The following is a 576716-nucleotide window of genomic DNA, read 5'->3' on the forward strand; positions in this document are numbered from 1 at the left end:
GTCTCCAAACTGGAAAGAACAATGTCTAAATCTATTATATAACTGAGTACATTTACCGAAGAAACTAAATTGAAATTTCAAGATCATGAAGTTCATTTTTATGTTCAGCTGAGAATGCAGTCACTATGTTGAAAACTCAAATAGCCACAGAGCAGACTTTATGAGCTTTCCATGTGAAAGATAGCCTAATCATCCACAAGCGACTAGAAAATACTGAAAATTTTCAACGAGGAAAGAATTTACATTTTTTAAATTTTCCTGTGACTAGATTGATCTCAGCTAATGAAATGCTAAAAAGTATTTGTGTGAAATCCTTGGTTTTTCTGCTGAAAGGCTTCCAGTATTATAAAAAATTTGTTATATTCCTAAAAATAAGAGGAATACCAATCTTGAGGAAGGGCAGATGGATGTGTTTATTTATTTATTTATTTATAGATTCTTTTATACCGTGGTACGTATAGACATACATCACCTCGGTTTACAGTGAAACAATAAATTAGCAACAGCCTTTACATGTAACAGTTTAAAAAACAGTAAAACATTTAACAGCAACAGGCTTTACAGCCTCCTAATAGTCCTAATTTGTCTGAATTCCTAGAGTTTCCTTAGATAACATTCCACTTAAAGCAACTCTCCTGGTATCCTTTTGTGCAGACCGTGATAAGGATGAAGTTTTTCAGAGATATTTTCGTCCAGAAGGTACAAATATTTCCTGATGTTTCCAATGTAACTGAATGTCATAGAAGGCAATTTCTGTTGTTGAGACAGAAGATATTGTCCTTGGGGGCACCTTCTTTCTCAAATTTCCTTGTAAGTATCTAGTATCTCACCAAAAAAGTAAGTCTGATTTTACTGATCCTAGACACTTGGAAACTTTCTTGAAGGATAAAATAGGGAATACATCTCTTTATTAGTATGTTACCATTTGGAGAGAGGCTGCAGTTGGCAGATATCAATATATAAGTGATCTCTCTCTTCTCTTGATTTTGTATTTATTCATTAGTGGATATTTCTAGATTTGCCCCCTACACTTTGGGGTAAATTTTCAAACATACGCGCGGGTGTACATGTGCGCGTGCTAGGGATGTGAATCGTGTCCTCGATCGTCTTAACGATCAATTTCGGCTGGGAGGGGGAGGGAATCGTATTGTTGCCGTTTGGGGGGGTAAAATATCGTGAAAAATCGTGAAAAATCGTGAAAAATCGTGAAAAATCTAAAAATCTAAAAATCGCAAAACCGGCACATTAAAACCCCCTAAAACCCACCCCCGACCCTTTAAATTAAATCCCCCACCCTCCCGAACCCCCCCCCAAATGAGTTAAATAACCTGCGGGTCCAGCGGCGGTCCGGAACGGCAGCGGTCTGGAACGGGCTCCTGCTCCTGAATCTTGTTGTCTTCAGCCGGCGCCATTTTCCAAAATGGCGCCGAAAAATGGCGGCGGCCATAGACGAACACGATTGGACGGCAGGAGGTCCTTCCGGACCCCCGCTGGACTTTTGGCAAGTCTCGTGGGGGTCAGGAGGCCCCCCACAAGCTGGCCAAAAGTTCCTGGAGGTCCAGCGGGGGTCAGGGAGCGATTTCCCGCCGCGAATCATTTTCGTACGGAAAATGGTGCCGGCCATACGCGTATGGCCGGCGCCATTTTCCGTACGGAAAATGGAGCCGGCAGGAGATCGACTGCAGGAGGTCGTTCAGCGAGGGTTCCGGCGCCTCGCTGAACAACCTCCTGCAGTTGATCTCCTGCCGGCGCCATTTTCCGTACGAAAACGATTCGCGGCGGGAAATCGCTCCCTGACCCCCGCTGGACCTCCAGGAACTTTTGGCCAGCTTGTGGGGGGCCTCCTGACCCCCACGAGACTTGCCAAAAGTCCAGCGGGGGTCCGGAAGGACCTCCTGCCGTCCAATCGTGTTCGTCTATGGCCGCCGCCATTTTTCGGCGCCATTTTGGAAAATGGCGCCGGCTGAAGACAACAAGATTCAGGAGCAGGAGCCCGTTCCGGACCGCTGCCGTTCCGGACCGCCGCTGGACCCGCAGGTTATTTAACTCATTTGGGGGGGGTTCGGGAGGGTGGGGGATTTAATTTAAAGGGTCGGGGTGGGTTTTAGGGGGTTTTAGTGTGCCGGCTCACGATTCTAACGATTTATAAAGATAAATCGTTAGAATCTCTATTGTATTGTGTTCCATAACGGTTTAAGACGATATTAAAATTATCGGACGATAATTTTAATCGTCCTAAAACGATTCACATCCCTACGTGCTACCCGGCGTGCGCGCATGTTATAAAATTGGGGGTCAGTGCACACTAGTGCCCCTTGCATACGCCGACACCCGCAGCCTTCCCCCGTTCCCACCCAGCCTGCTCCGAAATCGGAGCAGCCTGGGAGGGAACTTCCCTTCCCCCTATTCTAACCTTCCCACCCCTTCTCCTAACCCCCCCCCCCGACCTCTGTCTTACATTTTGTGCCTGCCTCTGGGCAGGCACAAGTTGCACGCACCGGAAGCCTGCTAGCATGCGATCCTCTGACACAGCGGCAAATGGCTGCGGTGCCGGAGGCCTCTGGCCCCGCCCCTGGACAGCCCCGCCCCCAGACTGCCCCTTTTGTAAAACCCCGGGACTTAGACGCATTTTTAATTTTTGTATGATGCTGTGCAGTGTCGTGGTTTTCTTTAACTTTATTATTAAATGTAAATGACCTAAATTTAATAACAATGAAAATTATAACAAAAAAAAAACCCAAACATAAGAACTTGACATATTAGTTCAGACCCAGGGTCCATGAAGCCCAGGATCTTGTTTCCAGTAGCCAATCTAGATCACAAGTACCTGACAAGATCTCATATAGTAAATAGATCCCATGCTGCTATTGCACAATGATAAGCAGTGGTTATTTCTTAAGTCTACTTGGTTAATAACAGTTTATTGACTTCTCCAGGAATTTGTGCTGCAGCAGTCAATTGTGCTGCGGCAGTCAAAAAAGCAAAATGAATGTTAGGAATTATTAGGAAAGAAATGGTGAATAAAATGGAAAATGTCATAATGCCTCTGTATCGCTCCATGGTGAGACTGCACCTTGAATACTGTGTACAATTCTGGTCGCCGCATCTCAAAAAAGATATAGTTGCAATGGAGAAGGTACAGAGAAGGACAACCAAAATGATAAGGGGAATGGAACAGCTCCCCTATGAGGAAAGACTAAAGAGGTTAGGGATGTTCAGCTTGGAGAAGAGATGGCTGAGGGGGGATATGATAGAGGTGTTTAAAATCATGAGAGGTCTAGAACAGATAAATGTGAATCAGTTATTTACTCTTTCTGATAATAGGACTAGGGGGCAACTCCATGAAATTAGCATGTAGTACATTTAAAACTAATCGGAGATTAAATTTAATGTGGAAAATGCAGTGATGCACATAAGAAAAAAACAATCCTATGTAGGCACAATGCTGAGTTCCATATTAGGAGTTACAGTCCAGGAAACAACCTTCAGATCATTAAGGACAGCACATTGAAATCTTCAGTTCAGTGTGTGACAGCAAGGAAGCAATTATTTGGAAAGGAATGGAAAACAAAACTGGGAATAGAATAAAGTTTCTATATTGATCCGTAGTGCAGCCATACCTTGAGTATTGTGTTCAGTTATAGTCACGTATTTCAAAAAAGATATAGCAGGAAAAATACAGAGAAAGGCAACAAAAATGATTATGAGGATTGCTAATCTCTTAAGAAAGTCTAAACAGGATAGGGCTCTTCAGCTTGGAGAAAAGATGATTTAAAGAGAAGATGATGGTTTGTAAGTTTGGCAACTGAATTTACAAGTGTGCCAAGAACTGCAATTGAATTATAAGGACTCTAGAAGAAGGGTGGAAAGGTTTGCTGGGAAGCAGAGTCAGGTGTTAACAAGTGGCTGAACTGGTGGGGATGATACACCATACACATACAACTGTCCTCCACCATCTTCACACCTCATACACATACATCCAATACATATCCTCACCTCTACCCCCTCCACATACAATCTACACACGTACCTCATCCATATAGCTTCACACACTCCTTCTAAAAATCTCTGTTGGAAAGTGTTCCTGAGGCCATGCCTCTGCATGCTTTCTTTGCTCCTATATTCCCCCACCCAAAGTTTCCTCTTGTTCCTTTCGGCTTCCAGCTCAATTGAAAAAAGTATTTCTTGAGTTACGGTGTCATGAATATACTTGGGAACCTTTGAGTTGTGGTCACACTGAGACTTTTCTTAATTAGTCATGGATGTATGTGTATGTGGGGAATGCATGCCAGTTTACCAGCTTTCTCTCTTCAAACCCCTCTTCCCACTTATCCACACACACTTTCTCTCTTCCCACCCCCACCACTTCCCTCCCCCTTCCAGAGATGACCCCGCCACTCTCTCCTCACATGATTTATGAGCACAAAGCACAATTTGTGTGCTTAAGAAAGTTTGTGCACAAGGCATATTGTCTGTGGTTTATGGGCAGAAAACTTGATTTGGGCACAAATTGTTTTATGTGCATAAAATCTGTGTCCAGGATGCCTGAACCATAAACTCTGGATTCAGCCCCATGGACTAACATTAGCCCAATAACTTTACTTCAGTTCTGACTAAGAGTTAAAGTTTCAGCACTAAGAAACCATGAGTTAAGCCTACCTGCCTCTCTGCATTGGGGAGCGATAGCCAATACTGTCATTAATATGGGATTTAAATGGAAGAGCACAACTCTTGATTATTTGAATTTTGTTCTATTTTAAGTTATTTTGGCTGTTTTTACTGTTGCGTCCGTCAGTTGCAGACGGCTGCGCCCTCTGCCTCACCTTGCTTTTCTCCTTCTCCTCTCCATTGGGCAAGATGGCTGCCTTCGCCTCTCCTCGCTGATCTCTCCGGTGTCCCTGGTCCGGCATGGGCAATTGTGTTCACCATTTTCCCTCTGAGATCACCTAGGGTGCATGCGTCAGCCCTCCTTTTGAATACGTCATGGCGGGAACCTCGGGGATGTCCCCACAGCATGACGTCACTACCTCCAGGTATTTAGCCTCCGCTCTCCATTCCAGCTACGAGTTAGCAAGGAATCTCCCTGCTGATCTCTGCCTGCTACCAGACGCCTTCACTCTGTGTACCTTCGCTCCGGAATGACTTAGGTACCCGCTCCTCGGGGGCCTTGTCTTGCTCCTTCCTACCCTCATCAAGGATGCCTAAGGTACCCGCTCCTCGGGGGACCTTGCTCCGTCCTGGACCTCCGCCCTCGGGGGGTTCCTCTCTACAGCAGCTTCCAGCCTCAGAGTGAGTACCTCTGCTCTTGATCTATCTCTGCTTTGTTTCACCTCTTATATTGTAGATTCTCAGCCTACTCTGCATTGTGGACCACTACCGGATCTACCCTCTCTGGCATATCATCTGTACCTGGGTTCTCTGCCTACCCCGCTCTGCGGACCACTACCGGACTATCATCCTCTCAAGACCTGGTGACACTCTTTATCTGCGCTGCAGAGTACAGACTGGACTACGCCATCAGAGACTCTTCTCCTCTGGCTGGGTTCACAGCCCATTCCCTGGGCCACCAACTACATTGCTGTATAATAAAGTCTATCGCCCTGCTGTGTGTATTACTGCTAAGAACCAGCCTATCACTACAAGTCCCCACAGGGCAGAGCCCTGTGGGAGGAGTCATCTCTTGTAGTGACTAGAGGTCCACAACTCCATGTCGAAGACACATTTACTATGAATGTTCCAGTATAATCCGTTTAGAACAGTGAATATAGCAGCATATAAATACTAAAATAAATACTTAAAATAATTTGTTCACATATTCAGGCGGATTTTAAATGCCCTGCTCGCGTAAATCCGCCTGGATTTACGCGAGCAGGGCCCTTGCGCGCCGGCACGCCTATTTTGCATAGGCCGCCGGCACGTGCAGAGCCCCGGGACGCGCGTAAGTCCCGGGTTTTTTTTAAGGGGGCGTGCAGGGGCGGAGCTGAATGACGCGGCATTTCGGGGGCGGGACCGGGGGCGTGGTGCCGGCCCGGGGGCGTGGTCGAGGCCTCCGGACCAGCCCCCGGGTCGGATGACAGCGCGCCAGCAGTCCGCTGGCGCCCGTAGATTTACATCTGCTTCTAGCAGGCATAAATCGAGGGACAAAGGTAAGGAGGGGTTTAGATAGGGCCGGGGGGGGGGGGGGGGTTAGGTAGGGGAAGGGAGGGGAAGGTGAGGGGAGGGCGAAAGAAAGTTCCCTCCGAGGCCGCTCCGATTTCGGAGCGGCCTTGGAGGGAACGGAGGCAGGCTGCATGGCTCGGCGCGCACAGGCTGCCCAAAATCGGCAGCCTTGCGCGCGCCGATCCAGGATTTTATAAGATACGCGCGGCTATGCGCGTATCTTATAAAATCCAGCGTACTTTTGTTTGCGCCTGCTGCGCGAACAAAAGTACGCGATCGCGCTCTTTTTAAAAATCTACCCCATTTTTTGCATGCAAAACTCCTTACAGTATTGGGAGTAAAAGTCTGTGCATAAAAAATGTGTGTGTCTTCAAAGGTAAAACTGTGCGTACAGCCCAGTGCACCTTCTTACTTCTGGGCCATCATAAGCAACAGGGTCCTATATAACTTGTCCTAATTTGCTGGATTGAATTTAGGAGACGGTAAAAGGAGCAATGTTCCAGGGTGTGACAGAATTGATTAAATTACAAAACATTCCCCATTAATTCACTTTATTGTATTTTCTCTCTCCCCCATGCTCTTATCACTGACCTCAAGCACCTCAGCAATTGTCAGTATATTGGAATTACAGTACCGAAGACCACGTGATTACTTTCCAGCCTTAATTTGGTTCTGAATGCCAACAAAACGGAGATGCTACTTATTTCACACGACTCGCGTATCAACCCATCCAGCTCCTCACAATCCACTACCTTAAACATTGATTTCGCCCCGGATGTCAGGGATCTAGGAACATGGCTGGACAACCAACTAAACTTAAAAAAATTTATAAATACCACCACTAAGGACTGCTTTTACAAATTACAAGTCCTCAAAAAGTTAAAACCGCTCCTTCACTTCAACGACTTTCGCCTAGTTTTATAATCTATCATCTTATCAAAACTCGACTACTGCAACTCTATCCTACTCGGACTCCCCATCAATAGTATCAAACCCCTACAGATGGTTCAGAATGCCGCCACCAAAATCCTCACAAACACCAATAAAAGAGACCATATCACTCCCAATCTCCGCAAGCTACACTGGCTACCCAAACACAGGATTTTATTCAAAGCTCTCACTATCAGTCATAAAGCGATACACAACATCGCACCCATCACGTTAAGGACACAACTTCGACCCCATACATCTTCTAGACCCATCAGAAGCGATTACAAAGACACATTGTATGCCCCCCCTGCAAAAACATTATTAAGGAAGAGAGCACTTTCAACCACAGGACCTCACCAATGGAATGCTCTCCCCCCAGACCTACGCCTCGAACCTAGCCTACCAGAGTTTAAAAAAAAAGCTAAAAACCTGGCTCTTTAGTCAAGCGTTCCCAATTACATAATGTAACTAGGTTGTCATGATCTGATTCCTTAATCTTAAGCTTCCTAATGCCATCTCGCTTGACGCGATCCTTCCCCCTTGCCATCCTTCCTCGCCCCCCTTCTTTCTCCCCCCTCGAGACCCCGATCTAGCAGTCTTCCCATTTAATGCTCTCATCTTTATCCTCCTCTGCCCCCCTCCCTCCACCCTGTTCATCTGCTTCATGTTAATCCTTATGGCAAGCCACTGTTATTTGTAATTATTAACTGTTATTAATTTGTATTTATTATCAATTTGTTACATTCAGACTCACTATTTAACTCGTTATTTATATAGTTTACGGAGAATCACTGTTTACTGTTCTATGTAAAAAGCCTTGGTCGGGTATGTAAAACCCGGGCAATTAGCCGTTCTATGTAAACCGGATTGATTTGTATCTCATACAGCAATTTCGGTATATAAAAATTAAAAATAAATATAAAATAAGTTCTTTTATCTAAAAACTCCCATGTTCTGTTGTTCAGAAAAAGTCTTTATCTTCTAAAAGTGGTTGGCTTCATATGTTCCCTTATCTATGAAAACTCTCATTATTCATCATTCTTTTATCAGAAAACTCACATTATCCAGAAAAATGTATTATCTGGAACAAGCCTAGTTCCAACCATTCTAGATATAAGGGGCTCTGCCTAATTTATTTACATTTTTTGGTTTTGAAATCCTCAAATATCATGTATATTGATCTTTGGATCCTAAGAACATAAGAAAATGCCATACTGGGTCAGACCAAGGGTTCATCAAGCCCAGCATCCTGTTTCCAACAGTGGCCAATCCAGGCCATAAGAACCTGGCAAGTACCCAAAAACTAAGTCTATTCCATGTTACCATTGTTAATGGCAGTGGCTATTCTCTAAGTGAACTTAATAGCAGGTAATGGACTTCTCCTCCAATAACTTATCCAATCCTTTTTTAAACACAGCTATACTAACTGCACTAACCACATCCTCTGGCAACAAATTCCAGAGTTTAATTGTGTGTTGAGTGAAAAAGAACTTTCTCCGATTAGTTTTAAATGTGCCCCATGCTAACTTCATGGAGTGCCCCCTAGTCTTTCTACTATCAGGGAGAGTAAATCCTAGATCCTAGTCTTTTAGATCAGCAATGCACTGTGCATAAATCTCCATCATGAAACTGTCCTGGGGCTTGTGAAGCTTTCATTGGGCATGGTGCAGAGACGGGCCCACATTTGACTCTTCTTAAGAGGAAGATTTGATGATTGACTCTCCCGCTGAAATTTATTGCAATATCAGTATCATAGCTAGAGAATTTAGCACCTTGTACTAGAACAACAGAAAACATCCACTGTTGTCCCCTCTTTTTTGTCCAGGGGGTGGTGACAACAGTTTTGCTAGTGTATACCATCTCTGAATGCCCAATGTGCCAACCCTCTCAGAGATGTTCCCTGGGTCATTGCTGCTCCTTATCCATGGTCCTGGATGTAACAGAGAGAAAACAATATCTTTTTTTTGGTCCAAATTAGATGATGGTGTCCAGAAGTGAAATTTGTGTCTGATTTAGTCTCATGTGGACTGTATTAGCAAGCCACAGATAAAATGAGTTTAATAAAAGTAGAGACGGAAACTTTCAAATCGATACATGCGGGCACATGGATGCACCGATTTTATAACATGCACGCGTTTATGAGGCTAACCGCGTGCACATGCACGCACGATTTTATAATCAATGCACACGTGTGCACACGAATCCCATCTCGAGAGTGGAAGGGGAGTGGAAGTTTAGTGGGCGTGCGTGGCAATGCAATAGGCCTGTTTCCCAGTTCAACCCTGTAAAGGAGTGGACCGCCTAAACCCCCCTACCCAACTTGCCTCCCTTTTACCCTACTAGCCCTGACCCCTAGAACTCCACTGACCACCCTTTTTTTTAAATGTAACTCTTCTACGCTGTCCATAGCAGAAGTAAGCTGCGCGTTTGTGGGGTCCCGGCGCACGCTAGCGCGTGTAACTGACTTCATGGATGCAGTCCCAGACCGCGCCCACGTCCCACCGCTTTTTCACCAAACCTTTTTTATCCACATGCCGGGAGACATGTGCGTGGCCGCTGGCCCTTTAAAATCCACACGGCCGAGTCACGCGCGTATCTCTTGATTTTGCCGCGGGCAAGCCTTTTCAAATGGTGGGGGTGAAAGGGAAATAGAACCAAAGGTTACTAGGACCCAAGAGAAACAGATAAGTATGAGAAAGAAAGAGGTGTGAGGCTTGCTGGGCAGACTGGATGGGCCGATTGGTCTTCTTCTGCCGTCATTTCTATGTTTCTATGTTACCTAACACTTTTTTTTTTTAACCTCCTTGATAGTTTTGTGTGCAAGCCTCTTTTTTGCATGTCTTAGAGCCAAAAGCTTCAAATATGGTTATGCAAAAAAAAAACCCAACAAATCTGACTCTCAGTCACAATTTTATGAATCAGGAGTAGGAGTCACCGATGCAACAATTTGGTAACAAGGTGTATCTAACTAGCCAACCAAACCAGAAATTGCTATTTGCACAGGGTGTTGAATAAATGACTCTGAACCCAACCCACATTCTAATTGAAAGAAAAAAAACAAACCCTTTTTAACGGCTTCCAAGCTTTAGTGAACAAAATCCAATCTACCTGTCAAAAAGAAGAACTGCATGGATGTCTCTGCAGACTGTTTAGAGAGGAATGGAGTGCCTTTTATTCAATTTGTAAAGAGAAAAAATGTAAAAAGTTGGAACAATCTAGTGAAGAGGCACAGTGGTCCTTGCACAGTTAGAGCCCTAATTACTGTTAAGTCCCGGTTCCTTTTTTGTGTTCTGAGAGGGAGACTTCAATGCGACGCTGCCAATTGGGCCTTTCATGAGGTTAGACTAAGGCCTGAATAGTAGAAAACCTTTTTCCCTCTTCTCTTTCCCCGCAATGCTTGTTCCCTCCTCCCCCTTCCTCTTTTTTTTGCTTTTCTGATGGCATTTTCTCTTCATGTTGCGCAAGGTTCTAAATGCATCTTGACTGCCCCCATGGCCGAATGGAGAAGTACAAAGGCACCCCATCCACTGGCTACAGTAACGTCATTGTGAGGCCTAACAATACGCTAATTGGCGGTGACAATCGTGCTGTTGGGGAGGGCAAGTTCTCTTTTATGATGAGTAAGTCCCTAAATATATTAAAAAAAAAAGGGAGTGAAAGTCACATACAGATGTACAACATTTAGTAACAGAATAAAAATTAATTACAGGAAAGAGCCCAGAATGTAGGAAGTGCCTTGTCTGGTCCAGCCAGTCTGCTCCAAGATCTCAGCGCCTGTACAGCACACGAGTGTGGCTCGGACACCACTTTAGTGCTCATGGGAAAGGAACGCAAACAAAACACAAGAGGTAGCTGGTGCCACTGTTCCCTGTTGTGTTAAAGACTTGACTAAAGATTTAAAAAAGTATTTTCAACACAGACCAATGAACAGAAGTTATGGCTGGTATTAAAGCTGCACTTAAAATCTGGATGTAAAATTTAGATGAGGCATGAGGACTATGGCATCTATGCAAGAGACCGAAGAGAAAGGAAGAAAGGAAACGATCAGACAGGAAACTTTCACAGGGTCCTATTTATTAATGATGTTTGTAATAAGGCACAAATTAAAAATAAATCTGGATATGGTACTTTCTTATACCTGTACTGTAAAATTTGTTAGCTCCTTCCTCGCACATAAAAACAGAATTTTTTTCCAATGCAGACAAATTTGTTCTAACTTGAGCTTCCAGTATTTTATCTTTAGGAACATCACTGGTTTTTCTTTTTCTTTTTTAATGCCTTGCCAGCATCGTCTGCCTTTATGGATATTACATACATGACACCTGCAAATAGCTGTGAAAACTGCAGTCTAGGGGATATCTTAGTTGCTCACTTTTCAAACACTTCCTGCTCACTTCGTCATATCCTGTTCACTGACTGAAAAATTATGGCCGAATGTTAAATCGGCCATGTGCGCAAATATTGTAACTTACACGCGTGGCTGGGCACTGCATGTGCTGCGTGCATCTTCAAAAGGGCCCAGCCGTGCATGTAAATGACAATGCATGCATAATTGCCGGGCCCTGCAAAGGAGGCGGGCTGGGGGGAGGGCATGTTCTGGGTGGGACGGAGGCCGGCCGGGACAGCGGCCATTAGCCGCCGTCCCGGGGAAGTGCGCGCCAGCTGCGTAAATTACTTCTGCTCCAAAGGAGCAGGAAGTAACAAAAAAAGAAAAAGGTAAGGTAGGATAGGTTTAGGGGGTGGGGAGGAGAAGAGAAGGGGAAGGAAGGTTAAGCAAGGGTTTAGTGAAGTTCCTCCCCAGCCCACTCCTAAATTGGAGCGGACTGGGAGGGAACTGGGGAAGTGCCGAGTGCGTTGCTGTGTGGACTTCGCAAAGGAACACCCCTCCTTGTGCATGCGGATTGTAAAATCCGGTGCGCATGTGTGCGCGGCCACCCAATTTTATAACATGCACGTGCACCTTTTAAAATCTACCCCCTAATTTCTACTGCATTCAGCACCATACAAATGACAGTGGTAGCAGCTTCAGAAAAATTCTAATCCCTAAGACTGTGGGCCAGATTTTCAAAGGGATAAGCGCGTACCCCCTGAAAATCTGGCCCAAACACCCCCTGTGCGCGCCAAGCCTATGTTGCATAGGCTTCCGGTGCGCGCAAAGCCCCGGGACGCGCGCAAGTCCCGGGGCTTTCCTGGAGGGGGGGGCGTTTTGGGGGGCATGTCGCGATCCACGCATCATCGGCGGGCGTGTCGAGGGGGCTTGACGCGTTCAGTGCGTCATCCGGGGGCGGCGCCGTGGGCATGGTTTCGGCCCAGGGGCGTTCCAGGGGTGTGGCCGTGGCCTCCGGACCGGAACATGGAGCTTGGCAGCCGGCTCGGCGCGCGCAAAGTTACGTCTGCTTCGAGCAGGCGTAACTTTCGTGATAGAGGTGGGGAGGGGTTTAGATAGGGCCGGGGGGGGGGGGGGGTGGGTTAGGTAGGGGAAGGGAGGGGAAGGTGGAGGGAGGGCGAAGGAAAGTTCCCTATGAGGCCGCTCCGATTTCGGAGCGGCCTCGGAGGGAACGGAGGCAGGCTGTGCGGCTCGGCGCGCGCAGGCTGCTGATTTTGGGCAGCCTTGCGCGCGCCGACCCTGGATTTTAATGGCTACGCGCGTATCTATTGAAATCCCGTGTACTCTTGTTCGCGCCTGGTGCGCGAACAAAAACGCATGTTCGCAGATTTAAAAAATCTGCCCCTGTGTCTGTATAGATGATCTGATAGCACAAAGTAGTACTCAAGACAAATTCTACTAGATCTCAAGAAGAACAACAAAAAATGAGTGAAATCCTATTGATATTGGTATTCACTGATTTGGAAACATTTGTTGTTCAGCACTTCATGGCACCTGTATCCACAAACTATTCCCTTTTACCGGCCCGTAAAATGTGGGGTTACCACTAGCTAGGAAGTGACTTTGAATAATGACTCTTAACTTTCATCTTGCTTGACTAGTTAGCAATTTATTTATAAAACGTCATATGCTGCACAATCCAAAATTGTTCACTAGGCAGATAATAAATCCCCTACTAACCCACCAATCCTTCCCAAAAATGAACCCAACCCAATCAATATTGTATTGATAAAGAGCCCAGTATCTGAATATAGAAAGCACACTATGCAAACATCCAGTTTCTAGTGAAACAAAATGATTTTATGCCAACCATCTCTAATCAGTATATAGTTGGGCTATGTCAAGTAAAGGTATTAACTTACACCTCTTGTAACATTATGACAGCATGATCATAAAAACAGTCAACACCCATTTCTCTTCAAAACTGTTAAATGCTGCTGTGGTAATAATTGTGCTGGTACCATCAAGATGCCACATCCTAATCTGGTGAGAGCTATAACAGTTACAAAATCAATCTTCTTGTTTTTATATTTATAAACAATAATGCTTTTAATTGTTCATACTATTGCATTAAAGCTAGAAATGGATGAAAAAGCATCACAATTAGCAGTTGCAAACTCTTCCCATTATCCCAGGCATTTGCACCAGATGAGAATCATAATATTGCAGTGTTATCAGGGCCTGCCACTTTATACCCTAATGTCTTGTATTTCAATTATCAGAATCAGCCAATATAGACCACCTATAGGCAAATAGTCAGATGATGGACAGAGTTTGGAAGTTTGGAATCACAAACAATGGTTTTTTGCCCTAACTAAAACCTTTGAAGAAATCTGCACCAGTCCCTGGAAAGATGGTCATATTTTGGAATATGTGTGCAAATGCATTATGTACCAAAATCATTATCCAGAAGCCACCATGGTAGAAGGAAGCACTGATGTGGTTATAGTCACTGATTCATGGTTCAGTGATAGGACTGGGAGGCGCATACAGTATACCTGGATATAATCTTTTCAGAAGGACGGGGCAGCTAAAATGGGGAAGGAGTAGCTATATATATTGGGGATAAAATACAAGCTCTTGAGATACCAAGTGAACAAGAAGCAGATGAGTTGCTGAGGGGTATGTTGAAGAAACCTAAGGGGTCTAATATCTATATGGTAGGTATAATCTCTAAATTGGCATCACTATGGCAAGTTACATAAGACTTGCCATACAGCGTCACACCAAAGGTCCATCAAGCCCAGTATCCTTTTTTCCAACCACGGCCAAGCCAGGACACAAGTACCTGGCAAGATCCCAAGACATAGATAGATTCCAAGCTGCTTATCCCAAGAATAAGCAGTGGATTTCTCAACTCTACTTAATAATGGTTTCTGGATTTTTCCTCCAGGAACTTGTCCAAACCTTTTTTAAACACAAGTGCACTAATCGCTTTCACCACGTCCTCTGGCAATGAATTCTAGAGCTTAATTATGTGTTGAATAAAAAACATATTATCTCTTAGTTTTAAATGTATTACCCTATAACTTCATTGTGTGTCCCCTAGTCTTTGTACTTTTTGAAAGAGTAAACAACTGATTAATATTTATTCATTTTATTCCACTCATTATTTTATAGACCTCTATTATATCTCCCTTCAGCCACCTCTTCTCCAAGCTGAAGAGTCCTAACCTCTTTAGCCTTTCTTCATAGGGAATTGTTCCATCCTCTTTATCATTTTGGTCGCCCTTCTCTTTACTTTTTCTAATTCTGCTATATCTTTTTTGAGAAGTGGTGACCAGAACTGCACACAATACTCAAGATGAGGTCAACCATGGAGCAATCCAGAGGCATTATGATATTCTCTGTTTTATTCTCCATTCCTTTCCTAGTAATCCATAGCATTCTATTTGCTTTTTTTGGTTGCTGCTGCACACTGAGCAGAAGATTTCAATGTATTTTCAAAGATAACACCTAGATCCTTTTCCTGAGTATTGACTCCTAATGTGGAACTTTGCATTGTGTAGCTATAATTTGGGTTTCTCTTCCCTAAGTGCATCACTTTGCACATGTCCACATTAAATTTAATTTGCCATTTGCATGCCCAGTCTCCCAGTTTTGCAATATCCTCTTGCAATTTCTCACAATCCTCTTAAAATTTAAAAATTTTGAATAATTTTGTGTCATCGGCAAATTTGATCACATCACTTGTTTTTCCCATTTCCAGGTCATTTATAAATATATTAGAAAGCAGTGGACCCAGAACAGATCCCTGAGACACTCCACTATTCACCATGTTCCATTGGGAAAATTTACCATTTAGCCTTACTCTCTGTTTTCTATCTTTTAATCAGTTGGCAAGCCACAACAGGACACTGACCCCATCACAAGACTTTTTAATTTCCTAAGAAGTCTCTCATGAGGGACTTTGTCAAATGCTTTCTGGAAATCCAGATATACTATATAAACTGGCTCACCTTTATCCACACGTTTATTTATGCCCTCAAAAAAATATAGTAAGTTTGTGAGGCAAGAGCTCCCTTAAAACTATGCTTATCTATATGTTCAGCGATTTTGTACTTTATGATAGTTTCTACCATTTTGCCTGGCACAGACGTCAGACTCACTGGTCTTTGTTTCCTGGATTACCCTTTGATCCCTTTTTAAAAAATGGCATTACATTGGCAACCCTCCAGTCTTCAGGCATCATACATGAAAATACTGATAGTTTACAAATTTCCAATAGCAGGTACGCAATTTCATTTCTCAGTTCTTTCAGCTCTCTGGGATGTATACCATCTGCTCTAGGTGATTTGCTACTCTTTAGTTTGTCAATTTGTCCTAGTACATCTTCCAGGTTCACTGAGATTTGTTTCAGTTCTTTGGAAACATCACCTTTGAATATCATTTCTGGCATGGGTATCTCTCTTATATCTTCCTCAGTAATGACCAAAGCAAAGAATTAATTTAGTATCTCTGCTATGGCTTTGTCATCACTAAGTGTTCCCTTTACTCCTTGATCATCTAATGGTCCAACTGATTCCCTCGCAGGCTTTTTACTTCTAATGTACTTGAAAAAGTTTTATTATGAGTTTTTGCTTTCACGGCAAGCTTCTTTGCCTTCCCTTTGCATCTGACTTGCCAGTGCTTATGCTGTTTCTTGTTTTCTTCATTCAGATCCCTTTTCCATTTCTTGAAAGATGTTCTTTTAGATATTTTAGCCTCTCTCACCTCATCTTTCAACCCTGCTGGTAGTCGTTTAGCCTTCTTTCCACCTTTCCTAATGCATGGAATACATCTGTTCTGGGCTTCCAAAAGCTAAACTCTTAAACTTTGCACCACTCTTTTCAGTTTTTTCCTAACCATTTCCCTCATTTTAGCATAGCCACCTTTTTGAAAGTAAAATGCTACTGTAATAGACTTCTTTTTTATGCTCCCAGTTAAGTCAAATTTGATAATGTTGTGTATCACTATTGCCAAATGGTTCCCACACTGTTACCTCTCGCACCAAATCCTGTGTTCCACTAAGGATTAGGTATAAATTAGTTTCCCCTCTTGTTGGTTCTTGTTCCATGAAGCAGTCATTTATTTCATCTAGGAACTTTACTTCTCTAGAATGTTCTAATGTAACATTCACCCAGTTAAGACTGGGGTAATTGAAATCACCCATTATTACTGTACTGCTGATTTTGTTAGCTTCCCTAATTTCTTTTAGCATTTCATTGTCTGTTAGTTCATTCTGGCCAGATGAACGGTAATACATCCCCATTACTATATTATTCCTTTTGTCACCTGAAATTTCTATCCATAAAGATTCAACATTGCATTTTGTTTCCTGCAGAACTTGCATGCTCTCTTTAACATATAGTGCCACCCCTCCACCAATTTGATCCATCCTATCATTTTGATATAATTTGTACTCAGGTATCAGTGTCTCATTGGTTATCCTCCTTCCACCAGGTCTCTGAGATGCCAATTATATCTACCTCTTCATCCAGTGCTATACACTCTAATTCTCCCATCTTAGTTTTTAGACTTCTAGCATTTGTATGTAGACATTTCAAAGTTTGTTTCTTGTTTGTATTAACAACCTGCTCATCAGTTGACAGGGGTAACTTGGAATCTTTCTGCACTTTACTTAAAGGCACCCGATCCTCTTTGGCATTTATTGCAACTTCTCTATGGGATGCCCTATTTTCCCTGTTCTCTTAGTATCCTTCAAAGATACATCATTCCAAACTATATGCTTCTGAGCAACTATCAGCTTCCCCCCATTATCTAGTTTAAAAGCTGTGCTATCTCCTTTTCAAAGGTTAGTACCAGCAGCCTGGTTCCACTCTGAAGGTGGAGCCCATCTGTTTGGAAAAGGCCCTCCCTTCCCCAAAATTTATTTATTTATTATTTATTTGTTTCTCTATACCGACATTCGATTAGATATATCACATCGGTTTACATAAAACAAGATGTCTAAGGCTAGCCTTGGTGACATGATACAATATAACAGCTCAATTGAGTAACTAGCTAAATACAAGTAACAGTTTTAACAGATGAAGCCCAGTTCCTAATAAATCTAAAACCCTCTTCCTTGTACCATCATCTCATCCACACATTGAGACTTTGAAGCTCTGCCTGCCTCTGGGGTCCTGCACATGGAACGGGGAGCATTTCTGAGAATGCTACCCTGGATGTTCTGAATTTCAGCTTTCTGTCTAAAACCCTAAATTTGGCTTCCAGAACCTCCCTCCTGCACGTTCCTATGTCACATGTACCAAGACAGCTGGCTCCTCCCCAGCACTATCTAAAATGTTATCTATGCAATACATGAGGTCTGCCACCTTTGCAGCAAGTAGGCAATTTACCAAGTGATCCTCACATTCACTCAACTATCAACCTTCCTAATAATAGAATCATCAACTGTAACGGCCGTCCTTGTGCCCCTTGAGATCTATCCTCAGTGCAAGAGGATACTACATTACCTTGAGGGCAGGTCCTAGCTACAGGATTGCTTCCTGCATCTTCACGCTGATGTTCTCCTTCCAGGTGACCTTTCTCCTCCAAGGCAGCACATGGGCTACCAGATTGTAGGTAGAACTTCTCTACTATGTCCCTGAAGGTTTCCTCTATATATCTGTCTCCCTTAGCTCCTCCAGGTATGCGATTCTAGCCTCCGTGGGTCAGACTCATTCTCTGAGGGCTTGAAACTCTTTGCACTTAATGCACACTTACAACCTCTTGCCAGCTGGGAGATCATACATGTAGCACTCACTGAAAAAGACTGGAAAGCCTCCCTCTCACTGCTGGACTACTTCCTACATAATTTTGTTGATTTGTTATTGAGTTAAAATTTCTAAGAGAGCAGGGATGTAAAGCTAATCTAAAGTATTTTTAGTCTATAGATTTATTTTATATTTGTCTGGCAATGACCCGCAAACATTACAATTAATCTACCTATATCTTCCTAGTTACCCATCTTATTGACTCTTGTTTTGAATTAAATTCCTTCTGTATAAAATCCGTGCAAATTACTCCTACCAAACATAATTATATAAAATCAAAACATATAAAACTAGCTAAAAACAAATAAGGTCTATCAAACAGATAAGTCATAGCAAGGAAGTTTGCGGTACCTGTAGCATTAGGTGTGCGCTTCCGGTCCTTTTCTGCTTCAAGGGGTGTGGGACCTCTGGAGTTTGAAGCCTGGATTGCTTGCTGTGGCCTCTGGAGTCCTTTCCTGGGGGCTGCTGGGAATGGTATGCTCCTGAGCATATGGATATAGTAGAAGCTATTCAAAGGAAAGCATGCAAAGGAGACGTGTTGCTTTGGGAGACTTAAATCTACCAGATGTAGATAGACAGTTTCAGAATCAATTAAAACTAGGGGGACACTAGAATTCTCGCAAGATGTATCTCTCAGGCAACTTGTTGAAGATTGCACTCTTGGCAGATAACCTACATTCAGTGGTCACCATACTGTATGGTTCAAAGAAAACATGCTCAGTTAGAACCAACTATACTAGAACATGCATACTAGATTTCAGAATGACTAATTTTAAGAAAATGAATGATTGCATTAAAGAAGATTTGTCAAGAAAAATAGATTTGAGATATAGAGGAATTATGGACAGCAATAATGAGGAGTAGTGAAATGATAACAAATCTTTGTATCAGGCATGTTAGAAAAGGGAAGAGATCACTATGGGTCACCAAAGCAGTAGGAGAAAAAGAAAAAAACCCAATAGCATTCAGAAAATACATGACACAAGAGGATAGCCAAAGTTACATGAAAAGACGATTAAAAAGTGACTAATAAGAAGGGGAGAAGAGGAGGATCAGAAAAAAAACATTTTTTTAATTTTTTGCTCGGTATTCATACTAGCACAGGGGATGGACCAAAGGCTATTTTACTTACTGGGCTCCTAAATATGATTCTATGGTACTTGACAAATTGCCTTAATTGTTCTCAGATATGTTTAGATTTTATTATATATTGTAACTTGGGAGGATTTTAATTTGCATATTGATGGGAAGGTATCTAGAATAACCTCTGATTTATTAGCCTGTTTAATTGGACTTGGATTTTCTTAGCTGGTGAATATGGCCATATGCAAAAGGCTGAAGGCTTGATTTAGTCTTCCTATGTAATCTGGGAAGCTTGGAATTCACTACTGAAAGACTGACAATTCAATTCATTATGTGGTCTGACCATTTCTTGATTTCTTTTCTCCTTATTGGGAATGATTTGTCAACCTGCCTTCCACAATATCAACTGGAGATCAAGATTAAGGGAGGATCAACCAGCACTTCATTTAACATGGGTTTTAGAAATGAGGCTTTAAAGGATCTGAATGATACTATAGATGAACAAATAGAGATCCGATTATGCAGAAGGCATTACCTAAAATTGCCTCCACCCCCCAAAAAAACCAAACTATTTATAACACTACATAAAGGACCCCTAGATTTTCTGAGAAGTTTAAAAAGGGAAGGGTAGAGACTAGAGAGACTGTGGCATAAATCTGATAATGATTCTGATAAGAAGCTGTATAGAAAACATTGTAAGATTTATAATGGAAAAAGAGAATCATACATAAAGGTTTTTTTTCAGAGAAATTGGCAGAACTTGATAATAGACCTTATGAGCTCTTTCAAATAGTGAATAATTTACAAAATATGCAAAGGTATGGCATCTTGGAAAAGCATAATACAAATCATTTCTTTTCTAATGACTTTGCAAAATTAATTGTGAAAAAGCCTGCTAATATTAAACAATCATTGGAGACCTCTTCTTGTAGTGGTGTCTCAGTAGCAGTAACAGAGGAGAAAATAGAGAATGAAAAATCTGTCTTTAACCCCGATATTGATCAAACTGAGATCTCTATGGTGGAGGTGTCAAATGAGAAAGAAAGGTTAGATAATTCTCTTTTTTGTATAGCAGTGGCTGATGGTTTTACAAGATCCTTTTGTTATAATGGTATTTCAGAAGAGGAATTAGATTCTATCTTAATGAAAGCTGAAACAAGTGGTTCCCCTTTGCACTTTTTTGTGTCCCCTCATGTCTCTAACAAATTTAAACAAACCTTAATCTGAGAAATAATCTTAAAGTTAATGTGTGAAGTAACTATAGACCTATATTTCATCTTCCTTTCTTAACAAACTCATAGAAAGCAACACAATGAAGTTTTCATCTTGAGATGAATAATCTTCTGGCCTCTGGACTATCAGGTTTCCATAGAAGCTACAGTGCTAAGATTGCTCTTGTAGAGGAAAATTGGTACTTACCTGCTAATTTTTGTTTCTGTAATACCACAGATCAGTCCAGACAAGTGGGTTTTATTCATCCCTACCAGCAGATGGATGTAGAGAACAAAACTTTGGGCACTGCCACATATTCAAGAGTGCCACCTGCAGTCCCTCAGTATTACTTGATACCCAAGCCAAGACAAGTAAACTATTTAAAAGGGCAACTACCAAAATGGATACCCCTGACCAACTGAAAACCAATGCAACACAGAGCACTGGAACTCATTAGTGACCTTCAAGTAGCGCAATATTACTCGTCTTACATCTAAGAGATGGAGATCCTGACCTATCGAGGGATCCCGAGACCAATCCGGAAATCCCGGCAACTGCACAGTTTGGTTCACATGAAAACTGGATACCACTTTGGGAAGGAACGAAGGCACTGTTCGTAAACACACCTTGTCCAATGAAATCTGCAGAAATGGATCCCGACAAGAAAGCTCCTGCAACTCGGATATCCTCCTAGCCAAACAGATAGCGACCAAAAAGACCGTCTTCAGAGTGAGGCTTTTCACCGACGTGCGACTCAAAGGCTCGAAGGGCTCCTTGCAAAGGACATTCAACAAGAGATTGAGATTCCACTCCGGACAAATATTACGCAGAGGGGGACGGAGATGCTTAACTCCACGTAAAAAATGCACCACATCCGGATGGGCAGCCAACAGTTTTCCCTGTACTCTCCCTCTGAGACAATCTAAGGCTGAGACCTGGACTCAAAGCGAACTATGGGCCAACCCCTTGGTTAAGCCCTTCTGCAAAAAAGACAAAATATGAGAGACGGAAACCCTAAGAGGGTCCAACCCCTGTTGTCCACACCAGGTCTCAAAAACCTTCCATACTCTGGAATAAGCCAATGAGGTAGAAAGACGACACACTTGCAGAAGCGTAGCTATTACCAGATTAGAGTAACCTCTCACACGCAACCGCCTCCTCTCAAAAGCCAGGTCGCAAGACAAAAGAGATCCTCCCGATCCAAAAATATGGGACCCTGACGTAACAGATTCGGCAAGTGGGATAGTCGAACCGGTCTGTCCACTGCTAACCGAAGCAGGTCCGCGAACCAAGGATGATGAGGCCATTCCGGAGTCACCACTGCGACCGACCCCCGATAACTTTCTATCCGTCTGAGTACCCTTGCTATAAGAGGCCACGGAGGAAAAACATACTGGAGAATTCCTGTCAGCCACAGGCATACCAGGGCATCGATCCCTACTGCCCCGGATTCCCTTTGATGGCTGAAGATCCTCTGAGTCTTGGCATTGAGACTTGTTGCCATCAGATCAAACTGAGGAGTCCCCCATCGATTGCAGAGAAGATTCAAGGCTTCCGGAGATAGTTCCCACTCCCCTGGATCCAACTGCTGCTTGGACGTTGGGAGGCGGCGATCCTCTCGATATGGATCTCCGCCCACTCAAACAACAGTTAAGCCTTCTGCGCCACTGCTGGACTCTTGGTTCCCCCCTGGCGGTTGATGTAAGCCACTGTGGTTGAGTTGTCCAAAAAAACTCGTATCATCCGACCGCGAACCCAGGGTAAAAACTCCACCAGAGCCCTGCGCACCACTCTCATCTCCAGTCGATTGATGGACCATGCCTGTTCCGTCATTGACCAAAGTCCCTGCGCCGACTTGCCCAGGCACACTGCTCCCCATCCGCAAAGACTGGCATCCTTGGTGACCACCACCAATCCAGGACTTCGAGAGGCATTCCCTTCTCCAGATTTCTCCGCATCATCCACCGGCCAGACTGGATCTGGCCGAATCTGTCAGAGACAGGGACAGAAAGTATTGCTGCAATTGAGGATTTCAGCGCGACAACAACGCCCTCTGAAGGGGCCTCAAATGAGCAAACGCCCATGGCACCAGTTCCAACGTGGACGCCATCGAGCCCAGGACCTGCAAATAATCTCAGACCTTTGGCTGCGGTAGACGAAGAAGCCGAGCTATCTGCCCCTGGATCTTGTTCAACCTGTCATCTGTAAGGAACACCCTGCCCTGCAAGGTGTCAAAACGGGCTCCCAAGTACTCGAGGATACGAGATGGCAGCAGATGACTCTTCTGCACGTTGATGATCCAGCCCAGAGATTCCAGGAGAGACCTCATGCGGTCCACGGACTGCACACATTCTTCCAGTGACTTCCCCCGAATCAGCCAGTCGTCCAGGTACAGGTGCACCAACAGTCCCTCCTCTCGCAGGGCTGCAGCCACCACCACCATCACCTTCGTGAAGGTACGCGGAGCAGTGGCCAGACTGAAGGGAAGCGCTTAAAACTGATAGTGTTACCCCAACACCATGAACCTGAGAAATTTCTGATGTTCTTGCTGGATGGGGATATGAAGATAAGCTTCAGTGAGATCCAGAGACGCCAAAAACTCTCCGCTCCTTACCACTGCAATTACGGTACATAACGTCTCCATCTGAAAACGTGGTACCTTCAAAGCCTGGTTGACCTTTTTGAGATCCAGAATAGGCCGGAAAGTGCCCTCCATTTTTGGCACCACGAAATAGATGGACTATCTGCCTTGCCCCCGTTCGGCCATGGGCGCCGGCAGCACAGCCTGTAGACTTAATAACTGCTGAAGTGTTTCCTGGACTGCTGCTCGCTTGTTTCAGGAAAGACAGAGCAACTCTAGAAAGGCCAGCCTGAGAGGGCGAGCAAATTTTAAGGCATAACCTTCTCTCACAACACTTAATACCCACCAGTCGGATGTTATTTTGGTTCACTCCCTGTAAAATCGGGCTAGCCTGCCCCCAATTACCAGAGCTGGAAAGTGGACCTGCCGGATCTCATTTAGCGGACTTACTGCCACCTGCCGCCTGGGTGGCTCCGCCTCTAGATGACCTGCCAGTCTCTCAAAAGGACTGCTGCCTAAGCGAAGCCTGTCTTGGAGCCGAGGTCCCTGAGGATCTTGTCGGACGAAAACGCCTTGAGTCTCGAAAATGAGGCCGCAAGGAGAAAGACTTCCTGATCGACTTCCAAACCTCTGGCAGTCTATTTCCTTTTGTCTCCACTAGCGACTTCATCAGATGATCCAGATCCTCACCAAACAAAAGCTTTCCCTGAAAAGGCAAATTACAACATTGTGATTTCGACGATAGATCAGCCGACCAATTTCGCAACCACAAGTGACACCGGGGCGCCACCAATGAGACCATATCGCGAGCCGTGGCCCACACCAGGTCATATAAGGCATCAATGCCATACGCAACCCCCGCCTCCAGTCGAGCCGCCTGGGCCGGGGACAGGATCCCAGAGGCAGTCTGTTCCTGCAGCTTCTGGATCCAACACAAATAGGCCCATTGCATGAGGCTGGCACAGACCGCAGCTCACAGGCCTAACCCCAGAACCTCAAAGGCCCGCTTGAGGTGCACCTCCAGCTTCCGATCCTGAACATCTTTCAAAGCAGAAGCTCCAGCCACCGGGATGGTCGTCTTCTTGGTGACCGCTGAAACCGTTGCATCCACCTTCTGTTGCGACCGTTGGTCTGCAACGGCTTCGCCCCACCTACCTTACTCTTCTTGCGGCTCCTCCCGCTCACCTCGGACTACTAGCTGCCGCGGCGTCTGTCTGCCAACCTCTCCGGCATTCCCGGACCGGCTTTGGTGCTGCTTCCCGCCATGCTCCTCCAAGGTACCATAGGGTGCGTGCGTGCGTGCGCGCGCCGCCCTCATCTTTATTTCCTCATTGGCGTGAACCTCAGGGGCGGCCCCCTGAGATGACATCACGCTGCCCAGATATTTAAGCCTACCTCTTTTGCTAGCTAATCGAGTTAGCAACAACTCAGATTCTACGGATGGGATTCGATCTCCGTACCGAAGCTACTCTGCTACTCCAGCGATATCTGGAACTCTTACCACTAATGGGGTACCCGCTCCTCGGGGGCCTCTTCTGCTTCTTTCAGGTGCTAACAGGAAACCGGTACTCGCTCCTCGAGGGCCCATGTTCCCTGAGACGCTGCCTGCATCTACAATCCTTTCTACTTGGAAGACTTCACTAACAGTATACATCTGTGAGTACAATTACCATCTATTCCACAGTACTGCTTCCCTAGAACCAGGTACTCGCTCCTTGACGGCCTGCCCTCTGTTCCAGTGCCAGACCTCTCATCTAGTGGAACCGCTGTGTGAGTACAATATCACTGAGTCTCCCTGCTCTAAGGGATCAGGTACTCGCTCGAGGGCCTGCTCTCCCTGTCTCGGAGCTTCTTCTATTCTACCTGAGACTCTGTATGTTTCTCACTGTGTACTCATAACTCTCAGTCTCTTTCCACTACAGCACAGCCAAGCAGAGGATCCGCTATTCCAGCGTCCTGTGGGATACTCGCCCAGCCGGACTCAACATCTACTACTCACTACTGCCACCTCTGGTGGTTTCCAAAACTGTTTAAATAAAGATTCAATCTGTGTTTGTGTGTCCAGAGTCTAGCCTGACACCGTGGTCCCTCACGGTACTGCCCCCCGTGGGTGTGGTCAGCTGCCACAGTATCCAAGGATCAACCCAAACACCAATAACCATAACACCTTCAGAACCTTAAGAACATCCAAATGTTCCTGCATCAGCGGATAAAGCTTAGTCATGGCCCTGCCGACTCGCAATCCCAAGTCGGGGGAATCCCACTCCCGGTCAATCAACTTCTGAATTTTGTTAGGAATTGGAAAGGCACTGGGGGGTTTCCTGATGTCATCTAGCACCGGATTAACCCCTTCTGCATCCAAATCCTCTAGCATCAGCTTGACCCCCAACTCCTCTAACACCTGGGGGATAAGCGAGTGCAGCTCCTCCCTTCTAAAAAGATGGATCACTCGCGGATCATCGCATTCAGCCTATGGAGGCTCCACTCCCGGCTATGTTTTCGCATCTAGTGGATCCAGAGGTTGGTCCCTTATCTGGTCCTCATCAGGGTCTGCCTCCGAATAGATGTCTACTTACTCCTGAGACTTGTCCGACTCCTCCGAAGCAGACCCCTTGGCTGAAGCTTTCTTCCACTGTGCTGAGTCCGTCAGACTAATCTGTAAACCGCACTTTCCCTCCTGCTTAGCCAGAAAAGCTTCATGCATGAGGAGCACAAATTCGGGTGAAACCCCCCCCCCCAGGGGTCCTGTAGGGCACTTGGGACTGCTAGGACCTGCACCATTCCGATCCTCCGGCCTCTGCCGGGATTTTGAAACAGGAAGAGACGGCAGGGACCCCAGAACCCTCGGGGCGGTACCTCCCTGATCTGGCTCCGCTTCCACAGCCATAGCCACACCTTCCTGCGAGCCTAGCGCCGCCACCGCTGGTCTTGCCCCACTCTGGGGTTTTACAATTTTAGCTGATGCCCCTTCACCCCTTCCGCACATGCTGCGCAGAGAAGGAGCTCATTAAGAGGAGCCACCCGACTCCCACAAACTTGGCAAACCTCCCCGAAATGTTTCTCTGCCATCCCCCAATCCCTTCGGCTGCTCTTTTTTACTTTTTTTTTTTTTTTTTTAAACATAATTACCAGCAATGCCGCGGCAAAAAAATGCAGCAACGCGGCCGGGATTGCGAGGGGGAGGGGCACACCACGTGGCCGCGGGTGGCACAAGAAACAGCAGAGGGCGCTTATCTCAAAGAAAAAGTTTCCTGCTGGCGCGCTCAGGAGGCCTCAGCAAAAACGGCTGAAAATCGCGCACTGGAAACGGCAGGGCAAAGAACCCCAAAACGGAGGTACTGGTTCTCAACCGGGCCCTGACCCTGTCGACGGTGATCCCACTCCGGCCGACGACAAGCAGACCCATCCCCAACTACAGCCGAGTCGACTGCCTCTGCCGCAACACAGCTTCTTTACTTTTTTTTTTTTTTACTCAGAGCCTTAAAGGATCCTGTTACAATAAAAAGGAGCTAATAAAAAATTAGGGTACTTCCCTTTTATAGCTGGCGGAGGGGCTTCGGGAGACTCCGAGGGAACCATACCACTGGTTAATCGGGTCCCTGGGTTGCAGGCTGAACTGGCCAGGGATATCCAACCCCCCGTTAGCCCGGCTCCACCCGAGGGATGGTCCTTGCACAGGAACCTGCCACCTCAGGGAGAAAATTTTCTTCCTCAACAAACCCAGTCAGTCAGGACTGCAGGAATAGCACCTCTACCATCTGCTGGAGGTAGAGAAATACCGAGGGACTGCAGGTGGCACTCTCGAATATGTGGCAGTGCCCAAAGTTTTGCTCTCTACCTCCATCTGCTGGTAGGGATGAATAAAACCCACTTGTCTGGACTGATCTGGGTATGTTCAGGAACACTGTTTGAAGTTGCTTGTAGGGATTATACCATTTTACTGTCTCGTTTACAAACCATTGGCATTGATGTAAAGGTCATGACTTGGTTTTCAAGCTTTCTGTATCATAGATCTTGAGAATATTAGTTGGGAATCAATTATTACCATTGGTCTTTCCAGTGTGGAGTACTTCAAAGCTCCATATTATCATCAATTCTACTTAATATCTATATAAGTCACTTAACAGGTGATTACTAAAGCTGGGTACCTGCTGACAATATAAAGACATATTGCATTTAGGGGATGATCAGCTAGAGAAATTGGGAAAGCTTAATAAGGCTTTATGGCTGTATATTCCTGGTTGTCTGGAAATAAGCTCTGCCTGAATCACATATGAAAAAATTAGAATGGGCAAAGGATTGACAAATGTGCTTTAATCCACCCAAAAATCATTCATTTTCTGTGCAAAAATCTAAGAACCAATTGCAATTTTGGAAGAGAAGAACTAGCCATTGCGAAACAGTAGAGATATATTAGTGTAACAGAGCTGTTGGGAAATCCATTGGGTGTATGACATTATCAACCTACATTACCCACTTCCTCCCCACATAAAAGTAAACAAATTCATCACCTAGGAGTTCTGCAATGAAGTACCATCTGTTTCACAGCAAATTTATTGACAAGGAAGAGATACTACAATGGACAGAGAAATGTGGTGGGGAATTAGGGGAAGAGAACAATATAAGAGGCCATATTGAGAAGGCCTTGTCCTGACTACCTGTATGGAAAAAAAATCTTTACTGCACAAGGCCCAATATGTTAGTAACATTATTTCATGACATTTATTCCAGCCAATCATAACATACTTATAAGGCAAAGAACTGAAATATTTTAATTACAAGTATGAAGGCTTTATTGAAAAGCACACTTAGAAATTAGATACAACCTGTTCCCTCACACATACACATGGTGAGTGTATAGATACTATTGGCAAGATTTTCTAGGATTTAACTTTCCAATACTATTATGCTATTTTCTTCAAATTAACATTTCCTTTTCATCCAGTCAGACCAGTCCATCACCAATGGGTTATGCACATCAACCAGTAGATGGAGATCAAAAGCTTGCTGATGTCACCCTTCATATACTACTGTGCTGACATCAGCCTGCCTGTAATCTCTGACTCCAGCAGATGGCAGGCATGCTAACCTGAGCTGTGGACTTAGGTTTCGCTGACTGGATTGGTATGGGCTCCTGACAGCTAAGCTCCCTCCCTCAGTTGAGCAAGACCTTACTGATGAAGTGGGGCTGAATCCTGGGGGGAGTAGGGGCAGGGGCTCGAGGTCATGGCTCAGTTCCCTTCCCTCTGTTTAGCAAACTGCATTCGGGGGAGATTCCAGGAGGGTAAGCTTCTGTTTATTGACCTTCTTTCTGCTCTCTCTCCCCCCCTTGCTCTCCCTCGGACATGAGCTGTGATCCTCAAGTCTAGTAGAACTGTGGCTTTATTTTTGTGTCTTGGAGGAGCAAGCAATAATAATAATAATAATAATAAAAAAAGCATGTGTAGGCTCATTGGAAGAGCAGCAGTTGGTTAGTGGTTGGTGTGGGGATGCTGTTAGTGGGAAGCCAGTAAATGTAGGACCCCGTGGTGAAGGCAAGACGGCACCGAAGCACAGTGTGAGAAGAAGTCTGTGTTGTGCTGTGTCTATGGCCTCTGAATAATTGTGCCTGAGGGACTGTTGAGTTTTCCAGGAATGCTCTGCAGCCAAGGGGAGTGTGTGTGTGGCTACCCACAACTTTGTGGTGGCAGGTATTCCGGAGCAGCGGCTAAAGAAATGTTTGGCAATGTTGTCTCTACTTTGGAGGAAGGCCATTTTAGAGCATGGTCCAGAGAAAGGGGATGGGCCCCTCCTCTGATGCCGCAAGGCAGGCAGGATCTAGGGGTTGCTTTCCCTCGCCAAGTCATCCCTTCACTGCTGGTCTCGAGAACAGAAGTGGTTTCTCTGTCCTGGATAGAGATTTTTCAGGGCCTACTAGCGTTTTTGCAGGGGACGGGGTCCCTCTGACCATGGAGATCTTCCTTTGCTTCTGCGAGCATCGCAAATCCCTGGGGAGAAAGAAATCACAAGGGGAATTGGATCCTGACAGATCAGGGGATGAGCCCTTGCATTCCGATGATTCTTTGAGGGAATTTCAGAGATTTTTCTCCAGGGATCTTCCTGAGGATTTTGAGGAAGGGGAACTAGCCCTTAAGGTGAAGCCCACAGGACCATTCTATGCTTTAATAGGGATGAGTTGTCCTCCCTGATTGCAGTCTCTCCGCACACTGCAACTGGATGAGGAAGTTGTTGCGGGGTCTGTGGTTGAGAAGGGGGATCCTATCCTATCCTATTAGTAAAAATTTGTAACTTATCATTAAAATCATCCATTGTACCTGAAGACTGGAGGATAGCAAATGTAACCCCAATATTTAAAAAGGGCTCCAGGGGCAATCCGGGAAACTACAGACCAGTTAGCCTGACTTCAGTGCCAGGAAAAATAGTGGAAAGTGTTCTAAACATCAAAATCACAGAACATATAGAAAGACATGGTTTAATGGAACAAAGTCAGCATGGCTTTACCCAGGGCAAGTCTTGCCTCACAAATCTGCTTCACTTTTTTGAAGGAGTTAATAAACATGTGGATAAAGGTGAACCGGTAGATATAGTATACTTGGATTTTCAGAAGGCGTTTGAAAAGTTCCTCATGAGAGGCTTCTAGGAAAAGTAAAAAGTCATGGGATAGGTGGCGATGTCCTTTCGTGGATTGCAAACTGGCTAAAAGACAGGAAACAGAGAGTAGGATTAAATGGGCAATTTTCTCAGTGGAAGGGAGTGGACAGTGGAGTGCCTCAGGGATCTGTATTGGGACCCTTACTTTTCAATATATTTATAAATGGTCTAGAAAGAAATACGACGAGTGAGATAATCAAATTTGCAGATGACACAAAATTGTTCAGAGTAGTTAAATCACAAGCAGATTGTGATAAATTGCAGGAAGACCTTGTGAGACTGGAAAATTGGGCATCCAAATGGCAGATGAAATTTAATGTGGATAAGTGCAAGGTGATGCATATAGGGAAAAATAACCCAGGCTATAATTACACAATGTTGGGTTCCATATTAGGTGCTACAACCCAAGAAGGAGATCTAGGTGTCATAGTGGATAACACATTGAAATCGTCGGTACAGTGTGTTGCGGCAGTCAAAAAAGCAAACAGAATGTTGGGAATTATTAGAAATGGAATGGTTAATAAAACGGAAAATGTCATAATGCCTCTGTATCGCTCCATGGTGAGACCGCACCTTGAATACTGTGTACAATTCTGGTCGCCGCATCTCAAAAAAGATATAATTGCGATGGAGAAGGTACAGAGAAGGGCTACCAAAATGATAAGGGGAATGGAACAACTCCCCTATGAGGAAAGACTAAAGAGGTTAGGACTTTTCAGCTTGGAGAAGAGACGACTGAGGGGGGATATGATAGAGGTGTTTAAAATCATGAGAGGTCTAGAACGGGTAGATGTGAATCGGTTATTTACTCTTTCGGATAGTAGAAAGACTAGGGGGCACTCCATGAAGTTAGCATGGGGCACATTTAAAACTAATCGGAGAAAGTTCTTTTTTATTCAACGCACAATTAAACTCTGGAATTTGTTGCCAGAGGATGTGGTTAGTGCAGTTAGTATAGCTGTGTTTAAAAAAGGATTGGATAAGTTCTTGGAGGAGAAGTCCATTACCTGCTATTAAGTTAGAGAATAGCCACTGCCACTGCCATTAGCAATGGTAACATGAAATAGACTTAGTTTTTGGGTACTTGCCAGGTTCTTATGGCCTGGATTGGCCACTGTTGGAAACAGGATGCTGGGCTTGATGGACCCTTGGTCTGACCCAGTATGGCATTTTCTTATGTTCTTATGATGAGTTTGCAAAAGGAATCCTATTTTCCCCCTTCATGAATCAGTCCAAGAATTGACTTCTCTGGCTAAATTCTAGCTGGATAACTCTTTATCCGGCTAGAATTTATCTGGATATGTTGGGGAAATTCCTGGGGTGGGCAGCATTAGCAGGTTAGGTTAAGATAGTCGGAGTTAGCTGGTGAACCTAACTGGTGAACTCTGGCCACGCTCAGACAGGTCTAAAGTTAGCCAGATGTAATTTGTGTTCTACGGCAATCCACCGCAGTGGGTACCATCATAGCGGCCATCAAGCGTCACTGGCACATTCTCTCTCTACATAATGTCTTCAAAGAATTACCCATGTTTGCTATGGCTCGAGGTAGAAACATCAGAGAAAGCCCGTACACGCACAGATTGACGCAACACCAACAGTGGAGACAGTAGTAGGTCACCAATCGTGCGGTCATTGCAGCTGGTGTGCCCAAACCTCATGGGCATAATATGGGAGGATCCTGTCACTAAATACAAAGTTTGGAGGAGACATAATACAGATTGTAATTCAAACAATGTAGTTTATGTCATTATTTGTCCGTGTCCGAAGATCTATATAGGCCGGACTACACGATCCATCAGAGTTAGGTTGGGTGAACATAAGTCTAGGTTCACCACAGCCAAGATGACTGCCCCAATGGTACAACATCTTAAAGATCAGGGCCATACCATAGCTGAATTAAAATGGACGATCTTAGAGCAAATCAAGCCCCCTTCACGGGGTGGTGACATGGGAGCACTACTTAATTACCGTGAAGCATTTTGGATTTTCACATTAACATCTTCTGCCCCGAGGGGCATGAATGATGAATTAAACTTAAACATCTTATTGTAATCCATTTATTCGGGTCATCATTGGGCACTTACAGATGCCTAGGAGCACGTGCAGTGTGCATTATGCTTTGTTCATTATAGTTTATTTTAAGATCGCGGTTTTGTGAATTTTTTAATGTATCCAGCTATCACAGTGGTGTAACACAGTTCAGGAGGATGTTTAGACTCCCGACAGGTTCTATCAGCTCCGCAGCTCTAATAGAGCAAGCCGGAGAACAGTTCTCAGTCAGGTCGGCTCCTGACGTCATCAGGGACCGGCCTTTCATTTGTGAAATAAACCAAATATTGGGCAGTTTAAAAGGGCCTTCCTCCAATGGTTAAAACTGCTGATAGGTTCTTTATAATTTCGTGTCCTTGGATTGGCTCTACAGGCATTTTCATTCGCATATTTAACAGGGCCCAGTGAGTTTCAGGGCATTCATCCGGTGGCTTGGAGCGGAGCACAGCCAGCACGATGCGGCGAACAGAAAGTTTCAGTTTTCAGCAGACATGAAGAACAGCCCTTGGCGAGGTCAGAATCCTATGAGGTTGGTTACATTTGACATCATATTCCCCTGAAGAAAGATCATTGTCTGAAACACGAACTGTTTGTGTCGGGATTGGATTTTAACGCTTGAAAACAACCAACAAAACAGGGAAGTCAGCCATGTACCCGCTTTAAATCAAAGGGTAGTTTTGAAGACCATATCAGTTTCTTCTGCGAGGAAGGCAAATACCAGCATTGCCACGGATGCCATTGAATTATTTGGAACTATACTTTCAACACAAAAATTTTTTTTTTTTAAATTTTGCTTTTTTGGAGGTGGTGGCAGGTTGATGATTATAACCAATTACACATTGGTGCGGAGTCACCTACACTATATATGAAACCTTCCACTCTCTCCATAAATATATTTTCAGTTCTTTTGAAAAGTCTTTTTGAAAATTAAACAGGTCCACAGAGTGTAGGCTGATTAACTTTTGAATTCATACAAAATAAGATATTAAACAACTTACTGTAAAACACATTTTGGCAGTGATAGAGCAGCTTTCAGTTGCCCTTGATTTATTTTTTATTCTATTGGATTGCTGTATACAGTGGTGGGTTTTTTGAGATTTATTTGGATTTAACTTTCAAGATAGTCAGGTATATCCAGCGGCGCCAATTTAAACTGACAATCAATTAAGCTTTGAATGTCTATCATTGATTGTTTATCAGTTTCAGCAATCAAAATCATCAACTCATGTGTGCACTTATTCAGGCCGGCATTCCTCCTGGTCTGTAAAAAACGATGCCTCCTTAATGGTTCTTAGGCCTCTAGGGATCCGTTTGACACGACAGTATTCTGATAACGTGGCAGTGTGAAGCTCCATTTGGATACATTTTTCTTTAAATTTATATATATCCTTCCCATTCACAAATTTTGGCACAATCCTCATGTGGGACCAAATAAAGTCAAGCCAAAGCTAATATTAGAAGCAGCTTGTTCAGTGAAAAAGTCTTCTCCTTACACAAGGAAGCCGCTAGGTAAATTAACCAATTAAGTTCTGGAATTTATTGCCAGAAGATGTGGTTAGTGCATTTAGTGTAGCTGGGTTCAAAAAAGGTTTGGATAAGTTCTTGGAGGGGAAGTCCATCAACTGCTATTAATCAAATTTACTTAGGGAATAGCCACTGCTATTACTGGCATCAGTGGAATGGGATATACCTAGTGCCAGATCTTAAAAGATACATGCGGGCGTAGATTTGTTCGCGCAACCCAGCGCGAACAAATCTACACCCGATTTTATAACATGCGTGCGCTGCCGCGTGCATGTTATAAAATCCGGGGTCGGCGCGTGCAAGGGGGTGCACACTTGTGCACCTTGCACGCGCCGAGCCCCAAGGGAGCCCCGATGGCTTTCTCAGTTCCCTCCGAGGCCGCTCCGAAATCGGAGCGGCCTCGGAGGGAACTTTCCTTCCGCCACCCCCCACCTTCCCCTCCCTAACCCACCCCCCAGCCCTACCTAAACCCCCATCCTGACCTTTGTTGCAGAAGTTACGTGCACGCCGGCCAGCTGCCGGCACGCCATTCCCTGGCAGGGCCACAACGAAGGAGGCCTCAGTCCCGCCCCCAGACCTGCCCCCTTCCCAACCCTTTTTCAAAGCCCCGGGACATACGCGTGCCCTGGGGCTTAGGCTCGGCGTGTGCAGGGGCAGCTTTTCGGGGGTTACGTGCGTTTGTAACGCATGCAACCCTTTGAAAATCTGCCCCTTAGTGTTTGGGTACTTGCCAGGTACTTGTAGCCTGGTTTGGCCTCTGTTGGAAACAGGATGCTGGGCTTGATGGACCCTTGGTCTGATGCATCATGGCATGTTCTTATGACTGATTTGGAGTGCAGCTCTCTGGAGGCTAACTTTAAAGGGGGTCATTCCCTGGTGCGCATGTATCCCCTGGATCCTCAGGTGAAGGGCCAGTTCCATTTTCCAAGGGTGGATGCACTAGCGCGCTCGGTGACCAAGTCAACCACCATCCCCATGGGTGGGAGTGGCCTTGAAAAATGTGCAGGATAGGAAGACAGAGGCTAAGGGAGCACTTGATGCAGTGCACATTAATCTTCAGATCTTGGACTGTTGCTGTATAGTTGCACGTTCGGGCTTATTGTTGATGCAGGAAGCGGAGGAGGATTCCCCATCTCTGGAACCAAGGGTGACTTTTTTGATGGACATGGAATATGATTTAGCTCTCTCCGCCAGCCTGTAATAAATCCTTTCATTACAAGAAGAATCCTAAGGATGATTCCAAATAAATCTCCTCCATCAGTGCTTCACAATAAGAGCTTGGGGGTCCACCTGCAGGTGCCGGAGATCAGCGGTCATTTGTCCCGTTTTATCACAAGTGGGTCCAGATTTATGGTGACCATATAGCTCCATGTCAAGGGGGACAAGCCAATCCAGTCCTGGTTTTACCTCATTGCATTCTTAAGAACATGCCATACTGGGTCAGACCAAGGGTCCAACAGTGGCCACTCTCTATTAATTTCCATAAGAAAAGCAGAACTATATCTCATTGAATACCTTGGGCTAAACCAGGAGCTGGTTCAGAATTTTTTTTCCCTTGACAAGGAACTACTTGGTTACGCTCGATGCAAAGGTAAATTTTAAAACAACCTTGAAAGGCTGCAATTGGTGATGCGATACTGTTGAGGGCAAGGACGTTTTGAATTTCCCTAGCTTATGTGCAGGCGTCAGTGGGAGCTGGAGTGCACCTCTGAGCCAATGATTTTGTAATTTCTAGAGGAAGATGCACTGTTAACCTGCCATTGGACGCGCACTGTTAACCTGCCATTGGATGCGCGTTTTCCCTTACCCCTTATTCAGTAAGGGGCGGAAAACGTGCGTCCAACCCGCCGAACCTAATAGGGCCCTCAACATGCAAATGCATGTTGAGGGCCCTATTAGGTATTCGCGTGCAATTCAGAAAGTAAAATGAACAGCCAAGCCGCACATTTTACTTTCAGAAATTAGCGCCTACCCAAAGGTAGGCGCTAATTTCTTCCGGCACCGGGAAAGTGCAGAGAAAAGCAATAAAAACTGCTTTTCTGTGCACCCTCCGACTTAATATCATGGCGATATTAAGTTGGAGGTCCTGAAGAGTAAAAAAAAGTTTAAAAAATGAAAAAAAAAAAAATTGGAAGTCGGCCGGCAGCTGTCGGGTCGAAAACCGGACAAATTTTGCCGGCATCCGGTTTCTGAGCCCGTGGCTGTCAGCGGGCTCAAGAACCGACGCCGGCAAAATTGAGCGTCGGCTGTCAAACCTGCTGACAGCCGCCGCTCCTGTCAAAAAGGAGGTGCTAGGGACGCGCTAGTGTCTAATGCCTCCTTTTGCCCGTTTCTACCGCCGGGCCTCATTTAAATACTGTATCGCGAGCGCCGGGAGAGCAGGCATTCGCCCGCTCTCCCACGGACTTTACTGAATAGGCCTGTAAGGGATTGGCCCTTAATACCTTAAAAGGTACATATGACAGCTCTTGGTTGTTACAGGGGCCAAATTTAAGGTCAGCTCCTGTCTTCCATTGCAGATATGGGTTGGTTTTTGAAAGGAATCAAACACAGCCAATCATCTGTTTGGATTCTGGTTCCTCTTTGGGATCTTAATCTGGTTTTCTCCTTTTTGGAGAAAAATGCACGGTTAAAGTGCATTTACAAGCGTAAAACCCAGTTTTATGCATGTAAATGCTTTTGAAAATCAGGCCCTTAGCTTTTACAGAATTACTGGCAGGCTATAATGTGAGCTCAGTGGTATATGAAGTGTGATATCAGTGAGCTTCTGATCTTTGTCTCTAGCTGCTTGTTGGCATGTTGGTAATGGACTTGCCTGACTGTTCTAGAGGAAAGGAAATTATCAGGTAAATAATAATTTCACTTACTTTATTCTTAGCTTTTTCCTCTGCTGTTGGCCTCTCCCAACTCTATATAATTAGGACTTATTTTCATATGAATATTTTTCATGAAATTGCACCACTAAACCCTAATATTCGGTAAAGAACTATACTACTGCTTGTCTGATGGTACAACATTCAGGAAGAGAAAACAGGATGTATGCATTTTGCTTCATTTCTCATCTTGCTTAACAATAATAGAACAATGCTCATTATACAAATACTTGTTTCTTTCATGAGATGGTGGTTTGGTGGAACAGTTTAATAATTTCAAAATAAAAGTTTTGAAAATGTATGAAAATGATAAAAATACAATATTTTTCAAAGAAAATCAACAGGAAGCAGATGATTTAGTATCTTTATTATATGCATTTTTTTGTAAGATATAAAGGTATGGGGGAGAGGGTTAAGCTATCGACAGAATTAATGTGCATCTCTCTGATTTTGTATTTAAATCTTATCATTCAGAATCTGTTATGATAATTTTGTTTTTCTATACACACAGATGTCCAAATAACATCATATTGGATCTTAATTCTTACTTAAAGTTGTATATACAAATCCCACAAACGAATGTGGTGGGTGCAATACTGTAGAAACCTCCACAATTTGTTTTCCCAATTTAAGACATCATAAATGACAGCAACTGATTTTTTTTCTTGCCTTTCAAAAACATCCCCAAATCTTGTTACAAGGAACACTTATAGTTCTTGCCTGTCCCAAACACATAGCAAGTTCTTTCTTTTGCTGCCTAGTGCTTTATTTTTGTAAGTTATTTGATCTTGGTGCTGTTTGCTGAGGAACACTTCATTTGTACTAAAGGAACTGAATCTCTGTCATTTCCAGCTCCTGAAGCAACTGCATTGGGTTGGGACCTTTGCCATAAAATGAAATAGCATCGGCCTTCTAATTTAAAGGGTCAGTGTCACACATTTATAAGGCATGTGACCAGGAAGTTAAACGATTACATTACAATCTTGGCAGGTTAAAATTTAGGCTAATTGTGCATATAATTTTTAGGAGAGGGGTGTTTTTTTTTTAACTACTGCTCTGTGTTTTATTCCTTAATCAATTGAACATTATAGTAGCTTTTAAAATAAATTAAACAATGATGCATAAAAGCTAGGGGGTATGACTGATGGAGCAAGCGGAGAGAGAGCACGTTTGAAATCATCCCCACTGTCCAGCTGTGGAAATCCAGGTATGCTGACAGGAAGAATAAAACGCAGAACAACATTCAGAGGAAAACTAGAGGATCCCATGTGTCTAATACCTGAAAGTGAAACAGTTAATAACTAACCTGTTTTAGGTTCCACTGCTGTGGTGTAAATGTATTTAGACACTTATCAACGAAGAAGTATCCTGTGTTTGTGCGTATCAATAACTCCCCATAAGAAACTACTGTAAGTTATACTTTGGGAGCCCCATGCATACACATATGCCTTTATGAACACTAAATGGTTATCCTGTTGAAGGAATAAAATGAGCACTACTAAATCTGCTGCGTTACGTGGCAACTGTGTCCATGCACCACGCTCATACTCCTCAGTCTCTGTAAGCGACTCCTCAGTGGAGCCCTACCGCAGAGTCCAGCCCAACAATAAATAAGGCGGCAATAAATTAATCCAAAATGAAGCACCTGTTGACGGCAAATTAAAATAAATAAACAAAAGAAAGCGGATGCTGTACTGAGCCCCTCCCACCGTGTTTTCAGGCTGAAGTCACCATGGCAAGTACAGGCAGTTTTCTGTATTCCAAATGGGAACTAAAACTTGGAGCCTTGGCCAGGAGCTGAAGCGGCACAAGTGAGCCAAAATTCGCCCTGATACCAGCCGATGAACTCCACTTCAAACGGCGCGCCTTGGCTACTACTGAGGCAATTCTCCCTCTGCTTCCTAGCCTCTTTCAATGGCACACTACTGTGGCTAGCTGAAGCTAGGTTATACATTTGCATGTTTTCTAGTACAAGGTTTCTGCTTGGTTTTCTAAGCGACAGTGGGTTATGAGCCGGGGACTGCAGGTCAGGCAGCCTCAGAGAAGCCAGCCGTGGCAAGACGGCTCACGTGTTCTGGTATGACAGCTCAAACATGCTGCATGACTCGTCGAGGCTGTCGTCCACATTCAGCTTCCTCCAGAAGGACTTCTGTTTCTTCTGCAGCTCCTTGCGCACACATCTGGGACAGGGTACGGTCTTCACCTTGCATTCCACATGGAAAACTGCACCACAGCACTCACATCTACAAAAGACACAAGTGAATGAATTACAATTAACCTTCATCGAAGGTACAGTGAGATTTCAATATAGACAAAATACTAGGTTGTAAATTCTTTGTGGGGTTCTGGTAACATCACAAACATTTCTTGAGGGAGTTGCTGTTGAAGCAAGAGCTGGTGAGAACAGGATTTTGCAATGGATAAAAACAGGGAGCCCGAGATTCAAATGCTACTTAGTTGGATAAGTTGTGGGCAGGCAATGGGTGGATCAGGGCAGTGATACTTATCTAACATATAGCTAAATTTACTAAGCCACAATAAGGCGATATTGCAGTACTTTCGTGTAATATAACAAAAGATTTCCTCCGCTTATGGAAGTAAGCTGCTTTGCATGCATAAAACTCCCTAATGTATACAAAGCAACTTATGCATTCACAAACCTATGTAAATAAAATAACATGACTGATAGAGAAAAAAAGCAGCATAGCTGTGCTGCTGAATATTTCATGTAAGTTAGCCAGATAAGATTGAATATTGAGGTCTGGCTATTCTGGATTCGAAAGACCAGAAAGTGTCCAACCACAATGTCTGCTCACCACCTCATTATGATTTTGGCTTCTTTTTCAAGTAGAAAACAACTGGCTCTTACTTAAATAGTAACAAAATAACTTAAATAGTTACAAAATAAAAGAAACAAGAAAGTATAAATTCTCTATCACAAAGCACATATACAACTTTAGTGTCTGGTGACTGTACTAACTGGAGGATTTCTAAGGGGCTGATGTAATAAGGGGCTCTAACGTTAATGCAGGTTTTCACTCCTGTTTTAGCGTGCATTTTTCAGGAGTAAGTTAAAATCCCTGTTACACACCAGAGTTAATTTACTCATAAAAAAATGCACGCTAAAACAGGTGTAAAAACTCACACTATGATTAACATGAAGCCACTATCTATTCCCAAGCAATGCAAGCAGACACTTTAAAGTCCAGACTCCTTAAAGCACATTTTTTAACGCTGGATATTTAACTCCTGGGTCACAGCAGTAGAACTTAACTCGCGTTTTGGTTGCCATATTATACTATTGCTGTGCCCAGTGGGGTAGTGTCTAGCTGCTTCTACCACACTGGGCACAGCAATAGAATAACTTTGGCCACCAGAAATGTGAGTTTACTCCACCTCGTACCCAGGAGTTTAATTTCCGGTGCTCTCGGGAAGGGCACCTATAGTTGAACAGGACACCAGCACTGTGCATCCATCTTTGTCATACTGTTTAACTGTAGTAGCCCACCATACGGAGCTTACATGCTGTCCATCTAGCTGCAAGTTCACCCTCCAAAGAGCCAATTCTTGCATCCAAGGCCTTTTTGACAGAGAATGGCAAGTAAAGTCAAAGCATAAGCTCTCTGGGGTGGGCACCTACAGCTGAACAGGATGCCAAAGTCTGATGCACAGCGCCAGACTGCATACTGATCAGCTAAAGATGCTTTCTCCAGAGAGCTTATGCTATGATTTTACTTGCCATGCCAAAATGGCATTGCATGTGAGACTGGTGCTGTGCGTCCAAACTTGTGGGCACATTCTTTTATTCAAGGTGATTTTAATAAGGAATGGCAAGTAAAATAAAAGAATAAGCTCTCTGGAGATAGCACGATGAAGAAAGCATAGTGTTACACCTGTCAGTCGCAGACGGCTGCGACCACGAGTGCTCACCTCCTACCTACACTGCTCTCCTGCCCTCCCCCAGGGCTGCTCGCTGTGCGGGCTTGTCTGCAACACCGCGCTCCGCAGGACTCTCTTCGGCGGCATGGACGCCGCCGTTCTCTGCTCTGACGCTGGGCCCTCCTAGGCGCGGACCTGTGGGGCTCCTCCCCACAGGCTGTAACAAATCACGCCAAGGGTCCACCAACCCACAGAGCATAACAGTTTGCCAAGTCCATGGACCCGGCAGAGGTATCAGCTCTCCAGGCCATCCCTGGCCTGGCACAACGGATCAGTAAACAATAGAAATTCTTGGAGTTCCTGGCTACCGCCATAGACAACTTGAGCTCTCGTTTAGATGCCACTGTGAACGCCACAACCACGTCTATCAAGCTCAATGCCTCTACCTCTTCATTGGCTCCTCGGCTGACTGTGCCATTGCCGGCATCTCCACACTTCTCAGGAAACACTCTTCTGTGTCGGGGCTTCCTGAATCTCTGCAACATGCATTCTGCTTGCAGTACGCATACTTCCCAGATGTGATCACCAAGACCACGTACATTCTGGCCCTCCTGGATGGCAAGGCCCTGGCATGGGCTTCACCTCTCTGGGAGCGAGCAGATCCTATTCTTCGGGACCTTCCAGGGTTCCTCGCCCTGTTTCGGTCAGACTTTGAAGACCCCGGGCAGCGTGCCGTCTCTGGGTCAACGCTGCTCCACCTTTAACAGGGTTCTTGCCCTTTAATAGACTATGTCATAGAGTTTCAAACTCTCGCATCAGAGTTGCATTGGGAATCCAACTGTCTGCGCTCCATCTTCTTGGAAGGGTTGAGTCCTCGCATAAAGGACGAATTGGCTGCTCGTGAACTGCCCACCTCCTTGGACTCCCTCATTGACCTTACCAGGCGCATCGACTGTCGATTACGAGAACGCTCTTCTTGAGTCCAAAGCATAAGAATATAAGAAATTGCCATGCTGGGTCAGACCAAGGGTCCAACAAGCCCAGCATCCTGTTTCCAACAGAGGCCAAACCAGGCCACAAGAACCTGGCAATTACCCAAACACTAAAGATCCCATACTACTGATGCAATTAATAGCAGTGGCTATTCCCTAAGTAAACTTGATTAATAGCAGTTAATAAACTTCTCCTCCAAGAACTTATCCAAACCTTTTTTGAACCCAGCTACACTAACTGCACTAGCCACATCCTCTGGCAACAAATTCCAGAGTTTAATTGTGCGTTGAGTGAAAAAGTATTTTCTCAGATTAGTCTTAAATGTGCTACTTGCTAACTTCATGGAATGCCCCCTAGTCTTTCTATTATTTGAAAGTGTAAATAACCGTTTCACATCTACTCGTTCAAGACCTCTCATGATCTTAAAGACCTCTTTCATATCCCCCCTCAGCTGTCTCTTCTCCAAGCTGAACAGCCCTAACCTCTTCAGTCTTTCCTCAAAGAAAGCTGCAGATACTTTACCACCACATCGCTCCAATACTGAGCTGCCACGGGGTAGGACCTACCCTCTCTCTCAGACAGAGACCCGAGCCATGTCAGAATACATTCAGAAAAATCTGGCTAAAGGCTTCATCCAGCCTTCCAAGTCTCCGGCTGGGGAAGGAATCTTCTTCGTAGGAAAGAAAGACGGCTCACTGCGCCCCTGTATAGACTACCGAGGACTAAATGCGATTACTGTCAAGGATCGCTACCCTCTAGCACTCATCTTGGAGCTTTTTGACAGTCTCCATGGGGCCAAGATCTTTTCTAAATTGGACCTCCATGGTGCGTATAATTTGGTCCGGATCTGGGAGGGCAACGAGTGGAAACTGCCTTTAACATACGTGACGGCCACTTTGAATATTTAGTAATGCCGTTTGGCTTGTGCAACTCACCTGCAGTGTTTCAAAACCTGATGAACGAAGTGTTCAGAGATATGTTGTACCAGTGTGTAGTCATATATCTTGATTACATCTTAGTCTTCTCTCAAGACATTCACAGTCATCGCCAAGATGTCTCCCAAGTTCTACAATGCCTATGAGACCATCAACTCTTCGCTAAGCTCGAGAAGTGCTCCTTCGAGCAAGAGTCTGTTCCTTTTTTGGGATACGTGGTGTCCAATCATGGATTTAGGATGGATCCCCAGAAACTAAAGTGCATCCATGATTGGCCACAGCCCACGGGCCTCAAAGCCCTCCAGAGATTCCTTGGTTTCGCCAATTATTACTACTCATTTGTTTGCCATTATTCCACCCTGAATGCCCCACTCACAGCCATGACTCGCAAGGGCGCCAACCCCTCGCAGTGGTCACCGGAAGCCATGACCGCCTTCTAGGATCTTAAGTCGGCCTTCTTAAAAGAACTGTTGTGACCTTACCGCTGAACCGGGTGGGTGGTAATTGTTTGGCTCATCATCGCATCGTCCGGGAAGTTTACCGGCGCTGTGTGTTATGATGACCCGTGGCTTTTGACGTCCTTGACGTCGGGAGGTGTGCACGCACGCGCGAACGTGCGCATGCGGGGTGTGCGCGCGCGCATGTCATCTCAGGGACACTTGTCGCTGTCTGTTCTGATTGCTGTTCCAGTGCATGCATTTATCTTTTGGGAGACTGTTGGAATGGGAAGCGCGTGCTACTGAACCTTCTGGTATGTTGCTGTTATGTACTGTTAGAATTCTCAAGAGGCTTGTGCTCTTTAGAATTCTCATCTAACGTTTGTTCCTTATATGCTCTGCAGGGAAGCATTTTGGTTGTCTTGGCAACTGACTACAACTGTGAACACTTCACTGCAGCCAGAGCTCTGCCTTTATTTTTGCCTTGATTTTGTCTTATGAGAATATTACTTGTTATTTCCTGAATTCACCTATTGAAAGACTATTACTCTGTTCCTGAACTTTGTATTTTGATTAAATACCTTTTTGAGATTCACTACGTGGTCAAGTCATATCATCTTTGAGATTAGTTTCAAAACTACTGTTTAAAATCCATCTTCTGACTTATTTAACTTAAGTCAGACCAAGAGTCCACTTTCTATAGGTCAACAAGAACCATGTCTCCGACATCCGGACCCCACATGTCCGTTCATAGTAGAAGTCGACGCCTCTGACGTCAGAGTTGGTGCGGTGCTGAGTCAGTTCTCCACTACCCATAAGCTCCACCCCTGCTCATTCTTTTCTCGATGCTTTACACCTGCTGAACGAAACTATGGCATCGGGGATAAAGAACTGTCGGCCATCAAATTGGCGTTCGAAGAATGGCGGCCCTGGCTTGAGGGGGGCACAACACCAGATTAAGGTATACACAGACAATAAGAATCTCCAATACTTACACCAGGCCCAGCGTCTGAACAGCTGCCAGGCTCGCTGGTCTCTTTTTTGTGAAGTTCAACTTTGTTCTAAGATACCGCCCTGGTGATATGAATGGTGGCGCTGATGCCTTCTCTCGATTGTTTGTAACTGAGGATCTGCTGGATATCCCGCAACACATTATTGACCCCACAAGGGTCATTCTGCCTGCCACTTTTCCTATGCCTCCAGTTAAGACCATGGTACCTCGCCCGCTACGGCCGAAGATTCTACGAAGGGCCCATGACTCACTGACCTTGGGGCATCCAGGTCAGTCCAGGACTCTCTCCAACTTGCAGCGCTACTACTGGTGGCCCACCCAAGCATATGTGGAATCCTGTCCTACATGCACCCAGCACAAACCTCCGCCAGGGAAACCATGGGGACTTCTACAGCCACTCCCAGTGAACTTTGGACCCATATAGCCACCAATTTTATTGTGGAACTGTTCATCTCCAATGGAAACAATACCATTTGGGTCACTGTCGACTGCTTCTTTAAGATGGCACATTTCGTGGCTCTACCTGGCCTTCCTACAGCACCTCAATTGGCGAAACTGTTTTTTAAACACGTGTTTCGGCTCCACGGCCTACCCCGACATATTCTCTCGGACCGTTGGGTTTAATTTACCGCTTGCTTCTGGAAATCACTGTGTAAGAAGTTTGACATTTCATTGGATTTTACCTCAACTTACCAAATGGCCAAACCGAGAGGACTAACCAGAACCCTGAAGCAGTTCTTGCGAGCCTACGTGAGTCTGCGGCAGGACGATTGGGCTAATCTGTTGCCCTGGGCGGAGTTCGTGCTGAATTCTCATGTGTCCTCCTCCACGGGGTCGTCACCCTTCTAACTAGTCTAAGGACGCCAATCTTTGTCACCACTTCCACTCCTGCTGTCCGTCGCTTCTCCGGCAGCGCAGACAACTGCCCAGGAACTACACTAACTTTGGCAAAGTACTCAACGGTTGCTCGAAAAGGCAGCCCAAAGATCAAAGAAGGCTTTCAACGCCCATCACCGTGCTGCACCCCAGTTTCAACCTGGAGATAAGGTATGGCTCAGCACTAAGTTCATTCGCCTCAAACTGCCCTCAGCTCGGTTTGCCCCCAGATACATTGGACCATTTCCAGTGTTATGTCGCCTGGGTCCTGTTACATATCGGTTTCATCTGCCTCCATCACTTAAAATCCACAGCGCATTCCACGTTCCTCTACTTAAGCCGTTAATTCTCTCAGGGATCTCCAAGAAGCGACCCAACCCAGTTCCACTATCTTCGGAAGCTGACATCACCTACCAAGTCTGGGAGGTCGTGGATATCTGGAAGCATGGGAGAAAATGGGAGTACCTCTTGTCGTGGGAAGGGTTTGGTCCTGAGGAGAACAGTTGGGAACCCATGGCTAACATCTTGGACAAGGACCTTCTGCAACAGTTCCATATTGACCATCCTCATAAGCCCAAACCCCAAGGGAGGGGCCTTAAGAGGGGGGGTACTGTTATGCCTGTCGGTCACCGATGAATGCGACCACAAGTGTTCACCTCCTACACTGCTCTCCTGCCCTCCCCGGGGCTGCTCGCTGCGCGGGCTTGTCTGCAATGTGGCGCTCCACAGGACTCTCTTCGGCGGCATGGACGCCGCTGCCACTCTCTGCTCCGACGCTGGGCCCTCCTAGGCGACCGCGTGCGCGTCACAGGCCCCGTCTATGAAGCCTCTTCGGCGGGAACCTCGGGGGCATCCCACTGTGATGATGTCATCGGTCTTCCATTTATAAGCACCGCCGTCACCCCCAAGAAACTGACTTGGCAACAAGTTCCTTCCCTGGACTCAACTCCTGCGATCCTCAGGACATCGTCTACTGCTTGCCTTGAACCCTGTCTGGCACCCGCCCCTCTGGGGTCAGTGTGCGCTACCTGGGGACTTGTCCCCTGGCCTACCCCGCTCCTCGGGATGGCCCTGCGCCCCTTGGGTTCCATTCTGCCTGGCTCCAGCTACTTGAGTCTCCACCGGATTCGCAGCTCCCGTGAGTCCCTCATCTGGCTCCCTCGCTCCTCAGGGCTGTGCCTACATCCACGTCTAAAGACTGGCAGCGCTTGCTCGCTCCTCAGGCCATGCTTACTCTACCATTCAACCTAGTCCTGCCCCGCTCCTTGGGGCTGGATCCCAGCTTGTACCAGTTCGTCACCTGTCCCGATCCTCGGGTCAGTTCCAGCTTCCTCTCTAGCTACACCTCCCCTCTCCGAGGTTCTACCATCCTCAGCTGCTTGGGTTAGGACTGGACCACCTTACCCTGTGGGTGGTCTACGTTCCTAGTTACATCTTCCACGCAGCAGCTGTGCCCCCCTTGGGGCCGACCTTCCAGAGATCCTCCTACAGCCTACCACCCTGCTGAGGTTAGCTACGGGTCCTTGGGGCCTCTCCACCACTGTACCAAGAGCTTCCCGCTGTGCCGGTATCCGCCTCCCGACGGCGCGGACCTGTGGGGCTCCTCCCCACAGGCTGTAACAACTCGCGCTTCAGGCCAAGGGTCCACCAACCCACAGAGCATAACACATAGGTTCTCGCGGAGAGCATCAACAGCTGAACTGTAGACACTTTAGTACTACATGTGCATGTACTGTCCAGCTGATCAGGGAGACAAAGAAAACCGGTGACTGGTGCCTGCCTCAGAGAACTTACAATGGAAATTCAACTCCTGGGTCTGAAGTGGAGTGAACTCACATTTCTGATGGCAAATGCTGTCTATTGTTGTGCGCAGTGTAAAGTGAATTTTAAAAGCTCGGCATGCACCAAAACCGGGAGATAAGCGCCAAGTTAGGCTGGCGCACACTGAGTGGATTTTAAAAGCTGCCCGAGTACATGAGTACTTGCCATTTCACGCACAAATGAAAAGTTCCAAAAAAGGGACAGGATGTGGGGGTGGACTGGGCATGAAGATTCCTGGATTTCACATTGAAATCTGTAAGTAAATACTTACGCGCACAGGCGTGTGCTGGGGTCCCCTGCTGCGTAACTTTACTTCTGCTATGGAGCACGAGTAAGGAATAAAATAAAGATACTTAGAAGATTGGCGGGGTTTTAAGGATTGGAGCTGACAGGGGAGAAGGGAGGCTATTAAACTAGGGGTGTTCAGAAGTCCCATTCCTTACCTGGGTGAACTGGGAATGAACTGGTAACCTTGCCGTTTGGACACTGAGCTAGGCGCTTAGTTGCTCGCAAATCTGCACAATCGGGTGCCCAGAAAGGCGCCTAGCTAATCTTGCCATTTGGGTGCTGAGCTAGGTTTTTATCAGGACGCTTGTCCTCTGTTCGTGGCAGAAAAATCTATATGATCAGGTGCCCAGAAAGGCACCTAGCTAATCTTGCTGCTCAGGCGCTCTTCTGGCAGTGTATCTGGCCGCTCGGGCATTGAGCTAGGCACTCAGCTGGTCACAAATCTGGCCGCTAAGATGTCGAGAAAAGCCCTTAGGGAAGCACCTACCTAAGCTGGCCGTTCCAACGCCCAGAAAAGCACCTAGCTAAGCTGGCCACTCAGACACCAAGATAGGTGCTCAGCAAGGTGGTTTTCAGGATGCCGACACAGGCCCCCCGAGTCGGCGCTAACACTTAACTCATGCCCTGACCATGGTGGTAAAAAACCTGTATTAAAACACCCGCACTAGCATTGGCACGGCTCCCTGCATTGCCTATGATTAGCTAATCGCCTCCTTTGCATGCTGTTAACATGCATTTACGCAGGAAAAAACACGGATAAGCACATTTGTACGTGCTTTTTCCCCCACGCACAAAATCCTTATTACATCCCCGTATAGGGCTTTGTGCGGAAAAATGTGCATACAAACCCGCGTACATCCGCGCACAAACCCGCGGCAGCTTCAGTGCACCTTATTACATCGGCCCCACAGAATGCTGAAATGATAAACCAAATGGTTTCATAACATTGGACTCTGTGACTTGTTATACTATTTTGCTTCCTGAAGGAATGTGTTTGAGCATTAAAGTACATATGTGACAGTTATTAAAACATGCTATTTGGCTGCATTTATATGCTAAAAATGGGGAGGCCAATATGCAGTAGATAAAGGTAGGCGGCAGAGGGAGGTAGAAAAGAAAGGGTTGAGGTAGGCTTTGGGAGAGGAGAATGGAGCTCGCGAAATGTAATTTTTCAATTCTAAGGGAAAGTAGGAGCAGGGGGTGGTGGAAGGAGGAACCCTGGCCCCAATACATTTTTTTTTTAAAACAATAAATGGGCTGTTTTAGAGGGGTGGCAAGTTCAGCCCCATAGAGTCTTTGCAACTCGGCTGGGAGGGAGGTGGAGGACAGGCCACGATTTCAGAGTTTTTTTTTAAAATGTTACCTAACTTAACCAGATATATTCTCTTTTGAATATATCCGGTTAAGTCTAAAGTTATTTGGCCACACAAGGCCAGATAACTTTAGACCTGCTTCCAAGCAGGTTTAAGGTTAGGCGGCTAACTTAGCCAGATATACCCGATATTTAGCTAAGTTAGCCGGATATACCCGATATTTAGCTAAGTTAGCCGGATATACCCGATATTTAGCTAAGTTAACTGGATATACCCGATATTTAGCTAAGTTAACTGGATATACCCGATATTTAGCTAAGTTAGCTGGATATACCCGATATTTAGCTAAGTTAGCCGGATATACCTGATATTTAGCTAAGTTAGCCGGATATACCTGATATTTAGCTAAGTTAGCCAGATAACAGGACCTCTCACCAAATACTCCTTTTATATCCGGCTATAGACAGATAGCATATCCTATAATTTAGCCAGGTAAGAGGCTCACAATATGCCGTATAACCCATTTAGACGGATAACTTGTGAATTATCTGTCTAAATGGCTTTTAAATATCTACCTCGGTATTTACACGTGTAAATACATTATGTCCATGTAGGTGGGCTTTTGAAAATTGCTATAATATATGCCATTGAATTGTCCACAGGATTTACTCATATATGTGTACTTTATGCACAGAAATGGCTTTTGAAAATTGTTATGATAGTATGTTACATTTATGTATCTCCTTTGAAAATTCACTTGTTTGTGCAGTAACACAAAACCCTGCAAAAAAGGCTCCTAGAACCTTGCCATACCATATTACAACAGTACTAACTCTCAGGACTCAAACAACAGCGAACTTATCTATGAAACGACAGCAATGCAAATATTACAGACAAGCCCTATAACCTACTGGGGTACTGGACTAACAGAATAAGCCAAATTGCTTCAGATCCCTACCGAGAAACTACATGCTACCAGAAATACTGCAAAACTGCATCTCATGGAGAACACAGATCAACCCTTACCTAATACAGAAATAAGGGGCTACAAAAGTCGAAATAGAGACATGCAACAAAACTGAAATGAAAAGCCTGAGAAACCAGACTCTAAAGAAAGAGCAAAATACCAAAATATAAGACATGCACATTCCCAAAGACGGTATATATTCCAATTGCTAAAAATTCAAAATCATTTTTTTTTGCCTTTATTTGATCTTTATATTTTTCTAATCAGTTGGCCTCAGTATCGTTTTATCCACTTTCCCCTTATTGATCTTTCCTAATTTATTTTCCAAGGTCTCTTTTCTCTCCTATCTTCTTCCCTTCCTCCCTCAAACACATACACAAGCTCTCACTCTCTCATGTTCTCTCTCTCTCTCACTGGCTCCCTCACACACAAACACACAAAGGCTCAACAAGCTCCCTCATGCACACAGAGGCTCTGACTCTCATATGCTCTCTCTCTCACACACAAGCTCTCACTTTCACATGCTTTCTCACACACACAGTTCTTAGTCTCACATGCTCTCTTTTCTCTCACATACACACACATACAAGGTTTCACTCTTACAAGCTCTCCCACAGTCTACTTCACATTCATACACACAGGCTCCCCCCACCCCACAAATAAAGGCTCTTGCTCTCCTACACACATGCAGGCTCTCCTCACATAAACAGAGACTCTCACTCTTACAGGTTACTACACACATACACAGACTCTCACTCTTCAGGCTCCTTCACACACATACACACAGGCTTTCACTTTCACAGGCTCACACACACACACATTCTCACAGGCTCCTATACACACACAGAGGCTCTCACTCTCACAGGTTCCCCCCCCCAAACAAACACAGGCTCTCATTCTTAAAGGTTCCCACACACACAGGCTCTCACTCTCAGTCTCCCAATCATGATCTCATGTTCACAGATTCCCCCCCCCCCCCCCCCCCCCACACACACAATGAGGCTCCCAGGGCCTCTTCTTCAGCCACCACTATATCTTCTGCCCCTGTGAGATGGGATCAGCAGTGGCCATGCTGTAGACTTCTTTGGCTGCAGAAGTATGAGGTTTGTGGTGGCCCTCTCCTTCTTTAGCTGCTGCAGGATGAAGTTCAAGGCAGCCCTCTTCTTCTTCAGGCATTCTGCAGGACTATTTTGCAAGGCCTCTTCTGTCACTGTCGAGCAGCCCTGATTGGATGGGCCTGAGCCTAAAGTGGGTGGGCCATGGCCCACTTATGACTACGCCTTTGTTCTGAGTACAGGGATGTAAAGTGACTAATGCTACTAGGCATATGCAGTACTATACAAATGAGGGACAATCCTTGCTTCATGGAGCTTACAGTCTACTTGAGATACACAGACAAGACAATTTTCTAGTAAATATTTTACTGTTATAGTAAAACATGTTTATCATGAAAGGGCCAAGATGAAGAAGATGTAGGGTTTCTGGATTTAAAAGCAATCTCAAAGAGTCTTTAAGTGGGACCTGAATATGGTTAGAGATAGAGCAAGAAGCATGTAGGACAAAAGTCTCTAGAGGATGGAGCAAATGCTTGGATCCAGATTTGACTTGCTTTTCCCCAACCAGGAAGGGCAGGCTGTGTTCTCCAGGAAGATATCAGTTTACTCCCAGTTTTGCAATAAGGCAATTCTTTTTATGGTCCCCTGGGGATAGTTCCACGCCTCAATGGTTGTCCCAAAGAGGTCTAGGGTCACATAAACCAAGCCTTCTGGTTAGCCACAGGCAGAACCTTCAACTCCTGGTTTCCTGACATCTTGAATCACCCCTTAGGATAGGAAAGCAGGCTCTGGCTGGCTGCTGTCTTTCAGTCTCTCACAGGCTTGGTACCATACCCTCAAAGGTTCACCTTGGTTAGCATGAAAACACAAGAGAAGGAAAATAAATTGTCCCATCCTGTTTCTCCTTCACAGGTTCATGTACATAAGCTGAAGTCTTGGCTACATCACTGAGAGTTCAGCACCTTTCAGTTCAGTAGGGCAAACAAAAAAAGGTTTCTTGCCAACCTCAGGCAGTCCCTCTCACTTAACAACATTCTCCTGCTCTTCATGGCTAGGCTGTCCTCTAAAGGCTTCACTAGGCTCCTTCCTTCTTTCCTGCTTCAGGTTTCCTGTTCTTCAGCTCATAGCTGGGGCATGAGGGGAGTCCTGTCCCTGTCCTCATCCTTCAATAAGCTTCTCTATTTCTCCTTGATTCCTGACTCAGCTCCTGCCTGCACTTTTGGGGGATAAGAATAAGATCCTCTTTTGCAGCCTCTTTAGCCTTTTACCTTCTCCAGGGGTTTCAAACTGGAAGGGGATATAAATTCCTTTACATACCTCCCCATCTCTTCTAGATGCCAATACAAATTTATTTCCCAATGGGTCTGCTATCTCCCTCAAAAGGTAATCAGCATTTTGGTTGTATTTACCAGCATGGTGGACTACTGAAAAGTCAAACGTTTGGAGAAAGAGTAAGCCTTGTGCTGGTATCCTTCATTACATTTAGACATCTGAGAGGGTTATGATCTGTAACAAAAGTAGACTGTCTCCTAGTTATGTAATACTTTAGGGATTCTAAAGCTCAACATACTGCTAAGCATTCTTTCTCCATAACGGTGTAATTCCTTTCCCTTGGGAATAGCTTACAGTTTAGTCCAAGACTGGATGCTACTCCCCTGCTACTTCCTGGGACAACCCAGCTTCCAATCCTACCTCGGAGGCATCTGTTTGGAGTATAAATTCCTTATTAAAATCCACACTAAGTAAGATGAGCTTTCAGTACAGTGCTTGTTTTACCACCCAGAAAGCTTCCTCAGTTTGCCTCCCAGTCTTTCCGGGTTCTGGCTGTTTTCTTTGTCAATTTGGTCAGAGGATGGGCTACCCGATTAAGCCCAAACAGGATCTCTGGCTAGGGACTCTGTTCAATAGACTGCACTTTTGTTATTGCCTGACATACTTGCCTCCTCCCTATTATATACCCTAGAAATTGGGTCTCCTTTTCCCCTATTGAAGGGGGATTCGCTGTCAGCACCAATTCTCCAGTTGAAGACAATAAAACAGATACTTTTCCTGCATGGGACCACCAGTCCTGAATGAAGATCATCACATCTAAATAAGCTGCAGCATAGGCCTGATGAGGACTCAATACTAGGTCCATGAATCTTTGGAAGGATCAGTGGTTCTATCAACCCCAAAAAAGGATCACCCTAAATTGGTATAAGCCCATAGGGGTAAAAAAGGTAATCTTCCCTCCGGATATCTTACTCAAGGGTGTTTGCGAGTATCCCTTGGTTAGGTCTAGAATTATGTATTGGGTCTGACAATTCAATGATGCAGGGCATGGTTTTATGTGCCCACTTTAGAAACTGCACTGACTCCTCTGAATGCTTTAGGTACTAACACAATGGGGCTACACTATGCACTTCAGGACTTTATCACCTCTATTTTTAAATTTCTTAGCACTCTACTTCCTTTCTTTTTTGTTTCAGGGAGTCTATAGAGGTATTCCAGCACCACCTGGCCTGGGTTGGTAACTCTTTCATACAACAACAAGTGTGTGTGCCCTAAGCACTTGTCGAAGACTCTCTGCCTGTTGTTTTTGTTTTCCTTCCATCTTCACCCTGATCTCTTCCTTTCTCAGGTCTATTTGAGGCCCAAAATCTTCCTCTTCCTGGGGCTCCCCATTTGTGATCGTTAGTGCCTCCCAGAGAATCCAGAACTTTAAGAAGTTAATGTGGTAAACCTGTAACATCCCTGTTTCCCCTTGCATGACTTCATAATCCATGAGTCCTAATCTTCTATGGTTCTTAAACAGGGGTCTCCACTTGGCAAACAATTTGTTCTGTGAGGTAGGCAGTAATACAAAGGCTAGGTCTTCTGTATTATACTCCTACTTTGGACTCCTTTCTTGTAGCTGGTAGCCCAAACATCCTGGATTTTCAATAGATTAGTTTGGGTGTAACTAGCTGTACGGCTTAGACATTTTTGTAACTGAAGTACATAGTCCAGTACTCCTTACTTTTCTGATTCCACCCCTTCCCATACCTCTTTCATTACAACTAGGAGAACTTGAGGTTGTCTGCCATACATAATTCAAAGGAGGAGACCCCTGTGGATGCTTGGATTATTTCCCTGTTCACAAACAGCAGGGGAATCATCTAGTCCCATTTCCTATTTTCCACACTTACAAATTTCTTTATCATTGTCTTCAGTGTGTGGTTCAAGCTCTCAACTAAGCAACCCATCCGGTGATGGTAAGCTGCAGTACTTAAGCTTTTAATACCAAATTCCCCATATACTTGGTCCAGGAGATGGAATGTAAAGTTTGTACCTCTGCTGGTTAAAATCTCCCAGGGTATTTCCACCTGTCAGAATATTTTGATCAATTTCCATACTATAGATGATGTAGATATTGTCATGAAGGGAAATGCCCATAGGTACCAGGTGGCATAATCCATTGCCATTGATATACTGGTGCCTGCTGGAACTCTTATCCAATGGCCTCACTATATCCATATCCATGGCCAACCTCGTGAATGAAATCTCACTAAGGGGCATAAGGATCAGCAGAGCCCATGAGCTTGTCCAGAAGTATACTAACTGGCAGGATGCACAGAAGTTCTCTACTTTCTTATGGTTGCCAAGCCAAAAATACCTGAGCAACAAATGAGCCAAAGTATTGGCTGTTGCCAGATGGCCTGCCATAGGATTGGCATGTGCCATTTCTAGTACATCCTGCTAAAATATTTGAGGGATTAGCAATCTTCTCCTCTTTTCCCCCCTCTGTTCATCTTTGGACATTCAGTAAAATAAATCATTGCGTAATTCAAAGTAAGAAAATTGGAATGGTTAATCTTTATTAATGCAGTCTTCATCCTGCACAGACACCCTTTTAAACAGCGCCTTAAGTGTGGGGTCTCTTTCTTTGTTTCCCCCCTTAATAAAGGAAATTTATCTACCATCTCGTCTTGAGACTCTACCCTCCCTGATAGGTTTCACGATTTCCAGCTTGGATGCCACTTTTTATCTCTACTCTTCTCCAACTCTGGGGCTTCCTAGATTTTTCTGGTTCCCCATATATTTTGGGACCTGAAAAAGGGAATATTTTGCCTACAGCGGGTCCCCTCTCATCTGGATGCTCCTTGGTTTGGGCCAGAGTAGTGACCAATGTCTCTGGGATCCTGATATACTCTGGAAAACCTTCTCAATTGCATTCTAAAACTACATAGTAAGGGAGTCCATTCACAACTGCCTCATCAGCTTGTAGGTTGGCCTCACTATCCACGTGCTTGACAAGGCACTAGGGTACTCCCTTGCTTACCCATGGACACACCGGATTCTTATGGGGTCCCTATCATCCCATAAGTGTGGTTTCACCAATGTAGCCCTTCCAGGGTCTAAGGGCTCCCTGAGCCGATCACTGTTCTTACTTTCTCTTTCCCCAATCTCGACTTCCACATCCACTGGTTGGGTCATATTCCAGCTTAGGGGACACTGCTAGGCAAAATTCCCCTAAGTTGCAATCCATATAATAGCACTTTCTTCTACAATACCTTACGTCCCCCACAGGAAAAACAAGTCAATTGGGGTGCTGCTATCTCGGTACCCCTATCCCTCTTGTTTTCATGGCTTCCCGGTGAGGGGTCGGTGGTTCAGAGACAAGGGGACTCACCAACTCACCAATCAACATGGTGGGCCAAGGCCCTAATCCCTGGGTCCCTCCTTCCCCTCTCTATTCCTCTTGATAGGGAATTCTTCCCTGGTGAAGTCAGCTCGGGTCCTGCACCTACTCCAATCAAGTATTGCTTGGTCAGAGAGACTTTGTCCATTAGCGATGTACCTGTCTATCTCTGCACCCATTCTTGCACTCTAGAGGGGAGGACTGATACAAACTGTTCTAATACAACTGCCTCTGCCACGTCAGGCCTCGATTTACCATCTTGTTTTAGCCACTGCCAGCATCTGCCCTTTAATTTTTGGGCTAGGGCCCATGGCTGCTCCTCTGGGGTAAAGGGCTGGTTTCTAAACTTCTTCTGGTAACACTCCTTTGATAGCCCCAGTCTGTCAGGTGTGGCAGCGTTGACCCCCTTATGGTCCGGGGCCTGCTGGTTATTGAGGGCTTGGTAAGGTGCCTGGGCTTTCCTAGTTAAAAATGGAGCCAGCCTCAAGGTCCACTTAGACCCGAGGTAATCAATAAGGCCTCAGGGTTATCATTTGGTCCCATCTTAGTAGAATCTCAAGTTTCTATGGAGGCAAACCTCCCTCGTCCCAGTCACTTTTCCCCGCTAGCCTGTTGTTGTAATATTTGGCAGATGATCTGTGCTTGTGTTCCCAGCTACTGCTAACTGCTGCTGCAATTACTATTGTTGTGACATTTGGTGTTAACATTGTTGGTGGAGAAAGTGCTGTTGCTACTGCTGTTCGGCCATCCACACAGAAGTTTCTCTGTGTCCATCTTGAGCAACTGTTCTGCAAAGAGAAAGGAAACAAGCCCCCCTCAAGTGTGGCTCCTTAAACATGTTAGCGAGGGGGATAGGGAGGAATACCCTCTTCCCACTCCTTCTTGAGATTTTCTGTCAGTGAACCCTATATACCCCTACCTGACGCTGTGTCAGAACACATCTTTTTGGGGAGGGCTCCTCTGCTTCAGCCATGGGTTGTGGGGTCCTGCATACAGCTCTTCAGGCCTCTCTGCAAGTGTCACATCCCACTTTTGACACCATATGTAGGACAAAGCCTCTTGGGGTTGGGGCAAACATCTGGATCTTGTACAATTAACTTGCTTTTTTCCTACCCAGGAAGCCCAGGCAGTGTTCCCCAGGAAGATACCATTTAACTCCTGGTTTTACAGTAAAGTAATTATTTTTATGGTTGTCTCAGGGAAGGCTGGGGTCACATAAGCCAGGCTTTCTGGTTAGCTACAGGCAGGATCCATGGTACAGCTTGTGGGAAGGAAATTATTGCTCCTTGAATCAACCCTTAGGACAGGTTGGTTGTCATCTTGCAGTCTCTAACAGGCTTGGGGGCCTCAAAAGCTCGGCTCGGACAACAGGGAAACACAAGAGAAGAAAAAATACCACACTTGTCCCAACCTGCTTCTCCTTCACAGGTTCATGTACATAATAAGTCCTAGCTACATCATTGAGAGTTTAGCCACTTTCAGTTCAGTAGGGTAAACAAACAAACAAATCTCTTGCTTATCTCAGGCAGACCCTCTCACTTGCCATTATTCAGTTTCTCTGGAGCTAGGTTGTCCTCTGAAAGCTCCACTGGGCTCCCTCCTCCCTTCCTGCTTCAGGTTTCCTGTTATTCATCTCATATTTGGGACTTGGGAGAAGTCCTGCCCCTGTCTTCCAATGAGCTTATCTCTTTCTCTCTGCTCCCCCACTGAGCTCCTGCCAGCACTTTTCGGGGATGGGAGCAAGATCCTCTTTGCAGTCTCTCCGGATTTTTTAATTTTTCAGGGGTTTCAAACTGAAAGGGGAACAACCGCACCAGAAAACTCAAAGGCCGCAGAGGGCCACTTAAGTTCTTCAGAAGGGATACTGTTCCTAACATATAGCGCAACTGATTTATAATCACCCCAGGTTTTGTTTTATGAGGTTTTAAGTGGCATTAGGGTTGGTCCATACAGTTTAAAAAATATTGCGTATTTCTGCTCTTCAGGTACATGTACTGTATATATTTCTAACACAGGAACATGCATACTTTCGCTACTCATTTTATTAAAATATGTGCAGATATTTTATGCCTATAGTAACTATAAAAATGCGTGCATAATAATCCAGAATTAAACACAGAGGCAATATTCACTTGCGTGCATACTTAGTGTCAACAGTTTGCGGCTACATCCACCAGTTTGCCTAGACCATCCAGCACTTCACGCTGAATTCCCACCAGTTCATCCAGACCTCTCACCCAAAATCTGCAGACTACAGGCAGGTCTGATTTCAATTCCGTGAGTCTATTAGCAGGTGTAAAAGCATTCAGACAAATTTGGTAATGTATGTGCATATACCACTTACAAAATAGCAACTTGCATACGTTCTTCTGAACCCTGCCCTAGAACACCCCAGACCGCCCCTTTTTTTCTCCGTTAACATTTCCGCATGATGCTACAAGTATATGCGTACTCTCAAGGTTTATAAAATAGCACATATGTGCCTATTTGCTAATTTTGTGCAGGTAACCCTCATACATCACTTTGAAAATTACCTCCCATATGAATTGAGAACTGTGGCATGGCAGCTTCTTTCTCTGTTAATTTTATTCTTTTCCCTTATTGTTTGCACTGCATGTGTGTTTGTATGTGTGTGTATGTGTCTAAACATGCCTATATACTTTAAATCATTTTGTGCTGACACTAATGCTACTTTTATCACACTGTTCTCCCCTGTTAGTCAATGCTTTACACTTCCTTTACCGTTCCTGTTGTCAGATGATTGATAATGTGTCCAGTTCTATGTTCCTTCAGGTACACACCCTTCTCTCTACTGATAACTACACACAGAGTCCCTTAACAGACTGGCAAAACTGTTATCAGTTACTGCTGCTACAATCACCACCCACAAAATTTTCCAAGAACCAACGGCAGTTGGTATTGCTAGCCAAAGGTCATTAGGTGTGGATAACAAGGAAAGATAAAGTCAGCAATCAGAAAATAAAAACAAAAAATGAATCACTAGTGTTGACAATTATCAATCCAGTATCAGCCAGGAACACACTGCCTTAACTAAAATCATAAAATGGAAAATCTGTTATCAACGTTTTGGTATCAGATTAAGAATAAAAAAGAAAAAGAGAAGAAGAAAATGTTCTGTATGAAAATGCAATATAAATGATTTAAATGGAAAAATGGAAGCTATGACATGACAGATTATTTTTTTTGAGGGAAACTTTTGGTATTTCTAGAATTTTCTACTTATATGGGAAAATAGATTCTTACCTGCTAATTTTCTTTCTTTGAGTCCCATAGATCAGTCCAGACAACTACGTTTTTCTACTTTACCAGCAGATGGAGACAGAGAAGAAAAGCTTTACTATACTGCTTATGCATAAGACAGTGTGCCACCTGCAGTTGCTCAGTATAAACTGTTACCAAGCTATTCTCTGTCTCCAGCAAATGGTAGAGGTACAAAAATCCTGCAGTTGGAGTTTGAATCTAAATTGCTCCCACGGAAGTTAGGTCCTGGTTTGGGGCCATCCCCTTGTTGGGGGGGGGGGGGGGGAGTAGGGGGTCAGTGGCCCTTTTGCTGGTGCCCTGTTCTGCAGAGGGATTTGATAGCCAGTGGACTGGCTCCTTCTTTCCCTATATCCATCTTCCTCTGAATCAATGGGTGATATTATATAGATATTTTCATATATATACTGTAGAAACATAGAAAGAGATGTATGTTGACCTAGTTTATGAAAAGAGATTTCTTCATACCTGAATTTTTTATATTTTTCCTGATGCATTATGGGACATCTAATACTGATTTCAAATGAAGCAGGACTTTTTTAGATCACCTACCTTTGTGCTTCTTGGGACCTTTGCTTATACATAAGACAGTATGCCACCTGCAGTCATACAACAGTTACCAAGCTAAAATCTGAACCCCCCCCCAAAAAAAAACCCCCACCCCAAAAAACCCTTTATCTTTGAGGAGGGGAAAGAAAACTATCTTATCTCAACTCCAACTGGAAAACCCTCTTCAATTAGAGGAACTGAAACACCAAGCAAACACCTTCATCTTTTATTTTAGCTTAATGTGGGGGGTTTTTTTTATTAGTTTTTTTTTTTTTTATTAGTTTTTCAGTGAGATATTTTATTTGTTTTTTATTACGTATTTAATTATAATTTTTATAGTTTATAAGTCAATTTTATTTTAAATTATGTTGTTTGTATGCTGTACTACATGTTCTTTTACTTTATACAAATGTAAACCATTGTGAGGGTCCAAAAAACCGAACACCGGTATATAAAACTGACTAAATAAATAAATCTGATATATACAGTTTCCTCCAGGAACTTGTCCAAACCTTTTTTTAAACACAGCTATACTAACAGCTTTAATCACATCCTCTGGCATCGAATTAAAGAGCTTATATGTTGTGTTAAAAAATATTTTCTCTTGTTAGTTTTAAATGTACAACTTAGTAAGTTCATTGCGTGTCCCTTAGTTTTTGTACTTTTTGAAAGAGTAAACTACCAATTCACGTTTACTCATTCCACTCCATTCATTTTATAGACCTCCTTTATAACTCCCCTCAGCCATACTTTCTCCAAGCTGAAAAATCCTAACCTCTTTACCCTTTCTTCATAGGGGACTCATTCCATCCCTTTATTATTTTGGTTGCCCTTCTCTTTACTTTTTTTTAAATTCTGCTATATCTTTTTTGAGATGTGGTAACCAGAACTGCACATAGTAATCAAGATGAGGTTGCACCATAGACTATTACATAGGCATTATCACATTCTCTGTTTTATTCTCCATTCTTTCCCTAATATTTCCTAGCATTCTATTTGCTTTCTTGGCTGCTGCTGCACACTGAGCAGAAGATTTCAATGTATTTTCAACGATAATGCCTAGATCCTTTTCCTGAATGGTGACTCCTAATGTGGAATCTTACATTGTGTAGCTATAATTTGGGTTAATCTTCCCTAAGTGCATCACTTTGCACATGTCCACATTAAATTAAATTTGTCATTTGCATGCCCAGTCTCCCAGTTTTGCAAGGTCCTCTTACAATTTCTCACAATCCTCTTGTGATTTAACAACTTTGAATAATTTTGTGTCATTGACAAATCTGATCACCTCACTCGTTGTTCCCATTTCCACGTTGTTTATATATTTGTTAAAAAGCAGTGGTCCCGGAACAGATTCTTGGGGTACTCCATTAATCACCTTTCTACACTGAGAAAATTTACCATTTAGTCCTACTATATTTTCTAGGTACACTGAGATTTGTTTCAGCTCCTCTGAATCACCACCTTTGAATAATCATTTCTAGGATGGGTATCTCTCTTACATCTTCCTCAGTGAAGTCTAAACCAAAGAATTTGTTTAGTCTTTCTGTTATGGTCTTGTCATCCCTAAGTGCCATTTTTACCCCTTGATCATCTAATGGTCCACTGACTCCCTCACAGGCTTTTTACTTCTAATGTACCTGAAAAGTTTATTATGAGTGTTATGTCTGTCGGTCGCAGACGGCTGCAACCGCGAGTACTCACTGCTTGCTCTATACTTCTGCCCTCCTTGGGTCTGCTCGCCGCCCTGGCCTGCCTGCATCGCCGCATTCCTCAGGCCTCCGCGCGAAGGCATGGACGCCATCACTTCCTGCTCCAATGTTAGGCCCTCCTAGGTGCGCGCCACAAGTCCCACCTTTGAAGCTGCTTCAGCGGGAACCTCGGGGGCTTCTCCAGTTGGTGATGTCATCGGACTCCTGTATTTAAGCTACATCGGTGCCCTCAGCTAGTTGACTTGGCAACAAGTTCTGTATGAGTCCTATACCTGCTTTTGGTTCCTGAGACGCTGCTCTTGCCTGCATCTTGGACCCTGTCTGGCATTCGCCTCTCGGGGGTCGGTGTGCGCTCTGTCGGGGACTCGCTCCCCTGGCTGGCTCTGCGCCTCTTGGGTTCTACCTGGCTACCGGTTCTACCACCTGGGTCTCCCTTGGAACTACTGCAGCGACTAGTGAATCCTCCGCTCCTTGGGATTGTGCCTGTGTCATTCAAGACCGTCTGCGCTTTCCCACTCCATGGGCTGAGCTTACTATTTCAGAGACTACCTTGGGCCTCCCCGCTCCTTGGGGTCTGCTCCAGGAAATACTATCACTGCCAACTGTCCCACTCTGCGGGTCTGCTTCTCTACTACTCAGCTGGCTCTTCCTTGATCTTCGGGTACCTGCCTACTGGAGCTGCTGGAACCGGGCTTGGACTTCCCATGTGGGTTGGCCTGCACACTCCTGTCTACGCCCACCACACCGCAGCTCCGCCCTGCGGGGCTATCCTACCAGAGAATCTACTGTACGTCTATCTCTGGGCCCACTGTACTGTGGGCTGCCTGGCGCCATCTCTCTCCTGACTCTCCAGGTGCCGCCCTCAGTCTGCTACCCTACGGGGTCACCTCCTGGTTCCTGGGGGTCCTTCCCCCGCTGTGCTCAGAGCTTCCTGCTACTCCATCACCTTGCCTCCTGATGGTGCATACCTCAGGCCAAGGGTCCACATACACACCAACCATAACAATGAGTTTTTGCTTCCATAGCAAGCTTCTTTAAGAAATCTCTTTGCCTTCCTTATCAATGCTTTATATCTAATTTGCCAGTGCTTCATTTAGATCTATTTTCCACTTCTTAAAAGATTTTTATTTTTTTAGCTATTACAGCTTCTCTCACCTCACTTTTAAACTATGCTGGCAGTGGTTTAGCCTTCCTTTCACTTTTTTTTAATAGGTGTTGCCATCGAGAGACTCTGACCCAAGGCCACTGGTAGAGTAGCGATATCCGACACGCTGCTAGCAGCGTCCATTCCGCTTGCAGCAGAACATGGAGGCAGCCCAGTGTGCTGCAAGTGGAGCCCATCCCACTTGTGGAAGAAGATGAAGGAGGCCCAGCGTGTTGCGAGCACGGCCCATCCTGCTCACGGCAGAAGACGAAGGAGGACCAGTACGCAGCAAGCAGAGCCCATCCGGCTCTCAGCAGAAGATGGAGGCAGCCCAGTGCGTCATGAGCAGAGCCCATCCCGCTTGTAGTGGAAGACAGGGAAGAGAGAGGCCAGATAGCTGCAGGCGGAGTCCATCTCGCCTGCAGCTGAAGAAGGAGAGGCCCAGAATGACCGCATGTGAGCCTATGTGATTGAGAGAGGAAGGTGTGTTTGTGTGTGTTTGTTTGTGTGTATGTAGAGTATGTATGTATGTGAATATGAGTAAGAGATTAGGAGCCTGCCTGTGTATGTATGTAAGAAGCTGTTAGCAATCGTGTTTGTATGGGAGTGAGGGTGCATGTTTTTGTGAAAGAGAAGAAGCCTGTGTGAAGGGGTGTGTGAGAGTGTGTGCAAATGAGAGAGGGAACCTGTGTGAGGGTGTGTATGTGTGTGCGCAAGAGAAAAAGGCTGCCTGTGTGAGGGAGAAGGGAACCGGAGATCATTATGGGGGGGAGGGGGGAGGTATGAACCTTGGTGGGGGTGGTGCCAAAAGAAGTATCCACCCCAGGTGCCAAATACTTTAGTTATGCCACTGATGATTGTAACTACCGTTCACAAGTTTCAAACTTATGTTAATTCAACCCTTTTTTGTGCTATTACCCGGAGCTTAATTTTTGATAGCATGACTGAGAAAGGTTGTTCTGCTATTTATTTCCATGGAACCAAAAAAGAAGAGCAGAACTAGTGGTGTAAATCAGTTGTGGCTTCCCTGCAGAAATGGAGTGTGAAAAATGTTCACATATATGCGTGTAAGAGAGAGACTGGGGGAGAAAGCGAGTTCACTCCCAGCCTTGACCCCACTATCTCGCACAGTTCACACCCATCCCTGGTCTTGCTCCCTCCATCCCCCCAACCCACCCCATCCACAGTTCCACTTCCTTTTTGTCCACAAATTAAACCCTGGATACACATATTTTATAATCTGCACAGATGTTACTGTGCTGATTAGAAAATAGTATAGTAGGGGGACCATATATGCACGTTTATGGAGCTGTGCAGAGATATTTCAAAGTTATCTTCCCTGAGGGTGATACTCAGGGCTGCTTAGCATTTATCTGGCTAAGTAGTAATGGTTGAATATCCAGCCCTGCTGAACAGCCGCCACTTAGCTGAATAGCTAATTATTCAGCTACATAGTTAGTTGGTTATGTGGTGGGCAGGGCGTGGGCATTTCAGGGAGGAGCTAACTTAGCCGGATAAAGGCTAACTCAGATATTCAGACTTAGCCGGCTAACTTATCCAGCTAAGTCTGATTGGCCCTTAGGGCTGTCCTAATGTTAGTTCCATAAATTTATACAGCTAACTTTAAGATAGTTGGATATTTTCAGAGGCATGGCCATGTCACTGAATATATGGGCTAAGTAGCTGAACTGCGCAGTGGCTGAATATGGACCTCCCTGTGTTTAGAAGTGGCTTATAAACTTAGGGGCTCATATTCAAAATATTTGTCTGGCTAACTGTAGGAGTTAGCTGGACAAATTTTGGGGTTTTAAATTATCCCATGCTATGTGTAAATTCTGTGTGGGTAAATCACTGCGTGCAGACAATTTATGAACATAAAAAAAGGTGGGACTGGAATCGTTCCCAGAGCCTAGTTAAATTTTAGCCAGTGTGTGTAGAAATTCAGCATACACTGGCTAAAGTTCTGTGGACTAAGTTTGCTTGGAAAAATACCTGGTCCTAAAGTTATGCGCCTTCTTTTGTCTGGGTATATTCAGCAGCAGATTTATCTGGAAAAGCTCTGCTGAATATCTGGGTAAAACTACATGCATAATTTTACCCAAATGACCTACCGGTTTTCTGAATAGGAAACTCTCAGATTTCTAAAAAAATGTATATTGTTCTTTATAGGCAATTCCTTCAATTTATTAGCATTCTTAAAGAGTTTCCTTTTTCCTTAAGTAGTCATTTTAGTTATATGCTATTATTTGTAATGTTAATTGATGGTTGAACCCTGCTTTAGGCATACATTTTTTGGAAACAGAGGTGATAAGTTCCATAAATAAAATATTGAAATTTGAAGAGGCCCTTGCCTCTAGATTCCATTGCCATCTTAAAGATTTATTTTTTAATGGGTCAGCTACTGGTGGTGGCATGGCATACAAATGAGTGTATTTGGGTCAGAATTAGTTTGAATTGTACCACCATGCTTGGGAAATTCTGGTGGTAGAGAAATTAATGTACATTCTGAAGGAGACAAAGCGTAACTGTACACATTTAGCCTTTCTTTGGGGGCTAAATGTTGTTGAAAATATGGCTCACAAAAGATTTTATATGAATGGAAAGATACTTGTGTGGAAGGGTCGAGTTGTGGCCTAGTAGTTGGAAAAGTGGGCTGTGAAGCAGGGTTCAAATCTTGTTTCTCTCACTGTTACTCATTCTGACTTTGGGCAAATCACTTTATCTCCCACTGACTCAGATGCCCGTTTAGATTGTAAATTCTTTGGGACAGGCACTTATACCCGGGTACTTATTACTATTGTACAGTGTTGTATATGTCAAGAAGCACTATAAGAATTATAAACATCATCATTATTGTGTAGTCAGGAACACATCACAGAAAACATAGGTTACTGTTTAGTGACGTGATACATGAGCAAGGTAATACATGATCTGGCTGCTATCTAATTACAGAATCATCATTACACACAATACAAGAAAAACTACAAAGTAAAGAATGTCAAAATCTGACCCAGATATGTGGTAGTGCAAAGCCTGACAAGATCAACCCATTAGATTGATGTTATCATAGCCCAAATAATCACAATGCTTGAAGACCCACATAGACACAGAACAGTGTGTAGCATGGCTCCTCCAATACCTTATACTGGCAACATCTTTTCAAGAAAAAAAACCCATTATACTACAGAGAAGGAACATTTTCCTCTGCAATGACATGATTATTTCACAGAAAAATGTGTGCACATATATTGGACACATGGTAACAGACTCAAAAAGAAGTTGAAGTAGCACGCGTTTGAAACCTGTGAGCAGAAGTGCCAATTATCAAGGGTTCTGCCTATTCGTTCAACTTTTGCATTTATTCAGAATTCAATCATCTTTTTAAAAAAAAATCTATTTTTTTGTGTGAATGGACAATAGTCAGGGTTGAAGCTTCGAAAATTGTCATTACTGTTCACAAGTTCAAATTTGTGCTAATTCAACCGTTTTTATGATTTTTTTCAGAATCTGTACATTTATGTCTCCCTCATTACAGTAATTTGGACATAATAATGCTGCAGTGGCAACGAATGCTGTCAGCTGCAATCCCCACATTAGAGATGGGACTCTTCTGTTTGAATTTTGTAGTTTTTTCAGAAGAAAAGGGTAACCTATGTTAACTGAGTTACCTGCACAGAACAGCACCTACTACCCTAAAAGAATAACAAAAAAACTTGCTGGGTAGACTAGATGGACCATTTGAGTCTTTTTCAGCCATCATTTCTATGTTACTATATTAAATTATCCAGGATGGGCAGAACAGCATTTTTTCTTCACTGGACTATTTCTCCTGTTCCCTAAAATGTATTTATTTTTTAAATTAATACATGTATTATAATCATGAGGGATAGAGAACACACTGATCTGACCCAACCTTAATGTGGGCAGATGCTGTATAATCTTTCCCCACACAGCTATGCCAAAGCACTCAAGGCTCGTCCTGCATTCCAATCTCGGGCTTCCCCCTTTTCACAAAGACTGTAAATCCTTCCAAACTAAACCAAGGAATGCCCTGTGAGAAGTCGACAAATGTTCACTAAAGACTAGGTAGAACAGTCACTAATTGCATGAGCATACAGTTTTTAGATGGAAAAATCCAAATGAACACTCATTAGGTTTTACCACCTTTTGGCAAACTACAATTATTTAATACATTCACGTGTCTTGTAATATTTCTTATGGTCATGAAATATTCAATTTCTTCTTTAAACTATTCCCATCAACTGAACAGTTCTTTCTCTAACATCAAATTAAATGTGTCTTTTCATAGCTTTACATGAAGTTCTCATGTCAAGCTCATTTCACTTAGGGCCGAAAGAAGGGCAACAAAAACTTATAAAAGGTATGAAACAGCTCCCTTATGAGGAAATACTAAGCAGGTTAGTGATGAGAAGAAAGGAATGAGAGGGGATAGGATAGATATTTATGAAATTATGAGTGGTGTGGAGCAAGTTGTTAGGGAATGGTTATTTATCTTTTAATAGTACTAGGACTAAGGGATATTCCATGGAACTAAATAGTAGCAGATTTAAAACAATTTAAGAAACTATATTTTAAATCAATGAATAATTAAGCTGTGGAATTTATAGCAGGACTTAAAAAAAAAAAAAAAAAAAAAGCTTGGATAAGGGTTTGGCGAATAGGTCCCATTAGCACCTACCTCCTAGAGAGATGCGGGGATCTCCACTTCTGGAAATAAGCAACAAGGAATGCATCTGCCAAGTACTTTCAGGTGGCCACTGTTAAAGAGACAGGATGCTCGATTCTATGGACCATTGTTCTGAGCCAGCATAGCAATTTTTGTTCTTATGTTCTAACCAATGGTGGAAAGACTTTTTCCTTCTAAGTCAGGGATGGCAAACTTTTAGGTCTGAGGGCCACTCTGGAGGCAAAGTCCAGATGATGCGAAGAGCAGAGAGAAGGGGGTTCTTCTCTATGGAGTTCAAAGTTCTGACCTGAGGGATGTGTGCATGTGTGTGTCAGAGTGACCCCCGACGTCACAACACACTGGCATCACCAGCTTTGGACCTGCAGACATTTACAGGCAGAAATAAAATGCTCTCGTTACTGCGAGCCAGACTGAGGCCTTCCATTGGCCAGATTTCAACCACAGGCTGTAGTTTATTCACTACGCTCTAAAAGGTGAATTTTAAAAGCCTGACACAAGCATCAGTTGGGGAAATGTACGATTAAGTCGGGGTCATGTGTGCCAACTGTATTTAAAAAAAACAAAACAGATATGCACATAAATGCTGTGGCACACACATCTAAGAAATTTCCAAAAAGGAGTAGGGCATGGGTGTGTCAGGGCCTGGCCAAGAGATGCGAATGTAAACAGTTATGCGCCCTGGTGCGTGCCGAGGTCCCCTTCCGCATAACTTTACTTCTGCTATGGATGACGTGTAACACAAAACAAAAGGATTAAGACATTTCTGAGAGGTTTAAAGGGTCTGGGGTAACTGGGGGCAGTGTAGGCTATCAAACCAGGGGGCACTGGAGGTGGGGTAAACTGGGCACCCCTTTTAAAATCCCCCGATTGACGTAGTAGACGTGGGATTTGCGAGCCCACTTAAAATTTGGCCTACATGCATGCAGCCAGGCTATTTTATAACTTGCGCACATATACATGCACATGTTATAAAATAGCCGTGTTCCTGGGTGTGGCCCGATGTATGCGCGTCAATGTGGCACCGGTTTGAAAAATACTGTCTAAAAGGTAGACTTTAAAAGGGTTGCGCATGCGCCCATAAACACGCGTATCTTACCACTCAAAAAATATACACGCCTGCAGCTGTACACACATACATAAGCATGCCACTTTGCTACTGCTCCTTGTTAGGTGCAGGAAAACAACACAAGGGGTGGAGAGAGAGAGAGAGAGACTCTTTATAGGGCTCAGTCTGATACTCTATATATGGACCATTGTAAGGGGGCACTTTGATTTGGGGTGAGTTTTCGGGAGGTGGGTTGGGGTTAGGGGTGTGTGGTATCAGACTCATTCAGAGGTATCCATTGTAAAATTGACCTTATTAAAGAATTTTTGACCTTATAAGTAATGATAGCCTATACTGCCCCCAGTTACCCCAGACCCTTTTTGTACCATGCAGCTAGCAGAGACTGCATTGTATAAATCTCTCTCTCTCTCCTGAACCTAACAAGGAGCAGTAGCAAAGTGGCGCATGCATGTTACGCCCGCTGGCTGAGGCTATGGGCGTCAGCGCTGGCTCTGCCTCTGGAACGCCTCTGCCCCTTTTCCGCCCACTTTTTCTGGGCGCACATACATCGATGTACGCACGCCCTTCCTGGATATTTAAAATTCACATAGCTCCTGCTTAGGCCACTTGCACATGTAAATGGCAGTTTTGCTCATGCAAGGCTTTTAAAATCTACCTTTAAGTGCTTATAGGTTATGACTGCCGTTAGGTGAAAGGGCAATTTTCTTGCACATCTGTAAAAGACATGTTAATAGGCTACTGGTATGTATATTATTTTGTATTCATATGTTTTCCATAAGGACACAAGAAATACCATGCTGGGTCAGTCCAAGGTCTATCGAGCCCAGCATCCTGTCTCCAACAGTGGCTAGTCTGGGACATATTTACCCAAATCCCAAAAAATAGATTTATTTTTTGTTATTCCCAGGGATAGTAATGGTTCTCCCTAGTCTACCTGGCTAATAATTTTGTTTAAGGATTTTTCCTCCAGGAACTGGTCTGAGTTCCTTTTAAATCCTGATATGCTAGTTGCCTTGACCAGGTCCTCTGGTGACAGATTCCCGAGCTTGATTGTAAGTGTTACGACTGTCGCTGCCCGTCTCCACTCCGCCCTCCTTACCTCTCTGGCGACTCCTCCCGTGGTTGACGGACATTTGGCTGCCGCGGCTTCTGCCTGCCGTCCTCTCCGGTGTCCCCGGTCCGGCTTGGGCGCTGCCTCCCGCCATGCTGTCCAGCTGCCTTAGGGCGTGCGTGCCGCGCGGCCCTGCTTCAAATACTTTCTTTGGCGTGAACCTCAGGGGCGTCCCCCTGTGATGACGTCACACATCCCGGATACAAAAGGCCTACGCTACTGCTAGCTAATCAAGTTAGCAACAGGTATTCGTACTGGTGAAATCCTTACGGATGGGATTCGCTCTCCGTACCTAGCTACTCTGCCTCTCCATTATTGGACTTACTCTATTTGGGGTACCCGCTCCTCGGGAGCCTCTCTCTTCTCTTTCAGGTCGCTGTCTGGAACCGGTACTCGCTCCTCGAGGGCCCATGTTCCCGGACTCGCTGCCTGGACTTCACTTCTGCCTGGAAGAGACCGCTGCCTACACCATCAGTGAGTTACCATCTACTTCTCTCAGAGCTGTTCCCTGGAACCAGGTACTCGCTCCTCGAGGGCCTGCCTTTACTTCAGCTCCTGTGTTCCCTACCGAGAGAAACCGCTGTATGAGTATTCAACCAACGAGGCTCTATTCCAGAACCCTGCTATATTTCATTGTACTCACTATCTCAGTTTCTCTTCACTACAGCACAGCTATTGTGGGATCGTTGTTCCAGAGCCCTGAGGGACTACAAGCCCAGCCGGGCTTCATCTCTGCTCACTACTGCCACCTCTGGTGGCTCCCCAATACTGTTAATAAAAAATCTATCTGTGTTATGTGTCCTAAGCTGAGCCTGACCTGTGGCCCTCACGGGACTTCCCCCCATGAGCGTGGTCAGCAGCCACAGTGTCCAAGGGTCCACCCAAAACCTTACAAACAATAACAGTAAGTTAAGTGAAAAAATACTTTCTACGATTTGTTCTAAATCTGCTGGTTGTTAGTTGCACGGGATGACCCCTTGTTTTAGTATTATTTGAAAGGGTAAATAACCACCCTTCATTTACCCATCCCACGCCACTCATCAATTTAAAAACATCTATCACGCTCTATCTCAACCGACTCCTTTCGAAGGTGAAGAGTTTTAGCTTCTCACCATAGAAGACCCACTCCATCCCCTTTATCATTTTTGTTGCCTTTGTCTACAGCTGTTCTAGTTCTGCTGTCTTTTTTGAGATAGGGCAACCAAAACTGGACACAACAATCAATGTGCAGTCGCACTATGAAATGATACAGAGGCAATTCCTTTTCAGATCATTCCTAACATTTTATTTCCATTTTTGACCACCACTGCACAGAGTCAGAATTTCAATCTACTGTCCACAAGGAGTCCAAGGTCCTTTTCCTACGTGGTGACTCCTAATACAGAACTCAGCATTGTATCCCTGTAGTTGGGATTATTTTTTCCAATTTGCATCACGTTTTCATTTTTCCACATCAAATTTTATATGTCATTCAGCGGCCCATTTTCTTAGTCTTGCAAGCGCCTTTTGCAGGTCCTCCCAATCCTCTGCTGTTTTATCAATTTTTAATAATTTTGTGTCATTTGCAAATCTGATCACCTCACTTTTCAGTCCCTCTTCCAGGCCATTTATAAATATATTAAACAGCACAGGTTCCAGAACTGATCTCTATGGACTACACTAATGACCTTTCTCCATTTGGGTAGTAACAGCCGCATCAGCAAGTTACCCCCAGGCTTGTTTTCCCCGCAAGCTTATTTGTTTTCCCAGACTGTAAAATCTAATGTCCTTGTTGGTTGCTGTCTGAATCTAACTCCCCTTTTCCGCTTGCTGTTAAAGCAGAGAGCAATAATGGAAATGCATCAACAGTATGAAGGCTCATTGGTTAAGGGTAGTAACCGCCACACCAGCACGTAACCCCCATGTACTCTTTTCTTCATTTCCGTCCTCTAGCCTTTAGGCGCTAGAGGATGGAAATAAAGTGTTTATCACAGTGTTTATCCCATGCCCCTTTGAAGTCCTTCACAGTTTTGGACTTCACCACCTCCTCCGGAAGGGCATTCCAGGCATCCACCACCCTCTCCGTGAAGAAATACTTCCTGACATTGGTTCTGAGTCTTCCTCCCTGGAGTTTTAAATCGTGACCCCTGGTTCTGCTGATTTTTTTTGCAAAGGAAAAGGTTTGTCAATTGTGCATCATTAAAACCTTTCAGGTATCTGAAGGTCTGTATCATATTTCTGCTGCACCTCCTCTCCTTCAGGGTATACATATTTAGGTCCTTCAACCTCTCCTCATAAGTCATTTGATGGAGACCCCACACCAGTTTTTTTGCCTTTCTCTGGACCACCTCCATCGCGTCTCTGTTCCTTTTGACATACAGTCACCAGAAGCTAACACAATACTCCAGGTGAGGTCTCACCAAGGACCTGTACAAGGGGACTATGACATTCTTTTTTAAGTTTATTTATTTATATTCCGCTTTTCACACTTTTTCAACGCTTCAAAGTGGATTACATTCAGGTACTGTAGGTATCACTTCCTTTTTCTTACTGGTTATTCCTCTCTCTATGCAGCCCAGCATTCTTCCTCATTAAGCCATGTCTATCTATATTTTATTTATTTATTTATTTAGAATTTTTTATATACCGACATCCGTTTGCACATCGTATCGGTTTACAAATAACTTGGAACTTTTTAGGCATAGCCTTTACATGGAACAAAAACTATATGATAAAAGGAACAATAACTATCTGACATAGTATAAGAGAGAAATTAACTAGGTACAGGGTTTTAAAATTGTAGGTACAGGAATTTAAAATGTAAAGAGATACACTATGTAAAATTATTAGAGTTTAAAATTAAGTTAGAATATACAATGTTTTTAAGGATGAAAATTGCACGGGGAGTTAAGAGTGATTAAGGAAGGGGCTTGATTATAAGGTAAAAAGAGGCTGAGGGTAGGGGAAATCAGGATACTGAATAAGAGGGAGATATTTACACAAAGTTCAAAGGCATATAGTAAATACACAAATTAAGGAATAACAGATCATGTGGGAGAATTTCAGCATATTATTCACAGTTATTCGGTAATTATACTACCCAAATTTCAGAAATTAGTCACAAAGGTGGGTAGTATCTGACGGATAGGCCTGTAGGAACAGCCAGGTTTTTTGTTTTTTTTTTTAATTTAGGTGTGGATGTTTCAGTGCATAAGTCTGGAGGCATGGAGTTCCAAAGGGTGGGGCCAGCCAGAGAAAATGCTCTGTTCATTGTGGAAATGAGTTTAGTAAATTTGATGGCCAGTAATTTATTTTTTTTTTATAATAGCTTCTACCACTTTGCCTGGCACCAATACCAGGCTTACCAGTCTATAGTTTCTCAGATCACTCCTAGAGCCCTATTTAAAAATCTGTGTGACATTGGTCACCCTACATTCTTCAGGTATTGTGGCTGTTTTAAATGACAGATTACAAATTAGTATAACAGGTTTGCAATTTTAAATTTGAGGTCTTTTGAGACTTTGGAGAGGATACCATATGATCCTGATTTGTTACTCTGTAATTTGATGTACTACACATCAGTGTTCCCAATCTAGGGTCCACCAGACTGTAACAGGGGGTCTGTGGGCTGTGCTAAAAGGAAACAGTAGCCGGTGGCACCAGGGAAAGAAAAGACCTGACAGGCCACTGCAGACCCTATCCCGTAATGGCTGAACAAGAGGCCTGGGAAGGCCGCCAAGGACCCCATCCCAAAGAGGAGGCCTGGAAGGCTGCTGAGAACCTCATCCCAGGATGGCCTAAGAATTGGTTAGAAAAGAGGAGGAGACCCAGACTGATGCTGTGTGACTATGGGTGTATGAGTGAAAGAGAGCAGGTGGATGTGAGTGTGTATGTGTGTGCAAGTAGCTTGTGAGAGTATGTGTATGTGTGTGCCTGTGGGAGAGAATATGTGGGTATGTATATATATATACATACATAAATTTAGTCTTAATATTGGAATTTTATGTAACCGGAACCCTATTGGCACTTTTATAAAGTATTACCCATTTTCAATTTTTTAACATTACTATAGCTGCCTTATTGTAAAGCATTGTGATGGTATATTAACGACGGTATAGAAAAGATTTTAAATAAATAATATACTGGGGGGGGGGGGGGGCAGGTGGCAGTGTGTGTGAGAGTGAGCCTGTGGGATTGAGAGCATATACAGTATGTGAGGGAGCTTGTGGGAGTGTATATGTGTGTGTGAGGGAGCTTCTTTGTGTGTGACAGCATGTGTGTGTATGCGAGGGTGCCTCTGAGAAAGAGAGCCTGTCTGTGAGTGAAGTAGCATGTGGAAGTGAGAGCCTGGGTGTGTGTGACAGAGAGCGTATGTGCGTGAAAGAGCCTATGAGAGTGAGAACCTGTATGAGTGAGAGAGGCAGAGGATGTGTGAGAGCATTGAAGTAATACCGTGATAAATCTTCAGCGCTATATCGCTGTAACACTTTCCTGACACTAGTACTGAATTTCGAAATAGATATTTCTGCATCCACCTTTTTTACTGTGTGGAATACATTTGGACTGTGCTTCTAGGATGGTATTTCTCATTTTATCAAAGTTTCCCTTTTGAAAGTTTAGCACGAGAGCCGTGGATTTGCTTACTGTCCCCCTTCCAGTCATTAATTCAAATTTGATCATATTATGATCACTATTGCCAAGCGACCCCACCACCGTTACCTCTCTCACCAAATCCTGTCCTCCACTGAGAATTAGATCTAAAATTGCTCCCTCTCTTGACGGTTCCTGAACCAATTGTTCCATAAAAATGTCATTTATTCCATCCAGGAACTTTATATCTCTAGCAAGTACCGATGATACATTTACCCAGTCAATATTGGGGTAATTGAAGTCCCTCACAGACTTGTTACACAGTCCGCTGCGCTTTACTTTCAGGCGTGGCAGGAACTTACGTGACACGTTAGTTCACACTGACACAGCTATCCACCAACCCGAGAGTCTAGGCACGCATGGACCCTGTGGTCACTGCACTATGTGCAGTCACACCACAACCATATCTGAGTTTTTGCACCCCAATTCTGGACGGGTATTTAAACTCCGTTCTCCCTCGGACTGTCTTACTAAAGGGGTTGTATACATAGTGAAATGCCCATGCCCTCTTCTTTATGTAGGTAAGACCACCCGTATGTTGAAAACTCGGATTATAGAACATTGTTCTAATATCCGTTTACATAGACTTGATGAACCTCTAGTGTCCCACTGGCTGGCGTGTGAGCATTCCATCGCTGACCTCTCCTTCCTGGTGATCGAGGTGGTGCGCCGCCCCTCCCGGGGCGGTAACTACCCCGAGATCCTGGGTCGGAGGGAGCAGCGGTGGATCTTTACTTTGGACACTGTAGCTCCCTCTGGACTTAACAAAGAAATTGAGTGGAATCTATTCTATTAACTGTACGGATCCACCGAGACCAGCTGTTAGCTCTGACAGCTCTCGCGAGAGCTGCCAGGGTTCGCGCCTCTTTTTGTTTAAATGGTTCACACCTGTGCGGGCTTGCGCGCTCCGGGTATCTCTGTAAAGGTATGTACATCAGTAAAGGTTAGTACTATGTAGCCCTCTTCACCTTTTTTATACTGACTGATATCTGTGTTTTTATATCTTAGATTTAAATATACCCTTGGTCCCCCCCGACGCAGCCTGGCGAAACACGGGACCGTGTCGGGGGATCAATTTAAACGCTGTCATTTTGAACGGTTTGGAGTCGCCATCATTAACATTGAGATCCTTTATCCATTGGAACTGATTATGACTATTATTGAAATTGTGGTGATTAAAGATTCATTATCCTGCACCAGTGTATTGTGGTAATTGAAGTCTCCCATTATTACCGCACTACCAATTTGGTTAGCTTCCCTAATTTCTCTTAGCATTTCACTATCAGTCTCACTATCTTGACCAGGTGGACGGTAGTATACTCCTATCACTATAGTCTTCCCCGACACACAAGGGATTTCTACCCATAAAGATTCAATTGTGCATTTAGTCTCATGCAGGATGTTTATCCTGTTGGATTCTATGCCATCCCGGACATAAAGTGCCACATCGCCTCCCGGGTGCTCCTCTGTCATTGCGATATAATTTGTACCCCGGTATAGTACTGTCCCATTGGTTGTCCTCCTTCCACCATATCTCTGAGATGCCAATTAAGTCTATGACATCATTCACTGCTATACATTCTAATTTTCCCATCTTACTTCTTAGACTTCTGGCATTAGCATACAAACATTTCAAAGTTTGTTTTTTGTTTGTATTTTCATTCTGCTTTTTAATTGATAGGAATAAGTTAGAAATTTTTAGCTCAGCTGAGTTTTTAGTTACAGGCACTTGGACTTCTTTTCTTATAACTGGAACCTCACTGTCAGGATGCCCTAATTCTAATGCATCATTAGTATCCTTTGAAGATACCTCTCTCCGAACCATGCGCTGCTGAGCGACTGTCGGCTTTCCTCTTTGTTCTAGTTTAAAAGCTGCTTTATCTCCTTTTTAAAGGTTAGCGCCAGCAGTCTGGTTCCACCCTGATTAAGGTGAAGCCCATTCCTTCAGAAGAGACTCCCCCTTCCCCAAAAGGTTCCCCAGTTCCTAACAAAACTGAATCCCTCTTCCTTGCACCATCGTCTCATCCATGCATTGAGACTCCGGAGCTCTGCCTGCCTCTGGTGACCTGCGTGTGGAACAGGGAGCATTTCAGAGAATGCTATCCTGGAGGTTCTGGATTTAAGCTTTCTACCTAAGAGCCTAAATTTGGCTTCCAGAACCTCCCTCCCACATTTTCCTATGTCGTCGGTGCCCACATGTACCATGACAGCCGGCTCCTCCCCAGCTCTGTCTAAAATCCTATCTAGGTGATGCGTGAGGTCCGCCACCTTCGCCCCCGGTAGGCATGTTACCAGGCGATCCTCACGCCCACCAGCCACCCAGCTGTCTACATTCCTAATAATTGAATCACCAACTATGACAGCTGACCTAACCCTTCCCTCCTGGGCAGTAGGCCTTGAGGAGATATCCTCGGTGCGAAAGGACAATGCACCACCTGGAGAGCAGGTCCTTGCTACAGGATCCTTTCCTGCTGCATCAGGTTGATGCTCTCCCATCATGAGACCGTCTTCCTCCAAGGCAGCACCAGGGCTGCCAGTCTGAAGTTGGGAGTTGGCTAACATGTTTAGTTTAGTTAATTATTCATTCAAAAAGAGACCTGTTATATGGATGTCAATAATCTGAGTGTACCTTCATACGATGCTGTAAAAAAATACGGCTATCGTGACTGTGAAGCCTATGTGTAGGCTTTAAAAATCATTAGGTACCCCAGTGTTGGAATGCAAACTTTTGTAGTGCTCACTGTCCACTGTGCAATTGTTGCTGAAATGATCACGTGGATACTGTTGCAATATTCACTTATCTCAAAATTGTAGTCGGTCTTGCCTCAGCCGACATCCTGATGTTTCGGAGGCTGGCTCCTTCTTCAAGGGCTGGATATGCGCAAGAGAGACCGGTATTCCAGTGAAACATTAGATGTTGTGACAGTGAATTTGATTACTGTGCCAGCAATGTTCAACTTGTTAGGTTTGTTTAGCGGTCTGTGAAGCTCCGTGAAAAACAAGCGGCTGCTCCCACGACTCTGTGCTGGCGCCAATCAGAGTCGTGGGAGCAGCCGCTTGTTTTTCACGGAGCTTGAGATAAGTGAATATTGCAACAGTATCCACGTGATCATTTCAGCAACAATTGCACAGTGGACAGTGAGCACTACAAAAGTTTGCATTCCAACACTGGGGTACCTAATGATTTTTAAAGCCTACACATAGGCTTCACAGTCACGATAGCCGTATTTTTTTACAGCATCGTATGAAGGTACACTCAGATTATTGACATCCATATAACAGGTCTCTTTTTGAATTTGTAATTTTTTCATGTTATATAGTTTAGTTAATTAGCATTTCTATACCGTTACAGCAGACATGCCTTCACAACAGTTTACAAGTTAAAAACACAAGAAATACATTGTTTTGTTAAGATAGTAACAGCTAAAAACTACGTAAAAGAGGAAAATTAAATAAATTAGCTGATAGAGTAAAAGATAAAATCAAATAAAAATGAATCTAAAACAAAATATCAAATTGCATAAATATGAATAGCAGTGTCCCTGAAGGTCTCATCTATATACCTCTCTGTTTGCCTCAGTCCTCCAGGTCTGCCACTCTAGCCTCCAGAGATCGGACTCATTCTCTGAGAGCCAGGGGCTCTTTGCATCACATGCACAATTTCTCACTGGCAGGTAAAAAATCATACATGTGACACTCGATGCAAAAGACTGGGTAGCCCCCCTCTTGCTGCTGGACTGCTGCCTTCATCTCAAATTTGTTCAGTTCTTACTTAAGTTTTAGGTTGCTATGGGAGTAGGAATGTGACTAATTAATGTCCTTTAAATGTATTAGTGAATTCACTATATGTGGCCTACATGGGAATGATCAAACTCTCAATAAGGTGTTGTGTTTTTTTTTTAAGCGGCACCTGCCTATAAATTAAAGGATGAGCTAGGGGTGGGTGAGCTAGGGGTGGGAGAATTGGGAAATACAGTCTAACTTCAGTTAGTCAGCCAGAGTGACTCACTGCTCTCTTGATTAACAAATATTGGTACCTAATCAAACCAAATTACACTACCTCAACACCTTTCCAAGGTGAGTAACTGAACTGAACTTTTCAACCTTTTTACTTAAGTATACACTGCTCCTAGCTTATTTCTAGCTTCTGGCTACTTTTTTTTTTTTTTTAATATACAAACACTCTAACTTCTGCTTAGTAGCTGCCTTACAGACTGACTATTTAAAAATACAAAGTCTAACTTCTGTTTATTTGCTGCCTTACTGACTATTAAAAGCACAAACACACAAACAATATTACCAAATGTTGAGATTACTTACCTGATAATCTCCTTTTCCTTAGTGTAGACAGATGGACTCAGAACGAATGGGTATAGTATGCTCGTGCTAGCAGTTGGAGACGGATCTGACGTCAGCACGGGTATATATACCCCCACAGGAAGCATAGCAACTCAGTAATCTTCCTTGCAAAAGCTGTTATGGATGTGTGTGTACTGACGCTCAGTGAAATAGTGAAACAGGATTCCCCTGACCGATTGGTAGGAGCTGGAGACTGCCAGCATTCCCAACCGGAAGGCGTCGACACCTGGCAAAGGGACGCTCTTATGGAAACAAATGACATGGCTTACCTTGAAGCGGGGAAACCCATGTACACTGGCAGCTGGGCGGGATGCTGAGTCCATCTGTCTACACTAAGGAAAAGGAGATTATCAGGTAAGTAATCTCAACATTTCCTAGCGTGTAGCCAGATGGACTCAGAACGAATGGGATGTACAAAAGCTTTACTCCCAGCCTGGGCGGGAGGCTGCCTGAGGTCCTTGCAGGACTGCCCTCGCAAATGCTGTGTCCTCCCTGGCCTGGACATCCAGACGGTAGAACCTAGAGAAGGTTTGGAGGGAGGACCATGTCGCCGCTTTACATATTTCTGCAGGCAACAGCATCCTGAATTCTGCCCAAGATGCTGCTTGTGCTCTGGTAGAATGAGCCTTGACCTGTAGAGGCGGAGACTTCCCGGCCTCTACGTAAGCTGCTCGGATAACTTCTTTAATCCAGCGGGTGATGGTGGGCCGAGAGGTCCCTTCACCTTGTTTCTTTCCGCTGTGCAGGATGAACAGATGGTCCGTCTTTCGTATTTCTTGTGTCATTTCCAGATATCTGGGCAGCAATCTGCCTATGTCGAGATGGCGTAGTAAACGCCCTTCTTCAGATTTCTTCAAACCCGCCGTGGTAGGCAAGGATATGGTTTGGTTAAGGTGAAATTGTGAGACCACTTTAGGTAGAAAGGAGGGAACCGTGCGAAGATGGATAGCCTCCGGAGTGATTCTGAGAAAGGGATCACGGCAGGACAGCGCTTGTAGCTCTGAGATGCGGCGTGCTGAACACACCACCAGCAAGAACACCATCTTCAAAGTTAGAGAACGGAGAGACAAGCCCCGAAGGGGTCTGAAGGTGGATCCTGCGAGGAAATCCAAAACAAGGTTGAGGTTCCATAGGGGCACTGGCCACTTCAGTGGCAGACGAATATGCTTGACTCCTTTCAGGAAGCGAGAAACATCTGGGTGATTGGCAATGGTCTTGCCGTCCCTCCTGGGACCGTAGCAAGACAGCGCAGCCACCTGAACCTTGATGGAGCTGAGGGAGAGACCCTTCTGAAGCCCATCCTGCAGGAAATCTAAAACAATCGGAATTGTGGTCGCATGTGGGTTGGTGCCATGAGTGTCGCACCATGCTTCAAATACTCTCCAGATCCTTATGTAGGTGAGGGATGAGGAAAACTTGCGAGCTCGGAGGAGTGTATCTATCACGGGCTCCGAGTAACCTCTTCTCTTCAATCTAGCCCTCTCAATGGCCAGACCGTAAGAGAGAATTGAGCCAGATCCTCGTGGAGGATGGGACCTTGACGTAGAAGGTCCCGGAGAGGAGGCAGGGGAAGGGGCTCCCCTGCCAATAGTCTTCTCATGTCCGCGTACCAGGGTCTTCTTGGCCAGTCTGGTGCCACTAGAAGAACTAGGCCCCCGGTGTTTCTGAATCTTGTGGATGATGGCGCCCAGCGTAGGAGGAAAAGCGTATAGCAGAGTCCCTGGAGGACATGGCTGAACCAGGGCATCGATTCCGTGTGAGAACAGATCTCGCTTGCGGCTGAAGTATCTGGGTACTTGAGCATTGGACTTGTCCGCTAGTAAGTCCATGTCCGGAATCCCCCAGTGATCCACAATCATCTGGAAGGCTGTGGGTGACAGCTGCCACTCTCCCGGATTTAGGCTTTTTCTGCTGAGGAAGTCTGCCGTGGTGTTGTCCTTCCCGGCAATGTGGACGGCGGAGATGTCCTGAAGATTCGCCTCTGCCCAAGCCATCAGCGGGGCTATCTCTAGAGATACCTGTCGGCTTCTGGTTCCACCCTGACGGTTGATGTATGCCACTGTGGTGGCGTTGTCGGACATCTCTCTGACTGCTCTGTTCCTCAGTCTGTGAGCAAATCGTAGGCAGGCTAACCGGACTGCCCGTGCCTCGAGGCGATTGATGTTCCACCCCGCTTCTTCTCTGTTCCACCGCCCTTGTGCGGTGAGTTCTTCGCAGTGTGCTCCCCAGCCACTCAGGCTGGCATCTGTGGTGAGCAGAATCCACTTGGGGGAGGACATCTTCGACCCCCTGCTCGTGTGGTTGGGCTGCAACCACCACCGTAACTGGGTCCGCACTCTGGCTGGTAGAGGTAGATGCACGGAGTAGTTCCGGAAGCGGGGACTCCAGCGAGAGAGCAGGGAGCGCTGTAGAGGTCTCATATGGGCCCTTGCCCAAGGTACCACTTCCAGGGTGGAGGCCATAAGGCCTAGAACCTGCAGATAATCCCAAGCTATGGGCCGACTGGCTCCCATCAAGTACCGGAGACGCGTCTGAAGTTTTAACCTTCGCTTGGTAGTGAGACAGACTCTGTCTGCCTGGGTGTCGAACTGTACTCCCAGGTATTCCAGTGATTGGGAAGGCTGTAGGCAACTCTTGTTGAGGTTGACTACCCATCCCAGGCTTTCCAGAAGAGTGATCACTCTGTCGGTTGCCCGATGGCTCTCCTCTCGAGATTTCGCCCTGATCAGCCAATCGTCTAGGTAGGGATGGACAAGGATTCCTTCCCGTCTGAGTGCCGCTGCTACCACTACGACCACCTTGGTGAAGGTCCGCGGTGCCGTGGCTAACCCGAAGGGTAGAGCCAGGAATTGGAAGTGGCGTCCCAGAACCTTGAAGCGTAAGTAGTGCTGATGATCCGGATGGATCGGGATATGCAGGCAGGCTTCTGACAAGTCTAAGGCCGTGAGGAACTCTCCTGGCTGTACTGCGGTCTTGACTGAGTGCAGAGTTTCCATGCGAAACCTCGGGACCCTTAAGTATCGATTGACTGATTTGAGGTCCAATACGGGCTGGAAAGTGCCCTCTTTCTTGGGTACCATGAAATAAATGGAATAGTGTCCAGAATTCATTTCCCAGGCAGGTACTGGGATGATGGCTTTCAAGGACAGGAGCCTCGCCAGGGTAGCTTCCAATGCTGTCCTCTTGTGTATGGGACATGAAGATTCCACAAACTTGTCCGGAGGGAGATGATGAAAGTCCAGATAATACCCCTCTCGGATGATGGCGAGGACCCACTGGTCAGACGTAATCTCGACCCATCTGGGGTAGAAGATGGTTAACCTGCCCCCTATGGCTCCGTCCCCCGGATGGATCGGCTGATTCTCATTGTGAGGCGCGGCCGGGCCCTGAACCCGAGCCGGCTCCCCTCTTGCGCTGCTTGGTCCGAAAGGACTGGTTCCTGGCCTGAGGACGAGGCGCCTGGTAGCGACTCCTATAGGGAGTGAAGCGCTGGGAGCTTCTACCTCTGGAGGGCCTTGGAAAGGTGCACTGGTTCCTTCTGAACCGATCTTCCGGCAGTCGAGGTACTGGAGAGGTGCCCCATGTGCTGGCCAGTTTATCAAGGTCGCTGCCAAACAGGAAAGAACCCCTAAAGGGCATTCTGGTGAGGCGTGTCTTCGAAGGAGCATCGGCTGACCAATTCCGGATCCAGAGTTGCCTCCTGGCGGCCACGGAGGATGAGACCCCCTTGGCTGTTGTACGGACTAGATCTGAAGCAGCATCCGTGAGGAACAAGAGAGCCGACTCCATGTCTGTTGCTGGAGCATTGTTCCTGACCTGTGACAAACAGGAGCGCGTCACCACTGTGCAGCAGGTTGCGATCCGCAAAGATAGAGCTGCCACCTCAAAGGTCTGTTTCAGAATGGCGTCCAGTCGCCGGTCATGAGGCTCCTTGAGGGCCGCCCCCCCCTCAACTGGATTGGTAGTGCGCTTGACCACAGCCCTAATCAGGGCGTCCACCTGAGGGCACGCCAGCAGCTCCTGGATAGCCGGTGCCAGGGGGTACATGCCCGTCAGGGCCCGACCCCCTTTGAATGAGGCCGCTGGTGCAGCCCATTCTAAATCGATCAGTTGCTGTGCTGCTTGCAAGAAAGGAAAATGGCGGGCTGTAGGACGAAGGCCTTCCAGCAGAGGATTCTGCGTAGAGGGTACCGTAGCACTGGGACCTGTAATAGCCAACTCCGCCAGGCACTGAAATACCAGGTCGGAGAGATCCTCTTTAGGGAAGAACCGCCTCATGGTTCGGTATGGCTCAATCCCTGAGGGAAGTTCCCCCTCGTCCAGGGGTTCGGACTCGTCCGGTGAAACATCAGGATCCGTCTGAACCGGACTGTCTGGAGGCGGGAGGTCCTGCCCACGATAAGGGCGCGAAGGTCCAGGGACAGGATCCACAGGAGCCGCAACAGCAGCAGCAGCCACAGCAGCAGCAGCAGGGCCTGGATGGGAAGCTGATTGCATCTGTACAAAGGCATGAATTCCCTTAAAGAGATCCACCCAGGAAATGGAAGCGGTATCTAATCGCCGGGGTACCAGGTCCCCCGGGATTCCAGGTTGGTCGAGACTGCCCGCTAGATTCGGGGTAGCCCCTGGGGAACTGTCAGCAAACCTCGGTTGAGACTGGTCCTGGCCCGAGGCTCCCACGGCCTCCTCACATTGGGCACTAAGGGAGTCTGGCTCTTCACTGTGCGTGGCTCTAAGCTGGCATGCTGAGCAGAGGCCGAGGGCTTTAATGCCGGAATCAGGAGGCGCCACCGCTGAAGACGCTGAGGCGTTCTGTTCCATCTCGGCTTGAAAAATGCAATATGCGCACAACAATGTACGGCAGCAATCTGCGCTTAATAGAACAGGCGCTCAATAGTATGCGGCAGCAAAATGGCGCTTAATAGAACAGGTGCTCAATCGTATGCGGCAGCAATATGCGCATAATAGAACGGGCGCTCAATAGTATGCGACAGCAATATGCGCTTAATACGACAGGCGCTTAACAATATGCGGCAGCAATATGCGCTTAATACAACAGGCGCTTAACAATATGCGGCAGCAATATATGCTTAATACAACAGGCGCTCAATAATATGCGGCAGCCATATATGCTAAATACAACAGGCGCTCAATAATATGCGGCAGCAATATGCGCTTAATACAACAGGCGCTCAATAATATGCGGCAGCAATATGCGCTTAATACAACAGGCGCTCAATAATATGCGGCAGCAATATACGCTGAATACAACAGGCACTCAATAATATGCGGCAACAATATGCGCTTAATACAACAGGCACTCAATAATATGCGGCAGCAATATACGCTCAATGATATCCAATATGTGCTCATTAATATGCGGTCAGCAACATACGCTCAATGATATCCAATATGCGCACATTAATATGCGGTCAGCTTAGTCAGAGACAGGCGCCTATCATGGGCGCTCAATACCTGAACAAGGCCAACAAAATGGCGCCCTCCACGGCGTGCCATCTACAGGCCACGCCGCCAATCCTCGTCCCTCGGAGACCAAAAAGTAAGAGATGTACACCTTACCTGATCCTCGGCGCTTCCCGGTTGTAACCCGGGCGGTCTCCGGCTGCGGGGGGAGAGGGTAAGTACCATCACCGCCGCGCTTGAGGATTTTCACCTGCTGCCTCTGAGCCGCCGAACTCGTCTCGCTCGGGGCTACGTCCACGCCGGGACTGGGTAAGGCCTCTCAGCCCGATCCGAGCCTTTCACACTCGGGGGCTAGATCCCTGCCGCGAATCGGCCACCGGACCGAGGCCTAGACCTCCGAGGGATCACGGAAATCACCCCGGGAAACTCAACTGGGGGAGGGACCTTAGGGTATCACTGCAGGAGTGCGGGGGCTCGATGTTGCAGTAGAAATTTAGTAAGAAAAAAGTAGAAAGTAGAACGTAGATTGGAAACACGCTCAGCGAGCGTGCAGGCTCTCCAAACTGCTTTGGAGACGGAAATTACTGAGTTGCTATGCTTCCTGTGGGAGTATATATACCCGTGCTGACATCAGATCCGTCTCCAACTGCTAGCACGAGCATACTATACCCATTCGTTCTGAGTCCATCTGGCTACACGCTAGGAAATAGTTAACTTTGCCCCAATACTTTTAAAAAAGACAATGTCCCAAGCAAAAACTTTCTGATTCCTTTCAGCCACCAGCAAGGTGATCCTCTCCTCTCAGTGCTCCCACTGGATTGTTCACTAAAGAAGACTCTGGAGAAGGACCGTCACTAGTTAACAAGGCTGTGAATAGGGGTGGATTAGACAAAAAGCAATTTTATGTAAGAGAATATATGGGAAGAACTAGGAAAACTTAAAGTGGACAAAGCCATAGGGCCTGATGTGATTCATCCTAGGATACTGAGGGAGCTCAGAGATGTGCTGGTATGTCTGCTGAGTGAAATGTTCAATAGATCTCTGGAAATAGGAGTGGTGCCGAGAGATTGGAGAAGAGCGGTGGTGATCCCACTTCACAAGAGTGGGAGCAGAGAGGAAGCTGGAAATTATAGGCCGGTTAGCCTCACCTCGGTGGTGGGAAAGTTAATGGAGACTCTGCAGAAAGAAAGGATAGTGAACTACCTACAATCTGGTGGGTTGCTCGATCCGAGACAGCATGGATTCACCAGAGAAAGGTCCTGTCAGATGAATCTGATTGATTTCTTTGATTGAGTGATTAGAGAATGGGATCAGGGAGGAGCGCTTGATGTGATTTACTTGGATTTTAGTAAAGCCTTTGATACGGCCCCACATAGAAGACTCATGAACAAAATGAGAAGCTTGGGAGTGGGCGCCAAGGTTTTGGCGTGGATTAATAACTGGTTGACGGATGGAAGACAGCGTGTGATGGTAAATGGAAGAAAGAACGGTGTTAAATGGAGTGCTACAGGGATCGGTGTTGGGACCGGTTCTGTTCAACATCTTTATGAGCGACACTGCGGACGGGTTAGAAAGTAAATTTTGTCTATTTGCGGATGATACTAAGATCTGCAACAGACTGGACATGCCAGAAGGATTGGAAAGAATGAGATGAAATTTAAGGAAGCTTGAACAGTTGTCGAAGATATGGCAACTGGGATTTAACGCCAAGAAGTGCAGAGTCATGCATCTGAGGTGCGGTAATCTGAAAGAAATGTATGCGATTGGGGGTGAAGGGCTGCAGTGCATGGAGCAGGAGAGAGACTTTGGGGTGATAGTGTCTGGCAATCTGAAGATGGTGAAGTGATGTGACAAGGCGATAGCTAAAACCAGAGAGAGGAATATCTAGTAAGAAAAAGGAAGTGATAATCCCATTGTACAGGTCCTTGGTGAGGCCTCACCTGGAGTACTGTGTTCAGTTCTGGAGACTGTATCTCAAAAGTGACAGAGGCAGGATGGAGGTGGTCCAGAGAAGGGCGGCCAAAATGATGGGAGGTCTCCTACAAATGACTTATGAGGAGAGGTTGAAGGACCTAATTATGTATACAGGTATAAAAAAACAAAACTATATATATAGTATTCCTATATTTAACACAACATTTGCAAGGAAATATAAAAAAGAACAGAGTCCCCATTTGTAACACCTTAGGTCTCAGCAAAAGTACTTGCTTTCTTTCCTTTTGAGTTGAGCTTTCTATATCTGGAAACGCCATGATCCTACATTGTACAAAAGTAGCACCTCAATGCCTAAAATTCATTCTAAGGAGCCAGTGTCTATCAGAATCCAAAACAAGGAAAACCAGCAATGTAGAAGATTTTCTAGATATAGAGTCAGAAATTTCCAATAAAGCTGCAACATCCAAAGAAAGATCCAAAATTGGAAAGAGTTTCTGACATATTCTACTCTCAGCTTCTTTCTTAGAAGGGGGCAAATAATATATTCTAGCAATAGGTGGAACTGTATTTTCTGGAATTTTGAGAATCACCATCATATATCTTTTAAACCTGTCCCTAGAAGAAACTATAGGGACACAAGAAAAATTCACAAAATACAAATTCTTAGACCTTAGGGAATTATCCAAGTTTTTTACTTTGTTGGAAAGCTGTATATTATTCTTTAATCAAACTCTCTTGCAATGGCTTAATTTGAAATACATTTGTTTTAACTTCTGATAGTTGAGAGACCATCTCTTACTTAGAAATTTCCAGGAGAACAGTACGGTATTCCAAAGATGTATTAGTGTAATGCAAAATCCCAACTTGAGCAGAAATTTTCACAAGACCCTCAATGGCTTCCCAGATAGATTCAAGAGAGAAGACTATGGGTCACATCATATTGAAGGACTCCTGAAGAGAAATATTACTAGCCAATGGAGGAAAAGAAACATTATCTCTTTCAACCTTCTTCTGCCATGCCACTGGGTCTCCTTGGAGATTAGAATAAGCTGACATTTTATTTATTTATTTATTTAACAACTTTTAATATACCGACATTCGTATGGCACATCACGCCGGTTTATGGTGGAACTTGCACATATTCTGCTGCTTTCAGCATTCCTGGCTTCCAAGACAGTCATACCAACATCATCTGATAGCGATTCACTTGGTCACATGGAGAGAAGCCTAACCACCACTGGTTCAGCTGGAGGCACTCTCATCATTAGGCTTAAAGATGTCAATGAGTCAGGGGAGGATGGAAGCAAATCTTCCCTTCCAGAGCTCCACAAAGGCTCTATCGTTGACAGCGCTGCACCCCAAAGCACATGAATGTCCATTGAGTTATGTGGGGTTGAAGCAAGTGGGGCTGCAGGGAGAGCCACGGACTTGCCCTTCCACCTGCAACCCATACCAAAGCAAGAAAATGCTATCATTATGCCTTAAGGAAACAGAGCTCAGCCTCTAAGTTGCTTGCCACTGCCATCTTGGAATCCCATCTCGGCCAATGAGAGATAGTCACGACTCAATCTGCTACCCAGCCTCTCTGTCACAGAGGTCATCAGGGAGCTTCGCTCACAGCCACTCCAACCACCTCCTCGCTGATCACATGATTTGGCAGTTCCAGAGCTATTTAGCCCAGACTCTCCAAGCACTCCCTGCCTCTTCATCGAGTCACCTTGGCTCCTTGCCCTGGCCACCCTTGTTTTTTATCTTGCCTTGCTTTGTGGCCTTCCTGACCTCACTGCCTTGCTCTGTGGCCTTCCAGGACTCCTGCTTGGCTCTATGGCCTCCTCAGCCTTCCTGCCTTGCTCAGAGGCCTTCCTGTCCTACCTTGTGGCATTCGGATCTTCTAGGCTCACCTAGCCCAGTCTTGTGACCTGTAGGGGGGCCTTCTTGTTTATTGTTTGCTTGTTCTTGTCGACCTTCTCCAGTCTGTCTAGTTTTGTCCTTTCCAGTCCAGTCTTTGTCCTGTCCTGTTCAGTTCCTGTCTCCAGCCCTGCCTATATCCAGCTCTCAGCTTGTGCCTTGTTCCAGGTCCAACCCTGCTTCTATGTTGTGTCAGTCGGTGCCCGACTTCCTCTCTCCGCCCTCCTTACCTCTCTGGCGCCTCCCTCTCTGTCTGCAGGAAGATTGGCTGCACGGAGTTCTCCTGCCACTTGTCCTCGGGCGTTCCCGGACTGGCTCGAAGCTGCAATCGCCATGTTTCCTGGAGGCCTAGGGGCGTGCGCGTGCGGCGTGGCCCCAATTGAAGTACCGGAATTGGTGCGAACCTCGGGGGCGTCCCCCGAAGATGACATCACCCGCGACAGATATTTAAGGTCTCAGTATTTGCTAACACATCATGTTAGCAAGGGTTGAGTTTCGCTACCTAAGCTACTCTGCCTCCTCAGACTTACCAGAGGTACCCGCTCCTCGGGGGCCTCGCTCTCTCTTTGTTTTTTCAGGTGACAGTCTGGAACCGGTACTCGCTCCTCGGGGGCCCTGATCCTACACTTGCTTCGTATGCTCTTCTGCCTGGAAGTCTTCACTACCAACTATATCACCTACATCAGTGAGTTACCATCATTCTCTCTGAGCTTTCCCTGGAACCAGGTACTCGCTCCTCGAGGGCCTATACTTTCCAGCTCCTGGGCTTCATTGGGACATTGTGTGAGTGTTATCTGCATACCCTGCCTATTCACTATATCTCAGTCTCTCTTCAGCTCAGCCTCCAGGGATCGTTGTTCCAGTATCTGAGGGTCTGTAGCCCAGCCGGGCATTCCAGCTCACTACTGCCACCTCTGGTGGTTCAGTGTTTTGTCTAATAAAAGAACTAGTGTGTGTTTGTCTCCTAACTTGAGCCTGACCGGTGGTCCCTCTCGGGATCATCCCCCGGGGGAATGGTCATCTGCCACTGGTCCAAGGATCCACCCTCTACTCTCATATATAACTACAGATCCCAAACAGATTGCTATCTACTATCTGATTGCTCCTCCCATCAGGCATCAGATTAATAACAGATTGCTAACTCCACGGATCCGGCACAACTCAGTGCTTTGCAGGCCATACCGGGCCTGGCCCAACGCATTGTGGAGCAGCAAGATGCTTTAGAGAAGCTTACTTCAGCGTTTCATCAACTACACACATAGAAGGTTCAAGGCACCACCTCCAACCAAAAAGGTCAGTCATCGGAGGTAACTTTGAAGACTGCTGTACCACCTGCGGCTCCAATCCGCTTTTCCGGAGAAATTGAGAAGACCCGGGGTTTTTTGAACCAGTGCTGCATGCACTTTGCCTTACAGTCTCTATTTCCTACAGCTCTCTCCAAGACTACCTACATCCTTTCATACCTGGATGGTAGGGGCTTGTCTTGGCCATCTACCTTGTGGGAATGCAAGGACTCCATTTTGCAGGACATAGAGGGATTTATGGACTTATTTAAATCCGTTTTCGATGATCCTGCTCGAATGTCTGTAGCCAGTTCTGCTTTAGTGGATTTGAAGCAAGGCAGCAGATTATTGGCTGAATTTGCCATAGAGTTCAAAACTCTTGCGGCAGAACTTTGCAGAGACCCCAAATGTCTCAAGACTCTCTTCTGCAGAGGCCTGGATAACCGTTTGAAGGACGAGCTGGCCGCTCGCCAAACACCTGACTCGCTGGACGAATTAATAGCCTTAGCTACTCGGATTGATCTACGACTCCGGGACAAGGTGAAGGAACTCCGGCCTAGGGTGGTACCCAGGTTGAAACAGGCCAGTGCTGTCTCTACATCTCGGATGGTTACAGTAACCCCTGCTGCTGATACTGATGAACCTATGCAACTGGGTCACGGTCGTTTGACCTCCAAAGAGAGAAGATTTCGGAAGAAGCGCGGCATTTGCATGTACTGTGGTTAGTCCGGCCACAATGTCTCCACATGCTCCATTCGTCCAAAAAACGGACGGGCCTAAGTGCTGCAGGAGGACTGTTCTTAGGTCATACCGCGACATCTCCTCCGCTCTCTCTCCCAGTCTCTTTGACTTATGGACCAATCACGGTTCAGACTCCTGCCCTAGTGGACTCAGGGGCAGGAGGCAATTCATTCTCAAACATCTAGTGGAAGACATGAGGAGTCCTCTCAACAAGCTGAAAGATCAACTACAGTGTCATCTTTTGAAGTGGGCTTTGGACATTCCCCAACTTCACCACTTCCACTGAAGATCTCAGTGACGTCCCCAGCAGCTCACCTATTGCTGCTGATAACAATTCATACTTAGTGAATTTTCTTCCAAGACTCAAGATCCACCTGTCATCAATGCAGAAGACGACTTGGAATACAAAGTCGAAGAAGTCCTGGATGTTCGTAAGAGAGGCAAAACTTTTGAATACCTTCTAAAATGGGAAGGTTTCGGCCACGAAGAAAACTCTTGGGAGCCTCAGACCAATATCCTGGACAAAGAGATGCTTCATCAGTTCCATCTCGCGCATCCTTCAAAACCTAAGCCTGGTACCCGAAGAGGAAGTCGCCCTTTGAAGGGGGCTATTGCTGTGTCTGTCGGTGCCCGACACCCTCTCTCCGCCCTCCTTACCTCTCTGGTGCCTCCCTCTCCGTCCGCAGGAAGATTGGCTGCCGCGGCGTTCTCCTGCCACTTGTCCTCGGGCGTTCCCGGACTGGCTCGAAGCTGCAATCGCCATGTTTCCTGGCAGCCTAGGGGCGCGCGTGTGGCGCGGCCCCAATTGAAGTACCGGCATTGGCGCGAACCATGGGGGCGTCCCCCGAAGATGACATCACCCGCGACGGATATTTAAGCTCTCAGTATTTGCTAACACATCGTGTTAGCAAGGGTTGGGTTTCGCTACCTAAGCTACTCTGCCTCCTCAGACTTACCAGAAGTACCCGCACCTCGGGGGCCTCACTCTCTCTTTGTTTTTTCAGGTGACAGTCTGGAACCGGTACTCGCTCCTCGAGGGCCCTGATCCCAGGCTTGCTTCGTATGCTCTTCTGCCTGGAAGTCTTCACTACCAATTACATCACCTACATCAGTGAGTTACCATCGTTCTCTCTGAGCTTTCCCTGGAACCAGGTACACGTTCCTCGAGGGCCTATACTTTCCAGCTCCTGGGCTTCATTGGGACATTGTGTGAGTGTTACCATCTGCATACCCTGCCTACTCACTATATCTCAGTCTCTCTTCAGCTCAGCCTCCAGGGATCGCTGTTCCAGTATCTGAGGGACTGCAGCGCAGCCGGGCATTCCAGCTCACTACTGCCACCTCTGGTGGTTCAGTATACTGTCTAATAAAAGAACTAGTGTGTGCTTGTCTCCTAACTTGAGCCTGACCGGTGGTCCCTCTCAGGATCATTCCCCAGGGCGTGGTCATCTGCCACTGGTCCAAGGATCCACCCTGTACTCTCATATATAACTACAGATCCCGAACAGATTGCTAACTACTATCTGATTGCTCCTCCCATCAGGCATCAGATTAATAACATTCTAGACCTAGCTTGTCCGAATCCAGCTAAGTCCTGCTGGCCACCAGTACCCAAAGGCTCAACCTGAGGGGTAGGTGGCTGATACAGCAGAAGATCCTGTCTGACCTTGCCCCTGAAAGGATAATCCCTGATCCCAGCCTGTCTGACTATGATAGCATGAAGAAGCTATAAAGATCCCTCTGGAGTGGGACCAGCACTTGCTGCCTTCTCGGTATTTATTTTATTTATAATTTTTTATATACCGAATTTTTCATGCGAACGTATCAAACCGGTTTACAGTAGGTAACAAATATTCATTTAACAATATTTGCATTTCTAAAAAGAAAAAGGAAGTAAATACATAGTTTCATAATAAATAAAAATAGAATAAAATATTAAACTAAGTTGTATAGTAAACTAATTGTTAATAAATTTTAAATTATTAGAGAGGCAGGATAGTGAGTGCAGAGATAATAAATTTAAAAGTATACATTACCTTGATATATATCCAGTATTCTTAAAACACTAAGTTAATAGCTCTTGGAAGGCTTGTTTGAAAAGCCAGGTTTTGATGCCCTTTTTAAATAATTTAATGTCGGCTTCCAATCGTAGTTCCTTTGGTATAGAATTCCATAGTTGGGGCCCAGCAATAGAAATCGCTCTCTCTCTGACATCATTTAGATGAGCAATTTTAGGGGAAGGAATGGGTAACATTCCTGTACCTGTTGATCTAGTAGTTCTTGAGGGAATATGGAAATGAAGAGAGGATGTTAGCCATTCAATTTTATCATTGTAGAGCGTTTTATGAATTAGGGAAAGCCAATTCCTGTGACTCAGACATCAGCCCAGCAAGCCTCTGAAGGATTAGAGACTGACAATTCACAAGTTAAGGTAACTTCTGTGTTTAAAAATTCTGGTAGTTCTGTTCCCAAGCTACAAACACCAGTTTCTGCCAGCATGAAATCTGCTGCTCAAAAAGTTCCCATTCCAGCTTCCCTGAAAACCACAGCACTTCCAGTCACAGTTACAACCAGCCAAAACAATTTAAAGTCAATACTTACAAAAGTAAATTCTGCTTCTGAATCCAGAATTCCCTCTGTTCTTCTGCCCCATATCAGACTGCAGGAATTTCAAAACCAAAGACTGCTGGTACTTCAGCTTCCCTGACCTTACTTCAACCAGGTGCTTCCAGCACAACTTTAACAAGATCTGCCTTAGCTCCCTGTAATTCTGGTAAGCCTAGCAGGGAATTTTATAATTTTGAAGCATTTTCTGCTTCATGTATGTACTGGGACTGTAGCAAATGCCTAGGTGGCAACCCACCAATAGTTGTGAATTGCTTTAATTGTGGTTCTTTTCATTCTGACTGGTGGGAGTGTGAAAAATGCAGCTCTGGGAATATCTTTCCAGAATAAACCTGTTGGCACTGATTGGCTCCTAAACTGCTTACTGCACAGCAGACCACTGAAATAATAGATGCAATACACAATCCAGAATGCAGCCTGTTTTCGTTACATCTAGAAAAAATTTACAAGCCATGCCAGTTTGCCTAGACCCTACTTCAATTCCTACAGAATCTTCCTTAATACAGTCTCAAGTTGATCTAGAGAATATTTCCACAACAGCCAAGGTAAACCACAAGAATTTAAAATCACTACCTGTACAAGTGAATTCTGCTGAAGAATCAAGGTCTGCAGTGGCTTCAGAGTTCATCTTCCAGTTTGCAGAGAACAGAACGGCTTTTGAGATCATTAAGCCATCTGCTACTTCTAGCCCAGTTCCTCGGCTTCCAGATAGTTTCAGCTTAACACTGACCTCTCACAAATCAGCTAACCCAGCCTTGAGAAAACTGTTGTGGCCACAAAAAGGGTAGCCTGTGCCTTTTTAGGTAAAACAGTTCTGATTAAACCATCTGTTTTTATCCCTGGTCCTGCTGTGAATGCCTCAGCCAAGCTGAAATTAGTGCCAGTTTCTAGGACAACTTTTGAATCTCTCCCTTTCACACAGATTTTACCTGAGGACACATTGGTAGGTAAACTCCAAAACATGCCTCTGCTTGCCAAAAAGAAAGGTAACCGTGCTCCTGAGTGTATGCCAAATACAGAGCTATTTCCACTGAATCCACTTCAGGCTGTTGATCCACCTCATCCATAAATTCAGACCAAATGTCTTCCATATGATCTGCCCCAGGAGGAGCCTGGTCCACCTGATCAACTTCAGGAGAAGTCTGCTTCCCACAGCTCTGAGCAAGAGAGATTCTGACCCAGCAATCCAGCGCCAGAGAACCTCTGGTCTAGCAATCCTGTGCCAGAGAGGCTCTGATCCAACAGTTCAACACAAAAGAAACTCTGGCCCAGCAATCCAGGGCCAGAAGGACTCTGACCTAACAATTCTGAAATTCTGAAAGACTCTGCTCCAGTACCTCAGCACCAGAGAGGCTCTTGTCCAGCCCTTCAGCACCAAAGAGACTCTGCTCCAGTACACCTCAGCTCCAGAGAGAGTCTGATCCAGCACTTTATCGCCAGAGAGACTGCTTCATTACCTCAGTTTCAAAGAGATTCTAGGCTAGCACTTAGGCTCCAAGTGACCTTTTCTCCCCCCAGGACCTGGACTACACAACCTGTGCCACCTGAAAACACAGAATTTGTTGACCAGACACCTAAGGGTTTTGCTTCTGCTTCAAACAACCAACCTACTGGCCACAGCTCCCTTGGTAAATGGGACCCAGGAGGAGGGGGTCTTCAAAGTGGGGGTATACTGTCATGATTCTGCCTGCTATGCAGCCTCCTCACCAACAGAGGTTATCAGGGAGTTTCACTCACAGATGCTCTAGTTGCCCCCTCATTGATCACATGAGGCGGTAGTTCCAGACCTATTTAGCCCAGAATCTCCATGCACTCCCTGCCTCTTCATCATGTCACCTTGGCTCCATAACCCGCCTTGCCTTGTGGCCTGCTTCAACCTCCTGTCTTGCCTTGTGGTCTTTCCTTGGCCTCCTGCCTTATCTTGTGGCCTTCCTGGCCTCCCTGCTATGCTCTGTAGCCTTCCAGGCCCACCTGCCTTGCTCTGTGATCTTCCAGGCCTCCCTGCCTTGCTCTGTGGCCTTCCTGTCATGCCTTGTGGCCTTCTAGGTTCACCGAGCCCAGCCTAGTGGCCTGTTGGGGCCTTGTTGTTTATTGTTTGCTTATTCTGATCCAGTCCTTGTCTAGTCCTGTCGAGTCCAGTCCTCATCTCCAGCCCTGCCTTGTTCTAGCTCCCAGCCTGTGCCATGCTCCAGTTCCAGCCCTGCTTCTAGACCCAGCTTGTCTGTTTCCAGCTAAGTCCTGCCAGCCAACAGAACCCAAGGGCTTAACCTGTGAGGGAGATGGCTGGTACAGGCAGAAGATCCAGTCCAGTCTTGCCCCAGAGTCTGGCCCTGCTTCTGTAAGGGTAATCCCTGATCCCAACCTGCCTGACCATGACAGAGATTTATCATGAAATCTGACGAGTCAGGCATTCCTGAAAGTCAGATGAAGCAATCACATAACTGGACAGCATAGCCACAACATGCCAAAGCTGCATAACAACAACAAAGGTAGAGACTAAGCTCATTCATGATGACTACTTCTAAGACCAAAAGCACTGAGGCTCAAACCAGGAAGATTGCAACAGACAACAGGAAATGCTGACAACTGCTGCAAAGGGTCCTGGCAGCATGGAGGCATGCCCTGATAAGACTTTCATTTGGCTTGACTTCTGAAGCAATTAAACCGCAGTAACTTTGGCACTTCAGCTACTTAAGTACCAGTATCACTCAGCCCATGTTACGACTGTCGCTGCCCGATGTCTTCACGCTGCCCTCCTTAGCTCTCTGGCGACTCCTCCCGCGGTTGTCGGACGTTTGGCTGCTGCGGCGTCTGCCTGCTGTCCTCTCCGGCATCCCCGATCCGGCTTGGGTGCTGCCTCCCGCCATGCTGTCCAGCTGCCTTAGGGCGCGCGCGCCGCATGGCCCTGCTTCAAATACTTTCTTTGGCGCGAACCTAAGGGGCGTCCCCATGTGATGACGTCTCGCATCCCAGTTACAAAAAGCCTACATTACTGCTAGCTATTCGAGTTAGCAACAGGTATTCATACTGGTGAACTCCTTACGGATGGGATTCGCTCTCCGTACCTAGCTACTTTGCCTCTCCATTATTGGACTTACTCCATTTGGGGTACCTGCTCCTCGGGGGCCTCTCTCTTCTCTTTCAGGTCACTGTCTGGAACCGGTACTCGCTCCTCGAGGGCCCATGTTCCTGGACTTGCTGCCTGGACTTCACTTCTGCCTGGAAGTTACCGCTGCCTACACCATCAGTGAGTTTCCATCTACTTCTCTCAGAGCTGTTCCCTGGAATCAGGTACTTGCTCCTCGAGGGCCTGCCTTTACTTCAGCTCCTGTGTTCCCTACTGAGAGAAACTGCTGTGTGAGTACTCAACCAACGAGTCTCTATTCCAGAACCCTGCATATCCTTCATTGTACTCACTACCTCAGTTTCTCTTCACTACAGCACAGCCATTGTGGGATCGCTGTTCCAGAGCCCTGAGGGACTACAAGCCCATCCGGGCTTCATTTCTGCTCACTACTGCCACCTCTGGTGGCTCCTCAATACTGTTAATAAAAGATCTATCTGTGTTGTGTCCTAAAGCTGAGCCTGACATGTGGCCCCTCACGGGACTTCCCCCCCAGGGGCGTGGTCAGCAGCCACAGTGTCCAAGGGTCCACCCAAAACCTTACAAACAATAACAGCCCAGTGCCAGTGTCACCCTCTCAATGTGGCAGGAAATGCTGTGGGGCTCCGCTGGCCCTGATCTTCAGTGTGGCGTCGATGCCAGCATGCCACCATCATCCTGTTCCTTCCTACGGATCCTTAGGTGCATGTCCTTCAGCTTGATTTAAAGGGACAACAGCGAGAAAAGTCTCAAGTTGTGCAGTGATGATGTCTATGTGATTGCCCTATTTAAGCTCAGACTGCACTCGCCTTCACTGCCTCAGCAATGGGTCTCCTGCCTAGCAGTGTTCCTATTCCTGCCTTCCTTGTTTTCCAGTCTTGTTCTCCAGCCTTGTGTCATCCAGCTTTGTTCTCCATCCTTACGTCATCCAGCCTTGTCTTCCAGTTCAGCCTTGTCTCTCCTTCTTGTCCAGCCCAGTCTCTTCAATGTGTCTTCGTCCACCCTTGGCCTGATTCTCCGGAGCTGACCTCTTACTTGGACCTCACCACACTTGCCTACTGGCTGGACCTGACCTCTTGCTTGGACCTGATCATGATTGCCTGAGCCTAGACTTGACCATTCTTTTAGCTGACAGCACCAACCTTGACCAGTCTCTAACACAATTTTCAAAAGGGAAACTTTGATAGAATGAGGAAAATAGAAAAAATTGAAAGGTGCAAATGCAAAAGTTAAAAGTGTACAACAGGCGTGGACACTTTCTTAGAAGCGCAGTCCAGATGTATTCCATGCATTAAGAAAGATGGAAAGAAGGCAAAACGAATACTGGCATGGTTAAAAGGTGGGGTGAATGAGGCTATTTTAGCCCAAAAAAATCCTTCAAAAATTGGAAGAAGGATCCATCTGAAGAAAATAGGTTAAAGCATAAGCATTTTCAAGTTAAGTGTAAAACACTGATAAGGCAGGCTAAGAGAGAGTTTGAAATGAAGTTGGCCTTAGAGGCAAACACTCATAATAAAAATGTTTTAAAATATAGCCGAAGCAAGAAAACTGTAAGGGAATTGGTTGGGCCGTTAGATGACCAAGGGGTTAAAGGGGCTTTTAGGGAAGATAAGGCCATTGCAGAAAGACTAAATTAATTCTTTGCTTCTGTGTTTACTATTGAGGATGTTGGGAAGATACCGGTCCGAAGATGGTTTTCAAGGGTGATGAGTCAGATGAACTGAACCAAATCACTGTGAACCTAGAAGATGTAGTAGGCCAGATTGACAAACTAAAGAGTAGTGAATCACCTAGACCAGATGGTATGCACCCCAGGGTTCTGAAGGAACTATAAAATGAAATTTCAGATCTATTTGTTAAAATTTGTAACCTATCATTAAAATCATTCATTGTACCTGAAGACTGGAGGGTGGAAAATGTAACCCCAATATTTAAAAAGGGCTCCAGGGGCTATCCAGGAAACTATAGACCAGTGAGCCTGACTTCATTGCTGGGAAAAATAGTGGAAACTATTCTAAAGATGAAAATCACAGAGCATATACAAAACATGGTTTAATTTGCCTCAAAAATCTGCTTCATTTTTTTGAAGAGGTTAATAAACATGTGGATAAAGGTGAGCACCAGATGTAGTATATTTGGATTTTCAGAAGGCATCTGAGAAAGTCCCTCATGAGAAAATTCTAAGAAAATTAAAAAATCATGGGATAGGACGCATTGTCCTTTCGTGGATTGAAAAATGGTTAAAAAACAGGAAACAGAATAGGATTAAATGATCAGTTTTCTCAGTGGAAAAGGGTAAATAGTGGAGTGCCTCAAGGATCTGTACTTGGACTGGTGCTTTTCAATATATTTATAAATGATCTGGAAAGAAATACGACGAGTGAGGTAATCAAATTTGCAGACGATACAAAATTATTCAGAGTAGTTAAATCACAAGCGGATTGCGATAAATTGCAGGAGGAACTTGCAAGACTGGAAGACTGGGTATCCAAATGGCAGATAAAATTTAATATGGAAAAGTGCAAGGGGATGCATATAGGGAAAAATAACCCATGCTGTAGTTTCATGATGTTAGGTTCCATATTAGGAGCTACCACCCAGGAAAAAGATCTAGGCTTCATAGTGGATAATACATTGAAATCGTAAGCTCAGTATGCTGTGGCAGTCAAAAAAAGTAAACAATGTTAGGAATTATTAAGAAGGGAATGGTGAAAAAAACGGAAAATGTCACAATGCCTTTGTATCACTCCACGGTGAGACCGCACCTTGAGTACTGTGTACAATTCTGGCCGCTGCATCTCAAAAAAGATATACTTGCGATGAAGAAGATACAGAGAAGGGTGACCAAAATGATAAAGGGGATTGAACAGCTCCCCTATGAGGAATGGCTAAAGAGGTTAGGGCTGTTCAGTTTGGAGAAGAGACAGCTGAGGGGGGATAGGTCTTTAAAATCATGAGAGATCTAGAACGGGTAAATGTGAATCTGTTGTTTACTCTTTTGGATAATAGAAGAACTAGGGGGCACTCTGTGAAGTTAGCAAGTAGCACATTTAAAACTAATCAGTGAAAATTCTTTTTCATTCAATACACAATTAAGCTCTGGAATTTGTTGCCAGAGGATGTGGTTATTGTAGCTGGGTTTAAAAAAGGTTTGGATAAGTTCTTGGAGGAGAAATCCATTAACTGCTATTAATCAAGTAGCCTAAAGCCTAAATTTTCAAAAGGCCATGCGCACAAAAACCAAGAGATAAGAGCATGGCCTGACCATGCACGTGCAGAACGCATTTTAGAAATGGCCCGGCCACATATGTATCTCCCAGTATGAGCAGATGTGCCGGGCCATCGAAAAGCGGAAGGCTGGAAGGTAAGGTCTTGGCAGGCCGGCTGGGACAGCGCCATTTTGCACTGTCTCAGGAAAGCACGTGCTGGCAGCCAGTCAGCATGCACAACTTACGTCTGCTCCTTAGAGCACGTAAGTAATAAAACAAAAAAATCTAAGGTAGATAGGGTGGGTTTAGGGGTCAGGGAGGAGAGGAGAAAAGGGAGGAAAGCTAGGAAGGGGGATCAGAAAGTTCCCTCCCAGTCCGCTCCTTAATTGGAGCGGACTGGGAGGGAACTGGGAAAGGGCTTCTCACGTTGCCGTGTGTTGTTTCTTAAAATCTCTCCCCTTGCACGTGAGAGAGGCCACCTACCGCACATGTGCAGATATTAAAATCTGGTGCACATGTGAATCGTATTTCATAACATGCGCACGGCGACACGTGCACGTTATAAAATCACTGCGTCCATGTGACCGCGCCTGGAACTGCACACACATGGACGCACGCAAGTGTCTTTAAAATCTAGCTTTTAGGAAATAGCTACCGCTATCGGTAGCATGGGATCTACTTAGTGTTTTGGTACTTGCAGCCTGGACTGGCCACTGTTGGAAACAAGATGCTGAGCTTGATGGACCCTTGGTCTAATCGAGTATGGCAATTTCTTATGTTTTTATGTTTCTGACTCAGTTAACTTATTTGCCCTGTTTCTAGTGTGTTTCTGGATTCTAGTTACCACCACCACCCTAGAGACCCACCTAAGTCATGCTGGCCGCCAAAATCCAATGCTGAACCTGTGGAGGAAGCGGCTGTAAAGGTGAAGCTCCCGAGTGTCCTGCTATAGGGTGCATTCACCAGCTGTAGGCATAGGCCTCAGGAGCTTGCCTTCGAGGCTACATAAACTATGCTGCAGCTCTAAGAGTTCATACACCCAATACCCTTTACACAAAGTTATCGGGACTATATTCATATTTCCTTGGACATTAAATCTGCTTTGTAAAGGGTCAATTGCTTCATTTTCACTTTTTCTCTTCAAGGAAACAGTTATAGGCAATATGTTTTGAGAATTGCTGAATACTGGAAAAAAGTAATTTTTGAGGAAACTGCCACTAAAAGAGGTTCTGAATTGGCTTTATGATTTTTTCGTTTAGAGGCTTCCTTTCAGAAGTCCTGGAAACCTTTTACTGATTACCTGTTAAGTCAGTGATGCTGCTCATATCACACTGTATGCTTTTACCCATATTCGGCCTAGGCCATTCCTACTAAATATGTACTTTTAAAGATTTTATTTTTGGTTGTCTCATGTACCTGTATTTCATGCAAGTGCCAGAATCCTGTACTTATCTTAGGCTTACGCAGAATTACACAGCTCCTTTGATTGGGGTTGGGGGGGAGGGAGGGAAAAACGGTTTGCACTATGTTATGTACAGATAAGAGTACTGTACTTATTCCAGCATGTCTTGATTTATCTGTACTGCGGAATGATGCTACAATGTTGTTAGTAATTGTTCAAACTTTAATAAATGACAAATTGTAAAAAAAAAAAAAAAGCTTCTGTTTGCCATGGTGGCAGTCATGCAGCTGTGTATGAACTGACTTTTTATTCCAATTTTTATTGAGATGTAATATATAACAAAAAATAGAAAATGAACAATAAAATATACTACATGACAAATATATATAAAACAAATTTAAAACTTGTTTTGTCAACTCTTAACTGCTTGTCCGCAATGTTGCCTGAGTTGTAGACAAAACTTAGTTTTAAATTTGTTTTATATATGTCATGTAGTATATTTTATTGTTCATTTTCTATTTTTTGTTATATATTACTTCTCAGTTACAAATTTTCCATGCAACTGATTTACTGTAAATACCTCTTAAATTAATTTTGCAAGTTCAGTACAATGTGTGCCCTACACTGGCAAGTTATGCAGGGTGGCGGGGGAAAGGGTTTGAGGAGGAAGTTGCACTGAAAAGGACTAAGCAATAGCTATTGGACTCTATAAAACACCTGAAGTGGCTAAGTGACTACACTGGAAGGCTGTGGTGAGATATCATAATCAAATAAACCATAAATACCAAAAGACTTTATCACTGTGTCCTGCCCTTGCTCCTTGTTCACATTTATCTGTATTGAACTGTTGCAGTTGAAGTTTTAACACAGCAGAGCAGATTATGTGTCTTACAATCACTGTCCAAGCAACTGTGGCATTAGTCAGTGTTCAAACAGTCAGGTAAATGAGTTTACCATTGGTGGTAACAGTACTGACAATTATGTAGCTCCATCAAGAGGAATCAGGGATTAGTCAGTCCTTTCAGGCTTGTATAACATGACAAAACAATTTCTTTATTTCAAAGCTCTTATCTCCTAACAGTAGCATTCTACCTGAGAGCAGCTGGAAAATACTTTAACAACGTATGTGTGTCTTAACACTAAAATATTTTTGCCCATTCTCTTGATGGGCGGATGCGGTAAGAATTATGGTTACCTGCAGAAAACGTATTGTAACAGGAACTTGTAGTAGATGACACAAGTTGCAAGGATGAACAGTTTTAAGGGGCACACACCAGAAGTAGTATTTAAGTACAGGCTGTGAGTAGCCACATGTGCAGTTTTAATAAAGAAACAGTTCTAATTGCTAGAAAGTAGTCTGCCTCTTATTATTCATCTTATTAAGGTCTGATGAATATGTTGTTCACTGTACCAATCAAGCTTCACATACATGTACAGTTAATAAGAATGAATAAATAAATAAATGAATATTATACAATGCACTACACATGAAACTTGGTGGCAACAGTTAGCCAGCATAGATTCACAGCTTAAAGATAAGGTTTTATTGTAATGTTTTGCAGCAGAGCAATAAGCAGACAGCATGGACAGCTTCAACTCTGCTGCAAAGCTTGATTTCCCCTCCAGAAACCTGGAAAAATTATCTATTTATTTATTTATTTAGATATCTTGTTTGCTGCAAGCTTCCATACAAAATGTGTTTGGTGTGGGTTCACATAAAAGTATGGTCGCTATGGAAGCAAGAACTGTGTTTACACACAGAATTGATTACGGCAGGTAAAGAAGAAAAATGATTATAAAAAAGCTTTCTATTTCATTAAAGAAAAGGGCAGATAAGTATGTACCACACTCTTGCTACAATAGCCTGAAACATTAGATCAACTAAGTATTGCAAGCTCAGAAAGAATGAGTTAGTAGAGAAATATGATTTGTTCACTAGCATCCACATATAACTTGAGACAATCAAAATAATAACTTTTTACTTATATTCTGCCTTTCATGACACTTCAAAGTAGATTACATTCAGACTCTTATCAGAGACAGAATTGTCTGTGGAACAACAGATCCTAAACTGAGAAAGAAATTATTGAGAGAAGAGTCTCCAAACAGTAAAAATAGCTAACTAAGGAAAGAATCAAAACAATAGCTGCCTCTGAGGTGGAACAACTACACAGAACTTATTTAAATGATCCTAGTATGAAGAACAGAGAGATCCTATCAAAATATCTGTGGGTTTCACTGTCTGTCTTGTAGAAAGCAACATGAAAAATGAAAAGAAAATGTTCTGCTTACAGACGGGCCGATACAGTAAACCGCGCCACTCTCCTGGGCGCGCAATTCAGGAAGCAAAGGTATGCAAATTAGGCCTGTGGTAGAAAGGAGGTGCTAGGGACAATTAGGTTCCAGGGCCAACTAGTGCGTCCCTAGCGCCTCTTTACTGACAGAAGCAGCGGCTGTCAGCGGGTTTGACAGCCAACGCTTAATTTTACCGGCGTCTGTTGTCGAACCCGCTGACAGCCACCGGTTCGGAAAACGGACGCCAGCAAAATTGAGTGTCCGTTTTCCAACCCGCGGGCAGATTTTTAATTTATTTTTTATTTTTGGGGCCTCCGACTTAATATCACTATGATATTAAGTCGGAGGGTGTACAGAAAAGCAGTTTTCTCTGCTTTTCTGTACACTTCCCCTGTGCCGGCCGAAATTAACTTCTGCCTTTGGGCAGGCGTTAATTTCTGAAATTAAAATGTGCGGCTTTGTTGCACATTTTACTTTCTGTATCGCATGGGAATAACTAATAGGCCCATAAACATGCATTTGCATGTTGCGGCCGTTATTAGTTTCGGGGGGGTTGGCCACGCGTTTTCCACATGATATTATCCCTTACTGTATAAGGGGTAAAAATAGCGTGTGGAAAATGCGAGGCCAAACGGGGGCTAAAGGTGCGCTCGGCTGAGCGCACCATACTGAATCGGCCCGAGACAAAGATGTCAGGGATGTGTGAAACATAACCATTTTGTGTCCCAGTGTCACAACTAACCAAGAAGAAAATGGACAACTGTGCATGCAATGAAAGGAGGAAGAAGTCTTCTCCATGATTTCAGCCCATTCAACAAGCTACCATTATTTGCAACAGGTTAATAAATCAACAGCCAGTTAGGTTCCAGTGCCAACTACCATATAGTTTCTGTTAAACTGCTAAGCAAGGATAGCACACTAGAAAAATGTGAGCAAGCTCTAGTGGTGTATAATAAAAACTCTGCAGCTAGTGGGTAGTTGCAAACTTTGTACTATATTTTTTATGCCATGTTTCTGCTGTTCCCTGCTCTGAATTAAGGAGAGTACAGGTTATAAATCTTTTAAAATAAATAAATAAATATCAACAGGAATTTGCAGTAGTCAGCATAAGAAAGAATCACCCAAAACAAGCAATAAACTCGATTTCAGTACTGCACCAGAATATTCTCCCCTACGATCAGAAGAAAGGTTGACATGGATCTGTCTGATACTGTCACACAGTATAAACACTTCTTTCAAGGAGATGGATGTCTGGAAGCCAGACTGAAGCCTAGAGGTATACAACAGTTTTTATTTTATATTGTTTAGGAATTTCAATGTTAGAGCAAATGAGAAAACAGTGGAAAAATTACTTTTCCATTGAGTTTTCTCCTGTCTGATTATCAAAATAATTTTTCTACTGACTTTTTTGTTGTAACACAAATTGCCAGGCAAAATAAAATAAAAATTGAAAATTCTAGTCCCTACATATGCCACAGCCAGTAAGATTGCTCAAATGCACGGTCACATCAGCCCTAGAAAGCTTGACAAAAAGAGGCATTATTGCACTAGAGCAGTGATTCTCAACAGGTGTGTTGGGACACACTGGTGTGTCCCAAGGTCCTGGGAGGTGTGTCACAGGGCCAGCAGATGGCTGCCTCCTTAGTCTGGGTGAGAGTTGGTTGACTTCTCTTACATTGGGCCTGATTTAGAACATGCTATACTGGGTCAGACCAAGGGTCCATCAAGCCCAGCATCCTGTTTCCAACAGTGGCCAATCCAGGCCATAAGAACCTGGCAAGTAACCAAAAACTAAGTCTATTCCATTTTACCACTGCTAATAATAGTAGTGGCTATTTTCTAAGTCAACTCAATTAATAACAGGTAATGGACTTCTCTTCCAAGAACTTATCCAATCCTTTTTTAAATACAGCTATACTAACTGCACTAACCACATCCTCTGGCAACAAATTCCAGAGTTTAAATGTGCGTTGAATGAAAAAGAACTTTCTCCGATTAGTTTTAAATGTGCCACACGCTAACTTCATGGAGTGCCCCCTAGTCTTTCTATTATCCGAAAGAGTAAATAACTGATTCACATCTACCCATTCCAGACCTCTCATGATTTTAAACACCTCTATCATAATCCCCCCTCAGCCGTCTCTTCTCCAACTGAAAAGTCCTAACCTCTTTAGTCTTTCCTCATAAGGGGAGCTGTTCCATTCCCCTTATCATTTTGGTAGCCCTTCTCTGTACTTTCTCCATTGCAATTATATCTTTTTTGAGATGTGGCGACCAGAATTGTACACAGTATTCAAGGTGCGGTCTCACCATGGAGTGATACAGAGGCATTATGACATTTTCCGTTTTATTCACCATTCCCTTTCTAATAATCCCCAAAATTCTGTTTGCATTTTTGACTGCCGCAGCACACTGAACCGACGATTTCAATGTGTTATCCACTATGATACCTAGATCTCTTTCTTGGGTTGTAGCACCTAATACGGAACCTAACATTGTGTAATTATAGCATGGGTTATTTTTCCCTATATGCATCACCTTGCACTTATCCACATTAAATTTCATCTGCCATTTTGATGCCCAGTTTTCCAGTCTCACAAGGTCTTCCTGCAATTTATCACAATCTGCTGAACAATTTTGTATCATCTGCAAATTTGATTATCTCACTCGTCATATTTCTTTCTAGATCATTTATAAATATATTGAAAAGTAAGGGTCCCAATACAGATCCCTGAGGCACTCCACTGCCCACTCCCTTCCACTGAGAAAATTGTCCATTTAATCCTACTCTCTGTTTCCTGTCTTTTAGCCAGTTTGCAATACACGAAAGGACATCGCCACCTATCCCATGACTTTTTACTTTTCCTAGAAGCCTCTCATGAGGAACTTTGTCAAATGCCTTCTGAAAATCCAAGTATACTACATCTACCGGTTCACCTTTATCCACATGTTTATTAACTCCTTCAAAAAAGTGAAGCAGATTTATGAGGCAAGACTTGCCTTGGGTAAAGCCATGCTGACTTTGTTCCATTAAACCATGTCTTTCTATATGTTCTGTGATTTTGATGTTTAGAACACTTTCCACTATTTTTCCTGGCACTGAAGTCAGGCTAACCGGTCTGTAGTTTCCCGGATCATCCCTGAAGCCCTTTTTAAATATTGGGGTTAAATTAGCTATCCTCTAGTCTTCAGGTACAATGGATGATTTTAATGATAGGTTACAAATTTTTACTAATAGGTCTGAAATTTCATTTTTTAGTTCCTTCAGAACTCTGGGGTGTATACCATCCGGTCCAGGTGATTTACTACTCTTCAGTTTGTCAATCAGGTCTACCACATCTTCTAGGTTCACCGTGATTTGGTTCAGTCCATCTGAATCATTACCCATAAAAACAGTCTCCAGTACTGGTACCTCCCCAACATCCTCTTCAGTAAACACCGAAGCAAATAAATCATTTAATCTTTCCGCGATGGCCTTATCTTCTCTAAGTGCCCCTTTAACTTCTCGATCATCTAATGGTCCAACTGACTCCCTCACAGGCTTTCTGCTTTGGATATATTTTAAAAAGTTTTTACTGTGAGTTTTTGCCTCTACAGCCAACTTCTTTTCAAATTCTCTCTTAGCCTGTCTTATCAATGTCTTACATTTAACTTGCCAACGTTTATGCATTATCCTATTTTCTTCTGTTTGATCCTTCTTCCAATTTTTTAATGAGGATCTTTTGGCTAGAAAAGCTTCTTTCACCTCCCCTTTTAACCATGCCGGTAATCCTTTTGCCTTCTTTCCACCTTTCTTAATGTGTGGACTGTGCTTCTAGGATGGTATTTTTTTTAACAATGACCACGCCTCTTGCACACTTTTTACTTTTGTAGCTGCTCCTTTCAGTTTTTTTCTAACAATTTTTCTCATTTTATCAAAGTTTCCCTTTTGAAAGTTTAGCACGAAAGCCATGGATTTGCTTACTGTCCCCCTTCCAGTCATTAATTCAAATTTGATCATATTATGATCACTATTGCCAAGTGGCCCCACCACCGTTACCTCTCTCACCAAATCCTGTGGCTCCACTGAGAATTAGATCTAAAATTGCTCCCTCTCTCGTCGGTTCCTGAATCAATTGCTCCATAAAGCTATCATTTATTCCATCTAGGAACTTTCTCTCTCTCTAGCGTGTCCCGATGATACATTTACCCAGTCAATATTGGGGTAATTGAAGTCTCTCACTTCCTTCTTGTTGCGATCCCCCCTGCTGCTGCGCTACAGGAGGTCTCTTACCTTCCTCCAGAGGCCGCTCTGAAGCCAGGGACTCGCCTACGTTCCATCTGGGACTTGCTCCAGGGCCTGAGAGGCCTAGCTGTGCCTGTGGCTTGCATGCCTCTGCGTTTGGACTTCCTGGTTTCCAGCCACGCCCGTTTCCCTAGGGGCTGGCCCGCAGCTCTCTACCCCAGTTATAGGACCAGCGGTGGGCGGTCCTGGTAAGCTCCTCCCAGGGAGTTGCCTTCTACCTCCAGTATTTAAGGACTTTCTGTTCACTTGCAACTGGCCTTGGATCTGAGCATTACAGTCGCCTGTAACCTAGCTGATCCAGGTCCTCCATGTCTTGATGGCGCCTTGTCCTGTCTCTGCCTGATGTTCCTGATGTCTTCGTGTCTCTGCCTTGACCTTTGTCCTCATCTGGTTCCTGAGCCTTCTGTCCTGTTGGGCCCTGGAGTGGCCAACAGGAGGGATTCGTCCCACGGGCTCTTGAGCTTCTGCCAGCCGAAGGGGCTTCGGATGTGAGTATCCCAGCATCGGAGTTCCTGCTCGCCTGGACCTTTCCTTCTTGCTTCAGCCCTTGCCCTGATGTCTTCAGTGTCTTGCTTCAGCCTGTCTTGGATGTCTGCTTCAGCCCCCGTCTGACGTCTTCTGTACAAGGACTCTGTCTGCCCTCGCCTCTGTCCGGCCTGCTGCCCATTGCCGTTCCCTGCGGCAGGTCCGAAAGGGCCGGGAACAGTCTGAGGACCGTTCATTAGTCAACTTCCCCGTGTTGGCTACCATGGGCGTGCAGGTCTGGCTGAGGGTCGGACTCCCTGCCTTTGTACCCGCCTGGCTCACCATGCCTGCTCAGCTCACCTCCCACGGCGTGGCTTTGGGCTCCTCCTGGGGTCCTGCCGTGGCCCAAGGGCTCACCACCCGCTTACGACGACCGCGCCCGCGCGCGCTCATAACACTTCTCTTCTTTCTGGCCCAGTAGGAGGCTGTTTCCTCCTTCTCCCAGATCAGAGTGAGACATTGCCAGCTCCTGCTGTTTTGGGCCTGATGGGATGAAACTTTATCTTCTCCTACTGAGTCTGGGAGTGATGCTGCTGATGAGCTCTTCACCCTGTGGAGGGTGGGGGAAAGAAGGTTGGGGATGCTGGGAAGATGAAGGTGGAATGGAGAGGGAGTGTGGGGGCTTCTGAGCAGGAAGAGATGGGGGGGTCAGGGTAACTGGGCAGGCAGGGAGATGGAATGAAGGGGGTAGGGAGAGTCAAGCAGGGGAGAGAGGGAGCACAGGGAAGAGGATGTGGGACATCAGGAATGCTGGGTAAAGATATGAGTGTGAGCGGATGATTGAAAGTGAGCAACTGGGAAATGTGAAGGATGATTGGGGCATGGAAAGGGAGTGATGGGGTGCAAGAGCCATAATATGTCAGTTTTGGGAATGTTCATTTCTTCTATTTTTGTACTTTGCTTACTGTAGGAGGATATGTAATTCTGTTTCTAGCTCTCCAGTTTTGCATTGCATGCAGAGTGGTTTTTTGAGGTTTCCATTTCAGTTTTTTCCCCACATTTGGAATTTATGTCTTTTATTCTGTATTTGGTAAAGGTTGGATCTGTATGTGTGACTGAGGTTAGGTATTTTAGTAGTAGGTAGGGATTTGTATCAATCTGCTTTTTTGCGTTTTTTTATTCAACAGGACATGCATTGGTGATGCAGTGCTGCCTTTTCATAGGAAGGGCTATTGCTGTTTGAATTTTTGGAATTAGTGTTGCAATGGTATGGAAGGTCTGCTACACGTGTTGAGTATTTTCTTTTCAGGTTTTGTATTTTACAATGCGCTTGGTAGTAAGGGAGTTTGTGTTTCTGTAACTGAGATAGCACCAGAATCAGAATATCTTTTTTATATAGCGAGTTGTATTTGAAATATCCTAGTTCTGCTCTGCATCCATTGTTTGGGCATGAGGGAGAGAGGTGGGACAGGTTCCTATGGATGCAGAGTATATGTTTACATTTAGCCCCGTGATAGTCAAGTGTTCAGTGTGTCACGTCTGTAAGCATTATCTGCCAGGTGTGTCCCTCTACAGAATGTTAGCACTGACTGGAAAGCATCAGGCAAGCTGAAGATCTGAATAGACCCAAAGCCACTTAAAAGGCAATTGAAGAGAAGTCTTTATGTATATTGGTCCACTACAGAAGACATATTCACCAATTTGTTTACTCTTCATGATATTAAAAATGGCTTCTGGCACATTGAGAGAGATGAACCTTCAAGTCATGTGACCACATTTTCAACATCCTTTCGCCACAACTATTAGGTTCAACGCCCATGGAAAATAGCCCAGCTCTGGAGATTTTCCAGCAGAAATTGAATCAGGCACTAGACAGACTTCCAGAGATCAAGACCATAATGAATGATATTCTGGCTAGAGGAGAAAAAGGGAACACAAAAATGGTTATCCAGGATCAATGTACAACAGCTTCTAGACAGGATCAAGGAGAAAACGGCAGCAAGCTGACCCAGAATAAAAGGACAAACAGTGGAATATTAACAAAGATTAGGAAACTAACTATTTAGGCAACACAATAATAATGGGAGATTTCAATTACCCCATTACTGATTGGGTAAATGTCTCATCGGGATATGCTAGAGAGGTAAAATTTCTAAATTCTATGAATGATTGCTTTATGGAACAGCTGGTCCTGGAAATGATGAGGGGGAAACTATTTTAGATCTAATCCTCATTGAGAAGCAGGATCTGGTGTGAGAGATAATAGTGGTGGGGCCGCTTAGCAATGATGATCATAACAATCAAATTTAAAATAATCACTGAAGGGAGGACATTGAGGAAAACTACTGCCACAGCATTTAGCATTAGGAAGGAACAATGATAAAATGAGGAAATTAATTAGAAAAAAACTAATGAGCAGTCACAGAGGTTAAAAGCTTGTGCATGCAGCATGGATGCTGTTTAAAAACACTGTATCTAGGAATCCCAAACTAGATGTATTCCATGCATTAAAAAAGATAGAAAGACCATCAAACGATTGCTAGCATGGTTAAATGGTGAGATGAAACAGGCTATTCTCTGTCAATAGGCAGGGCTGAATTAGCCATGTCATGTGGTGGGTGACATCATCCAGCTGCACTGGACCTTTCTCCTAGCTTATACTCTATGCTCTATGGAGCATGTGTGGGAATTCCAGAGCAGGCATGCCCCGTGAGCCCCCTCAATCTTTTTAGGTCTGAGAACTAGCATGGATGTGTAACTCTTTCTCTCTATTGATAATTTTTTTTTATTAAAAGTGACTTGCTGCCTCAGCAGCACTCAAACATCCCTTTTCAGTGCTACTTAAAAAAAAGGAAGATTTTTTTCTTCAGGAAGAAAGCTACAATAAATGGCTTCAAAGTGTTATGCCCGTCAGTCACAGATGGCTGCGACCGCTGTTGCTCACCTCCTTTTTTGCAGCTTTGATTCCGTGGGGAAGACTTGCGGCCTCCGCCAGCTACCACTGGCCTGCCCATCGATCCCGGGCCTCCCTGGATGCCGCGGACACTACCGACCGCCATCTTGCCTTCTGAATTCCCTAGGCGTCACTGTTCCGGCCTCCAGTGCCCTTGCCGGCAACCCCTCATTTTACAGGTGATTCCTTGTTGTGTAGGGACTTCTTGAACCAGTGCAGCATGCACTTTTCTCTACAACCTGCATATTTCCCCGACGTAGTGTCCAAAACTAGGTATATCTTGTCCCTCCTGGACGGAAAAGCCTTGGCCTGGGCGTCACCTCTCTGGGAGCGAACAGATCCGATCCTCAACGACTTGCCGGGCTTCCTTGCCCTATTTCGTTCTGTATTTGACGACCCCGGTCGCAAGACCATTGCTGGATCTACACTCCTGCATCTGCATCAAGGTGCCAGGTCACTGACCAATTATGTCATCGAGTTTAGGACTCTCTCCTCAGAATTACACGGGGATCTGGGCTGCTTGCGTGCCATATTCCTAGAAGATCTAAGTTCACACATCAAGGACGGATTAGCAGCACAAGACTCCCTGAGGCATTGGATTCTCTCATTGACTTCGCCGGTCGCATTGATCACCGTCTGCGTGAGCGATCACACGAGGCTAGGGGATCCAAGAGGTTGTCTTCAGGTATTCCTTGCATTAGTCCAACACCATCCACCCAGACCGCTCCTACACCAAGCACCAAGGAAGAGGAACCAATGCAGATGGGTCACAGCCATCTATCCGCAAAGGAGAAACACCGTTGGCAAAGATCAGGTCTTTGCCTGTATTGTGGGCAACTGGGTCATGCGGTACCCTCCTGCCCACTCTCCGGGAAACTCCTAGGCCTAGGACCTGCCGGAGGACTCCTCTTAGGCCTGACCGCACCCTCTCCTCCGCTGACACTGCCAGTCTCAATCAACTCAGGTACTCTGGAATTTCACACCCTGGCACTGGTGGACTCCGGGGCCGGAGGAAATTTTAGACAACTTGTGGAACACCTTCAGATCCCCACCGTCCAGACTCCTGCGCCATTGCTACTTTCTTCTATTCATGGCGAACCATTATCAGGTGAAGTCACCTTCTCCACGGTCCCCATCCAACTTCGCACCGGGTCACTGCACACGGAGACCATTTCTTTCTTGATCCTGGATAAGGCTATACACCCTGTGGTTCTCGGACTGCCATGGTTACAACTGCACACACCACAATTCGATTGGGGCACTCTACAATTGTCCCACTGGGGCAAATCCTGCCATGGAAAGTGCTTGGAAGTCGTGTCCCCAATGCCTTGCCTAGCTACAACAATATCCATTCCGGGTCTTCCGCTGCAGTACTCCTCCTTTAAAGACGTGTTCTCCAAGAAAGTCGCGGACATTTTACCGCCTCACCGCTCATTTGATTGCACTATAAACTTATTACCCAACACAGAGCCTCCCCGAGGAAGGGTATACCCACTTTCTCTGACTGAGACAAAGGCCATGTCTGAATATATAAGAGAATTTGGCGAAAGGCTTCATTCGGCCTTCTAAGTCTCTCGCTGGAGCCGGGGTTTCTTTTGCAGGAAAAAAGGATGGCTCTCTCCGGCTGTGCATAGATTACTGCGGTTTAAATGAGATTACCCAGAAGGACCGCTACCCCCTGCCATTAATCTCTGAACTTTTTGACAGGCTCCAAGGAGCCAAGATTTTTACCAAATTGGACCTCAGAGTAGCCTATAATTTGGTTAGGATATGCCAGGGCGACGAATGGAAAACTGCATTTAACACCTGTGACGGCCATTTTGAATATTTGGTAATGCCGTTCGGCCTCTGCAACGCTCTGGCGGTATTTCAGAATATGATGAACGAAATCTTCAGAGACATGCTCTACAGTTGTGTCATGGTTTATCTGGACGACATCCTGGTATTTTTGCAAGACTTCACAGCTACCACTCGGACGTCGCCAACGTTCTACAATGCTTAAGGGATAACCAGCTATATGCCAAGCTGGAGAAATGCTCCTTTCACCAGGAATCCCGTCTCTTTTCTGGGCTATGTGGTCTCAAACCAGGGGTTCCAGATGGATCTGCAAAAGACCAAGCGTATTCGAGATTGTTCAGAGTAGTTAAATCACAAGCAGATTGTGATAAATTGCAGGAAGACCTTGTGAGACTGGAAAATTGGGAACCCAACATTGCGTAATTATAGCATGGGTTATTTTTCCCTATATGCATCACCTTGCACTTATCCACATTAAATTTCATCTGCCATTTGGATGCCCAATTTTCCAGTCTCACAAGGTCTTCCTGCAATTTATCACAATCTGCTTGTGATTTAACTACTCTTTCAGTTTTTTTCTAACAATTTTTCTCATTTTATCAAAGTTTCCCTTTTGAAAGTTTAGCACGAGAGCCTTGGATTTGCACACTGTTCCTCTTCCAGTCATTAAATTAAATTTGATGATATTATGATCAGTATTGCCAAGCGGCCCCACCACTGTTACCTCTCTCATCAAGTCCTGTGCTCCACTGAAAATTAGATCTAAAATTGCTCCCTCTCTCGTCGGTTCCTGAACCAATTGCTCCATAAAGCTATCATTTATTCCATCCAGGAACGTTATCTCTCTAGCGTGATAAATTGGGATCAGAAGCTTTATAGATTCCATAAATAATCTATTACGGAGGATTCGATTTGCGGTTCTTCAATTGATGTTTAACAATTCCTCCAAAGTAATTTGGTGCTCATCTTGAGGTATGGTATCTTACGTTATTTTAGCACCAGTCAGTTTATTGATTGCTCATGGAATCGTGGAAACACGTATTTAGCTTCACGGAAGCTCAGATAGCCGACGTTAAAACCTTGCCGTCATTGCTCTCCAATACAGATGAACAAATCATTAGTACATCGTGGGACGAATACATCCGTTTGAGTAAAAAAAGCATTTGTGCTGAATTACACGGCACTACACTTATTGAATATATAAAACATCAATTGATCCCTCGCGGACTGCGGGTTCAAAAGGAACCTTTATTGTTTACTGATGATAAATCATTTATGCAAACTTGGACTGCCATCCTCAACAAATGTGCCCTTGATCTGATGCTATTAATAGTTGGTCAAGTAAAAAAATTTACTGAAGAGCTGGCTGGCCCTGTCCAACAGCAGATTGATCATTTGAAACAGGAATCTGTTCCTGAGCAGTTTGAGGAGAAATTGCAAGAACATCAGGCCACATTAGAGAAATTTAGAGATAATATCAAGGAGACCAAAATCAGTAAATTTTGTATAGACCAAACAGATTATAGATTAGATCGAGTGTACAATTGGTTGGGGAATAAAACTGAACATAGACGTGTCAAGTTCAACTTCTCGTTGGACGAGAATTCTAGTGGTTCAGAGGAGGCAGAGAACTCCGCTCTGGTACAAAAGTCACAAGCACAGTCTGATTCTTCATCAACTCGTGGTAAGGCGCCTACGCGACCTAAAGGACGTCCACGTTATGACAACACTTCAGAAGCTCCTTTTCAATCCGGAGTCAACACCAGAACCAGACACAAATGACTTCAGCGGTTGTTAATTTATCGACCTGTCTGCTATCTGCCGAACAAACAGCTGTACTTGATCACGGTCTATCATTCGTCCCCACTGCTAAACACTCTCCTTTTGATGCTCGCATTGCTTTTCATCGCTTCATATGTAAGTTGAATTTAAAATTGTTTTTCTCACAAACTGATAATTTTGGTGTTCAAGACATGTCTATCGTTCATCTTCGTTCTACATGGAACCCACCAGGAGTTATCGATCCCCATGTGAAGACCTTCGAACAATTGGTTTTACAAGACATAACCAGATATGAACAACAGCAACATCGTTGGCAACATAATCTTTCAGCTTCTTTGAGATCTGCATTAAAATCTCTTGAACAAAATTCTGAGTTAATCATCAAGCCAGCGGACAAAGGGGGAGGAGTAGTCTTGCAGGATAAAATTGCATATGATTATGCGATGTATCAACATTTAAACAACGCTATGTATTACAAAAAGTTGTTGATTGATCCTATGCAAGCGTTATCCCAGTTATTACAGGACATTGTAGATCACTCTTCGGGTCTCACTGATAAAGAAAAAAAATTTCTTATCACAGAACATCCTAGGTTACCTGTAATATACTCTCTTCCTAAAATTCATAAAGATCTCAAGAACCCTCCTATACGTCTGATAGTATCGCTTAATGATTCAGTGTTGGAAGCCCCAGCGATTTTGTTGGACAAACTTTTACAACCTTATGCAACATCATCATCTTCAAACATTAAAGACACTATTCACCTGTTACAAAAATTGCAAAACACTTCTTTAGATGACCACACACCGTACATATTTGTAACCATGGATATTAGTGCATTATACACTAATATCCCTCAATTGCAAGCTTTTCAAGTTATCCAACAATGTTTATCACATAGGTTATCCCACCAAAGAATACCAAATTCTGTTATTTTACAGCTTCTGGAGGTTGTAATGTACAACAATTATTTCATGTTCAATGGCCAATTGTTTTCCCAAATCCACGGTATTCCAATGGGCTCTCCCTTAGCCCCTACAACTGCCAATATATATGTGTCTCACTTTGAAAACACTGTCATCTATGGGTCAGAATGGTGGCAAGAGATTGCCATATGGGTGCGATACGTTGACGACATACTGTTTGTATGGAAGAGTACTGAAGATAGATTGACAACTTGTTTTGATTGGATCAACATACAGGATCCAAATCTTCAGTTTACCAAACAACAGTCAGTTCACCAAATTTCGTTTTTGGATGTACTAGTGAGTTTGAATAAGGGGCAATTCAGTACCACTGTGTATCGCAAACCCACTGATAAAAATAACCTTTTGAAATTTCATAGCCATCATCCACCATCTTTTAAGCGTGGCTTACCTGTTAGCCAATTTTTTAGAATCAAACGAATTTGTTCTGATTCTAGTGAATTTGAAATACAAGCTCAGATTTTGCGTGAAAGGTTTTTAGAGCGGGGGTATCCCAAGTCCATTGTGAAATGGGCATACAAATGGGCTAAGTACTCTGATAGGTCATCATTGCTCACTTACAAACCAACGAAACAAGATCCTGCACTAGTTTGTGTATTGAATCAATCTGTTGCCACCTCTGTTATCGCATCTTCAATTCGCCAACATTGGCCTGTGTTAGCACTACACGAAGTTTTTAAAGAACCTCCTTTAATTGTTACTACACGGGGCTCTAACATTCGCGATAAGCTTATTCATGCTGTTACAGATCATCGATCGGATAAGCCGAATGGCAGTTACAATCAATGCGGGCATTGCCCGCATTGTCAAAACAGCATAGATGGTGAAATATGGATTGAACCCCTAACCGGGTATAAAGTTGTTCGAAAATCCCATACTACATGTGATTCAGAGTTCATTGTATATGCTATCATGTGTACCTGTCCAAAGATATATATTGGAAGAACTACCAGGAAAATTAGGATACGCTTAAATGAGCACAAATCTAAACTGAACACAGAGACTTTGACAGCTCCCATCATTCCACATTGTGTTCAACAGCGCCACGCTTTCACAGATTTAAAATGGACGATCCTCGATCAAGTGTTGACGTCCCCCCGCGGGGGTGATCGGATTAGATTTTTAAACAAGCGGGAGGCCTTTTGGATTTTTACACTAAAATCACAAGCCCCACAAGGCTTGAATGAATTATTGGATTGGAATTCCATATTGTAATCCAAGTGTTGGGTTTTAAAAAAATACAGCGAGCATTGAGAGCATAGTGTTTTCTTTAAATTGGGTGCTTAGATCTGTACGTTGTGACATCACAGCATTGTACGGATTGGTTACGCGGCTATCTCATCACCAGTTTAAAAAGATACATCCGGTGAATCTCAGCGTTGTCAAACCCGGATAGGGTCAACCGGACTCATGTGTGAGACCTATGCAGGCAATAATTCAACACCCACCGACTAAGCGTTGAAGGAGGACGAAACTCCTGATGAAAGGTCCTTGGACGGACCTGAAACGCGGCTGCGTCGGTCACCCACCAACAACATCAGATAAGTCGGGATGTTGAAGGAGCTTATTTCTTAAGCCCTTACTTACATTTTTCTATGCCTACGGGGTTGATTATCAGCATTTAACATCAGCTATTAATACCTTTTTGGGATTATTATAACTTTGCCGGGACATTCACAATTGTTTGTTTCACAGTTGTTGGAGGAAACGTTTTTTCACCATCATTAACAAGAAAACATTTTTAAAACACATTATAAAGGTTTTCACTTGGTGTTATTACACTTATCTCAAGAAAATATATTGGACGGAGGGGGGTCTGTTTATGATTATAATTATAGTCATATTACCCCTGGTGGGGATCTATGATAATGATATATGAAACGTTTCTCTCTTCGTCTTAAAAATTTTTTTCTTGAAATATCCATTTAAATATTGTTTAAATTGCTTTATCCGGTTTTGGGATCAGAAGCTTTATAGATTTCAATAAATAATCTATTACGGAGGATTCGATTTGCGGTTCTTCAATTGATGTTTAACAATTCCTCCAAAGTAATTTGGTGCTCATCTTGAGGTTTGGTATCATTCACTGCTATACATTCTAATTCTCCCATCTTACTTCTTAGACTTCTGGCATTAGCATACAAACATTTCAAAGTTTGTATTTTGTTTGTATTTTCATTCTGCTTTTTAATTGATAGGAATAAGTTAGAATTTTTTAGCTCAGGTGAGTTTTTAGTTACAGGCACTTGGACTACTTTTCTAATTATTGGAACCTCACTGTCGGGATGCCCTAATTCTAATGCATCATTAGTATCCTTTAAAGATACCTCTCTCTGAACCATGCGCTGCTGAGCGACTGTCGGCTTTCCCCTTTGTTCTAGTTTAAAAGCTGCTCTATCTCCTTTTTAAAGGTTAGCGCCAGCAGTCTGGTTCCACCCTGGTTAAGGTGGAGCCCATCCCTTCAGAAGAGACTCCCCCTTCCTCAAAAGGTTCCCCAGTTCCTAACAAAACTGAATCCCTCTTCCTTGCACCATTGTCTCATCTACGCATTGAGACTCCGGAGCTCTGCCTGCCTCTGGTGACCTGCGCGTGGAACAGGGAGCATTTCAGAGAATGCTACCCTGGAAGTTCTGGATTTAAGCTTTCTACCTAAGAGCCTAAATTTGGCTTCCAGAACCTCCCTCCCACATTTTCCTATGTCGTTGATGCCCACATGTACCACGACAGCCGGCTCCTCCCCAGCACTGTCTAAAATCCTATCTAGGTGACGCGTGAGGTCCGCCACCTTCGCACCAGGTAGGCATGTTACCAGGCGATCCTCACGCCCACCAGCCACCCAGCTATCTACATTCCTAATAATCGAATCACCAACTATGACGGCCGACCTAACCCTTCCCTCCTGGGCAGTAGGCCTTGGGGAGATATCCTCAGTGCGAAAGGACAATGCATCACCTGGCGAGCAGGTCCTTGCTACAGGATCCTTTCCTGCTGCACCTGGTTGCTGCTCTCCCATCATGAGACCTTCTTTCTCCAAGGCAGCACCAGGGCTGCCAGTCTGAAGTTGGGACTTGACTACTATGTCCCTGAAGGTCTCATCTATATACCTCTCTGTCTGCCTCAGCTCCTCCAGGTCTGCTACTCTAGCCTCCAGAGATCGGACTCGTTCTCTGAGAGCCAGGAGCTCTTTGCATCGCATGCACATGTACAACTTCTCACCGGTGGGTAAAAAATCATACATGTGACACTTGATGCAAAAGACTGGGAAGCTCCCCTCTTGCTGCTGGACTGCTGCCTTCATCTCAATTTTGATCAGTTCCTAGTTAAGTTTTAGGTTGCTATGGGAGTAGGAATGTGTCTAACGTCCTTTAAATGTATTAATGAATTCACTATGTGTCTGGTAGTGGCCTACCGTGGTCTGATCGAATTCTCAATAAAGTTTTGTTGATTTTTTTTTTCTCACCCAAGAAAACCAAAACCCCCTGGGAGGGGCCCTAAGAAGGGGGTACTGTTACACCCATCAGTCACAGACGGCTGTGACTTCTGTTGCTCACCTCCTTTTTTGCAGCTTTGATTCCGAGGGGAAGACTTGCGGCCTCCGCCAGCTACCACCGGCCTGCCCACCGTTCCCAGACCTCCTTGGATGCCGTGGGCGCTGCCGAACGCCATCTTGCCTTCGGAATTCCCTAGGCGCACGCACGCACAGGCCAGTTATAAGCACGTCATGGCAGGAATTTCAAGGGCATCCCCTCCAGATGACGTCAGTCTTCCAGGATATTTAAACCGACTGGCCCTGCCTACCGATGACTTGGCAACAAGTTCCCTCATGCCGAATCCGCTTCGCGTGCTACTGACCTCCCACTCCAGTTCCTGTTCCTTGGCGTGAGACGCTCTGGTTACCTGCTCCTCGGGGGCCCTTCCTCGTCTCTGGCTATCCACTCCTCAGAGGGCCTATTGCCTTGGACTATCTTTTACTTCATTTCCCAGGACTTCCCCTGGAACCTCTTGTACTGTGAGTACCTCTGCTCTACGGACCACTACCGTACCATTCTTGTGTGGAACCCTCATCGGTGTACCCCGCGCTGCGGACCACTACTGTGACATCTCTACAGAGGAACCCTCAGTGGTGTACTCTGCGCTGCGGACCATTACCGTGACATCTCTACAGAGGAACCCTCACTGGTGTACTCTGCGCTGTGGACCACTACCGTGACATCTCTACAGAGGAGCCTCATCAGTGTACCCCGCGCTGCGGACCACTACTGTGACATCTCTTGTAAGGAACCCTCATCAGTGTACCCCGCGCAGCGGACCACTACTGTGACATCTCTAATGAGGAGCCTCATCGGTATACCCCACTCTGCGGACCATTTCCGTATCTTCTACAGAGGTATTCCCCTTGGGCATACCCCATTGCACAGACTCTGTGACTTTCTCCTACACTTCCCGCTTCATGGGCAGTGCCTCTCTATTCTCTAATAAAGACTCTATTCCACAGCTGTTTCTGATGTCTGCCGAGACCTCGCCTCCCGACGGTGAGGCTCACAGGGCTCCTCCCTGTGGGCGGTACCATCCCTCACCTCGGCCCAGGGCCCACAAACCTACTAATCCTAACACAAAGACTGTATTTGTGGAATGTCCATTATCAGTGGATATGACCGGTGCTACTACTGCCTGGGGCTGAATGACCAGGCCAACTTTTATGATTGTGGTCCCTATGTACCCAAAGATAGAGGGCCTGGAAACCACAGTCTGTCCTCTTCCTAATACACAGACTTATCTGCTTCCCTGGGAATGAAATAGGGAAGAAGATCTTCAAAAATATCTCCCCCTTTGGCAGATCAGGATGAATCCTCAGGATCGAATAAGTAAAAGCAGCACACATTAAAAGAAAACAGGCTGTTGTATGGGCCCCATCAAAGCACAAGTCCTCAACGTATTCAATGCATTGAGCCTCAGAACACGAAATTAATCAATCCTCAACATCAGAACAAATTGTTCCATGTATTGTGCTCCACAATTTCTTATGCTGGCTACTGAAAATGTTAATGGGGCAGAAGGGGATATGATAACCCTGCCCCCATCAATTACCAAAGCACTTACAAAAGGCTACATCTGGAGACACCAGATCCCATTTGCTCTCTGCTACCTCTCACATCTAAATGGCTTCTAACAGTAATTGTACTGGTGGCTAGACCCCTTCATTCTTCAGGAAGGTGGAGAATCATTATGTCTACTCCCTAAGTAATGTGGGGAAAGAATGCTTCCCAAAGGGTTGGAGAGCATACATAAGCCACTTTAAAACTCAAGGAACTTGGTATTCCCTATAGGAGCAATTTCAGATCAACCTCCTAGAAATGAGAGTGATTAGGTAAGCTCTAATAACTTTCACTTGCCACCTCTAAGGGTTGCATATTCTCAACAAACAAGGGGGCATAAGGTCATGGATGGGCATGCAAACATCAGGCTGTCTCCTGCAAGCGACTTATCTTCCAGAGATCTCTAACACATTAGCAGATCACCTAACCAGAGTATTTCAACCACATAAATGGTCTTTGCAGTAAACAACACCTGACAGACTATTCAGCCTATGGGGTCTTCCAGCAATCAACCTATTTGAGTTACAGCAAAACAGAAAATTTAAAAAGTTTTACTCTAGTCTACCCAACAAACTTAGATACTCCCAGGATGCTTTTCTAATTGACTGGAATACAGATCTCATGTATGCTTTTCCACCAATTCCACTGACAGACCGAAGAGTACAAAAAGTGCCCAAAGACTAGGCCCAGGCTTCTTAGCACCATTGTGGTCCAGACAAGTTCTGGTAAGCTGTCCAGCAATCCTCCAATCTCGCTTAGATCAGATCCATCCTTATCAACTCAAGAAGAAGGCTGTCTGTTTCATCACAACCTTCCCACCTGAACTTGAAGGTCTGGATATTGAGTGATCTGTAACCACCAGATTGTCCTTACCCAAGGAAGTAGAAGATATAATAATATCTGCCAGAAAACCATCAACTAGGCGAGCCTAGTATTTTAAATGGAAATGGGTTTTCACATGGTGTTAATACAGTTTTTTGCATCAGTTTGCATAAAGAATTACTGAACTATATATATGCTCTCTTTTTCTAATTCAGGTCTCATGCATGACCTCATCAGTGAGAGTACATCTCAGTGCCATAGCCACTTACCATACTCAAATCATGAATATGCCTATCTCCAATCATCCATTAGTATCCAAATTCATGAAAGATATATGGTATACTAAACTTATAGTTGTAAAACCTCCTGTTCTGTGCGATCTAAATGTGGTTCTGACACAACTGATGAAATCACCATTTAAACCATTGGAGTTGGCTTCTCTCAAGTTTGTAACATGGAAAGTAATATTTCTTGTAGCAGAAATATCAGCCAGAAGAGTCAGTAAGCTTTAGGCTTTAGTTCATTATCCTTTTTATTTGCAATTATTCTACAATACAGTGGTACTCCTCACTCACTGTAAGTTTCTACCAAAAGTTGTATCAACTTTCCATATTAAGCCACTGTGTTACTCAGCTCTGTCTTGACGTTGAGTCACTTATCAACCAGCAGGCTATACAGTCTGTCCCTCCCAAAGACCATGGTGAGGGATTCTACTCCTGCTACTTCTTTATCCCCAAGAAGACAGGGGGATTGAGGCCCATACTGGATTTATGAAGTCTGAACAAGAGTCTGTTATGGGAGAAGTTCAAAATGAATTCCCTCCAAACTTTCCTGTCTTTCATTCAGGCAAGAGACTGGATGTGCATGCTGGATCTAAAAGATGCATATGCTAACATACTGACCCATCAGTCTCAATGGAAATACCTCAGGTTTGTGGTGGATTCCTCTTATTATCAATACAAAGTTCTTCCCTTTGGGCTCTCGGCAGCCCCGAGAGTCTTTATGAAATGCCTAGCCATAGCAGTGGCACACCTTCATAGTCAAGGGATTTGTGTCTTTCCTTACTTGGCAGAATGTCTGGTGATGGGACCTTTCCAGACAGGGTACTGGACTCTCAGCATTAGTCAATCCAGCTCTTTCAGTTGCTAGGGTTCTTAATCAACTTTGCCAAGATGAACTTCATTCCTACCCAGAGAATAAAAGTTCATTGGAGCATGAATAGACTCATTGGAGAAGAAAGCATTCCTTCTATCAGATTTGGGTGTCCTGCCTTCAACCACTGTCCGAACAATCCTGGTTGTCCTTGGGTTCATGGTGGCAGCAATGTATGGTGTCTTCTTGATATGCCTCAACATGAGAGTTCTCTAATGGGCCTCCAAGTCCTTTTCACACACCGTTAAAGTTACTGAAAACATCTCTTCTGTAGTGGCTAGATCCTCAGGTCCTAGAGATAGATACTCCTCTTTGAATTGTATCTCATCAGGTAACGCTGTTCATGCATGCATCCAAGAGTGAGTGGGGCACCATATGGGTCCCTTCTGAACTCAGGGGTTTTGGCTAGCAATAAAATGCTTTTTTCAGATCAACCTATTGGAGCTATGAGCCATTCGTCATGCATTGAGAATACTCTTACATCTCCTTCAAGGAAAGAGAATTCTGAAACAAACTGACAACCAAGTGGCAATGTATTATGTAAACAAATAAAGGGGTACAGGGTCCTGGACCTTCTGTTAGATATTTCTGAAAATTTGGGAGTGGGCTCACAATAACAGAACTTTTCTACAAGCAATTTATCTTCCTAGAATCTCCAACATGCTGGGAGATCTTTTCAGTTGGGTTTTTGTCTCTACCAGTGATCCCTGAATCAGAGTGTGGCAGAAAGACTATTCAACCCCTGGGATTTCTCATCAATTGACCTGTTCGCGTCAGAAGACAACAGGAAAGTCAATATGTTTTTCTCTGTTTTTCAAAGCAAGTTCAGATTTGCTCTGGATGCTTTTCTGCTCACAATTGGGATACAGATCTGTTGTATGCCTTTCCTCCATTTCTGTTGGGAGTGAGAACAGTGCAGCTTGACTCAGACAACTATGATTCTTTTACTTTGTCAGATTGTCGGTCTGTCCATCACTTGATAGTCTCATCATTGTCACTATCTAAAGAGGCTGAGGACATCATGATTTTGTCCATAAAGCCATCTACCAAATAGAAGCATGTTTCCTTTTAGTGTCATACAGGCTCCTTGAACGTGTTTGCGTGTGCTCAGAAAGATCAGTACTTCTTCTGCCTCTCCTCTTTGGGCCTCAGTATGTCATCAGTAAAAGTGCATCTCAATGCCATTGCTGCTTACCACACTTAGGAGGATGGAAAAATAATCTCCATCCATCCTCTGGAATCAAAGTTTATGAAGGGTTTGTGGCATACGAGACCTCCGGTTGCAAAGCCACCAGTGTCATGGGATTTCAGTATCATCTTGGCACAAATGATGAAGCTTTTCTACAAGCTGTTGGAATTATTTTAAAGTTTCTTACCTGGAAGGTGGTATTTCTAGTCACCATCACTTCAGCTGCAAGCATTGGTTCATTACTCTCCATATCTACACTTTTTCCACAACTCACCCTAAGTTTCAACCAAAAATGTTTTTGTCATTTCATTTGAATCAAGCCATTGTTTTGCCCATGTTCTTTCCAAAACTTCATGCACATAAAAGGGAGAAGGCCCTCCACAATGAACTGTAAAAAGGCCTTGCCCTATTATCTGAAGAGAATTCAGCCATATTGTTTGGCTTCTTAACTTTTCACTTCTTACATCCCCAAAAGATTGGAAATAGCTGTTGCCAAGGGCAAGTTTGTCAAACTGGCTAGCAGACTATATTGCATATTACTATGTTCTAGCTGGCCACCAGCTAAACTCTGTCAAGGCTCATCAGGTAAGAGACATGGCTACTTCAGTTGTCCACCTAAAAGCCATTCCCATGAAAAACATCTGCAAAGCTTGGTTATCAATTCACACCTTCATGTCACATTAGTGTGTAGACAATCTATCAGGAAGTGTTAGTAATTTTGGGCTAGCAGTTTTGCGCAGCCTGTTCTCTCAGTAGTCCATTGAGGGGGAGGAAGCACAAGTTGGTTTTTCTGTAAGTGCTTTGTTACAACCCTTAGCTTGGGACTCTCCGCATGTCATGGCTAATGCAGCCCTGTACGTTGATGGGGAAAGCAAGTTTGCCTATGGAGTTTTCTGTAGACAGCAGGATGAATTAACTATGCTTAATATCCACCCGCCCGACTTCCGGTGACGACGTAACCGGGTGAGCAGTCCGGGGAAGGAGCTCCGTGGCCCCTTTCTACTCAATTGCCCGCCGAAGTGCACTGCTGCCGTGAATTGGCACCAAACCTGGTCAGTTGTGCTTGGGACCACACCTGGGGTCAGGCAGTACCTCAACTGGAGCCGCGGGGCCGGGGATGAGGCAGCGGGCTGCCCAGTCCGTGAGGGATTGCCGAGGCAGCATGGTCAAAATGGTGGCTGCGCCGGAGCCCTAGAAAATGCTGGCAGCAATCTCCACTGAAGTGCTGCAGCAAATATCTAGCAGTGTCTCTGTGGCATTGGACAAATGTTTAATCAAAATACAGGCCTCTATGGAAGATATAAAGGCCACACTGGAGCGGCAGTCTAAGCGGTTAGACTCAGCGGAGCAGCATCTCTCAGATCATGGGGACAGGCTTGTCAGTGCTGAGCACTCAGTAAGTGAACTGCAGGCATCCCAGAAAACAGGACACAGTGGAATATGGGGGAAACCACATTCTTATATTCAATGATTTTTCAGCGGGCACTGCTGTACAGCGGAAGGAAATGTCTCCGGTGTGCTCAGAGCTTCATAAACGTGGGATCCAGTTTGCGCTGCTGTACCCGGCTAAACTGAGGGTGCATTACAACAACAAAGTGTTCTTTTTCACAAAAAAAAAGAAGAGGCGGCGGCTTTTCTGGCCACTCTGCCCTCAGATAGTATGTACTGAGTGCCCACGTTAATAGTTTTGATTGCCTCTTACCCTGATCTCAGGAAAAGGCTGGCGAGATGGCTCTTTTAATATAAATAGAGCGTGAAGGCTGGGCAACTGTCTAGGCCACTTTGCTTTGTTAACAGGTTTGGTATGGTTGTGACATTTACTGTTTAAGATTTCTGAAATCTTGCATTTTTTCCCTCTCTCTGTATTATACTGACGTTCTGTAGAATCTTGACCTTGTAAGTTGAATTGCCAAGTTTCTGCACCAGGCTTACCCTACCAAAGGAGGTGTTGGGGGGGGGGGGAGGGGGCAGACTGAGTGGAGAGGGACCTTGGGGAGGGTATCCCCCCCACATGCTTGTTGTTTTGAGTCCGGGTGTAGGGAGACCCTGTGCCCCTTGGAGTTGGACGATGGTATCTGTGATGAGAGCTGTGTGTGTTGGATAAATGAGTGTGCGTCGGGTTGTGAATGTGATTTGTTGGGGGGGTGGGGGTCACGATGGGTTATGGGCAAGAGACCGTGGGGATTATCATGTGGACAGAGTTTGCTATGACTGGATTGGCACAATAGAGGTTTTGGGGCTTAGGCTGGGAGGCCCCGAACCGCTCCTTTTAGACTGCTTTTGGAGCCCAATTTGGGCCCCAGTCCCTTTTGCATCCACTGTTAGGGATGGTGGGGGTTTAAAGTCATGTCGTTAAACGTGGATGGCATTCACTCTCCCATTAAACGGAGAAAGTTGTTAAACATGTTCCGCTGGTTGCAATCTCAAGTGGTATTCTTAAAGGAAACACATTTGTCGAACTCTGAACATGTGAAGCTTAAAAGGGAATGGGTGGGCCAATGCCTCTATTCCTCTTTTTCATCCTGGAAGTGGGGGAGTGGCAATTCTGTTTCATAAACAATTACCTTTTCAATTAGAACGATCCTGGCAAGATCCGGAAGGACGCTATATCATTGCTGCGGGGACGCTCTACCAACAGAAATTTGCATTCTGTAATGTTTATGCCCCTAATGTATATTCCTATTGTTTTTTTTTACACATGTAGTCGGGTTATTGGCGGACCTACATGGGTATCAATTGGTGGTAGGGGGTGACTTCAATACAGTTATGGATAAGGAGTGTGACTGTAAACCTGCCAAATTGATAGTCCCAAAAGACCAATACATGGGGGTAAATTTTGTTGCTCAGGAGCTAAATTTGATAGACACCTGGAGGGGGTTGCATGCTGGGGAACAGGATTTTACTTTTTACTCACACTCGCATCATTCGTACTCCAGGCTGGACTATATGCTGCTTTCATGCACCCTTTTCGCGCGGGTGACGTCCGCTACTATTGGAGTAACGTCTATCTCTGATCATGCCCCGGTCTCTGTTAGCTTGGTAGTAGGTAGCTCCCCACACGCCCCTTTTTATTGGCGCATGCAGCCACATCTTCTAGGTTCACCGTGATTTGATTCAGTCCATCTGAATCATTACCCATGAAAACCTTCTTCATTACGGGTACCTCCCCAACATCCTCTTCAGTAAACACCGAAGCAAAGAAATCATTTAATCTTTCCGCGATGGCCTTATCTTCTCTAAGTGCCCCTTTAACCCCTCGATCATCTAACGGTCCAACTGACTCCCTCACAGGCTTTCTGCTTCGGATATAATTAAAAAGTTTTTACTGTGAGTTTTTGCCTCTACAGCCAACTTCTTTTCAAATTCTCTCTTAGCCTGTCTTATCAATGTCTTACATTTAACTTGCCAATGTTTATGCTTTATCCTATTTTCTTCTGTTGGATCCTTCTTCCAATTTTTGAATGAAGATCTTTTGGCTAAAATAGCTTCTTTCACCTCCCCTTTTAACCATGCTGGTAATCGTTTTGCCTTCTTTCCACCTTTCTTAATGTGTGGAATACATCTGGACTGTGCTTCTAGAATGGTATTTTTTAACAATGACCACGCCACTTGGACATTTTTTACTTTTGTAGCTGCTCCTTTCAGTTTTTTTCTAAAATTTTTCTCATTTTATCAAAGTTTCCTGTTATGAATTGTCCTGCCCGCGGGTCCCCCCGCGAGCAGACACGGACTCACCCCACGCTGAAATCTTCGCCGATGCGGCAGGACGCCGCCATCGGCCCGCCCACGCGACCAGGAGGCCGCCCTGCTTGTTTCTCCACCTCCACGGCCGGAGCCACGGCTGTCTTCGGGGCTGGGATGCCCCCAACGCGATCTTCATCTTCGCGGCTGGAGGCCGCAAAAGCCCCGGGCTCGATTAGCGGCAGGAGCCGCCCCCGGGGCCTCCTGCAGCGGCTGGAGCCGCTGCCGACGCTGGAGCCTGCGTCCAGGCTCTCCCCTGCCTTCTCTGCAGCGCCTGACGTTGCCGGCGTGTAGACGCTGTGCAGGCCGCTGTCCAGGGTCCTGCACAGCCCTGCTCCTGCTCCTTAGACGCGCGGCCGCGTCTCTCTTCTATATTTAAAGGGCCAGACACAGGAAGTGTCTGGGCCCCACCTAAAGACTGTTTCCTGCCTGAGCCCTATATAGGGCTGCTTCGTTCATTCTGCCTTGGCGTGCATCATCGTTGGTCTTCACCCTGGAGGCTCCTGCCTGCCAGGGTCGTTGTAAGGTCTTCTTCTCGGAGCTCCGCACCTTGATGTCTTGTTCCATGTCCATGTCTTCGCCTGAGGTCCATGTCCAGGTTTCTTCGTCTTCGTCCTGGTGTTCCTGCCTTCCTGATGTTCCTGTCTTCACTCCGCCTTGTCCTCGCTCTGGAGCCTTCTGGTACCGGTAGGCCGGGGGTTCCCCAGATGTAGTTCCTGGGTGGACTAGGCTACCGGTGGATGGTTGTCCTGTGCTCCTGAGCCGTGAAGCCTGATGTGTCTTCCTGCGCTGTCCCGCTCCCGTCGTGGTCCGCGACCAGCCTTGGGGCTGTGTAGGGCGCGTATCGGACAGGGTGGTCCGCGACTCAGTCCCGCGGGTGGCCTGAGTAGGGCGCCCTGAAAGACAGTGCCAATGTCCTTGCCTTGAGTCTTGCCTTGATGCCATGTGTCTTCGTCTGCCTTTTCCAGCCATGTGTCTTGCTTCGGATGCCGTCCGCATCATCCCAGCCATGAATCCTCGTCTTGGATGCTGTCTGCATCAACCTCGTCAAGTGTCTCGTCTGCGATGCCGTCCGCATCGATCCTGGGGTCTTCTATCCACAGCCCTGATGTCACGTCTTCTGCCAAGTGTCTTCGTGTCATGTGAGGCCGTTGCATCAACTTCAGTGTTTCCATGTCAAGGCCCGTCTGCCCTCAACTTCAGGCCAGGCCTGCTGCTCCATGCTGCTCGCAGCAGGTCCGAAAGGGCCCGGAATGGTCGGAGGACCATTCACCTTCCAACATCCTCGGATGTTTGGCCATGGGAGCTTGCCGGCCTGGCAGAGGGTAGAGTGTCCACCATGCGGGGCCACCGTCAACCCTTGGTTCGGCCCTGGACGGCCGGGGTCGGGCTGAGGCTCATGGGCACACTAAAACCACCGTTACATAACAGAATGCAAGGCCTTTCGAGGCCTTTACACAACAGTTTCCCTTTTGAAAGTTTAGCACGAGACCTGTGGATTTGCACACTGTTCCTCTTCCAGTCATTAAATCAAATTTGATCATATTATGATCACTATTGCCAAGCAGCCCCACCACCGTTACCTCTCTCACCAAGTCCTGTGCTCCACTGAGAATTAGATCTAAAATTGCTCCCTCTCTCGTCGGTTCCTGAACCAATTGCTCCATAAAGCAAACCAGATATAACTGCGATGGAGAAGGTACAGAGAAGGGCTACCAAAATTATAAGGGGAATGGAACAGCTCCCCTATTAGGAAAGACTAAAGAGGTTAGGACTTTTCAGCTTGGCGAAGACACGGCTGAGGGGGGATATGATAGAGGTGTTTAAAATCATGAGAGGTCTAGAACGGGTAGATGTGAATCGGTTATTTACTCTTTCTGATAATAGAAAGACTAGGGGGCACTCCATGAAGTTAGCATGTGGCACATTTAAAACTAATCGGAGAAAGTTCTTTTTACTCAACGCACAATTAAACTCTGGAATTTGTTGCCAGAGGATGTGGTTAGTGCAGTTAGTATAGCTGTGTTTAAAAAAGGATTGGATAATTTCTTGGAGGAGAAGTCCATTACCTGCTATTAATTAAGTTGACTTAGAATATAGCACTGCTATTACTAGCAACAGTAACATGGAATAGACTTAGTTTTTGGGTACTTGCCAGGTTCTTATGGCCTGGATTGGCCACTGTTGGAAACAGGATGCTGGGCTTGATGGACCCTTGGTCTGACCCAGTATGGCATGTTCTTATGTTAACCTTTAAGTTGCCAGATTTGAGGAATTATTTTTATATCCATCAGATTGGTTCCACTTATGCTCAGATATAGTGGAGTACAAGTTCAAGATATATTTGACAGCTTTTTAAGTAGGGGATATCACCAACTAGCAATAAAGGCAGCTTAAAGATGAGCTTTATTTGCAAATCATGAAGTAATCTTGCAGTATAAACCAGTGCTTAATTTGTGGGGGAATGGCCTGGAATGTAGTTTCACCACTTCTCTTAAGAAATAAGAGGCAGAGCAATAGGGATGTTCTCCTCTAAGCCTGAAGGGAAGAGAAAGAGGGGGTTGGCCTGGAGCAGAGAGAACAGAAAACAGCCGCTCTGTTCCCTAAACCAGCCCTCTTCCCTCCTGTTCTATGGAGGACAGGCGAAGGAGGGGGTGATACTGAAGCAGGGACTGCAGAGCAAAGAACAAGTACAAAAGAGAATGAATTAGCACAAGTTTGAAACTTATGAGAGCACTGCCAGTTGTCAAAGCTTCTACCCTGTCCTTAATGATTAGCACTAGAGATGTGAATTGGAACTGGAATCGGTTCGGATTCCGGTTCCGATTCACATGTGGGGTTTTTTCAATCGGGCCCGATTGCGGTTTTGTTTATCGGCTGTGCCCCAGCCGATAAACAAAAAACCCACCCTGACCCTTTAAAAGTAACCCCTTAGCTTCCCCCACCCTCCCGACCCCCCCAAAAACTTTTTACAGGTACCTGGTGGTCCAGTGGGGGTCCCGGGAGCGATCTCCCGCGATCTCCCACTCCGGGCCGTCCTCCCGCTCCCGGGCCGTCGGCTGCCACTAATCAAAATGGCGCCGATGGCCCTTTGCCCTTACCATGTGACAGGGTATCCGTGCCATTGGCCGGATCCTGTCACATGGGAGGAGCACTGGATGGCCGGTGCCATCTTGTGCTCCTACCATGTGACAGGGGCTGACCAATGACACCTGTAGCCCCTGTTTCATAGTAAGGGCAAAGGCTATCGGCGCCATTTTGATTACTGGCAGCCGATGGCCCGAGTGCAGGAGATCACTCCCGGGACCCCCACTGGACCACCAGGTACCTGTAAAAAGTTTTTTGGGGGGTCGGGAGGGTGGGGGAAGCTAAGGGGTTACTTTTAAAGGGTCGGGGTGGGTTTAGGGGTTATTTTTGTGTGCCGTTTTTCCCGCCCTGCCCCAAAACGATAAGGGAACCCCCACGATCAATATTGTGGGGTTTTCCTATCGTTTTGGGGGAGCCCCCGATTTCTGACGATTTTGAAAATATCGACGATATTTTCAATCGTCCGAAGCCCAATTCACATCCCTAATTAGCACTACAATTTACAAGTTTCAAACTTGAGATGATTCAACTTCTTTTTGTGTCTGTTACTCAAGGCTTATTTTCTGGCAGAAAAACCTAGAATAGCCTTCTGCTACCTTTTATCTGGTACTCAAGAAGGCAGGGTTAAGCTGGTTGCCCTGCAGAAAAGGAACAGCGCTAGTATTTTATTTATTTTATTTATTTTTAACTTTTCTATACCGACGTTCCTGTAAAAGATACATTGTAAACCAATGTGATTTGTAACTCCAAAATTCACATAGGGGCAATACAAATAACATGGGTGACAATTAACAGTGGAACGGGTGGTGTATATCAGTTCCAGCTCCATGCAGAAATGGAGGGAAGCAGAAGCAAAGCAGACTGTGTTGAAGCTGGTTACGCTGAGCAGAAGCAACCACATGGCCTTGATTTTTATACAGTTTCTGACACAACTGAGAAGGCCGTGAGGGAGAATGGCCAAGGTTGGAGATAAATGCCTGTCAGCCCCATTGTTGAAGTGCTGAAAGGCAGAATATAAATCACATAAATAAATAAATGTGCTTGAGTGTGTTTAGGAGATGTCAACACCCAGCCATGGTCCCTCCCCCTCACACAGGTCACACCCGACCCTAGCCCTTCTCCCTCACACAATTCACTCCTGGTCCTGGCCCCGCTCTTCCCACTCCGCCTCTCCTTCCTGTCCTCACCCCCTCCCCAATCAACAGTTCCTTCTTGTCTACAAATTAATCTTTGGTATAAATAGACAATGACAGAAAGATTGGTGTGTGTTTTGAGTTACACCAATAGGACAGCTGCAATGATGACTTCTATACGAAAGTACTGGAATATCATACAATTGGAAAAATATTTTAAGGACACCTTCTCCCCCTCCCCGATTTTCATATTTTCCCTGAGGACGTAACATCAGGAATATTGTAGTCAGGTTAGTATTCCTATCCCCCACTGAAACACATGATTCAGATGAAAGAGAGCAGTTCCCATGTGGAAAGTGCTTGTTTTGTGCCTAGTTGTTAGAAAGGACATGTGGATACATCCCAATATAGGGATGATAATTCATCTGTGGACCAGGATGTCTTGTCTTTCTTCAAGTATTAAATGTGATCACATGCCCTTGCCAGAATTTATGTGAGTCAGATTCAGGTACATTTAACTGTACATTACAGTTTCCTGACCAAGGGGGAAGTTCGACCCCCCCTTGTTACCTCATTGTATGACAGCTGGACACGTTTTTGATGATTTGCATTGGGTGATTATTGAACAAATGTTGCCACATTGCAGAGATAGAGATGTGTTGAAGAAACTTAACTATAGAATTATTTTGGATTTTTAAATTATCAACCTTGCAGTCTGAAGGGCTAAATAATGATATGGAGTGGCTCAGCATTGTTTAACAAGGAGCCATCTGATTAGCTACGTATGTATAGCGGTAATGACATAGCCAGGGTATAGATGTGCTTCTTGTGTTTTGGAGCATTCTTAGTTTGCCTGCGAATCAGTGAAGGAATGGCGGCATCATTGATGTGAGTAATCTTGATTTCTCCAGCTTCCCTCTCTGTTTCTATCGTATTTCATTTTTCAGATAGCAAGCCTATGTTTTTTCAGCACGTGAGTTTTTTTTTTATGTGCGTCTTTTGTGCCTTTCAGATGAATCACAATACGGAGTTTGTATGTTGTCATGCCCCTGAAGCAGAAGTGCTATCTTCAAAACAGCCCTTGTTGGGGCAGTTACATGTAGGACTTTGGAATTGATATAAGATAAATTTGTGAACCGTTTGTATGGACTACAGCAGTCACAAGTGGGACTTTGAAACTTATACAAGATAGGTTTGTGAACTGTCTTTATGAATTTTTGGACATATTATGGTATTATATTGAATATTTTTTGGTGAACATTTTTTTTTGATCACAGAGTTTGTTTTTGGAGCATAGTGATTTTTTTGAAACCATATATGTGACCGGCGATTATAAATGAAAACAGCAGCACAGTTTACAGTTGATGTTAAGTGCCAGGTTGTATTCAGGTTGATCTCAGGTTTGAGGTTATTTGCTTTCTAAATTCAGTATTAATTTCTTGGGCGACTGACTTGTAAAATGAGTGACTCTCTAAAATGTGGCCATTAAACCCAAGTCCCTAAATCCTTGCCTGGCTGCTGGCAGCACTTTTGGTTTGAATGCATGAAATAGACTCTGAAATCATATTGTGATGTAATCAGCCATGCCACCATTTGTCACAATCCATCTTTAGTATTTGAGTGACAGTGACTGCATGCCACAGACAGGTCATTGTGATTGCAGTTGACAAACTAGTGCACACAACTAGGCATACTGGGTGTGAAGTTTTGGGTTAACAGAAACAATTAGTATATGCATTGCAATACCAGCCTCAGAACAGCAAGGACACAATCTCATCACATAACTTCATACATTAAACCCCTCTACAAAACATGCCTCATACACAACTACAGAAGGGAATTATCCTTTGGAAACATCATTGTCTGGGATTGCAAGCTTTTGCAGCTAACTGCTGTTGGGCAAGATGGAACAGGACAGGCTACAACAGCCCACAAAACCTGCTAATTAGCCGTGCTGATTTTATTTGTCTTGGACCCATTTACCAACAAAGGAATGTGTCATGCTGATTAGCCAGTGCAGGGTATGTAATGTATGTGTTTTCAAACTCAGGTGAGTGCATAATCCAGGTATTCACTCTGTTTGCTTAAGGACTGACAAAACTAAATGCTGTGCAAACATCTTGGCCTACAGAAAAGACCAGCCCTTACAGGAGAGCCACCTAGTGCCTCCCCTTAGAAAACAAAATTACCTACCTAAACCCGAGTCATCCTTCATAAATCAAAGAAATACATTCAATGATTCAGTGTGAAGCTTTTGCAGAATTTCTTTAGAAATAAAGTTTTAAACATCTGTAACGACTTTGAAGGTTTGTGTACAAGAGAAAGAGACTGACTTGTTGGAGGTCTAGGGGAGCAGACTGAAGGGGTTACTGTGAGTCTGCAATGGGGAGAAGACTGTGGGAGGGAGTAACTGAATGAGGGGTTATCATATGGGGGGAGTGGGTGAGGGAAGAGTTGGGATAAATCTATTGTAATGAGAAACAAGAAAGGTATTAGGGATGGTGAAGCCCGCTGATTGCCTCTTCAATCCCTGCCAGTCTTCTTTGGTAAAAGTTGCAAGGGAGGGACTGGCTGAAAATCTGATTAACAAAGATTACATCTGTTAGATTAATTGTTAGATTAATGGTGATTACATCCTTAGGTGTATTCATTGTTAATCTTTAAAAACAAAACAGCAATGTTTAATTGCTGCTTCAGAAAGCATTAGTAGATCCTAGGAGTTAAAGAAAACTATCCATGATCTCTAACTTGCTGTTTTTGGAGAAAACATCATTGTATTTGTTTGGGAAAGCATTCTCTACTTAATAAATCCCAGTCTGATTTTCATGAAATCTTCAGTACAGAGACTGCTGGTATTTTTATTTATTTTATTTAACACTTTTCTATACCGACCTTCATGGTGGAGACCATATCAGGTCGGTTCACATCGAATAGGGGAACTGAACCAAGAACAGTAACCAAAAACAAAAGGTTGAACATGAAAAAGCAAAGTTACATTTAACAGGGAAATTAAACTTGGAGGCATAGACTGCTGGAAGGAAGGAAAGGCTAGAGATAGCGGAGAAATTATTAGAATAAACAGAGCAGTCAGGAGGCTCTTATTCTGGGCTTAGGGGTAAAATTGTTACTGTATATCGGGAGACTGATATCTCGGGAGACTGTATACTGTATATCGGGAGACTGATACTGTATGGGAGACTGATAGAGGATTAAATATGCTTGTGGTTTTTCTTGACCCAATTTCCACTTTTGATGCAGTCAATCAAATTGTTGAAAGACCATTTAATAGTGGTGACATGGGTGGAGAGTTTTTCCAATGGTTTGCTTCCTTTTTAGAGTTTTACTTATTTCTTTAAAAAAAATCCATCCAAAAGTACTAGATGACATCCAAAACACAAACATTGTTCTCCTTACAAAATAACATCACTACACTGCAAACTGACAGAGTGATACCACAATAGAATACTTATTACAAAGTTGATTCGCTGAAGAGAGAAGACTTAAGGTGATAGGTGGTATTAGGACAGAGTTATTCTAGGCCATGTGAGTTGATATGTGGGGTACTAAAGGGCTCAGTTCTTTCATCCTTCCTATTTAATCTTTATATGTCTCTATTTTGTAAGATTATTGAGGCTGCTGGCCTGAAAATACCATTTCTTTGCAAATATTGTGCACATTTTTCCTCCTATAAGCAAAGGAGGGCAGGAAAAGTTAAAGAAATTTAGCTCAGAGTTAGGAGTGATGGCAGTTATGACTGAAAGATAAGAAGCTGAAATTGAAAGTCCTTACTCCTTAAATCAGAGCATTGTGGGTGAGGATGGAAAAACCTGACTTGGACTTTAAAATCAGGATTAATGGAGATCAGATCCCTCAGCATCTGTTGGTAAAGAATCTCAGAATCTGGTTAGATATAACATTTTCATTTGATACTCTGATTACTGGGTTAATAAAAACTACATTCTACAATCTGTGACAGATTAGGTAGTTTAGAACCTATCTGACTCTAGGAAAATTAAAAACAGTAGTCCAAGTGCTTTATATTTTCACAGTAATAGGGGTTATGTTACCTTTTGAAGCCAAAATGTTTTTTTATAGCTTTCATAGTACTGCTTTTGCAAACTTTTATAGATTGTGGTCCATAAAGTGCTTTTGATGACTAACAAAATATATATTACAATATTGGCTTGCAGAGGATCCTCCAACAATCACATTATGGAAGAATCAGCTTCACCAGATGTGCATTTTTGAGAAATATGTGGAGAAAACCGATACATTTCTAAAAAAGAAAATCTTTTTGCAAATCTGATGTCCAGCCATACAATCTCTATCACCAAAAGCACGGAGTCTGATTTTAAATGACTTTTGGATATTTAACAAAAATCCATGATGTATTTTTCTCTGCCAAACCTATGTTCTCGCTGCTGAGCATTGAGAGATGTTAAATAGGGGTGGGGGGAAGGGATAAGGTGGAACTTACTGTTCATTATTCATTTATTATCAATAGATTGTGCTGCACACTGAGCAGAATACACCAGTGACCCAGCATTGTGCTGTATTTTGTTGAAAATAATTTTTAAAAAGTTTGACCATAAACTACTGTAATGTGGTGCACCTAGGACTACCCCAAACCACACTGTGTTGATTACAGCTATTACAAAACACCATAGCTAAGATTATTGGAGGTCTTCAAGGTAGAGTTCATGTGTCTCCCTTAATGAAAAAGCTCCACTGGTTGCAGTTTCGAGGGAAGTTCAATATATTAATACTTTTTTTTTTAATGTTAACTAGGCTCTGAATATTTGTGTGGATGAGCAATATTCTATGTCCCAGATTGTAATCTTTAGCCTTTCGAGGTAGACTTCTGTATTCCACTGTATAAGGATGCTCAATTATGAAAAAAAAACCCCAAGTGGGAGAGCATTCTCAATCACTGTACCATTACTATGAAATAGTCTGCTGCTGAAGACTCAGCTCCAACGGGATTATCAGTTATTAAAAATAGGCTTGGCTTGGCTTTTTTGTCATGCATCTCAGAATGAATTAACTTAGGGAATATCAAGACTCCCTCAATTTTCTCAGTGGAAGGGAGTGGACAGTGGAGTGCCTCAGGGATCTGTATTGGGACCCTTACTTTTCAATATATTTATAAATGATCTGGAAAGAAATACGACGAGTGAAATAATCAAATTTGCAGATGACACAAAATTGTTCAGAGTAGTTAAATCACAAGCAGATTGTGATAAATTGCAGGAAGACCTTGTGAGACTGGAAAATTGGGCATCCACATGGCAGATGAAATTTAATGTGGATAAGTTCAAGGTGATGCATATAGGGAAAAATAACCCATGCTATAATTACACAATGTTGGGTTCCATATTAGGTGCTACAACCCAAGAAAGAGATCTAGGTGTCATAGTGGATAACACATTGAAATCGTCGGTACAGTGTGCTGCGGCAGTCAAAAAAGCAAACAGAATGTTGGGAATTATTAGAAAGGGAATGGTGAATAAAACGGAAAATGTCATAATGCCTCTGTATCGCTCCATGGTGAGACCGCACCTTGAATACTGTGTACAATTCTGGTCACCGCATCTCAAAAAAGATATAATTGCGATGGAGAAGGTACAGAGAAGGGCTACCAAAATGATAAGGGGAATGGAACAACTCCCCTATGAGGAAAGACTAAAGAGGTTAGGACTTTTCAGCTTGGAGAAGAGACGACTGAGGGGGGATATGATAGAGGTGTTTAAAATCATGAGAGGTCTAGAACGGGTAGATGTGAATCGGTTATTTACTCTTTCGGATAGTAGAAAGACTAGGGGGCACTCCATGAAGTTAGCATGGGGCACATTTAAAACTAATCGGAGAAAGTTCTTTTTCACTCAACACACAATTAAACTCTGGAATTTGTTGCCAGAGGATGTGGTTAGTGCAGTTAATATAGCTGTGTTTAAAAAAGGATTGGATAAGTTCTTGAAGGAGAAGTTCATTACCTGCTATTAAGTTCATTTAGAGAATAGCCACTGCCATTAGCAATGGTTACATGGAATAGACTTGGTTTTTGGGTACTTGCCAGGTTCTTGTGGCCTGGATTGGCCACTGTTGGAAGCAGGATGCTGGGCTTGATGGACCCTTGGTCTGACCCAGTATGGCATTTTCTTATGTTCTAATATATCTGGATATAGACTTTTAGATATTTAATAAAAATGAGTCTGCAGAATTCTACAGTTGTGATAAGCAGGGAGATAGAAACATATTGACACAGAATATGATGGCAGATAAAGACCATAGGGTCCCATCCAGTCTGCCCTTCCACATCTCCTGTTCGGCTTTATAGTCTCATCTTTTCCCTCAGAAATCATCTGTGCTTATCCCATGCTCTCCTGAATGCCAATACTGTCCTTGTCTCCACTACTTTCACAGGAAGTCTGTTTCATGTGTGCATTCACCACCCTTTCTGTAAAGAAACATTTCTCTAGAATCTAGATTACTTACGACTCTACATTCTGAGGGTCTTTGAGCAGTTCTTACCTCCTACCAAAAGGGGCCCTCAGTGGTTCTTTAATACTTCCTGCCTAGTTCTCCAGGCTCTATGGCTTGGAAATCCTGCTGGTGGCCATGTTTGGTGTTGCCTCACACACTACTCAGTGTCATGGCTTGGTCTCAGATCCTGTTCTTGGTTCAGCCCTGCTTTTGGCCTCATGCTTTGGTTTGCCTTGGATTCTTATCCTTGGTTTGATTAGTCTTGTTTTGCATTCTTGTTACTTGTTTGTCTTTACTGTGTCTGCCAGTTTGGATCCTAGTCTTGGTCTTGTTTTGCCTTTGTCTTGCTCCCTTCCCTCCCAAACTCTGGTTCTGCGTTTGTGTACTGGCCCTGCTCTGAGGTCTTATGTTGGTCCCACTTTTGAGTCACAAATTCTGCCCTGTCTTGCATTGTCTTGTGTCCTTCTCTGTCTAGTTAAAGTGGGCATCCTGCTGTCCCATTCCTGCTGCAGGTCTGTCCTGCTCCTGTGGGAACCTTTCAGTACCTGGTATGTCTCTGATCTGGTCTTCGTTCTGCTGGCCACCAGCACCTGAAGGTTGAACCTGAGGGGAGGATGGCTAGAACAGGCAAAAAAAACAAACCTGATTCCTGTCCTGCTGCCAGTCCTATCAGCATCCAGCCCCCTTCCTGTCCCTGGGGTCAGAATACTGGCAATTTACTGTGATATATCTCCTTTTATTCTCATCCCATGACCCTCAATTCCAGAGCCTTCTTTCTGTTGAAAGATGACCGCCTTCTGTGTATTTATTTCTTGGAGGTATCTACATTTCTCTATCATATCTCCCCTTTCCCTCATTTCTTCTAGGATATACAGGTTTAAATCTTTAAGATCATCCCCATTTGATTTATTATGAAGATCCTTGACCATTTAGTAGCTACCCTCTGGATAGACTATTTATAATTCTTTTGAAGAAGCAGATTCCAGAATTGTACATAATATTTCAAATGAGGTCTTACAGGAGACCTATACAGAGGCAATATCACCTCCTTCTTGATGTTTATTCCTTTCCCTATGAACCCAAGAATCCTTCTGGCTTTTGCTATTGTCTTATCTACCTGTTTGGTTACCTTAAAATCACCAAATATAATCATCCAGAGAGCCCATTCTGCTGTTGTACACAGAACTACTTCACTTGCTATACTAAACTATTCTCTTGGGGCCAGATCTTAAAAAATCCGCGCGGGCGTAGATTTGTTCACGCAACCCGGTGTGAACAAATCTACGCCCGATTTTATAACATGCGCTCTCTCTCTCCGGATGGCTAGGCTGGTGCTCTGGGAGCGTCAAATCTACTAAAACAGGTCTTTCGGGAGCAATCGCACAATGCGATAAAACCTTACCGCCTTATATAACGCAAGCTATCGCACGGCTTAACGCTAATAAAAAAGATGTAGTTAAAATAGACGTTAAGTCTGTACGATAGCACTTCGCAGACCGGCAAACCCAGCCCACTCCCCGCCCCTAACTCCTCCTGTTTTTCTAATTTGCATCGCACCATACGATATGGTGCTATCGCATGCGTTAAAGACGTTTTTGCATGCGATAAGGGCCTATTGCATGCGATAAGCCCTTAACGCATGCGAAAACGCCTTAGCGCATTTTGATAAATGAGGGGGTCAGTTTGTAAATGTGAGGAACTGTTGCTGAATGCTCCTCAGAGGCCTTTATAGGCCTGTATTTATACTGAGGTAGTTTCAGCAGTCAGTTGCCAGAGCTTGGTCCTACCTTCTAGTCCTTGTACTCTGGCTTTGCTTCCAGAAGACTTCAACTTTGTCAGCTTCTACATTCAGCTTCTACATCCAGTGCTCCTGTTGTGCTCTTTTCTTGCCAGTTCCTGCTCCTTGTCTTGTGTCCAGCCTCTCACTTCTTGTCCATATAGGGGCTACCCATGTTTCTCATGCTTCGCTGGTCACCAGCACCGGAGAGCTCAACATGGCTGGCCTAGGTAGAATTCCATTTACTGACAGTGGCTGGGAATGGGCCCATGGTCACTTCTGGGGCAAACCACAAACTACAAATGTTGCTATATATAAATTGCCTATGTGACCTTGCTGAAATCCAAATACACTATATCTAGCGCTCACCCAGGAATATCTGTGGTGACCCAGTCAAAGAAATTGATTAGATTCATCTGACAAAATCTACCTCTGCTAAAACCATGCTGCCTCTTATCCTGTAATCTATTGGATTCCAGAAACTGCGCTATCTTCTGTTTTAGCAGAAGATACTTTACTCACCACCAGACTAACCGGCCTGCAGTTCCACTTTTCCGAAGAAGAACCACGCATGCCTGTCTTCAGTCCTTTGGATCTACTCTAATTCTAAAGAAGTCAGACAATAGAGCTGCCAGAATTTCTTTAAGTCCCTTAATACCCTCAAATGTATGCACTTTGGCCCCATCACTTTTTCTACTTTTGGTTTTGCTAGCTCCTCATGATCACAGTTTTCTGAGAACTGTTTGAGGTCTATCTCACTTCCATTCCTATTTGTGGCAGTTTTTTGTGGTCCTACTCCAGATTCTTTCTTTGTGTACACTAAATAGAAATATTTAAGTAATTCTGCTTTCTGCTAATCAGCCTTAACCTTTGAGTCTTACAATCCTATTTTTTACTTCCTCTTGTCCTGTAGCAGGACCCAGTCTGTGGAACAAAATGCCTGAAGCCTTGAAATTTATGGCTGAAAAAAAGAACTAATTTTAAAAAGGGCTTAAAACATGGTTATTCCAGCTGGCGTTTAATGAACAGTAATACAGTTTTAAGAGTCTGTTGGCTTTTGTCACCATTCTATTGATCTGTACGGCAAATAAATACTAAGGTAGTTAAATGTCTTAATGAGGTGATTAACGATGTACTTGATGTTATTTTATTGATGATGAACTTGTGTGGTCTGTTCATTTTAATCACATGATTGTATTATTGTGATCTGCTTTGGTTTAAAGCAATATAGAAGAAATGTTTAAATAAAAAAACCCAGATAAAATAACATATATAAAAAAAAGGTTGTTTCCCTGTTTTATTGTATTAGCTACTTTTTCTTCCATTTGCACCTCTGCTCTCCTGACTATTTTCCCAGCTTCTCTTAGCTTTTCCAGATAATGTTGCCTGTCTTCCTTTTTTTGCAATCTCCTGTAGTTTATGAATACTAACCTTGTTTTTCTTACCTTTTCAGTCATTTCTTTAGAAAATTACAGTGGCCTCTTTCTCTTCCTACCTTTATTTACTTTTCTAACAAAAAGGTTAGTTGCTCCTAGAATATCTCCTTTTAGTTTTGTCTTTTGCTTCTCTGCTTCCCCTAGTTAATGCCTCCTTGAGGTACTCCATCTTAAATTTAATTTTTCTGAAATCAAGGATCCTTGCAAAATCCAGGACCCTTGCTGGAATGAACTACCACTGTTTGTGCTCTAATAGAGAAGAGAGAGATGTGGGGGAGTTTTAAATGTTAGAAGTTTTAATTTGATTGATATATGTTCGCAATTATAATACTGATGATTTTAGTGTGTGAGTTTTGTACAATTATGATGTTTTATTATTGATGGCATCAATGGGGAGATGTGCCCAGCAGCATCTGAATGACGAGCATGTGATAACATCAGCTGGAACTGGTTCAGGTACAGCAGACTTGGTTCTGTGGCTTGGAAACAGCTTTCCCCATCAGCTAGGCACTGGTACTCAGTGCAGAGCACTGTATACATATTTATAACAAGCAAAACAAGTTTTTGTTTATAATTAAGGTCATCTCAAGAAGCATAGGCCCTTAGTACAAGAGGCTTCAGGAGGCTAAACCTTCTCAAAGCCAGGATATCTGGGTCGTAAAAATCATGCGTCTTCCCGACCTGGCTGCCTCTTTCTTTGGTATAGACTGAGAATAGAGGAGGCACTAGGATGGAGGCCAAAGCAAGAGAAGGAAGGAAGCTCTCCACTCACTACTGCTAATTTCATATTTCCTGCCTCTGATTGGATGATTCTGATGGCCAGAACCAATCAATAGCAAGAAACGGGGAAAGCACTTTCTCTCACTCCTGCATATACCAAGAGGTTACAGCAAGAGTGCGAGAGTGAATGTGTATTGGGGGAAAGGGACCACAGAGAGAAGAAAGTGTGTATATGTGAGGGAGTAAGGATGGGGGCACAGAGGAGGGAGCAACAGATTGTGTGCATTTGTGTGTGACGGGAGATAAGGAATAGACGGAAGCAAAGGTTGAGTATGTGGGGGCAGAGAGGAAAGAGCACAAGTGTACATGTTGGGGGTGGGGCAATGAGAGGAGAAAGCAAGTGTGGTGGCAGTGAGTGAAAAGAGAAAAAGGTTATGTGCTTGATGGGAGAAATTCAAGCATGGGAGCAAAGAATGGAATGAGCAAGAGAGAGACAGAGGGGAGATCAAAAGCAAGTGGGAGGAGAGAGTGAGAATGTGGGAGAAAGAGAAGGGAGTGTAAGGATGGGAAGAGAAGGGCAAACAAGGGGAGAGAGGGAGAGAGAGGGAAGCAAGAGATTGTAAGGGAGTTAAGGAATTGGGAGGCAGAGAGAGAAGACAGTGTGAGTGAGTGGGGGCAGAGAGAGGACAGCAGAATTGTATGTTTATGTGGGGGAGGGTGCAAGAATGTGTTGGAAAGGAAACTACAGTAACGAGTAAGGATGGGAAAAAAGGGGATAACATAACAACATAGTAATGACTGCAGAAAAGGACCAGATGGCCCATCCAGTCTGCCCAGCATGCTTCTTATGGTAGTATCTGCCGATCAGTGCAAGATACCCCCATGTTTCTCTTAAGGGTAGTAACTGCCGCTCCATATAGTTACCCCCAAGCCTTATGTTAAGGGTAGTAATATTTACAAATCAATGAAAACCAAGCAACTGTCCAACCCATAAATTACTGCTAGCAACATATTTACTGGGTGAGGAACCTTCTTGATAATTCAGACAATGCTGCTTGATGTTCTTTGCTTTAGGACTTGGCCATAGAAGCCACCCTGTGCTTTTCCCCTTGTCTTCTTGCTAATTCTGACAATTCTGCTTGACGTTCTTTGCTTTGGGACTAGGCCGTAGAAGCCATCCAGTGCTTTTCCCCTTCTGTCTGCGTGTCAGTACCCCAACTATAAACGTCAGGGTCCATGTTGCTTGCTGTCTGTATCCAGTTGCCCTCCTCTCCCCCATCGTCAAAGTGGAGGAAGGGAGCATCAAGCAAAAGCATCAAGGCAAGAAAGGGGAGGAGCAAGAGTGGGGAAAGAGAGGAGTCAATGAGGTAAGAGATCAAGATTTGAGGGACAAAGTGGAGAGGGCGGGGGATTTGTAGGAAGGGGGATGATCAAGAGAAAGAGAGGAGTGTAAAAATTGGAAAATACATCCTTAGCAATCCAAACTTAACTAAGAACAAAATTAAGGTGAAGGCAGCAATTCAGCAGCAAGAGTGTCTCATGTATGATTTTTTACCCACTGGTGAGAGGTTATATGTGTGTACCCAATACATAAAGATCCTGGCTCTCAGAGAACAAGTATGATCTCTGGAGGCTAGTGTGGCAGACCTGGAGTTGCTGAGGTAGACATAGAAGTTATTCTATGATTTCCCCTCAGTTGTGGAGTAGGACTGCAGTGTTCAGTTAATTAGAAAGTTTCTTCTCTTTGTTACCTGTAGTTTTTATGTATTTCAAATTATAAAAATAAAATATAAAAAAATATGTAATTTATATATTATTTATTTTACACAGTAGTTTTCTTCTGATCCATTGGGTTTCCAGCTCAATTGGAACCAAGGTTGAGAAGTGGCAACATAAGTCTTCATTTGTATTTATCTAGAGATAGCGGAGTTGCCTACCTGTAATAGGTGTTCTCTGAGGACAGCAGGATTAGTCCTCACACGTGTGACATCACTGGATAGAGCCCGGTCCGGAACTTTGATCTCAAAGATTCTAGAACTTTCAAACATGCCCTACTGAGCATGTGAAGCTGTAGTTATCACCTGTCCCCTAGGCAGAGTCCCTCAGTCCATGATATAGCTCATACATGGAGAAACCAACTCCCAAGGAAGGTGGGTGGGTTTTGGAGGACTAACATCCTGCTGTCCTTGGGGAACACCTGTTACAGGTAAGCAGCTCTGCTTTCTCCAAGGACAAGCAGGATGGTAGTCCTCACACATGAGTGATTACCAAGCCATAGGCTGTTCAAGCAGATAAAGTGAGAACCACACAGTGCTGAAAGCACCACCTCTCTTCCTTTTGCCTGTGAGGCAGCTGACCCACAAAGGGGTCTAGGTGGGAAAAGAGTTGGGTTCTACAAAGAGAAAACCACAGAAAAGAGTGAGACACAAAACCCCAATGCATCGTAGAGGCCCTAATGGAGGGGAGTGATGCGAATGCCAGCAAGAAAGAATCTGCAACACGGAAAACATTACAAGCAGGAATTTGGATCAGTAAACTCTGACGACAGAACCTCTTGGATACAGGAAAATGTCTAGAGATGTAAACAAGAGAAGAACTCATTGACGAAGACTGCATAGTTTCCTTCGGTGTTACAAGACAACTGAAAAACCAACTGGGACTCAAGAGCTTTCCAGAAAGAGACTGCGGTCCACTGGCATCTGAAGGACAGAACGCGTGTAGCCGCGCGTATCTTATAAAATCCGGGGTCGGCGCATGCAAGGGGGTGCACATTTGTGCACCTTGCACGCGCCGAGCGCAGCAGCATGACCCGCCACCATGCCCCACCCCAGGACCGCCCATGCCCCGCCCCTTTTTGCAAGCCCCGGGACATACGCGCGTCCCGGGGCTTGCGTGCGCTGCCGAGCCTATGCAAGATAGGCTCGGCGCGCGCAGGGGGAGGCAGGGGTAGGTTTTCGGGGGTTGTGCGCGTATCTCATGCGCGCAACCCTTTGAAAATCTACCCCTTTATGATATAAATAAATCCATCCCACTCATCAGATAGCACATAAGAATCCTTGAATTCCAGTTGAGATTCCTATGTAACTAAAAAATCATTGTTGCCCATTTTTGCAGGACTAGCCACTACAACAAATGATTAAACAAGGTAACACAAATTTTCCTATTTTATATTTTACTTTTCAATTTTTTTAACTTTGTATTTTATTTTTAGTAAATACATCCCATAACCACATATGGTGCCCGGACATATACTCTGTATTTATCTAAAATCAAGGTAATTTTTGTAAATATAAGGTCTTCTCTCTGTTCTTGATCTAAACATGTATCTTGCTGTCCTCTTTGCTCATTAATTTTAACTGTAATTTATTTTACTTTATTTTATTGTTTAAATTATTTCATATTTTATCTTTTTTTAATTTTTATTGGGTTTTGTTTAAAATTTATTATTACTACTTATTATTAATATTACAATTTTGTATTCCCAGAGCCCCTGATGCAGCCATAAAAGGCAAAACTTTGGCTAGAATCGGGCTGGTTATAATCAATCAATAAATTCTCTTTCCAAGTCTCCGGTCTTGCTTTGTTTTTTCACAAGTGGCCTTTAAGGCATTGAGGGTGGTCATGCCCCTTGACGGCATCAAGGGTGACCATGGAGCTTGATGGTAGACCTGGTCCATGATGCGGTCCTGACATCGATGTGTTAGATAATCAGTGCATTGGTCACAGATGTACACTGGCAACCGACACTGGGCATGGCACCGAAGATGCAGCAGCAAGCAGCTTGTCCAGGCTCCTGCTCACCCACTCTTACAAGGAAACTGCCATCACAGGCAAGCAGGACGGGAGGCTATGCCTCCCAGGGCTCCTGTCTGTGGAGACTAGTTCCTTTGAATGTGGGGAGGATAAGCTTTCCCCCTACAGGAACAGTGTGGTCCCCGATCTCTTCGCTGTCCAAACCTCCATCTATGCCAACTGATTGGTGAAACAACATGAAACAACTACTGAAAGATAATGGAATCACCCACTTCCTCTACGCTGATGACATTCAACTTCTAATTCCCATCCAAAATTCAATCGAAGACACGTACAAAGAAACATCCGATCTACTTGTCTCAATTAAACATCTCCTAACTTCACTGAAACTCATAATCAACATCGACAAAACTGAAATTATCCTCATGGATAAAAAACCCAATCCAACTCCACCACCCCTTCCTTTACTTGACAATCAAATGAACTTTACTCTCCCTGTCACCCACACCAGAAACCTTGGAATTATTATTGACAAAACTTTCATTCAAAAACCATATATCAAACAAAATCAAAGAGGGATATCACAAACTACTAACCCTAAGACGTTTAAAACCGTTTCTTAACCCTTATGACTTCAGAACTGTATTACAGCTACTCATATTCTCTACCATCGACTACTGCAACTCCCTACTGATTGGAATACCTTCTTCCATCCTCAAACCTCTCCAGATTTTGCAGAATTCTGCAGCCAGAATTCTGACAGGAACAAAGAGAAATGATCACATAATGCCCATATTGATTTCACTACACTGGCTTCCAATTAAAGCACGAATTGAACACAAATCCATGACCATCATACATAAAATACTAAACAATGAGCATCAGGGACTAACTGGCTTAAACATTACCCCCCCGAATCCTCAAAGAAACCTACGCTCAAACAACTCAGGACGCTTAAATGTCCCCCCCATAAGAGATGCTCACTTGACAACAACCAGAGAAAAAGCTTTTTCCATTGCCTGCTCTAAAATTTGGAACTCCCTCCCAAAAGATCTGAGAACCCAACTAACCTCAAAACTTTCAAAAAAGACCTAAAAACATGGCTGTTCCACAAAGTCTACATTGACAGTCAAACTTCTCATCATCTTAACACCCAAAGGAACTTCCAACCAAATCCACAGAATAACTTGACTCCAACCAGCTCCAAATAAACCCTTCTCACTCATAAATGATTCTCTTCTGGACTATAATTGATTAATCTTTTGTTTAATATGCATTCTGTTATTCCTTTTTTTCAAAATTGTTAAAAGAATTACTATTTGAATCTTGTAAACCATTATGATGGCTTCACCGCATGACGGTATATAAAACTCAACAAATAAATAAATAAATGAAACTCCTGCCAGGGCAGGACTATCAGCACAGAACGAGCAAGGACAGGACACAGATACTAAACTGCAGGTGCAGTATTTATTTAATAAGGGATAGTATTATACTCTGCCAGACTGCACAGCGACTAAGGCCTGCCATGCGGCTGGCAGACAGTTGGAAAGAAGAGAAAAAAAGGAAAAGAAAAAGAAAATAAAACTACCATAATGTACAGGAAAGAAAAACAGCTACAGCTCTAGAAAATATGAATTTCAAAAACTGTGAGGAGCGAGCAAAGCTGAATATTGTGACACACACTGCTCCCACGACCACACAGCTCTGTGGAAAAAAAGAGACTGAGGGAGCAGGTGATAACTAGCTGCATATGCTCAGTAGGGCATGCCTGAAAGTTCTAGAATCTTTGAGATCAAAGTTCCGGACCGGGCTCCATCCAATGATGTCACTCATGTATGAGGACTACCATCTTGCTTGTTCTTGGAGAATTTATCCCCTTACTTTATATCCAGGCATGACAGCGACAGGCCTGGGCTAGAGTCTATGCAGCCTTGGTCCTTCTGGACCCTTGCAATCGTGGTCAATAATATAGTCATTAGGTACCACCATTGCATGATGACTAGGACAAATTCCCCTCACAGGGGCTGTGAATGATGTCTTCATTGCATCCTTAGCCATGTGGAGTAGAAGACCTGATTCAGGAACTGAACCCAGGTCCCTCAGCATTTCAGCAATCTCACCGAGTCAAGTCTTCCAGTGGTGACTATTTTATACTAATATTTATTCTATCCACTTATGTATAAGTGGATGCATCAGGACAAGATTATGCACATGTTCTGGAATATCAGGAAATGTTCTATACTGCACCTGCTTGTAGAAACAGCCTCAAAGGGGTAGAGAATCTCTCCGTTATTGCAGAGTTCACAGATAAAACCCTTTTGGCTGCAAAGGCTGCAGTTGTAAACATGAGTGGTTGCGAACTTAATCACCTTGCCCAGGAAAGGAGCCAACTTGCCTTCAATTACCTGAAAGAGGAGGAGGAAAGGAAAAGTAGAGTAACAACTGCTTCAATTACAATAAGGACATTAACAAACTGTAATCAAATTATGCTGATCATCTCATTATAATTTTCCAGCCATGTTTTCCTCTCAAAATTCACATATAGTAATAAACCAATAGTATATCTCCAGCTCAGTCTTCACATTAAAGTGGAACTTCTGTATTTCATGGTTTGTATAGAGCTATCTTGGGACCCTGAGGCAGCACACCTTCATTATCTTGATATATTTTGGAACCACTCAATGTGTAAAACTGTTTTTCCAAAGAGAAAACATCACTTCCCTAGGGTAATACAGTACTATATATGTAGAAATAGATGTTTAAAACTGAACATTTAAGTAAGTTAGCCAGATAAGACTTATCTGACTAGTTTACACAGAATATTCGGCAGCACAGCTATCCCCAAAGAAATCGCTAGATAGCTACTAAGTCTTATCTGGCTTATCTGCTACTGAGCTGGTCTAACTTATCCAGTTAACTTAAGTTGATAAGTATGAATATTGGCACTTATCTGGCTAAGTAACTCCTCCCTGACATACCCATTGCCCAGATAAGTACTTATTTAACTAAGTGCTGACCGCTGAATAGAGCCAAATATTCAGCCACTGCCACTTATCCAACTAAGTTGTGCTGAATATCAGCCTCTTAGGGAGGTGACTAGATGCTATTTTCCATCACATCTGTTGCTCTTAATTAGACACTCATCCCATACCATCTGCTGTATACAATAATGAAAGATCCACAAGGCACTCAGTTTAAGAGTGTTTTCCCATGAATTCTTTTGATGTGGGAATTGCAAAACTGCTATGCAGGACTCACTGGACACTGCTCATTGTAAGTTGCAGAGGAATATTTAAGGATTAAGAACAAACAACATGTCAAAAAAGCAGGAATCTGTAGCCTTTTTTCCTAAAATTTTAACAGGAAGTTTAATCCTCCCAGTTTGGCCAGTATCCAATCAATTTTGTGCCTCCAGTAGGTCAGGTGGCAAGGTGTTAACCTTCCCTAACTCATATTGTACAAGTTCTCAATTTCAGGCAAAAGGCCAAGAATGGACTGTCCTAAGCTTAGGACCTAGACTTCACATTTCATCATTACCTTTTAGTGGACAAACTAAAACAATGTTTCTTAGTGGACAAACTAAAACAATATTGCAGTACATGAGCTTTTGAAATAAAACAGGTCCCTTCTTCAGATATCAGGGAAAGAGGGCCCTATATAGTCTCAGAAGCTGAAGTATTGGAACATCTTTTTTTATTGGTTCAATATAAGATATCACAGCATACATAAATACCAATTTTTTCCTAGGACTAATATGGCATCAGAACTTTGCACTCAGAAATGCAGAAGATTTTGTAATTTCTATCCTGATGATCACTTGATTTGTCTACCATGTCTATCATGGTTCTAGGAGTAAAATCAACAACACATCAGATAGGGCTGTGTAACACTGGGCCGGTTGCGGAATGGTCCTGTGACTAACCTCACTCACCCTGGGACCCTACAAGTTGAGTGGAGGACCAGGACACTGCCACTTTCTCCCCCTGACAGCGGCACTGCTGGTCGTTCCCCTAGGTGTGCACGGCCACCACTGACAGCACTAAGAAGGCCCTGCAGTGGAAACAGAAGCAGCAGTACTCCCTGATGACATCAGCATGGCTGGGAATTCAAACTCCAGCTGCGCTCCCAGCTGGTGCCTCAGCAACAGGTCTTCCTGCCGTGCCTTAGTCAGCAGTTCATGCTGCCTGCTCGCCTTGCTTCCAGCCTAGCCCGACTTACCTCTGCTTCTGTCCACCTTACCTCTGGTCCCAGTCCTACCTCATCTTTGCTCCAGTCCTTCTCTTTGTCTCACTCTCATCTCCTTCTGCCTGCTTCTTGGATCTGACTTTGGCTGGATACCAACACTACATGATCTCTGCCTGTCCTGATCTCTTGCATGGATACCGACACTACTTGCCTTCCGCCTGCCCTGACGTCTTGCCTGGATATCGATGTTGCTTGCACTCCGTCTGCCCCAAACTCTTGCCTGGATACTGATGCTGCTTGCCCTCCCCGCCTGCCCACAGACTTCCCCTGCCCTCGCTTCTCGGGATCCTCTACTAAGTCCAGCCCGCCTCAGAACCCAGGGGCTCAACCTGTGGAGGAGGAGGAAGGTATAGGTGAAGCTCAGTTCTGGTCCTCCGGAGTCAGCCTCCTGTCGGTGAGGATCCCAGCTGGGTCACCGGTCTGGCAGTATTTTCTGCTTTTTTGTACTTTTTGGACTCTTCAAGACTTAACGCCAGCTCCAGAGCTGGGTCCTCACCAACAAGAGGCTGTCTCTGGGGGACCAGAATTGAGCTTCACCTATACCTTCCTCTTCCTCCGCAGGCTGAGGCCATCTGGACTTAGTAGAGGATCCTGAGAAGCATGGGCAGGCGATGTCTGTAACCAGGCCAGGGTCAGGGCAGGTGGAGGGCAAACAGCATCAGCATCCAGGCAAGAGTTTGGGGCAGGCAGGATACAAGCAACATTGATATCCAGGCAAGAGGTCAGGGCAGGCGGAAGACAAGTAGTGTCGGTAATCAGGCAAGAGGTCAGGGCAAGCAGAGATCATGTAGTGTTGGTACACATTTTTTTTTTGCATGGAAGGAGAAATCAATAATAGCCTCAATGACATACATTTGCATGTGATGAGCACTATTACCTATGCGCTTAATAGGACGCGCATTTAGGATGCGCTAATCTCCGTTTTGCATCGTGCATCCATTCGTGGATTAACCGGGCACTGCAGCCAGCGTATGATATAGCATCAGCCCAAATGTTAATAAAGAGACTTGGGTAGTTTCTGACACTACATTTACTGGAGTTGCCTTTGTGCTGAATTTCCAGGAAATCACAGGTCAGGAATACCACATAAAACAGAATATACTGGTGGGTTTGTGTGGCTATCTATTCTCTATACACTCCCTGGCTTTTAGCTCATCAGAAATACTGGAGACCCACTTACCACAGAAAATATTAAACCTAGTTTTATTTATGTACTGTATGTATATTAGCTCTTTCTTGCACAGACGAACAAACTTTTCCTGCAAAATCCCTGTCCTCAATCTCCACAAGTGATAAAAGCTTAAAAAAACAACAAACCAAACAAGGTTATTACTATTAAATATGCATTTTCTCTTTGGGAGTGGCTTTAAAATCCAGGAAGAACTTGATAATGGATAATGGACCATGGATTTCAATCCAGTGCCTTTTTAAGCAGTGTACCTGCAAATAAATAAAATCCAGTCACTGTGTTGTTGTCAGTATCTAGTAACAGTAACCAACTGCTTTAGCCATGCAAGTATTACAGAACCAGTGGTAGCATAGCAACCTCCTCTCCAGACGGTACAGAGACCACTTTAGGCGTTCCTTTGAAAGATAGTGCATACAGCCACGTAGGAAGAGAAAAATGTTGCAGGAAACTGGCACTTTAACGAGATTCTGCTGACTTTAGCACAGGCAGGGCCTCCTTAGGCTCTGCAGCCAGCTTTGGTAATGTGAGATGCAGGGTAGTCTGTGAGGCTTGGGTAGAGTTCAGATCACTTCCTTTTTATTTTTTGTCTGGTCAGGGAAAGAATTAGTGCTGGAATTCTGGTCCTGGTTGCTACATGACTAAGACAATAAACCACATTTCAGTTTCCTCCATTGCAGAGCAATCAAAATTACAACCAAGAAGAGTTTATAAAAAGTAACCTTGAAGGCTGATTCCAACAACCGCTAGTTAAAAGCAGCTGCTCACTGCTCATCATGTGTGGCACGAGTGGGTTTTTCTTTAGGGGATGAGGTTGGAGGGAGTGGAGGGCGAAAGAAAGAGGAGAAACAGGGATTGCAATCTCATATTTAAGCTCTGCATCCAACAAAGATCTGTGGATTTGGAACAGTCCTAAACCATCTATTTAAAGGAATACTGCAGTGACCAAAATCACATTGTGAAAATATTGTTGGGTCGAGTATCAGTGCACATGCTGTTTTCCAGGTCATATTTGCTCAGTTCTTACACACACACCCATACATAAGATATATTCATTTTCTGCATGAGAAAAATATCTTCTGAAGTTCTGGATGCGTGAGTTGATACCACTATGTAATGGTGTCCCACTAATGAAGGAAATCATCTTCGGCTCTCAAAGGCCTTTCTCTTTGCACAGTAAAACATAAAATAGACACATGCGATTTATATATGCCTGGATTTTGTAACCTAAGCATCATCTAGAACAGCGGTTCTCAACCAGTATGTTGCCAAGCACCGGCAGGTGTGTTGCGCACATCCTGGTCTCCTGCTGCTCTTCTCTCCCTCTCCTCACCCCAGTGAGATGCCACAATTCTTCAATGAACATTGCTGCCGTTCCTGCCCGTGCTATCAGCACATTCAAGCCCAAAGTGGAACGGCAGCAATGTTTGTGGAAGCCGGCAACATGGCCTGTTCTTCTTCCTGCCCCTGAGGCCCAGAAGAGGAAGTGATGTTTACCAGGCATGCGGGAAGAAGAAAGGGCCATGCATGCTGCTGCTGCCACTGCAACGGACATTTAGCTTCCATTCGAAGCCTCTGACCGGACCCTGCATGCGATGCCTGAGAGCCTGGCCCTCCCCTCTGAAAATGGGCAATAGCCACCCTAGCAGTAAAAGCTGCTTAGCACAGATGATTTTTCAGTAAGGAGCAATGGGTGCTAAGACTGGGGGGAAATGCAGGTTCTGGCATGGGCTGCAGTTTATGATCTCCTCTGCAACGCTGGGCAATGTCACCACCCAGACTTTAAGCTTGGAAGCCCTACAAACTGTACAAATGTCCCCAGGTCTTACGAATCTCTTTCCGGCAGACTGCTCTAACAGGTTACTGCTCAAAGTTTGATTGTAAAAAAAGTTGTTTGCCTGAAATCAAAATATGAAGAACAGAAAACCAGAAATCGGTTAAATAAATGAATGTTCTTATGATTCAATGTGTGTGAGAAAAAGAGAGTGTGAGCAGTAAATATCGCATACAGGGAACTTGAGGGTAATCGCTGTATTCATGGATATTTTCCCACAGAAGCAATGGAAGAGAAGAGAGGCCAAAGAAACAGACATTTCTCTACTTAAAAAGCAAAAGTACAAACAAGCAAAGTTAAAAGTTTGGGCCAAAGCCACTTTGTGGGAGAGAGGATCCTGAGGGCTTCCTTTCCCATGGCAGTGCTGGACGAAGTCTGTGCTTGCAAGAGATCATTCCGAAGCTCACTGGGAGCTTGTGTCTAATAGCCCCCTACTAGAAACTCATACTCTATCCAAATAGTGTTTGCTTTCATATGTGAGGATGTTTCAAAGTTTTAGAAACATTCTTTGATTTTAAGAGAGAATATTTTTGTGATTGCAAGTGACTAGTTAATCATCTCCCTGGCCAATCTCTCTCTCTCACACATACACACCAGTCAACTTCCTGACCACTCTCTCTCTCTCTCATACACATCAATCACCTCCCTGACCAGTCTCTTGCTCTCACATGTTTTCTCTCTTTTATTTACACACAGTCTCAATCACATACATTCTCTCACACACTTACATACAAACTGGCTCTCTCTCTCTGTCTTACTCTCTCACCCCCACCCCCGGCACACATGGCAGCTACAGCACAAGGCAGCCAGTATGCTGCGATTAAAGCAGTTAACAGGCTGAGAACTGCAGCACGAGTGACTATCCCCAGCCCTACAGTGGTAAGAAGGCAGCACTCAGTCGTTTGTCTGTGCTGAAATCTTCGCGGCACAGAGCAGTCAGCTGAGAATGTAGCCATGGGGATTTCCTGCCACACACCTGTTTGCGTGTGTGTGTGAGAGAGAAAGGGAGGTGACTGGTGTGTGAGTGAGAGAGAAAGATAGACTGGTCAGGGAGGTGACGTGTGTGTGAGAGAAAGAGATAGATAAGGGAGGTGACTGGTGTGTGTGTGGGAGAGAAAGACAGAGGTTTGGGAAGTGACTGGTATATGTGTGTGTGAGAGAGAAAGATGGCTGGTGTGTGAGATACAGAATGTGTGTGTGTGTGTGTGTGTGTGTGTGTGAGAGACAGACTAGTCATGAACCCTGAGGAGCATGAGGACAGAGCTTCAGCAGCCATTGCTGCTTCTGGTGTGTGCTATTAGCCTACAAGGGAAAGGAGTAGGAGAATTGCTGGAGAAGGTAAATAAAGGTGGCTTTTTACGTAACAATTTTTATTGCTTTTCCAAATATGACATCAGAATACAAATCAGCAAGTTGAATACCTTGTTCCTTAAGCATTCAACCACACCAAGCAATAACGAGTAACAAAGTTGATATAACCATACCCAACAAACTCCCCCCCCCATTCCCCCCCAAAAACAATGTAATTTATCATGCACTATGATACTAGTGCCAGGCCACAGCAGTAAAAGGTCCCAGGCCCAACTATAGTGAAAAAGGCTAGTCATTTATGATCCAACTGCGCGCTCTGTGCGGTAAAGTCTGTAAATAAGGGTCCCAAATTTGAAGAAAGGTGCGCCGCGTCTTTGGTGAAGTCCGAGCTGACAACTGCTCCATCTGCATCAAGCGGTGGAAGTGATTTCTCCATGCCCAAAAGGAGGGATCTGCCAATTCCTTCCACTGCAGAAGTATCAATTTTTTACCTACATAACATGCTTTCATAAACAGGCGACGATGACCCACTTCTCAGATGCGTAACATAGGAATACAGTCAAAAAGGATCAAGAGGGGAGAAACAGACAAAGATATCCCCAATATACTAGCTAGGTAAGATACAACCCGTCTCCAAAATTTCTGAATAATCGAACAGCCCCAGAACATATGAGAAAGGGTACCGATTGCCTGATCGCACTTCCCACAAGTCGCCGTCGGAAGCAAGGTGGAATGAAATGCCACCAGGGGAGAGATATACGCCCTCCAAAGAAATTTATATTGCATTTATATTGCAAAAAGGTAGAAGGTCTTCATCGAATGACTTATGAAGAGAGATTGAAGAATCTAAATATGTACACCCTGGAGGAAAGGAGGAGCAGAGGTGATATGATACAGACTTTCAGATACTTGAAAGGTTTTAAGGATCCAAAGACAACGACAAACCTTTTCCATCGGAAAAAAATCAGCAGAACCAGAGGTCACGATTTGAAGCTACAGGGAGGAAGACTCAGAACCAATGTCAGGAAGTATTTCTTCACAGAGAGGATGGTGGATGCTTGAATGCCCTTCCAGAGGAAGTGGTGAAGACCAGAAATGTGAAGGACTTCAAAGGGGCATGGGATAAACACTGTGGATCCATAAAGTCTAGAGGACGTGAATGAATGTGGAAAAAAGGATTTGCATTCACAAAAAAGCAGGGAGTAGCTTGCTTGTTACGGCGGTTACTACCCCAAACCAAATAAGCCTGATACTTCACTTTCAATGCATATCCAGCATAGCTCTCTGCTTCAACGGCAAGGGAGAAAGACTGATACTTTACGCATATCCAGCATAGCTCTCTGCTTTAACGGCAGGGGAGAAAGTCTGATGCTTCACTTTCAATGCATGTCCAGCATAACTCTCTGCTTCAACGGCAGGGGGAATGAAGAAAAGAGGATCTATATACAGACAACAACCAAAAAGGGGAAATGAAGAAAAGAGGATCTATATACAGACAACAACCAAAAAGGACTGAATAACATAGTCTGGGAAAACAAATAAGCATGGGTGTAGCTTGCTTATTGCGGCGGTTACTACCCCTAACTAATTAAGCTAAATATTTCACATAGATGCAGTTCCAACACTGCTCTCTGCATTAATAGTGGGGGTGGAAGGGAAATAGAACCAAAAGGTTACTAAGAGCCAAGAGTAACAGATAAGTATGAGAAAAAATGTGCATAGCTTGCTGGGCAGACTGGATGGGCCGTTTGGTCTTCTTCTGCCGTCATTTCTATGTTTCTATTTCTCTATAATAGGAGTTCGAGGAAGCCTGGGCTATATGCCGGAGGCTGGCCTGTAGCTGAACATCCGTTACTTGGAATGTGCCTTCTCCAGTCCAACGTTCTGCTAGGGCCGCACAGGGATTTTGGTACGTGGCTGCTTGCAAATTTTGATAATACTGCGAGAGCGACGGTATTTTTGGTTGCTCCAACCGAAAAAATTCAGCAACAACTTGGAATCCACTAGGTAATAGACTGTCTTTTGGCAAGGATTTCACAAAATGGGATAACTGCAGATAAGCAAATACAGAAAGATTGCGCAGGCCATATAGCTGGGACATCTGGTCAGGAGTAAGAAGATGTCCTGTAGCATCAAAAACATGACCTACTTGGGTGACTCCCTGTTTTGCCATTCCCTAAACACCACAGAAGAGGAACCCGGGGAAAAATCTAAGTTGCCTTGCAGGGGTAAAAGGTAAGCACAACCTTGAGGTAACCGCGACAACTTCAGGAACTGGGACCAGGCATAGCGCACCGAGGACACCAAGCCCGCTAAAAGGTTAGGGAGCTGTAGTTTTGCCCACGATGTCTGTAGGACAAAGCGCAGATCACTGGATCCAAAAATTGTGCGTTCAGCCTCCAAGTTAAAGTAATACTCTTCCCCCAGTAACCATTCACGTACCATTCGGAGATTACTGGCTAAGTTGTATTGGCGCAAATCGGGAACACTCAGACCCCCCTTTCCCCATTTACTTTGCAGCCGGGAAAGTACGATCCTGGACTTCTTCCCCCTCCAGAATAAAAAACGCATCCCTCTCTCTAGCTTTCTGTGTTCATTAACCTTAAGGCGAAGGTTTAAATTCTGAAAGACATACAGCCATTGAGGCAAGATAACCATCTTAAACAATTTAATGCGACCCCCTAGAGATAGTGGGAGGGATTGCCACTTACGCATTCTATCTAGAGGAGGCCACTAAAGGAGGGATATTGGAGTCATATAACTGGGAAAGCTCGTTAGTCAGGTACACTCCCAAGTAACGCAGGCGACCAGGGGCCCAGAGCAAAGGAAAGGTACCCTCCCAGCTGTCACGCAGTGATCAGGATATGCTAGCGCCTCGGACTTATCATGATTCAGGCGAAAGCCCGCAAATAAACCAAACTCATTAAAAAGAGATAACAAGGTCTGCAATGAGGACTTAGGATTAGTTAAGAAAACCAGGACATCATCAGCAAAGGCCGAATATTTGAACGTTTGTGTGTGAAAACGAACCCCTTTGACCTGCCGATTCTCCTGGATTGCCAACAAAAGGGCTCCAACTGTAGTAAAAAAAAAGCAGTGGAGATAAAGGGCAACCCTGCTGGGTGCCTCAGTGAATGGGAAAACTTTCGGATTGGGACTGGTTGACCGTTATTCACACCTGAGGGCTCTGGTAGAGAAGATGTATTGCTTCTCTAAACCGACCAGTAAAATACATTGCCGCCAAAACATGAAACAGATAACCCCACTCCACCATATCAAAGGCCTTTTCTGCGTCAAAACTTATGGCTAAATAAGGCTCTTTAACTTGCTGACAAAGCGCCATGGCAACCAGAACCCGCCGGATATTAGTTCTAATTAAGGAGGGCAAAACCTGAGCCAACCTGTCTGCCAGAATTTTTGCCAAAAACATTTGGTCCACATTTAACAAGGAGATGGGTCGATAGGCCGCCGGAGACTGGGGATCTTTCCCTGGTTTTGGGATCAATGTTATGTTGGCTTCATTGCTCTGCCCCGGGTAACAACCCTGCTCAATCAGGGCATTAAAATTATTGGTGAGTGGGCCTAAAGGTGGCTTTTTAAATTTATCTCTCTTGACTGCCTGCCATTTTAATTATTGGGTATTATGTGATATGTCTGCTGTTTGAAATATTTTATTGGTGTTTAGATCATTTTTAATAATTTTGTAAGTTTTTAATGATTGGATGTTATTCTATTTATCAGTTGTTTTGAAACATTATATTTATTATTCTAGTTTTAGAATTATTATTTTATTTTACTTGAGAAATGAATAAACAGAAATGTAGAAACAAAAAATTGAACTGGAAACAGCAAGAAGCCAAACTGAGTGTTTGCAGTGCAACAATGGAAAAACAAAAACATTAACCTGATGTTCACTTTATTCTGTATTTGGTGAGGGTCTGTCTGTGCTCCACGTGTGTGACCCAGGTAAGGGCATTCTGCAAGGTTATAGAGTTTCTGTGTAAGGATCTATAGCAGCTTGGCTTATTCTGTTTTCTTAATAGGAGGGATATTGGTGTTTAGAGCCTGGTTAAATATGTATAGGGTTGCCTTTTCATATGTAGGGTTTGAATGAGTTCCATAATACAGGTGTAACTTTTTGCACATTAATTTGTGTACATTATTGCAGATCCTGAGAGTCTGTTAGTTGCTTTATTTCTGTTTCCACTTTTTCAGTTTTGCACTGAATACAGAATGGCTTTTTTGGGTTTCTATTCCAATTTCTATCTCCATATTTGTAATTTACAGTCTTTCTGTATTTGGTGAAGGTCAATTATATGTGTTTGACTGAGGTGAGGTATTTTACTAGCAAGTAGGCATTTGTGGCCCGGTTTTGGCCTTTGTTGGAAACAGGATGCTGGGCTTGATGGACCCTTGATCTGACCCACCATGGCAATTTCTTATGTTCTTATCTGTTGCGTTTTCTCAATAGGACATGTATTGGTGGTAAATTACTGTTTTTTCATTGGGAGAACTATTGCGCCTGGTAGGAGAGCGTTTATGTTGCTGTTACTGAGATGACACCAGAAATATCTTTTTTGTATGGTAAATTGAATGGAGAATGTCCTAGTTCTGATCTGTACCCATTGTTGCGGGGGTCAGTGTGGTTGCTATAGATACAGAGAATATGTTTACATTTAGCTCCACGACAATCATGTGTTCAGTGTGTCACGCATGTGAGAACCATCTGTCAGGTGTGTCTCAACAGAAAAAAGGTTGAGAAACACTGATCTAGAATATAAGGTCTCACAGCATTACATACATCTGGTGATGTCATCCCATAGAAATTCCTGTCCCTATTGCTTCTCATTAGGAGTGTGGGTTTCTTTTTGTGTTGTTTTTATTGTCTGAATTCATTTTTAAAATGGTTCTGGGGTGTTTATTTTGGGTTTCCCTAATTTCAGAGTTTCCCTAATTTTGGAGTTAGTGCACACTAACTGAAAATGTTATCAGTAAGTTAAGTGTCAATTAGGGGAGCAGTTCTTTAGCTAGAGGTATGGTTCTGCATTCCCACTGGCTGTCTCCTTAGTTACTTGTTTGTGTTGCCAAGGTTGCAAAGTGGTGTTTGTGAGGGGTTGGCCAGTGCCTGGTAACAAGTGTGTGACTAAAACTTGATGCTATTATTACATCACTTGTTTCTTTAAACTTGTTACCAGGCACTGGCTATTCCCCCACAAACTATAGTTAGTGCGCACTAACATGAAACACCAAATTTTACAAAATTTTGGCATTTATAATTTCATTTTGTGGTATTCCCAAAATTAGACAAAATAGACCCATAGACACAAGCTCTCACTGAGGCACCCATTCACACCCACAGATACAAGCTCTCACCCAGGCACTCATTCACACCCACACACACAAACTCTCACCAAAAAACTCTTCTTCCTTCACTGCAGGGATGGGCTCCAATTCTGCTGTGGCTTTACTCTGGTGGGCCTTCTTTTTTCGCCACCACGGGGATGGGCTCCCGTAGTGGCCTCGGTCGGGTTTCTTCTTCGCTGCCATGGGGATGAGCTCCCATGGCGGCTTTGCTTCATTGAAGTTCAACACTACTATTCCTCCCACCCCACCCCCAGGCTATGCCATGCCTGCCTCACTGGCCAATCAAAGGCTTCCTCCCTTCTTCCTACTCCTACTGGCAGGTAGAAGGGAGGAGGCTTCCGATTGGCTTGTGCGGGGGCAGGCAGAATGAAGGCGGCTTCCCATTGGGCAGTGGGGGTAGGAAGAAAGGAGGCTTCCAATTGGCCCGTGGGGCTGGAAAAAGGGAGAAGGAAAGTACAACGCGGCAGTGGGACACCGGGAGACGCGACACACCTGCTGGTGCTTGGCGACACACTGGTTGAGAATTGCTGCTCTACACCACTATTCCCTCTAAGCTGTGCGTGTGTGCATGTGCACACAGCAAAACATAGTGGGCATAAGAAATCTCAATATTATTTGCATTATTCTAGCTTGTAGTGAACAAATTTGAACTGGACTTATAAAAAGTTGCACACTAACCAACACGGCTTTAGAAAAGGACACAGTGCTGAATCCTTACTCATATCATCTTTTGACACCATAATCCGAGGATTTGATTCCAATACAAACTACTTACTGGTACTAATTGATATTTCCGCTGCATTTGATACAATAAATCATGACATCCTTATTACCAATCTAACTCAAATAGGCATTTCCGGTCTTCCCTTGCAATGGTTTACATCATTTATATCTCAATATTATTTGCATTATTCTAGCTTGTAGTGAACAAATTTGAACTGGACTTATAAAAAGTTGCACACTAACCAACACGGCTTTAGAAAAGGACGAAAAACGCAAGAAAACGCAAGAAAAAGGATGCAAGAAAAGGACGCAAGAAAAGGACGCAAGAAAAGGACGAAAAACGCAAGAAAAACTCCAAAACATTAAAAAAAAGGGAAACGCGATAAGGCCCGCCCTCAACTGAGACCGGCAACCAACCGGAGAGAGCCCGGCAGGGATTTAATACCTCACTGCTAGGCGCCGCGCGCCATAGGAGCGTGACAAAGGGGCCTGCCCCTTTGTTTCGCCCCTTCGTTTCGATCCTCGCTTCCCCGAGCAGCTTCACAACATTACCGCACCAGAGCTCTTCCAGCGTCCATCTTGCTCATGTTCTTCCAGCTCTCACCTAGCAAGTACCAGCCTGCGCCCAGCCAGCGCCATCTCAGCAAGTTGTCAGCATACGAAAGTGACTACAGCTGGAAGACCCATACCCACGAAAGTGACTACAGCCTATGACTACAGCCTAAACAATACAATAGTAACAGACAGTAAAAGTGCTGAAGCTCTACGAAGTTTACTGCCTGCATTAAAGCCAATATAAAACCCGTTATATCCACCGTAGTATCCAGTAGGGATGTGAATCGTGTCCTCGATCGTCTTAACGATCGATTTCGGCTGGGAGGGGGAGGGAATTGTATTGTTGCCGTTTGGGGGGGTAAAATATCGTGAAAAATCGTTAAAAATCGTTAAAAATCGAAAAATCGAAAAACCGGCACATTAAAACCCCCTAAAACCCACCCCCGACCCTTTAAATTAAATCCCCCACCCTCCCGAACCCCCCCCCAAATAACTTAAATAACCTGCGGGTCCAGCGGCGGTCCGGAACGGCAGCGGTCCGGAACGGGCTCCTGCTCTGAATCTTGTCGTCTTCAGCCGGCGCCATTTTCCAAAATGGCGCCGAAAAATGGCGGCGGCCATAGACGAAAAAGATTGGACGGCAGGAGGTCCTTCCGGACCCCCGCTGGACTTTTGGCAAGTCTCGTGGGGGTCAGGAGGCCCCCCACAAGCTGGCCAAAAGTTCCTGGAGGTCCAGCGGGGGTCAGGGAGCGATTTCCCACCGCGAATCGTTTTCGTACGGAAAATGGCGTCGGCCATACGCGTATGGCCGGCGCCATTTTCCGTATGGAAAATGGCGCCGGCAGGAGATCGACTGCAGGAGGTCGTTCAGCGAGGCGCCGGAACCCTCGCTGAACGACCTCCTGCAGTCGATCTCCTGCCGGCGCCATTTTCCGTACGAAAACGATTCGCGGCGGGAAATCGCTCCCTGACCCCCGCTGGACCTCCAGGAACTTTTGGCCAGCTTGTGGGGGGCCTCCTGACCCCCACGAGACTTGCCAAAAGTCCAGCGGGGGTCCGGAAGGACCTCCTGCCGTCCAATCTTTTTCGTCTATGGCCGCCGCCATTTTTCGGCGCCATTTTGGAAAATGGCGCCGGCTGAAGACGACAAGATTCAGAGCAGGAGCCCGTTCCGGACCGCTGCCGTTCCGGACCGCCGCTGGACCCGCAGGTTATTTAAGTTATTTGGGGGGGGGTTCGGGAGGGTGGGGGATTTAATTTAAAGGGTCGGGGGTGGGTTTTAGGGGGTTTTAGTGTGCCGGCTCACGATTCTAACGATTTATAACGATAAATCGTTAGAATCTGTATTGTATTGTGTTCCATAACGGTTTAAGACGATATTAAAATTATCGGACGATAATTTTAATCGTCCTAAAACGATTCACATCCCTAGTATCCAGTCCAGCCACTCCAGCTTCCAGCATCCAGTCCAGCCACTCCAGCATCCAGTCCAGCCACTCCAGCATCCAGTCCAGCCACTCCAGCTTCCAGCATCCACTCCAGCTTCCAGCATCCAGTCCAGCCACTCCAGCATCCAGCATCCAGTCCAGCCACTCCAGCTTCCAGCATCCACTCCAGCTTCCAGCATCCAGTCCAGCCACTCCAGCATCCAGTCCAGCCACTCCAGCATCCAGCATCCACTCCAGCTTCCAGCATCCAGTCCAGCCACTCCAGCATCCAGTCCAGCCACTCCAGCATCCAGCATCCACTCCAGCTTCCAGCATCCACTCCAGCTTCCAGCATCCAGTCCAGCCACTCCAGCTTCCAGCATCCAGTCCAGCCACTCCAGCATCCAGCATCCAGTCCAGCCACTCCAGCATCCAGCATCCAGTCCAGCCACTCCAGCATCCAGCATCCAGTCCAGCCACTCCAGCTTCCAGCATCCACTCCAGCCACTCCAGCATCCAGCATCCAAGTCCAGCTTCCAGCATCCACTCCAGCTTCCAGCATCCACTCCAGCTTCCAGCATCCAGTCCAGCCACTCCAGCATCCAGCATCCAGTCCAGCCACTCCAGCATCCAGTCCAGCCACTCCAGCATCCAGTCCAGCCACTCCAGCTTCCACTCCAGCAAACTAAGAAGAATGTCCCCATCCTTTCCAATCCCAATCCTCCCACACTGTCCTCCTTCCAAAGGACATTCAACTCGACACGCCCATTACCATAACCTTAAATCCCTCTCTCCAATCGTGATCACTCCCATTACCCAACTGCTAGGCCTCACACTATTTACGTTAACACTATTCAATGCACAATCCCTAACTAAGAAATCAGTAATACTAAACGACTATCTCATCGATGTGAAACCGGACATATGCGCAATTACTGAGACATGGCTCAAACCTTCAGACACTGCAATAATTAACCAATTACCCACGGAGACATACAACTTCTTCTCCATCCCACGTCATGGAAAAAAAAAAGGAGGAGGAATCCTCCTAGCTACAAAAAAGGACCACAGATTCACTCAACACTCCTCCAATACCGACTCGAAACTCGAATTTGGCTTCTCGTCAGACAAACTCCAAATTTTACTTCTCTATGCTCCTCCAGGTTTACTGGAAACAGACGCATCTCCCCTGGTTGAACTAACTACTTCCCTTATCAATCTAGATGCCCCAGCGATAATATTAGGTGACTTCAACCTGCACGTCGACAACTCCACATTATCACCCAACTGCGAAGCCTTACTCACAGCATACTCCGCTTTAGGTTTCACTCAACTAGTTAACAAACCTACACACAAAGCCGGACACACGTTAGACCTTATCTTCGTCAATACAGCAATCAAACCGGTCCAGCACCCCACCTGCACGAAGGTACCATGGTCAGATCACTCCCTCATAACTTCCTCATTCTCAATAAAAGATACCAGTCCATCTCGCATACCCTCACATTGCTTCACTTACAGGAAAACATGCACCACAGAAGATCTTAGCAATCACTTATTATCACATCTCACCCAAGTAGACTTCACCAATCCGAACTCAGCGCTTCGATCTTGGAACAACATCACTGAATCGATAGCCAACAAGCTATGCCCCCTAACAACAAAAAAACCTCACCCCAACTCGTCCAAAAGACAACCATGGTTTACCCTAGAGCTAAGAAAGCTTAAACTATTGCTAAGACAAAATGAGGCTAAATGGCGTAAAAACCCATGTACCATCACTCTATCTACCTATAAATCTACTCTTCACCAATACAAATCGAATACATTAAGATCCAAGAGGAACTACTACGCATCCAAGATCCACCACCTAATCTACGACGCTAAAGCCCTCTTTAGCTACGTCTCTAACCTCACTCAAATAAACCCATCAGAAATCGCCCTCAACCAAGCCAAATCTAAAGCGGAAGAACTAGCGCTATTTTTCAATAACAAAATCAGCAAACTTCTAACTCAGCTGCCCCCCAACACCGCATCTACTTCAACACCTCCTCAGACCACCTTCAAAAATACCCGCTTAGAAGAACTGGAACTCACTTCTTCCATTGAGATCCAAGGTATTCTACGGAAAATGAAACCATCTTCTCACCCTTCGGACCACATCCCCTCGAAATTACTTCTATCAATTCCTGACTCCATCTCCAAATCCCTGTCAGACATCATAAATTGCTCTATAACACAAGGATCTTACCCAGATGACCTAAAATTGGCCTCTCTCAAACCATTACTCAAGAAACCTAATCTAGATCCTAATGACCCAAACAACTACCGACCGATCGCCAACCTCCCCTTCATAGCTAAGATTATGGAGAAATTGGTGAACACCCGACTCTCAAACTACATTGAAGAAAACAACCTCCTATTCCCATCACAATATGGTTTCCGCAAAACACTAAGCACGGAGTCCCTCCTCATTTCCTTAACAGATCACCTCATCCTGGGCCTCGATAAAGGTCAAGCCTTCTTACTGATCCTACTGGACCTTTCTTCAGCCTTTGACACCGTCAATCATTCCTTACTCATTAACCAGTTAGCCTCCATAGGTATCTCAGGCACAGCACTATCTTGGTTCATATCATTTCTCAGCAATAGAGGATACAAGGTCAAGATACAGAACAAAGAATCCTCTCAACATCCATCGTCAGTAGGAGTCCCACAGGGGTCCTCCCTGTCTCCTACTTTATTTAACATTTACCTTATACCGTTATGCCAACTTCTCACCGACCTCAACCTCAAACACTTCCTTTACGCGGACGATATACAGGTCCTGATACCCATTAAGGATTCCTTCGCAAAAACTCTGGCTTACTGGGACACATGCCTTCAAAAAATTAAACTCCTCCTCACCAGCCTAAACCTGGTATTAAATTCCGGCAAAACTGAACTCCTGCTCATCGCCTCAGAAAATAGCACCATCACCTCTGCACAACAAGCCACGCCAACAATCACACAAGTGAGAGACCTAGGAGTCCTAATTGATAATCGCCTGAATTTCAAAGCCACCATTAACAAAACCACCAAAGACTGTTTCTACCAACTACAAGTGCTGAAAAGAATTAGACCTCTTTTCCATGCCCAAGATTTCAGAACTATTCTACAAGCAATCATTTTTTCAAAATTAGACTATTGTAACACCATCCTACTCGGCCTTCCCGCTTCATACACCAAACCGCTTCAGATGGTGCAAAATGCAGCTGCACGAATTCTGACAAATACCAGGAGAAGGGACCACATAACCCCCATTCTAAAGAGCCTCCATTGGCTACCTATACACTTTAGAATAATATACAAGGCCATTCTTACCACATACAAAATCATCCACCAACTGGCTCCCATTTACATACAGATCCCTCTCAGACTACACAATTCGTCAAGACCGACAAGAGATGCATACAAAGGATCGCTACAGGTACCACCGTCCAAATCTACCAGACACTGCACACTAAGAGACCGGGCTTTCTCTACAGCCATTCCACTGTTATGGAACTCCATCCCCTCAAATCTCAGAACAGAACCATGCATCTCAACCTTCAAAAAAAGACTAAAGACCTGGATATTCATACAAGCTTTCCCGGACACCAACATGGTCAACTAATCTCCAACTACACCTTGATTAACCATATCTTCTATCGTTTACCTGTGTGAATTAATCCTGTCCTTTCTCTTCCTTCTCAGCCAAGTTCTTATCACCCTGTTATATGTAACTGCCTTTTCAGCACCATTGTTATAGTTATGTTTACTATGCACCCCTGTTTTATGTGAACCAGCATGATGTGACTGTTGTCTCGAATGCCGGTATATAAAAATTTGAAATAAATAAAAAAATAAAATATCCAATCGTCAACAAAAAATCATGACAAATAATCATTCATCACACTGGTACTCCACCCCTACAGGAGTACCCCAAGGTTCAGCTTTATCAGCTCTTCTATTTAACCTATACCTGATACCTTTGTGTAAACTTCTGGACGGCTTCTGGACGGCTTAAATTTAAATTTCAAAATTTACGCTGATGATATTCAGTTTATCATACCCTTCACTGATTCATGATCTAAAACCTTCTCACTACTGCACTTATATTTGTCTACAATTAAAACTTGGCTCTCTCATAACAGGCTAAAACTAAACACAAACAAAACAGAATTAATCTATCTATCCACTATTCCAGACTCAATTTACAAACCACCAGCAATATTTACCTTTGAAAACCAAACCATCTCCATAAAAACATATGCAAAAAACTTAGGGGTTATCCTTGACTCCAAACTATCATTGACAAACAATATATCCGAAACTGTAAAAAAGTATTTTTACAAAATTCACATGCTCAAGCAATTAAAACCATTACTCCTGCCAAATGATTTTCGTCTGATCACACAAACACTCATCTTGTCTTCATTAGACTATTGCAATGCATTATACCTTGGTCTACCTCAATCAACAATTCATCCACTTCAACTAATTCAAAATGCGACTGCCCGTATGTTATACAATATCCGTCGAAGCGAACATATTTCTCCGATTTTACAACAATTACATTGGCTTCCAGTATCATATCGCATAACATATAAAATCTTATCCACTATACACAATCTGATCTATAACAATGATTCAATCTGGTTATGTTCATTGCTACGAATTTATAAGCCTTCCAGACAATTACGTTCCTTTGATAAATGTTTATTAGAAATTCCCAATGTAAAATCTGTAAGCTTACCTCTGATCCGTAAACGTGCCTTTTCAGTTGCAGGTCCAAAATTATGGAACGCTTTACCAGACTATATCCGATTAACTTCTAACCGTAGAGATTTTAAAAAATCTCTGAAAACTCATTTATTTATCCAAGCTTTTCACCTGCAATAATTTGTATGATTCCATGTACTTTATTTAACTTTTTAACATCTGTTTGTTTCTTTTAAATTATGTATGTTTCTGACCACGTGTAAACCGCCTAGACGGATATATATTTATCCATTGTGCGGTATATAAAAACTTTTAAATAAATAAATAAATAAATAAATAAATAAAAGAAAATTTTTGCAAACATAGTCTTTAAAAAATTAGAGGGAACATTGCTCTTCACTAACATTTAATACAATGGCAGCATTAAGGACACATAATAGTAACTGTGTCCCTAAATACTACTGCAGATGTGCATGAGAAGTAGGGATATGCAATTGTCTTGACCCGGTTATCAGGGAAGAGCGCTGACTGAAGGATGAAATGCATTTGACATTGGTTTAAAAATCCCTGACACCACTTCAGGTCCCCTGAATAGCGAGGAGCCAGGTAGGGCCAGTGGAAGAACCGCAGGGAAAGGCGGCGGTGCGTTAACCCGTGTCATGGATTCTTGATGGGCAGCGAGGTGATTCACATCGGCTACCACTAGTTCCAGGGTCTACTGTAGATTCTGGAGCTTCAAAACGATGCCAGGAACACACTTTGAGACCGCCAAATCCACAGGTTGAGAGGCACACCGAGCATTAAGGCACTCTATAGAGGTGGCCAGTGCCTCCAGGAAACGTTGCTTTTCTTGGATTTTTTGAGCCAGGCCCAGAATGGCCTGGAGAGCGGACAAGTCCTCCGTGCCCATGGCTTTAGCAATCTGTTATGATTGGGTTAAAGTCCGTGGAATTAATGAACCCTTGGGCTGAATAGAGGTGTGGTTACCTGAGGGGTTGAGCCCTGCAGAATCCCATCGCCAGCAGGCGGAGCTGGGAGCAGGGAAGAGCTCAGGTGGGCAATGGTCGGAGGCTGGAGAAGATCGAGACGTAGTCGGGATTAGCTGTGGTCGAGGCTGGAGAAGGTCGAGACATAGGCATGGCTGTGGTTAAGGCTGGAGCCGGAGAAGCAACTAACCCGAAGGAAGGAAGGACAAGTTGCTAAGGCAAGCCCTGACAGTCAGGACCTGCCTAATATAGTTCTCTGAGGATGACATCATCAGGAGGGGCCGGCAGTCCTGGCGCGCCGCGGGCCCTTTAAGAAGGTGGGAGGGGCGCGCGTGCGCCTAGAGGCCTGACCAAAGGAGGTTGTCGGCGGCGGCATCTCCACCGCGAAGAGAGGCCCCCTGTGGACCAGCAGGACCGGAGAAGCAGGGATGGGAACCAGAGCGTTCCTCCCTCCCTGCCCTGGAGCTGAGCAAGCCCCGCAATGGGAAAGAACGAAAGGTGAGAAAGGCCTGTCGTGAGTCCTACAGCCAGCCGATGTAACAGAGGCAAGACTTGCCTTTGGTAAACCATGCTGACTTTGTTCCATTAAACCATGTCTTTCTATGATTTTGATCTTTAGAACACTTTCCACTATTTTTCCTGGCACTGAAATCAGGCTAACTGGTCTGTAGTTTCCTGGATCGCCCCTGTAGCCCTTTTTAAATATTGGAGTTACATTAGCAACCTTCCAGTCTTTAGGTACAATGGATGATTTTAATGATAGTTTACAAATTTTAGCTAATAGATCTGAAATTTCATTTTTTAATTCCTTCAGAACCCTGGGGTGTATACCATCTAGTCCAGGCGATTTACTACTCTTTAGTTTGTCAATCAGGCCTACCACATCTTCTAGGTTAACCGTGATTTGATTCAGTCCATCTGAATCATTACCCATGAAAATCTTCTTTGGAATGGGTATCTCCCCAACATCCTCTTCAGTAAACATTGAAGCAAAGAAATTGTTTAATCTTTCCGCAAAGGCCTTATCTTCTCTAAGTGCCCCTTTAACCCCTCAATCATCTAATGGTCCAACTGACTCCCTTGCAAGCTTTCTGCTTCAGATATATTTTAAAAGGTTTTTACTGTGAGTTTTTGCCTCTACGGCCAACTTCTTTTCAAATTCTCTCTTAGCCTGTCTTATCAATGTCTTACATTTAACTTGCCAAAGCTTATGCTTTATCCTATTTTCTTCTGTTGGATCTTTCTTCCAATTTTTGATTGAAGATTGTTTGGCTAAAATAGCCTTTCACCTCACCTTTTAACCATGTCAGTAATTATTTTGCCTTCCTTCCGCCTTTCTTAATGTGTGGAATACATCTGGACTGTGTTTCCCCTTTGCTTAAGAACTTTCTTGTTTTCTGCTATTTAACTGAGTAACTTAGAGCCCAGGGACCCAGTTCTTTTGTTTATTATAGGAGTGGTGTCTTTCACCATGATAGGCCCAATGGACCATCCGTAGTTCTGTGGAGAAACAAATTATTCATTCCTTGGGGAAAGCAGGAGAAAGTGATTAGAGTATATTTGTTTATTTGACAATTTATATGCTATCCATCACAGTTCTAGGCAACTTACAAAAAGTTTACATTCATAGGAAAAGATCTGTGGAACCCATATCCACATCACCAAGATGTTGTAGAGAGAAGTGAGGATGTACCACCCAGGCACAGAAAAGGGAAGTAGTAGTATAGTGAACAATGGGACTAAAAGTATGAAAAAACAAGATTTTACATTAATATATCTACATTGTGACATCTTCCTATTCACCAGCTATTGGGACGAAGCTCAGAAACTATCTCAGTGATTCGACAGTAATAGTATTAAAGGAGATAATTCACCAACATCAGAATACATTTATTGGAAGTATAAGGTCACAAAGTTATTGAAGATCTAAAGTGTAAACGTCTTTGTAAGTAACAAGAGATGTAAGGAATCTTTTCATCAATTACTGTCAGCAACCAGTAAAAGTTAAGTTGGAAAGCAATAACTGCTTCCAGAGGGATTATTAGTACTCTATACATGAGACTTTAATGTTGAATTGATTGGGATGGTCAATTAACTACTGAACAATAATCGGGGCTTACAAGATAATCTACAGACCCCCTTCCTCCACCAGGGAATCTCAGCCTTTTAGACTGGTTTACCATCAGGAGAGGACTTTATCATCTTAAGCCCTATTTAAGTGTGGTCACTGGGACACTAGCCCAAGGGTTACATTAGTATTCTCACTTTATGTGAAGCTCTGGCAGCAAAGCAGAATATGGTAAGAAAACAGGAGAGAAGACTCAATAACAAACACATAAGTATTAGGAACAACTTTTGAAATAACATGAGCTTCCCCTACCTAACCCACCCGCCCGGCCCTGTCTAAACCCCCCCCTTACCTTTGTTGGGGGATTTACGCCTCCCGGAGGGAGACGTAAATCCCCGCGCGCCAGCGGGCCGCTAGCGCGCCGGGACGCGATCTGGGGGCGGGTCCGGAGGGTGCGGCCATGCCCCCGGGCCGCCCCGGGCCGTAGCCACGCCCCCGGGCCCGCCCCCGGAACGCTCCCGACACGCCCCGAAAACGCCGCGCGGTTTGGGCCTGCCCCCGGCCCGCCCCCCGACATGCCCCCTCCGAAACCCCCGGGACTTACGCGAGTCCCGGGGCTCTGTGCGCGCCGGTAGGCCTATGTAAAATAGGCTTACCGGTGCGCAGGGCCCTGCTCACCTAAATCCGCCCGGATTTGGGCGGATTTAGGCGAGCAGGGCTCTTAAAATCCGCCCCTATATAATCAAACTTGTTCAATGCAGATTACAATATGAACATACATAATAGATTACATAAAATATAACAAACATATTCTGAGTTTGAGCCTTGCACTGTCTTAAAAATAACAAAGTGTTTTAAATTGAAATACCTTCACACTGGGAGTCAGTGTAGATTATACAGAACAGATGAAAAAAGGTTCATACTGTCTTAACCCTTATATGAGGCAGGCAGCATTATTCTGAATATGTTGAAGTTTGTTAAAATTTTCCCATGGAGACCTAGACATAAAGCACTGTGACAGTCTAGTTTTGAAGTTGCATTGATGCGATGGCATAGTCAGCTGAAGGTGTGACCTCCAAGACCAAGAGTGGCTGACAAGGTGAGTCAGATGGGTTTCAGCTGAAACAGCATAACATAGTAAATGTCAGCAGAAAAAGACCCAAGGGGGTCCATCCAAGTCTGCACAGCAAGTTTTTATTTTTTAGGGTAGAAACTGCCACTCTGTGCAGGTTATCCCCATGGCTTCTGTTAAGAGTAGTAAATGCCACGCCATGCAAGTTAACCCTTTTTTCATTTCCAGCCTTTAGCCACTATGAATCCACTGTGTTTATCCCACACCCTTTTGAATTCCATTACCATTCTTATTTTCACTACTTCTTCCAGGAGGACATTTCATGCATCCACCAAACCCTTTCCATGGAAAAATATTTCTTGATGTTGTTCCTGAGTCTATCCCCTTGGAGTTTCATTTTATTACCCATAGTTAAGAACATAAGAACATAAGAACATAAGAAAATGCCATACTGGGTCAGACCAAGGGTCCATCAAGCCCAGCATCCTGTTTCCAACAGTGGCCAATCCAGGCCATAAGAACCTGGCAAGTACCCAAAAACTAAGTCTATTCCATGTTACTGTTGCTAGTAATAGTGGTGGTTATTATCTAAGTCAACTTAATTAATAGCAGGTAATGGACTTCTCCTCCAAGAACTTATCCAATCCTTTTTTAAACACAGCTACACTAACTGCACTAACCACATCCTCTGGCAACAAATTCCAGAGTTTAATTGTGCTTTGAGTAAAAAAGAACTTTCTCCGATTAGTTTTAAATGTGCCCCATGCTAACTTCATGGAGTTCATGTAGCAGTGAAGAAAAAGAGAATCGGATGATGGAAAAAGCCCTTTATTGGAATATGCCCGACTCTGGCCGAGTTTCGCTCTTTTATATAGAGCTGCCTCAGGGGCAATCAAATTAAGCAGGACTAAGGATATGCCTGCAGGGCCGATGTCACAGTGCCGTACATAGGCTAATGCTTGTATCATGAACCTCTAAGTTTGATCGTGTTGTTATGCCACGAAGCAACATTAGTGGAGAAGACTTCAGTCAGTCCGTATCATCAACATAATTTGAAATTATATAGCTGCGGAGTCTGTCAACAACAATTCAACCGCAGACTCCGCAGCTATATAATTTCAAATTATGTTGATGATATGGACTGACTGAAGGTATATCCTTAGTCCTGCTTAATTTGATTGCCCCTGAGGCAGCTCTATATAAAAGAGCAAAACTCGGCCAGAGTCGGGCATATTCCAATAAAGGGCTTTTTCCATCATCTGATTCTCTTTTTCTTCACTGCTACACAGCCAACTGGATCGGCTTCCACTTTGCTTCTTGGTCCATTACCCATAGTTCTACAGCTTTCTTTCCATTGGGAAAGTTTTGATTCTTGTGTATCATTAATAGCTTTCAGGGCTGTAAAAGTCTATATACAGTTGGCTGGATTTTAAATGCCCTGCGCGCGTAAATCCATCTGGATTTACGCGCGCAGAGCCCCGGGAAGCGCGTAAGTCCCGGGGCTTCGTAAAAGGGGCGTGTCGGGGGCGTTCCGAAAATGACGTGGCATTTTGGGGGCGTGACGCGGCGTTTCGGGGGCGGGCCCGGGGGCGTGGCGCTGGCCCGGGGGTGTGGTCGAGGCCTCCGGATCAGCCCCTGGGTCGGGTGATGGCGCGCCAGCAGCCCGCTGGCGCGCACAGATTTACGTCTGCTTTCAGCAGGCGTAAATCTGCCAACAAAGGTAAGGGGGGGGTTTATTTTATTTTATTTTATTTATTTAAAAATGTTTATATACCGCTTTTACAATTCGAAAGAATTAATCAAAACGGTTTACAACCAAACATGCATAATAATAAAAACATAACAGTTAAAACAAATTAAAACTAACAATTAAAATATTAACACAATAAACATTCAAGACCTGCGGTTTTTTAAACAATAAAAATAACAAACGGAGTGAATGAAAAAGAAATTTCGTATGGGTATTATGTGAATTGTAAAAGATGGAACTATTGTAATGAATGAATGAATGTTTTTATTATGAATTAGAAGATAAGGAATATGCTTTCTGAAATAGATAAGTCTTAAGTGATTTTTTAAACTGTTGAGTAGAAGAGGTGAGACGAAGATGATCTGGGAGTGAATTCCATAAAACAGGACCTGCAACTGAAAATGCTCTTTTTCTGGTTATTTCGAGTTTTGCCAATTTGACGGTTGGGATATCTAATAAATTTTTTGAAAAGGATCTGAGATGTCTAGAGGGTTTATATATACGGAGATTTGTACATAGCCAAGTAGAAGAGGTGTTATAGATAAGAGAATGGATGATTGATAATACTTTGAATTGAATTCGATACTTGATCGGTAACCAATGAAGAGAAAGTAAGACCGGAGTATTGTGAGTTCTACGTGAGGTACCTACAAGCAACCGAGCGGCAGAATTCTGGATCAATTGTAAAGGGTATAAAGCAGAGTCAGATAATCCTAAGAATAAGGCAGGGACCGGGGGATGGGTTAGGTAGGGGAAGGGAGGGGAAGGTGGGGGGAGGGCGAGGGAACAGGCAGCACGCGCTGGGCTCGGCGCACGCAAGTTGCACAAATGTGCACCCCCTTGCGCGCGCCGACCCCGGATTTTATAAGATACGCGCGGCTATGCGTGTATCTTATAAAATCCAGCGTACTTTTGTTCGCGCCTGGTGCGCGAACAAAAGTACGCGCTCGCGCAAAATTATAAAATCTACCCCAGTGTGTATATATATATTCATTTATTCAGGTCCTTCAGTTTCTCATCTCATATGGATTTTGATGTAAACCCCACACCATTTTTGTCACCTTTCTCTGGACCACTTCCATCCTGCCTCTATCCTTTCTGAGATACAGTCCGTAGAACTGAACAGAGTATTCCAGGTAAGGCCATACCAAAGCCCTGTACATGGGCATCATCACATCTTTTTTCCTGCTGGTTATGTTTTTCTATCTGCAGCCCAGCATCCATCTTGCTTTAGCCACTGCCTTGTTACATTGCTTCGCTGTCTTCAGATCATCAAACACCATCACCTGGAAGTCTCTTTCTCGGTCCATGATCATCAATCTTTCGTCCCCCCATCACATATAGCTTCTTTCAGTGAGGTAGCCATGGGTGGGCCTGGGTGGGCTGTGGCCCAACCATTTTGGGCTCAGGCCCACCCAAGCAGAGATGCCTGACACCGCAGTAGCATGATGATGATGTGCCTATGGGGATTCCCCCCCCCCCACAGGCACATAAACATTGCATTGACATAGTGATGAAAATCCAGCCCTAAGGCAGCGTGTGCTGATGAAAATCCTCTCCCCCCCCCCCAGCACATAAGTGCAACCGCGGCGGTGGTGCAGTGAAGACCTGCCCACGGGAGTTCAATCCCCCGTGGGCGGAAGAGGATCACGATGGCCTAGTGAAGATCGGCCTGACAGGTTACCACCTCCCGCAGGCTGAAGATCACGGTGATGTGACAGACTTCAGAAGGTGCAGGAGGCAGGCTTTTTCTGAGAATGGAGGGGAGAAAAAGAGAGCCGAGTTGAATAAGAGAAAGGAAAGGGAGAGGGCTGTGAGTGAGGGGAGGTGTGAGTGCAAAGAAAGGGAATGGAGGAGGAGTGAGAGGAAAAGGGTATGTGAAGGTAAGAGGAGGAGTGAGTGAAGGAAAGAGGGTAGTGAGAGAAGAAAGGGGGGGTGAGTGAGAGGGAAGGAAGCAAAGGAAGAGCAGGAACAACGTTGGCAGTGAGAATCATTAAGACTGCTGGGGATGGGGAGGCAGTGGAGGTTGATTGTGAAACTGCTGGGGTGCATTGAGGGGTAAGTGTGAGACTCATCTCTCATGTGTGTGTTTACATGAAAGCATGGGGGACCTGTGTGTGTGTGTGTGTGGGACCATGAGAGCGACAGCCTGTGTGTATATGAGAGGGAACTTGTGAGGGAAAACATCTGAGATTGAGAGTGTGTGTGTGTGTGTTGTGAAAGACTGAGAACCTGTGCGTAAGAGAAGAGAGATAGATATATTGGTCTCGGGTAGTTTTTGTTGCTGGAGTTATGGGAAGGCACTCTATGTGCTCTTTCAATCTCAAATTCCTTTATAAACTGATTTCCAAGGAGTATCTCCATAAATTTTACTGGATTATCTCCTTACATTCCCTCTGGAAGCCCCCAGATTCTCAACTTGTTTCTCATACTCCTAAAATTTTCATTTTACTTTAGGCCTTATGTAACAAAGGTTTTTTTTTTCCCCATTATAAAGGGGAATAATGTAATAATACATAAGATCTATAATATCCTCCACGTCCCATTAAGAATACCTTCCTTACCAGTCTAGCACTTATTTGTTTATTCTTTAACCTATCCTATTTTATTTTTCTGTTATTTTCTTAAGATTGATAAAAATTGTTAAGACAAAAAACAATTTATTTTTATTGATTTTACTTTGTTTGTAATGAAAAATTCTATGTATATATGCCATCTTGTAAATTGCTTAGATCTATAACCCAACTGTTTAGGCGGTATAAAAAATTTCAAAATAAATAAATAAATATATATATAAAAAAATGTTAAAACAATCGTGCGGGCTTCATGTGCGCATGATTCCCAGCGTGCATACATGGACACGCTGATTTTACATATGCGTGTATGTTATAAAATACGCTACCCATGCGTGCCGACTCACGCATGGGGGGGGGGGGGGGGGGGGGGATTTTGTAAAACTTGCGCGGCAACACGATAGGGTCTTTCCCCAGTTCCCTCTCAGTCCACTTCCTAACCCCCTACCTTCCCCCTGCCTGCCTTTTCCCCTATCCTCCCCGATCCCTAAAACCCCTCAATTTTTTTTTGGTTTCACAACTTATGTGCTCTCCTGAGCAGTAGTAAGTTGTGCGGGCCGGCCAGCTGCTGGTGCGCACTTCAGAGAGGCAGCGCCCAATAAGGCTGTCCCAACCCTCCCACACCAGCCCCTTTTTACTTTGCTGTCTCTTCCACTCGTATCGGGAGATGCACACGCAGTCCGGCCACATGCATATCTCCTGGCATTGGCACCCACCAGCGTTTTAAAATTTACCTCTGTGTCTATGGGAAAAATGTTTAGTACCTAGGGTCTTTTTTGCTTTAGCGGAATCAGAGTATCTTCCAACAAAGAAGTCTTTTCCTCCAGTTGACCCACTCTGTTTTGAGAAAAAAAAAAAAGAACTACAATAAACCTGCATCTGTTTGTATACTGTTTCTAAATTCTCATATGTTTCAATAAAATTTAAATTAAAAAAAAAAAAAAAAAAAAAGAACTACAAAGTAAGGAAAGCCACCTCTGTTTTAATTTGTTTTTTTTAGGGATTTCAGCTCATTCATGATTATGATAAAGAGATTTCAGTTTTAGTTTCCTTCTCAGTAACCATTTTCTGGAGTTACAGAGGATCCTGTTTGGAGCTTTGGAATCTGTGTGGTGCTCCTATGTTGCTCAATTTACTACTGTCCATGGAAGTTACGTAGAAACATACGGGCTGATTCAGTAAAATGCACGGGAGAGCCGGCGCTTCGAGGCGAGCGGCCTGCTCTCCCGACACGCGCCCAGGCCACTCTCCTGGGCGCGCGATTCTGTATGCAAATGAGGACATGTGGTAAAAAGGAGGCGCTAGGGACATTAGCGCATCCCTAGCGCCTCCTTATTGGCAGAAGCAGCAGCTGTCATCAGGTTTGACAGCTGACGCTTAATTTTACCGGCGTCGGTTGTCAAACCCAATGACAGCCACGGGTTCGGAAAACGGACGCGGGGTCAAATTTGAGTGTCCATTTTCCAACTTGCGGGCATATTTTTTGTTTTGTTTTTTTTTTAAAGATTTTTTTATTTTTTTTTATTTTTGGGGCCTCCGACTTAATATCGCTATAATATTGAGTCAGAGGGTGTACAGAAAATCATTTTTTTCTGTACACTTTCCCGGTGCCGGCCAGAATTGACTCCTGCCATTGGGCAGGTGTTAATTTCTGAGAATAAAATGTGTGGCTTTCTGTATTGCGCGGGACTAACTAATCGGCTCATCAACATGCATTTGCTTGTTGAGGGCGCTATTAGTTTCGGGGCGGGGGGGGGGTTGGACGCGCATTTTCCACGCGCTATTACGTCTTACTGTAAAAGGGGTAATAATAGCACGTGGAAAACACGCGATTAAAAGGGAGCTAACGGTGCGCTCAGCCTGAGTGCACCGTACTGAATCGGTGTGATAGGAAGTGACGGCAGAAAAGGACCTTATGGCCCATCCAGCCTGTCCAACAAGCTCCCATAGCTATCAGTTTCCTATATCTATCAGTTACTCAGACTGCCAAAGTCAGGGCTCTTGTTGGTTACTGTTTGAGACCAAGTTCCCCCCCCCCCCGCCCCCCCCACCGTTGAATCAGAGAGCAATGTTGGAGTTGCATCAGAAGTGTAGTATCAGGCTTTTGGTTAAGGGTAGTAACCGCCGCATCAAACAAGTTACCCCCGTGCTCATGTGTTTTCCCAGACTGTACAGTTTAATGTCTTTGTTGGTTGTTGTCTGAATCCAAGTCCTCCTTTCTCCCTGCCATTGAAGCAGCAAGCAATGATGGAGTTGCATCACATTTTGAAGTCTATTTGCCAAGGATAGTATCTGCTACACCAGTAAATTACCCCATGTGACAGCTTATTTGTTAAGGGTAGTATCCACCACACCAGCAAGATACCCTCAGGCATTACGTCATTCCCCTACCCCTTGCCTTTAGGGATCCACAGTGTTTATCCCATGCCCTTTTGAAATCATGCACTGTTTTTGTCTTCACCACCTCCTCCAGCAGGGCATTCCAGGCGTCCACCACCCTCTCTATGTAGAGGAGGACCGGAAGGCTCATCTGCATACTGCTCCCAGCATCCCCCGGGAGAGGAGTCCAGAAGTCACCGCAAGTGATCCAGGGATTGGCGTCCATAGCCCAGCTTCCAGAGGCCCAGCATTCCTTTGCAGTAGAGGAGGACCGGAAGGCTCATCTGCATACTGCTCCCAGCATCCCCCGGGAGAGGAGTCCAGAAGTCACCGCAAGTGATCCAGGGATTGGCGTCCATAGCCCAGCTTCCAGAGGCCCAGCATTCCTTTGCAGTAGAGGAGGACCGGAAGAGGATTGGTAAGTATAGCTTTCAGAAATTTTTGGGCTTATAAAAGTTGGTGAAAGGTGAAATTAAGGGATATATTCTTTAGAGTTTGTGTGTGTCTGAGGTAATAAGCAAGCCAGAGATAGTTAATTCCAGTATCTGTCTTTCCCACCCACTCAACCCTTGATTTTTAGGCACGAGACAGTTTTTCATCAAAAATCAATCAGGGTCTTATCTAAATCATACTATTGTATCAGCCCTTACTGAAAGTTTAATCATCCCCTTGTAGGAAACTAGCTGATTAATTAGTAAATTCACCTGTAAATTTAAACTACTCTCATTCCAACTCCCTTAGTATCTTAAACTTAACTAGGAACTCAATAAAACTAAGATGAAGGCAGCAGTCCAGCAACAAGAGGGAGGCTTTCCAGTCTTTTGCATTGAGTGTCACATGTATGATTTTTTACCTGCCGGTGAGAGATTGTATGTGTGCACCCGGTGCAAAGAGCTCCTGGCTCTCAGGGAACGAGTCCGATCTCTGGAGGCTAGAGTAGCAGACTTGGAGGAGCTGAGGGAGACAGAGAGGTACATTGACGAGACCTTCAGGGACATAGTAGTCAAGTCCCAAATCCAGTCTGGCAGCCCTAGTGCTGCCTTGGATCAGAAAGGTCTCCCAGTAGGAGAACATCACCCTGGTGTAGCAGGAAGTGATCCTGTAGCAAGGACCTGCTCTCCAGGTGATGTATTGTCCTCTCGCACCGAGGACAAGTCTCCCAGGGCTACTGCCCAGGAGGGAAGGGTTAGGCCTGCCATCATAGTTGGCGATTCAATTATTAGAAATGTAGATAGCAGGGTGGCTGGTGGACGTGAGGACCGCCTGGTAACTTGCCTGCCTGGTGCGAAGGTGGCAGACCTCACGCGCCACCTAGATAGGATTATAGACAGTGCTGGGGAGGAGCCGGCTGTCGTGGTACATGTGGGCACCAACGACATAGGAAAGTGTGGGAGAGAGGTTCTGGAAGCCAAATTTAGGATATTAGGTCGGAAGCTAAAATCCAGAACCTCCAGGGTGGCATTCTCTGAAATGCTTCCTGTTCCACGTGCAGGACCCCAGAGGCAGGCAGAGCTCCAGAGTTTCAATGCGTGGATGAGACGATGGTGTAGGGAAGAGGGATTCAGCTTTGTAAGGAACTGGGGAAACTTTTGGGGAAAGGGGAGACTTTTCCGAAAGGATGGGCTCCACCTTAACCAGAGTGGAACCAAGCTGCTGGCACTAACTTTCAAAAAGGAGATAGAGCAGCTTTTAAACTAGAACAAAGGGGAAAGCCGACAGTCACTCAGCAGTGCATGGTTCGGAGAAATGTATCCTTGAAGGATACTAATGAAACAGGAGAGTTAGGGCATCCCAACAGAGAGGTTCCATTAAAAGCAAATATAGTCCATATGCCTATATGTAAAAAATCACCAAAACTAATGATTTCCGAATTATCCCAAACAACTGAAAAGCAGGTTGTTAAAACAAACAAAAAACACACTTTGAAATGTCTATATGCCAATGCCAGAAGTCTAAGAAGTAAGATGGGAGAGTTAGAGTGTATAGCAGCAAATGATGAGATTGACATAATTGGCATCACAGAAACTTGGTGGAAGGAGGATAACCAATGGGACAGTGCTATATCAGGGTACAAATTATATCGCAATGATAGGGAGGATCAACTTGGTGGGGGTGTGGCACTTTATGTCCGGGAGGGTATAGAGTCCAACAGGCTAAAGATCATACAAGAGACTAAATGCTCAGTAGAATCTATATGGGTAGAAATCCCATGTGTGTTGGGTAAGAGTATAGTGATAGGAGTATACTACCGTCCACCTGGACAAAATGGTCAGACAGATGATGAAATGCTAAGAGAAATCAGGGAAGCAAACCAATTTGGCAGTGCAATAATAATGGGAGATTTCAATTACCCCAATATTGACTGGGTAAATGTAACATCAGGACTTGCTAGAGATATAAAGTTCCTGGATGTAATAAATGATTGTTTCATGGAGCAATTGGTTCAGGAACCAACAAGAGAGGGAGCTATTTTAGATTTAATTCTTAGTGGAACACAGGATTTGGTGAGAGAGGTAACGGTGGTGGGGCCACTTGGCAACAGTGATCATAACATGATCAAATTTAAACTAATAACTGGTAGGGGGACAATAAGTAAATCTGCAGCTCTAACACTAAACTTTCAAAAGGGAAACTTTGATAAAATGAGGAAAATAGTCAGAAAAAAACTGAAAGGTGCAGCTGCAAAGGTTAAAAGTGTTCAACAGGCTTGGACATTGTTTAAAAATACAATCCTAGAGGCGCAGTCCATATGTATTCCACGCATTAAGAAAGGTGGAAGGAAGGCAAAACGATTACCGTCATGGTTAAAAGGTGAGGTGAAAGAGGCTATTTTAGCCAAAAAATCATCCTTCAAAAATTGGAAGAAAGATCCATCTGAAGAAAATAGGATAAAACATAAGCATTGTCAAGTTAAGTGTAAAACATTGATAAAACAAGCGAAGAGAGAATTTGAAATGAAGTTGGCCATAGAGGCAAAAACTCATAATAAAAACTTTTTTAAATATATCCAAAGCAAGAAACCTGTGAGGGAGTCGGTTGGACCATTAGATGACCGAGGGGTTAAAGGGGCTCTTAGGGAAGATAAGGCCATTGCAGAAAGACTAAATGAATTCTTTGCTTCCGTGTTTACTAGTGAGGATGTTGGGGAGATACCAGTTCCGGAGTTGGTTTTCAGGGGTGATGAGTCAGACGAACTGAACGAAATCACTGTCAACCTGGAAGATATAGTAGGCCAGATTGACAAACTAAAGAGTAGCAAGTCACCTGGACCGGATGGTATGCATCCCAGGGTACTAAAGGAACTCAAAAATGAAATTTCTGACCTATTAGTTAAAATTTGTAACCTATCATTAAAATCATCCATTGTACCTGAAGACTGGAGGGTGGCCAATGTAACCCCAATATTTAAAAAAGGCTCCAGGGGTGATCCGGGTAACTATAGACCAGTGAGCCTAACTTCAGTGCCGGGAAAAATAGTGGAAACTATCCTCAAGATCAAAATTGTATAGCATATAGAAAGACATGATTTAATGGGACACAGTCAACATGGATTTACCCAAGGGAAGTCTTGCCTAACAAACCTGCTTCATTTTTTTGAAGGGGTTAATAAACATGTGGATAAAGGTGAACCGGTAGATGTAGTGTATTTGGATTTTCAGAAAGCGTTTGACAAAGTCCCTCATGAGAGGCTTCTACGAAAACTAAAAAGTCATGGGATAGGAGGCGATGTCCTTTCGTGGATTACAAACTGGTTAAAAGACAGGAAACAGAGAGTAGGACTAAATGGTCAATTTTCTCAGTGGAAAAGGGTAAACAGTGGAGTGCCTCAGGGATCTGTACTTGGACCGGTGCTTTTCAATATATATATCAATGATCTGGAAAGGAATACAATGAGTGACGTTATCAAATTTGCAGATGATACAAAATTATTCAGAGTAGTTAAATCACAAGCAGACTGTGATACATTACAGGAGGACCTTGCAAGACTGGAAGATTGGGCATCCAAATGGCAGATGAAATTTAATGTGGACAAGTGCAAGGTGTTGCATATAGGGAAAATAACCCTAGCTGTAGTTACACGATGTTAGGTTCCATATTAGGAGCTACCACCCAAGAAAGAGATCTAGGCGTCATAGTAGATAATACATTGAAATCGTCAGCTCAGTGTGCTGCAGCAGTCAAAAAAGCAAATAAAATGTTAGGAATTATTAGGAAGGGAATGGTTAATAAAACGGAAAATGTCATAATGCCTCTATATCGCTCCATGGTGAGACCACACCTTGAATACTGTGTACAATTCTGGTCGCCGTATCTCAAAAAAGATATAGTTGCAATGGAGAAGGTACAGAGAAGGGCAACCAAAATGATAAAGGGGATGGAACAGCTCCCCTATGAGGAAAGGCTGAAGAGGTTAGGGCTGTTCAGCTTGGAGAAGAGACGGCTGAGGGGGGATATCATAGAGGTCTTTAAGATCATGAGAGGTCTTGAACGAGTAGATGTGACTCGGTTATTTACACTTTCGAATAATAGAAGGACTAGGGGGCATTCCATGAAGTTAGCAAGTAGCACATTTAAGACTAATCGGAGAAAATTCTTTTTCACTCAACGCACAATAAATCTCTGGAATTTGTTGCCAGAGGATGTGGTTAGTGCAGTTAGTGTAGCTGGGTTCAAAAAAGGTTTGGATAAGTTCTTGGAAGAGAAGTCCATTAACTGCTATTAATCAAGTTTACTTAGGGAATAGTCACTGCTATTAATTGCATCAGTAGCATGGGATCTTCTAGGTGTTTGGGTAATTGCCAGGTTCTTGTGGCCTGGTTTGGCCTCTGTTGGAAACAGGATGCTGGGCTTGATGGACCCTTGGTCTGTCCCAGCATGGCAATTTCTTATGTTCTTATGTTCTTATGACGTTGCTTCTGAGATGTCCTCCCCAGAGTTTTATTTCGTAACTCCTAGTTCTACTGGATTCATTCCATCGGGAAAGGTTTGTTGTTGATTGCGCATCATTAAAACCTTTCAGGTATCTGAAGGTCTGTATCATATTTCCTCTGCTCCTCCTTTCCTCCAGGGTGTACATATTTAGGTCTTTCAACCTCTCCTCGTAAGTCATTTGATGAAGACTTCTCACCATTTTGGTCACCCTTCTCTGGACCACTTCCAACCTGTCTCTGTCCCTTTTGAGATACAGAACTGAACTCCAGAACTGAACACAGTACTCCAGGTGAGGCTTCATGAGGATTATCATTTCCTTTTTTTTTTTTTTTTACTAGATATTCCTCTCTATGCAGCCCAGCATTCTTCTAGCTTTAACTATTGCCTTGTCACATTGCTTCGCCATCTTTAGATCGCTAGACACTATCACCCCAAGGTCTCTCTCCTGTTCCATGCACAACAGTGCTTCACCCCTTATCGCATACATTTCCTTCGGATTACCATGTCCCAGATGCATGACTCTGCACTCCTTGGCATTAAATTCCAGATGCCATATTTTCAACCATTCTTCAAGCTTCCTTAAATCACGCCTCATTCTCTCCACTCCTTCTGGTGTGTTGACTCTGTTGCAGATCTTAGTATCACCCGCAAATAGACAAACTTTACCTTCTATCCCTTCCGCAATGTTATTAACAAAGACATTGAACAGAATCGGTCCGAACATCAATCCCTGTGGCATTCCACTTAATACCATTCTCTCTTCAGAGTAGGTTCCATTTACCATCACAATCTGTCTTCTAAATTAGATAAAGGTGAGGTACACTTGTACATCATTTCTACCTATATAAAAATGTTTGCAGATGGGGGACTGTGCTGACAGGCAAGTCAAGACTGAGCCATGTACATGTGAAAATGCTATTCGTTTGTATACATGTTCCTTCTGTGTAACAAAATATTGTAAAGCAGGCCACCATGTTAGACAATAACTCCACTTCAGTAAACCATTTAAACTGGTGAGGCAGTGGGACAAACTAAAATCAATAATGAATATGATCTGCTTCTCTGAAAATTTCCAAGCATAAGTTTATGGTAAACCATGAAGCTGTGGTCTCTACAAGTGTAGAAATGCCCAAGAAATGTGGAGAAAATATCAACCATGCTCGAGGTTGCATCTGAAAGGAGCCAATAAGCCTCAAAGTAAACAACGTGGCTTCCATCTGCTAGGGTCTGATCTGCTCATGCATCAAGTGAATACCCTACTGCAGCCTTGTCTCTCTTACAAGGGTTTGTGGCTGCTTCTGGCTCACTCACATATAATTTTCTGTCCGAGCTCTCAGCATTTCCCCAGTCTTCTATGAATTATAGGTTCATCTTAAGAAGCAGGTATTTAAAGATACATTCTCAAAGGGATGTGCTTAACAAAAGCGCCAGGAATCTTCATGTTTCTGACTGTAGAACAATGTTCTGTCCAATCTTAATTGAATTACACTGAAACAAAGCCAAAAGCAGCCAGTTAAAATAAAAACTTAACAAAATGCAAAACCAGTCACCAACCATCTCATTTTAATTTTCATAAACAATGAAGAACATTAAAGGACCAATATTCAGCCATGGGGCATTCAGCTAACTTATACAAGATTTATACGTGGAGTAGACATGCCACTGAATATACCTAGCTATTGAGAGTGCCGCAAATGGGGCCAGGCCTTCTGTATGCGTATTCTCCGATCCCTCTAGTGATGAAGACTCTCTTGAAGCTTCGCCAGGACTGGGGAACTATGATCCTGGTGGCCCCACATTGGCCCAGGCAATTCTGGTTTCTGCTCCTGCAAGATCTCTCCATCAGAGAATTGGTCCACCTGTGAACCTCCCCAGATCTCATCAGTCAGGATCAGGCTAGGCTGTGGCATCCCAACCTCCGGGCCTGTCCCTCACGGCCTGGATGTTAAGAGGTTGATCCTGCGGCCACCTGACCTCTCAGATGATGTATCTTGGGTCCTGTGGCTTCAAAAAAGCCTTCCACTAGGACAGTGATGGCAAATTCCAGTCCTCGAGTGCCACAAACAGGCCAGGTTTTCAGGATATCCACAATGAATATGCATGAGAAAGATCTGCATGCACTGCCTCCATTGTATGCAAATCTATCTCATGCATATTCATTGTGGATATCCTGAAAACCTGCCCTGTTTGTGGCACTCGAGGACTGGAGTTCGCCATCACTGCACTAGGAAATCTTATGGCCTGAAGTGGAAGAGGTTTTCGGTTTGGTGTGAGCAGCATGGCTTGGATTCTTTTTCCTGCTCCACTCGCAAACTACTCGATTACCTCTTCTACTCCTCGGAAGCTGGTTTGAAAACCAACTCTGTCCGGGTGCATTTGAGCGCATTTGGTGGGGCGCTTCATGTGCGGTCTGCTTCAGTTGAAACCTCTCCTGAAGCCTCCTGCAGTGTCATGGGACCTCAATGTGATGTTGGCTCAGCTGATGAAGGCTCCCTTTGAGCCACTGAGCATCTGTGACCTGAGATTGCTGACCCGGAAGGTCATCTTTTTGGTGGCAGTCACTTCAGCGTGCAAAGTCAGTGAGCTTCAGGCGTTGGTGACTTACCCTTCATCACAAAGTTCTTTCATGACCGGGTGGTTCTCCAGAAACATCCTAATTTTCTGCCCAGGGTGGTGACAGAGTTCCATCTTACCAATCTGTTGTCCTGCCTACCTTCTTTTCCAAGCCTCACTCACACAAAGGTGAGCGGGCCTTGCACGGTCTGGATTGTAAGAGGACTTTAGCCTTCTGTCTGCAGGGACAGAAGGTCATAGACAATCCACGTAACTCTTTGTCTCTTTTGACAAGAATAGATTGGGAGTTGCTGTTGGGAAGCAATCCCTGTCCAACTGGATAGCAGACTGCATCTCCTTCTGCTATACACAGACAGGACTACAGCTTGGTGTTCAAGTCAAGGCTCATTCCGTCAGAGCCATGGCGACTTCAGTAGCCCACTTGAGAGCAGTCCCTATAGAGGAGATTTGCAAGGCTGTGACATGGAGTTCCCTCCACACATTTGCCTCTCACTATTGTCTGGATAGGGATGGCCAACATATCAGTCAATTCGGCCAGTCCATCCTCAGGAATCTCTTTCAGCTTTAAACCCAACTCTTCCTGCTTACGCCTTTTTTTGGGTTCAGGCTATTCCCCTCTGTTCCCATCAGCACAACTGTTGTTGTGCCCGTTTGCACGTGGTTAGGTGTCTGTTGGGCTTTTGTGTCAGGGACAGTCTGTAGCTAGGGATTCACCCATGTGTGAGGACTACCATTCTGCTTGTCCTAGGAGAAAGCAGAGTTGCGCTTACCTGTAACAGGTATTCTCCTAGGACAGCAGGATGTTAGTTCTCCCGAAACCCGCCCGCCACCCTGTGGAGTTGGGCTTCTCCTATGTTTATTTTATTTTTTTGCATAATTCTATGTTACGAGACTGAAGAAGAACCCCATATGCATGCGTGGTATAGGGCATGCTAGGCATGCTTAGTGTGCCAATCAGTTCTAGAAACTTTGACAAAGGTTTTCCATGCCAGGCTCCATCTGATGATATCACCCATGTGTGAAGACTAACATCCTTCTGCCCTAGGAGAACACCTGTTACAGGTAAGCAACTCTGCTTTATCCAGCATCCATGGGAAATAGGGGTGCTGGTTAATCAAATATGCAGGTTGTCTGAGAGCCTTCTGTTTTCTGCAGAGGACAAGAGAGTAGAGAGGGACAGAGTGAGGGTGGCATGAACAGAGCAGGAAGAGAAGAGCTACCCTGCTCCTTAATCTAGCCCATTTCTTCCTGTCATTTCTCCTTCTATCCCCCATCTCCCTCCTTAGCCCTTGCAGGGAACAATAGAGGTGATCCTAAAGTGGACAGAGCAGAGAAAATGACTCTGCTCCATAATGCAACCCCTTCCCTCCTGTCATTTCTCTCCCTCCCCATTCCACCAAAGGTGCTGCCTGGGCAAGATACTAGTTAAGTGAGCATTTGGGAAAGTGCTCAAAGTGCTGACAACAAATACATTTATGCTGGAAATTCTTCTGAATGTGGAGGATGAGCTGCAGCTTTCAAAAAGGTTCTGTTTAGATAGTGATAGCAGTCTGATCAGGGTACCATTATTGTCAAAAATTATAAAATAGTAAAGTATTATATTTTCACAGTAAATGTTGAACAGATGCCTGCTCTTGTTTTATCTTTATCTCTGTGTGTTTGTGTAGATAATCACTCTTGTTGAGCTTCTCTGCAGGTTAATAAGAAAGTTCCCTTGTTCATATGTGTACTGAAAGTAACGCCTACACATGTGGGTTCTCTTACCAATCTTACCAATGAGTCCTAACTCTTCTTGCCTATCCCAGAAAGTGTGGTTGGAAAATTTACTTTAGTTGTCATATTGACAATGTAGAGGCAAAGCAGAAAACCCCAATACAGCAGCAGATATTTTTAGAAGCATATGTGTACAGTTTTCACAAAATTGCTGATATCTCAGCCCATATTTAGTGGTAACTGTTTTCCTACAACCCCCACTCTTTAGCCCTATAGAAGGAAGGCAGCTATGTGTCAGGGTGGCAGCCAACATTGGAGCAGAATCAGACTTCAGAAGAAGGCAATTTCTGACCACAGTGTTGTTTTTGGATGGCAAGAATAGGCTAAAATAGTTGTGGTAGGAGCTGGCCAGGCAAGTAAGTAGGTCTGAGTTTAATTTAATCTCTAGATAACAACCATGTTTATCAGCTGTTCTCTCCTTGAACATTTATCATAAGTTTCTGAGCAAATTCACTGCTTTCAGGAGTATTTTGTAGCTTTAAAATTTCCCCCACAGTACTAGTGTTTTTAATCCCTTTGTAGTAGATCTCGTCATCTTCATGTAATTTAAGTGTACGGGGGGGGGTAGGAGAGTTTGTGAATTTAGAAGTAGATGTTCACAAGGATTTTGATCAGCTAAGTTGGGTCTTAGCCAGAGAAACCTGGAGTTTTAAATATCCCACTCTACCAAATTGTTAAGTTTTAGCCGGGTAAGTCATTACGCAGCTAAAGCTTAGCTGAATAAAAAAGCAGAGTGGGGGCATTCCAGAGGCATGGATAAAATGTATTCAGCACTATTAGATAAATTTAGCTGGCTAACACAGGCCTACAGTTAGCCCGGTAAGTTTAAAAAAAATAAACAAACAAACAAAAAAAAAAACCATCCAGGCCTACAGCAGCCTTATCCCATCCCCCTCACATCTCATAATGTAAACATTGTAGCAGGGCTGGAGCTGTGGTGCCCACTTCCCCAAGCTTAAAAAATTACACAAATAGTAGTGGGTCCAGAGCGGTCAGATTTCCCCCCATCTCCCAAAAGAAGTAAAGTAGAAAATGCCTACCCCCTACCTTTCATCTCCTCCCTCCAAAGTTGGCCTGGAAGTCCAGCAAAAGGAAGACAGGCTCCTTCCTTCTCCCACTGACCTTCAGTCTAACTATTGGCACAGTAGTCATTCATCCCACTAATTATTATTAGGGTTTCTAAATTTTGGTTAAAACCAAATATCCCCCAGAAAAACACCCCTGATGGGGAAATTGGGGGGGGGGGTGTTGGGTTCTAACCAAAAAACCCCCAAAACTGGCTTGTGTTCTGGAGCTCAAAAGATGTAATCCACTGCCCTTGAGTAAGTCAAGAAGAAGCACAAATGCAGTGGCCTGATGACATCATTGGAGCGGACCAGCAGGGAATTCAAACCCGCTGGTGGAAGAAGAGACTCCGCAAGCAGACCGATGGAGAGTGCAGGCCTCAGGGACCTGAATAAGTGTTGCAGGAGGGGCAGTCTGACAGGGAACCCAAACATCATGGGCCAAAGAAGAGGCACCATAGGAGGAAGCGGGTCAGTGGGGAGCCTAAGCCATGCCAGATATGAGATAGCCAAGAGGGTTGGGGGGGGGGGGGGGAGTGAAAAAGGGAGTAGAGAGGATCATGAAGATGGGGGAAGGGAATGCAATGGGAAAGGAATAGAAAAGGGATGTATGGGGGAGTAGAGAGAGAGTGCAATGGAGAAGGAGTCACTTACCAGCCACCCTGCCAGCCATATATATGCCCCCCATCACTACTCCCATAGCCACACACTCACACCTACCAATTTTCTAGCCACATAGTTTCATTCTCACCCCACTGTTAATGCCTCCCAGCTACACATACCCTGCTACTCCCCCAACCCCTCAGCTACATACATCTACCCTGCAACACAGCATCGTGAATTTGCATTTTGCAGTTTTCACCTAACAAAATCGCATGTAAAAATGTGAAGATAATATTTTTGGCACATTTTTAGGTAAATCAATTTAATTCACACTTTGAAATCACCAATAAACACCTACTTTTATTACCTGCAGACTTTAGAAAATCACCTGGACCAGATGGTATGCATCCTAGGGTACTGAAGGAACTCAAAAATGAAATTTCTGATCTATTAGTTAAAATTTGTAACCTATCATTAAAATTATCCATTGTACCTGAAGACTGGAGGGTGGCCAATGTAACCCCAATATATAAAAAGGTCTCCAGGGGCGATCCGGGAAACTATAGACCAGTGAGCCTGACTTCAGTGCTGGGAAAAATAATGGAAACTATTCTAAAGATCAAAATCGTAAAGCATATAGAAAGACATGGTTTAATGGAACACAGTCAACATGGATTTATCCAAGGGAAGTCTTGCCTCACAAATCTGCTTCATTTTTTTGAAGGGGTTAATAAACATATGGATAAAGGTGAACTGGTAGATGTAGTGTATTGGGATTTTCAAAAGGCGTTTGACAAAGTCCCTCATGAGAGGCTTCTAAGAAAACTAAAAAGTCATGGGATAGGAGGCGATGTCCTTTCCTGGATTACAAACTGGTTAAAAGACAGGAAACAGAGAATAGGATTAAATGGTCAATTTTCTCAGTGGAAAAGGGTAAACAGTGGATTGCCTTGGGGATCTGTACTTGGACTGGTGCTTTTCAATATATTTCTTTTGCATTTTATTTTTTTTTTAATCTAAAGTTTATTGAACATATAGTAATAATGTAACACTATTCAAACAAGTGCAATATTATAGCATTGCAATAAAAAACAGCAGATTAATGTAACTATGATACTAAATAGTCAAATAAATCATGGTGCTAGACACAGTGCGCTTAAAGCATCTGGGTGTCATTATTTCCCCTTGTCAGGGTTAGCTGTTGCCTCAAGCTCAAACTTGCTGTCAGCATTAAGCTGCCTCTCCATTGTAGATAGGGGTTCCACACCTGAGTAAAACGAGGCATGTTGCTATGTTGCTGAGCCGTCAGCTTTACATGATAAACATATTGCCAATTTGTGAAGGAAAACATCTGTCCCCAGACAGATTTGAGTAAATAATACCGTATAACTTCTAGAACCCTCAATCGATACATTCAATAATGCCCTTTCCGGAGACAATGAAATGGGGCGGCCCAGAATCTTTTGTAAAATATCCGACACATCCTTTCAGAGTCTTCCCACTTTAGGGCATTCCCACCACATATGCATAAGAGTTCCCGATTGACCACAACCTTTCCAACATCAGTCACTGGGGCTTATGCGAGCACAATGCAGTCTATGAGGTGTAAAGTGCCATCGATATAGGACTTTAAATCAATTTTCCATAAGGGAGGCCGAAATGAAACATCTTTTTGTATTTAAAAATATCTGATCCCAAACCTCTTTGGAGAAGGTCTTACCCAAGTCCTTTTCCCAAGCATAAACGTAGTTTGCCTACAGGGGGTAGCGTTCTGAATAAGACCATATATCTTTGAGAGCCCTCCCCGGACCCAATCCACCAACCCACACCAACCTTCAAGTTGTTGCTTACCCTGCTCTAATTTCCCTGCTATAGCTTCCTTCCGAATAAGTGACAAATTTGATGGTAGGGGTATATATTGGACAGTTGTAGCTGAAAAAGGTCCCGAAGATGCTCAAAAGACATCATCTCTCCCGTCCCCATAGCTGTCCCAAAGTGATAATGCCCTTAAGTTTCCATTTCCGAAACAATGAAGTGTCCCACCCCGGAGAAAACTTCTAAATGATCAGGAAAGGAATACAACGAGTGAGGTTATAAAATTTGCGGATGATACAAAATTATTCAGAGTAGTTAAATCACAAGCGGATTGTGATACATTACAGGACGACCTTGCGAGACTGGAGGATTGGGCATCCAAATGGCAGATGAAATTTAATGTGGACAAGTGCAAGGTGTTGCATATAGGGAAAAATATCCCTTGCTGTAGTTACACGATGTTAGGTTCCATATTAGGAGCTACCACCCAGGAAAAAATCTAGGCATCATAGTCGATAATACATTGAAATCGTCGGCTCAGTGTGCTGCAGCAGACAAAAAAGCAAACAGAATGTTAGGAATTATTAGGAGGGAATGCTTAATAAAATGGAAAATGTCATAATGCCTTGTATTACTCCATGGTGAGACTGCACCTTGAATACTGTGTACAATTCTGGTCGCCACATCTCAAAAAAGATATAGTTGTGATGGAGATGGTACAGAAAAGAGCAACCAAAATGATAAAGAGGATGGAACAGCTCCCCGATGAGGAAAGGCTGAAGAGGTTAGGGCTGTTCAGCTTGGAGAAGAAACAGCTGAGGGGGGGGGGTATGATAGAGGTCTTTAAAATCATGAGAGGTATTGAACAAGTAGATGTAAACCGGTTATTTATACTTTCGGATATTAGAAAGACTAGGGGGCACTCCATGAAGTTAGCAAGTAGCACATTTAAGACTAATCGGAGAAAATTCTTTTTCACTCAACGCACAATTAAGTTCTGGAATTTGTTGCCAGAGGATGTGGTTAGTGCAGTTAGTGAAGCTGGGTTAAAAAAACTTTTGGATAAGTTCCTGGAGGAGAATTACATTAACTGCTATTAATCCAGTTGACTTAAGGAATGACCTCTGCAATTTCTGGCATCAGTAGCATAGGATCTTCTTGGTGTTTGGGTACTTGCCAGGTTCTTGAGGCCTGGTTTGGCCTCTGTTGGAAACAGGATGCTGGGCTTGATGGACCCTTGGTCTGACCCAGCATGGCAATTTCTTATGTTCTTCATAGCAGAAGTAAACTTAAGCTGCAGTGGACTTGGGTGAGTAAGTATTTACGTGCACATCTCTTGGCTATGCTCCAGAATGCCCATGCCCCACCCCTTTTTGAAATAGAGTAAGATGTACGCGCAGCAGGAGATACGTGTGCATTTTTGCAGCTTTTAAAATTTGGTCAGCAAGCACAAGCCTGACTTGTGCACACATCTCCCAATTTTGGCATATGCTGGGCTTTTAAAAGTCACCTTGTAGTGTGTCCTCTGTGTGGCTCCTCCTCTACTGCCATCCCATGATCAACTGGCGTGCCTCAGAGCTCTGACCTCATCTCTTCTCTCTGCATACTAATTCCCTTGGTGCTCTGACTCCTCTCATGGCTTTCAATAACATCTTTATGCTGGTGAGTCCCAAATTTACTTCTACACCAGAAATGTAATCAGGAATCCAGTCCCAAATCTCAGCTTGTTTGTCTAATATTGCCAGCTAGATTTCTCACTGCCACCTTAAATTCAACATGGCCAAGACAGTGCTCCTTATTTTTTCCTCCAAGTTCACTTCCACATTTCCCCTCTTCCTCCTTTCTCTATTGTTGTGGACATCACTGGTAATCTTCCCAGTCATTTCATCCCGTAACATTGGCGGTCCATCTTTGATTCCTTTCTCTCCTTCTCCACCCATATCCAAAACATTGCTAAAATGTGTCGTTTCTCTCTCTATAACATCACCAATATCCACCTCTTCCCTTCTGAATGCTGCCAGAACCCTTATCCTCTCTCTCATCACCTCCCACTTAGACTACTATAACCAGCTCTTCACAGGTCTCCCAATGAACTCTCTCTCTCCACAATAATCTATCCAAAATACAGCTGTGCAACTTATCTTTCGCCAAAGTCACTCCACCCATATAACCCCTCTTTTCAAGTCACTGGCTCCCTAACCGTTCCGTATTTAGTTCATGCTCTTCTTACTCACCTACAAGAGCCTTACTCTGCAGCACCTCACTACTTCTTATCTCTTATTTCTTCCTACAGCCCTCCTCGTGAACTCTGCTCATCAGGCAAGTTACTCCTATCTATGCACTTCTCCTTTACTGTCATCGCCTGACTCATGCTTTTTACCTGGCTGCACCATTTACTTGGAATAAGACTTCCTGAACTGGTGTGTCATGCTTCCTCTCTTGCCTTATATAAATCTCATCTAAAAACCCACCTTCTTGAGGGTGCTTTTAAATCTTAACTCTTGATTGTCCTGTTTACAGCCTCATTAAGTTTTAACCATTTTCTTAATAAATGAAATTCCCAAAGTCTCTTTTGCCTTGTATGTTTGGCTTGATTAGCTTGTAAGCTCTACTGAGCAGGGCCTGATTCATATTTATAATCCGCACCCCTCACAAAAAGATCAGGGCAGAGTACATAAAAAATACGCATAACAACAATAATGACAAACAAACATATGTTTTTGTATAGTGCTGCATATGTCGAGTGGCGCTATAGGAGTGATAAGTAGTAGTAGTAGTAGTACTTACAGTGGCTCAGTAAAAGGAAGTACAACTAAGAATTCAGCTTTCTCCAGGATCAGTATGACTGCTAGAAACTGGGTACAATGAGGAATCTGTAATGTAAAACTCTACTCAAGTACATTATCAGCCTTTCTGCTAAGATCAAATGTAAGGTCTGAATCATGAGGAGAGGATGGCCCTTTCTTTGCATTTTGGCTGAGATGGTATAATATTGGGGGGGGGGGGGGGGAGGTAATGCTCCATCAACCGCCCACCACTGAGAACATGAAACTGTTTATTTATTTTATTTATTTAGAACTTTTCTATACCGATGTTCATATAGAATATCACATCGGTTTACATGGAACTCGAGTAACAAAGAGGCAAAGTTACAATGAACAGGGGAAATAACTTGGAGGTAGGGTCAGAATTACAATGAGATTAAAGTAGTTAGAAGGCCAGGGGAGACCAGCTAGAAGAAAAATTATGTACAAAATTATATACAATGGTTTTTCTACAATGGGTTATATACAATGGTTAATTTGCAGTTAAGACCTTGGCCAAACTGGGAGGCTTAAACATCCTACTAAAAAAGCCATATACTATACTTCAGTTTTTATTTAGCTCCAAACACATCAAAAATAAGAGAGAAGTATTAATTTCAATTCTATAATTTTTTTTCTTTTCTATAATGGAGGGCATTTTAGACTCAAGTACACTTCTAGATTTTTCTGACTCAAAAACTAATTTAACTGGCTATACATATTTAAGAGAAGAAATGTGTTCAATATTTTTTTCTCATAAGAAAAAGTCTGTAAAATAAAAACAAACAAACAAAAAAACTCCCTGACATGCATTTCTTCCTTTTGGTAGTTAATTATCATAATTTGTTTTTCTTCTCTGGACCTACAGTTTTCAAGGAACACATTTTAAATCAGGAGTCCTCGAGTTCCACAAACAGATCTGGTTTTCAGGATATCCATAATGAAAATGCTTAAGATATACTTGTATGCATTGCTGCCAATGTATGCAAATATCTCTCATGCATATTCTGTTGCGATCCTGCCCACGAGGAGCGCGGGCAGGCTCTTACCTTCACGCGGCCAGTTGGGCCGCTGACGCTGTCTTCTTCACGGCGGGTGTGCCGCCGTCACTGGATTCCTCCCTGGCTGCCTCCGGCCCTGCGTGGCAGGGTCGGGCCACTGGGAGCTCCCCCATGCGGCTGGGACCGCTGCTCCCGCTCCTGCTTCCCCGACTCAGCTGGAGACGTCCCCGCGGCTGTTCCACAAGGCCGGGGTCTTCAGCCGGCAGGGAGGCCATCCCTGCCGGTGCCTGCAGCCACCTTCTGCTTCTTGCTTCTGTCTTTGCGGCATGGAGCCACTCCAGCAGCCTACCTTCCTCCAGGGCTGCTCCTGCTGCCTGCCTGGCTTCCTCAGGCCTTCCACGTGGCTGAGGACGCCACCTGCGGATCCTGCTTCTCTTCCTCTCCAGCTTCCTAAGGCGCGGGCCTCTCTCCTCCTTTTCAAGGGCCAGCCAGGTGTGGCCCTCTGCTGACCCCTCCCTGGGGGTTGTCCTCTTCAGCCCTACAAAAGGGGCTCAGCGTCCATTCCAGCTTTGCCTTCGCAAGGAGTTGGTCACTCCTGGGATCCTGCTGTCCTTCGCTCCAGGAGTCGTCCTTGTTCCAGCACTTCTTCAAGGTCCTGTGTTTCCTGTTCTTCGTTGGAGCTCCTCGTCCTGTCTTGATGTGCACGTTCCAGTCCAGATGTCTACCTGATGTTCTTGATCCAGCCCTGAGGTCTGTCTTTTGATCCTAATCCGTGTTCCAGTCCAGATGTTTGTTCCTGATGTCCGTGACCCAGCTCTAATGTTGTTTCTCCTGATCCTGAAAGTCCGTGATCCTGTCTTGCTCTCCTGAACCCCTGGTTCCTCGTTCCTGAGTCTTCTGAAAGCCTTGTACACCAGGGTGTGCCATGTCATGGTCCGCCACCAGCCCCACGGGCGGGCTGAATAGGGCACTTCATGATGCAAGCCTTGTACCTTGTTCCTGAGTCTTCTGAAAGCCAAGTACCTTGTTCCTGAGTCTTCTGTAAGTTTGGTACCCCGCGGCAAGCCATGTTGTGGTCCGCGACCAGCCCCATGGGTGGGCTGAGTAGGGCGCTTCATGATGCAAGCCTTGTACCTTGTTCCTGAGTCTTCTGAAAGCCAAGTACCTTGTTCCTGAGTCTTCTGAAAGCCTTGTCCTCGCTCCTGTGTCTTCTGAAAGCCAAGTACCTCGTTCCTTCCTGCGCTGGTCCTGCTCCCGCAGATGTGGGACAGGGTGGTCCGTGACCAGACCAGTAGTACTGGCTGAGTAGGGCGCCCTGAGGGATTGCGCCACTGTCTGTATACCCGAGTCTTGTCTGTGCACCCAAGTACCTCATTCCTGAGTCAAGTCTGAATCTCCATCTTTGCTGCCCTGGCCTCTAACCGGCCTGCTGCTTCTTGCCGTACCCTGCGGCAGGTCCGAAAGGGCTTGGAACGGTCGGAGGACTGTTTATAAGACCACCATTGCGTTGTTGGTCTTCCAAAGCGTGCAGGTCCAGAGGAGGGTCAGAATCTCCAGTCTTCAGTCCAGCCTCGCTCCTGTTCAACCCATGCTCGGGCATGCCTCGCCTACCGCGGCACCTCTTCGGAGTTCCTCTGGGGTCGAGCCGTGGCCCAAGAACACATCTCCTGTTAAGCGGACTGCTCTCCTAGCGCTCCACAATATATTCATTGTCGATATCCTGAAAATCAGATCAGTCTGTGGCATTCAAGGACTAGAGTTGCCTGCCTTAGGTTTAAATCAATGTTATGGTGCTGGGTTGGCTCAGAAAACGTTAACATGTTGATCTGAGCTGTGCTCATTCCTCTGAAAAATGTTAGGCAATAGTGTCACTGCATTTTTGTTGGATCAGGGCATTATGTACAAAAATAGTCTGTGTATTTTTTTTTCTATCCATTCAACAGTGTTTGGGCTAGAGCCAGGATGAGGAGGAAGAGCTTAAGGGCGAATGGGGCATTATCACAATTACCAATGGCTGCTGTGTAAGTGGCAAGAAGAGAAAATCAATGCAGAGCCAGTAAGCTGGTATGCACTTACAAGCCCCATTCCTTCCTCCTATAAAGCTCGCTGTTATTAAGAAACCCTTGCAAAGGAAGGGGTTGATGAAGAACCTATGACCACATGCTGGCTCATAGGCCAATAATATTTTCTTGATGTCCCTACCTCTAAAACCTGAAAATCTTCAGCATTGCTGGGCCCTGGATCAGCTAAACAAGATAAAGATAATAAAGATGGTACAGGATAAAAGGGAAGGAGAGATGGATGCTGCTGGGCAGATGAAGCATGGCAGAGGAGAAGGGAATAGAAAGGTGGCTTCTTGGCAGGGGGAAAAATGAAAGGGGGATGCAAAGTAGACGACAGGGAATGAAGAGAGAGAGAGAGGGGCCTGATGGGAAGGGGAAGAGAGGAGGATGCTGAGCAGGGCATGGGGGAGGAAGATGAGGATGTTCCTGGGCTGGGAGCTGAAAGAGGGGCATATTGCTGGGAGTGTTGGAGGAGACAGGGATGCTGCTGAGCAAGGTGATGGACTGAAAGGGGATACTATTAAGCAAGAAGATGATAGAGGAGGATGCAGGCCAGGAAGATGAGGAAAGAGAGGGTGCTGCTGGGTATGGGATAGAGAGAGGGGGGATGCTGGTATATGGGTTGAGAGAGAAGGGGGATGCTGACATAGGAGATGGAGGCAGAGAGAGTGGGATGCTGGGCAAGGGGAGGGAGAGATAAATATGCTGATGAGCAGGGGATGGGGAAAAAAAGAATGCTGATGAGCAGAAGGTGGGGGATAGAGGGGGATGCTGCTTGGCAAGGTTTTGTGAGGGAGGATGTTGTGTTGGAACCACTGAAGAAAGCAGAGCTGTACTGGAGACACCGCCATTGGCAAATAAGAGAATGCTGTGTTAGAACTGCCGCTGGTAAGTTGAGGGGGGGGGGGGGGTCATAACTCTGAAAATATGCTTTGGGTGCAGAAAAACATGGTCCCAGCACTGGTTTACACTGACAGTTTAATGGTAAAAATACAGAAGTATGAATCAAGGCACCTGAAATTAATTTGCACAGCTATCACTTGGTTTCCTTGAGCAAATTGCTTAACTTCTCTGAGCTGCAATTTAAGGTTGGAAGCTGTCCAGAGAAGGAACACTGTAACCATGCAAATTATCTTGTATAGCGCCGTGCATGCTGGTAAGTCAGTTTACATTAATTTTGAGTCCCTTCTGAATCAGAAGGCTTGAACTAAAATTGAAATGTTGGAACTACAGCAGACTCCGCTTGGCTGGGGATGAACTCAATCCTGTATGACTTGATTTGTCAAAATCAGTGTCAGCTAGTTTTTCCATTTTTGACTCAGCTTGTCAAACTGGGACAAGGAAGCCCTGGAGTAACTGTGGTAATGTTGCTGCTAACAGTCACAACTTAGTACATTAGGGAGTGAATCACAACAGAATCTCTCTATGGCCTTATTAGTAGAGTGTGGAGGAATTGTTAATGCAGATACTGTAGAGACATCAACCCTGTCAGAAGTGGGTTTTTTTAAACTTTAACTGCAAAACATTTTGCTTTACAGTACCTTTGCATACAAAACCACAAATAAATCCATATTCAAATGTGTGACTAAGTTCAGTACTTAGTCAGACAAACCACAGGATTTGAAATTCTTGCCATGTTCACAGCTCCCAAAATTTTATTGGGGGAATTCCAGGGCAGGGTTTACTTATCCAGATAATGTAGCTGGATAATATTGATGTTCATATTACTTGGCTAAATTATCCAGTTAAGTCTGGTTGACCCACAAAGCAGTCCTAAAGTTATCTGGATAACTTTGATTTATCAGGGCATATTTACCGGTGCAAATGAGCTACTGACTATTCTAAGTTATTAAATAAGTTTATCCAGATAACTCACATGGACTGCCCACCACTGAATATCTAAATCTAAATGATGAACTCTAGTTCCACTCCCACTCTTACTGCTAAAACGGGGCCGACTCGCCTCGTGCGGGGAGGGCCCCCCCCTTAACATGCCGTCTGCCGAGGGGGGGCCCCCCCACCACCCTACCTTGCGTCCCGGGGCGATATCCGCGGCGGCGGGCGATGCCCCACAGGCGGGGAGCAGCGGGAGTCATCGCGTCGATGTCGCTCCGGCGCGGCCGCGCGCGTCATCGACGCGATGATGTCAGCACGGGGTCGCTCGGGGGTCCCGGGGGGGGCCTCTTAAGGAGCGGCGAGCGCGGGCCTCGGCCTTTTCCATTGCCCGCGCTCGCCGGTTATCTTCGCCCGGAGCTTTAGGGGCAAGCCAGGAGGCCGCACACGAGGTCGGTGGGGCAGCGAGGCGGTCGAACGGTCGGAGGACCGCGTCGGTTCATCTTCGCCCGGAGCTTTAGGGGCAAGCCAGGAGGCCGCACACGAGGTCGGTGGGGCGGTCGAACGGTCGGAGGACCGCGAGCAGGCACCGAACGGGCTCCCAAGCCGATCGTGGACCCCCGGAAGGATTTAAAAAAAAAAAAAAAAAAAAACCCCTGATACGTGGGGCGGCACCCTCGGCACCAGGAGAAGCCGCAACCCCAGGATCGGAACGGCGGTCACACGGGAAACCCGAGCAGCACTAGAACCGCGGTGGGAGGCATCTGCAGCGCGGAGAAAGAACTTTTAAAGGAGAGCAGGCAAGATCACGGGCAGCTGAGCCGCGGGAAGCGCATGGCAGCATAAGGACATCAGCCCTGCAAGCACCACGTGGAGACCATCCCGGTGCCAGGATAAACACGAAGCAGCACTGTGGTTGCTCCGGGGAAATTAGCACTGATCTGTGCGGCTGGGAGCGGCAGGCTTGACCCGGAGGAGGGTTGCAGCAGCGCTGTGAAGAATTTAAAGACACAGCCGACAGAAATACAAGAGGCAGACAGGACTCCCAGCACAGCTGAGCACGGGAAACACGTGGACAACTGGAACGCACGTTAACGGAGCTGAACGCAGGAGCGGACGAGGAAGCCCCAGCGCCCCCCCCCCATCATTCGGAAGCGGCAAACCGTGAGTAGACAATCATAAACTGTTGAATAAAGAAAGAGAACAGTCCTGTGTGTGTTGATTGTGAGCATGCCGGGGAGAGGACCAGCGAGAGCACGGGGGGGAGCAAGGAAGAAGAGGGGTGAAGAACCACGGGACGGACCGGAGGATCCTGCCCCAGGAAATGGAGAGGGTGGACGAGAGACCGGCAGGAGGCGAGGACCACTGACGAGGAGCCACAAGGGGGCATGGCCGGCGGACAAGGCCAAGAAGGTGCAGGCAAAGAAGAGCGGAAGGGGACGGCAGCAGGCGAAGCCTGTCCCGGGCGAACAAGACAGCCACCATGGACCTACGGGCTCAAGGCTTGAGTCGGGGCAAGGAGGCCCACTGCAGTGGGGGTGGCCCACGTGGCATACAACAGGAGTGGGAGCCGTGCCACCCGCGGGAGCATCCGGCCCAGTACCGGAGACTCCGTCACAAAGTGGGCGGGGAGGAACACAGCAAAGTGCCCAAGCATGGTTGGCCACAATGGCTAACCCTTATCAACAGCACATGTACCCACCATGGTGGCAGGTGCCTCCGCCATGGTACAACCAGGTGGCCGGGGGCACGACGGTCACGCAGGACAGGATCGTCGGAGCCCAAACGGCTTTGGAGTCTACGCAAGTGCGAGAGGGACAGAGCGAATCGGGACCGCAGCGCAAGAAACGAACTGCGGAGAGCGTGGCCCGCAGAGCCAAAGTCACCCTGGGGACCGAGAGTCGAGAAAGCGAGACGAGCTCCGGGGAGGACAACGGGTCACAGGTGCAGGGAGGCGCAGCGGACGTGGTGGTCGGAGCGGAAGCACCCAGCGGGCGAAGCAGCGGAGAGCGAGTCAAGGAGGGAGCAGCGAATAAGAAGGGTAATAAGAGAAGGAGGAAGGTCAGCGAATCCTCCACTGACTCGTCGGAGGACGACTCCGAAGGGAGCGAAGGGGAAACAGTGCACCCAGCGGCGGGCAGGGGCACAGGAGCAGGCGCGACAGCTACCTCGGCACTGCCGCCCTTAGCGGAATTGTGGGAAAGTGTTCCTAGGGCACTGCGCAGCAAAATAAGAAAAAGAGAGTACATAGATATATTCTCAGTATTGGAGGGTAGGAAGGGTGCAGTAGAGAGAAGGAAGAAGGGAAAAAAGGACGAGAAAAAGGTGGGCGAAGCAAAAGTGGCAAAAAACATAGTGAATTGGGCCAGAGCATTTTTGAGGATGATTAGTATAACAGGAAGGGCAGACCCGGCACAGTATGCGCCCATGCTTAGCTATGCAGATGCAATACTGGAAGGTTATAAGGAGTATCAGGGATGGTGCTGGTTGAATTATGACGAGCACTTTAGGGATAAAATGGAGGACAATAAGGGCATGTCATGGGGAACGCAGGACGTCGGCCTATGGCTACGTCAAATGACCAGCAAGGTCCTTGACACAAGTGGGGCACATGGGAGCGGAAAGGCGGCTAACGGGACACCAACGCCGGGGAGTAATTCCTGGGGGGAAAGCGGGAATAGCAAGGACAAAGTGTGTTGGAGATACAACAAGGCGGGTTGTACATTCCACGAATGCAAATTTAGGCATATATGCTCCGTGTGCTCCGCGCCGCAGCCGGCCAGCAAGTGCAATAAGAAAGGGCAGGGGCCGGCTAGTACTCCCGGTGGGGGAGGAAGGCAATAGCGTCCTCAGTAAAGCACCGTCGCCGATACACCTGGCGAACATGTTGGAATGGCTGGCAGACTACCCTAAAAGAGAAGAGGCTGCCAGGCTTAGGGAGGGTTTCAGATACGGTTTTAGGATACCATTTCAAGGAATAATTAGGAGCGCGAGATTAGGTAATGCCGTCTCTGTAGTGAGACACGCGGACATAGTACAACAGAAGGTCCTTAGAGAAATCGAATTGGGAAGGATGGCGGGTCCATTCGCGGACCCACCTTTCCGGGACATGATGGTTTCACCGTTGGCAGTAGTCCCTAAAAAAGAGCAGGGGGAGTTCAGGCTTATTCAGAACCTGTCATATCCCCCGGGTGAGTCGGTCAATGATCATTTACCGGAAGAGGCTTGCAGGGTCCAATACGCATCTTTCGATGCAGCGATCTCATTGGTAAGGCAATGCGGTCAAGGGGCTCTAATGGCCAAGGCGGACATAAAGTCAGCTTTCAGATTGCTGCCCGTCCATCCCGACAGCTTCCCGCTCCTAGGTTTTCAATTCAAAGGCAGATACTACTTCGACAAGTGTATGCCCATGGGGTGTTCTATATCTTGTGCTTGTTTCGAGATGTTTAGCACATTCCTACATTGGGCACTGCATAAAAGGACAGGGAACAGTAACGTGGTCCATTATTTGGACGATTTCTTGTTTGTGGGACCGGCCAATAGGGCCACCTGTGCACAGACGTTAGCCGGATTTCAGGAAATGGCCCGAGAATTTGGTGTCCCTTTGGCACAAGAAAAGACTGAAGGTCCAGCTACCATGTTATCTTTCTTAGGTATAGAGATAGATACGTTGACAATGACGTCGCGACTGCCGTTAGAGAAAGTAGGTAAGCTGCGGGACTTGCTTAGAAAGACAATGACGGCTAGGAAGGTCACCCTAACAGCGATGCAATCCCTGATAGGAAGCCTCAATTTCGCGACTCGGGTAATACCCATGGGGAGGGCTTTCTTACGACGATTGGCAATAGCGACGAAAGGGGTGAAGCGACCGTACCATCACATTAGAATATCGAGACCAGTAAGGGCTGAAATTGTAACGTGGCTACAATTTTTGGATAAGTTCAATGGCGTGGCAATGTGGCAGGAGGAGACCATGTCCAACAGGGACTTAGACATTTTCACGGACGCCTCGGGAGGATGGGGATTCGGGGCGTATTGCCAGGGTTCATGGTGTGCGGCACCGTGGCCGCAGGCATGGAGGGATGACGGCTTGGTGAAGAACATTACCTTCCTCGAGCTTTTTCCGATTTTGGTAACAATCACTGTTTGGGCCCATAGGTTGCATAACAAGAGGATAGTTTTTTGGTGCGACAATATGGCCGTTGTAACAGTCCTGAACAAACAGGCGGCCCACTGTCCGCGGGTGGCGGGGCTGTTGAGGGAAGTGGTTCTGCAGAGCCTGCGGTTGAACATGACCATAAGGGCAAAACATGTGCCGGGCACACGGAATCAGGTGGCAGATGCATTATCACGGGCTAAGTGGGCTCTCTTTCGCCAACAGGTGCCAGAGGCAGAGGCGGAGGGAGTCCCAATGCCGGAACATCTATGGCAAATTGGAACAAGGTCGAACAGGGATTGCTGAGGGCGTCGGTTGCCCCGGCAACGTGGAAAGCCTATTGCCGTGGTTATGCTAAGGTGCAGGAGTTTATGGAGGGTCAGGGTAGTGCCACAAGGGTGGTGGAGGCCAACCAGATAGTCCGGTTCATATCATGGTCAAAAGAGACAGGAATGTCCAGAGGAGCAACGATCAATCACCTGGCCGGTTTCTCCTTCTTTGCCAAGGCGCAAGGTCTGGGCGACCCTTTCAGCTTCTTCATAGTCAAGAAGATGCTAGCGGGGTGGGCAAGGGAGGTAGCTTGGGAAGGCGATAAAAGACGGCCCATCACGCACGAGTTATTGGTCAGATTGTGCGACGCGGTACAGCAGGTCTGCACTGACCCATTTGAGGTGGGATTGTTCAGAGCAGCCTTTTGCATAGCGTTTTTTGCGGCATTAAGGGTAAGCGAATTGGTGGCCCCATCCAAAAACGATAAGGGCCGCAACGGGTTATTGTACGGCAACGTACAGGTGCAGGACCGGCTCATGAGAATTCGGGTACATAAATCAAAGACGGACCAAAAGGCTAAAGGGGTGGAAATCATATTGGCGGCAGGGGGGTCGCAGGTGACATGCCCGGTGCGGAACCTAGAGAGATATCTGCGAGTACGACCTACAGGCGGGGTGCACTTGCTGGTGTATAGAGATGGTGTTCCGTTGACGCGGTACCAGTTTGCAGCGGTGTTGCGCTCGGTTTTAGGAAAGGTAGGGTTGGACCCGAAAGAGTACGGAACACATTCCTTCCGGATCGGGGTAGCGACTAGCGCGGCGCAAGCGGGTATGCCAATGGACGTCATACGTAAGATTGGTCGTTGGCGATCAGCAGTGGCTAAGCGCTACGTGAGGCCGGGGTTCGTGCAAATGGGTAACTAATGCATTTGATTTCACCCGCAGATACACGGAACCTGAGGAGAGTAGCGTGGTTAATAGGACATTCATTCGTGAGATGGGCGGCTAAAAGGGCGCAGGAGAGACCTTACGGTGTACATTTGGGGCTGGCTCCGGAAGGAGTCACCCTGAAATGGATGGGAAGGTCAGGAATGAAATGGGAACACCTGCTGCCGGATCTGCGGCACAAACTATCCACGTCTCGACAACCAGAGGCCATAGTCATACATCTCGGGGGCAACGACCTGGGGTCCCATTCGGCTAAACAACTGATAGAGATGATTAAAAGGGACCTAGATGCAATTACGGGGTTGGCACCAGGAACTGACATTATCTGGTCAGATATTATACCCAGGATCAAATGGCAGAGTAGCAAGCTGTGGGGCAGGGGCAGGAAGAAGATTAATAGGCAGGTCGGGGTATGGGCACAACAGAGGGGCATTCACCAAATCAGGCATGCATGGGCAGACGAGCCTTGCGCCGGCCTGTATAGGCCGGACCAGGTTCATTTGTCCGACATTGGTTACGATCTATTCAACAACGCCATACAGGAAACTCTTGAGCGGGTACTCTGCGAGGTTCGGCCGCAGCATTAAAGGGGGGAGCCTGGGACAAGTGGAGCACTGTCCCAGTCTGGTGGCGGGGGTACCCGAGTCGGTAGGTAAAGGGGGACCTCGAGGACACGGTCAGGAGGGACCGGAAGTCCTCGGGAAAGCAAAGTGCGTGTATTCAGGCGTGGGCGGCCTGGAGGAATGGTCCCCTGGCTTGGTCACGGCGGGGGGCCGGTAAGATAGTGGCGGACTGGCTTAAACGGCGGACGCTGGTTTTCGACGCCCGGAACGCACTAGGGTTGAGAGCACCGACGGCTCGGGTACCGGTAATGTAATTATGTTGATTCATGTTAATTAATGTTAATAAATGCTGCGGCCTTGTTTCACCAAAGACGGAGTGCGGTGTGATATGTGGGGCGTTGGGGGGAGGAGACTTTGGGGGGGGGTGCGGGGGACGGCCACGGAAGTGCAGACTGCCAATGTTAAACGGGGCCGACTCGCCTCGTGCGGGGAGGGACCCCCCTTAACATGGTGTCTGCCGAGGGGGGGCCCCCCCACCACCCTACCTTGCATCCCGGGGCTATATCCGCGGCGGCGCGCGATGCCCCACAGGCGGGGAGCAGCGGGCGTCATCGCGTCGATGTTGCTCCGGCGCGGCCGCGCGCGTCATCGACGCGATGACGTCAGCACGGGGTCGCTCGGGGGTCCCGGGGGGGGCCTCTTAAGGAGCGGCGAGCGCGGGCCTCGGCCTTTTCCATTGCCCGCGCTCGCCGGTTACCCACCCACCCACCCAGAGGAGTAAAAAGAGGCTGCAAGGCGGCGGAGTCAGTTGGAGACAAGGGGAGAAGAGGACAAAGGAACATCTCGACAAGAAAGGGAGGACTCGTCGCAGCAAGGCGGGGGTACCCGAGTCGGTAGGTAAAGGGGGACCTCGAGGACACGGTCAGGAGGGACCGGAAGTCCTCGGGAAAGCAAAGTGCGTGTATTCAGGCGTGGGCGGCCTGGAGGAATGGTCCCCTGGCTTGGTCACGGCGGGGGGCCGGTAAGATAGTGGCGGACTGGCTTAAACGGCGGACGCTGGTTTTCGACGCCTGGAACGCACTAGGGTTGAGAGCACCGACGGCTCGGGTACCGGTAATGTAATTATGTTGATTCATGTTAATTAATGTTAATAAATGCTGCGGCCTTGTTTCACCAAAGACGGAGTGCGGTGTGATATGTGGGGCGTTGGGGGGAGGAGACTTTGGGGGGGGGGGTGCGGGGGACGGCCACGGAAGTGCAGACTGCCAATGTTAATCTTTTCCCCTTTAAAATCTTCCCTGTTTTTTTTTCTAAGTTTCTCGCTCCTGCTTTTACATGCTTGGCTCTGTCTCACTCAACATCTATTCATGTAAACCCATTGGCTTCAGCCAACTCTTGTTTTATTTGAGTTCTGTCTTGGTCAGAGTTGGATCATCCCCAGGAAAATCCTTGTAAAGAATGCAGTTAAAAAGTATTTGTTTGTGTGTGTTTATTCTGGGTAAATATTTGCCCAATAATAACTTAATGTCCCTCTTATCTATCACATTAGTCGTTGAGAACAACCATGGATAAAGTAGCTAACAGAGATTTAGTGGCATTTTAATAGCAGCCTCACTTCTGACTTACACCCGATTACCCTTGGTGGCTTATGGAGGCAGTGACGGCTGGTGTGGGACACAATTGTCCCCTAACAGGGCAGAATACAGGAGCTGTCAAGTTTTGTTTTTCTGCTTGTTAAATCTGAATGCTCCTAATTAGTTATCTTGCCTGTTAACGGCTGTGTGAACAATTGTGAGGAGAACAGTGGTGGGGGGAAGGAGCTATGAATGCATAGTGCACAAGCTCCAACAGCTCAGCTAGTCCTATACATTGAGGCACAGACCTTGGGTGTGTGTGTTCCCTGAGATCCTGATTTACAAGTAGGGCAGAGCTTCTCCCTTTCCTCGTCGCCTGCTGTGAGCTGCCAATCAGAAAAAACAATCACGCCACTAGGAGCAAAGGGCATCACCTGTTGCTAAACAGCTTCCTTGGTCTAAAGGGCAATTGTGCTATAGAGTACCCACTTCTGCACTGCAATTGTCTTGAGGAATCTATGAGTCGTTGCAGAAGCAGCACAGCATTGTGTTATGACAATGTGTGCATGGGGGTCAGGCGATGGGAAAGAGAGAAGGAAGTAGTCTTATGAATTATACTAACGAATTACAACTTTCTTGAATAAGCAAATCTTGCCTTTTCCACCAAAGTTCCATTATTACATTCCCTAATAGCTTACTACCACCCTGAATCCAGTGTTTTAACTAATGGAAAACAGTGTTTCCCTTTTCTGCCAAATCTATAATTAATAGATCATCCAAAACTGCCTAAGCACCATTACATAGTAACTAAGGGCAGATAAAGATCAATTGGACCATCCAGTTTGTCCAATTATCTTCCTCTCTAATTTTCCACTACTTTGAGTAAACAAACATATAGATCTCCAAATTAAAACTCAACAGCCCAAATAAGCCTAATTTCATATTATGGCTCTCTATAAATTATGCTAAAAAAGTCAGATATAATTCCCACCCCACTCCAGTTTTCTCTGCCTGCAAGCCCCTATTTTTATATCATTAATCCTCCAGGATTTACAATAATCCTGAGATTCAGGAAACCTTCTCAGGAATTAACTACATAAATAAAACAAATAAAAGAAAAATCTTAGTGATTTTAATTGCCAGCTGAATTCCACATGTATTTATTTATTTCTCCTCCATACTCCCACACGGAATCTTCGCTCCTCAAACTCTGGCCTCCTACAAACACCGCCCCCTAAAGCCCTCATTGGATATCAACAAGGGAACGAACATTTTTCTATGCCGGCCCCATCCTATGGAACAAACTCCCCACAGAACTAAGAACAAATCCATCCACCCAATCTTTCAAGAAAAATCTTAAAACATGGTTATTCCGCAAAGCCTTTCCAACACATGAACCAACCCGAAACCAAACCCTAACCATGCACTCAGAGCAACCTCCCCTCCCCCACACCAATAATTTCACCCCTACTACACCAATGCTAATTGCTCTCACTATATTACTATTTATGCTGTCTATTTATGCTATTTAACTATGCTACCCATCCCTATTACCCTCTCTGTTACAAAATATACCTAATGATAATTATTGTTACCTTGTTACTCTAATATTTACTACTATTTATACAATATATTCCTTTTTCTATACCATTATTATTTATGCTATCTTCTGGCACTGTAATACTACTATTATTTATGCTATCTTTTTTGGCACTGTTTTTTTACCCATGTTGCTACTATAACTTCCTATGACATTTCTCTAATCATTTACTGTACCTATCATAAATTATTTGTAAACCGATGTGATATGTAATTCGAACACCAATATATAAAAACAAATAAATAAAATAAATTTCTGTTTAAAAACTTTTTTTATACCGGTATTTGGTTATAACCGTCATATCGGTTTAAAGTACTTAACACTTATCTAACTAGTAGAATACATCATATAAAAGATATAGTAGACAACAACTTCATTCTCACATTATTAAAACTAATTACAATTTAGCCTCAAACTGATTTATACACACTGATTCTAACCACTACTAGTTTATAAGGCTTGGTATTTACCTATTAGTAGCAGAGGAAATAAGTAACATACCTTTACTGATGTTTTGTATACTGGTTCCTCAGGGACTGGACATACTGTATTCATCTAAATCTAATACCTAACTAATAAGGACTGATAGCTAAGCTGGCAATGAGCTTAATTTGAGCAGCTGGGGCAAATAAGGACCAAAAAAGGTCACCTTGTATAGCTGCTTTAATTTGCCACTACTGCATTTTATCTATCACAAGACAATGCTCCCTGCATGGGCTATCTAATAAGAAAGAAGATGGAAAGAAAGGAGCTGCATATATAATCTTATTCTCAAACCTAACTGTCTGCACAGGGACAAAATGGAATATTTTTGACCCTGCAAGTCTACTGAAACAACAAAACCCACGTTCTTAAAGGTTGTAAGTAAAAGGATATGGTTGTACTATTCTGTCTCTGACCAAATGTTCTGATCTTCATCATGACTCTGACAAATCACATTCCAAGAACCCAAATCTGGAAGTATGCTCATTTTTTTAAAAAAAAGTCAGAAATAATAAAGCCACATTTTTTTGGTGTTAATCTCTGGTAGTCAGTTGTCTGAACATATTTACTTTTCGCAGTTTTTACATCCTTTCTGGTTGTAAAGAATCTCAATGTTGAGGCTAACTAAAACCCTACTCTGTTCCTGTCTGTCATTGTGACATTTGTTTTCCTGACGGGGCAGAATTACAGTAGGGCAATCCCTACTGCAAAGCCCCAAAGCGTTTTAAACTTTCACATTGTCAGCAGCCTACTCACCCTTCTGTGAAGTAAAACATTACCATTTAAAGCTGCTATTTCTGAAATTCTATCTTTCCCCTGTTATTTTCCTGTTTTCTTAACAGGTCATGAGGGAAATACACTCACAAATGACATCACACAAACACAATGGTATCTGATTGGTCCTTGATGTGCCTATGAAGACAGTTGTGGCACTGGAGCCAATATTAATATGGACAGTGGATCCAATGAATATATCATTTGTAGTACCTTTGCAAACATGACAGCTCCTAGAATATAGGGGCATGGTTTGAAAATCTTAAATAGCTTAAAATGGAAAACTAACAACATTATCCAGGATGAAGTACTTGCTGCATATTTATGTGAAATATTACTCAGTGACAGTGAAGTGTACCTTTTTTTAATTTTAAGAGGTACTTGTGAGAAATTCTCGTCTGTCTAAAGAAGATTCTGTTATGACTCAAAGCTAAATCCAATTCAATGCACTCAAAGTATGTACAGAAACTGATACAAAGTTTCCACGACAACAGACCTGGGATATTGTACAAACCTGGCACTGAGAAACTGAATGATGCCTTACACAAATGGATACAAAGTGAACATGGCTCACCCTCCTTATCTTCCCACCTGCTTTCCCACTAGGAGGCTAATAAGCTGTTGAATGCCACTAGAACTTTGCTGCAACTGTTAGAACTGCTTAAGCAATTCATACATCACTGGAGGCCAATGGACTGGCTTGTGAGAGACTGCAGCTTCAAGGTTTAAGCTGGACTTCACCATTAAGAATGTCATGGATGCATGCACTCAAATACTACAAACAAGTCTTTGGTGCATTCTTTAAAAAATGTAGAAATTTCACATCTAAGAGAAACCCAGAATACCCATCCCTCTCCAATTAACACAACCTGAGCAGTCTCATCTAACTACATTTACAGAAATTTAACTTCCTGTAGTACTCAAATTCAGTCTGAATTAAGAGTCCTACCAGTGTTTTATTCAGAGAGGGGAAGCAAGCAAAGCACAATCTTTATTATACAACACTAGGCAAAGAAAAAAAAAGTTTCTGTGTACCTTCTCTAGTGCAACTAATCTTTTTTTGAGATGCGGTGTCCAGAATTGTACACAGTACTCAAGGTGCAGTTTCACCATGGAGCGATACAGAGGCGTTATGACATTTTCCGTTTTATTCACCATTCCCTTCCTAATAATTCTAAACATTGCTTTTTTGACTGCTGTAGCACACTGAGCAGATGATTTCAATGTATTATCTACTATGGCGCTTAGATCTTTTCCTGGGTGGTAGCTCCTAATATGGAACCTAACATCGTGTAACTACAGCATGGACTATTTTTCCCTATATACATCACCTTCCACTTGTCCACATTAAATTTCATCTGCTTTTTGGATACCCAATATTCGGGTCTCACAAGGTCCTCCTGCAATTTATCACAATCCGTTTGTGATTTAACTACTCTGAATAATCTTATATCATCTGCAAATCTGATCACCTCACTTGTCGTATTCCTTTCCAGATCATTTATAAATATATTGAAAAGCACCAGTCCAAATACAGATCTCTGAGGCATGTTACGCGTGCCGGCCGTAGCAGACCCATGGCCCGGCCCCTTCACCTCTCACAAGTGAATCCAGCGCCTGGTCCCTTGTCCCTGGCGGCAGTAGGTTGCTGGTTTAGTCATTGGGCTGCCCCTGGTGCCTCCGGCTCAGCTACGTATCCTGGGAGCTCCAGTTCAGCTATAGATCCTGGTGCTCCGCATCGAGCCTCTCAGTGTGGCCCGTGGAGAGACGCCACTGCTCAGCGCCACGCCCCTCCCTAGGAGCGTGCTGCATCACTGTGTCTTAAGTAGGGCCCGCAGCGGGAACCTAGCTGCAGCCCCGGATGATGACATCAGTGGAGCTCTGGTACTTAAGCCCGGCTCCGCTTCCAAGGTTTGCTTTGCAACAGGTCTCCTTGCTGATCAAGTACTCGTTGCCTCCTAGAGATCCTCCTCGTTCCTGGTTCCTGATCCTCGCTGATTCCTGTTCCTGGTTTCCTCATTCTTGTGTTCTTGATCCTCAACCTATCCTCGGATTGCCTTCTCAGACCTTGACCTCTTCTTTGCCTGACCACTCCGTTGCCTCTCTCCAGACCTAGACCTCTGTATTGTTTGACTACTTTTGTGACTCTCTCCTCGTCCAGACCTCAGCCTTGCTTGCCACTGCTTCCAGATTGCCGCCAGCCCTGACTACTGCTTGCCCTACGACGCCTCTTCATACTACGTCTTGGACTTGGCCTATTCAGGCTTCAGCCTGTTCATGCTCGGGCGCCCCCTGTCTGACTTTGGTTCTATTGGCGCCTGGGCCTTCGCCTCATCCAGTACAGACTTCTTCTCTCCTCCTTTGCTGCCTCTGGGGTGACCTTGACCCTTCCATCGACGACGACATACTGAGGCCCATCTAAGTCCAGCCTGCCCCGGCACCCAAGGGCTCAACCCGCGGGGAATGAGGGCTGGTATTGGTGAAGCACCAGCCGACATCCGTCCATCAGCCCACTCCACCTGCCGACGGTGGGGACCCGTTGGATCCTCTTATGGGTTGCGTCAACCCCACCATGGCCCAAGGGTCCACCTCCGCTGCAACAGGGCACTCCACTGTTTACCCTTTTCCACTGAGAAAATTGATCATTTAGTCCTACTCTGTTTCCTGTCCTTTAACCCAGGGGTCCCCAACCACCGGTCCGCGGACCGGGACCGGGCCGTGGGAGTTTTTTGCCGGTCCGCGGCGCCGCCAAGCACCGGCAGGTGTGTCGCGCGCTCCCAGTCTCTCCCGCTGCCGTTGCCGCCAGGGCTGTCAGCACGTTCAAGCCCAGCGGGAACGGCAGCGGTGCAAGAAGAAGCTGTGGCACATTTGGCTGGCCTTTTCTTCTTCCCGCGCCTGCCCTCCCGTGATCCGGAACAGGAAGTGATACGCGGTGCGCGGGAAGGAGACAGAGCCGTGCTGCGTGATAAAGTAGCAGTGGCGGCTGCAGCGTCGGTCCCTGAGCAATAGAAGCAGCTGGTAATCGAGAAAGGAGACAGCAGCATAAGCCTCCCGCGGCCGATGGGATTCTTCTTTCTTGGCCTGCGGGAGCTGCTGCAGCTCCCATTTGTGCTCGGGGGGGGGGGGGGGGGGGGGGAGGGGGAGAGAAGAGGAAGTGAGTGAGAGAAAGAGAGAGAAGCAGCCAGCCAGCCTGTGTGTGATTGACTGGTCAGAGAGCTGATGTGTGTATGTGAGAGACAATGAAAGTGATTGCTCAGAGAGATGACTGATGTGTATGTGAGAGTGTGAGAAATTAGTCAGGGAGGTGACTGGTGTGTGTGTGTGTGTGTGAGAGAGAGAGAAAAAGCATGGAAGTGAGAAGTCTGGGTATGTGGGAAAGCATGGGCGAAAGAAGCCTGGTGTTGTGGGGGTGAAAGAAAGCATAGGAGTGAGAAACCTGGGTGAGTGTGCATGCATGAGAGAGAGAGACTGCTTGATAAGGTGACGGCGTGTGTGAGAGAAAAAGACTGGTGTGTGTGAATGTGAGAGAATGTGATTCAGGGAATGAGAAGCCTGTGCACGTGGAGAGTGAGCATGGAAATGAGAGAGACTGGTGTGTGTGTAACAGAGAGAAAGTGATTATGGGAATGAGAAGCCTGTGCATGTGAAGAGAGTGAGCATGAGAGTGAGAAACCTGGGTGTGTGTGAGACACAGCATGGGAGGGAGAAGCCTGTATATCTGAAAGAGAACATGGGAGTGGGAAGCCTGTGTGTGTGTGTGTGTGTGTGTGAGTGAGAGAGAGAGAGAGAAATAAAGTGATTATGGGAATGAGAAGCCTGTGCATGTGAAGAGAGTGAGCATGGGAGTGAGAAACCTGGGTGTGTGTGAGACACATCATGGGAGGGAGAAGCCTGTATATCTGAAAGAGAACATGGGAGTGAGAGACTGGTGAGTGTGTGTGTGTGTGTGTGTGAGAGAGAGAGAAAGAAAATGATTATGGGAATGAGAAGCCTGTGCATGTGGAGAGAACAAGCATGGGAGTGAGAGACTGGTGAGTGAGTGTGTGTGGGTGTGTGTGTGTGTGTGTGTGAGAGAGAGAGACAGAAAGTGATTATGAGAGTGAGAAGCCCATATATGTAAGTAGAACACGGGAGTGGGAAGCCTGTGTGTGTGTGTGTATGGCATGAGAGAAACTGTTCAGGAAGGTGACTGGTGTGTGTGTGCCAAAGACTGTTTGGGAGATGATTGGTGTGTGAGAGACAGAAACTGGTCATGGGGGCATGACTGGTATGGTGTGTGTGTGAGAGACATGGGCACTAAGGAAGAGGATCATAAGTATAGAGCTTAGCTTCTACTGCTGCTTCTGGTGAGTGCCACGGCCTGCAGGGAAGGGGAGTAGGAGAGCTGCTGGAGGGGGTAAGTAAAGGTGGCTTTTTAAGTTTATTTTTCTTGACTGCCATTTTAATTGTGTGATGTCTGCTTTTTTGAAATATTTTATTGGTGTTTGGAGAATGTTTAATAGTTTTTATGAGTTTTTAATTGTTGGATGTTATTCTGTTCATAGCTGTTTTGAAACATTTATTCTGCTTATTAGTATAGTTCTACAATTATTTCTGTGTGGGGATCTATAGCTGCTTGCTAGTTCTGTTTTCCTAATAGGTGTATTGGTTTTTAGGACCTGATTTAATATTTGTAGTGTTGCCTTTTCATAGATAGGGTTGCTCCTGTTTGAGTGTATTCCATAATACAGGTGTAACTATGTGCGGATTAGTTTATGTGCATTACTACAGATCCTGGGAGTATGTTAGGTCGGTTCTGTGTCTGTTACTGAGATGAGATATTTTGCTAGCATGTAAGCGTTTGTATCGGTCTTACTTGTTGTGTTTTCTCAGAGGACATGCATTGGTGGTAAACTGCTGTCTTTTCATAAGTAGGGCTATTGAGCCTGGAAGTAGAAGGAGTTTGAGTTGCTGTTACTGAGATGTCACCAGAACCAGAATATCTTTTTTGTAGGGTGAGTTGTATGGGGAATGTCATAATTCTGCTTTACATCCATTATTGTGAGTCAGGGGGGTTCCCGTGGATACAAACTGTACTTTTACATCTAGCCCCATGGCGATCATGGGTCAGTGTGCCATGCATGTGAGAACCTATGGTGAGTTGAGTCACATTCACATTATAAATGTCATAATTAAATAAGTGTGCACTAAAATCCAACCCCCTCCATAACCCCGCCCCCATATGACCAAAGCCTCGCCCCTACCCCACCCCCACCCCGCCCTGCCGGGCCATGGAAAAATGGTCTTGCTTGAAGCCGATCCCTGGTGCAAAAAAGGTTGGGGACCACTGCTTTAACCAATTTGTAATCCACGAAAGGGCATCACTTCCTATCCCATGATATTTTAGTTTTCATAGAAGCCTCTCATGAGGGACTTTGTCAAACGCCTTCTGAAAATCCAAATACACAACATCTATTGGTTCACGTTTATCCAGGTTTATTAACCCCTTCTAACAAATGAAGCAGATTTGTGAGGCAAGACTTCCCTTGGGTAAATCCATGACGACTGTATTCCATTAAACCATGTCTTTCTATAAGCTCTGTGATATTGATCTTTAGAATAGTTATTCCATTATTTTTCCTGGTACTGAAGTCAGGCTCAGTGGTCTATAGTTTCCTGGATCACCCCAAAGCTCTTTTTAAATATTGGGGTTACATTGGCCATCCTCCAGTCCTTAGGTACAACGGATTATTTTAATGATAGGTTACAAATTTTAACTAATAAATCTGAAATTTCATTTTTTAGTTCCTTCAGAACCCTGGGGTACATACCATCTAGACCAGGTGATTTGCTACTCTTAAGTTTGCCAATATGGCCTACTACATCTTCCAGGTTCACAGTGATTTGGTTCAGTTCATCTGACTCATCACCCTTGAATACCATCTCCAGAACCAGTATCTCCCCAACATCCTCATTAGTAAACACAGAAGCAAAGAATTAATTTAGTCTTTCTGCAATGGCCTTTAACCCCTCGATCATCTAACAGTCCAACCAACTCTCTCAGAGGTTTCTTGCTTCAGAAATATTTTAAAAGGTTTTTATTATGAGTTTTTACCTTTATGGCCAACTTTATTTCAAATTCTCTCTTAGCCTACCTTATCAGTGTTTTATACTTAACTGGACAATGATTAGGCATTTTCCTATTTTCTTCAGATGAATCCTTCTACCAGTTTTTGAAATATGATTTTTGGCTAAAATAGCCTCTTTCACCTCACACTTTAACCATGCCGGTAATCATTTTGCCTTCTTTCCACCTTTCTTAATGCATAGAAACGCAATACAGATGAATTTCCAAGATTGTATTTTTAAACAATGTCCACGCCTGTTGTACACTTTTAATCTCTGCAGCTGCATCTTTCAGTTTTTTTCTATTTTCCGCATTTTATCAAAGTTTCCCTTTTGAAAATATAGTGTTAGAGCTCTAGATTTATATATTATCCCCCTTCCAGTCATTAGTTCAAATCTGATCATGTTATGATCATTATTGCCAAGTGTCTCCACCACCATTACCCCTCTCACCAAATCCTGCATTCCACTAAGAATTAAATCTAAAATAGCTCCCTCTCTTGTTGGTTCCTGAACCAACTGCTTCATGAAACAGTCATTTATTCCATTCAGGAACTTTATGTCTCTAGCATGTCCTGATGTTTCATTTACCCAGTCAATATTAGGGTAATTGAAATCTCCCATTATTACTGCACTGCCAAATTTTATTTATTTATTTGTTATTTTTATTATACCGAGTTTCATGATAGGAATCACATCAACCCGGTTTACAATTAACAATGTGAGTAAAGGCAGAGAGTAACAAAGTAAAGAACATTTCCCAATACAAGAACAAATATAGTATGAAACTTAACAAATATTATAACAATATTTTGGATGTGAGAAAGTTACAAAAAACATGGAAAAATAACTTGGATATGAAAGGGGAAGAATTGTAGAACGACTATAAGCATTTTAACCAGCTTAATTTAACTTAATTTAATTTAATTTAAGTTAACTTCCATGATTTCTCTTAGCATTTCATCATCTGTCTAATCATTTTGGCCAGGTGGATGGTAGCATACTCCTATCACTATACTCTTACCCAACAAACATGGGATTTCTAACCATATAGATTCTACTGAGCATTTAGTCTCTTGTATGATCTTTATCCTGTTTGACTGTATACCCTCCAGAACATAAAGTGCCAGCCCCCCTCCCAAGTTGATCCTCCCTATCATTGTAACATAATTTGTTCCCTGATATAGCACTGGTACAAGTACGGCAATATGTACTTGAAATGGTACATGCCTTGTATTTCAAAAAGGCGTGAAAATATCCATAGTAATACATATTTCCTAGGAAAAATGAAAAAACTGAGAAATAGAAGCAAATATGGCTTTAACCAATCCATCTGCCACACCCTCCCAGTAGGACTGTGGACCTGCTCACCTCTGCCATCACTCTCTGTGCGCTGGGATCAGGGGCGTACGATGACAAGTACGGCAATATGTACTTGAAATGGTACATGCCTTGTATTTCAAAAAGGCGTGAAAATATCCATAGTAATACATATTTCCTAGGAAAAATGAAAAAACTGAGAAATAGAAGCAAATATGGCTTTAACCAATCCATCTGCCACACCCTCCCAGTAGGACTGTGGACCTGCTCACCTCTGCCATCACTCTCTGTGCGCTGGGATCAGGGGCGTACGATGACACTGTAGGCCTCTTTCTGCGACCCTTACTGTCACTTCTAATGTTGGCTCTAGAGAGTCTTTGTTAAAAGATCTTAATATTCTTTGTACTGTCTTTGTTTTCTTTTTGGGAAGTTATTATGGTGGGTGTGAATTTTAATCAGTCTATCTGGAGTCAGGGGTTTAATAGAGATTTAGAGGGTCATCTTAAACGTGTTTGCAATAGATGTGAACCGGTGTGATATGTCCGATGAATATCAGTATAGAAAAACAAACAAATAAATAAAGACATGTAGTTTATCCTGTGCTTAATGGTTCGCATATAGTTCCTTTTTGTTTGTTTGTGTCACTTTTATTAGTGAATGCTCAATCAATTACCAAGAAAGTTCCACTTCTTAATGAACTCCTTGATGATTATAATCCTTCAATTTTTTGTATTACTGAGACCTGGGTGAAGATTAATGACAATGTTTTAGTAAATCAGATCTCTCATAACAACTATGATGTCTTTCATTTTTCATGAATAAGGTGCAAAGTTGAGGATTGCTTATCATTAGTAAAAAGGAACTTAAGTTGGTTCCTATGAAAGTGGATATTATCCCTCCCTTTGAAGTAGCTATTCTTAAATCTTCTCAAATGATTTTAGGACTTATGTATTATTCACTAAAAGGTAGATTTAATAAAATCAACGTGCTGACTTTATAACATGCGCGCATCGACACGCGCATGTTATAAAATTAGCCACCTGCATGTACACGTGTGCCTGATTTTATATCAGTGCGCACAAGGGTGGCGGGTGGATTTTATAACATCTGCAATCAGACATTTTCCCAGTTCCCTCCCTGGGACTGGGAGGGAACTTCCTAACCCCCAAGTTCACCTGCCTCCCTTTTCCCCTATCCTCCCTGGGCCCTAAAATCTACTTAACTACCCTTCTTTTTTTCTTTTTCAACTTACCTGCTTTATGGAGCAGTACTAAGTTGTGCATGCTAGCAGCTTCCAGTGCGCGCTTCAGCGGGACAGCTCTTAATGGTGTTGTCCTGGCCGCTAACTGCTGTCGCCCGAGACCAGGCTGGCGGGGCTAAAGACTGAAGCATTGGCCGTCGCCAGCAACTAGGCCAGCAGGGCTGAAGTCTCTAAGATTGGAACTGCTGGTCGTTTCTGGAGACCAGGCTGGTGGGGCCAAAGATCAGAGCCACTGGCTGCTGCCACCCAAGACCAGGCTGGTGGGGGGTCAAACATTGTAACTGCTGGCTGCTGCCGCCCGAAACCAGGCCAGTGGGGCTGAAAACGAGATGTTCAGCTAGGGGCTGGTGTGTGTGTGTGTGTGTGTGTGTGTGTGTGTATGAATTTGAGATTGGAAGGATGTTTTTGTGTGTATGCGGTGTGTATGTGAGACAGGGAGGGTGCTTGTGTGTGTGTGTGAGACAGGGAGGATGCTTCTGTGTGTGCGTGGTGTGTATATGAGACAGGGAGGGTGCTTATGTGTGTGGTGTGATTGTAAGACAGGGAGGGTGTTTCTGGGTGTGTGTGTGTGAGACAGGGAGGGTGCTTGTTTGTGTATGTATGTGTGGAGTGTATATGTGAGAAGGGAAGGTGTTTGTGTGTGTGTGGAATCTGTGTGAGATGTAGAGGGTGCTTGTGTGTGTGGTTTATGTGAGATGTGGAAGGTGCTTGTGTGTGTATGGTGTATGTGTATGAGGGAGAAGGGAGGGTGTGTTCTGTGGGAGGAGGAAGGGTGCTTGTGTGTGTGATGTGTATCTGGTAGGGGGAGGGTGCTTATGTGTGTGATGTGATTGTGAGAGAGGGAGGGTGCTTCTGTGTGTCAATGTGAACAAGGGAGGGGGCTTGTGTGTGTGTGTGAGAGAGTTGGAGCATGTTTCTGGCAGGCTGTGGCCTTGAGAGAGAGAGGGGGCATGTGTGTGTGATTGAGAGCTTGTGTGTAAGTGAAATAGAGGGCGAGCATGTGTGTGACCGAAAGCCTGTGTACAAATATCATGCTGGGCATGTGTTTTTTGATATTTGAACAAGAATAAATAGTATATTATGTTTTTTCGGGTTATATACATATTTTCTATGTTTAGGAGAAAAGGATATATGAGGCTGGAGAAGTCCGTTTTACGGAGGAAATTGGAGATTCTGTGGTGTCTTCCGTTGAAGATAATCGTGAAATCATATAATCTTTTGCTATTAAAAATTATATACCATATTTTTCGCTCCATAAGACGCACCTGACCATAAGACGCACCTAGGATTCAGAGGGGGAAAATTAAAAAAAAAAAAAAATTGTGCTAAACCGGCTCTGCGTCTGGGCGTCTTATGGAGCAAATTAGGGGAGTGCATAGTTTTTTTTTTTCTCCCCATTTTGTTTTCGGGTCTGGGGAGGGCCATTTCGGTCCACTCCCCAGATCAGAAAACTTTTCTTTCTGTGGGAACCCCCAAAACCCCCCCCCCCCCCATCCCAACCCTTTAAATTAACAACCTCCACCCCCCTGACCCCCCCAAGACCTGCCGAATTAATTTCCTGCAAACCCCCACCCTCCTGACCCCCCCAAGACCTGCCGAATTAATTTCCTGCAACCCCCCCACCCTCCTGACCCCCCCAAGACCTGCCAAACGTCCCTGGTGGTCCAGCGGGGGTCCAGGAGCGGTCCGGGAACGATCTCCTGGGCGTGAGCCGTCGGCTGCCAGTAAACAAAATGGCGCCGACGGCCCTATGCCCTCACTATGTCACTGAGACCGACCGCTGCTATTGGTCGGTCTCAGTGACATAGTGAGGGCATAGGGCCGTCGGCGCCATTTTGTTTACTGGCAGCCGACGGCCCTATGCCCTCACTATGTCACTGAGACCGACCAATAGCAGCGATCGGTCTCAGTGACATAGTGAGGGCATAGGGCCGTCGGCTGCCAGTAAACAAAATGGCGCCGACGGCCCTATGCCCTCACTATGTCACTGAGACCGACCAATAGCAGCGGTCGGTCTCAGTGACATAGTGAGGGCATAGGGCCGTCGGCGCCATTTTGTTTACTGGCAGCCGACGGCCCACGCCCAGGAGATCATTCCCGGACCCCCGCTGGACCACCAGGGACGTTTGGCAGGTCTTGGGGGGGTCAGGAGGGTGGGGGGTTGCAGGAAATTAATTTGTCAGGTCTTGGGGGGGGGTTGTAGGAAATTAAGTCGGCAGGTCTTGGGGGAGTCGGGGGGGGGGGGGGGTGTTTGTTAGATTTTTGTTTGGTTTTTTTTTTATATTCACTCCATAAGACGCACATACATTTTCCCCCCACCTTTGGGGGAAAAAAAGTGCGTCTTATGGAGCGAAAAATATGGTACACGTGTGAGTATGTGGTTTGGGATATCATTAAGATAATCTTGTTGAACAGTTTTAATTTAGATTGATATGGTTACTGTTAAAGAATTATGATTAATACATGAGATGGGTAGAGTTAAAATAAACTTTTGTGTTTAGGAATTTGGGAGATTTAACAATTAGTTGTGTTTGTGATAAATGTAATTGGTGTTTACACTAAATGTATTTTGTATTATAGGTAGTGTGGGTACCGATGAGCTAGTGGAAGGTTCAGGACAATGGAGAATTGAACTCCCACGTGAGAGGGAGTAAGTAAGAGAAAATTGTGTCAAAATACAACCCCTGAGAAAGCTTAATCGCGAAACAAGGACCTTGTCGGGGACTGACAATATAGCACATATTGAATACGTGGGGAGTGTTAACAGTTGTTGAAGAATTAAAGATCTGTATTAAAAGGAAATATTGATATTGGATATGTGTAGAAATATTATATGAGGGTTCATTGACCTGCAATTCGTGTACTGTAATCTTCCTGTATGTAAAATATGTGTTTGGGAAATGTGCAATATGGTGGGTATTTTAAGTAAAAGTATGGTTGGTGTGAGTGAATGGTTAGCATATTTTATGGGATAGTATGTTATGTATATTTATGAAAAAATTTTCAGGAATTTTGGGTATCCACATAATGTTAAAAAATAGAAGAAAAAATTAAAAATAAGAAAATATATTTAACATGTTGATACAATAGTTATATGGTACATGGTGATCTGTGATAAGATGTATTTGTAATAAATCATATAAATTTTAAAGAACTTCTGTGAATGACTAAATAACCATAATTAATGAACAGATTATGCTTTATATAATAGAAATTTATGTCCTTATGTGATGTTGGTTCCTTGAATTATAAACATTAAGGAGAACTCTCCATGAAGAGAATACTTGGCAAATGTAAAAAGAAAAAAACAGTATGGTAATAGTTATTACCTGTTGCAGGTCTGCAAGAGAGTATAAGTGGAGTTGCTGGAATAGGTACTCCCTTGGGAAAACCCTGAAAAAAAGAGAAAAGAAATACGGTATGTATGGACATGGAAATCACAGAGTCATGCGACGTTTATACCCAAAACAATTTAAGCAAGAAAAGGTCCAGAACTAGGGAGGCAGGGGTGCGGCTCAGGGTAACTTTCTTGGTACATTAGACATGTCTATGTATCTAACCTGGGAACACATTCATTTTTGTTTTCTTTCTGTTGGGAAAATGAAAGAATAGAGAAATCCATGCATATAAAAAGTTCATTTTCATCTGGGTCATTATAACAGTAGCACTAACCTACTCTCTGTGTGGTGTAGATCAGGAAAAGGTTATACGATGCATATAGTATGAAAATACAGGTGACACAGAAGAGCCTTCATTTAACTTTCCCATCAAATGAGTTTGAAATACATTCTGTCCAAGGTTCCAGTGTACTAGAGCAGTGGTTCCTTAGGAGACATTTACACAGTCAGGTTTTCAGGATATCCACAATGAATATGCATGAATTAGATCTGCATATAATCAGTACCAGAGTAAGGGTGTTAGGTGCCCTAGGTGTACCTTACAGCCTTGCATCCCATACCCCCCTCCTTGGTTGTATCATCCCCCCCCCCCCACACACACACACACAATTAAAACATTATTCATTTATAACAACAGATCTTACAAGAAAAAGGACAAAATACAATTTTCTGAGGTAAAATATTACTTACAGTAACATGTATATTGTATTTATATGCACTGTTTTGGTGCTAACCAGAAAAACCTGCAAAGATGACACATAGTACCAATATGGTATTAGGCGTATTTTGAATGCATGTTGGATGTGGGCCTGGCCCAAAGAAAGCCATGAGTAAATTTAATTAATTACAATACAGTAAACTCCCATACCAAAACAGCACGAACTGCCAGAAGTCAAAAAGTAACAATCCTACCTATGAAAAGTCAACACTGCAGACATCAAAACAGCTCCTATTAGGAAAACAGAACAAGCCAGGCTGCTACTTATCCCTACACAGAAACTACCTTACCTCAGTCAAACATGCTGAATACAGACAGATCCTCACCAAATAGAGAAGAGACCATTAAACAGAAATGAGCAGACAAAAACCAAACTGGAAATCACATCAAGCCAGACCCTATGTGCAGCAGTGTGACAAAGAGCTGAGTGGATTGCCTGTAATTCGCTGTGCGTTCCAAATAGAAAGCTAGAGTCCTGTTGCAAAGATGGAATTCTTCTATATATCATGAATTGGACTGCTATTATATCTTTAGGGGGCTCCACGAATTGGAGAATATCCTGCATCTTTGTTCTAAATCCTTCCTCCTTCTGCAACAAAAATAGAATGGCATACATTAGTCTCTGGATAAAGCCAACGAAGCAGAGATCCACAGAAGGAGACTTTCTTCTGTCCTGTGGAGGAGAGACCTAATGACCCCATCTAATCGGAGGTCCTCAGATACATAACCATATCCCCCAGAATTCTCGGAGTGTGAGACAGACTGGTAGGTCAGGGGCATGGACATGGATCTTATCCAGTTAGCAGACAAGACTTCAGAGAGGGAAGCTTTTGTATGTTGGGCCCTAAACCCCGACAAGCTCCTACATCTGGAAATCACCACTGGCACAATAGTAACTGATGTCAATTCACCTTCAGGACTCAGGTTTGGTGCTGATCTGCTGGGCATCAGCATGGATTCCAATATCGGCTGGATGTCCATCTGCAGATACACCAATGCTGGAGCACCAATGCTCTGCATATTCTGGTCCAAGGACTCCTGGATTTTCTTATTCAGCTCCTCTTTAAAGACTGCTGAAGCCAACATGGCTGGGAAGCAGGAAGGGAGGCCACGTTTCCTGGAACATCAGAGGTAGATTGGTGGCAGACATCTAGACCCTTGCATTGAAGAAACATTTTCCCTCTCATTAGTGACAGAGCACCAGAAGTAGAAAAGAACTAGGATCACGACCCTGAAAGAATTGTAGAGAATGAGGAAGTTGTGATCACTTGGAACATTCCTATTCCTACCCAATAAAAAGCATGATGTAAGAAAACTGGACATTGTGGTAAAGGAGAAAAGCACAAGAACGGCATTGCTACTAGAAGACTCAGCACCAAAATACTATTCGGTGAAACGTATGGAGACAGAGATGATTCTCAAGTACCAAAAGATGAAATTGGAGACCAAGAAAAAGTGGCTGAAAGATACATAAATTGTCCCAATTGTACTGAACTTCCAAGTACATCTTGATATTTTTCCTATTACCATCTTATGAACCCCAGGAGGCAGCTCTCTTTCGTAAAATGCAAGTATTAAGAAGGGCATTAGCAGTAAATTGGATATATTGAGAACATATCCAACAGACTCTGAATTATGAGTGAGGTTCATTCTTGTCATGGAATACACAAAAACTAACCCATTTGGAGACATTACCCCTTATAAGAGACCTGCTCCAAGTAAGGAAGCAATCACCGTTCTCAGCAAATACTTTTTAGTTATTATTCCTCCCTTTTGAAAGATGTGTGAGAGTGTTCTCTAACCCAGAGAAATCCAACAGCTGAAATCAATTCCATCTATGCAAAAAAAACAAACCAAAAACCATCTTGTTTTAAATTAAAAACTACAGTGCCATGTTTTAACAAAAGGGATTAATGTTTCCTGCCTTCAAGTGTACCAATGACAGATCTACTACTCAGCATATCCAAAATGATTATGTATCTAGGAATATGTTGCATGAATGGCATTTATTTGTATGTGAACCTAAAATTTGTCATTCATTCTAGGATCAGGATTGTCCATCGCTAGCATGCAAATTCATTTTTACTTTTGAATTATCCCTCCCTTGTTATTCCTAAATCATGTTCTTCTCTTTGCAATCCTAAGATCCAGTTATATATGACCAGAGGCAGCAGTGCCAACCAAACCAGCTTCACTTCACTTTTATGCAGCTCCAGCACTGCTCTCTACATAAATGGCAGGGGTGGAAGGAAATTAGAACCAAAAAGTTACCAATAAGGGCCCTGACCTCAGCGGTCAGAGTAACAGATAAGTATGAGAAAAATAACTGTGAAAGCTTGCTGGGCAGACTGGATGGGCCGTTTGGTCTTCTTCTGCCCTCATTTCTATGTTTCTATGTATGCATATGTTTCTAACATCATCTAATCAGAGAGAAATTTGCATTGTGTTAGGTATAGTAAAGAATTTGCCTCTGTTCTCCAGTTTAGACACATACAGTATGCTACAATTTCAATACTGTGTGCAAATGAAGAGGTGCTCAGGGACAGAAGCACTACTTCTGTCAACAGAGAAACAACCAGAGAAGCAATGAATCAGATTCCCTACTTAATTTACTCAGAAAAGCAAGGCCAAGTTTCAGAACCAACAAGAAAATCAGTTTTTTAGTCAAATCATGTAGCAGGCAAAATTCCCTAGTAACAAACAGAAAACTGAAGGCAAACAAAAAAAAAAGTAATAGAAATAGAACATAGGCATGGCTACAGGAAACAAGCCAGACCAGGGACAGTAATTGGGGAAAGTAGGGTGTACAGCTGGGACATAGGCAACTATGATACTGGACATTCAGGCACAGATGCAGAAAGCTCAGTTGAAGGCAGGAACACTGAGGGTATTGGAAACATGAAAACAATGGGGTTAACAGAGATAGGAACGAAGGAGTTAATGGACAGGAATGCTGGTGTGAATGAAAACAGAACATAGTCCAGCAGCAAAACTGCAATGCATGGTTGCATAGGCCAGCCCTCTAAATGCTGGGAACAACTTCCTTACGTGCATTGTCTCCCATTTGTGACTATCAGGGTCATGGTTCACAGGATCCTAGATTTAGGGCTGCCTAGTGGCTCAGGAAATAGTCTCTCCACACATATCCCAGCTCACACGCCACTGATGCCACATTCTATTCTGTATCTGTGAAGATGTCATTTAAAATTATAAGCATATTCAACTTTGTAATCATGAAGAAGCTAGACGGTTGACAATAATATACTTTAACTCTCTCTCCTGGATTAGTATTACACCAGTAAACTATGAATTCAAGAACTTGGCTTAATAGACACCGGCAGGAACATTTGGTTTCACAAACTTTCTATGGTAAGAATTACACTACATTGTGTGACTACTGTTACTTCCACCCTGTTTCAGATTTAGCAGATAGATGTCTGGAGGCCACCCCTTGGAGTTCCTTAGGAGACCTAATCATCCTTCTCCTCTTTGGAGGGAGAGAGGGTTTGGTAAGGTGACTCCGAGAAGAATGTCTGGAGGTGGAAGATTTTTTCCTTGAGTGACATGCCCGGTCATCATATGGGCCAGAGGCAGAGGAAGAAGAGTGCAGAGAGTGATGTTGGGTATCCTCTTCTGAATCAGTTGAATAGTCCGACAGTAGTATTGGTAGTGGTGAAGAAGGTACCCGCTTCAGACTTTGGGGGGCTCGGTGTTTCTTATGAACAGATGCCCCGTGTTCAGGTGGCGGGTCTTCTTCTTTGCCTTGCCCTGTTGTCCAATGGGGTGCATTGTTGGATCATCCGATGCACCGCGTGGCGCTGGGTGCGTCAGTGGATGCGTTGGTATCAGAGGTGTCGGGGTCTCTACATCATGCGTTGAGCGAGTCGGGTGATGTTGTGCGTCAGTCGAAGTTCGATGCACTGGATCTTTGTCCTGGCCCGGCATGTCTCCTTGCACTGACAGCGGTCGTCCCAACGCAGATGACACATCACGGCTCCAGGAAGAGCTAGACATCAGGGCTATTTGGGCCTTCTTGGAAGGGGTTTGCCTGATTCTACCTTAACCTTCCCTTTCCCTTTGAGTGGAGGAGGGTTGAAGGGAGGAGGCTCTTTTTGTGTCCCTCGGCCTGTTTGCTTCCCTGGCCGAGGAAGATTGAGTAGAACGTTGTGGGGCATAGGACCCCGATGTGTCCCAGACACTCTCCCTAAGATGTGCTATTTTCGTGGCTCGTTGTCTTTGGGGCCTGGGAGACATCTTTCCACAATTTTGGCAGGTTGACATATCGTGGTCGGGCCCGAGGCAGATGTAATAAAGTTTATGGCCGCCGGTGGCAGACATGATTTTGCCACAATAGCAAAACATAAATCCGGGGGCCTTTGGGGCCATGAGCAGCACTGAAAAGTGTAGTTTGGGGCTCTCGGGTGAGAGGAACAGAAGAAAAGGCAGGAGAGAAGAAGTCGCGTTCAAATCGTGCGCGGGGAAAGAAAAAACTGGCAGGAGACCATTAGCCGCACGGGAAGGGTACCGCGCAGGAGTACAGCATCAAAAATTAGCTGCTAGAAGAAGACTCTACCAAGAGCCACTGGGGGCACTCCCAAAAAGCATGGCTAATTCAGCCCTGCTTATCTGCGGAAAATAGAAAGTAACAGTGACACACACTGTCATACAGAGGGACCTGGGTTTGATTCCCAGATAAGGTCCTCTGCTCCCTGAATTTGCAAATACTAGGGGTGACAGAGGTAGCATGTATAGCCCCTGCAGGGGAGGGAATATAGCAATTGTGCAACAGCAACACCAAGTGGCCGGATTTAGGGCCCTGGTGCATGTCCATCGGCTGAGGACAGTCATTGCAATAACTGGTCTAAAGAAAGTTGGGAGATGATGTAAAATATAGGGGGGAAATGCCCCTGATAGTTGTAAATGAAGGCTCAAGGTGCCAGATCCCAGCACTGGTTTCCAGTTTGTATTGGAAGCCCAAAGAAAAAACTGACAGGTCATAAAAAATAGCAAGATTTCAAGTTCCAATACCACACTAAAATTCCATTTAATGGTCAATGTACAACATTATTTGCACACCTACTAAAATGCACCATACTGCATGCTTCCAGCAGCCCCAGTCCTCCCTCCCCTCCTCCCGAGGCGCCCACCACGGCTCCCCTGCCTCCCGGGGGCAGCCAGTGGCGAAAGCGCCTTCCAGCAGCCCCGCCGGCAAAGGTGCATGAACTCACGTCCAATTTGGGCGCTCAAGCAGCGAAGGTGCATGAGCGCACGCCGTGACCTCAGACGTCCATCCGGGCGCTCAGGTCACGGCTTGCGCTCATGCGCCTTCGCTGCCTTAAGCTCCCAAATTGGACGTGCGTTCATGCACCTTCGCCGGCGGGGCTGTTGGAAGCTGCTTTCGCCGCCGGCTGCCCCCGGGAGGCAGGGGAGCCGCGGTGCGCGCCTCGGGAGGAGGGGAGAGAGGACTGGGGCTGCTGGAAGCATGCAGTAAGTTTACTTTTGTTACAATTTCTATTTGCTTTAATAACATGTCGAGTCGATTTTCGCCCTGCGCCTTGCTTCGGGAGGGGGGGAGAGAGGACTGGCAATCCCCGATGCCGGAGCGTAGGAGAATCAGGCCCGAGCGCAGGAGAACCAGGCCACACCATGTTACTCGCTTGCTCCAACCCACCCACTTATTTGACTGGAGCCTGCCTTTTGCTGTCACATCCCTCTAACGCCAGGGTCAGGGTAGGCGGTAAATTAGCGGGTTAAAGACGCGGCAAAACAGTTGGTTAAAAAGGCGATAATCGGGCCACACGTTACTGTATGGGAGGGAATAGCTAATCCGATCGTTTACATCATATACATGCTGCGGGCGGAAACGCGTCGATTTAAAGAAGCGGTAAGGATTGGTAAAAACGGATAGTGAATCGCGGGTTAGACTTACGCGGCCAAATTGTGGGTACAAAGCGGGTTAGAAACAGGGTAACCGCGGCCACGTTTTACTGTATAGGCCTTAATGTAAGAAGTTTTGGCGCATAACAAATGTGCGCTAAAGGAGAAGTAAAGGAGTGAATACATTTCAGTGCACTTTGGGGTCGTTTTTTAAAGCAGAGTGCGCGGTTCCTGGCGTGTGCACATGGACGCGCTGATTTTATAAAATGCCCAAGGCCCAGCCACATGCGTAAACCCCGGTTTTTACGGCCTTTGAAAATTTGGCCTTTTGTTTGCTGATGACATGCATGGAAATACTTCCAATGCAGGAAAGTGCCCTAAAAATTAGCACACTTTTTTACTTCCAGTTTAGTACTGAAGCTTTACTTCACCTTTGATGTTGAAGTAAATATGCAGCATTAAGTCTAAATTTTAACTTTCCATTGACTTCAATAGAAAGTCAATAAGAAGTTAAAATCAGCTACTTGTGATCCTCAAGTTGGGGACCCCTGGAAATAGGTTTCCCAATTTAGGGATCTGGAGACCCTCCCAACCTGAATTAAAAAAAAAAAAGAAGCAAGGCAGAGCGGAAAATGATCTTCCTCCCTACCATTCCTCATTTGCACATACTTTTACACAATCAATCCTGCCTCTGCCCCTCCCCCCCAAAAAATCCTTCTGAAAATTCAGCCCTTAAATTAAAATGGGTTCAATGCCCTCTCTGTTTACCCACAAGCTTGAAATACGCTCACACTCTGACTTTACACCAGCACTGAAATGCAGGAAGAATATAGAATCAATAGTCTAAATCAAACTATGGGAAGCAGCAAGATAAACCTTTAGCTTGCTAATTTGATCACAAATTGAGCAGATTTACAAGAATTAAGCTCAGTTTCAAATTACAGTGGTCTTAAGGACAGATTCTATTTTTTGTACTGTCAAACGGGTACTATTATCTAGGAATTTGTGCTCTCTATTTACCTAGATTATAGAAAACACACAATATATTACAATATACAGACTATCAGTTGCCAGCTACCACATGATGGTGAAAATTACATAGGAAACTCCAATCATTAATCTGGACAGGAATCAACTTCCTTGGGAAGCTACCCTGCAAAACAGACCCAGTATTTATTTAAATTAGATTACCTGCCTCTCACTGTAGCAACAAGGTATATGGGAACAATAAGAGTAAATACAGCTTACAATATGTATAAATGCAACAGTATACAATAAAGCAATAAATATAAAATTGTAGTTAATACATATCTGCATAATTAAAAAGCCTAACATCATAGCGCCAAATTAGTAAACACAAGTGTTATTTATTAGTAACACACTCTCAAAATACCATTTAATTAATCCAATATACCACCCTTACTGCTATGATCCTTACATATTACTTCAACTAGCCAGACCAATCTAATGCTTAATTATGTGGCAAACATTTTTTTGGACAGCCAATTCAGGCTTTAACCTTTATCCTGAAAATCAGCTAGTTTTGCTCCTCAGCTCCAAAAGAACTCCAAATCTTTGGAGCAAAACAGTTGAAGGTCAACTATCTTCAGCAACCACAAAATGGAGAGGTGGTGGAGAGTAAAGAAAATTTAGATCTGACAGAATTTATCGAGAAATCCTTTGAATCAAAAATTAATGTAAGATCTACTTTATTAGTACAATTTCTATCTCCAGTAGAAAGAGATACTGTACTGAGATTACATTTTAAATACCAAAAAATAGATTTCTATGGATCCCCTATTAGGACCTTCCTGGATGTGGTACGCACAACTCAATTACGTAGAAGAAAATTTATTGAAATGCAAAGTGAGGCTATTGAGAAAGGTGCTCAATTTGTATTAAAGTACCCCTGTAAATGCCATATTAGATTTGGGAAAGACAATTATGTCTTTAATGATCCAAACCAGCTTAGGGTGTATTTGGATACACATTCATAATGATGTAATAAGATTGAAGGGGGGGAAAGTTTGAAATATGTGGACAGCAATAAGTATTTCCTTAAATTTCTTTATTGATTCGCTCCAATTTATTCTTAGCAGTAAATTGAATCTCTAGTTTACTTATTTTATTTCCTGGGAGAATAGAATGAAGTTATAAAAAGTAAGTTGTCAACTTTTCATTGGAATAATAATTGCTGTGTAACTTATTCTGTGTGTTTACCTGAGTGTATAAACAATTGAAATGCAATAAAAATAAAATTAAAAAAAAAACAAACAAACAGTTGAAGGTCAGCTGTCTTGTAGAAGCCAGTTTTGTTGAGGACAAGGGTGGAGATGCTACTAACATCTGTTTTTTAACAGACTAAAATAAGCAATTCAAGCAGTTAAGAAAGACCATATAAATAGTATTTAATTTAAATCTGAAATCAACTTTGAGTCAAAAATGTCACTACATACCTATAATGAGTTTTTCAAATATAGCATTTATTTATTTATTTAGATTTAGCTCACAACTTTTCATTGGAAGGACAAGGTGAGATATATTCTAGTACTGTAGGTAGGTAAGAACGTTTGTCTTCTCCTTAGCAAACTTAACGCTAAGCATTGGGAGAATAATTTTCAAAATGAAAATGAAGTATGGATATTACAAATTAAATGTGTGTATATATGTATATATACACACATATATATAATTTGTAATATCCAACTTGAGACGCTGAGATGCCATTGTTTGGACCGGAGGTATTAGAGACAAGTAGTACTTCTTCGGTATAGAGAATATCGGGCCGATGTTTTTTTGACTACAGTAAAAGGATATTTTCCCTGAAGAAGGCTTGAATAGCCAAAACATGGTCCATGTCGGAATTGAACAATGAGGTATTGAACAACTAAATCGGCTAAGTATCTCTCTTTTTATAGAGTGAATTTCTAAAGAGCTGCATGAGAGCTATATATGGAGTATAAGTGAAAAAAAAGGGTGCCACAAAAGAATAAAGAGGATATTTTTACAAGTTTTTTGGATATACAATAAATATTTTTGTAAAAATTCTTATAAGGAGACAATAAATGATTGAAAAACAGTGCTTAAAGGCTGATACTGCCTATGGCCCTTTGTGGGCGAGAGACAGCAGATTATATCGCAAGCACAGTCATTATGATATTGTCTTCCTTATATTAAATAAATAGTAGGATATTCTTGGAATATTTTTGTATGAATTGGGTTTAATAAGATTTGTCCCTCTCATATGATAGTGTTTTGCTATATAGCAAAATTGCTTACCTTGTAATAGGTGTTATCCCAGGACAGCAGGTTGTAGTCCTCACATATGGGTGACGACAGCAATGGAGCCCTAGTGCGGGAAAACCTTCTGTCAAAGTTTCTAGAAACTTTTGACTGGCCCAGTGAGGCCACTGAGCATGCCCAGCATGCCATGATATTCTCTGCCACAGGTGTCTCTCTTCAGTCTCTTATGTAGCAATGAGCTTTAGCAAAAATAAAATAATAGTAATAAAAGGTATTAGACCCAACTCCGCGGGGTGGCGGGTGGGTTCTTTGAGGACTACATCCTGCTGTCCTGGGATAACACCTATTACAAGGTAAGCAATTTTGCTTTATCCCAGGACAAGCAGGATGCTAGTCCTCACATATGGATGATTAGCAAGCTATAGGCTGAGTCATTTCGTAGTGAAGCAACACTGAAGTATTGTTGTTGAAAATGAGGCAGCCGAAGATCACAGCAGGTTGGTTGTAGAAGGAGTTGGAATTAAATTGGATACAAGTTCTTTAAGACAGATTGTCCATAGGTTGAATCTTGTCGTCCTTGTTTATCCAAACAGTAATGAGCTGCAAAGGTGTGAAGAGAACTCCATGTTGCTGCTTTACAAATGTCAAGAATCGGTACTGAGCGATAGTGTGCTACTGAGGTTAACATTGCTCTTATTGAATGTGCCTTTACTCGCCCTTGGAGAGGAAGGCCTGCCTTTTCATAACAAAATTGTATGCAATCTGCTAGCCAGTTGGATAGAGTATGTTTTCCCACTGCTTTACCCAGTTTGTTTGGGTCATAGGAAACAAAGAGTTGATTGGATTTCCTGTGGACTGCAGTGCGGTTTAAGTAAAAAGTGCACGCTTACAATCCAAGGTATGTAAGGCCCTTTTCTCCTTGATGAGAATGAGGCCTTGGAAAGAATGTGGGTAAAACTATGGATTGGTTCAAGTGGAATTCCGTATCTACCTTGGGAAGGAATTTTGGATGAGTTAGGAGGACCACTCTGTCATGTAGAAAATTTGTATAGGGTGAGTATGTGACAAGTGCTTGTAACTCACTTACCCGTCTAGCTGATGTAATGGCTATGAGGAAGATAGTCTTCCATGTGAGAAATTTAAGATCACAGGAATCTATGGGTTCGAAAGGAGAATGCATGAGCCTTGACAATACCAAATTTAGATCCCATTGTGTGACTGGAGGTCTAATTGGTGGTTTGAGTTGAGTTAACCCTCTCATAAACCTGTTGACGAGAGGTTGTGTAGAGATTGGTGCACCTGCTATCTTGTTATGGTAAGCAGAAATTGCACTTAAATGTACCCGTACAGATGATGTCTGGAGACCAGATTCTGAAAGATGGTACAAGTAGTCTAGTAAAGAAGTTGTAGGGCAAGTGAAAGGATCGATGTTGTTTTGCTTGCACCACAAAGTAAATCTCTTCCATTTGGAAGCGTAGTTCTTTCGTGTGGAAGGTTTACGTGAAGCTATAAGCACTTGAGATATATGGGTTGAAAGATTGAGTGGTTGTAATATCAAGCTTTCAACATCCATGCTGTCAGAGATAGGGATTGAAGGTTGGGATGGTGTAACCGACCCTGATCCTGAGTTATGAGAGTGGGAGCTACTCCCAGACAAATGGGATCCCTGACTGAGAGGTCTAGAAGTGTGGGAAACCATACTTGTCGAGGCCAATATGGGGCTATGAATATCATGGACCCCTTGTCGTGTTGTAATTTCATTAGAGTTTTTGTTATGAGCGGTATCGGAGGATACGCGTATAGTAGGCCTGAGTTCCAAAGGCGAGCAAAGGCGTCCTTGGCTGGTTGGTTCTTTTGTCTTTGTAAAGAACAGAATTTGTCCACTTTGTGATTCAGATGTGATGCAAAGAGGTCTATTGTCGGTTGACCCCAACATTGAAAGATCCTGGTCGCTACCGAGGGATCCAGAGACCATTCGTGAGGTTGGAATTGACGACTGAGTCGATCTGCTAGTACATTTTGAATGCCAGCCAGATAAGTGGCCCGGAGAAATATTGAGTGTGTTAGGGCCCAGGCCCAAAGCTGTGTGGCTTCTTGACAAAGGAGATACGAGCCCGTGCCTCCCTGTTTGTTGATGTACCACATAGCAACTGTGTTGTCTGTTTGTATCAAAACTGTCTTGTGGGAAAGGCAGTCCTTGAACGCATGCAGTGCATAACGTATAGCTCGAAGTTCCAGGAAGTTTATTTGAAACGTTGCTTCAAGTTTTGTCCAAGTGCCTTGGGTTTGAAGATTGTCTATGTGAGCTCCCCAACCCAACGTGGATGCATCTGTGGTTAAAGTTATCTGTGGGACTGGTTGTTGGAAGGGTAGGCCCTTGCGCAAATTGTCCCTGTTCGCCCACCAAAGTAGAGAAGAACGTAGTTGGTGGGGTACTTGAATTGGAGAATGCAGTGGTTGAACGGCTTGAATCCATTGTGACCTTAAAGTCCATTGAGTTACTCTCATGGCTAATCGTGCCATAGGAGTGACGTGAACTGTGGAGGCCATGTGGCCTAATAAAGTTAGAAACTGATGAGCTGTCGCTTGTTTCTTTGAGTAAATGGACTTTGCTAGAAGGAAAAGTGTCTCTGCTCGATTGTCGGGTAGAAAAGCCCTTGATAGTGTTGTGTTCAAGTCTGCTCCTATGAATTGAAGTAGGTGAGATGGAGTAAGGTGGGATTTTTGATAGTTGATGAGAAAACCCATGGAGTGAAGGAGAGCAATCGTCCGATTTAGAGATGTAAGAGCTGCCTGTTGAGAGTGACTTCTGATGAGCCAGTCGTCCAGATATGGGAACACATGACACTTTCCTTGTGTAAGTGTGCTGCTAATACTGCTAGACATTTTGTAAATACTCTGGGAGCAGAGGCTAGTCCGAATGATAGAACTCTGTATTGGAAATGTTGATGGCCTACCATGAAGCGCAGGTACTTGCGATGAGGAGGGAATATTGGAATGTGAGCGTAAGCATCTTGAAGATCCAGAGAACAAAGCCAATTTCCTGTTTACAGAAGTGGGAGCATGGTGCCTAGAGAAACCATCCTGAATTTCTCCTTTTTCAGAAATTTGTTGAGATTTCTGAGGTCTAGAATGGGACGTAGGCCTCCGGTTTTCTTTGGAATGAGGAAATATCTGGAGTAGAATCCTCTGCCGTGCTGTGTCCGGGGCACTGGTTGTATGGCCCTGGCTCTCAGAAGGGTGGATAATTCTATTTGTAATTGAATTAATTGAGAATTTTGTTGTGGGCAGGAAGTTGGTGGAAATTCTGGGGGAATTGAGAGGAAATTTAGTTTGTAGTCTCGAGACACTATGGAGAGTACCCATTGGTCTGTTGTTATATTTGTCCAATTTTTGTGGAAATAGAATAGTCTGCCCCCTACTGGCAGGTCTGGTCGGGGATTCAGGAGGTGGGTCTGTTCTCTGGTCTGATCTTCAAAAACCCGCTGCTGGACCAGTCTGTAGAGGAGGTTGAGTGCGGATTGTTCTAGGCTGTCTAGATTGTGAACGTTGCTGAGGCCTAGAAGGCCTAGTTCTAGCAGGTTGGGTGTAGTACCTACTTGGTCTGTAATAAGAATGCCTAGGGTCCCTGCGAGGAAGGTGCTGAGAGGGCTGTGTTGATGTCTCATGTGGTAGTTGGGACAATTGTCAAAGGGTCTCTGTATGGTCCTTAAGCTGTTGAACAGCATCCTGGACCTTTGCTTCGAACAAATTGTCTCCGAGACATGGTAAGTCTACCAGCTTTTCCTGTACCTCAGGCCTGAGGTCTGAGGCTTTTAACCACGCCCACCTGCGTGCAGTGATTCCTGCTGCTGCTGTTCTTGAGAGGCAGTGTCAAAATTGTCATAAGCCACTCTTACCTCATGCTTCCCTGCTTCTAGGCCTTTGGTGACTATGGCGTGTGCTGCTTCCTGAAATTGTGCAGATAGAGAATTTGGGAATTCTTCCATTTGTTTCCAGAGATCTCTCTGATACTGTGTCATGTACAGCTGATAGGCAGAGTTTCTGGAAGTTAGGATTGCACCTTGGTAAATTTTCCTGCCATGGGAGTCGAGGAAGTGATGATCTTTCCCAGGAGGAGTTGAAGAGTGTGGACGGACATGCTTTGATTTTTTCTGGGCAGATTCTACTACCACAGACTGGTGTGGTAGTTGTGTTTTCTGAAATCCTGGTGCTGATTGTACTAGGTAGGTTGTGTCCACACGTTTGTTCACTGCAGATACAGTACATGGGTGCTCCCAAATATGGTGCTGCAGATCTAAGAGCACATCATGGATGTGAATCGCCAATACTTGTTTCGGCGGGTCCACAAACTGCAGAACTTCTAGTGTGTGTTGCCTAGAATCCTGTTCTGATGAAAGTTTGAAAGGTATTGTGTTCGCCATGTCTTGGATAAAACTGGAAAAAGATAAGTCCTCTGGTGGGGACCTTTTTCTTGATTCTGGAGGCGAAGGGTCTGACATAAAGTCCTCAGAAGAGGTGTCTGTCCCTTGATCATCCCAAGAATCTTCATCATCATCTTTGTAGGGAGTCTTTGGGGTTGACCTGGGTGGCTGGTGAATACCTAATGGTCCAGGTAATGGGTCATCGATATATATATTGATGGAGGAACTTGTTCTGTGGGTTTTTGTGGTATTGTATCGATGAATTTATGATATTTTTGTAGGAGACGTTGGAGGAGAGCTAGATCTTGAGGCTCAGTCTCCTGTGTTGATGGTTCCATCGATGAAATAATAGGTGGCATCGACGCTAGTGTGGAGAATGGTCTTCTCGGCATCAACACTGTCGATGGCGGTAACATGGTCATCGGCACCGATGAAGTGGATGGTATCTGTGCATAGATCGAAGTCGATGCCATAATAATTCTGGGCATCAACATCGATTCTCCTCCTGTCGTCAGTGTCAAGATCGACCCTGGCATCGGTGGTACCACCGGCATCGGCAGATTTGCTGGCAATCGATGCTGTAAGCATCGGCATCGACATACACGTCAGTACTGAAAGCTGGTCCCCTCAAAGCCTGTGAAACCGCTTGTCGGATTAAATCGGACAATTCCGGCTGCACAACCGATGGAGTCAGAGCGGTTGTGGACGGTGGTGGAGGCTGAGACATGAGATCCTGCGCAGTGCCCTGTGGAGGATCTGGAACGGGTACCTGTATCGGAGTAGGCCGAGGCATTGAAAGCTCCGGGATTTCCTGATGCTTAGGCCGCTTCGCTATCGATCCGTCCTGGGAAGCAGAGTCTGACATTGAAGGGCTTCGATCGGTGTTGGTGTTTGGACTTAGTTTGATCGGTGGATTTTGTCGACGTCGAAGACGATGAAGGAGACGAACGATCCCCCGACGGTCCCGGGCGAGGTGTTTTAAGAATTAACCGCTTAGTCGCTCCAGCCGGAGACGACTTCGATGACTGTGAGGGGGATGGTATAAGTTGCAGGCTGAACAGATGTTCCATCTTTTCTACCCTGGCCTTCCGGCCCTTCGGCGTCATCTCCGCGCATTGTGGACAGTTATTTACCTCATGTTTGTCACCGAGACATAATACACATTCAGTGTGTGGGTCGGTGATAGACATCTTTCTGGCACAGACAGGGCATTTTTTAAAACCTGTTGCCATTTTTCTTCTTTTTTTTTCAATCGACAGCCGTCGAAGAACGAATGAGATGAGAATTTTTATTTTTTTTTACTAAAAAGGTAAAAAATGAGATTGGGGTACTTACCAGCCAGTAAGAAAAAAAGAATCCGAGAGATTTTGAGAGAGAGAATATCAATTGTTTGACTTATAAGCCAAAAAAATAAATGTTGAGAGAATCTCAAAGGCTCCTGTCCCGTGATGCTACAGCAGCGCGGAAAAACAAACAGGTCAAAACTGTAACGTACGGTTGAAGATTTCCCGTCTGTAACGTGCTGGGAGCGCACAATTCGGACGCGTAAGGCGATCCAGCGATACAGTCTCCAGTTTCACGCGTCCTTAGCGCTTCTTAAAACAGACGCATAACCCTTTCCGCACGCAGCATGTATATGATATGTAAATGAACGAATTAGCTGTATAATGAAGGAATTAGCTATTCCCCTCCAATACTGTAATGCGCGCCCCGACTATCGCTGTCATTTTGCCCCGCATTTAACCTGCTAACTTACCGCCTACCCCTACCCCTGCGTTAGAGGCAGGGGTAAGGGTAGGCGGCAAGCTTTCCCCCAGCCCCCTCTCACATGCCCTGGCCGCGTCCATGGATGCTGGGCTCCGGGGCAGCCCCAGTCCTCCCCCCTCCTCCCGAAGAAAAAAAAAAGCGAAAAAAAGTTGCGAGAGAGAGAGAGAGGGGAGAGGACGGCAATCCTACGCTCGGCTGACTTACTTTTGCAGCCCCCCTCCTCCGGACATCGTGGCTTCCCCCGTGCCAGTTCCCCCTCCCCTCCTCCCGAAGCAGGGCGTGAAAAGCAGCCTTGCTCCGGGAGGAGGGAAGAAGGGACTGGCAGTGTAAAGCAGCGAAGCGACTTACTTTTTGCAACCCCCTCCGGACATCGGACGACCTCTCCTGCCTCCAGCTGCTCGCGAAGATGGACGCCTGCACGGCCGCTGAAGACGTGACGTCACAACGTTTGGCGTCAGGCATGTGACGTCACGTCTTCAGCGGCCGTGCAGGCGTCCATCTTCGCGAGCAGCTGGAGGCAGGAGAGGTCGTCCGATGTCCGGAAGGTGCTGCAAAAAGTAAGTCGCTTCGCTGCTTTACACTGCCAGTCCTTTCTTCCCTCCTCCCGGAGCAAGCCTGCTTTTCGCGCCCTGCTTCGGGAGGAGGGAAGAAGGGACTGGCAGTGCAAAGCGACGAAGCGACTCACCTTTTGTAGCACCTTCCGGACATCGGACGACCTCTCCTGCTGCTCGCGAGGATGGACGCCTGCACGACCGCTGAAGACGTGACGTCACATGCCGTGACGCCAAACGTCGTGACGTCACGTCTTCAGCGGCCGTGCAGGCGTCCTTCTTCGCGAGCAGCTGGAGGCAGGAGAGGTCGTCCGATGTCCGGAGGGGGCTGCAAAAGTAAGTCGCTTCGCGCTTTTCGCGCCCTGCTTCGGGAGGAGGGGAAGGGGAACTGGCACGGGGGAAGCCACGATGTCCGGAGGGGGGCTGCAAAAGTAAGTCGCCGAGCGTAGGATTGCCGTCCTCTCCCCTCTCTCTCTCTCGCAACTTTTTTTTTCACTTTTTTTTTGCTTCGGGAGGAGGGGAGAGAGGACGGCAATCCCAACTTCCTGGTATCTGTCATTTCAAATGACATTTGAAATGACAGATACCAGCGCGGCCGTGAAGCGTTAGGCCCGAGCACCCAGGTTACTGTATAGGCGCTCTATACCGTAAAATGGGTTGCGCGGGCCTAACGCTTCCCTAACACTTCGCAGACGCGGCATGCATTTGCATGCAATTAGAAGAGAGTATCGAGCGGTAGGTGAAGAGAACTGTGCGTGCGGGGAACGAGGGTGCGCCAGGCACTGCCGCACTCTTTCTACCGCGGCCTTAGAGTATCGACCTGTATGACTGAAGAGAGACACCTGTGGCAGAGAATATCATGGCATGCTGGGCATGCTCAGTGGCCTCACTGGGCCAGTCAAAAGTTTCTAGAAACTTTGACAGAAAGTTTTCCCGCACTAGGGCTCCGTTGCTGATGTCACCCATATGTGAGGACTAGCATCCTGCTTGTCCTGGGATAAAGATGTATATACATGCATACACACACTGCTGCATGGTATTTCTGTGCTAATTTCTCCCAAATGAAGCTTTCAAACAGAAAGCTTTTTTATCTGTTTGCATTTTATTTCTTCTTAAATTTTCAAACTCAGAGATCTGTGCAGGAAAAGTGTTATTTTCCTACCTCATATGCTCCAATTCACTTCACTGATTTGTAACATCCATGCTTCATTTTTACTCAATGCAGAAACGTCAGGAGTGAAACTCAGAGACAGAAAGCATTTCTGATGTTTACTTTTTCTCTTGTAATTATTTAATTTTTTTTCCTAGTTTCAGTGATGAACCAGGAATTTCCTGATGAGGCATTCCTTTCAACAGGGTTGCCCTGTGAGCACAAATATTTACTTAACACAGAAGTAACCACTGATATCTTAAATCTACTGAAAAGCCATAATAATGTACCAAGATTACGCCTGAAGGAAAAATAGGACTAACAGTATGCTCTCTGTATACTGGTGAAAATGACTTATACCCACTGAATATGAATGTATAAGTAGAAACTACAAGATTTCAAAAGGTCATAGCACCAAATGTAGCAAATTCTCCCCCCCACCCCATCATCAATTGTGGAAGCAATCTGTTTGGACAAATGTGGTATTTCTTTATTCCAGATACTTCTTCACAGCTCATTACTTTGAACATACTACAGGTATAGTACCAAACACCTCCTGGTTAATCCTCTGCTTTACCTCTGAATTGTGCATAATGTAATGGTTGCAATTAGTTCGCCGACAGCCAGAATCCCCTTACGAATCTTATAGTAACAGAAGCAGCCTCAGTCCCTTTATTTCTTCATAATATTAAGGTTTCATTCACAATGTACTGAATTAATCAGACTCAGCATAGTTGTGTCAGAGGAAAGGTACAAGCAAATACAAGGTCCTCATCTGCTTCCTAGTTCTGCTGCTGAGTTCTTATCCTTTGCTGCTTCAGGTTTATTTGCTACCAAGCTCTCATCTGATGTTTCAAGGCTCCTCCTTGCATAGCTTCCAGATTCTTCATCTTCCACTTGCTGTTTTCACTTCTTCCTAGCTGCAAATTTCTACAAAGATTTTCTCATGAGTTCTGATAAAATATTACAAATTATTACAGATACTGATCAAAATAACTAGTACCGAGACTATATAAAATAAAGCTACATCATCATCAGGGTCTCTTCATCAGAAACTAAAAGGCTTTCCATCGTTTAAAGAAATGTCAAATTTACTGGGGAAGCGGCCAACTCAGAAGTGAAATATATTGTTCATATTTACTCAAGGTTTAGCCTTCAGCATTCAGGGGCTGCTCATTTCTCTGTCCATGTCATAGCTTTATTTTTGTTAACTATATCATTCCTGGGTTATATGCATATGAACATGTGATGAAAAGACCAACTAGATTACATGGCTGCAGCAAATTGATACAATATTTAAATCCACAGGACTGCCTACACAAGGTACATCATAAAAACAAAATACAAGCAACAAAACAAAAAGAATACAAATAAAATCCTGGCACAATGAGACCCAACAGACTTAGAACCTAAGAGGTCAATAATCAGAAGCTGGCAAGCGGCACATTTATCCAGAGAAAGATAGGTGCCTAACTTTTCCTGATATTCGGCTGGACTTATGTGCACGTCTACTGCTGAATATATTTGGATAAAGTTACGCACACAACTTTATACGGGTAAAGTTAGGACTGCTATTTTTTTTCAACCAGACTTGTGCAGGAAACTTTACACAGACAGTGCTGAATATGCATTCTCACTGGGTAAATTTAAACTCTGTGCCAGGAATGCCTTCATAGATTCCTCTTTTTTGTGTGGGTAAATTCTATGTACAACAAAGTCGTGCACACAAAATTTACACATTCGATGGGGGGAAATATTAAAAAAATGTTTTATAATGTCCGCTACCTTGAGGAAATGTTACACACATGAAAACTTTGAATACTGACCTCTATGATGTCAATTTTCAAAAGATTTAGAAGCCTAAATACTAAAGATGTTTATTGGTCAATCTTTATAACATAATCCTTCACTACTATGTTTGTAGCCTCTTGGGAAAGATGGTTAATAAATTTGAAAATAATAATACATTTAAGAACATAAGAACATAAGAAATTACCATGATGGGTCAGACCAAGGGTCCATCAAGCCCAACATCCTGTTTCCTACAGAGGCCAAACCAGGCCTCAAGTACCTGGCAAGTACCCAAAACACCAAGAAGATCCCATGCTACTGATGCTAGTAATAGCAGAGGCCATTCCCTAAGTCAATTTTATTAATAGCAGTGAATGGACTTCTCATCCAAGAACTTATCCAAATCTTTTTTGAACCCAGCTACACTAACCAGAGACTCTGGCAACAAATTCCAGAGCTTAATTGTGCGTTGAGTGAAAACGTCTCAATGTCTCTTCTCCAAGCTGAACAGTCCTAATCTCTTCAGCCTTTCCTCATAGGGGAGTTGTTCCATCCCCTTTATCATTTTGGTTGCCCTTCTCTTGTCCCAATTGTCCCAATTGCAATAAGAAGTTTCTCCAACTCACAATGTCCAAGAAATTTCCAGTAATCATGACTATGCTCCTTGAGTATTCTATCAGAGAAGTACCATAAAATTACCAGTCAGTCCTGGTGATCTAAATTAAATTCCTGAAGAAACTCAACATGTACATCAGCTGTGCAAATTTACAGTTGCTGTTCATCCCTTCCTCCAATTCAGTGTTAGAAATGAGCTTGCTCAAAATTAGTTTTCTCAACCTAGCTTGATGGACTCTATAACAGGGTTCTATCAAGCTAGGACAAGAGAACATAGTTGAAATCTCAAATTTGTGAGACTTTTCTAACTCCAAATGATGTCAAACCTTCACCGAGGTGTACTGTGCTGTTTGAATATCTCACTCTGCATGTAAAACTGGCCCCTAAACCCTAAACCACCACCAACACCTCAGCTCGAGCTATTAATTGGCCCTCCTATAGTGAAATAAATAGATGAATTCTTTGAAGGCCTCCCCAGAGGCTCTCTCTCTCCCTCCACCAGGCCAGAAATGGCCGTTTCAGGCATAATTATTTCTGGCGTTAAAACTGCGATAGCATGCGTTATGCTATCGCACAGTGTGAAATTGCCCCTCATTATAATTAATCCCGCCCCTTCAAAAACTTTGCATGCATTAACGCGTTATCACGTGCATTAATGCCATAACGCATTTTGATGAATGACCCTATTAGACTGAGGACGGGGACATACCTACAGTACCTGAATATAATACGCTTTGAAGTGTCTGAAAGGCAGAATATAAATCAAATTAAAAAAAAATAATGAGAGTAAGGGACATTTGAAACATCACCAGATAGCTGTCAACATGGCATGTGCCCATTTCTCATGGGTGTTAGAAAATAACATAGTAAATGACAATAGATAAGGACGACCTGACCCACCCACTTTGCCCAGTTGTCTTCCTCTCTGGTTCTTGATCAATTTGGGCCTGATTTTCAAAAGCTTAAAACTGGGTTTTAATGTGTTAATGCACTTTATCCTAGTAAGTGGGCTTTTGAAAATTGCTAAGGTATAGCAAATGTTGCTTACCTGTAACAGGTGTTCTCACAGGACAGCAGGATGTTAGTCCTCACATATGGGTGACATCATCAGGATGGAGTCCAATCATGGAACACTTTTGTCAAAGTGTCTAGAACTTTGACTGGCACCTACTGGGCATGCCCAGCACAGCACCAACCCTGAATCCAGCAGGGGTCCCCCTTCAGTCTCGTGTATAGCAAGAAGTACGTGTGAAAAATAAAATAACAAATCGCAAGCGAACCCAACTCCACGGGGTGGCGGGCGGGTTTCGTGAGAACTAACATCCTGCTGTCCTGTGAGAACACCTGTTACAGGTAAGCAACTCTGCTTTCTCACAGGACAAGCAGGATGGTAGTCCTCACATATGGGTGAGTAGCAAGCTGAGGATGCTTGAGCAATGCACCAAATGCACCCAAAGACGTGCAACAGGCACAACAACAGGGGTGGATTTGGGTAGGAGGGCATCCTGAAAACCCTGAAAGGGTCGCTGGTAGGATGCTGGGTAGTTAAGCTGAGAATAAGTTTCGTAGGATAGACTGGCCAAAAATGGAATCTTGCCAGCCAGCCTTATCCAAGCAATAATGGGCTGCGAAGGTATGGAGAGAGCTCCAGGTCGCAGCCTTAAATATATCAATAAGTGGCACCAACGGTCTTGTAGCGGAATGCCTGCTTGCTGGTAGCAAAAGGAGATACAGTCCACCAACCAGGAGGAAAGGGTCTGTTTTCCCACTGGATTTCCCAATTTTATGTTATCGAAAGAAACAAATAATTGAGTGGACTTCCTGTGGGCTGATGTGCGCTTCAGATAAAAGGCTAGGGCACGTTTGCAGTCCAGGGAATGTAGAGCCTTTTCTCCTGGGTTTGAATGGGGCCTTGGAAAGAAAGTAGGTAAGATGATGGATTGATTAAGATGAAATTCCGACATTACCTTTGGTAAAAACTACATGACAGAATGGAGGACCATTCTGTCATGTAGAATTTTAGTGTAAGGTGGGTAGGTGACTAATGCCTGTAACTCACTAACTCTGCGAGCGGATGTTATAGTGAGAAGAAAAATTACTTTCCAGGTGAGATAGCAAAGATCGCAGGAGTGGAGAGGCTCAAACGGAGGTTTCATGAGCTGCCCTAAGACCACGTTAAGGTCCCAAGCTGGGGCCAGAGGGCGCAATGGAGGTTTCAGGTGGAGCAAACCTCTCATGAAGTGTGTGACTAAGGGCTGTGTCGAAATAGAGACATATCCTACTCTGTTGTGGAAAGCGGCTACCGCACTGACATGCATTCTTATAGAGGAAGTTTTCAGGCCTGATTCTGACAGATGCCAGAGGTAATCCAGAAACTTCGCAGTGGAACAAGTGAAGGGGGTCTATGGACATAGACGTGCACCAGACCATAAACCTTTTCCACTTAGAATGATAAGAGAGTCTTCTGGAAGGCTTTCGTGAAGCTACCAGGACTCAGGATCCCAACTCTGAAAGGTTAAGGGGTTGGAGTATTAACTTTTCAACATCCAGGCCATCAGGGATAGGGCCTGGGGGTTGGGGTGGCAAAGGCACCTGTCGTTCTGAGTTATCAGAAGCGGATTCTCTCCTAGAGGGATACGCCAGCGAACTGATAGGTCCCGGAGGATTGGAAACCAGACTTGGCGTGGCCAGTGAGGGGCTATCAAAATCATTAAGCCCTTGTCCCTTCGTAACTTCATGAGAGTCTTCGATATGAGTGGAAGTGGATGGTACGCGTAGAGGAGACCGCTGGACCATAAGAGGGCAAAAGCGTCCCTCAGCTGTGAGTGGCGGCTGCAAGAGAGGGAGCAGAAGTTCTCTACTTTGCAGTTGTGGATGGATGCAAAGAGGTCTATTTGTGGATACCCCCAACGTTGGAAGATTGTGTCCGCTACCTTGGGGTTGAGAGACCATTCGTGCAGATGGATGGTTCAACTCAACTTGTCCGCTACAACATTGTCCACGCCCGCCAAGTAGGTCGCTCTGAGATACATCGAGTGGGAAAGAGCCCACGCCCATATCTTTGCAGCTTCCTGACACAGAAGGTAGAAGCCTATTCCCCCTTGCTTGTTGATGTACCACATCGCCACCTGGTTGTCAGTCTGAATCAGGATTGCCTTGTTTGAGAGGCAATCCTAAAAGACTCTGAGGGCACATCTGATCGCCCGAAGCTCCAGGAAATTATCTGATGTTTGGCTTCCTCTGGAGACCAGGTTCCCCGAGTCTGGAGGCCATCGACATGAGCACCCCAACCTAGGTTGGAGGTGTCCGTTGTCAGGATAATTTGAGGTTCTGGAATTTGAAAGGGAAGGCTTTGAAGAATATTGGAGAGCTGCATCCACCAGACCAGCGACAGGCGGAGCTGCTTAGTAACGTGGACAATGCAGGACATTGAATGATAAGTCTGATCCCACTGGGACTTCAGAGTCCATTGCATGACTCTCATGGCGAGGTGTGCCATTGGAGTGACATGTACAGAGGATGCCATGTGACCCAGCAAAATGAGGAAATGACGAGCTGTCGTGTAATCTCGATCCTGGAGGCATTGCGCTAGGGACATGAGAGTATGAGCTTGATCCTGAGGGAGGAATGCTTTCACCTGCACGGTGTCCAGGTCGGCTCCTATGAAGGATAGGGCTTGAGATGGAACTAGGCTGGACTTGGGCTAGTTGATCAGAAACCTGAGAGATAGCAATGTATGGAGAGTTAGACGTAAGGAGGCTAGTGCGCCCTTTTGAGTTGGAGCCCTTATCAGCCAATTGTCGAAATAAGGGTAGACATGGATGCCCTGACACCTCAGGTAGGCCTCGACCACTACAAGGCACTTGGTAAAGACTTGAGGTGCGGATGCTAGGCCTAAGGGCAGTACCCGATACTGGAAGTGCCGGGGGCCAACTAGGAATCAAAGGAATTTGCGGTGAGACGGAATGATCGAGATGTGTGTACACATCCTGAAGATCCAGAGAGCAAAGCCAATCTCCTCTTTGCAGAAGAGGAAGTAGAGAGCCCAAAGTTACCTTCATGAACTTTTCCTTCTGTAGATACTTGTTTAAGGAATGCAGGTCCAGGATTGGACAAATGCCTCCTGACTTTTTTGGAATGAGGAAATACCAGGAATAGAACCCCTGCCCCTGCTGGGAGATGGGCACCGGTTCTATTGCCCGGGATTTCAAGAGGGTTGAAACCTCCTCCTCCAGAAGAGATGAGTGGTCGGATGATCCCGTCGGCCGAGGTGGGGAGTCTGCTGGTACAGACAGGAAGTTGAGGTGGTAACCTTGAATCAGTACAGCAAGTACCCACTGATCTGAAGTGATCATGTGCCATATGTTGGTGAAGTGGCACAACCGACCGCCGACAGGTACGGACGGTAGAGGAGGTTGGCTTATGCTCTCCAGCGAGGAGTCAAAATCCAGCAGCTGGGCCTGGTGGAGGAGCTGGCTGAGTTTTCTGAGGCCTGGATTGTCTGGCCTGACCTTCCTGGTAAGGTCTGGAGGGCCAACCTCGAGTAGCAGGAGGATAATATCTCCGTGGCTTGAAGGATAGCCGCTTAAAGTCTCTTCGGAATGTCCTTTTAGAGGTGGATGGAAAATCAGAAGGCACCGACGAAAGCTGGCATAGCGTCTCATGGTGGTCTTTGAGCTGTGCTTCAGTCTCCTGGATTTTGTCCCTGAAGAGATTATCTCCAGACCGGCAGGTCATCCAGTCTTAAATCAGAGGATTTCAGCCAGGCCCATCTACGTGCACTAATCCCCGCTGCGGACACTCTAGAAGCAGTGTCAAAAATGTCATAGGCAGCACGGACCTCATGCTTGCCAGCATCTAGACCCTTCTGAGCCAGGGTATTGAGTTGCTCCTGAAGCTAGTCGGGTAAAGACTCAGAAAATTCCTGGATCTTTTTAAATAGGTCCCTGTTATACTGGGTCATGTATAACTGGTAGGAAGCAATGCGAGAAATAAGCATTGAGCCATGGAAAACACGACGGCCAAATGCATCCAGAGACCTCTGTTCTTTCCCTGGAGGTATGGAAGAATGAGGCTTAGAACATCGTGCCTTTTTCTGGGCTGATTCTACAACCACAAAATGGTGATCCAACTGTGGTTTTTGGAAACCAGGGGCTGTTTGTACCAGGTAGGTGGCATCTGTTTTTCAATTCACCGGTGGTACAGATCCTGGATGCTCCCAATTCCTCTTCAACAAGTCCAGGAGGACTTCATGAACGGGTATGGACATGATCTCCTTGGGTGCATCTACGAATTGGAGCACTTCCAGCATCTTGTGTCTGGAGTTCTCTTCTGTCTGAAGTTGGAATGGTATGGCTTCAGACATTTCCCTTTATAAAATTAATAAAGGACAGGTCCTCTGGAGGAGACCGTCTTCTCTCCTCAGGGGGAGATGGCTCTGAAGGTAGATCATCAGAATCCTGGGAAGTATCATCAGTCCAAAGATTGTAAGGCTGATCACCTGCTCCCATAGGATCTCCAGAGGGAAGTAATGGTGCTATTCCTGAAGGATCAGGTCTAGGTACCGACAGCATCGGAGGAGGCACCGATTGAGGACAATGCGGTATCAATGGTATCGGTGACATCGATGGGCGAGTTGGTGGCAAGATACCAGAAGGCCTGGGCATAGGTTCCGGCCTCAGTGCTTCCTCATTGTCCGATGACAAAGGAATTGGGGTGGAAGGCGGTGGACATACTGGTATCCTCGGTTCCAGTGGTGGAAGGGCACTGATCAACTCATCCAGCCTGCTGAGTAGCAGTGTGAGCGCCATGGGAATCAGGTCGGCGACTGGAGCTGGCATCGGTGCCGGCGTCGATGGAGGCTGGAAGCCCTGCAGTGCCTTTCCGATGGCCTCTTGGATCATCCAATCCAATTCCTCGCGGAAGCCTGGGGCATGGAACCCTAGCTCCGGAGTAGAAGGCAGCACTGGCATAGCTGGAGGGTCCACCAAGTTTTATACTAATCCAAATAACTATCAAAACTAGTAAGGCTGTTGTCCAAAACATTCGCCAACCTGTTCTTGCTGATGTTAGGGTTGCAGGCAAGGCTGCTCTTTGCAGCTTACCCCAGTCTTTTTGGAAATCTGAAGCAGCCGTATCAATACACTCTGACCATTAGCATGTATTCTCCCCTCTTTAACCCTGATTGAGCACTCAAGACTCCACCCTCATTTCTTCTACCTGTTACCCCCTACCTGCACTCTGTGTCTGTCCTGAGCATATCTAAATTTTGTCACAGTTTTGGTTATCTGTACTGCTAAGTTGGGATCAGTTACAGAGTGAGGTGAAGGCTTGAGCAGAGGTCAGAGACTGATAGCCAACTGTGAAAAAATAAAATAAAAAAATGCAAAAAATATACAATATAGAAAGCAGACACTCTTATTTTTAGATATCACATGCACCAATTCTTCTATATATATCACTTAAAGGTTTTTTAAAGTCCAAGCCTGAGTTTCAGGATAACCAAAATGTCAAAATTTGATATGGCTCCAAAACCAAATGTATGCAAATATAGTTCAGGAATATTCACTGTGGATATCATGAAATTAGTCTTGGTTCAGGGTCTTAAGGACAGAGTTTTGGAAAACATAAGAACTTAAGAATTTGCCATACTGGGTCAGACAAAGGGTCCATCAACCCAGCATCCTGTTTCCAACAGTGGCTAATCCAGGTTAAAAGTATCTGGCAACTACCTAAAACATTAAGAAGATCCCATGTTTCTAGTGCCAGTAATAGCAGTGGCTATTCCCTAAGTCAACTTGATTAATAGCAGTTAATGGACATCTCTAAGAATTTATTCAAACCTTTTTTAAACCCAGATAAACTAACTGCCGTAACCACATCCTCTGGCAACAAATTCCAGAGCTTAATTGTGCACTGAGTGAAAAAGAATTTTCTCTGATTAGTTTTAAATGTGCTACTTGCTAACTTCATGCAATGTCCCTTCTTTTATCCGAAAGAGTAAATAACCGATTCACATTTACCTGTTCTAGACCTCTCATAATTTTATAGACCTCTATCATATCCTGTCTTAGACAATGCCAGCACATAAGGCTCCTAAGCCATACAAATAAAATCATAGTAACAGAGCATAGTCACCTCTCAAATCTCTTCTCAAATTAACATCTCCCCGCATGTCAGAGATCTTGGTGTTATTCTGGATAAACAGTTCAACCTAAAAAAATGTATCAATACAACAACAAAAGACTGTTTCTTCAAACTTCAAGTATTGAAAAAGTTGAAACCCCTCCTCCATTTCAATGACTACCGCACGGTGCTTCAATCCATAATCTTCTCAAAAATCGACTACTGCAATTCGCTCCTCCTAGGTCTTCCAGCAAACACTATCAGACGGGTCAGAACTCCGCTGCTAGGATCCTGTCCAACTCCAATAGAAGAGAGCACATCATGCCCATACTTCGCAACTTACACTGGCTTCCCATCAAATTTAGAATTCTCTACAAAGTCCTTATAATAATCTATAAAGCCATGCACAATCTAACACCTCTTGATCTCATCTTACCTCTACGTCTCCATGAATCCTCTAGACCGATTAGATCTGCTTACAAAGGCACTCTCTATGCCCCCCTGGTAAAGAATGCTTTAAGGAAGCGCGCCTTATCCACCGCTGGGCCTTCTCATTGGAATGCTCTTCCCCCAGAACTCCGGCAAGAATCTTGCCCACTGACTTTCAAAAAGAAACTCAAAACCTGGCTATTCAAACTAGCCTTTCTATAATCAGACGAACATTACCATTACCATACTACTCAAACAAGCTTATCTATAACCTGACGAACATTACCATTAACATTACGAACTTTACTATGACTTCCTTCACAGGCTTTTATTGTACCTTTATTTATTTTATCCCTACGTATATTTATTTTAAATTTCTATGGTGTTGATGTATAGTTTCCTGCTTAATCGATTCTTCGTTCTCTAAATGTCTCTTTGGTTAAAAGCTGCTAATTCTACCCCCAGTTTTTACATTGTTTTTCCCAGTTCTATGTAACCCCGGTTCTATGTAATGCTTGTTGCAATATTGTGTTCCATTGTAAACTGATATGATATGAATCTTGCCACATGAATATCGGTATATAAAAGTTCAAAATAAATAAATAAAATAAATAACCTAGTAATGACTATAGAGAAAGACCAATCTAGTCTGCCCAGCAATTTGCTTATGGTAGTAACTGCTGCTCCGTCCAGGTTATCCCCATGAGTTCTCTTAAGGGTAGTAAATACTGTTTCGTGTAGGTTACACCCATGAGTTCTGTTAAGGGTAGTAACTGCCTTTCTATGCAGGTTTCCCCCATGAAGAAATGTTACACCATCCCTTTCTTCAAGCCTTTAGGGATCCACAGCATTTGTCCATGCCCTTTTCAATTCATTACCTGTTCTTGTCTTCCCCATCTCTTCTGGGAGTATATTCCCAACATCTACCATCTGCTCTGTGAAGAAATATTTCCTCATATTGCTACTGCATCATCTCCCCTGGAGTTTCATATCATGACACCTAATTCTACAGTTTGCTTTCCAACGGAAAAGATTTGAAGTTTGTGCATTAATACCTGTCAGGTATCTGAAAGTCTGTATCATATCTCCCCTGTACCTCCTCTCCTCCAGGGTATACACATTTAGATACTTCAGCCTCTCCTCATAGGTCTTCTGAAACAGACCCCACACCATTTTGGTTGCCTTCCTCCGGACTGTTTTCATCCTGTCTGATTCCTTTTTGAGATACGGTCTCCAGAACTGAACACAGTACTCCAAGGACCTATATAAAGGCATTATCACTTCCCTTTTCCTGCTAATTATACCTTTCTCTATGCAACCCAGCATCTTTCAAGCTTTAGCTACCGCTTTGTCACATTACTTCCCTGCCTTCAGATAGCCAGACAATCACCATAAGGTCCTGGTCCTTGCATGAAAGTCTTTCGCCCATCATATTCGATTCTTTTGGATTACTGCACCCCAGGTGCATGACTCTACACTTGGCAATGAATTGCAGCTGCCAAATCATTAACCACTTTTCAAGTTTTCTTAATCACTTTTCATTCTCTCTACTTCTTCAGGCATGACCATTCTGTTGCAGATTTTAGTATCCACAAAAAGTCAAACTTTTCCTTCTAACTGCTCCGCAATGTCACTCAGACATATTATTTGAGATGGTCATGGTTTGAAATTAATAAAGGAAGACATGAGCTGCATGTATTTTGATTCTTGTGTAATAATATCTGCTTACAAAGGGCCAAAAGAAATACAGGAAAAACACAGCTTGAGTCATTTTCAGCAATAAAAAATACATTTAGAAAACATGGAAAGCTGTGTTAAAAAGTGTGCAATAAATCCCAGAAAAAAATACCATTAACAGTTTGTCTAATATTATTAATATTCATTATTTCTATAATGTTATGCAATATAAACTCTATTGCAAAGAGCTTACTACAGGTGATTTAAGTCACCTGCTCATGGCCATTGTTGTGTCCGTCGGTGCCCGACGCCCTCTCTCACCTCTCTGGCGCCTCCCTCTCCGTCCATGGGAAGGTTGACTGCCACAGTGTCTATTTGCCGAGGATCCTCGGACGTTCCCGGACAGGCTCGACACTGCAACTGCCATGTTTTCTGGAGGCTTAGGGGCACGCGCGCGGCGCGGCCCCAATTGAAGTACTGGCATTGGCGCGAACCTCGGGGGTGTCCCCCGAAGATGACATCACCCACGACGGATATTTAAGTTCTTGGAATTTGCTAACAGATCGAGTTAGCAAGGGTTTCACTACCTAAGCTACTCTGCCTCCTTGGACTTACCAGAGGTACCCGCTCCTCGGGGGCCTCGCTCTTTCCTTGTTTTTTCAGGTGACAGTCTGGAACTGGTACTTGCTCCTCGAGGGCTCTGATCCCAGACTTGCTTCGTATACTCCTCTGTCTGGAAGTCTTCACTACCAACTATATCAGCTACATCAGTGAGTTACCATCATTCTCTCTGAGCTTTCCCTGGAACCAGGTACTCGCTCCTCGAGGGCCTATGCTTTCCAGCTCCTGGGCTTCATTGGGACATTGTGTGAGTGTTACCATCTGCATACCCTGCCTACTCACTATATCTCAGTCTTTCTTCAGCTCAGCCTCCAGGGATCGCTGTTCCAGTATCTGAGGGACTACAGCCCAGCCGGGCTTACCAGCTCACTACTGCCATCTCTGGTAGCTCAGTATACTGTCTAATAAAAGAACTAGTGTGTGTTTGTCTCCTAACTTTGAGCCTGACCGGTGGTTCCTCTCGGGATCATCCCCCGGGGTGTGGTCATCTGCCACTGGTCCAAGGATCCACCCTCAACTCATATACATAACTACAGATCTCGAACAGAGTGCTAACTACTATCTGATTGCTCCTCCCATCAGGCATCAGATCTATAACAGATTGCTAGCTCCAGCAACTCGTAGCTTCAGATCAATAACAGCCATACAGCGAGTGGCAGAAGTGGAATTTGGATGAGGACCTCTGGGTTTCACATGTTTCCTCGCTGCCAAGTTACATTGCCATCACTATAATCAACTGTGTTATATTTCAACCATCATTGGTAGCCTTCCAAATCATCAATCTGAATCTGCCCCAGTTGTTAAGATTCATATGAGACCACAAACTGTACACACATGTTATTCTAGAACACCCTACAGAGCCAACAATAGGTACAGGGAGAATAGGAATATCATTGAAACAGATGTTTGCCCTTACCCCATTTCCCCACGATCTAAAAAAGTTTATATCACTGTATCTTTATCTATAGCAGAAATTATAAATAATTCATCCATTACGCAGCCCACCTAAGTCTGTCTTGGAACTAAATCTCCTTTGGCCATCTGGAATTTTTCAGAAACATGGGTCTTCAGTGCAACAAACCATTCAACCTTATTGAGGATGCAAACACTTCCAGACTAATGGCTTGCTTCGGTTTTCATATAGGAAGGAACAAAAGCATTATTATTATTTTATTAATAAGCATAAAATCTAATTTCTAAAGGTAAACCTCTGCTTTTCCTAATAAGGATTGGTGACAGCATGCTCACTACTCCAACAGCAACAAGGTGATAATATAATTAATCAGTCTGTTTGGGGGTGGAGGAATTCTGACAGCAATATTAACAGTTTGCTTCAGTTTGTTTATAAGAGTGTGACAGGTTTTCAATTCACTGTGCTCACTTGCTGAGGATTAATAGCTATTACTGCACCGAGGTGAAAGGCAAGCTAGAAAGAGAATGCCTTTCAGAGCATGAGAGATGAGCAAGGACTGTTTTTTCCCTCTCTCTTGCTTTTTTTTCAGCTTCTCATCGAGGAATAGCACTAAATTTAGTAGTGCTGGCTCACGGAGGTGTTTAGACTTCATTTGCTTGTTCGTGGAACAGGCTAACACAGTGTGCTAAAATGGAATTTCAAAGACATGGCTCTTTTTATACACACACACTGCACTTTCTCCACAAAGTTGATTGGGAAGTTGAAAATTCTATAGATCTATGTTTGCTAACATAAAAAAACATAATGGAGAGGGGGCTTTTTCATAATCATGAGAGAAAAAGGCAAGAAAATAATATAAGGAACAGAATTAGGGCCTGATTTTCAAAAGCATTTTCAAGTTTAAAACTTTATTAGTGTAAGTGGGCTTTTGAAATTTGTTAAAATATATGCCCTTGAATTCACAATAGGTTTTACCTGCATTAAGTGCACTTAATGTGGGTACACAGCTTTTGAAAATTGCTAACATGTTATATTATACATGAGTAACTCCTTTGAAAATTTCTCCTACAACTATATAATAGGTTGTAATGTTTCTAAGGTTACCCCTGTACCTCTAGAACTTGTGCTAATCATTTAAGAGGTAATTTCCAAAACTATTTACACATATGAACCCCGATTTTATGTGCGTAAATTGCTGTTACAAAATCAGGGTACTGTGTTTGTAAAAGTACATGCTTAACATGTTTTTCTGTATATTTTTACATAACCTGAGCAGAGGCGTCCAGAGGGCAGAGCTGATTGCACAGTCAACTGTTAGACCGCAGTCACCAACTCCGACTTACCGGCAACGGATGCCATCTGCTCCATGGGAAAACTGCTATTAGACACCCCATGCTACACAAGAGTTACTGGCAGATGAAATGTCTAGATGCGCACGTGCACCTGCATGCACAACTTATGTGCACTCTGGCGGGAATCTCGGCGGCCACTTCTGATGAAGTCGCACGCATTCCACTACAACAGGTTGGCCTTTATCAGTATTTCTCGCCATGGCGACAGATCTCCTGGGTAGTTTGCTCCTCAATGTGTGTTGCCTGTTGTGTCTTCTGCCTCTGTCTTCCCTGTTGGCTCCCTTGGTCTATCTGCTTAGTTGTGCCCCAGCTCTGGACCTGATTTCTGGTTATTCGCTGCCTGCCCCGACCTTGGACCATCTTCTGGACTCTGTTTACTTGCTTACCGCCTGCCTTGACCTGCACTCTGTTCTGGACTCTGTTCTGCCATGAGCTGGGACCCACATAAGTCCAGCTGGACGTCTGCACCAAGGGCCAACCTGATATAGGTGAAGCACCCGTTGGTCCTTTCCAGGCACTTCCACCCGTGGTTAAGGTAGCCGCACAGGTTCACCCGTGTAGTACACTCCACTACCTCACCTCACAAGGGTCCACTTCACTCACATCAACTCTTACATGCATTTTTTTTTTTAGTTTTTTTTTTTAGTATTCACGTTACAGCAGGTACACATGGCAGTCCAACTGCTGGGCTGCCAGATCATTGCAGTAATGTTATTACTATTGTCTTATTTTTGCATAACATTAACAGTTTACTAAACATTGTATTGGGTTATTCTAGGTGAATCAAAAACAGGGGTACAATACAAGGGCAATTTTCAAACAGCCTGCCTAGAGGTAAAGTTTACTTTGAAAATCCTCAGGTAAGTGACCAGGTACATTTAGACTCACTCTTGTAAAGTTACACCTCTTTGTTGGAGGTCTGTTAGTTCCTTGTAGACTGCCCCAGGCTTGTTTTTTTTCAATAACATTCCAGAATATAATGTACAAGATTGCTTACCAGTTGTGTTAGGAAAACTTTCAAATCAATACCTGCACATTATTTTGCAACCCACTTTCAAAGTATTCTTCTAAGGAGCTATATATTCTAAGGTAACTGAATCAAAGTACAAAGTGGTATAAGTTTGCTGAAATTTCTGGCTATGCCTATGCAGCATCTAATTTTGGTCAAAAATATTTTCACTCTGGCTCGAGCATGAATGCAACCCATGTAGCACTAGCTGCCTCATAACTAGTATAGCATTCTAGTAGCCATATTGGTCTTCAAGAAAACAATTATTTGCAGGATGTGCTACCTTTTATTGGACCAACATAAGAATTATCCAGATAATATTGTATATGAGTTTTCAAGATCCCATAGATTTCTCATTGGGATATATAAAATTAGTGACCTACAGTCAAGAATGAAGAGACTGATAAGGTCTTAAGGAGTCAAATGTTCTTTTGTATTATAACAAGAATCAACTGTTTTTGGACATTCTACAGAGCAGCCCGACTTTCTTCTGAGCTCTGTTTTCTAAATTTGTACCATATAAAGGATCCAGGTAGCTATATGCATTCATGACGAGTATTACCTTGTAAACTTTTCTGATCTAGGCAAACAGAGACATGATACATGGAAAACCACCAGAAGCATATACAACTTATTTAGGATGTACAGGGTAGGAAGAAAGAGAGGAAAAGTGGCACCGTATATAAAAATAGTATTAAAAGAGAAGAACTGCAGGACTTATGAGGTAAAGAGGTGGCTCTGTGGGTTAATCTGGAAAGAAGGAATAGACCATCCACACACAGTGGTATGGAATACAGACTTCCTTCACAGGAAGCAGAAATGGATAGAGATTTAATGGAGGATATTCATAAAATTGCTATGAAAGGAGAGGTGTAATTGCTAAGTGATTTTAATCTGCCTGATGTTGATTGGGACATTCCAGTACTAGTGTCATTTAGAAGCATGGAGACCCCAATTCTCCCCAGGAAGAACTATTCTATCAACTGGTAACAGAACCCACACAGGAGGGGTTAATACTGAACCTAGTGCTTACCGACGGGGCACAATGTTTCTGATGTCATTGTGGATGGCCATCTGGGATTCACTGATCACCAGACGATGTAGTTCAGTATCAGAGCACAGGCGGTAATGGTTCATTCAAAGGCAAGGGCCTTATGCATCAGGAAAACTAACTTTGTTAAAACTGGGGAGTACCTCAAGGAGTATTTCAGAGATATCTGGGTAAGTAGCACACCTTTAAAAAAAAAAAAGCACCAAGTTGTGGGCCTTTTGGCCCGATGCCCATCTGCCCACCACGTCTCAACCCCCCTTCTATGCCACTGACCAAAAAACGTTTCACAATCTACTAAAGAGATGTAAAGTTAAAAAAGACGAGCGCAGCAGATACAGACCTCCAGCCCCCCTCTTCCCTCCATGCCAAAAAAAATCTGCACTTTACCCCTTCTGCCCCGCCAAACAGCCACACCCTCCCAATACTCACTACGCAAAATGGAATGAATTAAAGCAATATTAAATGTTTATATGCAATTATTGTTTAAACAGTGGTATTCTCTCATTTCATATAAATATTCAATTGAGAGAATTTGTTACATTTTTACTTCCTTTTCTATATGCTGGATAATATTTTAAATAAGTATATTCAGCAGGATAACTTTAGCCAGATAACTTATCCACTAAATGGCCTACTGAATATTGGCCTCAAGGAGTATAACAAATCAGAATGATAGCACAGTAATAAAAAGGAGCGCTTGGGACTAAATTTTAGATCGACAAACACTGACTAAACTGTACAAGCAAAACAATAAAAATACTAGTGATAGAACTTCAAAAATACATAAATAACACTGTCGCAAAAAGGTTTGTTAGTAGCAGCATTTTTAAGCAGTACAGTCAAGGAATCTGAAGTGAGGCCAGGCAGTATTCCTCAATCATTTAGCATCTGGCACTCCAGGTTGCGCATTAAAGACATGACAAAAGAACTAAAAGGTGACTCTTCAAAACGTTCGCATGCAAAAAATTCACAAACATGAAAGTAACCTCTACATGTGCATTTCATATTTCAGGGGCGAGCCAACTTTTTAAGCTACTATCCCCCCCCCCCTTCCATTCATACAACTGGTCAGGGCCCCCCTAAGATGGGTTTCTCTCTCTCTCTTTCTAAATATATACAGACACAGACCAAAGCAAACCAGACAAACAGAGATACACACTACACCCACACCACAATGATAATGGCCTGAAAATTAAAAAACAAAAAAAATTAGGTTCCATGGAGATCATGTGATGCGGTGAACCCAGAAGGATGGTTCTCTTGCGGGCTGCTGGTGCCATCTCTTCCATTGCTTGAATATCTACTGCATCCCCGTTCCCTGAAACTATCTAGCTGGAGGTGTGAGAAGCCTTTATGAATATTGACAGGTATATGACAAAATCTCCTTCTGGCACACCAGTTAAGTCTGCCAAAAAGGAAAGAGAAAAACTCAGGCCTACTGAGAGCAAAATGGCGTCAACAACAGGCAGCCCTTCACATTCTGTTATCAATGACGCAGTGGTGAATGCTATTAAAATGACTTTTACAGAAGCGATTAAAGATAAACTCAGGAATAAAAGATTCCAGAGCAAATTTGGACCCTGGATGGAAGTGCTGGAAGGAAGAGTCTTTGGCGCTAGGGAATAAAGTACAAAAGCTGGAAAAACTGGTAGAAATGCACGAAGGGAAAGTAGATGAATTAGAAAATAGATCACGGCAAAATAACTTGCATTTCCTGGATTTCGAAGGAGCTGGAAGAACACAAGCTGGCCGCTATTCTAACTGAGTGGCTCCTGGAAGTTCTAGGCCTGTCAGACCTGAAAGAGGCTTTGGTCATTGAATGGGCGTACAGACTGGGACAGAAAAAAGCTGGCGAGCAGAGGCCGTACATAGTAATTGTGAAGTTCCTGAACTGGTCCCACAAGCAGGCGATTTGGCATGCTTCAAGAAAGCAAGTTACCTGGACTTACAATAACTGCCTGATAAGGCTCTTCCAGGATTTTTCCTTCCAGGTGGCTTCCAAACAGAAGACGTTTGGGCCCATTTGTGCGTGGCTTGTGGCAAAACAAGTGAGCTTCTCACTTCAGTTGAGACTTCGTGTCTGGAAAGATGGATCAATACAAAATTCTGATTCAGCAAAGGAAGCTCAGAAATTTGTGGATTTATTACTTGCAAGTTGATTGAATCTTCTACAGCGAAGACGCATTTTCAGTGTAACTGGCTGATTGGAGTGAAGTTGAAGGCTGGTCACAGAACCGTGGAATTACAAGTTAACTTTCTGTTCTCTGCATCCTACATTTCAGTTTTTTGTGTTTTATAGTTTAGAGACATGATAAACCAGAGGAGGCTGTCTTTCTGCTAAAGGGCTTTTTTGTTGAACTGGACTGTAAATGGGTGTTTAATCAGTAGAGAAGTTCTGCTTTTGGTTTTGAAGGAACATTTTGGGAAATGTTAGTGTTCTCAGAGTTCAATATGTATTTGGGCTTTCTGGGGGAATATGTCTGTATTTGGGTTTGGCAGGAGAGGAAGGCACCGGGTCCTGCTCTTAGATGAAGAACATGGGACAATTTTGGAAGCAGAAGGAAGATGGGGGGGGGGGGGCGGGGAAGGGAAGTGGAGGGGGGGGAGGAGGGAGTTACATGGGGAATGGGAGGGTGGGAAGAGGGGGTGTTTTAGATAGAGAGGCAATTCCTAAGGAGACTTCCATAGTATATGTCATGAGGCAGAACTATTTAAAAGAGTGTTTCTATAGGTGGCTATATAAAAGGGGCAGGAATGTGGGGCAAGGCTGCGTGCCTAACATTTTGACTAGGAGATTTGATTTTCTGATTTTGCAAAGGTACTAAGATAAAGGGTGCGGTTACCAGCATCCTGTTTTGGAATGTTAATAGGTTGGGTTCCCCAATAAAAAGAAAAAAAAAGTGTTGCAATTGTTAAAAAGGAACAAAGCTTCAATTCCTTGAATACAAAAAGCTGACCTTTCTGAGACAAAAAGTAAAAAATTATTTAGGGAATGGATGAGCTCATGTTACTTTCCCGCAGCTAAAGGTAGGAAAGCGTGAGCAGCCATTCTTAAAAATAAATTAACAAATTGGCTAGTTGAAAAGGTACTTCAAGACTCAGAAGGCAGGTTCATAATTATTACTGGAAAAGTATTTATTTATTTAGATTTATATTCCGCTTTTCACACTTTTTTCAGCATTTTAAACGTGAAAGAGATCACTATTTGTAATCTCTATGCACCTAATGCATATGGTTCATGACTTCTTTGTCCAAATATTAAATGTATTGCTGATTAATATGCAAGGGCTTTTATTTTCGGTTAGAGATTTTAATTGTGTTCATGATCCACTGTTAGATAAATCTCCCAGCACGCAGCCCTTGGGGAACAGTGAGGGGAAGGGAGTATCCTTCTTGTGCCAAAAGTCTTGGATATTTGGAGGGTTCTTAATCCGGAGGTGAAGGATTTTACTCTTGTCTCGAGAGCCCACACCTCTCTGTCCCGAATAGATTACATTCTAGTTTCCCCAAGAAGGGTTTTCTAAAGTAGCTTCGGCGGAGATTGGTTTCTCTGCAGTCTCGGACCAAGCTTCAATTTGGGTAGATTTAAAGTTATCTGGATGGGAGAGAGGAGAAAATATTTGGAAGTTCACGAGTTATTTAAGGAAGGATATTGATTTTCAATTCTTCCTTCAAAATAAATGGAAGGAATTTATGCTTCATAACAAACAGCATACAAATATGCCACGATTGTTTTGGAAAACTAGTAAAGTTGTTGTAAAAGGAGAAATAATATCATATCTGATTGAAAGGAATACCCTTATGAACAAGACTATTCTACAATTAGAAGATAGATTAAAGTTAGCTAAGGCACAATTGATTAAGCAACTGAAGAAGGAAAATAAAGCAGATTTCAATTGTACTTAGAAAGCCTGAATGCATGCCTCCACCAAAGGGCACAAAAGATGTTACAATATTCAGAGCATAACTTTTTCAGATTTAAAACAAAGTGGGATAGTTATTAGCCAATGCGGTGTGGATTAGGAGTGGGAAGACTTTTATTGAAAAATTAAAACCTAAACAAGTATCAGTAATTTCTAAGAAAGGAGAGAGCTGTGAGGTTTTCAAAAACTTTTACGAATCTCTTTATTCTGATGACATATCTGGGGGCAGCCAGAAGGAAAACATTTTTTTTTTTACAGGCCTACCTCTGCCCCAAATTATGGAGAACCAATTAGATTTTCTAAATAGATTGATTCAAGGATATGAGATTCTTAACAAAATTAGTGCTAGTAAATCAGGCAAGGCCCCGGTACCCGATGGGTTCTCGTATTACTATTTAAAAATTGTGAAGTCTCATCTAATAGGACCAATGAGAAGATTCTATGTGGATGCGCTTCAGAGGGATTCATTCCCAAGAGACATCAATGGAGCTCATATTACAGTTTTAGCTAAACCTGGGAAGGACCCAATGCTTCCTTCCTCTTATAGACCAATATCCTTGTTAAACTGCGATTTAAAGATCTTTGCCAAAATACTAGCAGATAGGTTGAGCTTGATTTTCCCCTCCATTTTCTCAAATAATGAAGTGGGTTTTGTAAAGGGAAGAACAGCTGGTACACATATAGTAAAATTAGTTAGTTACAGCTATGACTCTGTGTAAATTGCACCAAATACCAGCTATGGCCACAGGTTTTGATTCTGAAAAAGCCTTTGATCAGGTCTCCTGACCATATTTGTTTTCAGTACACCAAAGATTTGGTTTTAAAGGGGATATAATGCATCTCTTTATTGTACAAGTTGCTGACTTCAAATATCATAGCTAAAGGTTTTAAAAATGCGGACTTCTGGATTCATAAGGGGGTCTGATAAGGATGTCTGCTTTCTCCTTTGTTATACATTCTTTCAATAGATCCTTTGCTGATGAAAATTGACATGGATGAAAGGGTTAGGGGTTTTAGCAGATAGAATCAAACATTTAAGATGGCAACCTTTGTCGATGATGTATTGATTTACCTTATAAAACTGAAGGAGTCTTTGGGAAAAGTATTGGAAACCCAGCAGTTGTTTGGACAGTTTGCAGGGTTGAAAATCAACCAGGATAAGTCTGAGGTCTCAAAAGTGTTCGGGAATGTGAAAGAATCTTGGGGAGAGAATCTTCTGCTGAGATGGGTCGAGGGGGAAATGAGAAATTTGGGACTTAGGATATTTTCCAGTATTAGTTCTATTTACAGTGAATGTGGCTAACTCTTTAACTCATTGGCCTACACTGCCCTTATCCCTTACTGGTAAAATACATCTACTGAAAATGATGGAAATACCAAAGTGGCTTTATACCATGCAAATATTACCCATATGGCTAACTCGAAGGGATCTTAAAGAAGTAAACAGGACTTCCGGGGATGACATCACCTGCGACGGAAGCTTGAACAGCTAGCTCCGTGACCCCCTCTCCCCAAATCTCCTACCATCCTTCGGGGATCCCGGCCATCGCTCCTCTGCTCTGAGTGCACGCCGTGACCTCGGACGTCGCACGCCGTGACCTGAGCGCCCGGCTGGACGTCCGAAGTCACGGCGTGCACTCATTATGTTTTAGAGAATAGGGAGCCATGGGGAGCGCCCGATCCGCCCCGGGCTGCTGAAGCCGCTCTCGCCGCCGGCTGTCCCCTGGAGGAGGGGAGAGAGGACTGGGGCTGCTCCGGAGCTGTCAGCGCGGGAGATGGACGCGGCCAGGGCAGGTGAGTGGGGGCTGGCGTAAAGTTTGCCCGATTCACTTTGGTCTTGTCCCGGGGAGTTAGGGGGTCAGGCAGTGAAGCGGGGCTGGCTGGGGCTGCTCCGGAGCTGTCAGCGCGGGAGATGGACGCGGCCAGGGCAGGTGAGCGGGGGCTGGCGGAAAGTTTGGGGGGGTTAGGGGATAGTTAGGGGGTCAGTCAGCCCTTCTCCTGTATCCACTTCCTGGTACCTGTCATTTCAAATGTCATTTGAAATGACAGTAAAATGGATTGTACTTCCTGGACGTGGCTTGCATTTGCATGCCATTGAAATACAGTATCGAGCGGTATGTGTTTCAAACTGTGCGTGCGGCAAACGCGGGTGCGCCCGGCACTAACGCACCCCTTTCTACCGCACCTTACTGTATCGGCCCGATAATTAGCAACATAGTACTAATTACCCCAATACTGACTAGGCAAATGTCACATCAGGCCATGCTAAAGAGGTACAGTTTCTGGTTGAAATCAATGACTGCTTCATGGAGCAGCTAGTAAAGAACCGAGAGGAGGAGTTATTTAAGATCCAGTCCTTAGTGGAACATATGATTTGGTGCAAGAGGTAAGGTGTTGGGGCCACTTAGCAATAGCAATCATAACATGATCCACTGTCTTGATAAATGGAGGAAGGACACTAAGGAAATCTACTGCGATAGCATTTAACTTTCAACAGGGAGACTATGATAAAATGAGAAAAATGGTTAGGAAAAAACTGAAAGGAGCAACTGAAAAGGGTAACAGGTGAATTTTCAAAGGAGTTACACATGTAAATGTAATATACTATCATAGCAATTATCTGTAACCCCCCTCTCCGGTTCAGGGGACAGGATGAGAGGGGCACATGAGAGTCCTGGGGCCAATCCTTTAACTTTCTCGCACTCTGACACAGTCCAGGGGCCCTGGGACAGGATTCTTTTCCAGTGGTGTGGGAGGACTAAATCCTCTTGGATCCAAGATGGTTGGGGAAACTCTCAGTTTGTAGATGTGGGACGGGAGGGTTAACCAGTTGCTATTCACTTTAAGGGACGTGAGTCCCAAAAAAGACTCTAGAGGCTCAGACTGAGTGTCCAAAATTAAATCTTTATTGTCAGAGTTCTTAAACAGCAAATTGGCACTGCTCACACCAGTTCTTGGCTTGAAATAGGTAAAATTTATAGTTCTCCAATTTATCTGTTAAGGTATCCCTCAGTATTAGACAGGGAAACTCTCACTCTCTATGGTTTAGACAAACAAGGTTCCCAGTCGGGCAGAGTGTACTTAGCTGGCTTGGAAAACCCCTTCCAAAAATACTGATTGGCAAAAAAGAATTACAGTCTCTGCAGTCTCTCTTAAGTGTCTCTTTCCCAGGGTGAAGACTCTATTGGGTGTCCTCGGAATAGAAAATTTGATCTTATTTACAGTTTTCTTCTTCAGTTGTCTCAACAGGAATATTCTTAGGAAAAGTCCAGTAGCAGGAAAGACAGCAACTCCCTACAGATATTCCCCTCTTCAGGCAGGAAGGGTGGCCAAAAATTTCTTCCTGGGAACTCAGAAAAAATCTTCACACAAAAACAGAAAAATCTGGAATCCTCCTGCAGTGAGTCATCATTTGGAATCTTCCCTATTTCTGATCTAACCCAGCTGGTGGAGTCCCCAAATTCCTCCAGTCAGGGGTACCAGGGCACTCACAGGAGAAAACCCAAAAAGACAAAAACATCCAAAAATCAAAATCAGAGTCAGCACCCAGGCAGGCACTGATCCCCTTTCCATTAGGGTATTGGCCCAGGTTGTGTAACCCAGTCCCCAAGCAGGGGAACAACTCAAAGAAAACCACTCCTACTCTCTCTAACTTTTAATCAAAATGCCATACCTAGTACTGCTGCAGCCTGCTTTTATAAGCAGCAAGGGGCTGGCCATTCCTGCAACCTCAGTGGAGGAGCTGTTCAGAAACTGTGCACTCTTCCCTCCACTACTTTTCTTATCCTAGCTCACATTGTTTAAGGCCAGGGATTTATCATGATGATCCCAAAGGGTTGTCACATTTCTAAAGCCATTTACCTGGGTTAAGTGGACATTTTAATGGCATATATTGAAGCAATTTTCAAAAGCCCACTTACACAGGTAACGTGTATTTACACATGTAAAATCCAGTTTTAAATGCGCAAATGCTTTTGAAAATTAGGTATGGATGTTTAAAAATATCATCTTGGAAGCCCAGACTAGATGTATTCCATGCATTAGAAAAGGTGGAAGGAAGGTCAAATGATTGCCTACATGGTTAAAAGGTGAGGTATATGCAGCTATTCTAGCCAAAAGATCTTTCAAAAACTGGAAAAGAGATATAATGAAGAAAATAGGAAACAGCATAAGTACTGGCAAGTTAGATGCAAAGCACTGATACAGAAAGTAAAGACAGAATTTGAAAAGCAGCTTGCTTTGGAAGCAAAAACTCATAATAAAAACATTTTCAGGTACATTCAAAACAAAACGACTGCAAGGGAGTTAGTTGGGCCATTAGATGATCAAGTGGTAAAAGGTTTACTAAGGGAGGACAAGGCTGTGGCAGAGAGATTAAGTGATTTCTTTGCTTCAGTCTTTACTGAGGAAGATGTAAGGAAGATATCTATGCCAGAAGTGATATTCAAAGGTGATGATTCAGAGGAACTAAAATAAATCTCAGTGAACCTGGAAGATGTAATAAGGTAAATTGACAAACTAAAGAGTACCAAAACACATGAACTAGATGGTATACAGTGGCCAGTAGTTGGTGTTCCACCTTCAGGCAGCAAAACACTGCACGGAGCGGCAGTAGCCACAGAGGCATTCACGGAGCGGGATGCCAGTGGCCAGTGGTTGGTGTTCCACCTTCAGGCAGCAAAACACTGCACGGAGCGGCAGTAGCCACAGAGACATTCACGGAGCGGGATGCCAGTGGCCAGTAGTTGGTGTTCCACCTTCAGGCAGCAAAATACTGCACGGAGCGGCAGTAGCCACAGAGGCATTCACGGAGCGGGATGCTGGTGGCTGGTGGTTTGTGTTCCGCCTTCGCGGAGCAGGAGGATGGAGGGCTGCCATCTCCAAAAAAAAACAAACAAAACAGAGGTGGGTAAGAGTATGGGGCAGGGGTGTGGCTGCTTGTTGCGGCGGTTGCTACCCCTGATTGAGCTGGATGTTCATTGGGATGCGGATACGGCGCTGCTCTCTGCATTGGTGGAGGGGTGGAAGGGAATTGGGGCCGGAGGGTGCTGGAAGCCAATAGTGACGGGTGGGAGGGAGAAAAAAGGGGGGGGGGGGGGGGGAGATATAAAAAAAAAAAAGCCAATAGTGACGGGTGGGAGGGAGAAAAAAGGGGGGGGGGGGGAGATAAAAAAAAATGGATAAACTGCGTAGCTTGCTGGGCAGACTGGATGGGCCGTTTGGTCTTCTTCTGCCGTCATTTCTATGTTTCTATGTTTCTATCATCCCAGAGTGCTGAAAGAACTTCAAACTGAAATTGCATACCTATTAGCAATATGTAAACTATCATTAAAATAATGTACGGTACCTAAAGATTGGAAGGGGGCCACTGTAACTCCAGTTTTTAAAAAAGGTTCTGGGTGTTCCAAAAAATTATAGACCAATGAGTCTGATAATAGTGCCAGAAAAAATGGTTGAAATTATTATAAAGAACAAAATTAATAACATATAGTCATAGTTTAATAGGACAAAGCCAACATGGATTTAGCCATAGAAATCTTGCCTCACCAATATACTACATTTTTTTTGAAGGATAAAGGTGAGTCACTGTATCTGTATTTTCAAAAAGCATTTGACAAAATACCTCATGAGAGATTCTTGAGTACATTAAAATATCATGAGATAGGAGGCAATGTTTTGTTGTGTATTGAGAACTGGTTAAAAGATAGAAAACAGGAAGTAGGGCTCTATGTTCAATTTTTTTCAATGGAGAAAGGTGAACAGAGTGCCCAGGGATCTGTAATAGGACTACTGCTTTTTAACATATTTATAAATGACCTAGAAATGGAAACGAGTGAGGTGATCAAATTTGTTGATGATACAAAATTATTCAAAGTTGTTAAATCACAAAAGGATGGTGAGAACTAGCAAGAGGACCTTGCAAGACTGAGCATCCAAATGGCAGATAACATTTAATGTAGCGAAGTGCAAAGTGATACACCTAGGGAAGAACAACCTGTAGGAGATACCAGAAGTCTTACTACCCTGTAACAAAATATGAATTCTGATCACAAAATGGACACTGACCTTTATTCCAGCAAGGGATACAGAGATGATGAACTTTGGCCAGAATAGCAATACATGGCTGCCAGCATAGCTGTTTAACTAGGCCTCTCTGAGGCATAACAACTTTTCTCCGTAAACAAAGGTCCTGAGACAAACAGCCATGTCACAAGACCTACAGCAGAGCTAAAATCTGCCTGGAGACAAGAACAGCCAATCCAAAAAGATGGGCTTATTAGACACATTTGGCTCACAGGAGAGGTCTGCGACAGCCAGGTCAGCTTGCTGGTCAAGATGTAACAAGACTGAAATCACGCGCCCTAGTCAGGAGTTCTCATGGGGCAGGAGCTAGCACACACCACAGACAGGAGGTCTAGCAGTCTGAAATGGATATGAGAGCACATTTTCATGCTCCTGTTTAACTATATATGGGCTCTTTCATATGCATGTTCTGGCTTATAAAAGCAGCAGGGGAGAATGATTCAGGGAGGTGGCCGGCAAAGGAAAATCCATTAACACCTGAAGATGACATCCGAGCCATCACTCCCTGCCCCTCCCTGCAGCCCAACAAACCAGCTTCAGCATATTGGAGGTCCCTGCACATAAGCAAGACTCCTGCTTGCTGCATCGCAACCTGTTCCCAGATAACTTTAACTGGCTAAATTAAAAGAATATAGCTGGTTAAGTAGAAATTACTATTACCAAAAAAACACCCAAAAAAACCCCAAACCCCTGAGCAGACCTACAGGCCTGAGCTCCCCTCCCAGTGCAACATATGTCATCCCTGTCATTTGATCTCCTCAAAATATTTTGAAATCATTGAGGGCCTATAGGCCTGAAAAGTGCCCCTGACGAACTGACAAAATATTCTTGATGCAAAGGTTTTCTACAGTATCTCATGCTCTCCCCCCTCCCCGGTCAACCCAACTCTAGCCATTTCTCCTCTCCTGGAAACCTCTAACCGGGGACCTTGAAACAATTGTCCATCTCCTAGCACATCCAGTATTGCTCAGACAGAATGGGTGCATTGTGGAGGAGGTGTGTGTAGAGGGATAATTTCCTTTTCTTTAATAAGGATAGATGGATCCAGAACCAGAGGATTATGCACCTCTACCAGCAGATGAAGATGGAGCAAAGCTGACGTCATAGTATATATATACCCCTGCACAGACATCAGCCTGCTAGTATTCTCCGCAAAAAACAACTGTGGACAAACTAACAAAAACTTGATTATTAACAGATAACCACTCGAGCCCTGAGCTAACAGGAAACACTGAGCTCAGACAATGAGTGTAATAACACTAGTCTAAGCACTGAATTGACAATTACCAGTAATCCCTGAAACATGTAGCCATGCAGAAGAACAGCACAAACATCCGGCAGCAGAAGGCAGGAAGGTGGATTCACCTATCTTTATTAAAGAAAAGGAAATTATCAGGCAAGTAGTAATTTCTCCTTTCTTAGCATTCGAATAGGTGGATTCAGAACCTGTGGGATGTACCAAAGCTACTCCTGAACAGGGCAAGAGGCTGCTCGCAGTCTGATCAATAGTGCACGTGCAAAGGCTGCGTCTTCCAGGGCCTGCACAGGCAGGCAGTAATGCCTAGAAAAGTTATGTAAAGAGGACCACATAGCAGCTCGGCAAATTTTGATGGGAGCCCTAGTGGAATGAGCCCTAACCTGACTAGGCAACAGCTGTTCAGAATCCACATATACAGCCATGATTACCTCCTTAATCCAGCAGGCTATGGTTGCTCGCAACACCAGCTCACCCTGTTTACTCCCACAATGGAATATAAACAGCCAGTCTGTCTTCCTGAGAGTCTCAGAATCCTCTAAATACTTCAAAATATGCCTTTTGACAACCAAGGACCGTAACAGGCATCCACATCTCTCTCCCTGTCCAGAGTCAGCAGGGAAATTGATTGATTCAAATGAAAATCCGAGACCATCTTTGGCAAAAATGTCAGAACAGTACACAACTATATTACCCCCAGAGTCACTAGCAGAAATGGTTCCCAGCAAGATAATGCCTGCAGTTCGGAGACTCTACGTACAGAACAAATTGCAATATGAAACAACATTTTCAACTTAAGTAACCTCAAAGAAAGGCTGCACAATGGTTGAAAGGTGGGACCCGCCAGGAAATCCAAAAACAGATTAAGACTCCACAAGTTACTGGCAACCATAGGGAAGGTCGAAGATGTTTCACCCCTTTTAAGAAACGAGCCACATCTGGATGAGCTGGACAAGGGTCCACTATTCATCTGACTTCAGAAACAGGAAAGAGCCGCCACATGTACCTTCAACAAATTAAGGGCCAACCCTTTTCGTAACCCATTCTGCAAAAATTCCAAAATGACCAGGATCTTAACCGAATGAGGTAGAATATCTCTATCCTCACACCAAACCTCAAACACACATTAAAGCATAGGCTAAGGAAATGGATAACTTTCTGGATCATAGCAAGGTGGCAATCACCGGACTGGAATACTCATGCTTCAGCATCTGAGCCCTTTCAAGGACCATACTGTAAGACAAAATCGAGTCAGATCTTCGTGAAGAACAGTCCCCTGCCATAGCAGATCCCTGTGAACTGGTAATCGTATAGGAGGGTCCACCAGGAACCTTCGCAAATCTGCATACTATGGCCTCCTGGGCTAATCTGGTGTTTATTTATTTATTTATTTAGAAACTTTTATATACCGGTAATTGTGGGGACATCATACCGGTTCACATAATAACTAAAAGCTTGGAAAGTACATTTCAACAGGGAGAGTAACTGGGCGAGGGGGTAACCAAGAAGCAGTAGGAAGGAAAGAAAACAAGTAAGTAACTGGGCGAGGGGGTAACCAAGAAGCAGTAGGAAGGAAAGAAAACAAGTGTTACCAGAAGCACCATCCCCCTGTGATTCTTGATCCTCCAAATCTTTTTGCCCAACATAGGCCATGGGAGAAAGGCATACAGGAGCCTGCCCTCTGGCCATTCCTGCATGAGGGCATCAATGTCCTGGGACTTTTGATCTCTCCTGCGATTGAAGGAACCTTCCCATCATGAGCTGTCACCAGCAGGTCTAGAAATGGGAGGCCCCAGTGGTCCACTATGAACTAGAACACCTCATTTGACAATTCTCATTCTCCTGGGTTCAGACTCTGTCTGCTGAGAAAGCTGGCTCTTACATAGTCTTTTCCTGCAATGTGGGAGGCTGAGATCTCCTGAAGATGCACTTCAGTTGGGCTATTTCTTGTGACACTTGCTGGCTCTTGGTTCCTCTCTGGCAATTGATGTAAGCCACTGTCGTTGCAATGTCCGACATTATAGGACCGCTCAATCCTGCAATCGGTCGACAAATCGTAAGCATGCCAACTGTCTGGTTGGCATGCTTGCCCAGGCTTCCAGCAGATTGAAGCTACAGAGAGACTCTTCTGTACTCCAGTGCCCTTGTGCTGTCAACTCCTGACAGTGGGCCCCCCCCCCCTAACCCTGGAGGCTCACATCTGTCGTGAGTACTAGCTAGTCCAGTGATTGTAGGGAAACTCCCTTCATTAGATGGTTCGCTTGCAACCACCACTGCAGCTGTATGCTGATCTCCACCAGCAGGTCAAACATATCGAATACTCTTGCGACTGTGGAATCCAACGTGCCAGCAGAGTGCGCTGAAGGGGGCACATATGCGCCCTTGCCCACAGAACCGCCTCTACGGTGACCACTATCAACCCGAGCACCTGTAGATAAGACCACACTGTTGGGCGCATTGTTTTTGTCAATAGACACACCTGTGCCATCAGCTTCAGAATGTGGCCCTCCGGCAGGAACACTCTGCCTTGCTTTGTGTTGAACTGAACACCAAGATACTTAGTGTCTGGGATGGCTGTAGATTACTCTTGGCCAAGTTCACCACTCAACCTAGTTACTGTAGCAAGGAGATCACCTTGCATGGGACCCGAAGCCTCTCTTCTAGACTCTTGGCCCAAATCAGCCAATCTTCTAAGAACAGGATAACCAGAATGCCATCCTTTCTCAACACTGCCGCAACCACCATCATAGCCTTGGAAAAGGTTTTGGGAACAGTGCCTAACCCAAAAGGCAGCACTTGGAACTGATAATGTTGCCCCAAAACAGTGAAATGCAGAAACTGCTGATGACCAGGCAGATGGGAAAATGAAGGTACGCCTCTGACAAATCCAGTGACATCTTCGCTTCGGTGTTTACTGAAAAAGACGTTGAGGAGATACCAGTTCCAGAGATGGTTTTCAAGTGTGATGATTCAGAAGAATTGAACCAAATCACGGTGGAACCTGAAAGATGTGGTAGACCAGATTGACAAACTGAAGAGTAATAAATTACCTGGACCAGAAGGTATATGTTGCGAGTGCGGACAGGCGGTCGCTTTCTCAAGGGAGATTGTGAGCCCTTGGACCACGGGACGGCTCAGGGAGGAGCCCCAAGACATACACCGTGGGAGGTGAGAGAGTACTGGCACGGGCAGAGCAGGAACAAGGCTGGACTGAAGACAAGGCTAGGAACGTCTGGAACAGGAACAATGCAGGCTCAGCCCTCCATTGGATCTACACTCACCAATGAGACCCAGCAACGCAATGCTGGTCTCGGAAGTAGCCCTCCGGCCACGCGATAGCCCTTCCAGACCCCCCACTTGGGAACAACGAGTGCATGAGGCCAGATGCAGGCTGAGGCAGGAACAAGACGAGACAGGAACTAGAAGACTCAGACGTAGACTCAGGATACTCGGAAGACTCAGATGTAGACTCGGGATACTCGGAGACATGGACAAGGTTTCAGGTTACTCAGAAGACTCAGACAAGTTTTCAGGATACTTGGAGGTCTCAGGCAAGGGCTCAGGATTCAGGAGAAAGTACTGGGTGAGTTGCGGCATCGCAGAGTGCCCTACACAGCCGCCCTTGGCTGGTTGCAGACCACGCCGGAAGTGAAGCAGACTCCAGATGAAGCAGTGGAAATTGAAGCCAGGATATGACGAAGATTCAGGAGAGGCCTGCACTGGGGCACGCCCTACACAGCCGCTGGTGGCTGGCTGCAGACCAGCTGAAGTGGAGCAGGTTCTGGCAGAGTCTTGGGCATGGACTAAGCAGGCACAAGGAACTCCGAAGATCGAGACAGGTTTCTTGACTCAGGATTCAGAATCTTGGCATTAAAAACAGGAGCCTTCCGGAGGCTTGCGCTGCAGACAAGAAGGTAGGCCTTGTGCCATGAGGCACCCTACACAGCCCCCCATGGGCTGGTCATAGACCACGATGGTGGCATGCCAGGAAAGGTAAACAAAGGAACCCGGAAGCTGGACGAAGAGCTGGAGATGAGGATGACTGAATCAGGACAGGAACATCGGACATCAGGGAAATCTGGATGCCGGGACATCTGGGACATCAGGACCACTGGATGTCAGGGCATCTGGAACATCAGGACATCAGAACAACAGGACATCTGGACACGTAACATCAGGACCACTGGATGTCAGGGCATCTGGAACATCAGGACATTGGAATAACAGGGTATCTGAGCAAGGAACATCAGGACCACTGGACATCAGGGCATCTGGAACAAGGAACAAAAGAGACCAGGAACATGAAGAACATGGAACGAAGAGCCATCAAGACAGAAGAAGACCACGGAGGACCTGGACCAGAAGGAAGACCACAGACCTCTGTGAAGACCAGATACGAAGGCCCTGAGGAACTGAAGCAGAGCCCTTTTATAGGGCTGATCCAGGCGAGGGCAGATGATGTCATCTGTTGGGGCCACGGGGCTTTTCCCGCTGCTGGCCCTTTAAAAGTTCTCAAGGGGCGCGTGTCCACGCCTATGGAGATTCCAGGACGCAGGCTGCATCAGTGGCATCCCTGCCGCATGAAAGAGGAAGCAGGCAGCAGCAGCTTCCTACTGCTCAATGAGGAGTTCCCAGAGGTGGCTTGGGGCCGCGAAGATGAGTGACTGCCGCACACAGCCGCAAAGAGGCGGAGTCCCGGCAGTGGCACTATGCCGCGGAAGTAAAGGGATGGCGGCAGCATGATCCAGAGGCGGACTCGGCCGCAAGGAAGGATCCTCCAGCATCGGGCCGGCATCTGGTGAGTGAAGAGCCCGTCTGCGGGATGGAATCTGTGGGCAGGATCGTAACAGTATACACCCCAGGGGTCTGAAAGAACAAAAAAATGAAATTTCAGACCTATTTCAATTTATTTGTAACTAATGATTACAACCATCTTTTGTGACTGAAGAATGGAAGATGGACAATGTAAGTCTGATTTTTAAAAAGAGCTCCAGGGGTGATCCGGGAAACTACAGATTAGTGAGCCTGACTTCAGTGCTGGGAAAAATTGTGGAAACTGTTATAAAGAATAAAAGCACAAAACATTTAGATAGACATGGTTTAATGGGACACAGCCAGCATGGATTTACCCAAGGGAAGTCTTGCCTCACAAATCTCCTACATTATTTTGAAGGGGTGAATAAACATGTGGACAAAGGTGAACCGGTAGATGTGGTGTATTTGGAATTTCAGAAGGCATTCAACAAAGTCCTGCATGAGAGGCTTCTAAGAAAACTAAAAAGTCATGGGATAGGAGGTGATGTTCGTTTGTGGATTGCAAGCTGGTTAAAAGACAGGAAGCAGAGAGTAGGATTAAATAGTCGGTTTTCACAGTGGAAAAACGTAAACGGTAAGTGCCTCAGGGATCTGTATTTGGACCGGTGCTTTTTAATATATTTTTAAATGATCTGGAAAGGGGTACGACAAGTGAGGTGATCAAATTTGCGAACGACACAAAATTATGCAGAGTAATTAAATCTCAAGCAGATTGTGATAAATTACAGGAGGACCTTGCAAAACTGGAAGATTGGACTTCCAAAACAATGATGAAATTTAACGTAGACAAGTGCAAAGTGATCCATATAGGGAAAAATAACCCTTGCGGAGGTTACAGAATATTAGGGTTCTATCTTAGGAATTACTACCCAGGAAAGAGTTCTAGGCGTCATAGTAGATAATACATTGAAACTGGCTCAGTGTGCTGTAGTGATCAAAAAAGCAGACAGAAATGTTAGGAATTATTAGGAAGGAAACGGCAAATAAAACGATGGATGTCAAAATGCCTCTGTATCGCTCCATGGTGAGACCATATCTTGAATATTGTGTGCAATTCTGGTCGCCACATCTTTTAAGGCAATCCCCAGTATGGAGATGCATGTCCATCATCTGCTGGAGACAGAGAATAATGGCGGGCTGATGTCTGTGCAAGGGTATATATATGCCATGACATCAGCTCTCCATCTGCTGGTAGAAGTGCATAATCCACTGGCTCTAGATCCACCTATCCGAATGCTAAGAAATAGAGGGTTGTGTTTGTAGGGATTATAGGTGGGGTGTGTGGAAGATGTGTGTGTGTGTATGTATACCTGGAGAATGGAGTATGTGAGGGGGAGTGGAAGTGTGTGTGGATGGATGGGTGGAAGATAAGCATAAAGTGTATGAGTGTATGATTGTAAGTAGTGACAGATTTAGGGTTTTACTGCCCCAGGCACTTTTGGTGCTGTTGCTTCCTCCCATACCTTCACCCTTGTAAGATTAGTCAACAGGAAGCAGAAGGTCTAACACACAACCCAACAGCTGCTCCTTGCAGAAGCTCAGGATTAGATTCTATGGCATAAATTAGCAAATTCTGAAGCACACTAGCAAACATTTCCATATTTTATTTTACCGTAGAAAAATTAAGTCGTTTTCCCAATCTTGCTTGTGTCTATAATTTATTTCTTTTTCTTGGGTGAGGAAATGGGATCTCAGATTTCAGTAGAGGGAAGAAGTGTCAGAGATGGGGAGAGGAGAGGAAGAGGGAGTGACCGGATGGTGAGAGGAAAGGAAGAGTAAGAACTGGAATTGTGTGGGGGGGGGGGGAGGGAGGGAAGAGAGAGAGGGCTGAGAATGGGAAGGATCAAGGAGAGGGAGACAAGTTCTGGGAATGGAAAATGGGAGAAAGATATGGGCAGAATCTGGGCTGAAGGGTAAGATAGACAGTAAGACCAGTTCCATGATGCACACAAAATCTGGCAACCTCTTCACCCTTTTTTGGAGAATTATTCTGCCTATGGATGAACTCTGATTCTTTTTATATGATTCTTTCCAATGTTTCATTGGTTGGAAAGCATATAAAAGTGCAAAGTTAAATAAAGTGAATTAATAGGAGTACAAGAGTTTTACGCTCAAAAACAGCACATTTAGAGAGCTATATCATAGGAGCATGTCACTGAGAAAATGACAAGTGAGGTAATAAAAAAAAAAGCACAAGAAAGGCTGGAATGCTTTTAATTCCAATGATCTCAGTACTTACCTCCTGCGAAGGTCCTCTGCTACCACTGCCCTACAACTGAATAGATATGCTCGCAGAGACTTCAGCTGCTGACGGAGATGCATTACAGTTGCCAGTGACTCAACATGTCTGTAAAGCAGAGGATTTTCCTGCTGGATGTCAATCAGTGGTTCCTCAAACACATATTCCAAAAACTCTTTGGCTTGCTTTGATACCTGAAAAAATGAAGAAGTTGGCTCAATTGTGGGGTTTCTTTTTGGTTTTAATCTTCACCAGCAAGGTTTTTCTTCCTGCTTCTGCCCATTCAGTTCTCATGAGGAAGGCACATGGCTGACAACTGCTACTACTCTGTGTCCACTCACAGATATATGTGGGCCAATTACTGCATTTGCACTAGTTTTTATACTTTCATACTCACATACCAATTACATAATACTGAAGTGATTCATTTTACACAGAAATGAAGTCCCTTATTTGTTTAATCACAGAAATGTTTAATCCAATGTTTTCTTTAATTCTGTTTTACCTCCACCACTTCAACTGGGAGGCTGTTCCATGCATCCACCACTCTTTGTGAAAAATCTTAAGTCAACACTCTAACTTATGTTGGGGTTGCCACAATCAAGGGTAAGAGAGTAATATGAAATGTTACGTCTGGGCATCATAATGTATAATAAATTGAAATTGTCGGCTCAGTGTGCTACGGCAGTCAAAAAACAAAGCAGTATGTTAGGAATTATTAGGAAGGGAATGATGGATAAAATGGAGAAAGTCATTATGTCTCTGTATCGCTCCATGGTAAGACCGCTCTGAGAGTACTGTATGTAATTCTGGTTGCCGCATCTCAAAAAGATATAATTGCACTGGAGAAGGTACAGAGAAGGGCGACCAAAATGATAAAGAGGATGAAACGGCTCCCCTATCAGGAAAGGTTAAAGAGGCTACAGCTCTTCAGCTTGAAGAAGAGACAGCTGAGGGGGGATATGACAGAGGTTTATACAATGATGAGAAGACTAGAGTGGGTTAATGTGAATTAGTTATCTACTCTTTCAGATTATAGAAGGACTAAGGGGCTCTCCATGATTTTAGCAAGTAGCACATTTAAAATAAAATCAGAGAATTTTCTTTTTCACTCAACACACGATTAAGCTCTGGAAATCATTGCCATAGGATGTGGTTAGAGCAGTTCGTATAGATGGGTTTAAAAAAAGGTTCGGATAAGTTCCTAGAGGAGAAGTTCATAAACTACAATTAAGCTGACTTAGGGAATAGCCACTGCTATTACTGGTATTAGCAGCATGGGATCTATTTATGTTTGTGTACTTGCCAGGTACTGGTATAACCTAGATTGGCCACTGTTGGAAGCAGGATGCTGGGCTTGATGGACCTTTGGTCTGAGCCAGTATGGCAATTTCTTATGTTAGAAGTCTTAGTGGAAACACAGACAACCACACAACCGGATCTCTCTGGCAAGCTGTAGCAATAGAAATAACTAGCAGCTGGATCCACAAGTCCATAATAACTAAAAATCCTAGTGGTAGCACAGGCATTCACATAGTCAAGTCTGTCTAGCAGGCTATACAGGTGACCTAGGACGCCAGATGTTTGGAACAGCCATGCTAGTATTGTTAGCTATTTATATTATTACAAAGCTTTGTGGTTAGAACATTTATTTATTTATTTATTTTTAATTTTTATATACTGATGTTCCTGTAAAGAATACATATCGCACCGGTTTACAAGGAACTGAACAGTCGCCTCCAGGGCGGAAATACATTAAAAAATACATTAAAACAGAACATGAGAAGGATAGGTTACTGGGTGGAAGATCTAATATGCTCCCTTGCCCAAAATGGTAGAATTCATACAAGGACCGCGCACAAACTCTCCAGGATAAGATATTATATCTTACAAGCAGTTATGCTATAAAGTTAATAGCTAGGATATATTTTCTGCAGTGTGGACAGAAATAACTGGGAAGACTTGATGGATCAGTTGGTCTTTCTATAATCATGTACTATGTTACAATGAATCCAAGATGTGGGATAAGCCTTGCTCTTGGTTTTTGCTTATTTTTCTCACCACTTTGTCCCTGTACTACCTTAATAGCAAAAAGAGCCAGCACAAGGTCTGTGACCAACCTGGGCAGATATATAATCCACCACTCACAAGACCCCGCCCCCCACACACTCCACTGGTCTCTCATCCCACTCTCATTTCTCTCTCCCATGGGTCTCCACTGCCCCCTTGGTCATTGGGTGTTGTCCCTTTTTCTACTACAGTTGTATAGTAACTGCCTTCTAAAATGGCTTCTCTTCTGTGATTAGGCTGAGAACCTAGCAGCAGTTATGAGAGCAAGGACAGACCAAATTAGTCCCCTAAAGGAGATATGGAACCCCCTTTCCTCTCGTTTGCTTTCCATGTTCAACAGGAAGTCCACAGGACGATAAGGGAAGCCACTATGGGCACTGTGTACGCATGTTAGATGGCTCAGAGTAAGTCCCTGTTCTCCTTGCTCTCACAGACTGCTGCTCACAGCAGTCAGGTCCAGGGCTGTTTTCTAACAGAGAAACCAATTTGGAAAAACAGCCGCTGTACAGCCCAGCTTGGCCAGGAAAAGAAATATCTTTCAACAATATTTAAATCTTCCTCCATTCCTAGCAGGGCCGACGCAAGGACAATAAACAGCCTAGGCAAACATTCAGCCAACAAACTGCTGACAATTAATATTGTATGTCATTAGAGAGTTTAGCCAAAAAAATATTTTTCCCTCTGTAATATTACCTTGACAATTAATATTGTACATTAGTAAAAGTAAACATTCTGCTTTATACTAAAAGTATTTTACATGAAAATGAGAATATAATACAGATTGAATATTCTCATTCATTTCTTTAACTTTAATTTCCCATCTCTTTGGTCTGGCTAAAGGTAGGTTACAGAAACATTCAACAAAATAATGAAAAGGAGTTGATTTGTACAATGCAGCTAGCAGACACTGCAGTATACAAATCAACTCCTCTTGTTAGAATTTTCATTACTTATAAGGTCCAACATTCTTTAATGATGTCAATTTTACAATGGACTCCTCTGAATGTGTCTATAACACCACCCCAACCCCAACCCACCACCTGCAAACTCACCACGAATCAAAGTACCCCTTACAATGGTCCATATATAGAGTATCAGACTGAGCTTTATAAAGAGTCAGTTTCTCTCTCTCTCCCCCCTCGATGTTCACCAGGCTCCTGTGCCTAACGAAGAGCGGTAGCAAAGCAGCATGTGTGAGATATGTGGGCAGAGCTGCAGACATGTACACTTGAAGAGTATTTTATAACCTATGCGCATAGGGGCGGATTTTAAAAGGCCCGCGCGTGCCGGCGCGCCTATTTTGCATAGGCCGCCGGTGCGCGTAAAGCCCCGGGATGCGCGTAAGTCCCGGGGCTTTCAAAAAGGGGCGGGAGGGGGCGTGTCCGGGGGCGTTCCCGAAACGACGCGGCATTTCTGGGGCGTGCCCCGGTGTTTCTGGGGCGGGCCCGGGGGCGTGGCGCCGGCCCGAGGGCGTGGTCGAGGCCTCCGGACCGCCCCCGGGACCGGAGGATGGAGCGGGGCTGCCAGCCAACAGGCGTAACTTTGCCAACAAAGGTATGGGGGGTTTAGATAGGGCCAGGGGGGTGGGTTAGGTAGGGGAAGGGAGGGGAAGGTGGGGGGAGGGCGAAGGAAAGTTCCCTCCGAGGCCGCTCCGAAATCGGAGCGGCCTCGGAGGGAACAGGCAGCTCGTGCTGGGCTCGGCGCGCGAGGTTGCACAAATGTGCACCCCCTTGCGCGCGTCGACCCCGGATTTTATAAGATACGTGCGGCTACGCGCGTATCTTATAAATTCCAGCGTACTTTTGTTCGCGCACCAGGCGCGAACAAAAGTACGCGCTCGCGTATTTTTTAAAAATCTGCCCCATAGGTTATAAAACAGCATATATTTTTGTGTGCAGTGAGATACTCGTGTTTATGGGCGCACGCGAGGCCCTTTTAAAATCTACCCGTTAATTTGCAAGGACACAGAAATTGTATCCTCCATTTCAGTCATCTCAAGAAGAGCAGTATTTTACAGAAATAACAGTTCTCACCATGCCCCTTCCTCTGTGCGACTCCATAAGAGCAATCATTTCTAGATTCCTAAGACCGTTTATGTAGCAAACACTACTGACTATATTCAAGTTATAAAACAATGAATTTACAACTCATCTATATTTTTCATTTTGTCCTAAATTAACTTTCATTATATCCTACTATTTTCCCTTTGATTTGCTTGAATTTAATCATGCACCAATATAGTTTTGGAGGGTACATATTCATATAAATATGGAAAATTATTTTCCTACAATACTCTAACACAAGACAGAGTTTACCAATTAAAATGAAAAAAAGAATAATAATAATAATAATAATAATAAATATCATGTAGCCTATAATGTCCTAAGCAATTGCTTTCCAGCTGGGAGAAATTTGTCTAGAATCCTGATTTTAGATAACATAATACAGAGGTAAGAAAAAGGGAACGGTTATGTAGTGCATTCCTGTCCATACTATATGTCGTTTAAAGCATTATTTTAGTAAAATAAAAAAACAAATTACTTTAAAAATACAATATATTCCTGTAGGTTTGCAGGTGGATAGGCAAAGGCAATTTGCTAATGAGAAAATGTTAACATTTTATCATGATTTGTATATATTTATGCTTAGAACCAGCTATTCTACATAAAATACTTTTTTCCTTGTTGGGTTAAGTAGGCTTCTCAATTTGGGGTAGATTTTAAAAACATACATGCGCGCATCCATGTGCCTGTGCTACCCGGCGCATGCACATGGACGCTCAATTTTACGCATGTTATAAAATCCGGGGTGGTGCGCGCAAGGGGGGGGGAGGGTAGAGATTTGCAGGTTTCACGCGGTGACGCATCTCGGCCTTCCCCAGTTCCCTACCACCTAGCCTAACCTCCCTTCCCCTCTCCTCCGGAGCTGAAGCAACTTGCGTGCGCCAGCCAACTGCCGGCGGGCGCTTCCCCGGCACAGCGGCAAATGGCCACTGTACCTGTGCCTCCAGCCCCGCCCCCTCCCCTTTTCTTCGGCCCAGCTCTTGTGCGTGTAACGAGGGTTACGTGCGCAGCCGGGCTCCTTTTAAAATGCGTCGCGCATAAGGCCCAGCCATGTGCATAACCCCTGTTTTTTTTATATGCACCAGACATTTAAAATCGGGCCGTTTATGAAGAAAGACTTTTTAGTAGTTCTTCTCAAGGGTGTCCCATTAGTCCTAAATCCCAGTACAGTTCTGTCTACAAGCCACGCTGACACATTGCATGCCATAGCAGCTTCCTTTTGGCTATATATTACCTATCCACTTTACCTTTTTGACATCTATCTCACACAAAACCATAAAAGAAATAAAATATCTGTTGTTTGGCAAAACTGGAATTTTTAGATAATTCACTTGGCAATTAAAGCAAAGCAAATCAAACAAAATCTTCTACTCTGTTCTGATTTTTTATTCCATTATTTTACCCACCTGTTTTTGCTCCAATTTTAAGCATGGATTTTCACTTTGCTGATATTTTTAGTGCACTTTTTCCCACTTATGGTCAATTTCCATGCCATTAGCTTACTGCATCCCATGGCAATGCAGTTTTTAAATGTGTGAATAAAAAATCCACATTAAAAAATAGTGTGGGTTTTTAACAAGGGATAAGTTATCCAGCAAACTCGAAATATCACTGTTAACCAAATAACGTATCAAGCTAACAACTCTGCCCCGGAAGACCCCTAATTTATCCGGCTAACTATTTAGCTGGATAATATGGAAGCAGTCAGAGCATGGGAATTTTAAAAGCCAGCAGTTTGTCCAGTTAAGTTTCAAACTTAGCTAGACAAATCACTGACTCCTTAATTTTATTTCTTTTTTATTTTCAAGATTTTATAATTTCATTCCAAAATGAAACTTGAAGGTATATATGGAAGCAAAAAAATATATCAAAAGAAGCAAACACTATTAATCAAATATCTATTGTCTGTTTATTTATACCCTTGTTTTCTGGTGAAAAATAGTATTCAAAGTAGTTAACAACTACTTCAGTATATACATTATACATTCATAATACAAATATCAGGAAATATAAAAGCATAATAATAAGAATAATCAAATACAGTGTTAACAATTAAAACATTCCAGATATTAATACATATTAATTTCTGCCAAAGTAACTTACACTACATCTCAAATTTGACACAAACTCTCAATACATGGACCAAAGGTTGGTATCAATATTTCAAGTTCTCCAGGGCCTGTTATTGCTGCTACTCTCAAAAGGGCTCTGTGTCCCTTTGGCACACCCTGTCGTCCTCAGTGGTTGGCAGAAATACCGGGGCTGGTTGTGTGTTCACAAGTTGTGGGACCAAACAAGTTGTCTCTCCCAAACAGACAAAACAGCTGAGCTGAGGAAAAGAAGCAGCAGCAGGTGACGTGTCCAGTCTGACCTCCTCTCCTGCTGCTGCTGGAACTGGTCTTTGGTTCCTCAGCAGGCCAGCAGAAATATCAGGGACAGTAATGGAGTGAGCTAAACATCTCAACCGTTCACACTTACAAGGTAAGAGAGAAATAAAGATGCAACAAAGTTACATGCCCAACAGAAAGTTCCATTTAAATGTATCTCCATGGAAATCTTAAAATGGAGACTTGGAGGTGCCAACTGACAGAAGTTGCCCTAGCAGATCTATTGCTAATGAAGAGTTTCCATTTCTTCCAACTATGAAATTTCCGATCATATAAAAAGGATTACAAAAGAAAAACAAGCAGCTTAACAATCCAATATTTACCTAATTAAGGAGCAAAAGTTGCTATCAATCCATCTGGGTGACTAACTTCCTGAGACCTCTACAGCATAGTTTAATTCTGAAGAGACTACACTCTCATGTAAATCTTCAGTGACATTAGGTCTTACATCCACACTTACATAGCATGCCCTACTAATACTTCAACAAACTACTTCCTCAATATGTTCAAAGGATTTATTAAAAATAAATTAGTTAGGCAAACATTTTTCCCGTTTGGAATTATTTTCTAAATATTCAATTTTTTTTTATATAGAGCCAAGTTATTTAATTAATTTATTTATTTATTTATTTTTAGCAAAAACTGAGCTAAACTGCTGGACTGTTTGAGCAGGGCTCCAAAAGTCACTTTTGAGCCTGTTGCATGGACACCACCCCAGATATGGTAGTGTTCAAAATCTGAATAAAAAGAAAGATCTCAAATGAGTAATAGCAACCAAAATCTGTTGTAAGGCATCCATTCCCTCCATCCAGAACATGCTGTACCTACTCTGTCCCAATCACATTAAACTCAGCAGAAGTCTCACCCCACCAACTTCTATGCCAACAGGCCGTGCACTTTTTCTGCCATATGTCCCAAGGTAAACAACATCTTTGCAATCCTGTCAGTCACAATCATTCACTGGCTCCCTCTCCAGCAGGGCTCTCCAATCTATACACTTATACGATCAGTCGTGTCGCAGCAACATCTGACCTGGTGCACTCAGCAGGCACCAGAGAGAGGTCTGGAGCTCCAGGGCTCAGAATGGCCTCAAGAACTGGGCTCATCAAAATTACTTATTTACTTGATGGATCCAAGGTCAGTCCAGGCTCTACTCCATTCCACTATCCTGCCGCACCAGAAAACAATCTCTGTAGACTCTGAGGGGAAGATCAGAGTTTTCCTTTCCTTTTTAACCATACTGAGACAGAAAAAGGCAAAACCAGAAGTAGTTGGAAGTAGATTACTGGAGCTTTTAGGACAGGTATCAGTCAGACAGCAGTCATCTTGGACCTTCCCAATTGATGCCTTTTTAAATTAGCTTAGCTGGACTTACCTCAATTTACAGATGGTAAGAAGGTAAACATGTACTTTATTCATCTTCATTTTTGTACTTTTGTTTTGTGAACAAAAATGTGACATGATTTTGTGAAATGAGTTGAAATCCTCTTGAAACTGTCGTAGGAAAATGATGTATGGAGAAATTCCATTAGACTTTCTGCCACTTAATCTTAATGTTTACACTAAGAAAAGACATGGCTAATTTAGTTTAACAATGCTTTACCTTTAATATGGTGAATGCGAAGAAAAGTTAAACAAAACATTCTTTTAAAGCTCCCAGTACTAAAAGAAGCACAAGGTAGAAATCAAAGTCTATAGATTAGAATTGTTAATCTAATGATATGAATGCTAACAAGTGACCATGAAGGATGCAAGCACAGCCTAACAATTAATGCAGTATACTGTAGCATTCTTGTGTCTACATACCAAGTCACAGAATATATATTGCATATTTTACAACAAAGTAGGGAAGCTCAAAAGCAGGCAGAGCTGGTACAAATGCCAAAATTAACTTGTCACTCATTGAAACATGGAAGCAAAGACACAAGATATGCAAACTCCCTTTTAGGTGGCACACACTTCACCATAATGTTGCCTGCTGAATTGGTTGGTAGGCCTCCCCCACTCTCAATTACTTCAGAAGAGGTGGCTTTCAAAAGCTCTCAGGGGTAGATTTTCAAAGGGATACATGTGTACCCCCCGAAAACCTCCCACAAACCCCCCCTGCGCGCGCCAAGCCTAGTTTGCATAGGCTCAGTGGTGCGTGCAAGCCCCGGGATGCGTGTTAAGTCCCGGGGCTTGCATGGAGGGGCGTGTCAGGGGGCGTGCCGGGAATGACGCGGCGATTCGGGGGCGTGTCGCGAGTGACGTGGCGTTTCGGGGGCGGTGCCGCGGGCGTGGTTTCGGCCCAGGGGCATTCCGGGGGCATGGCCGTGGCCTCCAGACCAGCCCCCGGGACCGGAACATGGAGTTGGGCAGCCGGCCGGTGCGCGCAAAGTTACGCCTGCTTCCAGTAGGCGTAACTTTGCCGAAAAAGGTAGGGGGGGTTTAGATAGGGCCGGGGGGGTGGGTTAGGTAGGGGAAGGGAAGGGAAGGTGCGGGGGGGGGGGGGGGGAAGGAAAGTTCCCTCCGAGGCCGCTCCAATTTGGAGCGGCCTCGGAGGGAACGGAGGCAGGCTGCGCGGCTCGGCATGCGCAGGTTGCCGATTTTGGGCAGCCTTGCGCGCGCCGACCTCGGATTTTAATGGATACACGCGTATCTATTAAAATCGCGTGAACAAAAGTACGCGTGAGTGCAGATTTATAAAATCTGCCTCTCAGTGCGTAACCAGTAAAAGTAGTCTATGACAAATAAATCCAGGTTAAGACTGAAGAGTTAATTTTGTATGCATTAACAGTACACCCAAGAGTATGTTATAGCACAGAGATACCTAACTCCTCATTCATGTACACTACACTATTCGAGTATGCTGGATTATTTTTGACCATTTAATTAGTTTTTATTTCTTGAGTTATTATTACAAAGTAGTTTTCTAATATTGTTAATTTATCATTTTTATAGTCATCTTATTGTGTTTTTAGGAACTTGTTTAATTTTCCTAATTTATTTAGCACCTTTCTATTATATACTTTTATGTAATTTAATTGATTTTATTGATTCTAATATTACTTTATTTTACAGACTGTTATTCCTATTTCTATTGCTCTTAATTGTAAACTGTTGTGACAGTACGTTCCAAATGACGGTATAAAAAAGTGTATAAATAAATATCATTCACTGTATGCATATTTACAAAAATACTTATTTTGAATAGAATAAAAACCTAACTGTATGAAACCCTCAAGCATCAGAATCATTGTGTTGTCCTTCTTATTCAACCCCTTGCTCTAAATAGTTGGTCATTCAAGAATACACAATGGCTTTTTTATAGCACTGCTGGAACATCTTACAAAGACACCCTATGGACCTTGTAACTTAGGGTTACTGGATGTAGTAATGTAAGTTATCACGAGGATATAGAATGGTCTACTACTCACACTTTCTCCGATTCCTTGGAAATATAGGAAGGAATTTAGCACACATTGGGGCCAATGTAATAAGACCTGCACTGAAATGGGCACTATTTTTTTGTGTGTATTTTTTTTTTTTTAGCACACACGGCAAAAGCAAGTGCCTCCACAGGATGTAATAAGGTAATGGCATGCAAATGAGATATATGCAAAAAAACAAAACAAAAATTGCAGTATACTTAATACATATGCCAATATCTGCATAAAAACCCTGATGCAGAATGCCATCGAAAAACAGGTACTAAATTAGGTGCTAATTGAAAAATGCTGCAGACTCATTCAACTGAAACATTACTCCTTTCATCTTTTCGCTCACTATTACATGGCTTTTATTCCAACACTAATTTCATTCTAGTTTTTTTAGACATTTCTGCCACCTTCGATACTCTCGACCATCAAATCCTTTTATCCGGTTTACGTTCTATAGGTATTTCCTCTACAGTGCTTAATTGGTTTTCGTCCTATCAGATCATACTCAATAAACTAATATTGGCGAATACTCTTTTAACCACTATACGATCTCTTCTGGTGTTCCACAAGGGTCTTCTCTTTCTCCAATTCTTTTTAACATCTACTTACTCCCTCTTTGCCATAGTCTCTCCTCTTTAAACATTCAATTTAAAATATATGCTGACATTCAGTTTTTTGTTCCTTTCAATACTTCTTGGTCTTCCACTCTTTCAATGGTCATCCTATATATAAACATGATCAATACTTGGTTATCCCATAACCGTCTTAAATTAAACCCTTCAAAAACAGAAATTGTCTACCTGACATATTGTGAACCCCTCGAATGGCCCTCCATCTCATCTTCTACTAAACTACATTTCTATTCCTATCTTAAGGTCATGCACGTAGTCTAGGAATGTTGATAAATTCAGATCTTTCTCTAACACAACATATCTCTGCTATAGTTAAAAAATCATTTTTTAAATTACACATGTTGAAGCACCTCCGTCCTCTGCTTTTTTATCAAGACTTCCGTACGGGTCTTCAATCCCTGATTTTTTCTGGACTCGACTATTGCAATGCAATCTATTTAGGTTTACCCAATTCAGCCATCCGTCCTCTTCAATTAATTCAAAATTCTGCGGCACATATATTATCTGGTTCTCCATTGAAAAACCACATATCTCCAATACTCTACTCTCTACATTGGCTGCCCATCAAATTCAGAATCCTTTATAAAACCCTGTCTAACATTCACTCACTCATACATAACCCGTCTTCGACTTGACTATGTTCCAATTTGTGAATCTACAAACCAACAAGACATTTAAGATCCTTAAATAAAAACCTATTAGATATTCCATCAGTCCACCTTGCAAGGCTGGACATTACTAGAAAAAGAGCTTTTTCTGTTGAAGGCCTATCTATTTGGAATAACTTACCAAACGCTCTTCGTCAAATTTCAAATTCACAGGAATTTAAGAAATCCCTAAAAACGTATCTTTTTCAATTGGCTTTTGACACTCTCATATCAGAACACACTAAATCTTTCTCGATTAATCTCTCTCCCACATTTCACATTTATGTTAACCGACAGTATTTTTGTCTTGTCTCCTTTGGTTCATTTAAACTGTTACACTCGCCGCCCGAAGCAGCCCCGCAGTGCTGCCCTCTCACCTTTCTACACAAGCTTCAGCTCCAGCTCCTCGTCGCTGGTGGCTGTAGGCCGCCAGTCCCGACCTCGGACTTCCACCAGCACCTCCGGCCCTACTCTGCTTCCAGGGACCTCCAGCCAGGATACCTCATTCGTCAGGCCTCTCTGTGGGGTTCGTGGAGAGAACCTGGCAGCAGACCCGGATGTTGACGGCAGTTCCCTCAACATATAAAAGCTCAGGCAGCGCTCCTCAGCGTTGCCTTTGCAACAGGTCTCTTCTGTTTCTTGATTCAGGTCCTGAGTGCTCGTTGCTTCTTCGTGTCTCCTGATCATGTTCCTGTGTCTTCGGTTCCTGGTTCCTGTGTTCGTCTTGTCTTCATCTACTGGATCGACTACCTGGGTTTGACCTCTGCTACACCTGACCTCGCCTGCCTTCTCCAAGCCTGATCATTGCTATGTCTGACCACGACTGCCTTCTCTGTGCCTTGACCATTGCTATGTCTGACCATGCCTGCCTTCTCCGTGCCTTGACCATTGCTATGTCTGACCACGCCTACCTTCTCCGTGCCTTGACCATTGTTATGTCTGACCATGCCTGTTTTCTCCGTGCCTTGGCCATTACTATGTCTGACCACGCCTGCCTTGACTATTGCTACGAACGACTTCGCCTCAGACTTTCTTGAGTCCAGAGTTCCACATTGCTTGCTACACCTTCCAAGTGCCGCCAGCTTCCATTCTAGCTTGACAGTGACGCCTCTGTCCCTATCCTCTGGACACGGACTATTAAGGCTTCGGCCTTCTTTTGCTCAGGCACCTTCAGTTCCTTCTTGGCCCTTGGTGCTTGAGTTTCTGTTCTACGTCCCGTCTGGGATAGGACCATGCCACCTGTTGGCTGCTGTCTCTGGGCTGAACCAACTCCTACCTGTACTTAATCTCGAGGCCCGCCTAAGTCCTGCCGCCCTGGCACCCGAAGGTCAACCCGAGGGGAATGTGGGCTGGTATAGGTGAAGCTCCAGTGGCCTCCAGTTTCAGCCCACTCCGCCTGCTGACGGTGGGGACCCGTAGGCCCTCGCCTATGGGTTGCGTCAACCCCACCTCAGCCCAAGGATCCACCTCCTACGCAAGATAAACTGGATATTAATTTTAATTCATTACTTAATTTTTAGTCATTTTTTGTTTGCTTTATTTTTGTTACGTATTTTGTTTTTACATTATGTATGTATTTGTATTTTATATTATGTATGTGTCTGTATGTGAACTGTTTTGACCAATTTTATTTTGAAAAGCGGTATACAAACATTTTTAAATAAATAAATACAATAAATAACTATTTCAAGTTACTTCTATTTAAAAATAAATTGTTTCAGCTTCTACCGCTCTGGCCCTTTTACTCCACTGCTGGCATTAGTGTGGTTTTGTGTCCATGCAGCCTTTTCCTTGCCAGGGGCTCAGGGCGGCTCAGCATGGATCTGCTCTGCTGGGAGAGAACAGGAGCTGGGACAGATCAGTGATCTCCAGGGGCTACAGACAAGCACTGACACCACCCAGAGCCACAGCATCACTGGGTCATGTAAACAGAAGCTGCCAAAAGGGTAGGAGCGATTGTGATCAGCAAGCCTCAGGCACCTCCGGACAAACACTTTCATTTAACTCCTGTCCTGACTGAGGTGCTAAAAAACATGCTTAAAAAAACCTGCACTAACCATTCTCCCTGCTATCTTGGCTCCCTGCATAACCTGTGAATGGATAATTGCCTCCTTTATATGACATTTGCATGCACTTACACAAAACCTGCCGTGGGTTTTGCATGGGTTTGTGTGCACATTTTTCTGGGCTGAACGTGTTATTACATACACTCGTAAGACCTGCACAATTATGCACGCAAAACCCCATGGCAGGTTTTGCACAGTTTGTTACATCAGTCCCATTATAAATATCAAAAAAGGGGAAACATATTTCCATTTTCAATAGAGGTCTAAGTTTGATATTTTCATGTGAAAGGACTTTCTTTCTTCCCCTACCCTAGGGACAAAATATCAATACATTTTCTGCTAATCTTCTGGTGCAATACAAAAGAAATGATAGGTACTATAGTACTGGAAGCATCCAGTTACAATTTGATGTCATCTTTAATACTGGGTATACATTTATTTTTTTTAATAAGAATTTGCTACTTGTTCTTCTACCGGCTTACACAATACATTACATGCACAATAAAAACAGATAATACATAATGCACAGCATGGCATAAGTACATAACATACTAAGATGGTCAGCAGAGAAATAGAGGAATTGCAGGCCAGAGTGTTGAGTTGAGGTCAGAGATACAAAGTAATGTTTATGCTTACTAGAGCAACCAAACGGATGTTGCTGGCTAAAATGGATAAGCTTGGTAGAAAAGCCAAGTTTTCATTGTATGATGAAATGTAAATATATTAATGGCTAGTCTGGCTTCTATCGGGAGAGAATTCCAGAGGCTGGGGATGAAAGAAGACAAGGAGCGCTTATGGATCCAAGCCAGGATGGAGTCTTAGGGAGAGGGAATTGTAAGAGTGCCCCTCTTTTGGATCTTAGTCTGTAGGAGGGTCTGAAGGGAGACAGGAAATCCTTCAAGCTTGGCCATTTAGAGGATAATTTTCAAACAACCTGCATAAGTTAAAAGTTTGTGGGTATGTGCAGACTTTAGCCAGAATTTTCGAAACAGATTTATCTGCATATATCCATTTTGAAATTTTGCAAATGTTTATGTAAACCCCTGCAACATGCTCATGGGGATTACAAGAGCAGGTATAAATTTGTGCATGTGGAATTACATGCATACTTTCAAAGATCAAAAGTATGTATATAAATCATTTCCCTGCTCCAACTCTGCTATTCTGGAATGCCTACTTACTATAGAGATAATTTTAAAAGAGTTATGCGCAAAACAATTAGCTTATATGAGCATAAGTAGCCCGTGCACATAACCACTATTTTATAAATATCAAAAGTACATGTATACTTTAGGTTTTGCATGCACATATATGCATGTAAAAAAGGGGTGGTCTAGGGCATTCCAAGGCGGGGCCAACAGTTACACATGTAAGTTGCTAATTCAAGAGAGACTTATGATTGTACATTTGGCAACTTACTTGCTTAATTTTACACTTGTTATTTATCTTGTGTAACTGATATTAAACTACTGGATGGGCTGCAGGTCTGGGTGAACTGGGGGGGAGTTCAGGCTGAAGAACCAGAAAATGTTCAATGACCTGAAGCAAGACTGGATGAACTGATGGATGAATCAGGAAACTGGTAATTTAAATTACACGTCATGTTCTAAACTATATGGACACATGTATAAATCAGGTTTTACATGATCAAGTCCTACTTTATTTTCATGTGTATATTTTTTAGATTTGGAAGAAGAGTACATGTGTTCAATGCATTGAAATACTCTGTTTCTATGCAAGTGATTGCGTGTAAGCGTACATATGGGTATTTTATAATATACGCATGTGATACATGCGAGTAATAAAATGCTATTGTAGATACCTGCACAGCCATATACCGCATATATGCAATTATGTGGAATTGTCTGAAATTACTCTCAGGGACAGTAACTTTCAAACCTGCATGCAGCCATTTTATAACTTGCATGTGTATATGTGCATTTGTTATAAAATAGCCTGACTGCATTCATACGTGCGCTCAATTTTAAGTGGGCATGTATCTATGTGTGTTAATCCCACTCCTACTGTGGAAATCTGAGAATTTTAAAAGAGACGAGCATCCATGCCATTGCCAGTTTCACCAGTTAATCCACCAGTTCACCCGGTTAACAGCTAGGTCCTTGTTGGTTGCTGTCTGAGTCCAATTCCCCGTTATCTCTTGTTGTTGAAGCAGAAAGTAATGCAATGCAATGTTGGAGTGACATCACATGTATAAGGCTTATTCGTTAAGGGTATTAACAACCATATCAGCAAATAACCTCATGCTTATTTGTTTTCCCAGATCGTAAAATTCAATGTCGTTGTTGGTTGCTGTATGAAACTAATTCCCCTTTACCTCTTTTCCCCCTGTCATTAAAGCAGAGAGCAATAATAAGTTGCATTAACAATATAAAGGCTTATTAGTTAAGGGTAGTAACTGTCACACCAGCAAGTTACCCCCCATGTGTTCTTTTCCTTATCTCCATCCTCTAGCCTTTAGGAATCCACAGTGTTTATCCCATGCCCCTATGCAATCTTTCAGCATTTTTACCTTCACCACCTCCTCCGGAAGGGCATTCCAGGCATCCACCATCCTCTCCGTGAAGAAATATTTCCTGACGTTGGTTCTGAGTCATCCTCACTGAAATTTCATTTCGTGACCCCTAGGGTTCTACTGATTTCTTTCCAACGGAGAAGGTTTGTCAATTGTGCATCATTAAAACCTTTCAGGTATCTCAAGGTCTGTATCATATCTCCCCTGCACCTCCTCTCCTCCAGGGTATACATATTTAGATCCTTCAACCTCTCCTCATAAGTCATTTGATGGACACCCTCCACCATTTTTGTCACTCTTCTCTGGAGCACATCCATCCTATCTCTGTCCCTTTTGAGATACAATCTCCAGAACTGAACACAATACTCTAGGTGATGCCTCACCAAGGACCTGTACAAGGGGATCATTACATCCTTTTTTTCTTACTGGTTATTCCTCTCCCTATACAGCCTAGCATTCTTCTGGCTTTAGCCTTGTCACACTGATTTGCTGTCTTCAGATCACTAGACCCAATCACTCCAAGGTCCCTCTCTTGCTCCATGCACAAAGCCCTTCACCCCCATCACATACACCTCTTTTGGATTACCACACCCCAGATGCCTGACTCTGTACTTCTTGGCATTGAATTCCAACTGCCATATCTTCGACTATCGTTCAAGCTGCCTTAAATCACGTCTCATTCTCTCTATTCCTTCTGGCATGTCTACTCTGTTGCAGATCTTAGTATGATCCACAAAAAGACAAACTTTACCGTCTATCCCTTCTGCAATGTTGCGCACAAAAATATTGAAAGGACCGGTCCCAACACCAATCCTTGCGGCACTCTGCTTAACACCGTTCTCTCTTCAGAGTAGGTTCCATTTACCATCACACGCTGTCATCTATCCATCAACCAGTTTGTAATCCAGGCCACCACTTTGGTGCTCACTCCCAAGCTTCTCATTTTATTCACAAGCCTCCTATGTGAGACCGTATCAAAAGCTTTGCTGAAATCTAAGTAGATCACTTCAAGCACTCTTCCTCGATCCACGTTCTTTATGGATCTTTATGAGACTTACTAGATTTTATTACCTTCACTATTTCTTGTATAGTAATTGACTGGTTGAGATACTCCAATTGCTCCTCTGAAATTTAGAGCAGGATTAGATACTGAAAACGCTTGTTTTCATCTTCACCACCCCACTTTCTGTCATCTGTTTAAAGAGATTCATAAAACTCTCTCAGAACCTCACAAACATCACTACTGCTGGTCACCACCTTTCCATCTTTCCCTTTTAAATTTTCAATAACCATCGTCCCTTTCCAAACTTTCACAATTCTGGCCATCAGTTTGGCCACTTTATTCCCAAACCTAAAGAGCCTATGTTCATTAGATTATAATGAGCATTGGGCCCTCTGGTGTTAGTAGGAGTTCAAAGCAGTTAAAATACTATGAATTCCTCTTTATTTTTAAACTTGCTTGATGTGCCAATTTCTCCCTAGCAGCCTTTAGTTTCTCTTCCAATTGCAAGATGGTTTTGTGCAGCTTCTTATTTTTACTTATCAAGTAAGATATGATTTCTCCCCTAAACACTACTTTACTGGTCTCCCAAAAGAGTGTCGGGAACATCTGTGTCAAGCATTGTTAAATTCAAAATCTTTCCATTTCTTCTGAAGAAAAGACAAACTCATTATCCCTATTAGAAGGCCCAGAAATCTCCACCTTCTTTCTCCTCCTTTTTCTTTAACCAGATGGAGCTCAATCCAAATCATAGCATGATGTGAAATGGCAATCGGACCAATTTCCACTCTCAACCCACTGTTAAAGAGATCATGAGAAACCAGTATGTAGTCCATTCTTGATAATGACATATGAGCACGAGACAAATGCATATAATCTCTGACTTCTGGATTCAGCACAAGCCATATGTCAATTAATTTTAAATGTTTGCATAGAAAGGAGATACCTCTATCCGATTCTATCTACAATTCCTTAGGATGAGATGACTTATCCAGAGACAGGTCGTGCATGTTATTAAAGTCCCCAACAACTATTAAAACCCTCTGCAAATGAGTTACCAAGAAATTTAAGACTTTTGTGAAGAAGGTGCTATTATAGGTGTTTGAACCATAAATATTATAGATCATGACCAATTTCCCTCCCAGTTTTCCTACCAGAATTATGTGGCAACCATCATTATCCCTTACTTCAGTCAAGACCTGGAAATCAATCCCTTTGACTATATGAATAGCCAGCTGCTGGGGAAAAATGACAATTGGCCATCCATTCTCTTTTCAGCTTTTTACTTTCACTTTCACCAAATGGGTTTCTTGAATGCATGCAATGCACACTATTTTGTTTAAGTGATTGCATAATCTTTTTCCACTTTATAGGCAAGCCCAACCCATCAACATTCCATGAAATAATCCTAACCTTATCACTCATCAACCCCTTCTATCATACTATAGGACAAGGACTCATCCACAATAAACAAGGGATTCCCAGCCCAATCCCTCACCCACAAGGATGCTCACATAACCACTTCACTGTATTTTACAGCCTTTTAGCCAAACTATAACATAGAAGTAAAACTTTACTTCCTAACTTTACCAGCCAGAACTTTTTACACTTGTGCAATTTGTGTCTCCTGTTACCCAAGAGAATTACAAGCTCCCTTTCCCACCCTCCCCCAACCAACTTATGCCGACTGCTGCCTCGAGAGAGACCCCGAGGCCATCAAAGAATCGCTGCTTTTTGAACTTGTTCTCTCCTTTCTCTCTCTTTTTTTTTTCCACAGGTGCTGCGCCCGAAGCCACCAGACCCGGAAGCGACCTTAGCCCCTCCCCTCTGCTGATGCTCCCGACGTGCTCACGTCGGTGAAACGCCACAAGGGCGATTTAAAAGTGGGCCCGGGGCCGGAGGTGCCGTGTGCCGAAGGGGCGCGACAAAGGGGCAAGCCAGCCCCTTTGTACGCCCCTTCGTACGACCGAGGAACATCTGGAGAGTGAGGAAGAGCAAACCACACACCAATTATGGACAGGATGAAAACGGTAAAAGAAGGGGACAGCCTGACGTCTCATGCAATCAAAACATGCCTGAACAATGGTAAGTACAACAACAAATATAAATACTTAGAAAAACAAAAAGACAAATACAAAACAACAGGAACTAAGAGCACAAACTTAAGTAACCTCATTCAAGTTAAAAAGTCAAGTCATACAAATATTTTAAATCTGAATAAACTAATAACACTGACATTCTTACTAGTTAATGCACAATCAATAACCAAGAAATTCCCAATAGTGACTGACCTACTGTATGACATTAAACCAAGCTTTGTCGCAATCACTGAATCATGGTTAAAAAAAATCAGACATTATACTAAAGAACCAAATAGCACACAGAAATTATGATGTATTTTCAATTCCCAGAACAAACGAGGAGGCGGCCTAGTTCTAATTATTGAAAATAAAATTCAAATGCAAACTGTTACCTATAACACCTCCTAGAAACCATGAGATTGCATTATTTAACACTGAATATTTGCAAATATGCCTTATTTATTGCCCCCCTCCCCCAGCCTGCTTAACCTAAACATATCCCCACTAATCGAATACTTAACGGTAAACACGAACACCTCCAAACCAACCATCGTACTTGGGGATTTTAACCTTCACATGGACATGTGCCCTTTAACAAATACTTGCCAGACACATACAGCTCGATCCAGTAAAGTCCGTGGGAGAGCGGACTAACGCCCGCTCTCCCGGCGCGCGCACCGGCCCCTCGCCGGTGCGCGCGATCCAGTATTTAAATTAGGCGACGCGGTGCAAACGAGGAAAAAGAGGCGCTAGGGACACTAGCACGTCCCTAGCGCCTCCTTTTGGCCTGGAGCGGCGGCTGTCAGCGGGTTTGACAGCCGACGCTCAATTTTGCCGGCGTCGGTTCTCGAGCCCGCTGACAGCCACGGGCTCGGAAACCGGACGCCGGCAAAATTGAGCGTCCGGTTTTCGGCCCGACAGCCGCGGGCCGAATTCAAAATTTTTTTATTTTTTTTTTTACTTTTTTTTTACTTTTGGGGACCTCCAACTTAATATCGCTATGATATTAAGTCGGAGGGTGCACAGAAAAGCAGTTTTTACTGCTTTTCTGTGCACTTCCCTGGCGCCGGAAGAAATTAGCGCCGACCTTTGGGCGGCGCTAATTTCTTAGAGTAAAATGTGCGGCTTGGCTGCACATTTTACTTACTGGATCGCTCAGGAATACCTAATAGGGCCATCAACATGCATTTGCATGTTGAGGGCGCTATTAGGTGTCGCGGGTGGGCCGCGTGTTTTCCTCCCCTTACTGAATAAGGGGTAAGGGAAAACACGCGTCCAGAGCAGGGTGACAGTGCGCTCCGACGGAGCACACTTTACTGGATCGACCTGTAAATGATATAATGACAGCATTAGGATTCACATTAATTACAGACAGACCCACACACAAAGCAGGACACTCACTGGATCTCACATATATCAACCATAGCTTTCTCAAACACATGAACACTAAATATGAACAAATCCCATGGTCAGATCATTTTCTAGTTCAGCCTACAATTAAATGCCTAAAGCCAACAGACATACAGAAAAATGAAACAGTAAAGTTTGAATATCGCCCACCATATAACGCTGAAATACTGAAAAGTAAACTTGAAGAAACATTTATACACTTTGACCACAAGAAATGTGAAACCGCAACAGCATGGCTGGAAACTACTAGTAAATTAGCAGATGATATAAACCCCACAAAAAAAGTGCAAATCATAAACTGAAACAACTAAACCCATGGTATAATGAGAATATAAAAGAAATAAAACGAAATCTAAGAAAAAAGAAAGAGAGTGGAAAAAAGAGAAAACAATAGATAGGTTAATAAATCTCAGAAAACAATTAGCGTATTACAAAAAGGTAATTCTCGACGCAAAAAAATAATTCCTCAGCCGAAAAATTTGCTAACAATCCAAGAACACTATTCAACATATGTCGTTCTTTTTAAATCTGTTTTTTAAATCTGTTTTCTTTTCTGCTTCTGACGAAATGTTAATTGTTATCCACATTTATATGCGTTATGAACACGTTTTATGTATATTGTTGTTTTTCTCTGTAAACCGGAGTGAAGGCATTCTGCTATACTTCGGTATAAAAAAGAAACTAAATAAAAATAAATAAATAAATAAACATAGTTAAAAACCTGACTAATGATAAAACAGAAACGACACAAACCCCACAAGAGAATAAACGTAACGAAATAGCACACTATTTCATAGACAAAATAACAAGCCTAAAAGCAAAAATCCCAAACTCAACAAAACAGGAAATTACAATGACACCTTGGTCCACATTTGATGAGATATCCAGTATCGAAGTTGAATCCATGCTAAAAATTTAAATCCAGCACCACATAAAATCGATACAATTCCTAACATAGACATAAAAAAACTAGCTGACACTGTTTCCCATACCATACCCAAAATAATTAACCTTTCCCTTAACGAAGGATCAATCCCAGACATACTTAAAGGTGCAATAATCAAACCAATATTAAAGAAAAAAAACAGTGATCCAAATATACTAAGTAACTACAAACCTGTCTCAAACCTACCCCTACTTGCTAAGTTAATAGAAAAAACAGTACAAAAACAACTAGCTGAACATTTAAACAATAACATACGCTACCCCTCACAGCACGGTTTTAGAAAACACTATAGCACCGAAACATTACTAATTTCTCTAACGGACAACGTACTACGAGGATTTGATAGCGGGAAGCAATACATCATGATACTACTAGACTTATCAGCAGCATTTGACACAGTAAGCCATAACATACTACTAAAAAGGCTAGAAGAAATAGGCCTAAAAAACAAAACAATGAAATGGTTCAGATCCTACCTAAACAATAGATTTTTCCAAGTACAGATTAAAAACACAATATCAGACAGAATTGAGCTAAAAACTGGAGTACCTCAGGGTTCCACACTCTCGGTGACACTATTTAACATCTACATGCTGCCTCTGTGCCACCTTCTGGCTGGGCTAGGTATCATACACTACATATATGCGGACGACATCCAACTAATATTACCCATAGAGGAAACATTTGATAAGACATTAAACCTAGCAATGATGTACCTTGACATAATTAAGCAATTACTAAACCAAATGGAACTAGTAATTAACATTGAAAAAACTGAATTTATACACCTAGAACGTAAAAGCTCTGAGATAATTCAAAACCCCATCAAACTTAAAAATGATCAAGAAATAGTACTAACCGAGAAAGCTCGGAACCTAGGCATAATAATTGACACTGAACTCAGCCTTAAGCAACACATATCACTAAAAGTTAGAGAAGGATACGCCAAACTTATGGTCCTCAGGAGGCTTAAACCCCTATTAACCCAAGCGCACTTCTGAACAGTTTTACAAGCACTTATATTCACCAGCACAGACTACTGTAATACACTATTTCTGGGATTACCATACTCAACAATAAGACCTCTACAAATATTACAGAACTCGGCTGCCAGAATACTTACTGATGAAAGCAAAAGGGAACACATCACGCAAACACTTGCCAAATTACACTGGCTGCCGATAGAACAAAGAGTGCAATAAACAACACTTTGCACAATTCACAAACTGAACAACGAAGAAAAAGCAGACTGGCTAAACACAGCACTACGCTTACACGTTCCACAAAGAAACCTTAGATCAGCCAATAGGGCTCTACTAACCATCCCCTCAGTCAGGACAGCAAAACTAACCCAAGTTAGGGAGCGAGCCCTTTCCTTAGCCGGGCCAGCATTATGGAACTCATTGCCACTCGAAACAAGATTACAAAGTGATTTAAAACTCTTACTGTTGTTACCATTCCTTACCTGCTACTCCTGTGTTTACTGAGTAATGTTTACCAGTTTCTGGGGGGGGGGGGGGGGGGGGTTGGGTGGGATACAAAGGGGGGGAATAAGTTGTATAAAGTTGTTTGGATATGATTGTCTTCCCGAAAGGGATGGAGCTGATGACACATGTTTTAGCGTGTATTTGTTGTATATCCAAATAAAATAGTTAAATTACAAAAAAAAAAACTCTTTAAAAAAAGTTTTAAAACATGGCTTTTCAAAAAAGCATTTTACAGTGAGAAGGGGGAACATGAAGTTTAAATCGAGAAGCGAATGAACATCTACACACAGTGAAAGTCACCTAGTAGCGTAATTGTACACTTTATTATTTTTATTCATCATTATTATTGAATAATTTGAGAGATATGCAGTATAGAGTTCAATTCTTGTATGGTTTCCTATTAATCATATAAAAAGACAAGATCCAGATAGCACATTTTGTACCTTATATTATGAAAACTTGTTACCGATAAATGTTTTGGCACTCTGTTAGTAAGAATTTAACTAAATGTAAATTTACATTTGGTGCCTCCATGTAAACCGTTGTGATGGTGCATTACTAAACGACAGTACAGAAAAGATTTTAAATAAACAAATAAATAAATAAAATAAATGCCTCTTTCCCTTATCTTTATAACTTTCCCCTCTCACATAGCATGAGAAAAGGGACTACAATTTGTGTTTTCAAGTACTTGCCCTCCACAAACAATCCCACCCGCAACCACTTCCCATGCAAAAATAACACACTGACAGCTAATACTGCTGTGAAACTAGTAGTTTGAAAAATAAACCCAACTTATCAACATTCACTATTGCACACCTTCATAGTTGGGAACCAACATTTGGCAGCTGCAAAAATTACCCCATAACGTCCGACTCTCTTAACTTCACTGCCGCATGCCTGCCCTGAATTTGATGGCCGTCTTTCAGGCATTGCTTCACCTTTTTCTCTATTGGGAGACAACAAACTTTCCTGAAGGCAATAGCGATCTCCGGTCTCATCCGTACAGCACGCTACCTTTCATATCAGACATTTTGTTCCATGGATGTAAAATACTCTTGAGCACATTGCATCATCATTAGATTGCCTCGAAACCTGTTTAAAACTTGAAAAATTGAAGCTGGAAACCCACTTCTCTTATTTAACTGGTCCAAACATTTTGTGCATTCGCTATTGACTCTTAGATCCTCGACTTCCCCTCATACCAGATTTGGCCAGGAATTGCAGGGAGAAACAGACCTTTTTTTTTTTTTTGTAATTAAAGATTTTTATTAAGCAAACAGTGGGGCAGGTTTTCGGGGGGTACGCAGGCTCCCCCTGCACGTGCCGAGCCTATGTTGAATAGACTCGGCGATGCGCGCAAGCCCCAGGATGCACATAAGTCCCGGGGCGGCGTGTCGGGGGCGTGCCATGGCGGCGCATCATCCAGCGGCGGGGCCGTGGTTCCGGCCTGGGGTCGTTTCGGGGGCGTGGTTGAGGCCTCCGAAACTGGTCCTGGTCCGGGGAGCAGGTGCACGTGAGTTATGCCTGCCTTGGGCAGGCGTAACTTTTGCAATAAAGGTAGGGGGGGGGTTTAGATAGGGCTGGGGGGGTGGGTTAGGTAGGGGAAGGGAGTGAAAGGTGCGGGGGGTGGAAGGAAAGTTCCCTCCAAGGCAGGCTACGTGGCTCGGCGCGTGCAGGCTGCCGATTTTGCACAGCCTTGCGCACGCTGACCCCGGATTTTAAAGGATACGCGTGGCTATCTTGTTTGCGCCCAAGTACGCGCGGGCGTACTTTTTTAAAATCTGCCCCAGTGAATCCAAGTGATACAGAACAGAACATAAGAAACATAAACAATATCATGAGGATATGACAACTGTTACTTTGTTGATAGACACCGGATCCCACAGTGATATGATTAGTAGATGGGAATAGATTCACGTTCTTAAGATATAGATGAACAATAGTTTTATATCCTTAGACCTCCCCCTCCCCCCCCCATTGCCTCATGTACATAGCAATTGTATCTGAACATTCATAAGCGTATGTGTGGGAGCCATCACAGAAGTCGAAGATCATAATACAGTCTGAGCCCAGTAAGGAAAGGTAATGAAAAGCCAGGAGAAATTATCTACACTGCAGGGATGGGTGCTACTTGCGTAGATTTCCATAACTGATAAGCTTGCCAAGTCTTTACAAATTTAGGTATGTTACTATCTTTCAGGCCGATACAGTAAGGAGCGGTAGGAAGAGCTGCATTAGTGCCGGGCGCACCCGCGGTTGCCGCATGCACAGTCCGGCTCACCTACCGCTCAATACCGTATTGAAATGTCATGCAAATGCAAGCTGCGTCCAAGAAGCGTCCGTGAAGCGTTAGGCCCGCGCAACCCATTTTACTGTATAGAGCGCTATACAGTATCCTGGGTGCGCTGGCCTAACGCTTCACAGACACGCTTGGTATCTGTCATTTCAAATGTCTTTTCAAATGACATTTGAAATGACAGGTACCAGGAAGTGGACGGTTCTCCTACGCTCGGGATTGCCAGTCCTCTCTCCCCTCCTCCTGAAGCAAGGCGCAGGGAGGGGGGGAGAGAGGACTGGTGAAAAGACATGTAAAGTGTAAAGCAACGAAGCGACTTACTTTTCTTGCAGCCCTCCTCCGGAGACGGGCAGCCAGTGGCGAAAGCGGCCCTGCCGGCGAAGATGGATGCCTGCACGGGCGAAAGCGGCCCCTGTGAGTGCAATTTGGCCGCTCAAGTCGTGACGTCACATGCCGTGACGCCAAACGTCGTGACATCACGCCTTGAGTGGCCAAATTGCACGCACAGGGGCCACTTTCGCCCGTGCAGGCATCTATCTTCGCCGGCAGCTGCCTCCGGGAGGCAGGGGAGCCGCGGTCCATCTCCGGAGGAGGGCTGCAAGAAAAGTAAGTCGCTTCGTTGCTACTTTTTTTTTTTTTCGCATTTGTTGCTTCGGGAGGAGGGGAGAGAGGACTGGGTCTGCCCCGGAGACCAGCACCCATGGACGCGGCCAGGGCAGGTGAGTGGGGGCTGGGGGAAAGTTTGCCGCCTACCCTTACCCCTGCCTCTAACGCAGGGGTAAGGGTAGGCGGTAAGTTAGCAGGTTAAACGCGCGGCAAAACTGCAGGTTAAAAAAGCGATAGTCGGGGCGCGCGTTACTGTATGGGAGGGAATAGCTAATTCGATCGTTTACATCTAATATACATGCCGCGGGCGGAAGGGGTTACCCGGTGATTTAAAGAGGCGGTAAGAATGGGTTAAAGGGGATAGTGTATCGTGGGTTGGACTAACGCGGCCGAAAAGTGAGTAGAAAGCGGGTTAGAAGCAGGGTAACCGCGGCCGCACTTTACTGTATTGACCTGTTTGTAAGCTGTGATATGGGACAATAAATATATTTTATCCACTCTATGTTGTATGCCAGCTTTTGTTGGTACTAATGATGATTTCCATGACTTAGCTAATTCGCATCTGCTGGCTGTCAGGATAACATGTGCCAAATGATTCTGGTCTGCTGAAATCCCTGGAAATTTGACGCCTAGCAAAGTATGCATTGGAGTGAGAACAGTTAGTCCTGGGATCATTGCTTTTAGCCAGTGGAGTATCTCCTGCCACGCCTTTGCACATAGGGGCAGCCCCACCACATATGTTAAAAAGAACCTACCTCCGCACAAGCCCACCAGCATTTATCTGAAACATGGGATGCAAATTTATGTAGTTGAAGAGGACATACATACCACCAATATACCAATTTGTAGAAGTTTTCAAAAAGGGAGGTAGCAATGTACCCTTTACCCAAACTCCGAAAAATGGACTTCCAGAATTGGGGTGTCCAATCAAACTGTAGGTCTTTTTCCCAGGCCTTCTGAAAAGCGTGAGTGACCTTCTCTTGAGGTGCCAAAAGCCGATAGATCACGGAGAGAACCTGTTTAGAACTATTAGCTTTATGGCAGACTTTCTCAAATTCAGACATACCCATATTAAGATGCAACATGAGCATACTGGCTTATGCAAAGTGGGCTAACTGTGCATAGGAATAGGCAGCAGACGGAGGTAAATCATACGTAGTGTGTAGATCGTTAAATGACCGCAATCTCTGTGGTCCCCAGATGTGCTCCCATCTGCTCTGTATCGTGCCTTTCCGTTTGTTTTAGAAGCAGAAGTATACAGAGTAATCATCAATATACCATTCAGGGACAAACTTCCACCCTAGCATGCTGTAGAGCTTATATTGCTATAGAGCTTATATTGCCACATATCATTTTGCCTCCAGCAGTTTACAAATATGGTATGAGAAAGGAAAGATCCCCCCTCTATCTCCACACCAGAAATGCCACACTCTCATAACCAGGCGGGAATGCTTTATTTGTATATAAACTGGTACTGGCGTGGTATTCCCGCCTCCCTACTAAACGTGACTTGAGTTGGTCAAAGTCAAGGAGAGGAGGGAAGATGGGAGAAGTGTTCCGCTAGGATGGACCAGCCAGGTCCCTTTGGGCTGCCACAACAAACTATGTGGTGGGACCTATCCCAACCATACTTGCGTGTGTAGCACCCATTGCTTAGGTTGCCTCGTAATATGCCAATCTATCAAATTCTTAAGTTGAGCAGCCCAGTAATATCTGGCAATGTCTGGGACATGGAGCCCCCCTTGGGACTTAGGGAGAAATAACACTCGCCGAGCCACCCGGGGCCTTCGCCCAGCCCAAATAAAGGCCATACATTTCTTCTGCCATTGCTTTAGGAGTGTTGAGGGGATCAGAATCGGGAGATTCTGAAATAAATATATAAGTTTGGGGAGTACTGTCATTTTGAATACAGCCATTCGGCCCATCCAAGATATATGATATCGGCTCCATTCTTCCAAAGCTTTATTTAATTTGTGCCATAGGGGCATGTAATTTATGGAGAGCATGTACTGGGTAGCGCTTAAGTATACGCCCAAATATTTTATCTGGGAATGCGCCCATTTAAATCTAAACAGCCCTTGTAAATAGGAAACCTCATTGGAGGGGATATTAATATTCAAAATATCTAATTTGTCCCAATTGACCCGGAAACCCTAAAACAGACCCTTTTTTTGATAGCGCTCCGAGCAAGATCTTAGAGTATTCTTTTCTTAACAATGACACTCGAGCAGAGTAATCTTGAAAAATGCAAATGCGGTGAGATTGGTATGATACCTCCGAGCTCTTTTTGTAAGACCAATATTATGGTTTGCTTATGCGCATAATTTAAAATCTTGGTGATCACACCACTCTGGGCTTAACATCAGACTCTCTTAGCGGCATAAGTCTGTGTGCCTAGGCAATTTTAAGCTAATCTTTTAACTCCGGCAGCCAGGTAACCAGAATCTCACTCAGGTTTCACTCCTCAATTCCTTATGGAAAGCCTAGAAAACAAAGATTTGACCTTCTCGATCGAATCTCTTGGTCGTCAATCTTTTCATCAAGCTCTGCAATACGCTTCTCCATAGCAGCTATTTTAGACATATGTGCTACTGCATTGCCCTTGAGCACAGAAAAAAGGCCTTCTGCATGATCCAATCTAGGACCCAGTTCTGTAAATGATGATTTTAAGTCAGCAGTTTGTTCATATATCCACCCAACTTTTCATCTAAAGCCATATGGACCACTTCCTTACTTTCAGCTACAATCGGGTCAATACACAATTTCTTGCCTTGCTTTTCTGACATGGTCACCATCTTGTTCTCTGCCCCGCAGATTTTATCTTTTTCTTTTTTTCCTACCTATGCGGGCATATCGGGTGGAGATAGCTACATAAATCTCACAATCGACATAAGCCTGATATTTGAAATGTGAAATGGTGCATCAGGGTCTCCTTAATGACATCGATTATAGGCGATTGTGATACAGTGACACCCAGAGCTGAGAAAAATTCACCCAAGCTCTCCACACCACGTGACCCCCTATAGACTACTGTTAAAACATCTCTAGGCTCCAGATTCATCCCTTTCTGTTTCTGCAAGAAAAGGAAGAGAACGCTCAAAGAACAGAAATAGGTGACCTTTGAAAAATTACTATTTACATCTTTCCGTTCTCACACCATATTTGTAAACTGCTGGAGGCAAAATGATATGTGGCAATATAAGCTCTACAGCATGCTAGGGTGGAAGTTTGTCCCAGAATGGTATATTGATGATTACTCTGTATACTTCTGCTTCTAAAACAAACGGAAAGGCACGATACAGAGCAGATTTTTTCAAGAAACTGAAAAGTTTCAGAAACAAAATCAGTTCAAGTTCTGTGCCCCTGCAGAAATTTTTGGTTTTACTTTCAGAGGCAACTGGGATTAAGTTAGGGCAGTGCACTACTTTAAAACCTGAAAACAGACAGCAATATTGAAGAGATTTGTGATAGAAAAACAGAAAGTTGTCTAGTGCTCACAAGTCATACAAGTCAAATCTGAAAACTAAAAGGGATTTCTGATGGGAGAAAAAGGAAGTTGTCTCCTTCTTCTACTGAAATATGGGGAATTTTTGAGAAGAAATTTTAGGGAAAATAACATTTTTGGTCACAATAAGAGGGTGTTTCCTCCCTAAAGATGAAGAATTGGGTACCTTTCAGTTAATATCCAGGTAAAATGTTCAGTGCACTATACCAAGCCTAATGGTGTGCAGAAAGTTGATCATGAGAAATCTGCTTTTTCCAGGAGTAACAAAAAATTAGCTGTTTTATCCCCAAGCTGAAATGTTCATGCAATCCACCTTCAGCCTAACTTTAGGAAAAGGCAGATATCAAATTCTTATAAATAAATAGGTCCCTCATTCTTTTTCAATCAGTTCTATAAAATTAGAAAACAAATGTGCATGTGTGAGCAACACTGAATCAAACATTTCTAAATCAATAACTACTGAAGTCTGAAATGGTCTGCACTCTATTATAATTCTAAAATTAATAATAGCCCGTGAAAAAATTCACTTTCACAGTTCATACCCATCAGCTCCAGATACTGCATACACAATACACAGAGGCTATTACACAAACTTTCTGGTAAAAACTCTACTGTTAATCACTACAGTGTAGGAATCTCTGCTCCTGTTGAGCATAACATCCCTCTTTAAAATCCCTCCCATTCCTAAACATCCAAAATGCAAGAGAAAAGAACTAGAAGTTTGTCAAAAACCTCAAAATTTCTAGGGTGTAGCTGATAACCAAATAAAATCATGCCTATTAGAGAAGAAAGCTCAAGAGTTTTTCTTTAAAAGCTACCATAAGTTACTAAAACTAAGTTCCTGTATAATCAGATTACTAAAGAAATGTACACAGTTTTATTTCTAGAAATGTTTTTAATGCCTGTTTGAATAAAGGATTTGAAAATAAATGTGAAAAAAAAGAAAAAAGAACAGACTGCCAACCCATATCCAAATTATATCAAAAAAGTACATGGACAAAATATTGAAAATTAAAGTCAAATGTGCTAAATAAAAAATTCTAAATGTATGGTATTTTGAGTGCGTTACTATAGGTTATGGCATCATACACAGAGGTAGTATCATCATGATCTTTGGAAGGTGCCACAACTCTTACTGGGAAAGGCAATTTTCAAAATGTATTAACCATGTAGGAAGCTTAACTGAAATCTATCCCTATCTGAAAATTGCCCACTCTAAATTGGGGTAAAAGTACACCAGGTATCAACAATGCACACACTTTTACAATTGGAAAAGTAGGTGGGATTAGCGGCAGAGTTAGGTCAAGGGAGGCAAAGCATAATTATTCAGGGAAACCAGAAATGCAAATCTTTGCAGGTATTTTTTCCATAGGAAATTTTCAAACAGAAAATACATGCACACTTTCGTTTTAAGAACTGGTCTAAAGTCTTCTGGAAAAAGTACTTGGGGACTTTACAATAAGCTACATAGTTTTGAAATTGCTCCCCTAATCATTTACCATAACACTGTGCTTCATAATTTATTTCTTACTCACAAAAGTACTTAAAAACTCTCCTGGGGCACAAATCAAATTGCTTCCAGAATAGCTGTCATAAAAAACCCATCATCAGAGGAGTTTTAGCACAATGTCTGCCTCAAGGATGTCCTCCAAAATTTATCAACTTCCAAGTCAAATAAGTCTTTATCCCATCTTCATTGAAAAGCTGCTACAATCACATAACATATCCAAGACATAGTATCTCCACAGAACCACTCTTAACTGAGAACAGAATCACTCAAACTCACATATCTAGTATTTCAAACTTTTACTGGTGCCAGGCTAATTAGTGAACATAAACTTAATTCAACCCACCTTATGAGTGGGTTGCAGGAAGTTAATTTAAGCTGACCACTTATTGCCAACTTCTATAATTCAAATGTTGAATGCAGAGGGGAGGAATGTCAAAATGGGTGGAACTAGTTCGTATTAAACAACCAATGGAAAGATGTAGATAAAATTCAAAGGTGTTTCTCGCAGATGCAAGAAGGAAGCTAGAAAATTATTACAAAACTTTGATATTACAAAAAAAACTGACTGTGGTATTATAGTCACTGGAGAAATCAAGATGAACAGCGATATCTCTCCAGTTCAAATTATAGAAGTTGGCAGTGATTGTTCAGTTTACATTTGCTCACTTCCAATAGCTCATAACATAGGTTTTATTAATTTTATGTTCAATCAGAATGCAGAAGCTTAAGTTTTAAAACAGTATATGTCAGTGTAATTATGTTCGCAATTTAATTTAATTTCCCAAATGTTTTCATGTTTACAAAACAAGTCTGACCAAGGTAAATTATAAGTTAAAATCAGAAAAAAACTACAATTTCCAAACATAAAAAAAATCTGATAAACATCAATAATCTATAAACACAACACAAAACACACCAGGAAAACAAAAAAAAAAAATAGCAACAAATATGCATACAAGAACAATGTTCATCATCAAGCAGAACAACTAAACACAAATCCACATTACCTCTAAAATCAATACATTTGGAAACTATAAAGTGTCTCCAAGGATTAATACTAAAAACCAAACAAAACATTGAACCACACTAATTCTTCTTCCTTTCAAGCTAGGAAATGTCATCAGAAATCCAGTCAGGATTTAGTCAACTGCCCTCATCAAAGCCTCTAGTTAAGAGCAGGTCTATGGAGTAATTTCTGGAATATAGTGACTGTAACAGTTTTCCAGTAAAGAAGGAATAAAGAATTATTTGCTTTGGGAGTTGAAAAATTTTAGAGGGCACCCCTGAGGGAGGCATATTGGGCCAAAACACCAATGTTGGGTTGTTACAAAAGTAACCCTAGAAGCATTTGAATTTGTGTACCAAAAGTGTTTGTAAGTATTTTTATTTATCTAAAACAGGGGTGGGCAATTAATTTTCCCATGGGGCCGCATGAGAAATTGGGATGGTTTTAGAGGGCCGGACTAATATAATTAACTCAGTTCTCAATAGCCCTACTTATGAAAAGACAGCAGTTTACCACCAATACATGTCCTCTGAGAAAACACAACAAATAAGACTGATACAAACGCTTACATGCTAGCAAAATATCTCATCTCGGTAACAGACACAGAACCGACCTAACATACTCCCAGGATCTGTAGTAATGCACATAAACTAATCCGCACACAGTTACACCTGTATTATGGAATACACTCAAACAGGAGCAACCCTATCTATGAAAAGGCAACACTACAAATATTAAATCAGGTCCTAAAAACCAATACACCTCTTATTAGGAAAACAGAACTAGCAAGCACTATAGATCCCCAAACAGAAATAATTGTAAAACTACACTAATAAGCAGAATAAATGTTTCAAAACAGCTATGAACAGAATAACATCCAACAATTAAAAACTCATAAAAACTATTAAACATTCTCCAAACACCAATAAAATATTTCAAAAAAGCAGACATCACACAATTAAAATGGCAGTCAAGAAAAATAAACTTAAAGCCACCTTTACTTACCCGCTCCAGCAGCTCTCCTACTCCCCTTCCCTGCAGACCGTGGCACACACCAGAAGCAGCAGTAGAAGCTAAGCTCTATACTTATGGTCCTCTTCCTTAGTGCCCATGTCTCTCACACACACACACCATACCAGTCATGCCCCCATGACCAGTTTCTGTCTCTCACACACCAATCATCTCCCAAACAGTCTTTGGCACACACAAACCAGTCACCTTCCTGAACAGTTTCTCTCATGCCATACACACACACAGGCTTCCCACTCCCGTGTTCTACTTACATATATGGTCTTCTCACTCTCATAATCACTTTCTCTGTCTCTCTCTCTCACACACACACTTCACCAGTCTCTCACTCCCATGCTTGTTCTTCCACATGCACAGGCTTCTCATTCCCAAAATCACTTTCTTTCTCTCTCTCTCACACACACACACACACACCAGTCTCTCACTCCCATGTTCTCTTTCAGATATACAGGCTTCTCCCTCCCATGATGTGTCTCACACACACCCGGGTTTCTCACTCCCATGCTCACTCTTCACATGCACAGGCTTCTCATTCCCATAATCACTTTTTCTCTCTCTCTCTCACACACACACACACACACACACACACACACACACCAGTCACCTGATCTCACTCATGCATACACACACACACACAGGCTTCCCACTCCCAAGTTCTCTTTCAGATATACATGCTTCTCCCTCCCATGCTGTGTCTCACACACACCCAGGTTTCTCACTCTCATGCTCACTCTCTTCACATGCACAGGCTTCTCATTCCCATAATCACTTTCTCTCTGTTACACACACACACTCTCCACGTGCACAGGCTTCTCATTCCCTGAATCACATTCTCTCACATTCACACACACCAGTCTTTTTCTCTCACACACACTCCTTACCAAGCAGTCTCTCTCTCTCTCATGCATGCACATTCACCCAGGTTTCTCACTCCCACAACTCCAGGCTTCTTACGCTCATGCTTTCCCACATACCCAGACTTCTCACTTTCATGCTTTTTCTCTCACACACACACACATCAGTCACCTCCCTGACTAATGTCTCACACTCTCACATTCACATCAGTCATCTCCCTGAGCAATCACTTTCATTGTCTCTCACATACACACACACACACACATCAGCTCTCTGACCAGTTTCTCTCACTCACACACATGCTCTCAATCACACGCAGGCTGGCTGCTTCTCACTCTCTCTTACTCACTTCCTCTCCCCCCCCCCCCCCGAGCACAAATGGGAGCTGCAGCAGCCCCCGCAGGCCAAGAAAGAAGAATCCCATCGGCCGCGGGAGGCTCCTGCTGCTGTCTCCTTTCTCGATTACCAGCTGCTTTAATTGCTCGGGGACGCTGCAGCCGATGCGGCACGGCTCTTTCTCCTTCCCGCGCACCGCTCCGAGTATCACTTCCTGTTCCGGGTCACGGGAGGGGGGGTGCAGGCGCAGGAAGAAAAGGCCAGCCGCGCGGGTGCCACACTTCTAACACCGCTGCCGTTACCACTGGGCTTGAACGTGCTGACAGCCCAGCGGCAACGGCAGCGGAAGAGACCGGGAGACCGCGGACCGGCAAAAAACTCCCGCGGACCGGTGGTTGGGGACCCCTGAAAAAAGACCACGAAAGGCGGAACTGTGACATACCGGTATGTAGGAAAGAAACTCGAGCGATGGCACGCTGCCCGATTGGCTGGTGCTGGGCAAGGCTTGCCCAGCACCGGCCAATCGGACAGTGCCTTCGCTCGAGTCACTCCCTCCCCCCACCGGATGCTGTAAAAAAAAAAAACAGTTCATTCTCCGCTCCCTCGCTCCCCGATTGGCCGGCAGCAGTTCATTCTCCGCTCCCTCGCTCCCCGATTGGCCGGCAGCTCCCTCGTTCCCCGATTGGCCGGCAGCAGTTCATTCTCCGCTCCCTCGCTCCCGGATTGGCCGGCCAATTGGGGAGCGAGGGAGCGGAGAATGAACTGCTGCCTTTCCTCTGCAAGGGAAGGCAGCGTGCCTCATTCCCCGTCTGCTCTCAGCAGTGGGCGGGCCGGATTCAGACCGTAGGCGGGCCGGATTCAGCCCGCGGGCCGCCCCTTGCCCAGGTCTGATCTAAAAGGTACTTACATTCTGTTTTATCCAGTATCCTGTCCATAGCAGATTATAATAAAACATACATAATCATAAACAGCAAATAACTTAAAAAATAAAGGAAAACAAACCCAAAATTATGAACTACAGTGTTATGGTAAATAATTAGGGGTAGATTTTAAAAAACGGCGCGTTGGCATACTTTTGTTGGCGCTCCAGGCACAAACAAAAGTACGTGGGATTTTAGTAGATACGCGCGTAGCCGCACGTATCCGCTAAAATCCTGGATCGGCGCGCGCAAGGCTACCGATTTCGTGTAGCCGGCGCGCGCCAAGCCGCGCAGCCTACCTCCGTTCCCTCCAAGGCCGCTCCGAAATCGGAGCGGCCTCGGAGGGAATTTGCTAACGCCCTCCCCTCACCTTCCCCTCCCTTCCTCTACTTAACCCACCCCCCCCGGCCCTGTCTAAACCCCCCCCTACCTTTGTTGGGGGATTTACGCCTCCCAGAGGGAGAAGTAAATCCCTGCGTGCCAGCGGGCCGCTGGCGCGCCTAGACGCAACCCGGGGGCAGTTCCGGAGGGCGCGGCCACGCCCCCGGACTGCCCCGGGCCGAAACCACGCCCCCGTGCCCTCCCCCAAAATGCCGCGCCCCGCCCCGAAAATGGCGCGCCGCTCGACCCCGCCCCCCTCGGAAAACCCTGGGACTTACGCGAGTCCCGGGGCTCTGCGCGTGCCGGTAGGCCTATTGAACATAGGCGCACCGGCGCGCAGGGCCCTGCTCGCGTAAATCCGGGCGGATTTACGCGAGCAGGGCTCTTAAAATCCACCCCTTAAATTGTGAGGTTTGACTCCTACCAAAGATCATGCAGATCGTGTACCTCTTTGTACGATATCATTACCTGTATTAACATACACAAAAATAACATAAGTTTTGAAATTTTGGATTTCTGTACATTTGACTACTTCTGAATATTCTGAATAAAGATTTTTATATGATGGTTAAAGACTCTAAGCAAATGCTATGTCAAACAATGGTAGCAAGTAGGAGCCTCAGCCTAAGGAAACACGACAGTTTCTTTTTCCTCAGTGTACCTTACCGACTACGCAATGCCTCATTTGACTGCAAAAGAATAATTTAATATTGAAACAAAATCGCATCATGAAATCACAATTACTTAACCAAGGATCCAACTGTCACATACTGATAATACAAAAATATTTTAAAAGTAAATCATCATGTCATAAATAAATGGTTGCATAATTGTCAACATTCTAGGTTTCGTTTCTTTCATATACTCAAACACTACCATCAGTATGTGGCATTCTTTTCCTTTTTTTTGGGGGGGGGGGGGGCACGGATAGGAATTGTGTTGTCATTTTAGTATTTTCATAATTAAAATATAATTTTGCAACTGTATGAGGGGTTAATTAGCTAGGAAAGCAAAATTGCTTGTGGCAATGTCATCTGATCACAACAAAGACAAAATGTGTACTAGCAATAGATAGAAGGTAGCAGAAATTCTGCTCATGTGTAATTGGCACCACACAGGCACACACACCCCAAGGCCCTTCTCAGTCATATCATAGCTACTTGGGACAAAAAATGGTTTTAACTCTATGGGGAAGTGGGAGGGTATGTGGGACTGATTTAACTTGCTGTCCATGGAGAACACCAGCTAGAGAAAAGCAATTTTGTTTTCTCAATGGACAAGCAGGATGAAATCAGTCATGCATATCAGGACTCCCAAGTTAAGTGTTATGAAATCCCTTAACCACACTTTCCTTAAACACATCCTGCATGATTTAGGTGTTTGGCAAGAAGGAATTACACAGCAAAAAATGTTGTTGTTTTTTTTTTTACATATCCTTAAGATTCCTTAATGCTGACTGACCAAATGTTCTATCATGATCGGAGTTGGTACCTAAGAGCAGAGGAAAATGAATGGACAGAACGGCATGTTGCAGCTTTACATATTCCTTCATCAGAGACTGACCCAAGGTGAACTACAGACGTTATCATTACTCTTATATTATGTGCTTTTGTATGGCTTTGTAGAGATAGGTACCTTGGGGTATACATGCCACAGTTGTTGGTGCCAATGGTCCCTCTTATAATGCCATGGGGTTTTGATGCCACTGGGCTGATTGTCATACCCTGCACTCTATGCCTTGGGGGTTTTGATTCCACTCTGCTGATTGCCAAACCCAGCACCCAGGGTGTTGCTGCTGCCTTCTTGCTCTTTTGGTACCTTATGGCGCTCATGCCAATATTGCTGGTGCTCTATGCTTCATTTTAGGCACATTGTAGTGCTCCTGCCATTGTAGATGATGCTCTTTGATTCTCTTTTAGAGTCTTGGGGTATTCTTTGCCACTCTTGGTGCTGCTTTGCTTCTCTCATGGTACCCTGAGGTGTTGCTACCTCTGTTTGTGTTACTTTGCCCTGTCATGATGACTTGTGCTATTCATCCAAAAAGATATGAGAGCAAAGTAGCCAAATACAGTCTTAAATGTCATAATCTTTTTATCATCTTCTCAAAAATGATGCTCCAGAGAGTATAGAAGTGAAATCATCATATAAGAGTATAAAGTCCAAAATGTTGAAAGTCTATGAAGTTCTTGAGCTTTGAGAATCCAAAGAGTAAACAGGTATAATTCCTGTGTTTACAAGGGTACTACTCATTCCACATTTGTGTCAAACTGGCACCAGTCATGGTGTCTTGGAGTACTCTTCTCTCTTCTGATGATGCCTTCCTGAACATTTTGTTAGAATTGAATAGAAAATCCTAATTTTGAAGTCCAAAATCTGATACATTGCTTCACCCATACACTTTAATGGAAAATGAATGACAACAGTTAATGAAAAAAATTTTCATTTGAAACAAACGAAACAAATTATGTATGCAAATAAATTAACAAATTGAAATAAAAATGTTTACATGTACATCCCTAGTATTTATTCAATATACCCTATAGACTGGATCTGTTTTGTTTAGTAGTCATGTGGAATCAGGCCATAAGGATAACATGGACTATTGAAGCCATACAGCCAAGTATTTCCATGGTTATTTGACAGTTGAATACTTCATTAACTGACGAAACTAAGTCCTTTATTCTGTCAGTGGGGAACAATGCTTTTGTCGACTGAGAACTGAGTAGGGCTTTGATAAATTCCAGCTGTAGTGAAGGATTTAAAGTGGATTTGGGGTAGATTATGACAAACCTCGGATTTTTTAATATCTAAAGTAAACTATTGAATTTAATGTTTCTATTGTTGCTGGGCACAAATTGTTCTTGACTAAAGAATCATCTAGACATGGGAACAAGTGGATTCCAAGTATTCATGTGTATTTTGCCAGTACTGCTAGGCAATTTGTGAATATGCGAGGGACTGATCAGCTGAAAAGTAGTATCCTGTAATGAAGATGGTGAGATCGGAGGATGAATCTGAAGAGCTGTCTGTAATTTGAGTTTCAGGATGTGTGTGTATGCATTCTTTAGGTCAGGAGAGCAAAGTCAGTTTCCCTTCTCTAAAAGTGGCAAGATTATAGGTAAGGCCACTGTCTTGAATTTTCTTCCAAATGAGGAAGTATTATGAAGCATGTTTTAACTTCTCTTGCTTGCTCTATCAAAGAGCTTCTTACAAGAATTTGAGATGATTATCTTTTTAGTGGACAGTTTGGGGGGGATTTTCAGAAATCATAGCCTATAGCTTTCTTGGTTTATCCAAAGGACTCAAGAGTATGATATAACCTAAGGCCACTGATCTACAAAGAAGATCTTCCCCATACAGGGATTTCCTTTTCCCGGAAACTGGAATACTGGCAATTGTCTTTGTAAGGAGTCAAAAACATGAGTTGAAATGTTAATTCAAGTTTGTCTTCCTTCAATTACATGATTGAAACTAAGACTGTGGAGGTAATGTTTCTTATAATTGTGGATGAAGGATGTGGTAGATAGCATTTGAAGAGTGGAACAATTCTCCATAATAAGGTCCACTACTTTGGGCCCACGTAATTGTCATCTGTGCAAGGGACATTCCTGTGTGTTTTTCCTAAAGCCTGTAGCACTAAGTCAGGTCAATCTACAAACTGCTATGGATAGGGCAGAGCCTCTAGCAATAGTATAAAACCTATCAAATGTGGAAAAGCATGAGGTGTTTACTGCATTCATCTTCTGCTAATAGTAAGTTAAGAAAATCAACTTGCTTGTCTGCAGAAAGTTCAAGAATTTTTTTAGCTTCTCTATGATATATTGTATCAAAACATTGATACAAACATATATGAGTAGAAAGCATAATGTTTTGGAATAATCTCGTGTCAATAAGATCCAATGTTTGTGGATCTCTACCTGGTGGAACTAAAGAATGAGCTCTTGTCTTTTTAAATGTCTTTAGAGTTGACTTTTGGGGTAATTGAGTCTTTTCAAAATCAGTTGCTGCTAGTACCCATTATTTTGTATCCAGCTTCTTTAACACTGGGATAGTAGCAAGCGGAGTTTTATAATTCTTGAATTTTCTGGTCAACAGGGTTTACTACTGTACCTTTAAGAATGTTAAGATGCTTCAACAGACCCAACATGGAAGTTCTAGATTCCACTTCCACTTGGAGATTGAAGGGAATATCTTCCAACATCTTCTTGACAAAGACCAAGAGAAGAAAAATCTTCCGATGAGGAAATGCTCCTGGTTGGAGGAGGCGAAGAATCAGATGGATACCTGGTGAGTCATCTATCTAATTCCATGGACCCATAACCAATATCCCATGAGTGGTCTCATTCTGAATTAGATTCACGTATGGAAGGAGAAACATAAAGCATTGGTAAATGGTAATGTTTCTGCTTCCTTTGTAAAAGTGGAGAAAATATTTCTTTCTCAAATGTGGAATGGCTTTGGTGTTGACTGATTGGTACAATGGAGGTGGATCTAAACCAACCTTTTGGCACTGAAAGATGTAGCTGACTTGCTAATTGAAAAGATTCAAGGACAGGTTCTACAAGGACAGAAGTAGCAGGCATCAAATTAGAAGGTATCAAAACTGCCTGCAAATTAGCTAGATGCAAAGCTACAAGGTCATGAATCCTTTTATCTAAATATTACTTATATACTCTTATCAGACAATAACTTAAGAGCGATTGTTAGCGATAGCATATCCTCCAGTCAGCATCATGGGGATAATTTCTTTTAACTCTCTAAGTAAGAAAGTTGGCAAATATCTGCATAAATTATACTAATTTTCAATGTAAACTTATGCATATGATACTTTGAAAATTATCCTATCAAATTTAGCCACACACTATTACATCAGCTACTACGTGTGCAGAAATTCTCGGGAAGATTTCCATGCACACTTTTGAAAATACAAAATGCATGCACACAAGTCCACCCCCCTCCTCAACTATGGAGGAAGAGGGTGGAAACGCCTCTGCTCAATATGCGTAAACTTATGCATATACAGGACATATGTGACTAAGTTTATTTGCATATTGGGTAAGCAGTTTTATAACATGCGAGTTCTGTAAGTTAAGCATTGCTTTACCCACAGAAATGTCTTTGAAAATTACCCTCTGTAGGCATGGAGGATATTATCCTCCATACCTCTAAATTTGCCAATGTCAATGCACTCAGCATTAAAGGAGTAAACTCCTCCCTAATCCTTTTAGGACAAACTCCCACAACAGTATCAACATTGAAAATTGCAACAAAAGGCAGATCGATGTCAAAGCTTCAATGCCGGAGACTGTTGCTCGATCTCAGGCTCTTTCACTCCTAAACTTGACCTTGAGACTTCAACCAGGAGAGTGTGCAAGGAGTATATGTCTTTAGAAGTGTCCTTACCTTGCCTCAAACTCACTTCTGAAGAGGAGGAGGCAACTCTCAATGATGAAAACTCAGTTTTTGATATTGAATATCTTGATGTCAAAGATTTCTAAAGCTTCATTGTCGACCATGGGTTAAAAATGGTCTGGAAAATATCCTGATGCCAGAGTTATCTTAGGTTTGTGGCCCTAGAAGACACTTTAGAACAAATTAAGAAATTTGATACTTCATGTTTTAGTCCTAGATAGCGCAAACATTCAATATGGTAATCTGTTATGGACTTTTTTTTTGTCGCAGATAAGGCACCATTTGAACCTAGTGATCTTTTTGTCAGCCATCAAGGGAAAAATGAAGTTAACCAAATTCAAAGTAAACATTTTTATGGACCAAAAAGAAAGACCTTGATCCTTTCTGAAGACGAAGTAATAAAAATTGAAAAATAAGAGAAATGATAAATGTGAGGAAACCTTGCGACCGAACTGAAGAAACGTTCCCAAAATGAGGACAATGTGTTTAGTTCATTCTATGATAAAAATACTGACAGGGCTTTGTGATACACAACTGCATGGCACCTGCTGTGCATGAACAGAAAAAGCTTCTGGGTCTTTCTAGCTCTAGCTAGCAAACATTCTGTCCTTGGCACGGTCAAATAACGTCACTTGTGTGCCTGATTTCATCCTGCTTGCCCACAAAGAATATACGTTAAGGAAAAAAAATCATAAGAATTCTTTGAAAATTGAGATGTGCACTATTTCTGCTGCAAGCATTTTATAGCAGTTCCCTTTTAATAAAAGGAAATTGTGTGATTGCAGAACAAATTCATTGCTGGCATTGCAGTACCTTGTGCTTGGATGTATCCCAGTTGTGCACAAGCCGAGCTGGTATGAGAAAGCTGTCATCCACATGGCAGATGCTGCAGTAATAACGTCCACTGTAACTGCACACCTTGGCTCTTCCATGGGAAAGACCTATTGGCCTCTGGCAACCTGTTTCAAACAGAACAAGAGTTCTAGTAGCTGTGTTGGTCTTTGAAAAAACTGGGATATTTGTAGGATAAGATCTGAAGGCGCCTAAGAGGTTATGAAAGCTCATGTATAACATCTTTAGGTCAACTCAAAAGGCACCACAGTCTACCAAGTTTTTGAACAGAAAAAGACATGACAACACTTTTTTTTTTGCATATTGCCATATGGGAGTGTCAAGAAATTTTACAAAAACCTTGCCCAACTGACTACAGACAACAGAGCTATAATTTTTGAAATTGGAATCTAAAAGCTGTTTCATGGTCTATATGGTCTCAATTCAACTTTCAATGTCCACATCACAAACACCATCATCACAATTTGATACCACTTGGCATCCTTTTGGCAGTTTCATCAGAAAGATCAAAATCTACATCGGCATGATTTACAGTCTTCCATAGAGGTGGCCCTCCAGCAAGTTGGCAGGACAGTGGGACAAGCTTGCACTGCCAGTAGCCTACCTGCTCAGGCAATTCAACAGCCTTTGTAAAATCTACAGTTCATTAGAAAAGTAAAATTAAAAAAAAAAATAGGGCTGTTGGGAGTCAAAAGAGCAAAAAGGTGGAGTAGGATAGAAAGGATTAGGAATGAGGCAGAGGAGTGATAGAGGAAGGCAGAGAAGAGAGGAAGAGGGCAAAAAAGCAATCAAGGTAGTAGAAAGTAGGGATGTGAATCATATTTCTGACGATTAAAAATATTGTACGATATTTTCAAAATCATCAGAAATCGGGGGCTCCCCGAAACTGATAGGAAAACCCCACGAAATTGTTCGTGGGGTTCTCTTATCGTTTTGGGGGAAGGCGGGAAAAAGGGCACCCAAAAATAACCCCTAAACCCACACTGACCCTTTAAAACTAATCCCTTAGCTTCCCCCACCCTCCCGACCCCCCAAAAACGTTTTACAGGTACCTGGTGGTCCAGTGAGGGTCCCGGGAGCGATCTCCCTCTCCCAGACCGTCGGCTGCCACTAATCAAAATGGCGCCGATGGCCCTTTGCCCTTACCTTGTGACAGGGTATCCGTGCCATTGGCCGGCCCCTGTCACATGGAGGGAGCAATGGATGGCCAGCGCCATCTTTAAAAATATAGAAAGACATAAAAGGGTAGATTTCTCTGGACAGCACAGAGCTTCTCTGATAATTGTTAGTATATTTATACACCAAAAGAAAAATATTTATTTTTAAACAGACACTGAACATCAACATACAGCTAAACTGAAAATAAAAAAATACATCTATTCACAGTAGAAAGTTAGCAAAAACAATTAATGTTTTGAAAATGACATCATTCATGTGCACATTATAACTGACTAGGGTTGTAACCAAGCATTGCTATTATTTTCCTGTGTTCTGTAACATACTAAAGGGAAAAGTCAAATACATGTTGTTCTGACGACCATACTCTCTCTGTTGCCAATTTTAATAATCATAGAAGAATCCCCGATTATTTTAATGGGGCTGTTCCTTTTCACATACCTTTATTTTCAGTTGATTCAAAAAGTTGGTCAGACTATGATGCTTCAGGGAGGTAATTTTCAAATAGCCTGCATAGGCTAAAGTCAGAGGATACTTTTTATCCGCAGACTTTAGATTGAAGTCTCAAAACAGATTTATACAAATAAATCTGCTTTAAAAATACATGGTGTGTGCAGAAAGTTGCTTACCTGTAACAGGTGTTCTCCTAGGACAAGCAAGATGGTGGTCCTTACATGTGGGTGACATCATCCGATGGAGCCCGGCACGGAAAACATTTGTCAAAGTTTCTAAAACTTTGACTGGCAGACTGAACATGCCCAGCCTGCTGCTATCCGTGCATCCACGTGAGGTCCCCCCTTCAGTCTCGTAATATAGCAAAAAATACGAGCGAGAAAAATAACATAACCCGAAGGTGAACCCAATATCGTGGGGAGGCGGGCGGGATTCCTAAGGACTAACATCCTGCTGTCCTAGGAGAACACCTGTTACAGGTAAGCAACTGCGCTTTTTCCTAGGACAAGCAGGATGGTAGTCCTCACATGCAGGTGATTACAGAGCTCCAGACTGCCCTGTGAGATCAGAGAGGCCGAACAGGGTGCCAACGGGCACAACACAACTATGGCGCTGTGGGGAAAATAGAGGCGGTCTGGTCCCACAGGGAGCACGATGAAAACAGTTGGGATCAGGGCTGGAATAGATTGCACAGGACAGACAGGCTAAAAGTGCTGTCCTGGAGTCTATCCCTGTCGAGATAGTAGTGAACTGCGAAAGTGTGGCGAGAACTCCAGGTTGCGGCCCTGCAGATTTCAGGACCACAAGCAGATGGGCCACTAACGCCGCCATAGCCCGCACAGAGTGAGCCTTCACCCTGCCAGCCAGCTGGAGGTCTGCCTGCTCATAGCAGAAGGCAATGCAATCCGCTAACCAGTTGGATAGGGTCTACTTCCCCACTGCTGCTCCCAGCCTATTGGTGTCAAAAGACACAAAGAGCTGGGTAGACTGCCTATGGCTCGCTGTACAATCCAAGTAGAAAGTGAGTACCCACTTGCAGTCCAGGGTATGGAGAGTACACTCCCCCGGGTGAGAATGAGGCCGTAGGAAGAACGTAAGAACATAAGAAAATGCCATACTGGGTCCATCAAGCCCAGCATCCTGTTTCCAACAGTGGCCAATCCAGGCCATAAGAACCTGGCAAGTACCCAAAACCTAAGTCTATTCCATGTTACCATTGCTAATGGCAGTGGCTATTCTATAATTGAACTTAATAGCAGGTAATGGACTTCTCCTCCAAGAACTTATCCAATCCTTTTTTAAATACAGCTATACTAACTGCACTAACCACATCCTCTGGCAACAAATTCCAGAGTTTAATTGTGCGTTGAGTAAAAAAGAACTTTCTCCGATTAGTTTTAAATGTGCCACATGCTAACTTCATGGAGTGCCCCCTAGTCTTTTTACTATCCGAAAGAGTAAATAACCGATTCACATCTACCCGTTCTAGACCTCTCATGATTTTAAACACCTCTCTCATATCCCCCCTCAGCCGTCTCTTCTCCAAGCTGAAAAGTCCTAACCTCTTTAGTCTTTCCTCATAGGGGAGCTGTTCCATTCCCCTTATCATTTTGGTAGCCCTTCTCTGTACCTTCTCCATTGCAATTATATCTTTTTTGAGATGTGGCGACCAGAATTGTACACAGTATTCAAGGTGCGGTCTTCACCATGGAGCGATACAGAGGCATTATGACATTTTCTGTTTTATTCACCATTCCCTTTCTAATAATTCCCAACATTCTGTTTGCTTTTTTGACTTCCGCAGCACACTGAACCAATTTCAATGTGTTATCCACTATGACACCTAGATCTCCTTCTTGGGTTGTAGCACCTAATATGGAACCCAACATTGTGTAATTATAGCATGGGTTCTTTTTCCCTATATGCATCACCTTGCACTTATCCACATTAAATTTCATCTGCCATTTGGATGCCCAATTTTCCAGTCCCACGAGGTCTTCCTGCAATTTATCACAATCTGCTTGTGATTTAACTACTCTGAACAATGTTGTGTCATCTGCAAATTTAATTATCTCACTCGTATTTCTTTCCAGATCATTTATAAATATATTGAAAAGTAAGGGTCCCAATAAAGATCCCTGAGGCACTCCACTGTCCACTCCCTTCCACTGAGAAAATTGTCCATTTAATCCTACTCTCTGTTTCCTGTCTTTTAGCCAGTTTGCAATCCACGAAAGGACATCGCCACCTATCCCATGACTTTTTACTTTTCCTAGAAGCCTCTCATGAGGAACTTTGTCAAACGCCTTCTGAAAATCCAAGTATACTATATCTACCGGTTCACTTTTATCCACATGTCTATTAACTCCTTCAAAAAAGTGAAGCAGATTTGTAGGGCAAGACTTGCCCTGGGTAAAGCCATGCTGACTTTGTTCCATTAAACCATGTCTTTCTATATGTTCTGTGATTTTGATGTTTAGAACACTTTCCACTATTTTTCCTGGCACTGAAGTCAGGCTAACCGGTCTGTAGTTTCCCGGATCGCCCCTGGAGCCCTTTTTAAATATTGGGGTTACATTTGCTATCCTCCAGGTACAATGGATGATTTTAATGATAGGTTACAAATTTTTACTAATAGGTCTGAAATTTCATTTTTTAGTTCCTTCAGAACTCTGGGGTGTATACCATCCGGTCCAGGTGATTTACTGCTCTTCAGTTTGTCAATCAGGCCTACCACATCTTCTAGGTTCACCGTGATTTGATTCAGTCCATCTGAATCATTACCCATGAAAACCTTCTCCATTACGGGTACCTCCCCAACATCCTCTTCAGTAAACACCGAAGCAAAGAAATCATTTAATCTTTCTGCGATGGTCTTATCTTCTCTAAGTGCCCCTTTAACCCCTCGATCATCTAACGGTCCAACTGACTCCCTCACAGACTTTCTGCTTCGGATATATTTTTAAAAGTTTTTACTGTGAGTTTTTGCCTCTACAGCCAACTTCTTTTCAAATTCTCTCTTAGCCTGTCTTGTCAATGTCTTACATTTAACTTGCCAACGTTTATGCTTTATCTTATTTTCTTCTGTTGGATCCTTCTTCCAATTTTTGAATGAAGATCTTTTGGCTAAAATAGCTTCTTTCACCTCCCCTTTTAACCATGCCGGTAATCGTTTTGCCTTCTTTACACCTTTCTTAATGTGTGAAATACATCTGGATTGTACTTCTAGAATGGTATTTTTTTAACAATGACCACACCTCTTGGACATTTTTTACTTTTGTAGCTGCTCCTTTCAGTTTTTTTCTGACAATGTTTCTCATTTTATCAAAGTTTCCCTTTTGTGACACTATACAAAAGACTGGGAAGCCCCCCTTTTGCTGCTGGACTGCTGCCTTCAACTCAATTTTGATCAGTTCCTAGTTAAGTTTTAGGTTGCTATGGGAGTAGGAATGTGTCTAATGTCCTTTAAATGTATTAGTGAATTCACTATGGGGCAGATTTTAAATACTTGCGCGAACAAAAGCACGCTGGATTTTATAAGATACGGCGTAGCCGCGCGTATCTTATAAAATCCGGGGTCGGCGCGCGCAAGGGGGTGCACATTTTCCCTTGCGCGCGCCGACCCCTCCCTTCCCCTACCTACCCCCCCCCCCCCCGGCCCTATCTAAACCCCCCCCTTACCTTTGTCGGCAAAGTTACGCCTGCTTTCAGCAGGCGTAACTTTGCGCGCGTCGGCCGGCTGCCCCGCTCCGTGGTCCGGTCCCGGGGCCCCCGGGCCGAAACCACAGCCACGTCGTCGCCCCCGAAACCCCACGCCCCCCGCCATGCCCCCGACAGGAAGCCCTGGGACTTACGCGCGTCCCAGGGCTCTGCGCGCGCCGGCGGCCTATGCAAAATAGGCGCGCGAGGGCCCTGCGCACGTAAATCCAAAAGGATTTACACGCGCGTGCCTTTTAAAATCCGCCCCTATGTGTCTGGTGGTGGCCTACCGGGGTGTGATCGAATTCTCAATAAAGTTTTTGTTGATGTTTTGTTTTTTTTTGTGAAAGTGGCACCTGCCTATAAATTAAGGGATGAGCTACAGGTGGGTGGGTGAGGGGTGGGAGGGTTGGGAAGTACAAACAGTCTAACTTCAGTTAGTCAGCCTGAGTGACTCACTGCTCTCTTGATTAACAAATGTTGGTCCCTATTCAAACCCAATCACACTACCTCAACACCTTTCCAAGATGAGTAACTGAGCTGAACTATTCAACTTTTTCACTTAGGTATACACTGCTCCTAGCTTATTTCTAGCTTCTGGCTACTTTTTGGGTTGTTTTTTTTTTTGTGGGGTTTTTTTTTTCAATACAAACACTCAGTTAGTATTAAATACAAACACTCAGTTCTTTAAAAGTCTGGAGAACACTCAGTTCTGCAGACTTTTAAAAATAAACACACTACCTATTGCTACCTTATTGACTGACTATTTAAAAATACAAACAGTCTAACTTGTTTATTCACTGCCTACCTACTGCTACCTTGTTGACTATTTAAAAATACAAACAGTCTAACTTGTTTATTCACTGCCTACCTACTGCTACCTTATTGACTGACTGTTTAAAAATACAAACAGTCTAACTTGTTTATTCACTGCCTTTCTGACTATTAAAGGCACAAACACACAAACACACTAAATAATATTCCCAAATAGTTAACTTTGCCCCAATACTTTTAAAAAAAGACAATGTCCCAAGCAAAAACTTACTGATTCCTTTCAGCCACCAGCAAGGTGATCCTTTCCTCTCAGTGTTCCCACTGGAAGGATGATTGACCGGTTGATGTAGAAAGCAGTCACCACCTTCGGCAGAGATTTTGGATGTGTGCACAGCACCACACGATCATGGAAGAATTTCATGTAGGGAGTGTATGTGACCAGGGCCTGGATCTCACTGACCCTGCAAGTGGAAGTGATCACCACCAGGAACATAACTTTCCAGGTGATGAACTTCAGGTCACAGGATTTGAGAGGCTCGAACGGATGCCGCAAGAGCCTCGCCAGGACAACATTGAGATCCCATGGGTTGCTGGCGGGCGAAGCAGTGGCTTCAGTTGAACCAGGCCCCACATGAAACGCCCGACCAGCGGTGGGACTGAGATGGGTGCACCGGCGACTCCTTGGTGATAGGTGCTGAGGGTGCTGAGGTGTACTCGGATCAAGCTGGTTTGGAGGCCAGACTCGGACAGGTGCCAAAGGTAATCCATCAGGCGGGAGAGCGGACAGGAGAAAGGGTCCAGTCCGTGGCCACCGCATCAGGCGTTGAAACGCTTCCACTTTGAGTTTAAGATTTTCGGGTGGAAGGTTTCCAGGATTCAATCAAGACCCTGGAGATACCATCCAAGAGCTGCAGGGGATGAAGGACCATGCGCTCAACATCCACGCCGTGAGGACCAGGGCCCGGAGGTTCGGGTGGTGCAGGGTGCCCTGGTTCTGTGATAGGAGGTCGGGAGCCATCCCCAGCGGAACCAAGCGCTCACGGACAGGTCCTGGAGCAGAGGAAACTACACCTGCCTCGGCTAGGAGGGTGCCACCAGGGTCATGATCACCCCATCCTCGTGCAGTTTTGACAGAGTCCTCATGAGGAGCAGGATAGGAGGGTACATGTACATTAGGCCTTGCCCCAGTGAAGGGAGAATGCGTCACAGGCCGGATGGGCCTTCCCCGGAATCAGGGAGCAGAACATGCTCACCTTGTGATTGTGGGGAGAAGTGAACAGGTCCATGTCCGGTGTGCCCTAGCGATGGAATAAGTCAGCTGCCACCGCTGGGCTCAGGGACCACTCGTGTAGCTGGAAGGACCGGCTGAAGCGCTCCGCCAGCGTATTTAGGTGACCCGGCAGGTAGATGGCCCGCAGATACATCCCTCTGGAAAGGGCTCAATCCCAGACCTGTATCACTTCCTGGCAGAGGGGGAAGGAGCCTGTGCCGCCCTGCTTGTTGATGTACATCGCCACTTGGTTGTCCATTCTGATGAGGACGACCTTGGAGGATAGCCTGTCCTGGAAGGCCCATAAGGCATACTGGATCGCCCCTAGTTCCAGGAAGTTTATCTGGCAGCAGGCCTCGGCCGCAGTCCAATGGCCCTTGGTATGTAGGCTGTCCTTGTGGGCCCCTCCATCCCTGAGGTGAGGCATCGGTGGTGAGGGTCATCTAAGGCGGCGTGGGCTGAAATGGGAGCATAGTTTCCAGATTGGGCAGGTTCTCCCACCAGGTCAGGGAGAGGCGAAGAGGATCCGTGACCGTCACAGGCGCCTCCAGATTCTGGGATGCCTCCCGCCACTGGGACTGCAAGGCCCACTGAGGGTCCTGCATGCGGAGGCGGGCCAAGGGGTCACGTGGACGGAGGCCACCATATGGTCCAGCAGGCGAAGCAGCAGACAGGCCGGCACCCTCTTGCCGTTGCGAATGAGGGTGGCCAGCGAAGAGAGGGCAACCGCTTGATCCTTGGGCAGAAAAACCCTTGCTTGTGTCGTATCCAACCTGGCGCCGATAAAGTTCAGCCGTGGAGACAGATTGAGATGTGACTTGGGGAAGTTGATAACGAATGCCAATGTCTGTAATGTCTGAACCGTCAAGGCCAGTACATTCAGGGCCCCGGAGTGGGAGTCGCTCCAGATCAACCAATCATCCAGGTACAGAAAGACATGGAACGAGCGACATCAGAGGTAGGCAGCCACCACCATCAAGCATTTCATGAAGGCACATGAGGCTGAAGCCAGCCCAAAGAGCAGCACTTTGTACTGAAAATGTGCCATCCCCACCCGAAAGTGGAGGTACTTTCTGTGGCTGGGGACAATTGCAATATGGGCATAAGCCTCCTTTAAGTCAAGGGAGCAGAGCCAGTCTCCTCTTCATCGGAGTGGGATCAGCGTACCCAGAGAGACCATTTTAGATATTTCTCTTATGAGTGTGTGCTTGGGGGTCTGTGTGTGTGTGTGTGAGAATGAATGGGTGCCTGCCTGGCAGTCTGTGTGTGTGAGAATGAATGGATGCCTGTCTAGGGAGAATGTGTGTGGGAGAATGAATGGATGCCTGCCTGGGCGCCTTTTTGTGTATGTAAGAATGAATGGGTGCCTGCTAGGGGAGGTTTCTGTGTATGAGAATGAATGGGAACCTGCCTGAGTGGGGGGATGTGAGGAAGTCAGTGACAGTGAGTGCATGTGTGTGTATGTGTGTGTGTGTGTGTGTATGTGGGTGGGCAATAAAGCATTGTGTGTGGGTGGTTGAGAGCACGTTGCACATGGGTAAGAGAGAACATGTATGTGTATGTGTGAATGGGTGAGAGAAAGAGCATATGTGTGCAACAACCCTCCCTTCCTCTCTGCCTGCTATTCCATGACAATCTCAGAGTTTCTGGAGATCAAAGTTCCCAGGTATGAAAAGGGGGAATTTTTAAAAATCTTTACTAGTTTTAAGTATTGGGTATTATTTGATGACTCTGTTTTGCAATATTTTATGGGTGTTTGGAACATTTTTATACAAGTTTTTAAGTATTTGATGTTATTCTATTTGTTAATTGTGTTGAATTACTCTTTTTATTGGTATGGTTGCTGCTTTTTGGACTTCTCACTTACTATGGGGTATATTTGTCACTGTCACACACCCCCATAGTCAGAATTCGAAGGGGGCCCCTCCCCTGCTTAGGGAGTTCTAAGGGGGGGACACCCAGCCCCTGACCATGTTAAGCACCAGTAATGCGGCTCTCTTTTAAAAAAAAAAGTTTGCCCACTCCTGCTCTAGATAGTGATTACCTGGAAATGGATTGCTACTGGAAAGGAAAAAATTGATAGAATGTGTACTAAAAGCATGAACCTGTCCTATATCCATTTTGAGTGTGAAACAAATATTCTCCAGGGCAGTGTTCTCAACCTTTTTTTGGTCGGGACACACCTGAAAGATGGTTCTCACATATGTGACACACTGAACATGTGACCGTCATGGGACTAAAAGTAAATATACACTGCATCCTCAGGAACCCCCTCGACCCCCAACAATGGGTGCAAAGCAGAACTAGGGCATTTCCTTGTACAACTCACCATACAAAAAAGATATTCTGGTTCTGATGACATTTCAGTAAAAGCAAAACAAACTCCCTTTACTACTAGGCACGATACTCCTCCTTATGAAAAGACAGTAATTTACCACTAATGCATGTCCTATTGAGAAAACATAACAAATAAGATTGATACAGATGCCTACATGCTAGTAAAACACCTCACCTTGGGTTCACACACAGAATTGAACTTCACCAAGTACAGAAAGACCACAAATTATAAATATGGAGACAATCTGGAATGGAAAACAAAAAAAGCCACTCTACATGCAAACCTGGAGAAATGAAAAGAGAAATATAGCACCTAACATAGTCCCAGGATCTGCAATAATGCACAGAAATTAATCTGCACAAAGTTACACCTGCATTATTGAACACACTCAAACAGTAACAACCCTTTCTATGAAAGGTAACACTACAAATATTAAACCAGGCCCTAAACACTAATACACTTCCTATTAGGAAAACTGAATAAGCCAAGCTGCTATAGATCCCCACACAGAACTAATTTTATTTATTTGTTTTTATATACCGGTGTTCGATTTTACATATCACATCGGTTTACAGAGAACTGAGTGGTGCAGGAAACCAAGCGGTTCCTTTTGCAGTTACAAAGAACATCTATAACAGAAAAACGGTTAAACAATAAACAGAGGTATGTATATTACATATCTTGTCGGTATACAGCGACCTGTGTGGAGCAGGTAAACTCAGCGATTCCTATTTTCTGTTACAAAGGACATCTATAACAGATAAGCAGTTGAACAGACGATCATAGGAGTAGATATTACAGGTAAATAACTATTATTGATGAGCAATTGGACAGGGATTCAAGGTGGTGGAAATAGAGGTAGATGTTAACTAAGGTGGTAGCGGAAAGGTTGTTCCATAGCTGGTGGGGGGGTTAGGGTCGGGTTTGGATTCGGTCACGTTATTGCTGCGAAGGCTTTGTTAAAGATCCAGGTTTTAAGATTTTTCTTGAAAGATTGGGTTGATAGATCTGTTCTTAGTTCTACTGGGAGTTTATTCCACAGGGTGGGGCCGACGAGTGATAGCGTTCGTTCCCTTGCTGATAGTCTGTGTGTCGCTTTCGGTGACGGTGTTTGTAGAAGTCCGGTGTTTGAGGAGTGAAGGTTCCTTTGGGGAGTGTGGAGGTAAAGGGGAGTAGACAGCCAGTTGGATTTGTTGTTGTGGAGAATTTTATGTATGAAGGTTAAAGCCTTGTATTGGATTCTCTGTGGAATGGGCAGCCAGTGTAATTCTTTGAGGATGGGTGTAATGTGATCCGATCTTCTGCTATTTGTGAGAGCTTTGGCCACGGTGTTTTGTAGTAGTTGGATAGGTTTAATGGTGGATGCAGGGAGACCTAGTAGTAGTGAGTTGCAGTAGTCGAGTTTAAAAAACAGAAGGGCCTGTAGAACTGTTTGAAAGTCCTGTAGGTATAGAAGTGGTTTATGTTTTCTTAGTATCTAGAATTTGTGGATTCCGACTCTTAGCATGTTTTTTGAAATTAAGTTGGCTATCAAGGATGATGCCTAGGCTTTTTTTTTTTTTTTTACTGAGGTGAGTGTTTGGCTTTTTAGTTGGTGTGTGGTGGGATCGGTTAAGGGAGAAGGAGTGGGTTTGTTGGATATGTATAGGATTTCTGTTTTGTTGTAATTGAGAGTGAGGGATAGTTGAGATAGGTTTAGGGTGTGTTCAACCGAGTCTTTGATTGGGAGCAGAATTTGAACATCGTCGACATATACATAGTGTAACAATCCTAAACAGAATAAGCCAAGCTGCTATAGATCCCCACACAGAAATAATTGTAAAACTAAACTAATAAATGTTACAAAACAGCTGATAAACAGAATAACATCCAACAATTAAAAACTCAAAAATTATTAAAAACTGTCCAAATATCAATAAAATATTTCAAACAGCAGACATAGCACATAATACCCAATAATTAAAATGGCAGTCAATCAAGAAAAATAAACTTGAAAAAAGCCACCTTACTTATCCTCTCTCCAGCAACTCTCCTACTCCTTTCCCTTGCAGGCCATTAGCATATACCAGAAGCAGCAGTGGCTGCTGAAGCTCTGTCCTCATGGTCCTCTTCCTTAGGGCCCACAATCAGTCACTCACACACAGTCTCTGTCTCACACATACCAGTAATTTCCCTAACAGTCTCTCTTCCTCACACACATACACACACCAGTCACCTCCCTGACCAGTCTGTCTATCTCACATACACCAGTCACCTCCCTGACTAGTCTCTGTCTCTCTCACACCAGTCACCTCCCTAACCAGTCTTTCTCTCATACACACACCATCACCTCCTTGATCAGTCTCTCTCTCACACACACACACACACACCAGTCACATTCTTGACCAGTCTCTGTCTCTCACACTCACTAGTCATCTTCCTGACCAGTCTCTCTCTCTCACAGAAGCACATCACCTCAGACCTGTCTCTCTCTGTCACACAGAAAAAGCTGCCACTCATGCACCCAGGCACCCATTCTACCACACAAACACACAAAGCTGCCACTCACGCACCCATTCTATCACACAAACACACAAAGCTGCCATTCACGCACCCAGGCACCCATTCTACCACACACACACATATACACAAAGCTGCCACTCACGCACCCAGGCACCCATTCTACCACACACACACATATACACAAAGCTGCCACTCACGCACCCAGGCATCCATTCTACCACACACATACAAGCTGCCACTCGCACCCATACACACATAAGCTGCCACTCGCATCCATACACACACAAGTTGCCACTCACACCCATATACACACACACACAAGCTGCCACTCGCACACATACACACACATACAAGCTGCCACTCGCACACACACACACACAAGCTGCCACACACATACACACACAAGCTGCCATTCACACCCACACATATACACACACACAAGCTGCCACTCACACCCACACAAGCTGTCACTCACTCCCCCGCACAAACCTCCACTCAAACACATACACGCAAGCAAGTTTCCTCTCTCACATGGAGCCTCTTCTCATTGTTTGGCGCAATAAGCCAGGCCTCTGCTCTTCAGCCATCGTCGGCCTGGCCTCTGGTGCCAGCATGTAGCATCACTCCGATCTTTAGCTACCACCAGCCTGTCCTCAGGTAGTGGCACGCAGCATCACTCCACTCTTCAGCCGCCATTGGCCTGGCCTCCGGCTGCAGCATGCAGTGTCCCTCCGCAACAAACTGCGTCGGCCCACCGGGGGATGACCGATCCCCCAATAGGCTAATCTGCCTTTGGAGCGAAGGGAAACACAACGGGGCAGAGGGACACCGGAAGCCGTGACACACCTGTTGGTGCTTGGCAACAAACTGGTTGAGAATCGCTGCTCCAGGGTATATCACCCAGAAAGAAAAGGGCTAAGAGGTCAAAGGAGTCTCTAAATACATACTGCACAAATTTGGTCTGTCATTACTGGAGAACTTTATATGATTGTACCGGGGTACAATTAAAATTCAGTAGCTTAAAACTACAACTACATAATACCAGTGAGTGTTAAACACTAACATTTCTATTGCTTGGTAGTTTTTATCAATTCTATGAATTCAATTTACTGCTATAGCAACATTAACTGAGTAATTTAATCTCTCTTACTAGTTTAAAGGGGCTATTTTCAAAACCATAAGAGTTAAGTGCCAAGTCTGTGGGTAAGAGCAAGCTGACATTGTTGCTGTATTAAATCAGAGATGAGCAAACATTTTTTTTTTTTAGTCATGGCCACATTTCCATCCATGCAATTGGTTGGGGTGGGGGGGGGCCTCACAAGATGGGAGTGGAGGAGTAGCATAGTGGTTAAAGCAGTGGGCTATGATCCCCGGGAAGCCAAGTTCAAATCCTGCTACTGCTGTTTTCCCTTCCTTGTCTCAGGAATAAACTTAAATTGTGAGCCTTCTGGGGTCAGGGAAATACCTACACTACCTGAATATAATCAGCTTTGAAGTGTCAAAAAGAAGTGGAATATAAATAAAATAATTCTCCTCCCAAATTTTACACCAATTATCATTATGCACATTTTTTCCCTTTGAAAACTGCCTATGGAAAAAGTACCCACGGAGATTTGCATCCTGTTTTGTCTACAGATACCTTTCCCCTCAAAAACAATACGCATGGTTGTGAAAATGGAGAACTGCATGCATTGTTGCCTCCCCCAACCTAACCCCACCTCTAATCCAAGTTACTTTTTCACACAGGTAAAAGTACAGTGTATTGTTGATGTCTATGCATATTTTTTTACTGTATACAGTGTGGGCAAATTTCTGAAAACCCTCCCTATGAAAACTGTACTCCATGTGTTAAATATTACTCTCTGTCACCATCAATTTATATCCATCATCCAACTCACCTAGCCTAGTTATTTCAGCAACAATCCTCAGTTAGGCACTATGCATCAAGGCTCTTTCCAAAACCATGCAATTGTGGCCCCCTAATTCAAGACATTAGGTGTCACCACTGTGCAATGATAGAGGATCACTCCCACTCCCAATCACCTCTTACTCCCTTCCTCTTGGGGCTGTGAATGCTGCCTCTGCAGCATCCTCATCTCCAACCGACACAAGGAACCAATGACCTGATCTGCAAAATGACCCCAAGCCTTCTGCATGGCAGTGCATAGCATTGCCACTATGCTATTGGGTTAGCCCTTAAATATTTTAACATTTACCTGCAAATATAAAATAATGATTTTGATTTACTAAGGTTTTGACTAAAGTACTAAAAAAAAGATAAGAACAAAAGATTTGTCATGCAAGGTCAGCCCAAATGTCCATCAAGCCCAGTATCCTGTTTCCAACAGTGGCCAATCCAAGTCACAAGTACCTGGCAAGATCCAAAAGGGTTATTATTTATTTATTTTTTATATACCGACGTTTGATCTGAGATATCATATCGAGTTAATAGACTCCATGCTACTTATCCCAGGGTAAGTAGTGGATTTCCCCAAGTTTAACCTAATAATGTTTTTGTTATGCTCCTCACATCTGATCCAAAGCGACTCCTGCAGCAGGACCCAGGATAAACTTCCTATAACTCTAGACTTCCTTTTATAGATCACTTAGCTGGTCCTTGTGCTCCAGTGTGTGTTGCTATCTAGGTCTTGTTATGCCTTGCTCCTTGTATCGCTTCTTAACTTTGCTTTTGTCTTCTCTGTGCCCTGTTCCTTCTCTGGCCCGTTCATTGCCTTTACAGTAAGGTTCTTTCTCCCTGTTTCCTTCGGCTTGACTCCCTGGTTCTGATTCTAGCTTAGATGTCATCTCTGCTGTCTGCTGCCTGCTCTGACCCTTGACCTGCACTCCATCTCTTCTAGCTGCCACCTGGATCTGATCTGTTGCTTGGACTTGACCATTCTTACTAGCTGCCTGCCCTGATCCTTGTGTGTCTTGGACTCTCGTCTTGTTTTCTGTCATAGGGCCCTGCCTAAGTCCTACCAGCCGCCAGAACCCAAGGACTCAACCCAATGGGGAGGCAGCTGGTAGACGTGAAGCTCCAGTCTGGCCTGGTACCAAATCCGTTCGCCAGCCACCAGCAAAGGACACGTGAGTTTGATCACGAGGCTACATCAATTATGTCACAGCTCATGCCAATCCTTACAATTTTATGGACTTTTCCTCCAGTAACCTGTCCAAACCTTTTTTAAATCCAGCTACACTAACAGCTTTTAACAAATTATCTGGCAATGAATTCCAGAGCTTAATTATGCATTGAGGAAAAAATATTTTCTCTTATTTGTTTTACATGTACTACTTAGTAACTTCATTGCATGTCCCCTAATCTTTGTACATTTTGAAAGCGTTATCAACCAATTTGCATTTAACCATTCAATGCTCTCTTTATATTACAGACCTCTATCATATATCCCCTCTGCCATCTCTTCTTCAAGCTGAAGAGCTCTAGCCACTTTAGCCTTTTCTCATAGGGGAATCATTCCATCCCTTTTATCATTTTGGTCGCCCTTCTTTGTCTGAAATCAGACCACCGACAAAGGATTTTGCAAGACGCCTTTTCAGTTGCCAATTTGGGAAGATTTGTGGATTTGAATGTTGCTCCTCCCTTGAGGATTAAGAGGATTTGACCCTTGAAGCAGGACCAGGTGGTCCGAAACGTGATCACGTCGGAACTTCACTATGACTCCATTTTGAGCTAAGTATTACAGCGTTGCTGATTTTCATGTGAACCTATTGGGACTTTTCTAGGAGCTAAGAGCTGCTGATGTCTGCATAAATTAAGCTTTCAGAGAATTCTCTATTGAGACACTTCACTTTCCCATGGCAATATTTATTGTTTTTACTAGAAATATCAAAAAATTCGAAGAAATATTTGAGGATATAATAATAAAGTAATGTGGCCTTCCCATGTTGGGGTCTGATTGACATACAGACCATGTTGGGTCTGATTGTACATAGTTTTTAGCCATTACTAATCTCTTCCTTTATTTCCATCTTCTCCCAGTTAATCATTCCTTGTTATTTGTAACTGCTTTTTCCTGCACGATAGTTCTAGTTGATGTATTTATTCACTCCTCTTCATATGTAAACCAGCATGATGTGATTCTTATCATGAATGCCGGTATATAAAAACCTTAAATAAATAAACAAATAATTAATTAATTAATTAATTAATACAGACACGGTTGGTATTGGTCCCACAAAATTATTTTAGTATTGAGTTATATACATATGGTGCATTAAAATTATAATAAAGATTGACCAAGAAACCAATTGTTTAAATATTCTGTACTTGTACTTAAGGTTTCAGGAGTACTAGGTTGGGCCGATTTTGTTGTGAACTATAAGTATGCCAACCTGATTGCCCAGGCTTCCAGGCGATGGATGTAACAGAGAGCCTCTTTGGCCGTCATCAGTTCCTGACAGTGACCTCCCCAACCCTGGAGACTTGCATCTGTCATGAGCACCAACCAGTTCTTGGAAAACAAGTAAACTCCCTTTCTCAGATAAGCCTCCTGCAACCATCATTGGAGGCGAGAGAAGATTTCCATCGGCAAGTAGAGCCAAACCGTATAGTCCGGAGACTGCAGGTTCCAACAAGACAGCAGTGAGTGCTGAAGAGGATGCAAATATGCCCTTGACCACGGCACCATATCCAGGGTTGCCGCCATCAAACCAAGCACCTGTAAATAGCTCCACACCGTCAGGCAGATATTGTTCACCAACCGACGCACCTGAGACCTCAACATTTGGATCCGTGTCCGGTAGAAAAACCTTGCCCAGCTTCGTATCAAAGTGAACTCCCAGATACTCCAACGACTGAGAAGGTTGGAGACTACTCTTGGCCGGTTTACCATCCAACCGAGCTCCTGCAGCAAGGAAAGTACCTTGTTGGTCACCAGACTGCTCTCTGCCAAAGACTTGGCCCGAATCAGCCAGTCGTCTAAGAATGGGTATACCAGGATCCCATCTTTTCTCAATGCCGCTGCCATGACCTCCATAACTTTGGAAAGAGTTCTGGGGGCGGTAGTCAAACCAAAGGGCAGCGCCCGAAACTGATAATGGTGACCCAGCACTGCAAAGCATAGAAAACATTGGTGCTCCAAACAGATGGGAATATGAAGTTAAGCCTCAGACAGGTCCAGGGGGGGTCAGAAACTCCCTCAATTGTATGGCCATTTTTACAGATCGTAAGGTTTCCATGAGAAAATGAGTCATCCGCAGATGACAGCTGACACTCTTGAGGTCCAGGATGAGATGAAAGAAACCTTTCTTCTTGAGCACATCAAAATAAATGGAATAATGCCCCATATTTTCCTGAGATGTAGGCACGAGAACCACAGCCCTCAGCCGGAGGAGTCTGAGAAACATAGACTCCACTACTTGCTTCTTCTGCAGGGAGTGGCAAGAAAATACCATGAACATGTCCCAAGGAATGCTGCAAAATTCCAGTGCATAGCCTTCCCGTATCACTTCCAAGACCCATTGATCCAATATTTATTTATTTATTTAACATTTTTTATATACCGAGGTTCTGGTAACAATGTTACTAATCACTTCGGTTTACATATAACATTGGAATGACTTAACATATGTGTCTTACAGAGAACAAGGAAAATGACCTTGGAGAAAAATTGAATTAAATAACACATTATATAACAATATGATCTTGACCCACCTCTGATAAAAGAGAGATAAGTGTCCCCCCCCTCTCTTCCACTCAAAGGTGGGTCAGCAAACTTCCTTGGGAAGCTCAGGATGGAGGGAACCGTGCGTAGTTGGATGGCTTCCAGGGTGAGCCTGAGGAATGGCTCATGGCAGGACAGTGCTTGTAGTTCCGAGATGCAGCGGGCTGAACAAACTGCCAGCAAGAACATCGCCTTTAAGGTTAACAGGCGGAGGGACAGTCTTCGGAGGGGTCTGAAGGCGGTTCCCGCTAGGAAATCCAAAACAAGATTGAGATTCCACAGAGGTACCGGCCACTTTAGTGGTAGACAAATGTGTTTGACTCCTTTTAGGAAGCATGACACGTCCGGGTGAGAGGCTATGCTGTTGCCCTCGCTCTTGGAGCCGTAGCATGACAATGCGGTCACCTGTACCTTGATGGAGTTGAGGGACAGTCCCTTCTGTGGTCCGTTCTGTAAGAATTCCAGGATCACGGGAACTTTAAATGAGCGTGGCTTGATGTTGTGGTCTTCGCACCAGGCTTCAAATACTCTCCAAATCCTTATGTACGTTAACGATGTGGAGAACTTGCGTGCTCGGAGGAGGGTGTCGATTATAGCCCCCGAGTATCCACTCTTTCTCAGGCGGGCCCTTCTCAATGGCCAGACCGTAAGAAAGAATTGAGCTGGGTCCTCGTGGAGGATCGGACCTTGTTGTAGCAGGTCCCTGTGTGGAGGCAGGGGTAGGGGGTTCCCTGCCAGCAGTCTTCTCATGTCTGCGTACCAGGGTCTTCTTCGCCAATCTGGAGCCACCAGAAGAACTAGCCCCCTGTGTAGTTGTATCTTGTGAATGATTGCGCCCAATAGGGGCCACAGCGGGAAGGCGTATAGTAGGGTCCCCAGGGGCGAGGTCTGTACCAGGGCATCAATCCCTTGGGACTGCGGTTCCCACCTGCGGTTGAAGTATCTGGACACTTGGGTGTTGGATCTGTTTGCCAGAAGGTCCATGTCCAGTGTCTCCCACCGATTCACTATCATTTGGAAGGCTGCGGATGACAGCCTCCATTCTCCTGGGTCTAGACTTTCCCTGCTGAGGAAGTCTGCCGTGATGTTGTCTTTCCCGGCGATGTGGACGGCGGAGATCTCCTGGAGATTTGCTTCCGCCCACACCATTAGGGGGTCTATTTCTAGGGACACTTTTTGGCTTCTGGTTCCCCCCTGTCGGTTGATGTAGGCCACTGTTGTGGCGTTGTCTGACATTACTCTGACCGCTTTGTCTCGAAGTCTGTGAGTGAACCGCGGACAGGCTAGTCTGACTGCCCGCGCTTCTAGGCGATTGATGTTCCATCCCGCCTCTTCTGCGTTCCACTGCCCTTGGGTGGTTAACTCCTCACAGTATGCTCCCCATCCTCGTAGACTGGCATCTGTGGTGAGTAGGGTCCAGGTTGGAGAGGATAGTCTTGATTCCCGGCTCATGTGGTTGGCCTGCAGCCACCACCGTAGCTGGTTCTGGACTCTGCCCGGGAGTGATAGACATACGGTGTAGTTCTGGGACCGTGGGCTCCACCGTGATAGAAGTGAGCGCTGTAGGGGCCTCATGTGGGCTTGCGCCCATGGCACAACTTCCAGTGCGGATGCCATCAGCCCGAGGGCTTGCAGGTAACCCCATGCTGTGGGACGAGGATCATTCAAGCAAGGTATGTAGCCGGTTCCACAGTTTTAATCTCCTTGTGAGGGTCAGGCTGACCTTGCCTTCTTTGGTGTCGAATCGGACTCCTAGGTATTTCAGCGACTGTGAGGGTTGTAGGAAACTTTTGTTTGTGTTGACCACCCATCCTAGGCTCTACAGTAGAGTCATGACTCTGCTGGTTGCTTGGTGGCTTTCCTCTGGTGACTTTGCCCTGATCAGCCAATCGTCTAGGTAAGGGTGGACGAGGATTCCTTCCTTCCTCAGTGTTGCCGCCACCACTACTATTACTTTGGTGAACGTCCGGGGTGCTGTGGCTAACCCAAAAGGTAGTGCCTGGAACTGGTAGTGACGGTTCAGGACTTTGAAGCATAGGTAGCGCTGGTGTTCCTGATGAATTGGGATGTTTAGGTAGGCCTCCAAAAGATCCAGGGATGTGAGAAACTCTCCCGGTTGTATCGCCCTTATTATGGATTGCAGGGTTTCCATGCGGAAGCGGGGAATCCTCAGGTGGCGGTTGACAGACTTGAGGTCCAGGATGGGCCTGAATGTTCCCTCTTTCTTGGGGATGATAAAATAAATGGAATAATGTCCAGAATTTATTTCTTGTGGAGGCACTGGGGTTATGGCCTCGAGGGCCAGTAGTCTGGACAGTGTAGCTTCCACTGCCGCCCTCTTGAAGAGGTCATGGCAGGGGGACTCCATGAACTTGTCCGGAGGGGTACGTAGAAAATCCAGGTAGTACCCCTCCCGAATGATGGCTAGGACCCACTTGTCCGAAGTTATCTCGACCCATCTGCGGTAGAATAGGGCTAGTCTGCCCCCTATGGCTTCTTCCCTTGGACGGGCCAGCTGAATATCATTGTGGGTTGCAGCTGGGGCCTGTACCCGAGCTGGTACCCCTCTTGTTGTGCTTGTTCCGAAAGGACTGGTTCCTGCCCGTAGGGTGGGGCGCTTGATAGTTGCTCCTGTAAGGATTGAAGCGCTGTGAACTTCTGCCCCTGGAGGACCTGGGGAAGAGTCGCTGGTTTCTCTTCATTTTATCCTCCAGCAGGCGCGGTACTGGGGACTCGCCCCATTTGTCGGCTAATTTCTCTAGTTCGCTGCCAAACAGGAGGGATCCTTTGAAGGGCATCCTTGTGAGGCGTGTTTTGGTAGATGCATCGGCCGACCAGCTTCGGAGCCAGAGTTGCCTTCAGGCCGCCACCACAGATGACACTCCTCTGGCTGCTGTACGCACTAGGTCAGAGGCAGCGTCCGCGAGGAATGATACTGCTGGTTCCATGTCTTCTCCCGGGGTGTTGTTCCTGGTTTGGGATAAGCAGGCACGTGTCACCACTGTGCAGCAGGCCGCAATTTGTAGAGACATAGTGGCTACGTCAAATGACTATTTGAGGATGGATTCCAGACGCCAGTCATGTGCATCCTTGAGCGCTGCTTCGGATTTCGCAAATCGTTAAGCACAGAATCCCTTCTTTTATCTCTTACGGACACCATACTTTCAAACCTGGAAAAAAACAATCCTATCTCTTGAACCTACTAGATCTCTCCGCGGCTTTCGACACGGTAAACCATTCAACTCTATTAGAGCGTCTGACAGACATAGGCATCAAGGGAACAGTCCTTAGCTGGCTCAAGTCCTTCCTGTCTAACAGACATTTCAAGGTAAAGATAAACAACAAAGAATCACATCCGGTCCTCTCCGAACATGGAGTCCCCCAAGGTTCCTCCCTCTCACCGACCCTCTTCAACATTTTCCTTCTCCCGCTCTGCCATCTACTCAATAATCTAAAGCTAAATCATTTCCTCTACGCGGACGACGTACAAATTCTCATCCCTATCACAGAATCCCTACATTAAACTATGACACACTGGAACAATTGCTTGCAATTAATCAATCACCTTCTTTCCAGTCTCAACCTAGTCCTTAACAACAAGACGGAGATCCTAATCATCTCACAAGATGACAACACCGGGCTTCTCAACTCAACTGGCACCCTCCTATCAACCATACCAAAATTAAATCAACTTCCTTATGTGAGAAATCTGGGAGTCATGCTTGATTTAAAATTTGTAAACACCACCACCAAGGATTGTTTCTACAAACTGCAAGTACTTAGAAAGCTGAAACCACTACTTCACTTCAACGATTTCCGGATGGTACTACAATCTATCATCCTATCTAAGATCAACTACTGCAACTCTCTCCTGCTTGGGCTCCCGGCCTGCACCATCAAACCTCTCCAGATGGTTCAGAACTCCGCAGCCAGAATTCTTACCAACACCAACAAAAGAGAACACATCACCCCCATCCTTAAGAACCTCCACTGGCTGCCCATTAAATTCAGGATCCTCTTTAAAGCGCTCACAATTATCCATAAAGCCACGCACAACATCTCTCCGCTCCATCTCAGCTCCCAACTGCGTCCTCATACATCAACCAGACCTATCCGAGGAGCATACAAAGGCACGCTCTATGCCCTTCCAGCAAAATCTTCCCTTAGTAAACGCGCCATATCTACAACAGGCCCCACACAATGGAACGTGCTCCCTCCAGACATCCGACAAGAACCATGCCGCTCGTTGTTCAGAAAGAAACTCAAAACTTGGCTCTTCTGCCAAGCTTTTCCAGGAACATAAGCCCCTTGCCCGCATCCAGTGTGCTCGTTCCTCTGATCATTCTCAGAGGAACGAGCACATTCTCACTGGCTGATCTAATTAAGGTCGTTCTATACACGATATAACCTTCTTGTTTTCACTGTCGTGGGTTATTGATTGTCACCATCACAAGCTGTATTTTTTCTCTACTTCCCATTACCATTTTACAGATTACTTTATACAGGTAACTGTCTGATTGGTTTTATGGACCAATCCATATCTTAGCTAGAATAGTTTCCCCCTTCCAAGTTTGTTTTTATGATTGTTATTATGGACCATTCCATAACTTAGCTAGAATAGCTTCCCCCTTCCAAGTTTCATGTACCCATTGTTACATGTACCGCCTCCGGGTGAATTCATATTCGTTGTTTTATTGTTACACTGTAAACCGATGTGATTTGTATTTCATACAGGAACACCGGTATATAAAAATTAAAAAATACTGGGATAGTGGTGCGCTTAGAGACCGCGCAGACCATGGCATCAACTCTTGGGCATGCAAGGAGATCTTTGGTCGAAGGGTCCAGGGGGTACATGGCTGCCAAAGCTCGTCCCCCTTTGAATGTGGACTCCGGAGCATTCCATTCCAGGTCAATCAGCTGTTGTGCCGCTTATTTATATATTTTTCAATTTTTCATAAAAATTCAAAACATAAAAATGCTGATGAGTATGCAAATGAATGTGGCAAAGCAATTCACTCGGTCACAATCCCAAGGGTTTTAGTATATTTTATAATACTTATCGCCAAAAAAGAGTCCCGAAAGTCCCGACATGGCCATGTTTCAGACCGAAGTCCTGCTTCAGGGGAACTGCTCCGATAATCCAATCCAGAAATATATATCAATCCATCATTACGCTGCTCATTCCATCAGCATCTCAAGGCGGCTAATCCTGTGCAAATACTTTCTTCGAGCGGTCTGAACTCAGGCACGCATATATAAATAAGATGCATCAAATAGAAATGTTATTAAAATAAAAAGTAAAGTGACCCTTTATCACAAACGAGTCTGTTTATAAATTCTGACTCGAGACTGAAAGGTCCAACAAAAATTCGGTAGTAGGGTGCTATATAAGCTATACCAGTATATTTTTGTTTTATATTTTGTTTACAAATTTGTATACTGGAATATACTTTTTGGTGTATGTGGGTTGGTTTGTGATTGACAAGGTCCATCTACACCAGCCTACACTCGGACGCCTCTCACCTGCTTGCGCTTGTGAGCATGGGTCTGCAGGATTACTTGGTTGCTGTTTGCTTCCTTGTAATAACAGTGCTAGCACCAGAGCCTCAGTGCTAAGGTTTGTTGGCTGCGAAAGAAAGAGAAAATGAAGGACCAGTCAGAGGATATAGATGGAAGGAGGAAAGGCCTCAGAAGATCGGAGGTCTGGGGGTGAGGAGCTGACAACTCCCCCCAGCACTGATAATGCATAGGGGTGGTAGAAGGTCAAATCCATCCCTGACTGGACTTGGTACTCACAAACAGAGAAAGTATTTCTAATGTTAAGAGTGGTTGGACTCTTGAGCTCTAATGATGGTGTGGTTTAATGTAAGAGCAAAGGCAGAGAGAGATTACACAAAGATCATCATTGTGGATACTTCATATAAATGAGCAAATACCTTTAGAAAATGCTGTCAGGGTGGATAGATCTTTGTGGGCTAAATTAAAAGGAGCTATAGTAACAGTAGCAAATCAATATGTTAGGAATGCATATAAAAGTAAGAGAAGAGAGAGACCAGCATGGTTTTAAAAGTGTCCCCAAAGGTAAAGATAAGTATTTATAAAGTGTAAGGGCTCTTAGAAGGGGAAGGCAGAGAGGTTGGATTAAGCATGGATTGTAATCAAAATAGTCAAGACAAAAGTGTGGAAAAAATTGCAAAGATGATGATGAAGGATGACCACACATTTTCAGATATGTCAGGTATGATAACAGTATATTTGGTTGCGTAAGTAGAGATATCCTCAACAGGAAAAATGAGGTAATATTGCTTCTGTATAGATCCCTACTAATGATCTTGAATCCTGTGTACCATTCTGGAAGCTGTACCTTTGCACATTGTGAGGGATGGTAGTGCTTCAGAAAAAGGCTACTAAAATGATGGGGGAGGATGACTCAGAACGGGCGTCAGGAAATATTACTTCACAGAGAGGGTGGTGGATACCTGGAATTCCCTTTCGGAGGAGGTGGAAAAGACAAAACCAGTGAAAGAATTCAAAGGGGCATGGAATAAACACTGTGGATCCCTAAAGGGATATAAATGAAGAAAAGAGTGCATGGGGGTAACTTGCTGGTGTGGTGGTTATTACCCTTAACCAATAAGCCTTCATACTGTTTATGCAATTCCATCCATTGCTCTCTGCTTCAAAAGCAGGGGGAAAAGAGGAAAAGGGGAATTGGATCCAGACAGCAACCAACAAGGAACCTGACTTTTATGGTTTGGGGAAACAAATAAGCATGGGGGAACTTGCTGATATGGCTCTTACTACCTTAACCAATAAGCCTGATATTTTTGATGTAACTCCATCATTGCTCTCTGCTTCAATGGCAAGAGGTAACGGAGAATTGTATTCAGACAGTAACCAACAAAGGCCCTGACATTTGCGATCTGGGAAACTGATAAGTACAGGGGTAACCTGCATGGTGCAGCAGATACTGCCATAAACTTGCTGGGCAGACGACTGGACGGACCATTTGGTCCTTTTCTGCCATCATTTCTATGTTTCTCCAAGGTCAAGCAGGATAGTAGTCCTCACACATGGGTGACATCATCAGATGGAGCCCGATGCGGAAAACTTATATGGGCATGCTCAGCATGCCCTATACCCCTCATCCACGTGGGGTCCCTCTTCAGTTTCTTCTTTTCCACGGAGCTGTGAGCCTCGCGGTTGATTGAGCTCTTAAAAATTGTGGCTTTTTGGCCTACTGGAAAACTTCTTGTTTGCGCTTTTACAATTTTTTTCTCTCTGTTCCATCGCCGGGTCCCTCTCAGTGCCTTTCCGTAGTGTCCCCAGTCAGGGTTGTTGTGGGACCGTGGGTAATGGGCCCATCTCTGGTGGAATACGTGTACCCCTGGGCCATGACGCAGCTGCAGAGGAGCTCCTCGCATGGAAGCCCGAATAGGGTAGGAACACCAGATCCTGTGATCACTGCACTGCAGAATTACTCAAGGCATGCTTGCTTCCTTGTGACAGCAGTGCTAGTGCCAGAGCTCTGAAGTCTGGGAGAGGAGGCAGCAGAAAACCAGAAGCGGTGGCCCATGTATGCAGGGAGCGGACAGTGAGCAGAGGTAAATGGGATTCTTATGTTCTTATGGATTGCAGGCCCTGCATAGTGGCGGCAAAAGTAGTGGCAGGAAATTTGCCATCCCAGGCACAAGTCTGTTGTGCCTATGCATAAATCCTAGCCTGAGTCCAGTATCACTCATTGCCTTATAGGTTCATTTATCATGTGCCTGAGAAAAGCCCCTTGAATGGAGTCCTGGATCTCTCTACTTCTAACTGATTCCAGGCAAGTGGGGATAAAAATGTACCCCCAGGAGTGTGCATTTTGCTTTCCCACATTTTGATGTCTGCATGATTGTGTTTTAGTTTTAATCAACTTTCTGCATGCTTTGCTTCTGTGAGCTTCAGTTTCTAGACCTTGGCCCTGGCAGGTATACAGTATATTTCACAATCAATGTACCATTACAGCAAAAAGCAGTTCATTAAAGCTATTTCAAGATAACTTTTAAAAAACCTGGAGGGAGAAGGGAAGATAACAGAAATAAAGTACAGAGTCAATAGAACTGTTGCAAAATCACATGAAGAAAGTAAAATCAAAGAGCAATCATTTGACATGCAGGGAAAAAAAGCAAAATTCCTGAGATATGGAAAAACATTACTGGGGAAAATATTCAACATTACACGTTCTTTTGTTTGGACCCAGTTGTTTCCTCCTGCTCCTTTGGGCTTCCAGCTTAATTAGAACCACTGCTGGATCTGACACCATGAGCTACCTGGGGATTATTTCCCCATTTTTTATATCCCTTCCCAGCATACTTTAGTCCAGGCATGCATCAGGGCTCCTTTTGGAACCCAGACACTGGGTGTTGACATTATGTGATGACTTCAGAGAGCTGTAACGCTGCTTCTGCAGTTTCCCCAGTTAGGACCGACCCAGGGAGCAGAAGACCTAAGCTAGGAATCAAACACAGGTCCCTCTACAATGTAGTATACAGCACTGCCACTGGGCCAGTCCTAACAATGTGTATTCAAATGACAGTGGCTCCCCAACCTTTTTTATTTCATGGTGCACAAGGTTCACATCATTGTGGTACACCATCACCATCAAGTTCTCTTCCTTTCCTTTTCCTTCCATGCCCTGGCATCAATCACTTTCCCTCTCCTCCCACCCTCTGGCATCATCGCCCTCCCCTTCCTCCTCCCCCCACCCCTGGCACCATCACCTTTTATTCCCTTTTCTCTTCCTCACCCCCACAGCATCATCACTTTCTCTTCCCTCTCCCCCAGCATCATCACTTTCTTCCCTTTTCTCTCCCTCCATCCTCCTGGATTCATCATCACTTTCTCCTTCATCTCTCCCAGCATCATCACTTTCTTCCTTTCCCTCTTCCTCCATCCTCTAGCATCATCGTCACCTTCTCCTCCCTTCCCTCTCCCTCCACCAGCCCCGCCCCACATCATCATCGACTTCTCTCTCCCTTTCCACTGGCATCATCACTTTCTCTTCTCTCTTCCCCAGAATCATCATCATCTTCTCTCTCCCCCATCCTTCTTCCCCACCCTCCTGGCATCATCACACTTCCTTTCCGTCTCCCTCCAATCCTACAGCGGCATCTTGTCTTCTCTTCCCTCTCCCCACCCCCTGTTATTTATTTTATTTATTTATTTGTACATTTTTATATACTGAAGTTTAGCTAGAGGCCTTCACTCTGGTTTACATTTAAAACAACGAATTACATGTACAGAAACCATTGATATAACAGCAAACTGGTGTAACAATGAATTACAGGTAATGAAATAACTGGTATAACAACATAACAGGTCTAACAACAGATGAGGACAGGTTATAACAACGTTATAACAACTGATGCAAATTTGTTCTAGTCGACAGAGTATATAGCAACAGATTGGGTTTATCGTCAGTGGTAACGTGTTTAACAGTTCGTAATATGGTTTAACTATCTGTAATGGTATGGAGTGTTATTTGTGGTGTGGGTGGTTAGCCGATCCCGTCTTTGAAGGCTTGTCTGAAGAGCCAGGTCTTGAGTTCTTTTTTAAAATGTTTTGGTGTTATTTTGCAATCTTAGGTGTTCCGGTAGTGAATTCCAGAGGTGAGGGCCTGCTATGGAGATGACTCTGTTTCTTACAGTAGTATGTTTAGCGGTTGAGATTGGTGGTATGTCAAGTTGTAATTTGTTTGTTATTCTCGTATTGCGTTGAGAGACGTGTTTCTGAATAATGTTATTTAGGAATTGTTTTCACTGTTGTGAATTGTACTGTGTATAATGGATAGAGTTTTATATTCGATTCTCTTTTCTACAGGTAACCAGTGTAGGCTTTTTAGCACAGGAGTGATGTGGTCAGATCTTTTGTGGCCAGTAAGGATTCTGGCCGAGGCATTCTGTAGCAATCAGAGTGGTTGAATGGTAGCTTTGGGTAGGCCTAACAGGAGTGGGTTGCAATAGTCGAAGCTGGTGAATATGAGTGATTGAAGAATGGTTCTGAATTCAGGGTGGTGTAGTAAAGGTTTTAGGTGTTTGAGAATAAGTAATTTCTGGAAGCCTTCTTTGATTTTCAATGTTATGTGTTTTTTGAAGTTGAGCTCTGGGTCTAACCATATTCCGAGATCTTTCACGTTGTCCTTTAATTTGATGTATGTGTTGTCAATTTGTATGGTGTGTTTCATGTTGATTTCGGAGTATTTTCTCTCAAGTAGTATACACTCAGTTTTATCCATGTTAAGACATAGCCTCATGTTGTTTAGCATGTTTCTTATGGTGTCAAGGTAGGTGGCAAATATTTTCATTGCATTTTCGATGGTGTCAGTTACGGGTATGATTAATTGGATATCGTCGGCGTACATGTATTATGTGACGCCGAGACTCGTGAGGAGCTGGCAGAGGGGCAATAGGTATATATTGAACAGGGTGGCTGATAGTGCGGATCCCTGAGGTACTCCAGTTTCAAGAGGTGTGGCATCTAAGTAGTGGTTGTTAATGTTTACTTTGAAGTATCTATTTTTAAGGAAGGATGTAAACCAGTCAAGAGTTTTGCCTGATAGACCGATGTCGGCTAGTCTGGAGATTAGGCTTTTGTGGTCTACCGTGTCAAATGTTGCAGAGAGGTCGAGGAGGATGAGGATGTATTTTTGGCCATTGTTGAAACCTCTTATTATTGTGTTTGATAAGTTGAGTAGCAAGGTTTCTGTGCTATGATTTTTTCTGAAACCGTGTTGGGCGGGATGTAAGATGTTGTTGGTTTTGAGATGTTCATTGAGTTATAATTATCACTTTCTCTTCCCTCTCCCCTGGCATCATCAACTTTCAACTCCCCCTGCCCACTTACTGGCATCATCACCTTCCCTCTCTCTCTTCCACCTCTCCATCAACATTTATTTATTTTATTTATTTATTTAACATCTCTTTTATACCGATATCCGTTTGCACATCGCATCGGTTCACAATAAACAAAAACTTTTGGGCGGTGCCCTTACATGTAACAGATAACTTAGTGAACTAGGAAAAATACAGTTAACTTTTGGGAGGAGCCCTTACATATAACAAACATCAATGGGTAGATGCAAAGCAATAGAACTGTAACTATAACTATATACATGAGAGTGCACCTTCTCTTCACTTTTCTCTCCTCTCCCTGGCCTCATCAGCTTCTCTTCACTTTCCCTCCACCCCTCTAGCATCATTACCACCTTCTTTTCCCTCTCTCGCCATCCCTCTGCCATTATCACCTTCCCATCTCTCTCTCTCTCACTCCCTGGCATCATAATGTTCCCTTCCCTCTCCCTTCACACTCTGTGGCGATTTCATCTCTCCCTCCCTCCACACCACTTGGCTCATTCAGCTGTCCTTTTTCTCCCCCCCCCCCCCCCCCCCCCCCCCCCCCGCAATCTCCTGAAACTGGCAGAAGTCTAAACAGTGCTTACCTGGTGCCAATTCTTCTTCCTCTACTAGTTTTCCACTGCAATCAGAACTGCACAAGGCCAGTAGGACTCACAAGAATACAGGGGCCCATGCTGTTTCAAATGCAGAGAAAAGCCAGCAGAGGGGAAAACAGTAGCAGATAGGCACCAACTGCTGCCCCCCTTCCCCTCTGGCAGAGGAAGGAAAGAGAAAATTAAGACTGCTGGTACGCAAACTTTTCTTATTGGGTCTTCTCGCACACTTCAGCCACAGCACACAGACAAGCATTCCGTCCTATATATAAATAATAAAAAGAAAAAAATGGCACCAAAATCCACTTTGGTATCTTCATCCAAAGTCAGACTGCAGTTTTACCAGTTTTAATAGTCTTACCAGTTTAACAGTACCATGTGATCTGGGAGAGGGGATTGGATTCTGGAAACTGGATCTGACTGGGCATCTATTTTTGGGACAGACCATTTTTACAGTGCTTCACTGTGTTGTGAGCACCCGACTTCTACAATTCATCCTCATGCCAGCAAGCAATTCCTTTTCATTTCCACCGTACATGAAAGTATAGGCTTTTTTTGGGAGAAGTGGGGGTGGTATTCTCCTCCTGCCTATAAGTAGCTATTTTGACTCACAATGTGTTTATTTCTGCCAAATCTGACAAATCAGCTTCTGAAAGATTCCGGCTACTTTGATGTTACATAGTTCAAAGTGATGCTCAGCAACAAACAAATTTCAGTGTCAGGCATCAATTATACTGTTTGTTTTGTGGTGGGAGAAAGGGGAGAGGAAGTGGGAAGTGACAGGGAAGGCAGGCTGATTTCAGTACCTTTGAAATCCAATTTGAAATTTAAGGGTTAAAAAGACAAAAATAAAAATCCCAAGCATCTCCCCCCATCCCTCAATTAAAATGCAGGTACAGCCTCAATGTTTGATGGAAGAAAGGTTATGGGTATATTATTTTCACTGAATAATAGCAGGACAAATATAATAAAAATCCTTTCACATCTCAAAGTAGCTTTTATCTGAAAATCAAACTATGCCTGGTTATGTCTGATGGAAGCCAGGGAACGGAAATTAGAGCTCTGAATTATCCGTTCCATTCCTCAGAGTGCATGAGGTGGCAAGAGTAAGACAAGAATACACAAGGATTAGATTTCAGTCTTTAGTCTAACCCTCAATAACCATCTTCTTACTGCTTCTCTTTGACTAGTTAAAAAAAAACCCTCACTGTGCACAACAGATTTTATACAGCATTGGCTGCATGCCGGGCACCATAGAGAGTTCTGCTTGTAACAATAAGACGCTACAGGGGACATAAAGGATAAATACAAGCCATACAATACATTTCAGAAGAGTGTGTTGGGGAAAGCTAATGGGATGCCTCACAACAGTTCTTTATATGCAGGTTGGCAGAGGACTTATGGTATATACTATATATAACCACCTGACTAGTATAGCCAGTGAACTGCTCTCTCAGTTCTTAAGGACCCAATGAAAGGAGCACGAACTAAAAAAAATTCAAAGTGAAACCAGAAATCAAGATGAAAAAGCAGCATTCTGCCTGCCAATTTTAAATATTTCCTTTCTTAAAAATATGTTGGGTATTTGTTGCAAAAGCAATGCAACTCTGCGAGTTTTAGTCCAATGGTGCACACTGTTTAATGGTCCCTGAAAATCAAGTTTAATTCACGCTCTTTCCCTTCTTATGGGAGTAACATAATTTCCTTCTTGTCTGCCTGTAGAGCCCTGTTGAGGAGCAAATACAAAGGAGAAGTCCAGCTACAATCTATCTGGAACTACTGAAGGAGAAGCAAGAAACAATGTTGTATGTACTAAAGTAAAGCTGGTCACTGTGATACCACAGGACACGGCTATGGAGTTACTTTATCTTCTGCCAGTCAATCTTTTGCAGTAGTAGAAGAGGAATATCCAGAAGTCCATACTCAGCTGGCAGACCTACTCCCCCCACAGCTCTTGAACCCTAGATTAGATTGGTGCTCCTCCTTTCTAGGTTCTTCCATGATCCAACCACCTTATTTTGTTTGAGGTATCCTTTAAAGTCTTTTCTGTTCAGGCTAGTCCTGAAGTGGTCCCAAAGTGGTTCAAATTCTGGATAATCCCATCCTATTACTAGAGAATACAGGAGTTAAGTCAGGATTCCAACCTCTATACAGACCTGTCCTGCAGTTGTTGCCAGCATCACCTGACCAGTGGGGTACTGTTGTTGTGCACCATGTACACATGCAAAACTTGCTTTTCTCTTATGGATAACCCCTATCCTTAGCTGCTTTCTTACAAGTGCTTTGCCACACCCAGAATCTATCAAAGCTTGGGTGGAGAATATTTAATATAAGCAAGTGGGTTTCTCCTTGACCAAATTACACCCCCCGGGAATGCCTATATTTACAGCACCTAAATAGAATGGCATAGGGATATTAAGTTGCTATACTCAGCTGCAAAGCAATTTTCAAACAGCCCCTTTGTCATTATCCTCTCTCCTCCCAAAAGTTACCCTGACAGCCAAAACTCTGAAAGCCCATCTCAGGACAAATGCTGCTGTATCAATAATCCAAAACTGACAGCATGGGAATAAACTTCATTGTTTTATTGTATTTATCTTTATTGTATTAAACATGTTAATTCAACAGCATGATATATTAGATTTGAGCTAGAAAACTTGATATTTTTCCATTCCTGAAGATGGCTGGCAACTCTGATAATTGAGCTGAGCATGCTCCTTTTCTCCTCAGCAGCAGGATGGAGATTAATTTATCATCCTCTGTACCCCAAGCTGAAAGTGGGGAAAGCCAACATTAGTTACTGTTTCATCACTGCAGCATGAATAATGGATATGTCCAATACAACAATAGATTGAATAATTGTTTAATTCCAGGGGAAACAGTTTCAATGCTTTCCCAGCATCTCCAAGGGAAATCTACCTTAGATATTCATTCAGTGGTTTCCATTGTCTTTTCCTTGTAAAGGCTGGTGGAGTCAATATTCAAATGGTCTGTCCAATTATGTTCAGCACTTAGTTGAACAAAATTTCATACTGCTCTGAACGGCTCTGATTTATCTGGCTGTTTAGCTGGATAAAAGTGGGAGACATTCAAGGGGTGTTCCAGGGTGGAGTTGAGTTAGCTAACTTATCTGGCAACAGCCGATATTCAGAGTTGGCCAGATAACTTATCCACCTAAGTTTGATATTGCTGGAAAGAAGTCCTAAAGTTAGCCATATAATATTATCCAGCTAAGACTTTATCCAGCTATATTCAGTGGCGCACCTTATCAGCAGTGCTCCACTGAATATTCATGTAATGCTGGGCAGACTGCAGGGCCATGCCATGGCTGGTCTCACTCATCCTTGACACAGCAACATTCTTTGTGGTGGGAAGTTACCAATACCAGGCTGCCTGCATAGACTGTCACACGCCTCTCCCCAAGTTAAGCAGAGTTGCTTACCTGTAAGAGGTGTTCTCCCAGGATAACAGGATGTTAGTCCTCACATATGGGTGACATCATCAGATGGAGCCCTGATACGGAACACTTTTGTCAAAGTTTCGAGAACTTTGACTGGCCCACTGAGCATGCCCAGCATGCCACTAACCCTGTAGCCACCAGGGGTCCCCCTTCAGTCTCGTCTGTAGCAAAAGTACGAGCGAAAAAATAAAATAATAAACGTAGCGAACCCAACTCCGCGGGGTGGCGGGCAGGTTTCGTGAGAACTAACATCCTGCTGTCCTGGGAGAATACCTGTTACAGGTAAGCAACTCTGCTTTCTCCCAGGACAAGCAGGATGGTAGTCCTCACATATGGGTGAATAGCAAGTTACGGCATGTCTCATAAGAATTCGGCCAAGCAGCACCCAACATGTGCAACAAGCACAACAACTGGGGTACTGTTGGCAACAATGAGGCAGCCTGGAATTCACAGTGGGTCGTGGTAGGATGAGTTGGGTTGCCACACTGAGAATAAATTGTTAAGGATAAACAGGTTAAAGACAGAATACTGTCGTTCGGCCTAGTGTATGTAATAGAAAGTTGTGAAGGGTGGAGAAAACTCCACGTCGCAGTCTTAATATTGTTTGAATTTGGTAATGAACAGAGGAGCGTTACTGACTCTAGCATGTTTGTGACGAAGTGCCTCCCACCCATCCTTGACGTGGGAAGTCCGCTTGTTGATGGTGGAAGGCGATGCATTGTGCAGAGAAAAGTAAAATAGGTGGTATATCCACTTCAACTCTAGGCTTACTTTTGTTAAAGGGCAAGAGTTGAGTGGATTACTGGTGGACTGCGAACTGTGCACTTAGTGTAAGTGCAGGCCTATAGTCCAAGATATGTAAAAGTCGAGCCCACAAGTGAGCACTAGGCTTGGAAGAATATGGACAGATTTTCATGGAAATTTGTTATATTCTAAGGAAGAAATGTAGGTGAGTACGGAGAAATACCAGGTCATGGAGTAATGCTAGGTAGGATGAGTAGGCGTTCAGGGCCGGAACTCACCAATTCTGCGAAAAAGAAATGGGAAAGTCATAAGGAACAAATAAAGTTCCGGTAGGGTGACTTAGTTCGCAGCAGCATAGTGGAAGCACGATATTGCAGTGCTATACTATGATCGGTGACCGTAGAAGCTGAAATATGGACATTATAAGCAACTCACCAAGTGTTGGACTGTTACATGGTGTCCCTGACATCTGTATGCAATATGGAAAAGGGCAATAAGTGAAATGAAGTTCTTGGGGTGCCTGAAAAGTATCATATGTGCGATGTGGATATGAAGAGATGAGTCCTTCGGTGTTCTGAGAGTATCATTTGGAAGTCTTTCACAAAGCTACGAGGATTTGTAAAACGGCATTAGAGGAATGGAATCAAATTTTTCTGCCAGTTGAAAGAGTCCATGCATATCATGGAACTTTCGTTCATGCGAAGCTTGATGAGAGTCTCGCAACCAAAATGATAAAGGGGATGGAACAGCTCCCCTATGAGGAAAGGCTGAAGAGGTTGGGGCTGTTCAGCTTGGAGAAGAGGCGGCTGAGGGGGGATATGATAGAGGTCTTTAAGATCATGAGAGGTCTTGAACGAGTAGATGTGACTCGGTTATTTACACTTTCGAATAATAGAAGGACTAGGGGGCATTCCATGAATTTAGCAAATAGCACATTTAAGACTAATCGGAGAAAATTCTTTTTCACTCAATGCACAATAAAGCTCTGAAATTTGTTGCCAGGGGATGTGGTTAGTGCAGTTAGTGTAGCTGGGTTCAAAAAAGGTTTGGATAAGTTCTTGGAGGAGAAGTCCATTAATGGCTATTAATCAATTATACTTAGGGAATAGCCAGTGCTATTAATTGCATCAGTAGCATGGGTTCTTCTTAGTGTTTGGGTAATTGCCGCTATCTGTGTTATCAACATTGACCCCTGAAAGACTCTACATCCCAATGCATCTAATGCCTTCTGGTCTTTACCAGGAGGAGCAGAAGAATGTGGACGCAGCCTCTTAGCTTTTTTCTGGGCTGACTCAACCACAACAAAGTGGTGAGTCAGCTGACATTTTTGAAAGCCTGGGGCCTGTTGCACCAGGTATGTAGCATGTATCTTTTTGTTGACTGGTGGTACAGTACCTAGGTGGTCCCAGAAGCGATGGAGAAGATCCAAAAGTACTTCCTGTACTGGTATCGCCATTATCTCCTTTGGAGGATCCACAAATTGTAGAACCTCCAACATTTGGTGACGAGCATCTGCCTCCGTAACTAATGGAAAAGGAATAGTTTCGGACTTCTCCTTGACAAAGCTGGCAAAGGAGAGGTCTTCTGGAGGAGAACGTCACCTTTCTTCCAGGGGTGAGAGCTCTGAGAGCAAGTCCTCGGAAGTGTGCAAAGAATCATCGGAGGATTCATCTTCCCAAGGATTATCGGGGGTTTCCCCTTCTCCTTGTGGATCTCCTGAAGGAGGAAGTACGTCTAATCCAAGAGGGTAGGAAGGCCTCGATGGATGGCAAAGAGTCTTCGATGGAGGCTGCTTTGACATCGATGGAACCGGTATCAGCATCGATGAAATCGGTGTTGGCATGGATGGCATAGACAAGAATGAGGTACGCTTAGGCCTCGATATCCCCGATGGTCCTGGTGTGGGTTCCGGCATCAGTGGCTCCGATGGAGGGATTTGGCCAGGAACCGTCATCTTCCTCAGAGGAACCAGGTACTGGTATTGGTACCTGCGGAAGCCTCGATGGTGAGTCTGTGCCCATGTATTGGATGGCATAGAATGAGTTGATACCGCACCGATGAGCACATCTAGGCACTCGAAAAGCGGTGCCAACATCAAGGGCGCCAAGTCTGGTGTTGGTATGGAGGCCGGCACCAGTGGCGAATGGAAGCCTCAAAGGGCTTTTATCACTGGCTCTTGGACCATTTCGTCCAATTCCCCCTGTGAGGCTGGGATAGAGTGCACCGTGCCTGGGGTTGGAGGCAGGCTAGGTGTTTTACTGGCATCTCCACAGGGGTCTGTGGGGGCTCAGTACCCAGCACAGATATCGATGGGGAACACCTCGGGGACCCAGGTCCAGAGGAGAATGGGGGCTCCTCTCCCTGGGTCTTCTTTGCAGGCGGCTCGATGGACATCGGTGCCGCTGCGGGATCGGTGCCGGCACCGGTCGTGGATGAATGTCGGTGCCAGTGTTTCCCTCGATGCTCAGCCTGGTCTTTCTCCAGCGCCGAGGATGATGAAGCCGATGTCCTCGAGGGTGCGGTGACGGACGGTCACCCACTCCGCGATGGTGTTGGCTAGGCTTCTCTGAAATTGATGGATCCTTTTTAGTCGGCAACGCCCGAGTTGGAGATGATAGAGCAGCACGCTTTGAACCAAAGAGCTGCGCCATTTTCTCCAATCGAGCATGGCATCCTTTAGGGGTCATTTGAGCACAGCTTGGGACTGTGCTCAAATGGGCCCTAAGCACAAAACGCAAATTTTGTGTGGGTCCATTATGGACATGGTCCTCGGACATTCGGGGCAGTTTCTAAATCCCATCCCCATTACAAAAAATTACAAAATCCTGATGATGTCACCCATATGTGAGGACTACCATCCTGCTTGTCCTATGAGAAAGTATAAAACATTGATAAAACAGGCGAAGAGAGAATTTGAAATGAAGTTGGCCATAGAGGCAAAAACTCACAATAAAAACTTTTTAAAATATATCCGAAGCAAGAAACCTGTGAGGGAGTCGGTTGAACCATTAGGGGCTCTAAGGGAAGATAAGGCCATTGCAAAAACATTAAATGAATTCTTTCCTTCCGTGTTTACTAATGAGGATGTTGGGGAGATACCAGTTGTGGAGATGGTTTTCAAGGGTGATGAGTCAGATGAACTGAACCAAATCAATGTGAACCTGGAAGATGTAGTAGGAGAAATTGACAAACTAAAGACCTGGACCGGATGGTATGCATCCTAGGGAACTGAAGGAACTCAAAAATGAAATTTCTGATCTATTAGTTAAAATTTGTAACCTATCATTAAAATCATCCATTGTAACTGAAGACTGGAGGGTGGCCAATGTAACCCCAATATTTAAGAAGGGCTCCAGGGGAAACTATAGACCAGTGAGCCTGACTTCAGTGCTGGAAAAAATAGTGGAAACTATTATAAAGATCAAAATCATAGAGCATATAGAAAGAAATGGTATAATGGAACACAGTCAGCATGGACTTACCCAAGGGAAGTCTTGCCTAACAAATCTGCTTCATTTTTTTTTGAAGGGGGTTAATAAACATGTGGATAAAGGTGAACCGGTATGTGTAGTGTATTTAGATTTTCGGAAGCCATTTGACAAAGTCCCTCATGAGAGGCTTCTAAGAAAACTAAAAAAAGTCATAGGATAGGAGGCGCTGTCCTTTCATGGATTACAAACTGGTTAAAAGACAGGAAACATAGAGTAGGATTAAATGGTCAATTTTCTCAGTGGAAAAGAACAAACAGTGAAGTGCCTCAGGGATCTGTACTAGGACCGGTGCTTTTCAAGATATTTATAAATGGTCTGGAAAGGAATACGACGAGTGAGGTTATCTAATTTGCGGATGATACAAAATTATTCAGAGAAGTTAAATCACAAGTGGATTGTGATACATTACAGGAGGACCTTGTGAGACTGGAAGATTGGGCATCCAAATGGCAGATGAAATTTAATGTGGACAAGTGCAAGGTATTGCATATAGGGAAAAATAGTAGTTACAAGATGTTAGGTTCCATATTAGGAGCTACAACCCAGGAAAAAGATCTAGGCATCATAGTGGATAATATTTTGAAAGCGTCGGCTCAGTGTGCTGCGGCAGTCAAAAAAGCAAACAGAATGTTAGGAATTATTAGGAAGGGAATAGTTAACAAAACGGAAAATGTCATAATGCCTCTGTATCGCTCCATGGTGAGACCGCACCTTGAATACTGTGTATAATTCTGGTCGCCGCATCTGGGCTTTGCTTCCCTTTCCTGTTTTCTCTAACATTTTATATATAAATATATATATAAATAAATATATATATATATATATATACACACACATATACTTTTTAAGGGGGAGTGGTGTGTATATATAACAGCATTCAGAGCTCTGTCCTGCTGCAACTCGGCTCTCTTATTTATTTATTTTTACTAGCATGGCATCTGTCACAGAGGACACCTAACTCCAGCCGAATGCCATTCAAGCCCTGGCATCCTGCAGCTGACCGGTTCAAACTGCATCCTGCCCAGGGCTTTACCATGCCTTCTATTCCTGCTGCAGTTTCTACCGCTCTACCGCAGAGGCAGTTAAAAGGCCATGGTGCTCAGCTTCACTTTTGTTTTGTTTTTCATGGAGCCACAGGGGGATCAAGAAAAAAAATGGTATACTCACCCCTCCAGGGTTGGGCGATGCAGGCAGTCAGTGCCTCTTGTACCAGGTATGGGAATTTCCTTCCAGTTATTCCTCCTTCCCCTTTATATTGTTTTTTAACTTTCAGAAACCCTGCTGTGCCCAGAGCAGAGAGGAGAGAGAGAAAATATGGAGAGAGGCAACAAAGGCAGCAAAGGGAGGGGGGGGAGAAGAGTAGGCCATAGCCCTCCCACATATCCCAGGTTCTCAATCCACTGGGATGGAGGTGAGGGATCACTCCTTACCAGGGTACTCAGCAGAGGGGGCCCAAAAGAGCTCAACTGGAATATTTTTTTTTATTCTTCCTAGGAGTAGGCTTCTACTGAGAGAAGCAGCCCCAAGGATTGTTGCCCTGGTTGCTAGAGGGCTCAACCAGGCCGAGGATGACTCTCTGGGAGACTGAACACCTGCATAATGTGTCACAACTGCTGAAGACAGGATCAGTACCACTCCCTCCTTATAGGCGCAGAGTGAGGTAAAAAAAGAGAGTGGCCTCTGTCTCCATCAGTTTTGGAGAGGGGAATCCCAAAGCTGATGGAGGATGATCTAGCAGGATCATAAAGAACACAACACGTCTTATGATAAACACCACATAGCAGTATTAAGGAAATTTTCTCTGCTTCCAGGTCTCAATAGGCAGAAATCTATGTATATAACAGGAATACTTGAGAAAATGAGAAAAGAGGGAAGAGAAGGAGAAAGACAGAAAAAGTTCTGAGTTACTTCTTAGCTAAGGGGAGAGAATGTATTGATTGGAACCTGAAATAAACCTGCCACATTTTATGCACACAAATCCCAATTATTTAATGACTGTATGCATAGCTATTCTTGTACAAGACATTTTTTCCAAAAATGTCCAAGTCAAACAATAGTGAAATTAATCCCATACACACACACACACACACACACACACACAGATATGCATAAATAAAAAAAATTCCCCACCAGGTCCTTCCAACCTACTCCTTTATCAGTAGTTCATTGTCAATCAATTAGTGCAGGCAGCAGGGGTTTGAGAAGTGGGGAGTGGCCGGAAACAATAAGCTACCCTGTTGTCTTACCAGTTAATCGCTTTTACTAAGTAAATAGGGCAGCCCTGAGGTGTTGTCATGTCAAGGGAATTTTTAACAAAAAAAAAAAAAAATCCCCTTCATTTTTCATTGGTCATTACTTTTCCCTTCCCCCTCCCACCTTGTAGGACAAGAGAGGGTTATTACTGTAGCCTTAAAGTTCCATCTTTGTGTTTCTCTTCTTTGATTCCCACTCGGACCCTGCCACTTTCTGGCACTAATTTGTCAGACAGAACAAAGAAGGGATTTGTACCTCCTGTAAGGTCTCAATTAGGAATGGCTTCTGCGTATTATGTGCCATTCAGCCAGGACACAATGACGGTAATTACAGGAATTTGCACTAAATGGCTGAAGAATTCACAGCAAAGCTTTTTTTTTAATGTCTCTCTTTCTTCTCCCCCTGTTTACCCCTCCCTGCTTAGAGAGGGGAAAGAAGGAGCCTCTTAATGCCTACAAAATGTAATTCCCAGCAGCAGTCCTGTCAGGTTATGGGGAAAAGCCACTGCTAGCTGTTGCTGCTGAGAGCTTATCTGCTTCTTCCCCATCCCTAAAATGATCAGGATGGAATCTGTCCTCTCCCTCCCACCCCATGAAATAAACAAAATCTGCACTTCAGAATAAAGACATATAACAAAGGCTGTAGGTAACCCAAACTGCAATTTGTTAATGGGGGTGAGGTGTGGTAGAATAGCTTGCTCATAGAACAAAAGCAGAGAGGAATGGATACGAGAACCTGATTCCAGACTCTACTTACACTCTCTCTGAGACTGAGCACGTCACAAAGGTAGCCAGGTATCCAGTTTTATAAAGGATAGCAGAATTAGGACACTTCCCCTTACTACTCCCCATGAAAAAAAGAATATTCAGTTCTTGTGTCATCTCAATAACAGCAACACAAACTTCCTTTTAAGAACAATCAGGCCGATACAGTACAGTGCACTCTGGCAGAGCGTACTGTTAACCCGCGTTTGGACGCACGTTTTCGACGCGCTAGCTTTACCCCTTATTCAGTAAGGGGTAATAGTGCGTCGAAAACGCACCTCCAACCCCCCCCCCCCCCCCCCCCCCCAAAAATAACAGCATCCGCAACATGCAAATGCATGTTGATGGCCCTATTAGTTATTCTCGCATGATTCAGTAAGTAAAATGTGCAGCCAAACCACACATTTTACTTTAAGAAATTAGCGCCTACCCAAAAGTAGGCGTTAATATCGCCTGGTGCCGGCAGAAATTAAGTCGGAGGTCCCAAAAGTAAAAAATAATTTAAAATTTAAAAAAAAAAAAAAAATTTTAAATCAGCCCGTGGCTCGCAGGTTGAAAACCGGACGCTCAATTTTGCTGGCATCCGGCTTCCGAACCCGTGGCTGTCAGCGAGCTCGAGAACAGACGCCGGCAAAATTGAGCGTCGGCTGCCAAACCCGCTGACAGTCGCCGCTCCTGTCAAAAAGGAGGCGCTAGGGACGCGCTAGTGTCCCTAGCGCCTCCTTTTACCACGGGCCCTAATTAGCATATTTTTATTTACTGGATTGCGCGCCCAGGACACTGGTCTGTGTGCTCGCCAGCTCTCCCACGCTTCTTTCTGTATCAGCCTGAAAGGAATTGAAGAGATCCATCGAGCCCAGCATCCTGTCTCAGACAGTGGCCAATCCAGGTTACAAGTGCCTGGCAGATCCCACTACCAAAGTAGCACAAAACCTTGGATAAAATATGTAGCAAATCTGACATACCAAACCTGAATTAACACCAGAACTCAAGCAACTATAACCTGGCCTATGAAAAGGCAGCAATGGAAATATTGCAACATGCCCTAGAACACCAATACATTTCATACTTGAAGATGCAAACTGGTAAATAGAACAAGCTGGACTGCTACACAAATGCAAATTTCAGACAGACCCTCACTACATACAGCATTAGTTATTACAGACCAGAAATAGAAAGATGCAGAAAAAAAACTAAACTGACTCTCTATGCAATGCAATGCTGGAGAAACAGAAAAAGAAATGCATTTTCTCCTGTGCCTGCAAAATACAAAGACATAAAAAATGCATATTTCCCAAAGCTGACAGAGAAAATCAAAGATTTCCCACAAAAGAATGAGCAGAGAAAAACTATTTTTAATCTGAGGGAAAGAGGAGAAAGAGCAGCCACAGCAGTAAAATATGTGGTATCCTGCCACAAAGCCAGAAACAGATCAGCACTAAAACCTGAGACATGTCCCCAACATTGTACTTTCCGTAACCTGTAACTTTACTTATTTTGTAATTTGTTCCTTTCTTTTTTTACCCTTTACTTTTAATCATTCCATATATTAGTCTGGCAATCCATGTAAAATTGTCATGCCAATAAAGTTAACTATCTTTTTTTTTTTCTTTTAAGAAATTGTCTTATGTCCTGTTTAAGCAAGAACAGTATGCACAATTGTCCATTTTTCAATCTGGCAATACAAAGAAAAGGGAATGCAATTAATTTCATACATGAAACACATGAGTGGATCTAGGATTTTAGAAAGGGTGCAGATGGTTTGATGCATCATTACCCTCACTCATGTACCCTTTTACCCTTTCTTCCTCACTCTCTTATGTACCTTTTACTCCTGCCAGCTTCTTTGCCATCCCAACACACACACACACACACACACCAGCAGGGCAGGAAAACAGTGAACATGTGCTCCCTGTTCCCTTTGGTGCCCTTCCTCCATGATGCAAGCTTCCATTGTAATCAGAGCACATAGAAGAGGGAGAAGCAGAATCCACAAAAACTAGGAGTGCATGCTTACACTATTTGTATGCTGCCATCCACTGCTGCTGATCTGACTGCCAGTAAGAAAGGGAAGCAAAGATAGCTTAGATTTTTAAACAGCATGTTTGGAATAGCTTTTATCAAGGAGATATCCTGTATTCTGGGAATGGGTCAATGGCCATCCTACATGTCACTATTTCCTTGGTTGTCTGTCCAGTGACAACTAGAATGATAAATTCATATTCATAACACTTATCTCTCTCCCCAAATTCAGAGGCAGCTTTGTAATATTCAAATACTAGAAAATAGGCTGATTCAATGTGCCTGCACATTTTTTTTAAATGCTATGATTTTGAGTGCATTGGAATACTTAAATACTGCTCTATCAAAGAAGAATGTTTATTTTATTTATTTTATTTATTTTGAGTTTTTATATACCGGCAATCATGAAAAACATATCTTGCTGGTTTACATCGAACAGGAGTGCATTATATACAAAAACTAGAACTGTGGTGTCCGAAGGTACAGTTACATTTAACAAGAGTAGCCGAACTAGGAGAAGGAAGAAGAGAGGAGAGAAAAGAGATGGTTAAACAATATACAATTTAAATATGGTATACAAAATAAATGTTATATACAAGAGGAATGGTGTTTTAGGAGTCATTGGAATGTGTCATTGGGTTGTGTCCGGAAATGCTTGTTTGAATAACCAAGTCTTAAGTTTTTTCCTAAAAGTTGGGAGGCAGGGCTCCTGTCTGAGGTCTGTAGGAATGGAATTCCACAAAAGAGGGCCAGCTGTGGAGGTGGCGCGATCTCTTATGGTGATGTGTCTGATCGTTTTTGCTGGGGGAACTTGGAGGGAGCCTCTATAAGCATCTCTAGTAGGTCTGGTAGAATTATGTGTTTGGAGAGGGAATTGAAGATCGAGAGTGGTGAGTTGATGTATAGTTTTGTAGGTGATGGTTATGGCTTTGTACATGATGCGGAAGTAGACGGGTAACCAGTGAAGCTCTTTCAGGACGGGGGATATGTGGTCTCTTTTCCTTGCGCCTGTCAAGATTCGGGCTGCTGAATTTTGAACCATCTGTAGGGGTTTGGAGTATGATGATGGTAGACCTAGCAATAGGGAATTGCAATAGTCTAGTTTCGAAAAAATGACTGCTTGGATGATCGTTCTGAAGTCTTGAGCGTGGAAAAGAGGTCTTATCCTTTTCAGGACCTGGAGTTTATAGAAGCAGTCTTTGGTTGTTTTGATGATGTGTGCCTTGAAGTTTAGCCGGTTGTCTATTATTACTCCTAGGTCTCTAGCTTGTGTGGTAGGCAGATTGGTAGGAAGAGTACTGTTGGAGGTGTTGTTCTCAGGAGAGATGAGTAGGATTTCAGTCTTAGAGGAATTTAAGATGAGGTGTAGGCTGTTGAGTAGTTGTTTGATTTTTTTGTGGCATGATTCCCAGTAGTCAAGAGTATTAGAGTATGTGTCTTTGATAGGGATGATGATTTGAATATCATCTGCGTATAGGAAAAACTTTAGATTGAGGTCGGTGAGAAGTTGGCAGAGAGGAAGAAGGTAAATATTGAATAGAGTCGGAGATAAAGACGAACCTTGTGGGACTCCTATGGCAGAGTTGAATCTTGAGGATTCCTTGTTTTGGAATTTAACTTTGTAACCTCTATTGTTGAGAAAGGTTTTAAACCAGGAAAGGACGGTGCCGCTGATTCCTATGGATGTCAACTGGTTAAGGAGGATAGCGTGGTTGACCGTGTCGAACGCTGCGGATAGGTCTAGCAGGATCAATAGGTATGAATTTCCTTTGTCAAGGCCCAGTAGGATATGGTCTGTCAAAGAGATAAGGAGGGATTCTGTGCCTCGATTTTTTCGGAATCCGTGTTGTGGGGCGAAGAGGAGACTGTTGTCTTCGATGTAGTTTGAAAGTTGAGAGTTGACTAGTTTTTCCATGATCTTGGCGATGAATGGAAGGTTAGCTATGGGGCGGAAGTTGTTAGGGTCCTTCGGATCAAGGTTGGGTTTCTTTAGGAGTGGTGAGATTGAAGCCATTTTGAGATCATCTGGGAAGGATCCTTGGGCTAGAGAGCAGTTAATGATGTTTGTCAATGATGTGGCTATTGTGTCTGGAATAGATAGAAGTAGTTTGGTGGGGATGTGGTCTGCGGGATGAGACGAAGGTTTCATTCTTCTCAAGATGGCTTGTATCTCAGTGGAAGAGACGGGCTCAAAAGTGTTTAGGCTGGAGTTTTTGAAGGTTGGGTGTTGATATAATGGAAAGGCGTCAGCGGTATTGGAGGGCAGTTGAGTTAAAAGATTGTTGATTTTATTTTGGAAAAACTGAGCGAGTTCATCAGCTTTACACTGTGCCATGTCGCAGGGGATTTCTCGCGGTATGGTTTGAGTGAGGCTGGAGACATAAGCGAAGAGAGCTTTAGCATCAAAGACCAGGTTGTGAATCTTAGATGCAAAATAATCTTTTTTTGATTTTTTGATGTTACCTTTCCAAAAAGCTTAGAGCTATTTAATTTCCCATATTCACCAAATATATATTTTAATTTCTGTTCATATGAAGAGAAGCTTATTAGATTATACCAAAGCAGTTTTGGTTTGTGCCCCCTGCTTATAACTCAGAAATGCCTGGATAAAAGTTTACCAAATTTGGTGTGGAGGTTAGGTCTTTGGGCAAACAGAGCCACATCTTTTACAGCTTCTTGAACAGAAGTAGGCCTTTTATAGAACAGTGATCTCTGGTAAGCTTATTCTAGTGAGGGTTAATACATGAAAATACGTGTAGCCACCAGATTGACTTCCTTAGCTGATGGAACAACCTAAGCAGCCTTCATTCTGGGAAAGTAATGACCTCCTTGGAATGTAAAGTACTAGATTATCGCCAAGGTAAGATGGTCTCATCCCATCAAGGTTCCTAAAATCAAGGCTCATCAGCTTAAATGTAGTCCACCAACTCATATAAAGCCAATGCAATTTTTCCAGGAATAGGTTATATAATCTCTTATCCCACATCCCATGAGAAGGCAAGTCATTGCATTTTGGAACATTTATAAATGCCACAACACCTTACAAGGCAAAGCTATGTAAAGGGCATTTCCATAGTCTAACTATGAACTCACTAAAGCCTGAATCATGGAAGTAAAGGCCAAAGAATCAAACCTCTGATATTCCTTAATATTCCTTGAATGAAAAATTGCATTTCTTAATATCTTAGCTGTATGTGATTTCAAGCATAAACTCTCATTCAGGGAAACCCTCAGATTTCAAATCTCCATGGAGTTACAAAACAGTATATTGAAAAACAAATCAGAGAAAATATTTTTTCACTCAATACATAATTAAGCTCTGGAATTCATTGCCGGAAGATTTGGTAAAGACAGTTAATGTAGCTGGATTTAAAAAAAGGTTTAGACAAGTTCCTCAAGGAAAAAGTTCATCAACCAGGTAGACATGGGGAAAACCACTGCTCATCCCTAGGTGTACGCCGCATGGAATCTATCTACTATTTGGGATCCTTCCAGGAACTTGTAACCTGAGATTGGCCACTGTTAGAAATAGGATATAGGGCTTGATGGACCCTTGATCTGATTCAGTTCTGATGTTGGTGACACAGAAGTCATTTCAGAAGGAAGGATTGAAGCTTTTCCTCCACTGGTGGAGTGTCTCAAAGTTATCAAAAACTGGTCCTGGGCTTAGGCTGCATCTGCTGCTGAGCCTTTGGCTGATGCTTCTTCCTCTGTCAACCTTGAGTAGGCAACTGCTGCTGCTGAAGAGTTGAAGGAGCTTGATGATGCTGAAAAGAGCAGACGGGATGGCTGTTGAAGAATGGAAGTTTGTACGAAAAATACTGGAGATGAACCAGAGCCAGATGGTCCCCCGATGCTGTTGATAAAGACTTGTGACGAATATTGTGCGTGTGAGCCTTTAGTGCTACAGCGCAGTTTACGCAGCCTCGAGAGCAAGCCCCCGAGACCTACACCGGCAGCTGACAAATATGCCCTATATCGGGAAAGTCTGGAGCTTCACCTTTACCAACCACTTCCTCTGCAGGTTGAGCCCTTGGATTCTGGTGGCTGGCAGGACTTAGGTGGATCCCTAGGGCAAGAGTGGTAGTTAGAGTCCAGAGGTACATCAGAAGTAGAAATCCTTACAGAAGTCAGAAGAGAACCAATGTTGGGGCAGGCAGCAGGCAATTTTAGTTGGGTCCAGGTAAGGAATCAGATCCAGGCGGCAGGCAATTGTAGTCAGGTCAAAGCAAGAGGTCAGGTCCGGAACAACAAGCAGAGGATGGATGTGATGATACAGGACATACTGATGACAAGGAAGACAGGCTAGGCAGGAAGACAAGACAAGGCAAGGCAGGACGAGGCTGGACTGGAAGGCAAGGCAAAGCAGGACGAGGCTGGACTGGAAGGAAAGGCAAGGCAAGACAAGAAAACAGGAACCAGGAACACGGAGACGCAACACGTACTGCACAGGATGCAGGAAACCTGTTACTAAGGTGTCTTGTGCTCTTCAGGGGGAGCCTGATATAGGGAGCAGGTGATGATGTCATCAAGAGGAGCAGAGGTAAATTTCCTGCCATGTGCCTTTTATCCTGCAGTGAAACGGGCACACACACCTAGGAGGAGGAGGGGCCCAGAGCACCAGGATGCAATGGCCTGCCATGCCGCACTCGGCTTTGCTGGGGGGAGTGTGGCATCCTGGCCGCAGGAGAGCATTGGCAGCATTGGGGTGAGTCTGGCGGTTCACAGGGCCTTCCCGCGAGCCGTGGTTCTTAACAACTATATAGTGGATTAATGCTCCTTAATTGGAGCCTCCATCTCTTGAGTTCTCTCACTGAGTAAGTTGTAGCCTGTATAAAGTACATCAACAAGATGCTCATGCAAATACTGCATGAATGCTTGCAAATTATGGACTCAATTTGAGCATTCAGCATGGACCCCTGGAAGACCGTTTTCCCTAAACACATCCAATACTTTTGGGTCCTTCTCAAGAGGAGTGTTGGAGAAAACTCGAGTGCATTTAGAACATTTCAATGCCGACTCCGCCACCACCACCCCAACCTGGGGAAGCCTGGATCCTGTATTTTAGATCCAGTTTCCAGGCCACCGGAAGACATGTTGTCAGTATCTGCCACATCCTTATCTTCAGGTCCCTGAGGTATTTGTGAATTGGGATAGCCGCAGCATCTACTGGAGGTTGAACGAGATGAAGTCTTAAGACATTGGTTCTCAGATTCTTTTTCTTCCCAATAGCTTATCTAAAAATCTGGGTGTAGCAGAGATCCTCTGGAGGCTAGGTATGCTGAGGCAAGTCCAACAGGGGTTCTGAAGAAATCCCTGTGGAATCTTCCTCCTTTTGTGGCCTTGGAGGAGTACTAAATAACAAGTCTGACAAAGATGAGGGCAACCAAGGCGGAAACGTCTGGTAGGAACAAAAGATTGAACTGATCCCACTTCTTCCCCTTTTGATTTGTGAAGGGTCTCCCCTGAAGGAAGAGAATCCACCATCTCATTTTAAGGACATACCCCCCAATACCAGAGATATATGCACCAGTGTAGAATTTTGGGCAGTCTCACTATCTGGGAAAATTGTTCTTATCTTGGACAGGAGAGGTTCTAATTTCCCTCTCTGGTGTTTAGAAACGTAAGGAGGCAAATAAATTCTTCATTAGCTCTGATGACTGGGTTCCCACTGGCTACATGACCCTCTGAGACATGGCAGGAAGAGAGAAAGTCTCTTCAGAAACCAAGATCAGCTCATCCTCACTAAGGGCTGCCTAAAAAGCTGAGGAGAAACTCAGCATCATAGCAGCTACATCTGCTGTGGCAGGAGCTGGCTCTGCGTGCTCATCACCAGTTGCGTCAACAACTGCGGAACATCATCTTGGTTTATAGATAGTGCTAACATCTCCTTCCATGCTATAGCACCAACAGTGGTACTCTTAAGCTGATGTGCCAAAGCACTCCGCTCCAGCATATCAACAGCGCCTTTGCATGCCACTGAGTGTGATTACTGAGCTCTAGAATGTGAGCTCCATTCCAATGACACAGACAGCACCATGGACAGCCCCAGGTCAGAGTAAAATAAATGGCTTAGTGTACTGTGGATTTTTCACGCCATGAAGAATGATGGGGCCTGTGCAGATAAGGCTATCTCCTGCCTCAGCATCGAAAAGAGACCTGCTCCATGGGATCTTTTCCTCAACTTTGAGGGGGATGGCCCCAAGGGGGTACCTCATATTGTTTAGGAGCTGCTCTTAGTGCCTCCCCCAGAACCATGCTACAGTCAGCTCCTAACCTGAGATAGATACCAGAACCACCTCATGGTGAGGGGGTGGAGAATTCCCATTCCCTTGAGAATGAGAACATTAAGATTCGCCTCTTGATTTCCTATGCCGAGAGTCCAATGACAACCTCGCTCCTAGATATGGAGCACTTCTGCTGCTCAAACTCATGCCAAGACTTCAGATTCTTACCTGCCGGCACATTCATTCCAGGCATAGTGCTGCTGCATCCTAGGGGACATCCAACCACAGCTGTAGCAGTTGTGTCAAGTCAAGTTTCAGGCCCAGGCAATGATAGCAGATGGAGTGTGAATCTATGATAGACTTCTGGCCCACACAGATGCAGGCCTTGAAGCTGATGACCTTTTTGGCCTTGGATTTTCATACACATCTAATTATTATTATTTTTTTTTTTAGAACTTAAAAGTGCTGTTTGTAAGGAATAATCAGTCTTGTGGAGGTCAATATTCAAAAGTCATTTAGATGGAAAACTGAAAAGTTATCCGTCTAAATGGCTAACTGGCGGTATTGAAAGCCTTATGCGGCTAAATTCTAACGAGTTATGCTGCTAGAATTTAGCTGCATAGGTTGGGGGCGGGCAGGAGGCATTTCCAGAAGAAGCAGAGTTAGCCACATAACTTATGGTTTATCCGGCTAGCTAGCCAAGCTAGCCGGATATTGGCTGAATATTGGCTTCATGTGGTTTATCTGGCATTTAAATCAGATAAAATAAGGTCCAAGTTCATGTAAAAACAGCAAAATGTCTATTCCTTTCTTGAGTTGGATAATATTTATTATAGCAGCATAAAATATACAATTGTTTTATACATAATAGATATTGGGGTGGATATTCAAAAGCCATTTAGATGGATAATATTGCATTTTGAGCTTCTTATCCGGCTAAATTATAGCTGGATATGTTGCTATCCAGCTATAATTTAGCCGGATATAAAAGGGGCGTTTTGGGGGCACTCCACAGAAGGGTCCCGTTATGCGTTATCGGGTTTATCCGGTTATGTTAGCTGCATAACTTTAGACCTGCTCGGAAGCCTCCTACCACGATCCAGGACTGGCACTTCTGGGGACGCTTCTGCCATTGCTAGATTACTACGATGAAATCGTACAAATACATTGGAATCATACACCTACATCGTAGTAGCCCAGCAATAGCAGAAGCATCCCCAGAAGCACCGGCAATCCTGGAAAGCAAGTTGAAATAAAGGTACATGGCGAGGGGTGAGAAGGGAAAGGGGTGGGCGTTGGAGGGAACCCTGGAGGCCACCAGATTTAATATTTTTAGTATAAGGGGAAGTAGATGCAGGGGGTGGGAGGACTCCCAGCCCCAATAATTTTTTTTAAAGATTAAATGCACCATTTTGGGTGGGTTGCAATTTCGGCCCCATAGGGCCTTGGCAACTCGGTGGGAGGGATGCATGAGACAGGCTGCAAATTTTTATTTTTTTTTTAATGGAACCTAACTTAACCTGATATATTCTTTTTTGAATAGATACGGTTAAGTCTAAAGTTATATGGCTAACCATAGAATAACTACTGAATATTGTTTTAAGTTTGGTTTAACAGAGTAAATCACTCTTGTAACAAAGGTTATGAAAACACCCATGTCTAGCCCAAAGTTCACTTGCATTTCTCTCAAACACATTTCCAATTAACTACCCAAATTTAAAGTACTAATTTAGCCAGTTAATTTTATGCTGATCAGGACAGCATGAAGACATTTCAGGAACTCAGATTCTCTCACTCTCCACCACAATTAGATCATCCTTTTAGAGAAACAGGTAAGGATCCTGTCTTTGGCATGGAGGCAGTCAGCTGGACTTCCAGCAGGGGAAAGGAAATTAGTTCTTACCTGTTAATTTTCGTTCCTGTAGTACCACGGATCAGTCCAGACAGTGGATTGAGCCTCCTTTCCAGCAGGTGGAGACAGACTAAAACTTGAAGGATGCCCTATATCAGGACAGAGCCTATCCTCTAACCCTTCAGTATAACGTATGTCAAAGCATAAAACAACAAACCCAAGAATAGGATCAAGCAAGAAACCATAAAGCTCAAAGGAGCAACTATAGAATAATGTAGAAACATGGTATACCTATACGCTCTTGCATAAACTTGGTATAAAAAACGGCCAAGGCTTCCGGTGTAATTGCTCAGTAATCTTGCACAGAGTGAAATATGAAAATCTGCAAACCTGCAAGAAAACAAGCTTCGAGAGGACAGAAGACAGACAGGGAAGGGCGTCTGGACTGATCCGTGGTACTACAGGAACGAAAATTAACAGGTAAGAACTAATTTACCTTTCCTGTACGTACCCGGATCAGTCCAGACAGTGGGATGTACCAAAGCTTCCCTAAACTGGGTGGGACCAAGACAGTCCCGCTCGAAGCACTTGCTGCCCAAAGGAACCGAAAACCGAAGCGTGCACATCCAGACGGTAGTGCCGAGCAAAAGTGTGCAGAGACGTCCAAGTGGCCCTGCAAATCTCCTGCGGGGAGACAGATTGACTCTCCGCCCACGAAGTAGCCTGAGAACGCAGAGAATGGGCCTTCAGACCCTCAGGAAGAGGACGACCTTGACAAAGATATGCCGAGGAAATGGCTTCTTTCAACCACCGCGCAATCGTGGTCTTAGAAGCCTGTTTACCCCGGTTGGGACCACTCCAAAGGACGAAGAGATGGTCCGATATGCGGAAGTCATTGGTGACCTGGAGGTAGCGAAGCAAGACTCGTTTGACATCTAGCCGAAGGTCGCCACCAGCCGTACCCGCAATCTCCTCCGGAGAGAACACGGGTAGCTCTACCGACTGGTTGACATGAAAGGCGGAGACAACCTTAGGCAACCTTAGGCAAGAAAGAAGGAACCGTCCTGAGAGAGACCCCGGAATCAGAAAAACGCAAGAAGGGCTCCCGACAGGACAGCGCCTGGAGCTCGGACATCCAGCAAGCAGAGGAGATAGAGACCAGAAAGATGGTTTTGAGTGTTAGATCCTTGAGCGTAGCGTGGCGAAGAGGCTCAAAGGGAGCTGTACAGAGAGCACGAAGGACTAGGTTGAGACTCCACGACAGACACGTGGCACGAGAGGGGGAACAAAGATGCCTAACCCCCCTCAGGAAACAAATCACGTCAGGGTGAGCAGCTAAGGAATGACCGTCCACCCGACCCAGGAGAGAGCTGAGCGCAGAGACTTGAACGCGTAGAGAACTGAAGGAGAGGCCCTTAGAGAACCCCTTCTGAAGAAAAGAAAGGACCAGAGGAATCAAGGCGGAGCGTGCCGGAACACCAGATTCCACACACGCGGACTCAAAAACTTTCCAGATGCGCACATAGGCCAGAGAAGTCGACTGCTTCCGGGCTGATGACCTCCTCCTTATAACCTTTGCACCTCAAGCGATGCCGTTCAAAAGCCAGGCCACTAGACAGAAGCGATCGGCCTGGTCGACAAATACAGGCCCCTGCCGGAGTAGACGAGGAAGATGACCGAGGCGCAGGGGCCCGTCCACCACTAGATTGATGAGATCCGCAAACCACGGTCTTTGCGGCCATTCGGGAGCGACGAGAATCACCGGTCCCCGGTGGAGCTCGATTCTCCTGAGAACTTTCCCCACCAGTGGCCACGGGGAAAACACGTACAGAAGGACGTCCGCTGGCCAAGGTAGAGCCAGAGCATCCACGCCCTCTGCACCGTGCTCCCTCCAGCGGCTGAAGAACCGATTGGCCTTGGCATTGCGCAGAGTCGTCATGAGGTCGAGGTGAGAAGGACCCCAACTGTCCACTATCAGAGCCATGGCCGCGTCCGAGAGCACCCACTCTCCCGGATCGAGCGACTGCCGGTTGAGGAAGACGGCTTGAACATTTTCCTTGCCTGCGATGTGAGAGGCCGCAAGGCACTGTAGGTGATGCTCCGCCCAAGAGAGGAGACGGCTGGCTTCTAAGGCTACCAGGGGACTGCGAGTGCCCCCTTGGCGATTGATGTAGTCCACTGTGGTGGAGTTGTCAGACAGGACTCTTACCGCCTTGCCGCAGATCAGGGGAAGTAACTCCTGAAGAGCCAGGCGGACCGCCAAGGTTTCCAGTCGATTGATGTGCCAGCGCGACTGAGTCTGCGACCATGTTCCCTGGGTGGATTGAGAAAGGTAGACCGCACCCTAGCCCAACAGGCTAGCATCCGTGGTCACTATCATCCACTGTGGAGCTTGAAGAGGCATCCCTTGCAGAAGATGAGGAAGCGACAGCCACCACTGTAATTCGTCGGCAGTAGAATCCAAGAACGGAAGGACTACGTGAAACTGCTCCGACACTGGCTGCCAACGGGATAGCAAAGCTTTCTGCAACGGATGCATATGAGCAAAAGCCCAGGGGACAAGGTCGATGGTGGAAGCCATGGATCCCAGGACTTGAAGATAATCCCAGGCTGTCGGGGAGGGTAGCACAATCAGATTCCGGACCTGATCGAGCAGCTTGAGGGCGCGCGCCCGTGGTAAGAAAACCTTGCCTACTCGGGTGTCGAAGTGGGCTCCCAGGAATTCCAACTCCTGAGAGGGCTGAAGCTTGCTCTTGTAAAAGTTCACTATCCACCCGAGGGAGGCAAGGAGCTCCAAGACGCGATCCACCGCCCATTGGCAAGAGGTCTCCGACTTGGCCCTGATGAGCCAATCGTCCAGATAGGGGTGGACGAGAATCCCCTCCTGGCGCAGAGCGGCCGCTACCACTACCATGACCTTCGTGAAGGTGCGAGGAGCGGTCGCGAGGCCTAAGGGGAGAGCTCGAAACTGGAAGTCCTGGTTGAGGATGTGGAATCGGAGATATTTCTGGTAGTCGCGGTGGATGGGAATATGGAAATACGCTTCTGCGAGATCGAGAGAAGCAAGGAACTCTCCGGGGCGGACCGCCGCAATGACCACACGCAGGGTTTCCATGCGGAAGTGGGGGATCTTGAGGGCCCAATTGACCTTCTTAAGGTCCAGGATGGGGCGGAAGGACCCGTCCTTTTTGGGCACGGTGAAGTAAATAGAATACTGGCCGGCACCAATCTCCCTTTCCGGAACTGGGACCACCGCCCCCAGATCCAGAAGTTTGAAGAGAGTCTGGACCACCGCGTCCCTCTTAGCCCATCTGCAAGGCGAGAAAAGAAAGAGATCCGACAGTTCCCTGACGAGCTCGAAAGCGTACCCATCTTTGATAATGTCGAGGACCCACTGATCCGATGTGATCTTGACCCATTCCTCGAAGAACAGGGAGAGGCGTCCGCCGAGGAAAGGAACCGAGGAATGGGTCAGCTGAACTTCATTGCGTGGCAGGTTTAGTGGTGGCACGCATGGGCTGGCCCTCACGAAAAGGCCGCTTGCCACGAAAGGACTGCGACCAGGACTGAGCACGAGAAGAACCCCTCGCGGAACCGCCCCACCCCTGAGAAGCGAAGCGACATAGAAACATAGAAACATAGAAATGACGGCAGAAGAAGACCAAACGGCCCATCCAGTCTGCCCAGCAAGCCTCACACATTTTTTCTCTCATACTTATCTGTTTCTCTTAGCTCTTGGTTCTATTTCCCTTCCACCCCCACCATTAATGTAGAGAGCAGTGATGGAGCTGCATCCAAGTGAAATATCTAGCTAGATTAGTTAGGGGTAGTAGGGGTAGTAACTGCCGCAATAAGCAAGCTACACCCATGCTTATTTGTTTTACCCAGACTATGTTATACAGCCCTTATTGGTTGTTTTTCTTCTCCCCTGCCGTTGAAGCAGGGAGCTATGCTGGATATGCGTGATGTATCAGTCTTTCTCCCATGCCGTTGAAGCAGAGAGCCATGCTGGATATGCATCGAAAGTGAAGTATCAGGCACATTTGGTTTGGGGTAGTAACCGCCGTAACAAGCCAGCTACTCCCCGCTTTGTGAGTGCGAACCCTTTTTTCTTCTCCCCTGCCGTTGAAGCAGAGAGCTCTGCTGGATGTGTGAAGTATCAGTTTTTCTTCTGCCCTGCCGTTGAAGCAGAGAACTATGCTGGATATGCATTGAAAGTGAAGTATCAGGCTTATTTGGTTTGGGGTAGTAACCGCGACGCTGGCCCCTGAAGCGAGAGCGGGAGGGCGCGAAGGACCGGGAAGACTTAGGGCGGTCCTCTGGAAGCTTATGGACCTTGTTGTCAGCCAAGGAGTCCATAAGCTTCTCGAGATCCTCTCCAAAGAGCATCTTACCTTTGAAGGGCAACGTGCCCAGCCGAGTCTTCGACGACTAATCAGCCGACCAATGGCGTAGCCAAAGGAGCCTCCGGGCAGCCACCGCCGAAACCATCGCCTTCGCCTGCACACGGACCAGATCATAGAGGACGTCCGATACGTAGGTGGTTACAACCTCCAGACGTTCGGCTTGCTCTGCCTCTGCTGGCGGAAGTCCCGGGCGCAGAGTAACTGCTGAACCCACTGAAGACCTGCCCGCATCATGAGGCTGCTGCAGCAAGACGCCCGGACCCCGAGGGCCAAAACGTCGAAGATGCGCTTCAAGTGAGCCTCTAACTTACGATCCTGTGGATCCTTCAGAGCCGTGGAACTTTCCACCGGAATCGTGGTGTGTTTGGCCACCGCAGAGACATAAGAATCCACCGAGGGATATCGCAGCAGCTCCAAACCTTCCTCCGGGAGGGGATAGAGCTTATCCATCGCACGCCCCACCCAGAACGCACCCCTCAGGGGCCTCCCATTCCCGCAGGATAAGGAGCTTGAGCATGGGGTGGAAGGGAAAGGCCGAGGCCGAGGCCGGAGCCCCCCTAGGACCGGGTTCATATCCTTAGGGAGCGAGGCCATGAGATTATCCACGGAAGGACTTTCCAGACCCAGCTCCTGCAAAACAAGGGGAAGGAGGGGCTCCAATTCCTCCTTACGAAATAGACGAAGGGCTCTGGGGTCATCCCCCTCTGGGGGGGGCATCCGCCGAATCTGGGGAAGCAGCGGGGTCCAAGGACCCGGGAGACACCGGGGGGGGGGGGGGGAGGAAGGGGGGTGCCCGCACCCGAACTGGCCCCTGGGGCTCCGCAGCCGGTCCAGCGGTCAACAGCGCTGAGCGAGGGATTTTTGGCGGGGGGGGGGGGCAAGGGGGGGCTTTCGTCCTGCTCATGCAAGCTAGCTAAATAAGATTTGTGCATGAGGAGGACGAAATCCGCTGAAATAGGGACCCTGGATTTGCCGGAGACGGGGGCAAGGAGGGGTCAGGACCCCCCTCCTGGGGACCCACGGGGGCCAAATCGGGGGTTAAATAAAAAAATCTGGCCCCCCCAGCCCCAGGGAGCACTGAAATCGGCCCCGATGAAAAATCCAATATGGCCGCCGTTCCCGGGCTCTGCCGACCCGGGAAAGGCCTGGCCATGCCGGGAGAAGTGGAGCCCCGGGCTAAATTTGCTTGTCCTGCCGAGGAGGGACCTTCCCCACCCGGCAGGCAAGCAGTGCAGAGACCCTGCCGCGAAAAACGCGAAGAGGGCAGCCCACAAGAAAGGCAGGCTGCCTGCCGGGACATAGCCGAGCCGCGGCTGAAGAAAAAAAAGCAGAAAAAAGGTTTGATTGACAACCTGCACAGCAGGAGAGAGCAGGAGGGAAACCTGCTGCCTCCTGCTTGTCACGATGCCGGTTCAAGGCCTGCTCTGACCAGAAAAAAAGAAAAAATGCTGGTCAACTGCTGCAAATAAGTTAGAGGTAGGTGAGTACCTGCAACTTGTTTAAAACTTTTTTTTTTTTTTTTTACTGAGCGCAGCAGCAGGTTCAAAACCCTCTCGGCAGCCAGATGGGGGGAAACGAGACCCAGAGAGACTCTGTCCCCACACCTGGAAGCGTCCACGGACTCAGGCTATGCAGGGAATCCCCTACTGCAAAAGGGGCAAAGCCCCCCTGAGCCGGGCAAGAGCTGGGAGACGGAACCATCTCCCACACAGAAAAAGGAAAAATCACTAAAAAAAAAGGCAAACTTCCCTTTCTCTGGTTTTTTTTTTTTGTTTTTTTTAACAAGCGAGAACCAAAAGAAATAATTGCTTGAGCCTAGCAAAAGACAGAAGAAAAGGCTGAACCGAAGGGGAGATGCTACACTGCTGGAGACAGACGAATACTGAAGGGTTAGAGGATAGGCTCTGTCCTGATATAGGGCATCCTTCAAGTTTTAGTCTGTCTCCACCTGCTGGAAAGGAGGCTCAACCCACTGTCTGGACGGATCCGGGTACGTACAGGAACTAACAGGTTAATGCCACAGTCTCAGGGAAGTCGACCCAGCGCTTACAGAAGGCAGGGGAATAGGCGCAAAGACTGACTGAAAAGGCTTTTTAAGGATGAAATCAGAAAGTATGATTAGGTAGGTACTCCAAAGTTAATGGAGAAGGGCTGGGCTGAGCTGAGGGCAGTCTCAAAATATGGTGCGAGGCTTCGTTAAAAGTCTGGGGTGCAAAATCACGTGTGTGAAGTCCACAAATGTGATGTTTGTGTGTGTGAAGTCCAAAATCTATAAGTCCAAAGTCTTTTCTTCATCAAGGCTTTATACATATGCATAGTTTCTGAAAGTAGATACTGATTGGAAATGACCACAATCCACTGTCATAGGATTAGTAGGTTTTCAATATGACTTTTTATTAACTAGTACACGTATGCAGATTCTCACATGGATATTAATGTGAAGTGGAAGACATCTGGATATTAATGTGAAGTGGAAGACATCTGGCCTGCTTGCTTGTAGCCTATCCAGGCCTATCCAGGCCTACCTTAGCTTTCTATCTTGGCTGGTGGAATTCCAGGCCTACCTGCCTTGCTTTGGGCTCTTCCAGGCTTCCTGGCCTTGCTCTGCAAACTTTCAGGATCACTTACTATGCTTGGTGCCTTTTTGGGCTCTCCTGCTCTTCCTTGTGGCCTCCGGGTCCTTTAAGGTTCGCCTAGCCTGCCTTGTGCCCTGTTCAGACTTTCTTGTTTCCGTTGCCTGTCTAGTCCTGTCTTTGTCTAGTCTTCCTCAGTCTAGTCCCTTGTATGCTTTCCCAGACCTTGACCTCAGCTCCAGCCTTGTCTCCAGGCCTGCAGGTACCTAGTCCCAGCATCAAGTCTGTATCATGTTCCAAGTCCCAGTCTGTACCATATTCCAGCCCTGCATATATCCAGCTCCTGCCTGCTCTCAGTACCAATCTTTCTTCCATCCTGCCTGTATCCAGCTCCTGCCTGCCAATAATACCAGCCTTGCCTCCAGCCCTGCCTAAATCTAGCACAAACCATGATGTTCTCTAGAAGGCAAGTCCTATTTGCCCCCAGAACCCAAGGATTCAACTTGCAGGGGAGGGAGCTGGTTAGGCAGAATACAGTCTACAGTCCTGCCCTGCAGCTCTCTGCCACTTCTGAAGGGGTGCTCCTCGACTTCAGCTCACTGCCCCATGACACAGTAAAAGTGGCACTAATTACAAACATCATAAAAAAAAAATTGAAAGTGAGACTGGGATCAGCCTGTGCACTAGTTCAGATAAAGAAAGACCAAGGGGCTCACAAGACAGTATACGCATGTGTGAATTCCCACATATGCTCAATAAAGTGTTTACTAAGCTGGGTCAGTGTCAGCACTGTCTGATGACATCAGCCCATGTGTTATTGATGCAAGCCTGCTTGTTGATGGAGAAGGGCATACATCAGCCAACTTTATAAAGTACCTATCTCTGCACATAAATTGAGGGTTATTACATGCATGTTGCACTTCAGCTTAGAGAAGAGACGGCTAAGGGGGGATATGATGGAGGACTTTGATCATGAGAGGTTTTGAACGAGTAGATGTGAATCGGTTATTTACATTTTCGGATAATAGAAGGACCAGGGGGCATTCCATGAAGTTAGCAAGTAGCACATTTAAGACTAATCAGAGAAAATTATTTTTCACTCAACTTACAATTAAGCTCTGGAATTTGTTGCCAGAGGATGTGGTTAGTGCAGTTAGTGTAGCTGAGTTCAAAAAAGGTTTGGATAAGTTCTTGGAGGAGAAATCCATTAACTGCTATTAATCAAGTTTACTGAGGGGCGGATTTTAAAAGTCCTGCTCGCGTAAATCCGCCCGTATTTACGTGAGCAGGGCCTTGCGCGCCGGCGCGTCTATTTTCCATAGGCCGCCGGCGCGCACAGAACCCCGGGACGCGCGTAGGTCCCGGGGTTTTTGGAAGGGGGCGTGTCTGGGGGCGGGGCCGAACGACACGGCGTTTTGGGGCGGGACGAGGCGTTTCGGGGGCGGGACCGGGGGCGTGGCGCCGGCCCGGGGGCGTGATCCAGGCCTTCGGACCACCCCCCGGGTCGGAGCACGGCGCGCCAGCAGTCCGCTGGCGCGCGTAGATTTACGTCTGCTTCTCACAGGCGTAAATCTACGGACAGAGGTAAGGGGGGGGGTTTAGATAGGGCCGGGGGGGTGGGTTAGGTAGAGGAAGGGGGGGGAGGTGGGGGGAGGGCGAAAGAGGGTTCCCTCCGAGGCCGCTCCGATTTCGGAGCGGCCTCGGAGGGAACTCGGAGGGAACGGAGACAGGCTGCGCGGCTCGGCACGCACCGGCTGCCCAAAATCAGCAGCCTTGCGCGCGCCGATCCAGGATTTTAGAAGTTCTAAAATAAAAGTACGCGAACGCGCTTTTTTTTTAAAATCTACCCCTTAGGTAATAGCCACTGCTATTAATTGCATCAGTAGCATGGGATCTTCTTGGTGTTTGGGTACTTGCCAAGTTCTTGTGGCCTGGTTTGGCCTCTGTTGGAAACAGGATGCTGGGCTTGATGGACCCTTGGTCTGACCCAGTATGGCATGTTCTTATTTAACATGCAAACTATATGTGTATATGGTGTATACACTATGCAGATCCCTGCATTAAAAATATGCGCACATACTTTTAGGGTAGTGATATGTAGTATGTTATAAATTGTGTGGCTCCAATTGCACAGTTTATAACATAAGGAGTAACTTTAGGCGCACCTGCTTATGTGTGTGTGCTGAGTTATGTACACTATTGAAAACTACCCTCTCAATGATTATAAGTAACCTGTATGTCATGGATGTTAATTATTTACTTTTGGATCATGTTGTTTATTGACTATTGTATTCCACTGCTCACTAACACGCACTCTCACAAGTGTTATCATCTTATTGTTTTCTTATATCGATTTATGGTACGTTAATTGGTCTACTTCTACTAATATAGCGCTACGCAACATACTCTTCTTTTTGCTAAGTCATGGAATCTGCCAGTTTATGCTAGAATGGTAGAGAAGAGACCATCCACCCACAAAAGCACATTTCTATTACCGTTGGAGAGATGGAAACAATTAAAATGCAGAATCAAAGAAAAATTTCTACTGTTCATTGAATTTGTTTTCATGTTCAGGTTATCTTTCAATATCCAATTTCCAAGCACTGCTACTACATGAGCCAGCAGTGACTTTGTAGAAGGGATGAGTGTTCCTTAAAAAAAAACAACAGATGTTTAAAAATGTGCCCTTCCATCAACTTACCTTTAACATTTTTATATTTACTCTTCAACAATGTCTACAATACAAATTCATAGCATAAGTCTGTAACTCGAGGAAACAATCTCAGCCTTACATATACAGGAGTACTGCTTTACAACAAAACATTAAATGGGTTACCTTAAAACAAGTTGTTGTCCTCCTCAAAATACTTTTTGTACATTTGTTAAATGACTCAAATTCTGAAGTTTGAAAATAAATGATTTCCTCTGCTTACTGTAGTTTGCTTTTCTATCAATCACTCACTCCTTTCTATATATCTATAAATCCACAACTGTTTTAAGAAACCAAAGACTTGGCTGAAAATAAAAACAGAATCAGCAACCTGCAGGGTAATGGAATGGCTCCTCTATGAGGAAAGGCTAAAGAGGTTAGGGCTGTTCAGCTTGGAAAAGAGACGCGTGAGGGGGGGATATGATAGAGGTCTAACTCCATGAAGTTAGCAAGTAGCACCTTTAAAACAAATCTGGATATCAGCGCCACGCCGGAGACCCGGATGAAACTGGAAAAATAAGTTCAGTACGCCATACACTTACCTGACAAAACAGTACAAACTCTTTTCCAGCTCATTCTAGAATTCTGGTTCAGATCAGACTCTATATGAACTGTTTAATATCTAATTTACCCTACATTCAGATGTGTATATGTTAGGGATGCTCATCAGGCACCGGCTAAGCATTCTTGAAAGGAATAGTTATTTGCAAGTTTGGTATCATTCATTCTATACCTAAAAACCCCACTAGAACTTGGATGCTTACCTGCACACTTGAAGCTCTGAGCAGTGAGTCCTTTTTCCAAGGCCAGAGTCGTCAGGATGCCTAGAAAGCTGGTGGTTACTGACTGACGCTTGCTTTTGCAAAGCTCTTTGCTGCTCGGCTGCTCTTTAGGTTTGGACCAGAGGGGTACCTGCAGATTCTGATCCAGGCTCCTAGCTGTATTTGCAGCAAATATCAATGCATCCATCCATTCCTGGGCTCTTGGGTGCGTCTCAGCCCTAAGGCGGAGAATGTCCTGAGGAAAAATTACCTGGAAGCAGGAGTCATAGCCATCCAACATGTCAGGGTGAACAGCTAGGCACACATCAATGTTATAACTTAGTAGTGGATCATCATCCAGATGACTAGGCTGGTAGGCCTGAAGATGAGATCCAGTTAGTACAAAAGTAAAGGCTTTCCAGTTATTCTGCAAAGTTAACCTGTAAAGCGTCCCAGATTTGAAAATATTGTTTGGATACTCTCTTGGTATTTCAACCAAAGTTTCTTGTTCAAGTAGCTCATGGGACTTCTTTAGTAGACTATAGACTTTGTTAGCGTCATTATTGTGATATAACTTCTTTACCTCCTCATGTTCATGGTTCACATAAGATGGAATTAAAGTCAAAGAACGCATCCCCATCCAAAGTTTCTGACCCCAGTCCAAAGCCTCCCAGGATGACTCTGCCTTCAGCTGTAGTTGGGTATCATCTGATAAAACAGCATCCATCAGCTTGGTCTCATAGCTTCCTGTCACTGTAATGCTTTGGAAAGAAGCAAGAGGATAAACTGCAAAGAGATTCTGGTTGCCACTGCTGTCTAAATTATATAGGTGCAGTTTGCATAGCGAGAGCTCTGCATAACAATTTTGCCAGTAGCTGTCATTGCCTTTCCTGATTTCCAGATACCCCTTCTTTAGAATATTTGGGAACATCAGTGTGAGTTCTGGAAGAAAGTAAATTAAAAAGTCAAAGTTTATTTTTATTCCACATTTTTCCATGCACTAACACTATAAATAATCAGTTTGGAATCCTATGAAAACTATTTAGAGATCTGCTAGAAAATGAAGAAGTCTTTCTTGCCCTTGCATTCAGATATGCATCAACAAAACAGACCTACAGTAATCCAACTCATGCAGAAATAATCAACATTTATTGGTTAATCATCACTGCTGAAAATTAATGCACCAAATTTCACTTTCCTATCACACTGAACTGCATTATGGATATCATGGGTGCAATAACTAATTTATATTCCCACCCCAAATATCACAAACATTAAAAGGCCTGGATAAGTTAAGGTCAATATTCAAAAGCATTTATCCAGATAACTCAAGTTATCTGGATAAATGCCAATGTTTGAATTTTGCCATCACTTATCCAGGCCAACTTTTAGCCACATAAGTCAGGGGTGGCCAACTTTGATCCTCATGAGCCACAAACAAGTCAGATTTTCAGGATATCCACAATGAATATGCATGAAATATATTTGCATATAATGAAGACAGTACACAAATTTCTCTTATTCATATTCATTATGGATATACTGAAAACCAGGACTGTTTGAGGCTCTTTTGAGGACTAGAGTTGGGCGTCCCAGCATAAGTCTTTATCCAACTAAAATGTATTTATTTATTGCTTAAATTTATATCCCACATTATCAACATTCCTAGGCGATTTACAATAAAAAATTAATAATCAAAAATAAAATCATAAATATACATGACTAGAACCGCTAGTTATCACCTAAACAGTACCATAAATAAAACTGCTGGATAATACCTAAATCAACAAATAAATTATGTTAAAAGGTTCAAAAGCCTGTTAAAAACGAAATGTTTTCAACTGTTTCCTAAATCTTAATAACAATATTTCCTGCATAAGATCATCTGGCAGAGTATTCCATAACTCAGGTCTCACTATGCAAGAGATGATGCCAAGACTCAGAATTGCCATCAAGGCAATATACGACGATGCAGGGAACAATACATTTTTCTGTGAATCCAGTGGCTAAAACCATAAGAAAATTATTCCTTACCTGCTAATTTTCGTTCCTGTAGTACCATGGATCAGTCCAGACGGTGGGTTATGTCCCCCGTCCAGCAGATGGAGTCAGAACAGAGCTCGAGAGTCCCGCCTGATATACCAGCGCACCCTCTGCTGGAGCTCAGTATCTTGAATAACAAAGCCCAAAAGAGCAAAACAACACAATTTGGATCAAGAGCCCTAACGTAAGGCAACAGGAAGAACAATAAACAGGCACGACCCAAACCAGGTCGAAACAGTCAACTTGTGAGGAGCTGTACAACCCCTATAGAAAATAGGAGCGGAAAAGACAGACTACCTAAACGAATCCGAGCAGGAGCTGAGCATCTCATGGCGGTGGGCATCTGGACTGATCCATGGTACTACAGGAACGAAAATTAGCAGGTAAGGAATAATTTTCTTTTCCCTGTACGTACCAGGATCAGTCCAGACGGTGGGATGTACCCAAGCTTCCCTAAACCGGGTGGGCCCCTGAGAGCCCTGCTCGGATAACCTGATCGCCAAAGTGCCCAGGAGCCGAAGGCGCCAGGTGTAGCCGATAATGCCTCGCGAAGGTATGCAGCGACTTCCACGTCGCCGCCCGGCAAATTTCTTGCGGAGAGACGGCACGAGACTCCGCCCAAGACGCAGCTTGAGAGCGCGTAGAATGAGCCCTGACGGCCCTAGGCGGATCCCGACCGGCTCCAATATAAGATGCCGAGATGGCATCCTTGATCCAGCGGGCAATGGTCGTCTTCGATGCGGAGGAGCCCTTCTTAGGTCCCGACCAGAGCACAAACAGGTGATCGGAAATCCGGAAGGCATTGGTAACCTCTAGGTAGCGGAGTAAGACCCGCTTGACGTCCAAGTGACGAAGAGACCTCGACTCCTCTGGAGAGAACGCCGGGAGTTCCACGGTCTGATTCATGTGGAATGAAGAGACCACCTTCGGGAGAAAGGAAGGTACAGTACGCAGCGAGATCCCCGCTTCCGAAATGCGAAGGTAAGGCTCCCTGCAGGAAAGAGCCTGCAGCTCCGAGATGCGACGGGCAGAGCATATCGCCACCAGAAAAACAGTCTTCATAGTGAGGTCTTTAAGCGAAACCTCTTGTAGGGGTTCAAAAGGAGCGCTCGCCAGAGCCCTGAGAACCAGGTTAAGACTCCACGACGGACAAGGGTCCCTGACCGGTGGTCGTAGATGTTTGGCCCCCTTCAGGAAGCGGGCGATATCCGCTTGGAGAGGCAGGGAGACCGCCGTCTGTACCAGAACATTCAGGGCCGCTACTTGTACTCGCAGGGAATTGTATGCCAGACCCTTATCCAGTCCGTCCTGCAAAAACTGAAGAATCAGAGGTACCGACGCCTCCGTGGGTCGGGCCCCATGATCGGCACACCAGGCCTCGAAGACCTTCCACACGCGAACATAGGCAACAGAAGTAGAAGGTTTGCGAGCCCGGAGCATCGTGGAGATTACCGCCTCCGGATAGCCTCGGCGGCGGAGGCGGCGCCGTTCAAAAGCCAGGCCGCAAGACAAAAGAGTGCCGCCTGCTCGAAAAATACCGGTCCCTGCTGCAGGAGCCGAGGAAGATGACTCAGACGTATTGGACCGTCCACTGCCATGTGGAGAAGGTCTGCAAACCAAGGGCGACGCGGCCACTCCGGAGCTACGAGAATCACGGGGCCGCTGTGATTCTCTATTCTGCGAAGTACCTTGCCCACTAAGGGCCAGGGAGGAAAAACATAGAGCAGCTGACCTGCCGGCCACGGCAGAGCTAGAGCATCCACTCCCTCTGCGCCGCGCTCCCTTCTGCGACTGAAGAAGCGCGGGGCCTTGGCGTTGAGGGCGGTCGCCATCAAGTCTAGTCGCGGCGTTCCCCAGCGTCGAACCAGGAGATCCATCGCCTCGTCGGAAAGGGACCATTCGCCGGGGTCCAACCTCTGTCGACTCAGATAATCCGCCTGGACGTTGTCCACACCGGCGATGTGGGAGGCCGCAAGCCGAACCAGATGAAGTTCCGCCCATGCCATCAGAAGCGTGGTTTCGGCGGAGACCTGTTCGCTCCTCGTCCCGCCTTGACGATTGATGTAAGCCACCGTGGTTGCGTTGTCCGAAAGAATCCGCACCTCCCGGTTCCGAACCAAGGGGAGGAAACGGTGAAGAGCTAGACGTACAGCTCTGGTCTCCAGACGATTGATTGGCCACTTCGCCTCCTCCGGAGACCACGTCCCCTGTGTGGCGCTTCGGTCGCAGACGGCGCCCCACCCCACGAGGCTGGCGTCGGTGGTCACTACTACCCAGGAGGGGACTTCGAGAGAGACGCCGCGGGCCAGGTGAGCCGGGACCAGCCACCACTCCAGACTGTCGCGCGCTGCCTGGGGAAGGGGCAGAATCACCTGATATTCCTGCGACACCGGTTTCCAGCGTGAGAGCAGGGACGCCTGCAGTGGGCGTAGATGTGCAAACGCCCAGGGCACCATGTCGATGGTGGATGCCATCACTCCCAGAAGCTGCAGGTAATTCCAGGCGGTGGGTTCCGACAGGGACGCGAAATGACGCACTTGCTCCCTCAAGGAGAGGCCCTTGTCCGCACGCAGGAAGACCATGCCTTGTTGAGTGTCGAAGGTCGCCCCCAGAAAATCCAAGCGTTGAGATGGAACGAGAGAACTCTTGGGAAGGTTCACAACCCAGCCCAGGGAGCGAAGCATCTCCAAAACTCTGGCCACCGAGGCCTGCCCATGTGAGAACGACTTCGCCCGCACCAGCCAGTCGTCCAGGTAGGGATGCACTAAAATTCCCTCCCGTCGAAGGGCCGCCGCTACCACCACCATGATTTTGGTGAAAGTCCGCGGGGCTGTCGCGAGGCCGAAAGGTAGGGCCCGAAACTGAAAGTGCTGACCGAGGACTTTGAAGCGTAGATAACGTCTGTGTTCCGGACGTATGGGGATGTGCAGATACGCCTCTGTCAGGTCTAGGGAAGCCAGAAACTCCCCCTGGTGGACCGCAGCAATTACCGATCGCAGCGTCTCCATGCGGAAACGGTTGACCCGCAGCGAGCGGTTCACCTCCTTCAAGTCCAGGATGGGTCGGAAGGAATCGTCCTTTTTGGGAACGACGAAGTAGATGGAATAATGGCCCGAGCCCACCTCGGCGAAAGGGACGGGCACAATAGCGTCTATGTCCTGGAGTCGGTCTAATGTCTGTTGAACCGCCATCCTCTTGAGATCGGAGCCGCAAGGAGAGAAGAGAAACCTGTCCCTTGGCGGACGGACAAACTCCAAGGCGTAACCGTGTTGTATGGTGTCCAGGACCCACTGGTCCGAAGTTATGCGTACCCACTCCTCGAAGAATTCCGAGAGTCGGCCCCCGATGGGTGGACTGGAGGAGTGGGTCGCTCTGGCATCATTGGGAAGATTTGGTGGGGGGGTTCCCCTGTCCTGAAGCCTCTCTCGCGGGCCACCGCCCGCGAAAGGAACGCGACCAGGGCTGTGGTCTACTGGAGGCTGCGCGAGAGCCAGGTTGCCGGTACGATCTGTAACGCCGCTGTGCCCTCGCTCTGGTCCTAGTGGAGGCAAACGCCCGGTAAGGACGCTGCCTATCTTCGGGCAGACGATGTACCGAGTTCTCCCCTAAGGACTTGATGATTTTGTCTAGGTCGTTGCCAAAGAGAAACTTCCCTCGAAATGGAAGGGATCCCAGGCTCGACTTGGAGGAGGCGTCTGCAGACCAATTACGCAGCCACAGGAGCCTCCGGGCTGCTACTACCGAAACCATGGACCGAGCCAGTACACGGAAGAGATCATACAGAGCATCTGCCCCGTAAGCAATGGCAGACTCCAGGCTATCGGCCTGGGCAGCTTCCTCCGGAGGTAACTGCTGGGACGTTAGGAGCTGTTGGACCCAAAGGAGACTAGCCCTTTGAGTCAAAGAACTACACATCACGGCTCGCATTCCCAAGGCCGAGACTTCAAACACCCTCTTGAGAAACGTCTCCAGCTTGCGGTCTTGCGTGTCCCGTAGGGCCGTCCCGCCCGTGACGGGGATCATCGTCCTTTTCGTCACCGCTGAGACCGCCGAGTCTACCTTGGGAAATCGGATGAAATCCAAGAAATCCTCCGGCAAGGGATACAATTTTTCCATAGCACGGGAGACCTTCAACGACGCCTCAGGAACGTCCCACTCCCCAGTAAGGAGCTGCAGAAAAGACTCATGCACCGGAAAAGCCTTTGCCCTGGGCCTGAGGGCGGCCAGCACCGGATCCCCTTTTTTGGATGATGTCGCAATCGCAGGAGCCACAGGTGCCGGAGGATCCGGAGGCGGATCCAGATCGAGCTCCTGCAGAGTTTGCTGAAGAAGGTCCTCCAACTCCTCCTTGTGAAAAATTCGCAGGGCGCGTGGATCATCTCCCTCCGCCTGACCCTCCGTGTGTGCAGGATCCGGCGGGTCCGAGGGGTCAAACCCCGACGGGAAAGCCCCTCCCACCGCACGCGGCTGGGATGGCAAAGCAGAGGTCCCTGTGACTGCCCCAGCCGGGGTCAGGGACCCGGGGGGCGGGACCGCAAGTTTCGGGATCTTGGGCGCAGGAGGACTCGCTGAGGCACCCCCCGGATCTGCCAATCCCTGCAAATACACAGTGTGCATTTTCAAAATAAAATCTGGGGAGAAAAACGGCAGACCGGGAGGCGCGGCAGCAGCGAGATCCCCTTGTGGCCGATGAGCGGGCCGTCCTTCCTCGGGGCTTCCGTGCCGGCGGGGGGGCCCCTGAACTGTGCCTTCCTTCTCCTGCGAAGTTGCTGCGCCCGGATCCCCCTCCAAAATGGCCGCCCTTCCCGCCATCGGCGAGGAAGTGGCCGGCCCACGCTTCCCGGGCTGCGGGGAGGGTGGCGTCGGGACGGAACCCGAGGCGTGCGCGTCCCCTTCCCCGTCGGGGAGGCAACGAGGACACACTCCCTCCCTCGAGAAACGAGACCCCGGGTCGCCGCAGGTCTCGCAACGCGAAAAGCGCGGCATAGCGATGCCGCCGAAGAAACAGCGCCTCGGGGGGGGGCCAGAAACAAAAAGCGCACCGCGGGGGAGCCCAAGGGCCCTCCGAGCAACCCAACCAGTCCACAGACGCCGGCGGGAAAACCCCTCTGCCGGCGCGCCCGGGCCCGAGAAAATTCGCCGGGCCGCGGGACCGCTGAAGTGCGCCGGAGCCGGCTTTACCGGCAAAGGAGAAAAAAGCAGCTGAAGAGAAGAAAATTCACACAGAAACCACACTTACCCCCAACGGAAGGAGAGGGAACTGCAGAAGGAGGCAGAAGAGAGGAAAGCACGCCTCCTCAAAAATCAAACTACTTTTAAATTTTTTTTTTTTTTTTTTAATTTCAATAACTTGATCCAAATTGCTAAAGAATATGACAGAAAGAACTGAAGAAAAAGGTCAAGAAAGAACCAAAAAACCTGTCACTCTGGGGAAGCACTGTTTCCCCAACTCGCATCTGCTGGAGTCAGAAAGATACTGAGCTCCAGTAGAGGGTGCGCTGGTATATCAGGCGGGACTCTCGAGCTCTGTTCTGACTCCATCTGCTGGACGGGGGACATAACCCACCGTCTGGACTGATCCTGGTACGTACAGGGAATTAGGGATGAAGTCTGTGGCAGAAAGTTTGGGGTTGGCTTGAGGGTTGGCGGGGTAGGGAGAACTCAATTGTTTCCAGCTAAATTGGAATTGCCAAAGGAAGGAGGGCTGGGCTTCCTCCTCGGACTTTTGGGTTTGCAAAGCTTATTAACTATTTTGGGTTACTTGGGAGCAGAGGGCATGGGTCCACTGGCCCCTGCATTAAAATCTCTCACGGGGGGGGGGGGGGGCCAGGAAGAGGGTATGAACTACCACGTCCAACTTGGGGGGGGGGGGTTTCAAACACCATTGCACTTATTTGACCATATCCTTTGAATATAGTCACATAAGCTTAAAGATATTCAGCTACCTTTAGCTGGATAACTTTAAATCTAACTGGCTATATTCAAACATAACTTCATTCAAGGATATTCAGCAGAGTGTTTAGCCTGCTGAATATCCATGAAAACATAATCCAGATAACTTTATCTGGATAACTTATCCATTATTAGTTTTTTTGAAAATTGATCTCTTAATTTACATATTTATTTATATTCTGCTTTACACAGCCAAAAAACTGCCTCAAAGTGGATCTCAGCACTTAACTCAGAATTCAAGTATACAATTATACATCACATTGTATGACATTATTACATGAAATATATAGAAAATTCACATATATTATACGTGAATTACTGAACGTGGTAAACCCTCATAAATGAGCAATTGCACACTTATGCTTCAAAGCGTTTTTATGTTTATGCACTTGTTGCTATTGTGCTTGCTCAAAATATAATCATGGGGTGACACACTTCATTTCACGTAGAATATGCCACTATTTTTAGGCAAAGAAGAATTTTTAAAATTATTTTTGTATATATTAAATTTTAACATTTGCTCCAACAATTTCATTTATGAAAGAACATCTATGGAAGAAAAACTTATCTTTCCAAATAACGCCAGGGCTTAAGAGCTCATCGGCTCTGCTCTGCCAAACGCCTGACACCGCTGGTGTTTTGGAGACTTCGTCAGGGGCTTTAATTACTAGAAATGAAATAAAAAAAACATGTCTTGTAAGAAACGCTTATATTTCAGTTGAAGGATTATATTGGTTAGACTTACATACATGTCTAAAGTTGGAGACAAATTTCTTCATTGTGCGGCATTTCGAGGCAGGGACCCGCCATCTTAAAAATGATGTATTTAAAGCTTACGTATGACTCATGTTACAACCAATCAGGAAAAATAATTTTTGTGGGAACCAATGGGAGGCTTCTGAACAGCCCTTTAAATCAACGAGGACCATGCAATAATATCGTTCATGCCCCGGGGAAATTCAGTGGATAATTTAAAAATCCATCTTTGCTCTTTATAATTCAAAAGGGTGTTGCTGTTCCCTCCTCTGGCATTAACCGGGATCATATGCAAAATGGTCCAGTGCAGCTCTGCGAAACTATGATTTGCTGATAAACAATGTTTCACAATTGGGGCTTCAGTGTTACCCGTATTGAGTCTACTTCTATGTTCTCTTAATCGAACTTTGATTGGTCTAGATCTACGCCCTCATACTACATAGGGCATACATCTAGACCAATCAAAGTTCGATTAAGAGAACATAGAAGTAGACTCAATACGGGTAACACTGAAGCCCCAATTGTGAAACATTGTTTATCAGCAAATCATAGTTTCGCAGAGCTGCACTGGACCATTTTGGATATGATCCCGATTAATGCCAGAGGAGGGGACAGCAATACTCTTTTGAATTATAAAGAGCAAAGATGGATTTTTAAATTATCCACTGAATTTCCCCATGGCATGAACAATACTACTGAATGGTCCTCGATTTAAAGGGCCGTTCAGAAGCCTCCCATTGGTTCCCACAAAAATTATTTTTCCTGATTGGTTGTAACATGAGTCATACTTAAGCTTAAATACGTCATTTTTAAGATGGCAGGACCCTGCCTCGAAATGCCGCACAATGAAGAAATTTGTCTCCAACTTTAGACATGTATGTAAGTCTAACCAATATAATCCTTCAACTGAAATATAAGCGTTTCTTACGAGACATGTTTTTTATTTCATTTCTAGTGATTAAACCCCCTGATGAAGTCTCCGAAACACTAGTGGTGTCAGCCGTTTGGCAGAGCTGATGAGCTCTTAAGCTCTGGTGTTATTTGGAAAGATAAGTTTTTCTTCCATAGATGTTCTTTCATAAATGAAATTGTTGGGCGAATGTTAAAATTTAATATATACAAAAAAAATTTAAAAAATTCTTCTTTGCCTAAAAATAGTGGCATATTCTACGTGAAATGAAGTGTGTCACCCCATGATTATATTTTGAGCAAGCACAATAGCAACAAGTGCATAAACGTTAAAACGCTTTGAAGCATAAGTGTGCAATTGCTCATTTATGAGGGTTTACCACGTTCAGTAATTCATGTATAATATATGATTTTTCTATATTTGTCATACATTTTTTATCACATATAATACCGGTTTTTCTATTTTTTATTACATGAAAGGCAGGTGAAAATGGCTTTTGTTAGCTCCACTGCCTCGAGCTGTGTTAATGCTCTAAAACACGTTATATCGTACAATATAAGTGATATTTTGCATCTCACCACCCAGATACACTCCCTTATTATAACAATCTTGTATACATGCGATTTGCATGCATGAATAATGCAAATACATGCAAAGAAGGTCATACATAGTCAATTTAATGTAAATATTTTATCACAGCCAATCAAGAAGGTAGATATACTGGATCTGATCCCCAGACTTTACCCCAGTCACATAGCTGGGGCAAGATCAAGGTGGTGCCATTTTGGAAAATGATGCTGACCGGACCAGGTGTAAGGGTGCACCTGGCCCCAACACACTATCCGTTTTTAGGAACGGAGGTTGTGGGGATGGGAGTCAGAACACTACAAATTTATTTTTCCTTTCAGAAGGGTGGAGGATGTGAAAGGGGGATGGGGCAAGGCTCAGGTCAGTTTTCTTTAAATCAGGGGGGCCATTAGTATCACTTGGGGGGGGTGAGGCAAGGGGAGTCTAGACTATCGGGGAGCTGTCAATGTCACTTGGAGGGTGGGGGGCTGGAGCTTTTATTTTATTAGAGGAATTTGAGGGGGTGGGGGGCCGGAACCCTCACTTTTTTTATTGGACTTGAGGGGGGGAGAAAGGGATCGGGATGCAATTTTTTGTGTGTGTTAAACTCTGGAGGGGGCATCGCCGTGTGTTTACTTTTTTTTTTTTTTTTTTTTTTTTTTACTTTTTAGGGGTGTCCGGGCCACCTTGACTGGCAGCCCCGGTTTGAGACTGGAGTCAGGGTATCAGCACCAAACCCCGCTCAACCTCCCCATTTGCCATGACTTTTATTTTTTGGGCCAGCGGCCCTTTAAGGCAATGGCGGTCCCATGAGGTTGGGCCACCATAACGTTAAAGGGCCACATGCTGTGTTCTTTTGTACTGCACTGTTTGGCCGTGAGGCAGAAGTACACAGCATACATCCATGAAACTTTTTCAGGGGAAATGTCCCTCTATCACTGCAACACCCCTTCGTAATAGTGAAACCCCCTCCAGCAATAAAACATCGCAGCTTAGTGCATCCAGGGGTAAGGTTTGAAGAAAGCAAGTTTATCTACCTGTAAATAGGGTTCTCTGTAGACAGCTATAATGCATGGGGTAATGTCATCCGACAGTGCCGACACTGACTCAGCTCTCAAAGCTCAGTAAAAAATAAAATAAAATCTTTCTGAGCATGTGCTAGAGTTCCTGTGCACACATGCTGCCTCATGAGCTCCTCAGTCTCTTAAAGAGCTTAAGCTCTATTGAGGTAATCAACTCACCAGGGAGGAAGGAGAGTAGTATGTTCAAATCTTTTATTGAGTTTTCCTTTTAACATATAATAGAACTACAAACATGTCATACAGTGATGAGTGGTTTCTGTACATCACCATATGCAAGGCAAAGACACTACGATAATCTGATGCAGAGAAATTACAATGGTCCACTCATCTTCCTGTCTACAGAGAACTCTGTTTACAGGTAAGCAAACTTGCTTTCTCTGTCAACAAGCATGTATGAATCAGCAGTAATGTGGGGCAGTCCCAAGCTAAGGATTGCAATGCAAAGTAATTGCTAAAACAGACAACTCGGACCCCACCAGCAGAGAATAGATAACTGTGCTAACAGACTGCTCAAAACTGCTTGTTAAAAGTTACTGTCTATTCGGGACATGCTATTCAAACAGTAGTAAAACGTGAAGGTGTGAATTGACAACCAAGTAGTAGCTTTGCATATGTCTTAAGTGGAAGTGGTCCTGAGATAAACCAGTGAAGTCGCCATGGTTCATCAAGTGAGAGCCATGGTAGAACCTTAATCTGTAAGCAACCCAGTGCTTAACAGTACACGATATGGGATGCTAGTCAATTAAATTGTTTGGCAACTATCCTTTCCAGACTCTGGGATCTAAGGACAACAGCAGCTGAGTTTTTCGGTAGGAGCCATGGCTCTCCTGCAATCCAAAGAGTGAAAAGCCTCCTTGGACTGTTTTCTGTACATTAGATCTTGGAAAGAAGTAGGAAACAAAATAGCTTGATGTGGAAAGTGGACACTATTTTCAGAAGGAAATTGAGATAAATACACACAAAAACTGCATAAATAAATAAACCACCCTGTTGTGAAAAAACTGCGGCTATGGAGAATAGAAATCCAGAACCTGCTATTCGCTTACTCTTTCAGCCAAAGTGATGGCTCCAAGAAACAACACTTTCCAGGTGACAAACTTCAAGTCCACTGATTTGAGAAGTTCAAAGGGAAGTTTAGTGAACTGAACAAGGACTAAGATGAGCTGCCAAGCCACTGGAGGTTTACTGATCAGAGGCTTTGAATGCCACAATCCTTTCATGAACTTCAATACTAATGAGTGGACAAAAATCAGTGCCCCCTTCACTTGCTGATGATACACTGCAATGGTGCTGAAACTAACTTGGATTGAAGAGATACTAAGGCCCCAGGATGAAAGAAAGACTAGATATTGAAGCAAGTCCTCTGGGCTATAGGAGAAGGCTGACTGGTCCCTCACCATATCGAGAACCTCTTCCACTGGAAATTATACAACCTTCTGATTGAAGGCTTTCTAGCTGAAAGAAGTATGTCCTCCACCACCTTAGGAAAGAGTAAGGAGAATACTGAGAATTCATCATTAATTCCATGAGGGCCAGCAATGGCATGTCTGGAAGGCAGAGTCTGCCATCCTCCTATGTAATAAGCGTAAGAGACATCCCCAATGGAATCGGAGACTGAACTGACAGGCAGACAAGGATACCACAGTTGTTGTGGCCAGGTTGGTGCTATGAGGATTACCCTCACATGTCCTGAAGGGCCATCTGTACAGTTCTTGCAAGGAGATGGATTGGTGGGTGTATATAGAATAGACCATCACGTTAGTCAGGCAAGAATGCCTTGGGAACTGATCCATAGTTGTTAGGATACATGGAGCAGAACTCCTCAATCTTCTTGATGACCTCTGAGGTGAACAGATCAACACAAGGGTTTCCCAGTGAGTGAACAAGTTGTCCACAATTTGATCCAAGACCACTTGTGTGGTGACAGCACTCTGCTGAGATGCTCCACCAATGTATTTCATATTCCTAGAATGTAGGTCAGTCGCCTAGAGATGGCCAGTGTGATGACCAGCCCACAATTGGATTTGGAGAGCTTCCTCACAAAAGGCATATGAAACCATGCTTCCTTTGTTCACATAAAACAGGGCAACCTCATCCATCTGGAAGAAGATTTGCTTTTCCAAGAGTAGGCAAGAGAAAGAGCTCTTAGAGCACAGAAGATGGCTCTTAACTCCAGAATGAATTTGCAGGTGACTCCCTCTAGGGATCTTGTTCCCTGGTTCCATGTAGCAATGGTGTGCACTCTCCAACCCCTGGTGGAGGTGTCCAAGAAAAGGTCACTTGATCTACCAGGGCACACAGTGAAAGATCCATGGTTAGAATCTCAGGGTTCATCCACTGAAGGGATGTTCTCATCCCAGGAGTCACTGAGATTTGCTAGGATGATTTGGTTGATAGAACTGATCCCAATGGCCTCAGAGGGCCCACTGAAGACCCCGCATGTTCAGACGAATCAGAGGAACTACATGTACTACCACAGCCATGTGACCAAAAAAGCAACCTCTCTGACATCCATATCTGCTGCATAAAAAACCTCACCAAGCACATCAACACTTCAGCTCTGTCAGAAGAAATGCCTTCTCCTAAAGTAAGTCTATCTAGGCTCCTTGAATTGATTCCTTTGAGAAAGAATCACGTTGGACTTGGAGAGACTGACCAGGAATCCCAGGGAATGGAGAAGCTGAATGGTCACTTTGAGGAACTCCACAACTCCTGCCAGAGATGGGCCGTCACCAACTAATTGTCAAGGTTTGGGGAATACACAGACTCCCTGTCAATGAAGCTGTGTAGCCACAACTGCTAGACATTTTGTGAACACTAGTGGGATGCAGAAAAGCCAAAAGAGAGCATCTTATATTGATCATATCCTTCACTACAAACCTGAGAATTTCAGGTATATAGGGTGAATATGCATAAAAGCCTCTTTCAGATTCAAAGCACACATCCAATCCCCTGGCTGAATGAAAGGTAGAATCATCTGGAGAAAGTTCATCTTGAACCTATCTTTGACCAACAATCTGTTCAGCTTCTGTATGTCCAGAATAGGGTTGATTTTTTTTTTTTACTTTATTTTTATCAATTTTAACAATTTTAGACAGCAATTTCAGCATGCCAGTGTAATAGAGTCATGTGACAAAAGAAAAAACTTGATTAGAAATTCCACATTAAAAAGAAAATAAGCAAAAAATATCCACAATCAACTCAGTTACAAAGAAATATTGGGAGGCCAACGAATATCAACACAAGAAGTTAAGCAATTTAAATTAAAGGCAATATTTGAGGAGACAACAGAGTACATAACATTATCTGCCTGAACTAGTTAGCAAGTGTTATCAGATATCAAATGTGAAGGAAAAACCTGAGTTGAGAAGGCTCAAGAATAGGTTTAAATCCCCCCATCTTCTTGGGAAATAGAAAATAGCAGGAATATATTCCCTAGCCACATTCCTAGGAAAGATCAAGCTCAATCATCTTCTGTAGCAGGACAGACATTTCCAGCTGCAGTTGGGCAGATTGAGAGGGGTTGGAACTGAACACAGATATCTGTTGGGTCGGAAGAGGATGAGAAAAGTGCAAGCGCTAACCATATTCCACAATTTTCAGGACTCAGCTGCCTTTGATGACATGGTTCAGTTCCGGAAAGGATGTATATGTGTGTGTATATGTATATGTGTGTGTATATGTGTGTGTGTGTGTATATGTGTGTGTGTGTGTGTATGTGTGTATGTGTGTGTATGTGTGTGTATGTGTGTGTGTATGTGTGTGTGTGTGTATGTGTATGTGTGTGTATGTGTGTGTGTGTATGTGTGTGTGTATGTGTGTGTGTGTATGTGTGTGCCACACACACACACACACACACACCAGAGAAACCAGGCCTCAAGTGTATTAAAATTTGATCCCAGACTTAGGCTGCAACTATTGGACCTTTGGTTGACACCTCTCCCTCTGCCTACCTCTATCAGGTAGCTACTTTACAGTGAGAGGAGCTTGATGACATTGAAAAGAATGGAAGGGATGTATCTGTAAGCACAGACACTTGTGATCAGGATAGGGTGGTAGGTCCTCCACCGCTGCCAACAATGATTGCAATGGCAGACTGATGCTCCTTAATCAGAGCCACTGCCCCCTGTAACTTGAACACTTTGCTATAGCAATTACAGTCGATGGTAGACATGTAGGCATTCAAAACACTCTTAATCCAATATGCCTGTGAATCAAATGCCTAAATCTATTTGGGTGACTATTACTGGTTTTTATGCACATATAGTAAATTCCCTGGCTGAGTCACTTAGATGTATATATGTCCTGATTTTATGAATGTTTGGTGTTATTCCCCGCTGCGAACCTTGGAGTGAGCAGGATATAAATCTTTTAAAATAAATACATAAATTAACTTATCCCCAAATAACTTGCCCTATATACAGGTTATATCCACCAGCAGCTGTGCACATATTCAAGAAGGCCACTCACTTGCAACCATGCGAGCTTCCTTGCTATCAAAGCAGCCAAAGTTCTGGCCATGGTGTCGAAAGCTTCATACTCTGAGCAGTCAAGATGCTTCTCACATTCCTCCACAGCTCAACAGAATTCTACATACCCAGTGTCAGTGATTCCGTCAAAGGTTTTAGCTTTTGCGTACATTCATGCAAATACCATACCATGTACTACTGATGAGTTGCAATCTACGCACTAAGCATGGATCCCTGAATGATCTTCTTTCCAAACACATTCAGTGCATTCGGGTCTTCCCAGGAGGTGGGTTAGAGTGATCCTGGGAGCACTTTGCATATTTCAAAGCCAACTCCACCACCATGGAGAGATGCAGTAACTGCACTACTCCAAATCCTGGAGAGGCCTGAACTCTATACTTCAAATCCAGTTTTTGGGCCACCAGAAGACATGATGTTGGAGCCTCCCACATCCTCATTTACAAGTCTTTGAGGAGACTATGCACTGGAAAAGAACGCAGAGTTCACTGGAGGTTGAAGGACTTGCAGTAGCCAAAGACATCCATACTCAGGCCCTGTTCTTTCCTAACATTAATAGACAGTGTCTTCACTAGCTTATCCAAAAAGTGCATGTTGCTGATATCTTCCAGAGGAGAGGTATGCAGAGGCAGGTCTGGCAAAGGATCTTTAGGAATCCCCCTATAATCTTCCTCCCCTGACCACATCACGTACTCTGAGTCAAGAATCTGAAAGTGATTAAAGCCCTCTGTTGGTCCAAGGAGAAAATATCTGGTAGGAACTCAAAATGAGCTAATCCCAAGCCTTCCCCTTCTGATCCATGAAAAGACTCACCTCGGGGTAGGGGTCTGAATCTATCACCTCAAACATGAACTTATTTTCCCACTGCATAGAGCCTCTGAGGTGAGGTATGAACCTCTGGGGGACACTATGTGGAAAAATCTCCTCTATCTTGGACAAGAGATGTTCCAACCTCCTTCTTCAGTCCTTAAGGTGGCTAATAAATTCTTCACTAGCTCCTGCAGCTGGGCTTCCACTGCCAGAGGGATTCTTGCACTAGAGTTGGATGAGAGACATCCTCTTCAGAAACCAAGATTGGTTCATCCCCAATTAAGGGTCAGGGCATAATTTGTAGATAACAAGCATAACTGTGGCATTAGAACAGAGAGGGGGAAAGTAGAGCAGGAGCAGGGCCAGATGTGAACTGAGCTGGAGCAGGGCCAGGGCTGGGTATGTACTCCCTCCCTCTCCCAAAGACACACTTTCTCTCTCTCACATGCATACATGAACATACTCTTCCTCCTCGTTATCCCAGTGATTCTCTATCCCCAGCCTCCACCCAGTGCTCAACTCCCTCTTATTCTTTACTTGAGTACTGATAAATGAAGGATGACAGGGGTTGAGCACTTCTGGGTGTTGGGGATGGAGGATCACTAAATAAAGAGGAGAAGAGTAGTGTGAATGGAGCTCTCTCTACCTCCTCCTCCCTCTGCCCTTGGGATCTTGGACTTCCATTCCCAAACCCCCATTAATCCCCCTGAGATCCTATAGTCTCCAATTCCTCAAGCATCTGTCCCTCCCCAGGAAAATTATCCTCTTCAGCATCTCTTCCTATATGATTCCTCAGCCAGTGAGGCATAGACCTCCGCTTCAAGCCAGAATCACCTGGTTCTCCTCTGCCTTGGGGGATGAGGGCAGACTGGCATGTATTGCCTTCTTTCCTCAGCCTCCTCAAACCAAGGGGGCCTGGAATTCAAAAGCACAGTCTGCTTTTTGTCGCCTTGGGGAAATAAAAAGGGAGCAATACCATGTGCTCTCCTCACTCACAACATCCTATTCCCTCCCCTCATTTACGCTTTCCCCTAACCTTTCTGATCATCTCACCAATCCACTCACTCACTTCAGCACCTTTGATCTCCTATCTCCCCGACATCTTACCTTTCCCTATATCCCCCTCTCACTCTTGCCCCTTCCCCATCTTCACTTTCCTTTTCCCCATCTTCACTTTCCTTTTCTTTGATCACTAACCCTTCTCCCCCCACCCCCCCAATCCCTTCACTCTTTTGCCCCTTCCCCATCTCCCAGAGTGGTCTCTAGGGGCAGAAATGACAGGGCCCAGGAATCCAGTGTGATAGGCAGCAGCAGGGCAGGGAAGAAGAAAGCTGAAAACTTCATACTGGTTAGTCTGATCTCTGTGGTGAAAAAATTAATGGAATCACTGCTAAAACAGAAGATAGCGCAGTTTGGAATCCAATGGATGGCAAGATCCAAGGCAGCATGGTTTTACCAGAGATACATTTTTTCAGACAAATCTGATCAATTTCTTTAATTGGATCACCAGAGAGTTGGATCAAGAGAAAGCGCTAGATGTAGTGTACTTAGATTTCAGTAAGGCCTTTGACATGTCTCTGCATAGGAGACATAAATAAATTGAATGACCTTGGTATGGAACCTTGAGTGACTGAGTTAGAAACTGGCTGCGTGGGAGGCGACAAAAAGAGTAGTGGAATTTTCTCTGAGGAAGAGATGTTACTAGCTCAGGGATTGGTGCTTGCACCGGTTCTTTTCACCATTTTCATGAGAAACACAGCAGAAGGATTGTCGGGAAAGGTTTGTCTTTTTGCCAATGATAACAAAACATGTAGCCGGGTAGACAGACAGGAAGGTATAGAAAACATGAGGAGGGATCTAGTGAAGCTTGAGGAATAGTCTTAGATCTGGCAGCTAAGATTTAATACTAAAAAATGCAGAGTAATGGATTTAGGCTGCAAAAATCCAAGGGAGAGGTACAGTATTGGAGGAGAAATTCTTCTAAGCACAAAAGAAGAGAGGGATCTGGGGGTGATTGTATCTGATGATGTTAAGGTGGCCAAACAGGTGGATAAAGCGACGGAAAAGCCAGAAACATGCTTGACTGCATGGGGAGAATAATTGTCAGCAGAAAAAGGGAGTTGATACTGTCCCTGTATAGATCTCTGGTGAGACCTCAATTGGAGAACGGTGTACATTTTATTTTATTTATTTATATTACAAGCCATTGTGCCCGTTAAAACAGGAGAGATGTTTGTGGGCTGCGACATGCCGCGAATGTTCAGGAGAGCAGCTCTGACCGACGTGCCATGCCTGCATGCCGGTCAGAGCTCTCTTTTCCATGCAGTCAGAGCTGGAGAGCAGCTCTGACAGACGTGTCATACCTCTCCTGCGCATGCACAGCACGTCGGTCAGAGCTCTCTGTTCTGCGCAGGCGCGGCACGTCAGTCAGAGCTCATTTATCTATATTGATTTTGTATACTGATATTCTGTTATCAATCATACCGGTTCACAATTTCAATATCAAATAAACCAGAAACCATACAACATAAAATATAACAATACAGAAAATCAATAAAAAACTAAAATCATATACAAAGAACAATAAAATCTAATAATAGAAAAAAAAGGCAATACAATCAGTAAACATCAATAAAACTTTAGCCTCTCAATACATCAATAACTCAGCCTTTGATAAGATGTGAAGCCATCAGCTAGTCTCCTCTCCAAAGGCCTTTCTAAATAACCATGTCTTTAAGTCTTTTTTTGAAAGACTGATAATTTGATTGTAATCTCAGTTCAATAGGAAAGAAGTTCCATGATCTAGGCCCAGCTAGAGACACTGCTCTCTCTCTAACTTTAGAGAAGTGAGCCGATCTAACCGATGGAATTGCTAGTAAACCCTTATTTGCTGAACGTAAATTTCACTGCGGGACATGAATCCGTAAAGAAGCATTTAACCATTCTGTATTCACATTATTAATTGATTTGTGTATTAAGAATAGAACTTTGTATTCAATTCTGTATTTTATGGGTAACCAATGTAAGTCTTTCAAAATAGGTGTAATATGATCATATTTTTCTCTCCAGAGCAGCTGAGAGTTTACCTAGATTCTTTTTTACCCCAGGCTGGGGTAAGAATAAACAGCCTAGGAAAGAATAAACAGCACCTTTATCAGGTTAACCCTATTCCTTTTTAATTTCCTTAAGATTCCTCAGTATACTGCCCCCAGGAGTAATTGTATTGAGATTTGGTTAACACATTAGAATTATTCTTTCATTATGTTATTTTCGATGTAATAATTTCTTCTTCTAATGTGGTATAACATGTTTCCTAAAATGCTTTAAAATACTGTATATTAGAAAAGTGATAAATAAAGAATTTAAAAAAAAGTCAATCTTAGATAACAGAATTGTAAAATGGTTCTAAAATCATTAAAATATAGAAGAGGTTTAGTGAAATCTTTTTGCACCAGGAACGAAGGCAGCCTAGCGGACTCAGATTGTAAAACAAATGTGAGAGCTAGAGGAGCCGCTAACGCTTTATCCGACACTACATCAGTAAAGGTGGATGCGTCTAGGACCCAATCCCTGATTATTCAGAGATTGCTAGCCAAGTTGTACAATGCCAAATCAGGGACCCCCAGGCCCCTCGACCCCATCTCTCTTTCAACCAGGTCAACCCATTCGTCAGTCTTGTTTTAAACTTGTATGTTTATTAAAAATTGATCGATGTTGTACCTATCTTTTGTCTGTTCAAGGGAATTCTGACTTTACCCTTATCAGAGAAGGTTTTCATGGGTGATGATTCAGATGGACTGAATCAAATCTCGGTGAACTTAGAAGATGTGGTAGGCCTGATTGACAAACTGAACAGTAGTAAATCACCTGGACTGGATGATATACACCCCAGGGTTCTGAAGGAACTAAAAAATGAAATTTCAGACCTATTAGTAAAAATGTGTAACCTATCATTAAAATCATCCATTGTACCTGAAGACTGGAGGGTGGCTAATGTAACCCCAATATTTAAAAAGGGCTCCAGGGGTGATCCGGGAAACTACAGACCAGTTAGCCTGACTTCAGTGCCAGGAAAAATAGTGGAAAGTGTTCTAAACAAGAAAATTACTTCTTACCTGCTAATTTTCATTCCTGTAGTACTAGGATCAGTCCAGACGGTGGGTTATGTCCCCCGTCCAGCAGATGGAGTCAGAGTAAAGTTTTGAGGGTGCTGGTATATAAGCTGGTGCACCCTCCTAGATCCTCAGTATCGAGAATATCAAAGCCAAGCCAGAAAACTGGACAGAGCAAGAATGATGGATCAAGCCTAAGTGCAACCAAAAATCTGGAAGAGTTAATCAAATTAATGCAACTTGCAATGAGAACTGTCAAACAGAACAACACACAAATAACAACTACCCCCGAAGGGGAAAGAGCAGAGAACAGAAGAACAGGAGAAAATAGTCGAGCAGGTTCACACCGGGTGGGCGTCTGGACTGATCCTAGTACTACAGGAATGAAAATTAGCAGGTAAGAAGTAATTTTCTTTTCCCTGTACGTACAGGATCAGTCCAGACGGTGGGATGTACCAAAGCTTCCCTAAACCGGGTGGGTCCCTGAGAACCCTGCTCGAAGTACCCTGTCCCCAAATGAACCAGCCTCCTCTACTGGTACATGGAGTCTATAGTGTCTGGAAAAAGTGTGGAGAGACTTCCAAGTCGCCGCCCGGCAGATTTCCTGTATGGAGACGAGTTGGGACTCTGCATGGGAAGTGGCCTGGGCCCGCAAGGAATGCGCCTTGATGCCCGCCGGAGGATCCTTCCCCGAACCAATATAAGCAGCAGCCACCGCCTCCTTGAGCCAGCGCGCGATGGTAGTCTTTGACGCCTGTTTGCCCTTTCTAGCACCGGACCAAAGGACAAAGAGATGATCGGATATCCGAAATTCATTCGTCACCTCCAAGTAGCGAAGAATCGCTCGTTTAACATCCAGACACCGAAGCGCCGCAGGGGCGTCTCCCGGAAAGGCTGGAAGTTCCACCACCTGGTTCAAGTGAAACGAGGAGACCACCTTAGGCAAGAACGAGGGGACCGTTCGCAGAGAGACCCCGGAGTCCGTGAACCGCAGGAAGGGCTCCCTGCACGACAGCGCCTGTAGCTCTGAGATACGCCTTGCCGAGGCTATTGCAACCAGGAAGATCGTCTTTAGGGTGACGTCCTTGATGGAAGCCTGCCTCAAAGGCTCGAAGGGGAGCCCTCCCAGAGCACGTAGCACCAAGTTGAGACTCCAGGAGGGGCAGAGAGGACGCACCGGCGGCCGCAAGTGCTTGACTCCCCTGAGGAACCTGGATATGTCCGGATGGGATGACTGATCCGGCCTGCCTGAGGCGCGAGCCAGGGACGCGAGGGCTGACACCTGCACTCGGAGCGAATTGTAGGAAAGCCCCTTTTCCAGCCCATCCTGCAAAAACGCCAGGATGTGATGTCGGGAAGCCGCGGTCGCGAGGGCACCCCGCGCCGAGCACCAAACCTCAAAGACCTTCCAGACCCGCACATAGGCGACCGATGTTGAAGCTTTACGCGCCTTGAGGAGCGTGTCCACTACGGGAATAGCGTAGCCCTTGTTCAGGAGACCCCTCCTCTCAAAAGCCACGCCGCAAGACAGAAGGGTTCCGCCTGCTCCAAAAATACCGGACCCTGATGCAGAAGACGTGGGAGGTGCGCGAGTCGAAGTGGACCGTCCACCGACACGCCGAGCAGATCCGCGAACCATGGACGCCGCGGCCATTCCGGGGCCACCAGGATGACCTGACCGCAGTGTCGCTCCACCCTCCGGATCACCTTTCCCACCAGTGGCCAGGGGGGAAAGACGTAGAGTAGGATCTGAGTGGGCCAGGGGAGAGCCAGAGCATCGACGCCTTCCGCGCCGCGCTCCCGTCTGCGGCTGAAGAAGCGAGGAGCCTTTGCGTTGGCGGCGGACGCCATGAGATCCATCGCCGGCGTCCCCCACCGGCGGAAGATGAGCGACATCGCCTCGTCGGAGAGAGACCACTCCCCCGGATCCAAGACCTGACGACTCAGGAAGTCTGCTTGAATGTTGTCCACCCCGGCAATGTGGGACGCCGCCAACTGATCCAGGAAACGCTCCGCCCACGCCATCAGGCGCGCGGCCTCCCACGCGACTAGGCGGCTCTTGGTGCCCCCTTGCCGATTGATGTACGCCACCGTTGTCGCATTGTCTGAGAGAACTCGAACCGCTCGACCCCTGATCAGAGGCAGGAACTGCACAAGGGCCAGACGGACCGCCCTGGTCTCCAGGCGGTTGATTGACCAGGTGGACTGCTCCGTTGTCCACCGGCCCTGAGCCGAGCTCCTGAGACACACTGCTCCCCAGCCTGACAGGCTGGCATCGGTGGTGACCACTACCCAGTCCGGCGTTTCCAGGGAGCAGCCCTGAGCTAGGTTCCTGGGATCCAGCCACCACCTCAAGCTGTCCCTGGCGGCCGAAGGCAGCGGGAGAACCGCCTGGTAGTCCTGCGAGACTGGTTTCCACCTTGAGAGCAGGGACATTTGGAGAGGCCGCAGGTGTGCAAAGGCCCAGGGCACCAAGCTGATCGCGAACGCCATGGAACCCAGGACTTGGAGATAATCCCACGCCGTGTGCGTCGGAAGAGAAGCAAACCTGATGATCTGAACCCGCAGAGATTGGGCCTTGTCCGGACGCAGGAAGACCTTGCCCCGAGCCGTGTCGAAACGCGCTCCCAGGAAATCCAACTGTTGGGCTGGTTGCAGGCTGCTTTTGCTGAAGTTCACCACCCAGCCAAGGGACTGTAGGAAGGACACCACCCTGTTGACCGCCGCCCGTCCCTGCGACAGAGACTTTGCCCGAATGAGCCAGTCGTCCAAGTAGGGGTGGACCAAAATGCCCTCCCTCCGGAGAGCGGCCGCTACCACCACCATTATCTTGGTGAAGGTTCTGGGCGCGGTCGCCAGACCGAAGGGCAGGGCCTGGAACTGAAAATGTTGTCCCAAGATCTTGAAGCGAAGAAATCTGTGATGGGCCGGATGGATCGGAATATGCAGATACGCTTCCGTGAGGTCGAGGGAAGCCAAGAACTCCCCTTGATGCACCGCCGCAATCACAGAGCGGAGTGTTTCCATGCGAAACTTGGAGACCCGGAGCACCTTGTTGATTTCCTTGAGGTCCAGAATGGGACGAAAGGATCCGTCCTTTTTGGGAACCACGAAGTAAATTGAATAATGCCCCGAGCCCACCTCTCCTAAGGGGACGGGCGTGATGGCTCCTAGGGTCAACAGCCTGTCCAGCGTTTGTTGCACTCCCAGGCGCTTGAGACTTGACCCGCAGGGCGAGAAGACGAAGCGGTCCCTGGGCGCCCGCACAAAGTCCAACGCGTAACCGTCGCTTAGGATGTCTAGGACCCATTGGTCCGTGGTGATGTTGGTCCATTCCTCGCGAAACAAAGCGATGCGACCTCCAATCCGGGGCAGCGAGGAATGGACTGGCCTGGCATCATTGTGAAGGCTTGCCCGAGGCTCCCGGTGCCGAGGAGTCCCTGGCAGGTCTGCGACCCCGAAAGGGCAGCGTCCACGTCTGCGACCTGGTGGAAGGTGTCCTAGGGCCCTGTGTCCTGGAACCTCGGTAACGCCTCTGGGGGCGGTAGCGATTCCTGGAAGTTCCAGGGAACGACCGAAAACCACGCTGCCGGTCCTCAGGCAACCTGTGGACCGAATTTTCCCCCAGGGTCTTTATGATCTGATCGAGGTCTTCGCCGAAGAGAAACCTGCCCTTGAAGGGCAGAGCACCTAGACTCGCCTTGGAAGAGGCGTCCGCCGCCCAATTTCTGAGCCACAGGAGGCGCCGGGCAGAAACAGCCGAGGCCATGGTCCTTGCCAGGACCCTCAGGAGATCGTGCAGGGTATCCGCCCCGTAAGCAATGACCGCCTCCAGACGGTCCGCCTGGGCTGCCTCCTCGGGTGGTAACTGTTGAGAAGTGAGGAGCTGTTGAACCCATCTAAGCCCGGCTCTCTGAGTCAGAGACCCGCAGATAGCCGCCCGGACCCCCAGTGCCGAGACTTCGAAGATCTTCTTGAGGGCGACCTCCAGCTTTCTATCCTGTATATCTCGCAGCGCGGTGCCCCCTGTGACCGGGATGGTAGTTCGTTTCGTGACGGCGGACACCGCTGAATCAACCTTGGGGACCCTAAGAAGATCCAGGAAGTCCCCCGGGAGAGGATAGAGCTTGTCCATCGCCCTGCCGACCCGAAGGGACGCCTCCGGGTTATCCCACTCTCTCACCAGGAGATGGAGAAAGGAATCGTGAATGGGAAAGGTCTTTGCTATGGGGCGCAGGCCTGCCAATACAGGATCACCCTTGGAAGTAGCGGAGGCTACGGAAGGAGCTGGGGGTCCCGGTGGTTCAATGGGAGGGTCGAGGTCCAGTTCCTTGAGAACGTGAGGGATGAGATCCGCCAATTCCTCCTTGCGAAAGATGCGAAGGACCCGTGGGTCATCGCATTCCAGGTGTGCAGTAACCCCCGAATCATCATCCATCGGGGCCAAGGGGTCGCCCCCCGGATCCGGTGAGGGCGCCGGGCCACCTAGGAAAAGTGGTATACTCAAGGGCCCCTTGGCGCCCCCCCCCTACGGTCCCCGGTACCGATGTTGCAGCCCCCGAAGGTCTGGGGGCCTTGGCGGGGGGAGGAGGGAAAGCCGCCCCCCCCTGAGGACTCAGGCTCTGCAAATAAGCCTGGTGCATAAGCACCACGAAGTCCGCCGAAAAACTGAGCGGTCCTGCCGAGGGCGGAGGCATGGGGTCCCTGGAGGGTCCGGCCGAAGAAGGCCGAGGCCCCGCATCCAAGATCGGGGGCGCGGAAGGCAGAAATTCGTCCGGCGGCTCCTCAGGGTCTGAGCCCACGCTGCCCTCTAACTCTAAGATGGCCGCCGCTCCCGCCAAGGACGGGGGCGGGGCCATCCCCCGAGGCCCGCGGCGCTCCGAGCACGGCGGCGTGGTTGTCGGCGGGACGGTCTCCGCTTCACCCCCAGGAGGGCATCGACCACACAGACCGTCCCTCGAGGCGCCGTGACTCGGACCGCCGCAGGAAGGGCAGCGAGCGCGCTGCATTGCGCGAGGCCCGAGTCAGACGCAGCAGCCCAAGCACACAGCAAACGAAGAACGCGGCGCGGGGAGAGCGGCTCGCCGTGCCCTCAACCACCACCCAAACACCCTCAACCCCGGGGGCGGCAGGGGAATGGGACCTCCTTGCCGCCTGCGGCCCCGGGGAATGAGCGTCGCAGGGCCGCGGGGGAGGTGAGTCGCCGCGAGGGAAAAAAAGGGAGGGGAGAGGCTGGCCCCACCAGCATCCACCTCAGGCTGCGCCGAACCTGTGCTGAAAGGAAAAAGAAAACACAGATAACCCGCTTCCCCCAGCTTACCCCTCAAGGATACAAGGAGCGCGAGAGACAACAGAGCAGGTAAGACAGTCCTGATGGCAGGATCAGCAAAGGGGCCAAGGGAACCGGTTTCCCTCTGGCCGTGACAAAGTTTCCTTCATCCACTTTTTTTTTTTTTTTTTTTTTTTAATTTTAACAACCTTGATCCATCAATCGAAAGATAGAGAAATCATTAAAGATATAGCGGAAAACCACTAGATAGGGGAAACCATGAGATCCCCTCCTCACATCTGCTGGAGTCAGAGAGATACTGAGGATCTAGGAGGGTGCACCAGCTTATATACCAGCACCCTCAAAACTTTACTCTGACTCCATCTGCTGGACGGGGGACATAACCCACCGTCTGGACTGATCCTGTACGTACAGGGAATTCAAAATCACACAACATATAGAAAGATATGGTTTAATGGAACAAAGTCAGCATGGCTTTACCCAAGGCAAGTCTTGCCTCACAAATCTGCTTCACTTTTTTGAAGGAGTTAATAAACATGAGGATAAAGGTGAAATGGAAGATGTAGTATATTTGGATTTTCAGAAGGCATTTGATAAAGTTCCTCATGAGAGGCTTCTAGGAAAAGTAAAATGTCATGGGATAGGTGGCGAAGTCCTTTCATGGATTACAAACTGGCTAAAAGACAGGAAACAAAGTGTAGGATTAAATGGACAATTTTCTCAGTGGAAGGGAGTGGGCAGTGGAGTGCCTCAGGGATCTGTATTGGGACCCTTACTTTTCAATATATTTATAAACTAGCCGTTAAGCCCGTAACAACGGGCTACATTTAAAAAAAAAATTTTCGGTCCATTTCCTTCCCACTCCCTCCCCCTCATTCTCCCTCCTCCCTCTAGTCTCCCTCCCTCCCTCTCCCCCTTCCCCCCTCCCCCTCTATTCTCCCTCCCTCTCCCTCCCCCTCTTCCTTCCTCTCCCCCTCTCCCCTTCCTTCCCCCTCCTCCCTCTCCCCCCCTCACTCTCTCCTCCCCCCCCTCATCTTCCCCTCACTCTCTCCTCCCTCTCTCAATCCCCTCCCCTTTCAGATCATCCACAACCGGCAGACAGAAGATCTCCGGGGGGGGGGGGGGTCCCTCCTGCGCGCGCAGCGCCGCTACTGCTCCTCCCACTCCTGCTTCTCGCCGCCGCCACTCCTGCGGCCCCAGCGCCATTTTTTTTTTTCGGGCACGCTTGGCTCTGACCGACGTGCTCGCCCGTGCATGCGCGGTAGAGCTGCTCTCTACTGCGCATTTGCGGGCCGTCGGTCAGAGCCCATTTATAAGGAAGATGATCTGGAAAGAAATACGACGAGTGAGGTAATCAGATTTGCAGATGATACAAAATCGTTCAGAGTAGTTAAATCACAAGCAGATTGTGATAAATTGCAGGAAGTCCTTCTGAGACTGGAAAATTGGGCATCCAAATGGCAGATGAAATTTAATGTGGATAAGTGCAAGGTGATGCATATAGGGAAAAATAATCCATGCTATAGTTACACAATGTTAGGTTCCATATTAGGAGCTACCACCCAAGAAAGAGATCTAGGCGTCATAGTGGATAACACATTGAAATCATCAGTTCAGTGTGCTGCGGCAGTCAAAAAAGCAAACAGAATGTTAGGAATTATTAGAAAGGAAATGGTGAATAAAACTGAAAATGTCATAATGCCTCTGTATTGCTCCATGGTGAGACCGCACCTGTGTACAATTCTGATCGCCACATCTCAAAAATGATATAGTTGCGATGGAGAAGGTACAGAGAAGGGCGACCAAAATGATAAAGGGAATGGAACAGCTCCTCTTTGAGGACAGACTAAAGAGGTTAGGACTTTTCAGCTTGCAGAAGAGACAGCTGCGGGGGGGGATATGATAGAGGTGTTTAAAATCATGAGAGGTTAAAACGGGTTAATGTGAATCAGTTATTTACTCTTTCAGATAATAGAAATACTAGGGGGCACTCCTTGAAGTTAGCATGTGGCACATTTAAAATTAATCGGAGAAAGTTCTTTTTCACTCAACGCACAATTAAACTCTGGAATTTGTTGCCAGAGGATGTGGTTACTGCAATTAGTGTAGCTGTGTTTAAAAAAGGATTGGATAAGTTCTTGGAGGAGAAGTCCATTACCTGCTATTAATTAATGTGACTTAGAAAATAGCCACTGCTATTATTAGCAACAGTAGCATGGGATAGACTTAGTTTTTGGGTACTTGCCATGTTCTTATGGCCTGGATTGGCCACTGTTGGAAACAGGATGCTGGGCTTGATGGACCCTTGGTCTGACCCAGTATGGCATGTTGTTATGTTCTTACCCCGGGATTGCAGACAAGTGCCTTCTGCTGTTGGGAATGCCATGGCATCATATAGTTGGGACATATCTTGATGCCGGAGGGCCAGGTCTTACCTTTCTCGGAGCTTCGAGAGATCTATGCTCTCTCTGCGAAGGAGGTATTCCCGTATTTACAAGTCCAACACTATATTGCTTCGTTGTCCTCTGCCTCCAGACAAGCTTCCACCTTTCAAACCTTGGACAATATCTTTTTGTTTGAAAAGGCAATGGCATCCTCGTTGTACATTTATTATCGCTTACTTAAACAATTAACTGTAATTGATACATGTTCTATTCTGGTTGAGAGGTGGAATCGCAATGGGGTTTTTATGGCCACCGCATACATTCTTCGAGAGTGTTTCAAACGAGTATTCCACATCTCCATCAACATTTACTACCGCGAAATGCAGTACAACTTTCTTAGACGCGGTTATATTGCTGCCAAAGATGTATTTAACTTTAAGATGTCGTCCTTTGCTGCTTGCGGATGGTATGGACATGCATCGGGTTCTTTTTCTCATGCTTTCTGGGAATGTCCGCCTGTTTTGAATTTTTGAACTAAGGTGGTCCGATATCTGGCATTTGTGTTGGAGCTTCACATTCCACTATCTCCTCTTTGGTTACTATTCGGCTGCATTTCGCCACTGCATGTGTGAGCTTTGGGATCTCTGTTGTTTATTCATAAAGCCTGTCTGGTGGCCAAGAAGGTCATTCTACTACACTGGAGAGAAGAAAGTAGTCCATCGTATTGGACATGGCGTAACTGCCTTCATCATCTGATGCAAATGGAAGCAGCCATTATGAGACAGTCGCCGAGGCAAAAGGAGAAGTTCTTGACTATTTGGGACTTAAACCGCTCCCACAGTTTGATACTGAATGAGTAACAGCTCGTACGACAGCAGTTCCTGTCATATGGGTTATGGACGGAGTGTTACTATACCTGCAGCTTTTATGGACAATTTTCTCATTTCAGGGAAAGAGGGGGGGGGGAGGTGGGAGGGAGGGGCGGGAGCTTGGCTTGTGAAGTCTGTATTTTCTATTCTTTTTATTCTCAGAGAGCGTGTTGTGTTTGTGGCATTGTGGACCCTTGGTCATAATGGAGATGAGTCCGCCCACGGGGAGGAGCTCAGTGGGGAACCATTGCGATAGGCTGACACAGATAGCAGACACAGTATGGATAGCGTCTTTATTGTACTACTGTAGATAGATGGTGAAGGCAAGAAGGTAAGGAACTGATCCACGAAGTGCCAGTACGTTCAACAGGCTCAGAAGTATATTCTCACCCAGATGTTCACGTTAAGCAGGAGCCCGCAGTGCGGGTAACGCTGCGGCTGGTGGGTGGAGTTGGAGCGCCGGATCGTAGAGGTACTCACAGAATGAAGGCATCTTCCTGGTGGTAGAATGGTGGGACCGAAGGTCCTGGTGCAGGATATACAGGTAGCTAGGCCCTCGAGGAGCGAGTACCCAAAGGTCCAATATCCTGAAAGTAGAAGAGAGAGAAAGACTCCCGAGGAATGGTTGTCTTAGTGAGGAGCCCCGAAGGGAAGTTGGAAGCGAGAGACCCTCGAGAAGAGGGTGTCTAGAGCTTCTTGCTGGAGCGAGGCCCTTAAGAGTGAAAGCGGAGTCTAAGGGGCGGATTTTAAAAGCCCTGCTCGCGTAAATCCGCCCGGATTTACGCGAGCAGGGCCTTGCGCGCCTTTTTTCCATAGGCCTGCCGGCGCACGCAGAGCCCCGGGACTCACGTAAGTCCCGGGGTTTTTCGAGGGGGGCGTGTCGGGGGGGGGGGGGCCGATCGGCGCGGCGTTTTGGGGGCGGGACGCGCCGTTTCGGGGGCGGGCCCGGGGGTGTGGTTTCGGCCCAGGGCGGTCCAGGGGCGTGGCCGCGCCCTCCGGAACCGCCCCCAGGTCGCGTCTCGGCGTGCTAGCGGCCCACTGGCGCGCGGGGATTTACTTCTCCCTCCGGGAGGCGTAAATCCCCGGACAAAGGTAGGGGGGGTTTAGATAGGGCCGGGGGGGTGAGTTAGATAGATGAAGGGAGGGAAGGTGAGGGGAGGGCGAAAGCGAGTTCCCTCCGAGGCCGCTCCGATTTCGGAGCAGCCTTGGAGGGAACGGAGGCAGGCTGCGCGGCTCGGCGCGCGCCGACTGCACAAAATTGGCAGCCTTGCGCGCGCCGATCCTGGATTTTAGCGGCTACGCGCGTATCTACTAAAATCCAGCGTACTTTTGTTGGCGCCTGGTGCGCCAACAAAAGTACGCGAAGGCGCACTTTTTTAAAATCTACCCCTTAGCGTGCAGCTTAGAGCAGTCAGAGTAGCGAAGCGAAGTCTTTGCTAACTCAAGGTGGTAGCAGAGGCAAAGGCTAGATATACCCAGAGGTACTGACGTCATGCGGTGGGGCTGCCCCCGAGGTTCTCGCCATGACGTGTATTTGAGCGTAGGAGATGTGAGCACTCGCGCCCTAGGAGGCCACGGGAGTGAGCATGGCGGATGGGGACGCCTATGCTTGTTTGGAAACGCTGAGGCCCTCGGCACCGGAAGCAGCCATCTTGCCCAAAGAGAGAGAAAGGGGAGAAAAAAGAGGTAAGCCAGAGCGGTCGCATCCGTCTGCGACCGACGGATGCAACAGAGCGTCTCAGGAACTCAGCACTCTCTGTCTTGTATAGTTTGTTTTTTGTTTGTTTTTTTTACAAAAGAATAAAAATTGTTTTACACTAAAATATAGAAGAGGTTTCAGTCTTTTTAAAATATGTAGCTTATTAAAAATGTCTCTGATCATATTATTTATATTTGTTTTCATGTTTAATTCACAATCCATAATCACTCCTAAGTCCCGGGCTGACTCCACTAAGCTCAAATTAGAGAAGTCAATATCGTAAGAGGTAAGTACATTAGGTACAAGTCTGTTGCTTAAATACACTATTTCAGTTTTTTTTATTATTTAATGCTAGTTTCATGTATGCAAGCAATTGTTGGATTGTCCGCAATCCTGGAGGCCGCACTTTCAAAAGGATAAAACAGGATAAAGCTGGTCCAGAGGGTGGTTACTAAAATGGTCAGTGGTCTTTGTTCTAAAACATATGGGGATATACTTAAAGATATAAACATGTACACCCTAGAGTACACCCTAGAGGAAAGGTGCGAGAGGTGATATGATAGAGACATTTAAATATCTCAAAGATTTCCATGCACAGTAGGTGAGCCTCTTTCAATGGAAAGAAGGCTCTAGAATGAGGGGTCATGGGATGAGGGTGAAATGGAATAGACTCAGGAAATATTTCTTTCAGAAAGGGTGGTGGATGCATGGAATGGCCTCCCAGTGGAGGTGGTATATGAAGAAAAAACAGTATATGAATTCAAGAAAGCATGGGGTAAATATAGGGGATCTTTAAGGAAGTGATGGGATTTATGAAGCTAAATTAATTGGGTGGCTGGGCAACTAGATGAATCATACAATCTTTTTTCTGCTCCCATGTTTCTATGTTTCCATATTTAGCTAATGTTGTATTTACAAGTCACTTCTATATTACTCTCCTAAGGCATTGTGGGACTTCTGCCCTCCTTTATTTTGATGAAAGGCCAGACTTACGAGATTTTGATGAAAGGCCAGACTTACGAGACAGCAGCTGTGTTACAATCGTACCTTGGCCTCTTTTTATCTAAGATCCTAGGGTCTAGGTTATGAACCAAAGGCAGTCTCTTTTGGCTACATTTGGGAACCTGTACAATATGGGGTCAATTTTAAAAGCACTGCTTGCGCAAAAAGACCCATACACGTGCATATGGGCTGCACATAAGCAATGCGGATTTTAAAAGCCTCTAATTATCCGAGTATATGCACATGCACAAGATAAACAAAAAGTGGGTGGAAAGGGGACGGGGCATGAGCATTCCAGGGCGGGGCCAACAGGTAAATCTGTATTTTAAAACCGGAGGCCACAGAATGCAGTGGCTTATTAGCCACATATATTTACTGCTGCTCCTGATGGTCTTTCTGTTGTATAAACTAAATGTATTCAAATAGTACAGCCACAAAGATTATCTTTGATAAGTCAAATTTGATCATGTTACCCCTCTCCTTATTGAATTATATTGGCTCCTTATCTCACTATGCATTCAATTTAAAATCGGTTGCCCACTTGTTCACTACAGTCCTCCCAGCAGGAGCTCTTAGTGTTACTATTGATAAGTGAAATATATTTTGAGAGATCCAGGGAAATGTGTTTTTCATTTCTATCCCCCCTTCCTCTGGAATTCCTTGCTTCTTAGCATCCACCTAGAAAAGGATTACCTTAAATTTAGGAAAGTGCTGAAGGCACATCTTTTTCTATTAGTTTACCCTCACCTTGACTCCACCTAACTCTCAAGTTACTGCTTGTTTATCATTATTTTACTGTATATTTTAGAATTTTTACTTTTAATGTGCTGTGTGAACTGTTACCTTTACTTTTTATTTTACAATGTCTGTATTATTTTGCTCTTTTACAAGGTTGCTTTGTTGAACTGTTTATGTTAATTTACATGATTTAACTTGTATTTAATCTATTTTATGGTTAGTTTTATTTTGTTAGCTGTTCACCTCATTTTATTTGTACATCGTTCTGTTTTATAAATGTAATAAGCTGCAATTCATCAAGAACTAATAAATATACAAATCTAAACATGAGGAGCAAGTCTGCAGAAATTGCATTTTAGTTCTTACACAACAGGATGAGGAGTCAACTGTGGGGAGTGCAGGATGAAGAACCAGAGGGGTTTGGATAACCTCAAGATTGAATGGGCAGGCTGGTGGACTAATTGGAAAAACTGGGAATATCCTTCACATGAGCAACGCTTAAAATCAGTTTATATAAATGCACGTTAAAGTCGACAAAGTCCTAAGGAAGATACGCAAAGTATGTTTGCTCAAGTAACCACTTAAAATTAGGAACATACAGTACTTACGCGTGATAGGCGTATTTTAAATTATACACATGCAAGTGCACACATGATTTTAAATTACAGTGTATGGGCACACACAGATTTGTTTTAAAATTAGTCTGTATGGGTATTGCTGCTATGCTACCCCAAGCCCAGTGGAGAGTCAACTATGTCACGACCATTACCAAAACAAAAGGATTAAACCTCCTGCTTAAAAGCAAGGTAGATATGTTCTAGAGGGTATGGGAAGAGAAGGAGAGTAATAAAAAAACAAAAATTTCTTTTTGTCTTGAAAATATTTCAAGATCAACATTAGTTTCTATTTCTGAATGTTTAGCCATTGATATGGAAGATTATTGTGACTGTCTGATATATAGAGCAGCAGTACTACTTCAATTCATCAAAATATCAAACTTCTTTCTTATTTTGGTTCTGTTTGTATATCTATTTTTGCTTTAACATTTTATTTCTTATGGTGGTGCAGTTTATGCACATTTTATTTTGCCGGTCCCTTTCCTACCTTTCCTGAACAATCTCTTTCCTCGAGTCTTCTCTGAGTTGTTCATGCTGTATTCAATATTTCATTTTTAAGTGTGGTACCTGCATGGTATGCCACTGAGTACTGGCACAGTAGCACCTCAATTTACTTAGATTTATGGTGGAAGAAACATTCAAAATCTTGAACCTCTGATATCTCTTCAAGGATAAAATGTTACTCTGAATGAAAAGGGGATAAGGGAGAACTTTAAAAGTTTTAATGACCAGCTGAAATATGAAAGATTTTGTCACAGGAATTGCTGCTTTGAAGATGATGCCAAGGAAGACTACAGAGGTGAATGGGAAGAGAGATTTAAGAGTGCAGTGAAGTCTGTGCAGGTGAATAGCATGGTTAAGAAAAGGACTATCTTCTATGAAGATAATATGTGTGATAACTTCAGAGATATGCTGGAGGCATCAGTCTGAAATCTTTGAATAGTTTAATGAAAGCAAGATCAACTATTGTAAATTCTTCGCTTGTGCTTACCTGATACAGATTTCCGGTAAGCAAGATTCCTGGCATTGCCTCTAAACTTAAGTGCATAGTCTCTGCTTTATAATAAAAAAAAAAAAAAAAAAAAAAGACTCAAACCCACAGATCCATGGCTTGGAGATGACATGGAAGACAAGCAGAATAAATTATGAGAAAAATGAGACATATCATCTTGGAACTCGCTAAAGAAAAGTAATGCAGTTCAATGAGGCAGCACTCGTTTATTTGAATGGGTTTAATCTGCCTTAACTGTAGCTAGTCGTTTCTGACAAACGCTTTTTAGATTGGGTAAACTATTCTATCAGAAATGACTAGGAATTAAAGGATGACATATTCAAAAACAAAAACAATAAATTCTGCTATAACTAGGGTCCCCAATCTGTGTGATGGCTGCGGCAAATTGCGAGCAGAGAAAGTTCACAAAAGAACAGAAGTGGGGGGTCATCAGGTTAACATACATGGGTTCATCATCGGCACGGTAACACTCATGGGCGAAGTGACCCCTCTCTTCACATACAAGCAAGCCCTTTGAGGTGTCTCTACTTCTGGTGGTTTCTCCTTCTATCTTCATGGTCTTCTAATAAGACATCGGGGCTCCTGAAGATGAGGGGGGGGGGGTCATCCGGTCCTCAGCAGATGGGGTGTGTTAGGGTCCTACACCTCAGGTCTCTCCTTTCCCTCTCTATCCCTTCCGACCAAGTGGAGTCTATGCAGGACCTGTGTTGTGTCACCCAAGTAACATTCCACTAGGGAGACTGTCTGTCTCTACACCCATTCTTGTGCTCTGGAAGGGAGGACTGTTACAACTGTTCCACCACAACTGCCTCTGCCACTTCAGGTCCCATTTTGCCATCGGGCACTAGCCACTGCCAGTATCTGTCCTTTAACTTCTGGGCCAGGATGCATGGCCTTTCCCCTGGGGTAAAGATTAGGCTCTTAAAATGTTTCGGATATCATTCTTTAAATGGCCTCAGTCTATCCAGTATGGCAGCCTTGACCTCCCCATAATCTTGGGTCTTTGGTTGTTAAGAGCTTGAAAAATTGCCTGGGCCTCTCTAATTAAATAGGAGGCCAATCTCACAGTCCACTGGAAGCCAGGCCAGACCACTGCCTCCTCTACCCTCTTGAAGGTAACCAAAAAGGCCTCCTGGTCATCCTCTGGTCCCATCTTCATTAAGGAAATTTCCAGTCTCCGTGGAGGAAGGCTCCACTCAGTCCCAGTCCCCACTCCTGCAGATCTTATCGGCAGGTGTTACAGTAATTGGGAGGTGACCTGTGCTTGGACTTCCAGCTGTTGTTGGAATTGTTGTTGTAACTGTTACTGGGACAGCTGCTGCAGGTATTGTTGGTGGAGATGGCGCTACTACTACAGCTGCTTGGCCATCCATGCAAAAAGCTTCTCTGCATCCATTTTAAGCTACTTGATATTGCAGAGGTTTTCTTTAAGTGCCCTGCCCACCTTCAGGATACAAACAAAAATGTTTTACCTTTTCTCTGGGAGGGAAAAAGAAAAGAAAATCCTAACCTATACAGCTCTGACTTACTACAAGTCCCTCTCTGTCCAGGTGGAGTTAATCCCCTTTGTCTGCTGTATTTTTAACTTGAGGGCCACTGTTATAGCCAGGCCCAAGAAAAAAAATTCACTTTTTGTGTTTTTGGTTTTTTTTCTTTGATGTGGATGTCTACCTATGCAGATGCTTTTGAGCAGAACATCCCACTGCTATCACCTTATGCATCACCGTGGGAGTGGTCTTTAGCTTGCTGGAGACCAGAGCAGTCTGGACTCCAGCTATTCATACACAAACTTATTATTTACATGCAGGTCGATACTGTAAGACCGCGGGAGAGCGGACGAACGCCCGCTCTCCCGGCGCTCGCACCAGCCCTTCGCCGGTGCGGGCGATTCAGTATTTAAATGAGGTGATGCGGGAAAAACGGGGAAAAGGAGGCGCTAGGGACACTAGCACGTCCCTAGCGCCTCCTTTTTGTCAGGAGCGGCGGCTGTCAGCGGGTTTGACAGCCGACGCTCAATTTTGCCGGCGTCGGTTCTCGAGCCCGCTGACAGTCACGGGCTCGGAAACCGGACGCCGGCAAAATTGAGCGTCCGGTTTTCGGCCCGACAGCCGCGGGCCGAATTCAAATTTATTTATTTTTTTTTTTTACTTTTGGGGACCTCCGACTTAATATCGCTATGATATTAAGTCGGAGGGTGCACAGAAAAGCAGTTTTTACTGCTTTTCTGTGCACTTTCCTGGCGCCGGAAGAAATTAGCGCCGACCTTTGAGTCGGCGCTAATTTCTTACAGTAAAATGTGCGGCTTGGCTGCACATTTTACTTACTGGATCCCGCGCGCATACCTAATAGGGCCATCAACATGCATTTGCATGTTGAGGGCGCTATTAGGTGCCGCGGGTGGGCCGCGTGTTTTCCTCCCCTTACTGAATAAGGGGTAAGGGAAAACACGCGTCCAGAGCAGGCTGACAGTGCGCTCCGACGGAGCACACTTTACTGTATCGGCCTGAAAGTAAATGAAGAAAAAAGGAAAGCCTGATTACCTAATAGTGCTTGCAACAAAAAAGTAACAATTACACACAAGCAGTTCTGCATAATTCCAGAATTCCTTCTCATAAGAACATAAGAAATGCCATAGGGTCAGACCAATGGTCCATCAAGCCCAGTATCTTGTTTCCAACAGTGGCCAATCCAAGTCACCTGGCAAGTAACCAAACAGACAGATCACAAGCTACTATTGCTTATTAATTACCGTAATAGTAGTTTATGGATTTAACCTCTAGGAACTTATCCAAACCTTTTTTAAACCCAGTAACACTAACTGCTGAAACCACATCCCCTGGCAATGAAATCCAGAGTTTAACTATGTGCTGAGTGAAAAAGAATATTTTTCGATTTGTTTTAAATGAGCTACTTGCTAACTTCAGGGAGTGCCCCCTGGTTCTTGTATTATCTGAGAGAGTAAATAACCGATCTACATTAACTTGTTCAAGTCTTTTCATGATTTTGTAGAATTCTATCATATCCCCCTCAGTTGTCTCTTCTCCAAACTGAACAGCCCTAACTTCTGTCTGGATGAATATGCATTCATACATATTCAGTCTGGATATCCCGAAAACCCAACCAGCTTGTGGCACTCGAGGATCAAAATTGCCTACCCATATTCTAGAACTGTGGTTCTCAACTTTTTTTCAGTCAGAACACACCTGACAGATGGTTCTCACATGCGTGACACACTGCTCATTACAATCTACGGTGGAAATAAAAAAATTTAAAAAAAGGCCCCATATTACTTTTAATGTTAAGAATGACACAAGGGAAAAATAAGACTATTCTCTCTGAACATAAGTTATATAAATAGCAAAACTTTCATACCAAAACAGCACTAATTTCCAGCACTCAAACAATAACCACCTTACCTAAGAAAAGGCAACACTGAAAATATTACACCAGGCCTTAAAACTCTAATACTTCTATAAGGAAAATGGAACAAGCCAGGCTGCTATAGAGCCCTACCCAGAAACTACATGTAGCAGAATACCTCACCTGAATCACATGTGCAGACCCTCACTTAAAGAATAAAAAGAGATTATAAAGCATAAATAAAAACATGCAGTCAAAAACTGAACTGGAAACCACAACAGGCCAGAATCTCTGTATGCAGTGCAACAAAGGAAAAAGAGAAATCACCAGTCCTCATAAAATAAAACAAGAAATATAAAATAAATAGCAGTAAAACCATACTAATAAAAAGAACAGATTATTTCAAAACAGCTGATAAATGGAATATCCAATAATAAAAACTCATATGGGGGCACTGTAGCACCTTGATGGAGGCAGATGCATGCTAGCACAGCTCAGATAAACCACGAGCCCCAACAGTTATAAACCCTAGGTTTTTCTTCAATAATCTAAATTTTTCCACTTTCAGAATGTGCAAGAAAGCTTCCATGAGTGAACCGCCTGTCTCCCCAATATTTTCACATATCTACAAGGGCATGAGACCTCAGAGCCATGTCTACCTGGCAAACTCGCAGTGCTCTGAACACCCTATAACAGATTTCTACCGGGAAGCAGGCGAGACAACTCCTACAAGCGACCCTGGGCCTCGCAAAGGCGAGACTCTATCTAGCACACCTGATTTAAGTATGTGGGAAAAAATATTGCGGGAAATTAAAGCACTGTGGGCTAAAGATGGTCCAAGAAATAGGCATCATGAAAACCTCCACAGAGGAGCTGAAGTCGCGGCTCGAGTCAGTGGGCCCCAGGATGGAGGAATTAGAGAACCGGGTTTCAGCTGTTGAGGATTGGGAATCCACCACCGTGAATTCTTTTATGGCCATAAAAAGCAGATTAAAGCATTAGAAGAGAAAATGGTTGACTTGGAGGATAGATCTCGGCAGAATAACATCTGCATGGTGGGGATCCCCGAGTGGCTAGAGGGCCGAGAAACACGGCGCTTCTTGGAAGCTTTTTTGACTGAGCTTTTCGCCCCAGAGGACACTGATCCAAAGTTGACCATAGATAGAGGGCACAGGGTGTCCCGGGCGAATCGCCAAAATAACATTCAGCCATGCACCTTTATTATTAAAATGCATCACTATGTGGCTAAAGATTGGATCCTATGCAAGGTGTGAGAACTTGAGCCTCTCAAGTACAGAGGCAACCATGTGGCAGTTTTCCCTGACTACAGTGCTGTTACTCAGAAATGGAGCTCAGAATTTCTGGGAGTGAAGAAACTTCTTTATGCAATGAAGATCCGTTTCCGATTATTATATCCTGCTAAGCTGCTGATATGGACAGAAAGTACTTGGCGCATGTACGAGACTCTCAGGGCTGCAATGGCTTTCTTGGTCAACCTGGAGAAGAAACATGCACCGTTTCACCTCACTCTTTGAACAGAGGTGACAAGTCACGAGTTCCATATGATTCAGCACTAGCCCTCATTCGGCCTCCAATGGTCAGGATAGCCCGGGTCGGAAATCAATGGCCGGAAGCAATATCTCAGCCTTGCCCAACACGACCGCATTTGACGGATCCTTGCTGATGGCAGGCAACGCTTCCAGTCATGAGAACAATGGAGCGCCGGAGAGGAACAGACACAGCGATGAGGAATTTGACAACCAGAATGCAGAGAATTAACAGCATGTGAAAATTGATGCTGACTACAACACACTTCGCTGCTACGACCTGCTCAGTGGTGTATCCTTATATCTTTTCATAGTTGTTATTGCACAGAGATTCTGTCTAGTTCCCTAGGGAAAATGTTTTTTATATTAGCTCACCACTCATAACTCTTGAGGTGGGGCTCTTGGGAGATGGCAGGGAGTTGGGAGGGAGGAAGTTGGTCCGAACTGGGGAGGCGGAGTTAGGGTGGAAGGTGTAATATTTAGTTGGGGGTAAGGGAAAAATTCCCAAGTGTTTTTTTCCTTGCCATTAGTCTAATACAGATCCTGAGCTGGACTACCTCTGAAGGGACTGACTTAGACACTAATAAAATGGTCTGATCCGCATTCCCTGCTACTCTGCGAGATGTATCAAAGACTGGTGTGGACCATCAGTAACTATACAGAGAGTTATAGTCAGTCTAAACGGACAATCGATTATGTCATTTGGCTTAACTGTTCATCTCCTGGAACCGTCTCTGAATGTTTCAGCGTGCAGGGTCTTGCAGATATCATGATTCAGGACTTTGCAAGATTACTCAAATCATCAGCTAGGGGCTGCCATGCCCCAGCAGGTCATCAGAGGAAGCCTTTCGAGACTGGACCCAAAAATATTAATAGAGGACAATGGCTTTCGTTCTGGGATTCTTAACCGGGGAACATAAGAACATAAGAAATTGCCTTGGCGGATCAGACCAAGGGTCCATCAAGCCCAGCACCCTGTTTTCAACAGAGGCCAAACCAGGCCACAAGAACCTGGCAAGTACCCAAACATTAAAAAGATCCCATGCTACTGATACAAGTGATAGCAGAGGCCATTCCCTAAGCCAACTTGATTAATAGCAGTTAATTGACTTCTGCTCCAAGAACTTATCCAAACCTTTTTTAAACCCAGCTACACTAACTGCATTAACCACATCCTCTGGGTAGTTAATTCAACCGGCCTAGGATGCAGAACGAAACATAGATTGGGGGGGGGGGGGGGGAGATGTCTCTATTCACTTCCTATTATGACAAGTTCAGGTTTTTTGGGAGAAGGACAATAGGTATAAATCTGGATGGGTGGAGGTTGAGAGAGCCAAAGAAGGGAGTCCTATTTGTTCAGAAATACAGTACACTATGGGGTCTTTCTTATAGTGATTATGGTTAGTAAAGAAATCAATATTATCACTTTTAATGTCAGGGGAATTGGTACTCCTGGAAAGATTAAACGTATTTTGGATTACGTAAAGAAACGCGATGCACACAACGTGTTTTTGCAAGAGACTCATCTCTCAAATACGAAGCATGAAAAGCTAAAGAGGGAATGGGTAGGCGAAAACATTTTACTCCTCCTACACTACAAAGAGTAGGGATGTAAGCATTTTAATCCATAAAACCCTACCCCTACAAGTACACAAACAACTGAAAGATCATGAAGGGCGATATGCCATGCTTGAGTGAACACTTTATGGCGAGAACTTTACAATGGTAAATGTACATGGGCCTAATATGGGCCAGAAGGAGTTTTACAAGGACTTAACATCACAACTGGAAGGCTTCTCATCATTCCCCTTGGTGATGGGAGGGGATTGGAATGTCTGTTTAGATCCTGCATATTTTCGATTAAAGGGGTGTGATAGGCACTGACATCCACTGATGGTCTCAAAAGTTTAATGTCCAGATTAGGAGTGCTAGATGCATGGAGGGGACAGTGACCCGACGGGGAGAGACTACACTTGTTACTCTCCCCAACAACTCTCATATAGTAGAATAAATTATTTTCTATGTACGGCCTCCATTATAACAAAACTGGGTCCCTTAGATATTCTCACCAGTCATATTTCCGACCATAGTCCCGTTTTGTTGCCATTACGCATCTCCCAGGGCCCCTGCCTAGTAAAACATGGCATCTCAATCCCTTGCTGTTTAGCCAAGAGACTTTTTGTCAAATGATTAGGGATGCCCTTAAGGAGTTTCAGAATGTCCATCAAAATGCTGAACAGTCCCCAGTAATACACTGGGAAACATTAAAATCTGTCTTGAGGGGCAAGATTATTAGTTATGCCTCCCACATGAATAAGCTTCAGGTGCTGCATGAACAATCACTTCAACGCAAAATTAAGACTTTGGAGAAGCTACATAAAACTACATGTTCCCAAAAAACTTTTTGTCATCTTCAGAAGGAAAGAGATGAACTCAGTTCTATCCAAGTTGAGAGAATTGAGAAAATGTACCAACTCTCAGCAAAAATGTTATGAATACGGGAACAAAATGGGGGCCTTACTTTCCAGAGCACTAAGGAAAAAAAAATCTCAGATGGTAATAGGTAGTATTAGGACCCCTAAGGGAGAGGTTACACATCATTTGCAAGACATTAACGACACTTTTAAACTATTTTATCAGACCCTGTATGGTGCCCTGACTGAAGACAGAGGAAAGGAGACTGATGAGTATCTGAGGGGGACTGAACTTCCACAACTAACCGAAAGGCAAGTGGATAGATTAAAAGCCCCCATCACTGAGGGTGAGGTGTATCAAGCAATTATGAACTTGCCCAAAGGTAAAAGCCCAGGACCAGATGGCTTTCACATCAATTTCTTCAAAAAATTTCCCTTCGAGCTTGCCACTTGGCTAAAAGCGACATATGACTATATTAGGGATAACCCAACAGTTCCTCTACTATGTCAGACATGGTGGTTGTGCTATTACAGAATCCTGACAGAAATGGGCTAGATCCAGGTTATTACCACCCAATCTCCCTGCTGAATTAAGATATAAAGATCCTAGCGAAAATACTCCAACTGCGCCTTGAATTGATGATGCCCATATTCATACATGACGATCAAACGGGCTTCATTAAACAGTGTCTCTTGATCACGAACACGAGAAGATTATTTGACCTCATTGCCCTGGAAAAGCAAACACATACTACAGGGATCGTGGTCGCATTAGATACAGAAATCGTTTGATCGCCTCCAGTGGCCATTCCTTTTTAAAGTTTTGGAGAAGACAGGCTTGCCATCTGAGTTCAGAGATTTGATCAAAATATTATACACAAGCCCTCGAGCCAAGTTATTAACTAATGGTCACTGTTCTGACTTTTTCCCCATATCCAGAGGCACCAGACAAGGATGCCCTCTTTCTCCATTACTCTAACTTGGCCATAGAAATCCTAGCCTACATAATTAAGAGAGACCCAGAAGTAATGGGATTTCAGGTCAGAGGCATGAAACATGTCATCTCCCTCTATGCAGACGATGTCCTTATCTTTCTGACCAACCCCAGAATGTTAGCCTACTATATTCCTCCAAAATAGCTATCTGGCTATAAAATTAATTACACCAAATCTGAGATATTCCCTTTAGGACCTCAGGATATGGAAGGAGTACCGGGATGCTTTACTGCCTTCAAGAAAGCTAGAGAAGAGCTTCAAATCTGAGAATACATAAGAACATAAGAAAATGCCATACTGGGTCAGACCAAGGGTCCATCAAGCCCAGCATCCTGTTTCCAACAGTGGCCAATCCAGGCCATAAGAACCTGGCAAGTACCCAAAAACTAAGTCTATTCCATGTAACCATTGCTAATGGCAGTGGCTATTCTCTAAGTGAACTCAATAGCAGGTAATGGACTTCTCCTCCAAGAACTTATCCAATCCTTTTTTAAACACAGCTATACTAACTGCACTAACCACATTCTCTGGCAACAAATTCCAGAGTTTAATTGTGCGTTGAGTAAAAAAGAACTTTCTCCGATTAGTTTTAGTTTTAAATGTGCCCCATGCTAACTTCATGGAGTGCCCCCTAGTCTTTCTACTATCCGAAAGAGTAAATAACCGATTCACATCTACCCGTTCTAGACTTCTCATGATTTTAAACACCTCTATCATATCCCCCCTCAGTCGTCTCTTCTCCAAACTGAAAAGTCCTAACCTCTTTAGTCTTTCCTCATAGGGGAGTTGTTCCATTCCCCTTATCATTTTGGTAGCCCTGCTCTGTACCTTCTCCATCGCAATTATATCTTTTTTGAGATGCGGCGACCAGAATTGTACACAGTATTCAAGGTGCGGTCTCACCATGGAGCGATACAGAGGCATTATGACATTTTCCGTTTTATTCATCATTCCTTTTCTAATAATTCCCAACATTCTGTTTGCTTTTTTGACTGCCGCAGCACACTGCACCGACGATTTCAATGTGTTATCCACTATGACACCTAGATCTCTTTCTTGGGTTGTAGCACCTAATATGGAACCCAACATTGTGTAATTATAGCATGGGTTATTTTTCCCTATATGCATCACCTTGCACTTATCCACATTAAATTTCATCTGCCATTTGGATGCCCAATTTTCCAGTCTCACAAGGTCTTCCTGCAATTTATCACAATCTGCTTGTGATTTAACTACTCTGAACAATTTTGTGTCATCTGCAAATTTGATTATCTCACTCGTCGTATTTCTTTCCAGATCATTTATAAATATATTGAACAGTAAGGGTCCCAATACGGGTAACACACAAGACAGCAAACTTGTACCGCCTTAATTATATAACAGCAGTTAACAAAATTAAAAAAGATCTTAAGATTTGGGACGATCACTTTTTCTTTGGCTGCTAGGATTAATGTTCTAAAACTCGGCTCATGTATTTGTTCCAACATATCCATGGTATTTACCAGAGGGGTTTTTCACTACCCTCTGTGAGGCCATGAATAAGTTTATATGGAAAGGCAAACCCATGCACATAAAACTATGCACACTCTGGTGGCCTAAAAAGATGGAAGGAATGGCACTTCCAAATTTACAGTTTTAATATTGGGCTTGTGATCCCACAGGAGCCATGGTGTGGCTCCATAGGGAAAAGACCATGCCTTGGTATCATCTAGAAGCACAGCTTCAGGGAGGCATGGACTTACCCGTGCTCCTAATTCAGCCTGACCTCCTTATCTGTACACTTAAGGGTGTCATTCTGAAGACTTCTATCAGAAATTGAGGGAAGAACTGGATAGTCAGGTGAGAAAAGGATGGCAACCCTTGGCACCAGACCCAGTTGAGCAGATCCTTATTCAAGAAAACATTCCTTGCAGGGGCATTTCTATTTTTTACAAAGCCCTGCAAAGCTGTCAAATTAAGTATGATCCACCCCTCAAATTAATACAACTATGGAATGGGGATCTTCAAAAAGACTGGGGTCCTTTGCTGTGGGAGCGTATTTGGAAAAGGGCAAACAGTGTTTCCATTTGCATGCGCTGAGTAGAAGTGATGGTCCAATTACTCCATAGCGTATAGATATCCCTTTATTTATTCTTGATTTTCTATAAACTCTTCAGGTCTCTGCTGGAGGAAGTGCGGTCTTATGGGGTCATACATTCATGAATGGTGGTCGTGTATCCATGTTGCTTCCTTTTGGCAGCTAATTACATCTGAGTGCCACAAACTATTATCAAATGCGATAGACATAACACCAGACCTGTACCTGCTGGGTGTATAGGGCCAGCATAACTTCCATACTTTGCAAAGATGTCTGGTAGATCATCTTCTTCATGCTATAGAATCTTCTTCAGTTATAGAATCTCACTACCTATTCGTAATCTTTGTAAGTTACTCCCCAGTTCCTTGATCCAAGTTTATTCTCCCTGTTTGATGTAATCGCATTCTTACATGCTTGTTTCTGTTATAATGTAAACCGAAATGATATGTAACATTGCTACATGAATTTCGGTTTATAAAAATGTTAAATAAATAAATAAATGCTGGGAGATTCACTGTTGTATTAATGTGGAAGTCGACGTCCACATTAAGTTATTGGCTGAAACAGGTACATGAGATTGCAATGGCAGTAAAACTTCAGGTCTCTGCTGGAGGAAGTGCGGTCTTATGGGGTCATACATTCAAATTAAAAGGAATACATTTAGCTTAAAAGGAATGTAACTCTCTCAAAAAAATCGGGTCCCCTTACTGGAAATACCAGAGTAATAAAGCCCCCTGATTCACTTCCACTAATGTATGATTTGATACATTTTCTGTATCCTTCCTTGGAATACTGTTTATACTGAACAAATACTTTATTTCTTTCTTTTATTGTTCTCCTATGTGACTGTGCTCTTAAAACCCTGAGAAGGGTTGGGGGATTGGAGTTACGATCGTTCCTTTTTTTTTATTGTATATTATGCAAAAGTTCATAAATAGTTTAAAAAAAAAACAAAACTCATATAAAAATTTCCAGAAACCAATAAAATATTTCAAAACAGCAGACACACAGACCCAATAATTAAAAATAATAAAGATTAAAAAATGCTCTGTTCTCCATACCTGAAAACGTTTGATTTCCAGGTGCCCTGAGATTGTTGTGAATTAGGAGGAGAAGAGGGGTTGTTTGCAAATCTCTCCTTTCTCTCAGTCACAGACATGCTTACGCTCTCACTGACATACGCTCTCAATCACACAATTACACACATGTTCTCTCTCTCTTATACACACAAGCTCTTAATCATACATACACATACTCTCAATCACACCCTTATATACATTCTGTCAGACATACACACACACACTCGCTCGCTCGCTCCCCACCGAACTAGCAGCAGCAACAGCCTTCTCCTCCTCTTCCAGCCCTTGTGGCCTCAAGAAAGGAGTCCCATCGGCTGCAGGGGTTGATGCTGCTCCTCGTTTTGCTCTGGGTCAACGCTGCTCTTCTTCAGGCCAGTGCTGCTGCTCTTCTTCAGGCAGAATCTGCAGAGACTTTACCTAATAGGGTTTCTTCTTTTCATGCTTGCGGCTGCTGCACTCCACTTCCTCTTCAGGGCCGCAGGGCGGGAAGAAAAGACTATGCTGGTGCCACTGACTCCAGCTCTCCTGCCGCTTTAAAGTCCGGGTGGAGGAAGAGCTCCATTTTGCTGGAGCAGGAGGAATAGCTGGGCCAGCGGTAGACCGGGAAATGTGGTGATGAACCGCTGCTCTCTCTTCTAGGGTACACATACATAGATCCTTTATTATCTCAGAAAACATCAGTTGCAGACCTCATACCATTTTGGTATCCTCTCTCTGGATTGCCTCCAGCATATGTCATTCTATAGATACAGCCTATATAGCAGTACACAATATTCTAGCTGATGTCTCACCAATGACCTGTACAACAGCTTGATCACTTCTTTTTTTCTACTAGCTATGCCTCTCCCTGCGTGCCCTAGTATCACTCCAGTTCTGTCCATTATCTTGTTGCACTGGGCTATCTTGAAATCATTAGATAGAACCCCCCCAAGATCTCTTGTTTTCTAGCGTGACAGATTCTAGAGATAACAAAGATCTATAGTGCTGTATTGTACTATTATGCACCACCACGAAGTGTTTCAGCCTGGCCGACTTTCTAAGCCCTGCTAGATGGCCGCCTAGCTTTAATTAGAATATGCTGCTCATTCTCTGCCTGTCAGATATGACTCACAAAGCTAAAAACAATGAAATAATACCTCTAAATTCTGATAATTTCACTGTCAAACAAGTATTTTTCAAATCACTCCAGTCCAGGAATAATGTTTAAATGGATTTTTCATTAATATGACAAAACCAAACAGTGGCTTGCTACTGCACTAATTCACTGTTTCTGCTAAAGGAGAAGTCAAGATGCACATCTTAGATGTGCTGAGAAAAACATCATCATGCCCCAAAGCCAAAAAAACAATCAAAAATAAAAATGTAGATTTGATTTGTTCTGCACCACTGGCTCTGACATTCATTAGTACTTCTGTGCCAACTCAAAAGCAATTAATTGAACACTAAAACCTTTACTACGCCATTTAAAAGGGAAAGGTAATGGAGATGCATTTTGTAGTCTTTTTACTTATTCTGCTAATCCAATAAGGTAAGTGCTGCTTCAGATCCCACTGCAGAATCGCTCACATCTCTATAATCAAAGATGATATTTCCAGCCACTATATGAAAGAAAATCTCACAACCATTCCCCTCAATCTCTGCTCCCCCATATCCCATCTCCCTCCACCCCCACCCTGCCCATAATCTGATTACAGAGCACTTTTTCATTTGTGAAAAGAAAGACTGCCAGTCCGTTATCTTTCCATCTCTCCTCTAAACCACCGCCACCCAAGGTCCTTGCGAAATCTGGCCTCACCCATTCTCCCTGCAAGCGGAAAAGAAATTGCATTCAGCTTGTTTTAAAAATCAAATGCTTTATACTGCTCAGGACAGGCACTAGATAATGCCATGAACAGGTTCAATCAGGAGCCAGCACTGCGCCCCCCCCCCCCCCCTTCCTCTTCATGCTCCGTCTCTCCTTCTCCCTCTCCTCCAGCCTCCTTAATAAGACAGATAATACCTTTCCACTAAGTGCTCCTATCTTTCTGTCCACCACACAAATAACATTTCTTTTTTTTTTTTCCAAACAGGGAAATTAAATTGAGGCAGAATGAAAGGGAGATAATCATGGTAAATGGCCCACATCTGGGCTATGCTTTTCGCACTGTAATTTCTGGAAAAATAAGGATCAAGGGAAGCAACTGAGACAGCAGCTGTGAGCAACAGTGTACATTATCTTCACAAATGTACCTCTTCTTTGTATCCTTCATCTCATTAACATGTCTTGCACTCAATATAACCCCAAACACATATATAGTGCACATATATTTTATATCCATACACACACACATATACGTACGTATTTACTACTCAAGCAATATACAAAATACAACTACATTTATAGAAATACTTTATAAGTCCTCCATGCATAAATTCATAATGGATATTGAATTTATTATTAACTCTTTCAAATGAATTTAATCAAGCTGGGGTATGCAATTACAGTCCATAGGGACTGCTGGTCTGGGTTTTAGAATAACCACAATGAATATCCATGATGTATATGTATACATTTGGTTCCAGAGCCAGGTTAATCTGCACAGTTTGTTAACCCTAAACACAAGATCTGCTTGTGACCTGGATTGGCCACTGTTAGAAACAGGATACTGGGCTTGATGGACCCTCAGTCTGACCCAGTATGGCAAATTCTTATTTTCTTATAATCCTTGACAGCAGAAGTTGCCAATTGTGAAAGGTGGAAACGCCAAGTCTTCACTTATTCCCTTCCAATGTGCCTTTATGCCATTCAAGTTTAAGATCACCTCTACAGTAAAAGGATAATTCAGACCTTCCAGTCTCTGCTAAGACTGCCAAAGAAAGCACCCATTAGTGCCAAGCGTGGCAGTGATCATAACAATAGATGTATTCTTCGAGAACTAGCCAGCGTTCACAATCTCATCTGACATTTGGCCACTCAACAGCTTTTTGATTGGGACATCTTTCCAAAGCCACAGAATATCTTAAGACTCCTACTGCATACAAGACTGAATAATTCTAGACGTTATTCTAAGCTTAAGCAGGCTCACCTGATGGTTTAAACTTCAAAGTTATATCTAAGAGCTTTTTACCTGTTCATCTGTAGTCAAGCTCATATTAAAAACTGAAATGGCTCAAACTGCTATGCAAGTGCTAGATGTCCAGAGAGTGTACCCTAGTATAAGTCATTATATGTTTGTTACACTTGATTGTCCACCCTATATTTCAGAATACCAAGTGGCATATCAACAACACAAAACAGTGCCATCCAAACAATGTCAGCTAACCACAGTACCTTTTATCAACTGAAGAACTATCACCTCCAACAAGGAACAGTCTCTCCTCATTCCATATACATACCACTTACACCAGCCCCTAAGGAAACCAGATTTGCATATGCAAGGGCTAGATGAGATGTGAGAACCATACACACTGCAGCTCATACCATGACACTATTTATATAGCAATTCATTTATTTGATCATTACATAATGGGATGCTAAGCTGCATAGATAGAGGCATAAGTAGCAGAAAAAAAAAGGAGGTGATAATGCTCCCGTACAAGTCGCTGGTGAGGTCTCATCTGGAATACTGTGTTTAGTTCTGCAGATTGTATCTAAAAAAGGATAGGGAGAGGAAAGATGGGTCCAGAGAAAGGCAATCAAAATGCTATGGGTCTACATCAGAAGACTTATAGACTTGAAGCCCTAAATGGTATATAACCCAGAGGAGGTCAGAGACAGGGTGGATATGATACAGACTTTCAAATATATGACAGGTATTACAAACGTATAAGAAACAAAACTTTTCCAATGGAAAAGAAGCGGTAGAACTAGGCGTCCTGACATGGGTGACAGACTCAGGAAATGTATCAGAAAATAATTTTTCGCAGAAAGGGAGGTGGATGCCTAGAATGCCCTCCTGGTGAAGGGATGACAAAAATGGTGATAAGTTCAAAACAGTGAGGGATAAACAAAGATGATCCCTAGTGGTAAGTGGATAGAAATGACGCACTGGGGTAATATATAACTTTTCTGAATGTGGTTAAGCTGCACGGAGCAGCAGTTACAACCCTGAACAAGGTGGTGAGGGAGAAATCTGCATGGAATGGTTGTTACAACCTTGAACACCTTGCTGGGTAGTCTGGACTGACAATTTGGTATTTATCTGCTTTCATTTACCATGTTACAAAAGATACAGCAGCAACTGCCCAGCCACATAGGTATACACTATTGTTTATGTGCTAGCTACACCCAATGATGGTCTCTCTCACCCCTCAGGTTTTTTCTTTACATGTTGGCCACAGGTAAATTCTTCCAGGAATGCTCTCTTGTCTGGGGACAGTAGCAGTTATCTCTGATGACATGCTTCTCTGATGGTGTGTTGTTTTGGAGTCAGAAGACTAGCTGATCTCCCAAAAGTCCTTTCGTTTATACTGATTTTTTTAGGCACCAGTCTAGGATGCCTCTCTTCTCACTGGTGCGACTTTGTGTGCGCTGCCTGCTCAACCTTTCCTAGTCGATGGTCATTGTGGGGGGCTTTTACTATTCATACAGGATAGGGCACAGCTACATGTATTGGACAAGCCATGCTTGGTACATGTCATGTTCCTTATGTCATCTTCACATACACTCAGCTGCCATGTAAGAGATCAGTATCTAATCTCTGTAGTTCTACCTCCGAAAGGTGGCTGGACCCAGCCCTCCTGGGACTGATGGTGGAAGCCTCTGGGATAGCGGAAGGATTCCCTGTGGAAGAAATCAGAAATCTTTGATAGGAACAGTGGAAGAGTACCTTCCTGCCACTGATCACAAACTCTGAAATCAGGTCCATGTACTTCAGTGACCTCTGGACCAGTGTTGGGAGAACACTAAAATTAGGTCATCCTCCCAACACATGTCTAGAGGGCTCCAGGAAAGGTGTTTAATAGAGGAACCCAGGGAAATCAGAGGGAATCCGGAGTAGATGGGGTCCATGAATTCCAACCACAGACCTGGTCACTGCCCCTGAAATAACCTCTACCAATTTACTGGCCCCGGGTCAGGGAAGAATAGATGCAAATGCAATAGAGAAGATTCACCAGCCAAAAAGGAAGTTGGCACCCGCACAGAGTCATCCTCTTGCCAAATGTGGAGCTCAAAGCTTTTATTGCCCCCAAGACAGAGGTGTTGGAGTACTGTGCACCAAACTTTACTTCCGCAGTGCCAGAGTTGTGTCGACAGCGCCTAAGGTGCATCAATGGTTTTGAGAGCATTGGATACTTTGACAGCTCCAGGAGCTTCACAAACAGAGGCCAGTACTTCATCTAGAAGCTTTGGAGCCCCCTGCAGGGGATGAGGCCTAGAAACACAACACAGAGTCCTCAGGCTTTGATGCCCAGCACTACAATGCTTTACTCAACCCAAATGGAAGTTGTCAGAGGGGGATACTGCAAAGAGGAGCCCTCACTTGACTTAGCACTCGAAAGGAGGAGCAGACTGCTGGGCCTGTTCATGGTCTATGAACCCGCTGTGGGTTTCTTCTCAGAAAGATTTAGAGAAAACTTAGCAATGAATCAAAAAATGGTTGAAAGAGAGAGCATACAAGGCACACAAAGTAATGCTTGCGCAAATACTCCCGCACATGCTCAGTAGAGTAAAAAAAACCTCTATTCAGCTAAAAAGAAGAGTCCGTTCCATGCCGTCAGATGACATCAGCCATGTGTCATGGCTAATTCAGCACTGCTTGTCAAGGGAGAATAGAAAAACTCTTAGCAGGTAACAGTAAACGCTTGGAAGCTGTTATTCCTGTCAAAGGAGGTGTTACAAGTACTGCATTTTGTGCATGCCATATTCACTGTTTTGTTATTTAAAATCTATTAAAATCAGCAAAAAATAAAATAGTAATTTTGCATTAAAAATTACATAAGGATGACATTTAATTTTGTACCATGTAGAGGTTGTGTAGCTTCTGTTCACTAAGAGATTCACTGAAATATACAGTTTGACTAGGCGTGCCTAAACTTTTGCACATAACTAAAAATATATACTTTTGAAAATTCAAAAGGATGCATATTAGTGCAAATTCCATCAACCCCACTTCCATAAACGCTTCTGCTTACTGGGGGTAAATTTACACACATTCAGGATAAGTTTACCCGCATATAGGTAAAAGATCATATCTGTAATTAAAGCAGTGCTCTAAAGTACTGAAACAGGAGATAAACTTCTTTAGAATATGAAAGTTGCTTCCAAAGCCAGTCCTCATGATTCAGTAAACAGGTTTAGTTTTCCAAGTACCCAAAATATGCAGATGAAGCTGGTTCTTAACGTATGCAAATATTTCATGCATATTACTGTGACTAGTCTGAGAAATAAAAGTTTGGCAACTCAGAGACCAGATTTGGAAACAAGCCTCAAACTATTAATCCCATTAAACAAATAGCTACACACACCTATCCTACCACCCACAATAATGAAGAAAAGAGCATTTCTACCATTAGAGCAAAACAATTGCTGAGGAATTTCTAAAGAAACAAAGCTACAAATGGTAGATTTAGGTACAGGTACATGTACTGCTGAGGGAAGGGATGGAAGAGGGTGGGGAGACCATGGCAGATATGTTTGTTGCTTGTTCATGTGAGAATATACGATTAATATGCTTGCAGACAAGGCTGACACTGCTGTTAAGTTCATTTGTTCAGGACAAGTATTATGTCTAAGTGTTTGGTAGTGTTTAATACCATGTTTGTCGTTGTATCTCGCAGAGACTATTATATCATGGCTGCCTCTGTTTTCATGGCCTGTAATGGATGGTCTTTAAAGAAAAAATTAATAAAGATATATACATAAAGAAACAAAGCTGAATAAATATATGCAATTTTAATTAAACTTTCAGTAATTTCCTGGTGACCTCACACAATGTATATCAGATAGGTGAAGACAACCAACTTTAATATAAGCCCTGAAATATACCTAAACCTTTACCATAAAACCAGTATGACCCACTTTGCTGTGCCTTTTCAAATAAAAAATAGTGAAGCAACAAAACAAAGCACATACCAGTGTTTCCTTCCGCATCTGTAGGGACATCCAGTTCCTTGTTTGATGAAGGTGAAGAAGGTGGGCTGGGACAACGTATTCCCTGACTAGAGGACCGCTGCAATGGAGCAGGTTTAAAGACCGCCCCCCAATCTATACGACTGATATCAGAACGTGACCGATTATGCCCCGGTTTAAAGTTCGAGGTTTCCTCAGTGCGTATTAGCGTATCATTTACGGACTGAGGTCTGTCCCTCCTACGCTGACATATATTAAATATACTGAAGGCAGAGGGCTCTTCTTCTTGTGCCCAAGACAGATGACCTGGGAACATCTTCCTTTGACCTATAAATTCTTTGGCTGAGATAGCATTTTGGGTTTTGGTATCCAAGAAGCTATTGTTACATCCTTCCCAGGTAATGTTGCTTTTGCCCAGAGAGCTGACATTTCTTAGATCCCCATGCCTTGTCATTTCATTCAAAACTTCTTGTCCTACCAGTTCTGGGACCTCTTGGATACCAAAACGTTCTGCTTGCTGTCCAGTCTCTCCCACTTTAGAATCAAAGGTACTGAAGAAATCTTCAGTGACCTCCAGGGCTGGACTGATGTCATCAACTTCCAGTGCCTCCATCATCACTCTTATACAAGATGAGTCTCCAGCAACCTGTTAGGACTCATAAATGATCCAGATAGAGAGTAGTGATAATCCAGTCCTTTTTATCATCACAGATTCTGAGAGTTAAAAGAAAGCAGAATTCCAAACGTTCTATGGAAAAGAAGTGTAACACCCATTACTAATGTCACACATGTGGCTTCACTGTCCAGAATTATGGTGTCTGAATGTTTGGCCTGGTTTTACTTCCAGCTGTAGAACTGGTAAAGTGTCACTTGTTTGCAGCACACCTTTCTGATGAAATAGCTCCCACTTTGGTATAGGCTTCCTGCAAAACACAGTACAAAACAGCATTATTAAAGGTACGTAAACACATTTTATCACATACAGCTGTTCAGTCATTTATTTTTCCCACAGTTTCAGTCCTCTTTTTCTGGCACCTGACACTGCATCTGTGTACAAAGTCAGAAATCTCCCAACAGGGCTCTTATTATCTTCCAAGAACTCAAGTAAGTATTATTTCTTTTCTGAAACAAATGGGTGGGGTACTAGATAAGCTAGGACCAAGGTAACACTTTTTAGTAGCACTGATAAAGAATAACACTGTGTTTCTGGAGGTTATCAGTTTTCTGTAGTACATGGACCTCCGGAAAGGCTGGCAGACAACTACACAAGAATGGGATACCAAAAAGAAAGAAATCAAAACAAAACACAGAATTTGAGATGTTTCTGAAAGCAAACTTAAGTCACATACCAACCAAGGACACTTTTCAGCATGCTACAGAGCATCCCTGCTACAAATCTCAGTGGGGCAGACTATCTTGATCACAAAAAAACCCTAAATGACAGTCCTTGCCTGCTCTGTTGAGATTGTCAGCAATGTCGTCATTAAAACCACACTCACAATTTATTACTGACAATAATGCTGACAATCTCAGCAGATCAAAGGCTGTACAGATATGGAGAATGAACTGTTCTCTTACACTTAGGGGCCAGGGTAAGGCTCATTCATAGGCAGTGAGAGCAAGCTGCAAGAGCTATATCTGTACTGTAGATAAATGGAAGACGTCAGTTTATAATACTGTCAAGTTCAGCACATTTCATAAACCCAAAAGAGAAAAGGGACTCACAAAATTGTGGCTCCCCAAATGATGATAAAATTAGTCTTGGGAAAAAACATTATTGGGAACCCAGTGAGGTTCCTATTATTATCCTTGCTTGGAGCATTTTGTGAAGATCAAGTTGGTAATAAGATAAATTAAATAAGTAAACAAACAACAAATTTCAAAATCATGAAAGCAAGATGCATCGTTATAACCCTTATAGTTTGGAATGGATATCATAAATCTTATTATAGCCAAAAAGTGGGGTTCAAAGAAACATTTGAAAAGATTAATAAGAAGAAAAAGCTAATTTTGTTCCCAAAACTCTATGGTTCTCATATGGATCTCTGGAAGATATAGCTAAGAAATAAACATATGCTATTGAGCCCTCTGTTGCCTCAGGTACGAAACTTAGATTGTTAGCCCACTGGGGACAGGGAAATACCCTGAATATAATTTGCTTTGATGTGTGCCTGAAAAGTGGAATATAAATGAAATAAATAAATAAAAGGTCAGTATGCACAGTTATCTTTAGCACTCGATACTTGGTATTTAAGCTTTACAAATATAGAAAACAGATTAGACATGACCAGACCTCAGTATCTTACAGCCAAACTGGTTCACTACACAATATAAAAAGGTAGTGCTGTAATCTGGAATCTCACACATGGAAATGTAAATATATTTTACTTATACAGGACATAAAAACATAAGAACATGCCATACTGGGTCAGAGCAAGGGTCCATCAAGCCCAACATCCTGTTTCCAACAGTGGCCAATCCAGGCCATAAGAACCTGGCAAGTACCCAAAAACTAAGGCTAATCCATGTTGCCGTACTGTTGCTAGTAATAGCAGTGGCTATTTTCTAAGTCAACTTAATTAATAGCAGGTAATTGACTTCTCCTCCAAGAACTTATTCAATCCTTTTTTAAACACAGCTACACTAACTGCCCTAACCACATCCTCTGGCAACAAATTCCAGAGTTTAATTGTGCATTGAGTGAAAAAGAACTTTCTCCGATTAGTTTTAAATGTGCCACATGCTAACTTCATGGCGTGCCCCCTAGTCTTTCTATTATCTGAAAGAGTAAATAACCGATTCACATCTACCCGTTCTAGACCTCTCATGATTTCAAACACCTCTATCATATCCCCCCTCAGCCATCTCTTCTCCAAGCTAAAAAGTCCTAACCTCTTTAGTCTTTCCTCATAGGGGAGCTGTTCCATTCGCCTTATCATTTTGGTAGCCCTTCTCTGTACCTTTCTCCATCACAACTATATCTTTTTTGAGATGCGGCACCAGAATTGTTCACAGTATTTAAGGTGCGGTCTCACCATGGAGCGATACAGAGGCATTATGACATTTTCTGTTTTATTCACCATTCTCTTTCTAATAATTCCCAACTTTGTTTGCTTTTTTGACTGCCGAGCACACTGAACTGACGATTTCAATGTGTTATCCACTATGACGCCTAGATCTCTTTCTTGGGTGGTAGCTCCTAATATGGAACCTACAATTGTGTAACTATAGCATAGGTTATTTTTCCCTATATGCATCACCTTGCACTTATCCACATTAAATTTCATCTGCCATTTCGATGACCAATTTTCCAATCTCATAAGGTCCTCCTGCAATTTAGCACAATCTGCTTGTAATTTAACTACTTTGAACAATTTTGTATCATCTGCAAACTTGATTACCTCACTTGTATTTCTTTCCAGATCATTTATAAATATATTGAAAAGGAAGGGTCCCAATACAGATCCCTGAGGCACACCACTGCCCACTCCCTTCCACTGAGAAAATTGTCCATTTAATCCTACTCTCTGTTTCCTGTCTTTTAGCCAGTTTGTAATCCACGAAAGGACATCGCCACCTATCCCATGACTTTTTACTTTTCCTAGAAGCCTCTCATGAGGAACTTTGTCAAATGCTTTCTTAAAATACAAGTACACTACATCTACCAGTTCACCTATATCCACATGTTTATTAACTCCTTCAAAAAAGTGAAGGGTAAAGCCATGCTGACTTTGTTCCATTAAACCATGTCTTTCTAAATGTTCTGTGATTCTGATATTTCGAACTCTATCCACTATTTTTCCTGGCACTGACGTCAGGCTAACCGGTCAGTAGTTTCCTGGATCGCCCCTGGAACCCTTTTTAAATATTGGGGTTACATTAGCTATCTTCCAGTCTTCAGGTACAATGGATGATTTTAATGATAGGTTACAAATTTTAACTAATAGATCAGAAATTTCATTTTTGAGTTCCTTCAGAACTCTGGAGTGTATACCATCCAGCCAGGTGATTTACTACTCTTCAGTTTGTCAATCAGGCCTACCACATCTTCAAGGTTCAGCGTGATTTGGTTCAGTCCATCTGAATCATTACCCACGAAAACCTTCTCCACCACAGGTACCTCCCCAACATCCTCTTCAGTAAACATCGAAGCAAAGAAATCATTTAATCTTTCTGCAATGGCCTTATCTTCTTTAAGTGCCCCTTTAACCCCTCGATCATCTAACGGTCCAACTGACTCCCTCACAGGCTTTCTGCTTCGGATATATTTTTGAAAGTTTTTACTGTGAGTTTTTGCCTCTACGGCCAACTTCTTTTCAAATTCTTTCTTAGCCTGTCTTATCAATGTCTTACATTTAACTTGTCAACACTTATGCATTATCCTATTTTCTTCAGTTGGATCCTTCTTCCAATTTTTGAATGATGATCTTTTGGCTAAAATAGCTTCTTTCACCTCCCCTTTTAACCTAATCGGTACTAGTTTTGCCTTCTTTCCACCTTTCTTAATATGTGGAATACATCTGGACTGTGCTTCTAGGATGGTATTTTTTAAACAATGACCACGCCTCTTGCACACTTTTTACCTTTGTAGCTGTTCCTTTCAGTTTTTTTCTAACTATTTTTCTCATTTTATCAAAGTTTCCCTTTTGAAAGTTTAGCACGATAGCCTTGGATTTGCTTACTGACCCCTTCCAGTCATTAATTCAAATTTGATCATATTATTACTATTGCCAAGCGGCCCCACCACTGTTACCTCTCTCACCAAATCCTGTGCTCCACTGAGAATTAGATCTAAAATTGTTCCCTCTGTTGTCGGTTCCTGAACCAATTGCTCCATAAAAATGTAATTTATTCCATCCAGGAACTTGATATCTCTAGCAAGTACCGATGATACATTTACCCAGTCAATATTGGGGTAATTGAAATCTCCCATTATTACCGCACTACCAATTTGGTTAGCTTCCCTAATTTCTCTTAGAATTTCACTGTCCGTTTCACCATCTTGACGGTAGTATACTCCTATCACTATAGTCTTCCCTGACACACAAGGGATTTTTACCCATAAAGATTCAATTATGCATTTAGTCTCATGCAGGATGTTTATCCTGTTGGACTCTATGCTATCCCGGACATAAAGCGCTACACCGCCTCCTGGGTGCTCCTCTTTGTCACTGTGATATAATTTGTACCCCGGTATAGCACTGTCCCATTGGTTGTCCTCCTTCCACCATGTCTCTGAGATGCCAATTAAGTCTATGTCATCATTCACTGCTAAAAATAAATAAATAAATAAAATCCCCAGCACCTCTAATTTCTTCTGGAATATTAATTAACAAACACTCCCAACTTCACAATATATCCAGTATAGATGTTATTGAAATTATTTTCTTGTGAATTCTTATTTATTATTGCAATAAGCTTTTACTCTAGAATGTCTTAAACTAGTTTTTGAAAAGAAAGATTTTTTCAGCACATAAATTTTTAAAGGAGAAGGTGGAACATTTCATAAATGTTCTCATGACATTACTTCCTTGTAATGTATCAAGTGTTTTAATCATGAACAATCCACCTCCGTCCTTAATATTTTTTTAATTTTATATGAAATGTGCGCTGTGATTATTTAAAAAACTCCTGTTTTTTAAGGAATTTTTTTAAAGTGTTTCAATTGTTCTCAGAGCGTAAGACAGGCAGTTTGAGTCCATATAACAACCAATTCCAGACTGTCACCTGAAAAACAAAAGGAGAGAGCGAGGCCCCCGAGGAGTGGGTACCCCTGGTAAGTATGAGGAGGCAGAGTAGCTTGGAATCCAAAGCGAGTCTGTTCCATTCCTTGCTAACTCGCCCTGTTAGCAAATTCTAAGACCTTATATATCCGTCGCAGGTGACGTCATCTCAGGGGGATGCCCCTGAGGTTCGCGTCATCGCCAGTACTTCAACTGGGGCCGGGCCGTGCCATGCGCGCGCCCCTAGGCCTCCAGGAAACATGGAGGGTTGCAGCGTCTAGCTGGTCCAGGGACGCCGGAGAACTTCGGCAGGACGCCACGGCAGCCAATCTTCCCGCAGTCAAAGAGGGAGGCGCCAAAGAGGTAAGGAGGGCGGAGAGAGGGCGTCAGGAACTGACTGACACAACACTCAGTAACCTCCAGATACCGGATGATATGTCTCTTAACATCCAGGGGTCGCAACAGGCAATATTCCTCTGCGGCTTCCTCTCTGGCAAGGGACAGCAGAAAGATGGACAGATTCAAGTGAAACTCAGTGCCCACCTTCGGTAAAAAGGAAGGAACAGTATGCAACTGTATCGCCCTTGGAGTCACCAGGAGGAAGGGCACCCAGCAAGTCAAAGCCTGCAGCTCGAAAACTCTCCACACAGAACAAATTGCCACAAGAAACACCTTTTTCAAGGTCAGTAACCACAAGGACAGGCTACCTCTAAACATAGGTCCCGCTAAGAAATCCAAGTCCAAATTCAGACTCCATAAGGGTACTGGAAACTGCAAGGAAGGAAGAATATGTTTCACTTCTTTCAGGAAACGGGTTACATAAGGATGAGCCGACAAGGAACCTCCATTCACCTGACCCCTGAAACACGAGAGCCGCTACTTATTCCTTTAAGGAATTAAAGACCAAACCTTTATTCAAGCCATCCTGCAAAAATTCCAAACAGAGCAGGATCTTGGCCAAATGAGGAAGAGTACCTCCGAACTATAAACATGCCCACCAGACCCACTCTGGCTTCCAGACAATCGATGTGCCAGAGAGACTTTTCTGCACTCCAGCACCCTTCGCTGTCAGCTCCTGACAGTGAGCTCCCCAATCAAGGAGACTTGCATCTGTTGTCAGCTCTAGCCAGTCCGGTGGGGACAGGGAAACTCCCTTCTGTAGATGATCTGTCTGCAGTCACCACTGCAGACGAGAGAAGACCTCCATCAACAGGTAGAGCCAAATTGAACAGTCCTGAAACTCCAGAGTCCACCAAGAAGGCAGCGAGCGCTGAAGAGGGCGCATTTGTGTCCTCACCTATGGTACCACTTCCAGAGTCACCACCATTAAGCCAAGGATCTGCAAGTAAGACCATATGGTTGGGCACAGAGAGTTCAACAGACAGAGGTGAGCTAGCAACTTCTGAATTCAAGCTTCTGGCAGAAACATCTTGTCCTGCTTTGTGTTGAACCAAACTCGCAGGTATTCCAGCGACTGAGTAGGCTGAAGGCTGCTCTTGGCTAGGTTCACCACCTAGCCGAGCTCCTGCAACAGGAAAATCACCTTGCAAGCCATCAGGTGGCTCTCCTTCAGTAACCAGGTGCGAATCAGCCAGTTATTCAAATACATATGTACTAGGCTTCCATTCTGTTTCAACTCTGCCACTACTACCACAATTACCTTGGAAAAGGTTCTGGGAGCAGTGGCCAGACCACAGGGAAGTGCCAAAACCGAAGGTGGCGGCCCAGAACTGCGAACTGCAGGAAGTATTGATGTTATAGTTGGATGGAAATGAGAATCCAGAGAGGTCAGAAATTCCTCTGACTGCATGGCCATTTTCACCGAGCGCAAAGTTTCCATGCGAAAATTCTTCTCCTGCGTGGAGTGGCAGGGAGACTCCATGAATATGTCCCGAGGAACACTACGAAACTCCATCACATATCTTTCTCGTATTACTGATCCAATGTGATTTCAACCCACCTCTGATAAAAGAGAGAGAGGCATCTCCCCATCTCCTGTTCCCGGGGGTGGGTCGACAAAACTTCATTGGGAGGTTCCACTACCTGAGCCTGCGTCTCTTCTGGGTTGTCGGGGACGAAAGGACTGAGACCTACCAAAGGGTCTAGTCCTCTGAAAGGTCGCTCCTCTATATGGCCAAAAAAACATGGATCCTTTAGCATGACCTCTCCTGTCAAGGGAGCATTGCGCCTACTTCTTACCTTCCGGCAAACAAGGAACCAGAGATCCGCCCCACTTACTGGCCAGTTTCTTCAACTTACTACCAAACAAAGGCGAGTCGTAAAAGGGCAAGCTGTTGTGATTAGCTTTGGAGGTTGCATCGGCTGACCAATTTCTCAACCATAATTGATGCCTGGCTGCTACTATCAAAGCCAACCCTCTGGCTGAAGGGCAGACCAAATCACATCCCGCATCTGACAAAAAGGCAGCAGCTGGTTCCATAACTGCCCTGGAATTACCCCAGAGTCCTGGGAGAGAAGCAAACAAGAGAGTGAGCCACTAAGGAACAACAAGAAACATCTGCAAGGTCATTGCTACAGCTTCAAATGCTTGCTTAAGGATAGTCTCAATCTTTTTATCATGAGCATTCTTCAAGGCCGCTCTTCCTTCCATGAGAATAGAGGTTCGCTTGGAGACTACACACAAGTGCATCTACCTTGGGAAAATGTAGGCATTCTCTTACCACTGTATCCAGAGGGTGCAGACCTTCCAAAAAATCCAACCCCCTTTGAAATGAGCCTCTGGGGTGCCCCACTCAAGAACAATCGATTCATGAATGGCCTCCATCACATGGAAAAAAACAAGAGGCTTTACGCAAAGAAACCAAAATGGAATCTCTCTTCGGCTCAGACACTGAATCAGACCCAGGAACTCCAAGCATTTTCAAGGTCTGGGAAATCAGAGCTGGCTGTTCATCTCTATGAAAGAACCGTAACATAGACTGTTCTAATCTGGGGGGGAACTTCACCCTCTGCAAGAGAGACGAGATCGGTGTTATCATCTGTGCCTTCCGGAACTACATCCAGAGGTTCCGCTATTGCTCTATGAGTACTCTGGCACTGACTAGAAAGTCCAGGCAAGGTTACTACCTGTGCCTCTGCCCGAGGAACACTGCACATGGCCGAGGATTGCGCCGGAAGATAAGGATTGCAACCCCTGGAAAAATTCTACCCATGAAGGAGTAGAGGTATCCAGACTAGGAGGAACCTGAGGAGTACTCACTTAGCTACCTTCCCCTGCTGAAAAACCAGTTGGGGGGGTCCAAAATCAGGCGCCCCACTTAAGTCGTCTTTACCCAAACCTACATCCGGCTGGAAAGAACTAGGCTTAGTGAAATCAGAGGAAGACAATTTTCCCTGAGCCTAAAAATAGTGCTGGCACAAACCTGCAAAGAGAAATATGCATAGTCTTCTTAGGTACAGAAGCCATTATGGCTAACAGTGTACAGAGCAGCAGCCGGAGGTGTGCGTTTAGCTAGTTTCTTTTTTTTATGTGCTGAACTAGGCACTCAAAAATTATGCATCCAAAACTTAAGGGCGCGCACGTAGGTGCTTAACCTAGGCAGCCAAAAACATTAAGCGCACAAGAGCTTAAGCGCCCAGCACTACTTGTACACATAGGCAAATGGTGCTTAATGTGGGTGCACAGACTACAAGTCCGATTTGCGCCCAAAAACAGAGCACACAACCTGGACGCACAGCTAGATGCACACACCAGACCAACAATGCTGTAGAGGGCAGTCTTAGTGTGCAAAAAGCTGTTGCAGCCTACCACACGATGTGCAATGAAAAGCCTTGCAGCTGGGCTAGCCTGAGGAGACTGCTCAACCCACCAGGCTGCCCATTTCCCTCGACCTCCCATGAAGTAGGATGAATGTTGGATTGGCGTGCGAGCACAGAAACTGATGGCAGAGGGAGCCATGCATAACAAAAAAAAACTCCCTCCAAGTCTCTGTAAGTTTATATGTTTTGGGGTTTTTTTGAAAACTTATCAAAACTCAGCAGCACCTGGCTGAGTACAGAGACTGTCTCCGTCTGCGGGGGGAGAGTGCATGTGCTTGGCTTCCCGCACTCACTGCCTTTCAGCTGCTCAAGCAGCTAAGTCCACGCCGACTGAAAACCAACTACTGGATCAAGGCACTCATCTGAGGGACCACGGAAATCACCTCAGGAATTCTCAACTGGGGGAGGGTCCATTTGGTATCACCACAGGAGAGTAGAGTGAACATATTTCCTGAATTCTTTCTTAAAATGAAGCAACCCTCACTGGGGAGATGCATGTACACCATCTGCTGGAGATGGAGATTACTGGTGGGCTAAGACCACTGCAGGGGTATATATATACTGTGACGTCAGCTTACTCCATTCTCCATCTGCTGGTAGAGGTGCATAACACACTTGTTCTGGATTCATCTGACTGGACGCTAAGAAAGGGGATAATTTAAAAAACTGGCATGAAACATACTGGCAGAGTCAACAGGATATACTATATTGTACCAGTTGATTCTTACATGATCAGTGACGTGCTGTCCGTTTCTTATAAAGAGATTCTCACCAGCTCTTTTTCACTTGGTGAGGTACTCCTTGTTTCCATGAAATTATTTACCCTCCACTGCCTCTCTCCATATAACAATATTCTTCAGATGTCACATCAGAGGTTAGGACTTTTCAGCTTGGAGAAGAGACGGCTGAGGGGGGATATGATAGAGGTGTTTAAAATCATGAGAGGTCTAGAACGGTAGATGTGAATCGCTTATTTACTCTTTTGGATAATAGAAAGACTAGGGGGCACGCCATGAAGTTAGCATGTGGCACATTTAAAACTAATTGGAGAAAGTTCTTTTTCACTCAACGCACAATTAAACTCTGGAATTTGTTGCCAGAGGATGTGGTTAGTGCAGTTAGTGAGGCTGTGTTTAAAAAAGGATTGGATAAGTTCTTTGAGGAGAAGTCCATTACCTGCTATTAATTAAGCTGACTTAGAAAATAGCCACTGCTATTACTAGCAACAGTAACATGGAATAGACTTAGTTTTGGGGTACTTGCCAGGTTCCTGTGGCCTGGATTGGCCACTGTTGGAAACAGGATGCTGGGCTTGATGGACCCTTGGTCTGACCCAGTATGGCATGTTCTTATGTTCTTAGAGCCATTATTCACAACTGAAAAAGGGGCTTAGGGGTTTTGCTTAACTGATTGTGCTTTGAACTATATTTTTTCTGTTTGGAAGTATGATAGAGATGTTTCCTTGTTGTTTTGCCCACCCATTCCTTTCTCAAAAATAGACTATTGCCCAATTAGGAGGCAGGGAGAAAATTAATATTAAAAAACTGTAATACAATAGGAACCAGCTAGTACTTTGAACAAATAAGTGCAAAATAAACCCTCATTCAAATCTGGTAGAGTGCTGCCCATTTAGCAGTTTGGTAAATATATATATGTAACCAATTTTTTATTTTAAAGTATACCATGTTGATGTTTTTAAAGGAATAGCAATATATAAAGTATTAAACTAAATTTTGCATAATAGTAAACAATTAGTAGCCTCACACAAATAAGTACAAAATTAACCATGACTAAAACTGAAAAACATAGTTAGTTGATCAATTATAGATAATAGGAAAACAAATTAGGAAGAATTACTTGACATTGGTTGGGGGAAAATACTGCTTTGTACCAGGAAGGGGAGAGTAAGTAAGTGATGTAGGTAAAATTTTTGTCATCTGCAAACAGAACATTAAAATTAAGTTAATTTCAGGGGCAGCTCAATTAGTAGCATCTCATTAGATCTTGTAGTAACTATTTTAGCTGGTCTGAATTACCCTAAGCAACAAGATTCTACAAAAGGATCCATACCAAACTATACACCTCACATATGCGCAAATATATATATAATACTCTGAAAGAATAAGAAAAATCACTTCATACTTGAAAGCAACAAGAGAGCAAGCAACAGGAATACAACCAGGGATTTTGTGTGTGGAGGTCAAATTTAGATTTCATAGGCTAGCGAATTTTACTTGCAAGGCAGCTGAGGGAAAGATAGGGCCTTTGGTAGTAGGATTTTCTCATTTTTTTTCAACAGGTACCAGAATATCCTAACAGCTGAAGGATGGCCAGGAAACATTGTATCATGAAAGCTGTCACCACTATTACTTCTTCTGCTGCTATCTAGATGGATATCCTGATCCACAGTGAGGAACCTGTTCAGTGTAAAAGCTGTCTGCGGACTGACTCCCTCAGACAATAGATAGCTGAACTGAGAAAGGTGATGGCAAAGCTGAGAAGACTCAAAAAGAACGAAGATTATATCAATGAAATGCCTGAGGTGTCAAAAGATGGAAAACTGAAGGTGAAACTGGATCACAAGACAATAGCTGGACCCAGATTACTACAGCCACTAGACCTTGCACCCCAACTCAAACTTCCCTTGAGCAGAAGTTCCAGTATGCAGTCCTGGAAGTACCGGAGAAGAAATCATCCCAAAATGAAAAGGAATCTGAGGAGGGGAAATCATTCCAGGATGAAAACTTTACAATCGTTTGCTCATGGGTCAGCCCAGTGAGCCACCTCACCCACCCCGAACACCAGCAAATTCCTCTCATGGCAAACACCGCCAATGACCAGGCCTCACCCGCAGCAAGGACGTCATCGGAACGCTCTCAGACCTCCTCCTAAGGCTCATGTGCGCCCAGCATGCTGGCTCTTAAAGGGGCCACGGCAGGAAAGTACCCATGGCACCTTTTGATGATGTCACTAGCTCCTGCCTAATTAGCCTGCGCCAGGACAGTACCTCGATGTCTTAGCAACAAGGCCCTGGTGTCTTCGTGTCCCAATGCGTGTTGCTATTCTGTATTGTCTCCTGCCTTTTCTGTGCTCATGTCTAACTTTATTCATGTCTCTTCCCTTGTCCATCTGTGCTTGTTAGTCCTTGCCTGTCTGACCTTGTCTTCCTGTCCATTCAGCTTGAGTTCCTGGACTTGACCTGACTTGGCTTCAGACCTCCCTTGACTGCTGCCTGGACCTGACCCTTCGCTTCGGGCTTGACCTTGTCTTGCCTGCTCCGACTTCTGGCAGCCCATTCTTTGTTCTCGCTGCCTGCTACCTGTCGACTCCTAACCTGTCCACGGTTTATGTTGACTGCCACCTGCCTTGGATTTTTGCCTCTGCCTGGCCCTAGGGAATCATCTAAGTTCTGCTGGTCCCCGAAACCCAGGGGCTCAACCTGAGGGGAACGGGGCAAGTATAGGCGAAGCTCCAACTAATGTCACTACAGGGCAACACCTGGGCCTAGTGGGCTTGCTCACTAGACAGTGCCAACCACCCCTCAGCACAAGGGGTCCACTTCCCCACCAAGCATTACAGAATGCTGAGGCCATGGACTCAGCGGACCTCAGTTCTCTCCAGGCCATCCCATATCTGGTGCAACGTACCCAGCAACAGCAGGGTGTCTAATCAGGTCACGGGGCTTCTCAAGAAACTGGCTGTTCGCATGGATGCTCTGGTGGTGGCTCAGGCACCATCCCCAATGAGTCCTCCTCCACTCAGGCCACCATCTCCACCCAAACCAGGTCTGCAGCTTCCGCCTCCTTCACTCTACCATGGTGAACCCAAGGAGTGCCATGGTTTTATTAAGCAATGCCGCATGCACTTTAAGCTACAGGCGGCTCTATTCCCCAGCGACAGAACCAAGCTCACCTACATTCGCTCCCTGCTTGAAGGTACGGTGCTCACCTGTGCTTCTTCCTTGTGGGAGCAAGATGACCTCTGCTCCAGAATCTTCCAGACTTCCTCTGCCAGATCTGCCTCATGTTCAAGGAACCAGGCCAAGCCTCTTCCATGACCACGGAACTTCTAAGAATTCAGCAGGGGTCGTGTACTGTTGGGGAATATGCGATCCAATTCAAAACCCTTGCCTCTGAGTTGCAATGGGGCAAAGACAGCCTCACTGCCATCTTCTGGCAAGGCCTCGCCAGCAGGATCAAACACAAGCTTACTGGTCAGGTGTTCCCCACCACTTTGGATGACCTGTTCTCACTAGCCAACTGGCTGGATCGGCATTTCCAGGTACACACCCAGGAGACGAAGGCTATCCAACATCCCATCCCTCTGGATCCCGTTTTCAAGTTCCTTTGTTACCGTTGCCAGTTCCAGAGGTGAAAGCCACAGAGCTGGGGTACGCCAGGCTCTCCTCGGAAGAAAGGCTCCAAAGAAAGCCGCAGAGCCTATTCCTGCACTGTGTGGGACGGGGGTCACCTGTTGTCGCAGTGTCCAGAGAAGTTGAGAAACTCTTGTGCCTAGAGTTGACCAAGGAGGTTACTCTAGGCCATACATTGGTCTCCCCCCCAACTCTTTGTTCCTATCACCATCTCCACAGAACACTGCCAGCTCTCCATGGAGGCCTTCTTTGACTTAGGTGCATGCGTGAACTCCATAGATGAGGCATTGGTCTGATAACACAGGATTACTACCATGCCTCTAGAATGACCAGTGATCATTACATCAGTCTACAAGGACCCACTTCCAAGTCGCTTTACCGAAGTGATCAGGCTGCTCATCCTGCAGACAGGTGACCTCCACAAAGAGGATATCTCCTTTTATGTCATACCCAGTGCTGTGAACTCCATTACCCTGGGCCTTCTCTGGCTCTAATACCAGCCAGTGATTGACTGGGACTCCCTAGACTTGGCTCGTTGGGAGGGCCTCCTGCTTCATCATTTGTCTCTCCACCATCCAGCTGCCACTGCCCTGCTTGGGTTTCCTCCACAATCTGTGGCATATCAGGACGTCTTCTTAAAAAAAAAACAGGCCATACACTTGCCTCCACACTGGACTTTTGATTGTGCCATTGAGCTCCTTCCCGGCAAGGTACCACCCAGAGGTTGGGTCTACTTGCTATCAGCCCCGGAGACTAAGGCCATGAGCAAGCATATCAAGGAGAATTTGGATCGAGGATTCCTTTGTCCTTTCTCCTCATCTGCCGGAGTGGGCTTCTTTTTTGTGGCCAAGAAGTTCAGCTCGCTATGCCCCTGTATTGACTATAGGGGCCTCAACTCCACCACTATAAAAAAAACCTCTACCCTTGATCATAGAGTTCTTCGATCGATTACAGGGTGCCCAAGTCTTCACTAAGCTGGACTTTTGATGGGTGTATAACTTAATCCAGATCCATCAAAGTGACAAATGGAAAACCAACTTTAATACCAGTAATGGTATCATTAGCTATGGGGGATTGTGAAAAAGTAGGCAGGAAATGGAATGGGGTACTCTGTTGGGGGAGATAATGAAACTGTATAAATCATTAATATTACCTGTGCTTAATCTTTACCTATACATAGGGTCCTTCATTTTCAGTCTAAATGGATTTTCAATCTAATTTTAGGTTGATTAAAAAGCAGCTTCAGAGTTGCAGAGGCAGTGTCTCAAGGCCTCCAGCAACAGCTAGAAGCCAATATGGACCAAAGCACCTGCAGCATTTCAAATCCTGTCCCCAACCAGAGACAGTACTCACCACCAGTGCCACTAATGTGGCATTTCAAGTCCTGCATCTCCCTCCCCCAGGCAGCCAGATGCCTGCTGCTTGGTGCTGCCAATGCAACTTTTGAAATGTGCAATGCTCACCAGAGTACCTCCCAGCAGGTTCTCTGGCCCCACAAAAAAAGCAAAAGTGCAGTGCTGCAGAGTGCAGGAACCTAAGTAAACATGCTGCTGAAGAAGAGAGGAGAAGCCTGGAGCCACTACTAGTAAAGATGAATGCTTTTGCAATGTGAGAGGAAGAGGGAGATTCTCGGGGATGTGTGGAGAGATAGGAGACATACTAGGCAGGAGATGGGGGTAAAGATAGGGATGTTGCTGATGAGTGGGAGAATCTGCTCAATATTATTTTATTGTCCTGGCTTCTGTTCACCAAAATAAAGTCTGATATTTACCCAGAAACATAATGAGTCACATTTTTCCACTGATTTTCTCCTGTTTTTTGCTCATGCCATAATAAATCCTGATAAATTCCCAAGAAAAATTTAAAAAATATAATCCGAAAATGAAGGTCTCTATCTATATAGTTTATTGTTATGTGATATATGTTCTGTACTTTTGTTGATGGTTTAATAAAAGATTTAAATTAAAAGGAAAAAAAAAGAGATGGCTCCTGCAAAGTCAGGAGTATGACAAGACATTACCGATGACAGAGCAGTCCAAGAGAAGTCTAAAATGGTGGCTGGTGATGGCCAATCTAAACAAGGGAGTAAACTTGGAACCCCCACATTCTGTTACCATCATCACATATGTGAGCAGATCTAGTTGGGGGATGCCTTGTGAGGGGCAAATGGAGCTGGTCCCATATGGAGGCATCATTTCCATGAACCCCCTGGAGACCCAGGCAATCAGGTGTTCATTAAAGAGTTTCCTCTTCAAAGTAAAGGGAAAACAGTCAGGATATTTACAAACAAGGCCATGGCAGTAGCTTATATCAACAGACAAAGAGGACAAGGATGACCCCAGGGAGTGGAGCAGCCTCTTAAAAATTAGTCTTAAAAATGAATATCCTGCCTAGACTGAGTTATTTCTTTCAACACGTGCCATGTGCCCTGCCCAGAGGTTTCTTTACAGTTTTGGAAAGTTCCCTCTCCAAGTTTATATGGGGAGATAAGGCACCTAGGATCAGGTTATCGATACTATATTGCCCCAAGGTCAAGGCTGGGATGGGCTTGCCCAACCTACAGGGCTACTGTTGGGCTGGTATACGTGTTGTCTCAAGGGCTAGCTAGCAAGGGACCCTACATGGTTGTGGTTGTCATTAGAAAGTAGGGCAGCTGATGGGTTGATCTTGCTACTCTGCTTCACCTCCTTCAAACTTCGGCTGTGGTCCATAGAATGTCCAGATCAAACTGCATTCTTGCCCACATACTGTGAGTCTGAAGAGAGGTATGCAAATATTTGCAGATTCCTGGAGATGGCCTGTTGCCTGTATCTTTACTTTATTGTAACCCAAGCCTTTTGGTTCACACTTTTAACAATGAAAGCAAGGCCTGGTGGGAATTGGAACAATTTTGGGACGAAGATGGGTGGATCCCCTTTGACCAACTTCAAGATGATTATGGGATCGAGTCCTCCTCTCAAGTATATACAACAACCTGAAGGAGGTGGCCTTAAAGCTGGAGAGAAGTGGATGGGTATAGAGGCTTCCTTAGTATTTGAAAAAACTCTGATGGATGAAGACTTACATAGGAAAGTTGTGTCAGTCCTCTATAAGGCCATTGGGACTCAACAGGAGACTTCCTTACCCCTCAAAGAAGTAGAACATTGATCTGGGGTGGCAATTAGATTGGGCTGCTTGGAAACTAATATGGTATAGAGTCTCAAGAATTCTATATTTTGCTAGAGGACAGAGTTGATGTACAAACTTTTACATTTAGTTTATAGACATCCCACTTTGTTCAATAGCTTTTCCCCTCAGCTTCAGGTTCATATTAGCAGGGATATGGAAGGCTGGTACATATATTCATATGTGGTGGTCCTGTGCATATACTAAGGTTTTCTGGAGGGAGGTACAGGTAAAGATCTCCAAGGTCCTCCCTAAAAATATTCTCCTAACAGCCTCACTCTGTCTACTGGGGATTTACGGTAGGCATGACCTTAGTAAAACACAATATAAACTGTGTAATCAGATGGTGCATGTCGCTAGATTTACCATTGCTACTCTATGAAAGTCACTCCCTTTGCTTATCCATTGCACAAGCAACTCAGGGATACTGCACTAGTGGAGACTCTAACCTTCATATTGAAACAAATCTTCAATATATGATCCTATCTGGGAGTCCATATTGGGCCTTTTACTCTATGTAGCTGTACGTTGTTTAAGCTTGTTTTTCGGGGATGTTTTTGTGTATGTATCTAGCAATATTTCATCCAATTCCAGTTCTGTATTGAAGCTGTTTGTATTCCAGACTCTTTGCATAACTTCTGCCTGACAGTTAAACAAAAAGTTTAAAAAAATAAATAAAAAAGAGGAACAAGGAGCCTGCAAGTAGCTCAGGAGACTGAGCTCCTCATGAGATGGGTGGAAATACATCTGCAAGAGAGATCTCAGCCACTCATATAGCAGAAGCACTCAACCTACCAGCCAACTTCCTAAGCTGCCATACAAGACCCAGGAGAATGGAAACTGGCCGAAGAAGCCTTCAACCAAATTGTGACCAAATGGGGTTTCCCCAGTGGAATCTAATGACGAATACAAGAACACCAAAGCAAAAGAGGTTTTCAGCCAAAAAAGAGAATGGGGTTCCAGGGGGATAAATACGCTAACACAAAAATGTCCCAGAAACACATTACTGTATGTATTTCCTCCTTAGCTAATAATAGGAAAGTTAGTGAGAAGGATCGTGGTCCATCCAGGGCCAGACTCGGCAAAACGCCCATGGTATGTGGACCTAATTAGGCTCAAGTTAGAAGAACCAATCAGATTCAATCAAACAAAATATCTACTGCACCAAGGACCAGAATTCATAGAGGATCCAGCACAATTTCGTCTTACAGTATAGCTCTTGAAAGGAAAAGACTCAAAAGAAGAGGTTATTCAGAAGAGGTAATATCGTCTTTACTGAAGGCAAGAAAAATTTCCACCTCTCTAATATACATTAGAATTTGGAAAATCTATGAAGGGTGGTGCAGGAAGAGAAAGGTAAAATCACAAAAAGCTCAAGTATCCGCTATTCTGCAATTTCTACAGGCTAGTCTAGATAAAGGGCTATCGGTGAGCCCATTGCGGGAACAGTTGTCTGCAATTACATGCTACAGAGGGCAGCATATAGGAGCCCCCTTAGTGTCGGATCTGGATGTAGTCCACTTCCTGAAAAGGCACTCTGGATTAGGCCACCAGTGAAGCCACTAATCCCACTGTGGGACCTAAATTGTGGGTTTGCAATGTAACCTAAATTGTGGGTTTGCAATGTAAACCGGAGTGATAATTAACTCTGTTATTTGAACTTCGGTATAGAAAAGTTATAAATAAATAAATAAATCAATCAATCAATCTAGTCCTGAGAGTCTTGACAGGGGCACCATTCAAGCCTCTGAAGAGAGCATTCATAAAGGACATACATTGAAAACAGTGATATTAGTGGCTATTTGCTCGGCCAGAAGGATCATAGGGTTACAGGCATTATCTTGTAGGGATACTTACCTGACCTTTTCAGAGAAAAGGTCACCATTAGGCAGATCCCATTATTCCTACCAAAGGTAGTATAAGAATTTCATACAAATCAAGTAGTATCCTTGCCAGGCTTTAGGAAGAAGGACTGTCAAGATCAAATATCCCCAAGGATCCTCACTCTCCTCCACTCTCTTCAATATTTATGTACTGCCACTCTGCCAACTTCTCTCCGATCTTAACATCGCTCTCTACATTTATGCGGATGATGTCCAAATTCTCATCCCATTACTGACTCTTTAGCATCACCCTTAAAACCTGGGAAAATGCTCTATCTTTGATCAATACCCTCCTCACCAGCCTTAATCTTGCCCTCAACACCTCCAAAACAGAACTGCTGATCATCTCACCACTGTATAACCTATTAACTATCCTCCCACAAACCATTACTTTCTCACAGCAAGCACGAGACTTAGGCATCATTATAGATAATCGCCTCAACTTTCAAAGATTTATTGCCTCGACAATGAAAGAGTGCTATTTTAAACTTAATACCTTAAAAAACTAAGACCGCTCCTCCACCTTAATGATTTCCGTACTGTCCTGCAATCCACTATTCTCTCCAAATTAGACTATTGTAACTCCCTACTACTTGGTCTACCCAAAGCCACTATTAAACCTCTTCAAATGCTCCAAAACGCCGCTGCCAGAATACTCGCTAACTCTTGCAAAGTTGACCACATTACCCCCCCATCCTCAAAGATCTCCATTGGCTCCCATCTCCCACCACATAATCTACAAAACCCTCACTGTCTTACTTAAAACCCTTCACAACCAGAACATGCACTGGTTGAATGACTCCATTCATTTCCACACATCTAATAGACCTACCAGATCCTCTTATAAAGGCACTCTATACACCCCTTCTCTGAAACCTTCCCACCTTCACTCCACAAAAGAATGTGCCATATCCATTGCAGGCCCTCACTCCTGGAATACTATGCCTCCTGATCTTAGACAGGAGCAATGCTCTGAGAAATTTAAAAAAAAACAACCCTCAAAACATGGCTATTTCAACAAGCTTACCCTTAACCTCAGCGTAACCTAGTCCATCACTCATTTCGCACAACCAACGGCTAATCCCTCTCCTTTGTATATGCCCTTTGCTATGTCGTCGGCCCATCCCTCTACCCTTTCTCGTTTCTTGTCTCTTAAACTACTCACCTTACTCTTCCTCTCCTTTGGCCCCCATTTGCCATATGAACATACTAGCCGTTAAGCCCCTAAGAACGAGCTACATTAAAAAAACATTTTCGGTCCATTTCCTTCCCCCTCATTCTCCCCCTCCCCCCCCATTCTCCCCTCCCCCCTCTAGACTCCCTCCCTTCCTCTCACCTCACTCTCTCCTCCTCTCTCAATCCCCTCTCAGCTCATTCACAACCCCTTCGGATGGCGCAGACGGAAGATCTCCGGGGGAGGTCCCTCCCTCCCTCACGCTCGCGCCACCACTGCTACTGCTCCTCCCAGCGCCATTTTTGTTACAGGCAAGCTCTGACCGACGTGCTCGCCCGCGCATGCGCGGTAGAGCTGCTCTCTACTGCGCATTTGCGGCACGTCAGTCAAGCTTCATTTATCTAGTAGATTGTTACATCCTTGCGCTCTCCATATTTTTTTGAAATTCCGTTGTTGCCATTTACTGCTTTCTTACATATATTTTGATATGCCTGTTTCTCTTTAACTCCCCTGTTTTCCTCGTCCTTGTTTTATGTAACTTCCTTTCTTTGGTTAACTATGTTCGATGTAAACCAGCATGATGTTCATACAAATGTCAGTAGATAAAAACCTTAAATACATACATACATACATACATACATACATAAATAAATAAATAAAATATGGGAGGTCAGATTTCTAGATGTATGTAGGGCTCTTTTGAGATACCTAGAGTCACAAATGACTTCTGGAAGTCAGACAGACTTTTTGTGCTGTTTGCAGGGTCCCACAGATAAGACATGGCCTCTTAAGACAATAATTGCATGATTGATTAAGGAAGCAATTGAGGCAGCATACATATTAAAAGGGAAAGCCAGTGCCAGAGAGCCTAAAAGCACCTTTCACGAGGGCTCAGGCAGCGTCATGAGCAGAACAGAGATTAGTGGCCCCAGCAGAAATTTGCTGGGTAGCTGCATGACTACATTCATTTACAAAACATTATAGAATGAAACTTCACGACTGGGAGGACACAGCTTCTGCCACGGTGGTTCTGGAAGTTGCTCTAGGATATTCCTCCCAGAATAGGTACAGCTTAGGAGTGATCTGTCAAGATGAAAAAGAAGGTTCACTTAGGCCCAGATTTTAAAAGTCCTACGCACGCCGGGCCTATTTATGCACATAAGTCCCGGGGCCGAAGAAAAGGGGAGGGGGCGGGTCATTTGCCGCTGTGTCTGAGGATCGTGAGCTGGCAGGCTGCCGGCGCGCACAACCTACGCCTGCCCTGAGGCAAGCACAACAAGTACGACAAAGGTAGGGGGGGGGTCCTAGGTTAGGGCTAGGGGAAGGGGAAGGGAGGTTAGTTTAGGGGATTGGGAAGTTCCCTCCCAGGCCGCTCCGAAATCAAAGCAGTCTGGGAGGGAACAGGGGAAGGCGGCAGGCGTCAGCGCACGCAAGTTGCACTAATGTGTACCCCTTGGGCGCGCCGACCTCCAATTTTATAACATGCGCGCACGTATGTTATAAAATCGTGCATCCACGTGTGCGCGCCGGGTAGCACGCGCACATAGGTCTTGAAATCTACCCCTCAGGCTTTTACCTACTAATTGTCTTTCCTTGAGTCCTGACAGGCCAGTCCAGAACCAACCTCAAGAAGAAATGTGAGGTCAGAAGTGGGTTGTATACAGTGGCTTCCAAAGTATTTTATCCCTTAAAAAGTAGCAAATTTGTGTGGACTACAAATGACACTTACACATTGTTCCAGACAGTATGTTTATTGCAAACCAGTATGCTCTTAAAGCAAATTTTCAAAATCAGAATTCATTATTTCTCTGCATTTTTTGTAAAATAAAATTGAAAAATGCTAACTGCATAAATATTCAACACTGTGCTGTGGAAGCTCCAAGTTTACACAGATGAAAGATACTGCCCTAACAATTGGCTTACAAATATTCTTTGTAAATTATTTAAAAAGGTCAGCTTTTCTGGATAAAAGACACCCTAATTCCAGTACCATTGGTCTGACTGTGAATCTGAAGGGAAGCTGTCAAAATGAAGACCAAAGAAATTAAAGATAAAGTTATAGACATGCACAACATAGGAAAAGGCTATAAAATGATATCCAAATGCTTGGATATCCCAGTGAGCATTGTTGGATCAGTTGTGAGAAAATGGAAGCTGCATCATACCACCCAGACACTGACTAGACAAGGCTGTCCCTCAAAACTCAGCATCAGAGCAAGGAGACTTGTGAGGGAAGCCACATAGAGGCCAACAATCACTTTGAAGGAGCTATAGAGTTCAGTGGCTGAGACTGAGGTAGAGATGCACCAGTCAACCATATCAAGAGCTGTGCATACAACTAGCCTTGATGAGAGGTTGGCTAGAAAGAAGCCAATTTCTGAAGAAAAACCACATCAAAGCACATCTGGAATTTGCTAGAAAGCATCAGAGTGACCCAACTAAAATATGGGATAAGATTTTGTGGTCAGATGAGACAAAAATGGAGCTTTTGGGCCAAAATTCTAAACGCTATGGGCAGGATTTTAAAAAGGTTACGCGCACTGGGCCTATTTTAAAAAGGCCTGGCGACTCACGTAAAACCCGGGACGCGTGTAAGTCCCGGACTTTACTAAAGGGGTGGGGAGGGGGCGGGTCCAGAGGCCTGCAACACAGCAGCCATTGTCACTGTGTCGAGGGATCGCGTGCTGGCAGATTGCCGGCACACGCAAAAGGTAAAATAAAAATTTGGGGGGGCTAGAGTAGGGCTAGGAGGAGGAAAGGTTAGGGGAAGGAGTGTGAAGGGAACGGGGGAAGGCAGCGCGGCTCGGCACACGCAAGGTGCACAATTGTGCACCCCCTTGCACGCGCCAACCCTTGATTTTATAACTTGCGCGAACAAGTTATAAAATCAGGTATACATGTGTGCGCGCCAAGTAGCGCAAGCACATGTACGCCCGCACGCACCTTTTTAAAATCTACCCCTATGTGTGGCACAAACCTAACTGCCCATTCCTCAGCAAACACCATCTCAACAGTAAAGTATGGGAGTGGGGATGCTTTTCCTCAGTGGGGACTGGGCATCTTCTTAAAACTGGAAGATGGATGGATGGTCCAACATACAGGGAGATACTGCAAAACAACCTGCTTCAGTCTGCTAAAAAACTAAAACTTGGGAGAAAGTTCACCTTTCAGCAGGACAATGATCCCAAGCACAAAGCCAAAGCAACACAGGAGTGATTGAACAACAAAAAGGTGAATGTTCTACAATGGCCAAGTCAAAGTCTAGATAAGAACATAAGAACATAAGAAAATGCCATACTGGGTCAGACCAAGGGTCCATCAAGCCCAGCATCCTGTCTCCAACAGTGGCCAATCCAGGCCATAAGAACCTGGCAAGTACCCAAAAACTAAGTCTATTCCATATTACCATTACTAATGGCAGTGGCTATTCTCTAAGTGAACTTAATAGCAGGTAATGGACTTCTCCTCCAAGAACTTATCCAATCATTTTTTAAACACAGCTATACTAACTGCACTAACCACATCCTCTGGCAACAAATTCCAGAGTTTAATTGTGCGTTGAGTAAAAAAGAACTTTCTCCGATTAGTTTTAAATGTGCCCCATGCTAACTTCATGGAGTGCCCCCTAGTCTTTCTACTATCCGAAAGAGTAAATAACAGATTCACATCTACCCGTTCTAGACCTCTCATGATTTTAAACACCTCTATCATATCCCCCCTCAGTCGTCTCTTCTCCAAGCTGAAAATCTCAATCCAAATCGAGAATCAGTGGCATTATTTGAAAATTGCAGTCCATAAGTGTCTTCTAACCAACCTGGAGCAAATCTGCCAGGAAGAATGGGCAAAAATCACTCCCAAACAGTGTGCAAAGCTGGTAGAAACTTACTCCAACAGACTTAAAGCTATTGCAGCAAAAGGTGGTTCTATCAAGTACTAGACTGAAGGGGTTGAATACTTAATCAAGAAGCATTTTTCAGTTTTTAATTTTATATTATAAAAAATACAGAAAATAATGAATTGTGACTTTGAAAATGTATTTAATGGCATGTCATTTGTAATCCACACAAATCTGCTGACTTGTTAACTGATCAAATACTTTTGCAAGCCACTGTATATATAATAGTTATAGGGAAACATTCACAAAAAAACAAAAAAGGGTCATATAGATACATAGATATATATACAAACATAAGTAAAAGGAGTTCCCTTTCCCAGGAAAGAAATGCAACACAGGGATAGCAGAGATGATGCTCAATCCATTACTATTATTTGTTCAAGTCTCCTCTTTTTTACTGAAACTATTGTTTTTTCTTGTTTGGTAATATCTTCATTTTTAGTTCCAGGGAGGCCTAATGATTCAGCTTGGGCAAGAGACCACTGATGCCTACATTGCTATACTAGAATATATGGGGACATCAGGTCAAATCAACTTGCTCTTTGCCTCCATCTGCTGGTAAGAGAGACAAATTCTACTTGTCTGGACTGATCTGTCAGGACTCAAAGAAAGCTAATTAGCAGGTAAGAATCTATTTGAACCTTATTAAACAGTATCATTTTTAACAGTAACTTATTCTGCTGTAGGGATAATGTTAATATTGCTAACAAAAGGTTTTGAATTTTTTTAAATTTCATTTTGTGAGCATGTAATTGCCTTTTCTAGACCTTGAACATTGCTCAGTATGTGCACCAGCTTCCAGGGCCCAGATTGTTTGATTGAAGAGGGGGAATGGGGATTGGGGTGGAGCCTGGCACCAGTTTAACACATTTATTTTTTTTTAGATTTTGACAATCAGCTACCTCCAGAGGCAGTGGGAGGCAGGGGTCTATGGAGACCCCTGGTGTTTTCACTACTTTTGGGTGGGGAGGCTCTCTCAGGACCATTGGCCCCTTTAAGACAGGACCTCAGAAGCAATGGGATGTGCCTTAATATCCTCATGCTCCTAGGGAGCTAACTTCAAATCAAATAATGCAGCTTGCAATTTTTTTAGCAAGCTGGATTTTTTGATTTGCATCATTAAGGATATGTATGAGCTGATTAGTATATATTTGCATGTTAATCAACTCATTTGAATAGGCACTGTATTGGGGCCAGATTAATGCGAGTTATTTGAAACACCTTGCATTATTCCCGTAGTGCGGTAAATGGCCTAATATAGCTTAGTGAATGAGCCCCTTTCATTGTTTTTGTCCAAGGAAGGGAATATAGCTGAGGAAAAACTGATCCCGTTCAATACCGAAAACTTACGTGAGAACTAGGTATGGACACAGGGGCCTAATCTGGCATTAAGAGTCCCTTGCAGTGAGGCAATATTAATCCCTTAGCAAAATGGGAGCATGAAACAATAGCTAGACAATAAATACTGCATTCAAAAACTGTCTCACTCACGACCCATATCAGATTTGTGTATTCTACCTTATACAGTGCTAACTACAGAAAACTAAAGGGTCTATGTACTAAGCATTTCTCATAGATGCAAAATGGGAAAAGCTGTATGGTACCTCAGGCCCCAAGTGCTATAAATGCCTACTACACAGAAATTGTTTTCTTAAGCATTTGACTTGCTGAAGTGCAAAAATAGAATGTACTACTAAACTGCACCATTTTATATTTGGCTGGAAATTATTCACCAGAACCATCTGCTTCCCTATTCAGCAAAGGTTTTGCTAACTTCTTATATAAAAAGGTCCTTGGAAAAAATAGTGCATTGCTTCCCCCATGCACCCAACTCTTTTGTTCATTAGTCACTAGGATTGCTACCTGGCTTCATGTCATAAGAAACAGGCTAATCCAGTCCTGATTTTACCTTATTTTAGGCCTGAATTAGTCTGTTATTTACAAAATGAAGCCAGATGGCAACCACTCATCAGGGAGCTGGGAACCTGCTCTAGTTCAATAAAATAAGACATGACAAAAATATTAACTATTTACAAAAGGCAAAGCAGGACATAAATCCTACAAGCAACAGACAAATTGGATGAAAATAAATCCAAGCAACCCCTTCCCTAGGCACAAGATCCGACCTATCAGATTTTTTTTTAAACTTTATTTTTTTAAATTTCAAAACTTTAAATATAAGCACGTCAATTCTCTATCACCTATATCAACAAGACTAGGGTAGCTACTGACATATCCCAGGAATACAGGGCATCCCCTTGGTTAAAAAAAAAACCCACAACATACCAACCATTACATTTAAAATGCTAAGCTTCCCCCTCCCTGGTAGACACAGCAGCAGTGATAGCAGGCTGGCAGCTTGGGGAGGCAGTAAGCTGCACTCCCAGTCTCAGCACTCCTCCTCCTGTGCTTGCTCACACATGGAGGAAAAGCAACTAAAGGGCCAGGGCGTGCACTCTCACTGTATTTCTAACTGGTCACTACTCTACCCCAAGAAACTGAAAGGTTAATTACGTCAGAAGGGAAGAGAAAGAGAGGGGGATAAAGCGCAAAAGATGAGAGAGAAAGAAGTGGGAGGTGGATGAGGCACTACATCATCTTCACCCACAACTCCTTTTTTTAAATTCTAGATGTAATTCTGCCCATGCCTGTCATGTATGCGGTTCAGTTGAATTTCTTTTTCCGTGTACGGCCAAATTAAAATAAAAAGTAGGACAGCCTGGCGTTCTATTCTTGCCTACTGTGGCTACAACCCAATTTCTTATAAGCTGGACACCCTGCCACCCTAAGCAAGACAACAATAAACAAGGAATAACTTAATTCTAACGAGCTCCCCAAGGTGTGCACAGCCATCCAAGCCCCACCCCTCAACTCATCACTTTTAGCTTCAGTTCCTCTCCGCTGCAAGACACATTTCAATTTTTCAGTCAAACAAACTCGCTCGCCCTTCGGTTCCTCATTAGTGACCGAGTAGGATGGAAAGCGTATGCACCTGTCCATGAGGCGGCATCGGGCAGGGTACCCTGCGCAGCCTCCACCTCGCGGCAAGCGGATGAGCTCATCCCAAACTCCGGGGCTGCTGCGCGTAGAGAAAGAGGCGGGGCGAAGCGGGTGGGGGCAGTGACAGCAGCGCGGCGAGTCGCTCACTGCCGAAGTGGCTCGGGATGCTTCGGCCGGCTACCAGCGCCGGGGATGACGTCAAAGCCCCCCCGAAGAGAAGAGAGAGAAGTTGGAGAACGTTGGGTCGGACTGCAGAGAGGGACGCTGGATGCCGAGTGGGGTCGCCCCCCCCGCGCAAGGCGAGGGGACGCGGAACAGTTCGGCGAGGGGTTAGGCGGTAGCCGGCTTTGCTCTTTTGCTGTTATTCAAGGGAGAACAGCTTGCATCCGTTCGGCTACACTACGTTTAACAAAAAAACACCAAAACACCACAAATGCCACTACACAACAGCTACAGAGAGCTTTTCACGGGAATGTATATTGCTACAATAATAGTGCTATGATGGTAAAGATGGCCTTTTTCACATCAAGGGGGTTTGCAGTCTTGAGGTAAAATATTGTTTTTTGTCACGACAGTTTTTATTTTGGACTTGGCACCTTGGTCATGATTTTATAAAAAAAAAAATAAAAATGATACCATCACCTCCACACCATCCTTCCGATACAAATTTATTTTTTTGAAACTTTTAATTTTCATAGAAGTCAGTACAGCACACCGGACAAACATTACAGCCGAGGTAGCAATATGAAAAAAAAAAAACATATCACCAGGAATACACATTGCAGCCACATTACAATATACATAAAATCCCTCACCTCTAACCTTTCCCACACATACATAATGTACAGGGCACTTGAGTACATTCACCTGTAATCTCCCAATAATGCCAAAGCACCGCTAGACTTTATCATACAGCATATCTTTATGTTTAAGCTTTTGAGTCAATTGCTCTATTTCATGAAGCCTTAACATTTTCTAATCCAAAAATCAGATCCTAGATGAAAGTATTCAATTAGTTGTTGCCTTGAAATCATAGGTATTGGAATGAGGTGAGCCACATGGCCCTATTGCTAGCAAAAAATGCCCAGCCTTAGTCAAGCAGTCTTGTCTATAACAGCCTGTGTGGGCTGGTGGGGTCTGTGCCTGTGTACGTGAATGCCTCTGCCTGTCTGTGTATGGGGGAACATATGTGTGCGAACCACTGTGCATGCTTGCACAACCTTGCATGCACACGTGTGGCCTTGTGTGTGCCTCTGCCTGCCTGTCCCTATGTGTGGGAGTGTGAAAGACAGGGTCTTCAAAGACAGTTTGACCAACTGACACAAACTTATGATATAGAGAGAGAGACTGTACACTGCCTTGGGTGAACTGAAAGGACAGGGGAGGTGGTTTCAAAACTTTTTAAATAAAAGAAGAGAGGCCACCAGATATTTCAATGGACTTCAAAGTTTTAAAATTATATTTGCATGCTTGTTATACACCTACCACACAACACAGACCACTTTAAATTGGCACTACTTTTATGTTTCATTGAATATTTACCATTTTGCGTTATTTACATTCTTTGTAGATATTATTGGCATTTTTAATTATGTTTTTCAAGTCCTTGTTTCCTGACATAGACCAAAAGGCCATTGAGATCCTCAATACACTTTGTATACAGCACCTGGAATGGCTTTCACATGATAATAACTTTGGATGATTACTAATCTAAACTAGCACAGTAGGCAGGAAAAAAAAAGTCAATCTGTCAACTCTCTCCCTGCTCTGTATCATTGCAATCCTTTACTCATGTCTCCCATCTTTTGTGCTTTCCTCTCACCCCTCCATTACCTATTCACATCCCTACCTACTCTTGTCCTTCAGCCACATCAATTTCCTCTCTCCTCCTCACTTCCCCTCCACTTTCCTCATTCCTCTTTTCTCCCTATCTCTCCCTAGGTTATTCTCTATTTTCCTCCATTTTGTGGTTCATTTTCCTCCTTTCTTGCCCCCCTCCCCCCCAATCAAAAAGAAGTTGGAGTCAGGAGTTATGGGCAGGCCTTTCCACAGCAACTTGATGCTAATGTTTAGCATGTCCCTGGCCCACAGCAGATCCTCACCCTTCTCTCCCCGAGGTCAAAGAAAAACATCAGTATGACCTACAAACCTACTTCTGGCCTTTTGAGCTAAAGTGGTGACTAAAGTGCAAGCCCCTAAATTGCTATGCCATCAAAGTGAAGAAGAAGTCAGCACTTTGGTGCATCACTTTCCCTACACTCTCTTTGCTTCACAGTAACATTTGAAGAGCAGCCTCCCTAACTCTTGGCTGATGTAATAAGGTGCGTTCAGTAGAGGGCCCACTTTTACCCCCCTTTCTACGCACATTTTTTCTGCACAAATGTCCCCCCCATCTTTAACCTGTCAAGGGGGTCTAGGCAGGGGTGTCCTCTGTCCCCATTATTTATTATATCGTTGGAACCTCTAATTCAAAAACTCAATAAAAATACTATTATTTGTGGTATCTGGATAGGGAGGAAAGAATTGAAAATGATGCTATTCGCAGATGACATTGATGGTTCTAACCAAAGCTCGGGTTACCCTTCCCAAGGTTTAAAATTGTATACATCTTTTTCGTAGCTTTTCAGGTTTAAAACTGAACTTGAATAAGTCAGAGGCTATGGATGTTGCAGGTATGCTGAAAGACACCTGGCCAAATTTTCCTCTAGCATTGGCTGTGGATACCATCAAATATTTGGGTATTAGAGTTCACAAAGATACTCAACGGTGGTACATATACAACTTTAGACCTCTTATTCAGGAGTTTAAACAGAAATTGGCTAGCTAGAAAAAAAAGTTTCCTCTCGCACTGTCTGGCCGGCTGGCTCTTGTCAAAATGGTGTTAATTCCCAAATAATGTATAAGTATGGATGGCCCCTTTCATAATCTCAAGGAAAGATTTGAAATTGTTGCAGAGCTATGAGCTCAGTTCTTTTGGAGGTCACCTAAGGCAAGGCTGAAGTATTCTGTTTTGATAAATCCTAGAGATGAGGGAGGCATGGGGTTCTCAGATATATATTTTTATAGTATCTCATGCCTGCTGTTAGTATAGATGGAATGGTTAGGAGTGGTGGAAAAAGACTCCGTTGTATGCATGGAAAGGGAATTCAAGTCCTTTGAGTTTATCTTATCTAATTCATGCTAAGAATGAAGAACTGCCCTCGTACATATTAAAATCTTGAATGGCAAATAATATGAGGAGATGTTGGTGCAGTATTAGGAAACATTTAGGACTCATTTGGCAGTTGTCCCTCTGTCTACCACTTGCTGGCAACCCTAAATTTGAACCGGGATTGACACACATAAAGATATAGGTTGCTATGTTCACAGGGGATGTCAAGTACAAATCCCTTTGTTAATTTGCAAGTTGGCAAGGTGCAATCTTTCCAATACTGTGTTCAATACTTATTCTCTGAGAAGGATTATTTCATTTATATGCAAATTTGCAGCTATGCACGGAAAGTGTTGAATGCTGGGGGTAGTAACACTAATGGGGCATTTCAGCGTCTACTATGTTTGATGGCAAAAAAAATGAGTGAGTATTTCAATGATGTATAAATATTTGCACAACACTCGCAAATATAATATTTATGCCAGACTAGCGGAAGTTTGGTTACGCGAGTTAGAAATCACCATGTCAGATGAAGATATTTTCAACTGTGATACTTTGGCTTGAAGAGCAATGAAATATGTTGTTATGTCAGAGATCCATTTTAGGAATTTGCACAGGGCATTATTTTGGCCAAAAAGAGTCTACGCAGTGAAAGTGGCTTCTTCTGGGACCTGTTTGAAATGTTCCTATTCGGTAGTATCCTTGGTACACTGTTTATTGGTTTGTGGGCCTTTACACGGATTTTGGAAATTGATAAGTGCATATTTTAAGTCTATTGATGTTCCAAACACAGTTTGGTTAGTGGAGTTTTGCTTATTGGGTTATGTCCATGTGATTTCAGTCCTAAATTTATTTCATAAACTTTTGTTGACCAAAGTATGCTCGGTGGCACTACATCTTATAATGTGTAAGTGGTTGGAACCATCAGGTCAGACCTTGGTTTCCTAGCAATCTTCATTTATGGACTTATACTTACTAGAAAGGAAATCAGTAAGAGGAGGCTCTAAAAGAGCACAAAGCCAGATGTAGCAAATATGAGCACCGTTTGTGAAAAAACTCCCCTCCGACTTAAAATGTTAGGTCTAGTATCCTATCTCAATGTGTCTACAAACCAGACTAAATGTATTACTAGTGATATTAATATGTTAACTGTGTATTGATGCAGATTGGTGTACACAAGTATACAATCGATAATACTGGAATAGATAAACAGGGGTGAAGGGGGATTAGGGATGATGGGTTAAAAAAAAGTCATTGTTATACTACATTCTCTTGTCAATGTTGAGACCGTATTTTTAAAAAGTCACCATTACTTTGTATTCAAAAACGTAACATATTTAAACAAATTTTAACAAACAGGTAAAAACACCTTTAAAATAGGAAAATATTAAAAACATATTTAAAAAAATAGGTAGCTAGCCACAGTTCATATTTCTCCTGTATTCATCTTCCCTGGGCTTCACACCAATCTGAGAAAAGATAAATGTTGGCATCAGAACATTATCTCTTCTACACAACCCCGCCCCAGGTGTTGAAAAATACCTCCAAAATAGTCCACTATGAGCCTACATCAGAGAGCTCATACCCCCTTGCTGTATCATCTCAGTCTGCTGCAAGTGGGCATATCAGCTCTGGCCCCAGGTCCGGATCAAAGTCTTGGGGAATGCCATGCCGGAGGGTGAAATTCTGAAACATACAACACACCATCCAAGATGAAATCTGCAACTTTCTCCAGTGAGAACCGTAGCGCTCCTCCAGAGCGGTCAGGCAGCGGAACCGGCTTTTCAGAACTCCAGCTATACATTCTATGACTCTTCTGGTTCTCGTGTGCACCTCATTATACTGGATTTCCTGCTATACGTAGCACAGACAGCAGCATGTGCAGCCATGCTGTGCAGCCATAACCAGCAACTCCATAAAAAAATTGGAAAGTGTCTACTACTGTTTTTTTGTTCCCACCCCAGAGAACTTACATTTTTAATTTTCAGCTAACATTTTCAGCACCCATCCTACAGGCCGATACAGTAAAGCGCGGCCGCGGTTACCCTGTTTCTAACCCACTTTCTACCCACAATTTGGGCGCGTAAGTCTAACCCGCGATTCACTATCCGTTTTTACCAATCTTTACCGCTTCTTTAAATCGATGCGTATCCCTTTCCGCCCGCAGCATGTATATGATGTAAACAATCGGATTAGCTATTCCCTCCCATACAGTAACTTGCGGCCTGATTATCGCCTTTTTAACCAACTGTTTTGCCGCGTCTTTAACCCACTAATTTACCGCCTACCCTGACCCTGGCGTTAGAGGGATGTGACAGCAATAGGCAGGCTCCAGTCAAATAAGTGGGTGGGTTGGAGCAAGCGAGTAACATGGTGTGGCCTGGTTCTCCTGCGCTCGGGCCTGGTTCTCCTACGCTCAGGCATCGGGGATTGCCAGTCCTCTCCCCCCCCCCCTCCCGAAGCAAGGCGCAGGGCGAAAATCGACTCGACATGTTATTAAAGCAAATAGAAATTGTAACAAAAGTAAACTTACTGCAGGCTTCCAGCAGCCCCAGTCCTCTCTCCCCTCCTCCCGAGGCGCCCACTGCGGCTCCCCTGCCTCCCGGGGGCAGCCGGCGGCGAAAGCGGCTGAAGGCTTGAGCGCCCAAATTGGACGTGCGTTCATGCACCTTCGCTGGCGGGGCTGCTGGAAGCCGCTTTCGCCGCCGGCTGCCCCCGGGAGGCAGGGGAGCCGCGGTGGGCGCCTCGGGAGGAGGGGAGAGAGGACTGGGGCTGCTGGAAGCCTGCAGTAAGTTTACTTTTGTTACAATTTCTTTTTTTTTTTTTTATCAAAATAATTTTTATTGAATCAAGAGCAGTGGCCAGTCCAGTAAAACAGAAATCAGCTCCCAACACGCCCCAAAGGTACATATACAAAACACAGGGCAGAAGCTAACAACACTCGAAAAACAGTCACTTCACCCAGTAACGTGTAACCATACCAACGAACAACAACTGAACGATCTCTAGCCCATGACCCACATTTTCCAAATTCTTAGCTTTAATTCCCCACTCAGACCCCAGACCCACGACATTTGCCCTCCCCCCCCCCCCCCCCCCCACCATAGTAATAACCTGCCATGAGAGCGTGGTTCTGCACCCTACATGGCCACCCCCCTCCCCCCGTATTCCCCCCTCCCCATCCATCCCCAGCCACACACACTCATACTCCCAGCCCCCCCCCCCAAGCCCCTCCCCAAGTCTGTGGAATTGAGTTAAGTCCAATCGTTAGAATAGCCGGAGTGAATCAAGGTAGCTTGTGTCCCCCCAGGAAGTCCCTGAAAGAAAGTCTGCCAACAGTCTTCATATGACTGGTCTCTCGTGCGATGTCCTGAAATGCAATCCATTCGCTCCATTTGCAGCTCCAGTGTCATCCTAGAATGCCAAGCCTCCTCAGTGGGCACACCTAGTGGATCCACCCATACTGTAAGTATAGTCCTGCACGCCAGTAGCATCGCCAGCCGTGCAAATTTGCCTTTGGCAGGGGGGCATGGGCACGAAGCGTACAGTGGATGGGTAGTCAGTGCCCGCCCCTCACAGCGAGTGGGAAAACCAGTGCATTGAGAAATAGTCTGCATCACCCGTGTCCAAAAGGGAGCAACCGTCGCACAAAGGAGGAGCCTGTGGACCAAGGTGCCCTCCTCCCCGCCACATTTTATACAGAGCGGAGTATCCGCGAGCCCCATCTGGTACCTCCGGACATCATCATGATATGACAAATGCAAAATTCGATATTGTAATTCTCAAAGCCCCAGGTCCGGATTCTGTGTGTGTAGGGACTGAAACCAGCATTTCACTTGCTCCGGAGTCACTGAGTCATTCAATACAGAGGACCAGCGAGAAGCCAAACTGGTTAAATGATCAAGCCTTTTGTAAGCCCCGCACAAACGCTTCCAGCTCTTAATCGAGTTAGTCAAACTAATAGTATCGGATATGTTAGTGGCAAAAAGTGATTCCGCAGCCACATCCTCTGTAGTCCATCGAAAAGTCTGAAGGTAATGGCGCGCCTGCAGGTAGCCAAAAAAATGCTTAGGCAATAGGTGATGATTGTCAGTCAAGGTTCGGAAGTCCAGAAGCTCATGGGTGGATGAGTCAAACATGTGATATAAGTAGTTCGCACCTTTTGACGCCCAGAACTGAAAAAGTCCACGGCAATCCAGTCCAGGGCGAAAGTCCACGTTACCTAGAAACGGCGTTAACAACGAGGAAAGGCCCTTCAACCCCGTCAGCTGACGCAGCCAGCGCCAGGCCTTAATACTCGGGGACAGCAGCCATCTCGGGTAGGTCAGAGCTTGCAGTTTCTTCGTATCCACCTGTAGGAGAGAAAGAGGCAGCCAGGGTGCAGACATACTAGAAAGTAAACCCTCTTCACAGTAGCAATATTTTCCCGTAAGCCATTCCCCCACAAACCTCAACTGACAGACAGCATTATAAAGGCGAAAGTCAGGCACACCACATCCTCCCAGCTCCCGAGCGTGTTGCAAAACAGTATATCGTATCCTCGCACGCTTCCCTTTCCATAAAAATCTAGACATACCCCCATGTAATCGCTGTACATCCCTGACCGTTAACCAACAGGGGAGCATGTGGAGCAGGTAAAGGAGCTTCGGAACCAATATCATTTTAATCAGTGCACATCTCCCAAAGAAACTCAGCGGGAGGAGAGTCCACGCCGTCAGCTGCAATAGAATATCATCTATTTTGTCCTTTATATTTAAGTCATACAGCAGACACAGGTCCCTGGGAACCCAGACCCCCAAATACCGCAGTTTACCCGGCGCCCAGGTAAAAGGGAATGAGGTCTGCCATCCACTTTGGAGCCCTGGTGTCAGCGCCGTTGCTTCAGACTTGGAATAATTAATTTTTAGCCCCGCTATGTCCCGAAACTGGTCAAAGATCGAAATAATTACCGGCACACTGCTTTGGGGCCGCCCCACAAACAACAGGATATCATCCGCGAATAGTGCCGTCTTAACCGGGTGGCCACTCAAACTAAGCCCCGAAAACCCCCTTTCCCCCCGCAGCCGGAGTGCTAGGGGCTCCACGGCCAGGACGAAAAGAAGAGGTGACAATGGGCAGCCCTGCTGCACCCCACATTTCAGCCCAATAGGCGCAGTAAGGACCCCATTCAACAAGAGGCGAGCACTAGGGGAGTGATATAAAGCCCGGAGCCAGGCAACAAAGGCCCCATGAAAGCCATATTGGCCCAGCATCCAGAACAAATATTCCCAAGACACTGAGTCAAACGCCTTTTCCGCGTCAAGGCTCAAAATCATAGCCTCTTCCGCAGAATGATAGCTCAGGGCGGCAATAAGGCGTCGCACATTACGGACGCCCTGGCGCCCCCTCACGAACCCAGTCTGATCCTTTCCAATGAGCCCGGGCAGAACCAGATTCAGCCGGGCCGCAAGTACTGCTGCTAGAATCTTTAAATCGACATTGAGCAAGGAAATGGGTCTGTACGAGCCCACCTCTTGCCCTTTTTTGGCAGCACCACTGTGACCGACTGATTCATCCCCTCCGGCAGAGTCATGGTACTAACCACGTCGTTATAAAATGTGCACAGTGGGGTCAAAAAATGGAATGTTAGCAATTTATAATATTCTGTCCCCAGTCCATCGGGGCCCGCAGCCTTACCCAACTTCATGCCCTGTATCACCGCATACACTTCCGAATCTATAATAGGTTGGTTTAACATCCGCTGTTGCGCAGAAGTCAAACGGGGTCATTGAATAGTTTGAAAAAACTAAGCTGTGGTTTCAAAGTTTTGCCCCTTCTGTCCATATAATTCCGTATAGTATTCCATAAACCTACTCTCGATCTCTGCCTGAGTGTTCACGGAACGTCCCCCCCGATCTTTTATTCGGACAATAATTGTCCGCTGATTTCGAGGCCGTATCAAGTGTGCCATCATTTTACTAGGCCTATTCCCTTGTTTATATAGTTGATATTTATAATAACGAAGAGATTTAGAGGCCCGTTGATGCAGCCTGGCATTAAGCATCGTTCTTAGCTGTTCAACCTGAGCTTTACTTGATTGGGTCAAATCAACCATGTGCTGCCTTTGAGCACTCTTAAGCTCCGCCGTAAGGCGTAAAATCTCAGCATTCCGTTGCCGGTTTACCCTAGCAGTGTATGCGATGATATGGCCTCGCATAACCGCCTTCCCCGCCTCCCAGAACATCATGGGGGAGATATCAGGCGTGTCATTGAATCGCACATAGTCCTTCCAGCATTCCTGGAGATGGGTACGAAAGGCAGTATCCCAATACAAATCCGGCCGCATACACCAGGAGAAAGCTCCTCTCTGCCTTTTACCAATAGACACCTGAATGTGTATGGGCGCATGATCAGACACATCAATAGCCCCTATAGTGGCCCCCTCCACCGCCGGGAAAAGCGTATCACCTACTAACAAGTAATCTAAGCGGGAGTATGAATGTTGAGGGTTGGAAAAAAAAGTATAATCGCGTTCAGTGGGATGTAGCACCCGCCACACATCGAGCAGCTGGAGCTCTTGGCATAAAAATGGAACCCCCTGAGTCCCATCGAGCGCCGTAACCCGTCTAGCGGGGTTGCAGTCCAGTTGTTTATCTGCTACAACATTAAAGTCACCACCCACGATGAGAGTATACCCAGACAGTGTGCTCAGCAGTTTCATCAACTGGGTGAAAAACGCATGAGAATAAATGTTAGGTGCGTATATGTTACAAAACGCGATGCGCTGCTGGTTGAGAGTACTTACTACTATCACATATCTCCCCTCCTTGTCGTGATACGTGCGGGTCAGCTGAAAAGCTAGCTGCTTGTGCATTAAAATGGCAACGCCACGCTTGCGCGTGGAATAAGAGGAGGACCAACACTGCCCCACCCACTCCCTCCGCAGCTTCCCATGCTCCACCTCATTTAAATGCGTTTCCTGGAGAAATACAACCTGAGACTTAGTTCTCTGAAACATCGTTAGCAGTTTTTTCCTCTTAATTGGCGAGTGAATCCCATCTACATTTAGGGAAGTTACCTTAACCCGCGCCATTACTATCAAGATAGGGGCAGCGCCACCAGGCCCTCACCAAGGCCTCAGTTTCCAGATCTCGTAACAGTCTAGGGCCTCCCAGCCAAAACCCCAGACCTTTCCCAGCAAAAAGAACAACCTCCTGTTCCACCAACTCAATCCCAAGATTCCCAGACTTTTCCCCCATCCCCATGCCCAGAGCCCTCCCACCCCCCCCCCCAACTCCCCTCCCCATCCCCCACCTCCTCCCATCCATACCAACATCCACACCATCACATTCATACCAATCTGCCCCGAGAAGCACGAAACCCCCCGCCCCACACCCATCGGGGCGGCCCAAGGTCTCCTTCTCTCCAGCCCTCTCCCCCTCGCTCCCTCCCAACAGCCAAACTGTGAACATCACATGTGTTAAACATGAATCCAATGTCCCGTGGCTCCCCGCAATAGAAGACCGCTGTCCATCAGCAGAACAAGCGCAGGATAAACCTGCCGATCAGTTTATGCGGGTACAGTGCATCCGGCGCGAGGTCTCGTGAGGCCCTTAGCCAAAAAGTTAATAAGTCCGCGCGATCCTTGAAACCTGCGCCATTAGGAACCGAATCACCTCCAACGATAGAGAAAAAAATTTTTTCAGAAGAGTGTCTCTAAGGTCCAAAACTTTATCAAACTGCATCTGCTTGCGGCAACGTAGCAAGAAACGCCGTCGCTTCCGCCTTGGTGTGAAGGAAAAGCACTTTGTTGTCATGCTGCACCCGCAATTTCGCGGGATAAAGAAGGGCGAAACGGATTCCTCGTTTGTGTAGTTCAGTACAGGATGGTGACATTTCCTTCCGAAGCGTCGTTGTGGCCGCCGAAAAATCATTAAAGAGTAGTACACGGTGCGCCTGGTATTCCACTGAGGACACCTTTCGAAACGCCCGGAGCAGCTGCACCTTATGCGCCCAGTTGAGAATGCGGGCCAGCACTGGCCGAGGCCTTTCCTGGGCCGCCCTGGGAGGACCGATACGATGTATACGCTCGCAGCGCAAGCAGTCTCCTGTGTACTGCAGGCCCAGGTGCTCAGGAAGCCACGTCTCCACAAAGTGTACCAGATCTTCCTCCTTGAGTGTTTCAGGCAGACCAATGATTTTAATATTATTTCTGCGGCTTCGGTCTTCCTGGTCTTCTAACTTAGCCAACAGGGTAGCCTGAGTGGCCTGCAGCTCTGTCACCCGTCTCTCCGCCTCCGCCAGCCTGTCCCCGTGGTCAGAAATGGCCTGTTCAGCGCCCTCCAGCTGCCGGGTTTGACCCTCTAAAGTCTCTCGTATGCCATCCATAGAGGTTTGAATTTTTAACAGGCTTACCTCCAACGCCGCCGTCACGCTGCCTGTTATCTGTCGGATGATGTCCTCCGATATAGTGGCTTGGATCTTGGGGCTCTCTGCTGCGGCGGCCATTTTGGATGGTCGGGGGTGCGGGGTGGAGACCGTCCGGTGGCTACGTTGGCGCATCCCCCGCCCAAACCAACGCGAGTATTAAGAAGCCCCAGTCCCAGGGATCAGATAGAAGCCCCTGAGTGAAAAAAACCGCCGCTTCTGTGAAAGAGCTGCCGCCGTATAAACGCCGGGGCTTCAGAGGACCTCGTGACCGGGGCTGCAGGCCGACTCCGCCACGCGGCCGGGACCGTGTGCGCCCGCTAAATAGAAAAAAAAAATTTCAGCACACCACGGCTCAGTCCCCCAGCCTTCCTCACATCACCGGGGTCCTCCGGTATCGTTGGGACGGGTTTTCGCCGCGATTTTCGCTCATTTTGAGCTGTTTTAGGGGGAGAGGGCTGCGGAGCACAAGCTCAGCGCTGCAGCTCGGCTGACGTCATCGCCGGAAGTCCAACAATTTCTATTTGCTTTAATAACATGTCGAGTCGATTTTCGCCCTGCGCCTTGCTTCGGAAGGGGGGGAGAAAGGACTGGCAATCCCCGATACCCGAGCGTAGGAGAACCATCCACTTCCTGGTACCTGTCATTTCAAATGTCATTTGAAATGACATTTGAAATGACAGGTACCAGCGCACCCAGGATACTGTCTAGGCGCTGTATAGCGCTCTCTACAGTAAAATGGATTGCGCTTCATGGATGCTTCATGGACGCGCTTTGGACGCGGCTTGCATTTGCATGCCATTTAAATACTGTATCGAGCGGTATGTGATCCGAACTATACGCATGGCAAACAAGCGGGCGCCCGGCACTGCCACACTTTTTCTTACGCGCCCTTACTGTATCGGCCTGTTAGAGAGCTTACATGTGTATTGGAAAGGTATGCACTATGATCCAGAAAGCATGTACTATTCTGCTTTTGTACCCACCCCAGACAGCTAACATATGATTGTATAGCGGAACAGTATGCGCTTTTGGCACCATGCACCAGAAAATATGTACTGTTCCGCTTTTGGTACCCACCCACCCCAAAGAGCTTATATTTTGACATTTTAGCTTACGCTTTGGTTTGATTTCTATTTCAACCTTACCGAGCAACCATCCTTCGCCGCATTTTTCTTCAGTAAAATTTTGAGCCGGTGCCGACGGCGCAAAAATGGAGTCATGGCTGCTTCTGGAAAACTTGGAGACAACACTGATGATCTTCATGTGCGCATTTCACACAACTTGCATATTCCTGGAGTGGAAATGTTTTCCGTTATGGTATACTATTTCTCTCTGGTATGTGTGTGTGTGGGGGAGGGGAGTGAGAGAGCAACTTAGGTGCAACGATTCAGCGTGCTTAATCTCCTACCACTCTGTAAGCCTCTGTAGGTACCTCATATACTCCCTGACCCATTTCATCAAAGCCCTCCGTATATGGCTGAAATGCCTTGAAAACCATGATTGGTCCATGCCAGCCATCACAGCCACTCTAATCGGAATGAGCCAGTAGCAAGAAATTGCAAGGTAGCGAGAAACTTGGCCAAGCCTGGAATGGCACGTCCATGATTGGTTAGAGCATCAATATCATCTCTTATTTCTTCATAGAGGGAAAGAATTGATCTGGAGCTTAGTCAATATGTCCACACCATATCTGTCTCCAGTAACTCCAATGTTGTTGTCCTCAGGCGAAATATCCATTGTCTGCGTTCTCTTCTGTGAATGACTGAGCCAGGACAGCCTGCTCCTCTTGGACTCTCCTTTCTTCAGTGATAAAGTGTCTTCTTTCTCTCTCTTCCCTGTCTAAAGGTTCTGAGGCTCTAATTCTTTAGCTAAATTTCATTTAAATTTCCCATGCTAAAAAACATGCACTAAATTGTCTCCCTGCTAAATGTGGCTCTCTGCATTGCCCTGTAATGGCCAATAGCTTTGTTTACATGTAATTTGCATCACCTGTGCTATGCATACCGCGGGTTTCTTAGTGTGAGTTTTTTCAGCACTAAAACCCATATCACATGCCAAATTTAGATTAGTGACCAAAAACCCATGCTAAAATCAGAGTAAAAACCCATGGTAAATTCTACGCAGCTTATTACATCAACCCCAAATGCTGTGTTTGTTGCAAAACAAAACTGAAGTTTACTGAATAGAATCTAGTCCAATAGTACAAAAATAGAAATAGTAATAGTATTTTAAAAAAAAACAAAAACCGAAGTCCAGTCCTTTTCCAGCTCATAATCTCAAAATACAATTCCTTGAATATTAATTATTTATTTAAAACAATTTCTATTCCACTGATTCACCAATCTCAATGGATTACAACCAAAATTAAAGTACAATCAAGCAAACAAACAAAAAAACAAAAATAGTAAAATATACATAAAATAAGAAGTTCAGAACAACAATCAACAAACTTTTACAATAATATAAACAAACAATAAGGGAAGGCCAATGAAAAGAAATACCTTTTAAAAAACTTCCTAAACCGGAATAAATCTTTCTTGGCTCTAATTTCATCTGGAAGGCTATTCCAAAATGTTGGGCGTTCTATGTTAAAAATCTGCTTTTGAGACTTCTGCTTAACAGAAGGGCTTTCTAAAAGATGCTGTGAAGAGGCTCAAAGACAACGGGCAGGGCAATATCTATGAATAGAAGAGGTGATAATAGGGGGTACCAAGCCATAAAGAGCCTTGAAAACCAGACCATGGCCTTGGACTTAACCCGCTAGCTGACAGGAAGCCAGTGAAGCTCTGCTAAAACTGGAAAAATATGATCACGCAGCAAAGAACCTAAGAAGGCAGGATATGGAATTCTGAATAAGTTTAAGCACCTACAAATAGGAAGAAGGCAAACCCAGAAATAAGACATTACAATAATCCAAGTGCGACAAGATAGAAGATTGTGTCATAGAACAAAAATCAGAATGTCTTAAAACGGCTTCAGAGAGCGCAGGCAGCATATGCAATCTGAATTATGATGACAGGACTAGAGCAGTGATATGTGGACGCATAGAAAGCAAAAGGTTCACTAAAATCCCTAAATACCCATCAAACAAACTTTGAAGGAGCATAATCTGGCAAAACTCTAGATAGAAACACAATTTCAGTCTTCTCTACATTAAGGGCGAGCATATTAGCAGATAACCATTCTTTTATCTTGGATACACAAATTGACAGTTTACTAAATGCAACACTGAATGTAGAGGAAATGGGGGGAAAAAAAAACTATCATCTGCAAATAATTTGAAAGAAATGTCCAAACTTGAAAGAACAGAACATAAAGGGGCAAGATAGATATTAAAAAGAATAGGCAATAACGAGGAACTCTAGGGGGAACCTGCTACCAAGAACATAAAGAGGAAGGAACATCGCCAACTGCAATACAAAAAGAATGGTTGGAAAGAAAAGAAGAAAACCAAGAAAGCACAGTAGAAGTTAAAACCAATGCTTCCAAACACCCAACAATGCCATGTGAATATGGGTGTTAAAAGCTGACTATATTTCTAATAAGACATGGAAATATTTGACACCAAAATCGAAACCCAGCCAGATACTATAAAAAGCTGGATAGCAAGAATGAGTCCATACTATGAAGTGCACGAAAACCAAACGGCACAGTGGCAAGAAAATTATTGGAATCTAGGTATTTCTGTAACTGACCAAGAACTATTTTTTCAAGAACCTTAGGAAAGTTAGAGAAGACATAGGACAATAATTACCTAACTGTGAGCTTGGCTTCTTAAGTAGAGGGCGGACTGAAGCCACGTTCAACAAAAATGGAAACTCGCCTTCTGCAAGTGAAGTGTTAACAAAACTTGGCAAGAAAGCTGATCTTCCCATATCATCCCCAAAGACTTTTCTTCCTCAGAAATCCCTCAGTTTCAGGAAATCCTCTTCCCAATGGAAACGAGAACAAATACCTAGTGATGCACTCAGCCATTTCATCAAGTTTCCTCTTTTGGTGGAATTTTAGGAAAGAAACCTCACAGAACTCTTTGGTTGGAACTCCTCTTGGAATTCTCTTCCACCCAGATGGGAATGTGAGACATATTCTCCCAATTGGGAGGAAACAAAGCCACATGCCCTCTCCTACCCTGGAGCCCAGAAAGCAAGCGGCCTCGTGCTGCCTTCTCCCTGCGTTAATGAGTCTCTAAATGACTCAGTGAATCACCCTTTATAGACTTGAACCCTTGGCCCACCCTTTCAAGGATGGGCTCTCCTGCCACTCCTCAATGACCATCACCTCCCTGGAACGTCACAGATTTGGAATTTTCTTCACTTTAAAGTGTTATGGGGCCTAGTCAGCTCTACATATATCATAACAATCTGAACATATCCATTAAAAAAATTATCTGGAGTAAAACAGTGGTATTTTTAAAGATTTCTTTCTTATTTGATATGAAGCATTATGAACCATAACTCGTTTCCTTTTGTTTTTCCCGGATATATTTGCAAATTGAATAGATCTGTAGCCAGGCAATTTGGCACCTATGGCCAAGTGAAAAAGTGTATCCTCACCTTGTGCACAACACAATGAGGTAGAAAATGTTAAATGTTTTAAAATTTAAAACATAACACCATTATCTAAATACAATAAAGAGGAAAATTGCCCCATTCCTGCATAGCTGGTATGCAAATTGAGCTCCGTTCCTCTCCCTCCCTGTACTCTTCAGCATCACCCCTCCCTCTCTCTATGAGAATTGAGCTCTGCCCCTCTCTTTCCCTGTACTCTTCAGCTCTGCCCTACTCTCTGTATTGTCCAATCCACTCTTTACTACCATACATGGAAACTGAGCTCCATCCCCCTCTCTGGATGTACTTTACAGCTCCGCCCCCTCACTGTATAGTCAATTTACTCTCTATTTCCACAAAGTACACCCAAGCTCAATTACGCACTTCCTACACGTCACAGTATGTCCCCGTCCTTGGATAGGCTTTTACTATTAAGTTATTTATAATATATAAGAAGACACAAGTGTGACCTTGGTCCCAAAAGTAACCCTTTGGTCTATATGGATGTGATTCTTAACCACTACTATAACTGACCCTTAATCTCTACCCAACTAATTAGTCAGCTCTACCTTGTTAAGCAGTAGGAGTTTAAAAAGGAGTGTATGTCTTTAAGCCAAGATGATGCCATCCACAGACAGACCCTCAATACAGAAAAAAAGAGACCAGAAATTATAAATAGAAACAATGTATGCAAAACTGAAATGAAAACCGTAAGATGCCAGATTCTGCATGCAGTGCAACACCAGAGAAATGCATTTCCTCCATACCATGCAAAATATAAATATATTGTGGGCCACACATTTCCAAACTTGACATATTCCATTCACTAAACTGAAAATAAAAGCTTGTTTCTACCTTTGTTTTCTGGACATTTTTCTGATCTTCATCTTTCCCAGGATTTCCTGTGCATTTTCCATTTGTTCTCACTTCCTCCCCTACATCTCTAGCATTGCTCATTCCCTGTCATTTCATTGTTCTCCATTTTTTTCTCTCTGCCTCACTATAAACTCATGGCTGGATTTTATCCCTCCTTCTCCCCATCCCAACCCTACACCTCCCCTTTATTGCCCCTTCTCCCCCTCATTGGTTTGCTCCTTTTACTATTTCCAATTATCTGGCCCTCTTATCCTTTCCCTAAACAGCTGCCTCCATTCTTGCTCTCTGAAACCCTCTTCTCCCAAATCATTCTCCACTTCCCATCCCTCTCCTTCTTGCCTATCTTCCATCCTCCCCTTCCCTCCTTCAATTTACAACCCCTTCCTCAACTTCCATCCTTCCCTCAGCCTTCCACCCTCACCATTCTTCTTCTCCTCTCCTTCCATCCTTCCCTCAGCCTTCCACCCTCACCATTCTTCTTCTCGTCTCCCTCACCTTCTACCCCTCAACTTCCATCCTTCCTCCTCCTCTCTCACATTTCAGACCTCTCACCTTCCAACCCTCCTTCATTTTTCATCCTTCCCCCTCCTGTCTCTCACCTTTCACATTTCTCACCTTCCAACCCCTCATCCTTCATTCTTCCCCCATCACTTTCATCTTCCCTTCATCTCATCTTCCATCCCTCACCTTCCACCCTTCCCTTCCTCTATCCCTCTCTTCCAATCTTGCCCTCACCTTCTGTCTTTCTCTTCTTCTCCCCCATCTCCCTTACCATCCCTTTCATCTTTCCCTTCCTCTCCCCCTTCACTTTCTATCACTCCTTTCCTCTCCTTCTCCTTCCTCCGTGATGGACACACAACAGACAGAAAGGGAACTAGCAGAGTGCTTCCTCCTGCTATGGGCTCCTTTCTCTTCCATGCAGAACAAACTTTGCTGCACAGGAGGAAGAGGAGCCAGCAGATGAACTTAAAAGCACCAGGCCGCCAGCTCCTCCTTCCTGTCAGGCCACTGGGGTAGGAGGACTGCATTTCTTAATCTTCAGCCCTCAGGACCACCATAGGAAATGAAAATGGCAGGAACAGTCAAATGTTGTGCGGCCACAAGGAAACTGACAGAAGCCTTTGGCACTATAGGGCCATTTCCAGGGGGTGGAGTAAGGAGTCAATCATAGAGGCAACCCATCCCATTATCTTCAACCCCGAGACAACTGCAACTCTTTTCAGGCAAGGCTATAGAGCTGGCTGTTTTGCACTTCATTGGGAGGAACTGTGGTGCACCTCCTAATGGATGGCACCTAAGGCCATGGCCATACGCTATCTATGGCTCTGATATAGAGAATAATTTCCAGAGTAATTTACCTGGGTAGCTTGCCCTGGGCAAAAGCTGCCCTCTTCACCACAGCTAAAAGTGCATGAGGGTTTCCACAGCATGTATACTTTTAGCTGTTTAGGTCAGGGATGTAAACAGCACATGTGAAGAACCATTTTCAAATGAATGCATGTTGTTTGCAAAGGTAAGCAGGCCCTTTAATGCACACACCTTATAGGCAATTTTCAAAAGGCAAACTACCTGAGTAGTTTGTCTTTGAAAATTATGCATAAGGTATGCACACACAGGGGCGGATTTTAAAAGGAGCGCAAATAGGCCTACTTTTGTTTGCGCTCAGGCGCAAACAAAAGTACGCTGGATTTTAGTAGATACGCGCGGAGCCGCGCGTATCTACTAAAAAACCTGGATCGGCGCGCGCAAGGCTATGGATTTTGTATAGCCGGTGCGCGCCGAGCCGCGCAGCCTACCCCCGTTCCCTCTGAGGCCGCTCCGAAATCGCAGCGGCCTCGGAGGGAATCCTCTAACACCCTCCCCTCACCTTCCCCTCCCTTCCTCTACCTAACCCACCCGCCCGGCCCTGTCTATACCCCCCTTACCTTTGTTGGGGGATTTACGCCTCCCTCCCGTGCCAGCAGGCCTCCTGCGCGCCGGGCCGCGACCTGGGGGCGGGTACGGAGGGCGCGGCCACGCCCCCGGACCGCCCCGGGCCATAGCCACGCCCCCGTACCCACCCCCAAAACGCTGCCGACACGCCCCGAAAACGCCGCGACGACCGGGACCGCCCCCCGACACGCCCCCTCCGAAAACCCCGGGACTTACGCGAGTCCCGGGGCTCTGCGCGCGCCGGTAGGCCTATGTAAAATAGGCTTACCGGCGCGCAGGGCCCTGCTCGCGTAAATCCGCCCGGTTTTGGGCGGATTTACGCGAGCAGGGCTCTGAAAATCCGCCCCACAATGTGTAGGTGTGCATTTGCAACACCATGGACTATTCAAAATGACCCCCCATTATGTTTGTAATAGATGTCTCAGTGTATGAAAAATAAAGACTGCAATTTTCAGACATGGAGCAAACTGACTAGATTACAGTTTGCTACTACCCCATAAAGTAGAAGGAGGTGGAATAGGCCAGCTTCAAGCTGGAGGTTTGACCCTGCTCCAATGTGTGAAGCTTGCTGGGCAGACTGGATGGGCCGTTTGGTCTTCTTCTGCCGTCATTTCTATGTTTCTATGTTTCTTTAAGCATAATTTCTCACTGGCCATGCTACTTCCATGATCTTAAAATACAGATGTCTCTCAGAGCCAGGATAGAGGAAAAGCACAAACATAACAGAATTAGAGAGCAGGACAAGATTTTACCCACATATCACAGTGAGCAATATGACAGATAAATATTGAGTAGGCCAGCAGTAGACGGAGTTAATTTCTATTCTATTGCTTGTAATGTTGGTCCTCTGATTTCCATTGTCTAATAATTTAGCCAACCTTTTTGACCTGACTAGAAGGTGCAAAGGGATGTAGTTTGAGGTTCAAAAATCTATTTGGTTTATGTGTCAAAAATTCCATCTGTGGGGAAGGGATGAGTAAAATACATCCCAAGTTGATTTTATGTAGAACCAGGGACATGTTTGTGGTATTTCCCTGGTTGTCTTTGCAAGCTGGGGCCAAGTGTTTTGTTTATGAACATAGGAGAAAAGTAGAATGAGATAAATATTATTCTGAAATGTTGCAAGTTTCAAGTGATGTTGTAGGCCAGTGTTCTTCACTGTAAGGTCCAGGAGCCAGCAGCAGCTTCCAGTGACCCTAAGCGCAGCTCCTTGATGCTCTTCCCCCAATACAAACCTCCCAGTGCAGGAGTACAGGCAACCTATGGCTTGATTCCCTGACAGCTGTGTGTTGCTGGACGAAAACAGAACATCTGTTTCAGCAGCCAAACTAGTGAAGATGACTGATATATAAAGATGACTGATATATAAGAAAGCAAGAAGATTGATTTCCTCCTTTCTGGGAGGGTGAGAACAACTTAAACTGGGCAGAGATCCTGCTTGGAGGGGATGTGAGTGGTGGGAGAATGGTAGAAGGATGAGAGAGGCGCATAAGAATTTGCCATATTGGGTCAGACCATAGCCCCATCAAGCCCAGTATCCTGTTTTCCACAGTGGCCAATTCAGGTCTCAAATACCTGGCAAGATTCCAAACAGTAAATAGATCCTATGCTGCTGTCGCACAGTGATGAATGGCTATTTCCTAAGCCTGCTTGGTTAATAACAGTTCATTGACTTCTCCTCCAGGAACTTGTCCAAATCTTTTTTAAGCCCAGCTACATTAAGTGCCTTAAACACATCCTCTGGCAATGAATTTCAGAGCTTAATTGTGCATTGAGTGAGAAAGAATGTTCTCTGATTTGTTTTCAATGTGCTACTTACTAACTTCATGGAGTATCCCCTAGTCTTTGTATTTTCTGAAAGAGTACATAACCAATTTACATTTACCCATTCTATTCCACTCATAATTTTATAGACTTCTATCATATCCCCCCACCCCCTCCAGCTGACTCTTCTCCTAGCTGAATAGCTCTAAACTCTATCCTTTCCTCATAGGGAAACCGCTCCATCCCCTTTATTATTTCGGTCGCTCTTCTCTGCATCTTTCCTAACACATCAATATCTTATTTGAGATGTGACAACCAGAACTATACATGGTACTCCAGGTGCGGCTTCACCGTGGAGTGATACAGAGGCGTTATTACATTCGTCGTTTTATTCTCCATTCCTTTCCTAATAATTACTAAGGCTGAGTGGCTGGATTGGGGTTCGAGGGGGGGGGGGGGAAGAGTGCATGGAGGAAAGCATCTCTCATCTTGAAGGCTTTTTTTTTCACCCAAATGGCCTAGTTAGTTTGGCAACCAGTTGTAGAGCCCAAATAGGAAAACTGGCACAGCAGAGAGAAGCAGCTTTGCTGCTGAGGGTATAGGGGGCCAGCCAGACACGTCTGAGAAAAGGGAAAAGTGAGTCCATTGCCAAAGTCAGATCCGCTTTACACACAGGCAGAGAAAGACCACAATCAACTATCCAACAGGCAGATAGAGGCAATGGAACCGCTGCCACTAACCATTTACTACCTTTCAGGCCGATACAATATCAGTGCACGTTAAACGGGCGCTCATGATTGAGCGCCTGCTGCCTTAATGCGTGCCCATCCACCTCTCTGGGGCACCCAATGCAAATGGGCTGCCACGGTAAAAAGGAGGCGCTAGGGGAAACTGCGTGCCCCTAGCTCCTCCTCGGCAGCGGGCGCCTGAGAGAGGTGACTGTCAGCAGATTAGTAAAATGTACATTCAGTTTTAGAGCATCCCTTTTCCTAACCTGACCACCGGCACCCTTTTTTTTCGGGACATTCTAATTTTTTAGTTTCTCAGACTTAATTTCGCTATGATATTAAGTCGGAGGAAGTACGGAAAAGCAGTATTTTCTGTTTTTCTGTACTCTTTTTGGGCTCCTCCAAAATTAATGCCTGCTTGGGGCAGACGTTAATTTTGGTGAGTAAAAATATGAGCGTCGGGCGCACATGTTTTTTTTTGCATTGGGAGGAATAGATAATAGCCTCATCAAGATGCATTTGCATGTGATGAGTGTTATTACCTATGCACGCGACTGGACACAAGTTTTGCATGCACTAACCCCAGTTTTGCATCAGGGGTTATGGACGTGCATCCAATCACAGGTTGAGTTGTGCACTGCAGCAAGCGCATGGTAATGCATTGGGGTTATTTGAATGTACATTAAATCATCTTCACAGAACTCTGCCACTCCTACACTTGTGGACAACTTCTGGTAGTGCACATTTCCTTCTTGTTTTACCAGCTAGGGCTTTGTCTCTGCTTTCCTAAGCAAGTAAGGAACATCAGACATCAGGAACATTTATTGTTTTCTTAGAGCTCAAATGACTATCTTTTTGTTGAGTCCTAAATTTGAATCTATAACGTAAAAAATAAAAATAATCACATCCCACATTATATAAAACCTGGCTCAGCAGTCTTGCATTATTTCATGAAAAACAAATCTCCTTTATGCTAGGGCTGAACTACAAGCTGTGCTGTGTAAAGACAGGGATATATGTTTACATTAGCTTGTTTGTCAACACTATTTGTATGTAGTACTGCTACAAACAGTATTAAGAGGTTTATGCTTGCTAATGTAGCATTGCTCTAGAATAGCACTATCTGTGTCTTCTGATCTTCCTACATACAATCCTGGGGATTCACTGTGCTATATGATATAGGTGAAAGCGGTAAATGAGAGAAAGTGCTTACATGCAGAACATTTATGGAGTTCAAATATCATTGTACACAATATAAAAGAATGTGTGTATGAGAAATAATTTATTAATGGGAGGAAAAAAGGATTCAGTTAGGAGAAGAGAGGTGAACCAGATGCCTCAAAGGGGAATATAGGTATGTCAATAGGTAGAGTCCTTGTTTCAGTTTAAACCAATTTTCACCCTAATTTTAGGCTGATTAAGGAGCAGCTCTAGAGCTGCAGATGCAGTGTTTGAAAAACTGTGGGCCAAAGCACCTGCACTGTTTCAAGTCCTGCCTCCCCACCACCAAAAGCGCTGGTGCCTACAGTTTGGTGTCACTAATACAGTATTTGAAATAAGGCCATGCCCACCAGAATCACTTCCTGGCAGGTGTGGGGAAAGGGAAATGCTAGGCAGGGAATGCTGCTGAGTGGGTAAGCAGCAAAATCTACATAATACTGTTTTATTGTCCTGGCTTCTCTCCACCAAAATAAACCTCGATAATTACCCAGAAAAAATGAGTCACATTTTTTCCACTGATTTTCTCCTGTTTTGGTTCTTGACATAATAAACCCTAATAAATTCCCAGGGAAAAAAAAAAATCAAAAACAAAGGTCCCTATGAATAGGCCAAATTATTAAGAACGTAAGAAATTGCCATACTGAGCCAGACCAAGGGTCCATCAAGCCCAGCATCCTGTTTCCAATAGAAGCCAATCCAGACTACAAGTATCTGGCAAGTACCAAAAAACTAAGTAGATCCCATGCTACTGATTCCAGTAATAGCAGTGGCTATTCTCTAAGTCAACGTGATTATTTTATTTATTTAACATGTTTTGTATACCGTCATTCTGTTTCGCCATCATAATGGTTCACAATAAATACATTAATTAAACAAACGTTGTGTCTCGATCATAACAGTTCACAGTAGATACATTAGTTAAACAAACATTGAGTCGTAATAGATAACATTGTTACATCATATTTTTTTCATCGATAGAATTAATATCAGTTAATGGATTTCTCCTCCAAGAACTTATCCAAACCTTTTTAAACCCAGCTACACTAACTGCACTAACCACATTCCAGAGCTTAATTGTGCATTGAGTGAAAAATAAATTTCTCCGATTAGTTTTAAATGTACTATTTGCTAACTTCATGGAGTGCCCCCTAGTCCTTCTATTATCCGAAAGAGTAAATAACAGATTCACATATACCGTATTTTCCGGTGTATAAGATGAGTTTTTAACCCCTGAAAATCTTCTCAAAAGTTGGGGGTCGTCTTATACGCCGGGTATCGTCTTATAGGGCGTATACCATAATTGTCGCCGGTAATCCAAAGTTACAGCGTCTGGTGCATTCCCCGCACCCTCGCTCCTCGAGTCACTCCCCCGGATGCTGTAAAAGCAAGCCCCTTTTGCCCAGCACCGGCCAATCGGGGAGCGAGGGAGCACAGAATGAACTTTTTTACTGCATCCGGTGAGGGGAGGGAGTGACTCGAGGAGCGAAGGTGCGCTGCCCGACTGGTCGGTGCTGGGCAAAAGGGGCTTGCTTTTACAGCATCCGGGGGATGTGTGCAATATTTTAACTATTTAACTATTTAACTATTTAAACATTGCCATGTCCCAAATCAGAATCTTGCCACACATCTCCTGAGTGGGCACTGCAGGCAGGGCCGGAGGATCCATTAGGCGAGCAAGGCCTGTGCCTAGGGCGCCGAGACTTAGGGGGCGCCGAGGCAGGCAGCAGAATTTTGAAAGGGCAAAAAGTGCCCTTTCAAAGTTCTGTCAGCCCCCGACTCGCCCTGCCTCCCCCCCAGTGCCACCCTCCCGTCGCCCCCCCCCCCCCCCCCCCCGGTGGTCCAGCAGAGGGCCCAGGAGCGATCTGCCGCTCCCGGGGCCTCAGCTGCCACTAAGCAAAATGGCGCTGGTGACCTTTAGCCCCTACCATGTGATGGAGCCAACCAATGGCACCGGTAGTCCCTGTCACATGGTAGGGGCTGAAGAACACCGGCGCCATTTTGGTTAGTGGCAGCCGAGGCCCCGGGAGCGGCAGATCGCTCATGGGCCCTCCGCTGGACCACCAGGGGGGCATTGGGAGGGTGGCACGGGGGGGAGGCAGGGTGAGTCAGGGGCTGGCTGGCTGCCTGCCGTGGCACCCCCTAAGTCTTGGCGCCTGGTCTCCGGCTGTGCCGATCTTCCTTTCTTCAGCCAAGTGATCAGCTAGACCGGCTGCACCGATCTTCTTTCTGTGTGTGTGTGTATGTCAGAAAGGAATGGTGCTTCTGTGTGGGTGTATGTGATATGAATGTGAGAAAGGAATCTGCCAGTTTAAAAAAATGAAATGTAATAGTACATATACCTCAACTTTTGTGCTGGTAGTGCAACTTTTGAAAAGTTGGATGAAAGATGAAATTACTGAATTTTAAGCATCCCTCTTCTGGAAAATAAAAATTAACAAAGTGGGTAGAGACAAATACTAAAGCAAAAAAAAATTGAAGTATTTAAAATGTTCATCTCAGCAAAATCACAAATTTAAGATACTGATGTCAGGTGGGTTTTGTTTTTTTTTTTAAGCATAATTTAAGCATAAAGACTAGAATAGTTCCAATCTGAAACGGTTTTGCTTTTTTTTTTTTAAGCCTTTAGAAAATGTATATTTTTAAATGACTAAGACTGGAATCTTTCCATTTAAAAGGGAAACTGACTAAGGATGTCTTTCTGTTCCATATCTCCCACATGAATAATCATACGGCTGATAGTTTGAAGAAAGACACTTGCTTTATTGCCTGAAAGCGTAAAACAAGAGAAGCTGTACAGTGTGGGTGGCTGTCCCTTGGGCGGACAGAACCTGAAGGAAGGGTGTCATTTCGCCTTCTGATAGGAATGTGGTTTTCTTATTTAACGGTTGGGAGCATCACTTTCACTTTTAGTAAAAGTGAAAAATGCTGCAAGCCTGAAAGCAAGGTGCTTCTGTGAGAGTGTAATGTGTATGTGAGTCAGGGAGGGTGCTTCTGTATGTGTGTGGTGTATATGTGAGTCAGGAAAGGTGCTTCTGTATGTGTGTGGTGTATATGTGAGTCAGGGAAGGTGCTTCTGTATGTGTGTGGTATATATGTGAGTCAGGGAAGGTGCTTCTGTATGTGTGTGGTGTATATGTGAGTCAGGGAAGGTGCTTCTGTTTGTGTGTGGTGTATATGTGAGTCAGGGAAGGTGCTTCTGTATGTGTGTGGTGTATATGTGAGTCAGGGAAGGTGCTTGTGTGTGTCAATGTATGTTTGCGAGAGAGATGGAGCATGTTTTTGGCTGGCTTGTGGCTGTGAGAGAGGGCATGTATATGATTGAGCCTGTTTGTAAGTGAGATAGAACATGTGTGTGATTGAGAGCTTGTGTGTAAGTGAAATAGAGAGAGCATGTGTGTGATTGAAAGCCTGTGTGTAAGCAAGAGAGAGCAAGAGCACTGTGTGATTGAGAGAGACTGACCAGAGAGATGACTGGTATGTGTGAGAGAGACTGATCAGAGAGATGACTGGTATGTGTGTGCTTGTGTGTGTGTGTGAGAGAGAGAGAGAGAGACTGGTTGGGGAGATGATTGGTGTGTGAGACACAGAAACTGGTCCTGAGGGTGTGACTGGTGTGTGTGTGTGAGAGAGAGAAGAGACTGGTTGTAGTCCCTAAGGAAGAGGACAGCTTCAGCAGCTACTGCTGCTTCTAGTGTGGCCTGCAAGGGAAAGGAGTAGGAGAATTGCTGGAGAGGGTAAGTAAAGTTGGCTTTTTAAGTTCATTTTTCTTGATCGACTACCATTTTAATTATTGGGTAGTATGTGATGTGTCTGCTGTTTGAAATATTTTATTGGTGTTTGGTAAATCTTTCAAAATTTGCATGAGTCTTTAATTATTGGATATTCTATTCATCAGCTGTTTTGAAATTATTTTATTTGTATGAATTTATAATTATGATTAATGATTTATATATCTTGATTTTATTGATTAGTTTCACAAGGAATGGTGAAATCTTTGTTTTTCCATTGTTACACTGTATAGAGTCTGGCGTGCTGCGTTTTACAGTTCAGTTTTTGTCTGCACATTTCTATTTATACTTTATGTGGCTTTATTCTGTATTTGGTGAGGGCTTGTGTTCTGCATGCAAAGACTGAGATGAAGCATTCTTTTAGCATGTGGTTTCTCTGTAGGGATCTGTAATAGCTTGGCCTTTTCTGTTTTCCTGATAGGAGGTGTATTGATATTTTAGATTCTGGTGTAATATTTGTGGTATTCTTTTTCATAGGTGGGGTTGTTATTCTTTGAGTGTTGGCAAATATAGTACTGTGTTGATACGGGAGGCCCATGCCGAAATATATCACAATAGGTATGATGCTATATGAATTCCAAGATGCAAAGTTTTCTTGTTGGTATCACAACAACTTGTATATTAATTTTACCTCAGAATGTTATTTTTCATGTAAAATGTTATAAATGCATAATTTAAAATTGTGTATGGGGAGGGGGCGCCAGACTGTAAGGTGTGCCTAGGGTGCCTAATACCCTTGCACTGGCCCTGACTGAGGGACTTGAAGGTATCCAACAATGCGCTCTGATTAAGGGAGGGCTCTTTATTAAGCCTGTAACCTTGACATCTGGAAGTAAGGACAGGATGCCGCTTCTTAAATCACAACTCACAAGCATGACCCTATTTTGCCTCAAAAGATTTATTAATCTTAAAAAAGACAAAGATTCAAAATAATTCATTCAATCCCTTCAAGGGGAAAGCAGCCTCGCAGCTTCCGATTTTGTTTTGCCTTAAGGAGATTGTCATACCGAAGCAAGAAAAAACTGCATCGTAAAACAAAACCCCACATCCACGAGAAAATCACTTCTCCTTGACACCAAGAAAAACAAATGGCATATTGCCGTGCTAAAAAAATAAACACACGATACCTTTCCAGATAACTACGTTTTTGTTACCAAAAAATCATTACGCTCAATGACATAGGTGAATTCAAACTTTTACCTGCGCCCATGAAGCTACATTTGTCGGGCTCTGCAACATATTTCCGGACACTTCTTTGATAGAGGACCCGGTAATTTCTGCTACTCCTGTCCTCCTGCGCTTTTCCTTAGCTCTGTTTACAATCTGACTGGGTCCCCCGACCATTTCTTTCCCCACAGAAACAAGTCTTATCCTGCTCTCTGAGAAACAAGGTTCCAGCCTGCGAAAAAAAATTGAACTTCCTTACAGTATCTATCATGAGCTCCCACTCTTGCCTTTCTCGCGGGATATCAAATGAAATATTGCATCACTTCTTCACTTTTGTCATTTGCTGTATTGTGCATGTGTCATATTACTTTCTTGCAGAGCAGCAAAAACACATTTACCTTTCAAATAGCAGCATTAGTGTTACCTGTGTATTACTGCATGCAGACCATACCTGAGAACTCTCAACTTCAGCAGTTGATTGTAAGTCAAATGTAGCCCAGTTAGCATTAATAGTGGCAGAGTGGGAATCAGCAGATGGAAAAACTGGAGAGTTGTCTTATTTTTGCAACAGTAAAAAACACAATTTTCACAATCTATCTGTGCTCTACTTGTAGACTATGAAAACTAGTTAAATTTCTTACCTGATTAAAAAAAAGTCTGTTTGGTCTATCTAAAAAACTATTCAATTGCTTACTATAAAGTGATTTTTCACTGATTAACAAGCTGACAAATTTGTTGGGTTTTCAGGATATCCCTAATGAATATGCATGAGAGAGATCTGCATGCATTCTGCCTCAGTTGTATGCAAATCTATTTCATGCATATTCATTTGGGATATCCTGAAAACCCACCTGATTTGTAGCCTCAAGGACTGGAATTGCTCACCTTTGTCATATACACGAGAACTAATTATGCACCAGAAAAAAATCAAATCAGGCAACAAAATCCTGCTGTTATAGTAACATACAGGCCAATACAGTACATGGCGCTCCGGTGGAGCGCACTGTTAACCAGCATTTGCACGTGCGTTTTCGACACACTAGCTTTACCCCTTATTCAGTAAGAGGTAATAGTGTGTCCAACCCCCCCGAAACTAATAGTGCCCGCAACATGCAAATGCATGTTGATGGCCCTATTAGTTATTCTCACGCAATACAGAAAGTAAAATGTGCAGCCAAGCCGCACCTTTTACTTTCAGAAATTAACGCCTGCCGGCGCCGGGAAAGTGCACAGAAAACCAGTAAAAATTGCTTTTCTGTGCACCCTCTGACTTAATATCATGGCGATATTAAGTCCGAGGCCCCAAAAGTAAAAAAAAAAGTAAAAATTAAAAAAAGAAAATTAAAAATTGGCCTACAGCCCACGGGTCGGAAGATGGACGCTCAATTATGCCGGCGCCCGTTTTCAGAACCCGTGGCTGTCAGTGGGTTTGAGAATCGACACCGGCAAAATTGAGCGTCGGCTATCAAACCCGCTGGCAGCCGCCGCTCCTGTCAAAAAGTAGACGCTAGGGACGCGCTAGTGTCCCTAGTGCCTCCTTTTACTGCGGGCACTAATTTGCATAGGCCACCCTCCTGAATCGCGCGCCCAGGAGAGTGGCCTGAGCGCGCCGGGAGAGCAGGCACTCGCCAGCTCTCCCACGCGTTTTTCTGAATCGGCCTGAATGTAAATGATGGCAGATAAAGACCAAAAGGCCTATCTAGACTGCACAGCAACTATATTTTACGCATTTACCCAAAGTAGATCATAGGGGAGCAGTTTCATCCCCTTTATCATTTTGGTCGCCCTTCTCCAGTGCAATTATATCTTATTTTAGATGAGTTGACAGAATTGTACACAGTACTCAAGGTGAAGTCTCTCCATGGAGTGATACAGAGGCATTATAATATTTTCCGTTTTATTCACCATTTCCTTCCTAATAATTCCTAATATTCTGTTTGCTTTTTTGACTGCCGCAGCACACTGAGCCAACATTTTCAATGTATTATCCACTATGACGCCTAGATCTCTTTCCGTGAGCAGGCCTTCCACTTACCACAGACTGGCCCGATGCTGCAGAGTCCTCCGTTTTGTGGCTTGGGCCGCTCCCGGGCCATGTTGCTTCTGTTTCCTTCTCCACGGCGCGGAGCCACCGTGGTCCTTCCATGCGGCTGGCCGCCACCGCCGCTGCTCCCTTCTTCACGGCCTGAGCACCGCCCCCGGGACCTCCCTCATGGCAAGAAGCCACTGCTGCCGCCGCTGACTCGTTCCTAGGCGGCAGAGAGCCACCACCACTGACTTCCTCTCCTCTTCGCAGCAGGAAGCTGCCTCCAGCTTGGGTTATCAAGCAGCAGGACGCCGCCACAGGCCTTTCCTCTCCCGGGCTCCTCTAGGTGCGGGTGCGCGCCTCTTCTCCTTATTTAAAGGCCAGCGGCGGAGAAAGCCCGCGGCCCCACCGGATGATGTCATCACCGTGTTCCCTAGTCCAGCACTATAAAAGGTCTCTGCTTCAGATCCTCGGGGCCTTCAAATCGGATTCCATGGACGTCCATGTCTCCTCTTCTTTGGTCAAAGTCTTCCTTGGTCTGCTCCTGTCCAGATGGCTTTGTGTTCCATGTTCTTGATGTTCCGATTCTTCTCCATCTGATGTGCCTAGTCTCGTCCCTCGTTGGAGCTCCTTCGCTGCATGTTCCTTGTCTAGATGTTCCTCATCCAGGAGTCCTGATGTTCATCGTCGAAGTCCTGATGTTCCAAATCCTGAGGTTCCTCGTCCAGGAGTCCTGATGTTCTTCAGCCTGAAGCCCTGATGTTCTGAGTCCTGATGTCCCAAGTCCTGATGTTCCTGGTCCAGAAGTGCTGGACGTCCTGATGTTCCAAGTCCTGATGTTCCCAGTCCAGAAGTACTGGATGTTCCGTGTTCCAGATGTCTCTAATGTTCCATGTTCCAGTCCTGGTCCTGATGTCCTCCTCATCTCCAGCTCCTCGTACTCCTTCCAGGTTCCTTGCTTTTCTACCTTTCCTGATGTGCCACCGTCAAGGTCTGTGATCAGCCCATGGGAGCTATGTAGGGCGCCTCATGGTACAAGGTCTATCTTCATCTTTGCAGCGCAAGTCTCCGGAAGGCCCTTGTTTTTAATCCCGAGGTCTGTTCCTGAATTCTGAGTTCTGAGTCTTGAATCCTGAGTCTAGTATCCTGTCCCAATCTTCGGAGTACCTTGTGCCTGCTTCCGTCCATGCCCAAGACTCTGCCAAAACCTGCTCCGTGTCAGCGTGGTCCGCGACCAGCCACAGGCAGTTGTGTAGGACACGCCTCGGTGAAGGCCTCTCCTGAATCTTCAACATGTCCTGGTTTCAAGTTCCAATGCTTTGCCTGGAGTCTGCTTTGGTTCCAGCATGGTCGCAACCAGCCATGGGCAGCTGTGTAGGGCACGCTGCGATGCAGCACTCACCCAGTACTATCCTGTACCCTTGCCTGAGACTCCCAGCTTCCACTAACCTCGTCTGAGTTTTCCAATTCCTCATCCAAGTCTTCCAAGTCCTCGTCTTGGTCTATATGGTCTATATGGGTAGAAATCCCATGTGTGTTGGGTAAGAGTTTAGTGATAGGAGTATACTACCGTCCACCTGGACAAAATGGTCAGACAGATGTGAAATGCTAAGAGAAATCAGGGAAGCAAACCAATTTGGCAGTGCAATAATAATGGGAGATTTCAATTACCCCAATACTGACTGGGTAAATGTAACATCAGGACTTGCTAGAGACATAAAGTTCCTGGATGTAATAAATGATTGCTTCATGGAGCAATTGGTTCAGGAACCAACAAGAGAGGGAGCTATTTTAGATTTAATTCTTAGTGGAACGCAGGATTTGGTGAGAGAGGTAACGGTGGTGGGGCCACTTGGCAACAGTGATCATAACATGATCAAATTTAAACTAATAACTGGAAGGGGGACAATAAGTAAATCTGCAGCTCTAACACTAAACTTTCAAAAGGGAAACTTTGATAAAATGAGGAAAATAGAAAAAAACTGAAAGGTGCAGCTGCAAAGGTTAAAAGTGTTCAACAGGCTTGGACATTGTTTATTTATTTAATGATTTTTATATACCGACAGACACTGTGAGTATCACATCGGTTTACATTGGAACAATAACTTAGCTTGAAAATGCTTTACAGAGAATCCTTAATATATACTGTTGCGTTCGTGCCTCTTCTCGCCCCTCGCTCCACCCTCTCTACCTGGGATGCGACTCCCTTCGGCTCTGATAGACAGTGCAGCCGCGGCTTCTCTCCGCTTCCATAGTCCCGGTTCACCCGGGCTGGCCTGATGCTACAGATCCGCCATATTCCCGATGACGTAAAGGCGCGCGCGCACTCCAGACTTTGTACCAGCAAGGGCGCGAACCTCGGGGGCGTCCCTCCATAGTGATGTCATCCATTTGCACTTTAAAAGCTCTTTGTTTGCTAACCTCTAACGAGTTAGCAAGGAACTCCAACGTGACTTGCTTCGGCAGTCCACGATACTTGCAACAACGATCCGAGACAGCCGGGGAACCCGTCCCCACTGCTCGGCCTTTTCAAACTTACCAGGAATACCCACTCCATGGGGGCTCAGCTCTCTCCTTTTGATTTCAGATTGCCAGAACACTCAGAAGACTCCTCGTTTCCTGGAAGCAATCGCGGATATGAACACAGTGAGTTCTATTACATAGGAATCGGTACTCGCTTCACGAGGGTCTACATTCCTATTGCTCTGAAGACTCCCTTCCATCCAAGACGTTATCGCAGGTACAGAGATCAAGAGTTACATTGGCAAGATTACAGATAGGAGCCGGTACTCGCTCCATGAGGGCCCATGTTCCTAGAATCTTATACAGACTCTCTTCTACTCTAGAAGTCATTTCATATACAACAATTGTGAGTTCTTATTACAGACTGTTTGTGGGAACCAGTGCTCGCCTACGGCTTCTTTTCCTGAATGTACTGAAGACTCTCTGTGGTAGGGGTGTGCATCCGTTTTCCATGTATTTGTAATCCGCAACTTATTTTGTCCTATCTGTTAAATACGTGGGGAGGTGAAACGCATCGCAACTCCCCACGTATTTAACAGATTTCTGTTTTATTCGGCCTCCTAAATAAAAATTTAAACCCCCCACCCTCCTGACCCCCCCAAGACTTAAACAGGCCTACACCTTACCAGTCTGATCTCTGCTCAGACAGATCTCTGCTCAGACTTCTCGCACCTCTCGCCTTTGCCCTGAGACTCAAAATGGCGCCGATTGCCTTTGCCCTCACTATCGCCTTTGCGTCTCAAAATGGCGCCGATCGCCTTTGCCCTCACTATCGCCTTTGCGTCTCAAAATGGCGCCGATCGCCTTTGCCCTCACTATGTGTGACATAGTGAGGGCAAAGGCGATCGGCGCCATTTTGAGTATTGGCATCGGACGGCCGGCGTGCAGGAGGTCGCTCCCGGACCCCCGCTGGACTTTTGGCAAGTCTTGTGGGGGTCAGGATGCCCCCCCAAGCTGGCCAAAAGTCCCTGTGGGTCCAAAGGGGGTCCCGGAACGACCTCCTGCACGCCGGCCATCCGATGCCAGGACTCAAAATGGTGCCGATAGCCTTTGCCCATACTATGTCACAGGGGCTACCGGTGCCATTGGTCAGCCCCTGTCACATGGTAGGAGCAGAAGATGGCGCCGGTGACCATGTGACAGGGGCTGACCAATGGCACCGGTAGCCCCTGTGACACAGGCTATCGGCGCCATGATGAAACCGGCAAATGAGGGTGTGAGAATGCAGGGAATGGCTTCTGGACTCCCCGCTGGACCACCAGGGAGTTTTGGTAAGTCTTGTGGGGGTCAGGAGGGTGGGGGGTTGTAGTTAATTTTAATTTTAGCTGGGACACGAATTTAACTCGCCGTATTAACGCATCGGGGCACCATACGGCTGAATGTAACGCATATGCGACCCGACGAATCCGAATCATGAATGCAATGAAAACGTTTTGGCTGCACATCCCTACTCTGTGGCATAGAGACCACTGCAGACATCTACTATTGTGAGTGTTCCATCTTGTATCCAGTATACCCTGTCTACTCACTACTTCTAGTCTCTCTCTACAGCTCAACGACCCAGAGATTATATTCCAGTATCAGTAGGACTTCAGCCTTGCCGGACACAGTGATTCACTACTGCCACCTCTGGTGGTCCAGCTTCCAGTCTAATAAAGAACTATTGTGTTTATCTCATATTCTAGCCTAGCCGGTGTTTACTCTCAGGATCTCCTCCTGGGGGCGCTGTCATCTGCTATCGGCCCAGGGATTCACCATATCCTCCAAGTGGTCATTCCTTTCACTATTGTCACCCTATGGAAGCCAACCACTACCGACCACTGAATCCGCTCACGGAAGTATTGTAAAGACAGCTACTCCTCTCTGAGACTTGCCAGCAGGCATATATATATATATATATACAGATTGCTACTCCGTAGCGGGGGGCATGATAGATTGCTGTCTCTATAGCGAAGTACTATATACCTATTGCCAACTCCTCTTCCTTGGAGAGTTGATCCATAACAGATTGCTACTCCTTAGCAGATTGATAAAATTTGCTACTTCCTTTCCTTATAGGAGCATCTAACAGCAGTTCGCTAATAGAATTATAGATAGCTAACTCCTCCCCTCTGGAGGAGCAGGTCATGTCATATCGCTACTCCTTCTCCTTTCAGGAGCACAGCAGAACAGCTTGCCAACTCCGCCCTCCTGGCGGAGTGAGCGACAGCAGATTGCTAGCTCCTCCCCTTTGGGGAAGGAGAGCATAACAGATTGCTAACTACCTAGCAAGGTCGATAACATATACGAATAACATGAACTGAATGTAAATGCAGGATACATAACTAAACTTAAAATGGGAAACATGAGCTTAATTTACATGTTTTTACAATAATTTTACAGAGAGCTCTTAATTTAAAATAGGAAACATGGGATTATTTTACAGCATTTTACAATGATTTACAGAGAGCTCTTTCTTAGAGCGAGTTATTAGAGAAAGGGACTATTATCGGCTGGGACTATGAGTGCGAGTTATTAGAGAGAGGGACTATTATCGGCTGGGACTATGGGCGCAGAGGGGGAGGACAATGGGAGGGAACTGAGGTGTGTGTGCAAGAGAGGTGCGAGAAGACTGAGCAGAGATCTGTCTGAGCAGAGATCAGTCTGGTAAGGTGTATGCCTGTTTAAATAACCAGGTCTTTAGTTTCTGCTTAAATTTCTTTGGGCAGAGTTCCTGGCGTAGACTAACTGGCATAGAGTTCCACAGCGCAGGTCCAGCTATAGACAGTGATCGAGCTTTAGTGGCTGCAAGGTTGTAGAGTTTGGGTGAGGGTGTGCGTAAGGTTGCCAGGTATTGATTTCTGGTTGGTCTTGAGGAGGTGTGGAAAGTTAGAGTTTCTTTGAACCAATTCATGTCTGGATTATGAAGGGCTTTGTGGATGATAGAGAGGGTTTTGTATTGGATGCGGTGACCAACGGGGAGCCAATGTAAATCTTTGAGGACAGGTGATATGTGTTCATTTCTACGGGTGTTAGTGAGGATACGGGCGGTAGCGTTTTGAAGTATTTGGAGTGGGTGGATGGTGCTTTTAGGGAGACTTAGGAGGAGGGAGTTGCAATAGTCGATTTTCGAGAAAATAGTTGCCTGCAGTACTGTCTGAAAATCGGAAAGATGGAGGGGTTTAAGTTTTTTCAAGGTATATAGTTTGAAAAAGCACACTTTAAGTGTAGAATTGATGTATTTTTTGAAATTCATATGATTGTCTAGGGTGACCCCAAGATCTCTAACATGCTCGATGAATGTGATTGACGCTGGGGACGTGAGGAGGGGGGAGATATTGGTGTTATCTTGTGGTGTATGAGCATAAGTTCTGTTTTGGCGGTATTAAGGGCACAATGTATGTTAGATAGTAGCTTGTTAATTGCGAGTAAAGTGGATTCCCAGGTGTTGATGGCCTTGAGTAGGGAGTCGTTAACTGTTATGAGTATCTGCACATCATCAGCGTATATATAGTGTGGGAGATCAAGTTCAGATAGCAGGTGGCAGAGGGGCAGTAGGTAAATGTTGAATAGCGTGGATGATAGAGAGGAGCCTTGCGGAACACCCTGATTAAGGGGGATGGCTTTGGATTCGTGATTTCCAAATTTGATTTTGTATAGCCTGTATTTTGTATTTGATTTTGTATTGTTTTTGATTTTTGTATTGTTTTGTTTAAAAATGGCGCAGTCCATATGTATTCCACGCATTCCACGCATTAAGAAAGGTGGAAGGAAGGCAAAACGATTACCATCATGGTTAAAAGGTGAGGTGAAAGAGGCTATTTTAGCCAAAAAAAATCCTTCAAAAATTGGAAGAAGGATCCATCTGAAGAAAATAGGATAAAATATAAGCATTGTCAGGTTAAGTGTAAAACATTGATAAGACAGGCGAAGAGAGAATTTGAAATGAAGTTGGCCATAGAGGCAAAAACTCATAATAAAAACTTTTTAAAATATATCCAAAGCAAGAAACCTGTGAGGGAGTCGGTTGGACCATTAGATGACCGAGGGGTTAAAGGGGCTCTTAGGGAAGATAAGGCCATTGCAGAAAGACTAAATGAATTCTTTGCTTCCGTGTTTACTTTGCGACCCGTCATTGCCCAATGTCTCCACTACGCCCACCTTACCGCTTTGGCGACTCCCTCTTTGCCTGTTGGAAGTTTGGCTGCCGCAGGGTCACCCTGCCATTCTCCTCCGGCGTCCCCGGACCGGCTAGATGCTGCACGCTGCCATGTTCCCATGGAGCCTAAGGACACGCGCGTGGCGCGGCCCCAACTGAAGTACCAGCAGTGATGCGAAACTCAGGGGCGACCCCCTGAGATGACGTCACCCGCACCGGATATTTAAGATCCCTGATATCGCTAATGTATCGATTTAGCAAGGGGAAAGGGTTACTCTACCAAATTGGCGCACGTTCTTTGAACATACGAACAATCACCTCTCCTGCGCGCTCCATGCAATAGGCAAATGAGCTGCCGCGCTAAAAAGTGCACACTAGGGATAAATGTGCATCCCAAGCACATCCATGGCATCGGGAACCCAGGAAACGTGGCTGTGCGCTGGTTAAGAAAATGGACGATCAATTAATGGTGTCTGTTTTCCTAACCTGAACGTTGGCATAATTTTTTTTTTCATGCTGCTTCCTGTGTGTTTCTCCTGCTTAGTATTGGGACGATACTAAGTAGGAGGAACTACAGAAAAACAGTATTTTGGGCTTTTTTTTTGGCTTTATGGGGCATTTTTCAGACGGCTCAGAGTACGTAAAGACTTAACACCCTGGGGCTGGTGTTAAATTTTCCGTGTTAAAACGTGTGTATCAGGTGCACAATGATTTTTGGCATCCGGAGTAATAGCTAATAGCCTCATGTACATACATTTACATGTGATGAGCACTATTAGCTATGTGCTGGTTTGGACACGCTTTTTGGACGCGCTAATCCCCTTATGGCATCTGGTGTTAGCCTAGTGTGTCTAAAATGCACGTCCAAGGGCTCATTAATCTGTGCACTAGCTCGGCACACGATATTGCATTGGCCTGAATGTGCACCTACTTTTACAAGCATGGGGAGAGGAATTCCAGGGGGGTGGAGCATGATTGGGTTGGACTTATGTGCCTACTTTTTTGACCTTAAAAAGTATGCTTGTAAATTCTATCTGCAAAACCACATGCACCAAAACAGTAGGTGTAATTGCATGCATAGTTTTTTTTCAATAACTTGGGTGAATTATAACCCAAATGTATGTGGCCTGCTATAAAATTACTCCCTTAATGGATGATCCTGTAGATATGAGAACCAGTAACAGAACAGAAAGAAAGGGAAAGAGTGAGACAGCAGGAAGAAATACAGAGAGATTCAGAGGGAAAGACAGAAAGGGAGACAGAAAGACAGAGGCAAAGAGACAGAGACATGGATGGCTGGATGGATGAATGAACGAATGGATGGATGGATGACAATCTCCCAAAACATTGCTATGCCTTTTTTTTTTTTTTTTAGCATTCTTGGACATTCAATAACTCATTTAATTTTCTCTTTTGACAAGCTGATATTCCCATAACTCAAGACTACATCAGCAGGCAGCTGCTTTCTCAAGCCTCTCAGCATGGACCCTGCTTAAATAGTGAAATTGTTTCTGAAGAGGACTTTCACCCAAGCACTTCCTTCAGGGGAAAGCATTTTTTTCCCCTTTTGCTGGGGACTGTTGAAGCAGGAGGAGGCAGTGGGCAGGTTTAGGCCTAGTTCCCACTGTGTAAAGCCTGTCATCCTCACCACACACACACACACACACACACACACACACACATACAGACAGACACAAAAAGTGCGGCTATTCTTTGGCTAATGGGATTGGCACTGCTAAAGCAGTCTGCAAGGCCATTGTCTGCCACCACAGCAAGAGAAACATTATTCAAAGGCTATTCAGAGCTCAGGAGAAGCGGTAGAGCAGAGTAATTATCAGAGGCTCTCCATTAACAAGGGCATTTTTGCTCTTTGTCTGTGTTGGTTTAATAAGGCCCACTAATGGGACTGTGGGGGAGGGAGACACACTAATGGGTCTAAAACAAGATTTCTTTTTTTCCCTTGTGAGGAGGGTTGGCTTTATGCAGAGTGACAGCAGAGCCATAAGTTACCATATTGCAAACTGACCCTCAGAAAAACTATGTGTGAACCCCAGCTGCTTTCAAAGTCCTTTTTCAGTACGTTGGAGCATCATTTTTTTGTTTTATTTTATCCATGTTGTCCCAGTATCTTCTGTTTGCCTCTTCTTCCCTGCATCTCCTTCCTGATGGATGCAGCAACACTCAGTGGTAGTTGGGGGAATGACAGTGACCCTCAGAATATAGTCTTGCAGTTGGTCCATACTCCATAGATTAGATACAATTTTAAAAGCGTAATGACACATGTCTCATTACGCTGTAGAAGGAGGGAGCACTGTGTTTGAGCTGCCACCAGTAGATACGTTTTTGGGGAAGGACCTGTGTCCTAGCGGTAGAACCACCTAGGGCACCGAATACCTGTGCGCCAGCCCTGAACACAGTCGTACCCCTCCCAAAAAAAAAAAAAAATACTGCACCCCACAACAATACCTGGGAACTCTCCAGATATGACCTGGAGACTCCGGAGTTGTAAAGTAATTGCCAGGTCTCTGGGCTAACAACAAAAAACTACAGATCCTGCTGCAGAAACTCGCAGCAATAATCCCTCATAAACCCACCCCCTCCATTTACCTCTCATCCTATACCCCCACACACAAATCTATATTAAGTTCAATCTTTATCTAGGTCTTTTTTATTTTTTTTGAGTGATAGAAGATAATTTATAACCTTTCAAGGAGGGAAATCACATTTGTTTAGGTGGATTTAGCGTCCCTCAAGGTCCCTCAGTATCTCTGCTTCTTTTTAACATATTTTTAACAACTTTTTTAACAGCTCCAGTACAGTGCTCCCATCTTTGTTGGCTCCGGCAGTGTACCCCTTTAATCTCTTCTGTTACTCTCTGATTAGCATCCACCTCTCTTTGCCCCAACCCATAGTGCCCAGCATCCTCTCTTGTCCCTTCTCCTCCACAGCACTTCCTCTCCCGTCCACTCCATGTCCTGCATGCTATCATCATCCACTCTCTTTGACTTCTTTCCACAGTGCCAGCATCCTTTATCCACCACACTCTCATCTGCTCAGTACCCTCTTTCTCCAACTTGCCAACTGCTCAGCATCTTCTCTCCCTCCATCCATACCCACTCAGCACCTTTTCACTTTCTCTACCCTACCACCCACTCAGCACACACACACACTCTCTCCAAATCCCACCCATTTAGCACATACACACACTGTCTCTCTCAAACACCCACCCGCTCTGCTAACAAACTCTATCTACATCTTGCATCCACCCAATACTCTGTCATGCATCCCTCTACTCTGTACATTCTCGCCACCCTCCTTGTCTCTCTCTCCCCCCACATGCCCAATACCCCCTCTCTCTTTCTTCACCCCCCCCCCCCCAATACTTATCCAGCATTCCTTTACCACTCTCTCTTTCTCCCTCCTAATGCTGTTGCAGTTTAACCCAAATAAACACTTCATACTGGCAGCTTAAGAAAGATTTTTTTTTTATTATGTGTAGAGACTATGGAGTCTCCACTAGAGGTCACTAATTCCCAGCTCTTGGATAGACAGCTGCAGAGGAGACATACCATTCATTACAGCACCTCCCCCAGAGGTTGTCTGGAATTAGACATCCTTTAGGCACAAGTGGAGTTAGTCTAGTTGAGATTAGGGCAGATGTAGTTTATTTCCAGAAGGGAAGGATGTGTATTATGTGTGCTCTCTAATAAGTCAATTTTAAAAATGATGCTCGTGCAAAAATGGCCACATACGCGCAAATGCGGGCCTAGCGTGAGCATTTTAAGAAGCCGCAAAGTACACTCATACATACCTATGCACGTGTCAAGAAGAAGGAGGCAAAAAAGGGGCAGGGCCTAAGCCTGGGCCTGGGCAAGGCCTGGGCATTGGGGTTGTGAGAAAAAGCGGACTCTGGTTTAAGAGATAAGTAAAATCAGCCCTCGTTATAATTTTTAAGAAATATGTGTGTTTATTGCGGTGACCCGATTGAGGGATCTTTACGAGACTGTGTATAAAGAAAAAGAAAAGAAAAATATCACTAAACAATTAAATAAAAGCGGACCAAAAGGTCAGACAACTTGGCAGTTATTTGAAAAGTTGTACCTTGAAGGTACTACATATATAGCTGATTCAATGACATTAAGATTCTACTGAGGAACATTGTGGTGTGGTTGATCATTCCAGTTTGGGGCCAAGAATTATGCACGTACGTCCGCATTTAACAAAGCTGACCATGGTGTGTGTTGGTTTGTTATCCATGTAACTTTGCTTCTGGCCCTGATGAGGAGCAAGTCTGGAGATCTCGAGTTTAAGGGCATTTAGCAGAACATGAGGGTTCAGGGTCAAGTGGGGGTTTGCAGGATTAAGAACCAGAAGGGTTTTGAAGAACTCTATGAGCCAGATTTTAAAAGGGTTACGGGCGCCGGGCCTATTTTAAAAAGGCCTGGCGATGCGCATAAAGCCCCAGGACGTGTGTAAGTCCCGGGGCTTTACAAAAGGGGCAGTCCAGGGGCGGGGAGGGGCCAGAGGCCTCCGACAGAGCGGCCATGGTTGCTGTGTTGGAGGATCGCATGTTGGTAGGCTGCCGGTGCGCGCAATTTGCACCTGCCAAGAGGCAGGCGCAAAAAGTAAGATAAGAGTCGGAGGGGTTAGAGTAGGGCTGGGGGGGGAAGTTTAGGGGAAGGGGTGGGAAGGTTAGGTTAGGGGGAACGGAGGAAGACAGTGCGGTTCGGCGCATGCAAGGTGCACAATTGTGCACCCCCTTGCGCGCGCAGACCCTGGATTTTATAACATGCGCACACCTGCGCGCGCATGTTATAAAATCGGGTGTACATGGAGCGCGCCGGGTAGCATGCGCACATTACACCCCCACGCCCCTTTTTAAAATCTACCCCTACTAATTGGTGGACTACTTGGAAAAATTGTTTTTCCTTGGCACAAGCATGCTTTAAAATTTGCTGGCATTCGTGCCTAAAAAACACTAAAGCCCTAACCGAAATATGCATGGGAGGGGTACGTTAAATAATGCACACATACTTGCAAGAACAATTTAAAATTGCAACATCTCTCTTCTCACACGCCGATATGCGCGAATATAGGTGCACACATGTTCCTTTTAAAATTATCTTGTGAGTTAGGTTCCCAGTTTGATATAGGAGAAGAGAGGCACATGCCTTGCCAGTTTCTTTAATAGAGCTGGAAGGAAGAAGGCTAATAAGTTTCTACAGTTTTTCCTGGTTTCTACATTTTTATGTGTTCCATTCCTAGCAGGCTGTATTCCCTGCCCACACTTGTCAAGAGGGCCTGGATACCTTTTTGACCAGCATAAGAGGAGGTGGCAGCACTTTGCTATGAGAAGAGATCCTGAGTCAAGTTTTTGCAAGTTTTGTATTTTTCTACCTTTGGGAAAAGGAGATTTTTTTCTGCCCCCCCCCCCCTTCTTTTCTCTGGACTGGAGACTTTTAGTGACTGTTTCAAATATAGACCTTTCCTCCTGAGAGGCCAGCGCCTATCTGTTGAAGAGGAACCATCAAGGGAGACAAAACATCTGACGATCTTGGATGCAGACCTCAAGTATTGGTCAAAGTTAGGATACCCCAGCCACTTTGGGACCATTATCATTCCATGCCATGGAGGATGCCAGTTCCAAGCCCCTGCCTAGAGGGACACATCCACAGAGTTAGAGAGCATTCAAATCCTGGCTCATGTAAATCTGGGGACACTGAAGTAACTGGACATTTTATGTTTTGCATCTATTGATTCTTTTAAGAGGAATTAGAGTAAACTTTAATTTGAACACTCAACCAGTGAGTCTTGCCTGGTTTGTTGTATACCTGACCCAAAGAGCTATGGTACACACACACAAGGAATATCACTACTACCTGAGCCAAGACGTTCTGCCTTCACCCCCATAGAAAGGATCTACACCTTGGGGATCAAAGAGAGGGGAATGAGAAGTGTGAAGACTGCCCCATTTATAAAATCTTTTGTGTGCCCTTGGAAATAGTGATAATCTAGAACAAAGGTAAAGTATGGAATATTCCAGGAGAATACGAGATTACCAATAAGGCAATTCAGAAGCAGTCTCAGATAGCATTGTTTACACAATAGGTTAAATCAAATTTGCACACCAATAAGCTAGTTTGTTTATTTTCATAACATTTTCCTAATTGGTTGACATTAACACAATGTTACGAGTGCGACCTCCGGCAGCCGTTACTCTCCGAGGCACAGAGGCGCGGTGATCTCTCAAACAGGGTTGTGAGCCCTTGGGCCACGGCATGACCCAGGGAGGAGCCCCAAGCCACACCGCGGGAGGTGAGCTGGTGCGAGCATGGGTAACAAGGCAAAACATGGCTGAAACAAGGACTAGGAAACAAGGTCCGACCCTCAACCGGACCTGCCCACCCTGGACAACCAACAACGCAATGTTGATTGATGAACAGTCCTCCGACCGTTCCAAGCCCTTCCGGACCTGCCGCTGGGTACGGCAATGGGTGGCAGGCCGGAACAAGGACGAGGGCAGACGGAGTACTTGGAACACAGAAGACTTTGGACTAGGGCTGAGGCGAAGACATTACAGACGAGAACTGAGGCGAAGACATCACAGACAAGGGCTGAGGCGAAGACATTACAGACGAGGGCTAAGGTGAAGACATCACAGACGAGGGCTGATGCGAAGACATCACAGACGAGGGCTGATGTGAGGACATCACAGACGAGGCGAGGAACTTGGAAGAGTCAAGACGAGACAAGAAGCTGGGAGGTTAGACATTGGCATTGTCTCTCAGGGCGCCCTACACAGCCCACCTTCAAGGGCAGACCCAATGGGCTGGTCGCGGACCACCCTGTCCCACTGTGCGCCCTACACAGCCTGAGGAGACTGGTCATGGACCACGCGGAGAGCGGGACAAGTGCAGGAGAGGAATCCAGCCGAGGTGAGACTCCGATGACGGAGCCAGTGTCACCTGGAGAACCAAGGAGCCGGCAGAACAAGAAAGCTCAAGAGCACCTGAAGACACAGGAGAATAACATCAGGAAGAGCTGGAGCATCAGGAAGTGAGACATTGGGAAGCGAGACATCGGGAAGCCTGGATGAGGGACCTCTGGAACACAGAAACATCTGAAGACACCGACATCAGGATCAGGAAAAAGACAACATGAAGCCAAAACGTTAGGCACCAGGAACACGAAGACATCTCGATCCGAAGGCGGACATCAGGACTGGGAACAAGGAACATGAAGACACTGAACACGAAGCCATCAAAGCAAGGGAAGACCATGGAGGACCTGGATCGATGAAGGAGCACAGATGACTGTGAGACTCAATCCAAAGGCGACGAGAGACTGAAGAGGAATCCCTTTTATAGGGCTGAAGCAGGAAGTTGTCATCCGAAGGAGCCACCAGAACTTCCTGTGGCTGGCCCTTTAAATGGCATGAAGAGGCGCACGCTGGCGCCTAAAGGAAGGCTGAAGAGAAGAGGTGAGTTGCAGCACCGCGGACAGCGGTGCTCTCCTGCACGCTGATGCGACAGAGCAGGGAAGGCAGATTAGTTGCAGGCAGGCTTCGGGGCAGCCTCCAGGCTGCCGAACGAGGACCCCATCGGTGATGTCGTGGCTCCCGGCCACGGAGGTAGACCGGCAGGCCTCAGACGTGGCCTCCAGGCCGCGGGTGTCAGCAGGGGAGCAGCGGCTTCCCCCGACTGCGCAGGAGGTATCTCAGCAGCGATACTAGGCCGCAGGAGCGATGTCGGCCGCGGCGGCCACAGCTGCGAGGGACAGCTCTCGGCAGGCTCGGCCCTGCCACGCAGGAACGAAGACGGCCACGGCCTCCGGGCCACGGCGAATGAAGTCGGCGGCGGCCTGCCGCGTCAAGGAAACCAGGTGAGAGACCTGCTTGCGGAGAGTAGCTCTGCAGGCAGGAATCATAACACACAACATCCTCTTAATAGGGTAGAATTATAATTTTATCTCATATATATTGAGGCTGAGATTCTCAGAAGAAATGTGATTTCTTGTAAATTGAGCCCAGAAGGCAGGAACATAACTTGACTGAACTTGACATACTTTTTTACTTTTGGCCTACATTCTAGCATTCCAGCACTAAGGCCTTACAGAACGCCATGCAGCACTTGTGGCAGGACACCCCTTTCCTGGCCCCACTCCCCTATTGACAAACGCTTGCTGACTTTCGGCAATTTAAAGAGCCAGTGGCGGGAATTGATCAGAGGCGCCTCCTGATGACATCATAGCCTGCTCAGTATTTAAGGCTTTCTTGAACATCCCTTCAACGCCTCAGCAATAGGTTGTCTCCTTTGAGAAGTGCATTGCCTCAGCATTCCTGGTTCCTGGCTTCTGATCCTGGTTCCTGATTCCTGCTGTGTTCCTGTGTTCCTCTGTCTTGTTTTCAGTTCCATTGGCAGTCTGGTTCGTCTTGAGTTCGTGTCTTCCTGATCAGTCTTCCTCGTCTGTCTTCAGCATCTCTTCCTGTTTCTGTGCTCGCTCGTCCTCATCTTCGTTCCTTGTCTCTTCGGATTGGACTTCTGGCTTTGACCTCGGATTGGACCCTGATGCTGCTTGACCTCCGCCTGCCACTGACCATTGCCTGTTTACTGTTTCTGACGAACTCCGCCTGGTTCAACTTCTGCCTGAACCTTGACTCTGAGAGAACTATGCCTGCCTTGACCACAGCCTGAACCTGACTCTGATTACACCAAACTAAAAGAGGACCTACCTCCTATATTATAATTATCTATTAATCAACTCAACTGAAAAAAAATTTTAACGAGCTCATATTTTATCAGAATTACAAAAAATTGTTATTGCAATTTATTTTAAATATCAAAACATATTTTCTATAAATTCTACTAGTTTACCTAAACTCAACAATGACCCAAAACACATAATAATATTGCATTCTCCACTACTCATACCATAGCAGAATTATAAAAATGTTTGTAGATGATCCTTATTTACAAACAGTATAGTTTCTAAAGGGACATAAAACCGTTTCAGTTCTCTGTTCTTCATTGTTCTAATGATGTTATAGTCAGTTTCAGTGGCAAGGAACATTTCAATGCTTGCCAGTTTTTTGTCAATAGCTACTATAAGTTTTGCAATGGCTGCTTTAAGATGACATAAATAAAGCCCTGGAACAAGTCTTCACCTACTGTTGGTTATAAGACGTCACAATAAAGCCCCAGAATAGTTCTTCATCAGCTTCTGTCAGATATCAGCAAGACTCCTTCTTTAGTCTTTCAAATAAAGTTATAGCCTCAACTCTCAACTGGAGGCTTGTGACTGATTCTTCTTCAAGGTAAGTTTTAACCAGCTCTCCTGATACTAGCTACCTAGTTTTGGACTGGACACTCTGGTTTGTAGACTTTTTGTACAGTGTACGGTTATTTATGACAGTAACTGGCCACTGCAATCTCTGGTGAAGCGTGTGGCAGCATCTGTGCTGTGAAGCCTGTGCTGCTGCAGTGGCTGCCACAGTCATTCAACCTGTGTGGCTCCTCCATTCTTCTGCCTCTTCTGTCCCCCAGGTGGTTGGTGCAGAAATAGAAGACGATGTGGGAGAGGAGAGAGATGCCTGGAGGAGAAGCTGTCAGGAGAAGTGAAGAAGGGGAGGATTTGGGGATTCTACTGCATTGAGAAAGAGGAGAAAAATATAATGGATTGCCGGGAAGAGGGTGATGAGATTGGGTGGTCATGCTGGTCAGAGGGTGAAGGGAGAGCGATAGGAGGATGTGGGTGGTAGAGGTGATAGAAACAGAGATGATGTATCCCTATTCGTTGATAACCCGATGCCTTCTGCACATCTTTGCTCATTTCACAGTGTTTTCTGCCCTAACAGGGAACAGGAGGAGGTGACCAGAAAGAGAATAGAAGGTCCACCTGGGATTGGGTCTAGTGAGGAGATTCCAAAATATTCTGTCTAGTGCTTTTGCTCTTTGCTACATTACACTTGTACAGCTCTTAGACCTTAGAGAATCCGGCGGTAACGGTGAGCGGGGGAGCGAAGCGGGGGGCGGGCATGCGAAAGCCAGCACCGATCCCACCTCCACGGTGCTATCGCTGCCGGCTTTCGCGCCCAATAGCGCCATTGTAAAAGGTGGTGCTATTGGGCGCGAAACTGGCGGCGTCAGCGGTGTCTTCACGGTGTCCATCCCATTGCCGACTCCTCCCCTTCCGGTGCAGACGCCGCCCAGAACCCGACCCGATTTAGCTATCGCATGCGATCCGCATAGAAAATGACCCCCTTAGTCATTTACCACTACAGGCAGTGGAGAAAGGAGCAGGTGCATGAAATGAGACATGAGGAAAGACAACTGACAGCAGACCCATTTTGCCACATCCAGCCCTCAAGTTTGGAGGGGGGAGGTCTAATCATGATTTGTGAAATAGTTGGAACTCTAGAAGGGAGGATGATGATGCACCACATCATTCGCATTCCCCTTTTTAAAATCCTAGATCTGTCCATATGTATCATATATGGAATTCAGTGAAATTTCTTTTTCCGTGTATGATGAAATTGAAAATAACAAAAATAAGACTATTGTGCATCCTGTTCTTGCTGAAGGAAAACACAGGTGATTTCTTAAAAAAAAAAATCTGGACTGTCCAGGATAAAGCAGGATACTCTAATTTTTTCCCCCAGCTGGGAAAAACAGCTGCATCTAAATGTCTGCACATTTTCTTCTCCTCTGTTAGGGCTCAGTTCAGTAAGGATAGCTTTCATAGGTCCATGAGGAAAAGTCCTTGCTGTCCATATAGCTGAGAAAAAGGGAAATCACAGATTCAAAAGCGCTGTTCCTCAGTCATCTGTTGGAAAATGAGTCAGAGGTGCACTTGGCTCCCTCGTGTGGTTGTTCATTGGTCTTGGTGTCCAAGGCACAATGGAACAAATAATGCAAGCAAAGCATTATTATTACTTCCAGCCTTTCCATCCCTCCCCGTTTCCCTTCCATCCCCTTTGTATGAGGGGATAGAGCAGATTTTAAATTATATCATGAGGGAAAGCCGACAGTCTCTCAGGAGCACATGGTTTGGAGTGAGGGATCCTCAAAAGATACTGGCAAAACAGGGACGTTGGAGGATGCTTATAGAGTGGTTATGGGAAAGGCTGGACATAAATAAAGAGTAGACAAATATGAATGATTCCTATTAAGCAGGTTGTGAATAGAATGGTAAAAGATTTTGGGACACTACCTGGCATCACTGTGAGTGCCTTAGATGGGTTACTACAAACAAACATTTGGGCTACAGTATTATTTATTTTTGTACAAATCATGAGCAATTCTTCTGTGTTGTTGTAGAGCTTAGTCAGTTGTGTTGATATAAAGTTATTCATTCTATTGTGTACCTTTTTATTGCTAAGTATGAAAAATGATTTCTGCTGCTATAACTAGTGAGATACTGTGATAACAGGGTACAAATTATATCAACATGACAGGGCAGATCAAATTGGTAGAGAGGTGGCAATATGGCACTATTTATTTATTTATTTAAAAATATTTATATACTGTCTTAACAATTGTATATTGACCAAAACAGTTTATAATAGATAAAAATAAAATAAGATAAAGTAATAAAAATAATAAAAGTAATGCAATTTAAATTCATAATCCTTTGCATGAAAATAAATACTATATGTTAAGGATGGCATGAGACAGATTTACTTGAAAGCAGTGCATGTAGATCTATCTCATTTATATTCGTTGTGGGTATCCTGAAAACCAGGCCTGTTTGCAGCTCTTGAGGGCTGGTGTTGGCCCTGCCATAGAGTCAAACAGGATAAAGGTCCTGCAGGAAACAAAATGCACTGTGGAATCTCTATGGATTGACGTTCCATGTGTGATGGGGAATAATATAGTGGGTGTATTCTACCATCAGCCTGGCCAGGATGAAGAAATGTACAGGGAAATGCTAATAAAAATTAGAAGGCAAATAAAATTGGCAGCACGAAATAATGGGATTATACTGCAATTAAATGACCAGAGCCAGTCAGAAGTGGTTTCTCATCACAAAAGTGGAAGTAAGGAGGAGTCTGAAAACTACAGAATGACCTTGGTGGGGAGTAAATTAATGGTTTCACTCCTAAAACAAAGGATAGTGCAGTTCTAGAATTCAATGGATTGCAGGATTTGAAGCAGCAAGGTTTTACCAGAGGTAGGATTTGTCAGATGAATCTAATCAATTTCTTTGACTGAATGACCAAAGATATTGGGGAGAGCACGAGAAGGAGTGTACTTGGATTCAGCAAGGTATTTGATACGGTTCTGCCAGTGACATACCAAGTTGGGGGGGGGGGAGGGGGATCAGGGATCTCCAAATGGCCTCCCAGGCTGTAGGGGGCAGCTGGGGGCCCTTTACTGGCCATCCAAATCGATAACCTGCAGCTACTAGGGGATCCCACCCCACCCAGCGGCCCATGTGAAGAAGACCCGTGGTCACTGGAGGATCACGTCAGGCTCAGTGACCCAAGTGCAGAAGGCTCAGGGGATTTCTTCCCAACTGGAGGAGAGGGAGTGTGTGTGTCTGTCTGTCTGTGAGGGAGCAAGTGTGTATGTGCATGACATGAGAGAGAGGGAGGCAGTGTGTGTGTATATGTGTGTGTGTGTATATGTGTGTGTGTGTATATTTGTGTGTTTGAATCAGCATGTGTGTGTCTGTCTGAGACAGCAGGAGCCAGTGTGTGTCTCTTTGTCTGAGAAGAAGCCAGCCAGTACGTGCATGAGAGAGAGAAGGCGCTCATGTGTGTATGTGCTTGAAACAGTGGGAGCCGGTGTGTGTGTGTGTGTGCGTGCGCACGCACGTGTATGCTTCAGACAGTGGGAGACAGCATGTGTGTGTGTATGTGTGTGTGTCTGAGAGGGAGGGAGCCCTGCAGACACCACGGATTGAACTGCCACTGCCTTCCTCCATATGGCTTGTACCATCGTCCACTGTGTCCAAAAACTCCTTATGGCTAGACTGCAGCCTCTCTCTCTCTCTGTCTTCGGCCCAATTGGCTTAACCTGCCCAAAAAGCACTAATGCCAGCAATGCATAATGCAGCCAATCAGTGGTAGTCTTGCACTGGCATGACATGCCAATGCTTCTCTGACTTGCACTTCTGACATCAAGTAACTGAGCTGGTCCTAGTGGTGGAATGCTCTCCCACTGCCTCCATGACAGGCCAGATTAAGCTCCTTCTGTCATTGCTGCTGCAGGCCAGATCAAGTTCCTTCTGTTTTGCTGCGAGGGAACAGATGAAATTCAGTTAAGGGCCACATCTGGCCTAAGGACCATAGTTTAGGGTCCCCTGCCCTAGATTAGGATGTACTATAATCTCACTATCACTTGTGAACGTAGGCATTCCCATAACTAGTTTGTGATTTTGCCACTTATGAGTTAGAGACACTTATCCTCACTCACATTTAGTAAGAGTAAAATTATTATACACTAGGTAATTCTCTATCATCTCATTCTTTGCCACATTATTGTTATTATGATATACTTGATTTTTGCATTATCTTGCTGTAGCCGGTACTTTGGGGTTTTAAGTGAGAAGTGCAGGGGGTCACACTCCATCCCAGGGCTACATCTCTGCACACAGTCATAAGTCCAAAACTATCCCAGGCTGTGGATAAAGTCAGGGAGTGGGGATGGGGAAGGCTAAACTTCCAGGGTCTAAGGTGCTCAAGTGATAATCTCCGAGTATACTTCTGATTGCTTAGCTGTAGATGCAGAATAAGAAAGCTAGACGCACTGGCAGGGTGTTTCAAAAGTAACTTTACTGAATGTCTTCCAATTTAATCATCTGGCACCATACACATTTGTTTCATGTTACATCCATGACCTCTTCTGACCTATGCTCATATCCTTCAGCAATTGGATCTTGACATGGGCTTAGCCTCCAGGGCTTGCACTGGTATGTATCTCAGGTGGACAGGGGGATCCTAGATGTGGGAATATCCCTCTCCCAACAGTACTTGAGTTCCAGGAAAGAAGTTGTCCTCTAATTTCAACTCTCCTCTTCTTTGCCTGGGGGAGATTCCAGTGAGGGTCTTTAGGTATTTAAAAACTCTTATTCCAGATTCTCCTCTCTGTTGGTATGCTTTCGGTCTTTATCCAATGGATCCAGGACTTGGGGGAAATCTCAGCTCTTCAGTTCCCCTCCACTGGGCAGGAAGGGTGGCAGGAAAACCTTCCTCCCAAAACCAGGAAAAGCAAAGCTTTCCTGCTTTGCCTGCTTTTATACAGACTGGAGTTGAGCAATCTAGCAGCCTCACTGGAACTGCTGGTTCTGGACTGGTGTGCTCCTAACTTACAGGGCAATTCAGTAAACCGCGCAGGAGAGCCGGCGCCCCAAGGCGAGCGCCCGCTCTCCCAATGCGCGCCACTCTCCTGGGCGCACGCTTCAGTATGCAAATGAGGGCCCATGCTAATAAGGAGGCGCTAGGGACACTAGCACATCCCTAGCACCTCCTTATTGGCAGAAGTGGCGGCTGTCAGCGGGTTTGACAGCTGACGCTTAATTTTACCGGCGTCAGTTGTCGAACCCCCTGACAGCCCCAGGTTCGGAACACGGACACCAGCAAAATTGAGCATCCGTTTTCCAACCTGCAGGCCGCAGGCAGATTTTTTTTTAATTTTTTTAAGATGTTTTTAAGATTTTTTTTTTATTTTTGGGGCCTCTGACTTTGGCAGGAGTTAATTTCTGAGAGTAAAAGGTGCGGCTTGGCTGCACATTTTACTTTCTGTATCGAGCAGGACTAACTAATAGGCTCATCAACATGCGTTAGTTTTGGGGGGGTTGGACGCGCATTTTCCACTCGCTTTTACCCCTTACTGTATAAGGGGTAATAATAGCATGTCAAAAATGCATCCAAACGGGGGCTAACGGTGCGCTCGGCTCTCCCGCGCGCAGGAGAATCTGGAATAAGAGTTTTTAAACCAGCGAGACCTCTACACTGGTTAGTGTAAACTGCTTTGGATAAAATATTTTGTTTGAGAAAGGCAAATTATATAAGTGCAACATTACATTTGTGTGTGCCTTAGAACCCTGAGAGAATCTCCAAAACTTCCATTCCCAGATTTCTCCAGAATGGTTTCACCAACTCTGCTTTTCCATTTGATCTCCACATGCCAGACTAGGGAACCTGTGTAACTGTTACTCTGTAGATGAGTTCTTAACACACTATGGAGATCTTTAATAGCTAGGTAAATCTGGTGTCACAGAGGATCTCAGGCGGTTATATTAACTTCTCTCACGATCAAAGTAAAATGCAAAACTTAAGAGTTTTTTTCAAAGATGGCACAGTACACTCATATTATGTTGCCAACTTGGTCAACTTTTATTTACAAAGTTCATGAAAAGGATTGCATGTACAGGCATAGGAATGGGGTGGGCCACATGGGCCATGGCCTGACCAGCAATGCCTCCATCTCTCAAACATAAGAAGCCACATGCATGGCCCAAACAGCTCCACTCTTTTGCTGATCCTCTGCACTCTGTTGACCCATGTCTCTATTTGTCCGGGCTGCTCCTCCTCCTGCCCAGCACCCGTGCCTTTAACCAGATGAATGCCATGCCTGATATATCTTCTACCCCACTTGTGACCACGAGGTTCAAACATGAGCTGTGTGAACCATGGGGATGCTTTGTAGATACAGAGCACCACACAGATCAAACAGCTAAGTTTGAACCGCGTAGCTGCAGGAAGAACAGAAAAGGCCAGTGCCGGCTGAAAGGGCAACGGTCATTTGGTTAAAGGCCCTGGTGCAAGGCAGGAGGAGGAGCAGCCTGAATATATAGAGTTGATGGTTCAAAAGGGAGGAGAGTTCAGCAGTGAACAGTTTTTGAGCTCCTTGGGAAGAGGAGGAAGTAAGGAGAGACAGATGACTCAGGAATTAGGGGAGAAAGGGACTCAGAGATTTGTGGGGAGAGAGGGGAAGCAGAGAAAAACAGGACTGGGGGTTTGGATGGGGATGGTGGGAATTGAAGGAGCAATAGGGATTTTATTTATTTATTTAAAATTATTTATATACCGTCTAACAATAAAATATTGATCGAAACGGTGTTCAATGTTCATAAGCAATCAAAAATGAAAAAAATAGAAAAAATACTGTTGAGAGCGGCCTCGAAGGGCCTTGCATTCTGTTGTGTAGCGGGGTGTTTAGTGTGCCCTTGGGCCTCAGCCCGGGCCCAGACCTTCAGGGCCGAGCCGAGGGTTGACGGTGGCTCTGCATGGCTGACGGTCTTACCCTCTGCCAGGCCGGCAAGCTCCCATGGACAACATCCAAGGATGTTGGAAGTTGAATGGTCCTCCGATCATTCCGAGCCCTTTCGGACCTGCCGCTTGATCGGCATTGGAGCAGCAGGCCTAGCCTGAGGTTGAGGGCAGACGGGCCTTGACACGAAGACATGACAGCAGGATCAATGCAACGGCATCGCGGACAAAGGCATGACACCAAGGCTGATGCGAAGACATCACGGACCAGTGGTCAATGCGACGGCATCCCGGACCAGGTCGATGCAACGGCATCAGGAGCAAGACATGATACCAAGAGTGATGCAACGGCATCCAGGGCAAGACGAGGAACTGATGAAGTCCAGACGAGACGAGCAGCTGGGCGGAAGGATATAGGCACTGTCTCTCAGGGCGCCCTACTCAGGCCACCCGCGGGACTGAGTCACGGACCACCCTGTCCCACTGTGCGCCCTACACAGCCCTAGGAGGCTGGTCATGGACCACGAGGAGAACGGGACAAGCGCAGGGAAGATCCAGGACATGACGGCTCGAGAGCGCAGGACACCAGTCCACCTGCAGGCCACTCCAACCTGGGAAAGACGTCGTCCGAGGGAGTCCGGCCCACAGGACCAGAAGGCTCAGGAGCATTGAAGACGAAAACGCAGGAACAGGACATCAAGGAAGCAGGAACAGCAGGAACAGAAGATCAAGACGAGACACCAGGACACCTGGACAGGGACTTCAGGCACGAAGACATAACTTGACGTAGCGAGACAACAAGAACTCCATGGAGAAGACGAGAAGACCTGACGGAGCTCTGGAAGGCAGGAGCCTCCAGAGTGAAGCAACTCCAATACAAGGCGAAGAACAGACTGACGGAGCAGCCCTTTATAGGGTTAGAGCAGGAAACAGTCACAGAGGTGGGGCCAGCAGTACTTCCTGGGGCTGGCCCTTTAAATCCTGAAGAGGGATGCACGCCGGCACCTAAGGAGCAGCAGTAGAGCTGTGCAGGACTGTGGACAGCGGCCTGCACCGACGTACAACGTCAGAAGCGCAGGGCTGGCCTGGGAAGCAGGCCTCGATGACGGCAGCGGCTCCAGCCACTGCAGGGGGCCTCGGGGGCGGCTCCAGTCGCTACTCGAGCCCGGGGCTTGCGGCCTCCATACCGCGAAGATCAGCAGCGTTGGGGGTGGTCCCGGGCCCCGCGGGAGATGTATGAAGGCCGCGGCTCCGACTGCGAGGCAGCAAACACTCCAGGGTGGCCTCTGGGCTGCGTGGCAATACCGACCGCAGCTCCAGCTGCGTAGAAGGCCCGACGGCGGCGTCCTGCCACGTCGGGAAGAAGAAAGCATGGCATGGGGTTAGTGAGCCTGCTCGCGGGGGGACCTGCGGGCAGCGTTCATAACAAATACAATCATTAATTATAATAAAGATTAAAAGTTATAAAACAAAATTTTAAAATAATAACTAACTTTAAACTTTACAAACAAGAGATAAAAAAAGATCAGTTCCGCATGACTTTGGAGTACAAAATAAAAAATGAAAAATGATGGATGTGTTAAGGTTACAATAGCTCTGTATATGGGATGGCAAATGCTTTTGAGAAAAGATAGGTTTTTAAGGATTTCTTGAATTCTTTTGGGTTTGAAATTTGACGAAGCGGTGTAGGTAATGAGTTCCATATTTGTGGGCCAGCTACCGAGAAAGCTCTGTTTCTTGTAATATTTAAACGTGCTAGGCGTACGGATGGAATATCTAATAGGTTTTTGTTCAGAGACCTTAAATGTCTGGTTGGTTTGTAAATTTGAAGAATAGTGCAAAGCCAGATTGAGGATGGATTATGTAATAGTGAATGTACAATGGTCAGGATTTTATACTTCACTACAGAATCATATATAAGTCCATAACCACTATTTTCAAAGCTATACATCAACAATCTCAGCTCAACCTTCAAATTCCTCTCAAAAAATTCACGTCCATAAGACCAATCAGAGAGTCCTATAGAGAAACCCTACAAGTACCACACTCCAAATCCATGAAGCACATAACCGCCAGAGACAGGGCTTTCTCCACTGCAGGACCAACACTGTGGAACTCCATCCCACCAGATTTGCGACAGGAACCATGCCTTCCTACTTTTAGGAAAAGACTTAAAACGTGGCTATTCATGAAAGCATTTCCTGAACTAAACTGAACCTATTCCATTATCATCCAGTCGCCCTTAATCATGGTAATTAACATCCCTACCTCTTAAGGGCAATTCATCAATGCTATAAGCACATTGACTGGCATATATGTTCTATTTAAACCCCTGCTTCTTTTCTCCGATCCAAGTTACTTTATTCCCTTGTTTTATTGTAACTGCATTCCTTAGCCTTCGCTTGTTTTATGTTTTTTACTACTATTATTATTATTATTTATTACTAAATGTTATTTTTTGACTTTGTTCCTTATCCACTTGTTAAATGTAAACCGACATGATGCGATATTTATCGCGAATGCCGGTATAGAAAAACTTAAAATAAATAAAATACTGTATTCACATTTAATAGGCATTAAATACATAGGCATTTAATAGACATTTAATAGGCAGCCAATGTAAAGTGTATAATGTGGGAGAAATATGGTTTTTGACAGGTGAACCAGTTAGGATACAGGCAGCTGAGTTTTGTATTAGTTGTAACGGCTTGATTGCCGAGTCCGGTAGTCCCAAGTAAAGGCCATTACAGTAGTCAAGTTCTGAAAAGATTAAAGACTGAAGGACAGAGAGGAAATCTCGATAGAATAGAAGTGGATCTAGGCGTTTTAAGAGATGTAATTTGTAAAAAGAATTTCTGTTAAGGAAATGTGCTGAGACAATGACAAGTCGGCGTTTAGTAAAACTCCTAAATTACGGGCTTTTGCAAGGATCGGTATAGAAATACCGTTTAATAGTAGATGTGAGGGGGGACCATTGGACGAGTCAGTAATTGAGCTGAGGAATAGAATTTCTGTGTTTTTGGGATTTAATTTTAAGTGGCTATGAGATAGCCACTCGTCTATAATATTTATGTATAAGGCTACAGTGGATAGAGTTTCTGACCAAGAATTTTTATAAGGAACAAAAAATTGTATATCGTCAGCATATATTTTGAATTGGACATCCAAAGCTGAAAGAATGTGGCATAATGGAATTAGGTAAATGTTAAAATCCTTGGGGACACCAGAATGAATAGTATATGGAACTGAGGAATCTTAACCAATATTGATCTGAAAAGTTTGGTTCAATAGGTAACTTTGAAACCAGTTGAGTACTGTTTGAGTTTAGTCCTATTTTGTGGGTAGAGCAGATGATGAACTGGGATTCGGGGAGAAAGAGGACTCAGAGTGTACATGTGTGTGAGGGAGCAGAGCAGGCACTTAGGAACTAACAGGAGATTTAAGTTGGGGCAGAGGGATAGTGGGAACTTGGTGGTTTGGTGGATATTAGGGATGTGAATCGTTTTAGGACGATTAAAATTATCGTCCAATAATTTTAATATCGTCTTAAACCGTTATGGAACACAATACAATAGAGATTCTAACGATTTATCGTTATAAATCGTTAGAATCGTGAGCCGGCACACTAAAACCCCCTAAAACCCACCCCCGACCCTTTAAATTAAATCCCCCACCCTCCCGAACCCCCCCCAAATGAGTTAAATAACCTGCGGGTCCAGCGGCGGTCCGGAACAGCAGCGGTCCGGAACGGGCTCCTGCTCCTCAATCTTGTTGTCTTCAGCCGGCGCCATTTTCCAAAATGGCGGCGAAAAATGGCGGCGGCCATAGACGAACACGATTGGACGGCAGGAGGTCCTTCCGGACCCCCGCTGGACTTTTGGCAAGTCTCGTGGGGGTCAGAAGGCCCCCCACAAGCTGGCCAAAAGTTCCTGGAGGTCCAGCGGGGGTCAGGGAGCGATTTCCCGCCGCGAATCGTTTTTGTACGGAAAATGGCGCCGGCAGGAGATCGACTGCAGGAGGTCGTTCAGCGAGGGTTCCGGCGCCTCGCTGAACGACCTCCTGCAGTCGATCTCCTGCCGGCGCCATTTTCCGTACGAAAACGATTCGCGGCGGGAAATCGCTCCCTGACCCCCGCTGGACCTCCAGGAACTTTTGGCCAGCTTGTGTGGGGCCTCCTGACCCCCACGAGACTTGCCAAAAGTCCAGCGGGGGTCCGGAAGGACCTCCTGCCGTCCAATCGTGTTCGTCTATGGCCGCCGCCATTTTTCGCCGCCATTTTGGAAAATGGCGCCGGCTGAAGACAACAAGATTGAGGAGCAGGAGCCCGTTCCGGACCGCTGCCGTTCCGGACCGCCGCTGGACCCGCAGGTTATTTAAGTCATTTGGGGGGGGTTCGGGAGGGTGGGGGATTTAATTTAAAGGGTCGGGGGTGGGTTTTAGGGGGTTTTAATGTGCCGGTTTTGCGATTTTTCGATTTTTCGATTTTTCGATTTTTCACGATTTTTCACGATATTTTACCCCCCCAAACGGCAACAATACGATTCCCTCCCCCTCCCAGCCGAAATCGATCGTTAAGACGATCGAGGACACGATTCACATCCCTAGTGGATATGAGTGGAGGGGGGTGTTAGGTGGGCTGGGAGCATGAGTGAGGGTTTGATTTAGGGATCAGAGAATGGGGCTGAAGGGGAGAAGGGTTGAGGGTGATGCGAATGACCTGGACGACTGTGGAGAGGGTGAGAGGCAGTGGAAAGGTATGGGGGCATTATGGAAGAGTGAGAGAAATGAAAGGGATGGGTTTGTGAAGGGGTGAGAGATGGTGGGAAAAGGAGGAAAAAGGCTGGGTAGAGGTAAGAGACAGAAAAAGGGAACTGGAGGCTGGTGAGGGCATGAACAACAAAATAGATGCTAGGACTGACGGCTGACAGGACCAATTATTTAATATTAATTCAGGTACGGCTGAGCGCTGCAGGGGGCTACCCGCAGGAGGAGGTAAGTTTTTCTCCTCTTCAGCTGGGGTTGGGATGTTGGACAGAACTTAGGTATCTTGGCTATTACTTTTAAAATTTGATTGGGCGGGAAGGGGTTCACATTCAGCCAGCTCAGCTCCCTCTTTAGCTCAAAGTTTAATGTGGGTGCGGGGTCCCCTCTGGCACCACTTATTTTTTAACTTGGGTGAGGGGTATGAGGAAGGTAAAGGGTTCACAGCTCAGTCCCCTGTCTGGTACACAGACTGCTGGGTGGATTTTTCTCCATCTCTTTTTTTGTAGTTTTATGGGCATACAAATGGCCCTTGAATTAAAAAAAAAAAAGTGCGCCTTTTACATTTAAAGATGAATTCTAATAGCCTGGTGCGCGCATAAATTAGGAGATGCGTGCACAAGTCGAACTTATGCGTGATGATCAAATGTTAAAAGCCTCCCAGATGTGCACACATTTCCCACTGCATGCTCATCTCATTTGATTTCAAAAAGGAGCATGGTCTGTGTGGGGCATGGGCATTTCAGGGCGTGGGCAGGAGATAGACACAAAATTATATACGCTCCCTTGCACATGACCAAGTCCACTGCCACGTAAATTTACTTGTGCTAGGGAGGAGGTGTAAATTTTAAGAAAATTAAAACCAGCCATTTCTGCCAGGTTTAATGGGTCTGGGGTAACTGGGGGGAGGGGCGGGGGAGAGTGCAGGTTATCAAACCAGAGGGGTTTGGAGAACCTACCTATTAACTGGGCAAATTGGTGGATGAACTGTGAAATTGGCAGTGGATGCGCACCCATTATAAAATACCCTGGCTTACGAAGTAGAATTGGGATTTGCATGCCTAGGCACACACTCACTTAAAATTGGGCGAATATGTGCGCATGGCCAGGCTATTTTATAACATGCGCGCACATGTGGGAGCAAGTTATAAAACAACTGCATATCTGGGTGAGAGCCGACGCACACGCACCAAAGTGTGCCCATGCGCTTGTTTGAAAGTTACTCTCCATGTGTTCTTTTTATCCTCACAGGGAATTTGCATCCCGCGGGCTTTGGGTTTTTACTGAACACATACAATAAAACGAACTAAAATTGAATTCCAATTTTAGCGCAGGTTTTATTGCATCGGTCCCACTAATAGTAGCATCTCACAAAAACAAAATGGTATAATTTTCTCTTTTTTTTTTTTAAAGTGTGGGGTACAATGTTCTTAAATTAGTTACAACAAACCAAATATCTTGCACCCACTCATGAGCCATCCTGCATCTACAGATTTGTGAACCACAGTGATAAACCATCCAGGTTAAGGCCAGATGAATGCTTTTAGAGCATTTCTTAATGCTCTTATAAAGCTGCGCAGAGTATTGAATTGTGGCATTTGGAGCCCTCTAGTGCCAGAAGCACACATACACACTGTATTTGCGTAAGTTTGTTGGTGGTTCAGTTGACACTTCATTTCTGGTTTCTATTTTTCATAGATGTTTCCAGGGAATTTATCAATGTTTTCAAACTTAAAATCCAAGTGAAAATTTATATGAATATTTATTCTCTGAGGAGTGAATTTTCAAAGGAGTTACATGCATGAAAGTAGCAATTTTCAAGAGACCATTCGTGCAAATTTTTTCATAAGTTTTTAGGTAAATACTGATGTTTACTACTTCTAAAATGAAGTACATTTTTTCTTCATTTTTGATCAGTGGATGGGGGCTGTTACCCATCCCGTCCGCACCCGGCCCGCACACGGGCCTGCTCACCTTCATGGTTCCACGGCAGGTCCTGGGTCGGCTTCCCTAGCAGCTGCTGCTAGTGCTTCCAGGCCCCGGCATCCCGAGGTGGTGGTCGCCGGGCCTTCCACTGCGCACCAGGCCTCACGCCGGAGCTCGCGGACCGCCCGGCCTCTTGTAGGGCCAAGGGCGGGTCCTAGCTCCGCGGCACGCCCTGATTGATTCCCCATTATAAGGAAGTCATTGCTTGAACCTTCTTGCCTTGGCAATCGGGTCGGCATTTGTGCTAGATTGTCACTGCGTTCTTGCTTGCTCCTGCCTTGTTCCAAGTCTCGTTCCAGGATCCTTCTGTTCCAGTTCTGTTCCTGCCTTGTTCCTGCTTCCTAGTACTCCAGCATCCTTCTGTTCCTGTTCGTCTGTTTGTCTACTCAGGTAGTACCCCGGACTGTCTTCTGGTACTGACCTCGGCTTGTTCCTTGACCTGCCTGCCTGTCTGCTGCCTGCCTCCTGACTCCAGTCTGTTCCTTGACCTGCCTGCCTGTCTGCTGCCTGCCTCCTGACTCCAGTCTGTTCCTTGACCTGCCTGCCTGTCTACTGCCTGCCTCCTGACTCCAGTCCATCCTTTGACTTGCCTGCCTGCTGCCTGCCTCTGACCTCAGTTTGTTCCTCGACTCGCCTGCCTGCTGCCTGCCTCTGACTCCAGTCTGTTCATCGACCTGCCTGTCTGCTGCCTGCCTTCTGACCTCGGCCTGCCTGTGACCTTATCTGACCTCTGGTACCTGACCTCTGCTCGTTGACCACCCTTCGGATTGACTCCTGGACTTTGACCTCTGCCTGCCCGACCACGTCCTAAGATTCTGGCTCTGTTCCTCACCTTGTCATTACCCACGTTCTTCTGGTCCTCCTTGCTACATCGGACCTCCTGCTTCGAACCTGACCGCGCTCCCCTTCTGCCAGTGGACACGCTGGACTTTCACTTTCCCAGGAGACCCTGTGAGGCCCACCTAAGTCCAAGCGGTCCGGGTCCATACGGGTTCCTCCCAGGGGGACCTCAGGCTTCCAGTGGTGAAGCTCTACCTAGCCTCTGTCTCCTCCAGTGCTCCGCCCCTTGAGGGCAGTTGCTTCCTGGTCCCAACCAGGAGGCAGTTCTCCACTGCCTCAGGACAAGGGTACACCCCCGAATGCAACAGGTGAAGGCCTCTACAATTCTATTGTAGGGGGACTTGCTAGGCCATGCCTACCTGCCATGCTCCAGAAAATCAAGAAAATGAACATTCTAAGTTCAGGTACAGAAAATGGAAAAAACTCACAAAATTCCTCAGTAAGAAGAAAGAAATTCAAGCAGAAGAGAAAAAGATGCTGAAGAGAAACCATTTCAATGTTCAGAAGGTGGTAAACCTTTCAGTAATGAGACAGAACTCATATAAAAGCAGAAAATCAAGAAATGGTACAGTCTGAGTTCAGCTGTAAAATATGGGGAACGCTTTCTTAATAGAGCAACCCTTATACTTTAACAGGAAAACCACACTGATTAGAAACAACGTTCATGCTATGAATGTGAAAAGTTTCATTAAAAAAGCCCATTTCACAAAAAAACATAATTCCACCCAGCAGTTAGATGAAGTTCATGTAGTTTATGTCATGAAAATGCTACTTATCACAATTCATTCTTTTATACTAAATCTGACAATTGGCAAGTGCTTCAACAGAATTACTTGCATCTTGCATACCACTCTTCCTTGCTGATATACCTCTCAGGCTACACCTTGGGGGTCTTTGTGCAACTCAGCTTTACTGCCATGCCCAGATTTTACATCTTTAGGGTTCTTTCTGTCAATCTGCTTTGTTATCATACCCCAGACCTTACGGTTTTCCTGCCAATCTGGGGAGGTGGAAGTAGGGATGGGGATAGGGAGGCTGCTTTGCACCTCTCATATTGCTTTGGTATCTTGATGACACTCTTTGTGCAGCTTTGTTTGTTTATCAGTGCCTTTGGGATTTTCTTGCCACCTTTTCTGCTTCATTCTCCCTCATGGTGACTTAGGGTATGGATGCCACACTTGGTGTCACTTTGCCTCTCATGCTGCCTTTGAGAGTTCAGAGTACTCTTGTGGGTACCCTCTTTTGAAGCCTTGGAGTGGTCTTCCCACTCTTACTGCTTCTTTGCTTCTCTCACAGTGCCTTGGTGAACTCCTGCCACTGTTGGTACCCTTTTATGGACCCTGAGGCTATTCATGCCACTTTTGGCACCAATTTGCATAGTCTAAGTACCTTGGAGTCTTTCCCCCTTTCTGGTGATTTCTTCCCACAAGTTTCATGTGAATAATGATAAAACCCCAATTCTGGAGCCTAAAATAAGCTGTATTGCTTCCACCATTGATTTTAATGGCAAATGAAAAAAACAAATTAAACAAATAAATTAATTTTCATTTTGTTTTGAAATTAAAATCCCTATGAAACAAATGAACTAAATGAAACATTTTTTTTTTTTGCATATCCCTACTATCTATAAGGAAAGAACAGATTGAGTTAAAAGATTCCAAATTATCCCTGTTAAGTGCTAGATTGCTTGTATATACAAATAAAAATACATACTTTAAAATGTCTGTATGCTAGTATTAGAGCTCTAAAAAGTAAGATGGAAGAGTCAGAATGTATAGCACTGAATGAAGAGGTTGACATAAATGGTATCTCAGAGACCCGGTGGAAGGAGGATAGCCAATGGGATATTTCTATACCAGAATACAAATTATATCACAATGATAGGGTGAATCAACTTGGTGGGGGTGTGGCACATTAGGTTAAGGATGGCATAGAGTCAAACAGGATAAAGGTCCTGCAGGAGATTAAATGCACAGTAGAATCTTTATGGTTGGAAATTACATGCGGCCAAAATGAACAGATGGACGATTAAATGTTAACAGAAATTAGGGAAACTAACAAATTTGGAAGCACAGTACTAATGGGAGATTTAAATGCTAGGTAAATGTCACATCAGATCATGCTAGGAAGATAACGTTTCTAGATGAATTAAATGATTGCTTCATGGAGCAGCTGGTCTGGGAACCAATGAATGTGGAGTCATTTTAGACCTAATTCTTAGTAGAACACAGAATTTGGTGATGTGTTCCACTGAAATAAGAATGCTTAAAGCCAACAGTTGTGGAGAAAATAAAAACTTCTTGTATTAAAATGCTACAAAGTAATAAGGTATATGCTGGAGAGAGAGGCAGTGTGCTATACAAAGCACTAATATAATATTCTCTCTCAAGTGATTTTACTGAGAGCAAGACTAAATATAGGACTGTTATGTTTTTGAGGTGTTGGAGTGGATTCTTGGATATTGTGGTGATGGTCACTCCCATGGGGAGGAGCCCCCTGAGGAACCACAGTACTAGGCTAGACTTGAAACACGCAAATACAGAGATTTGTCTTTTATTATACAGCAGAATGATACCACCAGAGTTGGCAGTAGTGAGGTAATCCAGTGGAAGCAGTCCAGGGGCCCTCGACAGAGGAGACCAGTCTCACAGTGATAATATAGGGAGTGCAGGATGCAGATTCCCAGTGCTGAGCTGTAGATGAGACAGACTGACAAAGTTAGATTACTCACTAAGTTGGTAGCTGTATAGATGGAGATCCTAGCAGGCAGAAGTAGTTGAATACAGGCACCGAGGCAGGGAGAGCAGACCTCGAGGAGCGAGTACCTGATCCCTGATAGGCACTTGAAAGAAAGCAAAGGGCCCCTGAGGAGCGGGTACCCAGGTTAGAGAAATACCCCGAAGGGCAGAGAGAGCTTCCAGCAGCAGAGAAGCTTAGACCGGACGAGACCAATCCAATCCTTGGTAACTCAATTTGTTAGCAATCATAGGGCAGACTAACGTCACTCGAGGGGGTCGCCCCTAAGGTTCCCGCCATGACATGGATAAAGACGTGGGTGGTGTGTGAGCGTGCACCTTAGGAAGCCCTCAGGAGAAACATGGCGGATTGCCTTGCCATTGCCGTTCCAGGGACGCCGGAGACAGCGGCATGCAGAAGCGGCAGTGGCCATCTTCCCAAGGCTTGTGGGGAGAGGAGAGAGAAAGGTGAAGCATAGAGGTCGAAGCCATCTGAGACCAATGGACACAACAGTACCCCCCTTCAAAGGGCCCCCTCCAGACCCCCTACCTGGTCTTGGTTTTCGAGGATGCAATTGGTGGAACTGTCGAAGCATCTCTTTATCCATGATATTAGCCAAAGGTTCCCAAGAGTTTTCTTCAGGTCCATACTCCTCCCATGACAAGAGGTATTCCCAAACTCTGCCTCTCTTTCTTACGTCAAGGATAGCATCAACCTTGTATTCGATGTCTTCTTCTGCGTCAATGGGTGTAGGTTCAGGTGTCTTGGTGGAAAACTCGCTCAGGATAAGTGGTTTCAGTAGTGAGACATGGAATGCATTATGAATCTTCGTTGCTGGAGGACGTTTCAGACTATACGTGAGTGTCCCCAGTTGTCAGAGGATGGAAAAGGGTCAGACAAAGCATGGAGCAAATTGAGCTGATGGTAGCTTGAGTCTTAGATGTTTGGTAGACAGCCAGACCTTGTCACCAGGCTGGAATTCAGGAGCCTTGCTGTGGTGAGCATCATAGCCTTTCTTTGCTCTTTGTCCTGCTTTTTGGAGCATCTCTTTAGTCTTTCTCCAGAGTTGTTGGATATCATCGGCCATAGATTGAGCTGCCGGAGACAACACTGAAAGTGGAAATGGTAAAGGTGGTATCTGTAGACCACTTAAAATGGTGTTGATCCAGTTGATGTTGCTGGATGAGAGTTGATGGCGAATTCAGCCCAGGGCAACAGTTCAGCCTAGTCATTCTGACGTGAACCAACATAGGCTCGAAGGAACTGCTTGAGTGCTCTATACATTCTCTCAGTTTGGCCATTAGACTGAGGATGGTATGCAGAGGTGAAGTCGAGAGCGATATCAAACTTCTTACACAAAGCTTTCCAGAACTTTGCTGTAAATTGAGCTCCTCTGTCAGAGATGATGTGTTTTGGCATGCCGTGTAGGCGAAAGATGTGGGTGATGAAAAGTTTAGCAAGCTCCATGGTTGAAGGCAAGCCAGGGAGAGCCACGAAGTGAGCCATCTTCGAGAAACAATCCATTGTAACCCAGATGGTATTGTTACCTCCAGAAAGTGGTAAGTCTACTACAAAGTCTGTAGCAATGTGAGTCCAGAGCTCATCTGGTACTGGTAAGGGATGAAGCAGGCCCCAAGGACGTCCAGGTGGAGTTTTCTATCCGGCACAATTGTAACAAGAAGCATCATAGGCGAATGTGTCTGCCTTCATGGTGGGCCACCAGTAGTACTTCTGTAATTTAGCCAGAGTTCTTCATTGACCAGGATGTCCAGCTAGTTTAGAATCATGAGCCCTTGCTAACAATTTCTTTCTTAGATTGCAGGGTACAATGGTCTTGCCCGGAGGTACCGGATGTGTAGCTGACAGAATAACTCTCTTCGGGTCTATGATATGCTGAGGTTCATCAGGTATGTGTTATGGCTATGGCTGCTGTGCAACCGCCTCACCACCAGGGGTCCCTCAAGAGCTTGCTCTCCTGGCTGGTCCAATCTGCCCTAGTCAGCTGCTCTATGTCCCGGACCGTCTTTATAATCCTGCCTACCCAAGACTCCAGTGCTTTGGCATTGAGCTCATTTGGGCTCCCTGCTCTAGCCTCTCCTGCTACCTTGCCTTCAGGCTTCTGCCTTGCTGCCTTGCCTTTGGGCTTCTGCCTTGCTGCCTAGCCGTGTTGCCTTCGGGCTTCTGCCTTGTTGTGTAGCCTTCGGGCTTATGTGTTTTGTGTTCAGCGTTAGTGCTGCCCTGGTTTGTCTGTCGGTTCATTGTCAGTCTGTCTTCCCCAGGTTCCCTCAGTTTCAGTTCACACATACTCACAGTCGATATCACTCTTACCTGTACACTAACCTGTATCCACTCTTACCTGCACTCTGCTCCTGTGTTCTGACCATCTTTACCCGCACTCACTTCCATACATACCTCCATGCTGCTTATGTGTATCAAGCTCACCCTTACCTCCACACACCTTGTATCAGAGACTCCTTCAGCCTGCATAGAATTCCCTCTAACCAGCACCCAGCTACAATCCAGCTCCACAGGTTCCAGCCAGCATCCAGCCAGCATCCAGCTCCACAGGTTCCAGCCAGCCCCAGCCTCTTTGCCAGCCAGTACTCTGCTCTACAGGTTCCAGTCATCACCCAGTACTATTCACTCCAGCTTCTCTCCACCCGGGGGCACCCCTGCAGGTGGTGTTCTCTACATCTGACCACTGCCTAAATGTAACAGTACGTCTTCAGAGAGAAATGAGCGAGATAGGGCATCTGCTCTGATGTTCTTATCACCAGGGTGGTATTTCAGCACAAAGTCAAATCTGTTGAAGAATAGGGACTTTTTCGCCTGTCTATGGTTTAGGCTCTGAGCGTGACGGAGGTACTCCAGATTTTTGTGATCAGTGAAAACAGTGATCTGATGTTGTGCACCTTCAAGCCACTCTTCGATTGCCTTCTTTATTGCCAGTAGTTCTTCTCCGCTGGCGAGAAGCATCGGGAGAAGAAAGAACATGGATGTAAGATCTTACAGTCACTGGTCTGACTTAGCACGGCCCCTACGCCTACATCCGAGGCATCGACTTCTACAATGAAGGGCCGTGTAGGGTCCGGATGGCGGAGGCATGGCTTACTTGAGAAGGCGTCTTTCAGATTCTGAAATGCTGTCACAGCTTCCATAGACCAACTGGCGATGTTGGCACCTTTCTTAGTCATTGCTGTTAGTGGAACAGTTAGTGAAGAATAATTCTTGATGAATGTTCTGTAGTAGTTGGTAAATCCCAGAAATCGTCTAAGAGCTTTTAGACTGGTGGGATGTGTCCATTTTTGAATGCTCTCAAGCTTCTGAGGATCCATCTGGAAGCCTTAGTTTGAAACAATGTACCCTAAGAAAGGCACTGATTCCTTGTGGAATTCACATTTAGACAACTTGGCATATAAATGGTTCTCGTGAAGTCTCTGTAGCACTCTTTTGACATCTTCCTGGAGGGTATTCATGTCCTGGGAAAATATCAAGATGTCATCTAAGTACACAATGACACATTGGTAGAGTAGATCACGCAGAATGTCGTTCATCATGTTTTGGAAGACAGCTGGGGCGTTGCACAGGCTGAAGAGCATCACCAGGTATTCAAAGTGCCCATCCTGGGTATTAAAAGCCATCTTTCATTAATCGTCAGAGCAGATCTGAATGAGGTTATAGGCTCCTTTGAGATCAAGCTTGGAGAATATCTTGGCTCCCTGTAGTCTATTGAATAGCTCCAAGATGAGAGGTAAGGGATAGCGGTCCTTTACAGTGATCTTGTTGAGACCTCTGTAGTCAATGCATGTAACCTGCCACAAACTTTGGAGGGTGTGTGTAAATAGTATTTTAAAATAAAAAAATATATATCATTAAAATCGTCTATTGTACCCGAAGGTTGGAGGGTGGGCAATGTAAAGTCAATTTTTAAAAGGGGCTAAGGGTGATCCGGGAAACTATAGACTGGTGAATCTGACTTCATTGCAGGGTAAAATCATGAAAACTATTCTAAAGAACAAAAATCATAGAACATATAGAAAGGCATAATGTACTAGGACACAGCCAGCAAGAATTTTGCATATCATGGTGACTCAGCATATGCAAATTTATGTCATGCATATTCATTGTGGATATCCTGAAAACCCAACTGGCTGTGGGATCCCCAGGACAGGTTTGGGAAGCCCTGTGTTAATAAATATGTGGATAATGGTGAGCCGATGAATATAGTGCATTTGGATTTTCAGACTGCATTTGACACAGACACCCATGAGAGAATCCTGAGAAAATTAAAAAGTTACAGGATAGGAGACAATGTCCTATTGTGGATTGCAAACAGAAAGTAGGATTAAATGATCAGTTTTCTCAGTGGAGAAAGTTATACCATGGAGTGCCTCAGAGATCTGTACTGAGACATGCTTTTTAATATATTTATAAATGATCTTGAAAAGGGAAAAAAGAGTGAGGTGATCACATTTGCAGATGACACAAAATTATTCCAAGTTGTTCAATTACAAGATGATTGTGAGAACCTGCAAAACAACCTTGGGCATTCAAATGGCAGATGAAATTTAATGTGGCTACGTGACAAGTGATTCACATAGGTAAAAGTAACCCACACTGTAGTTACACAATGTTAGATCCATATCAGAAGTTACTATCCAGGAAAAGGATCTGAGTGTCATTTGGATAATACTTTGAAATCCTCGGCTCAGTGTGCAGCCGTGGTCAGAAAAGCAAATAATATGTTTGGAATTATTAGGAAAGGAATGGAGAATAAAATGGAGACTGTCATACTATCTCTGTAGCATGCTATGACTGTGTGCAATTCTGATTGCCGCATCTCAAAAAAGATATAGTTCAGAGGTGGCTAATTTTTCATGTACCAAGAGTCAAGAGATTAGAAATCACAATACCAGAGCACCTCATGTTTTCAAAGACCAAGGGGTTGGAGAAGTGAGATGATTTTAACAAGGACCCTTCTTCCCCCTCATCTCCACCAGTATCTCTCTATCAGTACTTCCACCTTGTCCCTTCAGTCTCTTTCTCTTTCAATCCCTCCACTCTTTGTCTCAATCCTCTCACCCTATTCCCACCAGTTGTTACAGAGCGGGAGCACTAGGAGAGCGATCCCATCTTGAGGGGATTGTGTGCCCTTGGGTCTCGGCACGACCCCAGAGAACTCCAAGGCAGCACCGAGGGTAGGTGAGGCGTGTTCCCGCATGGGTGGAGATGGACGGCCTGACCCTCTGCCGGACCTGCATGCTTCTGGAGCCAACATAATGGTGTTGGTTATTGAACAGTCCTCCGACCGTTCCCAGCCCTTTCGGACCTGCCACAAGGAATGACAAGAAGCAGCAGGCCGGACTACGGACGAGGGCAGACGAAGGCTCTGGAACATAGAGACTCTAGATGTAGACGAGGAACTTGGAGGTACAGATGAAGACTCACTTGAGTGCGCAGACGAAAACTCATGCAAGGATTTTGGACGAAGATTCAGAAGCAAGGTACTGCAGGCAAAGTATTCTGAAGCAGGATCAAGTACTGGGTTGAGACTGCAATGCAGCACACCCTACTCAGCCACTACCCATGGGCTGGTCAATCGTCCCACCAGGCTCTCTCTTTTAATCCTTCCACTTGTAACCACCAGTTTCTCTCTTGCTCTCAGTTCCTCCATCCTGTGCCCACCAATCACTCATTTCCCACCCTGCTCCCTACCAGTCTATCTTAATTCCCATAATCTGTCTCAGCTAGTCTCTCTCTCTGACTTTCCATTCTGCTCTCAACCGTCTCTTTCTCAATCCCTCCACCCTTCTCCCCCCCCCCCCCCCCCCGCCTGTCTTTTGGCCGTGCCAGCATAACATCCTCCACCCCACACATGAACAATGATGGAGGATCAGTGGTCCCCAACAGAACATCTTCCACCCCGTCTCCTCTGCTACTTTGCCCCTCTCCATCTTCCAGCCCTCTGCCCAGCACCAATATCCCCCAACCCCTTCTCCTTTTTTACCTTGCCTCACACTGACTCTGTCTCCTCCCTGCCCTCCCACACACACTCTCTTCTTCCCTACTCTCTTCCCAGCACCATTATTCCAAGCACCTCCTGTGCAGTGCTGCCTAGTTGCTATTAGGATAGGAGAACAAGAGCCGCATTGTGCAAATGAAAGAGCCACATTGATAGCTGATCTGGAAAAGGTTTAGAGAATTCCATTTGCTATCATCCTATGTTGTTTATCATTGAATCAGTTTCTAATCTGGTCCACCAACTTGAGCCCACTCCCTTGGTAACAGAGAGGAGGCTGGAAATTACAGACCAGATAATTCTACCTTGGTGGAGGGAAAATTAATGGAGATTCTACTAAGAAAAGGAACATGAAGTATCTGGAATCTAGCAAATTGCAAAATCCAAGGCAGCATGATTTGTTCTACAAGAGGATCATGTCAAACAAATATGATCAATTTATGATTGAGGATCATCAAATGGCCCAACTGATTGGTCATCTAATGGCCCAGCTCCTTTACAGGCTTATTGTTTTTGATGTACTTAAAAAAGGGTTTGTTATTATTTTTTTGCTTCTTTGTCAAGTTTTTCCTCAAATTAACTCTCTACCAGCCTTATTAATAGTTTATATGAAATTTACCAGATCTTATAATCTTTCCTATTTTCCTCATTAGGGCCTATTTTCCATTTTTAATCAAATATCTTTTTGACTTCAGTAGCCTCTTTCATAGCAACATTTAGCCATGCTAGCAGTCTTTTGGTCTTTCAATGCATTTTATCAGGATTTCCAAGAAAGCATTTTAAAATAATTTTTCACGTCTCAGGCAGACGTGAAAATTAACCTTGGGAATTATAAGACAATATTAGAATCTAGAAAGTAAAGGATGTCAGTTTTAGAGGGGATGAGCATTAGAAAGCACGAGCACTTCCAAGAAGAGATAGCTGCTAGGCATGATAAGAGTTGAGCAGAAATCGAGGCAGAGGGTGTGAAATAAAGACATGCCATTCTTACTCCGCAATATCAGCTGCTGGACCAAACTCAATTCCATCCCTCTACAGCTATTCCAGTTGTGCATTATATCCAGGTTAACACATATTCAAAGAGATATAAGGAGGGTATGAAATAGCAATATGAAACTCTTAATGTATTCTTATGCTAGAACAGAAGCAAGGCTTCCAAGCCAGTTACTCATTGTCACTGGCCCATGAAGCAATGTGCTCTAATGGAGAAAATGAGAATCAATGTGAAACAATGCAAAATATATGCAATACCCTATTTTTTAAACTTAGAATAAAAATGTACATCTTCATTGGCTGCTTCAAATATTACTATGTGGAATTTTTTGCATACTACCAAAGTTTGCAGACTTGAGCCTATGATGTAAAAATAAAAATAAAGCTGGAACCCTCCCATAAACACAGCACGGCTTTTAATATATATGGGATGGATTGGACTATGTGAAATGTTACTTTGGAAAATGTTGTGCTATGAAGTAGTATTGCAAATTTATGACAGATAAAAAAGTAATTCAGTAAGTAAAGGACTAAAGACATGGTAAGAATTGTCTGGTATATTCTTCAATTTGTTACCCTTGTGTTTTTGTTTCTAGCATGTGCAATTAGTACTTGATTGGTTCGTTGAGTGGCCAGGATTTCCTTTTTCTGAATTTGGCCTACTAGATTGGATCACTAATTTCCCCTGCTGGTGTCTTAGTATTCTCTACTAGTCTGCCCTTGGATAACCTCTGAAGGAGTGGAAGACAGGCAGACTTGATAAGGCTTATGGACTTTTTTTTTTGCTGTGGTTTCTATATTTCTAACCTCTCCTGGCTTGGCCAGTCAGTCTCATTTTCAGTCTCATTTTCAGTGCTAGGCTCTGCTGGGTTCCAGAAGAATGACTCTTTGTGACCTTTTGCATGCTTTACATGACAGGATTGCAGAAAGTCCTGGAAGCAAGTTTTAATATAGACAAAATAAACTTCATTCTGTCAAAATGCTGACAGCATTTAAACAATTGTTCTAGGACCACATTTAGCATTTTGTTTTTCTTTGAAATGTATTGTCATTCATGCTGTGGTGGCCAATTGGCCATCTAAGTACAATCTATTCACTGTGCTGAATGTTTAGATTCAGACACCAGAAATGCAACCTGGCCCCCAGTAAGCAAAAGCTTTGTAGCACACAAAAGAAAGCATGAGCATTTTCAGGTATAATGTAGAATGTTAAAAGCTATTCATTCACTTTCCTAAAGAGACAGCAAGAACATTTTCCTGAGTTTGCTGTATGCAAATCTAAACGGTGTGACCTGTATATAAAGAATGCAATGTCCCTCTCTCAACAGCACTGAGGCATCACAGTTACTCTATACCTCTATTCATCATGGGGAAGGTAAGAGAAAATTGTATGAATTTGTACTGCTGCATAAAACTTATACATGGTTTGTATTATACATTATGTTATAGCTTGTAGATTGACTTTATAGACACTTCTTCAGAATATATATGATAGGTACAATGTATGAAATGGCAATTTCTATTTTTCAAAGAGTTTGGGCAGAATTTAAATTTAAGTTGGAACTATCATATCGATCACAATTGTTTATATTAACATCCAAATAAAATCCAATTAATGTCAGATTGGGAAAGTTTATCAGCAGTTCAAAGGTCTGCCAGAGAAAATCTGCCATGATTCCACTAAGGTGCCTCTTGCTATGCACCTTATAAACAATTATTTACCAGTCACTTACTATAATTAGGCTGGGATTCTTTTCAATGAAAAATTGACATTGGGCAATAAACGGGGAGCATCAGATATAAATCATTTCAAATCCTACACTTTCATTTCTATCAGCCAACGCGAACTTACAATAGCTTCGAGTCACCAAAATTATTTTTTGATTCTTGACAGCAAATATGGCAGAAAAACCAATAGCAATTGTCATAAAAGCTGGTATATAGCTGGCTAACTTTAGACAAGCCCTAGGGCACTGCCATAGTTAGGCAGATAGGTTAACCTATCTGGCTAACTCCGCATCTCCCGCCCCAGAAATGTCCTTGACTTATCTAGCTAAATTCTAGCTGGATAACTTGTTATCCAGCTAAAATTTAACTGGATAAGCCATTTAATATCACGGCTAAGCCATTTAGATGGATAACGTTTCAGTTATCCATCTTAATGGTTTTTGAATATCAGCCTTTTGACATTTTGCTACAAGAAAAGGATGTTCAAACTGGCTTGAATACACATATTCAGTATACACTGGAGGCATACCATAGGCACACCACTAGCACTCTCCACTCTCCATATGACAAAGTCCCACATGAGAGCTTTCTTAGGAAATTATAACGTTCTGGGATAGGATGCAGTGTTCTGTTGTGGATTATAAGTAGTTAAAAGGCCAGAACAAGAGGGTAGGACTAAATGGTCAGTTTTTCAAATGGAGAAAGGTCATTAGTAGAGTACAACAGGGATTGCTACTGGGACCTGTGGTGTTTAACATATTTATAAATGAGCTGGAAAAGGGAATGACGCGTGAGGTGATCAGATTTGCAGATGACACAAAATTATTCACATTTGTTAAAACAGAAATGGATTGTGAGGAACTGCAGTAGAGCTTTGTGAGACTAAGAGACTGGGCAACAGAGTAGCATATGAAATTTAATGTGGAAATGTGCAAAGTGATGCACATAGGGAAAAACGATCCCTATTACAGGAACACAATGCTGACTTCTAGACTTGAGAGTCACTACCCAGGAAAAGGATTTTAGAGTCTTATGAGTAATACGTTCAAATCCTTGGCTCTGTGTGTGACAGCGATCAAAAATTCAGATAGAATGTTAGAAATGATCCGAAAAGGAAGGCAGAATAAAACAGAAAATATCATATTGTGTCTGAATGAAACCATGGTGTGAATGTCCCTTGAGTATTGGGTACATTTCTGGTCACCCCCATCTCATGAAAGTCATAGCGGAACAAGAAAAGGTGCAAAGTCGGACAAAAACGAGAAAGGGGATGGAACATCTCTCCTATGGTAAGAGGCTACATAGGCCAGGGCTCTTCAGCTTGGAAAAGAGACAACTGAGAAGGAACATGATAGAAGTTTATAAATAATGAGTGGGGCGCTACATCTAAATAAAGAACGGTTATTTACTGTTTCAAATAGTACTAAAACAAGAAGACACTCCGTGAAACTAGAAACCAGCAGATGTATTTATTTATTAATTGTAGAAAGTACTTTTTCACTCAGTTTACTCTCAAGCTGTTGAATCTGTTTCCAGAGGACATGAATAGTATACTGATGTGATCAAGGCAAAAGGCACTGCGGAGTTTAAAAGAGATTTGGACAAGTTTCTGGATTAAAAGTCCAGAACAAATTATTAGTCAGGTGTATTAAAGAAAGCTGTTGTTATCCCTGGGAGAAACAGGAAGTAGATCTACTGCATGAGATCTGCCAAGTACTTGTGCCCTGGATTGGCCACTATTGGTTATAGGATGCTGGGCTCAATGGACTTTGGCATAACCCAGGATGGCAATTCTTATGTTCTTATGCCCAGTGGCTTGCCCAATGGTCTGCTTCACCCAAATAGATAAATGCCTTTTATGCATCTCCTGGAGCTTTCAGATTCAAATATGTTTACTTCAGCATTAGGCATTGACTCTGGCCAGAACACTATCATTAACTTCCATTTATTTGCAATGGAACAGTTTGACACTTTAAAAATCTTTTCTTGAGCTGCATGGAAGAGTTGCTCTATCAAACCTTCATCTCTATCTCTATCCAAAAATATAAAATAAATTCTTACAATTCCCTTTTTTTAAGGCTTTATAACATATCCCAAGCAAAGATATTTTTTCCATGTAGATTTAGTGGAATTTGTCTTTTGAGGTTGTTTTCTTCCCTGATGTTATGATCTACTTTAGAAGCTATACAGTATCCCTCTTCTCTTTACCAGACCTGTTTTAACTATCATTCACAATTTTACTCTCTTTCTCTCTCTCTCTGACATCTTCATTCATAATTTACACATTCACATGACAGTCTATTGCTAGATATTATGATGATACACAATATTTTTTCACCTTTCCCCTTGCCTATCTTGGATCCTCCATTCTGTTTCTGTGTCTTTTCACATTAAGGACTCTTTAGCTGCAAGAAGTTTTAGCAGCTGATGGGCCTTCATTCTCCTTCTGCTGGTTCTGCTGCACAGCTGTTCCCAATAGCACATATCAGAGCAGGTAGTAAGAGGACAGAATGAGCAAGGGTAGGCAGTCTGAGAGTGATAGGGACAAGGGTGGGAAACATGTTGATGACAGGTTAATGGGGAGAAAGAGTGGTGAGGCTAGAGTTGTGAGGGGAAATGTTCCAGGCTGGATTGTTTGGAGGAAAAGGGTTGGGGCTATGCAGAGAATGATTGGTGTGGCGGTATCACTAGGGGAACATGAATACTGGAGTTTGGTACTGTGGTGGAGCTGGGAGGAATCAGAGTATTGTTTTGTTATGGCTGTACATTTCTGTTTTGGAAATGCATGTATTTGACTCAACCAGAAAACATTCCCAGCAGTAAAGGCTGTGCCATTCCCATCAATAGTAGTTGTGTGATTTGAGTAGCAAATCACCCAGACCAGATGGTATATTTCCCAAGTTTCTGAAAGAACTCAAAATGTAATTTCAGATTTATTACTAGTAATTTGTAACCTATCAATAAGATTGTCCTTTGTACCTGAAGACTGGAAGGTGACCAATGTAACTCTGATATTTAAAAAGGGCTCCAGGAAACTATAGATCAGTGAGCCTGACTTTAGTGCCAGGAAAAACCATGGAAACCATTTTAAAGGCAAAAATCACAGTACATATGGTTTAATGGGACACAGCCAACATGGCAACTTCTTATGTTCTTATAAATACCAAGAAACAATGATTTTCTTTGACCCTTAAAAACCCAAATAGCTGCAAAATAAATTGTAAATTTACAATTTATAAACAGCTAAAATAGAAGCTCTAAATAGACTTAACTAGTTCATTTACACATTTCATAACAGCAATACATTACAATAAAACCTCCTGTGCAATACAATCAATCTCACACTAAATCTCATCTATTTTCATATACATCACAGCTGATTTTGTACATGGGTGGACAATCTTTGGCACAGCGAAAGCCAAAAAACTAGAATTTATAATAGCCAAGAACTTCACCTTTAAGGAACAGCAGGAAAGGAAAAGGAGAGTGGGCAAGGGCATGGAGTTCCCCCTTCTTCTTCTCCTCCTCCTAAGACCAAATAAAGAGCCAATTATCTCTCCCATTCTGTCCACACCAGTTTTCTCTCTCCCCACTCCCATCCCCATCTATCTCTCTGTCTTTCTCCTACTTACTTTTTCTAGCCTCTCTCTCTCCCTTTTCCACCTACCAGTCTCTCTCATTGCCTTTCTACATCCAGTCTCTTTCTCTTTTCTTACCCTTTTCCTTCTCTCTCCTATACCTTCCTTTTAGTCTCTCTCTCTGTCACTCCTCTACTTCCTTCCTTCCAGTCTCTCCTTTCTGTATCTCTCCTACCCACCTCCTTCTGTCCTCTTCTCTCTCCTACCCCTTCTTTCCAGCCAGCCTGTATCACTCCTACCCCCTCCTTTCAACCACTTTCTTTCCTACCCTTCAGTTCCTCCTTCCACACAATTTCAGTCTCTCGCCCTCTCCTATCCTTTCCCTTCCAGCTGATCTCTTTCCTCCTCTTTCACTGCTGCTTCCTTCATGGCTAGCACTGGCATGGCTGATGTAGCCACCGCTGCTTCTTCCCCTCAGCATGCACTGATGGTGCAGACACCACAGCGGAGGGAGGACTTTACTTGGGAGCTGCACCTTGTGCTTGAAAGAGCCACATGCAGCTCACGAAATGTTGGTTGGTCACCCTTTTTCTAAAAAAAAAATACCAAACGCAATAAGTTTATAAGAAATATTTTGTTATGAAGAAACATTTTTTAAAAGGATACAAAAAAAAAAAATATTGTGACATATTCCCTGATGTTAGAAGTAGAAGAATGAGTGATGCTCCATCTTACCTATCCATCTGCTTCCTTGGGGGCTATCCATAAATGACGTCACTCTCTGATGGGGGGTGGGGTACCACTTTTGCGATGAGGGGGTTTGGAGATTTTTAATGGTGTGACAAGGGAGAGGGGGGGGTTTGATTTTATGCCAAAATAGTGTGACATCATTTATGAATGGCCCCTGGTGGTATGGAGGACCTCCTGCTCTTCTTTTACTTCCTCCTGCTATTGCAGAAGGATATCATTCTGTAAATGGAAAAGAAACAAGCAAATGTATTTATTTATTTATTTAAACGTTTTTATATACTGCTAATAAGATTAGTAACAATCCATCTAGGCGGTTTACAATGCTACATGCATAATGAGTTAAACTAAAAAGACAATACGACAAATACAGATACAAGATAAAATGTAAAATAATAAAATATTAAAAGGACAGCTAGTTGGACATAAAATGTTTTCTTGAGAAGTTAGTGGAGGGGGGCAGTTAAAGATAGTTAGGCAATATTGTAAGCGGCAGAACAAAGATAAGTTTCTAATGATTTTTTTAATTCTTTGGTGCTCAGTATATAGTAACCGATGGTGGTTATAGTCTGAACATTTTTTTTTATTCTGCTTTTTGACACTTCAAAGCAGATTACATTCAGGTACTGCAAATATTCGCTACACCAAACATTTTGGGGGCCATTTTCAGTAAATTGGCTTGGTGAAGGTATGTGGGTATTATTTTCATTAGAAATTAGCCGCAAGGTGCACAGAAAAAAAAAAGTATCTGCATAAAAGTATGACCTAAGAACATAAGAAATTGCCATGCTGGGTCAGATCAAGGGTCCATCAAGCCCAGCATCCTGTTTCCAACAGAGGCCAAACCAGGCCACAAGAACCTGGCAAGTACCCAAAAACTAAGATGATCCCATGCTACTGATGCCAGTAATAGCAGAGGCCATTTCCTAAGTCAACTTGATTAATAGCAGGTAATGGACTTCTCCAAGAACATATCCAAAACTTTTTTAAACCCAGCTACACTAAGGGGTAGATTTTTTAAAAAAGCGTGATCGCGCAGCAGCCGCAAACAAAAGTACACTGGATTTTATAAGATACGCACATAGCCGCGCGTATCTTATAAAATCCTGGATTGGCGCGCGCAAGGCTGCCGATTTTGGGCAGCCTGCGCGCGCCGAGCCGCACAGCCTACCTCCGTTCCCTCCGAGGCCGCTCCAAAATCAGAGCGGCCTCGGAGGGAACTTTCTTCTGCCCTCCCCTCACCTTCCCCTCCCTTCCCCTACCTAACCCCCCCCCCCCCCGGCCCTATCTAAACCCCCCCTTACCTTTGTCCTTCGATTTACGCCTGCTAGAAGCAGATGTAAATCTACACGCGCCAGCGGACTGCTGGCGCGCCGTCATCCGACCCGGGTGCTGGTCCGGAGGCCTGGACCACGCCCCCGGGCCGGCGCCAGGCCCCCAGTCCCGCCCCCGAAACAGCGCGACCCGCCCCCGAAACGCCGCGTCATTCGGGCCCGCCCCCGACACGCCCCCTTCAAAAATCCCCGGGACTTACGCGCATCCCGGAGCTCTGCGCGCACCGACGGCCTATGCAAAATAGGCGCGCCGGCACGCAAGGGCCCTGCTCGTGTAAATCCGCCCGGATTTACGCGAGCAGGGCTTTTAAAATCCGCCCCTAACTGCACTAACCACATCCTCTGGCAACAAATTCCAGAGCTTAATTGTGTGTTGAGTGAAAAAGAATTTTCTCTGATTAATCTTAAATGTGCTACTTGCTAACTTCATGGGGTGTCCCCTAGTTCTTCTATTATCTGAAAGTGTGAATAACTGATTCACATCTACTGGTTCAAGACCTCTCATGATATTAAAGACCTCTATCATATCCCACTTCAGCCTTCTCTTCTCCAAGCTGAACAGCCCTAACCTCTTTAGCCTTTTCTCATAGGGGAGTTGATCCATCCTTTTATCATTTTGGTCACCCTTCTCTGTACCTTCTCCAGTACACTATATCTTTTTTGAGATGCGATGACCAGAACTGTACACAGTACTCAATGTGCAGTCTCACCATGGAACCTGGTTAGAGCAATGGATTCACAACTATGAGAACCATGCTTCAAATACCACTTCTCCCACTAACACTACTTGTGAGCTTGGGCAAAACACTATCTCCCATTGTCTCAGGTGCCCACTTATTGTGCCTGTATTCTAATTATGCTATACGCTCTCTTCAGCATTATATAGGAAGATGAACTAGAAATATTATTATACCTTACACATTCTATTTCTGTGGACCAACTGTATGCTGGGTAATATACATATATTTTTAAAAACTCTAACACTTTATTGCCTTTCTGTTTTCCACCACAGATCACCTTCTATGAGGACAAAAACTTCCAGGGTCGCTGCTATGAGTGCATTTCTGACTGCTCTGATCTGAGCTCTTATTTCAACCGCTGCAATTCCATTAAGGTGGAAAGTGGTCCCTGGATTCTCTATGAGCGTACCAATTACATGGGATACCAGTACATACTAAAAAAGGGCGAGTACCCTGACTATCAGCGCTGGATGGGCTATAATGACTCCATCAAATCCTGCCGCCTGATCCCGCATGTAAGTTCTGTTTTCTATGCCAGGATATGTGAAATTTATCCCCAAAGATAGCCAAAAAAATCCTATCTTTCCTTTCTCTTACAAGAAATCTAATCCATTTTGTTCTTTTTGTCATCATATTTGGAAAATCAGATTGTAGGGATCCTGTTAGTCCCCTACTAATACTGGATAAGGAATATACCATTTAGGTATGGGGGTAGACAGTTTAGTGGTTTGTTGGATTTGAAGCTCCCCCATGTGGCAGCTATCAATGGTAATGTTCTCAGTGTTTTCTAGAGAGATCACCATTTTGCCCTTGTGGATCACTTTTGTTTTCAAGGAGGCAGCAAGTCTTAAGCTGTGCTCTCAGATTTATAAGTCTTAACTTTAAACTCCATGGAGATTTTTGTTCTGGATGAGAGTTTCTTTCTACCCTCTCATTCCACCTTTAACTTATTTAAGTTTGGAGTGCCAAATCATTTTGGACTCAATTAAGCTTATTTAACTTTCCTCTTCTAACTAATGTAAGAGGTTCCTTTCTTGCAAGAGGAACCTGAGATCATCAGAATCTAAGGAGAGGATGACTTCCAACCAGGGGCGGATTGGCCTATCGGGGGATCGGGCATTCCCCGGTGGGCCAGTCGCTCTGGTCATATGGTCTGCCAAGCGCGGCCACTACAGAGCCGCGCTCAGCAGGCCACAGGGTATCTTCTGGGCCGGTTTTGGGGAAAATCCCCGGGCCGATCTTTACCCGGAATCCGCCCCTGCTTCCAACTAACCTATGAAAAAGGAGGAAGGAGAAATTGGAGAGAAAGAAAGGAGATGGACCACATCAATGGCCCATGAGTGTCTACTGAAGATTGGGAGAAAAAGGAGTAAGAGGTATCACCCTTGAGGAGGTAGGAAATAAAAGACAACACTTTAAAAGTACATTTTTCATACTTCATCTACATCGGAAGGGAAACATTCTAACTTTCCCTGTATTCCAACGGGATGGAAGAAATCAAGTAACTAAAATAACTAATTGGAGAAACACCTTAACTTGAGAAAGACTCTAAGAAGTCACAAACTTAGTAGAAGCACTTCTATCTACTTGAAAGTAAAGTACACAGCTGTAAAGACTTTAATTCATTATGGCATCTTATCAGTAAAAGAGAAATGTTGGAAACCACCAAGCAACTCCCATATCTCTTATGGAGTAGTGACTTCATTATTCTCTACTGCTGAGATGATCAGTGCTGTGTGCAAGATGCTTAAATATAGGAGAAATAAAGAGCAATGTGAGGTCCCTGAAATGAAACTTTCCTCTGCACAGGAAACCCTGGAATTAAATGTAATGGAATAGCTACAGTGTCCATCTCAGTAGAGGTGTGAGATATGGACTCTGGAACTGTTACCCAGGTTCAAGCATCACAAGGGTTACAATAAGTTAGACATTTTTTCAGCAGAAAACATGGCTAACTTAATCTAGCAAATATGATAGCAAAAAGGACAAAATTAATTAGATTCTTTCTTATAAGAGGAAGGAAAGATAGAGTGGTTTTTGGCTATCTTTGGGAATACATTTCACAAATTCTGGCAACATTAATGAGGACACATTTAGATCCTGTTTCACTATGGCTTTTTTCCCATTCTGTTGCTATGGGAGAAAATGTTAGTGAATGAGGCCGAAAGTAAAGAACGGTTATATATTGTATTTCAAGAATAATCATCCTGCTTTCTTCTCCCAGCATCATGGTTCCTACAGGATGAGGCTGTATGAGAGAGAGAATTTTGGAGGCCAGATGATGGAATTTACTGATGATTGTCCCCACGTCTATGAGCGATTCCATTACCATGACATCCACTCCTGCAATGTGCCTGATGGGCATTGGCTCTTATATGAAGAACCAAGCTATAGAGGGCGTCAGTACTACCTGAGACCTGGGGAATACCGGAGATTCACTGACTGGGGAGCCATGAGTCCCAGGATTGGATCCTTCAGACGACTCAAGGATTTTTACTAAGCTGTTTGATTAATCTCATATCTACTTCCTCTTACTAAAGATTAATAAATAGAAATTTGAAACAAAATGTTGTCATTGGTTTATTTTTTACACACGTTTTAGCAATAATATTGACAAGATTTCCAATCTTAGGGGATGATTCACTCACAGTTTTATGGCCCTCTGGAGACTGGGTAAATGTAACATCAGAACTTGCTAGAGACATAAAGTTCCTGGATGTAATAAATGACTGCTTCATGGAGCAATTGGTTCAGGAACCAGTAAGAGAGGGATCTATTTTAGATTTAATTCTTAGTGGAACGCAGGATTTGGAGAGAAAGGTAATGGTGGTGGGGCCACTTGGCAACAGTGATCATAACATGATCAAATTTAAACTAATAACTGGAAGGGGGACAATAAGTAAATCTGCAACTCTAACACTAAACTTTCAAAAGGGAAACTTTGATAAAATGAGGAAAGAAGTTAGAAAAAAACTGAAAGGTGCAGCTGCAAAGGTTAAAAGTGTTCAACAGGCATGGACATTGTTTAAAAATACAATCCTAGAGGCGCAGTTGATACATATTTCACACATTAAGAAAGGTGGAAGGAATGCAAAATGTTTACCGTCATGGTTAAAAGGTGAAGAGAAAGAGGCTATTTTAGACAAAAAAAATCCTTCAAAAATTGAAAGAGGGATCCATCTGAAGAAAATAGGATAAAATGTAAGCATTGTCAAGTTAAGTGTAAAACATTGATAAGACAGGCGAAGAGAGAATTTGAAATGAAGTTGGCCATAGAGGCAAAAACTCATAATAAAAACTTTGTAAAATATATCCAAAGCAAGAAACCTGTGAGGGAGTCAGTTGGGGTTAAAGGGGCTCTTAGGGAAGATAAGGCCATTGCAGAAAGACTAAATGAATTCTTTGCTTCCGTGTTTACTAATGAGGATGTTGGGGAGAATCCAGTTCCAGAGATGGTTTTCAGGGGTGATGAGTCAGATAAACTGAATTAAATCACTGTGAACCTGGAAGATGCAGTAAGCCAGATTGACAAACTAAAGAGTAGCAAATCACCTGGACCAGATGGTATTCAACCTAGAATACTGAAGGAACTCAAAAATTAAATTTCTGATCTATTAGTTAAAATTTGTAACCTATCATTAAAATCATCCATTGTACCAGTAGACTGGAGGGTGGCCAATGTAACCCCAATATTTAAAAAAGGCTTCAGGGGTGATCTGGGTAACTATAGACCAGTGAGCCTGACTTCAGTACCAGGAAAAATAGTGGAAACTATTCTCAAGATCAAAATCGTAGAGCATATAGAAAGACATGGTTTAATGGAACACAGTCAACATGGAATTACCCAAGGGAAGTTTTGCCTAACAAATCTGCTTCATTTTTTTTGAAGGGGTTAATAAACATGTGGATAAAGGTGAACCGGTAGATGTAGTGTATTTGGATTTTCAGAAGGCATTTGAAAAAGTCCCTCATGAGAGACTTCTAAGAAAAATAAAAAGTCATGGGATAGGAGGAAATGTCCTTTCATGGATTGCAAACTGGTTAAAAGACAGGTGTAAGAGAGTAGGATTAAATGGTCAATTTTCTCAGTGGAAAAGGGTAAACAGTGGAGTGCCTCAGGGATCTGTACTTGGACCGGTGCTTTTCAATATATATATAAATGATCTGGAAAGGAATATGAGTGAGGTTATAAAATTTGCAGATGATACAAAATTATTCAGAGTAGTTAAATCACAAGCAGATTGTGATACATTACAGGAGGACCTTGCAAGACTGGAAAATTAGGCATCTAAATGGCAGATGAAATTTAATGTGGACAAGTGCAAGGTGTTGCATATAGGGAAAAATAACCCTTGCTGTAGTTACATGATTTTAGGTTCCATTTTAGGAGCTACTATCCAGGAAAAAGATCTAGGCATCATAGTAGATAATACTTTAAAATCGTCGGCTCAGTGTGCTGCAGCAGTCAAAAAAGCAAACAGAATGTTAGGCATTATTAGGAAGGGAATGGTTAATAAAACGGAAACTGTCATAATGCCTCTATATCGCTCCTTGGTGAAACCGCACCTTGAATACTGTGTACAATTCTAGTTGCCGCATCTCAAAAAAGATATAATTGCGATGGAGAAGGTACAGAGAAGAGCAACCAAAATGATAAAGGGGATGGAACAGCTCCTCTATGAGGAAAGGCTGAAGAGGTTAGGGCTGTTCAGCTTGGAGAAGAGACTGCTGAGTGGGGATATGTTAGAGGTCTTTAAGATCATGAGAGGTCTTGAACAAGTAGATGTGAATCGGTTATTTACACTTTTGAATAATAGAAGGACTAGGGGATATTCCTTGAAGTAGCACACTTAAGACTAATCGGAGAAAATTATTTTTCATTCAGCACACAATAAAGCTCTGGAATTTGTTGCCAGAGAATGTGGTTAGTGCAGTTAGTGTAGCTGGGTTCAAAAATGGTTTGGATAAGTTCTTGGAGGAGAACTCCATTAACGGCTATTAATCAAGTTTACTTAGCGAATAGCCACTGCTATTAATTGCATCAGTAGCATGGGATCTTCTTAGTTTTTGGGTACTTGCCAGGTTCTTGTGGCTTGGTTTGGCCTCTGTTGGAAACAGGATGCTGAGCTTGATGGACCCTTGGTCTGACCCAGCATGGCAATTTCTTATGTTCTTATGATATTCTGGTTTGCCTAAATAATAACGGTGTCTATGATGCAGTATTTAGGAATGAAAAACACTTTTTGGCATGGTTTAAAGGAATTTGAAGTGTGCAGGAGATGGCTTCACTGGAAATGTTCCATTATTATCCTCTGCTCTGCTCATGAACCAGCCATAGTAACACAGTAGCCTAGTAAATGATGGCAGAAGAAGACCTAATTAGCCCATTCAGTGTCCCAAATTAAAATTCATCTACTTTGAGTAGCTGAGCATATAAATTCCCATACTCAGCCCAACACCAGCTCCCAACCCCCATGTTTTACCTGAACTTTTAACTGCTTTTCTTACACTTCCCTTCATATCATTCTTAAGCATGCACAACATCTGTTATAGTACTGGCTTCTCTCACATCCACTGAAAGGCCATTTCAGACTTGTCACCTTCCTCTGTGATTCTTACATGATGAACACTAAATTCAACCCCCAGGTCCTGCCCTCTTTATATGCTTCACAGAGCTCTAAGCCTGAATATATTTATTCCAACTCAGGGCATGAATAAGTCTGGTCCAAGACTCCTGGAGCCATTATAGTTCCCATAATTTTCTTTTTATGTTTTCCAACAAATGGAATGTTGGAAATAATTATATAAAAAGGATCAATGTCCATCCATTTGTCTGTCTGTCCATCTGTAGGCCCATTAACTTTCCAAATAAAGGGATGGAAATTTATCGATTTAGAATTCAGGAAAAAGATATGAATATCTTAGATAAGTTTTTTAACCAGAAACATTGGATCAATTTTTTCATACAACTGTACCTCCAGTAAAAAATCTCACACCTTCCTTCCAGCACTTTGGGACAAAGCAACACAGGCGGTGAGAGACAGAGACAGGGAAAACAACTGAAGCAACTGGTAAAGAATAGAACAAAAAGTTCCTTTCAAAGTACACACAGATCCAGACCCCATACATTTCTCCTCGCCCCTCGCACACCCATCAAACCCACACACATATCTCTCCTATATATACATACCCTATCCCCATTGTTCCATATATACAGCTCACATCCACACACACACACACACACACACACACACATACACATACCCCTCTCACTCAAGGCTCCACACACCTCAACACCACACACCCCAACATTCACTCTTACACTCACCAACCACTCACACCTGCATATCCCACCTCACACATCCCCTCACACACCCAATATCCCAATCCTACAGCCCCTCATACCCCCACAGAACCTCCACACAAATTCCTACACAACCATACCCTCCCTACACACATGCATACCTTAACTCCTACTCCCAGCACACCCACACTCATCCTTACCTACATCCCTCTAAAAAGTCAAGAAAAATAAATCATACAGCTTCACAAGTCACCACTCCCCTTATACACCTTCATTCACACAAATATACACACACACACACACACACCAACCACTCACTCTCTCCCACTTCTCCACGGGTCAAACGTTGGGGAAGGGTGGGAGGCAGGTGGTAGAGTCCCTGGGAGTGTGACAAGGTTACCAACTTCCTGGAAATATCAATAGCACTCTATCTGCAACTCCTCTGGGAACCCTAACCCCTGCCTCTCCCCTCTTCTCCAGCATTTCAAACCACCCAAAAGGGCAAGACTGTAAGTGTTATCCATCACCCCACCTCCCACTCTCTTGATGATCTGACCTGCATTGCGCCTTGGGGGAGGGGGCAGTTTTTTCCCCTCTCCTCAGGCAGCAGATTGCCTTGAGCTGCCCCTGAGGAAAGCAGTATAAAGAGATGAGGACCAAAGTGATTAGAAAATTAAAAGTCCAGACAGGCAGAGTAGAAAACAGTATTTTATATTCAGTTAGTGGATGGACTCTGCCGACGTTGGGAACATGCAGCTCCTAATATCGTATTCTGCACAATACAGGAGAAATTGTATTTCTCTCTTTCTCTGGCGTTACATGGCATACCGAATCTGGTTTCTTGGGGTTTCCAGATCAGTTTTTGAATGTAGGCTTATGGCGCCAAGATCCCTGTATTGGTTCCGATTGAATTGGAAGCCCATAGGGGCAGGAGGAAACTGCTGGATTAAAATAAAAATGAAAGCCCCTTTTAAAGGAGTGTCCTGGGTTGTGGGGTCGTGTATTATGTTCAGGTTGAGAGCATCCTTTTTTTTTACTTGGCCATAGGTGCCAAATAGCCTGGCTATGGCTCTGACCTTGCATGCAAGATTGGCACTAGGCAAACCCACTTGGGCACAATCTCACATGCAAGACCATTTGGGCAAGACATGCCAAATGAAATCAAAGGGTAAGCTCTCTAGAGAAGGCATCTATAGCTGAACAGTACGCAGTTTGGTGCTGCACATCTCAGATGGCTATAGTTGTCTGTTCCAGAGAGCTTAGCCTTTGAGTTAACTTGGCAAAATGACCTTGCATGTGAGATTGGCACTGGGTATCCTAACTTGGTCACAATCTTGCATACAAATCCATTTTGGACACACTCCTTCCAACTTCAAGTGCTTACCTCCTTACTCCTGGTTTAATGCATTTAAGTGGATTTTCAGGTTAACTCCTTGGCCTGAGGTTAAGTAAAAGTTAACTCACATTTCTGGTGGCCATGATATTCTGTTGCTGTGCCCATGTTGTAGTGTCTTTCTGCCAGACTGAGTGCAGCAATAGAATAACTTTGGCCACCAAAAATGTGAGTTTACTCCACCTCAGATCAAAGAAGGCATAAACTCTCTTGGGAAGGCACCTTCAGCTGAATTGTATGTACTTTGTGCTGTGCATCCTGACTTTTAAGTACTGTTCAGCTCTAGGGGTCTGCCCCAGAGAGCTTACATTGAAAATGTAAGTCTTCCTGGGTCTGGGGTAGAGTACCACACTGTGCATAACAATAGACAACATTTGCCACCAGAGATATGAGTTTACTCCACTTCAGACCCAGGAGTTAAATTTCCAATGTAAGCTCTCTGAGGCAGGCACCAGGCACCAGTTTTCTTTGTTTTCCTGAACAGTTGGACAGCACACGCTTATGTAGTGCTAAAGTCCGTACTGTTCAGCTGTCGGTGCTCACCCAGACAGTCTATGCTTTGTTCATTTAGCTGTAGGTGCATACCCCAGAGAGTTTATTCTTTTATTTTACATGCCATTCCTTATCAAAATGACCTTGAATGAGAAAATGTGCACACAAGTTGGGATGCACAGCACCAATCTCATATGCGATGCCATTTTGGCAAGGCATGGCAAGTAAATTCAAAGCAGAAGCTGTCTGGGGTGGGCACCCAGTGCTGACCAATATGCACTTTGGCATCCTGTTCATCTTTAGGCATCTTTCCCCACCCCCAGAGAGCTTATGCTTTGATTTTTACTTGCCATTCTCTGCCACAAGGGCCTTGGATGCAAGAATTTGCGCTTTGGAGTGGCCACTTACAGCTAGCTAGCTGAAAAAAGTGTAAGCTCCCTGGGATGGGCATCTACAGTTAAACAGTATGTCAAAGCTGGATGCACAGTGCTGGTGCAGTGCTCAGCTATAGGTGCCCGCCTTGAGAACTTACACTGAAAATTAAACTCCTGAGTCCGAGGTGGAGTAAACTTACATTTCTCGTGGCCAAAGTTATTCTATTGTCAGTCTGAGAGAGGCAGCTAGACATTACCAAAAACTGGGCACAGCAATAGTATAAGATGGCCACCAGAAATGTGAGTTACAGTTTACTCCTGTTCTGACCTAGGAGTTACATTTCCAGCATTAAGAAAATATGATTTAAGCTGCCTGTCCTTTTAAAGCACCTTGCTGCATTGCTGAGAAATAGCCAGTGCATTCTTTTACATGTGCCTGTTCTAATTTTAGCATTGGATTTCTACTCCTTTTTTAGCATGTATTTTTTAGGAGTTAAAACCCTTGTTACATACCAGAATTAACTTACTCTTGAAAAATGCATGATAAAACAGGAGTAAAGAACCTGTTCTGGCATTAGTGCTCCTTATTACATCAGCCCCATTGACAGCTTCTAATTGTCTTTAAATACACAATAAACTAACTACAGTAACTTTAATGAACACATTCACAGTTTCTCGTTTTTCTCACTTGGCTTTTTGGGTTTCTACGTGTGTCCTCCTGAAATTCCTTGGTGTGCACACCCTTCCAGCAGGGCCTCCTCTCCTCGCATTGGCTGTCTTCTTGGTCCACAGGCAGGAAGCTGAAAGGCAGACTATCAGGCCGGAAGCAATATTGGCACCCGTTAAACGGGCGCGACGATCCACCTCTCCTGGGTGTCACATTTTATATTTAAATGAGCTACCACGATAAAAAGGCGGCGCTAGGGAAAATTTTGATTCCCTAGCACCTCCTGGGCATCAGGCGCCCAGGAGAGGTGGCTGTCAGCAGGTTAGGATAATGAACCCTCAAATTTTACGAGCGTCCATTTTCCTAACCTGATCGCCAGCACACTTTTTTTTTTTTTTTTTTTTTTTTTAACGGTTCTCCCTTTTCAGTTCCTCTGACTTAATATTGCCACAGAGCTACAGAAAAGCAGTATTTCTTCTTTTCTGTAAACTTTTGGGGCTCCTCAAGAATTAACACCTGCTCAGGGGCAGGCGTTAATTTTTAAGAGTAAAAATGTGCACGTCGGATAATAGCTAATATCCTCATCAACGTGAATTTACATTTCTTGAGCGCTATCATGCTCGATTGGACGTGCATTTTGGACATGCTAACCCCCATTTTGCATTGGGGTTCATGGACGCGCATCCAAAAAGCGTGTCCAATTGCGTGTTGAGCCGTGCCCTGGCCGCAGCACACGGTATTGCATCGGCCTGTATATGAGCTAGGGGCCTTGCTCTATGCTTGCAGCATGGGAAACAACAGGACGTGGGGGATGGCATGGAATAGCACAACAGCAGCAACAGTGACAGGAGCATATGTGACCTGCCCAGGCTTACAATATCTCATTTCCGGGGGTTCTATTGAATTTCTATAAATTTACTGATGATTGCCAGTCCTATAGAAGTGGGAACTGCTTGCAAGTCTTGGAACAAGGACATGAAGAGACTGGGAGTTTTACCATAGAAGCAAGACTGACTTGGCCTGAAGAAAGCCAAGGATCACAAAATAGTATGTTCAAGAGGGCTGCAGAGCTCCCTAGTCAGAGCCAGAACCTTGCTTATAAGGAAAGGGGAGTGTAGTTGTGATTGTGACTAATTCTGAGGCAAGGCTACCATGTCCCTACTGAAAGCTGGACTTTATTTCACCGACCTTTATTTTGTTTCGACAAAAGTGCAGTGCAGCATGATTTGAAGAATCTCCAGTTTGCTTCACCTGCCAAAGGAACTTGTCACCCCACAGTTTAGAACATTTCAAAGACAGATATGATCTCTGTAAATAAGGGAACATGTCAAAGTTCACAAAGTACGATTTACAATCACAATCCTTTAGTCCATTTTGAGCTTCAGGTTTTTCATAGCATCTCACTTCCTTTCCCTATCTTATATGAGATTCAGTTCAATTACTATTGCATACTTCATATCTAACTGACCTTGAACCTCATATTACAGCAGTAGGAGCTATTTGTCTTAGTAAATAAGATACCAGAGATAGGGAGGACTTCAACCTGCAGCTACAGCATTCTGAAATTCATGATGTATATGGGACATTCCATATCAAGTGGACAAATTTAGAAAATCATCCACGCTCCACCTCCTTCAAATTGAATACAATTTTGTGTGGATGTTTGCTAGGGCCTCAAACAAAACTGTGCAAAACTTTTCAGCTGGATCTCTATTGGTTTAAGAGCTAGAGGCAGCTGAATGACTGTCGCTCTTGGAGTACTGTGCTCCACACAACACAACGCGACCTCTTTGTCCGGGCATTGCAGCCAAACAACCCCTGCTGGGGCCTGAAAATTTGTGGATTATTACAATGTCTTGGTGCTACGTTGCTATGCAAAATTTGGAACCTAACATGAGCTTGCCACCCTTTTTATGGGCCGGCAAAGTATGTGAAAAATTTTACAAAAGAAATTTAAGGCCTACTTTGACTCCTCACTGCTCCTGATGTATACTTGGATTCAGGCCATACAGGATCAGTATTCATGGCCCATGATGTAAATCTAGGATTTCCACTAGGAGGCTTTACAGCCAACTAGAAGCAAAGATGTAGTTACATAAAGACATGATATCACATTTTAATGCAAATTTTTGCCATTTTTTGAGTGTGAATATTTTTACTGTGTAGTTTTTAATTTTTTTCTTTCTAATGTCATTTGAAAGAGCATTTTTTTATTGCTATAAAAGTTACCCTGTTTCGTCTTAGACCCAGCCTTGCTTTGGTCAGAATTACAGTCCCAAAGACAAGCATCCTTTGCATACGTGAATGCACTATGTTAAAAGAGCCATCTTTGGCATCCAACTATGAAACATGCAGATGAGCTAGAGATGTGAAATTTTACAATGCAGCTCAGTTTACTGTGCTTACCTCACTTTTAGCTTTTGACACATATTTGTTTAGACATATTTTCATAAATTAGTCATCAAAGTAAGTGCAACACTTTGTATGCTGATTAGTTACCTTGCATTGGTCAGTGGTGGCTGAGCCATTTCCAATTCAGCAAAATTGACAACCCCATCGCCTAGGGGCCACTCCAAACAGCTGGACAAGTTACCAGCCACAGGTTTCCAAGCTTTTATTTAAGCACAAAACAAGGAAAGGCAAGACACTACATACAAGAGCTGCTTAAATTGCAGATTTCACAAAAATTAAGTTAGTGATTTTTCCTGCCTTGCACATGCTTTTGAATGTCCCATCGATGCATGACAAAGTGGCTTGTGAATAAATGTACTGCCTGTATGATGAAGTTGTTATGGGTGCATCAAGGGTAGCAATAATGCACTCTTCTGGAGCCCAACAGGTATCTCTATGGGGCGGCCAGTAAAATAACCTGGCAGGACCTTGAGGGTGCAAGAAATTGATCAAGCCATCACATTCCTCAGCTGAGACTTCACATATATGGCCAGTCCACTAGAATTTATCATAGATGCAGGCTAAATACTGACCAGGTTGGAAGCTGGATACTTGAAGGGCATGAAAATATTCACGTTCATGTTCTAGAACACTTGCAATAAACGAGGTGATGTCATTCAAAATTTTGCTAATGTAAATTTTAGTTGAATCAAAGGGCTTGAATTGATGATTTTCCCTTGATCTAGCAGCTGTATGAACTTTGCTAAACATCTCATCCTCAACAGGTCTGATTGCTTCAATGTCCTCCTTTGACACAAAGAGCACAATAGTGTTACAGGCCAGGGCATGTTCCCAAAATCTCTGCCACAACACACTGCTAACATCAAATTACCATAGTGTTATTATTTGTAAGGGTTTTGGGTGGATCCCTGGACCTGTGGCAGATGACCATGCCCACGGGGGGAAGGCCCGTAAGGGGCCACAGGTCAGGCTCAGCGTAGGAGACACACACACACACACTCGTTCTTTTATTATACAGGATTGGTGAACCACCAGAGGGGGCAGTAGTGATCTGGAAAGTAGCCCGGTTGGGCTTGTAGTCCCTCAGGCTCTGGAACAGCGATCCCACAATGGCTGTGCTGTAACAGAGAGAACTGATATTGTAAGTAGTAGCAGGATATGCAGAGTTCAGGAATAGAGCCTCGTTGGTAATGTACTCATGCAGCGGTCTCTCAGTGGGGAGCACAGGAGCTGGAGTAAAGGCAGGCCCTCGAAGAGCGAGTACCTGGTTTCAGGGAATAGCTCTGAGAGATAGAGATGGTAACTCTTATCTACAAAACCCTTACAGATGGTGCAGAACGCTGCGGCGAGGTTACTCACCAACACAAATAAAAGAGCCCACATCACACCTATCCTTCACAGCCTTCACTGGCTTCCTATAAAAGCCAGAATTACCTTCAAGACACTATCAATGATTCATAAGGATATTATGGGCATCGCCAAACTAAATCTAAACTCGCAACTCCGCCCTCACACATCACAAAGACCTATCAGATACAACTACAAAGGTTCCTTATATGCCCCCCCGATGAAAACTTCACTAACAAAACGAGCACTCTCCACAGCCGGGCTCACCCTCTGGAACTCATTACCGCCGGATCTACACCAAGAGACTTGCCATCTAACTTTTAAGAAAAACCTAAAAACATGGCTATTCCGGCAAGCCTATCCAGAATCACAGGAACATTCTGACACCGGTCAAAGAGCAAAATAGTCCACCATAAGCTCCGCAACCGCCCATGATCTGGACAGCCCACCTGTATTGAAAACACTCTTCTGTTGATGCATTAGTTCTTCGAGCTCTTGCACTACTCATGTTTGCGCCCATATACAAATTTTCCATTAACTGTATATCCCAAGTTACACTACCCCTATTTAGCTATTCCCTATATTTATCCACGTTATTTTGACGAGTTACTGTTGTCTATGTAATATGTAATATTTATTTATTGATGTTCCTATGTTCAGAAACTCTGTTTATTGTAACGCCTTAACCACGACAGTTTTGTTCTTTGGAAACCGACCTGATTTGATACTTGTATTGAGAAGGTCGGTATATAAAAATCCTAAATAAATAAATAACTCACAGATGTTATAGGCAGCGGTGTCTTGCTGGCCGAAGTGGAGTCCAAGTAGCGAGTCCAGGAACATGGGCCCTCGAGGAGCGAGTACCAGTTCCAGACTGCGACCTGAAAGATAAGAAAGAGAGAGAGGCCCCCGAGGAGCGGGTACTCCAAATAGAGTAGGTCCAAAGGAGGCAGAGTTGCAAGGTATGGAGAGCGAATCCCATCCATTAGGAAACCTTTGCTAACTCGATTAGCTAGCAATCGCATAGGCCTTTTGTATCCTGGTTGCATGATGTCATCACAGGGGGACGCCCCTGAGGTTCGCGCCACTGAAGGTACTTGAAGCAGGGCCGCGCGGCACGTGCGCCCTAAGGCAGCTAAACAGCATGGCGGGAGGCAGCGCCCAAGCCGGTCCGGGGACACAGGAGAGGACGGCAGGTGGACGCCGCGGCAGCCAAACGTCCGTCAACTGCAGGAGGAGTCACCAGAGAGGTAAGGAGGGCGGAGTGGAGACGTTGGGCAGCGACAGTCGTAATACATAGTTCCTTGTGAAGATGATACTTTTACTTGTTCAAGCTTGCATGCAGTAAACACAGCACAATAAAATGTCCATTTTGAGGGATCATTTATAAAAGTACGTCAAAGCAAGATGTGTAATAAGCTACAAGTATGGTTAGCACAACAAGCTTCGCCGCACTGTAGAATTTCACATCTCTAGCTCATTTGCGTTTTATACAACAGGGCGCCAGAAATGCCTCTTTTTAACATAGCGCGGCCACGCATGCAAATGATGCATATCATCAGGGCCTTAATTCTGACCAAAGCAATATCGGGTCCAAAATGAAACAGGGCGACTTTTGTAGAAAAAAAGATGTATTTCAAAATACATAAAAAAGAAAAGAATTAAAAACTACACATGAGCGATATTTGCACCTGAAAATTGGCAAAAATTTGCATTCAAAAATAACATTGTGTTTTTAGGTAATTATATATTTGCTTCTAGTTGCCTGTAAAGCCTCTTAGTGCAAATCTTATATGCATATGATATGGGCCATGACTACTGGTCTAGTCGGGGCCTGAATCAAAGTATAGGTCAGGACCAATGAGGAGTCAAAGTAGGCCTTATATTTCTCTTTTAACATTTTTCACATACTTTGCTGGCCCATAAAAAGGGAGGCAAGCTCATGTTATGCTCCAGACTTTGCACTGGTACTCACCACCAGGGGATGTACTAATCCACAAAATGTCAGGCCCCTGAGAGGTGTTGTCGGGCTGCAGCACCTGGACAAAATTACCATTTTAGGTTGCGCGGAGCATGGTATTCAAGAGATGACTTCCATTCAACTGCCTCTAACTCTCCAACCAATGGAGAGGCAGGTGAAAAATTTTGTACGGTTTTGTTTGAGACCCTAGAGAACATCTGTGCAAAATTTTGTTTGATTTGGAGGAGGCTGAGTGTGGACCTCTGGTCCACTTGTTATGGAATGACCCTTAAATATGTTTCAAAGTGTAACCCATTATCTGGAAACTACTTATATAAATAAATATATGTGAATAAATAAAATAAATAAATGCACAATTAGTTGCACAACCCATCAAAATAAGTCACATTTCTGCTAGCAAAAGAATTATTCAGCAAGGATATTCAGCAGCACTGGCACATCACTGAATATACCCAGATAAGTTAAAGTTAGCTGGATAGATTTATCTGGCTTTCAGGGGGAAAAAAAAGGACTACTCATTAGCTACACTCATTAATTCTTTAATGCAGGAAACCAAAACAAAAACAAACAAACATTTCTGGACTTATGGCTGCAGGAGGGAATAACCAAAGTAGATAAGGGAGAGACCTGGATGTTGCACTCACCGCCCACGGAACCCCCATGCCGGCTCCTTCCACATGGCTACGCCTCTGGGCCCTGCCTGGGATGTCGGCTGCCACGGCCTGCCTCTCTGATTCCTCTCTGCTCGTAGCCGCCGACGCCGGGGGCCTCCGTGGCCTCGCCAGCGCATGAGATGCCACCAGCTTCCGGCCCCGTCTGGGGTTTCCCCTAGGCACGTGTGCGCGCGGCAGCTATTAAAGGGCCTGTGAGAAACTTAGGACCACCTCGGAGGATGACATCATCAGCGCAGGACTATATAAGGCTCCCTCGGGCCATACCCAGACAGCTTGGCAACGGGTCCCCTGCATTGCTTCACTCTGGATCCTGCGCTTCTCCTTGAAGGACTTCTGTTCCAGTACCTGACTCCTATTCCAGGACCAGGCCTTGTGCTCTTCTTCCTGGAGTCTCTTCGGATGGATCTCCTGGCTCTGAACCTTGGACTGGACTCACCCTGCTCGTCCGCCGCCTGCCTCTGAACCCTGAACCAGACCTCACCCTGCTCGTCTGCCGCCTGCCTCTGAACCCTGGACCAGACCTCACCCTGCTCGTCTGCCACCTGCCTCTGAACCTTGGACTGGACCTCACTTTGCTCATCTACCCTGCGGCGGGATCGGGGCTCTTGGCCATCCCTGACCAGAGACAGAGGGCCATCCCTGCCTTCTGTCTCTAGGCAGACGCCCGCCTCCTTCTCCTGCTGCTGGCTCCTGAACTCTGCCTGTCTTGTCTTCCTGCCAGCCAACTGACTCCAACTGCGTCCCGCTCCAGTTCCGGACCCAGCGCTTATACCACGCCTCAGGGGCCCACCTAAGTCCAGCCGGTCCCAGCACCCAAGGGTTCAACCCGTGGGGAACTTGGACTGGTAATGGTGAAGCTCCAGCTAGCCTCTATCTTCCTCCGGCCTTGCCTCCTGACGTTGGGGACCTGTGGGGGTGTTACGCTCTCCATCTCCAAAAGTGGAGGAGTTAGCAATCTGCTGTTGCTCACTCCGCCAGGAGGGCGGAGTTGGCAAGCTGTTCTGCTGTGCTCCTGAAAGGGGAAGGAGTAGCGATATGACATGACCTGCTCCTCCAGAGGGGAGGGGTTAGTTATCTGTAATTCTGTTAGCGAACTGCTGTTAGATACTCCTGTAAGGAAAGGAAGTAGCAAGCTGTATCACTCTGCTAAGGAGTAGCAATCTGTTATGGATCAACTCTCCAAGGAAGAGGAGTTGGCAATAGGTATATAGTACTTCGCTATAGAGATAGCAATCTATCATGCCCCCCGCTACGGAGTAGCAATCTGTATATATATATAAGCTGCTGGCAAGTCTCAGAGAAAGAGGAGTAACTGTCTATATAATACTTCCGTGAGCGGAGTCAGTGGTCTGTAGTGGTTGGCTCCCACAAGGTGACAATAGTGAAAGGAATGACCACTTGGAGGAAATGGTGAATCCCTGGGCCGATGGCAGATGACAGCGCCCCAGGAGGAGATCCTGAGAGGAACCACCGGCTAGGTTAGAATATGAGATAAACACAATAGTTCTTTATTAGACTGGAAGCTGGACCACCAGAGGTGGCAGTAGTGAGTCGCTATGTCCAGCAAGGCTGAAGTCCCTCTGATACTGGAATATAATCTCTGGGTCGCTGAGCTGTAGAGAGAGAGACTAGAAGTAGTGAGTAGACAGGGTATACTGGATATAAGATGGTACACTCACAATAGTAGATGTCTGCAATGGTCTCTATGCCACAGAGAGTCTTCAGTACATTCAGGAACAGTCTGTAATAAGAACTCACAATTGCTGTATATGAAATGGCTTCTAGAGTAGAAGACAGTCTGTATAAGATTCTAGGAACATGGGCCCTCGTGGAGCGAGTACTGGTTCCTTTGTGTAATCTTGCCAATGTAACTCTAGATCTCCGTACCTGCGATAACGTCTTGGACGGAAGGGAGTCTTCAGAGCAATAGGAATGTAGGCCCTCGTGATGTGAGTACCGATTCCTATGTAATAGAACTCACTGTGTTCATGTCCGCGATCGCTTCCAGGAAATGAGGAGTCTTCCGAGTGTTCTGGCAATCTGAAATCAAGAAGAGAGAGCGGAGTCCCCATGGAGCGGGTAATCCTGGTAAGTTTGAAAAGGCCAAGCAGTGGGGCTGGGTTCCCAGGCTGACTCAGATCGTTGTTGCAAGTATCGTGGACTGCCGAAGCAAGTCCTGTTGGAGTTCCTTGCTAACTCATTAGAGGTTAGCGAACAAAGACCTTTTAAAGTGCAGATGGATGACGTCACTATGGGGGGACACCCCCGAGGTTCACGCCCTTGCTGGTACAAAGTCTGGAGCGCACGCACATGCCCTTATGTCATCAGGAACATGGTGGATCCGTAGCATCAGGCCAGCCTGGGGGAACCGGGACCAAGAGGCGGAGAGAAGCCACGGCTGAACTGTCCGTCAGAGCCGAAGGGAATTGCATACCAAGTAGAGAGGGTGGAGTGAGGGGCGAGAAGAGGCACGAACGCAACACGGGGTTTACCCTCTCAGGTAACGTCAACCCCAACTCAGGCTAGGGGTCCACAGACCACGCTGTGGTTTCTACACTGGAGCAGCAGGCACAGGCCTAGCTCGCCTACTGGTTCCTCCGGCCCTGAGTGTAGGACAAAACAGAGCCTATTCCTTGCGTAATTGCATTAGTACCCTTTTGGTGGGGGATCAGAAAACATCTTTTTGAATTCTTAAAGGAAAATCTCCCATGTGGTGTTAGGGACCCTCTCCATCAATGTAGGAGCCTATTTCAGGTCATCTCCAGTCAGTAGTATAACTATCCAACATGGCTTCCTTGCGTCATCCACAAAGAAGTCTGAATAAAGCTGGAAATGTAAATTACATTAGTGCAGGAACCCCGAAATACATCCCCTGTTCCCTTCAAAGTGCTTGGGAGGTAATAAATTGGGGGCTGAACAGTTTTTGCCCAAGGCAGCTATCAACAAGGCATGGGATGTTTCCAACTGCTGATTCCTTTGCTCCCATGTTTGGGCAAGCTATGAATACTACTCCTGAAGTGACTGTATTTGTTGGGTTAAAAATTGTGTTTGTTGGTGCTGATCTTTAAGTCTTTCCTCAACTGTAGCTATAATCAGGATGATGAAGAAAGGAAAGGCTGACTTTTCATATGGCCATTTCCCCAGAAGTGTGTAGCAATTCCCAGAGCCGTAACTGAAGGCATGGGCCCTTTTATCTCATGTGTAGACTGGCTGATCACAACAGACAAACAAGCATCAAAAAAAGGCAAAACCCCACCCCCAGTCCACTGCGCTCTATTTAACTGAAAAATCTTTCCCTGAACTGCTAGTATTTTAAAAAAACCTCTGAAGCTGTAGGACTTTCAAAAAGGGGCTGGCAGGGAAAAAAAGGACCACCGAGTAGCTGTACTCACACTGATTCTTTAATGCAGAAAACCAAAGCAAAAAGATAATTCCTGATTTATGGCTGTAGAAGGGAATAACCAAAGTAGACAAGGTATAGATTCCCTTACCGGAGATAGAGACTTGGAACAGCCAGCAGTCCTTCTGGTGCTACATTAACTCAAAGGCCACTGCAAATCCTTGGACGAGCTTGTGCAGGCAAAGGCACTTCCTTGCCAGCTACTATTTAAGCACTGGGGTGGATTTTCTCATAGCCAGTGGGAGTCTGGTTGAGCCTAGCCCTACCCACAGTACCTGGGAAGCTACTAAACACTCATTTCCCCACATCCTTATAAGCCAGTATAGCTCCCCTGGCAGGACTTTAGATCTGCATCATCCAAAGCTAAGGGTTCAAAACCCCACAGTTCCATACACTTGCTAACTTTAGGACTGCTTGTTATCTGGCTTAGTAATACAGTATATAAATGAAATAACAAAAATCACTATATATCTGGCTAATTTAACCATATAGCTGGCAATGTCCCACTTGCCCCTGAGCTAGTGAGATACAGGTTATCTAACTATCTTGGGGCATGCCAGTGTGGTGCTGAATATAGACTTCATTGTTTTTTTACTACAACATTCATAATTTTAAGATTTTGTATTTTTGCATTCAGGTTAATGTTTCAAAGGCTTAGGAACTACACAGATAACATCTGGGATTATGCAGTAGATTATCTGAATCCACCAATGTGAATTTTCAGCCAACTAAAAATATACATGTAATTTCATCAGCATTTAAGAGGAAATCCAGGAGCAGAACTTGACTGGGGGAGAAAACTACACATGGACATTTAATTTTAAAAAATACATGTACTCAACATGTTTATTTTATCCTCCCAGTGGAGATGATTTAAAGTACCTGTGTACTTCTTATCTGCATAACCATCCCCTGTGCAAGCAGTTTGTATGGGCTGCAATGTACACTTGTACTTTCTCAGGTGGCTTACTGAAAATGTATCCCTCAATTATTATTTATTTATATATCTATCTATTTATTTATTTATTTAAAATCTTTTCTATACCGTCGTTAAACTAGTTGCCGTCACAACGGTTCACAATAAGGCACATAATTTCAAACTTAAATGTGTTGAGTTATATTAACTAAACATGTGCCATCAAATACTGTAACATAGTTTCATATTAAATATTACTTAGTGGTTGTGATAAGTCATGTCTACTTTAAGTATATCGGCTATAAGATAAATTAACACTTAAGTCTTGTCCTCCGTTGTTGCAATCTAATGGAGGTAAAGTAAAATAAAATATACACACTACACCATTCGAGTAAGCTGATGTGTGTGTGTGGGAGTTCTTCGGACTGCATCATACAATTCCCTGGATTCTACTCTTCATTCCCTTTGTGGTATGCTTGCTTAAATAGCCATGTTTTTAAACATTTTTTGAATGCTTTGATGTCTCTTTGTGCTCTGATTTCTAAAGGCATTGTGTTCCATATTATAGGTCCTGCCAGGGATAGGGCCCTATCCCTTACTTGAGTTAGTCTGGCTGTTTTTACTGAGGGAATAGTTAGTAGGGCTTTGTTTGCTGATCTCAAGTTTCTATTAGGGACGTGTACGTGAAGGGCTGTGTTCAGCCATTCTGCCTTTTCGTCGTGTATTAATTTATGTATGGTGCAAAGAGTCTTGTATTGAATTCTTTGTTCAATGGGTAGCCAGTGTAGTTCAATTAGGGTTTTGGTGATATGGTCTCTTTTACTTTTACCGGTTAAAATTCTTGCAGCTGTGTTTTGTAATACCTGTAGTGGTCTTATCGTGGTAGAAGGGCATTACAGTAATCAGTGCTTGAAAAAATTAATGCTTGTAGTACTGACCGGAAGTCATTTGGTATTAGTAGTGGTTTAAGTCTTCTGAGAGTCATAAGTTTGGCGTAACCTTCTCTTACTTTTAGAGATATATGTTGTTTCATACTTAGTTCCGTATTGATAATCACTCCAAGGTTTCGTACTTTCTCTGCTAGTTGTATTTTTTGGTTGTTATTGATTGTGATTGGGTTTTGAATGATTATGATGTTTTTTCGTTCAAGATGTAGGAATTCTGTTTTCTCTATGTTAATAACAAATTCCATCTGGTTTAAGAGCTGTTTTATTATATCTAGATACATGTTGGCTAAGGTTAATGTTTTCTCAATTGAGTCATTAATTGGAAGTATTAATTGAATATCGTCAGCATATATGTAGTGTGAGATGCCCAGACCAGCTAGCAGGTGGCATAACGGCAGCATGTATATGTTGAATAGTGTGGCAGATAGGGCTGATCCCTGCAGAACTCCTGTTTGAAGGTTTATTCTTTCTGACATTGCTTTTTTGATTTGCACTTGGAAATATCTGTTATCTAGGTATGATTTGAACCATTTGATTGTTGTGTTGCATAGTCCTATTTCTTCTAATCTATTTAATAGGATTTACTGTGTCGAATGCTGCTGATAGGTCCAGCATTACTAAAATGTAATGTTTACCGCTGTCGAAACCTCTCATGATGTTGTCTGTTAGCATAAGTAGTAGTGTTTCAGTGCTATAGTTTTTGCGAAATCCATGTTGTGATGGGTACAGAGTATTATTGTCCTCTAAGTGTTCTGCTAATTGATACTGGTCTGTAATTGCTCAGGGTGAGTGGATCGCTGTTTTTTTCAAAATTGGTTTTACTTGGTCTGAAGTTCTACCACTGCAAGGCCAACATCCCAAGGCTTTCTTTCTCAGTGAGAGGGGTTTCCATTGACAGGGTTTAAAGTGCAGCTAGGCTTCTAGCTTGCTCATTCTTTAATGATCATAGTTCTCAGTGATTCTAGCTCACCTAAGCCCATTGCCTGTTAATCAGCTTTTACCCAGCTCAGAGGAAACACCTCCTGTCTTAGCCACAAAGTCAAGACCTAGGAAAGACATGAGAAAAGAAAGTATACAAGCTTTCCCATCCTGCTTGGCCTTTTTTCTGCTCTGAAAATCAGATGCTCAAGGTTTTTGACCATCTATATTCTTGGTATGATTGGTTTTTTTGATACATTCCCAACACAAATATCTTTCTTTGTAAAAGTTCTGCAGTTTAGGACTTTGCTATTATTTGTTTGTGACGTGATATTTGATTGTAATTCAACAGTAAGGCTCAGGGGATTAGTACTATGCAGATAAAATTTAATGTGAACACGTGATTTATAATGGGGATTGATATAAATTCTGTGAGGCCTATTATTATATTCAACCTAATATTTTCTTCATAAAAAGGTGTATAGTTCTATCAAGTATATCCATACCAAGTATAGCTAACAATGTTGCCAACCTAACTTCATTCCATCAAGACATCATTGGTTAAATTTTGATTTCCAGACTCCCACTCTAATGCACTACATTCCTTATAGTTCTGTCTTTATATTGATAATCAAAACCACAAAAGAGAAAAGCATGGTGAATGGAAACCTTACAATGACAAATGTTGTGAGTAAAGTAGTTGGCTGCCATATTAGTCTACTTGAATGCACAGAAATAAAAAAAAAATAAAATAAAATAAGGTGATACCTTTTTATTGGACTAAATTAATACATTTCTTTACTAGCTTTTGAGAGCTAATACTCCTTCTTCAGAGCAGAATTCAAATAAACAAAATATGATGAGGTCAGTATTGTTATGATTTGTTGGTATGTGGGCCCTTGGTCCGAGATGCAAGTTGACACTACCCGTGGGAAGGACCCTCACAGGTCTGCACCGGCGGGAGGCAAGTTCAGAGACAGCAGAGAGCTCTGGGTAAAGGAAAAGAGGGATCCGGAGGCACCAGGAGGCACCAGGAGGGGACCTCTGACAGAGTAGACTGGAGGCGAGCCCTGGGCAGGGACCCCGAGGAAAGGGATGCCAGGTAGACCGCAGAGCGGGGAGTGTGAGGCTTGAGCAATCAGGAGGAACTCCAGCGGGCAACCCCGAAGGGAAGAGCTGCACAGTGCAGGATGATGATGCAATGCCGTAAGCCAGCCCACAGGACAGGGAATCCCGGGTGAGCCTCAAGAGATGATGTAGCACCGCCCCGAGGAGTGGGGAAGTGGAGGCAGTCCCAATGTCATTCGTAGGCGCAACCCCGAGGAGCGGGGAAGCTCGCAAGTCCTAAGAAGTTGGAGCACGTGCCCCGAGGAGCGTGGATGCTCTGGCAATCACTGTAGTTGTGAGTGTGGTCCCGAAGAGCGGGAGGCACAACCAATCTTGTTCACAATGTGGTTACAACCCCGAGGAGTGGGGAAGTCCTTCGTAGTACTCACAAATAGTAGAGGTGTCCCAGAGATAGCCCCAAGAAATGGGGAACCTTGCAGGACAGAACCCAAGAGACTCGGAGCCAGCCCAAGGAGCGGGGTAGGCCAGGAGAGCAAGTCCCCGGTGCGTACACTGGCCCTCAAGGAGCGAGTACCAGACAGGGTTCACGGCAACACCCAAAGCGTAGTCTCAGGAACAGGAAACAGTAGTCATAGATGTACGGAACTTGCTGCCAAGTCGGTTAACTGAGGGCGAAGATGGAGATTAAATACCCTGGTCTGATGATGTCATCAACCGGAGATTGATTGATTGATTTATTTATTTATTTATTTAGAATTTTTATATACCGACATTCTTGATAAAAATATCAAATCATATCGGTTTCCATTGAAACAGAACAGTCGCAGCTATGGCGTTACATTGAAACAAGTCGTCAAATCATTAAATAACAGGTGAATATAGAAAAAAATAATAATAATTATAAATAAGCAATTATAAATAAAACAGGTGAATATAGAAAAAATAATTATAGATAAGCAATTATAAATAAAACCATTATAGATAACAGTTGATTATAAATAAACAGGTCGTCAAAAAACGAATGACAAATATAATGGGGCAGCAAAAACAGTGGAAAAAAGTGATACATAAAGTAAGGCGACTAATATATATTGCTATGAGTAAGCGGAATAGGAAGGGTGTGGTGGGGCCCAGAGGAATCGGGTGGCCATGAGGAAGGAGAGGGTTGAGAACCTCAGGCTGAAAGATGGATTGAGAAGATCTGGTTGAAGGATGGGGGAAAGGAAGAGCGAGGAGGATGGGGGAAAAGGAAGAGCGAGGAGGGGGAGGGATGAGTGGCATTAAATCAGGATCGGGGAATATGCTAGAGAGGTTGAGTCTCTCTATGGATTGGGGGATATGCTAGAGAGGTTGAGTCTCTCTACGGTTCAGTTAAGTCCATTGACCAGAGTCTCCCTAATGTCCTGTTATGTCCTTTGACCAGTGTCCGAATGTTCTCAAGCCTCCGGGAAGGCTTGTCTGAAGAGCCAAGTTTTGAGGTGTTTCTTGAATGTTTGAAGACACGGTTCTTGTCTCAGCTCCGGAGGAAGCGAGTTCCAAAGGGTGGGCCCGGCTGTAGAAAAGGCGCGTTTTCTTAAAGTGGTTTTGATCGGAGGTGCGTATAGAGATCCTTTGTAGGCGTTTCTGATTGGTCTGGTAGATGTGTGTATGCGAAGTTGAAAGCTTAGCTTGAGAGGAGCAATGCCGTGAATGTCCTTGTGGATCATCAACAGTATTTTGAAGGTGATCCTGGATTTTAAAGGGAGCCAGTGCAGGCCTTGTAGTGTGGGTGAATTGTGGGCTCTTTTGTTTGAGTTAGTGAGTAGTCTAGCCGCAGCATTCTGGACCATCTGAAGGGGTTTAATGGTTATTGCAGGGAGACCTAAGAGAAGAGAATTGCAATAATCTAATTTTGTAAGGATGATAGACTGTACTACTATGCCCCTGAGGTTCCTGCTGATGAGGCTAGAAAGGAGGGCCCATGGCATGCACATGCGCCTACAGAGGCCTAGAGTCGAGGAAAATGGTGGCATCAGGGCCACCATGAGGAGTCCCAGGGAATGCGGCAGTGAAGGCTGGCCCGAGTTGCGAGGAGCCCCGGGGAGGGCAGGAGAGCAGTGCAGGAGGTAAGCACATGCAGTCGCAGCCATCTGCGACCGACGGTCATAACATTCAGATACCTGAAAAGTTTTAATGATGCACAAACTATGAACCTTTTCCATTAGAAAGCAAACAATAGAACTAGGGGTCATGAAATGAAACTCCAGGGGGGACAACTTAGAACGAACATCAGGAAATATTTCTTCATGGAGAGAGTGTGGATTCCTGGAATGGCCTTCTGGAGGATGTTGTGAAGACAAAGACAGTCAAAGAATTCAAACAGGCATGGGATAAACACTGCGGATCCCTAAATGCTAGAGGATAGAAATGAAGAAAAGGGTGCATGGGGGTAACCTGCTCGGTGGTGGTTACTACCCTTAAAAGAAGGCATAGGGAATACTACCCTTAATCAATAAGCCTTGATGCTTTTGATGCAACTGCAACATCGCTCTCCGTTTTGACAGTGGAAGAGGTAAGAAGGGTGTTGTGGGCCTGGACCCTTGGACTGAGGTGGAGTTGGTGCAACCTGCAGGGTGGAGCCCTGTCAGAGTTGGATGAGGCAGAGGCTTAACTGGAGCTTTTTATATACTAGCCCATGTTTCCCCTTGGGTTGAGTTCTTGGGTGCCGGGGCCGGCAGGTCTTAGGAGTGGGCCTCTGCTAATGGTCAGAAGATCCATAGATCTGGAATGTGCAAATGAAATTGAAGACAAGCTTGGGTCAAGGCTGGCTGCATTCAATGAATGTCCAGTTATCAGGCAGTTGTCGGTGGCAGGCAGCAATCAAGAGAAGTCCAGGAAGCAAGCCGAGGTCAATACCGAGTATCCATCCAAGGAAGGATGGGACAGATAGGTAGGGCAGAAAGATGAGGAGCAACGCAAGAGGCAAGGCATGCAGAAGAACTGAGGAACTGAAGACTGACCACAGGAGCTGACAGACAAGATGAAGACCACAAGAACCGAAGAACAAAACACTGGAAGTGAAGACAGGAACAAAGGCAGGGAATGCTGAGGCAACTCACAGTACAATGACTGTAGAAGACTTGGTGCTGAGGCACTGGAAAAATGTCCACAGAGGTCTTTCTAGCCACTGGCCCTTTAAATTAGAGGATGTTGGGTACGCAGACACCCTAGGGGAACCAGGGCCCAGCAGAATCGGTGGCGTCCTGTCACAGGAGTCAGTGGCAGCGTTCCTCTGCACCAGAGAGAGAGTTGGTCCGACAATGCCGAAGAGCACTGCAGGAGGTCCGGCCCAAAGGGAAGTGTAGCAGTCCACGGGAGGAGTCCTTGGACCGCCAAATACAACAAAGGGGTATTGGATTCAAACAACAACACTCGAGGACCCTGCCTTTTACGTTATGATCAGCATGGGGTAACCTGTTCGGTATGGCAGTTACTAGCCTTAACAGAAGGCATAGGGATTACTACCATTAACCCACTAAGTCCCAGTGGCCCGGGTCCCTACGGGCTTCTCCCGGGGGGACCGCGGGCTTCCAGGGGTGAAGCTCCAGTCAGCCCTTGCACCGAGCTTCTTGATCTCTCAAAGGTCCACCTAAGTCCCAGCGGTCTGGGTCCCTATGGGCTCCTCCTGGGGGACCGCAGACTTCCAGTGGCGAAGACACACTTCCTTTCTTCGACGTCACGATTCTTCGTCTGTCTCCTCAGTCGCCTCCGTCTCCAGTGCCGAGGGATCAGTTGGTCACATCTTCTGTTCCTGTCTCGCCACCTGACGGGAGAACCTACGGATCTTCTTCCTAAGGTATACCTGAGCATAACAGCTGGGGCCTAATGCCAGGGTTTAGAAGTAATTAGTCAATCAATCAGAGCTTTAAGTAGAGAAAATACAAGGTTTCTAACTGTGAAGTAGTAATTTATGCTTAGATACAAGTATAAACAATCATATGCAATAGAAGAATTGAAAACAAATTTATGTAAATACAGCAACAAGAAATACTAAGTTAGTGAAATAGCTACAGCATTTCTGATGTCTTTAGGGACCCAAGATAGGCACAAGTTAATCATTATAGCCAGTTGCATTCTGTCTTCAGAAATCTAGTAATGATTAATTACAGGTAAAAGTATATTACTCTGAGCTGCACTGTTCCCTTACTCTGCTGATGACAACAGTTTCTGCAGTAGGATGCTGCTGTTGCTTTGGAAGACTTGTATCCTGGGAATCCTAGCTTCAAAGATATTGTGCCAGAAGGTGAAATATGATGGGTAAGTGCATATTTAAACCCCAAAACCTATTGCAATTAAAGTAAATTAATTCTTTACAGTGGTGAATCAGTGACAAGAAGGCAAGTCAACAAGTAGCTGAGTTCAGGTGGTTAATAATACACTTACAGCAGCCCTTCTTTATTAAAGGTTTTGTTATTTTCATGAGGTTTTGTTATAGTAGAATTGGGCTGCCATCAAATTAATCCAGAAGAATCACCCTAAGGAGAGGGATATAACTTTAATTTATTATATCCAAGAATTGTTCTAAAGAGGATTACTGGACTCATGTTAATATAAATATATTCTTCAGAAAACTTAAAACTCTGAAAGATTTATAATGGCTAATGTTCAAGATAAAATTTAATATAGGTAGAATAACCATTTTGCCAAATTTAGAACCCAACACAACTTTGCAGGTTTGAGATTCGGCAAAGGGATCTTGTATTTAAAAAAATGAAACAAGAAGAAATACAATAGTTTGAAGAAGTAGTGAGGTTATCTTATTAATATTATTATTAATCCACTTGGCCGTTGGCTGCCAGTAATCAAAATGGCGCCGACGGCCCTTTACCCTTACTATGTCACAGGGGCTATCGCTGACATTGGTTGACCCCAGTGACATAGTAAGGGCAAAGGGCCATCGGCGCCATTTTGATTGCTGGCAGCGGACGGCCCAAGTCCAGGAGATTGCTCCCGGACCACTCCTGGACCCCCGCTGGACCACCAGGGACTTATGGCAGGTCTTGGGGGGGGGGGGTCAGGAGGGTGGGGGGTTATAGTAAATTAATTTGGAAGGTCTGGGGGGGGGTCAGGAGGGGGCGGGGGTTTGTTAAATTTTTAATTTTTTTTAATATTCGCTCCATAAGACGCACAAACATTTTCCCCCCACATTTGGGGGGAAAAAGTGCGTCTTATGGAGCGAAAAATACAGTATTTGTACATACTGCCAGTCTTGTTCACAGTCCCATTTGTTTTCCTGGGATGAAGGGAGGGAACTCCCACCCACTAACACCTTCTTCACCAGGCACCAAGAATGTGAGGACTGATGGAATCCGCCCTGGGGAGCCCGAACCCAGAAATGCCCTGTGAGGTAATTGGTCAAGGGGGTGTTCCAATATCCTTCAGGTATTTAAGTCTGTATCATATCCTTCTGTCTCTCCTCTCATCTAGGGTATACATACTTAGGTCCTCAGGTCTCATCTCATATGTCTGTCGCTGCAGAACCCACACCATTTTGGATTGCTTCTATCTTATCTCTGTCTTTTTGAGATACGGTCTCCAGAACTGAGCGTAATACTCCAAGTGATGCCTCACCAATGACCTGCACAGGGGTATTATTACCTCATTTTTCCTGCTGGATATGCCTCCATTTATGCAGTTCATCATCCCTCTGGCTCTAGTCACTGCCTTGCTTTGCTGCCTTTCAGTTATCAGACACTATCATCCTATGGTCTCTCTCCTGGTCCATACACATCAGTCTCTCGCCCCATCATTAAGGGTATGTAGAGAAAAGAAATATCATTTTTTGGTTCATTTTGGGAGGTTTTTTCCCACAAATTTCAGTTCATGGAATTTTTTATTTTTTTCCTTCATGTGAAGAAAACAAATCAAACATTAAAAAAGCCAAACCCATAAAATGAATAAAAAAATGAAAATAGGACCTCCCAAAGCCTCCCATCCCTCCCTTCCACCTACCCTTAAAAATACTGGAGCCAGGATTCCCCCCAGCTCCCACTTACTCATCTAGAAGGGAATCTGCTGGCGAGGCCTATGCCCAGGCCAAAACCTTGGCCTTGTATAGGCCAGGGACATGATAGTTCGCCATGACCTCAGCATTGGCCTAACAAGGCCAATGTCTTGGCCTAGGCCGGTGCTGTGGTCAAACCTGGAGGCCGTGTTCTGACACCGGAGCCTCGGCAATTCCTGGGCCTCAGCCTAGTGTCAGGCCCAGCTCCAGAGCCCAGGCCTCAGAGCAGCTCCAATGATGTTCTCTTCTTTCTTCTTTTCTTCTTCTACTGGCACCATCTGCTGCAGTCATGTTGGAGCTTGCTGGATTATGATTTAGAACCACCTGCCACATTGCCTCTGGCCTTCTTGGGACATTTACTGACTGCATGGGTCACTCCACAATAGGAACAGAGGTGTTTAAACTTGAAGACTGGGATCTATTAAACCTCCAGCAGACATCTAGCAATCCTCTACTTTGCTTGGCAGTGCCAGATTGCACGGCTATCCCCCAAAATGGCTAAGCAGATGACCCAGAACTACCACCAGCGGAAGATAATGACCCAGCCCCAACCCAAACACAGGTGACCCTGCCGCTGTATTAGTCATTTGGGTAAGCCAAAGACTCATGTCCTGACTACTGGAGACATAAACATATTCTCCTCCATTTTGTCCCTAAAACGTTCATAATTAAGCCAAGCCCAAGCTGAATAAGCCTTATGTGTTGCGAAGATTGTATCTGCGTAAACTGACAACGCCCCATACTGAGATGGATCATGATGGTCCACAACACTGGCAAAATGCAAAAAACACAGAATCCAATTCAATATAGTCCTAGGCACCCTATTCACTGCCCTTAAAATGCTCCTTTTCTTTCCTCTTTTCCTCCGCTCCTCTAACAACTGTAAAATAATATATTTTTGCTTTTAAATTTTATTTCTAAAAGGCTGTGACATACCCTTCCACAATTCTGACAAAGTCACCAAAGCTGGAGTCCCACTATCCCCTCCTCCACTAACATTAACCACCTCTACCTGTGACCTATTCTTGGAAGAAGAACTGGAAGAAGAAGATGATGACGTAGTAGCCAAGGAAGAAGAACTAGAAGATTTCCCGCACCTCTTTTGACAGCGATGCCTAGATCTATAACGCTTCTTCTTGCCCCTAGACATATTCCTTTTACCAACTCATGAAGTTTGCCCCTAGACTTTTGCAGCCTTCACAACAATGACTAAAGCATCATCTTGCCATCCCTGCATTGACAAGGTACCACTAACATCTGCCTCCCCTTGATGCCGCAATTCTTCTTGTGAAGGAAGCACAGAACCAGCAGCCACTACATCCCCATTGCCCCTTCCAAACCACGGACCACCTGACAAACACAGAACCCCTCCCCCCAGAAAATAAACCCCATAAGGCTGCCCATATGGTAAAAACCAATCTCCAACAGAACCATACGGCATTTGCAGAAACCAATCACCCTGACTTAATCTGCCCCAACCCATTTGATGTCCACCTCCGCCATCCCACATGCACCTGGAAAACTGAAACCACCAAACTGTACTACTCCCATACCCCCCATAACACCCTCCGACTGCCCCAATAAGTCATATGGGTCCCAATGCCCAACCCCTAGTACTGACTGCGCAGCACCTATCTGCACCCCTGCACCTGGGAGCAACCCATACTCCATTAGGCCCCCCTCAAGACATCAACTACCTCAAAAGAACCTCCAACTGGACACCCCACAAATTCACTACTCCCTTGGCCTGCCCCTTCACCTGCCCCTCCTCTGGGGATAACTCCCACCCCATAGTTAAACCCCCCATGACCCAAAATCTGAAAACCTACAGGAGAGTCCAGTGCACCTATAGTCACAGAGCTGCTGTCTGCCACCGTGACCTCCTGCCCCAGCAAACTTGCCCCACCACCATAGGGATCGAAATGGTCATGTAACACCACAGGCCGAGAAACCTGGCGCACACTCGTACCACCCCCCTCCCCCTGAACAGAAGACCCCCCTGTCTTCACGCGTGAATACTTGCCAGATCCAGCCACCAAAGGGGCTGTCTCTCATGACTCGGATGTTTGCCCCACTTCAAAGCTGACTGACTCAGCTCTGCACGGGCCCTCTCCTGAGTGCACATTGATGCTCAGTACTAACCGGCCCCTGCATACACCCACAGAGGCCCCCATCCAGACCTCCATCGGCACTCACCCTTCACTCCTCTGTCTCCAGCACATGTCCAGCACTTGACCCGGGAACCTCTGCTACACCTGCCACACCAGAGACTCCATTGCTGCCAGACAGGGAAGAGGCACCAGCAACCTCTCCAACCTCAGACAGAGCTCCTGCTTGTCTCGCCATCACTGCCACATCTGGAACAGAAGTGGCACCAAGGACCAAATCATCCTAACCGCCATGACCAAAGACCAGAATTTTGCTGCTGCTTGCCACAACAAAAGTAAGCAGGGATGATTGCTGATGTAAAGTAACAATTTGTTGTTACCATGTCCCTTGATCCCCTGCAGGTGCGAACCAGTTAACATCAGCCACCTCACCATGGCTTGGTTCAAACCCCACAGGAGCTCAACGGACAATATCTCCCCTGCACAACCTGCAACCCCTACATCCACCGCCCCTCTTTCCCTCACCTCCCTGTCCCCAGCCTATAGCCACCTTGCCAAGCAGGCAAGGCAGGCAACATGAGGTATATCCTGGCATCCATGTTATATGGGCCATCCAGGGCATTGTCCAACCCATCCAAAACAGCATATGCGGGATCTTATGATTTCCAGTCACCCTGAGATTGGGGTGGATTGTGGGAGGTAGGGTTGCACAAACTTTATCTTCTCTCGCTTATACACATACACAATAACGCATTAATTCTCTCACATACTCCCTCTCTCACATATATGCCTATGCTCTCACATACAATCCCTCTCTTTCACATACACAGGCTCTCTCTCCCTCACAGACACATAATATGTGAGTATGCGTGCCTATAAGATCCTATATGTGACACATAGGCTCTCACAGGCTTACACAGACATGCACACAGACTCTCACAGAGACATACACACAAACTTCCATACAGATGAACACAGGCTGTCACACAGAAACACACACATTAGTACATATAAACACACAGAAACATAGAAATGACGGCAGAAGAAGACCAATTGGCCCATCCAGTCTACCCAGCAAGCTTTCACACTTTTTTTTTTAATCATACTTATCTGTTACTCTTGGCCTTTAATACCCTTTTGGTTCTATTTCCCTTCCACCCCCGCCATTAATGTAACCTCCCACGCTTATTTGTTTACCCAGCCTGTGCAAGTCAGTCCTTGTTGATTGTTATCTGAATATAAAATCATCTTTTCTTCATTCCCCCCTGCCGTTGAAGCAGAGAGCTACACTGGATATTCATTGAAAGTGAAGCATCAGACTTGTTTGGTTTGGGGTAGTAACTGCAGTAACAAGCAAGCTACTCCCCACTTTTTTGTGAATGCAAATCCTTTTTTCCACATTTCCTCTTGTTGTTGAAGCACAGAGCACTGTCGGAGTCGCATTAACCATGTGTATTTCCTCATTGGGATTCTGCCAATGAGATCCAGAGGTATAGAGCAGGGAATGGGTATGCCCAATGACTCCTAGGAGTGGTGCAAATTCAGGCAGGAGCAGAAGACCCCATGTTAACAGTATATATTAACAAGCAACCTTATACTTTTTTATTAGACTCTAGGGCTACTACTTCAGTTCTAACTACATTTCCAAAGGGAGTTGAATTGTCAGATGAAACAATCTGAACTATAGGATTTGAAGGACAGAATAAGCTGGTACAGAGAACAGAAGATAGCCAAGACTAGTGTACAGTTAAAAGGAAAAGTAGTGATGAGTCAGTTTTTGTATGCCCTGGATTGTCCAGAAAATTAATTAGGAAGGGATTTGTTACAAGCCCTAGAAATAGAGCTTTCATTTGCACCAAACTCCACAGCAGTGTATTTAGCCCGACAGTATATTAATCAAACACACAGACAGGAACAGTTCCCACATGTGCCCGCGACAGTACGGACAACTGAAAAAGACCCTTATGGTAAGGTGCGGGTGTAGACTCAGTGGAAATCCAATTAAAACCAGGATGCACTGGCCCCAGACGTAGGCAATATCTCTTAGCCCGAGAAGCACAGGAAGAATTAAACCAGAAATTGCATCCCTACTTAAGCATGGTATAATAGAGTCTAGTGGTTCACCATATGAAGATTATGATTGATGTGTTACGCAACTGGTAGATTTGCTATCTTGTTGCAAGAAATTCTGTAGACTATTAGGTAATGTTACTTATTATTGTTTTATGTATGAAATTGTTTTTATGTTTTTTAAGATTGTAAACTGATGTGAAGGTTAGGTCCATACACCGGTATAGAAAAAATTGTTAAAATAAATAATACTCCCTTATTTATAAGAACATAAGAACATAAGAAATTGCCACGCTGGGTCAGACCAAGGTCCATCAATCCCAGCATCCTGTTTCTAACAGAGACCAAACCAGGCCATAAGATCCTGGCAAGTATTCAAACACCAAGTACCTAGTTTGAAGCCTTCAGGGAAATGGCAATTGGTGCAAGACTTGCAGGCGCTTAACGAAATGGTGTTAGCAGAATATCCTAATGTTACAAATCCAGCTACTATTTTCCAAACTGAACCACTGGGTAGGTGGTATACAGTCCTAGATTTAGCAAATGCATATTATTGTGTGCCTCTTGCCTCGCAACTGCTTTTCAATATAATAAACAGAGTTATCAGTGGGCTAGATTACCTCAAGGTTATGTAGAAAGCCCTTCTATCTTTTCTAAAATCTTGCCTCAAGACCTTCAGACAGTTCATACCCCACTTCCAGCTGGTGTATCTTTGATCCAATATGTAGATGATCTATTAATCTCAGCACCTACATGATCTGCCTGCATGCAGGCTACTGAGTTACTTTTGCAAACAGCACAGGCAGGATATAATGTAAATCCTAACAGAGCACACATTTGTCAGTCACAAGTTTCATTTCTAGGATTAAATCTAGGTATAGAGGGTAAACATATTGGCTGTGCATTAGGGATGTGAATCGTTTTTTGACGATTTAAAATATCGTCCGATATATTTTAAATCGTCAAAAATCGTTAGAGGCGCGATACAATAGGAATTCCCCCGATTTATCGTCAAAAATTGTAAATCGGGAGAAGGGGGAGGGCGGGAAAACCGGCACACTAAAACAACCCTAAAACCCACCCTGACCCTTTAAAATAAATCCCCCACCCTCCGAACCCCCCAAAATGTCTTAAATTACCTGGGGTCCAGTGGGGGGTCCCCGGTGTGATCTTCCACTCTCGGGCCACGGGTGCGTTAATAGAAATGGCGCCGGCGCTACCTTTGCCTAGATAGCGCCGGCGCCATTTTGGTTCCTGTCCCCCGACGTCACGAGCGCAGGAGATTGCTCCCGGACCCCCGCTCGACCCCCAGGGACTTTTGGCCAGCTTGGGGGGGCCTCCTGACCCCCACAAGACTTGCCAAAAGTCCAGCGGGGGTCCAGAAGCGACCTCCTGCACTCGAATCATATTGCCGTATTGCAAAATGGCACCGGCCATACGGCCAGCGGCATTTTGCAATACGGCAATATGGCCATACGGCCGGCGCCATTTTGCAATACAAAATGGCGCCGACAATATGATTCGAGTGCAGGAGGTCGCTTCCGGACCCCCGCTGGACTTTTGGCAAGTCTTGTGGGGGTCAGGAGGCCCCCCCAAGCTGGCCAAAAGTCCCTGAGGGTCCAGCGGGGGTCCGGGAGCGATCTCCTGCGCTCGTGATGTCGGGGGACAGGAACCAAAATGGCGCCGGCGCTACCTTTGCCCTGTCATATGACAGGGCAAAGGTAGCGCCGGTGCCATTTCTATTAACGCACCCGTGGCCCGAGAGTGGAAGATCACACCGGGGACCCCCCACTGGACCCCAGGTAATTTAAGACATTTTGGGGGGGTTCGGGAGGGGGGGATTTATTTTAAAGGGTCGGGGTGGGTTTTAGGGTTGTTTTAGTGTGCCGGTTTTCTCGCCCTCCCCCGATTTATGATTTACACGATTTAAAAAAAAACAAAAACGCGACGATCCAATTCCCTCCCCCTCCCAGCCAAAATCGATCGTTAAGACGATCGATCTCACGATTCACATCTCTACTGTGCATTGCATGAACAAGTGGCAGAATTGGCAATTCTCCAGACTATAAAACAGCTAAGAGGTTTATTGGGTTTGCTGAATTTCTGTAGGTTATAGATTCCAGCTTTTAGTATCAAAAGCAAGTTCCTTACCCGGCATCTCAAAGGCAGCCCAGCTAGTGAAGATAAGTTGACTAACTAAAGAAGATTTGGAAATTGTGCAGGATTTAGTACAATCAGTACTAAATGCTCCCAGCTTGGATCTTGTTGATTTAAGTTCTATGATTGATCTGTGGGTGTATCATGTTTCTGAAGGATATGCAGCATGATAATGTAACTCCCATTGCTTATTTTTCTAGTACCTTAGGTATGATAGAACAAGGATTTTCAGATTGTGAATTAGGGAATGTGGCATGTGCAGTAGCTATCTGTAAATTGTAATCACATGTACCAGGCATTCCAATTGTATTACATACTTCCCATGCAGTTAAAACACTTATGGGAGATGCCCATATTTCTCTTACCACTACAAGAACATAAGAACTTGCCATGGTGGGTCAGACCAAGGGTCCATCAAGCCCAGAATCCTGTTTCCAACAAAGGCCAAACCAGGCCACAAGAACCAAGTGTAGTTAGAACCTGGCCAAACCAGGCCAAAAGAACCAGGCCACAAGAAGATACCATGCAGTGGCTATTCCCTAAGTAAACTTGATTAATAGCCGATAATGGACTTCTCCTCCAAGAACTTATCCAAACCATTTTTGAACCCAGCAACACTAACTGCACTAACCTCATCCTCTGGCAACAAATTCCAGAGCTTTATTGTATGCTGAGTGAAAAATAATTTTCTCCGATTAGTCTTAAATGTGCTACTTGCTAACTACATGGAATTCCCCCTAGTCCTTCTATTATTCAAAAGTGTAAATAACCGAGTCACATCTACTCGTTCAAGACCTCTCATGATCTTAAAGACCTCTATCTTATCCCCCCTCAGCCGTCTCTTCTCCAAGCTGAACAGCCCTAACCTCTTCAGCCTTTCCTCATAGGGGAGCTGTTCCATCCCCTTTATCATTTTGGTTGCCCTTCTCTGTACCTTCTCCATCGCAACTATATCTTTTTTGAGATGCGGCGAACAGAATTGTACACAGTATTCAAGGTGCGGTCTCACCATGGAGCGATATAGAGGCATTATGACATTTTCCGTTTTATTAACCATTCCCTTCCTAATAATACCTAACATTCTGTTTGCTTTTTTGACTGCTGCAGCACACTGAGCCGACGATTTTAAAGTATTATCCACTATGATGCCTAGATACTTTTTCTGGGTGGTAGCTCCAAATATGGAGCCTAACATCATGTATGTTGCGTTCGTGCCTGTTCTCACCCTCGCTCCACCCTCTCTACCTTTGTGGTGACTCCCTTCGGGTCTGACGGACAGATGCTGCCGTGGCTTCTCCTCGCCGCTTCTCCCTGGAATCCCCGGACTGGCCTGACGCTGTGGATCCGCCATGTTCCTGATGATGTAAGGGCGCGCGCGCGCTCCAGAGTTTGTACCGGTAAGGGCGCAAACCTCGGGGGCATCCCCCGGTAGTGACATCATCCACTTCCAACTTAAAAGGTCTTTGTTTGCTACTACGAATCGAGTTAGCAAGGGGAAATCTTTCTCTGCTGCTCTGCCTCCACAAACTTACCAAGGCGTACCCGCTCCTCGGGGGCCCTGCTCTCTCTTTTTGATTTCAGACTGCTAAGACGGGATCCAGTACTCACTCCTCGAGGGCCTACATCCCTGAATGCTCAGAAGACTCCTTAATGCCTGGAAGTGATCGCAGACATGAACACTGTGAGTTCTATTACAGATAGGAATCGGTAATCGCTCCACGAGGTCCTATGTTCCTAATCTCTGAAGACTCCCTTCTGCCTAAGACGTTATCGCAGGTACAGAGATCATGAGTTGTCATTGCAGATTGCAAATAGGAACGTGTACTCGCTACACGAGGGCCCATGTTCCTAAAACCCTTCACAGACTCTCTTCTATCTCAGACGCTATCACATACCTATATCTTGTGAAGTACTATTACAGATTGCAGATAGGAACCGGCACTCGCTCCATGAGGGCCTATGTTCCTAAAACCTTCCAAAGACTCTCTTCTATTACAGAAGCCACCTCATACACAGATATTGTGAGTTTTTATTCCAGACTGCATATAGGAACCAGTACTCGCTTACGGCTCCTGTTCCTGAGTATTTATTTATTTAGTTATTTAGTAGTTTTTATATACCGGTGTTTGATTTATGTCACATCACATCGGTTTACATTTAAACAAAATATGCAGGAAAACATGCATTTCCTTTGTCAAATAAATTAAATGTTTGTAATATGGAGATTGTTAACAAGGGATAGAAATAACAAGGGGAATGGTTAACACTATGGGTGCACAAAGGGGGGGTGCCCCTTTGTCGCTCCCCTTCGGCGCTCAACGCATGGCGCGCAACGCCTGGTGTTCTGGCATCATTAATGTCCGTCTCAGTCTTCAGTGACGTCGGGGGAGGCGTGTCACCCGATCGAATCCAGCACATTGCCCTGCCCCTCTCAGACTGCGATGGTTTCCCTTCACCTCAGTTTTGCTTCTTTTCTCAGTTTCTTCACATCACTGTTTTTATTTCAGGGAGCCTGGTGGTGATGGTGGGTGGCTTCCCTGTTCGCGGCCACCCGGTGTTCTGGCACCATTAACATCCATCTCAGTCTTCAGTGACGTCGGGGGAGGCATGTCACCCGATTGAATCTAGCACATTGCCCCTCCCCTCTCAGACTGTGATGGTTTCCCTTCACCTCAGTTTTGCTTCTTTTCTCAGTTTCTTCAGATCACTGTTTTTATTTCAGGGAGCCTGGTGGTGATGGTGGGTGGCTTCCCTGTTCGCGGCCACCCGGTGTTCTGGCACCGTTAACGTCCGTCTCAGTCTTCAGTGATGTCGGGGGAGGCGACTATGCTGAAGACTCTCTGTTGCACTGAAGCCATTACAAGATATCTACAATTGTGAGTGTATCATCTACTACTGGTTATGTATCCAGCATACCCTGTCTACTCACTATCTATAGTCTCTCTCTACAGCTCAGCAACCCAGAGATCACAGTTCCAGTATCTGAGGGACTTCAGCCCTGCCGGGTACATCAACTCACTACTGCCACCTCTGGTGGTTCTACTTACTGTCTAATAAAGAACTATCTATGTTTGCCTCCATACTCCAGCCTAGCCGGTGGTCCCTCTCAGGATATCCTCCTGGGGGCTCTGTCATCTGCCATCAGCCCAAGGATTCACCACTTTCCATTCAGTGTTTATTCCTTACACTACTAGAGCGGTATCATACAGACTGCCACTCTGTGGGAGCCAACCCACAACAGATCATTAACTCTATCTACGGAGTACATCACTCTGCTGACTACACCCCTCTGGGGAAGCAGATCCATATCAGACTGCTAACTCCGCCTCCCTGGCGGGTGATCTACATCAGATTGCCAGCTCCTCCCCTCTGGGGGAGCTGATCAATAATAGATTACTAACTCCGCCCCCTTTGGCAGGGTGAACGCTAACAGATTGCTAACTCCAGTGAATCCGGCTAAAAGTATTGGAGAAGAATTGGAGGAACCAACTTAAGTGAATTCAGCTTTCAAGAAAGTATTTGGAGAAGCAGTACTCAGCTTAAGGTATTTGATGTCTGTAGGCCATGGACCCGGCTCACCTTTCTGCCTTGCAGGCTATTCCGGGCCTGGCTCATTGCATCTCAGAACAGCAAGAAACTTTGGAGAAACTTACTGCAGCTTTTCACCAGCTTCATTCGCAGAAGGCACAAGGCACAGCTTCTACACAAGAAGGCCAGTTACCAGAGGTAACTTTAAAGTCAGCTGTTCCACTGGCAGCACCTATTCGATTCTCCGGAGAACTCCAGAAGACTCGGGACTTCTTGAACCAGTGCAGCTTACATTTCACCTTACAACCTTCACTGTTTCCCACAGGCCTCTCTAAGACCAGCTACATTCTGTCTTACTTGGATGGGAGAGCCTTATCTTGGGCATCTACCTTGTGGGAACGAAAAGACCCTATCTTGCAGGACATAGAAGGATTTATGGACTTGTTTAAATCCATTTTTTATGACCCTGCTCGTATGTCTGTTGCTGGGTTTGCTTTGGTGGATCTGAAGCAAGGCAACAGATCTCTGGCGGAATTTGCCATTGAATTTAAAACTCTTGCGGCGGAACTCCACTGGGACCCCAGATGTCTGAAGACACTCTTTTGCAGAGGCCTGGATACCCGAGTAAAGGACGAGCTGGCTGCTCATCAGACACCTGACTCACTAGAAGAACTAATAGCCTTAGCTACTCGGATTGACTGATGGCTGTGAGACAAGGTGAAGGAACTCCGGCCTATGGTGTTACCTGGGTTAAAGTAAACCAGTGCTCCTGCACTACTAAGGGGTACAGCACCTCCTGCTGTGGAAAGGAAGGAACCGAAGGAACCTGGTCACGGTCACTTGACCTCTAAAGAGATAGGAGGAAGAACAGCCTGTGCATGTACTGTGGTCAGCCAGGCCATGATGTTTCTGATTGCCCTATTCGTCAGGGAAAACGGACAAGCCTGAGTCCCGCGGGAGGACTGTTCTTGGGCTATACAGAAATATCTCCTCCACTCTTGTCCAGTCTCTGTGATTCCTGAACCAGTGATGGTTCAAACGTCTGCCCTGAAGGACTCAGGAGCAGGAGGCAACTCTAATCTCAGATGTTTTGTGGAATACCTGAGGAGTCCATTCAACAAATTTGAAGATCCACTATTGTGTTACAATTTGAAATGTGTCTTGGACGATTCTTTGCACCACTTTTTTGAGGATCTTATCAACATCACCAGCAGTTTTTCTATTACCTGCTGGTGATGTTGGAAGCGGTACAGAGAAGGGCGACCAGGAAGGTGGAGGATCTTCATCGGATGACGTACGAGGAGAGATTGAAGAATCTAAATATGTACACCCTGGAGGAAAGGAGGAGCAGAGGCGATATGATACAGACTTTCAGATACTTGAAAGGTTTTAATGATCCAAAGACAACGACAAACCTTTTCCGTAGGAAAAAAATCAGCAGAACCAGGGGTCACGATTTGAAGCTCCAGGGAGGAAGATTCAGAACCAATGTTAGGAAGTATTTCTTCACGGAGAGGGTGGTGGATGCCTGGAATGCCCTTCCGGAGGATGTGGTGAAGACCAGAACTGTGAAGGACTTCAAAGGGGCGTGGGATAAACACTGTGGATCCATAAAGTCAAGAGGCCGCCAATGAAGAGTGGGTGATTCACCAGAATGATGGCTACTGCCTGGAGACAATACCCTTATTCAATAAACGTACACATGCTTACTGTGACTCCAACATCGTTCTAGCTTCAACAGCAAGAGGAAATGTGGAATAAAGGATCTGCACTCACAAAGGGGGGAGTAGCTGGCTTGTTACGGCGGTTACTACCCCAAACCAAATAAGCCTGTTACTTCTATTTCTATGCATATACAGCATAGTTCTCTGCTTCAACGGCAGGGGAGAAGAAAAAAGGGTTCACACTCACAAAGCGGGGAGTAGCTGGCTTGTTACGGCGGTTACTACCCCAAACCAAATGTGCCTGATACTTCACTTTCGATGCATATCCAGCATGGCTCTCTGCTTCAACAGCATGGGAGAAGAATAAACTGATACCTCAAGCATATCCAGCATAGCTCCCTGCTTCAACGGCAGGGGAGAAGATAAACAACCAATAAGGGCTGTATAACATAGTCTGGGTAGAACAAATAAGCATGGGTGTAGCTTGCTTATTGCGGCGGTTACTACCCCTACTACCCCTAACTTATCAGCTAGATATTCACTTGGATGCAGCTCCATCACTGCTTTCTACATTAATGGTGGGGGTGGAAAGGAAATAGAACCAAGAGCTAAAAGAAACAGATAAGTATGAGAGAAAAAAGTGTGTGAAGCTTGCTGGGCAGACTGGATGGGCCATTTGGTCTTCTTCTGCCGTCATTTCTATGTTTCTATGTTTCTATGTTTTTCATTGAGGTTGCTATGCGCGCCTTAGCTAGAGGACGCGCTACATCTTTAATGTCTTCCTGGATTACAAAATTGAGATATCCACTACGATCTATCCACTCAGAAGTCATGCTGAAGGATTACAGCACTGTTGATTCCGAGGAAGATATCTCTAAATACTAGCCTGGTTGTCTGCTGCTGCTACCATCAGTTCTAAAGAAGATATCTCTATCTACAGCTTTGTGTTTGGTCCACTCGGAAGTAGTGCTGGAGGTATACAGCACTGTTGATTCTGAGGAAGAAGTCATCTCTAGCCACCAGTGTTGCGATTGGTCCATTCTGAAGTTGTACTGGAGATGTAAAGCACTGTTGATTCCAAAGAAGAAGATATCTCTAAATACCAGCCTGGTTGTTTGCTGATGATACCATCAGTTCTAAAGAAGATATCTCTATCTACAGCTTTGTGTTTGGTCCACTCAGAAGTCGTGCTGGAGGTATACAGAACTGTTGATTCTGAGGAAGAAGACATCTCTAGCCACCAGTGTTGCGATTGATCCATCCGGAAGTTGTGCTGGAGGTGTACAGCACTGTTGTTTCCGAAGAAGAAGATATCTCTGACTATCAACTTAACGTTTTGGTTTACTTGGAAGTAGTGCTGGAGGTTTACAGCACTGTTGATTCTGAGGATGAAGATATCTCCACCTATCACCCTGATTGTTTTGCTGGTATTGCCATCATCTCTCTTCCAGAATCCTGCGGAAGAGCTATTCAGAAGTGGATTTTGGACCAGTTTCTACATCACCACTTCCACTGATACCTCAGTGACATCCATGGCAGCCCTCTCATTGCTGCTGACTTCATTATAAACTCTGCGAGATTCTTCACATCTCAATATCTATTTGTCATCATGATTACGAACTTGAACTCAAGAATCTAGAGACCCTGGATGTTTGTACTGAGGCTGAGTTTGATTGCCTGAAAGGGCTTCGGCCCCCGAAATCATCTTTTGGAGCCTCAGACCTATTGGATAAAGAGATGCTTCATCAGTTCCACCTCGTGCATCTTTGGTGCTAAACCTGGCAACCGAAGAGGAGACCGCCTTTTGAAGGGGGGTACTGTTGCATTCATGCCTGTTCTTGTCCTCGCTCCACCCTCTCTACCTTTGTGGCAACTCCCTTCGGGTCTGACGGACAGATGCTGCTGCGGCTTCTTCTCGTCACTTCTCCCCGGAATATCTGGGCTGGCCTGATGCTGCAGATCCTCCATGTTCCTGATGAAGTAAGGGCACGCGCGTGCCCTCCAGAGTTTGTACCGGCAAGGGCGCGAACCTCGGGGGCATCATCCCATAGTGACGTCATCCGCTTCCAACTTAAAAGGTCTTTGTTTGCTACTACAAATTGAGTTAGCAAGGGGAAATCTTTCTCTGTTGCTCTGCCTCCACAAACTTACCAAGGGGTATCTGCTCCTTGGGGGCCCCGCTTTCTCTTCTTGATTTCAGACTGCTAAGACGGGATCCGGTACTCGCTCCTTGAGGGCCTTCGTCCCTGAATGCTCAGAAGACTCCTTAATGCCTGGAAGCGATCGCAGACGTAAACACTGTGAGTTCTATTAAAGGTAGGAATCGGTAATCGCTCCACGAGGTCCTATGTTCCTAATCTCTGAAGACTCCCTTCTGCCTAAGATGTTATCGCAGGTTCGGAGATCATGAGTTGTCATTGCAGATTGCAGATAGGAACCAGTACTCACTCCACGAGGGCCCATGTTCCTAAAACCCTTCACAGACTCTTTTCTATATCAGAAGCTATCATATACATATATCTGGTACATTACTATTTCATATTGCAGATAGGAACCGGTACTCGCTCCACGAGGGCCCATGTTCCTAGAACCCTTCACAGACTCTCTTCTATCTCAGAAGCTATTGCATACCTATATCTTGTGAAGTACTATTACAGATTGCAGATAGGAACCGGCACTCGCTCCACGAGGGCCTATGTTCCTAAAACCTTCCAAAGACTCTCTTCTATTACAGAAGCCACCTCATACACATATATTGTGAGTTTTTATTCCAGACTGCATATAGGAAATAGTACTCGCCTACGGCACCTGTTCCTGAGTATGCTGAAGACTCTCTGGTGCACTGAAGCCATTACAAGATATCTACAATTGTGAGTGTATCATCTACTACTGGTTATGTATCCAACATACCCTGTCTACTCACTATCTATGGTCTCTCTCTACAGCTCAGCAACCCAGAGATCACAGTTCCAGTATCTGAGAGACTTTAGCCCTGCCGGGTACATCAACTCACTACTGCCACCTCTGGTGGTTCTACGTCCTGTCTAATAAAGAACTATCTGTGTTTGTCTCCATATTCCAGCCTAGCCGGTGGTCCCTCTCAGGATATCCTCCTTGGGGCGCTGTCATCTGCCATCGGCCCAAGGATTCACCAATTTCCATTCAGTGTTTATTCCTTACACTACTAGAGCAGTATCATACAGACTGCCACTCTGTGGGAGCCAACCCACAACAGATCATTAACTCCATCTGTGGAGTACATCACTCTGCTGACTACTCCCCTCTGGGGAAGCAGATCCATATCAGACTGCTAACTCCGCCTCCCTGGCGGGGTGACCTACATCAGATTGCCAGCTCCTCCCTTCTGGGGGAGCTGATCAATAATAGATTACTAACTCCACCCCCCTTGGCAGGGTGAGCGCTAACAGTGTAACTACAGCAAGGGTTATTTTTCCTTATATGCAACACCTTGCACTTGCCCTCATTAAATTTCATCTGCTATTTAGATGCCCAATCTTCCAGTCTTGCAAGGTCCTCCTGTAATGAATCACAATCCGCTTGTGATTTAACTACTCTGAATAATTTTGTATCAACAGCAAATTTGATAACCTCACTCGTCGTATTCCTTTCCAGATCATTTATATATATATTAAAAAGCACCGGTCCAAGTACAGATCCCTGAGGCACTCCACTGTTTACCCTTTTCCACTGAGAAAATTGACCATTTAATCCTACTCTCTGTTTCCTGTCTTTTAACCAGTTTGTAATCCACGAAAGGACATCACCTCCTATCCCATGGCTTTCTAGTTTTCTTAGAAGCCTCTCATGAGGGACCCACAACCCAAAAACAAATTTTTCTTGCTTTTTAAAATATAAATTCGTACTAATAAATTATTTTTTATTCTTTCTCCTTAACCTGAGAGTTTACTAGATTGTTTCCCACACAGATTTCCAACTGTATTGTCTATCCAAATCTTTTTAACTTTGACCAACAGCTGTGTCTTGGACTTGGCAGAAAAACAATTACTTTTCCACTACAAATCATCTAGGTTAGAAAACAACTGAATTTGTCCACCAAATGTGCATCCAATAATTTGTAAATATCATTAGTTTTCTTTTTTTACAGGGACCAAGTTTTGCAAGTCACCCCGCAAACATCTGAACATGTTCATCAGTTCCAGCAACTGAGTGACGCCTGGATGGTAAGGGGAACATAAAAATAGTAGGGCTCAGGGAACCTCTCCAACCCAGTTCTACACTGGTATGCAGCTGTAAACTTGTGATTTGAAATTACTCAGATAATTGGAATCAATTTTGACTCGAATCTGACTTGCAAAATATTTTCAAATGTCTAGTTACTCAAATTAGTTCATATTTTTGCAAATATTCAGAATGAAACTATTCAGAATACTTGGATATAAAAGAGACAATCTCTGAATATTTACATCTTATCTGAGTGAAAAAGATCAATGCTAAGCAAATACAGAGATCTCGGTCAAACTGCAAGGGGTCTGAATTTGCTAGACTCAAGTCAATATCAGGCTTATTTGTTCTGATGAGACCTACCCCAGATCTTCTCTGATTATTCCAAATGCCAATTTTTCCCTAATCCCTGGCTACAGTATGGGAGTTGGATTTATTTTAAATCAGTTCACCTGTCCCTAAAGAATAGTTAATCAAACATGAATACACTATTCTTTTCTAGACATTTATAGGTTTACGTACTAACCAACTTTCAAACCAGCATGCTAATGCAAGTCACCTTATTTTTTCATTTGTTTTTGTTAACCTTTATGTCATGCAATTGTAATTCCAGTACAATATCAAGCTTTAACACTTGATGTTCTGAACTAAATATATGCAGATCAGAGTAATGTCACCATTGCTGAATTAAAAATGGGTTCAATATCGAAAAAGCTAGCCAGATAGACATATCCAGCTAACTTAGGCCTGGATTTATCAAAATGCACTAAATATTGCATGTGATAGGAAAAGGGCCATGTTTTATGGTAATAGGCT

The 576716-nt window shown here is 44.6% G+C and overlaps 3 protein-coding genes across 4 annotated transcripts in view; 2 read left to right on the forward strand and 1 right to left on the reverse strand.

The window, feature by feature from the left end:
• Positions 1–36557: 36557 nt before the first annotated feature.
• Positions 36558–481080, reverse strand: PLEKHM3 (pleckstrin homology domain containing M3). The gene is made up of 8 exons (XM_029606371.1): positions 480907–481080; positions 426302–427221; positions 373449–374387; positions 312757–312902; positions 271344–271537; positions 218646–218709; positions 145833–145990; positions 36558–38450 (listed from the first exon to the last, which is right to left on the reverse strand). The coding sequence occupies exons 2-8, from the start codon at positions 426912–426914 to the stop codon at positions 38273–38275; spliced, it is 2292 nt and encodes a 763-aa protein (XP_029462231.1). The 5' UTR covers positions 426915–427221; positions 480907–481080; the 3' UTR covers positions 36558–38272.
• Positions 481081–524473: 43393 nt separating this feature from the next.
• On the forward strand, positions 524474–533734 carry LOC115093249 (gamma-crystallin 1-like). 2 transcript variants are annotated; one of them, XM_029604922.1, is made up of 3 exons: positions 524474–524482; positions 531507–531758; positions 533459–533734. In XM_029604922.1, the coding sequence occupies exons 1-3, from the start codon at positions 524474–524476 to the stop codon at positions 533732–533734; spliced, it is 537 nt and encodes a 178-aa protein (XP_029460782.1). The 2 variants fall into 2 exon arrangements, with proteins under 2 accessions (XP_029460782.1, XP_029460783.1); XM_029604923.1 differs by having other exon boundaries at positions 531507–531749.
• A 24596-nt stretch (positions 533735–558330) lies between these two features.
• The window catches only part of LOC115093250 (carboxypeptidase O-like), a 66730-nt gene continuing 48344 nt past the window's right edge, over positions 558331–576716 (forward strand). Inside the window, exons 1-2 of the mRNA XM_029604924.1 lie at positions 558331–558423; positions 575824–575899. Coding sequence (XP_029460784.1) covers positions 558344–558423; positions 575824–575899 — 156 coding nt within the window. The 5' untranslated portion in view covers positions 558331–558343. The remainder of the gene's footprint in view (positions 558424–575823; positions 575900–576716) is intronic.

The sequence above is a fragment of the Rhinatrema bivittatum genome, chromosome 6, assembly GCF_901001135.1.
Source record: "Rhinatrema bivittatum chromosome 6, aRhiBiv1.1, whole genome shotgun sequence".
Lineage (NCBI taxonomy): Eukaryota > Metazoa > Chordata > Amphibia > Gymnophiona > Rhinatrematidae > Rhinatrema > Rhinatrema bivittatum.

Bases quoted from the DNA above. Each gene is read 5' to 3' on its own strand.
- LOC115093249 (XM_029604922.1), top strand. The intron at 531,759-533,458 runs GTTTTCTATGCC...TTCTTCTCCCAG, and splicing joins TGATCCCGCATGTAAGTTCT to CATCATGGTTCCTACAGGAT.
- PLEKHM3 (XM_029606371.1), bottom strand. From the start codon at position 426,914: ATGATGGAGGCACTGGAAGTTGATGACATCAGTCCAGCCCTGGAGGTC. The intron at 374,388-426,301 runs GTATGTGCTTTG...ACTTTCTTCCAG, and splicing joins AGATGCGGAAGGAAACACTG to AACTCACACTGATGTTCCCA. The intron at 145,991-218,645 runs GTAATAACTATT...CTCCTCTTTCAG, and splicing joins CTCTTGCAGACCTGCAACAG to GTAATTGAAGGCAAGTTGGC.